The sequence below is a fragment of the Sorex fumeus genome, unplaced genomic scaffold (assembly GCF_029834395.1).
Source record: "Sorex fumeus unplaced genomic scaffold, SorFum_2.1 ptg000106l, whole genome shotgun sequence".
Lineage (NCBI taxonomy): Eukaryota > Metazoa > Chordata > Mammalia > Eulipotyphla > Soricidae > Sorex > Sorex fumeus.
Window position 1 is genome coordinate 4,510,383 of NW_026606163.1, and position 528,537 is coordinate 5,038,919.

The 528,537-nt window shown below is 40.5% G+C and overlaps 1 protein-coding gene, 1 non-coding gene and 1 pseudogene across 3 annotated transcripts; 2 read left to right on the forward strand and 1 right to left on the reverse strand.

Moving 5' to 3' along the window:
- The first annotated feature begins 9,456 nt into the window (after positions 1 to 9,456).
- LOC130042634 (small nucleolar RNA SNORA9) lies at positions 9,457 to 9,583 on the forward strand. The gene has a single exon (XR_008795286.1). It is a non-coding gene; the product is annotated as a small nucleolar RNA SNORA9 (small nucleolar RNA).
- An 84,804-nt stretch (positions 9,584 to 94,387) lies between these two features.
- On the forward strand, positions 94,388 to 394,271 carry FRMD3 (FERM domain containing 3). Of its 2 annotated transcripts, XM_056134757.1 has the most exons (15): positions 94,390 to 94,679; positions 253,469 to 253,573; positions 270,320 to 270,362; positions 298,099 to 298,177; positions 303,525 to 303,622; positions 310,430 to 310,553; positions 324,809 to 324,896; positions 326,433 to 326,521; positions 330,047 to 330,110; positions 331,328 to 331,416; positions 336,573 to 336,647; positions 337,163 to 337,231; positions 346,805 to 346,929; positions 387,876 to 388,337; positions 394,051 to 394,271. In XM_056134757.1, the coding sequence occupies exons 1-15, from the start codon at positions 94,533 to 94,535 to the stop codon at positions 394,062 to 394,064; spliced, it is 1,671 nt and encodes a 556-aa protein (XP_055990732.1). In that variant the 5' UTR covers positions 94,390 to 94,532; the 3' UTR covers positions 394,065 to 394,271. The 2 variants fall into 2 exon arrangements, with proteins under 2 accessions (XP_055990731.1, XP_055990732.1); XM_056134756.1 differs by lacking the exon at positions 394,051 to 394,271 and having other exon boundaries at positions 94,388 to 94,679; positions 387,876 to 390,235.
- Positions 94,799 to 227,819, reverse strand: LOC130042598 (S-adenosylmethionine decarboxylase proenzyme-like; annotated as a pseudogene).
- Positions 394,272 to 528,537: the final 134,266 nt, after the last annotated feature.

The following is a 528,537-nucleotide window of genomic DNA, read 5'->3' on the forward strand; positions in this document are numbered from 1 at the left end:
ATAACTTATAAATTATTGTATTATATAACTAACTACAAGTTATATACTTAACTTTATAGTCATATAATTAAAATAGTAAAGATCTTTTTTAAATGACAATGTCTTCCAAATGGATCTTAATTTATAAAAAAGCAAATATCATGAAATGTTTTATTATTCCATTCTATTCATGGAATGATTATTCCTGAGCACTTCCCTTGCTTCCTATCCAAAATTTTCCTTAGAGTCTAGTTCTGGGAAGCCTTGTTCCACAAAAGTTATCACAAAACAATACCTACTTATTAATTTCAACATCATAATTGTAAAACTTTCAAGACAATTTTAAGTCAATTACTTTAACATACATACTAACAATTTAATTAAAAATGGTGATTACAATTAATTATCTTGATTTATTAAATTTGTTCTTTAATGAAACTGCAAGGAAAGACAACTTCCAGGCTGCTCCCATATTAAAGTGGCCTCTTCCAGTTAGTATCAGGGCTAACTCTTCACAAGTAAACCATAAGTTCTCCAGGGTATGGCTGGCTTGCTCTCCTTTCAACTTCACTAAGTAGCTGGGTGGAGTCCTTAGTCTAGTCATCCTAGAATCATTAAAAATATCTCAAAAACCAGATAGTTCTAAATATTGGTACATGTGACTTCACAACTGAACTCCAGCTTGTCCTAAAGGCCTTTAATTTTGATTTTAACCTGGCTTTAACGTTCCAGTATTTCAAATACATACAGATACAGTGACTAGAAAGATAGTCTGTCTCTCTCTCTCTCTCTCTCTCTCTCTCACTCTCGCTCTCTTGCTCTCTCTCACACGCACGCACACAAACAGATTTGAGAGGCACTTAAAATTTTTTTTTGCATTGAATCACCATGAGATACACAGTTACAAAGTTTTTCATGATTGGGTTTCAGTCATACAATGTTCCAACACCCATTTCTTCAGCAGTATGCCAGTATGCATGTTCTCCATGTGTCTTCCTTCCCCCCATCTGTCTGCCTCTATGGCAGACCTCTCTCTCTCTCTTTCTTCTTTCTTTCTTTCTTTCTTTCTTTCTTTCTTTCTTTCTTTCTTTTTTTCTTTCTTGAACACCCCCCCTCAGTTCCTGTGGGCAGACACTGGGACACTCCCTCTCTGCCTGTGGGAATGTGGGAGCCTCACTGGAGGCAGGTCAAGGTGAGCCTAATGAGTGTGCAGAACTGGAACTTGTACCTGGACCGACCGTCCTTATGTCTGATGTCTTCTCCATAGATTGGCTGTCCAACCCATGGTCCTCTGCATTGCTCTAGGATGGGAGGAAGGAAAAAGGAAAAAATAAAAGAAAAAGAGGAGAAAGGGAAAGGGGAGCACGGTAGGAGGAAATGAAGGAGGGAAGAAAGGAAGATAGAGAAATAAAGGAAGAAAGAAAAAGCATAAAGAAGTGCAGCACTGGATTATGGATTCCGAAGTTTCGACTTTTATGTGATGTTCTTTGTCATTTTAAAGGTCTTCAGGTACCTCTAACTGTACTGAGCACATTCTGTGCCATCAGTGTGTCTCCAAGCTCGTGGTAATTACCAGTATGTGGTTGTGAAGTGGAAAAAGTAACGTTTTGAGGAACAAAGAGTTGCACACTCGTAATTCTTGATCTCCCATATAAGGTGTAGTGGTGGACTATGGCAGCAATGAACATTTCTATGCAGAATGTTTCTGTCTCTGCTGTCTGAAATCACATGACGTTTTTACCAACAAAGCAATCACCACTGTTTTCCAGAAGATAATGAGCTTCACATGAAAGAACATCCCCATTTGCTAGATGGGCTCAGATCCTCCTTTGGTGTTTAATAAAATATCAGGAGTCTATACATGGCAAAGAACGGGGGCACGTTGATGATGACCAAATGAACGCAAGCTCTCTGCAAGCTGAATGTTCCTTCACATAGATGTTGCACGTCTCACAGATCTCAGCGGTGGTGGCCAGTCTGATCGTGACATACACACAGCCTGCAGCACAACCCTCTTGCAGCAGGGCAGCAGAATTTCTCCCATGGAGCAAAGAAGGCAGCAGAAGAAGGGAAGTGAGGACTTGTGCTTCTCTTTGCCTTTCCACATGACTTCCATGTTGAAAACAGCTCTTCAGGAAGTTGACTAGGAAGCTCGTGAATTTGTAGAGGACATAGGCCTCCTATCACTACCATAAGGTGTCCATGTATTTGGTGATACTTCAGAGACACCCAGCTGTGTGACATGTGGGTGTAACATGGGCAACATCCTGATGATGGGCCTCTGGAACTTAGGCTTCGTGTAGGGCACCAAGTGCTGCAAGTTCCCCCTAGGGACATGAGGATGGTGACCATACAAGGATCCCCAAAATGAACCACGCTTTGACTTCCAGAGTCTGCAGCTGCCACACACAGGGACATGGCCACGACTATGGGCCATGAGAGGGTCAGCACTGCAGCTTTAGGCTGCATTCAGTTGCCTCCAGTTGTTTTTTTTTTTTCATTTGTTTTGCGGCCACACCCTGCAGTGCCCTGGGTTTACCCTGGTTCTGCATTTTAGAGGTCTCTCCTGGAGGCCTCAGAGACATCTGGGGTCTCAAGGATTGAGCTCGGGTTGGTCTTGTGCAGGAATCTGGCCTTTGCCAGTAGTTCCTGCACATGCACACACGCGCTAAGCATCCTTTTGCTATTATGCACCTCTTTGGAGCGAGGGTAGAGCGCAGACAGCAATATCGGTAAGGCAAGACCATTGATTGAATATGATGTGGTCAATTTCATTGTGGAATCATCCACTGGGAGACTCCCATATCCAACGTTTAGATTTGGCCTTCTGTAGTTTTGAGTTACCATAGATGGTCTTGGTCGACATGATGAACTCGGACACTCTCTCACCCTGTTCGTTCCATTCTAGGCCATGGGTCCTGATGTGGAGTTCTTAGGCTGATCTTCTCGGTCCTATCTTGGTATTAAAATCACTGACAATGATCTTGTAGAAGGTGTGGTCTTCTTTATAGAACTTCTCCAGCCACACCTATTTAAGCGTAATTGTCCGATTCGGATTATTAGGCATTCAAATGAATCAACGTTTATGGCCAAGTTTGTGTTGACAAGGAAACCGACACCACCGACGCCTCTTTTGTCATGTGTTCCGAAGAACAGCTCTTCCCCAGTGTCAAAAATGGCATGATGTGATTGATGCCTTCTCGTCTCGGTCAGACCAATGATGTTGTACTTGATTTTTCGCGCCTGCACCATCAGGTCCTCGATGGATGCATCCTGAGCCAGCATACGTGGACTGAAAGTACAGACAGTCATTTTTGTCCTTCTTCGTTTTGGCAGCCTATTTTGGCCCTGAGATTTTATCAGCCCAGCCTCTTCTTCCTCATCCTTTGATATGTGCCAGTTTTGTAGTATAAAGTGCTATCTCATTGTTTTGATTTCCATTCCCATGATAATTACTTATGTATAGCATTTTTTCATATGCCTTTTGATCATTTGTATGTCTTTGAAGAAGTTTCGGTTTATCTCTTCTCTCCATTTTTTTATGGGGTTGGATTTTTCCCATGGTTCTATCAGTGCTTATATGCATCTTGGATATTAACAATTTATCAAATAAATGATGGTCAATTATCTTCCAATTTGGGGGGAATCTTTTTGTTTTTGTAACAGTTTTCATTGAGATAAGTTGTTTTGATATTGTCCTGTTTATCTGTGATTCCGTTTGCTTGGCCAGTGGCAGTTGGCTCCTTAAAGATGCCTCTAGCTTTAAGTGTCCGTAAGTGTTCTTCTGCCTATGTTTTTTTGGGTATTGAGATACTTTAACCATTTTGATTTGACTTTTGTACATGGTATTAGAAAAGGTTCTGATTTCTTTCTTTTTTTTTTGCATTGACCAACTAGTTTTCCCAGCACCATTTGTGGAAGAAGTTCTCATGCTCCACCTCGGATGTTTTGCTTATTTACTCAAGATTAGCTGTCCATATACCTGAAGATCTGTTCCTGGGTTTTCAGTTCTATTTCACTGATCTTAAAGTCTGTTTATTATTTTACATACCAAGGTCTGTGGTATTATTCTAATACCACACTGCTTTAATTACTACAGCTTTGCAGTATAGTTGAGATTGGGCAGAGTGATTCCTCCAGTTCTCTTTTTCCCTAGGATTGCTTTGGCTATTTTGGGTGGGGATTTGTCAGCCCATATAAATGGCAGGAAATACAAGGGGCATTTTTTATAAAGAAGTGAATCTGTATAATGATTTGTTGAATCATACAATTTCATTGAATCTGTATAATGCTTTGGAGGATTATTGCCATCTTGGTTATGTTAATCCTTCTAGTCTATGAACAGATTGTATTCTCACTGGTGTGAGGTGGTATGTGTCCTTGTTGTCTTGATTTGGATTTCTCTGATAAGTGATGCTGAGCATTTTTTCATTTGCCTACTGCTCATCCACCTATCTTCCTCTGAGAGGTGTCTGTCTATTCACTAGCCTTCTGCTTTATCATTCAATTCTCTTGTTTCTAGGAGGGTTTTTTTTTTAGGTAAAGTGTTCAGAGCTTTTAAGTACAGTATCACCAACTACAAAACCAAGATGACTGCCCTCCGACATCATGATGGATCTATCACATCTTCCAGAAGGGCAATGGAGAAGATTATTCATGACTTCTACTCAGATCTCTTTAATAGCCACATCCACTTGCCGACATACCACATACCACATGATGGATATGTCGTTCCCAATGTTCTCCCTTCCGAAATCCAACATGCCATCTCATCGGTAAAGAAACAAAAAGAACCTGGCCCAGACAAGATCAGACCTGAACACCTGAAGAACTTACCATCAGTACTCATCAATACATTGGCTCGACTCTTCACATGCTACCTGTCTGAATGCAAGGTTCCATCCCAATGGAAAACCAGCAGGACTGTACTACTATACAAGAAAGGAGACATCAACGACATTGGCACCTATCGTCCAATCTGCCTATTGTCTGTCATCTACAAACTATTCACTCGAGTCATCCTGAATAGGATTAGCAGAACACTAGATGATGGACAACCATGTGAACAAGCTGGATTCCGAAAAGGATTCAGTACCATCGACCATATCCACACAATAACCAAGCTCATTGAGGTATCTCGGGAGTTCAAGATGCCTCTCTCTCTAACGTTCATTGATTTAAAGAAGGCCTTTGATTCTGTTGAGACGGAAGCGGTCATGGAAGCCCTAGCCAATCAGGGCGTACAAACTCAATACATCAGGATCCTTCATGAGCTCTATTGCGGATTCACTACCAAGATCTCACCATTCTACAAAGAAGTAATCATCCATATCAAGAGAGGGGTTCGGCAGGGTGATACCATTTCACCAAAACTCTTCAGTGCCACCCTCCAGAACATCATGCGACGACTGGAATGGGAAAACATGGGAGTGAAGATAGATGGTCGGCAACTACACCACCTCCGCTTTGCTGATGACATCGTTCTAATAACACCAAACATCAGCCAAGTGGCACAAATGCTGAACGACTTTGACCGTGAATGTGGAAAGGTCGGACTACAGCTGAATCTTACGAAGACAATGTTTATGAGAAACAGCCTTGTTCCTGACGCTCCATTCGCTCTCAACGGAACCACCATCTCTGAATGCAACAGTTATATATACCTAGGTCGAGAAATCAACATGACGAATGACCTGGCACCTGAGTTACGCAGGAGGAAGAGAGCAGCTTGGAATGCCTTCAAGAGCATTGAAGAAATAACTAAAAGGACAAAGAACCTCCAGCTACGAGCACATCTCTTTGATTCCACTATTCTTCCTGCATTAACATATGCCTCAGAGACCTGGACCCTACGAAAACAGGATGAGAACGCTATTCAGGTCTCTCAAAGAGGAATCAAAAGAACTATGCTTGGAATATCACGATTCACTCAAATGAGAGATAGAATCCGGAGTTCTGATCTTCGTCAATGCTCAAGAATCAGGGACGCTGTCTCATTTGCCAAGACATCAAAAATCAGATGGGCTGGACACGTAATGAGATTTACAGACAACCGCTGGACTAGAGCCATTACTGATTGTATTCCACGGGACATCAAAAGATCACGTGGACGCCCAATTATAAGATGGTCAGACTTCTTCGTCAAGACCCTAAATGATCGGTTTGACGCTCTGCATGTTCCTAGAACGAACAGATACCATTGGGCTACGCTAGCACGCAACCGGGATGAATGGAGACGTTACTTGCACCCGCTCGAATAAATCGATGAATAACGGGGATTAAGTGATTAAGTGAAGTGATCATGTAATTTGCAAATCAAGAGAGCTTGACTTTTTACCTGGTTACCTTAATATCTTCTTGCGTGATTACTATGGCATGGACTTCCCGTACAATATTGAATAGAAATTGTGAGAAAGCCCATCCTTTTCTTGTGCCTCATCAGAAAGGGAAGGCTTTTAGTTTTCCTCCATGCAGTACTATGCTTTCTACGGATTTGTGTTAAATGGTTTTAGCTATATTGAGGGAAATTTCTCCAACTCCATTTTTTTATTGAGAGTTTTTAATCATTAATGGATGTTGGATTTTGTCAAATGTGTTCTCTGCATCTATTGATAGGTTCATATAATCTTTATTTTTCAGGGCTACTGGTTTGTAGTTTTCCTTTTTTGTGCTGTCTCTGACTGCTTTTGGTATTAGGGTGATTGTTGGTTGCCCTGTGGAAACAAAAGAGCAGGATTTTGCTGCTGGACAGGATGGGAGATCTAAGAGAGCTCCTCACTCCTTTGACCTTTTTTAAGCTATTACACAAATTCTGGAGCTTTTTCTACAGGGATCTAAGCAGATAACATCCTCTTCTATGCCTGGTGAAGGCTGTTCGTGGAAACATGAACCCATTTCATTGGGGAGGAAATGCCCTGGTTGCCTCATCTCCTGCTGCAGACCCGTTTTCCAGACCTCACAGTTCCGTGGATTCACTCGCTGCTCTCAAGGTTCCTGCTTCTCCAGCACCAACGCTCAGATCTCTTGGCCGCATGTGCTCATCCAAACACTCATACAGGCTTTTCTTGGTAAGTGTTTTGTCTAATATTACTGTGGTTACATTTGTGGCTCCTTTTTGGCTATTATTTCACAGCGGTAGGGTGTTCGCCTTACAAGCGGCCAACATGGCCGACCCGAGTTCGATTCCTCCGCCCCTCTCGGAGAGCCCAGAGTATTCGATATGCCAGACACAGTAACAACAAAAGTCTCCAATGGAGACGTTACTGGGCCCGCTCGAGCAAATTTGCATGGGAAATCTTTTTTTTTAAATTTGTATTAGTGAAACACCATGAGGTACAGTTGTAGACTTAACAAATTTTTGTGCTTGGATTTCTTTTTTTTTTTCCTAAGTAACCTTTTTTATTTTTTAAATTTTTTCAGAAGAACATTATTTATTTATTTATTTTAATAAGTTTTGATGACAATGTAATTTTTTTTTATAGTGAGACATCATGAGGTACAGTTGCAGACTTACACATTTTTGTGCTTGGGTTTCAGTTATACAATGATCAAGTACCCATCCGTCCACCAGTGCCCATTCTCCACCACCACTGATCCCGGTATTCCTCCCACCCCGCTTTTCCCCCGTCCCACCTTGCCTCTGTGGCAGGGCATTCCCTTTTGTTCTCTCTCTCCTTTTGGGTGCTGTGGTCTGCAAAAGAGGCATTGAGTGGCAATCATGTTTGGTCTATAGTCCACTTTCAGCATAATTCTCCCATCATGGGAAATCTTTTTCCATTTTTTTGACCTTTGTGTGTCTCTAGAGCTGGAGAATTTCTTGTAGACGATATAAAGTAGGTTACTGGCTTTTGTGTGTTTTAAAAAATGTATTTGGCCATTTATGTTTTTTTATGGGGAAGAGTAAACTTTTATTAAAAGTAATTGCCACTGGTGACAGAGTCAGTATTGCCCTTAAAAAATAATCCTCTGTCCAGAGCAAAGACTCAGATGGCTTGAGAGCATGTTTTGCCATGGATCTTCTGTGCTGGGTCCCTGGCACTGCTTGGCCCCCCAAGGTCCACAGGAAGTCCCCAGGCAAATAACTGGGAGTCACTCTCAGGTACCACTGAGAATGGCCCAGATATCAGAAAGGGAAAAATGTTATTTATGTCTTACTTTTCTTGGGTTTTGTATTTTTCTTATTGCCTTTGTTTTCTGTAGGTGTATGTTAGCACAGTGTGAATCTCTTATCTTATTCTGTAAATACATTATAGTTTTTTCTTTGTTTGTTTCACAGATAAAGTATTTTCTAGTGTTATGGTGACATGGTTAACCTGAAGTCGGCTTCAATCACAATTTGTTTCTTTAGTGCTTGACTTCCCAACGCTGTTATGGATGTAACAATATATTGAGAGCACTATTATTCAATACAGTTCTGATAGCTGCTGCCACAGAAATTAAGCAAGAAAAAAATTTAAATTTGTGTTCAAATTGGCAAAGAAATCAAATTCACTGTTTACAAATGACATATCAAGAACCCTAAGACTGCAAAACCAATCATTAATTAAACACTCCTAGAAGCAATAAATCTTTACAGTAAAGTTGCAGCTTACGAAAGCAAACAGGAAAATCTTTTGTGATTTTATATGTAAACAATGATAAAAGAGTGATTTAATTTAAAAATCCTGCTTATAGTTATGAAAAAAATTAGGTAATGTGGAATCAATTTTTAGAAAGGAGGTGAAAGATTTACTTATTAAAACCTGCAAAGCACTGTTAGGAATTTCGTATGTAGGAACCCAAAAAGGCTCCTCTGAAAAACTCCTCAAAACAATATATTTATATAGTAAAGTAGCAGGCTACAAAACCAGTGCACAGGATTCTAATTTATTCTTACATGTAAACAAACAAACAACAACAAAACACCCCCCCAAATCCAGAATAGAAATAAACCCAATTGCAATCATGTAAAAACAGAAACCCCTTAGTTTAACAAAGGAGGTAAAAGACCTATTTAGTGAAAACTGCAAAACTTCTGAAAGGAATTTAAAATGAACTAATGTAATAGAAACATATTCTTGGTTTAAGGATCATAAGAATCGACATCTTGAAAATGACTATCTTAACTCAAAGCAGTTTACAGAAACAACAAATTCCGATAAAATTTCCATGGCTTTATTCAAGGACATGGAGTAAATTTTTCTAAAATTTGCATTAAGCTACAAAACTCCTGACATAGCCAAAGCAATCTTGAGGAAAAATGGGAGGCATTGTGTCCCCAGACTTTAAAATCTGACACAAAGCTTTAGCAATCAAAATTGGTTGGTACCGGAAGAAAAAAAGTCTCTTCTCAATGGCATAGGATTGAGAGGTCAGGGAGAAACCCTCAGATGCATGAGCAATTTATTTATGAAGAAGTGCATGAATTGGAGCAAGGAAACCTCTTTAGCCAATGATTACGGGAAAACTAGATAGTCACAATTAAAAAAATGAAATTAGGTGCAAACCTTCATCATACTTGGGTCTGGAGTGACCCTGTGCTTTCCCACAGTGCTTGCAATTATGAAACGGTTTGAGATCTTGACCTGCTCCATCCAGAGTAAGGTGTTAGAAATCTCAGACAGTCGTGAAAAATAAGAAAAAGAATAAAACAGAAGCAATAAGGGAAAAATAGACCCCTCTTTCACCCTGTAAACAAAAATTAACTCAAATAAGTTAAAATTTTTATATTGCACTTGAATCTTGAAAAATCCATTGGGGAAACATAGGCAAGACTCTCCAAAATCATGACCACAGTGAAGTCTGAAATGTAAGGACTCAAGTGGCAAAGGTAATAAAAACAGAAACGGAACTATTTCAAACTAGAAAACTTCTGCATTCTATGAGCAATGTGCCCTACAATTAAAAGACATTCTACTGATTGAAAGGATTTTGAGACCATACGCAAGATAAAGGACTAGTATCCAAGATACATAAAGCGCTCTTAAAGCTCTCCAACAGAAAAACCGATTCAAAAATGTGGAAAGGAATGACATGGTCTCAAGATGTGAAATTGACCCAGAGGCAAAGGAAATTCGTCATCATTGATTATAAGGGAAATGCAAATCAAAGTGAAAATAAAACATCACTCACATGGGGACTCACAAATGTGTAACACAAAGCCAGAAATGAGTAAGTGCCAGTGGGGGTGTGCCAGATAGGAACCTCATTTTTCATTGGAGAGACTGTGGTTTGGCTCAGCCTGAAGGACATCTCCACACCTGTACTCATCACAGCATTGTTGACTGCAGCCAGGATCTAGAAACAACGCAAGTGCCCACAAGAGATGAGTGGATAAAGAGCTTCTACAAACACACGTGCAATACCGCTCAGCTGTGAGAAGAGGTGAAAGCTTCACCTGGCTGAAACTTGGATGGAATTGGAAGCTGTTATAATAAGTGAGCTGAGAAGAAAAAGACAAATGCCAGATGATCGTCCTCATGTGGAGGATGAAGAAGCAAAGTAAGTGTATTTGACAGTCACCAGTGGGAATGAACCCTGAGATGTGATTGTGACAGAACAGGGAATTGAGGGAAAACATTTGTGGGTGGGCTTTGATTAAGCCACACCTGGGTGTGCTCAGGACTTACTCCTGTCTCTGTGCTCAGGGCTCAGTCCTGATGATGATCAGGGTGCTGAAGATCAAGTCTGGCTATATGCTCAATGAGAGCATTCTGCCTGTTGCACTACCTGATATTTTGCCCATTTTGTGCCTAGTATTCATTTGTCCTAGTGAATTTTTAAGCTCAATCCATTTTTACGAAGTAGTTTATTTAAGGAAACTCTCTTAGAAAAATGGGAAACATATGAAATATGAGAAACTAGTCAATTGCTGATAATTTGCCTAGTTTGTGCCTGCTGTTAATTTTTTCTAGTGAATTTCAAGCTCAGTTCTGTTTTATGAAGTAACTAGTTTATTTAAAGATGCTTTCTTAGAGAAATATGATAAATATATGAAACATAAGAAATTTAATCTATTTTTTTCTTTTGATAGATTTCCTTTTTTAATAATCCCAAGAAATAACTGAAATGTGTATCTCAAGAAGATTTTACGTTATATATAATATTTTGGTTCAATCAAATACAGGACACCATGCATGACTAGGTAGTTAGTATTTCTATAAACCTTTTCCCTTAATTATATTGTAAAGATTAATCTCCTTGGATTTTGTAAATTTAATTTTTATGAGTTATAATTATATGTTGTAATGATAATATATACATATATATTTATTAGTGAGATACCATGTACAGTTACATGGTAACTAGTTTGTAAATAGACTTACAATCTTTCGTATTTGGGTTTCAGTTATACAATGATCAAGTACCCATCCATCCACTAGGGCCCATCCATTCTCCACCAATGAACCCAGTAGCCTGCCCACTACCCCACCCCCACCCCACCCCACCTCTATGGCAGGGCATTCGCTCTTTCTCTCTCTTTCCTTTAGGTTGTTGGGGTTTGCAATAGAGGTATTGAGTGGACATCATCTTCGGTCTATATTCTACTTTCAGCCTTTCAGCACGCATCTTGCATCCCCACAAGTCCTCCAAAAACCCTTTACTTGGTGTTCCCTTTTCTGTCTGAACTGCCTTTTCCCCCCGGCATGTGCTGCCGGCTTCCAAGATGTGGAGCATTCCTCCCAGCATCACATATGGTTCCCTGATCTCCGCCAGGAGTAACTCCTGAGTGCAGAGCCAGGAGTAACCCCTGTGCATCGCCAGGTGTGACCCAAAAAGCAAAAAAAAAATTTTTTTTTAAATTTAAGTTGGTCATATATTCATTGTGTGAATTAATGTTGAAAGCTATGTTTATTCTCGGAATTTTTTTCAAAGCGAATGGCCATAATAATATACCTATCTCTGTAATATACTTTTAATGTTATTGAGCATTATCGGAAACAATTGTTTTTACATAAGTCTGAGTTGCATAACTTAAAAATGTTGTTAGTTCAGTGTATTCTTTGTTAAAAGTCTAAGAAATTATATATATTATTAGGTATTAAAAGTTACTTGAGAGCCAAAATGTCCCATCTCAGTTTCTTAGGTTTCTGACAGCTCTTTCTGCAGTCTGAGGGTCCATGTGGTATAGAGGAGTAGGGGTTAAGGAGTCCAGGCGAGGCACCATTATTTCTGCTTTTAATGCCTGCTCATATTTTCTGGGTTTTCAGACAGCATGTACACTTTCTTGTTTTCTAAAAGTTTGTGTGAATAATGCCATAATCTATCCACATAACTAATCTGAAGATTGCAATTTGTTATTAAAGATGCAGTTTTATTTATTTTATAATGTCATGACAATACTAAGTTTCGTATTATAAACTAATGTGTTTGATTTTTAAGGTGACATTGAACTTTATTGACTTAAACATCCTTTTTAATACATATATAGGTTAACTTGATCTTATAATCCTATGGATAAACTTTTATACTCAACCATTTGAAGCTGCATTGGAAGACATTTGGCCATAGTACCTTCTTCTACTAGGTCAGTTATTAAGCACTTTCTCCTTTATGTTGATGAAATAATCCTCTCTATTTGGCAGTTTGTTCAGAATTGTGGTTAAATTTTCTGAAATTTTTTATATGTAAAATTTGTATTTGGAGGCTGGAGCGATAGCACAGTGGATAGGGCGTTTGTCTTGCACGCAGCCAACCCTGGTTGGATTCCCAGCATCCCATATGATTCCCTGAGCACCGCCAGGAGTGATTCCTGAGTGCATGAGCCAGGAGTAACCCCTGTGCATCGCTGGATATGACCTAAAAAAAGCAAAATAAATAAATAAATTTGTATTTGGTAATAATATTTGCTTAAAATTATTGTACACTTAAAATTTGAAATATTTTCAATATGCTTTGTATATTTACATTGAAAATAATTCACTTTATTTTAATGTTTAGTATAGAGCTAAACCATAATCCTATAAAAGATGAAAAACCAAGCATGTGGAATTAAAAAAAGAATAGGAAAAGCAAAACAAAAATTAGCAAATACAAGTGAGAATACAATAAAGATTAGTAATAAGAAAAATAGGAGCGATTTAAATACTTCAGTGAAATGTAATTTCACTTTGGTGACACTGACTACAAAACATGTGGTAGAATCTTAATATAGTAATTACTTTTTAAAGCTCTTTTTGTAGGGCTGCTCTATGAAATTTTTATACCATCATATTTAATAGTAAATAATAAATTAGTATTAGTATACAATCATATTTAACAGTTTGCTTTTATGCATGTATTCACCCATGCTGGTAACTATAGAAAAGATTTCTTTTAGCTTACATGAGATTTACATAGAAACGTTTATCGTAGAGGACCGAGCTCACCCTGCTGGTGAAACAGACCATGTACACATTCAGTCTCCATCACCAGACAACTGAATGGCAGCAGTCATTTGAGAAAATGCTGCTGTTTTCTCCAATATCAGAATACAGTGTGGTGTGCTTTTTCTCTTCAGCATTTCTTACCTGCATGCATTCCTTAAAGCTATACTTCTATTCAAATTATTTATCAGACTATTTGAAGTGTGCTTCCACTTATAAAAGTTATATTTGAGTATTGAGAGGAGTTCATTTGACCTTTTTTTGTACTTAAAACAATATTAATTTGAGGCTGGAGCCACAAATTAAGCCGCACAGCGGGTAGGGCATTTGCCTTGCACACGGCCAACCTGGGTTCGGTCGCCAGCATCCCATATGGTTCCCTGAGCACCATCGGGAGTAACTCCTGGGTGCATAGCCAGGACTAATACCTGTGCATCGCTAGGTATGCCCCCCCCCAAAAAAAGAAGTAATATTAATTTTAGGTAACACTGTAGCACTGTAGCAATGTCCACCAGTTGTCCATCGATTTGCCCGAGCGGGCCCAGTAATGTCTCCACTGTGACACTTGTTGTTACTGTGTTTGGCATATCAAATAGGTCACGGGTAGCTTGCCAAACTTTGCCGTGTGGGCGAGATGCTCTCTGTAGCTTGCCAGGCTCTCTGAGAACAAAGATAAATAGTATTATTTAGTATTATTTAGGAGTGAACATTTCATTTGAGCAAATCTTTGAGAACCTAGGAATTATTGAAAGTAAATAAAACAATAGTTTACACTTGATCCCCTTAGTACTGTGAATCACTTAAAATATAGCTCAGTTTAAAAAATTAATTTTTTCCTATTATTTTGTACTATATCTGATGATGACAAACTTGATTCTAATTTTTCTGCCCCTAAAATAAACCTGAAAATTGAGTTACATGGCATAGTAATTGAATTTAAAGTTTAAATATTTATTTTTTGACTTGTTTTTTAATTTTTATTAGTGAAACACCATGAGGTACAGTTGTAGAAGTACAAATTTTTGTGCTTGGATTTCAGTTATACAATGATTGAGTACCCATCCCTCCATCAGTGCCCATTCTCCACCTCCAGTGCTCCCAGTATCCCTCCCACCGCCCCATCCCCCCATCCCATACCACCCCTGTGGCATTCCCTTTTGTTTCTCTCTCCTTTTGGGTATTGTGGTTTGCAAAAGAGGCATTGAGTGGCAATCATGTTAGGTCTAGAGTCTACTATCAGCATGCTTCTCCCATCCTGGGAGGATCCTCCAAACACCCATTATTTGGTGCTCCCTTCTCTATCTGAGCTGCCTTTTCCATTTTCCCCCGGCACGTGCGGCTGGCCTCCAAGTCATGGAGTGAACCTCCTGGTACTTATCTCGGCTATTCTTGGTTGTTAGTCTCTTATTTTGTTACTTTATATTCCCAGATAAACGCAATCTTTCTATGTCTGTCCCTCTCTTTTTGACTCATTTCGCTTAGCCTTGGAGTGTTTTTATTCAGGTCTCTTTTAGCTGGTACTCTTCTGGTTCCTTGGATCTGGATGTCTGCATTCTTTAACTTTGGGAACTGTTCAGCAAGATTTCTAAGAGTTTCATTGTATTGGTGGTGCTGTTTCTGTGCTGGTGATAGAGCCCAGGCCCATGTACATGAGGAGCAGATTCTTCATCGTTCAGCTGCTTCACCCCACCCCCACAACTCAGTTTAAATGTATTTTAAGAAATTCATCTATATAGTAATATTTAGAATTGAGCAAGTAAAAATGTGAACAATTAAAGAGCTTTTATTAAAATTTTATAGTACTTTAGTGCTATGGATCTTCTTGAATGAGTTCATATGATGAAATAAAATCTGAAAGATAGCAAATTCAAACCTGATGGATGTTTTTACAACAACACAAGAAAATCATAATTAATTAATTAAATAATTCCTTAATTTTTTTTAATTTTTAATTTTTAAGAATACAAATAAATTTCTTAGCATTTAATGATTTTTTGAATTAAAGATCTGCTATAAGTTATAATTTGATTTATAGTTGGAAATAGAGTGACTTACTTTTATTTAAAAAAATTTTAAATTGACAGTGAAAGAGAGACAGTACAGCAGAAAGGGAGCTTGCTTTGCAGGCTTCTGACATGGGTCCATCTATGGTCCCTTGAACCCTCAGAAGTGATCCCTGAGCACAGAGCCAGGAAGAAGCCCTGAGCACAGCTAGCTGTGGCGCCAAAACAAAACAAGACAAAACCAAAAAAATTGACTTGTGGTAAGTTAATTCTAATTTACAATTAGTCTTACTGAAGTATCATTTACTTATATCTTTTTGAATTGCTCAATTCTATATCACATTTTGTTATATAGCATTATCAATATAAGATAATATCAGACACATTAAAACTGCATTATCAAACTTGTTTTTGAAAACCAAAAAATGTCAAGGAAGTCTATATGTTGCAATCCCTTTAGAAAATCCAAGCCTATAGTTACTCCTCTAAATTTTTTCCTTATTTCTAGAGCTGACAGTTGACTTATTAAAACTACTATATAGGATTTAAATTACTAATTGGATTTAAATTACTATTTGGTCATTTAAATTGTCATTGTCATTGTCCTCCCATTGTTCATCAATTTGCTCAAGCGGGCCCAGTAATGTGTCCATTGTGAGACTTTGTTTTTACGGTGTTTGACATATCGAATACGTCACAGGTAGCTTGCCAGGCTTTGCTGTGTGGGCGAGATACTCTCGGTAGCTTGCAAGGCTCTCTGAGAGTGGCAGAGGAATTGAACTCGGGTCAGCCATGTTGGCTGCGTGCAAGGCAAACGCCCCACCCGCTGTGCTATCACTTGAGACCTGGGTAATTTAAATATTGCCCAAAATGTTGCCAAAAATATTTCAATGATTTGATAGAGCTATGTTATGTTTATTCTAATAAAACTCATTCCTTTGCTTATTTTCCAAAGAGAATAATAAAATTATTGTATTAATTCAAAAAGTTTTGAATATAAGTAAATGCATAGGTAATGTTCAGTTTGCATCGTATATTTAGAGAAAAACTAATATAAAAATATTTAATGCTATTGGTTTGAGCATATTAAATGTCTGGGTTTTTTTTATTTGAATATGGGAATTCTGCTGGTAGAACAATTCTTGAAGTAAATTTTGCTCTCCAATTTACAGATGTAATCATGGAAGCATATTGGAAGACATAGGCTAAAAATGAAGCAATAAAAACAACTATGTTAAAAAAAATAATAAACTAACAGTAAAGAAGCCATCTTCTCTGCCCAATTGTAGTCCCTGAAAACTAAAAAGAAGGCCAGGAAGGCATCCAGGACTCTGGTTTGAATTCAGGGACGCCATTTTGTTCCCCAGGTCAGGATTGAACCCCAACTATGAAGAGCAACGTCGTGGAATGAAGAGGAATAGCCATATATTTCTTCACCTCTCCATAATTAATCATAGACATACACAGACATTCTAACTACAACAATGCATAATAAACAACTCCAAATTACAACAGTCAGAATAGAAAAGCAACGCAGAAACCCACTAAACTTAGTGCAGATTCTAGCCCAGATGAACCAATCAGTAACAGTGAGCTATATAACCTCTCTGATAAAAAATTTAGAATGAGATTGATGAAGATCCATAGGAAACTCAAAGAAACAATAGAGTGGCCATCTTCACAGCATACAGCCGAAGAGAAGGGCCACATGGAGGGTGGGATCCACAGCTCCCTATGAAAAAGAAAAAAACAGGTTCCAAAAAGAGCCGAGATCATCAGGAAGTCCCAGATGGGGTAGGTACCGCATCCCGCCTCTCCCAGATGGAACCCCGGTGACCAGAAGCCTCTACAAGCACAGCTCGAGTATGCAGGAAGTAGGACTTTTTCTTAAATCTGCCGGGACTACAGCTCCCAGGTAAACTCTGATTCCGGAAGTCACGCACACAGCCCGCCCCCCAGCGCCATCTTTACAGCATACAGCCGAAGAGAAGGGCCACATGCAGGGCGGGATCCACAGCACCCGGAGAAAAAAAAATACAGGTTCTCCAAAGAGCCGAGATCATCGGGAAGACCCATGGGGTAGGTGCCGCATCCCGCCTCCCCCAGATGGAACCCCGGTGACCAGAAGCCTCTACAAGCACAGCTCGAGTATGCAGGAGCTAGGACTTTTTCTCAAATCTGCGGGGACTACAGCTCCCAGGAAACCTCTGATTCCGGAAGTCACGCCCACAGCCCGCCCCAAAGCGCCATCGTTACAGCATACAGCCGAAGAGAAGGGCCACGTGGAGGATGGGATCCACAGTGCCCAGAGGAAAAAAAAAGGTTCCAAAAAGAGCCGAGAACATCGGGAAGTTCCAGATGGGGTAGGTACCGTATGCCGCCTCCCCCAGATGGAACTCCGGTGACCAGAAGACTCTACAAGCACAGCTCGAATATGCGGGAACTAGGACTTTTTCTCAAATCTGCCGTGACTACAGCTCCCAGGTAACCTCTGATTCCGGAAGTCATGCCCAGAGCCCGCCCCCCAGCACCATCTTTACAGCATACAGCCTAAGAGAAGAGCCACATGGAGGGCGGGATCCACAGCACCCGGAGAAAAAAAAATACAGGTTCCCCAAAAAGCCGAGATCATCGGGAAGACCCATGGAGTAGGTACCGCATCCCACCTCCCCCAGATGGAACCCCGGTGACCAGAAGCCTCTACAAGCACAGCTCGAGTATGTGGGAAGTAGGACTTTTTCTCAAATCTGCCGGGACTACAGCGCCCAGGTAAACTCTGATTCCGGATTTCACGCCCAAAGCCCGCCCCCAGCGCCATCTTTAAAGCACAGAGCCGAAGAGAAGGGCCACATGGAGGGCGGGATCCACAGCTGCCTGAGGAAAAAAAAACAGATTCCAAAAAGAGCCGAGATTATCGGTAAGTCCCACAGGGGGTAGGTACCGCATCCCACCTCCCCAAGATGGAACCCCGGTGACCAGAAGACTCTACAAGCACAGCTCGAGTATGTGGGAACTAGGACTTTTTCTCAAATCTGCCGTGACTACAGCTCCCAGGTAACCTCTGTTTCTGGAAGTCACGCCCAGAGCCTACCCCCCAGCACCATTTTTACAGCAAACAGCCTAAGAGAAGGGCCACATGGAGTGCAGGATCCACAGCACCCGGAGGGAAAAAAACAGGTTCCAAAAAGAGCTGAGATCATCGGGAAGTCCCAGATGGGGTAGGTACCACATCCCGCCTCCCCCAGATGGAACCCCAGTGACCAGAAGCCTCTACAAGCACAGCTCGAGTATGCAGGAAGTAGGACTTTTTCTCAAATCTGCCGGGACTACAGCTCTCAGGTAACCTCTGATTCCGGAAGTCACGCCCACAGCCCGCCCCCCAGCGCCAACTTTACAGCATACAACCGAAGAGAAGGGCCACATGGAGGGCGGGATCCACAGCTCCCGGAGGAAAAAAAAAAACAGGCTCCAAAAAGAGCCGAGATCATCAGGAAGTCCCAGATGGGGTAGGTACCGCATCCCGCCTCCCCCAGATGGAACTCCGGTGACCAGAACCCTCTACAAGCACAGCTTGAGTATGCGGGAAGTAGGACTTTTTCTCAAATGTGCCGTGACTACAGCTCCCAGGTAACCTCTGATTCCGGAAGTCACGCCCATAGCCCACCCCCCAGCGCCATCTTTAAAGCATACAGCTGAAGAGAAGGGCCACATGGAGGGTGGGATCCACAGCTCCCGGATGAAAAAAAAAAACAGGTTCCAAAAAGAGCCGAGATTATCGGGAAGTTCCACATTGGGTAGGTACCGTAACCCTCCTCCCCCAGATGGAACCCCGGTGACCAGAAGCCTCTACAAGCACAGCTTGAGTATGCGGGAAGTAGGACTTTTTCTCAAATCTGCCGGGATTACAGATCCCAGGTAAACGCTGATGCCAGAACTCACGCCCACAGCCTGCCCCCCAGCGCCATCTTTACAGCATACAGCCGTAGAGAAGGGCCACATGGAGGGCGGGATCCACAGCTTCTGGAGGAAAAAAAAAACAGGTTCCAAAAAGAGCCGAGATTATCGGGAAGTCCCAGATGGGGTAGGTACCGCATCCCGCCTCCCCCAGATGGAACCCCAGTGACCAGAAGCCTCTACAAGCACAGCTCGAGTATGCGGGAAGTAGGACTTTTTCTCAAATCAGCCGTGACTACAGCTCCCAGGTAACCTCTGATTCCGGAAGTCACTCCCACAGCCCGCCCCCCAGCACCATCTTTACAGCATACAGCCGAAGAGAAGGGCCACATGGAGGGCGGGATCCACAGCTTCCGGAGGAAAAAAAAAGCAGGTTCCAAAAAGAGCCGAGATCATCGGGAAGTCCTAGATGGGGTAGGTACCGCATCCCCCCAGATGGAACACAGGTGACCAGAAGCCTCTACAAGCACAGCTCGAGTATGCGGGAATTAGGACTTTTTCTCAAATCTGCCGTGACTACAGCTCCCAGGTAACCTCTGATTCCGGAAGTCACTCCCACAGCCTGCCCCCCAACACCATCTTTACAGCGTACAGCCTAAGAGAAGGGCCACATCGAGGGCGGGATCCACAGCTCCCGGAGGAAAAAAAACAGGTTCCAAAAAGAGCCGAGATCATCGGGAAGTCCCAGATGGGGTAGGTACCGCATCCTGCCTCGCCCAGTTGGAACCCCAGTGACCAGAAGCCTCTACAAGCACAGCTCGAGTATGCGAAAGTAGGACTTTTTCTCAAAATGCCGTGACTACAGCTCCCAGGTAACCTCTGATTCCGGAAGTCACGCCCACAGCCCGCCCCCCAGCGCCATCTTTACAGCATACAGCCGAAGAGAGGGGCCACATGGAGGGCGGGATCCACAGCTCCCGGAGAAAAAGAAAAAAACAGGTTCCAAAAAGAGCCGAGATCATCGGGAAGTCCCAGATGGGGTAGGTACCGCATCCCGCCTCTCCCAGATGGAACCCCGGTGACCAGAAGCCTCTACAAGCACAGCTCGAGTGTGTGGGATCTAGGACTTTTCCTCAAAACCACGCAGCTGCTTATGCGGCCGCGCCATATCTCTCTATATACAAAGTGGTCAATGGGAAGTAAACCACCCAACGTTTCTCCCTGAAAATCAGAGTTAAGTTTGGAGCATGGCCACAGCCCCAGAAACACAAGGACTTGATGCAGAACCCAGCAGCTTGGAGGAGAAAAGTGAACGGATTATGCGTTAATCCAGGCCATCATGTCTGCCCGGAGGGGAAAAGGTGTTGCCCCATTCGCCCTCTCTTCTCTGGAAAGAAGGATGGCGGCTGAATGGGAGCCTTGTGGACAGCAAGTATGAGCCGGTGGTGTGGGGGCGACTAAAACCTCATGGGAAGGGGGCGTTCCGGTCCGTCCTTCACGCCATACCAAGGTCACCAGTTGCCCCCCACAAGCGGCTCTCCAGCACGGCCACAGCCCCAGAAGCGCAAGGACTTAATGCAGAACCCAGCAGCTTGGAGCAGAAAAGTAAAAGGACTATGCGTTAATCCAAGCCATCATGTCTGCCCAAAGGGGAAAGGGTGTTGCTCCCTTCCACCCTCCTCCCGCTGGAAAGAAAGACGGCGGCCACATGGGAGCCTTGTGGACAGCAGTTATGAGCCGGTGGTGTGGGGGCGACTAAAACCTCATGGGAAGGGGGGGCGTTCCGGTCCGTCCTTCATGCCCTAACGAGGTCACCAGTTGCCCCCCGCGAGCGGCTCTCCAGCACGGCCACGGCCCCAGAAGCACAAGAACTTAATGCAGAACCCAGCAGCTTGGAGCAGAAAAGTGAACGGACTATGCGTTAATCCAGGCCATCATGTCTGTCCGGAGGGGAAAGAGTGTTGCCCCATTCGCCCTCTCTCTCTGAAAAGAAAGATGGCGGCCACATGGGAGCCTTGTGGACAGCAGTTATGAGCCGGTGGTGTGGGGGCGACTAAAACCTCATGGGAAGGGGGCGTTCCGGTCCGTCCTTCACGCCCTACCAACGTCACCAGTTGCCCCCCACAAGCGGCTCTCCAGCACGGCCACAGCCCAGGAAGCACAAGGACTTAATGCAGAACCCAGCAGCTTGGAGCAGAAAAGTGAAAGGACTATGCATTAATCCAGGCCATCATGTCTGCCCGGAGGGGAAAGGGTGTTGCTCCCTTCCGCTTTCCTCCCTCTGGAAAGAAAGATGGCGGCCACATGGGAGCCTTGTGGACAGCAGGTATGAACCTGGGGTGTGGGGGCGACTAGAACCTCATGGAAGGGGGGCGTTCCGGTCCGTCCTTCAGGCCCTACCGAGGTCACCATTTGCCCCCTGCGAACGGCTCTCCAGCACAGCCACGGCCCCAGAAGCACAAGGACTTAATGCAGAACCCGGCAGCTTGGAGCAGAAAAGTGAAAGGACTATGCGTTAATCCAGGACATCATGTCTGTCCGGAGGGGAAAGGGTGTTGCCCCATTCGCCCTCTCTCTCTGGAAAGAAAGATGGCGGCAGCATGGGAGCCTTGTGGACAGCAGGTATGAGCCAGGGGTGTGGGGGCGACTAAAACCTCATGGGAAGGGGGGCGTTTCGGTCCACCCTTCACGCCCTACCGAGGCCACCAATTGCCCCCCACGAGCAGCTCTCCAGCACGGCCACGACTCCAGAACATAGAAACCAATTTCTTAACTATCTGACTTTCAGTAGAAATACTTCCAGGGTCAATAAGTAAAATAGCAGAAATCCAAAACCAACATTTAATTCTTGAACCCAGCTGTAGAAAGCAAATCACTTCACAATGCTTTTTCAGCATGTCCGATTTGGGGGGAGGGGTAAACTCTAAATAATAGTGGTGAATATTTTAATGAAACAATGAATGTAATCAAAGCAGATAGAGTGTTAACTAAAATTCATCTGCCTCACAGGGACTGGGAGGGGGGGTGGGGTTTTATTGGGGTTCTTCATGGTAAAAAATAAGTATTGGTAAAGGGAAATGTGTTTGATATTTGCATGACTGAGACCTAAACCTGAAAGCTTTGTAACCTTTCCCACAGTGATGCAATAAATAAATAAATAAAAATGAAACAATGGAGTGCACCGCCAGTGAAAAACAAGAGGATATGAGAGCAGAAATAAGGAAAATACAAATGAAAATACAAGCATAAATGCCAGATCTAAAACCTGGAAGATGAAATGAAAACCTCACTGGGAGACCTCATTAACAGAGTAACAGCTTCTGAACACAGAATCAGTGAACTCCAAGATGAGGTGCAGGAAATCTCCAGAAGACACCAGAAGATAGAAAATAGCCTCAAAATAAACCAATAGATGACAAGAGAACTTTGGGATGTATTCAACAACAATGTAAGAATCCTTGAGTTCCCAGAGGGACAGGGGAAAAAAAACCCTATGAAGAAGCAACTGTCAAGGCCATCATTTATGAGTTCCCATAGCTGAAAAGTACATGCACCCAGATCCAGGGGGCCCAACGGGTGCCAGCTAAAAGAAATAAAAATGAAAATACCATGAGATGCATCTTAATCAGAATGCTGAAAATGATAGAGATAGAATACTGAAAGAAAACATCACAAAAGGACATCACTTACAAAGGAGCATCCTTAATATGTACAACCAACTTATCAGATTAAATCTTCCATGCTTGAAGATAGTGGTGAAATACAGTGAATAAAATTCAATGAAACAAATGCCTCACCAAGAATACTTTACCCGCCAGATTCTCATTCAGATTTTGAAGGAACAAAACACAACTTCACAGCTAAACTTCATAGACTTAAAGCCATTTAGATGGGTCACTTTAAGATAAGACAACCCCCACAGACATAGCAAATTCTTACAAAAAGATGGCAACCCCCCCCCCCAACAAAAATCTCTCTCAAAGTCAGTGGGCTAAATATACCAATTAAGAGAAACAGAATGGTAGGATGGATTAAAAAATTGAAACCAACACTCTGTTGTCTGCAAGAAACATATTTAAACATCAAACATAGACTCAAAGTCAAAGGCTAGAAAACAATTGTTAAGGATATCACTTGATCACTTGACTTCCTGTTACTTATCGATTTGCTTGAGTGGACGCCAGTAACGTCTCCATTTGTCCCTGTCATGTGCTAGTGTAGCCCAATAGCATCTGTTCGTTCTAGGAATATGAAAGGCCTCATACAGATCGTTCAGGGTCTTGATGAAGAAGTCTGACCATCTTGTAGGTGGGCAGCCACGCAATCTTTTGACATCCCATGGAATCCAGTCGGTAATGGCTCTAGTCCTGTGGCAGTCTCCAAATCTCATTACATGTCCACCCATCTGATTTTCGATGCCTTGGCAAACAAAACAGCATCCCTGATTCTTGACCATTAAAGGAGGTCGGAACTCCAGATTCTTTCTCTCATTTGAGTGAAAAGTGACACTCCAAGCATAGCTCTTTCGATTCATCTTTGGAAGACCCGAATAGCATTCTCATCCTGTTTTCGTAGGGCCCAGGTCTCTGAGGCATATGTTAATGCAGAAAGAACAGTGGAATTGAAGAGATGTGCCCAGAGCCAGAGGTTCTTTGTCCTCTAGCTATTTCTTTGATGTTCTTGAAGGCGTTCTATAAGCCGCTCTCTTCCTCCTGCGCAACTCAGGTGCCAGGTCATTCGTCATGTTGACTTCTCGACATAGGTACACATAACTGTTGCATTTGGAGATGGTCGTTCCATTGAGAGCGAATGGAATATCAGGAACAAGACTGTTTTTCACAACATTGTCTTCGTGAGATTCAGCTGTAGACCGACCTTTCCACACTCACGGTCAAAGTCGGCCAGCATTTGTGCCACTTGGCTAATGTTTGGTGTTATTAGAATGATATCATCAGCAAAGCGGAGGTGATGTAGTTGCCGACTGTCTATCTTCACTCCCATTCCTTCCCATTGCAGTCATCGCATGACGTTCCCGGGGGTGGCACTGAAGAGTTTCGGTGAAATGGTATCACCCTGCTGAACTCCTCTCTTGACATTGATGATCACTTCTTTGTAGAATGGTGATATCCTGGTAGTGAATCCGTAATACAGCTCACAGAGGACCCTGATTGATGTATTGAGTTTGAATGCCCTGATTGGCTAGGGCTTCAATGACTGCTTCGGTCTCAACAGAATCAAAGGCCTTCTTTAAATCAATAAACGTTAGGCAGAGCAGCATCTTGAACTCCCAAGAAACCTCAGTGAGCTTGGTTATCGTGTGGATATGGTCAATTGTGCTGAATCCTTTGCGGAACCCAGCTTGCTCACATGGTTGTCCTTCATCTAGCGTTCTGCCAATCCTATTCAGGATGACTCAAGTGAACAGCTTGTAGATGACAGACAATAGGGCAGAACATGCGACAAAAGAGGCGGCAGAGGTGTCAGTGTCCTTGTCAACATGAACTTGGCCACAGCATTGATTCTTTCGAATGCCTTACAACCTGAATAGGACAATTACACTTGAATAGATGTGACTTACTGCCGGCAGTTTCTATCTTCGTTGTAAATGCACCAACATCCAATTATGATGGAATAATTGAGAAGTCCTACATGCAGTTGGAGAAATTCTATAAAGTTGACCACACCTTCTACAAGATCATTGTTGGTGATTTTAATGCCAAGATAGGACCGAGAAGTTCAGCTGAAGAACTCCACATTGGGACCCATGGCCTAGAATGGAACAAACAGGGTGAGAGAGTGTCTGACTTCATTGTGTCGACCAAGACACGATTATCCAGGGTAACTCACAGTTCCAGAAGGCCGAATCTAAACATTGAACATGAGAATAAAGACCAAGTTACCAGAAATTGTGGGATGCAGCTAAAACAGTTATAAGAGGAATGTTTAGTAAGAATTCTGTAAGAATTCATCAGGAAGGAAGACGCACATATTCAGCTTAACTTCTCACTTTAAGATCTTGATAAATGACCATCAAAAGGAGCTTAAACCAGGTGGCAAGAAGGAAATAAAAAAAATCAGTAAAAATGAACGATCTGGAATCACAAAAGATAATCCAAAAGATCAATGAAACCAAGAAATTGTTCTTGAAAAAAAAAGAAAGACAATAAACTGCTATCAAGACTTACAAAGAAAGAGAGAGAACCCCAATAAACTGAGAAATGAAGGGGTGACATCATAACAGAAACTAGAGAAATTCAAAGAATCACCAGAGATTGTTTTCAGAATCTTCATGCAACAAAACAAGAGAAACTTGAAGAACCAGATAAATTCCTGTATTTCTATAAACTCCCAAGCCTGTACCAAATTTGGAATGCCTGAAGAAACCTATTACTATTGAAGAAATTGAAATGGTAATCAAATTCTTCCAAGAAACAAAAGCCCAGGCCAAGATGCATTCACTGGTGAATTCTTTCAAACCTTGAAAGAGGACCTACTGTCAATCCTTTCAAAGTTCTTCCAGAAAATTGAAGAAATAGAAACACTCCCAAACAATTTCTATGAGAAAAATATCACCCTCATAACAAAAGCACAGATAGTAAAAGAAAGTCAGAAGAGAGAGAGAGAGAGAGAGAGTGAAAATTATAATCTGATATCCCTGATGAGCATAACTCAAAGATCCTTAACAAAATACTAACAAATCAAATCTAGCAGGTTATCAAAAAGATCATACACCATGACCAAGTAGGACTCATCCCAAGGATGCAAAACTGATATAACATTTGCGATTCAATCAACATAATACACCGTATCAATAAAAGAAAAGATGACAATCATATAATCACATCAATCGACTCAGAGAAACCATTTGACAAGATCCGGTACCCATTCATGATAAAAACCCTCAACGAAATGGAAGTTGAAAGAAATTTTCTCAATATAATCAGTCATCTCACATAAGCCCACAGCAAGTATTATAGATGGCAAAAAACTAAAAACCTCTAAGATTAGTTACAAAACAAGATTGCCCAATCTCACAACTCCTATTTAATATACTACTGGAAGTACTGCTCATAGCAGTTAGGCAAAAAAAAAAAAAAATCAAGGGCATCCAGATATGAAAGAAAGAATTCAAGATTGAACTATTTGCAGAAAATAAGATACCACATTTAGAAAATCCTAAAGATTCTACAAAAAAAAAAAAAACTCCTAGAAGAAGCCATCTGCTGAAATCCTCAACTCTTTGGGAGGTAAGCAGTTAAAAAGAGCTTTGAATGTTTTTAAATTAAATCATTAAATTGTTAGTGATTAATACCCTCTGAATTACTCATTATAATTTTGACATTCTTTTTATTTTTTTTGCATTCCTAAATAAAATATGTAAACAGTAACACTACCAATGTGTCTGAGTCCTTTTGCCCATGTTACCTCCTATCTGCCTCTTCTTCCTTTCCTTCCCTGTCCTTCTCAGGTTCTTTTCCTTCCCTTCCTTCTCAGGTCTATAATCCAGAGTAATCTAGGTGTTCCTCCTTTGATACCTTGCATTATCTCTCTTCTGGAGCTTCCCTTCAGACACTGGGGAAGTTCTGAGCTCTCTTCTACAAGCTACTTTTCTCCTTCCTCTTCATCCTCTTATCTAATATTTTCTTGGCATCTATTGATATGATTTTTAATTTTTTTGTGTTGATGTAGTGCATTGCATTGATTGACTTGAGAATGTTAAATAATTTTTGGAGTTACATTTTGTGATTTTACGTGTGGTCTATCATGGAGAATGCCCTATGTGCATTGGAGAAGAATGTGTATACGCACATACATATATATTGTGTGTATATATTTATATAATATATGTATATATACTAAGTTCCTCTCTTCTGTTTCTCTCTTCAATTCCAGTCAATTCCAGTATTTCCTCTTTTAGTTTTAGCCTAGCTGATTTATCAAGTGGTGACAGAGTGGTGTTGAAATCTCTAACTATTATTGTGCTGTCATCAATGTCCTTCAAGTCTATTGGTCATTTTATGAATTTTAAATGTGTTTAGGAGTATGTGAGTTCTTTCTGATGTTCATATCCCTTCATCACTGAGAAATGGCCTTCTTGGTCTCTTAAAACCTTTTAGTACTATAGTCAATGTTGTCTGGTATCAGTATGGCCACCCAGCCTTTTTTTGGGTTTGTGTGCTTGAAATATTGTCTTCCAATCTTTGACTTTGAATCTGTTTGCCCTTACTGCTTAAATTTAATTCTTGCAACCAGTAGAAGGTTGGACTCAATTTTTTAATCCATACTGACATTTGATGTTTCTTAATTGGTACATTTAGGCCTCTGACATTGAGTGTGATTATTGCCTTGGAGTTTGTACCGTCTTTTTGTAGAAATTTGGTCTATTTGTGAGATTTCTCTCATCTACGGTAGCCCTTTTCATTCTCTTTTTACAGCAGTTTTGAGTCATAAAGTTCCTGAACTGTTTCTTATCCGTGAAGTTGTGTATAGTTCCTTCAAATCTGAATGAGAGTCTGACTGGGTAAAGTTGTTCATTGAGTTTAATTATCTCCCACCATTGTCTTGGGGCCTCATGTAAGAAATCTTCTGTCATTTGTACCAACACTCCTTTCATGTCATTTTTTTCTTTAATCTTTAAGTGCTCTATACCTATCTAAGACATTCATCATTCTGAGTAGTTTGTATTTTGAGTATTTTTAGTTGGATTTCTTTTATCTGGTACCCTTCAAGTCTCTTGGATCTGGGTGCTTGCCCCCTCCAGCTCTGGGAACTTCTCAGCAGTGATGTTTCTGACTGTTGCATCTTCACAAGAGTTGCCTTCCTGTCCCTCTGGGACAATGATTATTTTTATGTTGTTCCTCTTGAATTAATTTCAAGAGTTATCAACTGATGATTTATTGGGGTCTTCTTTTCATCTTCTACTGTATTGGGAGGTTTTCTGCATTTCGTCTTTGAGTTCACTAATTTTGTCCTTAGCTACGGTTACTTTGCTGTTGAGACCTTGCAGTGAGTTTTTCATATCACATAACAAAATTATTTTGTTCTGTCATTTATGCTTGTTTTCTCATTTCTGCCCTCATGTCCTTTTGTGTGTTTTTAAAATTTTATTGATTCACCATAATATATGGTTGCAAGCTTTCATGTCTGAGTTGCAATTATACAATGATCAAACACTCATCCCTCCACCAGTGCACATTCCCCATCACCAATTTCCATTGTTTCTTTAAGTTCTTTAACCATTTTCAACATTTCTTGTCTAGAGTCCTTATCAGAGAGATTATATAACTGGTAATTAGGTTGGGTTTTCAGAGCTATCATGTTTGCTGCCTAAATCTGGTGAGATTCTGCATTGCTTTCCCATTGTGCATTTTGCACCCTGGAGATGACTTTTGTGTGTTGTTGCATGGATGGGCATCTAGATTTAGAATGTAAGTGTATCCTCTTTGGGAGACAGAAATGAAGTAACGCAACCACCGGATTCAGGGGCTCCTATAGAAATGGAAAAATGGCACTGTTCAGAGTGCCACTTCTAGCTGTGAATTCATGAAACTGGGGACTTGGCCTTCCAGACTCTAATGGGGACCTTGCGGATCTTAGCTAGTCTTGGCGCACTTTAGGGCTCTTGACTTTCCTCTAATTGAAAAACTTGAATAATCCTACTAAAATTGTCGGTGCCATCTTAACTAACATTCAGCAACTATAATTTCTTAAAATCTTCAGTAAAATTAAATTCATATATTTATTGAGAGCAGACAAATTATGGATTTAGCTTTGTCTTGTTATCAGTTAAGAAAACCAAACATATTTATGATATGTATTAGAAATTATTCCAAACTTCATTTTCTAAGTTGAAGCAGTACTTGAAGAACTCTTAGCCTTGGATGAAAAACTACTCTGAGAAGCAATTGTCTACAGAGAAACAGCAACTTTCCCAAACTTTTCCAGAATAGTAAGATGTTTTCTTGCTTTATACTTTGGAGTTTGTTAATTATGTTCTGTTTTGTGTTCTGTTCTGTATCTGTAAATAATGCCTTTGTTGAACTTTTAAATAAGTCATAATCTTGTTCTCTACTTCTTTTTTTTTATTATTAGTGAAATACCATGAGGTACAGTTGTAGATTTACAATTTTTTTGTGTTCTCTACTTCTTAATTTTACATTTTAGTATCAAAAATTATCTTGGGGGAAGATAATAACAGTATGATTAAGATTATTTTCATTTTTATATGTGTATTTTTTTTATATTTTTCACTATATTGTAGTTCGAAGCCATTGAAGTTTTTTTTTTTCACCTGAAGAGTGTCTATTGTTTGAAGAGAAAAACTAGAAAGCTGTTAATTATTGTAATAGAAAAATTTGGCACTGTGCAAGGACCAGGAACAGAAACGATTAAGTATTAATTCATTACATATATCTATAGGAAATATGATTATAATCTTCCAGTATTTTCTCTTATACTTACCCTCCTGCACACTGCTTCTTCTGTTTATGTTACTGATATTTCCTTACTGGGTGAAGACTTGTAACATTCTCTTACCTTTATGGAATTGGGTAGTTACAGTTGAGCCAATAGGGAAGTTAGAAAAAATAATATATAGAGAGTTTGTAACTGAGTCTGATGCTCAGCATATGATATTTGAATGTTTATCTTACTTTTTCCTGGTAAGTCTGTCTTAGGATTTCTCAGTTCAATAATCACGGAAAGAAGGAATTTCTGTGTCAGTTGTTTATATTTTTTCTAATTTTATTTCCTTCTATGTTTGGTTTACTAGTTCATGTTTTCATGGTATGTTAATTTGAGTGCTGTGCACTCCAAAAATATTCGTGGGCCACTTCAGTACTCAGGGCCACTGGGGTAGTGCTGGGCAGCATATGGTGTCAGGGATTGAGCCTGGGAAGCCCATACAAGGCATGCCTCCACACTGTGGAGCTCGTGTCCAGACCGTTTTCTAGGTTTTTAAAGGTAAAACTTTGGTAATTGGATTGGTAACCTTTACTTTATTTATTTATTTATTTGTTTGTTTGTTTGTTTATTGGCAAGGGGTGTGGGAGGAGAAGTCCACAGGTCCCTTGCGGTGCTTAGGGTCTCCTCCTGGCTCTGGATGTGGTGATACTCCTGGCATTTCAGAGAGGATATATGTGGTCCTGGGGCATAAATCTAGGTTGGACACATTGGAGGCAAACCTCTCAACCCCTGTGCTATCTCTGTGCCCCTGTTTTCTAACAGAAACATTTGATTTCTGAGTTTTTCCTGTTGACACTGCTTTAATCACAATGATTTTTTTGTGTGTGTGTGCGCAAATGATTTAAAACATTTTCTAATTTTACTTGTGACTTCCTCTGACCATACTTATCTAGAAGTTTACTCATTTTGGTGATCAATGCATTATGATTATATAGTGATTTTCTCTATCTATGATGTTGTTCTTATTCTGAAATTCATTCTGTAGCAATCTAGCCAGTTCAGATTTCACTGATTAGTGTTTGCATGGTATGCCTTTTTCAGTGATATTTTTATTCCTTACTTTTTCTTTCTTTTCCTTCCTTCCTTCCTTCCTTCCTTCCTTCCTTCCTTCCTTTGCATTTATAGTGGGTTTCTGGTTGGCATCATTTATTTTGCTACTGATATTTTAAAATCAACTGCCTAATAAACTCTGACTGTGAATATTTGTAGACAATTTTAAAATATAGTTACTCATATGGCAAAAGTAAAATTTGCTGATTATTTTTTATTTTATAATTTTTTCTTTGATCTCTCCCACCTCTTAATGACAGAGGAATAGTGTTATTCTCCATCCTTCTTAGGTTGAATAGGGGGTACTGCATTAGAATATTGAGGGGGTACTGCATTACTCCAAATTTTTCTATATTTGAAAAAAAATTAAGATTTCTTTGGTTCATATAGATATTTTTGTCTTTTTGTTAAGAGTTGGAGTGACTCTCTGTCTCCATGTTTTTCACCACAGGCATAAGCAGAGCTTCTATAGACTTTTTTGAATCTATCTCATACCTCAAACTACAATGTCTTTGTTTCCTGAATTTTCTGAGTTCTGTAATTGGAATTAACCTTCTTACTTGATGATTCATTAGCCCTCTGTCTTGCATTCTACATCTTTAAAGTTCAAGAAAAATGTAATTTAAGTTTGTGCATGGCATATTCTGTTTATCTGAAATATCTTTAAGGTTTCATCTTTGCTACTGTTTCTGCCTTTTAAGATAGAAGTTTATTTTTGGCTTGGGAGCTACTCTTGAGAGCTACTCAGGGATTAATCCTGGTGCTGACACTGTACTCAGGAATCATGCCTGGTAATGCTGGGGGCTTGTAGTGGGTATGGGAGATGGAAGCTGGTTTGCCACGTGCAAGGTGAGCGCCTGAACCGTTATGCTTTCTTTCTGTCTCTTCTACCAAATTTAACTTGTATTGCATATATTTGTCTAATATGCAGATGATGTGGAACAAACATGCACCCCAATAGGAGACTCCTTTGAAGGATCTGTAAATAACTAAATGAAATAAGTTGGTTTTATGATTTATGTGGAACATAGTTTAAAAGCCTTATAGGTTTTAGTAAAGGTGTTAAAATTGGTGCGTAACTTTTGAAGGACTTAATACTGGGAAGATTATTTGAATTTGGATATTTAGCTGGGAGTGGTTTCTTTATTTCACTCAAGATTTCATGATGGTATACATGAATTTTGACAAGTGAATTTTCATTTCCCAGGCTCTTTTTTATCACCAAAAATGAGTTTTCAGCTTCAAAACGTGTTATTATGTGGACGTAACAATTGCTGCTGCATATAAAGACAAGAATGTGATCAACCTTTGACTTAATTTAACTGCTGACTGCATTAAATTCATTTTTGTCACAAAATTTATATTATATATTGGTAAGCAAACTTTTGTTTTTCGATGCTGGTTGGAAAATTGCTATGTGTCTAGCATAGTTAGAAAATACTAATACCACAATTTTATTTTTTCTAATTTTTAAAAATAACTTTTTGCTATTTATCATGACTGAAATGGTTAGTACTATATGGAACATCGTATTCACATGTAAGTATTTTAGTTATTTGGAATATATATTTTATATATTAATATATAGTAGACTTAATATATGCACATTATTTAATCATTATTTTATGTATTGTGGGTCAACTGACACCTGACTTCCATTTATATACTAAAAATCTAAATATGTTATTGAAGTTTGATTTGGTCTCATACCCCCATGCACATAATTATACTTTTATTGTATTAAATTTTAGAAATGTTATGGGTTTAGTTGTCACTTTACATACTATCATCTTAAATTATCTGTTCTATTTTCGTTGCTTTTTCTGTTTTTAAAAATTTTGATGTGAAGCTATATTTTTCCTGTGTCATACCTCCTCTGGGATGTCAGTATTCTCTTTTAATGCTGCTAATATGTTTTGTTGCAAAAGCCAGAGTTGGTTCTAAGTAGAAGTTGCTGTTTCTGTGGTTATTTAAGCCTGTTTCTTAGGAAAAGGAGACATTACTGGCCCCAGCTCAAGCAAATCGAAGATCAAGGGGATGACAAGTGATACACTTGATAAAAAAGCACAGAAGGTTCTTGATCTCAAGATGAAGGGGGACAGGGGAAGTGGTCTTCTCTTGGTGGCGGCCACGTGGTGGAAAAGAAGATTTTTTTTTAAAGTAATGTGTGTGCCTGGCCCATTCCAAATCCAGGTCAGAAAAGAAGTGGGCATGGTTTTGGAGAGAAAGGCCTCTAACGCCAGTTAAAGGCCTTTTATTTTTTAGCAGAACTTGTAAGGACTGCTTATATGGCACTAAGGATTTTTTTTCTTTCATATAAAACAATACACAGAAAAGCATAGTTTCTATCATACATTTGATCTGTCTTATCAACAATTAGATTTTCACCTTCCATATCCCATAAGACCAACCCCTTCATCTAGGATTTTTATAATGAACTTTCATCAGAGCAGCCTGGCTTCCCCTAACATTAAGTCAGTAACCCTTTAGCCGCTACTCCAATCAATGCTAATCCCAAATTTACAAAAATAATGGTAAGCATGAGAAAAAATATAACCCCAATCAAAATATAACAGGTCAGGCCAGAGAAACCATTCACTGAATAGGCACAAGAGGACAAGAGGCCAAACATAATATACACAGGATCAGCAAAAAGAACAGTCTTTGCAACTGTGTTCGTTGGGAATGTGGTTTCTTTTCCTTTTTTTACAATTGCTTTCTGCTTTTGAATCAGGGTATTATTGGCCTCATTATGAACAGTATTTTGATGAACGTGCTACAAATTTTGGGAATGTTTGAGAGGTTTAGGAAATTGGTCATCTTTGAACGTTTGGAAGAACTCACTGTTAATTCCATGTGGGCTTGGGATCTTTTTTTGTGTGAAGGGAGACTTGATTATTATTTAACTTTTCTTGTATGTAATTGGTTTGTTCTTATTTTCCTTTCTATTCATTGGTCTTTGTATGTCCGTGTGATACAGGGAATTCATTAGTTTCTTTTAGTCTAGCTTAGTGGAATAAAGTTTTACAGAGTAATCTTTTGTGGCATGTGTTGTAATTTTTCTCTGGTATGCAGCTTTTTTTTTTTTGGTTTTGACTTTTGTTTTGGTTCAAATTAAATTACTCCAACATAAAGAATAAGCAAAGTATATGCTCAATCGCTGAGTTATATCCCCAGATCAAGTGATATTAAGCATTTTAATCTGTAAGAATTTGTGGGATACATTCCTTGCTTTTCTCATGAGCATTATGTAGTTCCTTCTTCCAGTATCTATTAAAACTAGTCTCTAGCTGTCACTGTCACTGTCCTGTTGTTCACCGATTTGCTGGAGCTGCCCGAGTAACATTGTGAGACTTGTTACTGTGTTTGGCATATCAAATACATCACGGGTAGCTTGCCAGGCTTTGCTGTGCGGGTGAGATACTCACAGTAGCTTGCCGTGCTCTCTGAGAGGGGAGAAGGAATCGAACTCGGGCCAGCTGTGTCGGTGGCATGCAAGGCAAACGCCCTGCTCGCTGTGCTTTCGCTCCAGCCCCTAACAAATTTGGTGTATTTGAAAAAAACTACTGTGAAATACACTTCTAAAACTGTTTTCCATTTTATTTTTTAGCAGAACTTGTAAGGACTGCTTATATGGCACTAAGATTTTTTCTTTCATATAAAGCAATACACAGAAAAGCATAGTTTCTATCATACATTTGATCTGTCTTCTCAACAATTAGATTTTCAGGGAGCGTAAAACTTTCCTTCTAAGATATTTTAGTGACACAGAACGCAAAGACTTCCTTTATGTATCCTTCTGTTATTTGTGTTTATTTTAGCATTGTCTTCTTAGAACTGTAATGAAGAATGACGTTTATACAGTTTTAAAGGAGGAGTTGCCTGATTTTGGATATGATCGAGTATGAGACTTATACCTAATACAAGAGACACTTGCTTCTCCCCACTCTTACAAACATTAATATAGCCTTTATTGGAGATTTACTTTCAAATAAGAGAATAATTTTTAAAATTCTTTTTAGACAAAAAAATCTGAGAAATCAGCTTATTTGATTTCATCATTGGACAATGCCGTGGAAGATCTGTTAACTAAGGAATATGTGAAGGCAAGTGTTTTTTTTTTATTTCTGCTAGTTTATGGTAGTTGTACTGCTGAAATATTAGTCACGTTTTATGAGATAAGCTATATACTGTCCAGTTTTAATTATAATGTGTTATCTATAATCCTGAAACTCTTGTTTTGGCCATACTAATAAGTAGTTGTGATTTATAGACACTTTATGTAGCAAAATAGGAAATGACCAAGCTTTAGCAGAAGTGACCTGAAGTTTGACATTTTTTTTCTAATCAAGATTAAAAAAAACCCACCTATTTTTGGGGTTTTTTTTTTTGCTTTTTTGGGTCACACCTGGCGATGCACAGGGGTTACTCCTGGCTCTGCACTCAGGAGTTACTTCTGGCGGTGCTGGGAATTGAACCCGGGTCGCCGTGTGCAAGGCAAATGCCCTACCTGCTGTACTATCTCTTCAGCCCCCCCACTTATGTTTTAATCTTGTTGGAATTTATTGTGGTGTGTGATGCAAGATGAGGTTTTCTCTTGGTCCTCCACTGTTGACCAAAGTCACTTGGTTTCCCTGGTGTTAGTTGTTTCATTTCTTTCCTGTTGACTTAGATATCAATTTTACATTCATTATTTTTTATACATACTATGAATTCATTCCATGTTTTCATTAACTAATTTTATGCTAATGTCATGACATTAAAAAGTTAAGAAAGCATTTTATCAAAGACTATTTTTACTGTTATTGATATAGTAATTTTAAATATTTTTAAATTTTTAAATTTATTTATTACTTATTTGTGGTGTTGAATCATTATCTGGACCCCAGCCATGTAAGACATGGGCTTGAGCACCGAGCCAACTGCTTGTTCTGATATTTTAGTTTTATATTGTCTATGCATAAAATAAATTTAAGGTTATAATTTTTTCTAGACCTAAAGATAATACAGAATGCATTTGGGTATTTGATGCATGTAATAAATGTGTGAACATTTTGTTTTCATAGGCAGCAAGTATTCAGCGTATCTTTCTGAATCTCTAGATGTTGATTGAATATTATCCACACTCGATAACAGCTAAATTTTTATAAGAGCAACAGTATGTATCATTTATTGAAAACTTCAATGGAAAAATAGTTCTATACTTTCTTTTTGTGAAATATTTGTGTAGGTCATTGTGTCTATATGAATAGCTTGAGAAACTATACATGTATAGCAAGTAGAATAAAGCTCTGTATACACGTTTCTTCATAAATAGTCTAATTGATTTTTTCCTTTTCAGATAGACTGTACAAATTATACCCTAGCTGAAAAGTACCTCTAAAAATGTCATTCAACTGATTAAGGTATGAATAAATATCTTTAAAATGAAGTGTAAATATAAATTCTAATTATAAATGTAATATCCTTCAAAATAAAATAATATAAATTATAGATTTATACCACAATGTACAGTCATTTATAGGGAGCAGAAAAACACATACTTGTTGACCCATTACTAAAATTAGGTGAATTTTTATTCCTTGGAATTCATTTGCATGCCAAAGCATTCACGAGCACAAGAATTAGCTTTAATAATTTTTTTTATACAGTTGGAGGAAAGAACAGCTTCACTGTATTTTGTGGATACTAAGACAAAGACATCATTAAAAATTTTGTATGTTTTCTTAAATCACAGCATCAGGATTAATTAATTAATACATTTTGTCTCTGGTCTTGTATACAATTGAATTCAGAATTTTGTAACCTAGATTAATATTTAGAAATGCATCATATTACCAGGTTAAACTTGAAACTAATAGTAAAAGATGGTCAATACTCATAAAGAAAATATAGCTTTTATCATATAATTTATTTCTTTAATTATTCAACTTAATTTGACTTTGGGACCCATCCCTGGCATTGCCTAAGGCCTGCATCTGGCTCATGACTCAGGCACGTTCCCAGGCACTTGGGGATTGTGGAGCTGGGAATGGATTGAACCTGGGCTAATTGCATGCAAGACTTGTGTTCTAGACCTTTGAGTCATCTCCGCCTGGCATATTAGTTCTTCCAGTTGAAGACTGTAACATACAAGTACTTGCTTTGTGTTAAAAGCCATGAATTTAATAATATTTTAGATTACAAAAATAAGTCATAATCTTGCATATTTTAGCAGAATTATCAAGTTTACAGATCATTACTGAGGATAAGAAACAACATTTCTGAAATTAAGACTGAAGGAAATAAAGTCTCAGACAAGCAAGCTGAGCACTGTTCAGGGAGAGACAAGGCATTCAATCACCCTTTCATTCTCCTAGGACTGCACTCTGAGTAGTCATGAGGCTGTTAGTAATGGAAATTACTGCAAAGCTGTAAATATTCTTGTTTTGGATTCTGATAGAAGAGCCATGTACATAAAGGTATGAACCTTTTTTCATGAATGGCACATTTGAGGAATAGCTTCTCTGTTGACCGGTGATCCTGGCCATAACCCTTGCTTCAAGTTTCCTGGAAACTCATTCTAGGTCACCCTGCCAGTCAGGTGCAGTGGCCCTGGGTACCTGGTCTGTAGACACAGAGAGCTGCAGGCCTTGGGAGTGTGGTGCGTCTCTGGTTCTCTCCTCCTGTAACACATCACACACACACACACACACACGCTCACACACACACACATACACACACATATAAATTTGAATGAATTTGATAATGGACAGTTGTTGGGAATAAGTATTTAGCTTAGATTGTCCTTAGATTTGAGTTAAACCTAATTATCTCATGGTGCTGGGAGTGGGCATGGGTCTTGGGCCACACCTGCTGATGCTTTTGGCTTACTCCTGGCTCTGTGCTCAGGAATTACTACTGCAGGGGATAAGGATCGGGAGAGGATGTGGAATTGTGGATCAAACTGGATTTAGCTTTACAACCTTACCCTTATCTTAGCTCTCTGACCATAGATAACTGGGTTTAAGGTAAACTGCTCTGTTGGTTATCATTAGCAAATGAACTTGTCTTGGGTTTTGTTTTAAAAATTAGGATGACATATCTGGGGAACATAAAGTAACAAAATAGGAGACTAACACCCAAGAATGGCCGAGATTAGTACCAGGAAGTTTACTCCATGGCTTGGAGGCCAACCACACATGCTAGGGGAAAAGGGAGCTCAGATAGAGAAGGGAATACCAAATAAAGGTATTGGGAGGATCCTCCCAGGATGAGAGAAGCATGCTGAAAGTAGACTATAGACTAAACATGATTGTTACCCATTGCCTCTTTTGCAAACTACAACACCCAATAAGAGAGAGAGAACAAAAGGGAATGCCCTGCCACAGAGGCAGGGTGGGATGGGGGGGATGGGGGGTGGGAGGGATACTGGGATCCGTGGTGGTGGGAAATGGGCACTGGTGGAGGGATGGGTATTTGATCATTGTATAATTGAAACGCAAGCACAAAAATATGTAAGTCTGCAACTGTACCTCATGATATCTCACTATAAAAAATAAATAAATAAAATTAACACACACAAAAAAGATAATGCAAAAAAATTAGGATGAAGGGTAGTTTAGGTGTCATGCTTACAATAGTGTTACTATTATTTATAGTTTTGCTGTACAGTTTGAACAGCTCCACTGATACCAGGTGCCCAGTACTCTCCTCCAGGGTCCTTGGGATACTTTAGTCCATCCTTACATCCCTCTTCACTTTGCTTGATATTTTCTTGGTAATTATATATAATATTTGTGTGCACTATAGCACTGTAGCACTGTCCTCCCATTGTTCATCGATTTGCTCAAGGGGGTCCAGTAACGTCTCCGTTGTGAGACTTGGGCTGGAGCGATAGCACATCAGATAGGGCGTTTGCCTTGCAAGCGGCTGACCAGGCCGACCCGAGTTTGATTCCTCCGCGCCTCTGGGAGAGCCCGGCAAGCTATCGAGAGTATCTCACCCATACAGCAAAGCCTGGCAAGCTCCTCGTGATGTATTTGATATGCCAAACACAGTAACAAGTCTCACATATGAACTATAATTGTTATACAATTGCTTATATAAATATATTTTATTATATTATGATTATATATAATAATTACCTTGTTTGGTAATTATATATGTTTTTGACTTGATATTTTGAGATACTGTGAACCTTGCACTGCATATTTTCATTTTGGCTGGCAAGATCTGAAATCAGATTGCATAGATGAGATATTTTAAGGAATGTGTTCATGTGGCATACTTGTATAACTATTATAAGTTTTTAATTAAGTGACTAGTGACAGAAGAATCCTTTGTTCCTGGATATTTTGTTACTCAGTGTATGCTTGCAACATTCACTGACTTCCATAGAACTGGACTGTTACAGCTAATTTGACCTAGTATTTGGATAAGATTTCACTTTGTAGCCGAGTCTGATGCTCTGCATAGGATATGTAAATGTTTCACTTACTTTTTCTTGGGAAGCTTTGCTTGAGATTTCTCCAGTTAATTAATCTTTCAGAAAATAAATTTCTGTCAGTTGAATTTTATTTTCATGTGTTCTCATATTTATTTTCTTCTTTCATCTCACTTTGGATTTAGTAGTTCTTACTGACTTACTTTCTTACTTTTGGTGAGTTTCTCCCCAGCAATGCTCAAGGACAATTCCTGGCAGAGCTTAGGGCTATTGGGCTTGTGCTGGGTTTTAGGGCTTGAACTGGGACCCTGCCCATATGGGGAGTGCCCCCCACCGCATGGAACTTGCTCCTAGCTCTTTTCCTAGTATTAGAAGTTAAAAATTTGGGTAATTTATTAGAAAACTTGTTCTTTGGGTGAAGACAGTCCTCCAGTCCCTCATGGTACATAGGGACTACTCCAGGCTTTGTATAGGGGTGCTGTTTCTTGCATTTCTAGGGGGCATATGTGGTGCTGGGGATGGAACTAGGGTGGTGCTCATGGAGTCCAACTTCTTAACCTCTGTGCTATCTCTGTGCCCCTATGTTTTCAAATTGAAGCATTTGCTTTTCTGGCACGTGTGTTATAGTCAAATCTCATTTTGTTGATTGTTTTTTGTTCCTATTTTCTTGGGTATGATAATTATTGCTTGAATGTCAGATATTTGTACAAGAAAGAGACATTGATGTGACTGACTTTATATCTAAAATGGTTCTTTTTTTCTGACAGGTTATTAATATGAGAATTTTGAGTCATTTCAAGTTATCTGCTGAATATTTTCTTCTTAACGATGCACTTCAGAGAGAGGACATATACAAAACTGATGATGTACCAGAATCTAAATTGATATTAGCTAACCATGCTGAGAAGCAATTAAGAAATAGCTAATGAAGATTTTGGTGCCTTTGTTTCATTTATAAAAGATGACTGATTTTTATAAATAAATTGCATTTATTTATTGATGTATGGGACTCAGCTACTCTTTCAGTCATGGGTAAAATTATTCACAAAGAGCTTTGAACATTGTGGATGATTACCAAGTGTGTCCAAGAATTGGACAAGCTGAAAAGTTCCTTCATGATAGACATGGAGCACCGCTCACAGATGCGCTGATGGTGGCAGTCGTGGGTCCTACCTCTCTGTCCTGCAGCATGGCCACCTTGCACCAGAGCAGCGGGATCTCTGGAGCGGTCAGAGATAGAGGCACTGCCCACTCTCATCTTCTGGGATGTGCTCACACACCGCGTTGGGTTATGGTGAGCCGCAGGGCAGTGGGGGCCTGTGCTTCTCTGTCCTTCCAGGATGGCTTCCTGGTCAGGGTATTGGCTTTTCAGGATGTTGGCCAGGAAGTTCATAAAGTTGTAGGTGACTAAGGCTTCATAACAGTCTAGGAAGTTGTCAACTGTACGGTTATAGTAGGATATTCCAGTTATCTAATTTGTAAACAGCACTTCCCAGAGGTCCCTGTTGATGGGCTTCTGGAGCTCAGTCACCACGCAATGCATCCAGAGGAACCCAGGATAGTGAATAGTACATCCCTCTTTGGTGTGTATTTCCAGCTTCAGTAGCTGCTACACAAAACTGGCCTTGATGTCAGCTGGGAGATTATACCTGAAGGGTGTGTCAGTGTGCAGAGTTTAGGAACTGTGAAGCTGGGCCCCTTGAAAATGAGAAGGTCAGATGTTGCAAATATCCTTAGCTATTCTTGCAAGCAAGAGTTGAGGTCCCCTCTACCTACTTTCCCATGGAAATCCAGACCCAAACTGCAGTAAAAAATCTTGGGTCATTGGGTTCTATCAACAACAACAACAACAACAAAAGAAATAATAAAAGGCAGGGTCTGGTGTATGTTGCCTCTTGTTTTATTTTTATCTCACTTATTCTTAGTCAAAATTCTGAGAAGCAGTTAAGAAGCAACTCGGAGCTTCGGGTAGTGTCTTTTATAAAAAAGAATTTGATTCATTATTTGTAAATCATAACTGTCATCAATGTCATCCCATTGATCGTCGAATTACTCGAGGAGGCACCAGTAACGTCTCTATTCCTCCCAGGACTGAGATTTTAGCAGCCTCTTCTTACACATCTTTTCCCAACGATTGGAGGCTCTTTCAGGGTCAGAGGAATGAAACCTGTTGTCGTTACTGTATTTGGCACATTGAATATGCCACAGGGAGCTTGCCAGGCTCTGCCCATGTGGGCAGGATACTCTTGGTAAATTGCTGGGCTCTACAAGAAGCATATATTTATATATTTCTTTCTATGATTATATTTATCTTTCTGTGATTAAGACATTTCTTTCATAGAAAGAAATATTTGTAAATAAATTATATTTATTACTTGAAGGATGAGACTTAGCTCACCCTTAAATAATTCACAAAAAAACTTTGACGAGTGTGTCCACTAATTGGACAAGCCAAATGTCCCTTCGTGGTAAACATGGAGCAAGGTTCACAGAAGCAAAGGTGATGGCAGTGACGTGCCTGACCATTGTGTCACAGGAAATCTGACAGGTTTGGTCACAGGGATGGTAAGCAGTACAAGCTTTCCCTAGATGAGCCATGCCTTGCCGTGCGTGTGGAGTCCCAGCTTCTCCAGCTGCCACACACAGAGGAATACGGCCAACAATAAGGCTACGATGATGGTCAGTGCTAGAGTCATAATTAACACCCTCCACTTACTGCACAAAGAAAAGGTTTCTTGGCATCACTGGTTTTGCCTCAGCACACCCATACCCTCTCTCAGGGCTGAAACACTTGCCAACTCCTGCCAACTCTACTTTCTTTTCTAAGTCATGCCTCAGGCAGCAACCAAGCAGCCTCTTCCCCACCCCACCCCACCCCAGCTCTGCAGCAGGTGCTCCTGCCCCCTGGGCCTGCATCACTGTGCAATGTGTCTGCACCTCCCTCCCCACTCAGTTCCTATGGACAGACATGGGCACAGGATACAGCTCATGAACCTCTGGGTACTTAGGCAAGTGCAGTACTGGAACACGTACTGGATGCTGAAGGGGACACGTTCTTCCATGTATTCAGTGGTGTCACTTTACACGTCCTTCGGTATCTCAGTAACTGTACTTGGTATAGATTGCAGTGTCAGAGTGTGTCCAAGCCTTTGTAGTTACCACGGGGACAGTGATGAGAAATCATGGAAAGTGTGACTGGTGATGAAGACGAGTATATGTGATCATGATCATCCTCACCCGTTGGGATGCTTTTATTCTTTGATTGTCCTCTCGAGTTTTTCTAGTGGATTTTGACTGTGTGTGTGGACAAGCAGCTTGTCACAAACAAGGGCATGACAAGGACTGGACAACAGGGGGCATGCTAGGAACAGGATACACTATCTCCAGCTCTTGTAGGGGCCCGAACATGTACCAAGCAGCTTTCCACAAAAAATGATTGCAGCTCTGTGGAGCACCAGATCACGAAGGGAATCTGAGGGTTGCACAGCTGTGCTGGGGTCTGCTGGGATGGACACACATCCCACCTGAAAGAGGAAATTGAGGATATCCTTGTACCAGGATGTACCTAATCCCTCCATGTGTTTTGAATGTACATAATACCTCCATGTGCTTTGAATTGTACCTAATCCCTCCATGTGCTTTGAAGCTGTGAATTAAGCCCTGTATGCATGAGGCTTTAGACCTGGCTCTACAATATAAGCCATGTTGAGTCCACACATGTAAATGGAAACATGCTTCTCTCTCATCTTTTAAATGTAGACTGTATTTTTGGTCAGATTTCTATAACCGTTTTCCTCACATTCCCTAGTCTGCTCTTGAGCACATAACACATTTACCTCGTGTTGCTTTCTTCATAAAAATGAAGGAATGGCAAATGGGATTATCAAAATATAAAGCAAGAAAAGTCAGTTTGTGGTGACTACTAAATTAACTTATGTAAGGAAATTAAAGTCATTTAATATGGTGCCTATTCTCATTTACATAGACATGTTTTCAATTCTGTCCCCCAAATGCATTGCGTTAAATGTTATTTTGTACTTGGGTCACTGTGGTGATAATTATGTCTTCCCAGGCTTTAGTAAAACTTAAAAGAAATTCCTTGCTAATGTATTTTAGGTTTTACATGTACTTGTTAAAGTCTAACATGTAAAATTTAATGAGTGAAGAGAACTAAGAAATATAAAGGTGAAATATGAACAGATCTTTAAATATTTAATATTTAAATTTAAGAAATATTGATTTTCCATTTAAAAATTACATTACAAATACTGGTTGTCTACATTAGCAATTGTAATAAAAATCTCTGGATGTGAAAACAAAACCCAGTAAGACAAAGAACATTCAATATAAATGAGTTTATTCTGGAAGCTGCATAAAATCCCTTCGCAAGCTTAGAGTAAACAGACGTTTCTGAATCTAATAGAGGGTAAATCTAAACACCATGAGATCATATCCAATGTCATGTGCTGGGAAGTTTGTCCTGTCCTTAAAAGAAGCTTCTTTCATGCTTCTTATAAAACTGATTTCAAGGCTATGAATTCTTCAAGTTGTTTACTGTCCCTGAAGCTTTGCATTATTCCTTCAAATATGACTGATAATCTAGAATATGAAGTATTCTTGGTGAGTTGTACATTTTTTCCAGATATTAATCAGCTCTTTAAGTGAATTTTAACTTGAATGCTGATGTGGGTGTGTTAGGGTGTGTTCAACAAAGTACTAGCAAAGTCTCTCTAGAGAGGCGTACTTTAAGCGGAATCTGATTTTTTTTTTTGGTTCAAAATTTTTCCTGATTAAAAAAAAGTTTGTTTTGTTTATTGAATCACACAATTACAAAGTTGTTCATGATTTGGTTTCAAAATATATTCATCCATACAATGTTTCAGTCATGCAATGTCCCTACACTAGTGTACATTTCCCACCACCAATGTCCCCAGTTTCCCTCCCGCCAGCCCCTTGCCCCTCCACACCCCAGCCTCCTCTAAAGCAAGTCCCCCACTCTCTCTCTCCTTTTGCCATATGTATTTCCTATAATCAGTTTAACTGCTTTGTTGCATTTCATTACATGCTCTTATTCTATGTGGATCTTTGTATATAATTTTATTTCAAAACTTGTTTTGACTACAAGCAACATAAATCCAAACAAAAAGTTATTAATGTTGAGTACGATAAACTGTCAAATGCTGTTAGTCTGGAAAATAAGGGTTCTCCAAAACATAAAAACATCAATTCAAAACAATATGCACTACACCAATGTTCATCAGTTTACTTAATACAATAGTCAAGATATGATATCAACCAAACTCCCCAATTATACACAAAGGGATCAAGAATTTGTAGGGATATATACACAATGGAATTCTATGCAACTCTTAGAAAAATCAAAATCATGTAATTTGCTGCAACATGGATGGGAACTAGTGGATATCATGCTGAAAGAAGTCAAATGAAAGGGAGAGATACAGAATGATCACTCTTATGTGTGGAACTTAAAGATACATGTGAGGTAGCAATAAGTTGGAAGGGCAACATAACTTGAGAACTCATCCACATAATTGAGTGGCAGGGGATAAGAGAGAAAGCTTTGAGTATCCTTAGGAGAGGGATGAGTTATGGCCTTGGTCTTGGAATTATGTATATGATAAACCACTATTATTAGCTTTGCACACCATATCATCTCAATTTAAAAATCCCCCCCAAAAAAAGCCCTGCTACAAAGGCAGGGTGGGATGAGGGGCGGGGGTGGGTGGGAGGGATACTGGGATCAGTGGTGGTGGAGAATGGGCACTGGTGGAGGGATGAGTATTCGATCATTGTATATCTGAAACCCAAGCACAAAAACTTGTAAATCTACAACTGTACCTTATGGTGTTTCACTAATAAAAATCTAAAAAAAATCCCCCCAAAAGAAAATTAAGAGAAATAAGCACGACAAATTACTGAATTTGGCATTACAATGATCATTTATAACTAAAACAGCTGTGCTTTGACAACTTTGAAGGTGTACATTGTAAACTTGTCTCCTATACCGAACCTGAACAATTAGAGACTCATGTTGGAGCTTAGCATATGCTTTATTTATTTTTAGTTATATTTTTAAATTTAATCACCATAAGATACACAGTTATAAAGTTATTTATGACTGGATTTTAGTCACACAATGTTCCAACACTGTCACTTTACGAGTTGTGCATTTTCCATCACCAGTTTCCCCAGTTTCCCTTCCCATCACCACACCTGCCTGCCTCTATGGCAGGAACTTTTCTGTTTTTTATATTATTTTTTCACTGAATCACCGTGGATACACAGTTAAGGAAGTCTATGAAGTTACTTCGCTGCTGTTTATCTGTGAAATGATGTATCATTCCTTTGAGTTTGAGGTTAGCTGGATAGAGTATTCGGGTGAGGCATTCATATCATTGACTAAAAAACCAATCTTAAAAGAAGGGACTACTGTAAGACAAGACAAACCCCACAACACAACAAACCTCTACAGGAAGATAGCACAAAACCCCATGACAATAATCTCTCTCAGTGTCAGTAGTCTAAAATGCACCAATTAAAAGACACAGAGTGGCAAAATAGATTAAAAACAGAACCCAACATCCTGCTGCCTACAAAAAACAGTCAGAGCAAACAGAGACTCAAAGTTAGAGGATGAAAAACAATCCTTCAAGGAAACAACTCCCTCAAAAAGGCTGGGATGGCTATACTAATATCCGACAACATAGATTTCAGGCTGAAAAATATTAGAAGCAAAGGCCATTTTTTAATAATCAAGAGATATGTACAGCAGGAAGAAGTCACACTCCTAAACATATATATGAACCAAATGAGGTACCAGCAAAATATCTTTAAAAAACTGCTAGTAGACTTCAATGATGACATTGGCTGCAACACAATAGTAGTTGATGACTTCAACACCACCCTATCACCTCTTGACAGATCAACGAAACTAAAACTCAGAAAGGAAGTACTGACTTTGAAGGAAGAAATGGGAGAGGTCTAATAGATGTATACAGGACTTTTTATCCTCCCCCCAAAGAAACTGAATGCACATTATTTTCCAGTGCAACATTTTCCAAGATAGACCATATACTGAGTCACAAAACATACCTCAATAGAATTGGGAAGATAGAAATTCTATTAACTATCTTTTCAGACCACAATGCACAGGAGATAGAAGTTAATTACACACAGAAAGGGAGAATCAAATCAAACATCTTGAAATCAAACAGCTCAATGTTGATTGGGTGGGTTTGAGAGGAACTCAAGGAATAAATCAAAAGATTTCTGGAAACAAATGAAAATGAAGACATGAACTACCAGAACTTGTGGGACACAGCTAAAGCAGAGTTAAGGGGAAAATTTATAGCTCTGCAAGAATTTCTCAGGAAAGAAGAAAGGGCCCACATAAAAAGTTGACTTCACAGCTCCAGATCTTACAAAAAGACCAACAAAAGGATCCCAAACAGGTAGGAGGAAAGAAATAATAAACCGTAGAGCGGAAATTAAGACTTTGAAGTCCAAAAAGCAATCTGAAAGATCAATGAAACAAAGACCTTGTTCTTTAAGAAAATAAATAAGATTTATAAACTACTAGCAAGACTCACAACGAAAGAGAGAGAGAGAACCCTAATAAACCGAATCAGAAATGAAAAGAAGGACATCACAACAGAAATCAAAGAAATTCAGAAGATCCTCAGAGATTACTTTGTTAGTCTGTATGCCACAAAACAAGAGAAACTAGAAGAAATGTATAAATTCCTGAATTCCTATATCCTCCCAAGGCTGAGTCAAGAAGATTTGGAATAACTTAATAGACCTATTACTATCAAGGAAATTGAAACTGTAATCATAAGTTTTCCCTCAAACAAAAGCCCAGGTCTAGATGGATTCAGTAGCAAATTCATCCAAACATTTAAAGAGAACCTATTGCCAGATAATTTCAAACTTTTACAGTAAATTGAAGAAACAGAAACACTCCCAGTTTCTATGAAGCACATATCACCCTAATACCGAAAGCAAACAGAGACACCACAAAAAAAGAAAATTACAGGCCAATATTCTTGATGAACATGGATGTGAATATCCTCAACAAAATATTAGCAAATATAATCCAACAACTGATCAAAAAGATCAAAAAGACCATAACCAAGTGGGATTCATTCTGTGGATGCAAGGAGGGTTTAACATTTGCAAGTAAATCAACATAATCCATAATATCAATAAAAAATAAAACCATATGATCATTCAATAGATGCAGAGAAAGCATTTGACAAAATCCAGCACTCATTTATGATGAAAACTCTCAGCAAAATGGGCACTGAAGGAAAGTTCCTCAATATAGTCAAAGCCATCTTTCACAGGCCCACGGCCCATGAGGATAAACTAAAAGCATTCCCCCTACGATATTCCAGCTCAATGTAGAACTTCTCAATTTCTTCTTCATCGTAGTTGGATGTTGGTGCATAGATGATGAAGATAGAAACTGCCGGCAGTAAGCCACATCTATTCAAGTGTAATCGTCCGATTTGGGTTGTTAGGCATTCGAATGAATCAATGCTCATAGCCAAGTTCCTGTTGACAAGGGCACCAACACCTCTGACGCCTCTTTTGTCACATGTTCTGAGGAACAGTTCTTCTCCAGTGTCAAAAATGGCATGATGTGATTGATGCCTTCTCGTCTTGGTCAGACCAATGATGTTGTACTTGATCTTTCACGCTTTTACCATCAGGTCCTCAATGGGTGCATCTGATGCCAGCGTATGTGCATTGAAAGTACAGACAATCCATTTTCTCTTTCTTCGTTTGGGCAGCCTAGTTCGGCCTTAAGATTTTATCAGCCTCTCCTTCCACATACTTCTTATGGCTACCATAATGCTGAGTCCTTCAGGGTCAGGGGAATGAGACCCATTGTATTTACTGTTTTTTGCATATCGAATACACCACAGACAGCTTTCCAGGCTCTGCTGTGTGGGTGGGATACTCTTGGTAGCTTGCCAGGCTCTCCGAGAGGGATAGAAGCTTTTACAGCGGCCTCTAATCACCCTTGTAGGTGTTCCCAAGGTTCAAACCATATTTGAATCCTATCAATTATGGTGCGGTAATTATATATATATATATATATATATGATAACCTTTCAATAGGTGTATTGCAAACAACAATGCCCAGAAGGAGAGGAAGAGAGGAAGAGGGAGAGGGAGAGAGAGAGAGAGAGAGAGAGAGAGAGAGAGAGAGAGAGAGAGAGGTGCCTGCCATAGAGACGGAGGAGGTGGGAATGGGTGGTGGTAGAGAAAAACTGGGGACATTGGTGGTGGGAAATATACACTAGAGAAGGGATGGGTATGAAGCATCTTGTGCCTGATACCCAATCAACTATTATACCTCTCTCTTCCATTTCTTCCTTCAAAGCCAGTACTTCCTTGCTGAGTTTTAGTTTTGTTGATCTGTCAAGAGGTGATAGGGTGGTGTTTGAGTCTCCAACTACTATTGTGTTGCAGCCAATGTCGTCATTGAAGTCTACTAGCAGCTTTTTAAAGATATTTTGCTGGTCCCTCATTTGGTTCATATATATGTTTAGGAGTGTGACTTCTTCCTGCTGTACATATCTCTTGATTATTAAAAAATGGCCTTTGCTTCTAATCTTTTTCAGCCTGAAATCTATGTTGTTGGATATTAATATAGCCACCCCAGCCTTTTTGAGAGAATTGTTTGCTTGAAGGATTGTTTTCCATCCTCTAACTTTGAGTCTCTGTTTGCTCTGACTGTTTTTTGTAGGCAGCAGAATGTTGGGTTCAGTTTTTAATCTATTTTGCACACTCCGTGTCTCTTAATTGGTGCATTTTAGACTATTGACATTGAGAGAGATTATTGTAATGGGGTTTTATGCTATCTTCCTGTAGAGGTTTGTTGTGCTTGTGGGGTTTGTCTTGTCTTACAGTAGCCCCTTTAGTCCTTCTTTTAAGGTTGGTTTTTTAGTCTATGAAGTTCCTTTGCTGCTGTTTATCTGTGACATGATGTATCATTCCTTTGAGTTTGAGGTTAGCTGGATAGAGTATTCTTGTTGAGGCATTCATTTTATTGAGTTTTTTCACTATATATGACCATTATCTTCTGGCTCAGATGGTTTCCTCTTATAATTCTGCTATAAATCTAAGGGGTGCTCCTTTGTATGTGATTTCCTTCTTTGACCTTGCTGCTTGCAGTATTGTATCTCTATCTGTGGTATTCATTATTCTTATTATAATATGTCTTGGAGTCTTTTTATTAGGGTCTCTTTTAGCTGGTGCCCTTTGGGCTCCTTGTATCTTGAGGCATGCATTCTCCAGCTTTGAGTACTTCTCAGCAATGATATCTTTAACTGTTTCTACTTCACTGGGCTTGCCTCCCTGTCCTTCTGGTACTCCGATGATTCTTATGTTGTTCCTCTTGAGTTCATCCCCCAGATCTGATTCCCTCTAGTGCTGTTTTGAGGTCTTTCCCATTGTATGTTGTTACCTGTATGCTTTCTGCAGCTCATCTTCAAGCTCACTGATTCCGTATTTGGTTCTTACTGTTCTACTGTTGAGGGCACCCACTGAGTTTTTAATTTCATCTACTGAGTCCTTTATTAGTGACACTTCTGTTTGTAGCTTTCTTATTTCTGCTCTCATTTCTTCCTGTATTTTATTGGCTGTCCGTCCCACTGTTTCTTTCATGTTCTCCTTTAATTTACTGGGAGCCTGTTCCACTGTTTCTTTGAGTTAATTAAAAATCCTCAACATTTAATTCATCTCTGAATTCTTTATCGGAGAGATTGTATTTGTTGTTATTCCCTATTAAGGCTTCTGGGCTCCATTCTTCATCCATTTCTCATGGTGTGGATTTGCGCCATTTCTTCATGTTGCTGTAGTAGTCTGGAGGTGGGAACTTCCAGTTCATTATCAGTGAATGAAATGAAATGAAATCCTTTCTCACAGCGAGAAAGGATTCTGGATGAGTTCAGCCAATAGTGGTCATCTTTATCCCCTTCTAGAATACTAACTTCCTTGGTAATCTCCTGGAAATTTCATCCTTCCCCGGAACCACTCCATCACCCCCTGTCCTGGTCCTGGGAGCATTTTCACAGTGCAAGCAGTCCAGTATGTTTTGGAGCTTTGCCAGTGGGAGCTCCAACAGGAAAGTAATAAATACATGGTCTGGTGAGATAATACAGTAGCTAAGGTATTGGCTTTGCATGTTCCCAATCTGAGTTTGATGCCAGGTACCCTATATGGTCCTTCTAGCTTGCCAGGGGCTATCCCTGAGTGCAGAGGCAGTAACTCTACCAGTCACTGAAAAGTTGAAATAGCTGAGCATTGGCAAATAGCTTCTACCTGGACTCTGGCCCATGGGCCCTGTTGTCTAGGGATCACAAGAGTAAGCGGGGGTTTTTGGTGAACTCAAGTCGAAGGGAATCTGAAAGGGTGACTGGGAGCTAACAGCATGTCTTAATGGATTTGGAAACGAAATTTTTCTTCAAAAAATAATGATAAAGGGCTGGAGTGATAGCACAGCAGGTAGGGCGTTTGCCTTGCACACAGCTGACCTGGGTTCAATCTCTGGCATCCCATATGGTCCCCCAAGCACCGCCAGGGATAATTCCTGAACGCAGAACCAGGAGTAACCCTGAGCATTGCTGGGTGTGACCTAAAAAGCAAAAATAAATAAATAAATAAATAAATAAATAGAAATACACATTCATTTGCATAAATTGTAATAGAAATATAAGAAGTACTTTAGAAAAATTGGAATAAAGAAGAAGCACTGCTGGCACTTGAAAATTGATAATAGTGTAGGGGAGAGAGTGTGTTAGAGTGAAAAGTCCTGTGTTCTGTCACTGGCAACACTTGGTCCACTGAGCAGCCCTAATGTAGTTTTCCTAACCCTAGGGATAAGACATCAGACCGGCATATAAACATATATATGAACCCCAGCACTGGCCCTAGGGATAAGACATCAGACCGTCAGGCTCAATCACCGGGCAAGTCAGGCTCAATCACCGGGCAAGTATCGCCAGAAATGGACTTGGGTTCCCTGAACTACACTGGTGTCGGATCCTATGCAAATAAAATAAAATCGCTGATACAATAATGCGTGAAAGTATGCTTCCCTCTGGTGGCAGAAATAGGACATAACTACTGTGTTTAGCGGAAGGAAACAGGTGAGAGCAGGGATAAGGTTATTATTAACACAGTTCTCCAAAATAGAGTTTAACCAGGATGTTCTTTTGTAGAGAAGAATCTGAGAAAACTAAAACATTACAAGGACAGGTTTATTTACAGAAAGGGAAGTAAAAATAGTAAGGACTTCTTTCTTTAAAATGAAATCTCACACAGAGATAGAGGAGATGTTTTGGTACTTGGGGATAAATCCCAGGGCCTCATACATGTCAAGTATGTACCATACGATGAGCAATAAAGAATATTTGAAATTCATTGGATTTGGGGAGATGGAAAGTAATTACCCTTGACTCTAAATTGGTCCAGTGAAAAGAATTTAGTGTTTAGTAGTTTAACTTCAGTTTTTACAGCAGATTCCTTTATTACTAGAAAGATGCTTCATGTTAAAAACTTTTGGTAGCAAAGAAATCACATCTTATCTTCCTGTACTGTAATCTTTTATTTTTTTATTTTTTATTTTATTTTTTGTGAAACACCATGAGGTACAGTTATAGACTTACAAATTTTTGTGCTTGGGTTTCAGTTATACAATGATCAAGTACCCATCCCTCCACCAGCGCCCATCCTCCACCACCACGGGTCCCAGCATCCCTCCCACCCTCTATTCCCCCCCATTCCACTCTGCCTCTGTGGCAGGGCATTCCCTTTTGTTCTCTCTCTTTCCTTTTGGGTTCTGTGGTTTGCAAGAGAGGCATTGAGTGGCAATCATGTTTGGTCTATAGTCTACTTTCAGCATGCTTCTCCCATCCTGGGAGGATCCTCCCAACACCCTTTATTTGGTGCTCCCTTCTCTATCTGAGCTTCCTTTTCCCCTAGCACTTGTGGCTGCCCTCCAAGTCATCGAGCAAAATTCCTGGTACTAATCTCTTAAATGTGAGGATGGTTCCTGGATCTGAGACATTTCCTCAGCAGTTTCACTAATCATACCTAATCTCAATTATAGGGCACAAAAAACTAACTGAGAACTGATTCATTGACTCTGAAGTCTTTGTTCTCAGCCTATTGCTACTACCACGTGGGGGGGGGGGGGGGACTGAAGCCCCAGGCACCTTGCTAAAGAGAGAGGAGAATGACAGAACAAGGCTGTCATCAGTCAGGAACATGCTATTAGAAGCTGGTGAACTCAAGAAAAGCGTGTGTCTGGATGGATGCTATAGGAATGCTTTCTAATTGCATTACTTACCCCATCTCAGAGTAAGACTAAAGTTCTGGCTAGGAAGGTGAAGAAATTGTTGATTAGTAGAGAACTTTAAAGACCTAGGTCCCCCCTCAGTATCCTTTAGGTCTTCTGTCTTGGAAGTTCCATCTTTCGGAGCTTACAATACCAAGATAGACCCTGAGATACAAGTAAAATAACACAATGGGTTTTTTTATTTGCTTGTTTACTGGTGTTTGTGCTCAGGCGTCCCAACTCATTGTGCTGGTGGTTGCAAGGATGGGATAGGGAACCATGTGTGCTGGGGCTACCACACACAAAACTCCAGCCTTTTGGGCCATCTCCCTGGCTTTCTTTAATTTTTTAAAATTAATTAATTAATTTTCCTTTTAGGTCACCTCTGGCAATGCACAGGGATTTCTCCTGGCTCTTTAATTTTTAGAGGAAGGACACCTTTCCTTTAAAGGGCCTTGGTTATCTCTCATTCCAATTCTTCATGTATGGCTCAATATTAAATACTAAAATGGACTCACAATAAATGGGTACATTCTTCAACATTTCAGTGAACCAGCATGAGAATATTCTCATAAAACCAACTAGCAGACAGAGGACTTTAAAGGCACTTAGAAGAGTTGTGCCATGGGATACAAAAAATAGAATATTGGGGCTGGAGTAATGGTAAAGTGCATAGGACTTTTGCCTTGCACATGGCTGACTTGGGTTCAATCCTCAGCACCCCATATGGTGCCCTGCCCCTGCCAGCAGTGACCCCTGAGCAGAGCCAGGAGTGTGCCCTGAGCACTGCCAGGTGTGCCCTAAACACCCCCAAAGTAAATAAATCCTACCCACACCAAAGTAATTTATTAATGCTCTGTGAAGTAACCTGGAGATTTTAGAGACCTTATTGTGTCTAATAAAACTAGAGGACAAATATTTTGGTTCTATGAACAACCACAAATTTGGGGGCAGTTATATTGATTTTTCTCTACTATTATATATAAGGCAGAGTTTGTTACATTTATCACTTTTCTGTGAGTCAAAAATTTAGAAAGAGCTCTCTCGATGATTCTAAAATATAAAGTAAAATGTCCCTACAGTCTCTGCAGGCCCATATCTGCACCCCAGAAACTGCTTGCTCCTTAATTTTCCCGGTGAGGCTGACCTCCTGGTCTTTTTCAGAGCTGGAAGTGGTTTCCCTTCCCTTCCACCTCACATCCTAGTAGCCCCTATGCCTGCCCTCTGCGACCCCACATCCACGTTCCATACACGTAACTCAACTCTCTGCTTCTGAGCCTCATGACTGTGCATAGCAGATTCACTCATCACACCATACATTGTGCACACTTATCCTCCTATTGCCAGGAGAGGATGAGCAGGAAAGGAAAAGACGACACCCAGCCTAACCCTCACAGATTACCATGAGGGTGGACTACAGAGATTCACTCTCATAGCACGGCAGACACAGTGAAAAAGCTGTGTAGAAACCCACCAGGCCCACTAAGTGAAGGGAATAGCAGAGGAATCTCTGCCAGTACCAACCAGCTCTATAGCCTTTCAGAGCCAACACGATGAGGATGTTTATGGTTTTTGGTTTGTTTGGGGGACAGATCTGGCTGTGCTCAGGGCTTACTTCTGAATCTGCTTGGGGATCCATCCTGGAAGAGTTTACAGGATCATAGATGGTGCTGAAAATCAAATCAGAGTAAGACACATGCAAGCAAGTGTCTCAATTCCTGGACTATCTCTCTGGCCCCAATCAGGATGTTCAATGAGCTCAAAGAAATTATGGTACAGGGAAGTAGCACTGTCCTCCTGTTGTTCATCGATTTGCTCGAGTGGGCACCAGTAACATCTCCATTGTGAGACTTGTTACTGTTCTTGGCATATTGAATATGTCACGGTTAGCTTGCCAGGCTTTGCCGAGTGGGCGCGAACTCGGTAGCTTGCCGGGCTCTCCAAGAGGGGTGGAAAAATCGAACCAAGGTCAGCCTGGGTCAGCTGTGTGCAAGCTCCAGCCCACAGGAAAGTATGAGAGCAAAAATTGAGATAACTGCAATTAGATGAGAGAAATGGAGTATAGTAGGTAAAATTTAAGACTTAAGGGCATCAGCAACAAACAGTAGCTAAGGAAAAGTTCAGTGAGCTACAACATTAGATTCAGGAAACCACTACAAAACAAAAAATATGGAAGAATGTTTGAAAAGAAGTGAACTATGGAATTAGTTCAGATGACCAATATAAGATTCATTGGAGTCCCTGAATAGTTAAATTAATCTCAGATGAGAATATCCTCGAGTGGTTAAGGAGTGCAAGCACTTCTATTCAAGGGACTCAAAGGGCACCAGAGAAAATAAGTCCAAATAGAAAAATTCTAAGATATATTGTAATCAGAATGACCAAAACCAGACAGAAACAGAACCCTGATAGCAGCAAGATCACACTGTCATACACTGTCCCACTGTCCTCCCATTGTTCAGCGATTTGCTTGAGCGGGTCCAGTAACGTCTCCATTTTGAGACTTGTTACTGTGCTTGGCATATTGAATAAGTCACGGGTACCTTGCCAGGCTTTGCCGTGTGGGCGCGATACTCTCAGTCACTTGCTGGGCTCTCAGAGGGGTGGAGGAATCGAACCCGGCTTGGCCAGGCTGGCTGCGTGCAAGGCAAACACCCTATCACTGTGCTATCGCTCCAGTCCCAGCAGCAAGATCAAACAAGGAAATATATACAAAGGAACTCCCATAGGATTTATAGCAAATCTATCAAATGAGACTCAAGGGGCCAGAAAAGAATGATGGGATAACTCCTCGGAATATATTCTGAAGAAGCAAAAAAGTACAGTTGAAATGACATCTGCACTTCTGTGTTTATTGCTGCACTATTCACAATAGCCAAAATCTGTAAAAAACCCGAGTGCCCAAGAACAGATGACTGGTTAAAGAAACTTTGGTACATCTACACAATAGAGTACTATGTAGCTGTTAGAAAAGATGAAGTCATGAAATTTACATATAAGTGGTACTACAAGGAAAGTATCATGCTAAGCAAAATGAGTCAGAAAGAGAGGCACAGACATAGAAAGATTGCATTCATCTGGGGAACATAAAGTAACAAAATAGGAGACTAACACCCAAGAATAGCCGAGATAAGTACCAGGAGGTTCACTCCATGGCTTGCAGGCAGCCGCACATGCTAGGCAGAAAGGCAGCTCAGACAGAGAAAGGAGCACCAAATAAAGGGTGTTGGGAGGATCCTCCCAGGATGGGAGAAGCATGCTGAAAGTAGACTATAGACCAAACATGATTGCCATTCAATGCCTCTTTTGAAAACCACAACACCCAAATGGAGAGAGAGAACAGAGAGAAATGCCCTGCCACAGAGGCAGGGTGGGATGGGGGGATGGGGGGTGGGAGAGATACTGGGATCCGTGGTGGTGGGAAATGGGCACTGGTGGAGGGATGGGTATTTGATCGTTGTATAATTGAAACCCAAGCACAAAAATTTATAAGTCTACAACTGTACCTCATGACGTTTCACTAATAAAAATTAAAATAAAAAATAATGATGGGCTAAAACTCAATGAAATGAACATTCCACTGAGAACACCCTATCCAGTTAGATCATTCATATTTTAAGAAATAATTAAAATATTTATGGACAAGCAATAGCTTAGGGTATTCATAACATTGAAGGCAGGTTTGCAAGAGCATTAGAGTTTCTTTAAAAGATGAGACAAACTTCAAAAAACACTCATAACTTATTAACAAATGGTGGCAAATACATTTGCTCATCTCAATTATTTCACTCAATGCAAATGCCCTAAACTCACCAACAAAAAGTCACAGAGTGGCAGGATGGATCAGAAAACTCAACCTAACTTTCTGCTGCCTACAATAGATACCTCTAAATAGTCAAGGTAAACACAGATTCAAAGTAAAAGGCTGAAAAATAGTCCTACAGGCCAATATTGACTTTGAAAATCTGGTTGAAGAGTATAATGATAATAACAGTGGGTAGGGTATTTGCTTTGCATGTACCCAACCTGGTCCAATCACCATTACACCATATGTTCTCCTGAAAATCGCTAGGAGTGATCCCTGAACACAGAGTCATGAGAGTAACCACTGAGCATTGCTAAGGGTGACCCTCAATCAAACAAACTAACAGATAAACAAAGATTGGGGTGGCCATATCTATGCCAGACAACAAAAATTTCAAATAAAAAAGGCTATAAGGGACAGGGTTCATTGTGTTCATCAATACATCAAAAACTCACAAACCTAAAGCAGCCTCCTCATCAAATGGTGCTGGCAAAATTGGACAACTACATGTAAGAAAATAAAGCTGGATCCATATCTACATCTCACATAAAAGTCAATTCAAAGTGGATCAAAGACCTTGAGATCCACCTAGAAACTATTAAGTACATTGAGGAAAATATAGGCAGAATATTTCAATATTTGGGCTTCAAAGGTGCCTTCAATAATCTGATAACTGAGCAAATGCAAAAAAATTTAAAAAATAAATGGAACTAAATGAATTTCAAAATAAATGGAACTACATGAAGTTTTGTTTTGTGTTTCATGGCAAAACAAAACAAAACAAAACAAAGAAAATCATGAACTAAAACTTAAAGACAGCTAACTCAATGGGAAAATATTTGCATTCACCTCAAACAGATAAAGATTTCATATCTGTAATCACTTGTCACTTGTCACTTGTCAGCCCGTTGATCCATCGATTTGCTCGAGTGGGTACCAGTAATGACTCCATTCATCCCTGTTGCGTGCTAGCAAAGCCCAATGGCATATTGGGGGCTCTTTCAGGGTCAGGGGAATGAGACCCATTATTGCTACTGTTTTTGGCATATCTAATACACCATGGGTAGCCTGCCAGACTCTGCCGTGTGGGCAAGATACTCTCAGTAGATTGCCAGACTCTCTGAGAGGGATGGAAGATTTTGGGGCGGCCTCTAATCGCTTGTACAGGTGTTGTTCTCTTCTGGGAGCTCCTCCATATTTGTAATATATTAAATATTCACAAAGACCAACAGCAACAAAAAATGCGAAAATTCTATCAGCAAATGGGGAGAAGAAATGAATAGGCCATTCTCAGAGGAAGACAGTAGGATGGCTACTAGGCACATGAAAAAAAATGCTCAGCATCATTTATCATTGGAAATTTCCAAATAAAGACCACAATGATATACCATTTGACACCAGAGAGAATGGCATGTATCAAAAACAGTAGTTATACTTAATTAAATTTATGGCAATTAAACTGTAACTCTCACTTCACAGGGTGTATTTAAATGTCTCCTATATTTTGTGAGTTGTGAAAATAGCACTCAATGAGGTATTTTGTGTTAATTTGGTCAACATTACATTCTCATTTTGTGAGAATGGTTTGCTTACCTGCTTACATATATTTAGATTATTTCCATTCTAGTAATGACCTATCATAGTTGGGTCTTTTAACTTCGATTTTATAACTGTCACCAAGAGTTTTACTTATTATCTCTCTAGTATTTTATCAAGATACACTCTATAACAAAGCATAATGATCCAAGACAACTATCTCCAGGATTTAAGGTTAAAATCTGTTGATCTTAGAAGACCTCTCCTAACTAATAGAGCTGGTGTTTTCACTATTTATTATTCTACTAAATGATAAATTGATTCTCGTGAAAATAAATGTGTTTATATAGTGTTTTTGTGTGTCTCCATATGCCATAGTCTGCTTTGTAAATTGGCAATCTTTTCATTTCAGAGGTAGCTAGTCAGCTCATAAAAGATTCACATGGTGCCCAGAGGTACAGTTAAAGAGGACAAACTGATGTCATGAATACATGTCTGCATAAAACTCTATTAATAATAAATTAGTTCTCTCTTGTAGTGTTACAATACAGTGCCTGTGTCTAATAAATACAGAGCATAAAATTAAGCAATTCTTTACAAAAATGCGTCTTATAGAAAGACAATGTGTGTCTTTTTGCTCTTTGTAATAGTTACCTAGAAAATTAATAGTAAAAGTACAATGTAACATTTTAAATAAATTTTACTCTATATAGTTGAAAAAAATAGTAGTTATGTGTTGATACTTTCTATTTCCAGGGCTTAAGAATAGTCTCTCGATCTTTGAAGCGTTCAGCATAAGAGAAAAAACACATGGAGGGTGCAGGATCCCGGAGGAAAAAAAAAAAGAAAAAACAGGTTCCAAAAAGATCACCCGCAAGTTCCAGATGGAGTAGGTGCCGCATCCCACCTCCCCCAGATGGAACCCCGGTGACCAGAAGCCTCTACAAACACAGCTCGAGTATGCGGGAACGAGGACTTTTTCTCAAAACCGCGCGGCCGCGTAATACAAAGTGATCAATAAGAACTAAACCACCCAATCTTTCTCCCTGAAAGTCAGAGTTAAGTTTGGAGCACGGCCACAGCCCCAGAAACACAAGGACTTAATGCAGAACCCAGCAGCTTAGAGCACAAAAGTGAAAGGACTATGCGTTAATCCAGCCCATCAAGTCTGCCGGAGGGGAAAGGGTGTTGCCCCATTCGCCCTCTCTTCTCTGGAAAGAAGGATGGCGGCCACATGGGAGCCTTGTGGACAGCAGGTATGAGCCGGGGGTGTGGGGGCGACTAAAACCTCATGGGAAGGGGGGCGTTCCAGTCCGTCCTTCACGCCCTACCGAGGTCACCAGCTGCCCCCCACGAGCGGCTCTCCAGCACGGCCACAGCCCCAGAAGCACAAGGGCTTAATGCAGAACCCAGCAGCTTGGAGCAGAAAAGTGAAAGGACTATGCGTTAATCCAGGCCATCAAGTCTGCCCAGAGGGGAAAGGGTGTTGCTCCCTTCCGCCCTCCTCCCTCTGGAAAGAAAGATGGCGGCCACATGGGAGCCTTGCGGACAGCAGGTATGAGCCGGGGATGTGGGGGCGACTAAAACCTCATGGGAAGGGGGGCGTTCCAGTCCGTCCTTCACGCCCTACCGAGGTCACCAGTCACCCCCCACGAGCGGCTCTCCAGCACAGCCACGGCCCCAGAAGCACAAGGACTTAATGCAGAACCCAGCAGCTTGGAGCAGAAAAGTGAACGGACTATGCGTTGACCCAGGCCATCAAGTCTGCCGGAGGGGAAAGGGTGTTGCCCCATTCGCCCTCTCCTCTCTGGAAAGAAAGATGGCGGCCACATGGGAGCCTTGTGGACAGCAGGTATGAGCCGGGAGTGTGGGGGCGACTAAAACCTCATGGGAAGGGGGGCGTTCCGGTCCGTCCTTCACGCCCTACCGAGGTCACCAGTTGCCCCCCACGAGCGGCTCTCCAGCACGGCCACAGCCCCAGAAGCACAAGGGCTTAATGCAGAACCCAGCAGCTTGGAGCAGAAAAGTGAACGGACTATGCGTTAATCCAGGCAATCATTTCTGCCCAGAGGGGAAAGGGTGTTGCTCCCTTCCGCCCTCCTCCCTCTGGAAAGAAAGATGGCGGCCACATGGGAGCCTTGTGGACAGCAGGTATGAGCCGGGGGTGTGGGGGCGACTAAAACCTCATGGGAAGGGGGGCGTTCCGGTCCGTCCTTCACGCCCTACCGAGGTCACCAGTCACCCCCCACGAGCGGCTCTCCAGCACAGCCACGGCCCCAGAAGCACAAGGACTTAATGCAGAACCCAGCAGCTTGGAGCAGAAAAGTGAATGGACTATGCGTTGACCCAGGCCATCAAGTCTGCCGGAGGGGAAAGGGTGTTGCCCCATTCGCCCTCTCGTCTCTGGAAAGAAAGATGGCGGCCACATGGGAGCCTTGTGGACAGCAGGAATGAGCCGGGAGTGTGGGGGCGACTAAAACCTCATGGGAAGGGGGGCGTTCCGGTCCGTCCTTCACGCCCTACCGAGGTCACCAGTTGCCCCCCACGAGCGGCTCTCCAGCACAGCCACGGCCCCAGAAGCACAAGGACTTAATGCAGAACCCAGCAGCTTGGAGCAGAAAAGTTAACGGACTATGCGTTGACCCAGGCCATCAAGTCTGCCGGAGGGGAAAGGGTGTTGCCCCAATCGCCCTCTCCTCTCTGGAAAGAAAGATGGCGGCCACATGGGAGCCTTGTGGACAGCAGGTATGAGCCGGGGGAGTGGGGGTGACTAAAACCTCATGGGTCGGGGGGCGTTTCGCTCCGTCCTTCACGCCCTACCGAGGCCACAAGTCGCTCCCTGCGAGCGGCTCTCCAGCACGGCCATGGCCCCAGAAGCACAAGGACTTAATGCAGAACCCAGCAGCTTGGAGCAGAAAAGTGAACGGACTATGCGTTGATCCAGCCCATCAAGTCTGCCGGAGGGGAAAGGGTGTTGCCCCATTCGCCCTCTCCTCTCTGGAAAGAAAGATGGCGGCCACATGGGTGCCTTGTGGACAGCAGGTATGAGCCGGGAGTGTGGAGGCGACTAAAACCTCATGGGAAGGGGGGCGTTTCGCTCCGCCCTTCACGCCCTACCGAGGCCACCGGTTGCCCCCCGCGAGCGGCTCTCCAGCACGGCCACGACTCCAGAACACAGAAACCAGTTTCTTAACTATCTGACTTTCAGTAGAAATACTTCCAGTGTCAATAGGTAAAATAGCAGAAATCCAAAACCAACATTTAATTCTTGAACCCAGCTGTAGAAAGCAAATCACTTCACAATGCTTTTTCAGCATGTCTGATTTGGGGGGGGGGTAAACTCTAAATAATAGTGGTGAGTCTTTTATTGAAACAATGAATCTAATCAAAGCAGATAGAGTGTTAACTAGAATTCATCTGCCTCACAGGGACGGGGAGGGGTGGGGGGTGGGGCTTTATTGGGGTTCTTCATGGTAAAAAATAAGTATTGGTAAAGGGAAATGTGTTGGATATTTGCATTACTGAGACATAAACCTGAAAGCTTTGTAACCTTTCCCACAGTGATTCAATAAATAAATAAATTAAAAAAAAAAAAAAAAAGAATAGTCTCTCAAAAGGACATATGTACATGCATAAGAAAAAAGGACATATTCATTCTTGCACTTAGTACTATAGCTAAAATATGGAATCAGCCTAGATGTTCAAAGACAGATGAATGGATTATTAAGATGTGACTAATACACAATGGAATACTATGCAGTTTCAAGGAATTATGAATTCATGCAATTTCTTGCAACTTAGTTGGAACTGGAAGCTATCAGGCTGAGTGAAGTAAGCCAAAAGAAGAAAGAAAAACACAGGATGATCTTACTTCTGTATGCAATTATAGAATATTGGATGAGGAAATGTACTTTATTAAAGGGAAGATGCTTATATCACCCTTGAGCCCAGAATTTAGAGAGGAGACACACAGAGAAGGAAAGAAATCAAGGAGGAAGAAGAGGACAAGAAGTAAGGAGTTAACAGGCACTGGGCTTCATTTATACCAGTGATATGAGTGAGAGGTATATCCATATACCCAAAACACAGATTCAACAGAACTGAAAGTATGAGATCTAAGCAGCAAATTTGTAATGGCCTGTCAGGTTGACAGGTGGGGGTATTATGGGGGGTAGGTGAAGGGATTCTAGGAGCACTGGCGGAGGGAAATTGACACTGATAGAGATATTGGTGTTTAGTTATTGTATGCCTAAAACGCAACTATCAGTAACTTTGTAAATCATGGCTTTTTAATAAACAGGCTGGAATGATAGCACAGAGGGTAGGGCGTTTGCCTTGCACGTGGCCCACAAGGTTGACCAAAGTTCGATTCCTCTGCCCCTCTCGGAGAGCCCAGCAAGTTACTGGGAGTATCTTGCCCACACGGCAAAGTTTGGCAAGCTACCCATGACGTATTCGATATGCCAACACAATAACAAGTCTCCAATGTTACTGGGCCCACTCGAGCAAATCGATGAACAGCGGAAGGACAGTGACAGTGACAGTGATTTAAAAAAAAACCCTGACACTCCTAATTACATATGCACCTAAAGATAAACTATCAAAATGTTTAAAACAATTGCTAATGGAACTGAAGGAAGATATTGACACTAACATAATGGTAGTAGGAGATTAAAACACCCCCAATCATCACTCAATTAATACTTAATGACATGAATTGAGCATCAATACAAAGAAAAGAAATTCTACCATTAAAGTCACTGTCACTGTCACTGTCCTCCTGTTGTTCATTGATTTGCTCGAGCGGGCCCAGTAACGTCTCCATTGTGAGACTTTGATGTTACTGTGTTTGGCATATAAAATACATTACGGGTAGCTTGCCAGGCTTTGCCGTGTGGGCGAGATACTCTTGGTAGCTTGCCAGACTCTCCGAGTAATCAAACCATTTTCACTTCTCTTGGGATACAGACTTGTCCACATATTTTCAAAAACTTTTATTTTAGTGTAATCTGAAGACATGACACCTTCTTGTCCAGTTTTTCTAATAATAAATCATAAATACACATACATAATATGCACCGCTTTTAAAATCATTATTAGTACTATTTCAGTACGTGGAATGATAAAATTATGAGATACTTATACTGACTATTTCTTTATCCTCCACGCAAATGAAATCTACGTTCATCACAATCAACAGGCAAACATGCTCCACCCTTGCTGCACTGTCTTTCCCCATGACACCACGTCCTGCTCAGATCCAGTCCTTCTCCTAGAGCGCACCTGCCCTCACACTCTGAATGCAGCTGGAGTAAAAGCCCACAACCGTCCTGACCTGCCTCACTTTGAATCCCCAGGAGCGCTCTAGAGGCTGCAACATTCACTTTATATTTCCTAAATCTGGCCATGCTCCCATTCTTCTAAGGGGTTGTTATCCCATTCTTTTACCTCAAATCTCTAACATGAACTCCATCAGGTCCATCTCAGCAGAGGACCTCGCACTTTCTTTCCTTGAGAAAGCAAACAACCAAAAGAGAATTCCAAGCGCCTCCATTACTTCTTATTTTCCTTTATTTGTCTCTATACATTCTTCTTTTTCTCCTATGACTGAACTAATTGAGCTCGCTCTTCCTTGAGGCTTGCTCTTTGCTAACAGTGATTCTACCATTTTACGAACTTAGTGACTTCTCTCCTGCAACTTCCTATTACCCCCACAACCCCCATTTTATTTTTGTCTGTTTTACTGACTCTTTGTATGGCATAGCCTGGCATAGCAAGCTCCCCAGGAGAATTCCAAAAACAAATGTATGCCAAAAACAGTAACAAGTCTCACAGTGGAGACCTTACTGGTGCCCGCTCGAGCAAATCGATGAACAATGGGAGGACAATGCAGTGCTATTGACTCTTTTAATTATAATACAATGTGGCATTACTTTTCCCCATTACAATTTTACAAAATTATATTAAGCTTCTTCATTACCATTGACTTTTTACCAAAAGCTCCACTTTTTTAAAAAAAATTTTATTAGCGAAACACCATGAGGTACAGTTGTAGATTTACAAATTTTTGTGCTTGGGTTTCGATTATACAGTGATCAAATACCCATCCTTCCACCAGTGCCCATTTTCCACCACCATGGATAATATCCCTCCCACCCGCATCATCCCATCCCACCCTGCCTCTGTGGCAGGGCATTCCCTTTTGTTCTCTCTCTCCTTTTGGGTGTTGTGGTCTGCAAAAGAAGCATTGAGTGGCAAACATGTTCAGTCCATAGTCTACTTTCAACATGCATCTCCCCTCCTGGGAGGACCCTCCCAACACCCTTTATTTGGTGCTCCCTTCTCTATCTGTGCTGCCCTTTCCCCTAGAATGCCCGGCTGGCCTCTAAGCTATGGAGTAATCCTCCTGATGCTAATCTCAGCTATTCTTGGGTATTAATCTCATATTTTGTTACTTTATATCCCCCAGATGGATGCAATCTTTCTATGTCTATCCCTCTCTTACTGACTCATTTCACTTAACATGATACTTTCCATGTAGTACCACTTGTATGTAAATTTCATGACTTCATCTTTTCTAACAGCTGCATATTACTCCATTGTGTAGATGTACCAAAGTTTCTTTAACCAGTCATCTATTCTCGGGAACTCAGCTTTTTTCCAGATTCTAGCTATTGTAAACAGTGTTGCAATGAACAAACAAGTGCAGATGTCACTTCAACTATACTTTTTTACCTCTCTGAGATATATTCCCAGGAGTGGTATTGCTGGATCAAATGGGAGCTCAATTTCTAATTTTTGGAGAATCGTCCACATTGTTTTCCAAAAGGGCTGAACCAGTCGACATTCCTACCAGCAGTGAAAGAGAGTCCCTTTCTCGCCACATCCGCGCCAACACCTGTTGCTTTTGTTCTTTTGGATGAGGGCCTCTCTCTGTGGTGTGAAATGATATCTCATTGTGGTTTTGATCTGCATCTCCCTGATGATTAGTGATGTAGAGCATTTTCTCAAGTGCCTTTTAGCCATTTAGATTTCTTCTTTGGGAAAGTTTCTGTTCATTTCATCACCCCATTTTTTTTAGTAAAAGTAAAGGCCCTCCCGTTGATCATCGATTTGCTTGAGCGGGACCAGTAACATCTCCATTGGAGACTTTGTTGTTACTGTGTTTGGCATATCGAATACGTCACGGGGAGCTTGCCAGGCTCTGTCGTGCGGGCGAGATACTCTCGGTAGCTTGCCGGGCTCTCCGAGAGGGGTGGAGGAATTGAACTCGGGTCAGCCATGTTGGCTGCGTGCAAGGCAAACGCCCTACCCGCCCTACCCCTGTGCTATCGCTCCAGCACCATTTTTTTAAAAAAAAATTTTAATAGTGAGACATCATGAGGTACAGTTACGGACTTACACATTTTTGTGCTTGGGTTTCAATTATACAATGATCAAATACCCATCCCTCCACCAATGCCCATTTCCCAGCACCACAGATCCCAGTATCCCTCCAACTCCCCCATCCCCCCCATCCCACCCTGTCTCTGTGGCAGGGCGTTCCCTTTTGTTCTCTCTTTCTTATGGGTGCTGTGGTTTGCAAAAGAGGCAATGGGCATCACCCCATTTTTTGATGGGGTTAGATGTATTCTTCTTGTGGAATTCAACCAGGGCTTTGTATATACTTGATATCAACCCTTTATCAGATGGGTATTCAGTAAATATCCTTTCCCATTCTGTAGATTGTCTTTGTATTCTGGTTATTGTAGCTTTTGAGGTGCAGAAGCTTCTTAATTTAAGATAATCCCATTTGTTTATCTCTGTTTCCACTTGGTTGGTCAGTGCAGTGTCATCTTTGAAGATACAATTCGCCCTCAATATCATGGAGAATTTTGCTGACCTTGTCTTCAATGTACCCTATGGATTTTGGCCTGATGTTGAGATCTTTAATCCATTTTGATCTGACTTTTGTGCATGGTGTTAGGTCGAGGTCTGAGCCCATTTTTTTGCATGTGGTTGTCCAGTTATTCCAGCACCATTTGTTGAAGAGGCTTTCCTTGTTCCACTTCACATTTCTTGCTCCCTTATCAAAGATTAGATGTTCATACTTTTGGGATTGTGTGTACGGGTAATACACCCTGTTTCATTGGTCTGCGGCCCTGGCTTTGTTTTGGTACCATGCTGTTTTAATTATTAATGCTTTGTAGTTGAGTTTGAGGTTGGGAAGGGTAATGCCTCCCCAGGTATTTTTCCCAAGAATTGCTTTAGCTATTCGTCTGCATTTGTTGTTCCATATGAATTTCAGGAGTGCATGATCTATTTCTTTGAAGAATTTCATGGGTATCCTTATAGGGATCGCATTGAATCTGTATAATGCTTTTGAGAGTATTGCCATTTTGACGATGTTGATTTAAGGAAGCTATTTTAATTATGCTAGGAACATCCTTTAACAAATCTGCAGGCTGAGAATCATTTGCAGAATAAAAGTCATTTTAATTCAACCATTTTTTACTTTGAATGCCAACACACTTTGATATAAAAATAGTGTGGTACTTGTTCTTATGCTTCCTGGAAGGCTGGAACCATTCAGTGGTTTAGTAGTGTGATTGTATTATTATGTACTGAGGGGTTTGTATCTTGCTAGATTCTTTATGTATTCCTTATTCACAATTCAATTCAGAGCTGTAAACATTTACAAATGAGATGAGAATTTCTCTCTGCATGAAACCAAGATTTCAGATAAAATTTGTGCTGTGTAGAGCCTCATGAGTGCACGAATACTTGCAATGTTTTTGTCATGTTTCATCACAAAATCTTAATTTATTACCTCAATGATTCATCACCAGTCATCTTGATATAGCAGGAGCAGAAGGGTGGAATGCCAGATGAATTTATCCCTTACTTTAAATCTCACCCTTGGAACAGGTAACCAATCAGAATAGATAATGGGATGACTGGAAATGGCAGCAATAAAAGGAAGACCTCAGTTCTATCTCTGTCTCCTTGCTCCCTCTCAGACTCTCCCTCTCTTCAGTGTGCAATATCAGGTAGACTGAGTGCCCAGACAGATGCCCCAAAATGCTCAGATTCAGGCAGGGCTCAGACACCCAAGTAGTGACAAGGTGCTGAGCACAGAAGTCTTATCCAAGTGAACCTGACTGTGGCTGGAGACTAGGAAAGTTGGGACAAGATGACAAAAGACAGCTGGGGTACTGTTGGGAAGCCCGGCCTGAGGACACGTACAGAGCATAAGAATCTCACCAATGTATACATGGCCATGGCTGGAAACTCGGGGAAGCATACCTGGGTTAGAGAGTGATGCAGGGATGAGACCCGGCCTTCATTCATGGGAGGTGAGTAGACTGCATGGGACCAGACAGGTATGGGAGAGTGTCAGGGACAAGATAGGTGAGATCATTCATGCATTCATAGGGTGGGAGAGTGTTAGAAATAGGATAGGTGAGATCATTCATGGGAAAGGAGGGATAAAGGATATGTATGAACATCTGGGGAGGGACCTGGACCTGTATGCTTTAATGTACAATTTTAACTTTCTGAGTTTGTGTAAAAATCATTCATACAGTTCCCAAGAGCCCAACAGCATAGGAAAAGCCACCTTTTTTGCTTTTTGAGTCACACCTGGTGATGCACAGGGGTTACTCCTGACTCTACACTCAGGAGTTACTCCTGGTGGTGCTCAGGGGATCATATGGGATGCTGGGAATCGAACCAGGGTCAGCCACGTGCAAGGCAAATGCCCTACCCGCTGTGCTATCTCTCCATCCCCAGGAAAAGCCACTTTGATGCTAGCAGTCTGATATGGTACTTTGCAGAACAAATAGATTTCCCCAAGTATTTTATTCAAGCCTTCTAATACAGCTAAGTGGAACAGTTAGTGATAGCTGCAGTAATATCAGTCAATTGATAAATTGAATTAGTATTTTTTTCATGATATGGAATGGCATCTGTATTTATAATTATAGAATTATGATGATATTCTAAAGAGTAGCATATAATAACATACCGTTTTTCCTTTCAGTGGTCCACTTAGGCTGTTTCTATGCAAGAAGATAAAAGAACAGTTCTGAATTTATGTGATGTGAGGCATTTAAATTTTTCTAACTTTGTAACCAATATTCTGCTCTTGTTACCAATCTTATGCAGGAGCCCTTTTTAAATTCTTTTTGCAATAATCTTAGAAAGAATTGAAACATGTGACATATTCTATTTTACTAGTAGATGTTGGGCTGAGTGGTATTGCAAACAAGCAAGCCAGCGAGCAATAGAGACTCTGTCTCATTCTCAATATGCTTATTTCTTAGATACTCTCATTCTCACTGGTCTTTGCTCTGCGTCTAAGACCTCAAGGGTGCTTTCATTTCACTTGTGTGTTTAATGTTTAACCTTGTCTAGCTATGGATGGAAGGAAAAGAGCAAACACCAAACCCTCCTGAGAGACTCCTGAACTTTGTCATACAGTCCCCTAGAGGTGGATGTTTGATGATATTATCTTGAAGTTTTACAGGAATGGACTGCCATTTCTTAGGGATGTGTTAAACCACAGAGTAAAAGATAATGAAACCAAAGCCTCTGGAAACTGAACGCACTTTCACCTCATCCATACCAGATTTTTATTTTCAACTTATTTTTTCCTACCATCCCTATAAACCTCTAATTACAAACTGGGAGTAAACTGGTTTGGGTGAAGAAGAATTCCTCCATGTTCTAATATTGCTAATACATAAGCAAATCAAGGATATTTTTGGCACAAACTTTTGTCTTTCAAGTTTTGACTTTCAAGCTAATAGCAGCCACATTTGGGTTTATAGTAATAATGATATTGTTATTTGCATGGAGATATTGGTTCAGTCGCTGATTCTAAACATGAGATTTAAGTTAAACAGAAGAAGAAAAAGCAAGGCAGACAAAACCAGTTTGAGGAATTCATAATGAATTTCTAATTAGTGACCCTGATTTTTTACTGCTGTATTTTATGAATTTTTTAAAAAATTTATTAGTGAAACACCATGAGGTGCAGTTGTAGACTTACAAATTTTTTTGCTTGGATTTCAATTATACAATGATCAAATACCCATCCCTCCACCAGTACCCATTTTCCACCACCACAGGTCAGTATCCCTCCCACCCCCATCCCCCCATCCCACCCTGCCTCTGTGGCAGGGCATTCCCTTTAGTTCTCTCTCTCCTTTTGGGTGCTGTGGTTTGCAAAAGAGGCATTGAGTGGCAATCATGTTTGGCTATAGTCTACTTTCAGCATGCTTCTCCCATCCTGGGAGGATCCTCCCAGCAGCCTTTATTTGGTGCTCCCTTCTCTATCTGAGCTGCCTTTTCCCCTAGCATGTGTGGCTGGCCTCCAAGGAGCTTTTTAAAATTTAACTCAAGGCAAAAGTATGTTCTAGAAATAAACATGTCTAAAATTTTTACATACAAAAATGGAATTAGATACAAGTATGATTTAATTATATCTTTTGATCAATATTGTTATAGGTTACATTTCCTCTTTAGAATGTTTTAAAACAAATTGTGGGGAAGAATCCAGGGACATGGCAGAGGAGAAAGTACCAGAAATCTCTCTGCATAGATAGTAATTGCATTGACAGATTCTGTTTGGTGTAGCTATTTTGGAACTCTAAATTCTGTAGAGGTTTTTTTCAACTTCCAGAGGAAGTTTCTCACAATTTTCTTTCCCAGGATTATCTTTGTGATTTTAAACTTATTACTTCTATATTTTTATATTGGTACAAAAATGAGTTAAAAATATAAAAAATAAAATTAAAAATAGTTACTGTTTTGTATTGAGCTACACCTAACTCATTAAAATGTACTTTGTGAACCAAATATTTGAAAGAGATAGGGCTAGAGCTAAAAAGAAACAGACTTTTTGTATATTATCAGAGTTAAGTTTTACTTTATGACGTTTTCCACAGTTCTCATTGATAAAAACAAAACACTGTCCTCCCGTTGTTCATCGATTTGCTTGAACGGGCCCAGTAACGTCTCCATTGTGAGACTTCTAGTTACTGTGTTTGGCATATTGAATACTCTCAGTAGCTTGCCAGGTCTCTGAGAGGGATGGAGGAATCGAACCCGGCTCAGCCGGGCTGGCTGTGCGCAAGGCAAACTCCCTACTGCTGTGCTATCAATCCAGCTCCCTCATTGATAAAAAGAAAGAAAATGACTATAGAATATACAAAAAAAGGAAATTAGAAAGGAATTCAAGATATTCACAAAATTGTGGGAATGAATCACACATTTTTAAACAACTAGTGAATCAAGGAAGAAATTACTAGAGAAATTAGAAAACACAGAGGAATGGAAATGCGAGCATGCCTACAATCTAGGACACAGTAAAAAGCAGTTTCAGCAGATATTCATGGCAATATAGGCTCAAAATGAAAATAAAGTTCTTGGGAGGCATGGGAGATAGCTCAAAGTTCTGAAGTCCAGATTTTGATGGAGTCCCAGATTCAATCTCTGGTACTGCAGGATTTTTTGAATATTGGCCATAGCTTCCCAATCTTCCAAAAGAAAGATCTTCAATTTACAAACATATTTTACAAAATAAAGATCTTAAGCTAAAATGAAATCTAGGGAAAGGAAGGAAGTAAAGTTTAGAGTAGATGCACATGAAATAGCAAATAGGAGAACATAGGGAAAATTCAGTGAAACTAAAAACTGATTATTTGCAAAGTTCAACATGACAGAGTTTAGTTAGATGCATGAAGAATAAATATGAGAATTCTCAATAAAATAAAAAATTGTAACATTCTTGCTTATTCTACGTAAATAAAGAGGATCATAAAAGATGACTATGAAGGGTTGAAAGATTCTTTGAAATGCAAAACTTTGTAAAACAAAACCAAGAAAAATTAGAAAGTTTGGGTCGATTATAATTAGTAAGAAGAGTGAATTTGTATTTAAAATATCTTGTGGCAAAGAAAAGCTCTTGACCAGAAGGCTTTACGAGTGAACTAATTTTGAGAACTAACTCCAATTCTTCTAAAAATTTCCAAAAAATTTAAGAGGAGGAAATACTTCATAATTTTCATCCGAAGATCATTATAACAAAGTCAGACAAAGATATTACAAGAAAGTAAAACGGAAAAATCTTCTTTATAAATACTTAATAGTCTTCAAAAATCAGATGGGCTGGACACGTAATGAGATTTGGAGATGACCGCTGGACGAGTGCTGTTACTGACTGGATTCCACAGGATATCAAAAGACTGCGTGGCGGCCCACCTACCAGATGGTCAGACTTCATCAAGATCCTGAATGATCACTTTGAGGCTCTTCGTTTTCCTAGAACAAATAGACGTCATTGAGCTACACTAGCACGTGACAGGGACAAATGGAGACGTTACTGGCACCCGCTCGAGCAAATCAACGATTAACGGGAAGTCAAGTGATCAATATTCAATAAGATATTAGCAAAATAAACTTAGCATAAAAAAGATTATAAATAAGAACACGTGGAATTTTTTACTGGAAAGCAAGCATGGCTTAACATATAAAAACCAGTGATACTTTTTTCTTTCATTAATAAAAATGGAAGAAAAAAAGCATGATCATGTTAAATATATAAAAAAGCATTTGATGAAGTTTAACACTTTTTCAACATAAATATACTAAATAAAACTACACACAAGAGAAAACTACTCAACAGAATAAAAATTTTATATGATTAACATACAGTGAGATTATACATGATTATGAAACACTGAGCTAAGGTCAGGAGCAGGGCAAGCAACGTCCACTCCTGCCACTTCTCTTTAAAAGGGTACTAGAAGTTAGAGGCAGAGCAAGTGGGTAAGAAAAATGTATATTTCTTCAAAAATCTAAATTTTGAAGAAGTGAAATCACCTCTATTTTCAGATATCAAGTGGTATGCTCTTATAGGTAGAAAACTCTGAAGATTTTACAAATACCTGTTTCAACAAATAAATAATTTCAAAGGGATACAAGCCAAAATATCATTATTTTCACATACATGAAAATGTACATAAGAAACCCCTAAAGATTCCACTATTTTTTTTAAAAAACAATAGACTAGTATAGCAAAAAAGTGGGTTAAAAAATCAATACACCTAAATCCCCCATATTATTTATGCAAATAATTATCTACAAGAAAAGAGATAAAAGTGACCAATGCATTTAAAATAGTGTCTGAAAACATCAAATACCTAAGGATCAACTTAAAATATGTGAGACACCTGTACCTTGAAAACTATGCCATTTATGAAAGGAATAGATGAGAACATAAGAAAATGGAAATATATTCCATGTTCATGGATTGGAAGAATTAACATTCTCAAAATGACAATTCTACCCAGACATACTTAATACAATACAATTTGTATAATTTGACACAATTATACATATTTAATGCAATTCTCATCAAAATTCCAAAGACATTCTTTAAGACCTCAGAACAAACAATACTAAAATTTGCATGGAATATAAATTTCTCTGAATGACAGAAGTCATTATGAGAAAGAAGGTGGAAGCTATTGCATTTTCTGACAAAATTACACTGTAAATTTATGGCAATTAAAGAAAACATGGTACTAAAATAAGGCCTGACCTTTCTTGATTCTGGACTAGAATTGAAAGCACAGAAATACATCTTAAAGCCTATGGATATCAATCTACAATAAGAAGCTTGGTGAATGAAGTAGAGCAAGAAAACCCTCTTCAACAAATGGTAGTGGGAAAACTGGACAACCACATGCAGAAAAAAATGGATTCATATCTCACATCATACACATAGGTTAATTCAAAGTGTATTAAAGACCTAGAATTAGATCATAATCCATAAAATACATAGAAGAAAAAGAGAAAACATTTCAGGATCTGGTTATCAAAAGTGTCCTCAACAATTTGATTCCAGAGAAAAATACAAAAAGAAAAAAAGCAAAAATAAGCAAAAAGGACCAAATCAGAGTTTAAAGTTTTGCATGACAATAGGAGTACAGGCTAATATATTAAGGAGCCCTACTGGATGTGAGAAAACACTTGAGAACAATACATTCGATAAATGACTTAAATATCCAAGGTATCCAACTGCTAATAAAGCACCTAGAAGCTCAACACAGAACAAATCCACCAACTTCATCAATAAATGTGCTAAGGAGATGAATAGACCCTTTCCAAAGAAGACATACAGATGGTTTATGGGTGTATAAAAAGTGTCTGTTAATTATTATCAGGGAAATCCAAATTAAAATGATAACTAGCTGTCATCTCATGCCATTGAGAATACCAAGAACATGGGGAAAAAACAGTGTTGGTGCTTGTTGGAAGGCTTTAGGCTTTGTCAGTGAATTGCCCCTTCCTCTCACCCCACCAGAGGAACATACAGCGCCCTTATGAGCACCTCTAATCCATTGAGTTGATCCTTAACTTTTCCTTTGTGCTTTACCTCTCATTGTTACATATCCTAAGTTCAGCCTTGGTTATTTATAAGTCAAAACTTTCTGGTAACTCTGGACTTTGTAGTGAATTATTTGCCTTACTATTTCTCCTATAGCCTTTTCATATTTTACTATAGAGTAATGTTCTTTGCTTGGCACAGAAAGGCCATTAATGCCATGCTTCTACTATTTGGGAGTCAATTGATTTTGAAATATTTCTACTCCTGGGCATCCATCATAATTACACGTCTCAAGCTATGGTTGCCGTAGGGAGTACGTGGTTCCTTAATATATGAGGCTGTACTCTTATTAACACCCCAAAAGGGAGGTCCTGCCACCGGACTGGGATGGACCTGGGGGGGCGGCAAAGCATTGAAATGAGACAATCTAGAAGCATAAAAGCATGTCTTGATGTAAGCCTTTATGACTTTAAAGATAGGACCCCCATGTGTAAGGAAGAACTAAACTGGCCTGAGGACCTAGTCTGGGACTAAGGTTTTTTTAAATTTTATTAGTGAAACGCCATGAGGTACAGTTGTAGACTTACAAACTTTCGTGCTTGGGTTTCAGTTTTACAATGATTCAGTACCCATCCCTCCACCAGTGCCCATTCTCCACCATCAATAATCCTAGTAGCCCTCCCACCTCCACACCCCATCCCCCCCCAACCCTGCCTCTGTGGCAGGGCATTCCCTTTTGCTCACTCTTTCCTTCAGGGTATTGTAGTTTGCAACAGAGGTATTGAGTGGCCATCGTGTTCGGTCTATAATCTACTTTCAGCATGCATCTTGCATCCCGAGCGAGTCCTCAAGTTTTGGAATCTATATCTCTTACTGTGTTTATCCAAATAACCACAAGTATTAATAAGAATTAAACTTAATTGTTTAATATTTACTTGTAGCTAGGGAAAGAGAAAAGCAATATAATGCTTGCCACCCCTGGATGAATTGCTGCATATAGTGCCTGGGAGAGAGAGTGTCTCCTAGGTTAATGCCCCCAAGAGAATTGTTTCTGTAAAGGATCAATCACACCTACATGCAGTCCTATACATAGAACCCTCTCAGATGTGCTCTAAGTGTGCTAACAGCTCACATTAAAAGGACATTTTGACCATCAATGTGTGGTCCCTGGACTCTTTGTTCCTCTGCTGAGGAGGCTGGTGTGTGTGTCGGGGAGGTGCAGTTCTTGGCTACCAAATGCAAGTGTCATGCACCCACATTTTTTTCAATAGGTATCTTTTATTTTTTTATTTTTATTTTATTTTTTTAAAATATTTATTAGTGAAACACCATGAGGTACAGTTGTAGATTTACAATTTTTTGTGCTTGGGTTTCGATTATACAATGATCAAATACCTATCCCTCCACCAGTGCCCATTTTCCACCACCATGGATAATATCCCTCCCACCCGCATCATCCCATCCCACCCTGCCTCTGTGGCAGGGCATTCCCTTTTGTTCTCTCTCTCCTTTTGGGTGTTGTGGTCTGCAAAAGAGGCATTGAGTGGCAAACATGTTCAGTCCATAGTCTGCTTTCAACATGCATCTCCCCTCCTGGGAGGATCCTCCAAACACCCTTTATTTGGTGCTCCCTTCTTTATCTGAGGCACCCACATTTTAAACTCACAGTTGGTGATATGATAGGAAAGGAAAGGAAAGGAAAGAAAAGAAAAGAAGTGCCTTTCACTGGTGGCATTTTGTATGGTCCAGCTCCTGTGGAAAACAATGCAGATTTCTCCAAAAAGAATAAGGCTCCCGTATGATGCAGCAGTTTCACTTCTTGGCATCGACTACCAAAATATAACATATATGTAAATATATATATATATATTTAAAAAGATACATGAACACCTATATTTATTGCAGTGCTTAGTAAAATCACAAGGATATGGAAATAACTTTAATGTTCAGCAGCAGAGAGATGGGCTGGAGCGATAGCACAGCAATAGAGCATTTGCCTTGTATGCGGCTGGCCCCGGGGCGAGCCGGGTTCAATTCCTCTGCCCCTCTCAGAGAGCCCAGCAAGCTACTGAGAGTATCTTGCCCACACGGCAAAGCCTGGTAAGCTACCTGTGACGTATTCAAATGCCAAACAGTAACAACAAGTCTCAAAATGGAGATGTTACTAGGCTCGCTCGAGCAAATCAATGAACAACAGAACAGTGCTACAGTGCAACAGAGATAGATATAGAGGTTGTGCATAACACTACGAATCCACAAGAAAAGATGAATCATGCAGTTTGCTGCAACATGGGTGGAATTGAAGGGTACTATGTTGAGTGACGTAAACCAGAGGGAGAGAACAGAGACCAGTTGTATTCACTAATCTTTGGTAGAGTAACAAGACAACAGAATTGGTCCTTGATTGTAGAAATTAGAATGCTAAGAGGAAGGATAGATTCTTATGGATGATGCATATTGTACATACATAAAGATACTAGTTGAGGATCTTGGGTACTTTTTTTTCAATGGAGAATTATTTTTTTATTAGATCTATTAGAAATAACCTTTCAATTTTTACAAAGGAAAAGTCTGGAACTTACATAAAGGTTACATTATGATCTCAAAACATTAGCTTTTTTTAAAATTTTATTGAATCACCATGAGATAGTTACAAGCTTTCATGTTTGGGTTACAATCACACAATGATCAAACACCCATCCCTCCACCAGTTCACATTTTCCACCACTAATGTCCCCAGTATCCCTTCCCACCCCGAGCTGCCCTCCCCCCTCCTCTATGGTAGACAATTTCCTACTTTCTATCTACTTATGTGTTGTGAAATCACTAAGCCACTAGGATCCCACAGCTGTCTGTCTCTCGCTGCCTGCGTTCAGTGTTCTAATGCAGCTTGCCCACCAGGGACTGCCGATACCAGGGGTGGACGAAGGAGGGAACGAGGGCCAGGCTGGTTGGTGATCAGTAGCCATTTATTCTATTCTCCCCACATGCCTGCTCCAATCTCACTAAGCTCGCTATTCCGGTCTCACACTGCCCCTCATTCATGTCTCCTCCTGTCTGCGTTGCTAGCTCTCTGCTTTTTGACGCCCCACCTTGTTCTCTCTCTAGTCTCCCAACCTCCCAGCATTGAGGGTAGCAACCACACCTAGGTCTGGTGCACAATCAACATATGAAAGCCCTTCTTGATCTCCTGTAGCCAGGAAATATGGCTCAAGGGCAAAATACCATCTAGGGGTTTTTCTCCTTTCCTTAACCATTTAAACATTCATCTTAATTCTACTTCTTCATTTTTGGCGGGGTGGGGGGGGTCACACCTGGCGATGCACAGGGGTTACTCCTGACTCTGCAGTCAGGAGTTACTCCTGGCGGTGCTCAGGGGACCATATGGGATGCTGGGAATCAAACCCGGGTTGGCCGTGTGCAAGGCAAACGACCTACCCGCTGTGCTATGTCTCCAGTCCCGTTAATTCTACTTCTTAATATTAATTAGTTGGGGCTGGAGTGATAGCACAGTGGTAGGGCGTTTGCCTTGTACGCAGCCAGCCTGGCCGACCCAGGTTCGATTGCTCCGCCCCTCTCGGAGAGCCTGGCAAGCTACCGAGAGTATTCAGTATGCCAAACACAGTAACAAGAAGTTTCACAATGGAGATGTTACTGGACCCGCTTGAGCAAATCAATGAACAATGGGAGGACAGTGTAGTTCAATATTAGTTATTTTGTATGGATACAGTAAAAGATACATTAAGCTTGTAGGGTGGCTCTCCTGGTGACATCTCACTATAGATCCCAGATTACAGTGCTCAGGCCAGATTAATCTTTCCTAACCCTAGCAGGGTCCTAATCCACAGTCACAGTCACGGTTCTCCCGTTGTTCATCGATTTGCTCGAGTGGGCCCAGTAGCGTCTCCATTGGAGACTTTGTTGTTACTGTGCTTGGCATATCGAATGCGTCACGGGTAGCTTGCCAGGCTCTGCCGTGCGGGCGAGATACTCTCGGTAGCTTGCCGGACTCTCCGAGAGGGGCGTAGGAATCGAACTTGGTTCGGCACTGTTGGCTGTGTGCAAGGCAAACTCCCTACCACTGTGCTATTGCTCCAGTCCTGGTCCTACTCCAGTTGTTACTTTTTGGACCATCACAGAATTTGTCCATGATCATACTCTTAACTTACAGTTAAGTATTATGGCTTTTTTTGCCTGGCCCATTTTGATGCCAGGGTAGCTCACAGCTTGCCCTGGGTCCATCCAGTCCCTTGTCAGGACCCTGCTTTTGGGATGCTAGGAACTAAGGGCAACTGAGGCTTAAGTTGAGAAAATAGATGCCCAGGAGTGAATATTATTTGGAGTCAATTAACTCCCAAGTTACAAAAGCATAGCATTAAGTGTCTTCTGTGTCTATACAAAAAGGACATTGATTTGAATTAATTATGCAAAGGATATAAGGAGAGAGAAAGCAATATTTACAAGTTAATAGAGTCTGATTAGGAGATAAAGGTGATTGACCTATTGGGGAAGCATAGCACAAACAAAGAGTTTACAGATAAACACAGGGAATGGGAGTGCCTCAGGAGCACTGTGAATGGGTGCAACCCAATAAAGTTAAGCTCCCTGTGGTAAGGCAGAAAGGACAAACCAATGCTATCCTACAATGGGTATTATGGTTTGCAATACAGATAATGAAAGGCCATCATGTTTGGTCCTTTATCTACATTCAGCACACATATCCCATCCTAAGCGGTACCTCCAACTATCGCTGACTTAGAGATCCCTTCTTTATCCCAGCTGCCTTCTCCCCAAGCTCATAAGGAAGGTTTCCAACTATAGAAAATCTTTCTGGCCCTTGTCTCTACTGTCCTTGGGTGTTAGGATATTATGATATTTTATATTCATATTCCATAAATAAATTCCACTACCCAGCCGCCATCACGCTCCAGGCCACTTTCCCGGTGCTTAGGGAGAGCTTCACACATGAGTGAAGCCCCACAGAATCAGGTAAAGTGGACCTTTGTGACCTTGGACTCCAGGCTAAATGGGACCCGGAAACAGAGATCCTCTGCCTGCTTCCAACAATCTCCGGTGACCCAGGGACCACAACCAGAAGACCCACCCTGCTGGTGCCAGATAAATACCTCATTGGTCAACCTCCACAACCTCCACTACCCAGCCACCACCACACTCCAGGCCGCTTTCCAGACACGTAATAAGATACTTAATACCCATTCTCCGCACCATATTTGATGAAGCTCAAACACGGTGTGAACCATGGGAACACCTGTAAGGGCGATTAGAGGCCGCCCTAAAAGCCTCCATCTTTCTCGGAGAGTATGGCAAGCTACCGAGAGTATCCTGCCCACACAGTAGAGCCTGGCAAGCTACCCGTGGCATATTTGATATGCCAAAAACAGTAAAAGCAATGGGTCTCATCCCCCTTGACCCTGAAAGAGCCCACAATATGGCAGCGTTAAGGATGAGCAAGGAGAAGCTGTTGAACTCTCAGGGACGAACTAGGCTGCCAAAACGAAGAAGGACTAAAATGACTGTCTGTACCTTCAAGGCACATACACTGGCATTGGAAGAGTCCATTGAGGACCTGATGGTGCAAGCATAGAAGATCAAGTATGACATCATTGGTCTGACCGAGACGAGAAGGCATCAATCACATCATGCCATTTTTGACACTGGAGAAGAACTGTTCCTCAGAATATGCGACAATAGAGGCATCAGTGGTGTTGGTGTCCTTATCAACACAAACTTGACCATGAGCACTGATTCATTCAAATGCCTAACAACCCGAATCGGATGATTACACTTGAATAAATGTGGCTCACTGCCAGCAGTTTCTAGCTTCGTTGTCTACACACCAAGATCCAACTACGATGAAGAAGAAATTAAGAAGTTCTACATTGAGCTGGAGAAGTTCTATGACGAAGACCACACCTTCTACAAGATCATTGTCGGTGATTTTAATGCCAAGATAGGACCAAGATCAGCCGAAGAACTCCAGATCAGGACCCATGGCCTAGAATGGAATGAACAGGGTGAAAGACTGTCTGAGTTCATCATGTCGACCAAGATCATCCATGGTAACTCACAGTTCAAGAAGGCCGAATCTAAATGTTGGACATAGGAGTCTCCTGGTGGAAAATTCCACAGCGAAATTGACCACATCATATTCAATCATCGGTTTTGCATGACCGATGTCACTATTGTTATAAAATTCCAAACGGGATCAGACCAGCATCTCCTTTGTGCAAAATTCTACTTCACAGAGTGGGGAGAAAGGACTACAAAGTTTAAGAAGAGAACTCTCAGAATGACTACCAACTGGGAGCTCTTTTGCACTATTGTGGTAACGTGGGAAGATGCCATCATTGACAACATTGACGAGGAATACCATCAACTGGTTCAGCACCTCCGTGACTGCATGAGGAATGCTGAGAGTGTGAAAGCCACAAAAAGATGCCTGGATTCGGAAACTCTTGAGCTCAATCGCCAAAGTGGTTTGGCATGAGCCTCAGGCAACCACAAGCTAATGTCTGAGCTCACAAAACTGTTCAGAGAAGCGATAAAGGAAGACCTCAAAGAGAGAGGAGTAGCAGTGTTGGCCAACATGGCAGAAGCCAGGAAAAATATTCGTAATGCTCGCCTGTCCTTTGCCAACTATAATAAGATCAAGATGACTGCCCTCCAACATCCTGATGGATCTATCACATCTTCCAGAAGGGCAATGGAGAAGATTATCCATGAGTTCTACACAGAAGTCTTAGACAGCCACCTCCACAAGCCCACATACCAAATTCCGCAGTATGTATATGTTGTCCCCAACGCTCTCCCACTGAAATATGACATGCCATTTGGTTGGTAAAGAAGTGTACAGCACCCATTCCGGACCTGGAAAGATCTGAACACCTGAAGAATATGCTACCAGTTCTCGTCAATACACTGGCTTGGCTCTTCACACGCTACCTATCTGAATGCAAGGTTCTGTCCCAATGGAAAATCAGCAGGATCATTCTACTGTACAAGAAGGGAAACATCTATCATCTACAAGCTGTTCAGTTGAGTCATCCTGAATAGAATAGGCAGAACACTAGATGGAGGACAACCATGCAAGCAAGCCGGGTTCCGAAAAGGACTCAGCATGATTGACCATATCCACACGGTGACCAAGCTCATTGAGGTTTTATGAGAGTGCCACTCTGTCTAACATTCATTAATTTAAAGAAGGCCTTTGATTCTGTTGAGACTGAAGCGGTCATCAAAGCCCTAGACAAATAGGGCGTTCAAACTTAGTACATCAGAATCCTTCAAGAACTATATTACGGATTCACCACCAGGATCTCACCATTCTACAAGGAAGTGATCATAGACATAATGAGAGGGGGTTTGGCAGGGTGATACCATTTCACCGAAACTCTTTAATGCCACCCTCGAGAACATCATGCGACGACTGGAATGGGAAGAAATGGGAGTGAAGATAGACGGTCGGCAACTAAACCACCTCCGTTTTGCTGATGACATCATTCTCATAACACCAAACATTAGCCAGGTGGTACAAATACTGGCCGACTTCAACCATGAGTGTGGAAAGGTCGGACTGAATATCACCAAGACAATGTCCATAAAAAAACAAACTAGTCCCTGACATTCCATTTGTTCTCAACAGAACAAACATCTTTGAATGCAGCAGCTATGTGTACTTGGGTGGAGAACTCAACATGAGGAACAACTTGGCACCAGAACTGCACAGGGGATGAGAGTGGCATGGAGCTCCTTCAAGAGCGTTGAAGAAGTTGTAGAGAGGACAAAGAACCTCCAGCTCTGGGCACATCTTCTCAACTCCAACTCCACCATTCTTCCTGCACTAACATATGCCTCAGAGATCTGGGCCCTATGAAAACAGAATGAGAATTCTATTTGGATCACCCAAAGAGGAATCGAAATAGCTATGCTTGGAGTACCACGGTTCACTCAAGTGAGAGAAGGAATCCAGAGTTCCAACCTCCATTGATGATAGAGAATCAGGGACGCTGTCTTGTTGCCAAGGTGTCGAAAATCAGATGGGCTGGACATGTAATGCGATTTAGAGATGACCACTGGACTAGAGATATTACCGACTGGATTCCTCAGGATGTCAACAGGATGCATGGCCACCCACCTACAAGATGGTCAGACTTCTTTGTCAAAACCCTGAACAAACAGTTTGAGGCTCTTCATGTTCCTGGAGCGAGCAGATGTCATTGAGCTACACTAGCACGCGACAGGGATAAATGGAGACGTTACTGTTGCCTGCTTGAGCAAATCAATTAATAATGGGATGACAAGTGATACAAGTGATTCAGTAAATGAGTGCAGTCATTCTATGTCTGTCCCTCTTTCTGACTCATTTCACTTCACATTCTCTATGACCATCTACTTCTAAGCCAATTTCATGACTTCTTCTTTCCTAACAGCTGCATAGTATTTCATTGCGTAGATGTACCAATGTTTCTTTAACCAATCATTTGTTCTCAGTCACTCAGGTTGTTTCCAGATTCTGGCTATTGTAAACAGTGCTGCAGTGAACGTACAGATATAGATGTCATTTCTACTGTGCTTTTTTGCACTCTAGGAATATATTCCCAGAAGTGGCATTGCTGGGTCATATTTTAAAAAATGCTCATACTGTTTTCCAAAAAGGCTATACCAGTTGGCATTCCCACCAACAATGAAAGAGAGTACCATTGGTTGTTCTTGTTCTGTTTGATGTGTGCCAGTCTCTGTGATGTGACATGATATCTCATTGTTGTATTGATTTGAGACTTTATGCTGATTAGTGATGTAGAGCATTTTTTTAAGTACCAAAGGCCATTTGTATTTCTTTTTTGAGGAAGCTTCTGTTTATTTCTTCTCCCCAATTTTTGATGGGATTGGAGGATTTTTTCTTGTACAATTCTATAAATGTCTTGTATATCCTGGAATTTAGAAGGGAACTAATGAGGATGCTTAGGGAGCTAAGTGAAACAACGGAATGAACCACAAGTAAAACACAAGAGGATTTGAGAGCAGAAATGAGGAAAATGCAAACAAAATTACAAACAGAAATGAAAGATCTAAAAAACCTGGTAGTGAATTTAAAAACTCAGTGGAAGGTCTCAGCAGCAAAGTAACAGCTGCTAAGGACAGAATCAGTGAGCTCTAAGGTGAGTTTCAGAGAATCTCCAGACAACAGCAGAAAATGGAAAAGAGCCTCAAAATAAACCAGCAGATGTTAAGAGAAATTTGGGGTGTAGCCAAGAGGAATAACATAAGAACCATTGGAGTCCCAAAGGGACAGAAAGAAAACCCTTATGAAGAAACTGTCAAAGGCATCATTGCTGATACATTCCCAGAGCTGAAGATCACATGTGAGCAGATTCAGAAGACTGGGTACTAGTAAAAAAAATTCAGATAAAAATACTCCAAGACACATCCCTATCAGCATGATGAAAACCATAGATAGAGGTAAAATTCTGAAAGCTGCAAGATCAAAGAAAGAAACTGCTTATAAAGGAGCATCCTTAAGATTCACAGATGAGGGGAGTATGGTGCCACCAGCAGGTCAACCTATACCTGTGAGGCGAGTGCATCAGCAGACTGATGGCACCTTCAGACTTCCAGATACCCCAAAATTGCTGCTGTGCCTTTGGCCAGACCCTAAAAACCTGGGGCAAAGTTTACCAAGAAAGTAAACGGCCAGAATTTAGGTATGTGGGGAAACACACCCACAAACCACTTCCAGCTCAGCTATATAATTGGAGGCATGGCCTCTCTGGTTCCTGATTGAACTGCTTACTGGCCATGATCCCAGAGATTCAGAAACAAATCTCGAAACCCAGCGGCTTTTGGCAGAAATGTGTCTGGTCTCTGCAGTAGGTTACCGGTGCTGGGCCAACCCAGGTGGGAATAGGTTTTGTGCCTTGGCCTATTCCCCCTGGCGGCCCGGTGGCAGCCATTCTCCAGAGGCCACTGGACAGTCAGGTTTGGGCCCGCAGTGACAAGACACGGAGGGCCTCAAGGGATGGGGGTGGAGCCAGTCCTGTCCTCCCCACCCCAACGAGACCCCAAGTCATGGCCCACAAATGGCCTTTCTTATTCCTGATCAAGCTGCTTAATGGCTATGATCCCAGAGAATCAGAAACAAATGTCGAAACCCAGTGGCTTTGGCAGAAATGCTCCCGAACCCCACAGTAGGTTACTGTTGCTGGGCCACCCCAGGGGGAAAAGGGTGTTGTCACTCCGCCTGCTCCTCCTTGGCGGCTCAGTGGCCATCATGCTCCAGAGGCCATTGGACAGTCAGATTTGGGCCCACAGTGATGAGACATTTTGGGCCTCATGGGAGGGGGGTGGAGCCGGTCCTTTCCTCCCCACTCCAACAAGACCCCAACTGCCCACGAACGGCCTTTCTGGCTCCTGATCAAGCTGCTTAATGGCCATGATCCCAGAGACTCAGGAGCAAATCTCAGAACCCAGCAGGTTTTGGCAGAAATCCCCCCAGATTTAGGTGTTAAAACTTCGGAATTTTAAGATCGCACAGCCACTACTGCAGCCACGCGACATCATATGTAACCAGCAATAGAAAACAAATTGTCTACTGTTGCCTTTTTGGCAGATCTGAGTGTTGGGTAAAATCTCAAATAATAATGGCTGGTCTGGTGTCAAAATATTGAATGTGATCAAAGTAGAGAGAGAGAGTAATGTGGAAATTATATGCCCCACAGGTAGGGGGAGGGTGTGGGACAGGGTATACTGGGGTTGTTGGGGGTGGAGAATGGGCACTGGTGAAGGTACAGGTGCTTCATTGTACGACCGAGACTTAGACCCGAAAGCTTTGTAACTGCTCTCATGGTGATTCAATAAATAAAATTATAAAAAAATGAAAAAAAAGTAAGGTGGAGTTCATGCACAATTAAATCAGCTAATCAGTGGCTGAATAAGTAGCAGTACTCCTACGTAAAAAAAAGATTCACAGATGACTTACATGATGAAACCTCAGGGTCCAAAGACAATGGTGAGATATAGTGAAAAAACTCAATAAAATAAATACATCACAAAGAATACTTTACCCAGTTTGGCTCAGACTCACATTCATATCATATCAGAAGAAACAGCACACATTTTTGCAGACAAACAACAACCCCGGAACTTCATAGACTCAAAACCATGGTTACAAGAACAAGTAAACAAGCTATTATAAGGTAAGACAAGCCCTTCAAATACATCAAACTTCAGCAGAAAGATGGGCCAAAACCCCATAACAATGATCTTGCTCAACATCAGGGGCTAAATGCACCAATTTAAAGATACAGAGTGGCAGATGAATCAGAAAATTGAACCCAACATTCTGCTACCTACAAGAAACACATCTCAACAGTCAGAGCAAACACAAACTGAAAGTTAAAGGCTGGAAAACAATTCTACAGGCAAACTGCTCCCTCAAAAAAGCTTGGGTAGCCATAGTGGTATCAGATCACATTGATTTTAGGCTGAAGACAGTCACAAGAGACAGTGAAGGTCATTTCTTATTGATCAAGGGATCTGAACATCGGGAGGAACTCACACTCCTAAATGCATATGCACCTAAAGAGGGACTGACGAAATACCTAAAACAACTACTCATTGACTTGAAGAAAGGCATCGATAGCAACACAATACTAGTTGGAGATTTCAACACCACTTTATCACCTTCCAATAGATCAACCAGACTCAAGCTCAACAAGGACTTTATCTGAGGGAAGAAATGGAAAAGAGGGCTTAGTATATATATACGGGACACTTCATCCTCAAAAACTGAATACACATTCTTCTCAAGTGTTCATGGAACATTCTCCAAGATAGACCACATGCTTGGCCACAAAACATAACTTTTACAAAAAATTAAGAAGCTAGAAACTGTTTCAACGATCTTCTCAGATCATGATGCCCTGAAAATAGAAGTGAATCACACACACAAACAGAAAACACCTGAAAATTAAACAGCTCACTACTAACAATGACTGGCTTAGAAAGGAAATAGGCAACTTTAATGAAAATTTAAAAGTTTGTGCATTTAATGCCACTGTCAATAGAGTAAAAAAGGAATGCACTCTAAATTATGTGTATTAGAAATACTGATAGAATTAAGTATTTTATAAAAGAAGAGCAAACTAAATGCAATCATTTCAAAATTTCTGTGGAACAGAATTTGCCAAGAACTCTTAATATCAATGGCAAGAACCAAAAAAATTATTGAAAGTTTGAAATGTGACTTGAATACGCACTTTTTCTGAAGAAGAGATACTAGGGTTCATAGAGTTAATACAGTGGGTAGGACACTTGCCTTGCACACAGATGACCTCAGCTTGACCTTTGACAATATATATGGTTCCTAAAGCACTGCCAGGAGTGGTCCCTGAGCTCAGAGTAAGTCTTGAACACCACAAGGTGTGATTCCAAAACAAAATAAAACAAGGCAAAAGAGGAGCTAGAGCCATAATACAGTGGGTAGGGTGCTTGCATTGCATATGTCTGACCCAGGCTCGCTCCCTTGCAGCTCAGATGCTCCCCGGAGTGCTCCATGAGTGATCCCTGAACACAAAGCCAGGAGCAAGTTTGCTTGGTGTGGTCTTCCAACCAAACAAAACATCTAAAAAGCAAAAACCAAAAATGAAAATATATTAATGGCCAATAAGCTCACGAGTCCCTGTTTCTGCATGTTCTTGCTAATATTTGGCATTGTCAGTGTTTTAGATTTTAACCATCCTAGTAAATATATAGCAGTACCTCAATCTGTTAAGTTTGCAGTTTGGTAATGGTATATGGTGGCATTATTAATCTTTGCACATGCTTATTTGGCATTTTCATCTCTTTGGTGAAGTGTCTCTTAGCTCCTTTGACTGTATTTAAGGAGCTAAGAAGATCTCATTTTAATTTTCAAAGATCTTTATTTCATTTTATTATTTTATTTTCATTTTTATTTATTTTATTTTCATTCTAAAGATCTAATTTTAATTTTCACCTCTTTGGTGAAGTGTCTCTTAGTTCCTTTGACTGTATTTGATTGCAACATGGATGGAACTAGAGGATAACATGCTGAGTGAAATCACTTTCTCTCTAATATGTGGAAGTTAAAGTCACACAAAGAGGTAGTAAAAAAGGACCAAAGGCATCCCATCAGATGTGATCCACACAATTGAGTTGATGGCAGGGGCCAGGGATTGAAAGGGAGGGATGCTGTGGTCTTTGAGGGAGGAAGATAGGTACACGGGTAATGGATATGGTGTTGGAGTTATGACCACAAGAAGCCATCATTAACCATTTCATTGCAAGCCTCAATAAATGTAATAGGTTCATAAATTGATTTGAAGAAAGAAAAATAATCAATTTGGTTGATCCCAATTCCTGTGTCCTTCAGAAAAATTTTATGATTGCATTTGGTCTTGCACAGCTCTTTTCTCTTACCAGGTTTATTTCTGTGTTTTATAGTTTTTATTGATGTTGCAAAATATATTTTAATTTTTTATAGTATTTTCCAGGGCTGGCGCGATAGCACAGCAGGTAGGGCATTTGCCTTGCACACGGCAGACCTGGGTTCAATTTCTCCTTCCCTCTCGGAGAGCCCGGCAAGCTATTGAGAGTATCCTGCCCCCACAGCAGAGCCTGGCAAGCTCTCCGTGGTGTATTCGATATGCCAAAAACAGTAACAAGTCTCACAATGTAGATGTAGGTGCCTGCTCGAGCAGATCAATGAACAACGGGAAGACAGTGCAGTGCTATTGCAAGCCTCAATCAATGCAAAAAGGTAAAAAAACAATCACACTGAAACTATTTTTTTAAATTGGACTCTGTTTTTATTATTGATTTTTAAAAGATTTCTTTGAATATTTTTGATAAAAATCTTTAGTGTGATATGTACTTTGCATTTTTGGGTTGACCACACCTGGAAGTTCTCAGAATTAACTCATATCTCTGTACTTAGTATCATTCCAGATCATGCTTAGGAGACTATAGGTGATCCTATAAATTGAACCCGGGTCTGCTACATCTAAGGCAATCACCTTAACTCTTCTACTTTATTTCCCATCTCTATTTTGAATTTTTCTCCAATTGTGGCTTGTTTACTTATTCTTTTAACAATTAGCAGAAAAGCTTAACATTAACAAAGTCCCACTTACTGTGCTTTTGGTATTTTATTTGGAAAAAAATCACCAGAGTGAAGGTTAGTACGTTTTCTTCTCTATTATATTCTGAAAGTTTTATAATTTTTCATTTTATGTCCGGCTACCCGTGATGTATTTGATATGCCAAAAACAGTAACAACAAGGTCTCACAATGGAGACGTTACTGGGCCCGCTCAAGAAAATCAATGAACAATGGGAGGACAGTGACAGTGACAGTGACATTTTATGTTCAGGTCATCAGTGATTCTCTGAGAGCCTAAAGCTTTCTCAGGAGACCTGGGTACAAGGAGTGACCTTATTAAATGTGAACATTCACTTTAACACTGCCTTCTTGATTCTTCGGATTCTTTCCTTGAATTACAAGGAATCATACAACACCTCTCATTCAATCCCATCCCTATTCTTTCTACCCATTCCTTCATGATGACCTTTACATATGTGAAGTCTGGTAAAGGTTATACTTCACTTAAGTTTTTAGTTTGCCTGTAGTTTTTTGTTTCAGTAGTTTTAACCTTTTATATTACTAAATTCTATTTGTATCATCATGGGAAGAATATAAATGTTTAAAGACTTGAACTGAAAATTAAGGACACTGTTTCATTCATTGTTTTATTTAGGACAAGTTTCAAACTCATTTCTTGCATCTGTTCTTTGAAATCCTCTGCTTTTCATGTTAGTTTTTTTTGAGAAATGGACACTTGATTTTCAAAAGCCTTGTTTTCAGTGGGTACATTAGTCTAGGTCAGAGTTTATTCAATCTATTCCTTCAACACCTGCAAAATTGCATCAATCCAGGGACCTGCGTAAGCCACGACCATAGAGTATTGGTTTTCACTTTTTCTAAACCTGGGGACCAGCACTAGTCATGGTCTGGTGGTTGAAGATCATTGATCTATATTACCACACGTGGCTCTTTGCTGTTTTATCAGGGTTACAGAGTCCTTATATATTGGCTGAATTTCAGCTTTCATTCCAAACCAAGCCAGACAGCCATTCCCCGATTTTTCTTATATCCTCAAAATTCTATTGCTTGCAATTCTAGACTGGGAGTCATTTGACTTGTACTTTTCTTTCCCAACTTCTTGATCTTATTCTGCTTTCTTGAAATGTGATATACAACTTTATAATATGAACATGAGAAACTGGGAAATTGGTTTTTTTGGAGCCAAATGTCAGTACAATAATAATAGTTCTGTAACTTTATTTTTATTATTATCCCTTTTTGCTTTTTGGGTCACATCCTGCGATGCACAGGGGTTACTCCTGGCTTTGCACTCAGGAATTACTCCTTGCAGTGCTCAGGTGACCATATGGGATGCTGGGAATCAAACCTGAATCAGCTGCGTGCAAGACAAATGCCCTACCCGCCGTGCTATTGCTCCATCCCCAGTCCTGTAACTTTAAAAGGATGGGTTGTCAGACACCTTCCCAAAGAAGACATATGTATGGCCATCTGGGATATCAAAAATTGCTCATTGTAACTTATGACCAGGAAAATGCAAATCAAAACAATAATGAGATATCATTTCACAACTGTGAAAATGACTTAATCACTTAATCACTTAACTTCCCGTTAGTCGTCGATTTGCTCGAGCGGGCGCCAGTAACGTCTCCATTTGTCCCTGTCGCGTGCTAGTGTAGCCCAATGGCATCTCTTCGCTCCGGGAACATGGAGGGCCTCAAACCGATCGTTCATGACCTTGACAAAGAAGTCTGACCATCTGGTAGGTGGGCGGCCACGCGGTCTCTTGACATCCCGTGGAATCCAATCAGTAACAGCTCTAGTCCAACGGTCGTCTTTAAATCTCATTACGTGACCAGCCCATCTGATTTTCGACACCTTGGCAAATGAGACAGCGTCCCTGATCCTTGATCGTCGACGGATGTCAGAACTCCGGATTCGTTCTCTCATTTGAGTGAAACGTGATATTCCAAGCATAGCTCTTTCTATTCTTCTTTGGGAGACCTGAATGGCGTTCTCATCTTGTTTGCGTAGGGCCCAGGTCTCTGAGGCATATGTTAATGCAGGAAGAACAGTGGAATCAAAGAGATGTGCCCGGAGCCGGAGGTTCTTCGTCCTCTTAGCTATTTCTTCGACGTTCTTGAAGGCGTTCCAAGCCGCTCTCTTCCTCCTGCGCAGCTCGGGTGCCAGGTCATTTGTCATGTTGACCTCTCGACCTAGGTACACATAGCTGTTGCATTCGGAGATGGTCGTTCCATTGAGAGCGAATGGGGCGTCAGGAACAAGGCTATTTCTCATAAACATTGTCTTCGTAAGATTCAGCTGTAGTCCTACCTTTCCACACTCACGGTCAAAGTCGGCCAGCATTTGTGCCGCTTGGCTGATGTTTGGTGTTATTAAAACAATGTCATCAGCAAAGCGGAGGTGGTGTAATGACACATATCCACAAGTCTAGAAACAGACAGTGTTGACCAGGTTGTAGTGAGAAAGGAGCCCTTATCTAGTGTTGGTGTGAATGTAATTTGGTTCAGCCTCTCTGGAAAGTAATATGGAGATCTATAAAAAATTTAGGAATAGAAGTCCTATATGACCCATTAATACCATTTTTCTTAACTCTCCTCTAAACACATTAATTTGAAAGTATATCTGCACACTTAAGCTCATCACCACACTTTGTACAATAGCTAAGATATGGAAACAACCCAACACCCAACTACAAATGAATGGATCAAGAAATTGTTGGTAGGGTAGGAGTGATAGTACAGTGGGTAGGGCATTTGTCTCGCGTGGAAATAATCTGGATTTGATCCCTGCTATCCCATATGATCCCCAAGCACCTCCGGGAATGATTCGTGCAAACAGAGCTGGAAATAAGCCCTGAACACAGCTAAGTGTAGTTCCAAAACAAAAACAACTCTCTCTATATATGTATATATACATGAATATATCATAATGACAAAAGAAAAGAGAGAGAGAGAGAGAGAGAGAGAGAGAGAGAGAGAGAGAGAGAAGAAAAGTGTATAAGAGAGCCAACTGGGAATGGAGGTGGGATGGAAGGAGGGAAATTGAGTACACTGGTCATTGGTGGTGAGAAATGTGTCTTTCTCTTTCTATTTTTTTTTTAATTGAATCACCATGAGATAGAGTTTTCATGTTTGAGTTACAATCACACAATGTTCAAACATCCATCCATCCACCAGTGCACCACCAATCTCCCCAGTATACCCCCCTTCCCCACCCTCCCTCTGCCTCACTGGAAATTTCCCCCATACTCTCTACTTTTGGGCATTATGGTTTGCAATACAGATACTGTTATCATGTTTGGTCCTTTACCTACTTTCAGCACACCTCTCCCTTCCTGAGCGATCCCTCCAACCATCATTTTCTTAGTGATCCCTTCTCTATTCCAGCTGCCTTCTCTCCCCGCCCCCCCCCCCCCCATCCAAGAGGCAGGCTTCCATCTGTGGAACAATCTTATGGCCCTTGTGTCTACTGTCCTTGGTTGTTAGTCTCATGTTATGTTATTTTATACTCCACAAATTAGTGCAGTCCTTCTTTTCTGTCCCTCTCTTTCTGACTCATTTCACTTAGCATGATACTCTCCATGTCTATCCATTTATAAGCAAATTTCATGAGTTCATCTCTCCTAGCATACTATTCCATTGTGTAGATGTAACAAAGTTTCTTGAACCAGCCCTCTGTTCTCAGGCATTCGGGTTGTTTCCAGATTCTGGCTCTTGTGAACAGTGCTGCAATGAGCATAAAGGTACAAATTTCAGGAAATGTATATCTCACAGGTAATTTAATTATATATATACGTACACACAATGTAATATTATGCAACTATAAGAAATAACAGAATCATGAATTTTAAAAACTTTTTTATTGAATCACCATGAGATAGACCCTTTCAAAGCTGTTCATGATTGTATTTCAATCAAACATTATTCCAACACCCATTCCTCCACCAGTGTATATTTCCCATCACCAGTGTCCCCAGGTGCCCTCCTGACACCCACCACCACCACCTGCCTACCTCTATAGCAGGAGTTTTTCTTCTCTCTCTCTGTCTCTCTCCTTTTTGGCATTGTGGTTTGCAATAATGACTGAAAGGTTATCAAGAATATCCTTTTACCCACTTTTAACCTTCAGGTCTTGTCCAGTGTGATCATTTCCAGCTATTATTGTCAGATTGGTCTCTTCTCTATCCTATGTACCCACAGTCCCCTCCCCCCACACACTTGTAATTAGTTCCAACCATTGACCGGTCCTCCTAATCCATTTCCCCTGGCCACGAACTCATTATTATTTTTGACATGGATGGAACTAGAGGATATCATGCTGAGTGAAATCAGTCAGACTTAATGGGACAGATGGAGTGTGATCCCTTTTATATGTCGGACTTAAAGATAGAGTGGAGGAATCTGGAAACAACCCAAATGCCTGAGAACAGATGACCGGATAAAGAAACTATGGTATATCTACACAATGGCATACTATGCAGTTGTTAGTAAAAAATGAAGTCATGAAATTTGCTTTTAAACGGATGGACATAGAAAGTATCAAGCCAAGTGAAATGAGTCAGAAGGAGAGGGACAGACACAGAAAAACTGCACTCATTTTGGAGACATAAAAACACATATGAGACTATTACCCATAGACAACTGAAATGAATGCCAGGAGGACTGGCCCATGGCTGGAAGCTTGTCACACATGGGGAGAAAGGGGAAGAAGACAATTAGGATACAGAAGAGACCAGTATGACAATGGTAGTTGGAAATGGTTGCTCTGGACAAGAGTCGAGTGCTAAAGTAAGCAAAGAGGTATATATGATAACCTTGCAGTACTTGTACTGCAAATCATAATGACCAAAAGGAGAGAGAGAGAGAGAGAGAGAGAGAGAGAGAGAGAGAGAGAGAGAGAGAGAGAGAGAGAAGAAAAGTGTTTGCTATAGGGGCTGACTGAGGGTGGGGTTGGGTGGAAGGAGGGAAATTGGGTACACTGGTCATTGGGGGTGGGAATTGCATATATCACAGGTAATTTAATTATACACACACATATATACATATATGTATAAATATACATATATATATATGGTAGCAACAAAGGCCTACAGCAACATAATGGGAGAACTGATCCACACGATTGATTGGGAGTCAGGGGGCTTGTAGGGGACGGTCTTGGGGTCTTTTGGAGAGGGAGAAGGTACACTGGTGATGGGTGCGGCGCTGGAATTTTGTGCACGAGAATCCATTATTATCAGTATTGTAAACCACAGAATCTCAATAAACATTTAAAAAATTCAGAAAAGGAAGGTTTTATTGCTGGGTGGTGATTTATTTTTATCTCCAGATCAATGCTTCTCAACCCCGTTCTGAAAGCGTGTTCCCCCAACCTTGTTTCCTCCGACTCGGCCACCTGTCATATTGGCTTCTCACCTGTTCTTGTGCGATGTCCCCCATTCATGCAGTTTTCACTTGTGACCCATGGGAGGCGCCCTGAGGAGGCATACAGTCCCTGCTCTAGATTATTTAAGGTTTGCTCGTGGGTTGGGAGAGATGACACTATTCCTGGGGCAGTTTCCACACTGTAGGGGTCAGGCCAGCAGTGCCTCCTGGGTCTGACTCTCCACTGGCCCCTCTCATTCCAGCGTCTCAGCTACAGAACAGAGAGGGGCTCGCCACGGAAGCCGGGAAGAGAGTGAGATTCCATGACCATAGATGTGTCAATAGCTGTACAGATGATCAATAGCTGTGCCGTTGATCAGATCTGCATCTCCTCCCCAGACCTCTGTCCAGGACGAGTGGACCATAGAGAGCCCAATCCTATAATCAAAATACTGAAAAATAACTCTCAGGCTCTCTTACATAAACTCTATTCTGCCTGGAAAAATCGCCGCAACGCGGGATTACAGAAGCAGATGCTGAGCGGGGGAGGAATCGGGAGCAGAGAAAAGGTCCTGCCACCTGAGTCCTGGGACCCAGAACATCTAAGCATGAGGGTCGGGCCTATCCGCTGGACTTCAGGGCAGGGCGAGCCTCACAGGTGGGCTCTGAGCAGCTGCCGCAGGGCCGGCAGCGGGCAAGGAGTCCTAGCGATGCTTCTCACGAACCACCTGTTCGGCGCGGGGACCCCCCCCCCCCCTCAGCTCTCCACTCCTGGGCCTGGCACCCTACCTCTTCCCAGAGCCCTCCACGTTCGGCCGCGGCCGCTGGGTGCTGCACCCCAGGGCGTCTTCAGGGCTGGACAATCCGTGTCCCTCACACCTGGCGCCGGTCAGCAGACAGCAGGTTCCGCAGCCCCCGCCCCCAGGCTGACCCAAGCCTGTCGCATCCTGGACAGTCCGGGCTGGGGCCGGCGGGGGCGAGGGCTGGGGGCCGGCGGGCGCCTTCTCCGGGTCCCTCTAGCGCGCACCCAAAGCACTGCGGGCAGAAACCGAGCCGGGAGGCTCCGGAGAAAGGCCCGGCCTTCCCGGGCGGCGGAGACCCCTCCTCTCTGCCCATGAAATGAAAGAAAGCTTCAGGGGGGAGTCGGGGGCACGCCCGTCACCCTCCGAGGCAGTTCCTGGAGCGCTGTGCCCGGGGTGGGCTCCCCGGCGCTCGGGGCCTCCGGAGGCTTCGCCAGAGGTCCAGCATCTCCGCGCAGGGCCGACCCGCGCTGCTCGCACGGCCCCGAGGCCACCGGGTGCTCCCGCGCGACCCCGAGGGCCCAGCAGCAGCGGGTGCAGGAGCGGCCGGCCCGGCGGCGCGCGCAGGCCCGTGCGGAGCGCCAGGCATCCCCGCCCGCGGCCTCGGTCCCCTGCTCTGCGCGCCCCCGGGGGTGGGGTGGGGGGTCTCCCGGCCGCGCCCAGTGCCGAGGAGGTGCGGCTGGCCGGGGAGGCGGCGGCCAGGCGGGGAGGAGAGCGAGCAGAGGAGCCGCCCGGGAGGCGCGCAGGGGAGGGGCGCGGGGAGGCGCACCGGGGGGAGGAGCTCCGGGAGGAGCCGCGCCCGCCGCCCCGGCCCGCCGCGCCCTGCCCCCGGCATGTGTGGCCGCTGGCGCCGGTGGCCGCCGCCGCGCCGGGTCTGAGCTGCGCGGGCTCGGGACGGTGCGCGCCGGCCGACGTGCGTGTGGCGCCGCCCGAGCCGCCCGCTCGTCCCCGGGCCGCGGTGCATGTTCGCCTCCTGCCGCTGTGTGTCGAGAGGCGGGCGGACCATGAAGATGATCCACTTTCGGAGCTCCAGCATCAAATCGCTCCACCAGGAGATGAAATGCACCATCCGGCTGCTGGACGATTCCGAGATCTCCTGCTACATCCAGGTGCGGGCGGCTCGGAGCCGTGGACGCTGGCGTGTGTGTGTGCGCAGCGGGGGGGACCTTCTGCGGGTGGGCGTGGGTGGCCAGGACCAGGAACCCACCCAGGGGCCTGCTGGAAAGCCCTACTCCGCTTCCTTCGTGGTCGGAGGCTGAGAGCCCTTCTCGGGCACGGGGCACGGTCCCCGGCAGGCGTCAGGCTCGGCTTCTTGGCCCCGCGGCCCCCTCTCCAGGCGTGCGACCCTGGACTCTTGTCTCGCCGCACTCCGGCTAGGGGCGTCGGGCGGGCAGCTGCCTCCAGTTACCCCACCAGGAAAGGGGATGCCCGAGAGCCGAGGGCACCTCCCGCTCTTCCTTGCCCCCTTCCTCCACGTGGGTGAGGCACGCATGGGTCCCGTGCAACCCTTTCTCCCTGTGGCCACGGCCTGGGAACCCGCCACGGCCCCTGCCACCCCCTGTGTTGATGGCCTTTGCCTCTCCGCGGCGGGGGCCGCTGAAGTTTCCCGCGAGGGAAAGCCACAACCCCGGGAACCCCCGGCTGCGCTGCACCCTCCTAGGCGGGGAGCGCGCTGTGCCAGCTGGGCTCCCTCGGAGTCCAGCTGAGCCTGAGCGGTGGAGAAAAAGGAAGAGCGCGAGGCCATAGGCAAGGGATGCTCAAGGGATGCTGCGTGTGTCCGGGCTTTGGGGAGAAACGCCTGGAAGATTGAAATAGGAGCAGAGGACGTTTACTCGCGCCCAGACTGGAACAGGCGAGAGGGCTTTGGTCCTAAGTGCTTCGGGGCTTGCAGGAGATCAAGTGAACTCTCTCTCCCTCTCTCTCTCTCTCTCTCTCTCTCTCTCTCTCTCTCTCTCTCCTTCCCCCCCTTGTATACACTTCAATAACTGTTTATATAGGCAGGTGCCCTGTACAATCTGAGAAAGTGTTGGAGAGGTGGTATCAAGGCTCAGATCTGTTAGATTCTGACGTTTGCATTTATTTATTGTTTTTTTTTAATCTCTGGGATTTCCACTTCTCAACTGTCAGAAACTTGTAGCTGAGTTTTAAAAAAACACCCTTCCTAGATCTGTGAGTTGGAGGGGGCAGCCTTTGCCAGAGGCAGAAATATCTGTGGACTGTGTTATCTCAAAGGAATTAATTATTGTTAACAGTATTGTAAATAACGTTGCAAATGTATTTGATTTGTATTGTAAGTGTAAACGCATCAGTATCGTAAATTACTAAGAACAAACAACAAGAACAACCAAACTAACTTCTTCCGGATTCGTTTGATTGTTATTGCTATGGGAGTTTGTTGCACTGGGGATAGTGGCACCGAGATTGTAAGCAGACCGCTGGACAAGTTTCAGGCTGGAATGTCCTGCTCTAGGAGCTCTCACTGAATATTCTGGAGAGTGTCTGTAGTGTCACTCTAAGCTAGACATTGCTTCTAAAGTCAATAACAAATGGATCAGTGATAGAAGAGATAGTATTTCGGCTGTCACATGAGTTGAACGGAACAGTTTGGCAATGTGCTGTCTTGAGATCCAGAGAAACTCATTTTTGTACTTTGCTTTAAGTCCTAAAATAGATATATAAGTCATTTCACCCATTTTTTTATTGAATCAGCAGGAGATACAGTTACAAAGCTTTCAGTCATACAGTGAATGAACACCCATCCCTCAACCAGTGCACATTTTCCACCACCAATGTCCCCGGTATGCCCCTCCCCCCTTTCTAACCCTCCCCCTGCCTCTCTGCCGGACAATTTTCCCTCTGCTCTCTCTCTACTTCGGGGCATTATGATTTGCAATACTGAGAGGCTATCACGTTTGGTCCTTTATCTACTTTCAGCTTTTATCTCCCATCCCGAATGATCCCTCCAACCATCATTGGCTTAGTGGTCCCTTCTCTATCCCAGCTGCCTTCGCCCGAGCTCATGGGGCAGGCTTCCAACTATGAAACAATATTCCTGGCCCTTGTATCTACTGTCCTCAGGTGTCAGTCTCATGTTATATTATTTTATATTCCACAAATGAGTGCAGTCCTTCTTTGTCTGTTTCTCTCTTTCTGACTCATTTTTAATATAGATAGTAGGAACCTCACATGCAGGAGGTGTTTGACTTGAACTTTGTCTTTTAGGCTCAGTTTCACTTTTACTTAAGAATTTTGATTATATTCAGAATATGTGTAAGATGTGTAAGTAGACTTCTGTACACTTACTGAAGTAGTTATAGGCTTTTGCTAAATATATTTACTAGTAGTATAGGGAGTAGCATTAGTGTTGGTTTATCTCTTGATGAGAAGTGTTCAAATGAAATACTACTTCATCATAGTAAAGAATACTGTATTTTCCCCCCACAATATATCTTTGTTTTGCGGGGTTTTTTTGGCTGTTGTTGCTTCAGTCCCATTGGTGATTTTCTTGTTTTTAGCTTAATAACTATCAAGTTTCTGGAAAGTGGTAGTTGTTATTTCTGTAGAATATTCTCTTTTGTTATTGTAGGGGGCTGGAGAGATAGCACAGTGGTAGGGCATTTGCCTTGCACACAGCCAGCATGGCCGAGCCGGGTTTGATTCTTCCGCCCCTCTTGGAGAGCCCAGCAAGCTACCGAGAGTATCTCGCCTGCACCGCAAAGCCTGGCAAGCTACCCGTGATGTATGCAATATGCCAAACACAGTAACAACAAGTATCAAAATGGAGACGTTACTGGACCCACTTGAGCAAATCGATGGACAATAGGAGGACCATGATACCGTGATAGTAGAAACCTATGGATTTCTCTGCGGTCTCAGCCTCTGTCTTCCTTGTTTTGTCCCACTCAATTGACATAACTGGTTTCTACTTATTCCTTAAAGACTAAGTCTTGCCTCATGAGCAAAGGGGAGAAGGCAGCTAGTATAGAGATGGGATCACTAAGAAAATGATGGCTTGAGGAATCGGTCTGGATGGGAGATGTGTGCTGAAAGCAGATAAAGGACCAAACAGGATAACCTCTAAGTATCTGCATTGCAAACCATAATGCCCCCCAATTAGAAAGAGTATGGGGAATATTGTCTGCCAGGGAGGCAGGGGGAGGGTAGGAAAGGGGGGGTATACCAGGGATATTGGTGGTGGGGAATGTGCACTGGTGAGGGATGGGTGTTTGATCATTGTGTGATTGATTGTAATCCAAACACGAAAGCTTGTAACTATCTCACGGTGATTCAATAAAATTTAAAAAATTTAAAAACTATTAAAAAGTCAAACAATAAAAAGAAAGACTAAGTTTTCCTTTGAACAGTTAAGTGGCTCTTCTCAGGACATGTGCTTATTGTCTTATATTCTGGGAAACAATATATTATGCTTACTTTAAGTTACAGTTTGTATTGCCCACCTGATGCCAAGGACTTTAATAATACTATGCTGCAAATGTTTATTTTAATTTTGTCTAGAAAAACAAATTTTTAATTATGTTTTTTCAAATGACATGTTATTTTCTTCAGATTATCCTGCCCCCACAGCAGAGCCTGGCAAGCTACCTGTGGCATATTCGATATACCAAAAATAGTAACAATGATGATCCTCATTCCCCTGATAGATCCCCCAATATGTCATCGGCCTACACTAGCACGTGACAGGGACTAATGAAGATGTTACTGGCGCCCGCTTGAGCAAATCGATGAACAACCGGGTGATAGTGATAGTGATAGTGATGTTATTTTCTGCCCCTTCTGATCCCAAATGGTAATTATTATATACATAGTTAAAGTGAGCTAGAGGGGGCTGCAGCGATAGCACAGCGGGTATGGTATTTGCCTTGCATGCGGCCGACCCAGGTTCGATTCCCATCATCCCATATGGTCCCCTGAGCACTGCCAGGAGTAATTACTGAGTGCAGACCTAGGAGTAACCCCTGTGCATCGCCAGATGTGACCCAAAAAGCAAAACAAAAAAGAATAGTAAAATGAGCTAGAGAATTTCACCTTGTTTAAATTAAACAATTAAAGGATTTCAATTTTGATAAATTTGGACCTTGTACATTTCTAAAGGTTAAAGGTAAAGGTAAAGGCCCTCCCGTTGATTGTCGATTTGCTCGAGCAGGCCCAGTAATGTCTCCATTGGAGACTTTGTTGTTACTGTGTCTGGCATATCGAATACTCTCGGTAGCTTGCCGGGCTCTCCAAGAGGGGCGGAGGAATCGAACTCAGGTCGGCCATGTTGGCCGCTTGTAAGGCGAACGCCCTGCCGCATTGAAATTGTACTCTGGTTGTAAGGTAATGTAAGTTTTATTTTTTAGAGTTTAAAAGTGTTTTTTAAAATTTAATTTTTATAAAGTAGTTCACAATATTTGATTACATTTAATATTTGAACACCAATCTCACCACCATTAAACCTTCACGCCACCATATTTCGAATGTTTCTGTTCCAAACCCCAACCTTGCATGAAAGCAGAACCGAAATCATTTATTTTGCATTGTTTGTTATGAATAAACTGCTGAAAATTCTCCAAAAATTTTCCTTAGAGGAAAGTGGGTGAAGATTGTTGTATTTCACCATTTAGCTCTTCTGTAAGAGATCACTAACATGTTGTTAAAGATTGAGGCTTGTGTCCTTATAGAATATATGTATATGCATATGCATATATATGTAAAAACTTATTTTCCTCAAAGAATGGCTGCCTTTTACTTTAAACTCCATCAAATGTGGTGCACTACTCTTGAATATGAGTGGTTTGAGGTATGAGATATAGCTGTGCAGTCCAGGAATAAATTCCTGGTCCAGGAATAAGCTCACTCATGCGTGAGGCTTGGCCTAAGCATGTGGAGAGGGCTGAGGGCATGGTGGTAGTTGAGTTCTGGAGTTTTTTGGCTGCTGGGTCTGAGTCTCTTGGGGTGGGGAAGGATCTCACCCGCCCCCTCTGGATTCCCCTGGATGAAACAGCCTGGTGTGGGGTCTGGCGGCATGGGTATGGAGAGCCATTTTTTGCTCTCTTTCGAGATAGTTATCTTAAAAATGTTTTTTTGTTTTTTGTTTTTTGTTTTAAAAGAAACGCTTGTATGGGGCTGGAGCAATAGCACAGTGGGTAGGGTGTTTCCCTTGCACGCGGCCAACCCGGGTTCAATTCCCAGCATCCCATATGGTCCCCTGAGCACCGCCAGGGGTAATTCCTGAGCACAGAGCCAGGAGTAACCCCTGTGCATTGCCGGGTATGACCCAAAAAGCAAAAAATAAAATAAAATAAAATAAAAATAAAATAAAAGAAACGCTTGTAGTCAACAGTGCATGTTTTGAGAAATTCCTTCCTTCCTTCCTTCCTTCCTTCCTTCCTTCCTTCCTTCCTTCCTTCCTTTCCTCCTTCCCTCCCTCCCTTCCTCCCTCCCCTCCTCCCTTCTTCCCTCTTTTCCTTCCTTGGAAATAAAAATGATTGAATGTACTGTCCCAAGTTGTTACACATAGCCTCCTTTCATAAAGTAAAGTAAAGTAAAGTAAAGTAAGGCCCTCCCGTTGATCGTCGATTTGCTCGAGCGGGCCCAGTAACGTCGCCATTGGAGACTTTGTTGTTACTGTGTCTGGCATATCGAATACTCTCGGTAGCTTGCCGGGCTCTCCGAGAGGGGCGGAGGAATCGAACTCGGGTCGGCCATGTTGGCCGCGTGTAAGGCGAATGCCCTACCTGCTGTGCTATCGCTCCAGCCCCAGCCTCCTTTCATAACCTGTACAAAATGTGGGTTATGAATTTTTGAAATAAATCAATACCTTTTAGTATTCCTTAAAAAATTATCTAATTTTTACATCATTTTCATAAAAGTTTCAAGCTAACAGCCTAATGGCTCAGCAGTGTGGTAGCCAGTTCCGGAAATTCATTTGCTTTCTCTTCACAGGCTGTCGTGTACATGCATTTATAGTCCTCCCATGCATGATTTGTGTGTGGGTATTTTAGGAGGGATTAAGGGAATCCCGAATGGACAGTGCACAAGAGGAAAGTCTAGGAAGGGAAGGAGTTTCCCAGTGTTCCCTACTGGAGTCCTTTGGGGCTCTTTCAACTGACTTTTCCAACTTGCTATCTGGAAACCGTAAAACGACATGGGTCAACTCTTGTCCTCTTTCATTCAGTTTATTTTCTTTTGATGTGTATTGGGCACCTGGGTGATGCTAGAGCCCAGATGCTTGTGATGCTTGGTGCTTGCATTGCTTGGGGACCATCAGAACCATGCTCAGGGATTCAACAAAAGTCTTGCACGTCCAAGGCATGTATTTCACCTCTGGAGCCATATCTCTGAGTCCCTGTTGCCTCTCTCTCTTGGCTCCAGGTAGAGTGCAGTCCTATCTATCACCTTCCTGCTCTGTTCACCTCTCCGATTCCTGCGTGGCTATGACAGCTCTTTCCAGTGAACTTGACATTTTAAATTCTGACTCTATTAAGTAAAGGATAGACTTTTCACATTAGTTACTGAAACATGGTTGGTATTTTTAGATTTGACTATTTGGACTTGAATAAAAGTGATGACATATGCAAAGTAGATAGTAAGATTTTATAGATGAATTAATTTTCTTTCTAGACTGACCAATCAATGAGGGAACATTTACCATCATCACTAATAAGACATTAAACTGATAAGGACTGGAGCGATAGCACAGCGGGTAAGGCATTTGCCTTGCATGTGGCCCACCAGAGTTCGGTTCCTTTGTCTTTCTCAGAGAGCCTGGAAAGCTATCGAGAGTATCCTGCCTGCACAGCAGAGCCTAGCAAACTCCCCATGGCATATTTGATATTCCAAAAACAGTAACAACAAGTCTCACAATGGAGATATTACTGGTTCCCGCTTGAGCAAATCAATGAACAATGGGAGGACAGTGCTATTGGACAGTGCTACAGTCACAGCTCAGCCCCATCATTGTGGTGATTGTGATTCGATGGTAACTGCAGTGGTTTTGGATACCAGCCTGGCACGCTTGACGTTTGAGGTGGTTTTTGCACATGCATTATTTTATATTCTGGAAGCAACCTTTTCTAGAGACCCAAATTAGAGCCCATTGGCCAGGATTGAGTCATGTTTGCCTTTACTGCAAGAGTATAGAAAGTATGTACAGGATGTCTTCACTTTTCATGCTTGAAATGGGTTTTGCCATTATGAAAACAATGAAGGTGAGTGTGAGTGAGTGTGTGTGGGGGGGTGGGGAGTGTTGGCTGTTGGTTGAGCAGGCAGTAATGTTTGTCAGAATAGGTCATATAGGGTTGCAATTATTGTTAGAGTGTAACTATTAGGAGAGTTTAATAGTAGGTTTCTTAAGCCCCGATTTATTTCAGGCAATGTTTTTTTCTGTGTGTATTTATTTCAGTTTTTCTTAAAATATTTTATAGGGGTGGTTGGAGAGTGGTGCGCAGAGGTCACCCCAGTGAGGAGCAGGATGACCAGGACTATACCTGCTGGTTCTCTGGGGAACATGCAATGCTGGATTGAACTCAGTTTTATAAATGTGAGGTTTTGTGTTCGAACACTTTGAGCAATATTTCTGGCTCCTTATTTTGTTAATCTTAATATTTAATTTTTTATTATTGGAATACAGTATTATGGATTTTAGGAACTTATTCATACCTCTATATGTATATAATTCTCATCTCTCCCACTACCAAAGTTCCTATCGTAGGCAATCTTTGTATATCAGATTGAGGAATAGGAAAAATCCCCAGTCATGTGTATGGAACTCAGTGGTAAATCACATACTTGACATGACTGAAATTCCAAGTTTGACTCTTGGTATACCTTGGCCTTCTCTACTCCCTTAAAAATAAAAAGAAATATCATTGAATAAGTCTATGTGGTTTATGTTGTTAAGTATCCTTACCAATTGAGCAAACTTTGGGAAACCACACACACTCTCTTTTCTAGAGGAGATGCAGGTGTATAACTCTACTCTTGTTTAAGTGATAGTATGGCCAAGGGATTGAGAGATTGTGCGATTGTGCTTCTTTTTCACTTACTTGAGTTTGAGTCCTGAATCAACTTCTGACTAGTCAGATGATATTGGATGAGTCACTTTATTTCCTTAGGCCTTGATTTTCTCACCTAAAAAGTGGGGTAAGAGTGGAGCAGATCTCATGAGGTCTTATAGGGACTAAATGAAGAGAAAATACACACACACACACACACACACACACACACACACACACACATACCTATGTAGCTGGTCCATAGTAATAGTTGGGGGAAAAAAGTATTGTCATTTCTATATGATGTGAACCTGTATATTAGAGGTAATCCTAAGTAGTAGAAAGGTTTTGTCTTAGAATTCAATGTTTTTAAGATCAAACTATCATTTTCTGATTGTACAAGACTTTGATTAGCTCTAAACTGAGCATCATAACTCCTCATTTGCCAGCCACCACTGGATCATGAAAATGATTTATGTAAGGATTGTTGTAATGTTAAAACATCACCCCCATGTGGAGTATTCTATTTTGATTTTTGTGGAGCTGAGGATCAAACTCAGACTTTACACAGAAGGTCCATGTTCTCTAATTCCAAGCCATATCTCTAGTCTAGAGTATTGTTATAGCCAACTCAGTTGAAATATACAAAGAGTGTTTTTCTATTTTCTTTGATTAATATCACTTGGAATAGGAATAGATGCAGGTGAGATCCAAGCTAGGTGCAAGTGACAGCCACACCCTTTCAGTTAGTAAGGACAATTCAGCTTTATCAATCAATCTGTGTGTCATTTAGAGTTCAGTGAAGATTAGACACAAAAGGAGTAGACAGGGAGACAGTTTGTGAAAAAGCATGTCCCAGTGCTGACATTTTCCAATCTAGATAATATGGGCCAGTTCTTTATATTAAGCATGTTCTGGAAAAAATAAGTTGATGCTGTTTCAGTGGGTCTGCTAAGATCTTATCTTTTGATGCCTTACAAACAAAGGCAAAGCATACTGACTGTGTGGAGAAAGCAATACTGTTAACTTCATCCACTTTGCTGTGACAGTGTATCAGCTTGATGCTCTTGACATCACCTAACAAGTTCTAGCATTCAAACAGACTCTGGCGTTAAGGGCATTTACTGGCTTATATGGTCAAACTGGAGAGTTTGATTCAAGGACAGTTTTGCTTTTATGCCGAGTTATGGTAAATTCAAATTCTCACATTGTCTAAGGAAGCGAGAAACTACTTTCAATCCCAGCATTTCAAGCAAGCCAAACCTTCTCAGTCTACTATGCTCACCCCTGAGCAAGCGAGATTAGAAAGGACAGAACTGATTACTTTAGGGTGACCAAAGTCTGACCCTGGCACTCAGAGCGAAAATAACATCCTTAAAGTTGAAGTCAAGGTTCTCTGGAAAGATGAAGGGGTAAGGGCAAATGACCTACTCTCTTCTTTGGTTGATTCATTCTGGGTGCTTGATTGGTCTGGGGAATCTCAGAGAGTCCCTAAGATCTTTTTAGGGGCTGTATGAGGTTCAATCTCTTTACACAATAGCTGTTGTTTACCTTTTCCAGTAACGGTTGAGAGGGGGATGACTCATATACCATTATATTCTAGAATTAAATATATGATTTTAAGACATTCGGGGAATTGTAAAACCATAGCTTCGTTAAGTTTTAGATATTTTGTCACCTTCCCTAAAAGAGCCCACATCCCTTTAGATAGTTCAACTATTTTACCTCTAAATCTCCCTTCTCTGTCTAACAACAAATCTGTTTTTGTCTTTATAGATTTATCTGTTGTGGACATAGGGTAAAAATAGAGTTCTACAATATGTTTATATTTTGGTATATTTTTATGGCAGTAGAAGTATTTCTTTTAATCATGGTATATATAATATTTCATTGTATAGATAATAGTCCATTTTGTTTATTGGCTAACAAAAATTCTGATTGTTTCCTTTTTTTTCTATTTTGAGTAATTGGTTAACATTCCTGTAAAATTTTCTTGAAATACACATTTTCTTTTTCTTAAGTATATATCTGGTGATGAAATGACTGAATTACATGGTTCCATCTTCCAAAGGTGAATGAGACCAGTTGTAGTTACTGGTTTTGGCATATCGAATACACAACGGATAACTTGCCAGGCTCTTCCGTGCGGGCGGAATACTCTCGGTAACTTGCCAGTCTTTCCGAGAGGGATAGAGGCTTTTGGGGCGACCTCTAATCACCCTTGTAGGTGTTACCATATTTGAACCCTATCAAATATGGTACTACAATTTCGGAAGATGGGTATTTAGTGTCTTATGATGGGTCTTATCCCTGGGTCTGGAAAGCGTCCTGGAGTGTGGCGACGGCTGGGTAGTGGAGGTAGTGTCGATAGTGGAAGTCTGCCAGTGGGATATTTATCTGGGTAGGGTGGGTCTTCTGTGCGCAATCCGATCCTTGGGTGGTTGATAGAAGCAGACAGGGAAGGGTAGGGTGGGGCTCCTGATTAGAATCCCTTTGTCACCTGTGGTTGGTGGGAGCAAGCAGAGAAACTCTGTCCCTGGGTCCGCCAAGCCTGGAGCCTGGAGTCCAAGGTCTCAGAGAGTTCCGCTTATCTTGTTCTGTGGGTCTTCAGTCGTGTGTGAGTCTCAGCCGGAGCTGCCACGCAGGTCCGGAAAGCGTCCTGGAGTGTGGCGATGGCTGGGTAGTGGAGGTGGTGTCCAAAGTACCATATTTCTCTCCCGTGACTGCACTGTTTCACATTCTCACAGTCAGTGCATAAGAGTTTCCATTTCTCCATATTTTTGCTCACCTTTATTATTTTTTGTCTTTTATTAAAATAATCTAGATGAATGTGAAGTAATATTGATTTGAATTTACTTGATGTCTGATGTGTAGAGCATTTTTTCCATGTGCTTAATGATCCTTTTTAACATAGGTATTTAATATGTGCTTAATATATGTATTTAGTATGTGCTTCTCTAGAGAACTGTCCATTTGGATTCTTTATCCATTTAATGTTTTTTTATTCTGTAATGTGCTATGTTTACTCTTATAATTGAGGTAGCATGGTTTATAATAGTGTTAATGTTTGCGTCTTTAATGTTCAGAGTTACTGAACCCTGTCAGAGTGCCCAAACCCTCCAACACTGTCTCTCCACCACCAATTCTTATGTCAGAAAACAGGGTTTGGTTCTTTTTTTCTCTTTTTTTGGGTCACACCGGGTGATGCTCAGGAATTACTTCTGGCTTTGCACTCAGGAATCACTCCTGGCAGTGTTCAGGGAACCATATGGGATGCCAGAAATTGAACCCAGGTCAATTATATGCAAGGCAAATGCCCTATCCACTATACTATTGTTCTGGCCCCCAAGTAGGCTTTGTTTTAATTGACACTTTGTCAATTATAAAGTGAGATTTTTTCATATATGTATGTAAAATTTCTTTCTATATTCTCGTTTGTTGTTGTTGTTTTGGGCTACATCTGACAGTGCTTAGGGCTTACCCCTAGTTCTGTGTCAGAGATCACTCCTGGTGGGCTCCAGGGACAATGTGGGATGCCAGGGATAGAACTTGGGTCTGCCACCCTACTCGCTGTACTATCTCTCCAGACCCCTCTTTATATATTCTTGATACAGTTTGTTATATACACTAAACTATTTGCATATATACACTCTTGTTTGTTTGCTTCTTGGAGCTATACCCTGCAGTGTCCAGGGACCATCCGGGGAAGGGCTTGAGGCAGGTCCTCTATTTCTTTGAGCCCTTCCACTGGCCCCTTTTTTACTTATTCTGTGCAGATATTTCCCTGCTTTGCACATTCTCTTTATGCTTTCTTGGTATAAAAAATGTAATTTTAAAAATGAATTCCATCTTATGTAGTTTTATTTTTGTTCTTTATTGCTGGTGCTTTTGGTTCCTAACAAGAGCATAAGACTTATGCGTATATTTTCATCTAATGGTCTAACTACAGGCTAACACGATTATACAGATTTATACATATATTTCATATAATGATTTTGCTTTTAGTCCTTTTATTGAGGTCTTTGGGCAGTTGTTTATTCATATGTAATCCATGGATCTTGAAATTAACCATTTTAGCATGTATAATTCTCACATGATTTTAAAATATTCATAAACTGTTCAACCACCAACAGCTCAGGATAATTTCAGAACATTTTCTCCAAATAAACCATACCTGTTAGAGTCAGCCCTTATCATTGATTCAGTTTGAATTAAACTTTGAATATGGTATGAGATAGGGGTCAACTTTTATTCCTATATTTTTGCTTCTTAAAAATGTACTTTAGGCACTATGATTTTAGTATGATTATGGTAAGATTTAGTGCAGAAAACGGTCCATCACCACATTCTCTGTTCTGCTTCCTGCCACCATTGTTCATTTGCTTGTAATTAACCAGTTTTCCTGTATTTGTTTAGTTAAATGTACCTAATGGTTCAGTGTTTGTTCCAGGCAATAAATTCTCTTAAGACTTTATTAGCAATGTATTAGAAATGTAAAGACCAGTGGTATAGCAGGTAGGGCACGGCCAACTTGAATTTGATCCCTGGCATCCCACATGGTCCCCAAGCACTGCCAGGAATATTTCTTGAGTGGAGAGCAGGGAGTAACCCCTGAGAATCACTGGGTGTGATCCTAAAACAAAAATATTAAAAAAGAAAGAGAAATGTCAAGGTCGGTGAGCTGAACAACTGATGATTTAGCTGTATGTCACTTTGCAAAATTTCTGAAAAATAAACAATACAGCCTTCTCAGTAAAGCAAATAAAAATTCTATGTATCTGGATCTTTGAGACAGCTAACAGTCTTCGAAATAATGTCAATGAAATAAATATCACTTTGTGTGAGAAGTGTGGACACATGCGTATGTTTGGAACTATTAGTGGTAATCGTATGTGTTGTATTTGCTTTGGGGTCAAATCTGGCTGTGCTCAGGGGGCTGCTTACAGTATAAGTGTTGTCACTGGGGGAAATACCAAGGTTCCCTCTTAGTTCCACTCTGCTTGATAAAGGAGTCAAATTGTTTTTCCTGTGACATAGGAGAAAAGTCAGAAGCAGAGTCCAGAGATAAGGAAAAAATGGTATTATGATTATGAGCCATTAGGGTAAGTTTTACAACTTTATTCTGGCTAAAAAGAATTACTGTTCAGCTCTGAGAGTGCAAGTGCTTCTTAGCATCTGAGATTTGGAGTTTTTGGTTGATTATTTCACCCCCTTTTGGGTCACATGCAGTGGTGCTCAGGGTGTGCACTCTGCTATGCACTCAGGAATAACTCCGGGTGGTACTCGGGGGACCTTATAGGATACGGGGGATTGAAACTGGGTTGTTGGTTGCATGGAAGGTAGCCCTGTACCTGCTGTACTATTTCTCTAGCCCTCTGGTGGATCTTTGGAGTTCTTCTTACAAGTTTTCATTTAGGAAGTCTTCAGGAGATAGCCCTAAAAGTCAGGGTTTCTAATAAACTCCCAGTTCATGCTGCTGCTGGTGGTCTGTACACTGTGCTTGAGATCCTGAAGTGGTAGGTTTTATTATCTGACTCATGATGATATTCCTAGTTTTCTTGCATATGGGATCTCCCCCCCCCATTTTTTATAATTTTATTTATTGAATCACCATGAGAGCAGTTACAAAGCTTTTGGGTTTAAGTCTCGGTCATACAATGAAACACCTGTGCCTTCACCAGTGCCCATTCTCCACCACCCAAAACCCCAGTATACCCCCATCCCACACCCTCCCCCTACCTGTGGGGCAGATGATTACCAAATCACTCTCTCTATACTTTGATCACATTCAACATTTCGACACCACACCCACCATTATTATTTGGGATTTTATCCCAACACTCAGATCTGCTGAAAGGGTAACATTAGACAATTTGTTTTCCATTGTTGGTCATGAATAATATATGATGTCGCACGGTTGCAGCAGTAGCTGTGCAATTTTGAAATTCCGAAATTTTAACAGTTAAATCTGGAGAGATTTCCTGCCAAAACCTGCTAGGTTCCGAGATCTGTTCCTGAGTCTCTGGGATCATGGCCATTAAGCAGCTTGATCAGGAGCCAGAGAGGCTGTTCATGGGTGGCAACTTGCGGTATCATTGGGGTGGGGAGGAAAGGGCCGGCTCCACCCCCATCCCATGAGGCCCACATGTGTCTCGTCACTGCGGGCCCAAACCTGACTGTCCAATGGTCTCTGGCAGATGCCCGCCACCAAGCTGCTAAGGGGGAGCAGGCGGAGGGACAGCACCCTTTCCCCCTTGGGGTGGCCCAGCTACAGTAACCTACTGTGCGGTCCAGACGCACTTCTGCCAAAAGCTGTTGGGTTTCAAGATTTGTTTCTGAGACTCTGGGATCATGGCCGTTAAGCAGTTCAATCAGAAACCAGAATGGCCACGCCTCCAATTATATAGCTGAGCCAGAGGTGGTTTGTGGGTGTGTCTCCCACATACCTAACTTTTGGCCGTTTACCTTCTTGGTAAATTTTGCCCCAAGGTTTTGGGGTCTGGATAAACGCACAGCAGCAATTTTGGGGTATTTAGAAGTCTGAAGGTGTCATGAGGCTGCTGATGCACTCACCTCACAGGTACAGATTGACCTGCTGGCGGCACCATCCCCCCAGCATATGGGATCTTTTATTTGGCGTTTACCTGCTGTGGTGAAGCCTTGTCTGGCACATTTACTCAGTACATAATCAACAATACTTGAAGAGTGAATAAATTAAAAAAAAATTCATTCAGAGTGCCTAGAACCAATGGACTACAGTACTAGTTGATTTCTGATCAGATTACAGTACTAGTTGGTTTCTGATGCTGGGAATGAAACAATTCTTTTAACTTTCTACCCCAGTCAGATGGCGAGATTGTTTCCAAACAGCATCTTGTATGAGGCCAAGACCATAATGGCTAAAATCCATGAAAGCACGTGGCTGCCTGGGTATAATGAGGTGCTTCTTATGCCTCTAAGCCACACTAGGTGTTCATGAATTGCTCTATCCTGAACCATTGGTGATATGGCAGAGGAACTCGACTACTTCTCAGCACAAACAAATCATGTACTTTAACAAAAAATTCCTAGAAGCTCCCAGAGGCATTCGGGGGACCAGCTGTTCTTACTGGCAGAAGTGACTCTGAGGGACAGTGACCCTAGAGAATTGCAAAATATACATTTGAGTTATATATAAGCTCTGGAGCTATTTGCTTTGTGACTTTTGCTGAAGGTTCAAGAGAGAAATAAGAGTTGGAGTTGGGGATGTGTGTGGAAATTAAGCTTATTTTGAAAGGGAGAACATTTGTAGAGATCAAGCTTCTATATTTTTCAGAAGTTAATGAGTTTAGGAAATAGCAATCATACTTGATAAACAGAAAGTAGAGTCTGTGGGCTGGAGAAATCGCACTTGCATGTGACTGCCCCAGCTTGATCCTTGGCACCATGTCCACACAGGGGCCTGAGTGCAGTCCTGGAGACCGCGAGCATAGCAATTAGTCCCATTTCCACAGTCCTGAGCAGCCTTTGATTGAACCCTTAGCCTGGTTGATCAAGAATCACCAGCAGAGTCTAGCAGACTTCCTGAGCATTGCTTGAGAGTTGCAAGAAAACAAAACAAAACAGAAAAAAACAAAAACAAAAACCCAAAACCATTTTAAATGCCACACACAGAGTGGGATCTAGCAATAAAAAAAAGAAAAATTAAACCATTTGTCAGTAAGTTGTCAGGCTTACAATTGTTTGCAGGTAGGATAAAAAAATACTTAAGCAAGGAGAAGAGATGGACCTAGGGATAAATTTATGTGTGTGGAAGCCTCCATATCAGACTAGGGCATCAATAAGTATCTCTTCCATAGATGGATCCTGATTAATAATTAAAGGACAAGTGAAAACTAATTCTTTGGGGAAGTGGAAAAAGGCATTCTAAGTAAGATGAACCCTTCTTGGTATAAAGCCCTGAGCATGAAACAGCGTGCTTGACTGTGGATGTGAAGGAAGGGATGTAGTTGGTTTTGGTGCTAGGTGTAAGAGCAATGCCATTCCAAGAGTTTTGGTGACCCAGTGCAAAATGCTATCATGGGGTTCCCTTTCCAAAATCACCAAGAATATCATTTATGGACTGAGGGGATAGCTCACACACTTTACATACAGGAGCCCTAGGTTTGATTTCTTCCCTCCCAAGTGTTGCTAGGTATGGCACACAACCCAAAAGAGCATTTTAAGATCCTGACAACAGATCATGTGATATAAACTGAATAACTGGATGTCTGCCCTTTGTCTCTCCACTTTTTTGCCATGCTGAAGACATTGCTTAAAAATTACAAATGGAATTCAAAGGAATTGCAAACTTTTTTTTTTTAAAGAGTAAAGATGATATCAATTGATAACCCATTCTCTCAGGTAATTTTCCTTGTCATCATGAGGTGAACTCTTAGCAATCCAAGACCATGTATTTAGAGAACTTCTAGAAAACAAATTTTGGGGGGATTAGGTAATAGATCATTCCTCTCTCCTTTAATGCTTTCAGCAGAAGAGTAATAAAGTCTCTGGAGTCATGGGTGGAAAAAAACGCCTCATTCACACCTGGATCCTTGTCAAGGATAACTTCACCTCTTGTATTCCAAAACCTCAAGGGAGATGTGTTTTTGCTGAGGGACATCGGCACAGCAGGGCACCTTGAATAACACCTTGAATAATACCTGCAGATATGAAGACAGTTTTCTCTACTGGTATAGAAGGCGAGCTCCTTTTGTTTCAGTGCTGAGTTAAAGAAAAAAAAAGGGACAAAAAGTTGTACAGTAATTCAAGGGCAGCCCAGAAGTCTGAGTTTTCACCTATCAGCAGTGTGGTAATTTGAGAACAGCAAATTAAAAGAACAAAGCAGATTTTAATCATATGCCTGAAGGTGGTTTAGGTTTATCTTCAAATTGCCCTTCCATTAGCGGAAGAGAGGCTTTTAATGCTATATCCAATATTTATTGTTTAAGAACAGCTTCCTTTCCCCTTGTCTTTCTTTAGTGCACTCAGTGTGTGGGAAATGCCAGCTTTGTGTGCAGCCATTGTTATATATATCAAGTATTTTCTTGTATTACTGGAATGAAGTGAGAAGACAGAGGAGATAGGAAGGGAGAACAGGAATGGAGAGAGAGATGAAGAGAGGGAGATATGTCAGGAGAGTAAAGGTCTTTTCCCCTTCAGAAGATTTCATCTGAAGGCAGAATTGAAAAAGGAATCCTCCTATTCTACCACTAATCCATCCACCATCGATCCATCGATCCATCGATCCGTCGATCCATCTATCCATCCACCGATCCATCCATCCATCCATCCATTTATCCTTGCATTCATGCATGCATGTATTGATCTGTCCATCCAACAAATAATTTGTTGAGCAAGTCTATTAAGAACTCTGGATACCAATGACAATAAAAATAATTATTTACTTTTGTAGCAGGATCAAATCAGACTATATCCTTTGTAAGTCTAAATTCCTCATCTACCAGTGACACATAACAGATTCAGGTGGTACCAAACTAATATAATTGAAATTTCCCAACATGTTATTAGATTATGGAAGAGTTCATATTAGAGCTAAAGTGTGTCAATGTGGGATGGGGAAGGATGTGGCCCCCCTCATCCCCTTGATGTAGGTGGGCCCCACGGGTGACTTATATGAAGCAGGGAGGAGAAAGACAGTCACTTTCTCCCCATCCACCTCTGCCACTCGGGACCCAGGGTTGCTGGGTTCTTGTCTCGCCTCGCAGAAAGGAATTTCAGGAGTAGACAAGCAGTGAAGTAAATAGATTTTATTTGGAGGATTTTTAGGTATGGAGGGAGGGAGAGAGAGTGAGAGAGTAAAGTTAGACACGAAAGCGTGAAAGTACACATCTCAAGAGGGGAGATGCGGGCGACACATGTGCTCGGGAACCACATGTGCTCGGCCACGTGGGCGCAAGCAGCACATGGGCTTGGGCAGCAATTGCGCGCGCTTCCTTTGTTCAAGGTGGCCTTTATAGGGTTCCTCCAACCTGCCCTCACGTGGGGCTTCTTCCCAGGTAAATGTCCCGTTGCTAAGGAGGTTGCCAGGGAGGATGGGTGTGGCTATGGTCTTCTTTGAAATTCCTTTCCTGGCCTTTTGTTCCTAGAGGAGCTTCTTTGGGTCTGTTGCTGGAGCCAGGTGAGGGTCTTATCAAGCCTTAGTTCCTGTTTTCCTATTTTCTGCAGGGCTGGCTTTTGTCGTTGCCCGGGAGGGGGCCCTCCCTGTCTACCTGCCTACATCACCCTTAGCCTCATGTCTCTTCTGTAAAGTTACTATTCCTTAAAGGAATATTTGTATAAATAAAGCATATTTAAGAAGAATTTGATCTTCTTTTTTATAACTATCTCAGCAACAATTGGTATTTCGATATAAGATTTAGTTTCATGAAACACCCCATTCCCTGCTTCCTTCCAAATTTTCACCCTTAAAATGTCACCTGTATAGAAATTCTAGAACAGACACTAAATCTCCTAATCCAACTTGGAAAGCACAGGACAGATTTTATGAAGGAAGTGATAAGTTACCTTGGAATCCCATTTCTCAGGTGAGTTTTGAATAAAAAGTAAATATTATCTTGCCAGTGTAATTGCCAGAGTTGAGGAAAGGGGCAGTTAGGGAAAGAAGGGTGAGCATAAGAGTCTGGGGAGGAAAAGAAACACATTATAACTCTATCATCATCAGAGAGGTCTTAAATATCTGAGAGTGAGTTGGGGATTAACTGCTCAGACTTTTCCAATAATGGACTGGGCAGAGATAATTTAGAAAACATTACTGGCAACTGTTTCTTAAAGAATAATTAAGATGGCCATTTTGAGGCATGTCTTGTGGGGGCCAAAAGTACCTGAAGAATTATTGTACAGGACCAGCTTGACTACTTCTGCAAGCTGGATGGAGGTAAGACATACTAGTTAGGTTGCTTGTTTTGACTTTGATGTCAAACTTTGTGTTGTACTTTTTATTTGTTTTGTTGTGGGAACATTGGTCTCCCTCACTGAATTATTTTAGAAGTACCTTTTCACACCTCTTCAAAAGTAAGTTGTCATATCACACATGCCATGTTAGTGCCCAAATTCTTTCAGTGACATTGGGTTCATTTTAAAGACACCACCCTGAGGAGCACTGAAGTTTTAGTTGAGGTTTTAAACTATCTTTGGGGCTAGACCTAGCAGTTATAACTGGGGACTCCTGGCTCAGTGCTTGGGAATTGTGGCCCTGGTAGTGTAGGAGAATGGTGTGTTGTTGAGGATCAAAGCAGGCAAAGCATGTACTCTATTAAAAATGATTCTTTTTGCACCATGCTTTACAGTATTTGCAGTGGCAGGGTTTTATGCACAAGCACCACTCCTCTACCAGAGTGTCATTTTGCTCCACCATTGGGCTTTGGCGTTAGTGTTTTCAGTCTTTTCCCTGTTCAAGATTTTTTAACTTTTGTGTGATATTGGGGTGGTGATGATTTCATGACTGTGATGTTCAGAGAGGCCGGCAATGAAGCAAGAACTATTAAATTAAATTGTCAGAAAATTACCAAACTCCAAAGTAACTCATCCTGTTGACTTATTAGGATAGTCTTGAACCCAGAGAGAGAGAGAGAGAGAGAGAGAGAGAGAAAGAGAGAGAGAGAGAGATTGTGTGACATAGGTAGCTGGGGACTCCAGGAAATAAATATTGAGCAGAAGTGAGAGGGATTGGAAAGTGCCTCCTTGTGCACATATGCCACTGCAGTCCATTAGCGAATGAAACTGCTCCATATCTGTGTCATCCAGTGTGGTGCCACCAGACCCAAGTGGCTAATGAGCTTTTAAAGCATGATGCGAATTCCAGTGTGATGTTGAAATGAAATGTTTACATATATATGTGTGTGTGTGTGTATATATATATATATACATATATATATATATATATCTCATGGTCCTCCCGTTGTTCATAGATTTACTCTAGTGGGCCCAGTAACGTCTCCATCACGAGACTTGTTGTTACTGTGTTTGGCATATCGAATATATCACGGGTAGCTTGCCAGGCTCTGCCGTGCGGGCAAAATACTCTCAGTAGCTTGCCGGGCTCTCCGAGAGGGGCGGAGGAATCAATCTTGGGTCAGTCATGTTGGCCGCTTGTAAGGCAAACGCCCTACCACTGTGCTATCGCTCTAGCCCCAAAATATATATATTATTTTGTATTAACCAAATGGCCCGGGACTCTTTGGTTGTTCTCCTAGAGCTAGATTGGTAGGATGCACTGGGTTTTTATTTATTTATTTTGGATATTGAATGGCTTGAGAAATGTTGCAGCCCATAGTATATTAATATTTCTCTAAGCTCCTTCTCCTTGGTGGGTTTGTGTTTGTGTAGATGAGTGCGAGTCACATCCTGGTGTTTAGGCCTACTCCTTCTTCCATCAAGTGATTTCATTTTCCTCCTTTGCAGAGTGACTGGAATAAAGACACCTTCAGTGCCCTCCTCACTTCTCTCTTCACCTCTGTGTCCTGCAGACTTAGGATGTCTGCAGGGAGAACCTTTCCTCCCAAGGGCCCTGTTTAAAATTCCATTCCCTCAGTGATGTGTGAAGAACCCTCATAGATACCGAAAGACATCTGACATGTGAGATTCATTCCAAGGAATAGTGACTTGTGCATGTCCCTGGGGGACCTCAGAGAGTAAAGGGCAAGGATTGAGGAGCGGGGGGAGGGGGGAAGAAAGAGAGAGAGGAGAGAGAGGAGAGAGAGGAGAGATAGGAGAGGGGAGAAAGAGAGAGAGAGAGACTAATCTGTGGTAGAGGGGAGGTTAGAAAGGAAAAGGAAAAGCAGAGACTTGTCCAGGAACAGTAGATTATGACATGCATCAGATGATTGAGGGTGCATATACACCCACACACGTTCTGTGCTTATTTTGCAGGAGACCCTTATGTTTTTTGTTGGATCAGTTGACCAGCCAGTAAGCTTTTAGTAAACCAATAAAATGCTAATGGCTTATCTCACATATCTTCTGAGTCTTCTTACTAAAGTGATAGTCCCATCACTTTGTTCTTTGTCCCATTTTTTGTTTTCCAGTGCCTATTGATTAGCATATTGGTTTCTCTGGCTTCCTGTTCACTGTCTTCTCCCTCTAGACAGGCAGCCACGAGCCTCAAGGCCAGAAATGCTGCTTGACTTGGTGTCTAGAATGTGTTTAGTGCTTGGGACATGTAGGTCACCCATGCAAATAGTCATTATTTGAAAGATGGCCTGGGATATAGTGCAGTGGGTAGGGTGCTTGCCTTGTACATGGTAGATTCAGGTTTGGCCCCCCAAGCCTTGCTAGGGGTGATCTCTGAGCACAGAGTCATGAGTAAGTGAGTAAGTCCTGAGCACTGCCGGATGTGACCCAAACACCAAAAAAAGAAGAAAAGAAAGAAAAAGAAAGGAAGAATATGTACTAAATAGCAGTGATCATAGCAACTGTATTGAACAGTTAAATGGACCAATCCCAGAGCTAAGAACCTTTTCTTTCATTTAACCCTCCCAATGAATATTTAATAAATTTAGCTCATTAATTCCCTGAGGCAGAAATCAGCACCCTACCTATAAAACAAAATACCGCCCCCCCACACCGCTTATTTTACATTGGGATAATGGGCACAGAGACATATCCAATCCAAGCCACACAGTCTGTAAGTCTGTGTGTGTGTGTGGGGGGGGGGGGGGGATGGCTGGCGGGGGTGCTGGGATTTGAACCCCGCACTGTTCAAGACATGAAAATTCAAAATACTAAGATACAATCCCACAAATCTAAAACACTCAACAGAACCTTTCGAAGGGGATCCTGATGAAGAGTCAAGTTTTACCCTTCCAGGTGAGTTTTGGATGGTTGGTGGAGACAGTAACTTGCTCTTCAGGAACTTAGATGAAGACACTGAATTGCAAGCAGCTCTGTGTAGTGGGTTTATCCCTGATGCAGGTAACAGTAGATTAGATATTTTGAGTAGTTGTGAATTATTTACGTACTGAGGAAGATATGCTTCTTAGCATTGTATCCTGACTGAAAATAGTACACAAAATGTTCGGAGGGTCAGCAGTTACTTATTTTTCCTATTAATGAAAAAAAAAAACACAGCCTGTGTCACACCTTCTCTTACTGTTTTCTGTTTCCCTTTATTTTCTCTTACTGTTCCTTACTGTTTCCCTCCAAATACCCCTTGGTGCGTGCAAGTCTTTTCATTTTCAGTGTAACATATTTTATAAAATACCCAAGAACCATATTTACTTTCCATGATACTCAGAAAGTGCTCAATCTGATCCATTTCCTACCAGGAGAACTTACGATGGGATGCTGCTTGGGCTTTGCAGTGCCGGGGATCCCAGCTCACCCTGGTGGTGCTGGGGACCGCTAAGGCTGCACCCAACATTGCTCAGGGAATCGCATGGTGCTGACAATGGAATCTGTTAGGCTCATGCCAGGTCTGTGCCGTCATTACTTTAGGATCTACTGCCCTTCCAGTGGGAATATTCACAGGGAAAGAGAGTGTGTTTGTGAGTATTCTTCATAAAATGCTCAGTAGTACCAGGGTATTACTGTCTAGTGATATTGAAGCTGACCTTTTGAATATGTGGTTCTTTGCTGAATCTGCACACCAGGTGCACTGTGCAGCTGTCATGCCATGAGCTGGAGACAGACACTGCATTAGGAAGACCTTGTGGCGCTCTCATTTTCCCTGACTCTCTTGGGCCCTTTGTCCTGTTGTACCTCTATCCAGCCAGCTCACACATACTCCCATCTGAAGTCATCCTTTTAGTAAACAAAGTGGTTTCAGCGTTTGGCTAATCTTAGAATACTCTTGGCTTGCTCAGCTAGCAGCCTGTGTCCTTGGATATGTTCTGAATTGACCAGAGCTAGGGAGGTGGTTTGTGTATGTGTGTGTGTGGACTTATCCTCAGTTATGGAGCCCCAAAGACAAATCTGTAGGTAAGCTGAGGAAATTAGTAGTCTGCAAGAAGGGATAGATAACTTTCCAAGTTAGCAATTCTAAGTCTATGCTGTATTTTACAGGATATTCTTGATTGTGTGGTTATTTCTAACCAATTCATTGTTTATCTGAAAATCACTGTATTATGTTCCTTTTATGGTGCATGGTTATATGATGGGTGATCTTCTTTAGTGCAGAGGAATTTCTTTTTTTTTTTCCCTTTATTTTATTTTATTTTTTTTTCAGTTGTAGATTTACAATTTTTTGTGCTTTGGTTTCAATTATACAATGATCAGATACCCATCCATCCACCAGTGCCCATTTTCCACCACCATGGATAATATCCCCCCCACCCCCATCCCCCCATCCCCCCCCTGCCTCTGTGGCAGGGCAATCCCCTGTGATCTCTCTCCTTTTGGGTGTTGTGGTAGTGCAGAGGAATTTCTTATGGCGAATTTGGACATTCGGCACAGAATAAAAGTGTGTGAGAATTGTTTGCTGATAGAATGAATGAGGAAAGTTTGCCTTTGAGTTTTCTTTGATAACTCTGACATCTGACTATATTGGGGTCTCCTGATAACGGTGTTGCTTGTATTTTGACTCTGGCTGACCCAGTCTGATCCTCCAACATCTTCTAGAAAACTTCTTAACATACATTCTTTTATCTATCCAATGATTCATTTTTTCAACCATTCAGTCATTCATTTTATATATATGTATATATATATACACACACATATATATCATATATTATATATAGTGCACAAGGTATTAAGAGATGATTTTGGTTTACAGGGGTAACAAATACAATAAATATAAGCTGTTGGAGCTTATATGCTTATGTGAAAGAGACTGAAAATAAGCAGACACTCACAGATGAAAATTATAGCGGGTGATAATATAGAAAAAGAAAGTTGGGTTAGGGGATCTGAAAGTGAAATAGAGTGGATGAGGTAATTTTCCTTTTCAAAATTTTATTTTATTATAGCACCATGAATTACAATGTCATTCATATTTGTGTTTTGGACATACAATGTTCCATCACCAATCCCACCACCAATATCAACTTCCCCCACTGTTGTTCCCAGATTCCCTCCCCTGCCCACCCCAGAGCCACAACCTGCCATCTTGACAGGCACCTTTTAAATTTGGTTGTTAAAATTTGAATAATGAGGTACTTTTTGTCCCATAGGAGCCTGGGATGGTGTCTTTGATAAGGTAATATTTAAGAGGAAGTCTGAAGGAAATGAAGGAGAGGGCCAAGTGGGGTTAAAAATGCTGGGTAGTGTAACACATGCATGAATGGTTTCTTCTCCCAGAGGGAGATTTGGAGACCAAGGTAGTATAGTATCTGGGACCATTTTAGAAGTTCTGCCTCTCCTGACAGACTTTTACTTGCAGACAGGCCTTTGCCCTTTATACTGGTGTACTTTGACAGCCACTATTTTTATGTCTAAGATCTGAGTTTCTTCATTTTCAGAGGCAGTTAGCATTATGGAATTACTTGGTGACCCCAACCTGGCATCATGATCAGACATCAGCTTTTAGTCTTTCTGTCTAGCTCTGAAAGGCAGGGAGCAATGGAAATTATGGCCCATTATATCATTATATGATTATTAAAGCTTCCTGCTAAGGCTAAAATTATGAGAACTGAGATGTTCAAGTCACTTTTTGAATTTGATTCAAAGTCTCCTGAATCATAAAATCATCAGAAATAGCTTTTGGTGTTCATGTATATCTGTTTTTACCAATCACAGCCAACTTTTGGATAAACACAAGATGAATTTTTTTACCTTGATTGGAACCAGCTGTGGTGAAGTGCTCATCTCATTGTAATGCAGTGATGCAGTTTTTTTGTATTGGACAAGCCTACATGTTACCACATTCTTTATTTGTTTGACCCATAATTCTTTTGAATTTTACTCAATATACTCTTCCAGTGTACAATCATCTCTCAAAAAACCTCTTTTCTCTTGTAAAAGTAATTATTGAGATGCTTCTAGGCAGTGTCTGTAATTTACTCCAGCTTTGCTAGGGTTTTGCATGTTACCTTCCATTCTGGTACTGGATGAACCATCTGCTGTACTCACAACTGAACTTTGGTTCTAGCACAATGCCGTAGACATAGTAAGTATTACTGCATTGCAATATGCTTTGGAACTTAGGAAACCCTTTCCCTCTTCAAATGACATTATGCAATCAAGTGAGCCATTTGAGGTATTCCTACTTAGAAATAGTTGCTGTTCTCTATCTAAATCTTTTCCAGAACATGGAATACAACAAGATAATGATTCAGTACTTGAGAGAAGTTGCTCCATAAGTACAAAATTTGGTCTTGATTTAAGTTGTACCTCATTTAGAGTTGCAGTAGAAAGGAGGAGGTAAATTATTACTGAGAAAAAAGGATAATACTATTGGAATATTGGAATTGGTTTCCTTTCTCTGCCTAAGAGCATGGGTCATCAGACTCAACTCTTGATGTGGACTTTGGCTGCAGGGATGGAAATAAAGCCCTGATAACACAAGAAATTGCCTTGCGCCCTCCCTCCCAGAGCATACTGGAGATGTGGCTGTCTTGCTGCTTGTTGCATAGTAATTTATTATCTACTGAGAAAAGCTATGTGTTTTCATGTCATTCGCTCCAATTGTCTAATAGTATCACTACGTTTAAAATAGTGTAATTTTGCATAGTGTAATTAATGACACATTGTTTTTTTTTTAAAAAGCTATTTCCAGATTTATTTATGTCTCTGAAGTAAGCCAGTAGCTGGTCAGCTTACATGGTCCACCATCTGGTTCATTGATGTGACTGCCGAGGCTTCCAGAAGTGCACAGAAATGGGGGGAGGTAGTCCATTCTGACTCTGAGAAAGCCTGGAGATGTCAGTCACAAAAACCCCACGTACTTGAGTTTTCAGCAGGTTAATTTTTGGTTGTGGCTTAGTTCCGAGACAATGAAGTCTGGCCAGAGGCATGGCAATTTTTTAGTGTGGGAGTCAGTGGTTGCTGGTTTCTCTGTGGGCACTGGGCTGGCCCACCTCCGTCCAGGTGCTCTAGATGTCTCAAGTCATTTTCAGGTATCCAAAGGATTTTTGGCAGCTTTTTGATAACTTTTGAGATTTATTTATGAGTCTCGAGCAAGGCCTATAGATGAACTTATGTGGTGCCAGAGAACATCGTATTTTTTTTTAACAGAAAAAATGCAGGCAATTATAGCTACAAGAAATTGTAAATGAAAGCCACAAAGTTGAAAACTGAACTGTATTAGTCCACTGCATTTTAGTCCTCTCATTTATGAACATTATGCATTTATAAAAGTTGGGAATGTAGTTCTGTCCTCTGAAATATTAATGTGGTAACTTAAATTAAAAATAAATGGTTGTTTCATTGCCTTCACAAAGTTTATCTTTCTTTTTTTTCAACAGATTTTCACTGATTCCTGCAGCTTGTAAAAATTATAGTTTTACAAATTTATAATTTGTAAAAAGTATAGTTTTACCATAGAACTATCATGGAAATTTTCTATTTCTTTCATATGGTCAATAGAAAAGTATTTTTTTCATTATCTCTTCATATGTTTGATAAATACCAGAATTATATAGTTTGATAAATACTAGAATAATATAGTTTGTTTTTGGAAACTTTGATTTGGACATATTTCTACAGATTATGTATATTAGTTTAAAAATAGACCTAATAGTTCTATGTAGGGGATTTCAGTTATCTAATTCTTTCTTTGTCTCTTTTAGTATTGTACATAATTAACTGACAGATAATTATGAAGCTTTAAATAGTAAACAGCAACAAAGAAAATTTAATCACTTTTCTTCAACCCTTCAAACATATTTTGTAGTCACTAGAGATTTGCTTCCTGTGGGAGTCCAAAGAATGCATTAATTCTATCACCATTTTTCCTACTCCATTCACTAAATTTATTGATTCTGTCAGTTCAGCGAACATACGTTGTTCCTAGTTCATAGCACTAGAAGTGGAGAGAAGAAAAATAGAGAGTGTTTTTACTTTTGGATATTTTTGTATATGGTGGGAGGGCACTCGTGGTGGTTTCTGGGGTCTACTCCTGTCACTTAGGTCATTCTTGGTGGTGCCTAGGGGAAACATGTGGTACCAGTGGCTGACTCTGGGATTCCTGCACTCAAAACTTGTGCTCTCACCCTCCATTTTTTTCATTAAAAACATTTTACTTCTAATTACTTTTTTAAATCAACACATCTGGCCCCTCACACATGTATGTGTGTGTATTGAAACTCATGTGTGTGTATGTGTTTTATTCCTAGCAACTTTTTTTTTTTTTTGCTTTTTGGGTCACACCCGGCAATGCTCAGGGGTTACTCCTGGCTTTGTACTCAGGAATTACTACTGGCGGTGCTCAGGGGACCATATGGGATGCTGGGATTTTAACCCAGGTCGGCCGCATGCAAGGCTGATGCCCCACCCGCTGTGCTATCGCTACAGCCCCACTCCTAGCAACTTTAAAGAATGTGATATGTAATATAGTAGTGTTAATGATTGTTACTGCACTGTACATAAGATCCCCATCACTTCCTGATATTGCAACTGAAAATTTATTCTTTTTGACCAGCCCATACCTTCCCATTTCCCTCTTCTCTAGCCCCTTATAACCACCAACCTTCTCTTTAAGACTGTGTATTCAACTGTATTTGTTTTGGGGTCATACCTAGTGGAACTTTAGGGCTATTCTTGGCTCTGTGCTCAGGAATGATCCCTGATGGTGCTCAGTGTTGGGGATTCAAACTGAGTTAGCTACATGCAAGCAAGCATTTTATCTCCTCCATCTCTCTGGTCTTGTGTTCCAGTTTTAAAGGTTATACCCTTGTGTTATTTTCTTTCTTTCTTTCTTTCTTTCTTTCTTTCTTTCTTTCTTTCTTCCTTCCTTCCTTCCTTCCTTCCTTTCTTTCTTTCTTTCTTTCTCTCTCTCTCTTTCTCTTTCTTTCTTTCTTTCTTTCTTTCTTTCTTTCTTTCTTTCTTTCTCTCTTTCTCTCTTTCTTTCTTTCTAAATTAAATTTTATTTTCATAAAGTTGTTCACAATAATTGATTGCATTCAATATTTCAACACCAATCCCACCACCATTACACCTCCCCACCACCATTTTGTATTGCTAGTTATGAATAGTATGAGATGTCTGTAAGGGTCTATCTCACAGTGATTCAATTAAAAAGTAAAAAAAAAATTTATGCGATGTTGAGTGCCCACAAAAGCAACCAAGCATTCTGGAAATTCTAAAATTTTAAATAATTGGGGTCCAGAGACATCTCTGCAGTGAGCTGTTGTGTTCTGATATTTGTTTGTGAGTCTCTGGACCAAGGTTGTTAATGCACTTAAATGGCACCCAAGGCAGTTGTGGGCATGGCAACCAGGACCCTGGAAGGATGAGGAGATGGGAAGGGGCAGCTGGTCTTCCGCTGCTTGAGGCCTGGAGTTTTCAATCATTGGTCCCGCATACCTGGGTTCTCCAGTGGATTCATTCTCTTGTATGGGATGAGATTATGAAGATCGCCTGTGAGGGTGGAGGCGATTAATTTCTGGAGGTTTGTGGCCATCGGGGTTCATTTAGAACGCAAAATCAGCCTGGCACAAAGTCTGGAGACATCTCTGCAGTGAGCTACTATCTGTTGCTGCTATCTGTGAGCTGCTCTGTTCCGAGATTCATTTGTGACTCTGGATCATGGCTGTTAATGTGCTCTTGTAAGTGATTTTCTTTTCTTAAAAAATATTTTGGTTTTCCCTGCATCACCCCAGTGATGCTCAGAGGACCTTATGGGTTGCCAGGAATCAAACCTTGGTTGGCCTCATTCAAGGTAAGCACTGTACCTGGTGTATCACTCTATCACTCTAGCCCCTACGTCTATAAATGATTTTATACAGTATTATGTCTTTCTCTTATTTATAATAGTGATAACAGAACTTCCTTCTTTAAATATATATAAATATTTAAGTATATATTTAACATTTATATTTTTATATATGCATATATGTTTCTCTCTCCATTCATGTATCTCTTGGCTAGTATAGGTATTTTCCCTTTCTTGAGCTATACCAAGAAGTGCCAGGGCTTACTCCTGGCTCTGCATCCAGGGGTTACTTCTGGAAGGCTTGGGTAACCATATGGGATGCTAAGGATTGAACTCAGCTTGACTGCATGCAATAATATTGTCCTGGCCCTATTGGATTTTCAGATTTTAGCCATTTAAACAGCCATGTGGAGGTCTTATTGCTAGGTAAATTTTCTTCACAAAGCACCACAGGTTCTGGGTCACAAAATGCACTCCACAGACAGGTATGACTGCATGCATAGCAGTGAGAGACTAACCCTTCAGTCCCTCTGGTTCCAAAAATGTTTCTTTCCTCATAATTTTGACTGTACTACAGCTATTTTTGGTCAGGTGTCAGAAATGGTGAGTTTTCTCTGAGGCCTCCTCATTGACTCCCCTGTTCAGACTGAATGTTTTCCCCTACAACATTCCTTTGCAGTTCCTCACATTCAAAGAACTTGCCCTCTTGGGATTTTCTTCTATTGTTGGTTCCTATAATTGGCAACTAATTTATCCTCCTGGGAAAAGCATCTTGTTAGATGTTTTCTGTGTCACTTTGGACAGCACCTTATACAGAGCTTTGGTTTATGTAGACACAATTCCATGGTGTTTTCTGAGTTCATTTTAGTTTGGGGCCCTGACAGAGACTGCAAAGTAAAACATCAAAAACAGTCATGATCATTAATTTCATTAACTCTGCCTATTTTAGGAATATTTTAATATCATGACAATAATAACAAAAATGTGACAATCTCTGAGGTTATAAAGTATTAGAGGTGATATATGTCCCTTACACATCATGTCCTAACCCAGAAATTTGATTGAAAAGCTAGGGGAAAATCTTGTGGGAAATCTTTACTTTATCTCACAGATATTCTCCCAAATTTTTAATTTCTCAGTTTTATTTCATTGCTAGCAGTGATAATAGTTGTGATAGGGGATTATGGATCTTGTTTGGAGTAGTTTTGAATAATAAGAATATAATTCTGGCTGAGATATATGTATAAGATATATATGTGTAAGTGTGAATATGTATATTTTTGTCAGGACACATATATATGTATTTATATACTCTGGTCAGGATATCTCAACGAACATTGTCATAAAATTTCCTGATTTTGGAAATGTTTTGAATAGTCCAACAGGACAATTACTAGCCATATATGCCTATTGAGTCACTGAGCATTTTAATGCAGCTAGTATCACTGAGGAACTATATTTTCATTTAACTTCATTTAAATAAATTTAAACATCAATTTAACTAGGTATATTTTAATGAGCGCTTTATAATCCATTTTAAAAGTTTGATATTATGTGTGACAATTTTAGCTGAAGTGATACCTGCATGCTGTTTTAAAATATTTAATATCAATCTAATAACTGATCCTAACCCTACTTCCCTCTCGGCTAACAAAAGAGTTCTTTAAAGGGAAGCTTTTCTTTTGTGTTTTCTCACCTCCTCTAGTAAGTGACTGAGTGTAGTGGTTGCTTCCACTCTGTCAGTTCAGTGCTTAGTTCTTAGACCTGTATGCAGTTGTTGACACATGTAGCTGCTGTATCTTTCTAAAACTTGTTAAAAAATACTCATGTGGCTTCCAGGCCTCTTCTTCCACCTTGATTTCCTCCTTCCTTTGAAACTTTGCTCATCTTCTTTCTCTTTACATCACACTCAGATCTACATTGAAGCAACAACAAAGAAGGGTGGATGGAATATTTTGCAGCACTATCTTTTGTGTGGTTTTTAGTTTAGTTTTATTTTGGGGGCCACACCTATCTGCACCTAGGGCTCAGTACTGACTGTGTACTCAAGGGTTCAGTCCTGGTAAGCTAGGAGACCATATAGGGTGCTGGGGATTTAGTACAGGTCAACCACACACCAGGAAAGCTCTGGTTGAACTATCTCTCTGGTACCAACTCTGTTAAGGTAAGTGAACACTGGAAACTGGAGAGAATGGATAAATATGTCAGAAAATGTCAATGGAATGAAATATTGTGCAGCTGGTCAAAAATCTCTTCAAAGATAATAATATTGGAAGTGTTAATGATATTCTCAATAGAAATATTATATATGTGTGTTATAGAATTTTGAAAATTTACAAAAGATCACACGTGTTTACATACATATCATACATGCATAGATATGGGTATAGGTATAAATAGGTCATAAATGTAACAGAATTAACAATTAAAAAATTTCAAAAAGAAATTGTACTTTTGTTAAAAGGAAAATAATTTTTGAAAGATTTGTAAAGATCTGAAAGAGACCTGCTTCTATGGCTTCATTTGCTGGGAAGAGAAAAGGAAAGGGCTTAATGAAGATCTTCCTGAACCACATCTTTTGTTGTTTTTTATTTTACATTGACATAAATTCCAAGGGTAGCACACACATTATCATTGTAATGTTACAAGAAAGACACGTGGAGAAGTTTGATGTGCTTTTCTGAATATCTGTTACTTGAAATAATTTAATTTCATTAGTCCAAGTAATTGAAAGTACTGAATCACCTTCACACACCACTTAGACAATTGAGGAAAAAAAATTAAATTTATATTTTCCATACTCCACATTTAATTTCAAAAAATGTGACCATAGATTAGCATATGCAGGTCAGTTTGGAAGAGGAATGAATTTAGTTCTCCTTACCTTCTAATATTTTAGTTTCAGTGGAAATGACTTTTGCTGTTGCCATGTCCAGCTGGCCTTCTGGCTGTAATGAGCTAGACATTGCACACTATTTGGGGCCCCAGAGGTCTCAGCAGCAGTGCTGCGTGGCTCACGGTTGTTTTCAATGATGTGGGGCCATGCTGGAGATAAAACCCATATCCTGGAGCAAACATCCACAGGAATCTGGAAACTCTACTCAGCTAAGGTGCCCACATGAGCACCTAAGCCACAGGGCACTCCAGCACTTTTAGAAGTACACAAGAAGTAGAACTCTAATCCAGTACTGACACCAATGTGGTCCCTCCCCCAGGGGTACAGTGGCGGCAGGGGTGTGGCCTCCTGGACAGCCTCCATTATTTTCCCCTTTCATAGGGATTTGGACTCACCTTAACCTCCATTAGCTAATTCTTATGAGGACAGCCTGGCTATACCAAACACATTAGGCCAATAGTCCACTAGACTATTCCAATCAAAATACTCCCCAAACTCACCAAAATAATGGTGATCAGAAGAATCTGAACAAGCCTAAGGTAAAAGGACACATGCTCTGAAGTTGCACTAGACACCCTACATAAGTCATTCAGGAGCACCAAAGAGGAAGTTAGTATTCTTGAAGGGGAAAAAAGAAGACCACCATCGACTAAGCTCATCTGGAATTCTTCCACACAGTGAGAGGGCATCACTGATAGTGAACTGGAGGGATCCACTTCCTTAATACTACAGCAACATAAAGAAACAGATCCCCACCATGAGGAGTGAATGAAGAAAAGAGCCCAGTATCCTCAACAGGGAATACCCACAAATGCAATCTCTACAATAAAGAGTTCAGAGATGAAATGGTGAGGATGAGCTCAAAGAAATGATAAAATAGACATCCATTAAATAAAAGGTGGATTAGAAAGAAACAGTGGACCAGACAGCCAATAAAATAAAGAAATGAGAGCAGACATAAGAAAGCTACAAACAGAATTGTTACTAATAAAGAATTCTGGAGATGAAATTAAAATCTCAAAAGTAGAATGACAAGAGCCAAAGATAGAATCAATGAGCTTGAAGATTAGCTGCAGAAAACATACAGGCAACAATATACAATGGGAAAAGACCTCAGAATAGCTCAAGGGAGAATAAGAGACATAGGAGATGAATTCAAGAGGAACAACATAAGAATCATCGAAGTACCAGGACAGGGAGAATCCCAGTGAAGTATTAACAGTTAAAGTTAACATTGCTGAGAATTTCCCAGAGCTAGCGAATGCAGGTAACCAGATCCAAGAAGCTCAAATGGTACCAGTTAAAAGAGATCCTAATAAAAAGATTCCAAGACATACCATAATCAGATTGATGAATACCATAGATATAGACACAATACTGCAAGCAGCAAGGTCAAAGAAGGAAATCATATACATAGGAGCATCCCTTAGATTTACAGCAGACTTCTCAGAGGAAACCATCTGAAGAAAGTGGTGGAATATAGTGAAAAAATGAAATGAATGAAATGAATGCCTCACCAAGAATACTTTATCTGACTAGATGCTCATTCAGACTTGAAGGAATGATACACTACTTCATGGATAAACAACAGCTGAGGAACTTCATAGACTCAAAACCAACCTTAAAAGAAGGACTGAAGGTGCTACTCTAAGATAATACAAACACTACAAGCACAACAAGCCTCTACAGAAAGAAAGCACAAACCCCCATGACATTAATCTCTCAGTGTCAGTGGTCTAAATGAAACACATGGAGTGGAAAAATAGATTAAAAACTAAATCCAAAATTCTGCTGCTTACAAGAAACATATCTGAACAGTCAGAGCAAACACAGACTCAAAGTCAAAGGATGAAAAAGAATCCTTCAAGCAAACAACCCCCTCAAATAAAGCTGGGGTGGACACACTAATATCTGTCAACATAGATTTCGGGCTAAAAAAGATGAGAAGGGACAGCAAAGGCCATTTTAAAATATTGACGAATATGTACATCAGGATGAAATCACACTCTTAAACATATAGGCACCCAATGAGGGGCCAACAAAATACTTAAAACAACTGCTAATAGACTTCAAGGAGGACATTGATAGAACACAGTAGTAGGAGACTTCAAAACTGCCTTATCACCTCTTGAATAGACTAACGAGACTAAAACTCAGCATGAGTTTTAAACTAAAACTGGCTGTGAAAGAAGAAATGGAAGAGAGAGAAGGCTAACAGACGCATACAGGGTTTTTCATCCTCCCAAAACTGTATACACATTCTTTTCCAGTGGACCTGAAACATTTCCAAGATAGACCATATTCTGGGCCACAAAACATACCTCAATAAAATCAGAAAGATAGAAATAGTATCAACTATCTTTTCAGACGACAATGCACTGGAGAAAGAAGTTAATCACAGAAATGGAGAATCAAATCAAACAACTGGAAATTAAACAGCTCAGTGTTGAACAACAAATGAATCAGAGAGCAAATCAAGGAAGAAATCAAAAGATTTCTGGAAACAAATGAGAATGAAGACATGAGCAACCAGAACTCGTGGAACACAGCTAAAGCAGTGTTCCACTACTTTAAAGGGGGAAATTATAACTCTGCAAATGTTTCTCAGGGAGGAAGAAAAGACCCTCATAAATAACTTGACTTCACAGCTCAATATCTTAGAAAATTATCCAAAAAAAGGAGCCCAAACCAGGCAGGAGGAAAAAAATAATAAAACTTAATGTAGAAATCAATGAGCTGGATTCCCCAAAATATCAATGAAACAAAGAGCTGGTTCTTTAAAAAAAATAAACAAGATTGATAAACTACTATCAAGACTCTCACAAAAAAGAGAGAACCCTAATAAACCAAATCAGAAATGAAAAGGGGGACATCACAAGAGAAACCAAGCAAATTCAAAAGATCATTAGAGATTACTTTGAAAGTCTCTGCCACAAAACAAGAGAATCTAGAAGAAATAGATAAATTCCTGGATTCCTATAACCTCCCAAGGGTAAATCAAGATTTGAAATACCTGAATAGACATATCACTATCAAGAAAATTAAACAGTAATCAAATGTCTTCCCCAAAACAAAAGCCCAGCTCCAGATGGATTCACTAGTGAATTCTTCCAAACATTTGAAGAGGACCCATTTCCAGTCCTTTTCAAACTTTTCCAGGAAACTGAAGAAACAGAAACACACCCAGTTTCTATGAGGCAAATATTACTCTAAATACCAAAAGCACACAGAGACATCACAAAAAGAAAATTATAGATTGATTGTGTCCCTGATTGAACACAGATGCAAAGATTCTCAACAAAATATTAATAAATGGAATCCAACAACTCATCAAAAAGATCATATACCATGACCAAGGGGATTCATCCTGGGATGTAAGGATAGTTAACATTCGTAAGTCAATAAACATAATTTGTCATATCAATAAAAGAGATAAAAATCATATGATCATATAAATAGATGCAGAGAAAGCATTAGACAAGATCCAGCACTCGTTTGTGATGAAAACTCTCACCAATATGGGAATTGAAGGAACTTTCCTTGATATAGTCAAAGCCATCTACCACAGGCCCACAGCAAGCATTATTCTCAATGGGGAAAAACTAAAAGCCTTCTCTCTAAGATCAGGGACAAGACAAGAATGCCCACTCTTGCTACTTCTACTCAGTATAGTACTGGAAGCACTTGCCATAACAACTAGGCAAGAAAAAGATATTAAGGGCATCCACATAGGAAAGGAAGAAATCAAGCTCTCACTATTTACAGATGACATAATATTATACTTAGAGAACCCCAACACCTCTACCAAGAAGCTCCTAGAAACAATAGACTTGTATAGTAAAGTCACAGGCTACAAAATCAATACCCAAAAGTCCATGACTTTCGTATATGCAAATAATGAGAGAGAAGAAAGTGATATGAAAATAACAATCCTGTTCACTATCATGCCTCAGAAAATCAAATACCTTGGAATCAGATTAAATAAGGAGGTACAAAGAAAACTACAAAATGCTATATCAAGAAATAACAAACAAATGGGACTATCTTAAACTAAGAAGCTTCTGCACCTCAAAAGAAACAGTGATCAGGATACAAAAACGGCCTATGAAATGGGAAAGGATATTCATCCAATTCCCTTCTGATAAGGGGTTAACAACAAAGATATACAAGGCACTGGTTGAACTCTACAAGAAAAAAAATTATCCAATCCCATAAGAAAATGGGGTGATGAAATGAACTGAGACTATCTCAAAGAAAAAGTTCAAGTGGCCAAAAGGCACATGAAAAATGCTCCTCATCATTAATCATCAGGGAGATAAAGATCAAAACAACAATGAGATATCATCTCACACCACAGAGACTGGTACACATCCAAAAGAACAAAAGCAACTGGTGTTGGCATGAATGTGAGGAGAAAGGGACTCTCCTTCACTGTTGGTGTGAATGCTTACTTGCCTAGCCTTTTGGGAAAACAATATGGACATTTATCAAAAAACTAGAAATTGAGTTCCCATTTGACCCAGCAATACCACTTCTGCGAATATACCCTGGGGGCCCAAAAATACATACCAGAAACACCATCTGCACTCTTATGTTCATTACAGCACCATTCACCATAGCCAGAATCTTGAAACAACCTGAGTGCCCAAGAGCGGATGAATGGATAAAGGAACTTTGGCACATCTATCACTATCACTATCCTCCCGTTGTTCATCAATTTGCTCAAGCAGGCCCAGTAACATTGTGAGACTTGTTATTGTGTTTGGAATATCAAATACGTCACGGGTAGTTTGCCAGGCTTTGCTGTGTGGACGAGACTCTCGGTAGCTTGCCGGGCTTTCCAAGAGGGGCGGACAGAGGAATAGAACTTGGGTTGGCCATGTTGGCTGCATGCAAGGCAAACGCCCTACCTGCTGTGCTATTGACACAATGGAATACTATGCAGTTGTCAGGAAAAATAAAGTCATGAAATTTGCCTATAAATGGACAGACATGGAGAGTATCATGAGTTAAATGAGTAAAATGAGTCAGAAGGAGAAGGACAGATATAGAACAACTGCATTCATTTGTGGTATATAAAGAATATATTGTAAAAGAATAATATCCACAGCTGGGGAAAATGGGTTAGGTGGACTGCTCAATGGTTGGAACTAACCACAAATGTGTATGTGGCTGAGGGTAGGTAAGACAGAGAAGAAACTAGTATGACAATAATAGCAGGGAATGATCACTCTGGACAAGATCTGATGTCAAAAGTAGGTATGGAATATTCTTGATAATCTTTCAGTATCAATATTGTCAAACCACAATGCCCAAAAGCAGAAAGAGAGAGAGACAGAAAGAGACAGAGACAGAGACAGAGAGAGACAGAGACAGAGATAGACAGAGACAGAGAGAGACAGAGACAGAAAGACAGAGAGATAGATGGTGGATGATAAAGCACCTGCCATAGAGGCAGGGGTTGGGGACTGGGGAGTGATGGGAGGGAACCTGGTGACACTGGTGCTGGGAAATGTACACTGGTGGAGGGATGGGTGTTGGAATACTGTATGACTGAAATCCAATCATAAACAGCTTTGTAATGGTCTATCTCACAGTGATTCAATTTTAAAAAAGTATGATTTAGGAACCACAGAAAACATTATTATATTATGATATTTATTATTAACTTAGTAATAATTAAAATGAGATTAATCTAAAAAAATAACCTGTGGCCTGGCCCTTGAAAGGAAAGCACTCTACCACTAAGTCATAGCCCCAGGCCCATCCAATTAGCTTATAAAAAATAGGATATAACCTTCCCAAGTAGATCAAAATAACAGACACACTGTGCCATTTGCCATGATGCATACAGAGAACTAATGCATGGTTATTTCTTGCCACATTGTACTGTAATTTTAGTTGGTGAATTTAGCTGGAGGGAAATCCGCTGACAAATTCGTAGTGACCTAGGTAGACATGAAAGTAGTTTTCTAATTAACTACTCATATAGAGGCTGTTGGCAAGGCCAGGATCTCAGTTTTCTTGGCGTCTTTTTCTGATCACATCTTGGCTGTCTGAGGGGAAAGTGTCATATGGACAGGGAATGCAGAAAGATATGAAGGTGGCAGAGTCTTCTCAAAGCTCCTGTCATGCCTGCCCTGTCACCCTATGGACAGCAGGAACCTGGAAAATCTGGACTGGTTTTCCCATCCTCCGTAGTCAAAGGACCAGGGGGTTGGGGATGACTTTTGAGTAACACGAAGATGAGATTAGCACAAAGATTCACACTCAAAAAATATTCACACAAAAGATTAGCAAAAGATATTCGAGCTAAATGACAAGATGTATCACAGAAACAGCTTTGCAGAGAACACTGTGAGAGTTCCTAAAGATTCAGGGATTTTAAGCACTATCCTCCCGTTGTTCATCGATTTGCTCGAGCGGGCCCAGTAACGTCTCCATTGTGAGACCTGTTGTTACTGTGTTTGGCATATCGAATATGTCATGGGTAGCTTGCCAGGCTTTGCCATGCGGGCGAGATACTCTCAGTAGCTTGCTGGTCTCTCCGAGAGGGGTGGAGGAATTGAACTCAGGTCGGCCAAGTTGGCTGCACGCAAGGCAAACAGCCTACCGCTGTGCTATCGCTCCAGCCTAGGGATTTTAAAAGGGGGCATAATTCAAGGGCTTGAACTGTCCATAAAAATATTTCGTACTAGGTGAAATTGACATTTTAAAATGTCTTTTATTTGTTATGTCCATCGGCATTTTGTGAATAATACATTTCATCTGCTTTGTGTTCTATCCCTGTCTTATAAATTCATAAGTATATTAGCATATTTTAAGTGTATTGATAAACCCTAAAATTTAAAAAATTCTCATTTTTACTCACAAGTAGGTGACTATACTTAACTCAGAATTTCCTAAAAGTGTTTGGTCATGAATCTTGCTTAATATGCAAAAATTATTAGTGTACTGTTGAAAGGATGTTTCATGGAACAGCCTTTTTGAAGTTCTGATTAGCTGGAGGATAGAGGATGGCTGGGGTGCGGTCAGCCTCCTCCTTCTGTGTGTTCTAGGTCATAGGAGTTTCCCCAGGCTTGTGCTAGGGCACAAAACTGACAATAGAGTGTGTTCCTTCCTCACTTCCCAGGATTGGGTAGGTGTTAGCTCTTGGAACCACTGCCCTCTTTTGAAGACTGCTTTGAAAAGTCACATTTCAGAAAAGTGACTTATACCAACACCCAACACTTTTACCCTCCTTAAACTCCTAGGTCTATAAGATTGAAAGTTTGTGTGTGCCATGTTGTATGTGTGTGTGTGTGTGTGTGTGTGCGTGTGTGTGTGTGTTTGCAGAGCTATTTGTAGTAGGCTTCATAACATTTTGGAGAAGGAAGAACTCATGGAGAAGGGAAGAGAAGCAGAGGTGACTTCTTCCTAGAGCCTGGAAAGGACACCCAGGGAATCAGATGGAAGGTGGGGACATTCTGCTAGAAGAGTGCCTGGTTTGCTGGCCACTGCAGATGATCCTGTGCTGAGTAGGGAAGAACATTAGAGGAGAGAAGGGGGTCTGCTGTGAGGGTGAGCTTGGAGAATCTTCCAGTAATCCTTAAGGTCCTGGGACTGGAGTATGTTAGAGCTGGTTCCTGTCAAGCCAGCGGGACTCCCTGAGGTGGTGAAGACTGTGCCAGTGGGTGGCGAAGACTGAGGAGGTGGTGAGGAAGGGGGGACTCGGATCTCTTGTGGTTTGGAGCAGAGATGAGGGGAAACCCCAGCCTTCAAGGAATGCATTAACAATGGGGACACCTGTCAGTAAGAAAAGGTGAAGTCACACAATTTGCTTCTACTTGAATAGATTTAGAGAGTATCTGTCACTGTCACTGTCACTGTCACTGTACTCCCGTTGTTCATTGATTTGCTCCAGTGGGCCCAGTAACGTCTCCATTGTGAGACTTCTTGTTACTGTGTTTGGCATATTGAATACTCTTGGTAGCTCTCCCGGCTCTTCGAGAGGGGTGGAGGAATCGAACCCGGCTCAGCCAGGCTGGCTGCGCGCAAGGCAAATGCCCTACAGATGTGCTATTTCAGAAGAGTATCCTGTTAAATTACATGAGTCAGAGGGAGAGGAATAGCCATGGCATGATATCACTCTTATATGGGATATAAAGAAACATAGTAGGGGAATAACTAATGCCAAAAGGCAATAGAAATGAAGGGCAGCAGAATTGGTTCCTTGTGGGAAGCTTGCCACTGAAGAGGGCGAGGGGAGATGAAACAAGGAAGAGACCACTACAATGACAGAGGGAAATGGTCACTCTGAACAGGGACTGGGTGCTGAAAAGAGGTAAAGTGAAATGCACGCTACCCTATCAATTGTAAACCACAATTCCAGAACGGGAGAAAAGAAGACAAAGAGAAAATGGGACTGGAGCAATGGTACAGTAGTGGGCAGGACACTTGCCTTGCACACAGCCCACCCAGAATTGCTCCTCAGCATCTCATATTGCCCCTGAACCCAACCATGAGTAATTCTGCGTGCAGTGCCAGGAGTAGCTCCTCAACATTACTAGATGTAGTCCAAAAAACTAAAAAAAAAAAAAAAAAGGGAGGGATGGGAGGGAAATTGGGAACAAGGTGGAGCGAAGTGGATGCTGGGGGTGGGATTGGTGTTTGAACATTGTGTACCTGCAACTAAATTTTGAATGTCTTTGTAATTTTGTAATTCATGTTGATTTGATAATAAAAAACAAACAGTGGGGGCACCTGCTCCCCTTGGGACTGTGTCTTATCAAGTTTTAGGGGGACATGCTCTAGTATACAAAGAAACGAGGTTGCGAGTCTGCACCCGCTGCAGCTGGAGGAGCCCATGGCACAGGGAGGGACTGTGTGGGAGGAACTTCTACTCTGAGCTGTTGCATCTGATATGGGCATGAAATATCTCATGGATAATGTTAGCATTAAAAGCATCAACCTGTCCTAGTCGCTGAGAGTGACCAGGAAGCTACACAGTCCTGAGTTCATGAAGAACTCAGTAGTAAACCAGTTTGTTGCCATAAGTTTGCTGCCAGCTTTTTTTTGTTTGTTTCTTTTTGGGTCGCATATGATGATGCTTAGGGGTTACTCCAGGCTCTGTACTCATTACAGAGTAATTTGTACTCATTAGAAATTACTCCTGACGGTGCTCACGTGACCATATTGGGATGCCGGGAATTGAACCAGGGTTGGCTGTGTGCAAGGCAAACAACCTACTATCGCTCTGGTCCCTGCAGCCAGTGTTTGGTGAAAAACAAAACAAAACAAAACAAAACAACAAACCTAAAACCCAAGACAATTTAATGCTGCATTCATAACCCAGTCAGATAAGATTTCTTTAAAAAAATAATTGGGGCCATGTGTAAACTCACACAACTTGGGGGGCTCGGCACCCACACGGCGGCGGCTCTATCTCTCCCGCCACCCGCGTTCGGTAGTCTCACCCTTCTACCACCCCGGAGAGGTCGATGGCGATGGTCAGGCGGAGGAAGAAACGAGGGCCAGGCTGGCAGGTATTAGTCGTAGTTTATTCTGATTCTTTCCTCTTCTCCTCTGTCTCTCTATCTCTCTGCTCCCATCTCTCTCTGTTTCTCCTCGTCTCTCCTGTCTCTGCTCCCATGCTACTTCATTCTCCTTCCCCATCCCCCTTCATCCTCCTCTTCCTTCTGATCCTCTCTGAACTTCTGCTTCTTCCTTCTGCCCCTCTCTGAACTCTCTTCTTCCTTCTCCTGCCCCTCTTCTGAACTCTCTTCCTCCTTCTGCCCCCCTGCCCCACTCCTACAGTACAGTTAAATCCTCTCTCCATGAGGAATTGGGGGAACCAATTAGGTGCGGTCGCAATCAATAGGGGTGGAGATGAACAGGGGTAGAAATCTTAGCCTCAGGGAAGACCGCTCCTAGGACAGATCCTTCCTTAGCAGGAGGACCCACCCTAGAGCAGAACTCCATGGGCGTGCTTCTCCTCTCCTTGTCCGACAAGCGTACAATATAATATAAATAAATCATGTTGTATGGATACAGTAAGAAATATCTTAAACTTATAGAATTGCTCTCCTAGGGCCATCTTGATCTCAGACTGCGGTGTTCAGGCCAGATAGTCTTTCCCACCCCTAGCAGGATCCTAGTCTCATCGTTACCTTTGGATCATGACAGCATTTGTCTATGATCAAACTCTTAACTTATAGTTAAGAATCGTGGCACTTTGGCCTGGCCCATTTCGCTGCCAGGGTAGCTCACTGCTTGCCCTGGGTCCATTCAGTCCCTCGTCGGGACCCTGCTTTTGGGGTGTTAGGAACTAAGGGCAACTGAGGCTTAAGTCGAGAAAGATGCCCGGGAGTGAATAATATTCAAGGCCAATCAAATCCTAAATTACAAAGCATAATGTTAACGGTCTTCCTGTATCTATACAAAAAGGATATTACTTTAAAGTAAACTGTTCATAAGGCATAAGGAGAGGAGAAAGGCAGTATTTCACTCATACATATAAAATCATAGATTTCTGGGAAACTGATCTTACAAACTAACAAAGTCTGATTAAGGGGAAAGCTGATTAACTGGGTAGGAAGGAGAGCATAGGAAAGACTGTTTACATGTTTACATGTAAACACAATGGAAGTGGAAGTGCCTCTGGAGCACTGTGGTGGGTGTAACCAGATAAAACCTAAGCTTCTTGAAGGACAAAGCAATGTTACCCAACAGGGCCACACGCAGAAGTATTTGGATCTTTGTTCAAGGATCACTCTTGGCTATCTTGAAGGACTTTATGGGGTTCCAGAGTTGGAATTCAGGTTGGACATGTGCAAGGCAAATGCCCTATCTACTGTACTACTTCTTCAGTCCCCAGTTGATGAAAGTGTTGTCTGTGCTTTAATTAATTTATTTTAGGGGGTTTGGATCATTCCTGGCTATGCTCAGGCTTATTCCTGGCTCTGTGCTCAGGGACTTGAGGGACTTGTAGGGGCTTGGGAGGACTATGTGGTGCCAAGGATGAACCTTCATTAGCCATGTGCAAGGCTTTATCTCTCTCTGGATCCTTGAGTAATGTACTCAATGAACTCCCTGAAATAACATGAAACAGGAGGGCAGGGACAATGCCTTCTGTGGTGAGCACATGCCTCAGAGTACGAGGGATCTTGGTGACACAGCACTGTCCCTCCACCCACCCCAGGAAGCACAGACCCCTACCTCAGTGAAAGCAGGAGAACTCTACAGAGGCTGCTCTATGGTGCATTTACTGTGATTCTCCAGAAATATTTCACAAACTCAAATGACATTGATTTTTAAAATGTATGTTTCATTACAATTTTTTTAATTAAGTTGATTTGCTGACAATGATGCAGGTTTTAGTTGCATAGAATTGTAGTTTGAGGTCTATACTATATTATGATCTGCACCAAAAGTCTAATTTTTATTCACCAATATGATACTAAACTGCTTTTCTCAATTTGCTCACTCCCTGTCTCCTCCTCTGGTAACCAGCATTTATTTTCACAATATAAGTGTTTGTTTTTATTTTGTTTTGTTTGTTTTATTTTGAGGTCACACCTTGCTGTATTCAAATCTTACTCCTGGTTCTGTGCTCAGTGTCGTTTTGATTATAGATGCTTCTTTACTGTAGGTCTATACATTAATGTTAACACAATTTATCATTCAGATTATATACACTATATACTATGTAGACTGATATTAGACTGATATTAAAACTTTGATAAAACAGCTTTTTAAATTTTCTTAAAAATTTTAGAGGTATTTAAGAATATTTGGCCTGTAGAGAATTTAGAACTTTCTTGATAAAATTAACCTAGTTTTCTTAGACAAACTATGTGTATGTGAGAGTGATGATATGTTAGTGCTTGAATGAGAGTTGGGAGTCAGGTTTCTAACGCCTTTTCTTTGTACACTCCATATTATCTTTGCTCTATGGTATCCCTGACTCATTCTGGGTGGTGGGAAGCCCAAATGCAACTCTGAGTAATTCGGGATGGTATTTTCATTTATACCTAAAATTCGGGATTAGTACTGCAGAGTGAACTCTACCCCAGGGGGGTTAGCAGGCTTTTGTGTGAAGCATATTATCTCTTGTTCAGAATTTAATGACTTAAGAAGAATTTAGATGCTTTAAATTTTTTTTTATCAGTTTTGACAAAATTGCTTAATGTAATTGTTACATAGCAATGAAGAATGATGCACTGTTTAAAGAGACTCCATCTCCTTCATATAGAAAAGGAACTGGAAAATGAGTCAAGTACTTGTTAAATTAGTTATGAAGTGCTTGGCAGTCAAATGAGATGGATGTTAGCTCTGAAAGCAAATCCATGGGTTTCCACATCGAATGACTGGAAGGCATTTTAGCTTCAGGTACATAAACTAGAAGGATGTAATTTTACACATCAGGAAGCAAACAGTATCACTCTGTTTTGCTGTCTCCATACAGTCTTTCTCCTGTGCTCTGTAGAATTCCAGTTTAGGTTCATCTGTGTGGTGTCTGTTTCCATGAGGATTTGTTTCTAGGGCTTAAACTATTCAAGAATCAAACAGGCTCCTGGTTCACACAGACGTGCTGTCACTGGTATGCGTTTATTCAGCATCCACAGCAATGGGCTAATGGTTTTTAGGGTATAAATTATCTGTCTCTTTAGACTGATAAATCTTTACAATAGCACACAACTCTATATTGTATTTTTTCATATAAAATTTGATTTCATGAGGGTAAAATATATTTCCACACTTGATCAGTTTTCTTCGAGTTTAATTTTCTAGTCACTGAAATTTTATGCCCCTTGAAAATTGGCAATGTATTTGTAAAATTTCCATGTCTAAATGGAATTACAGTATAGTTCCTTTGACCTTTTATTTATTTATGTATATTTGATTTATGGACAACTCCTGGAGGTGTTTGGGGGACTATACCTGGTGACAGAGATGAACCCGAGTTGGCTGTGGGCATGGCAAGCACATTACCCCTGTACTGTTTTTCAAGCTCAAGTATCTTTCGCCTTTTTCCACATTTTCCCATGATTTACTGGAAATTATATGACTTAAAAAATTCTAGTACATGTGTTGTAGTTGCTGTTGTCGAAGAATATTATTTAGAAGCATGCTTACATGTGTGGTTAGATATTTGGGAAATTCCTTTCCATGGTAATGTAGAAACGTTAGGAGCACCTGATATCTTTGAAGAGTCTGGTAAAGAATTGTGGGGGAGAGTTTTGTACTGACTATAGACATATTCAAACATACTCTCAAGGACTGTGCACATTTTTTGAGCTCTAAAACTTTTTTGGTTCTAGCAAATGAACCCAAGTCTTCACACATGCAAGGCATCGACTGTCTTGCTGAGCTGGATCCCAGTCTGAGCACTGAGATTTTCATCAGAAGTGTATTCTTCCAATGAGAAGGATGAAATAATTTCTCTCAAATGAATCTGAAATTCCGCTGTTTACACTAACAAAAACTTTATCTGAGATGCATTTTTTTCTTTTTTTTTTTTTTTGGGGCCACATCTGATCATGTTTAGGGATTACTCTTGACTTTGCCTTCAGGGATCACTCTGGTGGTGCATTAGGGACTATATGAGATGCAAGGTGAAATGCATGCAAGACAAGCACTCTGCCCTCCAGTCTCTGAGATATTCTGAAGCTAGTAGAGATTTGTGCTCAGATTCTTTAGACCTAATCAATTTAAAAAATTCACAGATTCTCGCTTTATACTGTGTCAAGATGTGCATGACATCAGGCAAGTTTTTATTGCAAACATTACAATCCATAAGAACTCACTTAAACACAAAAGGATTTGTTAATTGACGTCGATAGCTTACTGATTCACTCCTGCGAAGAAGAGATTCTGGGATAAGGTCTCAGAAATGACTTCAAAAATATATTGCAGGACTGGAGAAATAGTACAGTGGGTAGGCTTCGGCTTCTTGTCTTGCATGTGGCCAGTCTGAGTTTAATCCCTCACATCCCGAAAGGTCCCCTGAGCCCCTCCATGAGTAATTCCTTAGTGCACAGTCAGGAATAACCTTTGAGCATCACCTTGCATGATCCAAAAAATCAAACAAAACCCAAAAGTACATTGCCAGGCCAGAGAGATGTTCCAGGGGTAAAGAGTCTTTCCTTGCATGATACTTGCTGGATTTAGCACCACATATCATCCTTTGAGCCATGCCAGGAGTGATCCTTGAGCAGAACTAGGAGTAAGCCCTAAGCCTCGCTGGATGTAGTCCCAAGACCAAACCAGACTCAAACAAAACAAAACAAAACAAAGTACATTGCAGGTCCAGGGAGGAGCTTGAAAGACTAGAACACATACTTGCCATGAGTCAAGCACCAGGTTTGTTCCCTCCCCTACCCCTACCTCCACTCCAACATCTCTTGGTGTAGTTCTGGTAACTCCCAGCACACATATTGGCTGAGTGTTGCATGGAGTGGCCCCTGGCCCCTGTATGCTGTGTGGGAGTTGTCTCTCTCCAAGAAAGGAATACTTTGCACACCCAGATGGTCTAAGGTCCCAGGGTCCTTTCCATGAGCAGGGAGTGTCCTACTATGCTTGGAGCTTCTGCAGAAGCTCTGATTTGAAGCTGCACCTTCTTTGCCATATTCTCTCCTTTTTTATTGGGGGAAGGGACACATTCTGGTGCTCAGGGCTAGACTTGGGTCCATACTTAGGGATAACTCCTGACAGTGGTTGAGGAACCATAAGCAATGCTGGGCATCTAATCTGGATTGGACACATGCAAGACAAATGCCTTACCCTCTAGGCTATCTTTTTAGTCCCCTTTCTTCAAAACTTTAACAAGAACAACTCACAGGACACTTAGGAGTGCCTCTGGGTGAGGTGCACAGTCTTCATCCTTTGATTCACATTGGGCCTTCCTTCCTGTGCCTTTCCTTCCAACCGCTGCACTGCTGTTTCCTTCCTTGTTGAATTTCTGTCATCCTTCCTTTGGTGCCTAACCCCAAATCTCTCTCTCTCTCTCTCTCTCTTTCTCTCTCTCTCTCTCCCTCTCTGTCTCTCTCTGTCTGTCTCTGTTGTCCACACCCACTGATGCTCAGGGATTACTCCTGGCAGTGCTCAGGGGACTATGTGAAATACTGGGGATGGAACCTGGGTTGTCTGCCCTCACTCAGAAATTCTTAAATAGTAAGTACTTGATACCTTTGACCACTCATTCTACAGCAGATAATAAATAGTATACCAGTGAATGTCTTAAAAAAGAAAGAAAGAAAGAAAGAAAGAAAGAAAGAAAGAAAGAAATGAACTCTCTGTGCATTACTATTTTGTGTTACACAAAATTATAAACCATTGTACAGGTTTTTTTGAAATTATCCATATTTTTTAACAGATGAAGTAAACAGCTTCCTAAAATATACCTAACAGGAAATTCCAGTAATGAATGATTTCCTTGTACTTAAGTCTCATCAGCTATCCCTGAGAGAGCAAAGAGCCACGGAGAAAGGTGGCTAAGGTCCTTCATTCATTGTGCTCATGAATTTACTGAAAACAAAGAGTATTTCCCAAGTATGTTCTGTAGGAAGGAGGTCAGCTCTGGAAGATCTGGAAAGGGTCTGTGACCGACCCCTTTGGGAAAGCTGCGAGCCTTTGCTGGGATTCACAGCACTACAAGCAGGAAAGAAGCACAGAGATCTGCAGCAAGAAACTGAATTAATTAGCTAATTAATTTTGGAAAGTAGAATAGTTTTATTTAGAAAGGGGGAGAAGGAGCCCCATAAATAATCACACATACAAACTTGGTGTGGTTAAGGACAGAATGAAATTTGTGGAAACTGGCTTAATTGTAGCTGCCAAGCTATCAATTTCCCTTAGTAGACTGGGGGCCTGGGAGCTGATCTTTTCTAGATTATTTTAGAATCTTCTATGGAATACTTACATTTAATACTCTGGAAAGTTTGGGAAAAATAATATCTTGTGCAGGGAATTTGGGTTTAGATAAATGATAGCGTCCACCTTGCTAGCATTAGGTATCTTTCTTATGTGGCTAGTTTCATGCTTTCATGCTTACCCTTTCCCTTCCCTTATTGATCTTGTTTCAGTTAGGGTTGCAGTGGAGGCCCGCTCACCTAGCTGCAGGGTGAAGGAGGTGGCACCTTGTCTTCTGGTGATTTCTTTTAAGGAAATGCCAAAAAAGTTCCAATGCTTGCAATGTCTAATTTGAGTCAGGCAAGTGGAAGCGCAGATACTCAGCATCAAGGAAGCAGAGATGTGAATGTCAGGGACTGAACATTTAGACCAAGAAGCTGATAACTGAGTCATGGATAGTACCTGAAACTACTTGGGCAAGGCACAATACTTTTGCTCTACAGTCTCAATCAAATGGGGCTGCCTATGAGACAAAGCCGTGTCTTCATCAGTAACAGAATGTTGGCATGAGAAGTCTTGGTAATTGGCTGGAATGAAGCATAATCATTGAGGCAGTTGGCAGCAAAGCCTTTGCATTCTAGAAATGGGATCAGAATAAGACCAGGCTCTGAGGGAGACCAGTGGCCAGTTCCTTCACTGTCTGACTCAGCATAAGCTCTGACTAGTGAGTCCAGTCAAGAGCACACCTTGTTAAGAGGCTTCAGGTTGTAAGAGTTGGACTTAGCTAAGGCAGAGGTCCTCAAAGTCCTTATTTGAATCCTCTGGAGAACTTTAAACATTCTTACTGTTGGGCCAAAGAGATAGCAAAGTCGGTAAGGCCCTTGCCTTGCACGCAGATGACATCAATTCAGGATTCAATCCTAGGCACTACCAAAGGTGCTTTGAGCACTGACAGATGTGATCTCAGAGCACAGAGCCAGGAGGAGTCCTGAGCACTTCGGGATGTGGCCCCAAAGCCAAAATAAAATAAAATTCCTCCTGTCTTCTTAATATTCCTAATCATGTGGCTGAATGGGTGGGGGGACCTCCTCCATGTCTGTGACTTCAGAATCACCTCTACAGGTGGGACTCTGGCTTCAGTATTTTTAAATGAGTTCAGTTTATTCTGATATTCAGTCAGCTTTGAGAACCAGTGATCTAAGACATTGCCTATGAGCTGAGCCTTGACAGCAGATCAAACACATCTCGGAAACTTGATAAATCCCTATCGTCTGGCCACACTCCAGACTCCTTAAATCGGAATCTCTGGGTGGGAAAAGTGGGGCTTAAATTTCATCCTTTTCCTTTTGTTTCTCTTTGGTGTCAGGGCCAGTCCTTGTTATGCTCATGTCTTACTCTGTCCAGGGATCACTCCTGGCAGGGTTGGGTATTGTGTAGAATCAAACCTGGGTCACCTGCATGCAAGATAAGGAAAATGATTGATCTTCTGTACTGTCTTTCCAGCTTCATGGTTTCAGTATTTTTTTTAAAGCACCCCAGTCATTCTACTAGAATCTTAAGAACCTCTGATTGGGAGTAAGAAATAAGATAATTATAATGCATCCTAGAAAATAAGATCATCATAATATATCTCAGTTGTCTTTGGAACTATTAGTCTCAAATCATTTTGGCTGAGTCAAAATCACTTCCCTTGTTTCTCTCTCTTTCACTGAGAAAGCTTAGACCTGTGTCAGAGCCCTTTTTTTAAACATTTTTTGCATACAGATAACCTGGGGTGGAACCTGAGATTGTGTATTTCTAACATGCACTGAGTGGGGCTGTGATGCTGGGGAACATTGAGAGGCAGAATTCTCAGCTCACAGAGATTGGGCAAATTTTACTCATTCATTCATTCCGTTTATTCAAAGAAGCTGCATACCTGCAAGACACTTGATAGTTAGGTATGGGGAAGTAGTGGTAAGTAAGAGACAACCCTCCAGGTGGAAGGGTAATGATCACCTATCATTCACCAAAAATTAAATACAATTATAATTAGAGCCACAAAGGAAAACTACAGGCTGTGTATTGTGAAATTGTACTATAGGGAGTCCTCATCAGTAGCTCTTGGGTGTGATTCATGAGGAACAGAATCTCCTCAGAGACCCATGTCATGTACTGAGACATGCTGCCCGTGGGAACCCGGGGCTTCTATGGCTTCCACACACAGTAGCTATAGTTAGTACATTGACCCTGTTTTCCTGCTACAAGTTTTCCCATGTGGTCTCAGCCAATCTCTGGGCTCCCCTTATCCACCTAATCTCCATTTCTCTCTCCCTACAGAGCTGAAGTCTCAAGTTTCTAACCTGATGAACAACTAGGAGATACACCCCGAAACCCTGTGTATTCTAGAACAATCTCCTCTTTCTTTTTATCAGATTGACTCTTCTATAAAGTTAAAAGCATCGGCAGGTTTTTGTTGTTGTTATTGTTGTCTGTTTTGGGACGACATGTGACAGTGCTCAGGAATAATTTCTGGTTCTGCACTCAGAGATCACTCCTGTTGGGCTCAGGGGACCATATGGTTGCTGTGATCAAATCTGGGACCTCCATGTGCAAGGAAAGTGCCCTACTTGCTGTATTGCTTTTGCAGTATTTTTTGAGCCCATTAGGCAGGTAAACACCAACATTTTGCCTGATTGGATCTTTCAGGCAAAACCCAAAAATCATTTGGAACATATCCAGTTGTGTTTGGGGCTAACTTCTGCCTCTTTACACACACAGGGAGTACTCATTTTGGTGTTTAGGAAACCATATGTGAAGCCAGGGAATTGAATCTGGGTGGGCTTCATGCAAGGCAAGTGCCCTATCTGCTGTACTAATGCTGATCTCATTTTCTTTTAATTGATAGGGAATTCACTTATGGGACTAAGGATGCAGCATATAAGAGGATCTGAAATACATGAGTATCATGTTCACTTGATTCATAGGTGGTGTGAATCAATGATTTAGTGAATGTTATTTCAAGGAGTGAGGATTAGAGGAGGAGAGAAAGGAATTGGTAGTGTCTGTGCTTATTTATGCTTTTTTTTTTCCTTTTTGGGTCACACCCAGCAGTGCTCAGGGGGACCAAAATGGAATGCCGGAGATTCAACCCTAGTTGGCCATGTGCAAGGCAAATGCCCTATTGGCTGTATTATTACTCTGGCCTTTATATGTTTTTGCATTTTGTATTTTATGTATCTTAACTTCTTGAATTCTCTTGGTGGTTTTTTTTTTAGGAAGGAGAATATCTATGTCTGTCAGAGAATATCTATGTCTGTCAGAGATGAGAAAATTGAGACTTGTAAGCATCTCCAGGCTGTAGATGTCTAGTGACTTAGTGCTTTTTGGGGAGTAGTGCTTCGGGGTCTTGTGACCACCTGTGCTGATACTCGGTCCATAGGTTCATGCCTAATGGTTCCATTTGGGTTATCAGTACTCTGGGCAATCATGTGGTGCCAGGGATCAAACTTGGGGTCTTGAGCATGAAAGGTCAAGTTTTTTTCCCAGCTTCATAGACCATATAAATACCAGTAGCCCAGCCATCACGATCACGATCATGACCACCCTGTTGTTCGTCGATTGCCTCGAGCAGGTGCCAGTAACGTCTTCTTCGTCCTAGCCCTGAGATTTTTTTTTTTAAAGTGCCATATTCAAGGCTTTTTCAGGGTTAGGAGAATGAGACCCATCATTGTTACTGGTATTTGGCATATTGGGTATACCACGGGGAGTTTGCCAGACTCTGCCGTGTGGGCATGTTACATTTGGTAGCCTGCCAGTTTGACCGAATTAGGAATGAGATGATAAGATGTCGCGAGGCTGCGAATGCGGCTGCGCACTTCCGGGAGCTGAGTGTGATAATCTCTGGATCCTGGCCGTTGTTGGAGTTACACGGCAGTTGGTGGGTGTAACTGTCTAGTTACTGGCAGGTCCAGTCCCAAACTGTACAGGCTTGGAGATCTCAGCCCCGGGTCCCACACACCTGGGTTCCTCTGTCAGTTCTTTTATGCGTGAGGCTCATCCAAGTGTGTGGAGAGTGCTCCCAGCATGGCCTTGGCTGGGCCTCGGTGGTCTTCAGCTGTTGGGCTCTGGTGGAGACAGTCAGGCATAGGGTAGGAGACTCTGTCTTGTTCTCTCCCAGGAGCTGAGTGTGATGATCTCTGGATCCTGGCCGTTGTTGGAGTTACACGGCAGTTGGTGGGTGTAACTGTCTAGTTACTGGCAGGTCCAGTCCCAAACTGTATAGGCTTGGAGATCTCAGCCCCGGGTCCCACACACCTGGGTTCCTCTGTCAGTTCTTTTATGCGTGAGGCTCATCCAAGTGTGTGGAGAGTGTTTCCAGCATGGCCTTGGCTGGGCCTCGGTGGTCTTCAGCTGTTGGGCCCTGGTGGAGACAGTCAGGCATAGGGTAGGAGACTCTGTCTTGTTCTCTCCCAGCCATACTCCAGACTAATTTCTATTAAATTTCGATCTTTTTGATCATGGATTTTTTCTTCAACTTACATGCTATATTATAAATCTATTTGTAGCATTTTCTTTGCGGGGGAGGGGTGGGTGGGTGGGTGGGGGCGGTACATTCCTGGCAGTGTTCAGGACTTATTCCTGGCCCTATACACAGGTATCACTCCTACTGGGGCTTGGGGAACCATATGTGGTACCAGGGATGGAACCTGGGTCAGCCACATGCAAGACAAATGCACTACCCACTGTATTATCGCTCTACTCCCTCCATTTGTAACATTCTTTACTTTCTTTTCCCCTTTAAGTTGAGTTATCATCTCACACCATAGATGCACACATCAAAAAGATCAAGAATAACCAGTGCTGGCACAGGTGTGGGGAGTAAGGGTCTCTTATTCACTATTAACGGGAATGTTGACTGGTCCAGCCTTTCTGGAAAGCAATATGGGTCCTCAAAGAAAACAAGAAGTTGAGTTTCCATCTGACCCAGCAATACCACTTCTGGGAATATACCGTGGGGGCCCCAAAACACACTTCAGAGAAGCCATTCTTAACTTTTTTTTAATTGTATTTTTCAGTTTTACAATTCATTGATTTTTTTTAACCTTTAGATTTTGTTTTTTTGTTGAAATTCTTGTTGTATCACGTACTTAAAATTGCTCATTAGTTTTTTTAAATCCTTCTTAATGTCCTGGATTACCTGTGACTATGTATTTTCAATTTTTCTTTTCTTGGTACTAGCTTTTGGTTTGCCTCAAACTGATAGATTAGCCTTCTGGTGATATATCCTCTATAGAGGTTTTTTAATTTATTTTCTGGAAGGCAGGCAGAATTTTAAAGTAGGAGAAAATTATCTTAATTTAATCTTCCTCACTTGAAGAGACTGCCTATGAGAAATCCCAACTAAAACTTGGAACCTTGTCACTCATGGCTATTTTTATTGAACCTCTGACTTGTAAATAGGTAGGACTGAATTAAAGTAAGCTGAATTCATGCAGTTGACTCAGAAACTGGTGACTTTCAGAGGTGAAGTGAGAGAATTCTGGCTGAACTCTGCACCTTTGTCTACTGCCTGATTATTGCTCAAGAACCATTGGTTTTTAACTTTCCCGGCTCAATAAGAAACTGGAAAAGGGGTGAATTGAGTATTAAGAACTTTTTGAGATGTAAAGTGATAGTTTACACTATGGTTATGAGGTGTTAGAGAACAGATGAATAGAGACAAGGATGAATCAGAAGTCCCAGATCCTTAGTTTGATCCCCAGTGGGGGTAAGAAAGGGCAGTGATTCTTTCACAGAAAATCACCATGGTGATTTCTCTGTCATTTTAATTATATTTTAATTGGCGGGAGCTCCCACGTAGTACTCAGAAGACTCTGGGGGTCTGGGTCAGTGGTTTTGCGTGAGGATTTGTGGTTGTGGTACAATGTGAGGGTTTTTGGTTGTGGGTCAGCACAAAGTTTTGTGGTTGTGGTTCAGTGTGAGGGTTTGTGATTGTGGTTTAGCATAAGGGTTTGTTGTTGTGGTTCAGCATGAGAGTTTGTAGTTGTGGTACTGCTCAGGTCCTGCTTTATCAGCGAGTACCTGGGCCACGTAGCATGCGGTAAGGTCTCCAGGGTGGCATCTGGTGATGCTCAGAGCTGTGTGGAATTGGAATTTGAATCACATGCAAGATATGTGTCTTCACCCTTATATTATAGTTCTGGCCCTGTACTTTATATTTTGGAAGATGTGAAATGGCTGGTAATGAGTTTTGATTAGGCTATAAGATTTTATTTATTTTATTGCCTTGCTCTCTTACCTTTATTTAATTCTCTTCTTTTTATTTAGCTAGCAATGAGCCTGGAACCTGAAGGAGATCCGTCTCCATGTTTTGACTGATAATTTTGAGGGAAGAATCCCATGGCTTGGCTTTTCTTTTCTTTTCTTTTCTTTTCTTTTCTTTTCTTTTCTTTTCTTGTGGTGGTGTGGGCGGTAGGGAGTTGCTCCACACCCAGCTGTACTTAGGGCTCACTCCTGGCCCTGTACTCAAGGCTTACTCCTGGCAGTGCTTGGGGGACCATGTGGGGTGTTGGGGATCGAACCCAGGTCAGCTGCTTGCAAGACATGTGCCCCACCTGCTGTACTAACTCACTGTCCCAGAATCCAGCTTTTTGAGAACTGGCATGACTGCTTCCTAGAGGAAAAATTTTTCTATTTGAACTCACTCATTAGTCTGCTCTGTCCCTTTCTATACTATTAGTAGTCGTAGGAGGAGGATTATCAAGAAAGTCAATCATGTGGTTTCTATTTTCTTTTTTCAGTTCAGCTCTGTGAATAGTCAGGACATATGCTATAGCCATGGTCACTCTTCTGCTTCTCTGTCCTTAAGCTCTTTCCTGGAGAGTGAATGGCTGTCTCCCAAGCATCATAGTTTAAGGCTGAACATTGATAAAATTATATGGAAAGGCCTTTTTTGGCTAATTGGTTGATAGATTGTATGTTTTTTAAAAAATTTTATAACTTTATTAAATCATCAGTTTAGTTGCAGACGTTTAATATTCTAACACCAATCCCACCAGTATTTCACCTATCACATTATTTCCAATTTTCCCAACTACTCCTTTAGCTGGCTCCCATAGCAGGCCCTCAATACTTTATTTTATGTTGTTTGTTATAAATAACTTGCTAAAAGGATGATCAAAAATGTTTCCTTAGAAGAAAGTTAGTGAAGATTGTTGTATCTCACCATGAAACGATTAAACCCTTGTATAACAGATTACTAAGATATTATTTTAGGTTAAGCCTTCTGTGTTTATATTTTGTTAGTCAAGATTGGTTTCCTTTTACATTATATCCCATCCAATCTGGTGTGCTACTCCTGGTTTATCAGTGTTGTAGAGTTTGTATGTCATTTGCATTCACGACCATGTGCTCCAGAAAGTCCAAAAGTTTTAACGGGTGATAGAGCTGGAGTTAAAATTACACTGGGTGGTGGCTTTGGATGTGTACTTCAGGGCTTCCAGAAGTACAGGGAGATGGGGGAAGATAACCCATTATAACCCATTCTTAATTCTGTGAAAGCCTGTAGATTTCAGTTACAAAACTCTCATATCTAAGTTTTTCAAACAGATTCATTTCAGGATGAGGCTTATCCAAGCAGTGGAATCCCACTGGGAGCATGGTGGTGATTGTGGTTCATGGAGGTTTTCAGCTGCCGGACCTTTGTTTGGGTGGGTGCTGGATTCACCTGCCCCCCTCTGTGGTGCCCTGGACAACTCAGCCATCAACAGTGGCAATTCTGCCACTTGTTGATCTCTTTCAAGATTTATTTATTAGTCTCTAGATCTTGGCCAGTAATTCAGCTTACTTCAAGATTGTATGATTTTGTTATTGGGTATAGGAATTTCTAAGTTGCACTAAATATTTTATTTCTTGTTGCACTCTCCCTTGTTTGGCCAGCAGAATGGAGCAAGAGCAGTTCCTTGCAGTGTTGAAGGTTATTCTGAGTGTCTTAACTGGGTTGTTCATCTTTTCTTCCCAGTTTTCTCTTACGTCACACAAGACTGAAGGATAGCACCTTAGCTTTATAAGATAAAGTTAGATGTGAGTCATTTTCCTCTAGCATTTTAGTTAGGACCATTCCATTCCTTTCTGTTGCTATTTGCATCTAGATTCTGTTAGCAACAATTAGTTTTGAAGCTTAGAAACTAAGCAGATGAGGGGAAATATTCTGGCTTAAAGCTGACTTCCTGTCACTTGTACTGAAAGTGATCAATAGGAAAATATCTCTGAAAGGAAACTAACAGGCTATCTCCGAGCCTTCTTCAAATCATCCTGTCTGCAGAACTACTGGACATTGTATCCTTGCATCAACTCCTACCAGATGAATCTATTTATTCTGTTCACAAATAGAGATTCTTCTGGGATGTTGAAGGTTGGTAGCTCCCTCTGGGGAAGGCAACACAAACTTTGTTGAGTTGAGTTGTCTTAGGTAAGGAGATTTTGAAACTGTATGACCACTCTGAAGGCAGTACTGTTCCTCAGATGGGTGAACACAAAATCCACGATTAAGTTCCAGTTGTAGAAGTCACTAACCAAGGCCAATTTCTGTGCATTCTCTCATTCAATCATAGAACAACCCTCCATAGTTGACCTAAGGAAATGTAGGCTCTGAAGATTTAGTAAAATTGTTTTAAGTTATGGAGATCATGGTGGGGCCAGAACAGGAGCCAAGATCAACCTTAAATAGAGCATGAAACCATTCTTTCCCTCACTGTGAATCTTGGATCTATTTGTTCAGTAGATACCATCAAAATATCTTCCTCTGCTTGTCTAGATGTACTCTTGGAAGAAAACTGTATGGAGCTTTGATGCAGTTAGAATCTGGAAACATGAGAGTTAACACCTATCATATAGCTTAATAATTCAGGGACCAGAAAGATTGTACAGTTGGTAGGGCTCTTGTATTACATGCAGCTGACCTGGATTCAATCTCCAAAATCTCTTACGGTCCCCTAGGCCTGCCAGAAGTGATCCCTGAGTGCAGAGCCAGGAGTTTAGACCCCAAACAAAATCAAACCAAAAGAATTGAAAAAAATTCTTATGCATTTACTGAATTAATTCTTCCTGGAAAATTAGAAGTGGGTTACAAGGTCAGAGTTCCTTTCAGCTCTATTTAATATTTTTATCTTTGGACCAATTGCATGCTTAAAAAGTAGAGATACCTGGTCTGATCACTAGAGATGCCTGTCATGGGGATTTCTGCTCTCGTAAAGCTCCTGAGGATTCCATTATTACTCTGCATGCGGGTACGAGAGCAGACACATCTGCAATAACTAGTTCTTTTCTGTCTACTTATTACTGCTTCTGTAAGTGCCCCTCCCCATGGACCTCCTTTGTATGGGTATCCTGAGAGGGGGGCACTGACCTTTGAATTTTAATTATTTCTCATTAGAAAGGCTTTACTTGATTACTGATAGCTTCTAATTTTCATGTCAGTTTTGAATTCAGCCATCTCTGTCTTCACAGGTTTAATGTGTTTTCTAGCATTAAAAAGGTTGTACTTGTTCTAAGTTAATTCTGTGATTTTGGTGAAATGGTCTCTGCATTTTTGTCTTTAGCAGTGACTTTGAGAAGGCACACTTGTTTGGTTTTCAGTTCCTCTCCACACATGATGTAGTTTCATGAATAAGGCACAACTCTATTTTCTCTGAGATCTGCAGCTAGCTCTCTAATTTGCCTCTGCAGTTGAAACCTGTGGAAAGGCAGTTCTGAGGCAGGTGCAAAATCCTTTGGTCTCTTGACATGTTGACATACCAATTGGATTTTATCACAGGAGTGTGGCAATTTTCTTAGAACTGGTATTGTGAGGGGGCAGTTTTGATAGCATTTTGGATATATTCAGCTTGCCCATACATTTGATTATTTTTCAACTCAACTCCCATTCAGCTGGTGCCTTTAGGAGTTTAGGGTGGGTTTACAAGCCAAAGTTATGGCCATTATTTGACTGCTGACCCCAAGGAAGACCTTTTCTATCTCCTTCTTTTCCTGTTGCTATAAAATCTCGGCTGTCCCCTCCATCTAGTTGGGGAAAAGATCGTAGAGCTCCACCATGAGCAAGTATGTTGTGTTGATTCTCTTTTACAATTTGCTGCTGTTTCCATGGATATGTTTACTAATTTTTGAATGTTACTGTTAAAAGGTAAAGGTAAAGGCCCTCCCGTTGATCGTCGATTTGCTCGAGCGGGCCCAGTAACGTCTCCATTGGAGACCTTGTTGTTACTGTGTCTGGCATATCGAATACTCTCGGTAGCTTGCCGGGCTCTCCGAGAGGGGCGGAGGAATCGAACTCGGGTCGGCCATGTTGGCCGCGTGTAAGGCAAACGCCCCAGGGGGGAGCGATAGCACAGCGGGTAGGGCGTTCGCCTTACACGCGGCCAACATGGCCGACCCGAGTTCGATTCCTCCGCCCCTCTCGGAGAGCCCGGCAAGCTACCGAGAGTATTCGATATGCCAGACACAGTAACAACAAGGTCTCCAATGGAGACGTTACTGGGCCCGCTCGAGCAAATCGACAATCAACGGGAGGGCCTTTACCTTACCTTACCTTACTGTTAAAAGAGTAAGAAAAGTTTGCTAAGCCTTCAGTTTTTGGAGCCACTGAAGACCGTACTGCTAGTGATTTGTGGAGGAGTTATGGAGCTAGGATTAAATCTTGGAGGGCTTGACTTGTCAAGGTACTGCATCTAAAAAGTAAATCTGGTTGGAGATGTGAGGCCCTGAGCACCATTTCCTGGCACCACACACACACACATACACACACACACACACACACACACACACACAACATAGCTAAGAAAGAAAAGGAACAAAGCATTTTAGAACTGGAAATTTGGATCAATTCTTTACCTTACTGCATTTTGATGGGTATGTGCTTCTAGAATCATTTTCATCTGAATCTGTCCAAAGGTTATATCTCTACAATATATAGTCAGGACTCAGTCCACGGAACGTGAGAATACAGCTTTAGGCGACTGTTATGGTTTTGGTGGGTGATATTACTGGAAAAGATACATAAGTAGACATGACTTAAGTAAAACCTTTTCTCTTATGAAAATAAACATTCTAAAAGGTTTTTATTGGGTTTACTTTATTCTAGAAATTATCATTTTAGATTTTATTTTTGCTCGAGCGGGCCCAGGGCCTTTACCTTACCTTTACCTTACCTTATTTTATTTTAGTTTTGGGGCCACACCTCATAGTGCTCAGGTCTTGTTCTAGACCCTGTGCTCTGGAATAGCTCTTGATTGTGCTAAGAACTATATGGAATGCCAGAGATGGAACTGGACTTGGCTGCATACAAGGAAAGCATCTTTGCTCTTGTATTAGCTCTCCACTAGGAATTACTTTGCCTTTTTTTAAAAAGGGAACTGGGCCTCAGCCAGTAGTACCAGGGCTTACTCCTGACCCTGCATTCAGGAATCACTTTTGGTAAACTCAGGGGACAATATGGAATGCCAGGGATTCAATCTGGGTGAGCCATGTATAAGTCAAGTGCCCTACCCATTGTACTATCTCTCTGACTCAATTGTAGCACTGTAGCACTGTCCTCCCAGTGTTCATCCATTTGCTCGAGTGGGTCCAGTAACGTCTCCATTGTGAGACTTGTTGTTACTATGTTTGGAATCTCGAATACATCACGGGTAGTTTGCCAGGCTTTGCCGTGCAGGCAAGATACTTTTGGTAGCTTGTCGGGCTCTCTGAGAGGAGTGGAGGAATCAAACCTGGGTCACCTGGGTCGCCCAGGTCGGCCATGTGCAAGGCAAACGCACTACCTACTGTGCTATCACTCCAGCCCTCTGAGTCAACACTAGAAATTATTTAAAAAGATATTAAAACCTACATTTTAATTTCTTAGGAAAGTGATTATGAAATAGCATTTAATTAAATCAAGTGCAGACCTAACAATATTATTGTTGCTTGTGTTTCTAATAAGATACACTGTCACTGTCACTGTCACTGTCCTCCTGTTGTTCATCGATTTGCTCGAGCAGGCCCAGTAACGTCTTCATTGTGAGACTTGTTGTTACTGTGTTTGGCATATTGAATTCACCACGGATAGCTTGCCAGGCTTTGCTGTGCGGGCGAGATACTCTCGGTAGCTTGCCGGGTTCTTTGAGAGGGGCACAGGAATTGAACCCAGCTCGGATGGGACAGGCTGGGTGCGCACAAGGTAAATGCCCTACTGTTGTGCTATTGCTCCAGTCCCCAATAAGACACACTACTGGCAACAAATTCAGAGGTAGGCCTTTGGTTGTTTGTTTCTTATTTTGACATCTTTCTTAATAACACTGAACTTTTAAGATTAAAAATTGTTTTTCACATTGGAGATAGGTTTCATGAATGCAAGATATGCACTTTACTACTGAGATACATGGCCCTTAGATTTTTCCCCCCAGTGGTGGCTATGACTAAAGTCTGAGCATGGACCACTACCATCTTATATTCTGATATTATTTGATAAAACGTTAAGACTTTACATTTATTTTTTATTTTCTTATGTCATATGAGGTATGTAAGAAATAAAAATAGGGGCTGGAGCAATAGCACAGTGGGTAGGGCATTTACCTTGCATGTGGCCGACCTGGGTTTGATTCCCAGCATCCCATATGGTCCCCCGAGCACGCCAGGAGTAATTCCTGAGTACAACGCCAGGAGTAACCCCTGAGCATCACCGGGTGTGACCCAAAAAGCAAAAAAAAAAAAAAAAGTAAAAATAAATTGGTGATTTATCATTGGTTTACTGCACTAAGCTTCAGGAATATAGTGTCATACCTCAATACATGAATATACCACACCACAACCACCAACAAAAAATTTAAACCATTTACTAGGGCCTGCTCGAGCAAATCGATGAACAATGGGAGGAAAGTGCTACAGTGCTCCCTCTCTCTCTATATATATACATATATATTTATTTATTTATTTTTGGTGGGTGAGATGTGGGAATTTTCAAATTTATTCAGAACTCAGTGGAAAACTAGTTTTATTTTTTGGCGGTAAGATGCACACAGATCACTGGAGTAAATGTCCAGGCTGTTGACTCTGTAGCTGGGGCTGAGTTCACAATGACGGTGCTTCTGCTTTGGGTTCATATCCCTCCTGGCTTTGTATATGTACAGTGATTTGGATCTCACAGTTATGTAGAGGACTATGAGTTGAGTCCAGACACACAAATATACCACTTTCTGCTCAGGGCAGAAAATTTGCAGAGTGGCAAGAATCAGTGTGAGGAGTGCTCTGAGAAAAAGGACCAAGGATAGCAAAATATACCAGCAACTGGATCATAACTAACATAGTATGCTAATAATGACTCTAATGAAACTATCTGTGACAGAAATCAGGATCCAGGATTTTGGAGGCAGGCAGCGAAATGCTGAAGTGTCTAAAAGTAAAGACTCTTTTATCGTGAAGAAGCTGGAAATCAACTCCTAGGACAACAAAGATGGAAGAGAACTGGGCTGGCCTCTGGCATATGTGTCTTAGCCTTTCCCACCCATCGCCTCCATTGACCTTGTTTCTTCTCAGTCCCCCCTTCCCCATCCTGCCAGTCAGCCCTGAATCTCCTGTGTGTTCCTCCATTTATAGATGTTTATATGTGACCCTCTTGGAATATTCTGGGGCCTCCAGAAAGGCAGATGGTATAGAAATGCTGCTAAGAGTCCTGGCCAGTCATGGTGGAACAAATCTGTCATCTAGTGCAGGCCAGAGGAGGTTTGCTGGGATAGTTTTCCAAAGCATATTTTCACTTGATAACTTGATCACCTGACATCCCATTACTCATGGATTAGCTCAAGCTGGCGCTAGTAACATCTCCATTCTTCCCTGTCACGTGCAAGTGTAGGCTAATGGTGTCTGCTCGCTCCAGGAACACGAAGATCCTCAAACCATTCGTTCAGGGTCTTGAAGAAGAAGTCTGACCATCTCATAGGTGGGCGGCCGCTCGTTCTTTTGACATCCCGTGGAATCCAGTCGGTAACAGTTCTAGTCCAGTGGATCTCTTCAAATTGTTTTACATGTCTGGCCCATCTGATTTTTGACGCCTTGACAAACAAGACAGCGTCCTGGATTCTCGATCGTTGATGGAGGTCAGAACTCTGGATTCCTTTTTCTCATTTGAGTGAAGTGTGATACTCCAAGCATAGCTGTTTCGATTCCTCTTTGGGAGAACTGAATAGCATTCTCATTCTGTTTTCGTAGGGCCTAGGTCTCTGAGGTGTATGTTAATGCAGGAAGAATGGTGGAGTAGAAGAGATGTGCCTGGAGTTGGAGGTTCTTTGTCCTCTTAGCTATTTCTTTGACGCTCTTGAAGGTGTTCCATGCCGCTCTCTTCCTCCTGTGCAACTCAGGTGCCAGGTCATTTGTCATGTTGAGTTCTCAACCTAGGTACACGTAACTCTGCATTTGGAGATGTTCATTCCGTTGAGAGCGAATAGAACATCAGAAACGAGTCAGTTTCTCATAAACATTGTCTTCGTGAGATTCAGCTGCAATCCGACCTTTCCAAACTCACAGTCGAAGTTGGCCAGCATTTGTGCTGCTTGACTAAATGTTTGGTGTTATTAGAATGATGTCATCAGTGAAGCGGAGGTGGTGTAGTTGCCAACCATCTATCTTCACTCCCATTCCTTCCCATTCCAGTCATCGCATGACGTTCTCGAGAGTGACACTGAAGATTTTTGGTGAAATGGTATTGCCCTGCTGAACCCCTCTCTTTATGTTGATGACCACTTCCTTGTAGAGTGGTGAGATCCTGCAGGCAAATCCGTAATACAGCTCACGGAGCATCTTGATGTACAGTAACAATAATGGGCTTCATTCCTCATTCAAAAAGCATGTTTTAGAGAATTAAAATGTGATAAACTTAAACATATTTTCTTTAACATGACTGTGCAAACTTTTTAGTATTTTCTCGTGAAATATATTCATTTCATTTCATTTCATTTCATCATCCTGTTAATCTTCGATTGCCTCGAGCAGGCCCCAGTAACGTCTCTTTCATCCTAGCCCTGAGATTATATTCACGGCTCTTTAGGAGAATGAGACCCATCATTGTTACTGGTATTTGGCATATTTGGTAGGCCATGGGGAGTTTGCCAGACTCTGCCCTGTGGGCAGGCTACATTCGATAGCCTGCAAGTTTGTCCAAAGTAGGAATGAGATAATAAGATGTCATAAAAAAAAGTTCTGTAATCCCATCAGCGGCCAAGACTCAGAGACTATAAAAATCCAGATCCCGGACGAGATCAGTGAAATATATTAGAGATGTGAAATTCAAGAACTTCTCTTTTGGAGAGCTTCTGTGAGGTATCTTGGAAGAACCTTTTAGTTCTTTTGATGATCTTTTAAGAAACCAAACCAGCACTCTCCTGTTTTATCATCGTTAACACTCAAAGTAAAATTTTTCCAAACTACATTGAAATATGGGCTGTTTCCTAACCCTGCACAAACAGCAGGAACTCAACAAGTGCGCTTCCTGCTGAGATCAAAGTTGAGATAGAAATTTTTGAAATTGGCCAGGCCAATTTTGGTTTAGGTGACATCTTTCATTTTCTTCTCAAGCTGGGAAAGAATCTATCACAGATGCTTTAACATCTTGATAGCTTCTTGGAAAATAATTTGATGACAGCAACGGATTAATACATTTGGAATTTTCTTGATTGTTTAAGAACCAGCTGAATATTAAGAAGCAAATATGGTTTCCAATATTTGATGGTTTCCCTTTCACACCTAGGTCAGTGTACCAGTTACTGATTAGCGGGAAGGGAAAATGTGGAAACTGTTGTCAGTCATTGGGATGTCATTTTCAGTCACTCTTGTTTACTTCAGCAGTACCAGCATTCTTTTGGGTGGTTCAGTGTCTTCTATTTAAATATTGTCACGCTCACCGTCTATGCCTTATGTATTGAATAATTGAGCATTTTATAGTTGGTCTCTCATAAGTGCCTTGTACAGTCGTGTATGGGGGCATTATAATTACTCTAGTTGTTGATAGAGAATCATAGTTGAAGTCGACAAAGGTCTTTTTTGAAATGACATGCCTTTAGAAACTCTTTCCAGTTCTCATTATTGTTCCACACCATCTGGAACCTTTCTTTGCAATCTTTCCATGAACTCATTTCCCTAGAAAGGTTGGAACTCAGAGTGGCCTGGTGGGTTGGAGCATATGTTTAGGTAAATGCTCAGCATATGGTGTGTAAACCTGCTCTTCCCTGGATGAACACACTGAGGTTCCTTTCTCAGAAGTGAAAGCAACAAATGTGCAGCAGTGTCCTGGGACACAGGCATAGCACTGTTGTGGAATTCAGCTTCACAGCTTCTTTTTTTTTTTTATTTTTTTTTTTTATTAGTGAAACACCATGAGGTACAGTTGTAGATTTACAATTTTTTGTGCTTGGGTTTGATTATACAATGATCAGATACCCATCCCTCCACCAGTGCCCATTTTCCACCACCATGGATAATATCCCCCCCACCCCCATCCCCCCATCCCCCCCTGCCTCTGTGGCAGGGCAATCCCCTGTGTTCTCTCTCTCCTTTTGGGTGTTGTGGTCTGCAAAAGAGGCATTGAGTGGCAAACATATTCAGTCCATAGTCCACTTTCGACATGCATCTCCCCTCCTGGGAGGGTCCTCCAAACACCCTTTATTTGGTGTTCCCTTCTCTGTCTGAGCTGCCCTTTCCTCTAGAATGCCCGACTGGCCACTAAGCTATGGAGTAATCCTCCTGGTGCTGATCTCAGCTATTCTTGGGTATTAATCTCATATTTTGTTACTTTATATCCCCCAGATGAATGCAATTTTTCTATGTCTATCCCTCTCTTTCTGACTCATTTCGCTTAGCATGATACTTTCCATGTTGTACCACTTGTATGTAAATTTCATGACTTCATCTTTTCTAAGAGCTACATAGTACTCCATTGTGTAGATGTACCAAAGTTTCTTTAACCAGTCATCTGTTCTTGGGCATTCAGGTTTCTTCCAGTTTCTGGCTATTATAAAGAGTGCTGCAATGAACAAACAATGCAGATGTCACTTCGACTATACATTTTTGCCTCTCTGGGATATATTCCCAGGAGTGGTATTGCTGGGTCAAATGGGAGCTCAATTTCTAATTTTTTGAGAATCGTCCATACTGTTTTCCAGAAGGGCTGAACCAGTGGACATTCCCACCAACAGTGAAGGAGTGTCCCTTTCTCGCCACATCCGCACTAGCATCGGTTGCTTTTGTTCTTTTGAATGTGGGCCAGTCTCTGAGGTATGAGATGGTATCTCATTGTGGTTTTGATCTGCATCTCCCTGATGATTAATGATGTAGAGCATTTTCTCATGTGCTTTTTTGCCATTCGGATTTCTTCTTTGAGAAAGTTTCTGTTCATTTCATTGCCCCATTTTTGGATGGGGTTGGATGTTTTCTTCTTGTGGAGTTTAACCAGTATTTTGTATATCCTGGATATCAACCTCTTGTCAGATGTGTATTTGGCGAATATCCTTTCCCATTCTGTAGACTGTCTTTGTATTTTGGTCACTGTTTCTTTGGAGGTGCAGAAGCTTCTTAGTTTAAGATAGTCCCATTTATCTATCTCTGTTTTCACTTGCTCGGCCAGTGGCGTGGCATCTTTGAAGATACCATTAGCTTCAATGTCATGGAGGGTTTTGCCAACTTTGTCTTCAATGTACTTTATGGTTTCTGGTCTGATGTTGAGATCTTTAATCCATTTTGATCTTACTTTTGTACACGGTGTTAGGCAGAGTTCTCAGCCCATTTTTTTTTGCATGTAGCCGTCCAGTGATGCCAGCACAATTTGTTAAAGAGGCTTTCCTTACTCCACTTCACATTACTTGCACCTTTATCAAAGATTAGATGATCATATGATTGAGGGGAGATGTCAGTATATTCAACCCTGTTCCATTGGTCTGCAGTTCTGCCTTTGTTCCAGTACCATGCTGTTTTAATTATTACTGCTTTGTAGTACAGTTTGAAGTTCGGGAGGTTGATTCCTCCCATTTTCTTTTTCCCAAGAATTGCTTTAGCTATTCGTGGGGGCTTATTGTTCCATATAAATTTCAGGAGTGTTTGCTCCTTTTCTTTGAAGAATGTCGTGGGTATCCTTATAGGGATTGCATTGAATTTATACAATGCTTTCGGTAGTATTGCCATTTTGACAATGTTAAGTCTCCCGACCCATGAGCAGGGGATATCTTTCCATTTCCTCATGTCCTCTTTTATTTCCTGAAGTAGCGTTTTGTAGTTTTCTTTGTACAGGTCCTTTACTTCCTTAGTTAAGCTGATTCCTAAGTACTTGATTTTCTGGGGCACAATTGTGAATGGGATTGTTTTTTTTCATGTTGCTTTCTTCTCTCTCACTGTTTGCATATAGGAATGCCATGGACTTTTGGGTATTGATTTTATAGCCTGCAACTTTACTATACGAGTCTATTGTTTCTAGGAGTTTTTTGGTGGAGGTTATTGGGTTCTCTAAGTATAGTATCATATCATCTGCGAATAGCGAGAGCTTGATTTCTTCCTTTCCTACTTGAATGCCCTTAATATCTTTTTCTTGCCTAATCGCTATTGCAAGTACTTCCAGTACTATATTGAACAGCAGTGGAGAGAGTGGGCATCCTTGTCTCGTCCCTGACCTTAGGGGGAAGGCTCTCAGTTTTTCTCCATTGAGGATGATGCTTGCTGTAGGCTTGTGGTAGATGGCTTTAATTATGTTGAGGAAGGTCCCCTCTATACCCATTTTGGCTAGGGTTTTCATCATAAAGGGGTGCTGAATCTTGTCAAATGCTTTCTCTGCATCAATTGATATAATCATATGCTTTTTATCTTTTCTTTTGTTGATATGATGGATTATGTTGATTGATTTCCGAATGTTGAACCATCCTTGCATCCCTGGGATGAATCCTACTTGGTCATGGTGTATGATCTTTTTGATGAGCAGTTGGATTCTATTTGCTAGTAGTTTGTTGAGGATCTTTGCATCTGTGTTCATCAGGGATATCGGTCTGTAATTCTCTTTCTTTATGGTATCTCTGTCTGCTTTTGGTATCAGTGTGATATTTGCTTCGTTGAAACTGTTTGGAAGTGTTTTTGATATTTCAATTTCGTGGAAAAGCTTAAAGAGGATTGGGAGTAAGTCCTCTTCAAAGATTTGGAAGAATTCACTAGTGAATCCATCCGGACCAGGACTTTTGTGCTTGGGGAGACTTTTTATTACCATTTCAATTTCCTTGATGGTGATAGGTCTGTTCAGGTATTCCAGGTCTTCTTGGTTCAGCCTTGGGAGTCTGTAGGAGTCTAGGAATTTATCCATTTCCTTGAGGTTTTGATGTTCCGTGGCATACAGTTTCTCAAAGTACTCCCTGAGGATCCTTTGAATTTCTGTAATTTCTGTTGTAATGACCCCCTTTTCATTTCTGATTCGGTTTATTAGGGTTTTCTCTCTCCCTTTCTTTGTGAGTTTTGCTAGAGGCTTATCAATCTTGTTAATTTTCTCAAAGAACCAGCTCTTGGTTTCATTGATCTTTCGGATTGTTTTTTGGGTTTCCATCTCGTTAATCTATGCTCTGAGTTTTATTATTTCCTTTATCCTGTTCGGGTTGTGCTCCTTTTTTTGGTCCTTCTCCAAGCTCTTAAGCTGTGAGGTTAGGTTACTTATGTGTGCTCGCTCCTCCTTCCTGAGGAATGCTTGTAGAGCTATAAACTTTCCTCTTAACACAGCTTTTGCTTCCACAGCTTCTTAATGTGCAGATAATTTCAACAACGATGTGAAAGCCAAACTTTCCCACCCAGTTATGGGCTGAAATGTGTTTGCTGCAGTCCTAGTCCCACGCACTTCAGAACATGACTGTTGGAAGATAGGACCACTTGAATGTAGACTAAGGTGAATGAGGTCAGTGAGCCCTAGTTCAGTGTGGCTGGTGTCCTAGTGAGAAAGAGAAATAGATCTAAAGGAAGGTCAGGTGAAGTCAGAGGGAGAAGATGGCCTTTCTCAGGCCAAGAAGGTTGACTGTGTGAAAAACCAGCACTGTTCACACTTTGATGTGAAACTTCTAGGCAATGAAAAAAAGCATTTCTGTTGTTTTAAACCATCTAATTTATGTTAGTTTGTTATGTCAGCCCTGATTGGCTGGCAATCTTTGTTGTCCAATGTGTATTATGTTTTGTCCTAAACCAAAATACAGATTCTTAAAGAAACATAGTGTAGAAAAAGCAAAGCTTCTTCTGCTGGTAATGATTTTTTTTATTACTCCCCCAATTTTATTTTATTAAAGCACTGTGAGTTACAAAGTTATTCATAGTTGGATTTTTGACGTACAATGTTCTATCACCAATTCCTCCACCAGTGTCAACTTTCCTTCACCGGCGTTCTCATATTCCCTCTTCACCCCCCCCCACCCCCCTGCCAAGCTTATATCTTGACAGGCACCTTTTAAGTTTGGTTATTAACGTTTGGGTATTGTGATTTCAGTGTTGTTGACTCTGGTTTGGATACATAGCTCTATCATTCCTTAATACCACTGATGTATCTGAATCCCCTTGACACTTGCCCTAGTTGATTCTCATTTATTACTTCAACCCTTCCCCTTTACTTTGCTTCTTCCCTTCTCCTCCCTATATTATGGCATCAAGGGTGATCTAGGCATTCCACCTTTAAACCATTGCATTTCCTAACCCAGTTAAGTGAGTGATATTTAAGGGATAACATGGTAACCTTTCAGTATCTCTACTGAAAACCATCATGCCCAAAAGGAAAGGGAGAGAGACAGTGTTTGCTCTTATTCTGGCTTTCATCATTTAACATGGTATCTTCTATGTCCATCCATGTTGTAGTAAATTTCATGATTTCATCATTTCTTACAGTTGTGTGGTATTGCATCATATATATATATATATATATATATATATATATATATATAAAAAACAGCGTCCCTGATTCTTGAGCATTGATGGAGATCAGAGCTCTGGATTCTATCTCTCATTTGAGTTAAGCATGATACTCCAAGCATAGCTCTTTCGATTCCTCTTTGAGAGACCTGAGTAGCGTTCTCATCCTGTTTTTGTAAGGCCCAGTTCTCTGAGGCATATGTTAATGCAGGAAGAAGAGTGGAATTGAAGACATGTGCTCGGAGCTGGAGGTTCTTTGTCCAAGGCATCAAAAATCAGATAGGCTGGACACGTAATGAGGTTTAGAGACGACCGCTGGACTAGAGCCATTACTGACTGGATTCCACAGGACGTCAAAAGATCGCATGGATGCCCACCTACAAGATGGTCAGACTTCATCATCAAGAACCTGAATTATCGGTTTGAGGCTCTGCATATTCCTAGAACGAGCAGTTGCCATTGGGCTACGCTAGCACACACCAGGGATGAATGGAGACGTTACTGGCACCTGCTCGAGTAAATCGATGAGTAACGGGGTATCAAGTGATCAAGTGATATATATCACATCTTCATTATCTGCTGGTCTGTTGTTGAACATCTAGGTTGATTCCAAATCTTAACTATTGAACCGAATGCTACAATGAATAGTGATAGAAAAGAACATCAAAAAATGCTGAGAGGAAATGAACAGGAACTTCTCTGAGGAAGACTAACAGGCGGCCAATAGGAACACCAAATAGTGCTCATCATCACTTCTCAGGCAAAATCAAATTGACGACAATGAGATAACATATCAGAACGGTGATAATGGCATATATCAAAAAATAATGGGAACAATCTGTGTTGGTGGGAATGTGGTGAAAATGGAATCTTTATCTAATGCTGGTGGGAATGTTGTCTGGTTCGGTCTCTATGGATAATAGTACGGGGACGTTTCAGTAAAGTTAAAGTTGAGCTGCCCTACAACCCAGCAATTCCACTTTTGGTCATGATAATTTGTTCCTCTGAGATCCCATAATAGTTACAGAGAAGCTCACTAGTGGGAGGGCTGATATGGTCTTGCTAGTTCTGCTTGTTCTCTATTTTACCTACCTCCATTTGCATGCTCCAGGACTGCAGTTTTGCAGTACCCACTGTTAGAGGATTTTGAGGAAGCTACTTGCTACCCAAGTCAGAGCAGTTGGCTACCTGAGATTAAGACTGAGACTTCATGCCTTATCTCAGTATTTCAATTGAGAGTTTTTTGTTGATTGGTTTATAGCTTGCGATTAAGATTTTTTTCAAATTAAAAAAATAAAAAGTGTGTTGAACATACTTCTCATTGACTAGAAGGAAAAAGAAGAAATATCATTTAGTACTTTAAAACATATTTTTTTAAATTGAATCACCATGAGATACACAGTTACAAACTTGTTCATGATTGGGTTTCATTCATTTAATGTTTCAACACCCATTCCTTCACCAGTGTATATTTCCCACCACCAATTCTTCCACCCATTCTTCCCACCCATTCTTCCCCCCACCTTCCTGCCTTTATGGCAGGTACTTTTCCTCTCTCTCTCTCTCTCTCTCTCTCTCTCTCTCTCTCTCTCTGTTTCTTTCTCTCTCTCTCTCCCTTTCCTTTTGGGCATTATGGTTTGCAATATAGATACTGAAAGGTTATCATGCATATCCTTTAGTAGTTAATGCTTTCTTCCCTACGATCAGATTTTTTAAGTTGTAGCACTGTATCACTGTCCTCCCATTGTTTATCAATTTGCTTGAGTGGGCACCAGTAACGTCTCAATTGTGAGACTTGTTACTGTTTTTTGGCATATCAGATACATCATGGGGAACTTGCCAGGCTCTGCCATGTGGGCGGGATACTCTTGCTAGCTTGCTGGGCTCTCTGATATAGGACAGAGGAATCAAACCTGGGTCGGCCATGTGCAAGGCAAATGCTTTATCTACTGTGCTATTGTTCTAAGAGATATAATTGCAACTGATCCAGGGTATAGCTTGCAGAATAAGATCCATGGTTAGGTCCTTTATTATGCTTTTATTTTTATTTTTGGGTACACCTGGTGGTGCTCAGGGCTTATTCCTTGCTCTGAACTCAGAGATCACTCTTGACTGTGCTCATGCAAGGTCACATCTGGCCACATTCGAGATCACAGTTATCCACATTTGAGACAAGCACCCTGGGCACACTGTACTACTACTCCACCACCTAGGTCCTCTGTTATCTTTGTGACATCTTTATTTCTGAGATCTGTATTGTGTATTTCCTTTTCCCAAGGAGGTGAGGCATATAGAGTGTCATAAAATAACAGACTACTGAAAAAAATAAAGACATAAGCCAATAAAGCACAAAATAATTTTTAAAAATAGTTCCGAGGTATATTTGTGTAGGAGGTAGGTAGAAAGACAGAATTTGAGCTGGGGTTTGGGAGAAGCATACAGTGGGAGTTAGTCAGGACTTACTATGCTGTTCTGGGAATAACCATCAATTCTCTCAACTGACAAATCTTTATCTTATCCTACCAATCTCAAAATTGCTGGTGAGATTTAAAGGAAAGAGTATAAAAATAGAGACTGGATTGTTAGTCGTGCTTAGTAGACTCTTTACTGGGCCAGAGTGATAGTACAGTGGGTAGATGCTTGCCTTGCACATCACAACTCGGTTTATTCCATATGGTCCCCCAAACCCTTCAGGAGTAATTCCTGAGTACAGATCCAGGAGTAACCCTAAGCATCACAGGAGTGACCCAGAAACAAACAAAACAAAAATAGACTGTTCAATGATCTAAGCTCATAATCATTAATCTTTGGTCAATTTTATTGACCAAGTTGGAGAGGGCTTCAAAGAGGAAGCAGACGTACCCACAGTAGCAGAGCGGACCTTTGGTGAAAGTAAGGACTAGGGAAGTAGCTCAGTGGTAGAACATGTGTCGTACATGTAGGAACTATGCCTTTGGATCCCCGTTATTTAAAAAAAATAAAGAGCTATTGGTCATTAAATTGCATCTTTGATACAAATAAATTCCATGTGAATTTTGGGAGATAAGATGGCCTGAGTCAATTTTCTGAGAATACTTCCTCTCTAGGAAATGGTGAGCTTTAGGATCCCCAACTTGTGAAAGATTTCAAAATGATTTCAAAATGAAGAGATTGCACAGTAACCTGTGAGGTCCACCTTCCTATGCTGGCAGTGCAAGGCAGAACCCAGCTGGCACTGCTTAGGACCACTCACTTAGCCCTCAGATGTGGCAAAGGGTTTGGCATTAGATCTGGAGGCAGCTGCCTGGCCCTTTGAGAATGCAGATGCAGAAAGTAATGGCTCGACAGTATTACAGCTTCTGATCAGAATAGCTATCCTTGCCAGCCCAGAGAAAGAGACTGTCAATTAAGTAATAAACAGCACTGTAAACAACAGCAATGGAAAAAATTCAATCTGCAGTTCAAAGGCAGGTGTCATGCTGAGAGAAAGTTGGATGGTCTTTGGTTACCAGTAACTAAAGATCATTTGTTCATCAGGCGTGTGTGGTTAGAGTTGGACCCGTGGACAGATGTGCCATGGAGCAGAAGAGATCCTTAGTAAACCTAGCATGAGGCAGGATCAGTGGGACTGATGATGACTAAGAGAAAATTGAATAAAGTATTCAAAGAGAATGTGACTTTGAGTTCTCATAGGGAGTGAGAGGAGGGAGTTTCCCAACACCTGGAAAAGTATCAGCATTGGAGACAAAGTCAGGGAGGTGGAGTGCCATGGGGGAGATGGCACTTGCAATCCTGTAGAGGGCTCATTCTGGGGACATGGCCAAAGACCACTGTACCCTAGATATAATGGAAACACCAGACCAGGGGTGTTCTGAATGTGTCAGTGGACAGCTTAGCTGTGACTGTTGACTGATCATACTTAAGAGGCCTTCTCAGTGCTAAAATGTTTCAGAGACCCCAGGACCTTGGCACAAACCTAGCCAGAACAGAGGAATGCATATGTCTCAATAATAACTAAAACTGTCATTGTCACTGTCCTCCCATTGTTCATTGATTTGCTCGAGTGGACCCAGTAACGTCTCCATTTTGAGACTTGTTGTAACTGTGTTTGGCATATTGAATACATCTCTGGTAACTTGCCAGGCTTTGCCGTGCGGGCAAGATACTCTTGGTAGCTTGCTTGTCTCTCCAAGAGGGGCAGAGGAATCGAACCCAGATCAGCCGGGCTGGCTGCACGCAAGGCAAACACCCTACCACTGTGCTATCGCTCCAGCCCAACTAAAACTAAATTTTTTATATCTTAATGATATTAGAGACTAGAGCCAGATATGTCAAAAATAGAGAAGTAACTCACCTGTAATAGTGAAGGATAAGCTTTTGGTTTATTTAGTCTAACTTCCTTATTTTCAAAGTGAAGACAATGAATGTATGTTAATTTTTGAGTCCCCTAAATCTCTCTTTCTTTTTTCTTTGATCAGTAAAATATAGAAAGATTTACAATAAAATTAGAATTATAATTGAGAGATTGATGGGAAAAACTGAGAATTTGACTAACAAAGCCATGCTATTTTAAATACCTTGAAATTTCCTGAATAGACTCCACAGGTCCTTAACATATATCATTTTCACTTCTTAAAACTCCCACCCCCATGGTCCAGAAGTATAGTTCATCAGGTAGGGTGCTTTCCTTACATGTAACTGACCTTTGTTTCAATCCCTGGCACCCTATATAGTCCACCAACCATGCCAGGAGTGATCCCTGCCCATCCCAAAACTTTGTTTATCCTTTAGAAATAAAAAAAATGTCATCTATGGGCCACATTTCCCAGTACCTGTTTCCTTTTATAAGTAGGTTTGGTATCTTTCCTGGCATCCTGAGTTTATCCCATGTTTTATTTTCCTGTTGTAATAAATGACAATAAATTGATATTTGAAACAAATTTACTATTTTATAGTTCTAAAGCTCATAAATTTGAGATGGATCTTATGGAGCTAAAAATCAAGGTGCCATTGGTGCTGTATTCCTTCTGGAGGCTGCCAGGAGAATCTGTTCCCATGCCTGTTGTAGCTTCTCAGATACTGATTTATTTATGACTTCTTCCTCATCTTCAAATCCAGCCTCTTGCTTTGACTCTCAATATGTCTGTCTTTTTCCATATCCAAGGACCTGTAATTATATCTAAGAAGGTCTGATTACCTGTAAACTAATTCCCTGTTGCCATCTCGCCTAACACTCACATGACCATTGGCTGTGAGGATGCAGTTGTCTTCATTCTACCAAACACTGCCTATCAGCTCTCTTATCACACTCTGTGGCAATTACCTCTCACTTTGACTATCTACTTCTCTAGACTCCCAGAGCTCAGTTTGTGTTTTCTTCCTCCTGCCTTTGAGCAAGTTGTGCACATATTTCAAACTGGAAGCTTTAAGATGAGGCTGTCACTTGCATCAAGTCTATTCAGTGTAGTACTGGAAGTACTTGTCATAGCAGTTAGGCAAGTAAAAAGATATCAATGACATCCAGATAGGAAAGGAAGAAGTCAAGCTATCACTATTTGCAGATGGAATGATACTAAACTTAGAAAATCTTCAATATTCTACAAAAAAGTTCCTAAAAACAATTGGATTTTATAGTGAAATAGCAGGTTACAAAATCAATACCGAAAAGTATATGGCTTTCCTATAGGCAAATAATGAAAGAGAAATTTAAAAAAATCCTGCTCATAATTGTGTCTCAGAAAGTTAAGTACCTCAGAATCAGCTTAAATAAAGAGTTATGTTCTGTACAAAGAAAATTGCAGTACACTATCTCAGGGAATAAATGAGAACATGAGGAAATAGAAACACATCTCCTGCTCATGGATCAGAAGGAGTAACATTGTCAAAATGGCAATACTCCCCAAAGCACTGTGCAAATTCAATGTGGTTCTTATAAGGATACCCACGACATTTTTCAAATAAATAAACAAAACATTACCGAAATTCAGATGGAACAATAAACCCTTACAAATAGCTAAAGCAATCCTTGGGAAATAGAAGATGGGAGAAATCACCTTCCCCAACCTCAAACTGTATTACAAAGCAGTAGTAATTAAAACATCATGATTTTGGAATAAAGACATACAGACCAATGGAATAGAGTTGAATACCCTGACACAAACCCTCAAATATATAATCACCTAATCTTTTGACAAAGGAGCAAGAAATATGAAGTGGAGCAAGGAAAGCCTCTTCAACAAGTGTCAGACCTAAATCCATAAAGTACATGGAGGGAAACATAGGAAGAACCCTACAGGACTTCGTAAATAAAGGTTTTTAAGAGAGAGTTTTAAAAAGGCTTAAAGCCATGGTGCTCTCACATTTGGTTGTGTTGCTTACTGGGGATTAGGTTGGAGGAGGTAGAGTTCCACATCCATTTAGTTGTGCTTTTTGCACACACTCTGCTTGTAGTACTTGCAAGAGATGATATAATTTAGTTGTGTTCACACACATACTTGCCAGGGGTTTTACCCCTTTATACTGTGCTCCCATATATCTGAATGTGGTGTGAATAGAAATTGATTGGATGCTGGGGATCATAGAAAGCAAACTGCTGGTTGGTGGCAAACCACAGCATTGTCAGGAATGCACTAGGTGTAAGTGACAGCATTTGGGATTGAATTCTCAGCTTTAGACTTGTAAGGCATGTCCTCTAAGCTAGTGAGTGATCTCTCCTCTAGCTCCAGTTTTTTTCATTTTCAGGGACTCAGATCTAGAGGCCACAGGGCTAAGTACCTTGTCTGGGCTTACTCTACATGCTAAACTCTGGTTCAGAATCCCGGTGACCTAACTCCAAGACTGTTGTAGATCTGAAGTCAAGGATGAGTCTTCTTGGAAAGTCAAGAATAGTGTGTGCAATTTTGGGATGAATCTGGGCCAGAATGATAGTATAGCAGGTAGATTGCTTGCCTTGCCTGTGGCTGACCTGGGTTTGATTCTTGGTATCCCATTTAGTTCCCGAGCCCATTAGGAGTAATTCCTGAGTGCAGAGCAAGGAATAAACCTGGAGCATCGCCAGGTGTGGCCCCAACCAACCTTCATTATTTTTTTTAAGTATCATTTTACTTTATTCTCACATTGTGAGATTCCCTGTATGTACTGTGCTGAGAGCACCACAGTTTTTCTTAAAAGAATCAGAACTAACTCCCGGTCTTCAGGAAGTAATTCTGGTGCACCTGGACAGTGGATATGATCAGCACAGAGAAATAGGCAGCTTTACTCGCTCCACTGTGAACAGAACTGCAAGATAGATTGTTGCATGAAAGCAGCAAGGTCTTACCACTTGTGTTGAAAAGAGAAGAACATGGACTTGAATTCCTGCTTATGTTTGCAGTCCTCTGGGCATATACATAAGAAGCAATACTGTTACCTATAGGCAGTGTGGCTTGGTGGCTGGTTACACAGGTAGGAGGAGACTTATTTTTCACTGAAAACCTTGCGTATATTTTATACTGTTTAAAAGTTCTAATTAAAATTTTATTAAGATTAAAATATATATTACTCTAACTCTACTGCTCTGTTACTCTATTTTTTGTGTGTATTTTGGGCCACTGCTGATGGTGCTCAGGGCTTACTCCTGCCTCTGGATCACTCCTGATGGGCTTGTGGACCAAATGGGGTTCTGGAGGTTGAACCTGGGTCAGCTGCATACTATGCCAGTGCCTCACCCACTCTACTGTTTCTCTAGCCCCTAAAATTTGTTTTCAGAATGGGTATGTTTCTCAGTGATAGAGCACTCATCTTGCATACATGAGCTCTGGATTCAATCTCTGACATTGTCAACTAAAATTTTTAATAATACAGGACACACTGAATTCTTATCATTTGTGCTATGAATTCTTTCTGTTGTATATGTTTTAATGGCATGTCATATTTAAATTTATCATCAAGTATATGTGCCTTGTGTGGTGAGTGAAAATAAAAATTATTTTTCCCCTGAATATTTGTTAAGTTGCTTATGTTGACTTTATATGTTTTAAAAAGTATCTACTTTCAGGCCATGAAAGATAGTACAGGAGGTCAAACCACTCATGATGCTGACTCTCTCATATGTTCCCTAAGTATTGCCAGGGCTCACTCCTGAACATAGAACCCAAGCCAGACATAGTCCCTGTGCACCACAAGGTAACCCCCAAACACTCACCCCAAACAAATAGATCAGCCTACTTAAAACGTGTATATGCAATTAAAAAAACATCTCAAACTTAAGGAAACATAAATAGCAAGTGCATAAAATCATGCACGAACCTAATTCAGTGATGAGGTGACTAGGGGGCGAAGTCAGGAGTTGCGTGATCATTCTGTGTTTCTTTAATCTCCTTGTATCTATCTGTCTCTCTGTCTGTTCTTTAAAAAGTTGAGAAATTTTAAATAATTTTAACTTAAAAGTTATATATCATATATAAGTAATAAGTTTTAAGTTACCAAGGCAATTCTAGAAAAGAAAATTACATCTGGTTGCTTTTGAATTCACATGTCACATTGCTCTGACCCTTTGTCTTCTTTTATATAGGGATGTGTGTGTCATATGTAGAGGTTCATTTATGTTGAGATTCACTTTGTATTCATTTATACAGAGATATGTACGACTTGTATCTTCATATATTTTTAAACATTCCTTAATAATTAAATAAGTTAATGTATTTTAACAGTATATGGAAATTATAGTGAGAGTTTTGTGAAATCACAGAAAGATGCAGAAACTTTGTGGGTCTCATTGACCTTTACTTCTCCCTATTGTATCACAGAACCAGCAGAACAGACCCTGAGGTAGATGAGCTTAGACAAGGCCTTTAAAATGACTAGATAGGCGTAGAAGCCCTGGGAGCCGCAGGAGTGGGAGCTGGTGGGTTGTATAATATCTGTGTAATGGAAATCCAGGGAAAGAAGTATGCATAATTGGAGTCTACAATTCTTCAAAAGGCAATGGGTACAGAAGTGGTAGAATACTTATCTTGCATTTGTAAGTCCCTTGTTTTGATCCCTAACACCACCCAAACAAATGAAAAATAACCAATGTGCTTAACAGAATCTTTCAAATGGGAAGAATCTTCTTAATAACTGCAAGAGAGGATGAATTATAGAGAGGGTGGATTCATAGCAAAGTTCATTCCCACCAGTGCCAGTATACCTGAGCACGTAACTTTTGTAGTAAGACTAGATGTTTTCTTTCTTTTTTTTCTTTTTGCCTGGGGATGCCCTTGATTCTGGCACCCACCCACTAGTGATGTTGCTGGCAGAGCTGCAGGCTGCAGTGGCCGCACATGCCCATCTTGGTCTCCTTGTCAAGGTTGATGGACACTCTGGGGTGGCCCAGGGCACCCCCAGTGCCATCTCAGGTCACCACACAGCTTCTTACCTTGCACAGGGACTGCCCAGCAATGAGGTCATGGCGAAGTTTTCATTGGTCTACTCCTGCTGGCCATGAAGTGGCTCCTCCTGTGTCCAGGCCCCACTGTGTGCATGACTTTGTCCCCTCCCGGCTCCCACACCCAGCACCCAGCAGTGTGGAAAAGGTCGCAACTGCCACTGTCTTTGCCGACACAATCACGTGCTGGGCCACAAAACATGCATCAATGAAATCAGGAAGATAGAAATTGTATCAACTATCTTTCCAGACCATGATGCACTGAAGAAAGAAGGTAATCATGCACAGATGCAGAGAAACAAATAAAACCCCTGAAAATTAAACAACTCAGTGTTTAATAATGAGTGGGTTATTGTGAAGAAATCAAGGAATAAATCAAAAGATACCTGGAAACAATTGAGAATGAAGACAAGAGCTACTAGAACCTGTGGGACACAGCTAAAGCCATGTTAAGGGGAAAATTTATAGCTCTGCAAGCATTTCTAAGGAAGGAAGAAAGGGCCCACATATATAACTTGACTTCACAGCTCAGATCTTAGAAAGGACCAACAAAAGGACCACAAACCAGGCAGAAGGAAATAAATAATAAAACTTAGAGCAGAAATTAACGATATGGAAACCGAAAAAACAATCCGGAACAATCAGTGAAATCAAGAGCTGTTTCTTTGAGAAAATAAACATGATTGATAAACCACCAGCAAGACTCACAAAGATATATAGAGAGAAACAACCTTAATAAACCTAATCAGAAATAAAAAGGGGGACATCACAACAGAAACCAAACAAATTCAAAAGATCATCAGAGACTACTTTGAAAGTCTGTATTATACAAAACAAGAGAACCTAGAAGAAATGAATAAGTTCCTGGATTCCTATAACCTCGCAAGGCTGAGCCAAGAAGATTTGGAATACCTTAATAGAACTATTACTATCAAGGAAATTGAAACTGTAATTAAAAGTCTTCTCCCAAACAAAAGTCCAGGTCCACATGGATTCACTAGCGAATTATTTCAAACATTTAGAGTTGCCAGTTATTTTCAAGCTTTTCCAGGAAATTGAGGAAATAAAAACATTACCAAACAGTTTCTATGAGGCACATATCACCCTAATACCAAAAGCAAACAGAGACACCACAAAAAAAAAGAAAATTACGGGCCAATATCCTCTGATTAACATTGATGTGAAGATCCTCAACAAAATATTGGCAAATAGAATACAACAACTCATCAAAAAGATCCCACACCACGACCAAGTGGGAATCATCCCAGGGATGCAAGGATGGTTTAATATTCACAAGTCAATCAACATAACCCATCATATCAATAAAAAAGATAAAAACCATATGATCATATCAATAGATGCAGAGAAAGCATTTGACAAGACCCAGCACCCGTTTATAATGAAAACTCTCACCAAAATGGATATTGAAGGAGCTTTCCTCTATGTAGTCAAAGCCATCTACCACAAGCCTATGGCAAGCATTATCCTCAATGGGGAAAAACTAAGAGACTTCCATCTAAGATCAGGGACAAGACAAGGATGCCCACTCTCATCACTTTTGTTCAATATAGTACTGGAAGTACTTGCCATAACTGTTAGGCAAGAAAAAGATACTAAGGGCATCCAGATAGGAAAGAAAGAAATGAAGCTTTCACTATTCACAGATGATATGATACTATATTTAGAGAACCTCAAAGGCTCTACCAAAGAAACTCCTAGAAACAATAGGCTTGTGTAGTAGAGTCGCAGACTATAAAATCAATACCCAAATGTCCATGGCTTTCCTATATGCAAACAATGAGAGAGAAGAATGTGACATGGAAAAAAAAACAATTCTGTTAAGTCATGCCTCAGAAAATCAAGAACCTCAGAATCAGCTTAACTAAGGAGGTAAAGGAAACCTGTACAAAGAAAACTGAAAAACGCTATTTCACTAAATAAAAGAAAACATGAGGAAATGGAAACATATCCCCTATTGATAGATTGGGAGAACTAACGTTGTCAAAATGGCAATACTCCCCAAAGCATTATACAGATTTAATGTGATCTCTATAAGGATACTGGTGACATTCTTCAAAGAAATGTATTAAACACTCCTGAAATTCATATGGCACAACAAACCCCCACGAATAGCTAAAGCAATTCTGGGGGGAAAAAAGATGGGAGGCATCACCTTCCCCAACTTCAAACTCTACAATAAAGTGGTAATAATTAAAACAGCATGGTACTGGAACAGAGACAGAGCAATGGAACAGGGTGGAATATCCTCACACACACCCTCAAATATATGATCATCTAATCTTTGAAAAGGGAGCAAGAAATATGAAATGTAGCAAGAAAAGCCTCTTTAACAAATGGTGCTGGCAAAACTGAACAGCTATATGCAAAAAAAAGACTCAAACTTCTACCTGACACCATGCACAAAAGTCAGATCAAAATGAATTAAAGACCTCGACATCAGACCAGAATCCATAAGGTACATTGACGAAAACGTTGGCAAAACCATCCATGACATTGAAACTAAAGTTATCTCCAAATATGACATGCCACTGGCAAAGCAAGTAGAAACAGAGATAAACAAATGGGACTATCTTAAACTAAGAAGCTTCTGTACCTCCAAAGAAACAGAATACAAAGACAGTCTACAGAATGGGAAATGATATTTACCCAATACCCATCTGATAAGAGGTTGATATCAAGGTTATACAAGGCACTGGTTCAACTCTACAAGAAGAAAACATCCACCCCAATCAGAAAATGCGGCAATGAATTGTACAGAAACTTTCTTGAAGAAGAAATTCGAATTACCAAAAGGCACATGAAAAAAATGCTCTTCATAACTAATCATCAGGGAAATGCAGATCAAAACAATAATGAGATATCACCTCACCCCTCAGAGACAGGCCAACATCCAAAACAACAAAAGCAACCGGTGTTGGCGTGGATGTGGCTGAAAAACGGAGCACTCCTTCACTGCTGGTAGGAATGCCAACTGGTTCAGCATTCGGGAATGTTGTCTGGTTCACCTTTTGAAAAACAGTATGGGCATTTCTCAAAAAATTAGATATGAGCTCCCATTAGACCCAGCAATACCACTTCTGGGAATATATCCCAGAGATGCAAAAAAGTATAGTTGAAATGACATCTGCATTTGTATGTTCATTGCGGCACTGTTTACAATAGCCAGAATCTGGATAAAACATGAGTGCCCAAGAACAGATGACTGGCTGAAGAAACTTTGGTATATCTACACAATGGAATACTATGCAGCTGTTAGGAAAGATGAAGTCATGAAATTTGCATATAAGTGGATCAACATGGAGAGTATCATGCTAAGTGAAATGAGTCAGAAAGAAAGGGACAGACATAGAAGGACTGCGCTCATTTGTGGAATATAAAGTAACAGAATGGGAGACTAACTTCCAAGGATAGTAAAGATAAGGACCAGGAGGTTTGCTCCACAGCTTGGAAGCTGGCCTCACATGCTGGGGGAAAATGCAGCTCAGATAGAGAAGGAACCACCAAGTAAATGATGCTGGAGGACCTGCTCAGGATGGGAGATGTGTGTGAAAGTAGACTATAGATTGAACACGATGGCCTCTTAATACTTGCATTGCAGACCACAGCACCTAAAGGAGAGAGAGAGAGAGAGAGTAAAAGGGAATGCACTCACCACAGAAGTGGGGTGTTGCGTGGGGATGATGGGAGGGATATTGGGAACATTGGTGTTGGTGAATGGGTGGAAGGATGGGTACTCGATCATTGTATGACTGAAACGTATGCACAAAAGTTTGTATGTTTTAACTGTCCATCATGGTGATTCATTAGCACTGTATAGCACTGTCCTCCCATTGTTCATCAATTTGCTCAAGCAGGCACCAGTAACGTCTTCATTGTGAGACTTGTTACTGTTTTTGGCATATCAAATACATCACGGTTAGCTTGCCAAGGCTTTGCCATGCGGGTGTGATTGTCTCAGTAGCTTGCTGGGATCTCTGAGAGGGGCGGAGGAATTGAACCAGGGTCGGCCTGGGTCGGCTGCTTGCAAGGTAAGTGCCCTACCTGCTGTGCTATTGCTCCAGTCCACAGTGATTCATTAAAAAATAAAAAAGTAAAGAAAATTGAATATTTAATTCAAAAAAATTGAATATGTAGTTCATCAGTCTCGTAAGCCATTTCAAGTACTCAGTATGGAGTAGAGCTATAGTTTTTTTTTATGTAGGAGTACTACTATTTATTCAGTAAATAATAATGATTAGGCTGATTGAATTTTTCATGAACTCCACCTTACTTTTCCCCCCATTTTTTATAATTTTATTTATTGAATCACCGTGAGAGCAGTTACAAAGCTTTTGGGTTTAAGTCTTGGTCATACAATGAAACGCCCATACCTTCACCAGTGCCCATTCTCCACCACCAAAAACCCCAGTATATCCCCATCCCACACTCTTTCCCTACCTGTGGAGATGATGATTTCCAAATCACTCTCTCTATACTTTGATCACATTCAACATTTCGACACCACACCCACCATTATTATTTGGGATTTTACCCCAACACTCAGATCTGCTGAAAAGGCAACAGTAGACAATTTGTTTTCTATTGCTGGTCATGAATAATCTATGATGTTGTGTGGTAGCAGTAGTGGCTGCGCAATTTTGAAATTCTGAAATTTTAACAATTAAAAATCTGGAGAGATTTCCTGCCAAATGTTTTTTTTTAAATAAAATTCTATATTTGTTTTTTTCTATCCAAGTATCTGCCAATACATTTTTAAGGACATATACTGAAGATTAAACCTGTTCTTAATTTTGGGTCCATTATAAGCTAATATGACAGATGTATAGCTTGCTTTCAGTTACATCTCTTTTAGAAGAGTTACCATTATTGTGATGGGCTTAGTTCTAAAAATTTAGACTTAACGCCTTATACTTAAGTTAAATAAAATTCTGGATAATATTTCTTTAATAAATATCCTTTAACTTCTGGTCCAAAAAAACCCATATTGCTTTTACCCTAAATCTTGATATCAAACTTTCTATTTTTCTGGAAAAAGAAGATAAAACATTTTTAAAAAGAGTACAATAATTGTTAAAATGAACCACAAAATATATAGGTAATCAACATTCATGATCTAAATGAACCTTAATGATTAGGTAAAAGAAGAGATGGGTATTTATTTGCAAAATCTTATTTTACTAAAACACCATGAATTACAAAGTTATTCAGAGTTGAATTTCTTACATGCAATGTTCCATCACCAATTCTGTCACCAGAGTCAACTTCCCTCCACCAGTGTTCCCCACGGCCCCAGTCTGCCATCTTGACAGACCTCTTGTAAATTTGGTCATTAATGTTTGGGTTTGTGATTTCACCATTGTTGACTCTGTGTTTTTAGGTATTTAATTCTATCATTCCCTACTTCCACCAGTGTACCTGCTCCCCTTGACCCTCACCCACACATTGCTACTCTCCTATCTCTTCTGCCCTTCCCCTTCACGATTTCTTTTTTCCCCCCCCACAGGATGAATTTATTTATTTTTAATTTTCCTCTTCACTATTTCTTTTCTTCAGCTTCCTATACTCTGGGGCAAAGGGTGAGCTATGACCGCCCCTCCCCCCACCACTACCATTGCTTTTCCTCATCTACGTACTTAGAATACCACGTATAAGCGATATCATTCTGTATTTGTCCTTTTTCAGGCTTACTTCATTTAAAATGATATCTTCCAGTTCCATCCATGGTACAGCAAATTGCATGTTTTCATCATTCCTTACAGCTATATAGTATTCAATTGTTTATATATGCTGCATCTTCAGATCCATTGATCCGTTGTTTGACATCTAGGATGATTCCAAATCTTAGCTGTTGTACTGAGTGCTACTATAAATAGTGGTGTGTACATGTCCTTTTGAATGAATGTTTTTCTGTCCTCAGGGTAGATACTCAGAAGTGAAATTGCTGGTTCATAGGGTACCTCACTTTAAAGGTCACTAAGAACTCTCCGTGCTGTTTTCCACAGGGCTTGAACCAGATTATATTCCCACTAGCACTGAATGAGAGTTCCTTTATCACCTACATCCCTGCCAACACATATTGTTCCTATTATTTTTGTTATGTGTCATTCTCACTGGTGTAAGATGGTATCTCATTGCCATTTTGATTTGGATTTCCCTAATAATAAATGATAACATTTTTTTAATGTGTCTGTTAGCCAGGGCATGGATATTATAAATATTGAGCATATCTGTAGAGTTTTCCATGGGAGAAAGAGTTTTGAGTGATTTTATCCCAGAGTTTTGACACCTTCACATCATATATGAAGACCGCTATAGAATGGACAGTATTATGTCAAAGGTGTCCAGTTGTCTGGGAACACACGGTATGCAGAACAGCAGTATGGCTGGTAGAAAGTTCTAAGAACCAGAGCTAGAGAGCAGGGGAATTCAGTGCTCTGTCTTCCTGCTATTATTTCATAAAGGGAACCAAGTCCTGGCACTTGAGGTTTTCATGGAAAATAGAATTAATGAAAGTCATAAACCATCAAGCTGACTTAAATAGTTATTACAGATTTTCAGACACTTAATCTGTCAAAGAAGGGGCAGGAAAGAGATTGAATCTTATAGACATTTTGTGGGCTCCATCTGGGGACAACTCATTTTCACTGGGGGATCAGCAGTCCCTTCATCCCTCATTCCTGCCTCATGTCACTGTCTCCTTCAGCCCTCAGCCCGAATCCATAGCACACAGTGTAGAAGATGCCATAACTGGTTTCTAAAAAATCCCTGGCAGCAGCCTTGGGAGGCTCTTGCCTGGCAACTGGCAGAGCTGCAGCACACTGTTGTTGTCACTACTTGTGTGATTGTCGTTATCCCTGATATAGCAGAGAGGCACAAAGACCCGGAGATGACTCCATGGACCAGAATGCATACCCTGCATATGGGACCCTGGTGCTTAATGAACAATACCTCCTGACCCCTGGGCACCACAAGGTGTGGTCCTGTGCACTGTGTCTTGGTCATTGTGTCTCTCTCCGGGGAAAAATAAAGACACAATGGCAGCAGCAGAACTGCATAGGTATAAATACTCAAGGCATATGCGTACTTATGCATATATTATAATGTGATATTTCCTTCTTGAAAGAAATGAAGAAACTTTTCTGATAAATACATACATATTACGGAAAAATCAAAACCCCACAAAGAGCAATCTAACCCCTATTAATCCCCACCTCAAGATAATTTTGTAGTCTGTGTCCCTATGGTATTTGAAAGCAACCTTTTACAAATGTTTCATCGATTATGGTTTAAAGATTAATTTAATTTTTTGTTGCATAAAAATAGCAAAAAGATTATCTTTGGCTCTAAAAACCCATGTGCTCAGGCTGAGGATATTTTGCAATTCGTTGTGTATTTCTCAGAGCCTCTGCATGTACCATGTTTTATGTTCTGATAGTTATTCCAAGGGCGTCTATGAAGCGTTATACATTTGGAAAGATCATGCTTCTCCTCTAACTTGAAATAATGTTCTTTAATATACTGCAGCTTTGAATCAGCTGACAATGCATGTATTCATATGTCACTATTGCTGACTCTGGCTTTTGATTAGTAGTGAGACAGTTTCTTACCCATTTCCTTTCTCTCATCCCTGATGACAATGTGCTACAGTCTCATTGAGATAAATACCTGCTAGGGTGGCCCCTGAGACTTCCCTCCCATCTTGGGGAACCGAGACTCTTTGTCTCAGTCTATCACATGGGAATCCCATGACTGTATAGATGAGGAAGAATACTGATGAGTTGCATTTTGCCTATTATTGCCTTTTGGACAATGTTAAAACATGAAGAAAAATTGGTGGTGACAGTTGGAATATCATTAGCTTAGTAGCTGTCACCATACATCCAGGAGAGAAGTTCTGGGCATGTGGCTGGTTATTTTTGAGGAGTTGAAGCTGTGTGTGTGTGTGTGTGTGTGTGTGTGTGTGTGTGTGTGCTCTTGTGTGGTGACTGGAGGTGGGGCCAGCATTTCAGTGTTGCCATGTAATTTACTTGCCTCAGCTTTTAAAAATTTGTCAGTTGGATTGCATCAGGGCTGGTTCTTTTTCTTTATGTGTGCTTCCCTAAATGTCTTTAAATTTCGGCTGAGACTTGATCTAGTGAAATTCAGTGCGAAGAATAAACACAGCATGGCTTTGCCTTCTTAAATTAAATTCTAAAATGTTTTTATTGCAACAAGCAACGCATAGTAAGTTCCTGCACCAAGTGAACAGCCAGATCAAGATGTGAGTATTTCCTCTTCTCTGGCTATGGGGCCCTCATCTGATCTTTTCAGGAATAGATTGAGTTACCATTATTTGTTGTTCCCAAATCTTGATTATTCTTGTGAATTGGTTGAGCTTGTTATTTGGTGCTACCTTCCAACCAACAGAATTGAACTGAGGGCTGAGATCTGGCTACTGTTTTATGTTTTTGCCGCTGATGCAGCTGAGGTTGAACAAGAGTTTATAATGTCACAAAGATGAGATGAGTGAGAGAGTGGGGGCCTTGATGTGCACAAACTCCTGTGGTGTGACCTGGGGCCTGTCCTCTCGACCCAGATCTGTCACTAGCCAGGAGCTGTCAGTTTGTTTGAATTTGATTTCTGAGCTCCTATTCTATAATTTCATTTCAGTGGAAATATGGTTCTTTATCTGTAAACAATAAACCATAACCCTACAGTTCAACCAGGAAGTTTCCATGATCCGGATGCCAGACCAGATGTCCCTCTTCTAAATGACATTTTACAGCTGTTCACTGGCCTCATTCTGTCTTTCCAGAGGCCATGGCCTGGCCTCTCTGCAGGCTGGATGGAAGTTTATAGGTCCATTCATTAGTTCTGTGATAGAATTTAATGGTTGTTGTTTGTTTGTTTTATTATTTTTAAAATATTTGTACTAGCTGGGATGAATTTTCTGATCTGACAGTGATGCTTTGCCATTATTACTGTTAAATAGTTTGAATGTGACCTTTGGCCTTTAGAATATTTGATGATGAGCATCTGAGCATCCTTTTACTAAGTATTAATTTCTTTCCTGGTTCTTTATGCACCTTGGCTTAACAAGCTTTGTGCTGACCTCATAGTCATGTTCCATGTGGGGGAGGCCCTAACACTCATCACAGGGACTGAACTGTGGGTCCATCAATGACAGAGGAGTCAGGAATCTCCAGGAAAGGCTAGAGTTACTGTCGGTACACACTCTCTTTATTTCTCCCAGTTAGAGTTATGGAACAGCAAGAAATACAAAGAAGACATAGTTGGTCACTGTTCGCTTTATGGCTGCCGAGATTGCCAAGGGAGCTGGTAGAAATTAAGTGCTTCTGAGGTCTGGATAATTCATCTCAGCTGAAGTCAAGTGGAAGCCTGGAAATAAGATCTGACTGCAGGGCTTGCAGCCATAGTACAAGGGCCAGGGCACTTGCCTTGCACGATGGCCTACCAGAAGTGACTCCTGAGCACAGAGACAGGAGTAAGCTCTGAGCATTGCTGGGTGTGGTCCCCCAAAACAAAAAACCACCACTAACAAAAAGATCTGATTACAAACATCCCCCTTACCCCCGGGAATAGGGGGAAGAATGAGAAAGTGGCATGCAGACCTTTATTACTTGGGTATTTATTTTGATTCTGAGGCTCAGTGTTGGAGCTGATGCTAATCATATTGGTCACCACAAAAAGGCTTCTAAGGACCCTTCCTCCCTCCTGTATGGCTGCTCCCAAGTGTGTGCTCTGACAACTAAGGAGCTGTTCCATTGGATTTGGCATGGCTGCTAGAGACTGTGGGGTCCTTGGTGGTAGAGCGATTATTGTGGAGCCCTTGATACTTGTAGTAGGCTTTGGATGGGCTCTATGAATCCTTGTTCCTTGCCTCTGGAAGGCTTGCCCTGTGTTATAGGATTTTTGTCTTTAAGATAGGGCTCATAAAGCCAGAGAAGTGGCATTAATCTGCAAATTTCCCTGAGGCAAGACATGAGGGAGAGATAGAATGACCCATTAGAGATGTTCATTTTTTTAAAAAAAATTATTTATTGAATCACTGTGAGAACAGTTACAAAGCTTTCATGTTTGAGTCTCGGTCTTACAATGATCAACCACCCATCCCTTCACCAGTGCACAGTGCACATTTTCCACCACCACCAACCCCAGTATACCCCCCCCCCCGGCTGTGTGGCAGATAATTTCCACATTATTCTCTCTCTACTTTTATTACATTCAGTACTTTGACACCAGTCCCACGATTATTATTTGGAATTTTTCCGCAACACTCAGACCTGCCGAAAAGGCAACATTAGAGAGTTTGTTTTGTATTGCTGGTTATGAATAGCATGTGATATCGTGCGGCTGCAAATGCAGCCGCACACTTCTGAAATTCTAAAATTTTAATAAATTAGGATCTTGAGAGATTTCTACCAAGAACTCCTCAGTTCTGAGATTCATTTGTGTGTCTCTGGAATCATGGCCATTAAGGAGCTTAATAAGTAGCCAGGGGCCATTCGTGGGCATCATCTCAGGGTCCCATTGGGGAAGGGGAGGATAAGTATTGGCTCCTCTCCTATCCCGTGAGACCTGGTGTGTGTCATCACTGCTGGCCTGTACCTGGGTTTTTCATTGAGTTCTGGAAGTTGGCTGCTACTGGGCTTCCTGGGGAACAGGTGGTGGGATGGCACCTGCTCCTGTCTGGGGTGGCCCGGAGAAGGTGGCCTAATGCAAAGTCTGGAGGCATTTCTATCAAGAGCTGCTCAGTTCCGAGATTCGTTTATGTGTCTCTAGGATCATGACCATCCGCTAAGGAGCTTAATAAGTAGCCAGGGGCCTGAGGTGTTCATTTTTACATACCTCCTATGTAGTGTCTCCCAAAGAAATGTATTTAGAATATGCTGAGAAAGAATAAAATCATGTGAATGCTAGAGGACAAGAAGCCAAAAATGAATGCTGGTTTGTTTTAGTGTTCTGTTGAGCACTAGACATCCAATTTTAGGTATTCAAAATTGAGCCCACACATTCAATTTTTCGTATTCAGATTAAAGAGGAAAAAAAACACATACACAACCTTTACCCAGTCCCACAGTTTATACTTAACTTGGGCACTGAGAATGCAGCTTCTGGTTGAGTTTTAAGAGCAAGATAATTATTTATTGAGTGCTTATGATACATCAGATATCATTTGGGCATTTCAGTAAATAATTCAAGGACCATAAACATGCAATTGAAAAGGTCTTTTATCTCCCCTTTTTTAGACTAAGAGACATAGGTGCTAGTGAGGAGTCATCATTTGTCACATGCCCTGGCATCAGCCGCTGACACCTGGGCTTTATCTTACAGCCTGGGAGCTCCCCTTTCTGCACCCTGATGCTGAGTTTGTGGCATCTGCCGCCATCCATGCTCCTTTGCTTCTGGGCCCCTTTAGTCCTGTCCCGGGCGATCTGCTCCTATTGGGTCTGAATCTCTGGCTTTCTGGGTCTATTCTTACTATTTTCCTGGTGAATCTCCTTTGGTGTAACTTTATGCAGGCATCCTGGGACCAGGGAATGGTGCTGCACCAGCCTGACTTGGTGTGGGAGATCTGACTGCCGGTGGGTTAGGCCCTGCTCTGCTGGATTTGGTGCTTGCTCAGTATGGGCAGAATCTTTGCCCATAGGCAGCAGGCCTGACCTCAGGCCTCCAGTTTGGGGGATCTTTCGGGGTGAAGAGCAGCAGTCTCTCATTCCCTGCTTGTCAGTGATGATCTGCCCACCGAGAAAGAAGGGTTTGGAAGTTGGTAGGGTGTTTGGGTAGTGAGGAAGGTGATTTTATAAGGAGCATATAGCTGTTTGTAAATGATTGAGAACAGTTGGGAATCCAGTAATTTTAACAGCTCCTTCTCAAGCACCCTAAAATGCATTCTAGACACGGGTGTGGTACAATGGAAGGACTTTCTAATTGACAACTGGTGCAATGGAAGGACTTCCTAATTGACAGGTGTTTTAAGGGATATGGATATTGGCTTTGGCAGACTGGCATTTTTATCCTCCCTTCGTTTCCTCTTTTCTTTTACTTTCTGTTCTAGAGAGCCCTCCACAGTAATACTGGGGGTACCTAGACTATACCCCTTAGGACTAGGGAGGCACATTGGGGTTGAACATGGCATGCAGGACTTTGTGCATACCAAATATATTTTCCAACCCTTTCAGCTACCTTTACTGTAGAGTTTTCTTTGAAATGTGGGTTATCATTTTACTCAGGGATCTGTGTTTAAGGTCACCTAAAGACAGACTGCAGCAGCAAAACTAAGGGCTGGTGAGATTCTGCTTATGGTGTGGAGCATCCCGTTCTGCTCAGTCCTGCCCATCCGACCAGGAGCACAGCCTGGGTCTGCCCTGCAAGCCTGTTGACTGTTGGACATGGGATTCTTAGTTTTCTCCTGCCACTAAATTAGTTGTGTACCCTTGGACACAATAATTAGTCTCTCTGAGCCACAGATTCTATATATAATGGATAATGAAATCTCACAGGTGGTTGAGATATTAAATGAGACAATATTTATTGGCTTTTCGGGTCACACCAGATGATGCTCCGGGGTTGCTTCTGGCTCTGTGATTACTCAGGAATTACTCCTGGCAGTGTGCGGAGGACAATATGGCGTGGCAGGATTGAACACAGTTGCCACGTGCAAGGCAAGCACTCTACCCTCTGTACTGTCTCTCTGGCCCCAAATGAGACAGTGTTTAAAAAATTCTTACTTAACTCTAAAATACTCTCTTAAGGGCTAGCATCAAGCCCATCAGCCTTTTAGACTTCAAATTGGGTATTTGTTTGAAGTTATGAAGAAAGTAAATGAGTCTTAACACCTCCTAACTTATTCTCTTATATCTAGCTCTGTAGTCTCTTAGTTTCCTTGTCAAACAAAAGCAGTTCTCCATTGTGCAAATATTTCCAAGTCCCAAAAATTCCTTAAATCTTCCATCAGACTAATTTATTTTTCTTCTTAGATTTAGTTTTACCTTTATACCTGTGCTGAGATATGTATGATTAGAAAGGATTCTGCAAGTTAAATTCTGCAGGAACAGTGAGGCATTCATCCTAAATGTTGTTTTATCTCTAAGGAGTAGAAGAAAATAGTGATGCTAAAGGAATAAATTACATACGGTGGAAACTCCTACACTAGAGAAGGGGTTGGGTGGAGATAGAGAAGGGCACTGTTCTGGTGCCCTTGAGGATATCGAATCCACATGAATTTCTTTGATAGGACTTCTGCTCACTAATGGTGGCTAATAAGTGTTCCTGGAATAAACTCTATAAAAACCAAAATAAAAATAGGGGAAAATGTGAACCAAATGGAATGGGAGGAAGCTGAATGAAAGTTGACAGCTGTGACTTTGCATGTTATTGTTGATCAACGCATTTGACTTTGCATTCTTGGAAGGAGCTAGAAAAAGAAAATACCATCTAACCCTTAAGAAAGGACTCCATCATTTGTATGGGAGGAGATTTATCAGTTTATTCTTTTAAACCCAAGATCACATACTATAGAGCATGTCATGTATTCTACCTTAAAGTATCTCATACAAAATCAGAAGGGGTTTCTAGGCTGCTGAATTTTTTGCGTACAACTTCCTGAACTTGGCGTTGACTTTAGTATGTGTGTTGGAAAAATGTCCAAATCTATAAATTCTGCAGCAAAGTTAACTAAGAATTTGGGGACTTTAAGGACCAGTTTCACATCTTCAATGCCAAAGGACACAAGGGCTTTGTAGAAAAGTCCTCAAGGATAGCACCTGACACTCTTTGTGGTGTATGGGGCAGATTTCAAGAAGACAGCCTTAGGCCTGTCTAGAAAAAAATCATCACTAACTTTGTTAGTTATGTGGAAGCTTGGCCAGGTCTAAGCATGATTTGGTATGTTAAAATTATCACTCTTGGAAAGGTGAGAGGGAGGGCTGGAAAAATCACTGGCTTGTCATGAAGCGTTTTTAAGTTTAAGTAAATAGGCTCTTCCTGCAAGCAGATCTTTTTGTTGTAAATTAATTGCATCACTTTAACCTTTTTTTGAGAAAACAAAGTTAAATGTATTTTTACTAACCTAAATATTCTTGCATATTTTGGAAACAAAAAATTTAGAAGATCCCAGTAATCTCTGACCACGACCTTGGAAGTGAATGTGTTTTGTTGTTGTTTATGTTGTTGTTTGTTTTTCTGACTCTTTTTCAAACAAATGCATTCTTATTAAACACAAAGTAAAATCAGGGAAGTTACTCATAGGGTTAAAGTATGTGCATTGCACGGAGGATCCCTGGGTTTGGTTGCTGGAGTTGCCATGTGACACCCCAGCACTGCCAGGTGTGAGCCTCAAAACAAACTTGAAGATACTGAAAGACATCTATCACCACCCAAGATAATTACTTAATATTTCCCATTTTTATATATTTTTTAGGTATAGGTAGATACATCTAAAATGATACATACCTGGCTGAAGCCCTAGTACAGCAGATAGGGCGCATTTCTTGCATATGGCCAATATATTGTGGCATCACTTATTGGTATATCCTGAGCTCTGCCAGGAGTGTTACTTGAATGCAGGGCCAGGAGTATGCCCTAAACTTTCCCAGGTATGGCTCAAAAGCCAAGGTGTTGTAATTATTGTATTATGAGCTAGAGAAGGTGCTCAGCACTTGCCGGGGACTAGCTGTGACACCAGGAATTCCAAATATCATGCCTCTGCCACCTCACTCTACATGCAGACCGGTGCTGGTACTCACACTTGTTACTTATTAGCAAGTGCTCTTCTATTGAATTGTCCTACACCCTGGCCTTCACATTTTAATTTAATATTATTTTTACAATGTTCATAATAATTTATTAGATTCAGTATTAGCCTTCACAATTTTATATCTTATTAGGTCGGTGGCTAAGATAATAAGGTATGTTTATTTGGTAGCACCATATCATTCATTATACAGCAAGGATCTATAATGGGTAGATATCTGCGGTGGCAGGCCCATGCTTGAATGAACTGTTCTGTTCCCTGTTTGATTGTAAACTTTCCCTTGCCAGTGAAAGCTGAAACATCTGCAGGTAACAGTGAAAGAAGGGGCAAAATGAGTGCTTTTGTGTCTGGGAAATGGCACTGGATTTCATACTTAGGGAGCTCACAACTATTTAGCAATGAAGCTTTCCCCTACTAGATTAGGAAACAGATGTTTTCCGGTCCATTGAGCCATTGAGGCTCTTTAAAGGCTGGAAAAATTTGAGTTCCTTTCCAGAGCTGTTGACCTCAATATTTGGATTATTGCCCCTTTGGCCTCGTTCCAATGCTCTAGAGCTGTTAATCTGCAGAAACTCTTTAGTGCCTTTGTCCTAGTCTGCTCAATGTGACCTTTTCAATCTTTATTCCATCGATTCAGAAGAGATTATTATTAATTCTTTTTGTTTGTTTTTAAGTCTAAAAATTACTCTTTCAGGGCCTCTTCCCAGCAAACTGCCTCGATATATATATATTTTTTTACTCTAAATCTCAGACATTACCACCTTCCTTTCAAAGGTGGCATTTTAATAATAATCAAAAGAGAATCAGATTCTAAGTATGCATTTTCCAGGCTTACCTGTCCCTATACTTGGGATGGTATAGGGAGTACTGCAGTGACAAAACACAATTCTCTGTTGCTCAACACACCATTGTACCATTTCTTCTTGTTCATGTTACAGTGGCCTCCATGGAACTACTGGGGCTTTAGACTGATCAAAATCAGTGGAAGCAGGCATTTATTTCATTTTCCAGTCTTCACTGACCACAACAGAAGTAGGAAGGCATTGGAGAGGGGGAGCAAATAGCTCATGAACCCAGAGGCTCCTACAACTTCATTGATCACAGCAAATCACATGGCTAACTCCTACATCAAATCGAGCTGGGGAGCTTAATTCTCCTCTTACCAGTGGGGTGCGTAAAAGCTTCTGGTGGGGTGAGGGGGAGCAACAGAGAAGCAGGAGGATCCACAGTAGAGAGTATGGTATCCCCACCCTGCCCGGCCTGTTAAGTACCTGAGAGATGGGGACTAGGAGGAATAGTTGGCCCCACTCTTTACCCAGAGCCTAAGTGAAGTGTCTGTTCTCACAGAAACACATTTCCGGGGAAGACTGGGAAATAACCCAAGCACAAAAATTTGCAAGTCTACAACTGTACCTCATGGTGTTTCACTAATAAAAATTTTTAAAAAATAAAAAAAACAATAGCACAGAAAATTCAACCTGTAAAAAAAAAAAGAAAATAGGAGAGGGCATAGGGAGAGTGATTACCCCACAAAGAAAAAGAAAGGAATCATATGCCCCAAATCATCCCCCTGAAGGGAGGGCTTCTTCCATTTGCTTCTTCCAAATGTGATTATGTCAGCCTTGTCCAAGCTGTCACAACTTGGCTTTAGATTAGAGTTCTTTGTCTGGGATTGTCAAGGAAGAAGGATTTTGAGTGTAGGTGCTTTCCTTTAAGTCATCCTGAGGTCTGTCATTCCTACTGAAGCATCTTTTCTCCTAAAGGGGTGCAGTTTTGTCCTTTTGGATTCAAAGTCTGATGAGGCCTTTGTTTCTGGAGAATCTCCTTCACAGTGAGTCCAACCTTGGGGTTTAGGCTGGTACACTCAGTTTAGAGCTGGATGTGGTGGCAAGATACCTTTTCAGATCATATCTTGGTTTTGTGACTTCCCCACACTTGTTCCAACCGGCCTACTTCAGGACTATGGTATGACACATGATTAAGTTTTAATTTACAAGGGATACGTTATGCATTATATGGTCACGTTCCTCCCGTTGTTTATTGATTTGCTCGAGCAGGCCCAGTAATGTCTCCATTGTGAGACTTGTTACTGTGTCTGGCATATTGAATACGTCACGGGGAGCTTGCCAGGCTCTGCCGTGCGGGCGAGATACTCTCGGTAGCTTGCCAGGCTCTCTGAGAGGGGCAGAGGAATCGAACTTGAGTCAGCCATGTTGGCTGCTTGTAAGGCAAACGCCCTCCTGCTCTGCTATCGCTCCAGTCCATACGTTATGCATTAAATTTTTAAAAATTAATTCAAGAGATGCTTTTTCAAAACCTGTTGTTTGGGCAAGAATTGGATAACAGAATTCTAGAACAGGTGAGCGAGCTAGTTTCTTAGAAATCACCCAGACCTGTGATCAGTGGTAAGAAAGACTCTGAGGTCTGCTTTCTCCCGGGGATAGGGATAAAAACATAAGTCCTTTGTGGCAGCTCGTCTGTGCCCACAAACGGGGACAGCCGCCACATCTTTGGGGAAGACCCTGCTTCTTGAAGCATCTAGTGTCAGGAAAATAATGCCATCAAGGGGAAAGGAGTGAGCTTTGGGATCTTGAGATAGGTCTTAAAAAGCAATTCCCTCATTGGTAGATGAACTTGACTTGTAATGAACTGAATTGAATATTGTAGATTATTATCTTCTTCCTGGATTTCCTACTAGCTTCTTATTTTATCTATTGCTAGCTTCACCTTTGTTAACTTTTGAATAATTTACTTAATTGCTCTGTGAAAATTTCTGATGGCTCTCCTTGCCCATAGTATAAAGGCAAACCCTGGACAGAGTGCACATAACTCTCCATGATCCCGTCTCTGCTTTCCAGTGAGATATGCAGAGCTGAGTGCAGTGTTACTCTTTTGAGTGTCTATAGATGAGGACCTATTTTCAACTGCCTGCCAAATGGAAAAGAATTCCTGCAGAGAGGCTGTAGAGAGAGACCCAGTTCTCCTGTGTTTTTTTCTTTACTCACATGCCAGTCAGCTCACAACAGTTCTGACACCAAATGTGTATGGTTTTTTTTTTTTTTTCAGCAAAAAATTTCAGATACCATGGGGCAGAGCAGGTTGGAGGGATGATACAATAGCCAGGGAATTTGTCTTGTATGCAGATGACCTGGATTTGATCCCTGACATCCCATATGGTTCGCAGAGCACTGCCTGGAGTGATTCCTGCTGCAGATAGCATCAGACCCTAGGGGTTAGGGCTCCGTTCCCCAGGAGACAGTCTCCCCTTCAGATGCTGATAGTGAAGTTCCCAGGTGACTATATCTCACTTGCTACCAATCCCATGGTCCTAGGACTTCTGCCCCTGAGGATATGATTATTTGCTAGAACAACTCCCAGAACTCAGAGGAACACTTATCTCTGCCAGTTCATTATTCATCAAAGTGTAGTGAAGTAAGTCGGTGAGCCCCTACAGGTTGCTATTATAAGGCAGAGAGGAGAGAGATGGTCAGTTTCTCATAATCCTCCTCTGGGACTTTCCCAGGACCAGCTGGGAAGGGTCGGACTGATAAAGTCTGTGATGAACCCCTGCACAGCACAGACCTTAAGTCCCACCAACCCCACAAGGAGGATGTCAAGCCACAACTGACATCCATTTGGTCTTCTTGGCATGGAGTTAATCCTCACCACCTTATTTCTGGGAAGTCACGAATTCAGGTTAGAGCAAAGGATTGCTTTCTTGCAGGAAAATAACACCACTCCTAGACCTTAGCCAGGGCTCACAGGCCTTTGCCTCATCTCACGGAACAGGATTTCAGGAGTAGACGAACAGTGAAGAAAAAACAGATTGTTATTTGGAGGATTTTGAGGAAGGGAAGAAGGGAGAGAAAGTGAGAGTCATATATTCAAAAGAAAACATGGGTTTCTTCAAAGACAAAGAGCGCTCAGTGCACATCTCAAGGGGAGAGGTGGAGGCAACACATGTGTTTGGGCATGTGAGTCACACAGCACATCATGGGCTTGGGCAGCACATGTGAGCACTCACTTTGTTCTAAATGGCTAGGGTGGTTGCCAAGGGGGAAGAGTTGGGAGTGGTCATGTTCCTCCTTGAAATTCCTTTCCTGGCATTTGTTCCTGCTGGAGCTTCTCTCAGAAGGGAAGACCCAGCCTTCTCTGGGTCTGTTGGCTCCAGGTGAAGTCTTATATGGCTCCTGAGCTCATTAAGTGATCTCTTTGAAGCCTTGGGTATTGGTTTTATTACTTTCTAGGAATTCCATTGCCATGGAGCCCTTTCTGTCTACCTGCCTACACCAGTGTAATAAAGGGCATAGATAATCATCCAACGAAGACATTCATTAGAGTAACTTGATTCCCTAAGGAGTTGTGATATATCTATGCTGGGAAGTACTTGGAAACTCTTTAAACCACTTATTTTTGGTATTTTTGGTATTTTTATAAGAATTTCATTGCATGGGCATGATAGGTCTGTTTTGGGAGGTCCTTGGGAGATTCAAGGGTCCCCCAGTGATTCTCAGCCAACTGGGCCATTGGTATAGCTCTGGGGCCCAAGGATACTAGGCCTCGTATGGTAAGGACACTGAGGCCCACTGGCAGTGCTCATTGGAATTCTGGGATATACTCAAGATGCTCAAAGGTGCTGGGAATTAAATCTGGGTGGGTGCATGCTGGGCATGTGTCCTAACTGATCTATGTCTTCCAGACCCCATTAACTCCATTTTTAGCCCTCTTAAATGGACTTTTCTCTGGCAGAGGAGTGAGTGAGGCTGAAAATTTCAAACCTTTGGACATGGTATCCTGCTGATGATTAGTCCTCATCCATGAGTTTGCCCAGTTATTAACTCACTACAATTAAACACACACAGGCACACAGACACACACATATGTTCATACACACATAAACACACACATGTACCACCACCACCACCACCAAAGGAAAAATAAACTACTCTTGTTTTTAAGGAATTCTGTGCTAGGAGCCAGTATCAAACCCTAGAGGCCAAATACTAGAACAAGGCAAATAATAGCACAGCGGTAGGGCGTTTGCCTTGCACGCAGCCAACATGACCGACCCGAGTTCGATTCCTCCGCCCCTCTCGGAGAGCCCGGCAAGCTCCTGAGAGTATCTCGCCCGCATGGCAGAGCCTGACAAGCTCCCCGTGATGTATTCAATGTGCCAAACACAGTAACAACAATGTCTCCAATGGAGACGTTACTGGGCCCGCTCGAGCAAATAGATGATCAACGGGAGGGCCTTTTAAATACTAAAGACCAAAACAAATAAACAAAAAATTAAAGACCAAATACTAGAACAAGGGATGAACAAAATGTCTTGTTACTTGGGGAATTATTAGGGTTTTAGGAGCTCTGTGCTTGGATTAATGGTCAGAGATCAATACAGTAACAAATCCAGAGACCCAGAAGCCAAAATTGGTGTCAATTAAGTGAGGTTTAATATTTCCTTCCCACCTGTTACTGCTGATCCTTATGAGAAAAACTAACTATAGAAAAGCTGGCGGACTTAGAATGATTATATTTGAGAGTCAGGAGCTTTGGACTGAATTTACTTTTTTTTATCAAAAGCACATGCACACACACACACATATATACACACACACACAAACACACATTGCAGTGATTAGTACAGTAGCTTGCATATGGAAGCAACTAAAACATTGACTATAGCTGAATGGAGAAAGAAGTTGTGGTATATCGAGAGAATGGAATACCATAGAATACTGTGCAGCTGTAAGAAAAGATGAAATTATGCAATTTACTGCAATGTATATGTAACTGGAAGGGGTCACATTAATAGAAATAAATCAGAGAGAGAAGAACAAATAACAGAGTATCTCACTTATCTGTGGCATATAGAGACAAAATGAGGAAGAAGGCAGCGTGAAACAGTGACAACCCATTGTGCTGGATACAATGTACTGAAAGAACAGGGCTGTGGGATGAAGATGAGACAGGTGACCTAGGAGTAGTGTCGAAGGGCCATGGGCATTTTACTGGTGGAGGGGTACAGTAACTTTATACATCTGTACCATAAGATTTCACTTGTTTTTTTTTTTTTTTGGTTTTGTTTGGAGGCCACAGCCAGCAGTGCTCAGGATTTACTCCTGGCTGAGCTCAGAGAGTACTCCTGATGGGCTTGGGGGACCATCTGGGGATTAAACCAGGTTGGCAATATGCAGAGCAAATACCCTTCCCTGTGTCCTGTTGCTCCAGACCATAAGCTTCAACTTTCAAGCATGTTGTAGGAATTAAATATCTATCAAAAAAATGGCCCAAGTAGCTTCCTTAAAGTAAACCCAAGGAAGAAACGTTCTGTGTGAATACTGAGAGAAGAGAAAGTTGTAGGCATTGCAAGAGCTTTCCCTTTCCTGTTTTTGTGTGTATAAATAAGAATTGGAAACTGGGGCCACTCCTGGCAGCTGTGTGGATCTGGCACTTGGGTGTCTCTGTGTAGGCTCACTGGTGCTGGCTCTCCTAGGGTTTCATCCTAAAGTTCTGGGGCTTGAGTGTGGCCTCTGCTTGCCAGGCCAGTGCCCAGTTTTTTGAGCTATCACCCTGGCCCTCACATTGCCTGTTCATTTTCTTGTTTTTTAGGCCATACCCGGCGGTGCTCAGGTCTTACTCCTGGGTCTGTGCTCAGGGATCATCACTGCTCGCAGTTTTGGGGGACCATATTGGGGTGCCAAGGATTGAACTGGAATTGGCTGAATGCAATGTCCATCCTGATATACATGCCCTTTAAAAGAAGTTTCTCTGTCTGGTGGTACACAGAAGCTTTGGGGGAAGGGCTGAAGGTGACTTCTTCCTTCCAGGAGAAGTTTCTTCCTAAATATCTGGACCATGTGCAGCTGTTTCTGGTGTGGGGAGAAGGCTGTGCTGAGGCAGAGCTCAGAGACAGGAGCATCTTCTGATGACCCCTAAACTATGTGGCACATAGAAAACACAGAACAGAGAAGACTTGTTGTCCTGATGAGGTGGTTTGACCTACTTCAGGCTCTGTGCCCTGTGTCAGGCCTCATCATACAGTCTCCATTTGTAGGGAAAGTGTTTGCGCTCACCTAGGTCATGTGGTCTGCACAGAAGAAAACTACCTGTGTCTCCTGTTAAGTTACCATGCGCAGGACCCATTCAGGGCATCTGTTTTAAGATGATTTCCCTCAAATAACTGGTGTGTTTTATAGCAGTATAAGAAGGGGAATTAATAGATTTTGATCATTTAATGTAATGTTCTGTATTCTTTACCACTCCACATTATGAAATCCATCCTTCCTTCCTTCCTTCCTTCCTTCCTTCCTTCCTTCCTTCCTTTCTTCCTTCCTCCCTCCCTACCTCCCTCCCTCCCTCTCTCCCTTCCTACCTCCCTCCTCTTTTTTCTTGGTATGCTTAGTAGTAATTTAAAAGAAATTTTTAGCCTTGCATTGGCACTTGCAGCCTCACAGAGTCTGCTTATAGCACCAAACAGCCAGTGTGTGGGAGGTGAGGCTGCAAATGGAATCCAATTCTGCAAAATCAAGCGTGTTCCCCACATGTCCCCTCACATGCCCTCATTCTCTCTCTTCCTTGACTTTCATTTTGGGGAGGAGATTTGGGCCACACTTGGCTGTTCTCAGGACTTACTCTTAATCTGTGGTCAGGAATCATTCCTGACAGTGCTGGGGGAACCATATGCATTGCTAGTGATTGAACCTGGGCTAGCCTCACGCACAGAAAATGCCTTAACCACTGTATTAAATTATCTCCTGCCTCTTATCTGAATTTCTTTTATTTTGCTTTCCTTTGCTCTAGAGGATACGTCCTGCTTTAGCCTTTCAGACAACCCTGTAACTCCTAGTATATATGCTTCTAAAATAATAAATCTGACACAAACTTGGTGACCTAGAGCAGAAAAGAAGCAGGATACTGGACTTTAAAACATGAAAGTAAACCTGATTCTCTTTTCTTTCTTTTCATTTGGGCCCTACCCAATTGGCTGGGAACTGATCCAGCCAGTCTGGCTGGTGGTTCAGTGATAGGGTGTGAAGATGTAGTGCCTCTCAAGCCCTGCATAGCCAGGACTTATAGCATCACATTGAGTGATTATCGGGTTCAGGTGGTAACAGGGTTGAATCCTGCTCTGAGTGCATAGTGTTCTACTCTCTGTCCCCTATCCCCATTCTCTTGTCTCTCTGCTCTTTGCATTTTGTTTGACTTCATGGAAAACTAGATCTGTGCACCATGGTTAAATACTGAGTCTCAGCCTCATCAGAGGATAGAGGGTTCAAAGGAAGAGCTGCTGGTTATAGACTTCAGAAGGAGGCACTGTGACCTCAGTCAGTGGTAAGGGGGCAGTGCCAATTTTATGAGCCAGACCCCAAATATTATTCTTGGGATTTGGGGGAAGTAACTTTCAAGTTTGATTTCAGTAGAAAGATCAGAAAGATGTGTTAGTTTCCAGAACAGGAATATGGACAGACACAATAGTTACGTATGATTTTCAATAAATTTAACTCATATATAAACATACATTAAACAGATGTCAAAGATCGAAGTCATTAAGGTGGGAACTAGCAGAATGGAAAAGTTGATTTCACAGAGAACATGGAGACTCAAGAATACCTAGTTAATGAAAAGGAAGAATGCCTGCATGGGATTTGCTGAGCCATGACTAAGACATAGAAGGTGACATAGAAAATGGTAAAATCATGCCTTTCTCGAATAGTGCAGAAATCACTTGCACCATAGCAATATTCTACAAGTTACTGGCTATATTATATCTCCAAGTCCTGATTTCCTGTTTGAGTTTTATTCTAGATGGTCAGTGAATTAAGTGATACTGATGTCTTGAAATTTGTCACAGCATGTTCTGGTGTTGCTCTCAGGGTGGCATATTGTGACTATTTTCAGGGGTAATGGCTCTAAGGAAAGCCATCAGGATGGATATTCTTTTCTTGTCCAGAAATTGTATTTCCTTCTTCGTCATGCTGGAAAAAATTTGTCATAGAATAAAAATGTATATCTTTAAATGGCATGATTATTTTTGGAAAGTGGACTTTAAAAACAAAATTTCATTTTTATCTAGGTCCAGGACAGAATTTTAAATGAATCTTATGAAGTAACTGTTTTCAATATAGAAAATGATGGTCTTTATAAGCAATAACATTTCTTTTAATTAAAGACTTTCAAATGATCTTTTTATATACTCATGAAGCAAGGTTTCCTTGCTTTCTAGGCATGTAATACAGGCATATATACAATAAATCTCATTAAATTAGACCTTTAGAAAGAAAAATGTGTGATTAATTCAGATACTCTAGATTCTTATTTGGCTAAAAGCTAAATATAGTGAAGCCCTTTGAGTTCTTCGTAAAGCCTGCTGTGAAGACTGTTTTATGTGTCAGTTACTTGATTTAATTATGTTTCAAGAGCCACAAATTGAACCTCAGTGTGACAGAACAGCAAGTGGTTTTAATGGATTTCTGTGGACATTCATTACTTTTTGGGAACTGCTTGTTCTCAAAGATTTTGAGAAGTCAGACTCTAGGATTGGAAACTTAGGAGAGGTCTGGAGAAAAGTGCAGTGTTAAGGGATTTGCCTTGCATATGGCCAACACCCATTTTGTATTCTGGCACTAACTATGATCCCCTGGGCCCCACTAGGAGTGATTCCTAAACACTCCCGAGCATAGCCAAACACCCTACCGCCCTCAAGGAACCTGGGAGAGGGATATTATGACTTCAATATTCTATCTATCTATCTCATCAATTTTGGGGCCACATCTGGCTACATTTAAGGCTCTGGATCTGTACTTAGGAGGCCATATATAGTGCCGCATATGTAGAGGATTGAACCCAGTTTGGTCAATGTGCAGTCAAGTGTCCTGCCAGCTGTAATATCTATCTCTCTGGCATCAGAACCTTAAATTTTTTTTTTGGATTTGAAGTTTTTCCAAGAAGATATGATAACACATACCTTGTATGCATCTCACAATAGGGCATTAAATTATGTAAGCCCCAAACTGACAAAACTGTAGGAAGAAACAGGTGGATCTACTATTATAGCCTAAGACTCAACACTCCTCTCTTAGGAATGAAACTGGGAGTTGGGGTGGTACAGTCTCCCAGGGTTCTTTGGTCATGAATACCTGGACACGTGCATATTCAAGGCACACTCTTTGCCTAATGATTACTTTGTGGGATTAACTTTTGTCTCAAGCCTGATTCGAAGGTTCTAAGGATTCTATGTCCTGGCCTGGTTTCTCCTTATTGGGATTAGAGAACCACATTCAAGTTGCTAGAGCAAGTCGTTATTAAAAATGCAAACATATATGGGGTTGGGGGATAGCGCACACCTGAGCACTGCCAGGTCAAGCGTCTCTGGACTGGGAGTGGTCCTTATAAAAAATACATTGATTTCTGGTTTCCAACAGAGAGTTAATTATTAGAATCTGGGGGTGGATCCAGACATTTTCCTTTTAGATAAGACCTCAGGTAATTCTTAAAATTGTGAATTTTGAAAGTTTGAGGATGATCAGAGTATAATTCCTGTTAATTTCACTCCTACACCTTACTGCCCCCCCCCCCCCCCAGAAAACAAAATGAATTATTCTTTCATTGCTGACATTTTGGCTCCTGGTCAAGGCAAAGACTATCAGGTGTCAATAACTCATAGCAAGGAGTAAATGATTAGAAATCAGCCTTCAGAGGTTAAATAAAGCTTTTGTTACCCTGAATGATGCCCCATAGGAAATTTAGGTCTGGAGTTCTGAGTCGTCACCACTGGCTTCCTGATTTGCATTGATTGGCCTTACTTTTGAGAAGTACTGACTTTTTTTTCTAATTTTTTTGGCAGGGTGGGGGGGTGAGTTCTAAGGGTTTATTCCTGACTCTGTGCTCAGGGATCACTCCTAGCAGTGCTCAGGGACTTCATGCGGTGCCAGGAATTGAACTTGGCTTGGTTATAAGCAAGGTAAATGACTCACCCACTATACTATTTCTCTGGCCCTAGTACCAGCTTTCTGAAGCACATGAAACTTGAATTTAATCAGAGTCTCCCCTTTCCAGTCTTGCTGAATATGTGCATTTCTTGATGGGTCTGAAAATTAGATTCAGGAGACCTTGGAATACAATGCATGTTGTTTAAGCAGGATGAAATTGGAATCTGTGTATGATATTTGTGTCATGTCCCAAATACATTGCAATCTAGGATGTGTTCCAGACATTTCTGTGATCCAGGCAATGTGAGTGTATGTATATAACATGCTCTTCTCCATATGGATCCACATGTATGTATCATGTGCATATATTTTCTGTGGTAATATGGTCACATTCTATAAATATATAGAGGACTAGATAAATATTGTTAGTGTTGTTTATATAGGTGCTTATAGAACTAGAGAAGCCTTCATCTATAAATGCTAAAGCAGATTTTCAGATTTTATGCTTATTATAGTTTTCTTTTTATAGGAAATGTTAATTATTGGCCATGTTGCAACAGTTTTTGTTCCTTGCTTCACAGTAGAAAGCACCCACAAAAAAAACTCTGTGTTAAGTCTAAAATAATGATAGGGAATTGGGAGTCCACATGGTCCGTGCTGTCATTGGTATGTCCTGACTGACTCTCTTGTTAAAATGACTTGCTGCTCCAAAAATCACACTGTTCCTCTCTGAGTGACCAGGAATGAATGGTGGCGTGGAAGTTTATTAGACTCATGCCCTACCCCAGGCAGGTGAGTGTGTCGCCAATTTCCCATGTCACTTAATAATCGACTTTTGCCCTAATTCACAGGTGAGGAAAGTCAGGTCCAGAAAGGCACTTTCATGTGACATTGTGAGCCCAGAATACGCATGTAGCCCATTCATGTCTCACATCACTCCTGGGACAACAGGCCAAATTCCCTTTATTTTCTGATCCATGGAGACCAGTCATGTGACTTCCTAAAAATTCTCTTCAGCTACACCAGAGACCAAAAGTCCAGTAATTAACTCTCAAAATGGCCTAGTTAGTAGCTTTCAGTTTTTAGTTTGGAGAGAATCTGGAAACTGTGACAGCAAATTGCAAGTCCGTACCTTATAGAATGGACAGTGTGAAGGAGTGCTCTGCTGCTGCTGCTGGTCACATGAGGGACAACCCTTTGCTGCTCCTCAGCAGAAGTGATATGAGGTGGTCATTTTAGACATTCCTTCATTTCCTTTAGTTCTAAATGTATTTCAGGTAGGTTAGGGGTCTCCTGAGCAGTGTTTGGGAGCCTGAGGCCACTCTTTTTTTTTTTGGTCATAAAATACCTATTTTAACTTTCTTTCTTTATTAGTGAAACACCATGAGGTACAGTTTTTGACCTTACAAGTTTTTGTGCTTGGGTTTCAGCTATACAATGATCAAGTACCCATCCCTTTACCAGTGCCCATTCTCCATCCCCAATGATCCCAGTATCCCTCCCACCCCTCCCAACCACCCTCTTCCTATCCTGCCTCTGTGGCAGGGTATTCCCTTTTGTTTTCTCTCTTCTTTTGGTTGTTGAGGTTTGCGAAAGAGGCATTGAGTGGCGATCATATTTGGTCTATAGTCTACTTTCAGCATGCATCTCCCATCCTGAGAAGGTCCTCCCAACACCCTTTACTTGGTGTTCCCTTCTCTGTCTGAGCTGCCCTTTCCCCTAGCATGTGCTGCTGGCCTTCAAGCCATGGAGTGAACCTCCTGGTTCTTGGATATTAGACTGTTCTTGGATGTTAGTCTCCTATTTTGTTACTTTATATTCCCCAGATGAATGCAGTCTTTCTATGTCTGTCCCTCTCTTTCATACTCATTTCACTTAGTATGATACTTTCCATGTAGTACCACTTGTATGTAAATTTCATAGTATTCCATTGTAAGACATACCAAAGTTTCTTTAACCGGTCATCTGTTCTTGGGCACTCGGGTTTTTTCCAGATTTTGGTTATTGTGAACAGTGCAGCTATGAACACAGAAGTGTAGATGTCATTTCTACTATTCTTTTTGCCTCTCCAGGATATATTCCCAGGATTGGTATTGCTGGATCAAATGGGAGCTCAATTTGCGCACTGAGGTCTCTGAGGCCACTCTTAATGGTGTTCAAAGGGCCACATTTTCCCAGGGTCTAACTCAGGGCCTTGAACATGCCAGGCATGCACTCCAACCCTTCACACTGATACACCTTTATGTATCCCATTTAAGGCATGTTGTGTGTAAGGAAGAAAGGACCAAGACATAGTTATTGAAGAAAGTCTAACCAAACCACCTTGTGTTACAGTCTATTCTAAGTCAGTCTTTTGCTGAACAGGCAGAATTTATAATGTGGTTTAAGGTCGTTTCTACCCATGTCCTTTGTTAGTAAATGCATTGAGCAAATCCTACTCAGTCTTTTTTATTGTCCCAAGATTTTAATTTTCATAAAGAAACATTTTTTAGAATGAAAATTATTCTTTTCATATTATACTTGAACCTTATATCCACTTTTAATTTTATATTTCCTGACAAATATATCTATAGGCTTGGTGACCTATGGATCCTTATTTTTTAAAAAAAAAAGTCAATCTGATGGACCTGGCAACCATGAAAGGGAAATTAGGGGCAGTGAGCATCATTTTCTGCTGAGTGGTGATGGGTTAACTGTAAACCATGCACAAGGCTCCATTAGAATGTGAGTGGGTTGTTGAAGAATGTAGCCAGCCACGCTGTGGGAAGCAGCCACACAAAGGGCACAGAGTCACATTCCTCTTGGGCCACTGGGCAAGCCCCTTGGCTGCATGCCATTTGGCTCACGGGTATTCTCCATGGAGTGTATTCCTGGAGTTCCTGGTGCAAACAAAGAACAGTGACCTGAGTGAGCAACTGGAAAGGACAGCGAGAAGTGATTTTGGGAGAAGGTTGTTGGGCATCTAAAGAACTAATCACCTGGGGGGGGGGCGGTGAAGCATGGCACCGCGTGGCAAGCAGTATAGGGGAGCCTTCAAACACAGTGTTTCAACCGTGCTCTTGCAGGCACATGACATGGAACCCAATAAGATTTGGGAGAAGACAATAGGAGTAATTGGGTGAAAGGTTCAGGTAGCAGATCATTTGGTGCCTGGTGAGAATTCTCTGTGCCTAAAGCTACCATGAGCTTTGTCTGAAGATTCCAGAGTTTCTCGGAATTAGACAAAGTCCCACATGCAACTAAGCACTATCTCTCTTGAGAATGCCGTGCTAACAGCTAGTAAGCAAAGGTGTTGGTGCTCTGGTGATCTTTGCATAAAAGTTTATTCCTGGGGGCCAGAGTGATAGCACATGGGTAGTACGTTTACCTTGCACACGGCTGACCCAGGTTCAACCCCCAGCATTCCGTATAGTCCCCTAAGCACAGCCAGAAGTAATTTCTGAATGCAGAGTCAGGAGTAACCTCTGAGCATTTCTGGATGTGACCCAAAGAGCAAATATATATACATATATATATATATATATATATATATGTATATATATATCATTCCTAAAAGACAAGTGGAAATTTTTTATTAGAACTCAAGTCATATCATGGTGTGAAATTATGAAAAATAACCCCAAAGGCAGCACAGAGTTTGGAAATACAAAATAAGGGAACTTCAAAATATCAAAAATTAAAGAGGCATTTGAATTAATAAATGAGAGAAAAAGGAAGCCATTATTCTTTAAGATCTTTATAGGTTAAAAGCTGATAGTCCTAGGAACTAAACTATCAAATATTTCAAATGTTTAAAATTATGTTAAAAAACAAGTCACGATAAAGTTTATTAAAATCATGACCTGTGATACACAGTCAAAAATTAAACCGAATGGAAAAAATAAGAAAAGAATAAGCAAAAATAATGATAGCAATAAGACAAATCCAAGAATTTAATCTTTCAATAGAGATTTTAAAAAAAACTAAAAGATTATTTTGGAGAGTAAAATAAGTCTTCTTAACTCATTCTGGAAATGTACTAGAATAAATTCTTTTCACGGAAATAGTAAACATTTGGAAGCACATGTGGTGCTAGTTCTCTTACAGAACAAGAATATATTTCACCAACATGTTCATGTATGGCTACAAGTCTTGTCGAAGGAGGGAAGTGGTGCATTGAAAGTGGCTCTTCTGAAACATTGATGCTATGGAACAATATGACAAATGAGAAATTCACTGTTTGAAATACTTATGCACCTCAAGTGATTATAAAGTACTAATGGATCCCAGTGACAAGGAAGCACTGCTTAGTGTGAACAAGGAAGCATTGTTTAGTGTGAACTTGAGGTACATCTTTTGTGTATCAGAGACTACAGTGTCATTTTATTTTTTTATTATTACTGACTTTGGAGGCACCCTCTGTAGTGAAAGGGTTCACCTTTCCTGGCTCTGTGATCAGGGATCACTTCTGGTGGGCCTGGGGTATCATATAAGGTGTCAGGGATTGAACCCAGGTAGGCCATGCACAAGATGAGCTCCTACCTACTATTGTATTATCTCTCTAGCTCTCCAGCGTCATTTTCTGTGGCACAGTAATACCCTACTGTTTTGATCATGAGCAAAGCACCACATTCTTAGTGGGCAGATGACCTAAATGAACTTAGTTACTCCTTCTGGTTTGTTGCTATGAACATACTGAGCCTATTAAACTTGATTAGGTGACTCTGAGAGAGGTTGACTTTTCAGATTTTAGGACAAATCTCCTAAATTTTGAACATTAGCTTTTAAATGTTGAAGATGTGGTGGTTGATCACTAGGGTGTTAACTTGGACTTTAAACTTTAGAATAAAGATGATTTTTTTTTTTAAAAGAAAGAGATGTGTAAACACCAGTAGACATGTGAATGTTTACTGGTATTTTCTGACTCCTTCAGGGCTGGAGCAATATCAAAATGGGTAGGACATTTGCCCTGCATGCAGCTGACCTGGATTCGATTCCTCCATCCCTCTCGGAGAGCCTGGCAAGCTACTGAGAGTATCCTGCCAGCATAGCAGAGCCTGACAAGCTCCCTGTGGCACATTCAGTATGCCAAAAACAGTAACAAGTCTCACAATGGAGATGTTACTAGTGCCTGCTCGAGCAAATCAATGAACAATGGGAGGACTGTACTCTAGTGCTACTGACTCCTTGGTGTGAAATTCAGTAATTTACTTTAATTTTTCCCAAACTTGTGTAAGTAAAAAGAATTTTGCTTTTATCATAATTTTAACAAGTGGAGGGTCAGATATATGAAGGGACTTAAGGATTATTAGTTTACTAATTACTCCTTTTATCCATACACGAGACATATACAGGTATATATGTGCCTCTTGGACATTTGTATTTCTCTTTTGAGGAAGCTTCTGTTCATTTCTTCTCCCCATTTTTTGATGGGGTTGTTATTTTTTTGTACAATTTTACTAGTGTCTTGTATAACCTGGATATTAACCCCCTACCAAATGGGTATTGGGTAAAGATACTTTCCCTTTCTGTGGTCTCTCTCTCTCTCTGTGTTTTGGTAAGTTTCTTTTGAGGTGCAGAAGCTCCTTAATTTAATGTAGTCCCATTTGTTCATCTCTGTTTCCACTTGCTTATCATGGAAGATTCTGCCTACCTTTTCTTCCATGTACCTTATGGTTTCAGGTATGATATTGAGATCTTCAATCAACTTTGGTCTGATTTGTGTGCCTGACATTAGACAGAGGTCAGAGTTCATTTTTTTTTTTGCAGGTAGCTCTCCAATTTTCCCAGCACCACTTGTTGAAGAGGCTTTCTGCTTTACACTTCATATTTCTTGTTCCTTTATCAAAGATTAAATGATCATATATTTGAGAGTCTTGACAGAATATTTAACTCTGTACCATTGGTCTGTGGGTCTGTTTCTAGTCCAATACCATGCTCTTTTAATTACTGCTGCTTTGTAATACAGGTTGAAGTTGGAGAAGGTGATGCCACCATCTTCTTTTTCTCAAGGATTGCTTTAGCTATTCATGGGGATTTATTGTTCATATGAACTTCAGGAATGTTTTGTCTATTTCTTTGAAGAATGCCATGGGGATCCTGATAGGGACCACGTTAAATCTGTATAGTGCTTTGGGGAGTATTGCCATTTTAATAATGTTAATCCTCCCTATCTGTGAGCAGGGGATGTGTCTCCATTTCCTAGTGTCCTCATAGTGTTTTGTAATTTTCTTTGTATAGGTCCTTCACCTCTTTGGTTAAGCTGATTCCAAGGAACTTGATTTTCTCAGGTACTATTTTGAATGGGATTGCTTTTTAAATGTCCCTTTCTTTTCTTTCATTATTTGTATATAGGAAAGCCATGGACTTTTGGGTGTTGATTTTGTAGACTGCCACTTTACTATACAAACCTATTGTTTCCAGGAGCTTTTATGTAGAGTCTTTAGGATTTTCTAAGTATAGTATCGTATCATCTACAAATAGTGATAGCTTAACGTCTTCCTTTCCTATCTGTGTGCCCTTAATATCTTTATCTTGCCTAACTACTATGGCAAGAACTTCCAGTACTATATTGAATAGGAGTGGCGAGAGTGGGCATCCTTGTCTTGTTCCCGATATTAGAGGGAAGGATTTTAATTTCTCCCGAATAAGAATGATGCTTGCCATGGGCTTGTGGTAGAGTGCTTTGACTAAATTACCACAACTTCTTCACCTAGTCATCTATATTTGGGCACTGTATCACTGTCCTCCTGTTGTTCATCAGTTTGCTCAAGTGGGCACCAGTAACGTCTCCATTGTGAAACTTGTTGTTACTGTTTTTGGCATATGGAATATGCCACGGGGAGCTTGCCAGGCTCTGCCATGTGGGCGGGATATTCTTGATAGCTTGCTGGGCTCTCCGAGAGGGATGGAGGAATCAAACCTGGGTCAGCGGCCTGCAAGGCAAATGCCCTACCTGCTGTGCTATCTCTCCAGCTCTGTATTTGGGCATTTGAGTTTTTTCCATGTCTTTGCTATAGTACTAAGAAACAATGAATATCGGTGTGCAGATTTGCATTTCCCTATTCATGACTGATGCTAAGCACCTTCTCAAGTGCCTGTTTTATTTGGCAGATGTAGAAGACTGCTGAAGAAGTAGATAGTCTTTGAAAGAAGACTGAATATACTGAAATATTTATGCACCTCAAGTGGGTTATTAAAGCACTAATGAATCCCAGCTACATGGAAGCACTGCTTATTGTGAACAAGGAAAGCACTGCTTAATGTGAACAAGGAAACACTGCTTATTGTGAACTTGAAGAGCATATTTGTGTATGTTATATCTGAATATATCTCCCCACTGGTTTGTATGACAGAGAGCTGGAGTGAGGCTAAGAAGCAGGGAGATGGTAGGGCTGGAGTTTTTTGAAGTTGTGTCACTTATTGATGTTGAGGAGGCCAAGAGTGGGGATAAAGTATCTCTGATGTGGTAAGAAAGGGCTTATACAAATGTTCTGAGTTGTGTAGAAAACATGAGCTAGTAATTGATTATTGTTGGAGAAATCAGTGTTCGTGGTGTTTGTGAAATCCCATGCCCAAGAAACTGATGGATGATAGCAAGGCGAAGCAGTTGGTGATTAGTGAGGATTTTTGTGATCAAAGATAATGAGTTTGGCTTGTATCCTATTGGTTTTTAGATGAGAGAGTCAAATGTGATTATAGAACTTGGTCTCAGATGCTTCTTTGTATCCAAGTCGTATTTGAGTCTAGGCACTGAGATATCCTGAAAAAATAACAAGCAGATGAAAGACAAAGACTCCTGTCCAGTTAAAAGAATAGAGAGCTACCTGGAATCCAAGAGAGGAAAGAATTTTCAGTGAGAACATACTTCTGAAAATTCTTTCCTTTCTTGGATTCCAGGAGTATGTTCTCTCTGGACTGGAGCGATAGCACAGCAGGTAGGGTGTTTGCTTTGCATGCATCTGACCCAGGTTTGGTTCCTCTGTCCCTCTCGGAAAGCCTGTCAAGCTACCCCTGATGTATTCTATATACCAAAAACAGTAACAACAAGTCTCACAATTTGTTGTGTGATGTTATTGGTGCTTGCTTGAGCAAATTGATGAACAACAGGGAAGACAGTGCTACAGTGCTATGTTCTCACTGACACTCGTTGCCTGGAAAGGACATGATTGGTCCAGTGTTATAGATGAGGAAACAGGGATGAGTGATGGGAAGCTGGTAGGGAGGTGGACCATCCTATGAAGATGGTATCTGTCTCATAATAGAAGATGGGGGATGAAGGGAGTGAGAGACAGCTTGACGGTGATTGCATAGGGTGAAAGAGAAGAATTTCAAAGGATGTTATAGGGAACTTTGGCCTCCTGAGGGAATGAATCAAAGGCAGAGGGAGAGGCAAAAGATGAAAGCTGAAAATAGAACAAATAATTGATTGGCTTAGTTAAAATGTAGGAAGACAGCAGTGGAATCAAAAAGATCTTCAGGGCAAGTGAGACATCTCAGAGAGATAGTGCTGGAGACACAGGCTTGATCTGTCTCACTCCATGGACGCCTGAGCACTGATGGGTATGACCCCCAAATGAGAGAAAAAGTCGAAAGTGAAAATGAGTGAGGAAGCTAGAGAGAGCAAGAGAGAGTGAGAAAGAGTACTTCAGAATGACAGGCACCTGAAATAAATCTTTTCTGTAGACAGAGTAACTGATACCAAACAATGGCATAACACAATAGATTTGAGAGGATGAACTAGTTTAGAAAGTTCAGTATTGTAAAGATAAGTTCTGTTTACTGTCCTTTGATCCAAACATTTTCTTGTTACTCTTCATGCATTATAAATAGGTAAAAGGCATTGCTTTTTATTTTCCAACTCTAAGTCAATAATCATACTTTATAGTTATAGCTTATGCTCTGAGAAAACACCTAGAACATGTCTTAATACACTGCAGAAGAAAACATAATAAACTCAGTACTGAACCATTAGGACAGAGTTTAAGGCACTTGCATCACTCAAGGCTGACCTCATTTCTATCTCTGGCACCACATATGGTCTCCTGAGCACCAGGAATGACTCCTGAGCACAGCTAGGAGTAAGCCCTAAGCACTTCTGGGTGTAGTCAAAGCCCCCTCCCAATAAAATCACTAAATTAATTGAGCACTGATCATTCTTATCTATAAACACTCATAAATATTATGCTATAATTTATATATAAGGTGTGAGTGGTTTATGTATGTGTCTATAGAGATAACACATTATAAACATTTTTTTAAATTTTCTTATTGATGGATAGTTGGGTAGCTTTCAGTTTTATTCTATTTCAAAGAAAAAGATTACTTTTACTCAAAAGTTCATATTCAGTATCTCTATTGCTTATGTGTAGACTTTTCTAAGCTTCTCCTTGGGTGAAAGTACTCACAATTTCATCTTCACCTTTACTCGGTTATGCCACATTATTTTTTAACTCACTTTCCTGGAAACAGCAAAATATTTATCAGTGCCTGGACAGATCATATAGCAGGTAGGGACTTGCCTTGCACAAGGCCTGTAGCACTGTAGCACTGTCCTCCTGTTATTCATCGATTTGCTTGAGCAGACACCAGTAACATCTCCATTGTGAGACTTGTTGTTATCGTTTTTGGCATATCTAATATGCCACAGGGAGCTTGCCAGGCTCTGCTGTGTGGGCGGGATACTCTCGGTAGCTTGCCAGGCTTTCCGAAAGGGGGAGAGGAATTGAACCCAGGTTGGCCGCATGCAAGGCATACCCCCTACCCGTTGTGTTATCGCTCTAGCATAAGGCCTACCCAAGTCAATCCCATATGTTCCCCAAACACTGTCAGGAGCAATTCCAGAGTGCAAAGCTAGGAGTAACCTCTAAGCATCACTGGGTGCTCCCTCCCCCCCCCCAAATATGTTTATCAGTCTCTTTACTATTAAATAATAGTTTGGATTTTGATGAGTATTTGCATGATCACACCTTTGATGGTCTTAGTGATTTTTTTTTCTTCAATTCAATGCCTATCTATGATTCTTGTCCATTTCTCCCATCGAGTCATCATTTTAAAAGTCATAAAGGCACTAAGTAAAGCATACATGTATCATTTATCTATATATCTGTACCTATTTGTCAAAGGTCAAGAGTCAACTCATGCAAACGTGAGCTGATGCTTTTGCTTTTCTGGCAGAAAAATCAAGTTTATTGCCTGTTCTTAATCAGTTCCTTAATGATGAGGTTTCTCCATTTAGAGAAAACTAAGCATGTTATTAAAGGTTCACTGTTAACACATCGAGAGTGATACTTTTCTACACAAATAAAACAAGCACATCTATTTTCATCTTCTGCCCCCCGGACAACCCCTGAGATGGCCCATTCAGTGGAGTTAATATACTCCATCTTCCGGTAGTATTGTGATGGGGAGATGAAATATCCATGACTGTAATAGAAGCCAGCACTCTCCCTTTCTCCCAGAGGCACCAGTTTTCCTGAGCTGTGCAGTCACTTTGGTTGCCCCTTTACCCCACCCCAGGCTGTGTTCCATAGGCTCCACTTCTTGGATTGGGATTCCGTAGTGTGACTGTGGCCTGGGAATCTACATTTTGAACCAGTGTCCCAGGACATACCTCTATCTAAACAACTTCGCAAAATCTAGCTTATGTCCCAATTGCTGGCATTGGGATTTAGTGGGGAAGATGTCATTAAAGGAAATCAACTTTCTCTAGAAAGACTTTTTCTTGATATGACACAGCCAGTTCATCTTTCTGCTCAGGAAGTTTGTACCAGCAGACACTCTGGTACTTGACTTTTGTGGGGGGTAACACTGACCCATATGATTATTCCCTCTTCTGTTTAATGCTACTGCCAGGGCAATATTTCAAAGTGCCCCTCCTGTGTGCTCAGAGCACCGGGACCAAGATATGTCATGCTCATTATTTTGAATAACAATCTGCCTTGTCTCTGGTCTCCAGGATGGGAATTGTGCCTTGTTTAACTTTATTTACATTTCTGGTTTCTGGCATATGAGATATTTAAAGGAAAAAAAAATGTTGAACAACAGATGATCCTAGCAATTCAGACAGATATCTGTCTGGCTGTATTTTGCTGTTTGTGACTGTTTCCCTGTTGGCTGCTTTTCCAGAGGGTGCCCTGTGGCCTGCAGGGTTGGCTCTGCTTTTTGCAACACAATAGACCTTGCATGGAGGTGCAAAAAAAGTGTATGTTAGCTTTGGTATTGGAAGAACTCAATTTCCAATTTATGCCAAATTTAGTTTCATATTATTGGACTTCTTGTATGTGCTTGTGAGTGCAAGTGTACATGTCTTTTATGGAGAAAGTCTCTAAAGCTTAATAACCTCTTCCTCTTATAGCCCCATTATCCTCACAGGTGCCAGAATAGGCTTTCTAAAACACCAGTTTAGATTATAGCCCTTTGGATGACTATCACTGTTAACAAAGAAATGTCCACATTTGCTATGGTGGCTCAGAAGAGGATGCATGAGAAGTTCATGTCTCAATTAATTTCACTCTCAAAGGTATCCCAATTAGGAAGATAAATGACCTGAACACCTGAGTCCCTTCAGTAACAAATTCTGATTTTTCTTCACGCTCCATCCACATTTGACCTTTTCAGCCAAGTTGCTCGGTGTTGAGAATATGCTTGCTAGGTCTTAGCCTTCCAGCTCTGGTTGCCAGTTCTCATGGAGGGCACCTGGATATCAACACAGTCATATTCTGTCTAGTTATTCCCTAAAACTAGAATGTATGTCAGTTTTGTTGTGTGGTTACTATATATTCTGTAAGACCCAGCAAGATGAAATCATGAAAACAATGACTGATACTTTTCAGTGCTTTTAGCCAAAATCTCTTAATGGTTGCAGTAATCCCTTAATGGGATAAGGGGTGAGGCATTCTACTTAGTGTGGTCATAAATAGTTGTTAGATGGAAAAGGATGTTGCCAGCTTGTGGCAATTATTTTGCCAAGAGAGTAAAATCTTTTGCTCCTTGATTCGTAAGTTTGTTTTTCAGTGTCATTGGACCAACATCCCAGAACAATGGAAAGGTGTTTTTTTGCAGAGTCAAAGAGATTAGTTTCTGGATTCCTTTCAGACCTGGTATTCACAGCTGCAGTAGTGAAAAATAGCAAGGCCAAGTTTGCGTGGGTAATTGTGTCAATTAAATGAGATAATGTGCAAGTGCTGAGTTGTGTTTAAAGCTAAGATTTTCGCTTTGTTTTAAAAGACTAAACCAACTAAAAGCTGTTCTCATTCCTTTTTGGAATGATGGTTATTTGGTAATGACTTGTGGCACTGTTTTTTAGCTGAGAGAACTTTTTTCTTTTCTTTCATTACTCTAAGTATATTTTTCTAATACAACCTTGTGAGACTCCTGCATATTCCTGACTTTCCTTTTCTGAGATACCATTGTGTGCAGACTGTAAAAGAACTACTCTTATCTTTTAAAAACACAGCTGCTTCAAGGATGTCACTTAGGGCTTCTGAGAAAGAAATCTCCATAACAGATAGTGGAAGCAGAACAAAAAGAGCAAGTCAGTGTTCTGAACATTGTGGGGGGTGACTCCTGGAAAATTTTTAAATCAGGGGAAAAGGTGCAGGCATGAAGAGGTAAAGAAGAGTGAGGATGGACACATTTACAGTGTCTGATGCTCATTGCTTTTTAAAAAAATTTTTATTAGTGAGACATCATGAGGTACAGTTGTAGACTTACAAATTTTTGTGCTTGGGTTTCAGTTATACAGTGATGGAGTACCCATCCCTCCACCAGTGCCCATTTCCCACCACCACGGATCCCAGTATCCCTCCCACCCCCAATCCCCCCCCCATCCCACCCTGCCTCTGTGGCAGGGCATTCCCTTTTGTTCTCTCTCTCTTATTGGGTGCTGTGGTTTGCAAAAGAGGCAATGGGTGACAATCACGTTCGGTCTGTAGTCTACTTTCAGCATGCTTCTCCCATCCTGGGAGGATCCTCCCAACACCCTTTATTTGGTGCTCCCTTCTCTATCTGAGCTCCACTTTCCCCTAGCATGTGTAGCTGGCCTCCAAGCCATGGAGTAAAATTCCTGGTACTAATATCGGCCATTCTTAGGTGTTAGTCTCCTATTTTGTTCCTTTATGTTCCCCAGATGAATGCAATCTTTCTAGTCTATCCCTCTCTTTCTGAATCATTTTGCTTAACATGATACTTTCCCTGTAGTACCACTTGTATGTAAATTTCATTGTTTTTGCAGAACTGAATTATTTATTTGCTTTTTATTGAATCACCCCGAAAAGGTACTTATGATTGCATTTCAGGCACAAATTGTTCCCACCATTCCCTTCACCAGTGCCCACTACCCTCCACCAATGTCCCCAGTTTCCCTCCTGTCCCCTCTTGGCAGGCACCTTTCCCTTCCCCCATTGTCCTGGTGTTCCCTTCCTTACCTATCTCCTAACCCTTGCCAGAGTAGTGAGCATCTTACTGAAGATCAGCTCACTTGCTCTTATTTCTATTGCCTTTGGACATTTGATATTCCCCTATGATGTTTCTTTATAGTCCACATATGAGAGAGAGAGATCATTCTGAGTCTGTTCTCTCCTTCTTGCAGATTTCATTCAACATAATATAATATAATTTCATTCAACATAATTCATTCTCCAGATCCATCCAGGTTGCCACAAATTGCGTGACTTTATCTTTTATTATTATTTTAACAGCTGAATAGTATAATGCAGTGGTTTCCCTATCCAATCATCTTTAGATCTAAAATTTGAACACAAAAGATGTCAATTCCTCAAGTCAACTTTTGAAAAAAATGTCAAATTCTTCTCTAGGTGGACCTAGTGAAACTGAAAGTCCTTTCTACTTACTTGGAGCTCTTCCACTGAGCAACCATGCAGGGAGTGTTGTCAGCCTGATGATCGGATGGCTTTTCCTATTCTATTCTGCTTCCTTCCCAGCTCCTTCCACTTATGAGAAACTTGGATCTTTGGCTTTTGGGTTTATAAAGGGAATTTTGGTGACTCATAAACCTTAAGGCTCGGCTGTAGCAGAATTGTGTGTGTGTGGTGATCTGGCAGGGGACCCCCAGTCACTTCCTAGAGTTTCCAGGGGGTGTTACTTGTATTGTGTCCTTTTGCTCTTCTGAAGGGTCCAATTTGGTGATTAGTTGGACCTACAGTTTTTCAGGTTTAAAATAAGACAGGAAAACTGTATGCAAAGATGATATGCAAAGAAGCTTTACTGAGAGAGAACTTTGCTACAAGCTGCTTTGCAATTGGTGACCTTTGTCTTCAAGGAGGAGAGAACAAGAATATTCCACCTATTCAGAGGAAACATCACTGCAATAGAGAAAATGAATTCTTCGTCACCATATTATTGATCACAGAGCATCAGGCCTGTCTTATTTGAATTTCAGTTCTTTTTGTGTTTCATTCGTTTGTTTGATGAGTGGTCTCAGTGCTCCACCATTTTCTATTGATGTGACTTGGCCGAACGATTTATTTTTTCTATATCTCAGTTGACTTATATAAGAAAATAAAGGAACTGTAATAATTGCTTTTAAGCCTCGTGATAATGATTCAATGCAAGAATGTGAATAATGTCAAGTGAAGGCCCTCTAAAACTGACCATATCTGAGAGTGCTGAGAGCTAGTCTCTTTCTAGATTGAAAGCCACCTTTTAGATTTATGTTACCATGACAGAGATAAGGTCACAGAGGAAACATGATTTCTGGGAAAGTTTCCTGTGAATGTGATTTGGTAATGATTGTAGATTACATAGATTACTAATTTGGAGAACATAAGAGTCAGAAATACAACTATATTTGCTTATGTGCCAACACTCACATTTGCAAAGCCAGCTAGTTCACTTTCTGCTGTTTGACCTTGGAGAGAGTCCAGGATGATATTGTGATTATTCTTTATTCACCAACTTTTTCACTCTCCATTTCACTTTTCTATGACCATATGTGATGTTTTTTTCTATTCTTTGTCTGTAATTCCATTTCCTGAAGAAAAATTTACAGGATAACAGACTTCGTGGTTTTATAGGAGGTTAACTAACACCTGGTCATAACAACTTGGGAACAGAAAAATGAAAACATTGCTTTTTGGCAAATGCAGTGCATTAAAATATTTTTAATTTATTTAGCAATTTACAGTACTATTCGTGATCGTTTCCCAGGCATGGACTTTGAATACCATCCCCACCATCAGTGTACCCAAATCCCTCTTTCCAGGACCCAACACCCCTTTCTTTTAAACATCTCCCCTCACCACAACTCATCAATTATCCCATTGTGTTGCCTTTGTTCCTTTGTTGCTGCCTTGATGTATATCATTCCACATTTGAGAGGATGATTCAGCAAATCACTTGATCACTTGACTTCCCATTAATCATTGATTTGCTCGAGCAGGCGCCAGTAACATCTCCATTCGTCCCTGTCGCATGTTAGTATAGCCCAATGGCATCTGTTCATTTTAGGAATAAGAAGAGCCTCAAACCGATCGTTCAGGGTCTTGATGAAGAAGTCTGACCATCTCATAGGTGGGTGGCCACATGGTCTTTTGATGTCTAGTGGAATTCAGTCGGTAATGGCTCTAGTTTACAAATCTCATTACGTGTCAAGCCCATCTGATTTTCGATGCCTTGGCAAATGAGACAGGGTCCCTGATTCTTGACCATTGACGGAGGTCGGAACTCTGGATTATTTCTCTCATTTGAGTGAAATGTGATACTCCAAGCATAGCTCTTTCAATTCCTCTTTGGGAGACCCAAATAGAGTTCTCATCCTGTTTGCGTAGGGCCCAGGTCTCTGAGGCATATGTTAATGCAGGAAGAACAGTGGAATCAAATAGATGTGCCCGGAGCCGGAGGTTCTTCATCCTCTTAGCTATTTTTTGATGCTCTTGAAGGCATTCCAAGCCGCTCTCTTCCTCCTGCGTAACTCAGGTGCCAGGTCATTCATCATGTTGACTTCTTGACCTAGGTACACATAACTCTTTCATTTGGAGATAGTCGTTCCATTGAGAGCAACAAATACTGATGTTTTATAAGGAGGAGTAGGAGAAGGATGTTAATTTCTACTTCAGTCCATAGGAGGAACATCATGTGTAGGAAACACACAGATGCTGGTCTAAAAGGTTGTTTGGTGGCCTAGTTTAATTCTCTTCTCATCTTTGAAGCAGATATGCCTCCAAAACTGGTATAAAAGATAAATATTTTCTTTAAAATAATAGTAAATTCAGATAAGAGATTTATGTTGACTAAAGGGACTTTTTAGAATAAGGTGATCACGTTACATGAATGAAATCTCCTTAATAGGTCTTTTCTGTCCATTCCTCCCCTCCCCTCCAAACACACACACCCCACATACTCACACACATTCCTTTCACAGTTATGAAATTTATGATGATTTCCCATGCGTGTAATGTGTTTGTAGGACTAAGGAGCTATGATAAAGTTTACTATAACTATTTCTGATAGGTATTTCTTATAATAGTTTTTCTCTCTTGAATGAAAAAGAAGTTGTTAAAGTAAAACAAACTCAGCTTTAATAAGACATGTATTTTAAAAGTCAACTTTTCTAGAAATAACCAACTCACAATTAATTATAAAAATCAGCATTGACTTATGGTCTTGTTGTATCAGAAATATATTGTATCCCAACTAGGTTTAGACATAGATGCTTTAGTCAATATTCCCCTGGCAGAGTAGATCTGATAAAAGGAATGATTCTCATGGGAATTGTCCTTTTTTGTTTGAAAAATTTCCTCTTCCTCCATTCCTTCCCCCCTCCCCTCTCCTGCCTGCCCCTTCCCTCTCCATCCCTCCCCTCTCCACCCTTTCCCTCTCCATTCCTCATGTTACTCCTCCTATTTCTGTGCCACTCCATCTCTTTATATGAGCTCTGGAGATTCACTGTACTGCTACTTAAATTTGGTGTTTTTTCTTTTATTTGTGATCCTCCTTTTTATTTCTTTAAATGGGTCACTTCTGTTCTTTACCCCTTCCTATTGTTTTATCTTAACTGTTATTCTTTCCCTGTCTTTCCTGGAGTCTGTGGTCTTGAGCTTCAGTCAGTTGCTAGTTTCACACTGCAACAGTGTGTACCAGAGTGGCAAATGCAGCATTACCCAGCATGGTCACAACAACGATGGTCATATCCTTTTACCTGGAAACTCTCAATGTTTCAAATAAAAGGGAATGGGGAAAAGAGGGAACTATTAAGGTTGTGGAGCAGTTGACCTTAGACAGGAAATACCTTGGATTATCCCAGTGGGTTTGATATAATTAAAAATTTATAAATGTTGAGAAGGCAGGTAGAGACAAAGTATGAAAGATCTGACTAGGAGCTTGAGAGATAGTAGAGGTAAGGTGCTTGTCTTGCATGCAAATACACAAATACAGCCCAGGTTCGATCCCCATTATTCCATATGGTCCTCTGAACACCGCAGGCAGGCAGAAAGGAAGGGAGGAAGGAAGGAAGGAAGGAAATTTACAATAACTTGGAATATCCCAAGAAGATTCTCTCTTACAGGAATGTCTACAAACATGTGAGCTCGACAGAAGACACCACCAGAGCTAATACAGAAAATAAGTAAGGGTCAGCAGCTGTTTATTCAATCACCCATGCATACACATATACTCATAAACGTGCACACTCACCTATATATACACAACTAGACAAGCACACATATACACACCACATACATACACCCATACAAACACCCATGCATGCACATAGTCCATACACATATATACATGCACTCCCATATACACAAACCCATACAAACACCCAAATATCCATATACCCCCCAACACACATACAAATACATACATACATACACAGTAATCAAATGTAAGGAGAATAAATAAGTTATGGGGCCATAAGACATACTGGATAGTCATGTGGAAGAGCAGCCTGAGAACTACTACAAGTTTCAGAACAAAGTCAGTCCAAGGCCACTGTACAAAAGAGAAGTCTGAAAAATAACCACATGTCCCTTTCTCATTCATGCGACTTCCTGACTGGGATTCTTTGGGTCAAACCCAACTGGAAACCAAAAAAACAAGGTATCAATGTCATTATTCATTTCTTCTATCTTATGTTCAGAAAGTAGAAGGGTTTGGTACCTGGCTCATGTGGTCCTCTGGGCATCACTGGATAAACCAAGGATGTTCCTGAAAAGCAGCTGCTAGTGGTCCTGTTGTTCCCAGCTCCTCATGACCCGGCAGCACCCTGTCCTCAGGTACCTTCACTGAATCATGTCCTGTCTGGCTGAGTAGCACCAGGACGGATAACTGGGCCTCCTCATCACTGCTGGGAAACTCTCAGAATAAGTCAATTCAATTCAATTCAATTCAGTAAAGAAGCAACAAGAAAATGTGAACAAATAAATAGCACAACCAAAGATTTATGTTTCTGGAACAGAAAAAAGGAGACTCATCACAGATCCATTGCATATTAGTTTTTCATATGCAATCTGTAATGGGCTGGAGCGGTAGCACAGCGTTAGGGCGTTTGCCTTACAAGCGGCCAACATGGCCGACCCGAGTTCGATTCCTCTGCCCCTCTCGGAGAGCCTGGCAAGCTACCAAGAGTATCTCGCCTGCACGGCAGAGCCTGGCAAGCTACCCGTGATGTATTCGATATGCCAAAGACAGTAACAACAAGTCTCACGATGGAGACATTACTGGGCCCGCTCGAGCAGATCAATGAACAACAGGAGGACCGTGACCATGCAATCTGTAAAGGCAAAGGAAGAGGAAAAATAACTTGTTTCTAGTTCATTATTTTTAATATATTGCTCAATATTATATACTCAACAAAGTTAATGTCCTGCATAATTTGTTCCCTAATTATTAGACATGGAGTTGAACTCTCCAAAAGTCAGACATCCTAGGAAAAGTGATTACAACTTATCCTCTAACTTACTTTAGAACCAACATCTAGGTACATGGGAAAGAAAATTATTCTGCAGCAATAAAAACCAACTCTCCTCTTCAACAGAAAAATTTTAATTTGCAAGCCCTTAAGAGATCTTACTGACCTGCTCTGCTCTCCCCTCTTAACAGGACACATTGATTCAGCTGCCCCATCCCTTCCTATGAGCACACTGACTTCTTTTTATCACTCTAACTCAGTTTGCAACCAAAATGTCCATTAGCGCAGGATCCAAGATGTTGGCTATGTTGATTTTCTTAAAAGGTTTTAAAATTATCCATCAAGTAGCAAGCTAATGCACTCGTCTGTACCACAAACCTCAGCCTGAGAGGTGACCTAGGGCGTAGCTAAGTTGTTTTCAATTCTAAACCTCCTTTTATAGTGCAGAAACCATCACACTGCTCTATGCTGGAGACTCCCTGAACCTTTAACAGTATTGTATACTTACCACAGGGTAGTTCTGTCTTCTCCTCCACTAGAATGAAGTCTCCTTTGAGCATAGATAGTGTCTGCATGATTCAACTTGCATTCTCAGAGCTTCACATAGTGCTTCCACTATGCTAAATGTCTGATAAATAAAAGATGAGTAACTGGATGTGACATCCTTTCTTTGAAATTCTCCTTGGTAGCAATTCAACTTAAGTTTATGATCTACTCTAATTCAGCTACCTTTAAAATAAAGATATTGACTTACAGTAACTCTAAGAGACAAATGAATGTCCCTTCCATCTCTCTTGCATTTCCCTCCTATGTATCTCCATCCCTACCTCCCTCCCTACCTCCTTTCCTCAATCTCTCTTTTCCATCCACAGTCTGAAAATCTGGTTTACCAACGGCAGCAGTGAACCATCGGACAACAGCACTGTAGTCAGTGTTTTGCAACCGGATCACTCCTGTAGATCTGTCTAGCTCTCCAAGGAACCAAAAGTTGAAAACCACTAAATTCTAGCCCACACCATCTTCTGATCACATTCACCAAACAGTATTCCCATTTGTTGCTCAGACTGCAAAGCAAAAATATTGATCTTGACCACAGACCTTGACAAATCAATTTTTTCAGTGAAATAAATGTTTCTGTTTCTTGTATATATTTACAAGTTTTCTTAAGCAGAAGTTAGTGAACCTTCTGGTCAATTTTTTAAATGTTTTTAGGGGCTAGAGTGTTTTGACATACACAGGGAAGTGCTCAGGGCTCACTCTTGGCTGTGTGCTTGCTGATCACTCCTGATGGAGCTTGGGGGACCATATGTAGTGCCGGGGACTGAACCTAATACAAATACACAGCAAGCAAGTGCTCTTACCTGCGGTACTATCTCTCTAACCTTCTCTCTCAATGTTTCAACCTCAATCCACAGTTGTATATTTATTTATCCTTATAGCTAAATATAGTCACTTTCAAGAAATATATAGTAAGTTAGTAGCACATGTGGCAAGAAATGTAATAGATGCTTGAGATGAAACAGTGAACAGATAAATAACAAAAATCTTGCCTCCTATCAGGTCCTTACATTTCAAAGTAAACATATCTCTGTATGACTGCATATGTGTGTGTGTATGTGTGTGCATGTACACTTATATGTGTTTGTCTTCTGTTTGTTTGATTATTGACTTGTTTCAAAGCTGATCACAGCCTTATAAATTATTTTTCACATTCTTTAATAGGTGAAAACTGTAGCTTGAGATCTTCTAATATGAACCTGTTTTATAATTCTAAGGAAAAAAGGATTTGGAAATTGTAAAACAGAAGGTTTAACTTTGAACCTGTCCATTGAGAGATACTCTCGGTATGCCAAAGACAGTAACAACAAGTCTCATGATGGAGACGTTACTGGGCCCGCTCGAGCAAATTGATGAACAACGGGAGGACTGTGACCGTGACTTCCCTGTCCATTGAAAGTACCAGGAGATCTACTAGAAATGTCTGGCAGATCTTTAAATATATAGGTGTGAAGCTCAGAGGTATTTAGAATGGAAGTACAGATCTGGAAGTTAGTCAGTTAATGCCATGGAATGAACAAAGTGTTGCAAAAAAGTGCTAAAAGTGCTAAAGTTCTTTCTTTAAGAGTGTGCACAGGATGCCTGGAGGAATATCAACATTTGCATATGGATGTATTTTGCAAAGGAAAACCACTAAACTCTAATACAACACAGAAAACCAAGGAAAAATGACCTAAGAATAAAGTCCACATTGTGAAGAGGCTAATGTAAAGTAAGGCTAATAAAGATGCATTAGATTTAGTGATTAGGAATTAGAAATCTGGTATCTATTGCTCCCTAGAGCAATTGTATTGAGACATGGTGGAAACTAGGCTGACGTTGACTGAGAAATTAGTGGAGATATTGGTGAAGACTACACTTTAATAATATTGACAAGAAAAGGAAAAAGAATGAGCAGTGGCACAATGGCTGTAAAAGGGGACAAGGAAACTTTAGGAGAGCGATCGATTCATGAGACTGAGGGATGAGAGCCAACACAGATAAAGAAGTCAAATGTTAGAGACTGGGATGCTAATAGACAGGTGAGGTAAACAAGGGTGTTACAAGGGCTCAGGTAGAGGTCCTAGGAAAGAGAGATGTGTCTGCTGGACCTGAGGGGGAAAAGGAGCAGTTGGAAGCAAGTGCAAATCAGAAGTGCAAGGGATCCATATCTGATATATTATTTCTTGATTAAACATAAAGCCTGTTATGGGGAAAGAGAAGGGTCACATAAGCTGAGACCCTGCTTGAATCCCTGGTACTATGCATTGTCCCCTGAGCACCACCAGGACCACTCCTGAACACAAAGCCACTTTACACTGTCATGTGGTCCAACCTCTTCACTGACTACAACCACCAATAAATAAATTAAGAATTAAGTGAAAAAAGAACAGGAAAATGTTGGAGAGGTAAGTCAAAAATGACTGAAACCCAATCATGAACAATTTTCTGTGTATTTAAATGTGATTCAATTGAAAGATAATTTAAAATTAGTAAGTCTTGAGGATGAACGGAGCAGCATTAGAAGGAGTCAGACATCTTGACCATGGGAAAACACTGATCCACACGACATGTGCTGTTTGCCATAGACTAAGTTTGGGCAGGAGATGCTGACTGGGCTGAATCAGGGTTGTATGTTCTTTCTGGGAGTGACACTAGCACTGGACATACAAGGCTTAACCACCTGCCAATGACTCCAGCACTTCCAGGTGTGCGCCTGACCCCCCAAAAGGTGAGAGGCTTGCTCAAAGGACTGGAACACATGCTCTGCATGAGGAAGCTACACGCTCAATTCCCAGGACCACACAGTTCCCCAAATGCCACCACGCACGACAACTGAGCAGCAAGCCAAGAGTAGCCTCTTGGGGCCCAACACCACAGTTTCTAATACAGAAGTCTGGTGTTGAGTAGTTAAACAGAGAATTTTCATTTCTAATAATCTCCTGGGCCGGAGCGATAGCACAGCGGGTAGGATGTTCGCCTTGCACACAGCCAACATGGCCGACCCGGGTTTGATTCCTTCGCCCCTCTCAGAGCCCGGCAAGCTACTGAGAGTATCTCGCCCACAAGGCAAAGCCTGGCAAGCTACCCGTGATGTATTCGATATGCCAAACACAGTAACAACAAAAGTCTCCAATGGAGGTGTTACTGGGCCTGCTCGAGCAAATCGATGAACAACGGGAGGACAGTGACAGTGACAGTGACAACAATCTCCTGGGCATACTTGTAATCTATTACTGCTATAAAAGTTCACCATAATTAAAGTGATGTCACACAAATTACTTACCTTATAGCTCTAAAATTCAAAACCATGGACCCCAGTCTCTTCAGACTGACCTGCCTGCAGGCTGCATTCTTTTCTGGGACTCTCAGGAGATCTGACTCTTTACAGCTTCTGGCATTTCTTGGCATGTGACATTTTTCTGCTTCTCCAAGGACAGTGATACTCAGTCCTTCCTTCCTTCCTTCCTTCCTTCCTTCCTTCCTTCCTTCCTTCCTTCCTTCCTTCCTCCCTCCCTCCCTCCTTCCCTTCCTTCCTTCTCTCCTTCCTTCCTCCTTCTCTCCCTCCCCCTTCCAGTTCTCTCTGTTCTGTCTCTGTCTCTCTCTTTTGTTTTTGAGCCACACCTGGTTGTGCTCAGGGTTTACTCCTGGGTCTGCACTCAGGAATCAGTCCTGGTTTTATTGATACGCAAGGGACCATATGGGGTTCTATGAATTGAACCTTGGTCCACCACATCCAAAGCAAGTCTCCTACTAACTGGGCCATCACTCTGGCCCAAAATCTCTCTGACTTGAAGACTTCGGCAATTTTCCTGGTGATCTCATCATAGGAGGCCTTACTTAAGTTCATTTAAAAGCTAACATGAAAATATGGTTCCCAAGTGATGTGAGCAGTTCAATAAATTCTATCCAGTTTCATTTCATCTATCAAATTCCTAGAAAGATTGAACATTGTGGCATCAACAATAGAACCTGGTATCAGCTCATGGATTTCATTCTCATCGGTAATATCCACTGCATTAACACTGTCTTTTGTATGAACTGGTCCGTAACTGCTGCATAAAGCTCACTCATAAGAATTTGTAGGGTTTGGGTCTGAGTGACAGTACAGCAGGTAGGACCTTTGTCTTGCACATGGGCAACATTTGGTTTGGTTCCCAACATCCCATACAGTCCCCTGAACACCACCAGCAGTACCAGCAGTCAGGATTCATACATGTCATGCATTATGCTGCTCCATTTGAGAAAAATTGCATTAAGAAGTTATTTTTTCCTGAAAATTCTGGTGTGGGTATCGTTGGTGAGTAGGCTTCATGAAATTATTATGAGAACAAGGCTTCAAATTTAGTCAAACCTAGTGTAATCCCTGGTAAATTTTAAGAGAGGAACAAGTGCTTTGAGCAAGAGGTGATGCCAGTAATTAAACCTGGGTTGGCCATGTGCAAGGCAAGTGCATTACCCACCGTATGATTTCTCCAGCCCCTTTGGTGTGACTTTTAAGAATTTGGAGTCTGACGACCAGGTCTCAGTGCACCATGTTGCCATTTTCTAATGATGTGATCTTGGCAGAATGATAATATTTTTCTGTATCTCAGTTAAATTATATAAGAAAATAAAGGAATGGTAATAATGACTTTGAAGCATTGTGATAATGATAATGACTGCTGCATCAAGCTTACTCATAAGAATTTGTAGGGTTTGGCCTCATATGATAGTACAGCAGGTAGAGCATTTGCCTTGTGCATAGTCAACCTGGGTTTGATCTTCAACATCCCATATGGTCCCCCAAACATCACCATGAGTACCAACCGTCAGAATTCATACATGCTGTACATTTGCCATCATACATAATGCTGCTCCATTTGGGAAAATTTTATCATTTTACCACGTCTTCAAGATGAAGTGTCTCTTGGAAACAAACATACTACTTGTCTGCTTTTGTCACACTTCAGATTGAAGTTGCACATCCTTCAAAAGTATGGCCCCGTTGGATCTTAGGATGGTTCAATGATCCCTAGATCTTTGGTTTGCATTGGTTTGCTGACTGGGGAATCAAACGTCTAGCAGCTTCCCGGTTCCTTTGAAAAAATGTGCAGCTTCAATCCCTGTCAGAAAATCAACTATATTAAATCTTTTCTCCCTGCTACCACTGTTGTGGATTGTTCCAGTTGTGTTTATAAAGTTCAGGTTCTTTTTTTTCTTTTGGGGGTTATAATTTTCTGTTAACTTTTATTTTTTAAGGGACTAATAAAACTTTCTTGACCTTTTGTGAGTGTGTATGTATGTATCTCTGTGTGTGTGTGTGTGTGTGTATGTGTGTGACATATCTGAGCAAAAGTTGAATGAGTCTGTTGGGAAGAGGTAGATACAGACCAGCATCTTGTGGTTTGCTCTTTCTGCATTAAAGAGCAGAGCAAGTGCTAGTTAATGTTCCCAACCATACTGTGGATGCCATGGGTGGACCTTTAAAGGCAGATTTATTGATATATAATTTATAAACCATTAAAATTACTAATTTTAAGAGTCATAAATTGTAGAAAAAATTTATATTTGTGTTATTAGCACCATAATCTTATTTTAGAGCTTTTTCATCAATGAGAAAAGAAATCTTTTGCTCATTCTCATACATTCCCTTGTCAAACCTAGATTGAGGCAACCACAATTGTATTCTCTGTCTCTGTATATTTACCTTTAGTGTGTGTGTGTGTGTGTGTGTGTGTATGTTGTGTGTGTGTGTGTGTCTGTACATGTGCGTGCACATGCACTGGCACTTTTCCAGTTGAACATAAGCACATAGCATAAAGAGTTTCAGGAAGATGGCGTCCTGGCTAGGTCCTGTTTGGACCTATTTATGTAATTTGTAGGAAGAATATTAAATTTTATGGCAGCTGCTATTGGGTAGTATAATGGATTCTGTCTAGAGAAAGAGAGAGATTGAGAGAGAGAACACTTGAGTGGGTGACCTTTCTGTTACCATTTTTTTCAGAGTTAAAGAATATTTAGTTAATTATTAGAGATCAGTGAAACCACTGTCAGAGAAACTCCAATAATATTGCTTATGTTATATTTCTGATGATATAAATAAATCACAGGAAGAAAGTAAAAAAGCTAAAGAATGATAATGCGAGAAACACAATCAGTAATGTAGTTCAGGGGTTAAAGTGCTTCATTTGCATTCTGCCAAATATGGTTTGAATATATGTATGGTTACTTGAATATGCCAAAGGGCATTCTTGAGCAGAGAGCCAGGAATAGCCTCTGAGCACATCCAGGTGTGGTCAACTTTCTGGCCCCACCATAGGTATGTGCATTTTGGTTCTACTAACTACAAGTCTGAAACAGCCATTTGGTGAGGGCAGATCAGAAACATTTTTTGTTAGATTCTCTGTTGGGTGGATATGCAAAGGGCTGAAAAGTTATATAGTTTGCTTATTTCCCTTTTTCTAAAATTCATCCCCAGTTTTATTAGAATATGAATAACAAGTTAACATTATGCATATCTAAGACATGCAAAATAAAGCATGCAATGCAAAATTTTGATAAACTGTGAAATGATTCTTATAATAAAGCTAACTCACTCATTTCTTCATGTAGTTAATGTATATAAATTGTATATGTATTTCATATACCATAATCTTCCCACTTACCTCAGCCCTAAGACTGGCAATACCACTCTACTGTGTTTCTATGAGTTTAAAAGTATCTCTATTGCCCAGATGCTCTGTCTAGACAGTCAGCTCTGTCTAGACAGCTGACATATAGGGGAAAGAGTAACATGTTAGTATCAATTGCCTTGTGTCTCCTTGTGTTTCTGTTCCCCCATATCTGTCACACCTTTGTGCATGGATTCCTGAGCAATTGTGGTAAGTATGGCTAACATCTCCTCTGGAAGAGCCTTGCTTTCACTCTGGCTTCTGTGGCTACTGATTGGTGCCTTGAACCTGTTAGACTGGTGCCCTCAACTCCATCCCACTGTGCTTGTTGCAAAGAATGAGACAACATCAATGAATGTTCAAGCACCAAGGTCACCTGGACATCCCTAGGCAAAGCTTGCTTGACTTTTTATTTAGCTCAGTATTTGCGTCTTCCAGGCTTCTTACATGTGGGACATTGTTTACGAGTAAACATATAACACTTCACTTGATCACTTGACTTCCCATTAATTGTCGATTTGCTCAATTAGGCACCAGTAACATCTCCATTTGTCCATGTCACGTGCTAGTGTAGCCCAATGGCGTCTGTTCATTCTAGGAACACAAAGAGCCTCAAACCGATCGTTCATGTTCTTGGTGAAGAAGTCTGACTCTCTGGTAGGTGGGCAGCCATGCGGTCTTTTGACATGCCATGGAATCCAGTCAGTAATGGCTCTAGTCCAGCGGTCGTTTCTAAATCTCATTACGTGACCAGCCCATCTGATTTTTGATGCCTTGGCAAATGAGACAGCGTCCCTGATTCTTGGTCGTCGATGGATGTCAGAACTCCGGATTCTTTCTCTCATTTGAGTGAAATGTGATATTCCGAGCATAGCTCTTTCAATTCCTCTTTGGGAGACTCGAATAGCGTTCTCATCCTGTTTGCGTAGGGCCCAGGTCCCTGAGGCGTATGTTAATGCTGGAAGAACAGTGGAATCAAAGAGATGTACCCAGAGCCGGAGGTTCTTCGTCCTCTTAGCTGAACATATAACAAAGGTTGGAAAACATAGATGTGGACATAGGATGATAAAGAATCAGATTTAATGTATAACTTTGAAGTATGGTAACCCTCTGTCATGCCCTAGCAGGAATTTTTCTGTTTGCCCACACACATCATTAGTATATCTAAGCGTTGTTTACCTCAGAGATCACCCTGATCTTGGGAGACGCGGGGAGGTTACTGTGGGATGATTTCCAATATGGCACCAGGAAAAACAGATGACCAGTTTTCTGTTTGACACAAAAATAGATTTCTATGCCTTAAGGCATGAGCAAAACTATCTTTTAATCTATAAAATTAGTGCACATAATGTACTGCATGGCATCCTGAAAAGATAAAATTATATTTTGGTGTGCTCATCAAATCAGCACAAAATAAACCCTTACCTTGTTAATAACTTGACTTGTTGATTTGAGTTACTTTTAGCCCACTAACCATTGGAAAAAATCTTCCAACTACAATGAAAAGTACTTTTTGTTGTTTTTATTTTCCTGCCACACATCATGATACTCCGAATTTATCTGTGCTCAGGGATCACTACTGGCAGTACTTGGGAACCGTATGTGGTACCAGGGATTCAATTGCGGTAGAGCTATGTGCAAAGCAAGTGCCTTACCTCCAGTATTATCTCTCTTGCCTGGATCATGTTTTGATTTTGAAGTGTTTTAGAAGCCTCCTTTAGTTCAGCTGCTTCTGACTGGTCCTGGTGAAAGCTGTATCACTAGCATAGAGAAGGCTTCTTTCCTGTTTGTCTCTACAGTAACCCATTTTATCCCATAGCTATTTAGTTAAAGGTGTTTGAAGAAAAGTACTCAGTGGAAACTTCTAGTAATTCTGGGAAACTTCTGGATAAGAATAAGGAGATATCACAATTAGCTGGAAGGACCAGAGATTTGGTAATAGATTTAATCTGGACTGTTGGGAGAACTTCTCAGTATTTCCCAGGTCTCAGTATTCCCAAATGTAAAACAAGATTAGTTCATAGTATCATTACCAGGCTAGATAGGATATTGCCAGTGTAGCACTGAGCATGGCTTGCAAATAGCAGATCCTGCAAATCAGTTTTTTTCCATTTCTCTGCATTCAATTGCTCCTTGCCTGAGTAGGGCTGGCACAATCAGGTGTTCCAGTAATTTTCAAATGAGGACGAAAACTATCCACAGGGACTGCAAACTAGTCTTAAAAATCTGAACTTTTAGAACATTAACTGAAATTATTAAGGATGCCCCCATCTTACCTGTTCCAAAATGGCTCTGTTAAAAGTCTGGAAAGGGAATTGCTGGAAGCTTTTGGCACAGATGGGACTTGACTGTTATAGACTGGTCCCTGATGGAAGGCGATATTATAGCTTTACATCAAAGTGAGATGAGGCTTTTCACAACTTTGGAGACATTTCAGGGTGGAGTTGTGCCATTAAGAAACATGTTTTTCAAATACCTTGGGACCATGTACAAGGTACCATTTGCCTCTGGAATATAGGGACATATAAGCAACTGTTACTAAGCAACTCACCATTCTGGACTGGCCTGGCCTCATTATTCTGCATGTGTTGGAGGGAAAGAAAATATGTTGTTTTTCAACAGTGCGTTTAGAGATTCCCAATCCTTTCATTTGTGAAAGAAAATACGCTGTTATTATCTTCCAAGGTGAATGTGAGGACTGAACGGACAAATATATGTAACTTGCTTATCACGGTGCCTGAGCCATGCTAAATTCTTAAAAATGCTCACTCCCATGAAAGCTGTGTATGATTGTATATGAGAACGTTGTTGAAATTTTCTTAGTGTAGTCTTACAAAGTTATTTTTGCATCGTTTTGTTTATTTTCATTTATTTTTGTCTCCTCTTATTTGTTCTTATTTTTCTATTTCTTCCTCCTTCTTGTGTGTTGTTGGTAATAGAACTCAAGTATATGTTTTACAGTTGAGCTACATTCCTGACTCCATGTTCACTCTTTTCTGAAATAACACAGATAAAAACTGCTAGAGGGTTTCCTCTTCTTCTCCACCACCACCTGGGCAGATGCCTGGTGAAAAGAAAAGTATCTTCTAGAATACAACTGGGAGCTTAATAAGCAGTGTTGTGTTGGATGGAGAGATGGCTGGGAAGGAATGTGCAGACTTAGGGTAGTGAGAGTTGGGTGACTGAGCCAGGAAGTCACCAGGTTAAGACCAGGCATTTAATTTCACATGACTGGCTGAAGCGATAGCACAGCGGTAGGGCGTTTGCCTTGCATGCAGCCAACATGGCCAACCCGAGTTCGAGTCCTCCACCCCTCTCAGAGAGCCCGGCAAGCTACCAAGAGTATCTCGCCCGCACGGCAGAGCCTGGCAAGCTCCCCGTGATGTACTCGATATGCCAAACACAGTAACAACAAAGTCTCCAATGGAGACGTTACTGGGCCCGCTCGAGCAAATCGATGAACAACGGGAGGACAGTGACAGTGACAGTGACCGGTTATGATGGATATTGCATGCAGCGTTTTTTGAAGGGGGCACACCCAGTTGTGCTCAAGGGCTATTCCTGACTTAGTGCTCTGGAAACCATGGGCCACCAGCAATTGAGTCTGGGATGCCGGCATCCAACGTACATGCGTCAACCCTTAGAGTTATCTCCCTGGTTCTGGATATTGCACATGTTTAAAATACCTGATACCATGATCGCGCTGGGCAAGATCTGAGTGTTAAAAGTAGGTAAAGGGATGTTCTTGATAACCTTTCAGCATCCATATTGCAAACCACAATGCCAAAAATGAGAGAGAGAGAGAGAGAGAGAGAGAGAGAGAGAGGGAGTTAGAGAGAGAGAAAGAGAGAGAGAAGGAAAGCACCTGCCATAGAGGCAGGCAGGGGTTGGGGGGGTGGATGATGGGAGGGAACCTGGGGACACTTGTGCTGGGAAATGTACACTGATTGAGGGATGGGTGTTGGCATACTGTATGACTTAAATCCAATCGTGAACAGCTTTGTCAGGGTCTGTGTCACAGTGATTCAATAAAAAAAGTTTAAGAATAAGTAAATAAATAAGTAATAAAATACCTGTTGCCATCTTCATGGCCTTTTGGATCAGTTTTGCACTCCCATTTTTCACTCTTTTCTGGGAGCCTGAGAAATAAGCCAGGTGCTAGGCCTGCAGATGCGTAAGGGTTTTTTTTTTTTCTAATTGTGGTGTGACCTACATGGAATTGATTCTGGGGGGAACTAAAGGGAGTGAGTAATTCATCTCATATTCTTGGAGCTGTCTTGGGATAGTTTCAGGATAACAGATAGAATATTTGTGTTGATTCTGGCTGAGTCTCTTTCATCTACCTTTTCCATTTTCCACCATGGGATAAAAAAATTCATCTCCAATTGATCTCTGGGTCAATCTCTTTGTCCTTTTTGCACTTTAATGGTTGATTTTCCAATTCTGTTGCTGTAGTATAGTGTAGATAGTGCCCTAGGCTAGGGTTAGAGTTAGTAGCCAGAGTTAGGGCAAGGGAAGTTTAATTTTATACGAATCATTATGATGGAAATTCATAAACAATGAGGGCTCAGAGTCAGTCTTCACTGATGAGTCAAGGTGGAAGGAATGAAAAGTTGCATCTGACCAATATCATAACCAAGAATGTTAGTCTCCAGACACATGCTGAAAGGGGTTGAATGGAGTTTTAATTCTCAACATAATTTTGATTCCAATCCCCTATCCTAAGTGCTTGGAAATTCATCTGTTTTTCCTAAGCTTTCCTCTCCTTGGGCAGGTGTGTTCATCTTTGCTTATATGTCCATAATAGCCCATCCTTTGATTTCAGTGAATATTCTTGGGCATGGCAGCCTAGTGAGGTCAGAAAGTGTGTTTATAATTTTTTTCAACATATACAGGACTGTTTCATCTTTAACATCTTTCTCCAAAACACTGAACCATCCAAGTATTTATAGCTTGTCCCCTTATTTTTAAAACTGGAGAATTTTTCCCCCTGTGAAATATTAAAGAAACATTAATTCTTTGATACTCCTCCATTTAAAAGAAAAATCTAATTTTCTTTTTTTCATGGCGATTAAATAAAATAAATTTTTATTTATGTTTTAAAATTTTTTTTTAGTGAAACACCATGACGTACAGTTGTAGACTTATAAATTTTTGTGCTTGGATTTCAATTATACAATGATCAAATACCCATCCCTCCACCAGTGCCCATTTTCTACCACCGTAGGTCACAGTATCCCTCCCACCCCCCATCCCTCATCCCACACTGCCTCTGTGGTAGGGCATTCCCCCTTGTTCTCTCTCTCTTCTTTTGGGTCCTGTGTTTTGCAAGAGAGGCATTGAGTAGCAATCATGTTTGGTCTAGAGTCTACTTTCAGCATGCTTCGCCCATCCTGGGAGGATCCTCCCAACACCCTTTATTTGGTGCTCCCTTCTCTATTTGAGCTCCCTTTTCCCTTTTCCAAGCCATGGAGCAAACCTCCTGGTACTAATCTTGGCCACTCTTGGATTTAGTCTCCTATTTTGTTACTTTATGTTCCCCAGATAAATGCAATCTTTCTATGTCTATCCCTCTCTTTCTGACTCATTTCATGAAAAATCTAATTTTCTTGAATATGGACTGACCTTGAAGACTTGCTTGTAACCAATAGAACACAACCCATCAAAAGCAACTCCCACCTGGGCCTTCGGGGCTGCTCCTGCTGGGGACTAGTGGCTGCCAATGACATCTGACGCCACTGAGGCTGTTAATGCCATAAGGAAATTAAGCATCCATATGGAAAATTGTATGGAGTGAAAGAGGAAAAATAGAGGGAGGGAAGTGGGGAGAGTAAGAAGAATAGAGGTTGGGGAGACAGGGAGGCCCCATTTGTCTTCAGATACTCAGCCTGACCTGTTTGAGGCACTATGCATTCAAGTAAGGAATATTCAGACATTGCCCAGCCCCAGGGACTGTCACAAGAAATCGTAGCTGAAGCAAATTCTACAAAATATTAACTATTGCTATATTTTGGCACTTCAGATAAAAGGTATTTATCTAATATGGGCCAAAATATCCACACTGAAATCTTATTTCAACCATATTGTACCTAGAAAGCTAAACTCAAATAATTTTCTAACCTACGTGGGAAAATAACCTATATTTTTGGCCAAATGGTGGTGTAAATAATTGTTTAATGAGGAGAAAGGAGGTTCTTTCTTTAAAAAAAAATTGAAATGGAAAAGTAAAACCTAAATATTTATTTATTGTCACCAGATAATTAAAAAAAATTCTCCAAATTTAAGAGTTATGATTCTAACTAACACTGCAATAACCAAAGTGAAATTCAACTGTCTGGCTCTACCTTTAGAGATTTTTACCTAAAATGATGTCGAAACAAAATTTTAAAAAGGGAATTTGCAAGCCTGCTGCCTGCCAGACATTTGGACTAACCAATTTCTATGAGAGAGAATCTTTTCCTACCCAGGCCTACAATGCACGTTTATATTCTATATAAATGCTGAGAAGGGGTCCATCAACAGAATAACAGCTCTTTTTTTTTTTTTTTTTGCTTTTTGGTCACACCTGGCGATGCTCAGGGGGTTACTCCTGGCTCATGCACTCAGGAATTGCTCCTGGCGGTGCTCGGGGGACCATATGGGATGCTGGGAATCGAACCTGTGTCGGCCATGTTGGCTGCGTGCAAGGCAAACGCCCTACCAGCTGTGCTATCGCTCCAGCCCCTAGGAGCTCTTTTTTATTTCTCTATTTTAACAAGTGGAAAGAGAAGCTATACCCATTAAACATAAAACTTAATTCTTAATAAAGAATCATACTGTTTTCAGAAACATTAGGATAGAAAAGGGAATTGTGTATCTCAGGTGGTGGAAATATGTCACATCATGACTCAGATGGGAACACTAAAAATCATGTTTTAATACTGTGCAATACAGTAGTGGATGGGAACCTCCTTTCCAATAACTGAGGATATTTGTGAGATACAACCTCAAAGAAGCCGTTCTTTAGTGCAGACAGAGATAAACCATACGAATCCTCAAACTCCCTAACAGAGTTGTAAATCAGCATTCCATAATGTTTTTTATCTGAAAGAATCAAGTAAGGCAATACAGCAAAAGAGTTCATATAAATATATACACCAGCCTGATATTTGGGTGACAGAGACTCCCATATGGTATGAGTCAAATGAGAGGAAATTGTATTTACTAGCATTTCCCAGAGTAGATTTCCTTTCCTACCCACAAATGCTTATTTGTTGTTTGCAACAGATTTTAACACAATTTTCCCCCTTAAATTTCTAAATAGCCTCTATTTTACTTAACCTGTTTTTTTTCTAGATTCAGCATTGAAAAATAATTCAGTTTTTAAATTCCTCAAGATGAAAATCACACTGTGGCACTGTCCTCCTGTTGTTCATCGATTTGCTTGAGCGGGCACCAGTAACATCTCCTTTGTGAGACTTGTTACTGTTTTTGGCATATAAAATATGCCACAGGGAGGTTGCCAGGCTCTGGCGTGCGGCCAGGATACTCTTGGTAGCTTGCCGGACTCTCCGAGAGGAACGGAAGAATCAAACTCAGGTCGGCGCCTTGCAAGGCAAACGCCCTACCCACGGTGCTTTCGCTCCAGTCGTTTTAATAATTCAATTTCTAGGGATTCTCACAGATTGCCAGTGAGAATACAAATTAGTATCACGTCCCAAACAAATTTGCTAATATGTTATAAAAAGCCTCATAATTTTTCCCCCAACAACTTTAGGTTTCAATCTAAATCAATTTTTTCTTATATGTTCAGTGTGTGTACATGGGTGAGGTCCCGAGTTTGATCTCTGATACTACCTGCCCTTCCCATATCCTGGGGGTGTAGCCCTGAGAAGCAGTGTGGCACTTTCAGGGCTGGAAAGATGGCTTGAAGAACTGAGCACATGTTTTGTATGGGTTGGTATACTTTTCAGCATGGCACTGCATAGTTTCCTGAGCACTGCCACGAGTGACTCCTGAGAACTGAGCTAGGAGTATTCAAGGGTAGACCTCAAGTTGAATGCCTCGGTACTTCTCTCGAACTGTTGGGTATGATCCCCTGACTACCGTATGTTATATTATTATATTATATATAATTTATATAAATTTATAAATATATATAAAAACTTCATTAAAGAAAATAACACATATATAATTGATATAAAATACCAAAGAAATGCCAGTTTGGGTTCTTTTATTTGTTTATTTTGGGCTTTTGTGCCATACCTGGCTGTACTCAGGGCTTGTTCCTGGCTCTGCTCTCAGGCATCACTCCTGGCGGTGCTTAGGGGACCATATAGGCCGCCAAGGTCAGCTACATGCAAGGCAAGGTTTCTACCTGCTGTTTCATATCTTTGACCCTATTTTATTTTCTTATAAAATTCTTTTTTTAAAATTTTTATTAGTGAAACACCATGAGGTACAGTTGTAGACTTACAATTTTTTGTGCTTGGGTTTCAGTTATACAATGATTGAGTATCATCCCTCCACCAGTGCCCATTCCCCACTTCCAATGCTCCCAGCATCCCTCCCACCCCCCAACCCCCTGTCCCACCCCACCCCTGTGGAAGGGCATTCCCTTTGGTCTCTCTCTCCTTTTGGGTGCTGTGGTTTGCAAAAGAGGCATTGAGTGGCAATCATGTTCCGTCTATAGTCTACTTTTAGCATGCATCTCTCATCCTGGGAGGGTCCTCCCAACACCCTTTACTTGGTGCTCCCCTCTCTATCTGAGCTGCCTTCTCCCCCAGCATGTGTGGCTGGCCTCCAAGTCATGGAGTGAACCTCCTGGTACTTTTCTTGGCTATTCTTGGGTGTTAGTCTCTCATTTTGTTACTTTATATTCCCCAGATGAATGCAATCTTTCTATGATTGACCCTATTTTTTGATGTTTAAATTATGAAGAATATAAACAATTTTTATGTCTCTTATTTAAAGAAAAGTCATGTGTTTACTACAAAAACATTAATTTGAAATGAGGGGAAAGAGAATGTATTTCTACCAAATTGAGTGCATTTATAGAAATGAGACTTGATCACTTGATCACTTGACATCCCGTTACTCATCGATTTGCTCAAGCGGGCACCAGTAACATCTCCATTCGTCCCTGTCATGTGCTAGTGTAGCCCAATGGCATCTGTTCATTCTAGGAACACGAAGAGCCTCAAACCGATTGTTCAGGGTCATGACAAAGAAGTCTGACAATCTCATAGGTGGGCGGCCATGCGACCTTTTGACGTCCTGTGGAATCCAGTTGGTAATGGCTCTAGTCCAGTGGTCATTTGCAAATCTCATTACGTGTCCAGCCCATCAGATTTTTGATGCCTTGGCAACGAGAGAGTGTCCCTGATTCTTGATCAGAACTCCGGATTCTTTCTCTCACTTGAGTGAAGCGTGATACTCCAAGCATAGCTCTATCAATTCCTCTTTGGGAAACCCAAATAGTGTTCTCATCCTGTTTGCTTTCCATTGTCCTTAGAGAGAAGTTTCTAACCCTAAGCTGATGACTGAAATTTCATGGTAACCTTTTTGTTGTTGTTGTTGTTTTGGAGTAACACCTGCCTGTTCTCAGGGGATACTCCTGACTCTGCATTCAGGGATCACTTCTGGTGGGGTCCAGAGGGACATATAGGATTCCAGGGATAAAATTCAGGATAGTTGCTTGAAGGTGAACACCCAACCTGTTGTACCTACTGCTCTGGCCCCTATGATCGGTCTTTCAGAGAAAAAAACAAATCATGGAGTAATGAAATGCTCCCTGCTTCTTTGAACCTAAATAGAAGCCTAGGGCAAAAGCAGAGAAGGTAGCAAATACAAAATTGTTGCAAGATATGCTCATTGTCAAGAACCCTCCAACGCGGTACAAGTCTGGTAATATGGACTCCTGTGGTGTTGAACAATGCAAACTAATTGAGCAGTAAGTCAAGCTGTGGAAACCAAGCAAAGATCTAAAAACGCAAGAGAAGGCTGAAAGACTGAAGCCCAGAAGATGCCTGATACTTTGTCACCCTTTTTCTAAGCACCTGCAGCTGACAGGCGTGAAGGACAATACACATCTCTGGTAAAGCAGTTGTGATAGAGCTGGGGAAGGGTGACACAAAATGCCGAAAGGGGCAGTGGCCACTTGGCTAGTGTATGCCTGAAGGTCTCTTGCTGGAACAGACTCATAAAGAACAACCAGACAAGGTCTCTGTGTAGGGTGGGAAACCATTTTTTCCTGCCATGGGCTATTTGAATATTCATGACATCACTTGAGGCTCATATATTATGAGATGGAGGGACATGGGCAGTCAAGTAGGATACCGTCCTGTGTCTTTTTTCTCATATACTCAGACCAAACCACGTGATTTTGTGGGTGCCCACAGTCTGTGGGCTGCACATTCTCCACCCATGGACTATAGCTGGAACAGATCATGAATAGACTAGTATTGTACTCAGGGTTTTTGCTTTGTTTTGTTTTGCTTTTTGAGGGAAAGCACACCCAGCAATGCCCAGGGATTGCTACTAGCTCTGCTCAGGAATTATTCCTGGCAGTGATTGGGGGGACCATATGGGATGCTGGGGATTGAATACAGGTCAGTCAAGTGGAAGGCAGACACCCTACCCACTGTACTCTCTCTCCAGTCCCATAGTCCATTTAGTTTTAAGAAAGTCTATTGCAGATTTGCTAAAGAAATCACAACCGGGGAATGCCCTGCCACAGAGGCTGGGTGGATGGGGGGGGAGGGGGATGGGAGGGATACTGGGATCAGTGGTGGTGGAAAATGGGCACTGGTGGAGGGATGGGTACTCGAACATTGTATAATTGAAACCCAGGCACAAAAATTTGTAAGTCTACAACTGTACCTCATGGTGTTTCACTAATTAAAAAAAAGAAATCACAACCCACCTCCCCCAAAAATGTCCAAGTCAAGGGTTCTGAGATGAAAGTGCACCTAATTCTCTGAGAATCCTTAAAGTAGACACTGCAGGAGGCCCTTAGTCCTGTTGTGATTCAATAGTCTGGACAATACCAGTGTCTGTCACCATGCATAGTAATGCTATCAGTTCCTGAGGCCTCCCTGAGGATATTATTTTGTGGAAATCTATAATCCCTCCCTCTCAATCCCACAGTCATTGTGAGAGTGATTGGATGGGAAGAAAACTCTACAGGAGTTTTATTTTGTTTTGTTGGGTTCTCAAATCGATAGTCCTTTCCAAAGATCCTCTCAGAGGAACCATGAAAGATGAGCTAAAAGGAGACACTCTTAGTAATAAAAATCAATTGCTGCCAGGGGCTGAGCTTACTCCCTTCCTTGCAAGCTTGAAAACAGTGAGGAGGAGTCATCCCTGGCACTGCCCACTTGCGAGAAGGTGGTCTGAGCAGGTCTGCTCTTGGTGTTTCCAGTACGTTGTAACCAAGGTGGTGTGAGCACCACAACTAAAGTGGGTGATCCTGGCAAGCCCTGATGAACACAGCACCCAAGTGTGAGCTGCCTCCCTTCACCACAGAAACAACAACAAATGGAAAGGAAGGAGAGAAGAAAATCAATTGCCCTCAGATACACTGACGAAGCATTGAAAACTTGCCATGTCCAGACAGTGCAATAGTGATTGGTGTATAGTATTTTCTGTCCTCCTCCATGACATATGGGGATTTTTATAGCAACCAAGCTCTTTTTCTAGCATTACCAATAGATACACATCACATCCTTTTGTATAAGTTTGCAAAAACCATGAGAAGCCCGGTTAAGCCTGAGCAAAAGGCCTCTGTGTCTCTGTGTCCTGGCTCTTAGAACTGAATGATGCTGAAATGCCTCAGTCCTGGGAATTATGAAGGTGTTTTTAAGTGCAAATTTTAATTAGGAACATATATAATTAGGAATAGTATATATGGAAGTTTGGGAGCAGGAAAGATAGATTATAGGACATTTCATTAGATTTCTACCCTGGACTGATTATCACTCCCCTATCTAAGAAAAACACCTAGTTTATTCAAAAATTGACTTCTTTTTGGAGCCAGGGAATATGGCTTAAGAGGTAGAACAGTCACTTAGCATGAGTGTGACACAGAATTCCCTCCAGGCATCATATGCAAATCATTCTCCAAAACCCCAGCATTACTGAGCAGTTTGTTAAAAAAAAAAAAAAAAACAAAAAAAAAAAAAAACTACTCTTTCCTCCACTTTGTCCTTTAAGCTTGAAAGAAACTGACTCTTGCACCAATTCTAGAGTAGTACATGATTAATCAAAAGGAAGCCCCTTCCCTTCTCCAGGGAAAACTTAGTTCAGGAACTCAACCCAAAACCAACCAGGACGCGGCATTCTCTAGAAAAATGAAGTCAGTTCAGAAATGTAAAAGGGAAAAAAAATCAATGGAATTGCATTAAGAATGCAGTATTTGCATTGATAAATTCAAAACAATTCTGTGTTGTTTTGGGGGCCATGCCTGCCTTTGTTTAGGTTTTCTCCTTGCTCTGTGTACAAGGATCACTCCTAGGTGGTGCTTAGGAAGCCATATGGGATTCTGGGGATTGAACACAGGCTGGCCTCGTGCAAGGCAAGCACCTTGCCTGCTGTACAGTATTTCCAACCTCCCAAAGCAGTTTTTGTGGGAAAACATGTCTATCCCCTACCCACCTACCCCTAGTTTATTTTTGGGATTAGAACATACAGACTTGTACTCAAGACTAATACTGAAGCAAAAAGCTAGAAGAAAGTGTAGTTGAGAAAACCACTATCAATGCCATGGTGTTTACGTCCATTTTAAAGCTTAGGTTTCTGCAAACCTTTGGAAAGTTTAGGAATTCTAGAAATCTAAGTTTGCTTGTGTACTATATGTTTTTCTAATTTTCTTTCCTACTACCTTGAGTAAGTATCTCTGCGAACGTCTCAGTGTGTGTGTGTGTGTGTGTGTGTGTGTGTGTGTGTGTGTGTGGTAAAGGGGTGTGTACGCAGGAAGGGGGGATAAGAGTAGGGTAGGAGCTAGAATATAATAGAATTTCTGTAGAGGGTAAGACACTGACTCTATAAAATGAAACAAATTGATAATTTTCCTTGCTTGTAGTTTTTTTATGGCTATTAGAAATTAGCAACTGATAATACATGATAAACTTAATTTATGGGGGATGACATACCCAGTGATGTTCAGGATTTGCTCCTGGCTCTGTGCTCAAGGATCACAGTGGTGTTCAGGGGACCATATATGGTTTGGCGATTGCTCCTGGGTCACCTATGTGCAAGGCAAGCACCTTCCCTGTGTACTGTCACTTTGGCCCCTATTTAAATTTTTTAAAAATTTTGTTTATTTGGGTTTGGGGCAACATCCAGCATTTTTCAAGGCTTACTCATGGCTCTGTGCTCAGAGATCACTTCTGGAAGTGCTCATGGAACCAGATGAGGTGCCAGGGATTGAACTGGAGTGAATTGCATGCAGAGCAAGTGCATTAACCCTTGTCCTGTATCTCTAGCCCTGATAGACAACACATAATATCTGCACATATGACAAAATGCCTACCACAATAAAGTTAATCACACACCTACCACCTCACATAATTATTTTGCTTGTACACTGTTAAGAACTTCAAAAAAATTCTCTTCTAGGAGGTGGGGGAGATAGTGCAGTGGAAAGGGCCCAGTTTCGTTTCCCAGTGCCACAAATGGTCCACCAAATCCCACCAGCTGTGATCCCTGAGGACAAACAGGCTTGGACCAAACAATCAAATAGACAGACAAACAAAAAACTCTCAAACTACAGCAACAACTGTAGTACAGTACAACTCTCTCCTAGCAACTTTCCAGTGTACAGTACAGTACCATTAGTTATGGTCACCAGGTTGTATATTAGGTCTCCAGAATTTATTCCTCTTGTAACTGGGAGTTTGTTTCCTTTGATCACCTTCACAAATTTCCTCTATCCCCATTCCCACCCCACCACTCCTCCCCAACTCCCACTCCCCATTCCTAAGCTATTGTCCAGCTCAGTATAGCTAAGTAGAACTGTCGGGATCAGGAGAGTGTATGTACTAGTCATGCAGTCCAGCTCCTCCCCAGCATATGTGTCAACTCAAAGACTCCATCAACTCTGCTCACCCTCACTGCAGGCCCTGGCTGGTTGGAGTGGGGAAAGTGCTCTTTCTAACCAATGCTGCCCCTTCCTCCCCTATCATTCATCACGCAGGGCCCCAGCTAATTTCCTTGAATGCAGTAAGTCCTGTGAACCATCGCCAAAGCTGACACTGTCCTTCTGCTTTGATAGTGTGGACAATTCAGAATTGCCAAAGCTTAGGCCTTAGAGGGAATCTCATCATCCTCAGGCCCAGCCCACTGGTGCTCCTCTGGCATCTGGAGGCCCATAATGCTCAGTGACAATGGGCATCACTGGTTCACAGCGGGTAGGGTGTTCGCCTTACAAGCGGCCAACATAGCCGACCCGAGTTCGATTCCTCCGCCCCTCTCAGAGAGCCCGGCAAGCTACCAAGAGTATTCGATATGCCAGACACAGTAACAACAAAGTCTCCAATGGAGACGTTACTGGGTCCGCTAGAGCAAATCGACGATCAACGGGAGGGACTTTATGATATGCTCTTACCTTTTGCTTTTCTTTGTTATTGGATGAAAAGCAATGGAACTTAAAGATAATTAAAGAACAACTTGAATTCTGGTTTGTGAGACTTAGGGATGCTTCTAGCTGTTGGCCAGTAGTCTGTATACAGTAGTCTGTATAGTTCCTTCAGAGAGTAAACCATGCCCTGATGATGAAGAAGAGAAATATATTATACTGATAACAAACTAAAACCCATAGAAAAGATTTTAAAAAAACATATATGTACAAAATCTTTTTTAAAAATTTCAAATTCTGAGTGCATGGTTAGTTGGAGGAGGTCCATGTTTAGTGTACCAGGACCAAATGTTCCCACTGACCCCAAAGTCCCATTACTGATGAGTGGAGGCTAGAAGTTTCAAAACCCAAAATGAAAATGAGCAAGCAAAAATAACATCTCTTGCAGATATCTACATTTAGTATGTTAGCCTTTATGTATGTATTGAGTCCATATGCATATTTAATATATGTAAATGCTTATTTGCCAACATGCGCATATAAATAATAATTTTATCAATATTTCTCACCCAATCTTATTTTATGCTGCATCTTAATTATTTTTTTGTATTCCTCCTTTTTAAAAAATATTACTGTACTTTAGGTAATGTGGATACAATAGTGTTCCTTATTTGCTTATTTTACAGTGAATTCCTAAAGAAGTTCTCACTTTAAACTTATTTCTGAGCAAGTATGTCTGTGTATTATTATGTATTTATACAGTGTCATACCTTCTGTGCTGTATATTGCCTAACAATAGACCAAAATGTTCTTTGTAGAAAGGGTCCAGTATGTAAACAGCCGGTAGATAGCATCTGGTATTTCCCTTCCATCAGCAGGCTCCCTTCTGCTGCGAAGAGGGTCTTGGGAAGAAGGCAGAGGATATTTAAAGAAGAAAACTGGTTAGTAATAGCTGATAATAGCAATAAATGCATCAGTCATTCTCTAGAATTTTAGTTTCATTTCATAAAATTACAAAACACCCTTGCTGTGTAGTCAGAAGAGATGTAAATATAACCGAGATGTTTTTTCTTCCTTTGTGACTAATCACTTGAAGAAAGAGGGAGGTGTGATAGTTGGGAAATCCAGCCTACGTCTCTCAGTCTTTAAATATTTGTGATAAATTGTTCTTGTGTGTGTATGTGTGTATACTTGCAGGAATCCCCCCAACATACACAGAAAGTTGTTTCAGAGTTTCAGGACTGTGTTCCACAAGACTGCTAATGTCTATTGATGTAGGAATCTTCTAGAATGACACTATTGAAGCCAAGTATTGTGCCTTCACAAAGTGGAAACTGGCCATTTGCCAGAATAAGGTCAGCCTTTGCTAGAATAATGTGTAGGGTTTGAGAAAGAGAGAAAAAAAAGGCAACTTGGAAGAGTTTAGGAATGGAGGTGGGTGGAAATCAGACATTTCTGGAAGGTCATCCACCCAAATCAGTCTGATGCTAGTGTTATTGGAAGGAGTGAATGACACAATCTGTATGATTCTTAGCTGGTCTTGTGTATAGTTAGCACTGAATTATTTATATCTATTATTTATATTATGATCGGCAGAGTCTGGCAAACTCCCCGTGGCATACCCAATATGCCAAATACCAGTAACTATGAAGGGTCTCATTCTCCTAACTCCGAAAGAGCCTTGAATATGGCACTTTTTAAAAAAAAAAAATCTCAGGGCTAGGACGAAGAGACGTTACTGGGGCCTGCTTGAGGCAATCGACGAATAACAGGATGGTTGTGATTGTGTGATTTTGTGATATTATGATCATGACATTTGTCATATTATTATACTGAATTATAATTTCCTGCGAGCGACCACGTCAATACCTGAATAAGCCAAAGTTGAGCACAGTTGGAATGGGCTACCATGTTATTCAGTGGGATCTACTCTTTCTCTGCCCCGTCTTCTGTTTTCTCAGTCTTATGCCTTGGGCACAGGTTGTTGCTTCAGGCTGTTGTTGCTTGCCCTCTAAAACCAAATTATCCTTGACTACATCATATTCAAGCCATTAGCCCTTTCATTTTCTCCCCTTCTCTCTGGAAGATGAAAGATCATTTCTTGCTGCAAATGAGGCAACCAACAGCTGCACATCTTAACAGAGGAAGAGGGGTAAGAAAAGAAAATAAAAAGCTTATGGGAAAGATAATGATACTTCTGTGGTGGAGGGTGTGTGCCCCAGTCAGTTTCTCCTCATGTCTCGTTGACCTAAATTCAGTCATATTTTCTTTTCTGAACTAATAAGGCTGAAGGATTGGGAGTACCCTTTTATCTTCCTACGTCCTATAAAGGTAAAGGTAAAGGCCCTCCCGTTGTTTGTCGATTTGCTCGAGCGGCCCCAGTAATGTCTCCATTGGAGACTTCATTGTTACTGTGTCTGGCATATCGAATACATCACGGGGGGCTTGCCAGGCTCTGCCGTGCGGGCGTGATACTCTCCGTAGCTTGCCAGGCTCTCCGAGAGGGGCGGAGGAATCGAACTCGGGTCGGCCATTTGGCTGCGTGCAAGGCAAATGCCCTACCACTGTGCTATCGCTCCAGCCCTACGTCCTATAGTCAGGGATAAATTATTATAGTACCTTTGGGTTTACTTTTTTTTTTTTCCCCTTTATTTTATTTTATTTTTTTTAAAGTTGTAGATTTACAATTTTTTGTGCTTTGGTTTCAATTATACAATGATCAGATACCCATCCCTCCACCAGTGCCCATTTTCCACCACCATGGATAATATCCCTCCCACCCCCATCCCCCCATCCCCCCTGTCTCTGTGGCAGGGCAATCCCCTGTGTTCTCTCTCTCCTTTTGGGTGTTGTGGTCTGCAAAAGAGGCATTGAGTGGCAAACATGTTCAGTCCATAGTCTACTTTCGACATGCATCTCCCCTCCTGGGAGGATCCTCCAAACATCCTTTATTTGGTGCTCCCTTCTCTATCTGGACAGCCCTTTCCTCTAGGATACCCGGCTGGCCTCTAAGTTATGGAGTAATCCTCCTGGTGCTGATCTCAGCTATTCTTGGGTATTAATCTCATACTTTGTTACTTTATATCCCCCAGATGAATGCAATCTTTCTATGTCTATCCCTCTCTTTCTGACTCATTTCGCTTAGCATGATACTTTCCATATTGTACCACTTGTATGTAAATTTCATGACTTCATCTTTTCTAAGAGCTACATAGTACTCCATTGTGTAGATGTACCAAAGTTTCTTTAACCAGTCCTCTGTTCTTGGGCATTCAGGTTTCTTCCAGTTTCTGGCTATTGTAAAGAGTGCTGCAATGAACAACAAAGTGCAGATGTCACTTCGACTATACATTTTTGCCTCTCTGGGATATATTCCCAGGAGTGGTATTGCTGGCTCAAATGGGAGCTCAATTTCAAATTTTTTGAGAATCGTCCATACTGTTTTCCAGAAGGGCTGAACCAGTGGACATTCCCACCAACAGTGAAGGAGTGTCCCTTTCTCGCCACATCCACGCCAGCATCGGTTGCTTTTGTTCTTTTGAATGTGGGCCAGTCTCTGAGGTGTGAGATGGTATCTCATTGTGGTTTTGATCTGCATCTCCCTGATGATTAATGATGTAGAGCATTTTCTCATGTGCTTTTTTGCCATTCGGATTTCTTCTTTGAGAAAGTTTCTGTTCATTTCATTGCCCCATTTTTGGATGGGGTTGGATGTTTTCTTCTTGTGGAGTTTAACCAGTATTTTGTATATCCTGGATATCAACCCCTTGTCAGATGTGTATTCGGTGAATATCCTTTCCCATTCTGTAGACTGTCTTTGTATTTTGGTCACTGTTTCTTTGGAGGTGCAGAAGCTTCTTAGTTTAAGATAGTCCCATTTATCTATCTCTGTTTTCACTTGCTCGGCCAGTGGCGTGGCATCTTTGAAGATACCATTAGCTTCAATGTCATGGAGGGTTTTGCCAACTTTATCTTCAATGTACCTTATGGTTTCTGGTCTGATGTTGAGGTCTTTAATCCATTTTGATCTTACTTTTGTACATGGTGTTAGGCAGAGTTCTGAGCCTATTTTTTTGCATGTAGCCGTCCAGTGATGCCAACACAATTTATTAAAGAGGCTTTCCTTACTCCACTTCACATTACTTGCACCTTTATCAAAGATTAGATGAGCATAAGATTGAGGAGAGATGTCAGTGTATTCAACCCTGTTCCATTGGTCTGCAGTTCTGCCTTTGTTCCAGTACCATGCTGTTTTAATTATTACTGCTTTGTAGTACAGTTTGAAGTTCGGGAGGTTGATTCCTCCCATTTTCTTTTTCCCAAGAATTGCTTTAGCTATTCGTGGGGGCTTATTGTTCCATATAATTTCAAGAGTGTTTGCTCCATTTCTTTGAAGAATGTCATGGGTATCCTTATAGGGATTGCATTGAATTTATACAATGCTTTCGGTAGTATTGCCATTTTGACAATGTTAAGTCTCCCGACCCATGAGCAGGGGATATCTTTCCATTTCCTCATGTCCTCTTTTTTTCCTGAAGTAGCGTTTTGTAGTTTTCTTTGTACAGGTCCTTTACTTCCTTAGTTAAGCTGATTCCTAGGTACTTGATTTTCTGGGGCACAATTGTGAATGGGATTGTTTTTTTCATGTTGCTTTCTTCTCTCTCACTGTTTGCGTATAGGAAAGCCATGGACTTTTGGGTATTGATTTTATAACCTGCAACTTTACTATACGAGTCTATTGTTTCTAGGAGTTTTTTGGTGGAAGTTATTGGGTTCTCTAAGTAGAGTATCATATCATCTGCGAATAGTGAGAGCTTGATTTCTTCCTTTCCTACCTGAATGCCCTTAATATCTTTTTCCTGCCTAATCGCTATTGCAAGTACTTCCAGTACTATATTGAACAGCAGTGGAGAGAGTGGGCATCCCTGTCTCGTCCCTGATCTTAGAGGGAAGGCTCTCAGTTTTTCCCCATTGATGATGATGCTTGCTGTAGGCTTGTGGTAGATGGCTTTAATTATGTTGAGGAAGGTCCCCTCTATACCCATTTTGGCTAGGGTTTTCATCATAAAGGGGTGCTGGATCTTATCAAATGCTTTCTCTGCATCTATTGATATGATCATATGCTTTTTATCTTTTCTTTTGTTGATATGGTGGATTATGTTGATTGATTTCTGAATGTTAAACCATCCTTGCATCCCTGGGATGAATCCTACTTGGTCATGGTGTATGATCTTTTTAATGAGTAGTTGGATTCTATTTGCTAGTAGTTTGTTGAGGATCTTTGCATCTGTGTTCATCAGGGATATCGGCCTGTAATTCTCTTTCTTTGTGGTATCTCTGTCTGCTTTTGGTATCAGTGTGATATTTGCTTCGTAGAAACTGTTTGGAAGTGTTTTTGATATTTCAATTTCGTGGAAAAGCTTAAAGAGCATTGGGAGTAAGTCCTCTTTAAAGATTTGGAAGAATTCACTAGTGAATCCATCCGGGCCAGGACTTTTGTGCTTGGGGAGACTTTTTATTACCATTTCAATTTCCTTGATGGTGATAGGTCTGTTCAGGTATTCCAGGTCTTCTTGGTTCAGCCTTGGGAGTCTGTAGGAGTCTAGGAATTTATCCATTTCCTCGAGGTTTTGATGTTCCGTGGCATAAAGCTTCTCAAAGTACTCCCTGAGGATCCTCTGAATTTCTGTGGTTTCTGTTGTAATGACCCCCTTTTCATTTCTGATTCGGTTTATTAGGGTTTTCTCTCTCCCTTTCTTTGTGAGTTTTGCTAGAGGCTTATCGATCTTGTTAATTTTCTCGAAGAACCAGCTCTTGGTTTCATTGATCTTTCGGATTGTTTTTTGGGTTTCCATCTCGTTAATCTCTGCTCTGAGTTTTATTATTTCCTTTCTCCTGTTCGGGTTGTGCTCCTTTTTTTGGTCCTTCTCCAAGCTCTTAAGCTCTGAGGTTAGGTTACTTATGTGTGCTCGCTCCTCCTTCCTGAGGAATGCTTGTAGAGCTATAAACTTTCCTCTTAACACAGCCTTTGCTGTGTCCCATAAGTTTTGGTAACTCGTGTTCTCATTTTCATTCGTTTCTAGGAATCTTTTGATTTCCTCTTTGATTTCCTGTCTAATCCACTCGTTGTTCAATAGTGCACTGTTTAATTTCCAGGTGTTTGATTTAGTTTTCTGTTTTTGTGTGTGATTTACTTCTAATTTCAGCGCATTATGGTCTGAGAAGATTGTTGATACAATCTCTACCTTCTTAATTTTATGGAGGCATGTTTTGTGGCTCAGCATGTGGTCTATCTTGGAGAATGTTCCATGTACGCTTGAGAAGAATGTGTATTCAGCTTTTTGTGGATGAAGTGTCCTGTATATATCTACTAAGTCCCTTTCTTCCATTGTTTCCCTCAAATGAAGTATGTCCTTGCTAAGCTTGAGTCTGGTTGATCTATCAAGAGGTGACAAAGCAGTGTTGAAGTCTCCCACTAGTATTGTGTTGCTATTGATGTCTTTTTCCAAATCTATGAGTAGTTGTTTTAAGTACTTTGCTGGTCTCTCATTAGGTGCATATACATTTATTATTGTAAGTTCTTCCTGTTGTACAGATCCTCTGATCAATAAGAAATGGCCTTCACTGTCTCTTATGACCTTCCTCACTCTGAAATCGATGTGGCCTGATATAAGGATGGCTACCCCAGCTTTTTTATGGGAGCTGTTTGCCTGTAGGATTGTTTTCCAGCCTTTGACTCTGAGTCTGTGTTTGCTTTGACTATTGAGATGCGTTTCTTGCAGGCAGCAGAATGTTGGGTTCAATTTTCTAATCCATCCTGCCACTCTATGTCTTTTAATTGGTGCATTTAGCCCATTGACATTGAGAGACATTATTGTTATGGGATTTTGTCCCATTGTTCTGTTAAAATTTGGTGTATTTGAGGGGCCTTTCTTGCCTTAAAGTAGCCCATTTAGTTGTTCTTGTAACCATGGTTTTGAGTCTATGAAGTTCCTGAGCTGTTGTTTGTCTGTGAAACTGTGTGTTGTTCCTTCTATTATGAATGAGAGTCTTGCTGGGAAAAGTATTTTGGGGGAGGCATTTATTTCATTGAGTTTTTTTACTATGTCCCACCACTGTTTTCGGGCCATGAGGGTTTCATCAGAAAAATCAGCTGTGAATTTTAAGGATGCTCCTTTGTAAGAGATTTCTCTCTTCGATCTTGCTGCTTTCAGAATTTTGTCTCTGTCTAAGGTTTTGGTCATTTTGATCAGAATGTGTCTTGGGGTATTTTTATTCGGATTTCTTCTAGCTGGTACCCTTCGGGCCTCCTGAATGTGGTCACAAGTTTTCTTCAGCTCTGGAAATGTTGTAGCAATGATGTCTTTGACAGTTTCTTCTTCATCGAGGTTTTCTTCCTGTCCCTCTGGGACTCCAATAATTCTTATGTTACCCCTCTTGGCTTCATCACGATCTTCTCTTGCCATCTGTTCCCGAATTGTGAGTCTCTTTTCCATTTTCTGCTCTTTTCTGGAGAGTCTCTGAACTTCATCTTCGAGCTCACTGATTCTGTTCTCAGCCGCTCTTACTCTGCTGCTGAGGCCTTCCACTGAGCTTTTCAATTCGCCTACGAGATTTTTCAGGTCTGACATTTCTGATTGCATTTTCCTCATTTCTGCCTTCAGATCCTCTTGTCTTCTATTGGCATTGCTTTCCATTGTTTCTTTTAATTCCCTAAGCATCCTAAGTAGCTCCCTTCTGAATTCCTTGTCAGAGAGGTTGTCTAACACTACAGTACTGTTGGTGTCATCTGGGCTAGACTCTTCAATATGAATGTTTGGTGGGCTTTTGCGTTGCTTTACCATTGTGAGAGGTGTGGTTTAGTCCTTCACGTTCAGTGTTACTATTCTGCTTGATATGCAGTGTGAGTTAAGATAGGCTTATGAGTTATTGGCAACTGTGTTTCTAGTGGCTGAGCTAAAATAGAGAAGTTTCCATCTAAGAAGTTAGCTTATGGTTCCTATGGCATATGCAGTGGGAAAATATTTCGTGGCCGCGTTAGCGGCCGCGGCTCCGGAAACAGTCCCTGGCACTGGGCGAGGAGTTGGGAAGGTCTCCTGTTTGGAATTGGAGCCGTTCAGCTTTGTTGCCCAGAGCTGGGCCTCTGTGCCCGTCCCACGCGGATCAGGGGTTGAAAACCGGCTGTCTAGGGGCTGTTTCTAGCTGCGCGTGCCCAGAGAGGAACCCAGGCCCTTGGGGGCGGGCTGTACCTGTTGGAATTGGAGCCGTCCAGCTTTGTTGCGCAGAGCTGGGCCTCTGTGCCCGTCCCACGCGGATCAGGGGTTGAAAACCGGCTGTCTAGGGGCTGTTTCTAGCTGCGCGTGCCCAGAGAGGAACCCAGGCCCTTGGGGGCGGGCTGTACCTGTTGGAATTGGAGCCGTTCAGCTTTGTTGCCCAGAGCTGGGCCTCTGTGCCCGTCCCACGCGGATCAGGGGTTGAAAACCGGCTGTCTAGGGGCTGTTTCTAGCTGCGCGTGCCCAGAGAGGAACCCAGGCCCTTGGGGGCGGGCTGTACCACCTTTGGGTTTACTTATCGATCGTCCCTCTCCCTGTGTGAGTATGATCATCTGTTATTGTGAAGGCACACATGTGTATCTGAAAAAAAAAATGAGTTCTTTTAGTAAAGACTCTTGGCTGATGTGCAATTGATTTGTTTTCTTTTGGTTTTGTGTTTTGGGCCACACCCTGCAGTACTGAGGGCTTATTCTGGGCTCTGCAGTCAGGGATAACTGCTAGGGGGATTGTATGTGGTGCCAAACCTGGGATCAAACCCAGGCCAGCAGTGTGCAAGGCAGGTGCCCTACCCACTGTACTATTGCTCAGGCCTCTGAGCATCCAGTCAAACCTTTTCTTCCCAGGCTTGATGTTATTATGGATAACCAGTGTTCCTCACTGTCATGACAAATTCTAGAACAGATTCTGGGTAACTCAGTTACTTGTACTCTTCCCAAAGTCTCATATCATTTTCTTCTGTCTGTACACAGCAACTGGAATTAGACAGGAGAATTGGATTCCTGCAACAGCTTGAACTTTGGTGATGGGTCTGGGTTGGACATAGTTATAAACATTCCTGAATCCATTTTGTAGCATCAGGAGAATACCAATAGCCTCAATGTGTGCTCAAGAAATTATGCCAACTACATAACAGGACTACTGCTCTACAATGCATTCAGTTTCATTTATTTTTTTTGGGGGGGTCACACCTGGCGATGCACAGGGGTTACTCCTGGCTCTGTACTCAGGAATTACCCCTGGCAGTGCTCTTGGGACCATATGGGATACTGGGAATTAAAGCCGGGTTGGCCGCATGCAAGGCAAACACTCTACCCGCTGTGCTATTGCTCCAGCCCCCTGCATTCAGTTTTAATGGGCGTTGGGGGACACGGGGGGAAAAAGTAATTTTTACTGTGCATATGCCTGTATTCTTAAAGGTAGTGATTCACATTCTAAATATTGGCTTATAGCAATGCACGAAATCTTTGGGTTGATATTCTTTTCTTCACTTAACTAGTCTAAAAGCAAAATGTCTTGGCATAAGGATTTGGGGTTGAAATTCACCATAGTTTGTCATTGAAGACAAGATATTTATGGCTTAGCCAATTCATTTCTCTTGTTTTTATTTTTTCATTAATCGTTGTCTTAACTTTGCCACTAAACTGAAGAGCTGAAGTAATCGCATTATCAACAATGAGCTATAAGAGGTATTATTCATTTTTGCCCCATAAGGCGAGTTCTAAAAGGTGGGTACTGTTACTCTCAGTGCCTTTGCATCTAGATAATCTGAGACAAAGATTTAAAATTAACATTAATCTTAATTATAAATAGCATATTACATTGGCCTAGTGCATGGCAGTATGCAGATTGTTTTCACATTTTATAAACCATGGGGTGTTTCAGTCTATAAGATTATAAATTCTCTTTTCTCATAATTTATCTCTCGCTTCTATTTCAATACCTGTTGCATAATAGATGCTTAAAACTGCACAAATAGCCTCAAAATTAACTATTGGAGTAGATATTGAATTTGTAAGTATTATTATCTTTACACAAGAAGAAACTAAATTTCAAAGACATTTATGACTTACTTAAGGCCATACAACTGACAAGGGCAGAAATAAGACTGGTTACTTTTTTCATAAAATTGGAATAAGATAGAAAGGTAGGATTTTCCCTGAAAGTAGTATAGTTTGTGATAAGAAATTTAGATTTCTTTCCAAGTCATAGGACAGGATCTGGGAGACTATGGACTGTTGGAAAGATGGGCAGAGAAGGTGGAGGAAGCACCTCACTTTTCATACACGGAGGCTCCTGGGCTAAAAAAGTTCCAAACAGAGATCCCCAAAATACGGCAGCTTGGTCGTAGGGAATGTGCACTGGTGGAGGGATGGGTGTTTGATCATTGTGTGATTGTAACCCAAACATGAGAGCTTATAACTACTATCTCACGGTGATTCAATAAAACGAAAAAAAAAAAAGACCAGTGGCAGTTTTAATTCTCATAATTATCAAGACCAATGCTTATAAAAAAAAGTCATTGTCTTTGCGGGGGGCTCACAATTGGTTTTCAGTGGGCCAGGGCTTCTCCCAGAAATCCTCAGCCAATTTCATGACTGGACTGTTCGATGCTGGCCTGTGGCAGTAGATGTGGGTCAGGCCTAGTCATGCTGCTTGGTGTCAGGGTGCCTAGTTGGGGGTGGGGTGGGGGGTGGTAGAACATGCAATACCAAGGGTGGAACTGATGTCGGTGGGCCCCACAGGTGACATATATGAAGCGTGGAGGAGAAAGATGGTCACTTTCTCCCCTTCTGCCTCTGCCCCCCGGGATCCAGGGTTACTGGGTTCTTGTCTCGCCTCGCAGAAAGGAATTTCAGGAGTGGATAAGCAGCCTAGTAAATAGATTTTATTTGGAGGGTTTTTGAAGGTGTGGAGGGGGGGAGAGAGAGAGAGAGAGAGAGAGAGAGAGAGAGAGAGAGAGAGAGAGTAATGCTCTCAAGAGAGAACACAGGCTTCTCCAAGGGTGGAGAAAGAGCCCCTAGACACATCCCAGCATTGGACATGAAAGCATGAAAGTACACGTCTCAAGAGGGGAGATGCAGGCGACACATGTGCTCAGGTAGCATATGCGCACCCTTCCTTTGTTCAAGGTGACCTTTATAGGGTTTCTCCAACCTGCCCCCACATAGGCTTCTACCTGGGTAAAAGTTCATTGATAAGGAGGTTACCAGGCAGTTGGGAGTGGTCTTCTTTGAAATTTCTTTCCTGGCCTTTTGTTCCTGCATGAGCTTTGGGTCTATTGCTGTTGCCAGGTGAGGGTCTTATTAGGCCTTAGTTTCTGTTTTTTCTGTTTTCTGCAAGGTTGGTTTCTGCCATTGCCTTGGGAGGGGGCTTTCCCTTTCTACCTGCCTACATCAGAACTAGGATTTTGTGCAACTAAAACATGTTCCTAATTTATTCCTAATTTCTGAACTATTTTTTTAATGAAAAACCTATAACAAAATATTCTTTCTCTCCACAGTTCACAGGCAACACCTTAACCAGCATTGGTTAAGACTTTTAGTACATTAAAAATACATTGCAGTTGTATTCACAGTATCTTGCTATGCTCTTTGTAAAAAAATTCAAATCCCAGTGCACAGGACCAGCACTGGACTACAAATAAAAATATATGTGTTGAACAAGAGGTTCTTTCAACTCTGTTGCTGATGTGCAGCCTCACTTAGATGCAGTTTTTTTTTTCAGGTACAGACCATAACATCTTATTGACTGCTGTATAAGTGCTATTAACATATTTAAATCCTGGGAATTTCATATGTCTAAAGTGCCATTCTTTTTAATAAAGCACAGCGTAGTTAGCAGCTCTGAAGAACTTATATTAGTGATTTTCTGATTTAGTATCCTTGAAATTAAAAAAATGATTATTCTGAGCAGGTGATTAAGCAATTCTCATGAGAAAATGAGCTCATAAACCTTTGGAGAGCAGTTAATTTTTTCATTTTCCAATGGTGGGGAAATTCTCCTAAATCGGGGTTTCTCAAACTTGAGTAAGCATACAAATAACTATGGTATCTTCCTAAAATGCAGAATAGATTTAGTAGGTCTGGAGGGATGCCTGGGTCGGTGTTTCCAACAGGCTTCCTCCTTGGTGGTGCTGAGGCCTTGGTGCTATTGCTGGTCTGGGGTGATTCTTTGGGGACAGGAGACCAAACATCCACCAGGTGACCCATAGTCATGAGAGCTGGCTTCACTTGCTTGTGCAGAAATATTATTCCCATTTCAGCCCCGTGTTCTAGCCCCACATTGTCTCAACGGCACTTTCTTATTTCCAGCGCTATTGGCATTATGAGGAGACATAGGAGAGAGTATATTTTGGTTGCTGGGTTTATCATTAAATACCTAAAACCAAACACCAAACTCTGTTGTGTTTTAAGTACATCTTCAGGGCAAAATGTGGCAGTAGCTGCCACATACAATATAGATCTCTTCAATTCTATGTCATTACAAAGCATTGCTTTGACATATATGTCCCCCTCCCCCCGACACACACACTCCCACCTTCTGTTTTGTGGGTTGAATCTGAGCAGTCAGACATGGAAAGTTAGCGTTCTACTGTTGTATTTTGGGCCCAACACACTTATCCACTTCTCTAATTTGTCTCCTGTGGTCAGAAACCACCTTTATAAATCCTACTGTGGAGAGTTTGGCAGTCCAGTTTGAAAATTATGAAGTCACATGTTAGGTATGGTTGACTTGATTCTGCAACAGCAGTTATCTGTTAGACAAGTGAATGACATAGGACATCTGTTAAAGAAGCTCAGTCCGTTGATTTATTAGGGTTGTTGCATTTAGTTGTTATCAGATACAGTTTTTCATTTGAGTTGAAGATAATTATAGAAATTTAAAAACAGAAAATTATTTCAGAAAAATATTTAAGTTGGAGCGATAGCACAGCGGTAGGGCGTTTGCCTTGCACGCAGCCAACATGGCCGACCCGAGTTCGATTCCTCCGCCCCTCTTGGAGAGCCGGACAAGCTACCGAGAGTATCTCACCCGCACAGCAGAGCCTGGTAAGCTCCCCGTGATGTATTCGATATGCCAAACACAGTAACAATGAAGTCTCCAATGGAGACGTTACTGGGCCCGCTCGAGCAAATCGACGAACAACGGGAGGGCCTTTATCTTTACCTTTACCACATCAAAATATGTGCATATAAGCTCCAATGCTTTTCTCCATGTGGTACATTCCTGACCAGAAAGTGGCTTTTTCTGACAAGGTTGCAAATTGTTGTTAGTAGTTTCTTATGAAAAGATAATTATGTCACATAAACCAAACTGATTTTCCTAACTTATTTTTAGTGGATTGGAAGAATGGTTCACTTAATGCCTCTGATTTCTTCATTTATTTTTATATGTCATCTGCTTTCCATAAAATATTCCAATGACCTTTGATTGAAGCAGACATTTATCTAGTCAAATATTCTGATGAGGGGTTGGGAAGAACTTTGTTATTAGGAGGGCTTTGTTTGAATGGTATTTATCTTATTCATACTTGGCAGGTACAAATTATTAGAAGGAAAAGTCATCTTGAACAGGAATCATATAGTCTGACCAACTCCCTTTGCCAGTGTGGAAGGAGCTATGAAATTTGTCTCAGGTCACAGAGAGTGACATTGAGTCCCAGGGCTGACTCCCCTAGTTCCTGACAGTGTCTATGGAGTTGACCTAAGACTGTGATTAGAGACTGAGGAGCAGACGCCCCACTTTCCTGGTGGGAGCCAGAGTGTTCCCTCTGATATGGTTCATTGCATTCCTGTGCCCTTGTATTTGAGGAGAAGCAGAGTGAACTCTGGCATAGCAGGAATCCAGTTTCTGCAGCCAGACTGGGTCAGCTCTTACCTCACTCTACGTGTTACATACATGAAATTGGACAAGCTGCCATGCACCTGAAAATTCTCAGATGCAAAATGTGAAACTTTATTGTGGGATTGCTGTGAGGACTAAATGAGCAACTAATATGCAGACCAGTTACAAAAGATGGTAAGGTTTATTATATGTGTGATCTGTAAATTTGCAAAATTTGCATTTCTTGTCAGTACTGAATGGTAGAATCAGTTTCCTGAATCATGAGTAGCATAACAAAATGTCACTGTCACTGTTCTCCTGTTGTCCACAGATTTGCTTGAGTGGGTTCAGTAACATCTCCATTGTGAGATTTGTAATAACAAGCATGCTTGGCATATCGAATACGGCACGAGAAGTTTGCCATGCTTTGCCCTGCGGGCGAGATACTCTCAATAGCTTGCCGGGTTCTCTGAGAGGGGCAGAGGAATTGAACCTGGGTTGGCCAGGTTGGCCGCGTGCAAGGCAAATGCCCTACTGCTGTGCTATCGCTCCAGCCAATAACAAAATGAGTTAAAGGAAAATAAAAGAGAACATATTAGAGTGCATGGCATCTGTGCAAGATTTTGTGTGGGGTTATTTTTCTTTTTTAATATCCGTGTGTGTGTGTGAGAGAGAGAGAGAGGAAGAGAGAGAGAGAGAGAGGAAGAGAGAGAGAAAGAGAGAAAACGAGAGAGAGATGACTGCCATTGTAAAGTGCATTTCTTACTATGGATTGCAAAATAGGGAAAAAGTAAGAGTTTGGAAGCCTTTGATCTAGGGACTGAAATAAGTAAAATCATTTCTTTTATCACAAACTTCCTTGGATTTTTGGCAAGAATAGAAATGTTTGAACCTTGCACTGTGCTTTGTTGCAGAGGGAGACCAAAGGACAGTTTCTCATCGATCACATCTGCAACTACTACAGCTTGCTGGAGAAGGACTACTTTGGCATTCGCTATGTAGATCCAGAGAAGCAGCGGGTAAGAGAGAGCCTCTGTCCTGATCAGCCTGGGGACGTTGGGTGGGGTACTGGCTGGGAGGGTGCTGAAGTTCTTCTTTGAGACAACGCAGTGCACTCTTGTTCTTCTGGTTATTGGCTACAAGAAACGGATCCACTCAGTGTGTATTTGTGAGTGCCAAGACCTGGCTGTGTCCTCACTGTACTGAGTGGGGCAAAGGAAAGACCTTTCCTCAGGCTCTTCTAGAGAGATAGTACCACCAGGCTGAAGAGACAAGGGTCCTGTGTCTTCTGAACCCACATTTGTCAAAGCACCTCAGAGAGTGACTACATAAGAATCTTGTTATAGAAACCCCTTGTATCTCACTATATAGAAAAACCTACTGGTACAAAGAGGCTGAGGGGAGATAATGTTTGAGTGGGTGGGATCTCTTTTGAGGTGAGGGGTGTATTTGCAATTTGATATATGTGGCGGCTACACGGCTCTGTTGATGTACTCAGTGTCACTGACATGTACTCCTTACAAAATGGTGCACTTAAGTTAAGTGATTTTGGCTACTTAAGAAGAAAAGAAGTTTTTTGACAGATAAGATAGCAAAACATTGTGAATATTCCTTAGGCACCACTAAATTCGATACCCCGCTTCCCACTTTGATTCCTGACTTAGATCTTAATCGTTCCTGGGTTCAGTTCCTGGTGTGTGTAGAGTGAGCAGGGGAGCTCTTGCTCTGGAGTGAGTGAAGCAGCCCATCAGCCTGAGTGTGCTCAGCCATTGCATATGCCAATCCCTCAGGCAGGTGCAGTTCCCCAGCAATCCCCCAGCAAGTGCCTGTGCATTATCCCGGCTACTGTTCCCTGTGGCTCCCATTAGGGTCACCCAATTTATCAGAATAGAAATGAAAGCTCTATTCAAGCCAGTCTATAATGTTTTCTTATAAAAGTCCAAGATTTTATCTTCCATGGATATAATATATCATATATCATTACACTGAAATTTTGAGATATCTACTAGAACATACATGAAAACAGAAATGTCTGCTTCAAATTGCCATTTTCTCACTTAATATGTCTTCATTGTCCCAAGTAATAATGTAGACTTATACATTCTAGTCTTCTGCCCACTTTGACTTTAAAATTGTGTTTAAAGCAATTTATAATTTTTAAAAACCTACTGCTCAGTCCCTCTGATATTCTTTCCTCCTTCTAATGAATGCTTATTTCTCTAATGATCTTACTTAAACCTTATCTTTCTAATTCCTGTCCTCATCTGAACCAAGCCCAAGAGATTCCCACCACCAAGGAAGAGTTCAACTTTGGATAACCTCCTGTTCTTTTGTAACTAACACCAGGACAAAAAAAGCATATTCCCAGCCTCATTCATTCTTCAGACTGCCCTTTGGCATGAAGAAAACATTCATGTGATCGCTTCTTTCCTTACTGATTTTTTTAGGGTAACACCAGCGATGCACAGGGGCCACTCCTGACTCTGCTCTCAGGAATTACCCCTGGCGGTGCTTAAGGGACCATTTGGGATGCTGGGAATCAAACCCCGGTCAGCCGCGTGCAAGGCAAACGCCCTACCAGCTCCAGTTGCTCCTTACTAAATTTATGACATCCCAGTAGGCTAAGTAATTTCGAGATTCCAATCTGTCATTATCAGGTACCCTATCCCTTCCCAGGAGAGGATACCAGGTATAAAATGAGTCGATTGTGTGCATTTACTAAGTAGGTGTGCATGGGGGGTAGGAGTGGGAGTCCACACCCAGCAATGCACAGGGGCTATTTCTAGTTCTGTGCTCAGACTGAACTCTAGCGGTGCTTGAAAAACCATATGTGGTATGAGGGATTTGAACCACAGTCAGTGAAATATAAGGCAAGTATCCTAAGCCCCATATTATATCTCTGGCTCTAATCATGTGAATTTTACTTAAATACAGCTCTCTACTTTCTGGCAACAGACTAAGATAATTTATCCAAAGCTGTCAATGTCAGTGCAGATGCAACCTGAGCTCCACAGAGATGCTAACCTGATGACAATTTCAGGTACTCTGTTTTTTGGTTTTGTCTTGTTTTGTTTTGTACTAAAAACGCCCAGTGACCCCCCTCCCCCCACCTCCATATACTTCCAGAAGCGCAGGCAGCCACACCCACATCTCATTGCCAACACCATGCAGCTTATCTACTGGCCTTGTTCCAGAGTCTCATGAATCTCAAGAGAAACCAACTAGCTGCAAAAATTTCTCAGATACCCCGTCCTTGCTAATACCTCTGGGGTGATCTCAGAAGTGGGATGGGCCAAGTTCCTGCCCTACCAAAGTGCCAGCAGCCACTCAGACCCCAAGAGTTGCCGCCACGTCTCCGGTAGTAATGCCCAGTTAAATATTCTGGATTTTCTGGACATTTCCAAACTCTACAATACTAACATCCAATAGGAGCACACCAGATTAATCAGTAATGTAACGTAGAAACCAATTAATCTGGACTATCGAAAACATTGACACAAAAGGCTTAACTTGCAACAACTTCCTAATAAACCTTCAGACAAGGATTTAATGTCCACATGGTGAGAAACAACAATTTTCACAAATTTTCTTTACTGAAGTAATTTTTCATCATTCCATTAGTCACTTAGTGTTAACAAGCAATAAAAAATAAACTATTGGGGAGGCAGCTTGAGGAGTGATTTGGGAAATAGGGACAATGGTGAAGAAAAGGTGACAGTGATGGTGAGATTGGTGTTGGAATATTGAATGCCTGTAACAAATCATCACAAACAACTCTATAAGCCATGGTGTTTAAGAAAAGTGAGGAAAAAAAGCTGTTAATAACAGTATCTCAGACACATTAGAACCACTAGACAGAACAACTAGACAACAGACCCACTAGATATGTTCAGCTGTTATGACAGTGCTCTCTACCTAGTAACAAGTGTCCAAAATCCTTTCTACAAAATCAAGTCCTGTTCACACTTGCTCCCAAAGCAGATGATCTGTTTTGTTATTAAAACTTCCAAATATTTAAAGGGCAAACAAACTTATGACTAGTGACTTGAGGCAGTTACACAACCTTTCTTTCAACCTAGGGCAGCCCTAAATCCTAGGTTCAATCTCAATGCAAGTTAGAAGCATCTGTGAAGCAATTGTTCCCAGGAGCAGGAAGCATCTTTCAAAGGCAGGAGCAGCTGGTGGGACATTCTGCTCTCTGCTTCCTGGCACCATCCCCAGAGCTAACTTCAAATCACTGAGCCTGTTTTCATTCCATTCCAAGTTCTCTCCAGATATGTCTCTAGGAAAGCAAACTTGTCTTAACACAGACAAGGCCTTTTCCCATTGTCAAGAAGACTCTTTGTAAGGTCACTCATTTCTCTGGCCTCTGTGTATGAGAATCTTAGGCCTATAATTCTATTTGGATGGAGCGGGCATCTTCACAGATGTGTCTTTGACCACAGGATGTCCTAGTTCATCCCCCTATCTGAGCATATATAAATGTTCTGGCATCTCAGGGCCACATAACATATACTAAACGAAAAGATACTTAAGGAAATGCCTCAAAGATGTGGATTTCCAAAGTAAACTTGTGCTCTCTGGGTAAGACTGAGAATAGACCTTTGGTTGGAAGACAATGACTTTCAAGTCAATAAATAATAAATGCTCTAGAATTGGGAGGAAATTGCTATTGACAATGCTGGGTATAGCCCTGACCTACCATGTCCCAAATAATAGGGAGGTTCAGGGATGTGACTTAAGTGGTAGAGCTTAGCACATATAAGGCCCTGAGTTTGAGCCAAGGCACAGCCGGAATAACTTCTATTATCAAAAAATTTTAATTAAATTAAAATAATAATTTTAAAACTTTAAAACATATCCCTAAAACCCTGGAATTTTCTTTCAGGATTTGGGAATTCTAAGTTAGTACAGCCCAGGAATCTTAAGGGGTGTGTGTGTGGGGGAGGGTGGAAGGGGGAATAGAGTGGGTTAAAGTCTAAAGCACTAGGTCTATTCTCCTATTGTCCTATATAACCCCCATTCCACTCAGGTAATATTTACTTTCAGTTTTGAACACTGGGTGACGTCCTTGGCCAGGTATGAAAGGAGAAAATGGTGGGAAAATAACAAGGAAAATCAGGACAATATGCATCTCAAAGCCACAGGCAATGAAGCCAGAATTATGAAATTCACTAATTATATCAAAACAGAGAAATTACTCAAACACCTGAGCAGATGAGGTGGAGAGAATATGCTAAATTTAAGAAAAAATAATGGACAAACTAATATTTCTTCTAGAATTCTTTTTTTAAATGTTTCTTTCCAGGTCAGTCACATGCAAGCAAGCACCCAACTAAGTGTACTATCTCTCTGGCACCAATGAGAACATTTCTTCTAAGATTTCTGAGTTCATAGTTCCAATAGCTTTTCCCATCAGTAAAATGAGAAGACCAACACCCACCTTATCTTTAATGAGTTCTTCAGCTGATAAATGTGCTGGAAACTCCAGAGAATTTTTATTGACCAGTACTCAATCCGTCCATCTCTACATAAAAATTTAAACTAATGGAAATCCTGGGCCTTTGCCATTCAAACAGCAAAAGATAATCATCATTTACTGACTCAGTTCTCACCATTTTTGGAGCATACGGGGCATGAAACATCTTGTCAAACATATGGTGTTCCAAATGTAATCGTGCTAAATATTTAATATTCTACAATGGTTTCCCGTAAATCAAGTTGTAAAGAGTTGTAGGCAAACCACCAGCTCCCAATTCAGAGGTAAGTCACACTTTAGTTTTCCTAAATAACCTGATTTTTTTTGCTAGTTTCCTATCCAAATAATTAATTGATTTTATTTTCCACTGAGGAAAAGAATACATGAGTTAATTAAAAAAAACAAGAAAGGCTAGCAAACACAAACAATAATTAAACATAAAAATGTGCCCATCAAGGAGGCAAACCAGAAGGTGGGAGGGAACCTGGGGGCATTGGTGGACACTGATGGTGGGAGTGGTGTTTTAACACTGTTTGAAACTCAACTATTAACCACTTTGTAAAACATGGTGCTTAAATTAGAAAAAAAAATAAAAGAAGGAAAAGGGGCTAGAAAGAGTATAGCTAGTGGGAAGGGGATTTGCCTTGACAGAGACCAACATGAGTCTCAACCCAAGCATCCCAAATGGTCCCCCGAGACCTTCCAGGAGTGATCTCTCAACTCAGAGGCAAGAGTGAGCCCTGAGCACCACTGGGTAAGGCTGCAAAACAAAACAAACAAGGAAAACCAATGAAAATGTCATCTAGAAACTCCATTACCAGCAAATCACAGTGCTGTGAGCCCCTGGTTCTAATTATCTAATACTTATTACCCCCAGCTCTCCTAACATAATAAAGGCTGAGAACCTGTAAAAAAATGTCTCAATGAACATTCCTACTTTCCTTACTTGCTAGTCACAGGCTGGTTGTATTTTTGCAAACATTTCCTCACCTAGACCTACCCAAGGCGTAACAACAGCAATTAATGCTAAAACTAACATACACCACCATATCAATATGTGTCACATTTTAATCATCTATAGCATCAGTTACTCATTTAAATATCTTATCTCATTTCCATATCAACTCTATATGCAAGTACTTTCATAAGTTGTAATAATAAGCACAAATTCAAAATGCTTAGTAACTTGATCATATCATTCTGAGCACCACATCCATACAGTTTCGTGCAGCAACTATTTTGCAACCCATGTGAAGACTATACTCGTGCTGTATCCTCCAATTCAAAAGTCTATGATGGTTGTCTGGTGGATGTACAACATGATGATGAAAAATCTATTCAGGCAACCCTTTGAGTAATTCAGTGCATCGATCATAAGAACAGCTTTAATTTGGGGGTGACCTCCTTTCCCCACTATTAGTATGCAAAACTGGATACTAAAATAAAATATAAATAACAATGAAGAATATAAACGTTTTCTATTTTTTGGTTTGCTGAGCACATTATTACTTTATGCCTCCACAAGATTCCCTTGGCTCAAATAAATATTTCTCTTTTTACTACTTAAAAATTACAGCACTAGTGGCTAAAGCAGTGTCTTAGATCCTGTCTTACCTTCCTCCAATGCGAGTAATTATCAAACTTAAGGAATCAACATTCGCACAACAGAAGTTTCTAGTGTACAGACGTAGTAGGACTTTGCCAGTTTCCTCACCAGTTCTCCTTTTCTGTTCCAAATCCAATAGAGACATCTTGAGCTTCTTTCTACTCTGTGTTTTCTCGTCTTTCCCCGTCTTTCGGGACTTTAGCACTTGGGAAGAGCACTGCTAAGTTATTTTGAGGAATGTCTTTCACTTGAGTTCATCTGACGTCTCCTTCAAGATTTCAATAAGGTTAGGATTCCTGTGAAGAACACCCATGGTAACGTGCTCTTCTCGTAGCATAATATCAGGTAGGTGATGTTGGTTGGCCTTTTTACAGGCGATTTTGAACTTGATTGCTGGGCTAAGTTGGGGTATATTAGGTTCCTCATCCTATCAAATTATTCTTTCTCTATTTGAAATTTAAACTACTGGAAGGGGGTAGGGAAGATTCTTTGAAATGAAAACATTCATTTTCTTCCTTTTCAAATCTTTTCACTGATTTTAACATTCAAAATCGATGTTGCCCACATATTATCACTGTGATATTTTAATGGTAGTTGTGGTAGTTCTCTCATTCCTTCTATACTTATTAGTAATAATTCTAAAAGGAAAACTGAAGTGCTGTTCCTTCCCCCTCTCCTATGTATTCTATGATTTATTCTATCAGTGCAGGTTTAGGGATATTATCTTATTCTTACTCTAACACTAATTATTCTTTTTCTTTTTCTATTATTGTTCTGCTTTTTGCCATTGGGAGTATTTTCAATTTAATGTTGTGCTTTTTTTATTCTTTTCGTTTACTGAGTACATTCTTGCTTTCTGCCTCCACAACAAGATGCCTCAGGTGCAAACTGTGACTTTTCTAGCCCATTTCTAAAATCAGCCATTTTTCCAAGAAATCACTCTTTTCATTGGAGTGTGGTCACTGAAACCAAAGTCTGAGCCCTAGATATGCTTATCATCGCTGCAGCACCTTTCTTTCTGGGCCTTTCTCAGTGGACAGAGCTTCAGGGTGTAAGTTGTGAATGTGCACCTATAAATATGTTTCTATAGTTATATTCTAATGAGTCCATGTTTATAATCTATTTTAATTGTAACAATATCTTAGTATTTTATTCACTGTCTCCCCAATAAGTGGATAAAGAAGAAAGAAAAGGTTGATTTAGTTAGGTAGTTTCCAGATCTTTTTTAAGGTCAATTGTCAGTTAATTACAGTAGATCATGTTATATTGTTTAACGAAACAGTTTTACTGGAACACAAACGTGTCCACTGGATTTAGGCATTCACTGTGGCCACTCTGCACTAAAACAGTTGCACTGAGTAATTACGATGCACAGTGTATAGATCACAACCTGATAATATTTTCTATTGGAACTTTACACAAAAGTGACAGATGCCTGGTCTAGGCTACATTTCAAAGGTTCAAATCCCATCCCTCCTTCAACTTTTGTTAGTGATGCAACCTTAGACCACCCACAGACTCCTCCAGTGTTCCCTATCTTGCAGGGTTCTGGGGATGTCTAGAGACCACATGAGTAAAATTTATTGTACATGACAGATGATTCATTAATGGTAGTTATAATTACTTCTGCAGGTTGACTGGTAAGAATTTTGCTGAAAATAACTTATTTGCAGTGGTGACTTGATAACTAACAGACTCCAGAGAGGCTTTCTGGCCCAAGGGACTTGCGCCATCAACCTAAATTCAAATGCTCTGTCACTTACTAGCATTGGGAACTTGGACAAGTGACAACGTTTCTGAAACAGCTTTTCTCTCCAGTCAGCAGTGATGTCTTTAAAGGCCAAAGAAATAATGTCCATGAATGTCCATATCATGATTCCCAATACTGGTAAGAAGAGAAAAGCTAGGAGAGCAGCATCGATAATTATACTTGGAATGTGTTTAAAAAGAAAAATGTCCCTGGGTCAGAGTACAGCAGGTAGGCACTTACATGGCAAATCGAGATTCAGTCCCTGGCATCACACTTGGTCCCCCAGAGCCCCACCAAGTATAACCCTGATAACAGAGCCAGTAATAAGTCCTGAGCTTCTCTGGGTGTGTCCTCCCCTCCCCCCCGCCCACTCCTGTCCTGCACCCCCCCCCACAAAAAAATAAAGAAAGAAAAAGAAAAATGTTTCCTGCCCCAGCCCCAGGGGTTCAGGAAATTTAGAATAAGAGCCACAACAAGCATGGATGCAAGACAAAGTCTGGGAACTGCTTCAGTTCAGTGGCAAATGCCAAAGAAATCCTTTCTAGTACCTCACGTAAGTCCAGTATCCTCACTAACACCCTGCTAACCCTCCTTTCACTCAGGCTCAAAAAGGGTCCTGCAAAATGGTACAGATAGGGGCTGGAGCGATAGCACAGCGGGTAGGGCGTTTGCCTTGCACGCAGCCAACATGGCCAACACAGGTTCAATTCCCAGCATCCCATATGGTCCTCTGAGCACCGCCAGGAGCAATTCCTGAGTGCATGAATCAGGAGTAACCCTGAGCATCACCGGGTGTGACCCAAAAAGAAAAAAAAAACAAAAACAAAAACAAAAAACAAAAAACAAAATGGTACAGATAACCCAAATCTTCATCTCCTGAGCTAAGCAAGATTTTCCAGCTTTCTGAAGGACAACTGATCTATCCCTCAAGAGTTCTTTGTCTATTATACAGTGAGCCTTTCCTTGTATTACAGTAATTAAGAAAAAGCCAAGTGCAGATGGGGGCTGGGATGGGGTGGGGTTCATTCAGAGGAATGACCAGAGATACCAGAGATAAGGTGGGCAGCAAATTTAACATGGCACAGTTGCCTGTTTCCCTACCTGGAAAGAGAATGGGCTCCAGGGACCCTTAAAACAGCCTTGCTTGACAGCGTAGCAGGGCAGGAAGCAGAGATGAAGTAGGCACAGTTTGGCCATCTTTCAGCCACCTGCATCTTCCTTGTGTTGAATCACAGGAGAGGAGAGAGAGAGAGCTAAAAGCAGTGGGAGAATTATGTGCCTGAGAGAGCAGATGCTCTAGGGGCCAGAGAAATAACAAAGCAGGTGGGGAGCTAGTCTTGCATCCTGCCAGCCCAAGTTCAATCCCTGACATCCTGCATGATCCCCAGAATCAAGCAGGAGTGCTTGCCAAGCTCAGAGCCAGGATTAATCCCTGAGCACCACCTGATGTGGCCCCCCAAAAATGAAAGAGCAGAAACTCTATTCCTCTTCCTGTAAGTCAGTAATCCAAACACGGGCCTTCGCCTTCATGACTTCTAAGTTTTATTATCCCCAAAGCTGCCACCTACAAATATCAGCACATGGATCAGCACGTGAAGGGTTAGGATTTCAATAAGTGAATTTTTCTAACAAGGATAAGGAGTTCTAGTTATCTTTGGTATGTAAAATGTCTTCTTCAGACTTGGTGCCTCACAGCACTGTTACACGTCAGGAGTTTTTGCAGGTTCAGCCATTGACTGGGCAGACTCTGCTTTAAAGAGCTTCATTTAGAGGCTGGAGCGATAGCACAGTGGGTAGGGCGTTTGCCTTGCACGTGGCCGACCCGGGTTCGATTCCCAGCATCCCATATGGTCCCCTGAGCACCGCCAGGAGTAATTCCTGAGTGCAAAACCCGTGCATTGCCGGGTGTGACCCAAAAAAAGCAGGAAAAAATAAATAAAGAGCTTTATTTATCTATATTTTATCTATATTTTGGGCCACACTTGAGACTACTTAGCTTGGTGCTCAGCGTCACTCCTGGCAGGGCTTGGGAGACCCTATGTGGTGCCAGGGATTATACTGAGATTGGCTGCATATGCAATCGGCACCTTACCCTCCGGACTCTCTCACTGGCTCTGCTTTGAAGAGCTTTTGAAAGTCTGGCTCTGGCATGTAGAATATCTTCGAATGAAAACAGTTTGGTAGCAGTTGACAGCAGATGTTACACGGTGGTAAATTCCATTATAACAAGCTTGAAGGGATAGCATAATTTTCCAAACTCTGTTACATTTCGGTTGCATTCTGTTCTGTTTTACATTAAGGTTTTCTTGGATATAGTATCCAAGGAGAGTGACTTTCTCCTGTTTTTGTAAATACTTCTTTGTATGTTTTTTAGTATTTCTGGGACTCAGCTACTTATATTAATTTATGTATTGTTTGTGGCTGCTTTTATATCCTAAACATAGAGGTGTGAGGTCCTGACAGAGTCCATCATAAAACCTAAAATGTTTAGTATCTGGCTTGTAATTGAGTTTCAAAAGGTGCACATGATTTCATAGGTCTTCTGTTCTTGTGTTTCTTATAACATTTATTTTCTTGTTCTGTAAATACAATTTTCCCACATGGGGCCCTAGAATGCAAAATGATTTATAAGTGAAGAATTTAAAGGCATTCTACGGAGATAAGGAAAGTTCTTATATAATTGACTTTCAACTAGACAGTAACTTTGGAATATATCTCATCTATCATTGTTGATATTATTGCTGTTTTGTCATAGATTTTATTGACTCTAAAGTGAAAATCTTCAATTTTGATAGCTAAACAACTTGGGTCTACAAGTAATCTTGCTCAAGTAATCTTGCTCTCTGGAACACTTGAAGCTTATTCATTGAATGAATATTTTTTCCTACAGTAGAGACAAGAGGGCCTAAAAGTAGCATACAGTGGTTCAAGAATATGGGGACCAACTCACTCTGGGGCCTTGTCTTGGTGAGATTTGAGAATCAGGCCATCTTTTCAGAGCTGTGGTGGGAAATAGTCAGATTTTTGGATCTAGGTACTATAAAGTGGGCTGGAGCGATAGCACAGTGGTAGGGCGTTTGCCTTGCACGCAGCCAACATGGCCAACCCGAGTTCGATTCCTCTGCCCCTCTCGAAGAGTCCAGCAAGCTACTGAGAGTATCTCGCCTGCACGGCAGAGCCTGGCAAGTTCCCCGTGACGTATTCGATATGCCAAACACAGTAACAACAAGTCTCACAGTGGAGACGTTACTGGGCCCACTTGAGCAAATCGATGAACAATGGGAGGACCGTGAGCGTGACCGATTCATTCTTCAAATTCCCAAAGAATAGTAGCACCTTTTTCTGTTCTATATATTTGTGCAGCATAGGGAGCCACGGGTTTTGAGAAAGATAACAGTGAGATGTGCAGTATATCTTGTAATCTTAGAACGAATGAATTTCAATAGAAGCTAAACATTTTTTAAAATTTTTATTTACTTATTTATTTTTTAATTTTTATTAGTGAGACACCATGAGGTACAGTGGTAGACTTACAAATTTTTGTGCTTGGGTTTCAATTATACAATGATCAAGTATCCATACCTCCACCAGTGCCCATATTACACCAACAATGATCCCAGTATCCCTCCCACACCCTATCCCCCCTATCCCACCCCGCCTTTGTGGCAGGGTATTCCCTCTGGTTCTCTCTCTCCATTTGGGTGCTATGGTTTACAAAAGAGGCAATGGGTGGCAATCATGTTTGGTCTATAGTTTACTTTCAGCATGCTTCTCCCATCCTGGGAGGATCCTCCCAACACCCTTTATTTGGTGCTCCCTTCTCTATCTGAGCTGCCTTTCCCCCTAGCATGTGTGGCTGGCCTCTAAGCCATGGAGCAAAATTCCTAGTACTAATCTCGGCCATTTTTGGGTGTTGGTCTCCTATTTTGTTACTTTATGTTCCCCAGATGAATGCAATCTTTCTATGTCTATCCCTCTCCCTCTGACCCACCTCACTTAACATGATACTTTCCATGTAGTACCACTTGTATGTAAATTTCATAACTTCATCTTTTCTAACAGAAGCAAAATATTTGATGATATCTTTTATGTTGTTTTCTTCGGAAAAATTTTTATTTTGGTCTCAGCAGCTACCAAATTGAAAAATCAATGTCCTTAGTCACAAATTGTTACTTCACACCTACCTTCATTTCCCCAGACAAACCAAAATTAGAAAGCATGAAAGAAAGACACCATTTCTATTGAGGAATAGAGAAAAATGATCTCTTAGGGATAAATTCATTTGGTAAAACTAAAATGAAAGAAAAAATTGTTGTTAATCCCTGTTCATTCATAGAATGTGGAATATGAGAGTTGAAAAAACTATCTTGATCCTGGAATACACCAGAGCTATTTTCCAACCTCACAGATGAAATCAGGTTCTAAAGGGTTTGGGCATCTCTGTCTCTCTATCTCTGTCTCTGCTTCTCTCTCATTCTTTCTCTCTGTCTCTGTGTCTCTGTCTCTCTCTCCGTCTCTCTGTCTCTGTCTCTGTATATCTGTCTGTCTGTCTCTCTCTCTCTGTAGTAGGTTCTTCCATGTATTCCATTTTTTCTCAAGCTGCTGTTGGTCAAACTAAATCTTTGGACCGAGAGAGATAGAACAGCTGGCAGGGCATTTGCCTTCCATGCAGTCTACATGGGTTCAATCCCCAATACCTCACATTGTCCTTTGTGCACTGACAGGAATGATCTCTGAATGCTAATTCAGAAATAAGCCCTGAACACTACCAGATATGGCCCCCAGACAAAAAAAAAATCTAAATAGTGACTTTGAATGTGGTTAGATTAGATTGTTAATACTTAAAATCCTCTCAATCTGAGAAACTTTACTGGGAACTTAGTGTTTATAAAGATTCAAGTGTAAGGAAAAGTGAATTAACCTCTATGGAATGGTTTTTAAATACTATTGAGAACAGATTTATGGGGGCTTAAAAATAATGTCTTTAAAACTAATTCCTAGAAGCAGATCCCTTGATAAAATTTTCCTTTTTAGGAGTTGACTGGAATGCATGCTTTGCATGCAGGAGACATTTGTTTGGTTCTTGGCATCACACATCACATCTCTCCTAGGCATTTTCAGGAGAGATCCAGAGCACTGCCATGAGAATAATTCCTCAATACTGATGGGTATGCCACCAAGAAAAAAAAATTAACAGACCCAAATTAAGTTTTATTAGAATCATTGTTACTTGTTGGAAAGTGAGGGATTGGGGTAGCGAATATGTGATGTAGGACAAAATTCTACAGAGGTCACTTGGGCTCAGTCTTACAGAGCAACACTGGATGGTTGTGGTCAAAAGTGGGGAACGGGTGCTAGTCCTCCTGTTAGTTAACTTCACTGCTGTGGCCTGAGAAGGGGGCTCAGTTCTCGAGTCTACAGGCAACACCAGGAAGCTGAGAACAGCCTTCCTGAGAAGAGCCAAAACACTGTAGGAAAAGAACATTCAAGAGGACCAACAGAGCTTCGCCACTCTTTTGTATGTATCTTCCTGATAATGTTGGAAAATGCACAGGATGTAGCCTGTGGGTGCTCTTACTGTTCACTAGGTAGAATAATTGTTTAGCTTGGACCTTCCTTACCCTTTTTGATTTTATGCTAATGGGAGTTGTAGAAACAAAGATTTCAGCTACAGTAAGCAAGCCACAAATTCAGATATTTGCTTGGCAGGTTTCCTTTCTGTCCCTGAGGAAATATCAGTTTCCAGTAAGTAAGCAGACTTTAAAAAAATCTGATATTCCAAGTAGCAGTTGAAAAGAAAATAGCAAGCTAATACATATTCTAAGCTTTATGTCTGATGAACAAGCAAATATATTTAGCTGCTATTTATGTATTTTTAAAAATATTTATTTCTATATTTTTAAAAGAAGACACAGTAATTACATGCTCCATAGTTAAGAAATCCGCATACTTTCTTGGTCTGTGTCTCTTTAAGATATCTTTGTTGTATATTATAAAGTGTACATTTTAATACTTTACATACTGTGCAATAAGTTTGTTATGTTAAGAATAAGGTAAAAGGTAAATCTCCTCCCGTTGATCGTCGATTTGCTCGAGAAGGCCCAGTAACGTCTGCATTGGAGACTTTGTTGTTACTGTGTCTGGCATATCAAATAATCTCGGTAGCTTGCCGGGCTCTCTGAGAGGGGCGGAGGAATCGAACTCGGGTCGGCCATGTTGGCCGCTTGTAAGGCGAACGCCCTACCCGCTGTGCTATCGCTCCAGCCCGATAGCACAGCGGTAGGGCGTTTGCCTTGCATGCAGTCAACATGACCGACCCGAGTTCGATGTTAAGAATATGTTGTATTAGATATTAATTATCATTTAAATCACAGAAACCACTAGAAACCCAACTTTTTCAAAAATATGATATCAAAAAGAATATAGTATGATTTAATGATGAATTAGGAATTTCCTGAACTCACAGTTTTTGCAATATGCATTAATGTTATGTGTGGCATAACACTGGAAGGGCAATGAGGGCATAGGACAGCGGAGGTGAGTTTGGGGACACCGGAACATTTGGAGGGAAGCAGACACTGGTGGAGGTAGAGCCTTGGAATGTTTTATCCTTGAAACGCTACCATTATCAATATAGTAAATCATGGTGCCTGAAATTAATTTGTTTTTTAAACTGCAATTTTGTATGGAAAATTTTCAGTGAAATATTTGTTACATTCCTCTTTATTCACATGAGCAAACTAGAAAATAAAGGAATTGCAAAGCAATCAGCCTGCCACACTTGTAATTTCAGTAAATACTTCCTAAAGGAGTTGAACACTCTTTAAAGAAAATCATTGACTGTATAATCCCTTCAAACACCATTGTTGCTGATTAATTTTCCTTAGATTCTATATGCCATGACTAGCTCCTTGCAGAGGAATTGTCCTGGAAAAGCTGTGCCTTCTTCCTACTGTTTGTTTTCCTTTGTCTGTGGTTGGTTGACACAGTGTGAAACTGTTGTGTTGAATGAGATACTTTGGAGAGAATTTTTATTAACTTTCATTATTGCATGTTGTTGTAATTGTTCTATTTTATTGTTGCTATTTTCTTACTGTGTCTGATCATATAAATGTATACAGGAAAAAAATCAGTGCATAGGGTTTGGTACTAGCCTTGGTTTTAGGCGTTTCTAAGGGTCTTGTCCTTCTATCTCACAAGAATAAGAGCTTAAAAAGCAAGAATAAGGTGTGATTAGTCTGAGTGGAGGTGGAATAGAGGAGTTCATCTGACACTGTAAGATATATTTTGTAGGACAACAAAGAGGCCAGTTAATTTAGAGTAAATAATTTATTTAGGGCACAGATGGCAAATGCCTTGTAGGCATGCCTTGAATGTCCCCTGTCCCTCCACAGGGACATACATAGCCAATCGATGAGGTCACACCTTCTGCCTGAGCCTTTACCCAAAGCTGGAACCCTCTTTCCCAGCCCTAACAAACCAGTCCGACCTGGCATAGGCACATAAGGTGAAACTTGCTTGTCACCCTGGAGGCAGAGAGCTAACACCTAGATTGAAGTGAAGCAGGAAAGGGCTATAAAGTTCCAAAGAAGACAAGCTAATTCAGAAAACGTATTTTAGGTAGACCTGTGAAACAATAGCAATAGATACTGATCTCTGTGCTCTTTTGTGTTCTCACCATGGTTCTAAATGAGCCTCTTTATTAGTTTTTAGAAAAGCAATTTAATTTCCTGAGTTTCCTTTTATGGCTCACCCCAGGAGCCTTGAGTCAGTGCAACAAGTTCAGGGTTAAATGTGGTAAGATTTTTAAAATGTTTTTCATGATATTGAAATAGAAGAAGTTCACTTTTATTTTTGAAGGATTCAGAGATCTGGACTTCAGGCTGCTGATTTGATCACTGAATATTTTAGTTTCTAGGGAAGGAGGAAAGTTTTCACCAGGAGAATAATTATTTTATTTTATTTTATTTTATTTGGGGGGTGATACACAGTAATGCTCAGGGATTATTCCTGACTACACACTCAGAAATTGCTATTGGTGCTCGGGGGACCATCTGGGGTGCTGGCCACCCCACTTGCATATGAGTGCAAGGCAAATGCCCTACCTGCTGTACTGTGACTCCAGTGTGAATTATCATTTTATAGCATACTGAAACATTGTTTGACTTCACATCCTGGGATCCCACTGTATTCTGGTTTTATCATTTATTTGCTGAATCACCTTAAGCAAGTTGCTTAACATCCCAAGACCTAGAATCTTTAAGATGATAGCTTGCCGGGCTCTCCGAGAGGGGCAGAGGAATCGAACTCGGGTTGGCCAGGTCAGCTGCATGCAAGGCAAACGCCCTACCCTCTGTGCTATCTCTCCAGCCCTGAAACCTACGTATAAACAAATAATCTATTCCTCTCTATCATAGAGAAAACCTAGTTCTGTGTAACAGGACTGATGCTGGCGTGGCTCACCATTAACTGCATCAAAGGAAGCTGGATCATGGATTTTGAGGGCAACAAGCGCCGATGTCCATGACCTGTGAACACTTGGAGACATGAATGTCAAATGTTAGAAGTCTTGAACTGTTGTCAGATTTTCCAGAGAACTGAAAATTAAAGAATTCCCTAGGAGCATACTAGAGCTATTAGTACATGTTGCTCAATAGCTTGTATATTTTTTCCCTTGGCCTTTCATCCTGGAATGTTTTCTGACCCACCTCTTACTGAGAAAGCATCCTCTATAACTTATACTCCTACCTGTGTCATTATTATTCCTAAACATTCAATATTGCTTTTTATGGGGGAAGCCTTAAGAATATCTGTGGGAAGCAAGATTGTACTTTGGAAAAGGATTATCTTTACTAAAATTACTTTTAATTACAAATATGCATCATGTGGTACCGCCATCTGACACACCATCTCTGCTTTGTTCTCCCCAGCACTGGCTTGACCCTAACAAGTCCATCTCCAAGCAAATGAAATGTAAGTGTTCACCTGGGACCATGGGGGGAGTATTAAATATCCAAAGATATATTGTGTTTCTTTTTATTTTTTTTTTTGGAAAGTAGAAAAGTTTATTGGAAAGTAGGAGAGAAAAGAAACAGCTCCCCAAATTGTGAAGACTTAGTGTTGGACTAAGTTCATATTGTGTTTCTTGACTCTGTCTATGGCCAGGGGAGAAATGGAAGGAACTGAAGCTTTGTGGGTGAATGAAAGCTTCTGGTTCCCCATGAAAGCTATGACTTCTACCTCTTTTCCCTTCTTTCTCCCTGCAGTTCCTCTTCCTTTAGCCTTTGGTGTCGCACCTCTGCCCTCTTTAAACAGGGCACTTTGTTGGGCACTGGCTTCTCTGCTGACAGTAACCATCACATGACTGGTTCCTCCTGATTATGGGTCATCTGGTAAATGGTTTGGGGTGGGAGGAATGGCCTTAGGGTGTATGAGAGTATCAGGTATACTTGAAAGTAAGATACTGGAATTTTAATCTAAATTGTACTATTTAGTTCCACCCCTTTCACTCCCTAAAACAAATATTTTAAATAGACAATTATTTGTTCATGTTGGTATTCTAAACGCTCCCTATGCTCCATATTAAACTGCTAAACTTTTGTAGACAGTGGCTAGAATATCTGGTAATTTATTTGGGGAATTGTCTGGAGGGTATTTACTGGATAGTGTGATTTTTTTTTCCCTAGATGGTAGTCAGCCTGCCTCTGAGTATGGGTTGGAAGCGAGCTTCCAAAATGCACTTTGGAAATTTGCTACCTTCCCTGTAATTCATTTATTCTTTCATATAAGCTTTCTCAGGGATCTGAAATGCAGGTGGTACATCTATTTTTTACCAGAGCTGAGGTGCAGACGTACTATGTTGCCGGTCTTCTTTCAAGGGGCCATTTTCTTTTTCAGATGTGAAGTAATGAGTCTAGGCAGGGTTTGCTAAGTGGGAGAAGGCTAAATCTGGACATGGATGGCAAATAAGCAGCCAGCACTTCTATTCATCAGCGTTTTTTTACTTTACTTCCAGGTTCCTTCTGTCTCTTCCCCCTCCTTCCTTATTTGGACCTCACCTTGTCCCCCTTCCAGTTCCACTCTTTCTTTTTTTTTTTTAATTTTTATTAGTGAGATATCATGAGGTACAGTTGCAGACTTACACATTTTTTGTGCTTGGGTTTCAATTATACAATGATCAAATACCCATCCCTCCACCAGTGCCCATTTCCCACCACCACGGATCCCAGTATCCTTCCCAACACCCATCCCCCATCCCATCCTGCCTCAGTGGCAGGGCATTCCCTTTTGTTCTCTCTCTCTTATTTGGTGTTGTGGTTTGCAAAAGAGGCAATGGGTGACAATCATGTTTGGTCTATAGTCTACTTTCAGCATGCTTCTCCCATTCTGGGAGGATTCTCCCAACACCTTTATTTGGTGTTCCTTTCTCTATCTCTACTACAAAGCAGTCATAATTAACACAGCATGGTACTGGAACAAAAGCAGAGTTGTAGACCAATGGAACATGGTTGAATATACTGGCATCTCCCCCCAAGCATACAAGCATCTAATCTTCGATAAGGGGGCAAGAAAAGTGAAGTGGAGCAGGGAAAGCCTCTTTAACAAATATGCTGGCAAAACTGGACGGCTACATGCAAAAAAGTGGGCTCAGATCTCTGCCTAATGCCGTGTGCAAAAGTAAGATCAAAGTGAATTAAAGACCTCAACATCAGACCGGAATCCATAAGGTACATTGAGGAAAAAGTTGGCAAAACCCTCCATGACATAGATGCAGTTCCACTCTTTCAAGGCAAACTTTTGTGAAAGGAGGAAAGGTGGCTGTTCTGGGACAGGAAAGCATCCATGGCTGCTGTGGAGGATGCATAGGGCTCCTGGGGGTGTTTTTCTGAGAGAGGACGGGAGAGGTGTGTGCCTGGAAACCAAGCATACGTGCATGTGAGGATTCCAGAGGAACCACACTGTTGGCAGGGACTCCAGAAAAGACTCTGGACAACCACTCAATAAAAAAATAGAAGGCTCTGGAGAGTGTGATCTGCAGGGTAATGAGAAGGAACATTCTATTTATCCCTTTATATTAAATTTGTTCCTTTATATTAAATTTTGGGTGTTATTATGCATTTTATAATATTTTGATAACTTTTCAATAAGCTTGTTTATATGAAACGGTTCTTTGATATTTGATCTTAAATACCACAAAGATCAAAATGCCTCTTTTTCTTAGGCCATGCACATTTTTGAAATTTAGGTGTATCTCTAAAGTTAAAGGTATTACATTATTTAAAGGAAAAGATATTTAAATTTTGAATAACTTGTGACTTATAAGCCAAAAGTTAAATACAGCGTAATACTGTCTTAGGAGATCTTAATTTTCATGTAGGAATGTTATAATACAACATGAAAGTGATTCTTCTCATTCTCAAACCTGTAAATTTGGGGTGGTTGTTATGGTTGTTTGGGTCACACCTTGTAGTACTCAGGGCTTACTCCTGGCTCCGTGCTCAAGAATCACTCTTGGAGATGCTTGGGAACCATATGTGGTGCCAGGGATTAAGCCAAGGTTGGTTGTGTGCAAGGGATATACCTTTGCCCCTCTATTATCTCTCCAGCTCACAGATAAAGCTTTTAACTTTGTCATTATAATTGTAGAATATAGTCCAATGTGTATACATAGCATGGCATACATCAAGAGGACAAAAAATGCATATCTACAGGGTCCCTGTAACCACATGTATTATATTAGTCTGAAAAGGTTAAAAAATTGCACAGAACATTTTAGATGTAATCTCTCACTATTGTTTTGATTTGCATTTCCCTAATTATGAATAACAGTGAGCACTTTCTTAAATGCTCATTGATAATCTTTATGTTTTCTTTGGGGACATTTCTGTTCATCTCCTTGTCCCATTTCTGGATGGGGGTCACTGATTTTTTTTCAGAGTTTGGTGAGTGCTTTATAAATCTTGAATACCAACCCTTGATCAGAATTATTGTGTGCAAAATTTTTCTTGCATTCAGTAGGGTGTATTTTTATTAGTTTTAGTTTTTTTCACTGTGCAGAAGCACGTCTCACACCTGTGAGAATAGCACGTGTTGAAACATCTGGAAATAGCACGTGATGGTGGCTTTGTTGGATATGAACCTTCATATTCTATTGGTGGGAGTGTCATCTTTTATGAGAAGTAGTATGGATATTTCTCTAAAAAAATAGGAATACAACTCCTACATGGCCTGATGATACTGCCTCTTCACATCTATCACCCCCCAAAAAAAACATTAATTTGAAAGAATATGTGCATAGCTATGTTCATTGCTGCACTTAGTACAATAGCTGAGATATAGAAACAATTCAAATGCTCAACTAGAGATGAACATATATGTATATATAATAAATAATATGAAGTACTAGGAATAAAGTCATGCAGTTTGCAGAAACAAGAATGAAAGTAGAGGATATCATGCTGAGTGAAGTCAGAAGAAGAGAAACAGAAACAAAATGGTCTTTCTCTTACATGTAAGACTACAACAAATCATGGTCCACTGGCAACATAATGGGAGAACTTATCCATACAATTTAATTGTGGTGAGAGGGGGGTGAGATAAGAGGGAGGGGTTGAGGTGTTTCAGGGAAGGGAGATGGGTGCATTGGTGATGCATGTGGTATTAGAATTATTTTGATGAGAAACCATTACAAACCATAGAAAGCATTGCAAACCATAGAACTCAATTTAAAGATTTTTAAAAGAATTGTAGTGTTATTTACTTAAGTCTGAATTCGAATCTTTTTACTTCAGGGTAACTCAGAATCTTCCAGTTTAGACTTTGACCTTTTTCTATGAAATTATTCAATTTATTAATTAATGATAGCCACTTAAAAGTGGTATTCCACATCTTTATTCCTGTATTCCAAATCCACCTATATTTTATCTACTTCTTCCTTCCTTCTTTTTTCCCTTCACTTCCTTCCTTCTTTCATTCCTTCCTTCCCTCCTCACAGGGTACATTCTCTAAATATTTGTTAAATAGATAACTATAAAATTATAACTAAATTAAAACATAAGTAAAATGATGGGTAGTGCATTTGCTGTAATATAACATGTGATGATATGCAGATATATGAAGTGTGTTTTGACAAACTCAAGGAAACAGTTTATAGAAAAATGTATTAAGACAGAAAAGAAATAAGAACCAATGTCCAACATATTTACAAACAGATGTTCAGTACAGTTAGTAACAACAAAATGCAAATTAAAACAAAATATTTTATTTATTTTACTGAGAAAATCATAGTATTTATAATATCCAGTTGAGGTTCAGGGTAACACTTCTCATGAGAGTATATAAACAGTTGTAATATTTATAATATCCAGTTGAGGTTAAGGGTAACACTTCTCATGAGAGTATATAAACAGTTAAAGGTAGTTTAGCAGGAACTTTAATTTTGTTTAAGATTTACAATACTTCTGTAGGAGAAGGTGGGGACAAGATAGAGTTGAAAGAGCAAGTTGAGAGCACTCCCTGGTCCTTTTAACAAAAGTGCAGAGAAAAGAAGAACTGAAAACAATATTTCATGGTACCTCACTGAGAAGATCACTTGTCACTTGTCATCCTATTGATTATTGATTTGCTTGAGTGGGCGCCAGTGACAACTCCATTCATCCCTGTCATGTGCTAGCATAGCCCAGGGCAGAATCTCCTGCCCACCGCACCAGGCTTTCTTCACCGTGGCACCTCAGAGGGGGATGGGTTGAGTTTCTCTCCTCTCCCCAAGCAGAATCCCGGCAGCCTAAAACCTCCAGAACCCAGCCACATACATGTTCAAGGCCACTCTCCACACGCTCCAATGAGCCTCATGCTTCATGCATGAAAAAACCCAGGTATTCAGGACCCGTGGCTGAGATCTCCAAGACTTCTCGCAGTCACACCCACAAACTGCCCCCCTCCCCGCGTGCCATGTAATCGCATCAATCAATGGCCAAGATTCAGAGACTATAAAACAAAGCCCCTGGAAGAGAGCTGCACAGTATTTTCTGGAGCGCACGACCTCTTATACTCTAGATGGACCTCCTCACTGAGAAAATATACCAGAGAAATGAGTGACAATGTCTAGCAGATACTCTACTGTGGCATAATGATGAGCAACCAACAAATTCACAGCTCAGGGGCCTTTTCCTTGAGAGAAGAACCACCTACTGCTTAATGAAGCATGGACCTTTGCCCTGGAGTCAAGCACAAGTAAAACAACAGTGCTTCAATGTTGAGATTGATTTCACAAAATTTGATATGGAGGCAGGAACTAGATTAGATGAGATATCTAGGAATAGCATTTCTAGCAGCTGTACGCAGCCAGACTTCTGCAAACCGACAGGGAACTTTGATTTCTTTCTTCATTGGCAACAATCTGGCCAATATCTACCTCAGACTGAGGACAGAGCAGTAATGGGTAGAGCAACAATTGCTGTCCCAGTTGATATAAAACAGTTCTCTATTAATTATTTCTCACTTTTGTGCACATGCTTAGTCCCGTTTCAACAATTGAATATTTAGTTAGAGCTCTGGACTAGTCAAAATCAGATTGGACCACAGAGTATGACCCACGTCAGTGTGATCATGTAGCAAACATTATTATGTGAGTGGACACCAGGCGTGATTGAAGTTAACACTGTTATCAGGTCCTATTGAATACCATTCCTCAATTCTTGTTCAAACTTGGAAGACATTGGCACCATAGTCATAGAGGGGCATCAGAATTGCAAATGTTGGTGTACACCAATGGTCTACTGATCCTCAGAGTTACAGCTAACTAATTAGGCTTGTTAAGGTAAATCTTCAGCAGTAGTTTGGAAAAGCACAAGTGCAGCACCAGAGTCTTTGGAATTTGTGAGCAAAAACTATGTATAGTCACCTCGTCCTCCTTATAAGTCAGACCCATACACTCCACAGTGGGCACCACAAAGCAGCATTCATTTGTGGATGTATACAGAAGACCAGGAAGTACCTACAAACACATAGGAGTTCTCTAAACTCCCTGGTGAAGACTTCAAAGGGACAGGTAAGGATATTCACTGAATTTATGAAAGCAATAGAAATCCAACATGAAAAAAGAAAGCTTCAGAAAACTTCAAGTAGAAATTAGCTTATCTATGTGCCAGTGAGATAGTGCAACAGATAAAGCAGTTGCCTTGCACATGAACAACCCAGGTTTGATCCCTGGCACTCCATATGGTTCCCCAAGCACTTCCAGGAGTGATCCCTGAGTGCAGAGTCAGGAGTAAATCCTGAGAACCTCCGAGTGTGGCAAAGAAAAAAAGAAGGAAAGAAGGAAGGAAAGAAAGAAAGAAAGAAAGAAAGAAAGAAAGAAAGAAAGAAAGAAAGAAAGAAAGAAAGAAAGAAGGTAGGAAGGCAGGCAGGCAGGCAGGCAGGCAGGCAGGCAGGCAGGCAGGCAGGCAGGCAGGAAGGAAGGAAGGAAGGAAGGAAGGAAGGAAGGAAGGAAGGAAGGAAGAAGAGCAATCTGAAGAACACAGTATGAACTTCCGAGTGTGGCAGAGGAAAAGAAGGAAAGAAAGAAAGAAAGGACAAAGAAAGAAAGGAAGAAAGAAGAGCAATCTGAAGAACACAGTATGCAAAATAAAAAAATACAACAGTGAGATTCAGCAGTAGAATAACAGAATCTGAGCACTGAATCAGTTTGCATAAGAATAAGGCATATGTAGCCACCAAAAATAACAGAACAAAGAATAAAGGAAAACCAAGAAAACATAAGGTTTGTGGGATAACTTCAAGTGGAATAATATGTATATTATAGGATTCCAGAAGGAGACGAAAGATAATTAAGTAAGAATTATTGGTTGTAGAAATTATAGTTGACAAATTTTCCAGTCTGAGGATAGATTCATATACCCAGATATTAGAACTCAAAGAATTCCAGAAAAAAATAAATTCAACATAAAAGAACACCAAGACTATAAATAACTAAATATATTCAAATAAAAGAATACTAATTAAAGTGACAAAAGACAGAGAGAGAGTATCCTAAAAGCAAAACAAAGCAAACCTTACATATAAGGGACCTCGCATAAACTCAACAGCAGTTTTATCAAATGAAACCCCGAAATCAGAAAGGAATGGTATTATATAGCCAGAATGGAGAAAAAAATAGATATCTCAACACAAATATCCTGTATAGATATTTATTCTGAATGTGAAGGAATAACATAAAGCTTTATATGAACTAAAGAGATTCATGGTTTCTAAACCAGCTCTGCAAGAAGCACTAAATGGTTTTCTATAAAAGACCATGAAGCCTTATTTAGAAGTACTAATATATTTAAGACACAGTATGTGGGAGAAAGGGAGAGTAACAGTGGATTCTCATATAATGAACATAAGTTCCTCTGAGTACTGCCAGGAATGATCCCTGAATGCAGAGTCAGGAGTAAGCCCTAAGCACTGCTGCAAAAACAAATGAACAAAACAAAGTGGGAAGGAAATAAAACTTAAAGTGAAAATAATTAATACAGAAAAATTCTTAAATGCAGGTAATCAATGAAACCAAGAACTCTTCTATTTTTAAAGAGTAAACAAAGTTGATAAACTCAGGAAGGAAATTTGTGAAAAAAAAATAGTTAGATCAAAAACTGAACTTAACCTTCTGCCTCTTACAGGAAACACACTTAAACTATTATAAACACAGAGAAAAAGGAAAAGGCTAGAAAACAATCATGTAGGCAGATAGTTACCCCCACCCCTCCAAAAAAATCTGGGACATCTGTGCTGATAACAGATGAAACAGACTTCAACAAAAACAACTCCCTATCCCCCCCAAAAAAGACACAGACAAACATGATATAATGATCAAGAAACCTATATATTAAGATTAAATACTCATTAAAATATGCAGCAACTAATGAAGCACTAAAATATATAAAGTAACTACTGACACACATGAAATGAACAAAGGTAATGGCTAGAACAGAAGTCAGATATTTCAGTTGCCCCTTGAGCCATTGGGTATGGTTCAGACCAGACCAGAAAGCCAATAAGGAAACAGTCATAATTATTAACATAATAATTATGATTGTGATCATTGCAAAGAACAGAGTTGTGAGGAAGTCTTATTTTTTTTCTTTTATTTTAGGCACTGTGGTTTACAATCCTGATAATTGCAGGGTTTTATGCAGAAAACATTCTAGCATCACACTGCACCCGGGTGTTGGCTTCCCTTTACCATTGTCCCAGTGTGCCCCCCTCATCTTACCAACCCCAGGTCCCCCTACACTGATTTTAATCCTGTTAAAGGCCAGTTCTCAGTTACTAACCTCTGGATATTTGTTGTTTGCATACTGTCTTTCTTAATATAAGACATATGAGGGAGATTATTCTGTGTCTATCCCTCTCCTTCTGATTAACCTCACTCAGCCTGGTAATATCCAGATCCATTCATGTAGCATCAATTTGCATGTATTCATCTTCTCATAGACAACTAGTATTCCATTGTGATTAAGTACCATAAGTTTATTTATCCAGTCATCTGTTCCTGGACATGGGTTATTTCCATATTTTGGCTATTTGTTGATAGTGCTTCAGTGAACATACGAGTGCAATCATCTTTCCTGAATAGTTTTTGGGCCTTTCAGGTAGATACAAAGCAGTGGAATTGCTGGATTGTATGGGAGATCAATTTCTAGGATTTTTTCTTTCCAGAAATTTCTATATTCTTTTCCCAAAAGGTTGGACCAGTCGACATTCCTGCTAGCAGTGGATGAAGGCTTCTTTTTTCCACATTTGTTCCAACACTGATTATTTTTAATCTTTGTGATATGTGCCAGTCTCACTTGCTCTGAGATGATATTTCTTTGTTGTTTTGATTTGCATTTCCCTGGTGATAAGTGATGCAGAGCATTTTTTCATAAGGCTTTGGCCATCTGTATGTCTTCTTTGAAGAAGTCTCTTTTTATCCCTTCCCTCATTTTTTTGATGGGGTTGGATTTTTCCTTGTAAAGCTCTGTAAGTGCCTTATTTATTTTGGATATTAACCTTTTCTCAATGAGTGGTGGGTAAATATTTTCTCCCAGTCTATGGTATCTTTTATTCTGGTCATCACTTCTTATTGTGTTGCAGAAGATTCTTAGATTGATAGCCTCCCCTGTTGTTTATCTTTGCTTTCATTTGTTTGGCCAAGGGCACTGAGTTATTGAAAATGCCTCTAGATTAAAGGTCACGAAGGATTCTACCTATGTTTTACTCAATATACTTTATGGATTCAAGTATATTATCAAGGTCTTTAATCCATTTTAATTTGATTTTCGTGTATGGTGTTATAAAGGAGTCTGAGTTCTTTTTTTCTTCCTTTTTTTTTTTTTTTGATATCTGCATGTGACCAACCACTTTTACCCGAACCATTTGTTGAAGAAGTTTTTTTTTTTTTTGCAAGAGCCAAAGATAGATGGGGCTGGAGCAATAGCACAGCGGGTAGGACATTTGCCTTCCAGGCGGCCAACCCAGGTTCGATTCCCAGCATTCCATATGGTTCTCTGAGCACCGCCAGGAGTGATTCCTGAGTGCATGAACGAGGAGTAACTCCTGTGCATAGTCGGGTGTGACCCAAAACAAAAAAAAAGAGCCAATGATAGAGATATGATTGTAAGAGTAGCAAAACTAACACAAAATATTAACTACAAAGGAAACTCTGAAATTCACAGTATATTTCTCAAATGAAACCCTAAAGGTTAGGAGGTAACAGTGTGATATAGCCAACCTGATTGCAAAAGTCATCCACACAAGGGTTCTTTATCCAGCTTTGGCACTCAGGTTTGAAACAAATTACAAAAACTTCACTGACAAAGAGCATCTAAAGAAATTCAAGGACACTAACGCAGTGTATCAAGATACACCTAATGATCTTTAATAGAAGGTAAATAAAAAGCCAAGAAACAAGTTTATACTTACAGAATTCACACAAAAAAAGATGGTAACAAAAACTTTATTTCAATAATTTTATTTTATGACACTTGTCATTTGTCCAAACTCATCAAATGAAAGATGTAAAATGACTGGATGGATCAGAAAAATTGAACCCAATGTTCTGCTGCTTTCAAGAGACACATGAACCATTCAATAAACGTAATCACAAAATGAAAGACTGGAAGCCATAATGCAGGCAGACAGGTTTTAAAAAGCTAGGGATGCCATACTTACATAACATGAAATGGAATTCAACCTGAAAAAAAAGTAAAACAGATAGTTTTGTCATATATCATATATATGTCATATATCTATATATGCATATATCATATGTAATTAATAGTTATTATATTACAATTAAAAGAAGTATAAATTAAGAATAAAATGAACATATATATATATATCTCAAGACTTGTGGGCTGGAGGATAGCACAGTGGGTAGGGCATTTGCCTTGCACACAGCCAACTTGGCTGACCTGAGTTCGATTCCTCTGCCCCTCTCGGAGAGCCTGGCAAGCGGCGGTACCGAGAGTATCTTGCCTGCATGGCAGAGCCTGGCAAGCTACCCATGGTGTATTCGATATGCTAAACACAGTAACAACGAGTCTCACGATGGAGACGTTACTGGGCCCGCTCGAGCAAATCGATGAGCAACGGGTGGGCAGTGATAGTGACCAAGACTTGTAAAGTGAGTATTATCAGGCCAGAAGCAACAGAATAGTAGCAGAGTTCTTCAGTGTTTACTTCACCATTAGATAGCTCATGATGACCATGGATCAGTAAGAAAACAGTGACACTTAAGGGAAAAAATGAGTTAAGGACTATTTAAAGGACTCTCCATCCCCCAAAAGTGAAATGTGCATTCTTCTTCAGTGTATACAGATCATCCTCTTTGTGAGCCATGAAACAAGCTTACATGAAATATCTGTCACTGTCCTCCCATAGTTCATTGATTGGCTCGAGCAGGCACCAGTAATGTCTCCATTGAGACTTATTGTTACTGTTTTTGGCATATCTATTACACCACGGGTAGCTTGCCAGGCTCTGCCATGCCTGCAGGATACTCTCTCTAGCTTGCTGGGCTCTCTGAGAGGGGCAGAGGAATCGAAGCCATGTTGGCCGCATGAAGGGCAAATGCCCTACCTGCTGTGCTATTGCTCCAGCCTTACATGAAATAAAGAAAATAAAAATTATTTCATGTATCTACTCAAATCACAGAATGCTTTGATTTTGTAAATTAACCAGAAAGAGAAAATGGGGAAACTCAAACACTTGGAAGCTGAATAACACACTTAGAAACAACCAGTGGATCAGAGAAGAAATCAAAGAAATCAAAAGCTTCCTGAATACACAGTGGAAATAAAAACATAAGCTACTAGAATTTCTGAGACACGGCAAAAGTGTTACTTAGTGGGAAGTTCTTAATATTATAAGCTTTCATAAAAAATAAAAATAGGTACAAGTAAATGACCTAACTTCAAACTTCTCTTGTTCTAAGAAAGCACTGTAGCACTGTCCTGTTATTCATCAGTTTGCTTGAGTGGGCACCAGTAACGTCTCCATTGGGAGACTTGTTACTGTTTTTGGCATATTGAATATGTCATGGGTAGCTTGCCAGACTTTGCTGTGCGGGTGAGATACTCTCAGTAGCTTACTGGGCTCTCCAAGAGGGGCAGAGGAATCAAACCAGGTTGGCCAGGGTCAGTTGCATGCAAGGCAAACTCCCTACCTTCTGTGCTATTGCTCCAGCCCTAAGCTCTAAGAAAAAGAATAACAAAGGGAGCCCAAAGTAAGTGGAAGGAGAAAAAATAGTAAATTAATGATCTAGAAATCAAAAGCTCTATTAGAAAGATTAATGTAACAACTGCTTTTTCTAAAGAATCATTAATTATGTCCAATCCTTAGTAGACTTACAAGGAAAAAGTAAAAAGTAAAAGTAAAGGCCCTCCCATTGATCATTAATTTGCTCGAGTGGGCCCAGTAACGTCTCCATTGGAGACTTTGTTGTTACCGTGTCTGGCATATCGAATACTCTCGGTAGCTTGCCGGGCTCTCCAAGAGGGGCGGAGGAATCGAACTCGGGTCAGCCATGTTGGCTGTGAGCAAGGCAGTCGCCCTACCCGCTGTGCTATCGCTCCAGCCCAAGGAAAAAACATAAGAGAAATCACTGATAAATTGAATTAGGAGTGAAAGAGGGGTCATTATAGCAAAAACCTTAGAAGATCATATGAGATTGCTATGAACAACTATATGCCACTAAATTGGAAACTTTAAAATAAATAAAATTTCTAGAGTATCATAACCTTCTAATACTGTCAAAAATAATAGACCAATTACCATCAAGGAAGTTTAGTAATCAAAGATCCCTCCCTGAGAACCAAAGCTCTTGAGTTCTTTCAAATCTTCAAAGAGGACCTCCTGTCCATCCTCTTCAATCTCTTTTAGAAAGTGGGAGAAACAGGAATATGCCCATAATTATACATGCAAAGGTCCTCAATAAAATTTGATGCATTGAAAAATACCAATAAATTAAAGATATTATACACTAGGATCAAGTAGTATTCTTCCCAGGAATGCAAGAATAGCTCAGTATTTGCAAATCAATTTACAGAGTACACATAATAAAAAGAAAGCCAAACATATTTGATCATCTTCAGGAAAAAATATGTAAAGATTTAGTGCCCATTAATCATGAGAACCTTCAGCAAAATGAGAAATAAAGAAAATTATCTCAATATCACACGGGCCATTTGTAATAGACCCACAGCTAGCAACATCCATAATGGGGAAAAAAATTTTAAAAAATAAAGCAATCCCTCTAAAATCAGGGAGAAGAAAACAGTGTCTACTTTCACCATTATTATTCAACATAGTACTGAAAGTCCTAGTCACTGCAATTAGTAAAGAAAGAGAAGTTAAAGGAATCCAAATGGGTAAAGAAGCTGAACTACCACTATTTACAAATGACATAATATTGTACATAAATATAAGTCATAAAGACTCCATTATGAAAATGATAAATTATCTACTGTATAGTAAAGGAGTTGGTTACAAAATCAATGCATGGGAATCTGATTCTTATATGTAGACAATAATGTAGGGAAAAAAGTTATAGAACTACCCCTTTATGATCCTTAAAAAAAGCTTCAAGTTTCTAGGAAAAAATCTAATAAAGGAGGTGAAAGACCTACTTAGCAAAAATCATAATTCAGTTCTGAAAGAAATAAGATACATGGAAATGTAATTATATATCTTGTTCATGAATTGAAAGGATCAATATCATTAAAATTACACATTAATGAAAATAATATGATTCCCATTAAAATCACCATGGAATTCTTTAATGACATGAAACGGGTACTTCTAAAATTTGTATGGAACCAGAATAGTCAAAGCAAATCTAATAAGAAAGAAAATGGGAGGCATTATACTTCCAAACTTTAATCTTTACTGCAAAGCTCTAGTAATCAAACTGCATGATACTAGAATGAAGACTGGCTCTCAGAACGGTGGAATAGAATTGTGAACCTATGTATACCCTCAAATATACACACAGTTAACTTGTGACAAAGACCTAAGTATGGGGCCAGTAGGCAGGGCACTTGCCTTGCACATGGCCAAACCAGGTTTGATCCGAGGTGCCTCATATGATTCTCTAATCCTACAACTGATCACAGAGCTCAGAGTCAGGAGTAAGCCCTAGGTGTATGAACTGGAGCGAAGACAACCTATTCAACTAATGATGTGTATAAAACTAGTAACCACATGCAAAAAAATGAATTTAGACCCCTATCTCATGCCATCCACATATATATCAATTCACGTTGGAACTAAGACTTTGATATTAACCTATTTTCATAAACTACACTGAAAAAATGATAGGACTCTCCAAGATCTTGAACTCAGAGGAGTCTTCAACAATGCAACCTCACTGATAAGGAAAACAAAATCAGAAATAAATAAATGGGTTTATATCAAACAAAAAAAGCTTTTGCACTGTAAAATAAATGAAACATAAGATAAAAGATTTAAAGAAGTCCTTTGATTCTGTTGAGATGGAAGCGGTCATTGAAGCCCTAGCCAATCAGGGCATTCAAGCCCAATACATCAAGATCCTCCATGAGCTGTATTGCTGATTCACTACCAGGATCTCACCATTCTACAAAGAAGTAGTCATTGATGTCAAGAGAGGGGTTCAGCAGGGTGATACCATTTCACCGAAACTCTTCAGTGCCACCCTCGCGAACATCATGCGACGACTGGAATGGGAAGGAATGGGAAGGAATGGGAGTGAAGATAGATGGTCGGCAACTACACCACCTCCGCTTTGCTGATGACATTGTTTTAATAACACCAAACATCAGCAAAGTGGCACAAATGCTGGCCGACTTTGACCGTGAGTGTGGAAGGTAGGACTACAGCTGAATCTTACGAAGACCATGTTTATGAGAAATAGCCTCGTTCCTGACGCCCCATTCACTCTCAATGGAACAACCATCTCCGAATGCAACAGCTATGTGTACCTAGGTCGAGAAGTCAACATGACAAATGACCTGGCACCCGAGCTGCACAGGAGGAAGAGAGCAGCTTGGAACGCCTTCAAGAACGTCGAAGAAATAGCTAAGAGGACGAAGAACCTCTGGCTCTGGGCATATCTCTTTGATTCCACTGTTCTTCCTGCATTAACATATGCCTCAGAGACCTGGGCCTTACGCAAACAGGATGAGAACGCTATTCAGGTCTCCCAAAGAGGAATTGAAAGAGCTATGCTTGGAATATCACGCTTCACTCAAATGAGAGAAAGAATCCAGAGTTCCGACATCCATCGACGATCAAGAATCAGGGACGCTGTCTCATTTGCCAAGGTGTCAAAAATCAGATGGGCTGGTCACGTAATGAGATTTAAAGATGACCGCTGGACTAGAGCTGTTACCGACTGGATTCTACGGGATGTCAAAAGACTGCGTGGCTGCCCTCCTACCAGATGATCAGACTTTTTCATCAAGATCATGAACGATCGATTTGAGGCTCTTCATGTTCCCAGAGCCAACAGATGCCATTGGGCTACACTAGCACGCGACAGGGACAAATGGAGATGTTACTGGCACCCTCTCGAGCAAATCGATGACTAACGGGAAGTTAAGTGATTAAGATAAAAGACATCTACTTTTTGGGGAAAAAAATTACACACTGTATATCTGACAAAGGACTAATGTCCAATATAAATAAAACACAAACTCAGAGCAAAAACACACCTTCCCTCGTCCCCCCAAAGTCCCTTCAAAAAATGGGGAGAGAAGATGGACAGACATTTCCTCAAAGAAGACATAAAGTGAGACCACAGAGATAGTACAAGAGCTATGACAGTTTTCTTGTGTGCTGCAAGTGCAGGTTTGGTCCCCCACACAGCCAGGGGTACAGAGCCAGGAGTAAGCTCTAAGCACTTCTGGGTGTTACACTCAAAAGTAAAGAAATTAAGATGGCCAAGAGGCAGTGATGAAAAAATGTTCATTCTTTTTGATTATCAGGGAAATTCTAAGAAAAAAAATAGAATATCTTATAGCAGCAAGAATGGTCAATGAACTCTTCTTGTACATTGCTGATAGGACTGTTGCATAGTTCAATTACTGCAGAAAACAGTTTAAACGCTTCTTATAACATTATGAATAGAGAACTTCCATACGATCCAGTGATTCCACTCCTGGGCATATACCTCAAGAACATGAAAACATTAATCCAAAAAGAATCTGTACACATACATATTTATCGCAGCACTATTTACAATAGCCAAGATCTGGGTACAGTTCTAGTGCAACAACAGATAAGATAAAGAAACTGTGATGTATGTACACATGGAATACTGTTCAGCTATATGAAATAGTGAAATTTTGTAGTTTGCTGTAACTTGGATGGACCTGGAGGGTGTATTGCTAAGTAAAATGGGCCAGAAATTAAAATAAAAATACCAGGTTATCTTGCTTATATGTGGACTATAAAGCAACAAAGGGATTAAGTGATCCCCAGTGCAAGCAAACTCTGAGACTTGATCAGTAGAACTGGGAATTGAGGATTCTGGAGTGAGGGTGTCGAAGGGACAGTGGGATAATGGAGAAGGGATCCTTAGACACTGCTGAGGGAGGATTAGTGTAGTAGCTCTGCAAATATCAATTAATAGCTTTTAATAATATTATAAACTGTAATATTAAAAGGTGAAGGCCCTCCCGTTGATCGTCGATTTTGCTCAAGCGGGCCCAGTAACATCTCCATTGGAGACTTTGTTGTTACTGTGTCTGGCATATAGAATACTCTCAGTAGCTTGCCGGGCTCTCCGAGAGGGGCAGAGGAATCGAACTCGGGTCGGCCATGTTGGCCGCGTGTAAGGCAAACGCCCTACCCGCTGTGCTATCGCTCCAGCCCCCAAAAATTTTGGAAAAGTATAAATGTGCATATTTGATATACCTCTGTGTCACAAAACAATGCCCCCAAACCTTAATTAATTTATCTATCACATTTCATATTTTGGTTTTTAAATTTTAATGATATTTTCTGCTTTCTGAGCATATCTCAATTATACAACACAGTGTATGAACTATCACGATCACGACCATCCTGTTGTTTGTCGATTGCCTCGAGCAGGCCCCAGTAACGTCTCCTTCGTCCTAGCCCTGAGATTTTTTTAAATGTGTCATATTCAAGGCTTTTTCAGGGTTAGGAGAATGAGACCCATCATTGTTACTGGTATTTGGCATATTGGGTACGCCACGGGGAGTTTGCCAGACTCTGCCGTGTGGGTAGGTTACATTCAGCAGTCTGCCAGTTTGTCCAAAGTAGGAATGAGATAATAAGATGTTGCGGCCATGCGCTTCTGGGAGCTGGGTTTTAGTCTCTGAGTCTTGGCCGTTGATGGGATTACATGGTGCCAGGGGGCCAGTTGGTGAGTGTGACCCCTGCCAACTAGAATTTGGAGGATCTGGGTGGAGGATGCTCAGCCCCGATCTGAGTAGGCTTGGAGATCTCAGTCCCGGGACCCGCATGCCTTTGTTCCTCTGCCGGTACCTTCATGTGTGCGGAGATTGGTCTCCGTCTGGTGGTGGCTGGTTCTGGAGGTCTTCGGCTGCCGGATCCCTGGTCGGGGCGGGGAGGGAAACTCAACCCGCTCCCCTCCAAGGGACCCCGGCGAGGACAGTCAGGCACGAGGGTAGGAGACTCTGATGGGTCTCATTCTCCTAACTCTGAAAGAGCCTTGAATATGGCACTTTAAAAAAAAAATCTCAGGGCTAGGATGAAGGAGATGTTACTGGGACCTGCTCGAGGCAATCGATGAATAACAGGATGGCCGTGATCGTGATAGTTCATACACTGTGTTGTATAATTGAGATTTGCTCAGAAAGCAGAAAATATCATTAAAATTTAATAACCAAAATATGAAATGTGATAGATAAGTTAGTTAAGGTTTGGGGGCATTGTTTTGTGACACATAAGTATATCAAACACATAAGTATGAACTGTATTGCCTATGTTATACTTAAATACTCAGATCTCCATCTTATTAGAAAAAATTGTACCTTCTTATTCACACACTCTAGTGACTGCCAACCACTTTACTCTATCTGAGTTTGCCCTTTTAAAATATTCCATATATGAGTGCTGCCGTATAGTATTCAACTTTCTGTCTGAATTCAGTTAGTTTAATTCCCTCCTAATTCACCCAGGATTTAAATGATGGCATTTCTTTCTCTTTCATATGTCTGAACATTACATTTTATAAATACCTTATCTTCCCTGGTGGAGGGATGAGTATTCTATCACTGTGTAACTGAAACCCAAGCACAAAAATTTGTAAGTCTACAACTGTACCTCATGGTGTTTCACTAATAAAAATTTAATTTAAAAAATAAATACCTATCTTCCTTCTCCATTATCAAGTTAAAAAAATAATTTTCAAGTTGTTTCCATACTTTGGTTATTGAACCTCTGCAATGAACATTGTGGCATAGATGCTATATTTTAGATGATGATTTTTTTCATATGTTTCTTTTGGGGCATACCTAACTGTGCTCAGGGCTTATTCCTGGCTCTGCACTCAGGTGTCACTATTGGCAAGGCTCAGGTGACCATATGGGGTGTCGGGGATCCAACTTGGGTTGACTACATGCAAACCATGTGCCTTACCCACTGTACTATCTCTCTGGACCCTAGTGATTTTGTTTCCAGGGGGTGTATAGAAACCTTCTCTTATCCGTGCTTTTATCATATTCTGTGGTTTCTGTTACCCAGAGTCACTTGAGTGCTGAGAATATTGCATATTTATTTCATTGTAATATTGAAATATTCAATATTAAATATTGAAAATGTAATGTTCAATATTTCATAGCAAATATTGCAGTGTTTATGTATAAAGACCACCTTTGCATATAATTATTGTATCACAGTTATATATTATTATTAATTTTACTGTTGATAACTTGTGCCAAATTTGCAAATCAAACTTTAGCATTAGATAAAGGAAAAGAACATGGAATTGTGTAAGGTATATAAAGTTTCATCTTACCATGGTTTCAGAGGTACACTGAGGTTTACATATCCTCTTGGAATATGGGGGGACTACTATATCCTATTTTTAGATAGGTGATAAAAATAAAAAGTTCTATTATGTGTAGAGATTCTGTGAAATTCAGAATCCACTCTTTCTTAGAACACAGCATCCCCTCTGATTAACTGATGTTGAACACACCATCCCCTGTGATTACTGTAACTTGGGCTGAGTGGGTGGAGACTGAGCCTTTGAGATCTGCAAAGTTGGAGATATTTGCTCCTTGGCTCTTTACGGAGAACACTTTTTATCCATATTCCAGGTGATTGATTTTATTTATTGCGTATTTATAGATGAGAAAGTGAAAACAAAGAGTTTGGCCATAGCAACTCATCTAGATGGTGCACTTAAAAGAGCTACAAGTGCTGGACCTGAAAGTTGCTCTTAGAGCTTGTCCTCAGAGCACACACAGCCAGAGATCTGAGAACAAGTTCTGGTGAACAGTTGCTCAGCCATCTCGTGTGCCTTTAAACAGTTGAATGTGAATTCACTTAGTGTATGAGGCTGTGTGGGTGCTCCATATGTGTGATTAAAACGTAAGAGAGAACTATGGCAGGAGGAGGAGGAATAGTATACCAAATGGGGGGAAAAAAGGTCTCTGCTTTGGAAGTTGAGGCACTGTGGTGCCAGGAGCATCTTGGAGGCTGTTGGCTGTCATTTCGGCTAGGATGATGGAAGGGTGCTCACTGCTGTCCATGCTGATGAGAGTAGCAGATGCTGTGGGATGATAATCATCGTTTCCAGCTAGAAGAGAGCAGCCTTCAGAGCAGTTCTCCGTGGCTGACACATTTACCCATATCCTGAGAGTTAGAGTTTGTTGAATGACTGAGTAATGCTTGCCCCCTTTGGGTGTGGAAAAGTGTTGTTTTGCACATGTGCCAGAAGATCTGTGCCTCTGAGTTGTCCCACCATTGAACAAGCACAGGGGAGTTATGGTCGGCCGTGCATATGTCTAGCAAAGAAGACATGGGGGTGCTTCCCCATCCTCCCTCCAAGATCCCCGTGAGAGTCTTCGGAAAAACACTGTTCCTTTCCTCAGAAACAAAACGTGTCACTTATGCTGAAATCCCTGTTGCCTACTATGGGTTATTTGGAAAGCAAATTTGCTATTTGTTGATGGGTGTCATGTCAGCAACAGTGACAGTGTTTCTACAGACTCTGAAAATCTGAGAATTGAAAATATGACAAGTTGAGCCCACTTAAATCCCTGTCCCAGAGGAGGGAGGCCTGAGAGACATAGCTCAGGTGCAGGAATTGTCTTCACATCTGCTGGCATCAATGGCTCCAGTTGCAACTGCTATGGAAAGTTTCCCTAACTGGCAGTGGAAACGTGCATCGGAAAGATTCCAAGTTTATATGTATATTCCTAAGTCGTACTTTTCTGTGTTTCTATAGTTCTTGTGATGATTGGAACCAGACTTGTGTTTTTGAAGAAAATAGCTACAGGATGTTATCTCCTCTCTAAAATCAGTTATATCTGGTTCAAATCTTTACAAAGATGTGAGTCTGGTCGTTGGTTAAAAATAGAATGTCAGATTTGGGGGGGGGGGGTTGTTTTATACTTGGGAGCCTGCTCAACCGACCATTTCGTATTCCCAGCCGCACTCTTGGCAGGGTTTCAAAGTGCGGACAAGGAAGCCTGTCTGCTGTTTCTCTCCCAGGCTCTCTGTGTTAACAAGCTACACAAATGCTAACACAATCTCTGCTGGTGCAGAAGTGGCCACTGAGTTGTGCTTGGCCTCCTGGCCCTTGTGCAAGGTGATAGGAGTCAGGCTGTGAGAGAAACCTGCTGCTGTTCTGGATCCAATTCCATGCTCCTAGCATTTTTTTCCCTTTTCTTCTTGTTTTGGTTTTGAGGCCACATCTGGCAGTGCTCAGGGATAACTCCTGACTCTTTGCTTAGAAATCATTCCTGGTGGCTCAGGAGATCATATGGGATGCTGGGGGTTGAACCATGTTGGCTGTGTACAAGGCAAGTGTCCTACCCAATGTATTATCTCTCCAGCCCTCTGCTCCTGTTATCTTAAAAGAAGATTTTTCTTTCTTTCCACTACCTACTCCTTAATGGGGTTCTTATTTCTAGAACGCTCTGGCCAAGCTAAAAAATAGTTTTCCACTGTTAAGCTGAGTTCAGCTCTTCTTCATCCTGTTCCCATTTGCAACTCCCCTTTTCCCTCTGTTCTTTTGGAATCAGTCTCGACCCCAGAAAAACCAAAGCTCATACATCAGAAATGTACCATGTCCCTGTGCCCAGAAGCTTTGTTTAAGTCCCTGGGAGGTAGAGATAACTCTGTGTATGCTTTGTACCAGGGAAGGAAAGAGATGGGAAACTTTCTTAAGGCCACTGTAGTGGGAAGGATCTCTTTTTTTTGAAATGTTTGGGACTCAGTTCCTTGAAGAACGGGGTTTCCAAACCCCACAGGCTCCTATTACTGATGTTGCAGCATTAGTACCACAATAGAGATAGACCATGGCATTTTCCCCCTGGAAGCAGTCATACCTCATGGTCTTGTAAAGATGGACTATTTGTGGTGAAAGCACTGGGGTAGGGCCCAAATGCATAGTGTGGCTTTATTACCCACCTGTCACCTCATCTCAGCTTTTTAAAAAAATTTTATTAGTGAAATACCATGAGGTGCAGTTGTAGATTTACAATTTTTTGTGCTTGGGTTTCGATTATACAATGATTGAGTACCCATCCCTCCACCAGTGCCCATTTTCCACCACTATGGATCCCAATGTCCCTCCCCCTCTCATCCCCCCATCCCACCTTGCCTCTGTGTCAGGGCATTCCCTTTTGTTCTCTCTCTCCTTTTGGGTGTTGTGATCTGCAAAAGAGGCATTGATTAGCAATCATGTTCGGTCCATAGTCTACTTTCAACATGGATTTCCCATTCTGGGAGGATCCTCCAAACACCCTTTATTTGGTGCTCCTTTCTCTATCTGAGCTGCCTTTACCCCTAGAATGCCCGGCTGGCCTCTAAGCCATGGAGTAATCCTCCTGGTAGTGATTTCTGCTATTCTTGGATATTAATCTCCTATTTTGTTACTTTATGTCCCCCAACCCCATCTCAGCTTTTAACTGGCTGTTTCCAACTTCTGAGTCTGTGCACAATGTTTGACACAGATAATCACCCATCATCTAGTATTTTGTCTCTTTCTCCATAGTTTAAGAATAGAAAGACAGGAAAGCTGGCATGGCAGCGACACTTGGGAATAGAGTGATCTCCTCCAGGAAATTTCCTGGCTTAGACATGGCCCAGGGCATGATAGCTGCCAGGTTGAACCTTCAAAGTCTCAGTTTCTAACACTTACACTGCTAGTTTGGGCTTTTGTGAGTACCCAAAGCTGTAATTTTTGTTCCTCTTGTCTTGTTTAGGGGGACAGGGGGTTGGTGATCCTCAACTGGTAATGCTGAGGACTTGCTCCTGACTCTGTGCTGATAATTCTGGTTCAGTTATGGTTCAATTGCTTGGGGAACCATTAGTGACACCAGGTATAGAACTAGAGTCAACTCTGAGCCAGGTGAGCACCTGAACCCCTGTGCTATCTCTTTGGCCCCTGATGTTTTTGTTCTTGGGTCACAGGAGCAGCACTTGTGGGCTTCTCCCTGCTCCATGTTTGGGAATTGTGTCTGACAGTACCTGGTAAATTATGTGGTCCTGAGGTCAAACCTGGTCTCCTGCATGCAAAGTGTGTACTCCAGTGTGTTGAGCTATTGCTCTGTCCCAGAGCAGACCTATGAATTGAAATCAAGTGGCAGAAAATTTGGCTGTGACGTTCTCTCTATCCACTTGTTCAATGAGTAAAATTTTGTAAGTGATTTCATTTCTACCTTGTTTGGTTTTTCTGTAAGGGAGTAAAGGGAACGAAGCTTATCATCATGGGTATGTCTCTGGTGAGGAAAAGTGAGAGAACATAGTTTGGGTGCTCCTCCTTAATCCTAAATTCTGTTTCATTCTTCTTTGCAACATTGTTGGTCTTAATTTCCTACAGATTTCACTTATTTATTTTGCCTTTATATCTGTGAAACTATATCTGTGTACCTCTACAAAATGTTTCCTGCAAAAGACAGAATTTTGTCTACTCATAATTGCTATTTTACGTCAAAACTGACATGCAGAAACTAGTAGGTGCTCAATACATATCTTGATTGAGCTGATTTACAGTTTTTTTCAGAAGTAACTATTCTCATAAAGTCTAGAATTTCTTAGTTTCTGCTGTTACATGTTTTCAGGAGTTGACGAGTGGACTGTCTGAAGAGATAGTACAGTGAGTAGGGCACTTTCTCTGAGCATTGCCTAACCCTCATTTGATCCCTGGCACCCCAGGTGATCCGCCAAGACCCATCAGCAGTGATTGCTAAGCACAGAGTCAAGAGTAAGCCCTGAGCATTGCCAAGTGTGGCCAAAAAAAGAACAAAACAAAAAACAAAAAAGCTGGTCAAAATATATAAACCTAAGAATAGCCAAAGTGAGTCAGATTATAAAATTTCTGTAATTCTGTAATATAAGGTCAACTGTAATTATATTATAAAAATTCTGTAAAAAAGGTCAACTGTAATTTATTCAACAAGGGAGGTAGTTAGTCTCTTATTAGTAATTAGTGGACAGAATTAAAAAACTGAATAAGTAATGTGTGTTCATGCTTCATAAACCTTGCTATCTATACCTATATTTTTGAAAATTATTTTTTCATCCTGTTACAACCCTAAAGAAAACATCACAGTATTGGGATTCACTTGGTTAAAAACACTTTTAAGGATCCAGATACAAAATTATTGTTGTACTATCTCTATGGCTTCTCTATTCTTAGTTTTTTTGCAGAATCACCATATGTTTTTCCTAAGAGTTTACCTAGACAACATTTCTGCCAGCAGTGCATGAGAGCTCCTTTTCCGTCATGTCCTGCCAGCACAGGTTATTCCCATGCTTTCTGATATATGTCCTTCTTGTTGGTGTGAGGTGATATCTCCTAGTTGTCTTAATTTGAGTTTCCTTGATAATAAATGACAATGAACATATTTCATATGCTTATTGGCATCTATCATTTTCTGAGAAGTGCCTGTTCATTTCCTCTCCCCATTATAAAATTTTTAAGCACTATGTGATTTACAGAATTGTTAATGATAAGATTTGATGCTTAGAACATTCTAGCAGCATTCCCTACACCAGCATATCCACTTTCCTGAACCATTACCCCATGTCTTCCCCCACTCCTGCCCCTCAAGCTTTCTGCAGAAGACCAGTTCTTAGTGTCTGTTGCCTTTGGGCACTTGTTAGTCCCTACTATGTTTCTTTATTAACTATGATTTTTAAGCTATACAGTACAACCTCATGACTTATTTTATAACTGGAAATTAGTACATTTTGGTTCCCTTTACTCACCGCCTTCCTATCCTTGACAACTACTATCTGAACAAATGTCTGCATATATGGGCTTATTTGAGAAGAGCCACAAGGGAACAAGCATTAGAACATTATTTTCTCTTCGTGTCATAGTTATCTCTATCCCAATATTTGTATTCATCTGAATTATTTCATTTTCCATAAGGCCCTAATGATCCAGTATGGATTATAGTTAATAAAAGTAGTGTATATTTGAAAGCTGTTTAGAGTAGATGTTAAAAGTTCTCATAATAAGGAATGAAAGTTTGTACCTGTGTGGTAATTGATGGTAACTGTTTGACAGTCATTTCATTTGTCAAGCATATGCAAATGTTGAATCTCTATGTTGTTGAAACAAATATAATGTTATATGTCAATTATGCCTTAATTCAAAAAAGTGGAATATACCCAGGGTGAGTTTTATATGAGAAACAGTTGAAAGAACTTAGGGAATATTCAGAAATACTTAACGTCTTCAAATAACAAAAGGGCTTCCATGTGAGAAAAGTGACTTTCTGGACCTCAAGGCTTAGAATAAGAATTTCTGGATCAAAATTATTTCTTATAGTAAGAGTGTTCAAAGGTGATTGCCCAAAAAAACTGCATCTCACTTTTTCTATCTATACTCTAGGCAGAGCTTGGGTCCTGACTTAGTTCAAAGAACTCGGATCCTGTGGAATCTGAGGAAGTCAACCTAAAACCTGGCATGTAGGAGAAATATATAGTTGACCAGATAGGAGAAATATAATAGTTCCAGTTAAGACCATCTTCTGTGACTCACTTCTACGCAAATTTCCTTCAGTTGGCTTTCTTTTTTGCTTCCTTAAAATTTTTCCTTACCTATTTATGCATCAATTTGCATGTTGTGAGGGGATCTATGTTATTGAAATAAGAATATAAGTAGTGATCAGTGCAGAAGAATATAAATATATGCATATACATGTACACATTTTCTTTTGAATGAATGATGATTTGCAACTTGAATGATGATTGAAACTGGTTGAATACTTTCTAGCATATCCATAATATGAACTATTGTGCAGTTTTGTAGACAGTGAAGTTAATCCACCGTCAAATAGGGTGGGCAAGACATGGAGTTAAGCAAGAAAAGCAAGAGTAACCTACATAATTTGGTGCGAATTCGTGACAGATGTTTTATTAGATATAATTCATGTTGGTATATATTGATGTGAGAATAGCATAAAGGGTAGGAAAATATTAAATGAAGTTGTTAAAACTGGTTAGAGAAATTGATGGTAGGGTGGGTTCTTGAGGGACAGAAAGAAAAGGAACACAGACAAAAGAAAGTGAAAGGAAATGGCTTTATCTACCATTCATTGACAACCTATCCAGATCTATCTATTCATCTGTCTCTCTGTCTTCTTTCCATCCGTCCATCTAGCTTCTATCTATACATCTGTGCTTCTGCCACCTATCTCCACTTGTTGAATTTAAACATGTTAATTTTGAGGATGTTCATAAAAGAGGGCCAAGAAAGGAAAATTAATTAATTTGTTAATCAAGAAAATTTTAATTTGTGGGGCTACAACCGTCAGTGCTCAGGATTTCCTCTTGGATCTGCATGCAGGTATCACTCCAGGGGAGCAGGTGGGTGCTGAGAGCAGGTGGGGTCTACCCAAGTAGACCGCATGCAAGGCAAGGACCTTACCCATTGAATAAATTTCCCTTTTTATGTTATTTACATTGTTTTTTATTTGTCCTCTTACAAAAATTATTTCACTCCTAATATTAAGGAGAGATCTTTATAATAAAAACATTATTTCAATTCTTTAAAGGTGGTTATTTAAAAATTCTTTGGGACATGGGTAGATAAAATATTTTATTCAAAATTGAATTTCTATATGCCATGAAGATGAATAACTTGAAATTCAGTTATAATTTTCCTTGCATTTTACTTTGTGTGGAGGAATGAGCTTACTCATAGTGCTCTAAAAATGGTTTCACTCCTTTTTGGAAATAAAATATTTTAATTTTGAGAAATTTACTTAAAGGAATATTAGGGTAGAGAAATAGAAATGTGCTCAAAGGAGAACAGGGACTTCTCCTAAAAGGAAGAAGCTGAGTACACATCACAGGATGAAATGTGGGGTGATCTCCAAGATAGAGAATCACTGTTACTGTCCTCCCGTTGTTCATCGATTTTGCTCGAGCTGGCCCAGTAACGTCTCCATTGTGACACTAGTCACTGTGTTTGGCATATCGAATATGTCACAGGTAGTTTGCCAGGCTTTGCCCTGTGGGCGAGGGGCAGAGGAATGGAACCTGGGTCAGCCCGGTCGGCCGCTTGCAAGGCAAACACCATACCCACTGTGCTATCGCTCCAGCCCAAGACAGAGAATACACCATAAAATAAAGAAGGAATTATACATCTCAGGTCAAGATGTGGGTGAATCTCCAAGATGGAGAATGCACCTTCATTTTTAATCCTAGGGAACACCAAAAGGGTTAGGAGTCACTAAACATTTTCTCATTCCTATGGGGGAGATAGGGCATTAGGGACAGTTTTGACCTTCTTGATGTGTACATATATGTGTATGTATATGTGTGATCAGTTTTATATGTACATATATGTGTGATCAGTTTTGTCTGTAGAGATTGCCAGTAGGATGCCACAATGATATAATGCTGTATTTTAAATTATTTCTGAGAACTGATTTCAATACTGTTACCCTCAGGCATTTTATTTGATGCTGGTAATTCTCTCTACATAAAGAATTTCCTTCCGTAGAGAATAGTTCTAGACATTGTAGAGTTGACTAGTGATTTAACCTGTACGTACTATAAAAGGTGATTTAGTGGAGAATAGAATGCTCCTTCATATTCATACTTAATGTAACTCAGAACTGATCTCAAGTAGTCATACTGATACTAAAGTTTAAAAAAAAGGTATGCCAGATGAATAGTAATAAATGACATGTCCTTTACTTTAAGACACTCATTGTATATGCCAACTAAAATATGATTGCATCTTACTAAACTTTTGTACTTTATGAGGTTAAACCATAAGTAAAACAGTTGTATTATAATTTAATTTCTGAATTAAAAGTGTTAGAAATCCTGTGGAACCCCTTCAGGTGGTCATTAAATACTGTACATTTCATGCAATTCCACAACCACGAAATGCAACCAAAATTTCATTCTGCATAGGGCTTTCTTGGTGGATACAAACCAGGAAGTTATAAAAAGTATTTCTTTTCATACCAACACCAGCATCATACACAGAGAAGACCAAAATAATGTGTAAAAATACAAAGTAGGATCTATGCACATCTGGCTCCATTATTATTATTATTATTATTAATTCAAAGGCACTTTCAGAAAACTAGTCATGTGCATTGACATTCTTCCACCTCACAGTCTGAAAAAATATTTCCTGGAGCCCCCAAATTGAATGGTGCTTATGGGCATTTTATCTGCCAGAAGAGGGTGGGAAGGATGGGGAGAGGAAATGTGATTTGGTGAAGGAACGAATGAAGGGGAGTGTGCTGTGGAGAGCTGAGATGATGGGCTGAATTGCCTGTATCCACATTGCTTGGGGCATCCTGTCAAGTGTGTTTCTTTGATTTTTTTTCCTCATTATTGCTTTGTTTCCTTGGTCATATTATCTGCTTCTTTCTGCAGATCACCTCCTCCATACCCCATTCCCTAGGCTAGGCTGTAAGGCTTCATGCAGGCTGACTTTCCTATGAGTGTTTGAATCCTTGGTTTTTTGCTGCTTTTCTCATGCTTTTTCTTTATGATGTTTCAGCTCATCCACCATATACCATGTGCTTTAGAGTGAAATTCTACCCACACGAACCCTTGAAGATTAAAGAAGAGCTCACAAGGTATTTTTCATTTGTTTGTATGTTTACTGTGCACATTTACCCAGCCAGGGCCTCCTCATCTTGAAGACTAAATGTGCCTCCCACCTTAAGCAGAACATCTCAAAAAAAAAAAAAAGCAGGCAGTCACCTCATCAACTCAGCATTTTGGCATGGAATGCTTCTCTTGCATTTAATTGTCTCTGGATTTTTCAAACAGTTGTCATTGGGAGTGTAATTAAGTGCACAAAAAAGCAGTGGTTATGAGGAGGAGGTTCTCCCTGAAAACATCTGACAGCAGGGTACTAAAAATAAATAGACAATTAGTGTCTTTAGGATGCAGGCAAATTCATAGCCTGAGCAGCCTATAGTGACAATATTTTCAATGTAAGATTTTCTGGGAGTGAAAAGGTTACCTGATAGGAAGGACTATTTCTTAATGCGGATTTTGCTCATTTTATTAGTGTTTGTGGGGCTGGCTTTCCTCTCCTTGAATCCTCTTCTCAGTTCAGTTCTCTGAATTGTCCAGTTCTCAGGCATCCGTGTCTCATCTCCCTCCTGGGAATTTTCCTTCCATGAACAGCCTTGACCAACGCTGCTGAATGGAGTCCTGGAGCCTCCATGAGGTGCATGGAAGAAAGCCCTGTGTGCCTAGATCTTGATGAGACTCTGAGCTGGTGACCAAAAAACAAAAAACAAAACAATGTGCCCCATTTCCTCTCAGAATCATGGGCATAGGTGCAAATGCACGAGAAAGTCAAATGCTGACCAGTGTTAATAGTGGGCGTGTGGGGGAGGGGAATAGGTTCTTGGAAAAATTGGCTTCTCATCTGTGAATCCCCGGAAAGCTTGGTACCATGAACAGTTCTGGGTGACCTTGGAAGAGAGCAGATGCTTCCATTCTCTAGCATTATTTTGCACACAGTCATGCAAGGAGCTTTGTGCTGGAGCAAAGGGGACGCAAGGTGTGTCTGGAAAGTATGATGATGACACAAGTGGCGTTAGGTATTTTGTAATTAGGAGTATTTTTTTAATTGAGGTAAAATTCACACAACTAACTGATTTCACCATTTCAGTCAGTGGCATTAAATACATTCACAACGTTGAGCAGCTTTACCTCGACGTAGGTCCAGAATGCTTCCCCATCACCCTAAAATGAAACCTTGTGCCTTGTACCTTTAGCTCTCCCTACTCACGTTCCCTTTCCCTCGCCTATTTCTGTTTAGTTTAGACTTTTCATATAGACTCATATAATATGGTATTGACTTTGCTCTGACTTGGGGCTACACTCAGTGGTGCTTAGGGCTGATGCTGAGTCCCTGAGTGTTTGGGAGATCGTATGTGGTGCTCAGGCTCAAACTGCAGTTGACCACATGCAAGCCGAGTGCTTGACCAACGATACTGTTTCTCTGCCTTCCCCCTTTTTCTTTAGCTTGAAAATTTGTTCATTTCTTTTCTATGTCTTCCTTAGTTCCTACCATCTACAAAGCTCAGGAGGACAGGGGAGCTATAAAAGGAGAGAAAGAAAGCGAAAACAGACAGACAGACCAGCAGACAGACATAAATGCAGAGAGAGACATTGACATTTATCCTGCATTCTGGGTGCCAGCAGTGTACTTAGGAAAACCAAGTCAAATTCTAAGGCCAGGAAGTATTTTGTCTGATGCCAAATGGCTCGCTTTTATCTTTTATTTTCTTTATCATGTCTGGAGAATAAAAATGTAATATGTTAAGGATGGATCTTTTGTCATTGTTATGAAAAGTACCATTTAATGTGAATGAGTAAAAATTTTTTGTCAATAACTCTATTAAACCAATTAATTTGCTGGTATTTTCTGTGTAAGACAATAGTGAGGATTGAGTAGTGGAATATTATGAATATCTGCTAAGAATATTAGAATGTTATTTTAATGCCTCCTGATGAAAGTAAAGCAATATTCTGTCATTGCAGAGGTAGAAATAGGATTTTCTTAATTAACAGATTTTTAGATTTCTATATGATCCAGAAATTGTGAAATCCCTCCTGCATCTCCTGAGCCCTTTCAGATACTTATGGTTTAAAACAATATCTTGATTATTCAGTTTTTCATTTTTGGTGAGTTGTTATTTTATTATAGAATTAATCTAAATTTTAATCAGAATTTAAAATATGAGAAATTAAGGCCACATTCAGGACCTTGCTTAGGGATAAATCTACACTGAGAAGAAGACAAGCTTCAAAAAAGTAAAACATAACAATATTCACAAAAATGATTATTTAAAGGCTGGATCAATGAGCTAATGCAAATGCTTTGCATGTGGGAAGCCCAGCTTGATCCCTCAGCATCTCACCAGAGTATTACTGAATATGGCCCCCTAACAGGTGCTGGAGATAATACAGTAGTTAAAACCCATGGCTTATATGTGCCATTTGATCCCCAGTAGCACATGGTTCCTTGAGCATCACCAAGTGCATCCCAGGAGGCCCCCAGTACCATTGGAGTGGCCTGAGTAACCCCAGTATTGCCTGATTCCAGCAGCATTGCATCCTCAGGCCCTTTGCTGTAAGAATGACCTGGTTGGCCAAGAATGACTGCTGGGGTCCCTGGACCTCTTGAGTAATGCTTGAGAGCTCTCAATCACTCCTCAAAGAGCCAAAACAAAATAGAACAAAGAGATATTTGAAATCATGTGTTTAGCATTCCTTTATCTCTGTAATTAAGTAGTCATTTTTATAATCCTTAATATTGTTGGGGTAATATTGTTGGGATAACTGAATATAATCAATGTACATTGGTTTTAATTTTTCTAGTAAGAACCATCTTTAAACTCATATTGGGTAATAAAGCAATGTCACTAATTATTATTCAGTAATGTATGTCCTAGTTTTTCAGTTGCATTTTTTCAATCTATTCATATAGGAATCACACTATAGGAAGAATGTATTATCATATTTTGGGTTGCTTTTGTGTCAAATATGAGTGTTTGAGCCTGAATCCAGTTGGCAAGCTTAATCGCTGTTGAATCCATATTGATTCTTTATTATCCCTAGAATTCATGACTATGATAAAGATCTTAAGCTTAGGTGTTATGAAAGCTGCTTTTCCTTTCTCAGGAAGTTTTCATCAATTTTTTTTTTCTGAGTAATGGGATTTGGACACAAAACTTTCAGTCATCAGTAAATAGTTATTTGAAGCTATTTTTCACTACTAAATGCATAAAAATGTTAAGGATTGCTTGATAACCAAAGCATATATTTAGCATAGAGAAATGAAGCATGGTAGCCTAGTACCTATCAGTTTTTAAGAGGGTAAAGGCTTGGTACAGAGGTTAAGGCACTTGCTATGTGAGTGGGCAACCCGGGTTCAATTCCTGGCAGCAGACTTAATTCCTTGAACTTGCCAGGAACGATTGAAGAACTCATATTTAGGAGTAAACCCTGAGCATAGCCTGGTATGTCTCCCACAAAACCAAAAAAGGGGAACATTTGCTTCCTTATGTTTTGTTACCTTCACATTTTGATGTGTCTTGGACTGTGATGTCTTTAGTACAACAGTATCAGTGTCAATCAGTGTCACGCTGGAACTTGGTTCCTGCATCAGATGTGGATGGGGTCCACAATGTCTTTTAATAATCTCCTGGTAATTATAAAACACTACTCTAGAAAATTTGAAAACCACTACTCTAGAAAATGATTTTTTTTTTGTTCAGTCAATAAAGCGTACAACTTAGTAGACTTTTTATGTTCCCAAAGTTGAGCCACCACCCCTGCCAGCGTCAATTCATCATCAGTGCAATCTAATTCCAGAGTATTCTCAGCACACAAACAGGAAACTCATTACCACAACAGTGACTTCCTGTTTTCCCCTCTTATCACAGACTCTGTTAGCCACTGGTCTTCTTGCTCAGGGATCACTCCATATAGAGTCAGCCAAATACAAGACAAGCACCGTACCCACTGTACTATCACTCCAACCCAGGTCTACTTTCTTTGTAATAGACTTGCCTATCCTGCACATTTCATATGAATAGCATCATACTATATGTGGCATTTTGTGACAGGCTTATTTTCACTTTGCATAATGTTCTCATTCATGTAGTAGTAGGGTGCTTGCCTTGTATTTATCTATTTCAATTCTTTTTGTTTGTGAATATTCTACTGTGTAGACATGTCTTTCTTTTAACCATTTACAAGCTGATAAGTATTTGGGTTGTTTCCACATTATAGCTATGAGTAATGCTGCTATGAATATTTTTATGTGTTTTTCTGGAGTTATCTTCTGAGTATTAGCCTGCAAAGAGCATCTACAACATTGATGTTTTTCATAAGTTCCCCCAAAGCTTCATGTTGTTCTAATATGCAGTTCATGCTGAGAAGCACTGATTTAAACACTTAATTCTTCGTGTGTGGTCAATGAACCTAGAACACAGCATCATCAAAAAAAAAAAAAGGCGAAAACCTGCATGTATTTGCTAAGTAATTTTGGTCAAAAACTTTAGGCTCCAGGTCTGAGCCTTTTTAAGAAAAGAATAACCCTGATTAAAAAGAATGGTGCAGTTGGAGTGGGATTAATTATTTGGAGGAAAGAAAGGACAGAGAAGCTGTGAGTCTGGGCCAGGGGTCCAAATTAGGCTGTTTGTGCTGGTGAAAAAGGCTTTGCTCGTATTTTTGGTTTATTGCTGTCAGGATGTGTTGCAGCATTTGATAAAATTCACTAGATTGGGCCACTCAAGACAGTCTCCTTGATTTTCTATAAAAGCTGACTTCTTTGACCTCAGTTGCAAATGGAGGCATTGGCAAAGTCTCACTTTCACTCTGCTACCCATCCCTTCAGCAAGCCTGTTTCTCTTATGAGAAGGTTTGCCTGACTGTGGAGTATCTGAAATTGCCTTCCCCAAAGAGGAAAGGACACTAAACCAACAAGAGAGATAAGTTTGCTTCCTGCCCTCTCCCAGACTCAAGTCTCTTGGCGATCAACTGCCATGTCTGTCTGCCACCCACCATGGCCTTCATGTACTGACCCAGTACATCTCACGATTCTCCTTCACCACGGAACATGCAGTAAGAGTGGGCAGTGGTGATGGCCCTTGTTGTCTCTGTGTGGTGTTACTACCAGGAACAGAGCCTTCTGGGTTTTCCTTAGTCCTTGTCCTGTTTCTTTGAAGAAGTCAAGCCATACAACTTTGGTAGCTGAAAAGATTTGTGGAGCTATAAACACTTCAGATTTCTGAGTTCAGAGTCTCCCCAAGGTCCTTACTTTATTCTCTGAGGGATTTCCTTGTGTATTAGTCATTGGCATGAGGGTCTGGTCACTCTGTAGGACCAAGCATGAACAATCCTTCCAGGCTTTATTCCAAATTTAAGTTGATTCACTCTCCTGTTTTATTGCAGGTACCTCATGTATCTGCAGATTAAAAGAGATATTTTCCATGGACGACTGCTTTGCTCCTTTTCAGATGCTGCTTACCTAGGTGCCTGTATTGTCCAAGGTAAGTATGCATACTCACCCTACCGCTGCATCGCAGTGTCTGGCTTGGGCTATTCTGATCGTTCTTCCTCCCCCACCAGTGCCATTTTCACCCATACCCCTGGTTGTGACCAGGAGAGGCTGGGCACTTACCAACATAGTCCCTACTCACCACCTTAATCCCTCAGGCCAGTCGGATCTTGATGCAAGAATGAGCTGTGCTGGTCACAGAAGCTGTAAGAAAGGATCCTCAAGTTCTTTCTGTAAAACTAAGTCTCTTAAAGATCTTGAATGTGTGAGGGATGTGGGTTTCTTTGGAGATCATATAAGCAGGGGTGGGGGCTAGTATATATTGAGGAGTAGTTATGTCGGATTGGTTGATCTGAATTTTCAAACAATTGGAATTAAATCTCAAAGCATTTTATGTATATATGATATTATTATAGTATATATAATATTATATATGTGATACATATTACTATATTAGCATTTTTTGTGTATGAAGAGCAGTACATTATTTCTGGAAGATGCAGTTTTTCAGGATGTGAGATGCTCACTGTCTGTTGAATCTTGGTTTGAACCTTCTTTCCCCATTTTCTTGTTATTTCCAGTCATGGCAAATTGTTTAAACTCTGTCTTTCCATATGTAACAAGTGGGGAAAATGCTACCCTCTTTACTCACTATATTATATGAAGATTTTCTGAAACTGGTCTTAGGGTTGAACAAGCTTAAGAGGGCATGGCAGTGAGAAACAGGCCAAGATGACACTGCATTGGCATTTTGATGTTCAACTTTTAAGAAAAAGCTCTTGGTGGTCTCCAAGGTTCAAGAAAATGTACTGCCTCTTTCATGGGCCTGCACCCACGTGAAGAATTGTCTCCTGAGCCAGTTTGGAGAGATCTTACAGTAGAGCCTGTTTGATGATCCCTGGTGATTGTTAGTGAGACAGAGAAGGCAGGGAGAAGTGGGTGGGTGGGAGAGGAGAAGAGAGGAGTGTGAATAAAGATTGAAAACTGCTAATCTGCAGCTTTGGTCATAAATGTATGCTAATCCATGGACTAGTATGCAGTACAGATAACCAGTGTAAGGGTTTAAAAAGATTGAAGACTCAGTTCCTTGAAGAACAGGGTTTCCAAACCCCACAGGCTCCTATTACTGATGTTGCAGCATTAGTACCACAATAGAGATAGACCATGGCATTTTCCCCCTGGAAGCAGTCATACCTCATGGTCTTGTAAAGATGAACTATTTGTGGTGAAAGCACTGGGGTAGGGCCCAAATGCATAGTGTGGCTTTATTACCCACCTGTCACCTCATCTCAGTTTTTTTTTTAAATTAATTTTTATTAGTGAAATACCAAACATTTCAAAAAAAGAGATCATTCCCACTACAGCGGCCTTAAGAAAGTCTCCAATCTCTTTCCTTCCCTGGTACAAAGCATACACAGATCTGAATTTATGACAGTTTATAGCCGACCACATGTGACGGTCATCCACCTACATTACCCAGATTAGGACACAAACCATTCTCTCTCCTGAGAGTTTTGCCATTGTCCACCAGGGTCCCCAAGAGGTCTGTGCAAGTACTCTTAGATTCTGAAGAACATATCTGTGTTGCTTCCTCTCTTCCCCTAGGACCCCTCAAGTGCAGGGTAGTGAATTTTAGCACAAGTATTAAAACTCCTGGGATATTCAGCAGGAACATTGTGATGGGAAATCGTGTCTCTGTCAACCACGATGTAGAGATGCATTTCAAACCTTGTCCTCTCTTTCATCATAGTGAAGGGATGTTAACAACTTACAGTTCTCTTCCTTTGTGAAGACTGCAGATGACTAGTTCAGGTTCAACGATTTACATTAGTGAAAAGTAAATCAATAGGATGCAAGGAGCAGACTAGCATTTCAGGTTTTCAGATCGTATTAAGGCATTAGTGAATTAAAGCCAACCCTCCGAGGACACTCTCAATATGAGTCTGTAATGGGAAACTCTCTTCCTGTTTTTACTCTCGAAATAAAACCACAGACTCCACCCCGTTAGCCCTCTTTGCCATTATTGCTGATCACACATACAGATGCTGTGGAGAAAGTGACTTCATAATGGTCTAGCTGACCTTCCCAAGAACCTTTGTACTCTAATGTGCAGTAATGTCTATGAGATCTTTGTAGCATGCCAGTAAAAGCTAGATTTATATTGTCTCTGATGCTAGGGTTATAATTCAGAGACTCTAGAACTTTTTAATAAATGCAGATAAAATCTTCTTTGTTAAAACTGATTTTTACAGAGGGTATTAGGGAATGCAGTCCATGATTAAAAAGCAAGAGGATATGTGCCTTTTCACCGACTTTGTGTTTGCAAGTGTTCTTCTAAAGAGCATGCTTTAAGCTTTAAGCTAAGATGATTCTGACTTGGAAAAGCAGGCAGTTACCCAGAATTTTTCCACCTGCGTGTATTGAAACAATGAGCATATTCTTTTTAGTGCATTTCTTTCCTAATAAAAATTGCAAGACAAACACACTGAACTTTAAGATACCATTTATATCCTTGATGAGTGAGGTTATGTGACATTAAATATATGTCACATAATTTATGTCAGGGCAAACTTAGCAATAATATTTCTCTGCATTTGGAGAACACATATTCTTCCTATCCCCTCTCCAAAACAAACAAACAAACGAACAAAAAAAAATAACTTGAGACATAACAATAGTTCATGGGGGGGGGGGCGCATTTGCCTACCACTCAGTCAACCCAAGTTCAATTCCTTATGACCCTGAGCCCCACTTGGAATGATCCCTGAGCACAGAGCCAGAAGTAAGCCCTGAGTATTGCCAGGTGTGTTTGTTTGGTTTCAGGGTGTATGGACAAAGAAGTAAATGGGCAACTGTGATGTGTCAGTGGCTTCATGGAGGGACACATATGTTTCTGCTCTCACCTCAGGAGGGTAACCATCTCTGGAAGGGTCGACCCAAGAGCTAGAATATCCTATGTCTCAAGGTTTGTTTTTTTTTTGAGAGAGAGAATAGGCAGAATATGTGTTCTCCAAGCCCAGAAAAATATTGTTGCTAAGTTTGCTCTGTATATTTAATGTCACATAACCTCACTCATCTTCAAGCCTGAAATTTTGGGAGAAGTTAAATTTTCCTAGAAAAGTACTAAGACCTGTTTCAAATTGTGCTATCTCAAGAAGTGCTAGGACCTGTCTCAAATAACATCTAATGTATTGCATGTCGTTTGTCAAAGTCTTGTGTAGAACTGAGAACCCAGCTTCTCTCGGTATGGCAAACAAAATTTGAGTAGTGTAATTCTTAAATCTATGGCCAGAGCGATGGTACAGTAGGTAGAACTTGCCTTGCACATGGCTGACCTGGGTTTAATCCTTAGCATCCCATAAGGTCCCCTGAGCCCAGCCAGCTGTAATTCCTAAGCACAGAGCCAGGGGGCAGCCCTGAGTACCTTCATATGTGGCACAAAAACAAAACAAAACAAAGCAAAACAAAACAAAGGAGTTCTTACTTTTTAAAGCATCCCTTTGCTGGAGCGGTAGCACAGTGGTGGGGCGTTTGCCTTGCACGCAGCCAACCCAGCCAGCTGAGCTGGGTTCGATTCCTCCGCCCCTCTCGGAGAGCCCGGCAAGCTACCGAGAGTATCTTGCCTGCATGGCAAAGCCTGGCAAGGTACCCATGACGTATTCAATATGCCAAACACAGTAACAAGTCTCATGATGGAGATGTTACTGGGCCCGCTCGAACAAATCGATGAATAACGGGAGGACTGTGACCGTGACCCTTTCCTTAAAGTGAAGTCAAAGTTCAAGACATGCGGCAATGAGTGAGCAGGAGAGCAGAAAGAGGCACTGACACCAACCTTCTGGGGTGCCTGTGTAATTTTCATAACATTTCTTCTCATTTTCTTTATTTCTGGAACTTGCTGGACTATCTAGTTATAAGTGTTAAACAATTTTCATCCATTGTCCCTTGCAAATTATCTGGGAAAAAAATAGTATTACCCACTCCCACGCCCCCTGCAAAAAAAAAACCAAACAAACAAACAAACAAAAAACTCTTGTACCAACTACTGTGAAAGCTGACATGTATTGATTGAAAGAGGTTCCAGAATCACGGGATCATCTTTTCTATGGACCTGTAGTAAGTAACATCTGTGTTTTGTTTATCGATCCTAACAATAATGACCAATCAGTTTGCCTCCTTATTATTTTTTTTAATTCAGAGGTTCTTTTGAGTATATATGTACAGAAGTCGAATCAATGGATCAGATTTGACCAAATCCTCTCAGTCTGCCTCTTAGAAGAAAAAACAGAATTCTGCAAATAGAACCTACTTAGACACTCCCAAGGGCTTTCATTTTCTTGTATTTCTGCTTACACATGGACTCATCTGACTCCTTAATTATTCTTGTCAATCCTTAGGTGCACTGTCATATCTTACTATTTTGGCTGCATGGTGCAGATTATTGATGAGTTTGGACATATCTCCATATACTGTATCTTGTGTTTCCCCTTCCATAGATTGCCAGTTTGTATCCTTTTTTTCCCCTGTTGGTTTTCTTACTCGATAATTTATAAATATGTGTGAGTTTGTTCATTGTTTCCAGTCTTAGATCTCGCAATTATATTCTTTAAGCTTGCCGTTTATTACTTTAACGATGATGTCCTTTAATAGAAGGAACTTTGTAACTTTTGATATGATGAATGAATCAATCCTTTCCTCAGTGGTTGGTGGTACTTTGGATCTTATTTTAAAAGTACTTCCTCATGTGGCTTTTATTTTAGATTAAGACTTTTGTAATTTAAATTTTATTAAGAATCTTTCAAGAGCTTTGCATCCTTCCCCATTTTTTTCCTTTTACAGTCATTTAACTGTTCAAAAATGAAGAAAAGCAAATAGAAATGACAGAGTTAGCTATGAAATTGTAGTTATATTCAAGGCTTATTGATTCTTGTTTTTGTTTGGGGTTATACCCAGCTGTGCTTAGGACTTGCTTCTGTCTCTGCACTCAGTGATGACTCCTAGCAGAACACAGGGGCCCATGTAGGATGCCAGATATTGAACCTAAGTTGGCCCACAACAATGCAAATGTTCTACCTGCTATTTTATGTCTCTGGTCCTAGGGCAGATTGTTATCTACCTTAAATTTATGTTGGTGATCAGGTTTTTTTTTTTTTTTTTTTTGCTTTTTGGGTCACACCCAGCGATGCTCAGGGGTTATTCCTGGCTCTGCACTCAGGAATTACTCCTGGCGGTGCTTTGGGGACCATGTGGGATGCTGGGGATCTTACCCAGGTCAGCCGCAAATGCCCTACCCATTGTGCTATCTCTCAAGCCCAATCAGGTCTTTTTTTAACATAATTTTTCCACATCTTCGGTTTATTCCTTTGGGCTATACCCTGTATTTTAGATGGAGGTATTTATGCTACTTCTGGCTCATTTTCTTTCTTAAGCTTATAGAATCACTACCACCAGAATATCACTTTTTAAATTTTAGGTTGTTATCCATGCAAATTCTCTCCTAAACACCCTGGATGTTCAGAATTACGCAGGCATTTCTTTTTGATTTCAAAGACCTGTGGAAAGTACTTCAGATTGGAATAGAACAGCAGTCAGCTCTGGTCCCTTCAACCATATTTAGACACACAGTCTTTATTTTTGTTTTGTTTGGGGGGCATAACTGGTGGTGCTCGGGCCTTACTTCTGGCTCTGCAGTCAGGGATCATTCCTGGCAGGGCTTAGGCTTGACATACCGTGTCCTGGGATCAAACCCATGTTGGCTATGTGCAAGGCAAGTGTCCTACCTGCTTTACTATCTGTCTAGCTCCAACAAACAATCTTTAATCTGAAGAACAATCCATTTCATTTTTAAGCATAATCCTCTTGGGTGCCTTCGTATTGTGATTTTTTTTTATTGAATGAGCTACACCTACACAAATTTCAGCGTAGGATCTTCCAGTCAGGGAATCCCACAATTCAGAGAAAATTAGCTTGTAGAGTAATCTTGTGAACACAGAGTAGTTTCTGATTAAAAGTATTACTTTGTCCTATCCGAGGGAGCATTTTGAAATACATGGGATACATTTGATAGTCATAACGATTAGTGTGCCATTTGTACTAGTATCTAAATAAGAGGGATGCTAAATCTCCTGTCATGCTTGGGAGCTGTGCAGAAATAAGGATAGTTTAGCAACTGCCCCTCCTATGCCAATATATCCCCTCACCAAGAAAACAATTTAAATTCACTTATTATGTAACGGTAAAGGTAAAGGCAAAGGCCCTCCCGTTGATCATCGATTTTCTCAAGCGGGCCCAGTAACGTCTCTATCATGAGACTTGTTGTTACTGTGTTTGGCATATCGAATACGTCACAGGGAGCTTGCCAGGCTCTGCCGTGCGGGCGAGATACTCTCGGAATCTTGCCGGGCTCTCTGAGAGGGGCGGAGGAATTGAACTCGGGTCGGCCATGTTGGCTGCATGCAAGGCAAACGCCCTACCGCTGTGCTATCGCTCCAGCCCCTAAAATCAACCTGCAGCAAGCTATAAACTAAACACTTATTATGTAGATAAGGAAAAAGAGACCGAGATCTTATCATGTACCCATACTCATACAACTATTTCTGAATTAGAATCTGAGCTTCTACACTCAGTCTCTGACCTTTCCACAGATAGAAATAGATTTTGGTGTCTGGAGTACTTCAGGCTTTTATCTCTTCCGGTTTCAGAGGCTAATTCATGTGCAACTTTGCTCTTGTTTTTAATATTTCTCTTTCTCCATTTTTCTCTCTCTGTTCCTCTCTCCCTTCCCCTCTCCCTTTTGTAGCTGAACTTGGTGATTACGACCCTGATGAACATCCTGAGAATTACGTCAGTGAGTTTGAGATTTTCCCCAAGCAGTCACAGAAGCTGGAACGAAAAATAGCGGAAATCCATAGAAATGAACTCAGGTACTATAATAGGGGTAGACATTTGTAAGAATGATAGAGGTGAGAAATATTTTCTTGCTTCACAGAATGCGAAAGTCATGTTGAGAAGTAAGAGTATTTTTTAATGCATGAATAGACAATTCCAAATGCAGAGAAATAATCTGGGTACCATCTCTCCATCTCAACTACGCAGAGTTACCTGGATGCCTTGTTTACAAACTAACAGCAGTTATCTGTCATATGTCTTTTTTAATTTTATTTTACATAAAACTGTTAACAATAATACATTACATTCATTATTTCAACACCAATCCCACCACCATTACACCCATCACTATTATTTTGAAGTTTCCCACCACCACTTAAGCCTGACCCACAGACAGATGCTAGATAATTAATTTTGTGTTGCTTGTTATGAATAGCATGAGATGTCATATGGCTGATTTTGAAGCCATGCATTCCTGGAATTCTAAAATCTTAAGGAATTGGTGTCTGGAGACATCTCTGCAGTGAGCTGATCAGTTCCGAGATTCATTTGTGAGTTTCTGGATCATGGCCGTTAATGCGCTTAACTGGTGCCCAGAGGCAGTTCATGAGCATGACAGCCAGGACCCCAAAGGGGCGGGGAGATGGGAAGGAGAGACCCATCCCTGATTCCTTGAGGTCTGGAGTTTTCAGTCACTGGTCCTGCATATACCTGGGTTTTTCATTGGGTTCTGGACCTTTGCAGCCCCCAAGATTCATATGGGGCAAGTGGAAGGATGACGCCTGCTCCTGTCTGAGGCACCCTGGTGAAATCTGCCTGACACAAGGTCGGGAACATCTTAGAGTGAGCTGCTCGGTTCTGAGATACACCTGCGAGTCCATCTGTCATATATCCTTGTGGGTTCTGACTACCCTGAGGTCTGAAAGTGAAATCTAGGATAAGTGAGTAATTCCTTCTATTTTCATCTTTCCCTGCCCTTCCTCCTTTCCCTTGCCTTCACTGAAAACCTTCACTCCAAGTCGAGTGAAATCTGTCCACAGCTTTCTTGGTAGCGCTCTTTTCAGGATGACAGCTTTAGTGTCTGGTCCTCCTTGACTTCTTTTCACTCTTGGACAATTGTTTACAACTGGATAATTCTGGAAGATTAGCAAATTATCATATGATAATTACTGTGCACCAGACACAGTTTTAAGTACTTATACATGTTTTGATGAAGGAGATAAATTCCATGGTTATCTTGTTTTAAGAGGATCTGAGAAACAAACACTGAATGACCCAAGTCCATAGAGCTAGCAAGAGGTAAAGGCAGGGTTTGAATCCAAACAGATTGACTCCAGGGTTTGTGCTCGTAAGCATTGTGCGGTGTTTTTTTCATATAGACTCAGGAGCAAAAAATGCAATCAGGGGAATTATCCCAATTTGGAATTCAGGTAACTCAGCTGTTCTGGTATGTGATGAGATTTTAAGGTCATGCAAATCACCAAAACTTTAATTTTATTAATAATTGCAAACCTGAGCTATGCTGTGGCAAATATTAATGGAGAATTTCAAGAACTGAGCTGGTCTTATATTCTAGACTTCTGATAATTACTTAGAACAATACAGGTTTCTGGATCTTGGAACAAACCATTGTACTTTTGTGAGGGAGTGTTGTAGCTCCCTGCTTTAGGCAGGCACTCCCCCTTCTGGTGATTCAGAGATGAGTCTACATGTGGGCATTAAAGGTGGAATCATATTTTAGCTTGGGAAAAATGACCATCTTTGTTTTTAAAGATAAAAATAGACACTAAAATTATAGTGATTTCAAAAATCAGCATACTGTCTAATGGGCAATTTTAAGTTATTGTCTGCTAAGAAAAATTTTGGCTGAAAATATATGGCTTTTTTTTTATATCTCAGGAAAAACATAGTGGAAGTAAAAGTAAAGTACCAATATTACAATTGAGGATTTTTTGTACCAGAACCGCATTGTCTGGAGAGAACCAGATGAAAGTCCTTTTGGCTGATGGAGTCACATCCACTGTATGGATTGGCGGAAACAGGAATCGAAATAGTGGGGAGAATTAGGTCAGAGTGATTAGGATTTGTAGAACCTCCAAGGATTTATTAATTGACAATAAATTCTAATCGAGAAATTACTGGATATAACGCTGTGCTTTATCTCATTCAACCCTCCCAAACTCTCTGAGGCAGGTGTAGTATTGTTGCTCGTTGAGTTGAAAGCAGCACAACCCAGAATAACTAAAAGACTTGCTCTTGTGGTAGCTGGAGACTTGCTGTCTCTCACACACCTCTGCTCTCATCCGCTGTGCTGAGCAGTAATCAGACAGTCACAGAGTCATGTTGATGATCCACAGTGACCACCTTGGCAATGGCACCAAAGGGAGGAGAGAGAGAGCAGGAGGACCAGTTCATTATTTGTGCTGTCCAGCAAGAGCTAAAAAGAAAAGTAGAGAAAGTGGAAAGAAAGGAGAGCATTCAGAGACATATTGGGAAGACTCGATGACCTCTGGATCTCAAGAGTAAATGAATGAATTAAACATGATTTCACATACCCTATAAGTTTTTTAAAAACCCTGTATATTATATCCACAGATATACTACCATAAGAAAAGAGAAAAATCATACATTTTTCTGCAACTTGGGTAGAACTAGAGGGGATCATGTTAAGTGAAATAAGGAAAAATACTAAATGATCTCCCACAGCTGTAATATACAGAGAAACAAAACAAGGGACCAAATAGTATCAAATCACACTAAACCAAGCTGTGAACTATCGAGGAGGACTGAAGCTGAGCCCTGGACTAAAGGGGGTCACTGAAGCCTTCCCCTATGCAAGCAAAGGGGAGTGGGTTAGAAAGAGGAATGATGAGGGGAGCCGGAAGTAGCTGAGGGGGATTTTCTTGTGAACTTGTTTGGGTAACTGTATTCCTCAAAACCTTAAGTGTTAGCATTATTGTAGACTTATGACTTACACTATAAAAACTAATTTTTTTTTTATAAAATGGTCAACACACAAAGAAAAAACTATCCTGGACCTGATCCCAGTACCTGAATGAGCTGATAACTGGGAAAATAGAATCATGTACCCAGCGAATGCAGGCTATCAACAGTTCATCATACTCAGAAGCAAATCCTACAGCTTGGTTAAACTGCCACTCTACTTGATCACTTGATCACTTGACTTCCCGTTAATCATTGATTTGCTCAAGCGGGCACCAGTAACGTCTCCATTTGTCCCTGTTGTGTGCTAGTGTAGCCCAATGGCATCTGTTCGCTCTAGGAACACGAAGAGCCTCAAACCGATCGTTCATGATCTTGATGAAGAAGTCTGACCATCTGGTAGGTGGGCGGCCACACGGTCTTTTGACATCCTGTGGAATCCAGTCAGTAAAAGCTCTAGTTCAGCGGTCATCCTTAAATCTCGTTATGTAACCAGCCCATCTGATTTTTGACACCTTAGCCACTCTACATCACTACATATTTTTAATATTGAGAAAACCGTTGTGAACAGGCCAGAGTTTATATGTGAAACATTAAATGGGTGGAAATGACGTAACATTGCAAGGAAGGAGTGAGGGGGCATTTTCCCATGTGTGTTTACTCATCCTTCTCAAATAGCGGTGTTTCCTTCTGTACCAGAGCAGCAAAGAGACATATATGGTCAGGGTGGGGAGGTTAAGAGAAGCAAAACATACTGACATTATAGAGAGGGAGGGTATGTAAACACAAAAAGACTGCAGCAGTCTATCTCTCCCACCGCCCACGTTCGGTAGTCTCATGCCAGTTCCCCCATGCTGAGGACGTCAATAGAATTATCTATTGACAATAGATAATGGATTATCTATTGTCAATGGATTATCCTGCAAATCTGATGGTGTCCAGGAGGGAGGTGAAAGTGGAAAAATACTCTACAGTGATCACTGCAACATAAGCTTTGCCTCCATCAAGTGACAATGTGGTCACCAAATTACTATTAAAGGAAATTCCCAAGAGGATTCCATTTGGTTTTCCTTGGGACTTAGGGACCCCAATGTCACCTGCTTCCAACCTGATTTCAGAACCAGTTGAGAAAGAAAACAAAATAGATAATAAAAACAAAACAAAATAAAAACAAAAGCAAATAGATAATGTTGTTGATTTACAGTGAGATGATACATTTTTACCCATTAGTATTGCAAACCTTCTCCATCAGCATCTTTACTTGATTGAATTTGTTCTCCTGTGCACAAACCATGACTATTTTTGGGAGAGAACTAATCAGGGGATGAAAACCTCCCTCCCCGGCACATATACTACTTGAAGGAAGAACTATTGTAATTTGATAAAGTCTGGAGTAGGAGAGTTCTATAGAGAGAAAGAGTCACTGCTTAGAATTGGAGGGTGTGTGTGTGTGTGTGTGTGTGTGTGTGTGTGTGTAAGGAAAGGGGAGGGGTGCTTGAAAATAGAAAATCAAGATTTTGCTGAGTTTTCACAGGCTGTTTAGATTCCTTTAGATGTTTAAGACATTAATGAGCTGGATCCAAGAGAAATTACAGTGGGCAAGGTACTAGTAGTTCATGAAACTGACCAGGGATTGACCTCCTGGTACCATATATGGCCCCATGAGTACTGCCAGGAGTGATCCCTGAATGCAGAGCCAGGAAAAAACCCTAAGCACATGTGTTCTAAATGTGTTATAGATTACACACATACACACACATACACAAAATTGTGAATATATTGAAACTCAAGCTTGGGGTAACTTCGTTTTCTATAGTGTGCCACATCTTGACTGAACAGGACGGTAGTACAGGGAGAAGTCATAGTTTTGAAAGTATATTAGTATAGTTATAGGTTTTCCCTTTATTAGTCAAGAGAACATACATTTTGTTGATAAAATAGCCTCTAAAAATTCATGGCTTAGCATAAAGACATTTCTTCTTTGCAAATTGTGTGTGGTGCGTGTGTTATAGTTGATAAGCCTACATTCATCACTATTCACCACATACTGTATACCTCAGCATTCTTTTGATGTACATTCATTGGGTTTGGATTATTGTAACAATGACTTGTCTTGACCTTTATAATATCACACAAAACAGTTGCCACTTCTTTACGCATATTTTACACAAGTGTTTCTCAACTGGGGGGCATGTGTCCTTTTTTAGACTTCAAGGACATTTCAAGAGGGCACAGGTAAATTCACACAAGGACCTCCAGCATGAGACGAGTGAGCCAACACGTAGGGATACAGGAAGGAAAAGAGTCAGAAAGTGAAGCTATGATCTGGAAAACATTTAGAAACACTGCTCATGTTAACTTCTCCCTGTTTTGTTTTTTCAGAGTGTCTTATAGTTAGGATCATGGAGTATATAGCCTTTTCATATTAGTTTCACTAATAAAATACCATACAATTAAGTTTCCTTAATTTTTCATAAATAACTCATTGTTTTTATTGCCAAATAATATTCCATGTCTGCATGTACCACAGTTTGTCATTCATCTACTGAAGTATATTTGTTTTTCCCCAAATTTTAGCAATTACTATTAAAGCTGCTTTAAGCATTCATGTGCAGTTTTGTGTGGACATAAAATTTCAACTCCTTTAAACTTTGGGTAAATGCCAAGGTGCATGTTTGCTAGTTTGTATTATAGAGTATGCTTTATTTTATAAAGAAAGTTTCAGACTCTCTTCCGAAGTGGTCATACCACTTTGTGTGCTCACTAGTAATGAATGAGAATTCCTGTTACTCTGAATCCTGCTAGCAGTTGGTACAGTCAGTGCTCTGGATTTGGGCCTTAATAATACATGTGTAGATAATAGAATTGTAATTAAAAATATTTTTTATATGAGCATCTTCAAACTTCTCAATATCCTGTGAAGAAGACAACACGGAGATATATGAATTTCATTACTGAACTGAAGTTGATGCTCAAACCATGGAGATTAAATGATTCTCCAAGGGCATAGATAATTCATCTGTTATCTTTCTAAGTCAAACATACATTTTAGCCACTCAATTCTGCTTTTGTAAAGTAAAAGATAGACTATATGCACATATATATATGAGTGAGTTATGATTCAAAAAAATTTTATTGACAAAGTAGATGGCAGGTCAGATTTGACCCATTAGTTTGCTCAGTTCTGTTATAGACATTGATATGGCAGTTCTGAAAACAACTTCTGCTTCCCTTGCCTACCTATCTGAAGACAACAAGAGTACTATTGTTTTTTTTAAAAAAAGTAAGTTTAAGAAAGAGTCGCCTTGCAATTTATAAATTTAAGTTGAGTTTTGTAGGAAGAGGTGAAGTCTGAGCACTGGAACTGTTTTAGAAACAGGATATTACTGCTTGGGCCCTCTAGGAGCTAGGAGATGGCCATTGTCAGGATCGCAGGGAAATGGCAATTATCTTCTTTTTAACTCACTTGCTTTTTCCCATAGCTTCGTCATGACTTTCTGAGTTGGGGGGAGGGGATGCTTATTCCATTAGTCATGAGGAAATTCAGAGGAGGGTCCTGAAGATCAAGTAGAAGATTGGCTATACTGTCCAGAGTGATAGGACATGGGTAGAGCACTTACCTTGCCTGTGGCTGACCTGGGTTTGATCCCTGGCGTCCCCCAGGCCTGCCAAGAATGATCCTTGAGTGCAGACCCAGGAGTAAGTCTGAGGACCTCCAGGTATGACCCCTCTGCCTCCCCAAATTAATTCAATTTAAATATAGTGACTTTACTATCTGGAACAATTAGGAGTCTCTGGACTCCTGTCGTTTCTTCTCTAGTAATCCTCATCTGCTCATCAAGTTTCTTTTTGTTGTTGTTATTGTTGTTGTTGGATGCACATATATTTTATTTTATTTATTTATTTTAAATTTTTTTAAATTTTATTGAATCACCGTGAGATAGTTACAGGCATTCATGTTTGGGTTACAATCACACAATGATTAAACACCCATCCCTCCACCAGTGCACATTCCCCACCACTAATACCCCCAGCATACCCCCCTTTCCCAGCCTCCCCCTGCAGACAACATTCCCCATACTCTCTCTCTACTTTTGGGCATTATGGTTTGCAGTACAGACACTGAGAGGTTATCATGTTTGGTCCTTTATCTACTTTCTGCACACATCTTCCTTCCCGCCCGATTCCTTCAGCCATCTTTTTCTTAGTGATCTCTTCTCTATTCCAGCTGCCTTCTCCCCTTTGCTCATGAGGCAGGCTTCCAGCTATGGAGCAATCTATCTGTCCCATGTATTTACTGTCCTTAGGTGTCAGCCTCATGTTATGTTGTTTTATACTCCACAAATGAGTGCAGTCCTTCTATGTTTGTTCCTCTCTTTCTGACTCATTTCACTTAGCATGATACTCTCCGTGTCTATCCATTTATAAGCAAAGTTCATGACTTTATCTCTCCTGACCGCTGCATAGTATTCCATTATGTAGATGTATCATCGAGTTTCTTAATAGAACAGGTTTACTTCAGTCACTGGTCATTGGATTTTAAATATTCAAAAGGCTCATTTGGTAGTGAAGTTCTATTGATAAAATATAGTACTTTCTTTTAAATGCAGAACAATAATCAATTGTCCACTACCACAGTGATCTAAACTTTTGTTGGAATAATGACACTATGTGTGTATAAAACAAAATTATTATATCTTTTGTTTCTCAAAATCATGTTCCTGTAAATCATGTGCTATGATTTCTTGGCAAGATTTATGTTTTCAAAAAGTTCTGTGTCCTGGGTCTGGAGGGAGCATACCAAGTAGGGGGCTTACCTAGCATATTGCCAACGCAATTTTCATCTCTGGCATCCCCAATGGTCCCCTGAGCAATGCTAAGAGTGATTCCTAAGTGCATTATACCAGGAGTAGTCCCTGAACATCACGAAGTATTGCCCCAAAACCAAAGCAAATGAACAAGAATATCTGTGTGTCCTGCTTTAGTAGATATTTCTACCTGTGCTTCTGATCAATTTATTACAAGGGCCCCCATAGGAAATATTTTTTGTGTCATTTTGAAACAAGTACTTACATAAATATAAGAGGGAAAATGTCAGATTATTGTTTTTTTGTTTTGGGGACCACACCTGGAAGTGCTCAAGGCTTACTCTCTCCTGTCTATGCTTAGAAGGCCATGTTGGAGGGCAAACTGGAGTCAGCCACATGGAAGACAAGTTCTGAGCTAAAACGTAGAACATTCTTTTTTGAATCATGTACTAATTCTTCAGCTTCATGTCAGATTATGTCACATCAAACTTGAGAGGCACTTTCACTTTGTTATCTTTGCTCCCTACTCTAAACCTCCTTTCTGTTTCAAGTCTCTTTCCAAAATCCTAGAGGCTCTTTTCTCTCCAGAGTCTCAAGTTTAATTTTTATACTATGTTGTTGGTTTTGTAAAATCACAAGTAGGAAGATGTAATGAATTAATATTGAATTCCCCCCCCTACTGTAAAAACTAAATCCTTGCCTTATGTGACTTGCTGTCAGGGACATTTCTAGGCAGGATTGAACCAGAATCAAATGATATGTACACCAGAGCCACCAATATTCTGATACAGATGAAATATCACTAAAATGGTCAAATGCAGAAAAATCAATGTCATTAAAATACAAAATGTCTTTGGAGAGTAAGGATTTGTATTGAAAGCTGGAGACAATCATTAATGATTTCTTGATCATCCTTGTAATTTTAAATTATTCACAGTGCCTGAGGCCTTTCTTGCAATATTTGATGAAACTATTACAGTGTATTTAGCCATCCATCCATGCATTCATCCATTTATTCATCTACTTATTCATGATTCACCTGTATCATGTATCATGTATCATGTATTATGCATCTACCCGTTCTTGCAGCAAGTATTTGTTGAAGAGCAATTGTATGTCAGGAGCCCTAGTGGCCTTGAATGGTCTAACTCAGCAGTCTTCAGTGCTTCACCCCGCCTGGGATTTTGTTTGCCATGTACCTTACCCCTGAGCTCATATTTTAAAATGTTTTGAGGGGGCCATGTATTGCTGGATTCAAACTTGAGTCTGGCACATGCTTTGGTGACTTTTAACTATCTTCCGGATTCCCATTTCAGGAGATTTTATCTAAGAAGTATTTATTAACAAGTAATTTGCCTCCTAATAAGTTTTATTAATCACTGAAAGCTACAACTAGTATGCAGATCCTTTGACTGTCAGGATGTAACTAGTGAAATGCAAATAAACTTGACATACTCCACAACAGCGATTATATGTCCACAAAAGGGATTATAAAATAACTGTCCTTGTCTAGTCTGATGCAGAAACATGTTCTTTGGGTCAAATAACTGTTTTTAAAACTAGAATTAATAGACATAAAGACCCATATTTACTTGCAGCTGGTCATATGGTGCCTTAGGATCTGACCCTGATATGACCCCACTCAACCAGAGCTAAACAGCAGAATTATTTTCTCTTAGAGTGGTGATTCTCCCAGATCAGTCAGTTTATCTTCTCTCTCCATGGGATTGAATTTGCAGCCACATTAGCACTGTAGCAACATAGCACTGTCCTCCCGTTGTTCATCGATCTGCCCTAGCGGGCCCAGTAACGTCTCCATTGTGAGACTTGTTGTTACTGTGTTTGGCATATCAAATACATCACAGGTAGCTTGCCAGGCTTTGCCGTGCGGATGAGATACTCTTGATAGCTTGCTGGGCTCTCTGAGAGTGGCGGTGGAATTGAACATGGGTCAGCTTGGTTGGCCGCGTGCAAGGCAAATGACCTACCTGCTGTGCTATCGCTCCAGCCCCAGTATAAACAATGTAGATGGTAAATTGTTGAGTTAATTATCATAAGCCAGTTAGAAAGTCAAGTTATAAAACCGGGAGGCAAGGGACAGGCCCAATGGCTCTCCCCCAAACCACCTGCATCGGGGTGGGCCCGGGGCTGCTCCCCCAGGCGGGGCAGCCCAGGTCATGGGGCAAACAGAAAGAAACGATCACCAAACCAGTTGGTTGATTTATTATTGCCGTTTATTCCATTCCCCCCGTGCGCCTGCCCCAGTCTCCTGAGCCTCCCATTCTCGTCTCCCACTGCTTCTCATTCCCATCTCCTCCTGTCTCTCCTGCTTATCTCTTCATGCTTCATCTCACAGCATGGACTCTCTAGCTCCATGTGCCTGCTCCTCTTTCTTCTACATTCTTCTCCCTCTGCCCGCCTTGTTAGTCTCTGGGCACTCCATCTTGCCGCCTTGCTCTCTCTCTCCTCTCTCCAACTCTCTTTTCTCTCCAACTCACCACACTGAGGTGACACTGCACCCAATCAGGTAGCAAAATCAACATAAGAAAGCCCTTCCTGACTGCCAGGTTCAAGAGCAGAAATATCACGTAGGGGTCCAAAGTCCTTCCTGATTGTCCAAGGACAAAATACCTCCTAAGGTGATTTTCTCCTTTCCTCAGCCAATAACTCTATCAACATCTTAATATTAGTTATTTTTGTATGGACACAGTAAGAGATACATTGAGGCTTGTAGGGCAGCTCTCCTGGGAACATCTTGCCATAGACTTACACTACAGAGCTCAGGCCAGACTAATCTTTCCTAACCCTAGCAGGGTCCGAATCTAGTTATTGCTTTTTGGATCATGACAGCATTTGTCCATGACCAAGCTCTTAACTTATAGTTAAGCATTAGGCACTTTCGCCAGGCCTATCTCAATCCCAGGGTGGCACATAGCTTACCCTGGTTCCATCCAGTCCCTCATCAGGACCCTGCTTTTGGGGGCCCTAGGAAGTAAGGGCATCTGAGGCTTAGGTCAAGAGAACAGGAGGAAAATATCACTGAGACTTCATCTTTCCTAACAGCTGCATAGCATTCCATTGTGCAGATGTGCCAACGTTTCTTTAACCAGTCATCTGTTCTAGGGCACTTGGGTTGTTTCCAGATTTTGGCTATTGTGAACAGTGCTGCAGTGAACATATAGGTACTGATTTCATTTCTACTGTGCTTTTTTGCATCCTTGGGATATATTCCCAGAAGTGGTATTACAGGGTCATATGGAAGCTCAATTTCTAGCTTTTGAAGGATCGTCCATATTGTTTCTCCAGAAAGGCTAGACTAGTGGGCATTCCCACCAACAGTGAAAGAGCATCCCTTCTCCCCCACAACTGGTCCAGCACTGGTTGCTTTTGTTCTTTTGAATGTGTGCCAGTCTCTGCAGTGTGAGATGATATCTCATTCTTGTTTTGATGTGTATCTCCCTGATGGCTATGAAATTTGCTTATAAATGGATAAACATGGAGAGTATCATGCTAAGTGAAACGAGTCAGAAAGAGAGGGACAGACATAGAAAGACCACACTCATTTGTGGAGTATAAAACAACACAACATGACGCTTACTCCTAAGGATAGTAGATACATGGGGCAGAAAGATTGCTCCATAGCTGGAAGCCTCCCTCATGAGCAAATGGGAGAAAGCAGCTGGAATACAGAAGGGATCACTAAGAAAATAATGACTTGAGGAACTGGTTGGGATGGGAGGTGTGTGTAGAAAGTAGATAAAGGACCAAACACAATAACCTCTCAGTGTCTGTATTGCAAACCATAATGCCGCAAAGTATAGAGAGAGTATGGGGAATATTGTCTGCCATGGAGGCAGGGGGAGGGTGGGAAAAGGGGGGTAGGGGGATATACTGGGAATATTGGTGGTGAGGAATGTGCACTGGTGGAGGGACAGGTGTTTGATCATTGTGTGATTGTAACCCAAACATGAAAGCTTGTAACCATCTCAGAGTGATTCAATAAAATTAAAAAAATATATATCACTGAGAGTCAATGAACTCCCAAGTTACAAAAGCATAGCATTTACTGTCTTGTGTCCATACAAAAAGGACATTGCTCTGAATAAACTATGCAAATGACTTAAGGAGAAGAGATTAAACAATATGTACAAGTCAACAGAGCACAAAAAAGTTTACAAATAAACACATAGGAATGGGAGTACTGTGATGGGAGCAACCCAATAAACCTAAACTACCTGAGACTATGCAGGAAGGACAAAACAATGTTATCCTACATATATAAGCATATATATTATATTCCTGAGCTATTCTGTATGGTACTTTTAGACTACATAGCAATTAACTTTTTCCTTTTATTAGAAATCTAGGAGGCTTTTTTTCTCTTTCAACCATTGCAAAAATGTATACTATGTGAAAGGATACATATATGTTTATTTAAATAATAGTTGAAATAACACCTATGCAGCACAGATGCTGAGGGGTTGGAGCTGAGCTTTCAGTCTACAAAAGGGATTATGGCAGATTATAAGTGAAGGCTAATAAAATATATCAGCAAGTATAACAAATCAGTGATAACACTAAGAGTATTAGAAAGTGAAATTAGGAAGGACTAGTGTTAGGTATAGAAGTCCATGAATAATGACCCAGAGTACAGAGCCAAAAGTAAGTCCTGGGGATGACTGGGTGTTCCTTGCCCCCTTGGAATAATGAAACAAAGGCAATACAAGGAAGGTGAATACAATAAAATTTGCTAAATAGAATCCCTCAAGAAAGAGATGAGAGAGTGGTTGGAAAGGAGGGGGGAGCTGGTAAGGAAGCAACCTGTAAAAGAAAAAGGTTTTCTAAGAAAGAGGTGAGTATTAAAAGTAATTGTAAAAATGTTCCCAACATAAAGTAACAAAATAGGAGACTAACACCCAAGAGTGGCTGAGATTAGTACCAGGAATTTTGCTCCATGGCTTGGAGGCCAGCCACACATGCTAGGGGAAAAGATAGCTCAGAGAGAGAAAGGAGCACCAAATAAAGGGTGTTGGGAGTACCCTCCCAGGATGGGAGAAGCATGCTGAAAGTAGACTATAGACTGAACATGATTGCCACTCAATGCCTCTTTTGCAAACTACAGTACCCAAAAGGAGAGAGAGAACAAAAGGGAATGCCCTGCCAAAGAGGCAGGGTGGGATGGGGAAATGGGGAGTGGGAGGGATACTGGGACCTGTGGTGGTGGAAAATGGGCACTGGTGGAGGGATGGGTACTTGATCATTGTATAACTGAAACCCAGGTACAAAAATCTGTAAGTCTGCAACGGTACCTCATGGTGTCTCACTAATAAAAATTTTTTAAAAAAATGTTCCCATAGTACTTTTTACACAGTGTTGTGTAAACGGATATACCTCAGACACTTCAGAATAAATGTCCAGTATGTTTAGTTTAAAGGATAAAGTTATACTATAGTATAAAGTCTTGGAAAGTTTGGGGAGAAAGTAGATAAGATACTGTTTTTATTTATTTTGGGAAAAGGAGATGCACCCAGTATTTTCAGGGCTTACTCCTGGCTGTAGACTCAGAAATCACTCCTGGCAAGCTCAGGGATAGCAGGGATCTAACCCAGCTCATCTGCCTTCAAGGTAAATGTTATACCACTGTGCTATTACTCTGCCCCTATACTATTTTGCTTTAGAGGCATGATGGCTCTCAACTCTTGTAGGGGATACATTTTAGAGAAGTTTTTGGGTAGAAATAGAGTTAATACTGCAACATTTTTTACATTTTAAAATAAAAATTAATTCCTATTATCTTCCTTAGTAAACTGCTCTTTTTTGTTAGGATTATTTATTCCGGGAAAATGCTTCCAATTCTGAAGACATATGTGAAATATTAATATAAGTCAAAGCAGAGTCTTTGAAAATCTGCACAATCCTAGTTTTGGAACTTAGATCCAAAGGGGCTGTTAAACATCTTCTATATTTGTAGCATCTACCCCACCCTGCCCCCATCCGTATTCTGAGGCCAAGAACTTGTTTACCACCTGGAGAACAGTGCTGGCATTAATAGCTGAGATTTCTTTTCAAAATCCAAGGCTTTACAATGGAATGGTTGATGATTCTTACCAAGATGGCTTTGTTTAGGCTTGTTGATGTGGTTACAGGATTGTCCATTTTCTAGCCTGGGCAAAAGGGAATGTTATTTACTCTTGAGTATTTTTTTTTCAGTTAATTAGAAAAGAAAGATGATGATTTTATTTCATAATAAAATCAAATTTGCAAAGACCTGCTTACTGGTAACTTGATAACCCTGTTTAACTGTGTAGGCCACTGGAGTTCTTAGAGTAGGTTTGTTATGGAACAATTAGCCAGGGAACTTGAGCTCAGATTCCTCAGCAGAGGGCACCTTGCAATGAGAAATAATGTTCAGTCTTAGTTGTTACCATTTATAGGAGCTCTCATTTTCATTTAGGCTCTTACATTTTGCTGAATGAAGAAACTCTATGTTTCTATTATTTTCCATATTAATTCTCTAAACTTTTCTTGTGTGATTTTAGAGGCCAGAGCCCCCCGGTTGCTGAATTTAATTTACTCCTGAAAGCTCACACTCTGGAAACCTATGGAGTGGATCCTCACCCGTGCAAGGTTGGCATGTACTGATATTTTGCTCCAAGGACACAGAAGTAATGTGTGGGTCTGGCCTAACCCTCCTAACAGCCTTACCTATCACATCTGACTGAAAGGGACCAGATTGGCTATAGTCGCATGTTTGGACTATTGATTTTCTTTGGCGTTCTCAAATTTTGTGCTGATGACTATGTAGCAGCCACATTTTTCTAGGTACACATACATGGATACATTCATCAAGTGGGTAATTTTTTAAGCTGGACAGTATAAGATCCTAACAGATTTATTTAAAAGGTTGTTGCCAAAATGCAGTAACATTCAAAACATTCAAAAAAATGCATGCTTGTTATGCTCTATATTCAACTCCCAGCACAACATGACCCCCCAAAAACTGCTGGGTATGGCCCTGGCAGACCCTTTCTTAGGTGAAACCCGAATCGTGTATATGATAAACACATGAGCTACCACCCTAAATTGCTGAATCACAATCATTGGGGGTGAACTTGAGGAATCGACTGTTCTAATAGACCCACACCGTGATACTCTTGCACACACTTGCAAACATGAATGTTAAAAACAACAGTCTCCTTTCTTTATCTTAAACTGCCTCAAACAGACATTGCCATGAATCTCAAACTATGACATAAGCCCTTATGTCAGTCATGTTCCTAAAGATAAGTTTTTAAATCATACTAGAGTGTTTTTGCTTATGCAGACTGAACCAGCCTATTGAATGTGGTTCTGCCAACTAGCTAGTAGGAGCTCTGAGCTCAGCTGCTCATTTGAGACACCAGGGGACCTTCAAAACTTCCTACTTCCCAATTCATCAGCATGTGTGGGCTGGAACACAGGTTTCCCTGATGATTCCACTATGTAGCTCTGCTAGAGCCAACGGTCCTGATATGAATATCTTGCTCCACTCGCACAATTATTTTGTAATATTTGCCAGATGCCCCTTTCTTTATATAGATATAAATCAGATTTTTTCATTTAATTAGATTTTATCCACAAACTGAGCCTCTCTGTTTGTTTTACTTATTACTTGGAAACTGTCTTGATTTTGCTGTGTTGTTCCTTTGTTTTCACTTAACATCTTTAGCATGCTTAATTTTCCTGGTTGAAGCTAAATAAAGGTAGATATTTTTGGATATAATTTCCAGAAACCTTTGTAGGATTGCATCAAGGTGGACTATATGCTTGGGCTTTGGTTTTAGTGCTGTCTATGACCAAGATGAGTTTGTCCACATTACAGAGCAGGCCTGAGAACTCAGGTGACTTCAGAAGACACTGAAGAGTAGACAGTAGTTTGGGACTAATCTAAATTTTTCTAGGAGCTTCCTGGCACAATAGGTTTGTTCTTCAGAGGTAAAAGTTACTTGTTCCTGGACCTCACCCAGATATTTGAAGTTCTGTCTTTATAAGTTCTATCTCCAAACACTGTATAGAATTAGTCATTGGAAGTAACCTGAAATTAACCCCTTGTAAGAGGAGAACTCTTTGTCATATGATTTCTTTTTCTCAATCCTAATCAGTTGTTTTCTCTATATTTTTCAGGATTCAACAGGCACAACCACATTTTTAGGGTTTACTGCTGCAGGTTTTGTGGTTTTTCAGGGAAATAAGAGAATCCACTTGATAAAATGGTGAGTATTTCTTTGAAAACTAGCAGATTATTTTTCTTACTCTTGTTTTTCTTTCTTTGCCTTTGAATTTTTACTTTTAGAAAACATTGGTGTATCGAAAGTTATGGTGTTTCACTAATAAAAAAAAAACATGGTGTATGATGCTTAGTAGCCACTTTTTTGCCTTGTAAAGGGACTCATCATCTATAAATAAAACCCAGTTCAGGTTTTTTTGAGACTTGTAGCATGTCCTAAGCTCAGGATCCTCCAGAAAGAAAGGATCTGGGGTTTCCCTTAGGGTAACCTCTTCTCTGACTGGGGTAGGGGTGCCCACAAGTGAGCCAGAGGGGAGAAAAGTGCAAGTTACTTCAAGAAACTTAGGCTCTGCAATACTGCTTCTAGGATTATATCCCAGGGGTGCAAAAGAAAAAAAGCACAGTATAAATGACATCTGCACCTGTATGTTCATTGAAGCACTGTTCATAATAGCCAGAATTTGGAAACAACCCAAGTGCCTGAGAACAGATGACTAGTTAAAAGAAACTGGTGCATTTACACAATGGAATACTATGCAGCTGTTAGGAAAGATGGTGTTGTGAAATTTGCATAAGTGGATGGACATAGATGTTCCAGGGTGTTAGACTGGGAACAATGGGAGGGAATCTGGGGACACTGGCTGGGGGAATTTGGAACTGATAATGAGATTGGTACGAGGGCATTTTATGCCCAAATCTTGGTTATCAATAACTTCATAAGTCATGATTATTTAAATAACTCTTTAAGAATGAGAACCACATGGCAGGGTGGGACAAATGAAGACCTGGCTCCTTGTAGTGAGGCAGAGCATCATCTGTTTGAACATAGGATCTTGAGGAAGAATCAAGTCTAGGTTGTATCCATAAAGAAGTAGGAGGCATTATATGTGCGCAAAGTCATTAATTACAGTACTGTAAATCACAGAACTGCAATCAGTCAAAATATATTTAAAAGAAAATAAAAGGATGTTGGTGGGATGGACCAGGAAATCAGGCTTGTTTGTACCAGCAGTTTGATTGTTTCTCCTCTGATAGTCCTTGACACATTTTTCTATCATGTCACAGGAGGTGGTGGGCTAATTCTGTTTATCTGAGCCTTGTGTCTAAAGTTCTTGCTGATGGATCAGTGGCATCCTTAGCTCAGAGCTGGAAAAACTCTCTTGCACTTGTCTGTAACTCAGATTCATGGTTCAGTTGCATCAGGATTTTCTCCAGTACCTCTTTTATCAAGTCTTCCTATTTCTTAGGATTCTCCTCTGACACCTTCTTTCTTTCAAACTTTCCCCTACTGGATCAGCATCAGTTAACATACACCTCACTGTCACCGTTTGGTTTTTATATTTATTATTTTTTTATAAATATGTTTCTATAAGATCCCTTTGTTTCTCTAAATATTATCCTGATCTCCTTTAGCATCACCTTTTTTACTCATTTAATCAATACTGTATACTCCTATATCTGCTAACTTGTTCTCTCCTTCCAAAAGTGGTGTTCTAAGAACTCTTAGTTGCTTTAAAAAAAGTTTTGAAGTTCCCAAGTTTCAGTGAACTCAGCTGTAAATGGCCATCTGTGCTATTTGAGAGCCTCATAGGAAGGAAAGGAGATGGGAGAGAAACAAAATAAATAGAATATTTGACAGGTGTGATCTGTGAACGATGACATGGTACATATGTTTAATGTGGCATGGGGTCCAGTTTTCTTCATTGGCTGTTAAGAGTTTGAGAAGAAGTGTTGGGGTTGGAGCAATAGCACAGCGGGTAGGGTACTTGCCTTGCAGGCAACCAACTCAGGTTCGTTTCCCAGCATCCCATATGGTTCCCTGACTCCAACAGAAGTAATTCTTGAGTGCAGAGCCAGGAGTAACCCCTGTGCATCTCTTTGTGTGACCTCCTGCAAAAAAAAGTGTCAAAGCCAAACAACCTTTAGTCTATTCCAAAATAAGTTCTTTTGGGATTCCTGCTGACATTATGGGGAGAATGGATAATTTCAGTGCCCCTCCATTCTATCCTAACACTAAAAAGGCTTAAGGGTCCTAAAGGGGTTAGATCTTTGGGTTTTGAGTAGTTTGAGCTCTGGAAGAGTGCCATTAGAGCCAGTCATGTCTCAAGTGGATGTTAAGTACAAGTCTCTCCTCTTGGAGCTTTATTTTTTCTGGCTAGGTTGATGAGTTGAGATGGACATTTATAGGCCGTTTATGAGTTTACATTTTGGTGTTCCTGGTGTCGTGCTGGTGGTAGTCCTATCTTTCTCAGTCTTTACTACTCAGGTGTGTTATCGTCCTAGCCATATATAGGCTACTTCAATGCATTTTCTTCCTCATTCAAGTGTTTGTTTGTTTGTTTGTTCATTTGTTTTGAAAGACTTCCAGAGTTTTGTTACTCTGACAAATCTCCTCCTATGTTAAGACAGTGTAAATGTGGGGAGGTAAGTCAGGGCAGAGAGATAATACAGCAGGTAAGGCACCCGCTTGCCACAGGACAGACTCAGGTTGGATCGCTGGCACCTTCTGTGGTCCCCTGAGCTCTTCCAGGAATGATCCTTGAGTGCATATCCGGGGGTAAACCTTTAGTAATGCCAGGTATGTCTCCAAATCAAAACAATACAGTTGTAATTTGAGCTCACTCTTTCTCTAGCCCCAGGAAAATCTTGGGGGCATACTCATTGTCCTAGGAATTACATAAAAGAAATAAAAGTAAAACTCTCATTAAACATCTCACCAGTGAGTTTCTTTACTAGTCCTAGGTTCTACATTTCAGATTTTTCTCAGTTTAAGAATAAATATAATATCACTGTATTGACTAAATCTTAAGCATCTCAATATAATGGAAGATTTTTTTTTTTGCTTTTTGGGTCACACCCGGCTATGCTCAGGGGTTACTCCTGGCTCATGCACTCAGGAATTGCTCCTGGCGGTGCTCAGGGGACCATATGGGGTGCTGGGAATCGAACCTGTGCCGGTCACGTTGGCTGCGTGCAAGGCAAACGCCCTACCCGCTGTGCTATCGCTCCAGCCCCGGGATTTTTTAATAAAGAGAGAGAGTGGAAGTGAAAATTCTGTAGTGTGGTGTATTTGCTTCTTAGAGAAGCTATGAAATAGAAAAGGACAAAGTTTCTGAATCCATGGAATTTCAGTAACTGAACCTCAGAGAACCATCTACATTCTTCTTGCCTCACATGGTTGGCTGGCTAGTTAATATCATTTGGGTCCATAATAATTATGGGCTCCTAGAGCTTTTTGGAAGAAGGATCCTGTTTATCTGTTTAAAAAAGAAAACTGGAATAAATAATTCTGAGATTCCTGGAAAAACTCTCTCGGGAAGAAAATTGTGTATAATTCACTTGGGAGTTTTTCACTGCTCATTAGGTCTTCACCAATGATAAGATAATATCTTGTTTCATTGCAGTCTGCTTGGCATTTGTGAGTCAGCCAGATTCCTATGGGAAAGCCAGGGACCTTGGTGAGCTGCTACTTTTTTTTTTCCTCTCACCCAAAAAGATTTTCTTGTCTTAGGCTGGATGTCTGCAAATTGAAGTTTGAAGGAAAGACATTTTATGTGATTGGCACCCAGAAGGAGGTCAGATGCTACTTTTCTCAGTTCTTATTGTTGGATTTGCATGTGAATTTGTGTGTGTGATTCAAGAATAAAATGTGCCTCTACTGGTGTCATCCTTGAAGATCATGATAATGAAGTTAGTGCTAATAGAAATTTTATCTTGAAAGCATTTTAGACATTAATGTTAGATTTTCACATTCAAAAATGAAATAAGTGAAAAAAAGTTGACTGTATACTATGAGTAAAAAATGGATCAGAACGACTTGATATTCATAAAATGAAACTTCTTTCTATACATCCTTGATTTGCATACAGACTTATGAAACATGTGAAGAGTACCATCAACCAGTTCTGCTCAGAGTTTCATAATCATCCTTTAGGTACTAAGAATTTTTAAGGCATTACCTTCTATAGGTTAGCCTCACCAGAGAATACTCTGGGGATAAAGCCTTTACCGGAACTATTGTTTTTTTTCCATAATTTTATTTATTTATTTTCTTCTTATATTTATTTATTGAATCATTGTGGGAAAAGTTAAAAAGCTTTCAGGTTTAAGTCTCAGTCATACAATGATCAAACAACTTTCCCTTCATCAGTACTCACATTTCACCACCAAGAACCCCAATATACCCCTCCTCCCACCTTTCCCAATGCCTGTGAGGCAGACAGCACCATAACCCCTGGAACTATTGTTTTGTGTGGTGCTAGAGATCGTGTGATTGGGGCCAGGGCTTCACAACTGCAAGACAGGAACTCTGCTACTGATCCATGTTCCTTGCCCCCATAGAACTTTGAGACTCAGAAGGTGGTCTGGAAGTTTTTCCATTTCTTTTCTTTTTTCTTTTCTCTCTTTTTTTTTTAATGTAGGAGTACTGCTATTTATTTTTTAAATTTTTTTATGTTTTCCATTTCTTAACCCTAATTTTTATTTTAGTCACTAGTTATTCAAGAATGACAAATATGGTTTTGAACAAATTCAGATCTGATTATGAGATGGACAGGGCCTGGTAAGCTAAGAGTTGTCAGGAAGCTTTTTTATGAGAAATAGGGCCTTGGCAGATTCATGATGGCTATGAAGGGTGAGTCAGTATAGAATTGTATGTCAACCACATTTTTCACACTACAGTGATGCAGAAATTACTTCAAGTCTATTTGGTAGGAAGAAGGATACCTGAAAGAAAAACATGAATGACATAAACTGTGTTTAACATTCACTTTCTTTCTTTTTCTCTTATTAGAAAAAAGCCATATTGGCATTCCACACTTCGACACCAGCTGCCTGCAAACACCTTTGGAAATGTGGTGTAGAAAACCAAGCCTTTTATAAGTACGTGTCTTCCCTTTTTTTAGTCATGATGAATATAATTCAAGATGAATATAAATGTGGTTTTCTTTTTTTTCTTTAATTTTTTTATTGAAATCACCATGAGTTACACAGTTGCAAAGCTATTCATTACTAAGTCTAAGGCCTACGATGTTCCAACACCCATCTCTTCACATGTTCCAACACCCATCTCTTCACCAGTGCACATTTCCTGCTATTAATGTCCCCAAGTTCTCTCCTGCCCACCTCCTCCAGCTCCAAACCTATACCTTGCATCTAAGGCATATACTTTTCTTCATATGCATATACATATTATATTAATGGGCTGGAGCAATAGCACAGCGGGTGGGGCATTTGCCTTGCAAGCAACCAACATGGCCGACCTGAGTTCGATTCCTCTGCCCCTCTCGGAGTACCCAGCAAGCTACCAAGAGTATCTCACCCAGACAGCAAAGCCTGGCAAGCTACCCATGATGTGTTCGATATGCAAAGCACAGTAACAATTGTCACAGTGGAGACTTTACTGGGGCTGCTTGAGCAAATCGATGAACAGTGGGAGGACAGTGACAGTGACAGTGATTATATTAATGTATAATATGTATATAAAAGTATATTAAATGTGGCTTTCTAAGTATCCATGAAATCCTTTAAGTTTTTCAAAGAATGCATATTTAATTTAATATAGCTTTTTAATTATTTTTTAAATAATCTATATTCAAGATGAATATAGATGTGGCTTATTTGTTTAGTATGACTACTGCTACACCAAGAAAACCCTGAGCTCAGTGTTGGGTGTTTTACATGGAGTTGCTATGGGTTGTTTTTAGGTATTATTGTTCCTGGTATTTTTTAACTCTTTCTTGAGTATCATTACATTATATAAGTTTCAGGTATGCATCATTAAACGTAAAGATGTAGTCAATAGAATTAATTCACCACTAAAAATTAATTTCTGTCCTGTCCCATACCATTGATCCCCCTTTTCCCCAATTTACCTTCTCCTTCCCAAATCTTGTGTCTTCCTATAGTGACCATTAACTTAGTCTGATAGTGTAAAATCTTGGGTTAGTTTCCTTTAGTCAATTCAACTGTTTGGTTTCTCTGTCCACCACATAAAAGTTAAATATTATATGGTATTTTTCTTTCTCTGTCTGATGTCATTTCCTAAAGATGGTCTTCTCAAGTTTCATTCATGTTACCTAAATTTACCATTCAGTCGACTAAAATGACAGAATTTCTTTTTGGGTAGTATTATGTAGTGTGGATACACATAGACACTGTGTTCTTCATTCAATCATCTGTTGATAGGCTTTGCAGTTGCTGCTGCCGCTTGGCTGTTGTGAGTCATAGTGCTGCAATGATGAAAAATTGTGTTCGATCTTCTTTGGGTGTCCTAACAAAAATTTACTTTCAAGCAGTTGTTTAGTTCAAGTTATTTATTTGAGAAGTGGTCAGTGAATACACAATGAACATAGATCAGTTTGTAAGTGAGGTCAGGAAAAAATATAGGATACATGATTGAATAGGAAAATACTGTTAGTTCTTGGGTGCAGCACTGCTAAGGCTTCTGACAGACTCTAGAACATGACTCAAGATTCTCCCACTGACAGACCAAGAGGCTGAGCTATTTGTCTACTGACTTCTCCATTCATTTTGGTTGAGGGCCACTTTGGATAGTAGAGTTAATACTCTCCTGCATGTTTGGCTTGCTGTGAGCACAGGTTGACTGTACTCTCACAAACAGAAGAAACTTTTGGCAGTGAGTCACATGTGTTCATAGTAAGAAGCCTTCAGTACATAGAGATGGGTGCCAAAGGTTTGTGGGTAGAATGCTGTCACTCTAGGACTATAGATTACAGTGCTGGACAATTCTTCAGAAGCCATTTACACAGCTCGCAGATATTACAGGAAGCTCAAATTTAGAATCTTTCAACTATGTTCCAACCTCTCCTCTTTGAGATAACACTTACTGACTGGGAGAACAGTGGGGATGGATGGAGTCCAGAACTGGTTCAGAGGCAGAATGTTAATTCAGTGGGTAAAGCATTTACATTGCACATGGCTGACCCATGTTTGATCCCTGGCTTCCTAGTCCCACCAGGAATGCTCCCTGAACACAGAGCCAGAAATAAGCCCTGAGCACTACCAGATTTTTTTTTCATTTCATTTCATCATCCTGTTATTCGTCGATTGCCTCGAGCAGGTCCCAGTAACGTCTCTTTCATCCTAGCCCTGAGATTATATTCAAGGCTCTTTAGGAGAATGAGACCCATTATTGTTACTGGTATTTGGCATATTGGGTACGCCACGGGGAGTTTGCCAGACTCTGCCCTGTGGGCAGGCTACATTCGATAGCCTGCAAGTTTGTCCAAAGTAGGAATGAGATAATAAGATGTCATAAAAAGATGTCCTGATAAGACGTCGCACGGCCGCGAATGCACTACCAGATGTGGCCCCCAAAAAATGAAAAGAAAAGAACTCATTCAGTTCTGTTGCGGTATCAGTATAGCCCATTCTTGGGGCTCCGTCCTATACCTCTTCCCTTGTCAGCCCCCACAATCCCACCTACACACACAGAAATTCTCTCACTTATTCAAGTCCCCTCCCTGAACATCTCTGAACCTCCTGAACTTCAACTGACAAGGACAAATGAAGCTTTGATCCACAGCAGAATGAAGTAGTGGACACTGGTTTTCAAACACCTTTGTGTCATCACTGTCTTTTCCTGAAGTGAAAGAAAGTATAGGTTTCCTTCATGTGTTAGAGTATCTAAAACATAGAGAAGCTGTTGGCGATGACACTTGTGACTGGGAACTGGAAACCCTTCAGCCATTGCTTCTACTTCTCAGTACCTTAGGCGCTCAGTTGTCCTAGTGTTCCTATGCGTTTTCCAGGTCCTGTAAGGGGCCTAAGTCCCAGAAACCCTCTCTGTGGCAGACCACAGCTAATCCCTAGCTCTGCACTCAGGGGATAATATCCATTTCTGGGGATTGAACCCTAATAATCCTTACCTAAGCACCATCTCTCTGGTCTTATGTGGCTTTCTATTTCTCCTAAGACAAACACCATAATCTTAAACTCAGATACACTAGTTTTGGGCTTGGTGCTGGTATTATATGCATGAGAAGCTATTAACAGAATCTCAATCAATTAAAAACTTTATTAAAAATAAAACCTATACGCAGGAACTGAGGGTAGCTTAAGTCAGATCCTTTCAAAATAGGAACAATTCTTATGTGTGTGTGTATCTGTGTGTGTGTGTCTGTGTGTGTGTGGAGTAAGATGCTAGTAATAGTGATAGATACAGTGGTTTATAAGATCTTTAGTTCTTCATACTCATGTTCATACTTTATTCTCATGGCTTTTGTACTTGCTCGACCTTCTACCACTGCCTTCAATCCTTTTCCCTCCTGCATCTGAGCACAGACACCCTCTTCCTCATGGCAACTTGTGATTCACATGCATTCATTGTTAGAATGGCTTCTTGGACTCTATGTCCATTGCCCCTCTCTCTCTCTCTCTCTCTCTCTCTCTCTCTCTCTCTCTCCATAAGTGCAGAGACTGTGCTTCATCCCCGGGTCAGTGTGGTAGAGAGCAGACTGGGCATTTGGATAATACTTCTGAGCTTGTTAAAGGGAGATTCAGGAGACTCAAGGGGTGGTGATCACAGTGTCATAGCTGGGGTTATGTGGATGACTTGCTGGGAGTTCTTTAGTGTATTTTGTTCTGGGGGGCGGCGAGGGAGGGTGTCTGTTGTTTGATTGTTTTTTAGACAAAGGGCATTGGGCTACATCCTGCTGTGCCCAGGACTTACTGCTGGCTCTGTGCTCAGGGATCACTCTTGATGGGCCTCAAGGGACCAGATGCTATTCTGGGGATCAACCTCAGGTTGGCCATGTGCAAGGCAAGAACCTTCCCCACTCTACCATCTCTCTTCTCCTCTGTGTGTTTTTAAAGTTAAGATTTTGTGAATATCAACACTTTATGTGGTTCTGAATTCCTGGAGGCTCTTCTTTCTAATCTGTTGAGTTTAACTGCATAAACGTCTAGTGACAGAGTAGATGCGTCTTCACTTCTCTCAAGAGCAACACCTGTGTGAGATTCTGGCTTATATTCTCCTCTGCACTTCTTAATGCTATTTTGCTCTTATGTGTATGGCTCAGATGTGCTGAGTCAGTTCTTGGCTGGGCTTCCTGTTCTTTGTGTATCTTTGTCATCTACCTGTGAGGGTTTTTGGATGATAGTAGCTTAACTGGAGAAACCCAGACTTTAGTCACCATTTCCACAGCAGTGTGGGCCCCCGATTCACCCCAGGGGTGTGCACAGTAAGTGGATTCTTTGTGATAAGCTGAGCAGCCTACTTTGTACAGTAATGGCTTTATCCTGTGTTGTTAGTTATAGACACAGACAAGAGACTAGAAACATTAAATGACAAGGTTCAATAAACCTCCTGTGACAAGGAACTTAATGATGTCTTATGCTATAGCCTTCCTTCTTATTTTTCAGGTCAAAATTGGGAAAGAATTGTTTCTGCTATCAATATGATCTTTCCTTTTATGTAATTTGTGATCCAGTAACAGATTATGAAACCAAATATTATTAGTATTTAAAAAGAAAAGAATCAAAATGCATAGAAAGACCAGATTTTAATGCGTCACTGTCACTGTCACTGTCCTCCCATTGTTCATCGATTTGCTTGAGCGGGTTCAATAATATTGTGAGACTTTTTACTGTGTTTGGCATATCGAATATGTCACAGTTAGCTTGCCAGGCTTTGCCATGTGGGCAAGATATTCTCGGTAGCTTGCTGGACTCTCCGAGAGGGGCAGAGCAATTGAACTCAAGTTGTCCATGTAGGCTGCTTGCAAGGTAAACACCCTACCTGCTGTGCTATCGCTCCAGCCCATCATTTTAATGTCTAGAGTAAAAAATTTCATTTTGTGAAATATTTTTGGCAGGAAAATGTGTGTGTGTGTACATGCGCATGCATGCATGCATGCTCCTCTTTGTGCATACGTATGTGTGTGTATGTGTGGCAAGTCATACAATGAAATAAATTTTGTTCTGACAGCCAAATCTATCTGACTGCCATACTCTACAGCATGACCTGTTTGGACTGTAAGCCATCACAACCATCTCTGTTTCATTTTTTCTTAAAGGTATGCAAAATCCAGTCAGATCAAGACTGTGTCCAGCAGCAAGATATTTTTTAAAGGAAGTAGATTTCGATATAGGTGGGTAACATTTGGCTCCAATTAGATAAGGGTCTTGGGGATTCAGCTTAATGCTCAATTATTTATATATAAATGTTTTTAGTCAGTGTCCTATGTCCTTTGCCTCTGGTTTGGTCTTTCCTTCCTACATAGCACTTCTCTAATGTTCTTGAAGCCCTTATATTCTTTTGGGGGGGGGATAGGGGAGTTTTTTTGGGGGGAAGGTGTCCTACCTAGTAATGTTTGGTAGTTATTCCTGACTCTGCACTCAGGAATTACTCCTGCTAGTGCTTGGGGGACCATATGGGATGCCATGGATTGAATCCAGGTTGGCCACATGCCAGGCAAGTGCCCTACCTGTTGTACTCTCTCTCTCTAGTAGATAACTCTTTTTATTCAGCATTTAATTTACATCACAGAGAAATAAGCATGGATTCTTTAGGACAGGTCGGGTCATTGTGAACTTAAAAAGAGGGCATGTCCCCTGCACTTCTACCATGAGAGTGTGCACAGATGTTGTATTTCTGTCTTTTCAGTGGTAAAGTGGCCAAAGAGGTGGTAGAGGCAAGCTCCAAAATCCAGAGGGAGCCACCTGAGGTACACAGGTGAGTAGCATGCTCCTTGGGGTTCTGGGGAACTTCTGGGGTGGACAGAGGGATTTTAAGTCTCATTTTGCTAAATCTTCTCTAATATTACCACTAATGGTTCCAGCACAACACCTTCAGCTTCTTGGAACTCTCAGGTCACTTTGACATGACAATAGCATGACCACAGAGAGACTCCATTTTACGAGTTTACTCTGGAGATTCATTGGCTCAAATTGATCTTGAGCACCAGAGGCATGAACAGCATGGCTGGGAAGCATGACTGACTGGGCTCTGCTGTCTCCTGGTCACTGTGTCATTTGTCCGTTTAGAGCTGCTCTCTTTGCTTGCCTCTGTTCATCAGCTGTGACTAGTTCCTACTGACCCAACTCCCAGGCTATTTTACATGAAGAACTGGGACGCTGATCTCTCATTGGACTCTATTACCTCTCTGAGGAATGAAGCACTAGGTAGATCATTAGTGCTTCAAGGATGTCTTTTTCATTTAAGTTGAAATATATGTAAGTCTTGGGAATTAAATATTTTGTGGATCAGGTTGTATACCATAGCACTATAATTTTTATCAGCGCTGGGGAACCTTTCTTCTGCCAAAGACCATTTGGTTATTTATAACATTATTAGTGGGCTCTACAGTACAGGAAAATGGACCATGTCTGTCCCAGGATGCACCAGGGCTTAATCACATGATTTTGAGGGGCTTTATATGTCCCAGACTGAATATTCCCAAAATTTGATTTACAGGAGTCATTGTGCATCTTAAATCTCAACCATGCTTCATATCTGAAGCTAAATACTTCCTGTTTTGAGGGAAATACCATCAGAGGCCCCAGTGCTTCGGAAATTCTCACACACTGCTTAGCACTTGTAACTTGTCCTTCTTTCATATCTTTGAACTTAGAGAAGTCTCCCTTACGCCTGTATTTGCCTAGTCTCCCTGGTTTCTCGGGAAATAATGATCGGGGTGCCTCTCCACCTATCCTTTGGTATTGCCAAGCATTTAGTATGAGCTCCATCCAGAAGTTTACCGTGAACATTCCACCCCATTCTTGGTGCAAGTCTGTGAAACCAGGTTCTTCTGCTTATAGAAACCTACTGAACAAGTGAAGCTGGAACACCTCTGGCAATCCCCATGGAAGTCTTAAAGCTTCCCTGTAAATGATAAAATAATTTCTTCCCTTAATTTCTTCTCTGTACATTTAACTCTTGAGTCCATGTACTCATAACTCTCTTTCACTCAGTCCTTTAGCACCATCTCTCAGATTCCAGATAATATAAGGAGGGTTTTGTTCAGAGTAATAATACCAAGTCGACTCTGAGCGGGCCAGGTCTGTGACACTGTGGACTCTTACAGACACAGTGCTCAGCACTTAGGAGGAGATCAGTGCATATTTGTTGACTGCTTGTCTTAGAAGTAAATATGCCATCAACACTCTCTTTTCCTGAGGCCTGAGATCTGTCTGAGATGCTGCCCCGAGGCCCTGGACCTCCTAAGAGGCAGTAGTTGGTGTAGCCTGGCCACTCTCAGAAGCAACTTCTTGTTCCTATAGTGTAGCCAGCTGCACTGTGGAAAGCTATTTATCCTGAGTGTTTTATTTTTGAGTGATTTTAGCATCTTTGCTGCGGTTGTCTAAAGTGGGAGTAGAGTAATGAGGCTTTCCCTGGCCGTGTTTGGGTTGAGTACTAGTCTAAACTGGTGAAGATAAGGCTTCCATTCACTATCTTTCCTCACACTTCAGAGTTTGTTCTCAAAAGAATGTTAGCCCACCTCTACTAAGATGTGCAGATAGAAGATGTGGATAGACTAGAACAGTATCTTGAGATTATTCTTTAAAGAAAAAAGTATCAGGATATGATTCAGTGCACTGTAGTGAGCCCTTCCCCACAAGGAAGCTCACTCATATTATCTCACTGATCTTTGCCAATGATATGATCCCCAGTTAAAACTCACCAGGGTGGGCCAGAGAGAGTCACTGGCCCAGCTGAATGAACATAGGGCTGTCTCTGCGAGCCACCTGGACATTGCAGTCCCCATAGAGAGTCACTGAGAGGCAGCATTTGTACCTGAAAAGAGCAGCTATCTAGGAATCAGGAATTGACTCTTACCTTTGCTGTGGTTCTTACTAGCTCTGGTATTGCATAAGTCAGGCAGGTCCTCTGACCAGCGGTTTAGAAAATGCAATTCATAATACCACGTTCTGTGATTTGACTTATGATTTTTCACTTCACCTGGTATGAATTCACTTCACATGGCTATGCATTTGGTAGAACCAAAGACTTCGAATCTTTTGGTTTTTTACTTCATTAGCAATACAGGTTGTGATACTCCCTTATGAAGCTGGGCAGCACCATCAAGTCATAGCTCCCAGAAGCACAGTGTGATTCAATCAATTGCAAGGGATAGTCTACACTTTATTATAAGAAATCTATTAAATGATTGGGGACCAGAGCATATAGTATAGCAGATAGGGTGTTTGCCTTTGCATGAAAGCAACCCAGGTTTGATCCCCAGTACCATATGACCTCTAATCCTGCCAGAAGCAAGCCCTGGGCACTGCCAGGTGTGACCACCCTTCCTCCCTCCAACCAAAGAAAAAGAAGAACATTAGCTGATTTTACCCAACTGTAGCACATTTGAAATAAGCTAGGCTGAGCTTTGATGTTAGGTATGGTAAGTGCATTAAATCTACTTTAGACATAAATATTTTCCACTTATAATGTGTTTATCAGCACATAAGCCAATTGTAAGTTAAAGAAGATCTATATTGCTCTACACAACTATGGGGTTTTATTGTGAGGATTAAAATAAAATGCTTTACAATGCTCAAAAGGAGAGAGAGGGAAGAAAAGCACCTGCCATAAAGGCAGGCAGGGATTGGAGGGAGTTGTGGGTAGGAGTGATGGGAGAGAACCTGGGGACACTGGTGCTGGGAAATGTACTAGTGGAGGGATGGGTGTTAGAATACTGTATGACTGAAATCCAACCATGAACTGCTTTGTAAGGGTCTGTCTCACAGTGATTCAATAAAAAAGTTAAAAAATAAAATAAAGTTCTTTAAAAGTAATAAAATGGGCCTGGAGAGTACAGCGAGTAAGACCCTTGCTGTCTACATAGCTGGTTCAGATTTGATCACTCACACCACATATGAGTCTCCAAGAACAACCACGAGTGATCCCTGAGTGGATTCAGGAGTAAACTCAGTGCTGGGTGTGCCCATTATCACTCCTCCCGCCTCCTCCTCAAAATAAAAAGATAACAATGCTTTGTAAATGGGGCTCTAGCAATAGCACAGCCGGTAGGGCGTTTGCCTTGCATGCAGCGGACCTGGGTTAGATTCCCAGCATTCCATATGGTCTCCTGAGGACCTCCAGGAGTAATTCCTGAGTGAATGAGCCAGGATTAGCCCCTGTGCATTGCTGTGTGTGACTAAACACCCCTCCCCAAAAATACCCTATAAATGTAGGTGGTTCTATTGTTATAATAATCTCATTAACATATAAACATGGGAAGCTAGAATCTGTAGGCATGCTTATAGTGTCTTCCTATAGAATGTTTGGTAATAGACCAGCTGCACTTCCTTCCACTCCATAGGGTTGTACAGGAATTTACAAGTCTCATTTAGTTACTCTATTTATGCCTTTGCTTTTGCCACTGGGGTTAGAATATACTTGCAATTTCCAAAGGAAACCTTTTACCTCAATGCAGTTCTTTGGTTTGTTGTTTATTTTTGTTTTGGTTTGGGTTTTTGCTTTGGAACAACATCTGGTAGAGCTCAGTGCTCAAGGATCGCTCCTGGAGGACTCAGGGCTAATATGGGATAAAGGCAAACACCCTACTTCCAGTACAATCACTCCAGCCCCTGAGTGCAGTTCTTAAAGAAAATATCATTAGGAAATTGCTTTATGCAGGAGCACACACATGAATGGTCTGCACAGCTGGTTAAAATCTAGGTTTTACTGGCTTTCGTTATAAATGTTACACGATCAGATGACTGGTAAGCAGGCATAACCATGCACGCAAAGACAAGGGCATTTAATGCCTAAGGCAGATCCCTGGCCCTTTCCCCCAGGAACTGGGAGCTATTGGGCTCACATCCTGGTATAAACTAGGGTTCCAGATGATGTTTTTAGTTACATCTGCTTTACTACAGATGCTGTTTTCATGTTTCATTCGAACATACATTCACTCATTTCTTAGGCATGAAGCTAAGGGCTATGTTTGTGCCCTTCAGAGCTAGAGTCATATTCTCATTTTGTAGGCCTTGAGACCAAGGTATGCATTTACTCACTCTTGCAGCTAGAAGTAAAGTTGCTTTAATGTCATTTTTATCTGGGTTTTTGGGCCACACCCAGCTGTGCTCAGGACTTACTTCTGGCTTTGAACTCAGGGATCTCTCCTGGTGTGGGTTGTGAGACCGTCTGGTATCAAGGCTCAAACTAGAGGCAACCACATGCATGGCAAGTGCCATATCTGCTGTACTATTTCTCTGGCCCCTACTCACTTTAATCTTTAACTGTGAATTTTCATATCTTGTGTTCAATACCTGGTAGATTCTGGTAAATTTTTGCTCTTTTGCCAGCTGATAAGTGGATTCTGAGACTGGATAAATCTAGCAAATACCCTCAGTTGGTCACAAGAGATGTCAGTCCTGGAGGCAGTTGGTCCAGAAACTCAAATGGAGGGCCTGGGAGGGAGCTGTCTAGAAAACTGTCTGATACAGTTGTACATGGGATAGCCCCAAACAGTTGATAATTTAGGCAGTGAACTGAACCTCCTCTGGGTAGCAAAGGTGGTGTGCAGTATAAACCAGGCAAAACACTCTGTAGGGGCCAACAAAAGACTGGGCTGGAAATCAGGTGGTCCTGAATCTGCAACTTCACCGAGTCTCAGCTTTCTCCTCTGTAAATATGGCAGTTCTTGCCTATTATATGCCCATTTTGAGAGAAACAAAGGAATTACAGTGTATACAAACCATTGATAAAGTTTTTAAAATGCTATGAAAGGGTATTTGGTAAGATATTTTAAGTTTTGGTTTTTGTTTTGTTTTTACCGGACTGTTTTAGATAAATTCTTTTATCTTACTAAGGACTTACCCAAGGATAAAATCTGTAAATTTGCATACTCTAATTATTAACTTTAAATTTAGAATCAATTTATAAGTTTTTCATTCTATTTTTTTCTGGTTTCTGAAAGGTTAATGCTATTTTCCTTGGCTGAGAATTTGAAATTATAACTGACGACAGTATGGCCTTGACTTTATAAATAGAAAAAAAAATTGCAGGGACATCAGTTGTCCAAATTGCAGTGTTACAGCAAAGAATAACCTTAAATACATACCATCTTCACTAATAGAGTCCTACAAGTATTTCTAAATATTAAGACTTGAAATTCAAACTTTTACAGCCAAATGTTTAGGATCTGATAGCTGAACATCTAAATGGACAAAATAAACAAATACAGAAACTACTGTTCTTGTGCCATCACGGAAATTTGTAGTGGCTGTTCCGCATGTGAGCCTGAGTGATAGCACAGCGGGTAGGTCATTTGCCTTGCACGCCACCGACCCGGGTTCAATTCCTCCATCCCTCTTGGAGAGCCCAGCAAGCTACCGAGAGTATCCCACCCACAAGGCAGAGCTGGGCATTCTCCCCATGATGTACTCAATATGCCAAAAACAGTAACAAGTCTCACATTGGAGACATTACTGGTGCCTGCTCAAGCAAATCGATGAACAATGGGAGGACAGTGCTACAGTACTATTATTTTATTATATTTATGTTTGTGAACATAATATGTTTGTGTTAGTGGACTCTTGCTTTGAATGAAGCCTGCGTTCATTTGATTGTCTCTTTTTTAAAGTGGTAAGGAAAAGGCAGTAGAGGTTTTACCACTACATAATTCTTTACCAATTGTGGGTCTAAAAATTGGTAAAGGAAGGAGGGGCAATTACATTTCGATCCTAGTTTTGCTGTGTATTCCACTAGTGCTATCTTGGTGCCTGAGATCAGGGCCTGGGGTCCTCGAATTTTTGTGCTCCAGCAAAACCCCCAGTTGCATCCTCCTTTAGAATTCTGAATCTTGAACAAATGAGGGAAGAAATATTTATCTCTGAATCATGAAGTTGAAGAATCTAAGGGCTTCAGTCTGTCAAAGGGGTCATTTTGGGGGCAGATGGCACTAGTGTCTGAACCATTGTGTCTCTTATCTCATGAGCCAGACACAGGCCCTGGTTATAGCCTAGCAAGAGGAATTGTGAGTATAGGCAAGAGTCAGTGTCTTTCTGACCATCTGATGACAATCATGTAATCTCACTTGTCCTATCAACAGACAGTGGTCCGGTCAGTATAATGTTACAAGCGAGGGAGGTAGACGGCAGGATATTTATTCTCTCCAACTGAAGTGGTGAGATTGCTGATGGAGAACAAAAGATCATCAATGAATGCATTTTCAAGGGCCTTCCTTGTTGTAGTGATGCAGGGAACTCTGGGGCTAGAACATGTATGTAGGCAACTCAACTGGTGTCTTGGATTGAACCTGGCTCGGCTGTGTGCAAGGCAAATGCCCTCCCTCTGTAATGTCACTCTGGTTCTGATCCCATCTTTTAGGGATATGTTGGTTTTGGTTTTGACTAGAAAGAAGGAAGAGAAGGTTATCCAAACACCCAACAACAGTGCCCCACCTCTCTATTATGTCAGAGCAGATGGCTGGTGGCCCTGCAGCACACAGTACAGGTGGGTTCTCCATTAAAGAGTCAAAGTCTTGCTGAGTCACCCACATAGTTCCCTTGAGGTTTGCCATCAGTCACATCTACTGGCACATATCTGTTATCCCCCCCTTTTTGCAGGGGTGCACATCTAACTGTGCTCAGGCTCAGGCTCTGTGCTCAGGGATCACTCCTAGTGGGCTCAGGAACCGTATGTGTTGCTGGAAATTGAAGCAGTGTCAGCCACATGCAAGGCAGGCACCCTACCCACTGGACTATCTTTAGGCCTTTATCCTCCTTTTTATTTATTTAATTAATAAAATAATAATAATAATAATAATCTACTTTTTTCCCCTTCTTATATTTATTTATTGAATCACTGTGGGAAAAGTTTCAAAGCTTTCAGGTTTAAGTCTCGGTCATATAATGATCAAACACCTTTCCCTTCACCAGTACTCATTTTTCACCACCAAGAACCCCAATATTACCCCCTCCCACCTCTCCCAGTGCCTGTGAGGCAGATGATTTCGACTTAACTATTCTCTACACGGATTACATTTATTATTTTGACAAAAGACGCACCATTATTATTTAGAATTTCCCCCAACAATTAGAATTGCTGAAAAGGCATTGTGAAATACTTTGTTTTCTATAGCTGGTTATGAGAATCATATAATGTCTATTATATGGCTTTCATGGCCACGCAATTTTGGATTTCTACAAAGAGCCAGATAATTACAAGATTGTTTTTTGTGCGTCTGGTGTTATGGCCATGCCGGAGAGCTCGGCGGGGGGGCGGGAGGGGAGCAACTCATGACCTCAGTAGGGCGTGAAGGATGAGCCACTATCGCCCCCCTTCCCTTGAGATGCAGTTGCCCCATCACCGCTGGTTCATACCTGGCTTTCCAATAAGCTCTGAGGCCATAGCCACCTTGCTGCGGGGGGGGCGGGGGGGGGGGCAGAAGGGAGCAACACCCTTTCCCTCCCAGGGAGGCATGGCACTGTAGTTAAACGCATGGACCATTCACTTTTCTGCCACAAGCTGCCAGGCTCTGGACTAAGTCCTTTTGCCTCTGGAGCCATGGCCGTGCCAGAGAGCCATTCGTCGGGGGCAACTCGTGATCTCGGTAGCACATGAAGGACAAGCCGGTACTGCGCCCCTTCCCATGAGACTGCAGTTGCCCAGTCACCGCTGGCTCATACCTGTCTTTCCAGTAAGCTCTGAGGTGGCGGCCACCTTGCTGCTGGGGGCTGGGGGGTGGGGGAGGAAGGCGGAAGGGACCAACACCCTTTCCCTCCCGGGGAGGCATGGTGCCATAGTTTAACGCATAGTCCATTCACTTTTCTGCTGCAAGGTGCCGGGCTCTGGATTAAGTCCTTTTGCCTCTGGAGCCATGGTTGTGCTGGAGAGCTGCTTGTGGGGGGGCAACTTGTGACCTCGGTAGGGTGTGAAGGACAAAGCAGTACCGCCTCCCTTTCCATGAGACTGCAGTTGCCCCATCACCGCCAGCTCATACCTGGCTTTCCAATAAGCTCTGAGGCAGCGGTCACCTTGTATGTAGTCCAAATACATTTCTGCCAAAAGCCACTAGGTTTAGAGATTTTTTTTTCTGAATCTCTGGGATCATGGCCATTAATCAGCTTGATCAGGAGCCAGAGAGGCCATTTGTAGGCGGTGACTCAGGGTCTCCCTGGGGTGGGGAGGAAAGGGCTGGTTCCACCCCCATCTGGTGAGGCCCCGTGTGTCTCATCACTGCAGGCCCAAACCTGACTGTCCAGTGGTCTCTGGAGGATGGCGGTCACCAGGCCGCCAGGGGGAACAGGCCAAGGCACGAAACCCATTCCCACCTGGAGTGGCCCAGCCCCAGTAACCTACTGCAGGAACAGGATGCATTTCTGCCAAAAGCCTTTGGGTTCCGAGATTTGTTTCTGAGTCTCTGGAATCACGGCCATTAAGCAGTTCAATGAGGAACCAGAGAGGCCATGCCTCCAATTACATAGCTGAGCCTGAAGTGGTTTGTGGGTGTGTCTCTCACAAACCTAACTTTTGGACCTTTACTTTCTTGGTAAACTTTGCCCCAAGTTTTTGTGGTCTGGTCAAAGGCACAGCAGCAATTTTGGGGTATCTGAAATTCTGACAGTGCCACCAGGCTGCTGATGCACTTGCCTGACAGGTAGAGATTGACCTGCTGGCGGCACCATACCCCCTAATCTACTTTCTTTTTAAAGGAGAAAGTAGAACTAGGTCCCATGACTAATTATGAGCAGGTTGTGAATATTAATTATTAGTATTGAAGACTGGACATCCAGCAATACCAACATAGTTCTTACCAGTAGGACACCTTTTGCCTGGCAGGACTTTTTTGTTTTTATTTTCTTGGCAGTCATTAAATTATCCTGAGTCATGGCTCTTACTCACTTTTTGCCTTTCTAATTCAGTGATACCTGTCTCTAATATCTTTTTCGCTCCCCATATCTTTTTCAAATGCCTCTCTTTTCAGTTCGCATGCCCAAGTCTAATAACGTATGGGAAAATACATTTTCTTTCCCTTGGTAGCATTTGAGCACATGTCTATTTTGATAGAATCTTAAGGATCGAAAAAATTTGTGTGGCCTGAGTGATAAATATGGTTGGTAAGACATTTGCTTTGCACGTGGCCAACTTGGGTTCAATCCACATGACCCCCTGAGCACTGTCTGGTGTGGCCTCAAAACAAACACAAAAGACTGTATCTTGAGTGTTGTGTTATCTTTACTACTACCCGGATTTATTGTGTGCCTAAAGGCAATTCCTTGCTCAGGCAGCCAAGTAAGAAGAAGGGTTCTTACTTAGAATGGAAACCAACTCTTCTTGTCTTGTATCTGTTTTCAGAGCCAGCATCACTCAGAGCCGTAGTTCCCATTCCTTGAATAAACAGCTCATCATTAACATGGAGCCCCTGCAGCCGCTGCTGCCTTCTCCCAAGGAGCAGGAAGAGGACATGTCTTTGAGAGAGGGTGAGTCCATTTCTACCCAGGGGCGGCCTTTGTCCCAATGATGCTCATCTTGAGTAAAGGGTGGGCTGGGGATTTCAGATTTGTCTTGAGTAAATAAACTATTTGCAGCTGAAAGCTGGCTTTAATTTGGGAATTTTAATCAATATCTCTTGGAGAGAGTTCACTGATAGAGTATTCCTAAAATCACATGTTCCAGTAGTAAAGGTGTTAGAAGGCCAGTGTTCAATATGGGAATTTCTGGACCTATGTAGCTACTCATAGTGATGTTTATGTTTGTTAAAATTAAAAATTCAGTTCCTTAGTTACAGTAACTATTTTTCCAGAGCTAAATTGTCACATGTGGCTAATGCCAGCATGTTAAACAACGCAGCCCAGGAATATTTTCATCATCACAGGATGTTCTATTGGATGGTTGAGTTTCATTTGAAAAAAAAATAGTAATTAAATTAGTGGTTATAAAGAATTCTCCACAAACATGGTTATGCTAGTTTTCTCCTTTGGCCTCATTTTTTCTTCATCCTTATATTTCACAGATCCTTGTCTGATAATTTTGATATATAAGGTTTCCTTTCACAGAAAAATTATTTTTGTGTATGATATAATATATGTGCTACTGGGCCTGGGTATTTTGTCAGCTAAAGGAATCTTACTTTAGGGATGACCCACATTACAGATATCTGGTGATGCAAATCTCATACTCTTTAATTTCAAAGTAAGCTTTATAAAAGTCTTACAAAATAAAGTCATTAGATATAGCCTGCTTTCCCTTAACATTTTTCTTACATGTATGGTTTACTATTCCTTGGCTTTATAGGTTTTAATCTCATAATTTAAAATATAAATATGGGGCAACTTATTGTGTTCCCCCAAAACCAGCAACACCTGTAGCTTCACAACCAAGATTTTCAGGGAGAACATTTCAGCCCAAATAGGATTATGACTTAGGAAGCAAATATCCTTGGGAGTTTTAGCAAATATCCTGGCAGCTGATAATTCATACTGTTGCATTAAAATGTTTTAGGGGCTGGGAGATACTTCAGAGTTTAGAGTGCGTCCTAGGTTTAATTCTCAGCTGCAGTCATCGGAACCCCTCTCCTCCAGCATTGCAGAGGATGACTTTGGAAATCCCCAACACCCCCTTTGGTCTGTGTATCCCCATCACTCAGGGCCTAAGGAGCTTCACAGCCTTGGATTTTTGCATTGATTTGATAACCTGGTTTGCCAGAATTGCTGGTGGGGCCCCAAACCTCCTGACCTTTGCTTGGGATAGTGTGTTTTACGGATACGAAGTAGAATCAAACAACTGGCATAAAAATTGTATAGTTATATATATATATATATATATATATATATAGGAGGAAAGTATGCAACAGATGATGGATGCATCTCAGAAAACACTTTGATCCCCAACTGGGCACAAGAAGATTGGTAATGAGGATGGTCTATTATCAACCGGCTCCTTAAGTGACATGCTAAATTGATTTTCATAACTCAAATATCTCTGGGTTTATGTTGCTTTTCAGTATTACCCCTTTTTTCAATAGACTTTAAAAAATATTTTCCCCATTTTATTGACAAAGAATTATAATTTTAAATATGTATCTAATGTGTCCACTAGGGAATTCAATTAAAAAAAAGAAAGAAGGAAAATAGAACCTATGAGAATCTTAATGATTTACTCTCCACATAACTTCTTGGTTAATCCCATTGTGTTAGCTACATTCCTATTATACACCTTAGTTTTCTAATACTGATTTATCCTGTCATTGTAAGTGACACACTCCACTAGCTCTTCCTCCCCCAAAATATGATCTCTGTTTCTTTCTAAAGTTATTGTTTGTGGAAAGTTATTGTTTGTGTGTGTATCTGTGTAATCATACAACTGTTGTCTTTCTCTCTTGACTTATCTGATTTAACATAATGCCTTAAAGTTCCATTCATGTTTTCACAAAGTGGTAGGACTTCCTTGTGTTTTATTAATAGTTGAATAATATGTATACAAACATGTATGTCTTGTAACTTATAAGTCATTACCTGTATAGGTTAGATCTGTGTTTTGACTATTGTAAACAATACTTCAATAAATGCAGAAGTAGAGAAATAGCATCTAAGGAGAGTGTTTTTGTTTCCTTTGGATGTATTTCCAGATGTGGACTTGCAGGATCATGTGATAGTTCTATTTTTAATTTTTTTTATAATCCTCCATCCTGGTTTCCATAGTTACTGTACCAGTTCACAATCCCACCAACAATTCACCGGCTGACCTGTCCCCTTCTCATTCTTTTTTTTTTTTTTTTTTTTTTTGCTTTTTGGGTCACACCCGGCAATGCACAGGGGTTACTTCTGGCTCTGCACTCAGGAGTTACTCCTGGCGGTGCTCAGGAGACCATATGGGATGCTGGGAATCGAACCCGGGTCAGCTGCGTGCAAGGCAAACACCCTACCCGTTGTGCTATCGCTCCAACCCCATGTCCTTCTCATTCTTGCTCACATTTTTTAATCACTTGTTTTTGATGGTGGCTATTCTATCGGGTATTAGATGGTGTCTTATTGTGGGTATAATTTGAACTAACTTAATTATTGATAATGCTAGATATCTTTCCATGTACATGGATTTGGGACATGTGGGACATTATTTAAAATGTCTGTCCAGGTCGTTTGCTCATTTTTAAATTGGATTATTTAGCTTTCTGCTTTTGAGTTTGAATGGAAATTACTTTTTCTAGAGCTGACTTGGATAGAGGCTGTTTCAGATAAGGAATAAGAAAGAAAAAGACATCTATGGTTTGGAATTGTGAATGTGCCTACTCTAAAAAAATGGAAGGTTACATTTTTGTAATGTTTTTTAAAATGTTTTATAAAATTACATTTTGTAAATGATGATCAGTACAGTTTGGTCGAACTGTTTTTATGAAGAATATGAAAGGCATACCATGTCTGCCTTAAGAGCAGCCCCTCACAGACACCTCTGCCTGAAGGAAGTAAAGTACCTGGAAAATCTATTACCTGACTCCTTCCTCCCATTTCATTAGAATCTTCCATTTAGCTTCATTTCTCATAGTGCAGTTCCATTTCTAAATAGTGACTTTGTCTAACAACTGTGTGGACAGGAGATAATAAATTATGATTAATTGCAATAAAAATAATTTTCAGGGCCCAGGGCAAGTAAGTAAGGTGCTTGCCTTGCAGGGACAGCAAGTAAGGTGCTTGCCTTGCATATGGCCAACTTGGGTTTGAGCCCCAGAATCCCATGTGGTTCCCCAAGCCTGCAAAAGTGATCCCTGCATGCAGAGCCAAGAGTAAGCCCTTAGCACCACCACTTGTGGTCCCCCAAACTGTAGCACTGTAGCACTGTCCTCCTGTTGTTCATCAATTTGCTTGAGCAGGGCCCAGTAACATCTTCATTGTGAGACTTATTGTTACTGTGTATGGCATATCAAATACATCATGGATAGCTTGCTAGGCATTGCCATGTGGGCAAGAAACTCTCGGTCGCTTGCCGGGCTCTCCGAGAGGGGCGGAGGAATCAAACTTGGGTCGGCAGGGTTGGCCACGTGCAAGGCAAACGCCCTACCTGCTGTGCTATCACTCCAGTCCAAAAACAAAACAAAAACATTTTCCAGGAGTCACAGAGACAGATCAAAGAGCTTATTTTGAGAGTAAGCATGCTTTGAATGTGGGGGCCTGGGTTCAGTCCGACCACCTTCTGGTTTCCTGAAAACTGTGACCCCCAAGTAATGCACTAGGAGGATCAGCTGAAACAATTGGGAATAGTTCCCAATCTTTGTGATTACAATAATAATAATTTTGATTATGCATGATGGAAATCTATAAGCCATATTTCCAATTTTTCAATTGTTTTAAAAATCTTAAATTATTTCAGTAGTTGTGGGCTGGAGCAATAGCACAGCGGTAGGGCATTTGCCTTGCATGCGGAGCGGATGGCCTGGCCGAGCCAGGTTCAATTCCTCCGTCCCTCTCAGAGAGCCTGGAAAGCTACCGAGAGTATCTCGCCCACACGGCAAAACCTAGCAAGCTACCTCTAATGTATTCAATATGCCAAACACAGTAACAACAAGTCTCACAATGGAGATGTTACTGAGCCCACTCGAGCAAATCAATGAACAACGGGAGGACAGTGCTACAAAGCTTTCAGTAGTTGTAAAGTTCACATATTAGCTCTTACTCTTAAAAAGTCAGATTTATAAGGGTCAAGTAGATAGATCAATTGCTGGAATGTATCTTTAGTATGAGAGGGGTTTGGGTTCATTATATATCACAATGGTCCCCTAAAGCACAGTTTGGAGCAATCCAAAGAAGGGACCAAGAGTTGTCCCTGAGCATGGTTGGATGTAACCCCAAACCAAATGAACAAAAATGTCCAAAATAGCTTATTAAATGTTGAGTAATTTTTATTTTCTAGGAGATAACGTTTTGAAGCTCAGGCAAGTCAACAGTCTCAAAATAAAATCAACATAAAAAGAAGAGAAGCAAAACTGAAAATACTATTAAGTGTCTAGTATGTGGAGTGAACTTACTAATCTAGGAAAAGAGAGGAATTGACTCAAGTACTGCAATGTACCTAGCTCTGAAGTACTCAATACCATTATTTCTCAGTCACTATTTTCAGGTTAAATTCTGCTCCACGTGTTTTGTATTTAAGTGCCAACAATTGGAATTTAGACAGAGATGCTATGAGTTTATAATTCTCCAAGATATGAATAGAAGAGAGGCAGAGAATTTTTTTTTAACACAAATGCCTTTACGTTTTCTTTCTGGGTGCATAGAGGGTGATTAATTTTTGTTTCATTCTTGACTTTTAATATTTTTCAGACTCTATGTCTGTGCAAGAGAGAGATTGAAAAACGATGGATGGGATTCATTTCCTATAGCAGCTGTGACAAGTACAATGGGTACAATCAGTAGACCACACTTAATTGTATGTGTAGGTTTGTTATAGATCTCAATCACCCATGTAATATAGAGTCAAATAAAAAAAACAGGCAGAAAGGGATGGGTACTTGATCATTGTATAACTGAAACCCAAGCATAAAAATTTGTAAGTCTGCAACTGTACCTCATGGTGTTTCACTAATAAAAATTAAAAAATAAAATAAAATAAAAAATAAAGGGAGGCTCACCCCTCTCTATAGCCTAGGGAACCTCTGAGCAGCTGCTGGTGGTGCCCTTGAAAGGCTGCATGTTCAGGAAAATCCTTCTGCCCAGTCTCAAACTTTAAAGGTTTCCTTCTGCAGGCTAAATCAACTTTATTACACAAATAGGAACCGAAGTAATAGAACCATTGGATTGTCAGGGTACAAAATTTTTCTTCTAGAAATAAAATGAAATGGAATCCCCTTTTAAAAATAAAAAAATAGGCAGTATGAGCAATGATAAATCCTTGACATAGAAATGCAGAAATTCCTATTTTGGGTTTTTTTATAATCTCTACCCTATCTTCCATAATGGCCGCATCAATTTGCAGTCATAGTAACAGTTTTTTGTTTGTTCCACATCTTCTTTAGTACTTCTTGCCTTTTTGATACTAACCATTCTATCAGGTGCAGAGTGATGTCGTATTACACTTTCATTTTCCTAAAAGGAGATGATGAACATGTTTTCATATGACTGTTGGCCATCTTTATATCTTCTGTGAAAAATTCGGGTAAAGTAGACAAGTCTTTGTTGGATATTACAAGATGCTTAGCAGTTTCCCTTAGTCAGTAGATACCAATAGTTCCTCACCAATTTTGACACCAAAATGTCTCCTGGTATAGCCAGATGTTCCCTAAAGAACAGAACAGAGCCCTGTTGAGGATCACTGGGGTGGAGAGACAAAGGCCGATAGGAAACATTGCAATCACCTAGAAGATAGAGCAACAACAGTCGGGCTGAGGCAGTGGGTCCAGGGAGAAGACTGTGGTTTCTAACTAGAAAGCAGCAGTTATTGAAGTAAGGGCATTGATTATATGGCAGATAAGAAGCCCAGAGACTCCTATTATCCAAATTCTGCTTCCTTTTCCAGATTTTAGGCAACATTTGAGATTTTAAATTCAGTACCTTTAAATAAGAGACTGTTGACACAGTTGGAGATATAGTATAGGTGGTAAATCTTTTGCCTTGCATGGGCTGGACCTGGCTTGATCTCTGATACCACATATTTTCCCTGAGCACTCCTAGGAGTCAGTGGCGAGTACAGACTCAGGAATTGACCCTGGGTATTGAGAGTTGTGGCCAAAAAAAAAAAAAAGTGAGACTTTTGAGACACAGAAAGGTTTAAATGACTAGTGACAGTCACACGGGAATCAGTGGCAAAAGTGACTTCACTTACAAATGGAATCACTCAGTGTGCAATACTTTACTGAGCTGACACTTTGGCAGGAAGGAGACTCAGGTGTCACTGCTCACCTTTGATATTACTTTTCTCCATAATGGTTCCATTTTTTTTTTCCTGGTGGAGCTTCAAATTACACTTCTTAAAGCTAAAATTTCTAAATAGATTCAACTTGGCAGCATGAGTCTTGTTAAAAGTGTTGTCTAATTCAAGATTTCTAAACACCAAAATGCACGATTCTCTAGGAACATGAATACTTATTTGTTTGACAGGCTCTTTCTTTTTTATCCTAGAATTTCATGTTCTCTAAAGACAACAGAACAAAGCATTATTGCTCAGATTTTCCCAGAGGCTTCTGAGGAGAATGTGTGACCCTGCTAGCCCAATGACAGCTGGAGGATTATCTTTGAATGTGGCTGTGCTCAAAGAGAGGAAAAACAGAATCAGTTCCTAGGTACTGCTAGGCCACAGGGAAGTCTTCAGTCTTATATCAAAGTTGCTTAGTTGCTCTCTTCAGGATATGAGTTTTGGAAAACTTCAGATGACAATTGAAAATCATTTGAAAAGTGCCACTTTTTTAATATTTCAGAAGAGAAAATATGTGAGTGGAAAATTTTCTCTATGATAATGGCATCTTTAAAGAGTCATCAAACTGAACAATGTTATATATGCAAAATTGAATAAGGTCTCCAAAGTCTAGCTCCTAAAAGGCCTTGCTTTATTTGTGGTATGTAAATTTCATTATGAAAAATAGTGTATTATGGTGGAGAAGAGGGGATGAAATTAACTGCTTGGTAGATGGCAATATTGATGCCCATTGAAGATTATTCTTGCTTACCAGAAGGATAATGTTGGATATAGTAACTAATAGGAAGGAAAATCTTGATTTTTTTCCACTTGGTAAATGAAACAAAATGAAATTTTAAAATATTTGACAACTGTTAGTGAAACAAAAATGTAGTGGAGACATAAGAATTTCTACAAAAGACTGTCTTAAGCCTGACCTTGTGAATGGATTAAGGGTGATTTAAAGATGCATTTGCATATGACCTAGAATCAAAGAATAGACAAAAATCAAGGACAGTGCTAAACTAATTCTCCTAAATAAGCCTCCAGCAAAGTCCCTTTAAGTGTCATGGATTTGTGCAGGAAGAAATGGGGGTTTCAATTTAAGTTTTTCTGTTTCATTAAAAATTTTTCACAGTACTGGGACATATCAAAAAGAACCAGTGCTGGAGTGAATGTGGAGAGAAAGGGTCTCTCATTCACTGCTGGTGGGAATGTCTATTGGTCCAGCCTTTCTGAGAAACAATATGGTCATTCCTAAGAAAACTATAAATGGTACTTTCATGTGACCAGCAATACCACTCCTGAAAATATACCCTATTGGCCCAAAAACGCAGTGCAGAAAAGCCATGTGCAAATGTCATTTTGACTGTACTTTTTTGCCTTAGCAGCACCTTCTGAGTCTTCTGGACTCTTTTCATCGTTCTCCCCATGTGGTGGGGTTTTGTGTTGTTTCTTCATATCGGTGTGGAGATATGGAGACTGAGATGTTACTTGAGATTGCTGGGTATGAGTAGATTTCCTGTGGCCCAAAATTAGACCATGCCCACTTCTACAGAAGCCATGCCCACTTATGAATAGGCCATGCCCCCTATGGGTATCCAGTGTGTGTTTGGGGTACAACCTGAGGGAGGAAGAAGACCTGCACAGTGTTGGGGACAAACAGGAAGAGGCTCAGGGATGGTGTGCGTCCCAGGGTCCTAGAGGACACCTGGGACGCATGCATGGAGAAAGCCAAGTCCCGGGTTCTAATACCGATGGACTAACTGACCTGGGGCAGGAAGAAGATCGGCACAGCATCGGGGACAAACAGGAAGAGGTTCAGGTATGGCAAGCGTCTGGAGTTAAATTTTTAACTTGAGTGGTAGCTTTGGGGCATATCCGTGACTGTTTGATCTTCTAGAAGTATAGGAAATTTGGAGAGGTAGCCCTCCCCTGATTCCTTGAAAGCCTGGAGATTTCAGTCACAAAACCAGCATACCTGAATTTTTCAGTGGATTAATTTCTGAATGAGACTCATCCAGAGCAGTTGGGTCTGGCTGGGAGCATAATGGCAATTGTGGAGTGTGGAAGTTTTTGGCTGCCAGAGCTCTGTTTGGGTGAGCAGCTCTGGGCTCACTCACCCCTGCACCCCTTCTTGAGTGACCCAGACAACTCAGCCTTGCACAGAGCTTTAGAAGAATCTCTGTAACTTGTTAGTCTCTCAAGACATATTTATGAGACAATTTAAAAAAATTAAAGATGTTTATAGTGTCTAGGCACTCACCATATTTGGTTTAGTTGGAAAATATCAAGTACATAAGGTCTATAGGTGAGCCTGTGAAAGCGTTTTGATATATAGAGTCAAGTATTCCTTAACTCATTCCCACTTCTAAGATATAAGAGTATGATGCATGGGGTCAACTGTGTGTATCCATGGGCAACATCAGGTGGAGCCTTTCAAAACTACACAATGACCCAAATCCCATGCAGGAGAAGTCAGCTAGCCCAAGGTTACTTTAGGTTACATTGTAGTTTTGAAAGGAATCTTAAATTCCTTTTCCCATTCTCCAGACTCCAGTCTCTCTTCTTTACACTGTCTAGTATGAAAATTTTGCTCTTGCCTTTTTTTTTTAACTTTATGGATGTCATGATCATGGACCAGACAGATTTACCCTTTCCTTATTCTCTCAAATGTCTTTCTTGCCTACCATTTCCCCCATGTGCTAAGTCATTTCTTCTTTTCACTTCAGAGTATGCTAGAACATTCATTTGGAGTAGTGCATTGGTTTTTAAGTTCCTTTTATGTTGTGTTTCACCACATAGAAGGAGCTATTTATAATTCTTTGGATTTTTTTTTGTGTGTGGATATGTTACTTGATGGCAAATCAATTATACGTGTCCTAATTGCACCTGTTTCTGCTATGCTGTTCATAGTTGTTGTTTGTTTCTATTTTCTCTTCTTGTTTTGTTTTGTTCTGTTTTGTTTTGTTTTGTTTTGTTTTGTTTTGTTTTGTTTGGGGTCACATCCATCACTGTTCAAGGATTACTCCTGGCTCTCCAAGCATCACTCCTGGCAGTGTGATCGAACTCAGGTTGTCAACATGCAAGACAAGCACCCTACCCACTGTACTATCACTCTGTCCCATTTTTTTATTTTCTTATTATTTTTTATCTTTGAAAGAAAAGGGAATGCCCTGCCACAGAGGCAGGGTGAGATGGGGGGAATGGGGTGTGGGAGGGATACTGGGACTGGTGGTGGTGGGAAGTGGGCACGGGTGGAGGGATGGGCGTTTGATCATTGTGTAATTGAAACCCAAGCACAAAAATTTGTAAGTCTACAACTGTACCTCATATGTCTCACTAATAAAAAAACAAGTTTTAATCAGAAAAAAATCAGTTCCCAGTTTCCTACTTTTAAGGAACAATCAGCTTTAATGTGATAATCATTAACATGCCTGTGCATGTTAATGCCATGGATATAAAATCCGTGTGAATAATTCTAAAAAATTCTAAAAAATTCTGCTTTGTTTGATTAATTTTGAAAGCACTAAGGCTGAAAATATGTCATAAGTTGAATTATTGATTTATTGATCAATGAATTGGAAATATATTTAACCAAGTGCAGAAAAATATGGATTAATAACTTGAATTAGAAGTTACCTTAAAAAGTCTTGTTCTGGGGCTGGAACGATAGCACAGCGGGTAGGGCATTTCCCTTGCACACAGCCAACATGGCCGACACAGGTTCGATTCCCAGCATCCCATATGGTCCCCCGAGCACCGCCAGGAGTGATTCCTGAGTGCATGAGCCAGGAGTAACCCCTGAGCATCGCCGGCTGTGACCCAAAAAGCAAAAAAAAAAAAGACTTATTCTAAGTCTCATTTTAGATTGCACAGGTTGGAGCATCCTTCATCTTTCCCACTGACATGCAGAGTGCAACCCAACCTGCTACCTCAGGAGCCAAAGGCTAATTCTGCAGAATAGGAGTCCAACTCCTGGTTTTATTTATAGCTACAGCATTGGATTAGCAGAGACAAAATTCAAAATGCATTATTGCATGTATTGAGTTCTGGAAGATAGAACCACAGTTTAGGTCAACCGTTCCTCTAGGGTAGGAGATGCCCCAATCAAATAAGGTCAACTGGAGAAAGACCTGAACCAGCTCTTCAAATTCATGTTTGCAAGCTCTTCCAAAGCCGTCGTGTTACCTTTGTGAACTTTTCTTTAGCATCTGTTTCCTCTTTGAAACTTGGTGTTTGTTGTTTGGTATCAACCTAAGGACTCACAAGAGGTTTATATCTCTTGAAAGAAACCTTTGAAATTTAAGTATTTGCACTGCAGAGGGACCGCTAAAGCCTAGTCCCAAATGCAATTCAAATGTATTTTATTTTGCAATTTTTGGTGTATTTACATCACCAGAGGCTAACTGTGTGCACTGTTTCTTTTCTATGCTTGTGTAATTCTCATAAATACACTATTTTATGAATGATTTATATCCCCAGCACCCAATAGTCCTTCCAGGTTCTATATTAATGCCCTACCTTGGGGTTTTGCTTTGTTTTGATATCACTTTTGCTGGGCAGGGTATGGAGGTCTGGTGGAGGACAATAATCAGTACTAGTGACCTAAGCAGGATCAGCTGTGTGCACAGTAAGTACCCTACCTCCAGTGCTGTCTCTCTGGCCCCTGCATTCATGCCTCATATCATGGAGAAATGTAAGCTCCAGTCTCAGCAACTCTGTTGGAAGTTAACTTCCTCTCTTCTTCATCTGTCAAATAAGAAAATTGTTTTTGAGTTCCATCAAGTGCTTTCTAACTCCTAACCTATTTTTTTCTCTTGTGCCACACCTGGCAGTTCTCCGATCTTAATCCTGACTTTGTCCTTGGGAATCATCCTGGTGGTGAGGCTCAGAGTGCTATATCAGGTGCTGAGGATTGACCATGGGTTGACCATGTGCAAGCACCCTTCCTGCTCTGTTATCTCACGTTCCCCTCTGACTCTAAATTCCATCATCATCTTCATCATCATCATCATCATCATCATCATCATCATCATCATCATCATTATATTTTTGTGGTACCAGGGATTGAACCCAGTGCCTCACATGTCACATGTGAAGCTTGATCTCTCTCTCTCTCTCTCTCTCTCTCTCTCTCTCTCTCTCTCTCTCTCTCTCTCTCTCCTACCTCTCTCTTTTTTCACCCCAGCCCATATCCCTGGACTCCTTTTTGATTCTTTTGCTCAAAGAAAGTCTAGCCCTATGGCATAAAATATTTTACGGTGAGAACAGAAACTAGGGGACAGGTATTTTTTTTATAATATTTTAGACTTGGAAGGAATGGTGAGAATGTTCTAGCTGAGGGCTTGGCAAACTGTGACCCACAGTTGAACTGTTAGCGTTTCTCCTAATGTGAGAGTTAATGGTTACATTTTAGAGGACACATCACTACTAGTGGGACAACTCAGGGACAGAAAACCTTCGTGTGTCCAAAGGCACATAACTAAGTAAGCGCTGGAGCTGAGATCCAGTCCTGTTTTCCAGGTTCCTTACCTAGCAGTCATAGAAAAGGTCAGTCACATCTAAAATGCTCTTCTCATTCTCAGCCAGCCAGCAACTGAAGTCCAGTTTCATTTTCAGTTCCACCAAAAGCACAATGGGAAATGACTTGGTGAGCACATACATGTGTCCTCAGGTCATGCTGAGCCTTTGGTTTTCTGTCATAGTGTGTGAGAAGCTAGTGAGTTCCAAGAGACCAGTGTCACCTCAGCTGGGACTCTGGCGTGAAGGCTGCAGACCGAGTATGATGCTGAGTTCCCCTCAGAGCTGGGCTTGCTGAGGAAACCCCAGAAAACTGGCTTACCTCGGGGAACCATGTTCTGATTCAAAAGTGGAATTCGTTAAATAAGAACGGGCTCACACTGGGCCTCTTTCTAATTACTCATTTGCTCTAATAATTCCATGTGGAACTCCCCAAATCAGCCCTCATGCTCAGACTGGCACTTTGCTGCTTCACTGAAGTATAATTAATTGCTGTAAAAGATTTGGATAGAAAAGAACACACTCAGCCAAGTGTCCCATGAAGTAATTTGATCAAGGTCCTTGCCGGCTGGCATTTGAGCTGAGGGGGAGGGAGAGACGGAGCAGCGGGGGCCTCCAGCCTGCAGTCCATGGCGGGGAAAGCATATTCAAATCTGTCTCCATGAGACAAGGAGACACTCCTGCCACCTCCCCAAGAACTGAAGGAGCAGGGAAGGGAAAGCCACTGTCCGAAAGCAGAAGCTATCATGTTCTGAGTGTCTGGTGCCTCCCATGGTCACTGTGTATTTCTGTTTTCTAGAGTTTTCGTCAGTGGGTTGGTCCTGTTAGGAAATGTTCTGATACCCAGGCTTAAATGGAGGCAGAATTTCACAGACTGGAAACAAGAGTGTGGTCTGTGGGAGTTAGCTCAGGCTGCTGTGTGAGCTGCATTCCTTGGAGGCCCAGGCTGGCAGGCTCATAGCCAGAGAGTTTAGGGATGAGGTTTTTGCCAGTGGCCACATGGCTGGGTGTTGAGGGTAACCCCAGTGGTGCATATTCAGATCTGTCTCCAGAGGCATGTAGAGTCTCTTGCTCAGCATGGCTGATAGTGAATTGGTGGTTGTATGACCATCATTTCCAAACTGGAGGCTATGGGTGATGGGTACATATAGTCATCAACTTGGGGGCATCAACTATTCAGGTTTTATTGGTATTATATCTCTGTCCTCTCCTTATATATAAAACCATTGCAGTGTAGACTTCATGATGGCCATACTACATGAGAACATCTCTTATGTTTATCTTGTTTGTAAATATGTAATATGCCTTTGGGTTAGCTAAGTCTGGGCAAATTTTTTCCTCCTAACATGGTTTGGATACAGCTTTATGGATGAATGCACTAGGCTGAAAAGGCAAGATGTGTTTTGAAACTGTGAAATCTCTGTTCATGCCAAAACTCCAGATTCCTAAAATAGATATGAGAGCTAGCTGCTCTAGTTACAGTGGGGACATGCCATTTTACATGCTTCCAATGTCTCAAGCTGTGAAGTCAGGCTGAGTCACTCAAAAAGTTGGGATCAGCCACGATGTCTGGTGGATGCTGTGTCACCCTTGCTGAAGTGCATCCTGGTGACCCCAGGTCACAGTTTATGTGGTGCTGGACTCCACATTCTAGGTGGACACAAGACACATTAATAGGGTTTCCTGTGGTAGTAAGAGTATAGGAGAAAAACTCTGCAAGGCTGGGTTCATTCATTCATTTATTCACTTCTTATCTTTGTCAGCCTGAACACGAATATTCTCAGTATCTGACTTCTTATTTTGTAAAGCAGGAGAGGTGATTTCTAAGTTTGCTTTTTATTTGATCTGTTCTCTAATGATTCTCTCCCCAGATTGCTGTTGTTCTTAACTATGTGCGTTGGATCATTGATCGGTATCTTTGATTACCAAAGTATAGAAGCCTTATAAAATATAGTTAATGATGCAGTAAGCATGTGGCACGATGCACTATACAAACAGTGTCAAATCCTCAACCTTTCTTTTGATGCAGTGTAATTTTCTATCAGAAATTTGAAAATTAATAGCAGATAATCTGAAAGGGAATGTGAACGAATGTTTCCCCACAGTATGACCTTGTTTAAGTTCTCTTCTTTCATTCACTGGCCATTTTTTTCTCTTCGTGAGCATGCAACTAGAATCCAAACACACCTTTGATTGGTTTGTTGGGTAGAAGGATTGGGTCCTATTACTTGTAGCATCTTTATTATTTTTATTAGAAGCAACACAAATCACAGTTCCAAAAGATCCTGACTTTATCCATTGGGAAACACAGATGCCTTTTTAGTTAATACCATCTGAAAGTGTTAGAAGAACATGGAGAGGACTTCAAATTCTCTTGTCTCTCCAGCTCCCCAGCACTCTGGGCTGACACTGCACCCAGTCAGGTAGCAAAATCAACGTAAGAAAGCCCTTCCAGGGGCTGGAGCAATAGCACAATGGGTAGGACGTTTGCCTTGCTCAGGACCCACCCAGGCTCGATTCCCAGCATCCCATATGGTCCCCCAGCACCGCCAGGAGTGAATCCTAAGTGCATGAACCAGGAGTAACTCCTGTGCAATGCTGGGTGTGACCCAGAAAAGAAAAAAAAAGAAAACCCTTCCTGAGGGCCCACCAAATTCAAAGGGAACACAACCTAAAAGGTATTCCAAAGCCCTTCCTGACTGCCCAAGAGCAAAATACCTACTAAGGTGTTTTTCTCCTTTCCTCAGTACAATAACTATCAAAATATCGATACCAGTTTTTTTGTACGGACACAGAGATAACATTGAGGCTTGTAGGCAGCTCTCCTGGGAACATCTTGCCACAGACTCAGACTACAGTGCTCAGGCCAGATTAATCTTTCCTAACCCTAGCAGGGTCCAAATCTAGTTATTACTTTTTGGATCATGACAGCATTTGTCCATGACCATGCTCTTAACTTATAGTTAAGCATTATGGCTCTTTGGCCAGGCCCATCTCGATGCCAGGGTAGCCTACTGCTTGTCCCAGTTCCATCCAGTCCCTGGTTGGGACCCTGCTTTTGGGGATGCTAGGAAGAAAGGGCAGCTGAGGCTTAGGTGAGAGAACAGATTCCCAGGAGGAAAGTATCACTGAGAATCACATAACAAAATCATAGCATATACTGTCTTCTTGTGTCCATACAAAAAAGACAGTGCTCTGAATGAACTATGCAAAGGACTTAGGGAGAAGAGAAAAACAATATTTACAAGTCAACAGAGCACAAAGAAAGACGTTACAAAAAACCACAGAGAAATGGGAACACTGTGATGGGAGCAACCCAATAAACCTAAACTAACTGAGGCTGTACAGGAAGGACAAAACAGTGTTATCCTACAAGGCAGCACTGGGAGTTCTGAGTGCTGCTGAGTGTGGCCCCAAAACAAACAAACAAAACATAAAAAACTTTAAATATAATGACCTGGGACCCTAAGTCTCTGTTGCAAAATCTTATTAGCCAACCAGAATAGGCACGAAAGAACACAGAAAACTAAGAATCTCAGGTGCACTAAGAAAGATGGGCCTTTACACTTTTATGTTAATGAGGGGATTCTTTCCTAAAAACTCAGGAGTAGCCTATGATACTTATAAAAGTTTATTCTGTAGCTTCCTGGCCCTTAGTCTCATGGAATAATAAGACTTTTTGCTCCACTTCATGCGCCTTTCAACATACAACTGGGTGTTTACCTCTGGGCTCAATTCTGTTCCATTACTCTAAGAGTCTAACTTTAATTCCAGTGCCATGAAGTTTTGATTTCTGTAGACTTCTAGTATAGTTTAAAGTCAAGGAATGCACTGCCTTCCACCATTTTTTTCCTAAAGCGAAGTCTTAAAGCAAAATTGATTTGGTCTTCTGGGACTTTATGGTTACATATGAATTTTAGATGCATTATTTTTCCATGACTGTAAGAATGCCATGGGAATTTTCATGGGAACTTCACTGAATCTGTAAATTAGTTTGCATCAGAGGGTCATTTTATTTTATTTCTTCTTGAGTTTTGAGGTCATACCTGGTAGTGTTGAGGACTTACTCCTCTCTCTCTGTTCCGAGATCACTCTGGTGATGCTCAAGGGATCATATTCAGTACCCAGGATCAAACTGAAGTCATATGCTTGCAAAGCAAACACTTTTATCTTTGTACTCTCTCTCCCTCATGATTGTCAATTTGATGACATTGATTCTCCAATTCTTGAACAAGGAATTTGTTTCCACGTTCTTTGTTTTCTCTTTTCATTAAGTAATGAGTTACATTTTTCACCACATAGGTCCTTCACCTCCTTTTGTAATTAATTTATATACTGGTGTCAGTTTTTACAATATGAAAATGGGATAGCTTTTTTTGATGAGTTGGGGGAGATTCTTTTTTTCTACATGTTTGTTTCCATATAATAATGCAAGAGGTTTCTGTGCACTGACTTTCAGGTAGTTTTATCATGAAATCTTTAGGATTTTTTATGTATAATATCATGTCTTCCATGAAGATTTATAGTTTAACTTCTTTTTAATAATAATTATTAAAAAGCTATAATTTACAAAGTTAAAGATATTTGAATTTTAGGCATGCAATAATTCAACGCTAGTCCCTCCACCAGTGTTCCCAGATTCCCTCCTTAGCCTCCAAAATAGTTTTGCTTCTTTACCAATTTGAATTCCATAATTTTTCTTTCTTTGCTTCAAGACATTCAAAGAAAAATGCACAACTTCACTACTTGGCTCAACAGAATTAGCTTTCATTCTCTTGATTCTCAGCATCGCCTTCTCACTCAGCTTAATCATTTCTAGGTTTTTATTTAACATGTAAGAGATTTATGATTCTTCCTTTTACTTTAACACTCAGAAGTCATTGTAGGATTATTACTTGTTCTGATTTCAATATTTTTGTGTCTCGGGTAATTGGGAAGCCCAAGAAGGAAGAGAATAGTATGGAAAGTGGCTGTGTGACACCAAACAATAAAGCGATAATATCCAAGAGCACTCATCACACTAGATAGAATCATCATGAAAGAAAGATTTAAATATTGCAAAAGTCACAACATATGACATAGAAATACAAAATGGGGCATGTGCTGTTGAAAAAGGGATTATGAGTGTTTTCCTTTATGCAGGGCTGTCATACACCTCCAGTTTGTAAAATACTATAACATCTACAAAGCACAACAAAGAGAAGCACAATTTAAATGAGATTTGTAGCTAGTCACCCACAGCCCAAGTAGGGAGATGATTCTGCCAGTCTTTCCTTCCCAGCTTTGGTATGGCTCCCAGGTGCTATATAGAGATATTGCACTCAACAGTGTGTTCGATGGTCAAGAAAACAGATGATAGTCAAGAAAACAGATGAATAAGCCTTTCTGTGGGAATGTTTTGCAGTCACAGATTTCTTACAGAGGGCATTTGATTTCCCCAGAATGGGTGTTAAGCTGTATTGTTTGAATTCTATTCTGTCTGCAACTGTAATTCCCAGAAGATGTATATTGGCCTCTTTCTCACATTGTGTAATATGAAGCGCTATCCCACAGAATGTTACTCTCCATTTACAGGCTGTAATCTCTCTCTGAGTGCTTTACCTGATACAGGGAATAATTAGCAGAAGGATATCCCATTCACCGAAAATCTTATGTGTTTTCCTTATTTTTCATGAAGGCTTTCATAATTTGAGACTCGTGACCTTTGCCCTGTATGCACAGGACAGGCATTCTGAGACTGGAGAGACGGCACAGGTGGTAGAACAAATGCCTAGCATAGGCCTGGCCCTGAATTTAATTCTTTGTGCTGCATAATTCCCTGCACAATGCCATGTGTTGAACTGGCATACCACTAAGTAGAGTTTCAGTAAAAATGATTTTATAAAATGGGAAGGCTAAGGGGAAATAATGTGGATGAGAGAGTTTTTTGGGACACTGGAAGAGGGAAATGGGAATTGGTGGTGGGAGTGGTATTGCAATGATGCACGCATTAAACTGTTACTCAGTATTGTAATTCACTGCACCTCAGTAAAATGAGGGGGAGGAATAGGAACCAGAGAAGTAGCTCAATGGTGTGGAGCACATGTTTTGCATGCAGTATGCCTCGGTTCAATTCTGGCATTACAAGGTCCCCTGAGAACCATTGTGTATGACAGAAGGTGTGACTGAAAAAATAAATAATAACTAAAAGAATAAATAATAACTATAATAAAATAAAATCTATTTATTTTACATCTATTGTGGCCTCACTTTATAAATGAAGGACTTAAATTATACTGATTATTGATTACTTGCCATATGACCATGCTATTTATGGTTGTGGAGACTGCTTTCATTTCTCCTTAATAGATACCCAGGAACACACATATCCTGTTACAAATATGTTATTAAAATATATTATGGCCTTATTATATTTTACTACTAAAGAATATTGTAAAAGATTTTTAGGGTATATGATAGTCCCAAGGACTCATAATGACTATTCAATGTCTAACTTTATTTCAGAGACGTATATAACAATTTTAATTATCTTTCTATTTGGAGGTAGTACATACTCTTTAGCTATTGTAATGTTCAAATCCATCATCAATCCACCTGTGAAATTTTTTGGCTTTAAAAACCACCATGTATGGAAAATGGGCATTGGTGGAGGGATGGTATTTAATCATTGTATAATTGAAACCCAAGCACAAAAATTTGTAAATCTACAATTGTACCTCATGGTGTTTCACTAATAAAAATTTTTTAAAAAGTCAGTTGCATATAAAAAATAAATAAATAAAAACCACCATGTACAATAAAAGCTATTTGTGATAATAGAATAGTGTAGTTTTCCATATCAAGTGCCAACATAAAGCAATAATTTGCTAATAGTAATTCTTACTCTGGAAATAATTTGCTAATAATAATTCTTGTTCCAGACACTGATTGAAAATACCATGTAAAGTTAGCTTTATTAATCCCCACAACAAATACAGGAGGTACAGACTATCATTGGTCCACTCATTTTACAAATGTGGTAATAGTTTCGGAGATAATAGTGCCTTCTAGAACAAACCTATAGCCCATGCTGTAGCATTTGTTTTCTACAGCCTTGTAGTAAGTTTGGTTCATTCTCTAGGAACCAACTACTCTAGACATGATCTTATTTTTTTGTCATAACAACTAGGAAGGAACTATTAGCTCTATTTTGAAGGTGTACCTGGGTCCCAATGCCATCCTACAGATCCCTGTTATCCAGAGAGTAGAGATGAGCTTATTGCCTTACCTTACGTATATAGCAGGCAGCTTGTCACAGAAGTAGACTTCAAGACCCACAGATACTACTTATCACTAAACTCTGCACTTTCCTTTCTGCTTGCTTCATCAGTGTTTCTGGCATCCCCTTATGGAAAATCAGTTATCCTCTTCACACATCCTCTACTTTCTTTAGCCTCTTGTCACTGCCCAGAAATGCATTCTTGATTTTTCAAACAGTTGGATCTAACCAGAAAGAGTATTCAAGGGCACCTGAATATTGTACTATCAATATTGTTCTTTAAGTATTGTGCCTTGAACGAGAACAATTTTCCTTGGGCAGTATCTGGGTGGATTTTTACATTGATGCTGAAAAATTGCCTCTCTCTGCTCCTTCTTGAAAGGTGGCTACACCTCCGGGCAGAGTAGGACAAAGCAGAGATATGTCTGGAATAACATAAAATGCTGAATTTACTAGATTATCTGTAAATTAAAATAGAAGATTCTCAGAAGAGAGTAAAAGAATCTCCTTAGGATTCCTGAAATAGTGACATAAAAAAATTCAAGTTAATAGAAATTATGTCACGGTCACGGTCCTCCCGGTGTTCATCGATTTGCTCGAGCAGCCCACTAACGTCTCCATCATGAGACTTGTTGTCACTGTGTTTGGCATATTGAATATGTCACGGGTAGCTTGCCCAGGCTCTGCTGTGCGGGTGAAATACTCTCGGTAGCTTGCCGGGCTTTCCGAGAGGGGCGGAGGAATCGAACTCGTGTTGGCCATGTTGGCCGCTTGTAAGGCAAACGCCCTACCGCTGTGCTATCGCTCCAGCCCAATAGAAATGATAGGTTCATGAAATATAAAAAGTATATAACTGTAGCACTGTCCTTCCTTTGTTCATCGATTTGCTCGAGTAGGTACCAGTAATGTCTCCATTGTGAGACTTGTTGTTACTATTTTTGGCATATCAAATACACCACGGGTAGCTTGCAGGCTCTGCCGTGCTGGTGGGATACTCTCAGTAGCTTACCGGGCTCTCAGAAAGGGACAGAGGAATCGAACCCAGGTCGGCTGCATGCAAGGCAAATGCCCTACCTGCTGTGCTATTGCTCCACCCGAAGAATATATAACTAGCTGTTTAAAATTAAAACAAGGATATTTTAAGCTTGAGAATTAATGAAGAGTAACTCTCTTGATGAAAATAAAATAAAATGTGATTGATTTACTTCAGGTGTTTTCCTTGCTTTCTGTGTAGTCTCTGCCAGGTCTGTTGACTTAAAGAGAGCATTGATCAATAGTAAGCTTATGTGTTTATCTAGTTCCTCCTAAAACAGCAAAGGAAATTTTCTGCATATCTACGCCTAGGTCCACTGCCATGCAAATGAGCCTACACTGATTAATCTCTAAACTTTTGCGTCTCTGTTACTAAGAAGCAGACATCCATCCAAAGAAGAATTTTTCTTCACTCTTTGTTCTTCTGCCTCCTAAGGATTGATTCCTTTTTGTGGGGCGGGGGTAATAGAGTTGGGTTACACTCAGTGCCGATCAGGGCTTGTTCCTGGCTCTGCACTCAGGGATCACTCCTGGAGGGTCTTGGGGGACCTTATAGGGACTCCAGGAATCTATCTCACAAAGCAAGCACCCTACCCATTGTACTATTGCCCTGGTCTCTGGATTGATGCTTATTCTTGCGAGTGGGAGTGACAGGAGACATGGCAATCACTGTGTCAGTATATCTGTTTTTTTTTTTTGTATTTTAATGAATCACTGTGAGATGCAGTTACAGACTTACAAACTTTTGTGTTTACATTTCAGTAAAATAATGATCGATTGAGTACCCATGCCTCCACCAGTGCCCATTCTTCACCACCAATGTTCCCAGTATCCTTCCCCCATCTCCCTCCTCCTCCCCCTCGCCCCCTTCTCTGTGGCAGGTGGATTTCCTGTTTACTCTCTCTGTCCTTTAGGGTGTTGTGGTCTGCAATACAGGCATTAAGTGGCCATCCTATTTGGTCTATAGTCTACTCTCAGTATACATCTCCCATCCCTAGCGGGTCTTCCAAGCATCCTTTGCTTGGTGGTCCCTTCCTGATCTGAACTGCCTTTTCCCCCTGCATGTGAGGCCTGTTTCCATTATATCTGTTTTATATATGGGAATTTTCCTTAGATTACACAGGGAGTTAAAAAGTGTCAAACATTGTGTCAGTTTCAGTATCTTTTTCTTTTTTCTTCTTTTTTAAATTTTATTAGTGAAACATCATGAGGTATAGTTGTAGACTTACAAATTTTTGTGCTTGGGTTTCAGTTATACAATGACTGAGTACCCATCCCTCCACCAGTGCCCATTCTCCACCACCACGGATCCCAGTATCCCTCCCACCTGCAAATACCCACCCCCATCCCACCCTGCCTCTGTGGCAGGGCATTCCCTTTTATTCTCTCTCTCCTTTTGGGTGCTGTGGTTTGCAAAAGAGGCATTGAATGGCAATCATGTTCATTCTATAGTCTACTTTCAGCATTCTTCTCTCATCCTGGGAGGATCCTCCCAACACCCTTTATTTGGTGCTCCCTTCTCTATCTGAGCTGCCTTTTCCCCTAGCACGTGTGGCTGGCCTCCAAGCCATGGAGTAAACCTCCTGGTACTTATCTCAATTATTCTTGGGTGTTAGTCTCCTATTTTGTTACTTTATGTTCCCCAGATGAATGCAATCTTTCTATGTCTATCTGTCTCTTTCTGACTCATTTCGCTTAGCATGATACTTTCCATGTAGTACCACTTGTATGTAAATTTCATGACTTCATCTTTTCTAACAGCTACATAGTACTCCACTGTGTAGATGTACCAAAGTTTCTTTAATCAGTCATTTGTTCTCAGGCACTCAGGTTTTTTCCAGATTCTGGCTATTGTAAACAGTGCTGCAGTGAACAAACAATTGCAGATGTCACTTCGACTGTACCTTTTTGCCTCTCTGGGATATATTCCCAGGAGTGCTATTCCTGGGTCAAATGGGAGCTCAATTTCTAATTTTTTTTAGAATCTTCCATACTGTTTTCCAAAAGGGGTGAACCCGTCGGCATTCCCACCAGCAGTGAAGGAGGGTCCCTTTCTTGCCACATCCGCGCCAGCACCGGTTGCTTTGAGTATCTTTTTCATGTTTGGAAATTGGCTATTCCTTGTGAGAATGTTACTGCCACTCTCACACTGATCTCCAGAAGTAACTTGTCCCCAGCCCGACCCACATATAAGGTTGGCTGCCACCTCAGCCCCTTCAAGACTTACCCATCCATCTATAGTCTACACATTGACAAAGTTTAGTCATATCGGTTCTATTTACTGCCTTTTTCCTTATTTTAAGTTCCCCCATAACTAAACTTATTTCTCTCTCTTTTTTTTAATTAAGGCACTGTGATTTAAAAAGTTATTCATGGTTGAGTTTCAGACATACAATGTTGCCTCACTAATCCCACCACCAATGTCTACTTTCCTCCACCAATTTTCCCTAATTCCCTCCCATATCCCCCACCCCTATCCCGCCCTCAGCCTGTCCTCCTGATAGGCATCTTTCTAAGTTTGATTGTTAACGTTTGGGTCTCTTGATCTCAGTGTTGTTGACTCTGAGGTTCATATATTTGACTCTATCATTCCTCACCCCTACCTTTGTATCTTAATCCTCTAACCTGGCCCCTGTTGCTTCCCATCTGACTTTCTCCATCTCTCCCTCTCTGCTCTTTCTCTCCTCCTCCTCCCTATACTCTGGAGACTTTTAAAAAGTTTATTACAGCATCATAACTTAGAAAGTTTACATAGTTGAGTTTCAAGCATACAATGTACCAGCACTAGTCCCACCACCTGCGTCAACTTCTTTCACCAGCATTCCCTCCCACCCCCCAGCCTACCTTCTTGACAGGCACATTTTAAGTTGATTTGCTGTAGGTGGGATCTCCTATTTTCAGTGTTGTTGACTCTGTGCTGTGGGTGTATACCTGTATCACACCTTTATACCCATGTACCCAATGCCCGTGACATCCCTGCCACCTCTTCTGACTTCCTCCTTGATTTCTTCCTTCCTTGTCCTTCTATCTGCTTTCTTTCTTCTTGGGTCAAGGGTGATCTATTTGTCCACCCTTTAGTACACTGAATTCCTTGTTCAATTTTTCTTTATGCCACAGACTAATGAAATCATCTTGTGTGTCCTCTACTGAATTACTGTACATCCCATATCCTCCAGTTTTATCCATGTTGCAGAGATTTGCATGATTTCATCATTCCTTGCAAAGTGCTGTGTATACATACCACTCATCTGCTATTGGGTACCAAGGTTGATTCCATATCTTAGCTCCCTCACTAAGTACCAAGTGAATAATAGTGTGTGGATGTCCTTTTGAATAAATGCTTAGTTCCCTGGAGCTAGATACCCAAAAGTGGAATTGCTGGATTGTATAACAGCACAATTATTTCTTTACTGTGAAATCTCTACAAATGTTTTTTTTTAATCACAGTTGAACCAGACAACATTCTGACTAGCAATGGATGAGATTTCCTTTTTCACCACATCCCTACCAACACAGATTGTTCCCAGTATTTTTTTATATTTCTAAGCATAGCACAGTGAGTAGGGTGTTTGCCTTGCACACAGCCAACCCAACCAATCCGATTTCGATTCCTCCTCCCCTCTCAGAGAGCCTGACAAGCTACCGAGAGTATCTCACCTGCACGGCAAAGCCTGGCAAGCTACCCGTGATGTATTCGATATGCCAAACACAGTAACAACAAGTCTCACAATGGAGACGTTACTGGGCCTGCTCGAGCAAATCGATGAACAATGGGAGGACAGTGCTACAGTGCTACATTTTAATAGGCATACAATATCCAATCAGATACATTGAACCATTTCCCATTGGAGATTTAGATCGATTTTTCTCTGACAAAAAATATTTGCTAAAATAAATCAGCATCTTTGTCTAAAATTTTTAAACTTTATTTCCTCAGGATAAGTTCCTAAAAGAATTTCTGGGACAAAGAATACCAATATTTTTGAGGGACCATATCAGATGCTTGCAATCGAACCCGGGTCGGCCGCGTGCAAGGCAAATGCCCTACCCCCCTGTGCTATGGCTCCACCCTAATTCAACTCCACTTTATTTCAGTCTTTAGTTACACAGTGAGGTAAAACAATGCAAAATACCTGCTGACATCCTTGGCTGTGCAGTTTTGTTTCATCACAGAAAAGAAAAAAATATTATATAATGGACACAATGACTTTTAATATAGAAAATTGGTACATATGTGACATTGCATAAAGATCATATTTTTCTTCTGAATTTGAAGAGAGAAAAAAGTCTAAACAAAGAAACGTAGGGCCAGAGAGATAGCTCAGTAGGTTGAGCCCATGCTGTCCATGCAGGAGGCCCAGGATTAGATCCCTGATCCCCAAAGCACCATGGGATGTGACAACACACACACAACACACACACACACACAAAGTTAAAATTTAACTCTCCCCAAAAAACAAAATATGCTTTTTGTAAGTAATTTTAATGGAAGTACGGTGAAAACATTTTTAATTCTATCATGTCCTAAAATGAAAGGTTCATTCCACAAGCACTGGGATATGAACAAATTTTTTGTCTGAGATGTACCAGAGGAATTTCATAGTCTCTTTGCTCAAAACACATTTGTTACACACTTGTTGGTGGCAGGACCACATACAGCTGTCACTGTCAAGGACTGTGTTTAGGGTCAGCTGATTAGGTTCAAATCATTGCTGAGCCACATACAATGTGAATTTGCTCTGGTAAATTACAATCCCTACAGTGTTGTTCCCTTATCTATAAAATGAAAAAATGTAATAACATTGTGAGAATTGGGGCTGGAGCCATAGCACAGCGGTTAGGGCATTTGCCTTGCACACGGCTGACCCGGATTCAATTCTCAGCATCAGATATGGTCCCTCAAGCACCACCAAGAGTAATTCCTCAGTGCAGAGCCAGGAGTAACCTCTGTGCATCGCCAGGTGTGATCCAAAAAGCCAAAAATAAAATAAAATAAAAAAATAACATTGTGAGAATTTAGATGCTGCTGTGGGCAGCTCAGTACTATTCCCAGAGTTGTGCTGTCCCATGTACATGTGCTGTACATGTTATAGCAGCACACATGGCTACTGAACACATGTAATGTGATTCATCTGAATTAGGATATGATTTTTATGTACAATGCATACCAATTTCAAGCAGTACAAGAATGTCAACTATTTTATTATTAATCTTGCATTTTATGCATTGAAATGCTACTATTTTAGATAACTTGGTTTCAAATAAAAGGCATTATCCATAGTCTTTTTTTTTATCCACATTAATGTTAATGATTCTTTTACTTTCAAAATGTTCTTATATATGTGGCTTTTATTGTGCTTCATTGGAATTTACCATTTTAGAACATAAGAAATACTCAAAACACTTCAAAGAATAGGCTGTAGGGACCAGAGCGATAGTGCAATGGGTAGGGTGCTTGCTTTGCATGTGACTGACATGGGTTCAATCCTTAGCACCCCATATGGTCCCCCGAACCCGCCATGAGTGATCTTTAAGAGCAGAGCCAGAATTCTGAGCGTCACAGGGTGTGGCTTAAAAAACAAAAACTGAAAAGAATAGGTTGTAGAAATCAAGAAAATGTCATGGAGTTAACCAGTCATTGGGGGCTTTTGGTGCTTAGACGCTGCGATGCATTTATTTGCGTGTGGTTTTCTGTTCGGAATGACTTAGAAAAGGTTGGAGTAGGGGAATGCGTAATGTTTATTAGGGTAGTGAGTGAGGAGGTTAAAAATAACAGCCTCTCCCGCCTCTGGCCCCACGCTGAGCCCTCCTGAGTTATTTCTGTTGGCTGCATTAGTAACTTGACATCTGATTCATTGAGTGGGCCTAACCTCATTCCTTTAAAACAGAATGGGCAGCTAGCAAAAGGTCAAAGCTGTTCTGGCTGCTGGTGGTGGGGCGCAGAGCTGACAGGCAGAAAAGATTCAGGGACCAAAGTTACCAGGATGGCAAAATGCCTCGTCAAGATTCAGACGCGGAGGGGCCTCCGCCTGAACATGGTAAATCACTGTAGCAGCAATGTATTTGTCCGTCTGCTGAGGCACAGCTCCAAGATCACAGCTAGAAACGCTGGTAAGTACAGGTGCCCAAGGCCGCTGTTCCGGGCATGAGGAAGTCTACAGGCTTCCAGTTTTCTTGCAGGCAGATGGGAGAAAGACCAAGAGTGAATTAGTGTAGAGGATTGGAGAAGACAGATAAGAAGAGAGACAAGTTGGAAGAGGAGAGAGCCATCTTTTGGGGAAATTGGAGGACCTGACGAAAGGGTCCTGATGCCCCCCTGTAAGGGAAAATGATGTGGAGTTCTGATTGGTAATGAATTACTTTCTGATCGGTATTCAGAGGAGGAAGGAGGTGGTTGTGATACATCCAATTCATAGTGGCTTCCGCAAAGATAGATCACGGAGAAAACAAATGGAATGATCAAAGTGGCCTCCCCCTCTCTTTCATTCTTTAAAGAATAAAGTCTTCAAATGTGCTTACATGATTGAAACAAAACTCTCTCATCTACGAAGCAGAGAATTACTGAAATATAATATAGATGAAATAATTGGGACACACAGCTCTTCTGCCAGTTTCCTTTTCATTGATAATATGTTTTGTGATCCTTGGGAAATAAAAATGAAGTCAGAATTTGAAAACTCAAGATCATACCGCAGGAAAGAGTTGCTCTTATATACGCATGTCTTTTGCAGCAAGTAAATTATATCTGAAATTGGAGTTTATCTCATACTTACTTGTTAAAATGGCTTCTAAGTAACTTGAAATGAAATTCAGTCTTTGAAATAAGACAGGTAATTTATTTCAAAGATAGATAATAGAAGCTATGTTCTTGTTGTAGAAAAAATTTAAAAACATATGTTTCCTTGACTAGCTTTCCTGGGAGCTAATTTATACACAGTGACATAAGATTGACACACAGGATAATTTTTACACAAATGGGGTGGTTCTAGGGGTATTAGCTTATAATTAATTGTTTCATTTTATCCTATTACTTAAATGGCTTTTTATATCAATACGTGTCACTATTTTCTCTTAAAAATAATTGAGTAAGGGGCCTGAGAGTTAGAATAGGGAACAAGTGCTTGCCTGGCATGCAACCCAGTTCCATACTTGGTTCCACATACGGTCTCTCAAGTACCGCAAAGAATGACCCCTGAGCTCAGAGTTGAGTGTGGCTCAAAAACAAACAAAAAGTAATAAATACTATGTAGTATAAGAATACGTTATCTCAATTCAAATTATTGAGAATTGGTATTTTGTATGTATTTGCTATGTTAGTGCTGTGGTGAATGTGCATACCTGATACGTCTCGATGACAGATTGTTACACGTATAATTGTTGGGTTGAAGGATATCCAGTTTTAAATTTTGATTGAAATGGGAAAGCCATCCTCTGAAAGACTGACTTTCACAAAATCGCTGATACTCATTCATACTAACAAGATGAGTATGTTTGCGTGTTTTTTCTAACCCTTTTGTGATCAGTTTCTTTTGCAAAATGGTTGAAAGGACAAAGATTTTCATTTCATTTCATATTCCTTTTTACTAGTGAGGGTGAGCATATTTCCAAATGATACTCATTTGCGTTTCTTTTGAGGACTGTCCTCCCATCGTTCATTGATTTGCTCGAGCGGGCCCAGTAACGTCTCCATTTTGAGACTTGTTGTTATTGTGTTTGGCTTATAGAACACGTCACGGGGAGCTTGCCAGGCTTTGCCGTGCAAGTGAAATACTCTCCGTAGCTTGCAGGGCTCTCCGAGAAGGGTGGAGGAATCGAACCCGGCTTGGCCTGGTTGGCTGCGCAAAAGGCAAACGCCCTGCTGAGTTGCTAGAGACAGGGGGATACGGGCAAAAGATCTTTTTGGGGAAAAGTTGATTATTTACACGTCTCCTTTTTTCTTTCTAAGTTATAGAAATTATTTTAGGAGTATCAATTCTTTGCCTTTTACAATAGTAACAACAGGCTTTGATGTTTTATATAAAATGCTTTAATGTTTTATTCTTTTTTTATTGAATCACTGTGAGATAGTTACAAAGTTGTTCATGATCAAGCATACAATGTTCCAACACCTTCACCAGTGCACATTTCCCACCACAATGTCCCCAGTTTCCCTCTGTCCAGTCTTTCCCTGCCTTGCCTCTGCAGCCTCCCTCTATGGCAGACATTTTAACAACATTTTAATGTAAACTTTGCAGTATAGACACTTCATACATAAATGCAGCTTCTTATATGTACTGTAGCACTGCAGCACTGTCCTCCCGTTGTTTATCGATTTGCTTGAGCGGGCTCCAGTAATGTCTCCCTTGTGAGACTTGTTACTGTTTTTGGCATATCGAATACACAACAGGGAGCTTTCCAAGCTCTGCCGTACAGGCGGGATACTCTTGGTAGTTTCCCAGGCTCTCTGAGAGGGATGGAGGAATCGAACCTGGGTCAGCTGCATGCAAGGCAAACACCCTACCTGCTATGCTATTGCTTCAGCTCCAGCCTACATGTACCTACATGTACCTGTCATTTTATTTTTGAACAAGCTGTTCTGTTCACTTTTTAAAATCATTTTATCTTAGTTTTCTTCACGCTTTGTCTATAAAACATTTGACTGTAATTAATTTATTAGTGCATATATTGTGAAGCTGCCAATATACGACTGCTCTTGGTGTACAAAAATAGCAGTTTTTCATGGCTTGAGCTACTCTTATTTGCTTATTAATTCCTTTGGGGTTTTTGTGTGTATGATGCAGTGTGGCAATATGCCCTGCCCCCATATTTTGTTCTCAAAATTAGTTATTATAAATGTCTATTTTGAGCTAAGTCAAGCTTCTAAGATACTGATTTTAGTATTTTGTTCTGTTACTAAATTTATAGTTTGGTTGTGCTGTCAGGCTGGTTTCCCCTGTCGTTGATATTTCTTTATTCAATATGAAATATTTTTCATGTGCATTCTCTCCACTTGTCATTTTAAAACATAATTCAATTTTTTTTTAAAATACAATGAATTGTAGTTTGATTATTGGGAAGTTGAATCTTCAGAATATTCAATTCTGTTCAGAAACACTGTTGTTTCATTTTCCCCCAGATTTCTTTTACTATTCAGATATTTTTAACTTTGTCCTCTGTAAGTGTTCCTTACTTCTTGTCAAGGATATTCCTGGATATTATATGCATTTACCTACTTTGAATGGGGTTTCTCATTATCATGTTTTAGCATTGTCTTTGCTTTGATATGTCACTAGTACATCTGAACACTTCACTGAACTCCGTTTAATTCCCACAGCCTCTTATTTATATCTTTTGCCTTCTCTTGGAAACAGAGGCCATTTTGTGCCTTTCTTTCCATTATTTACACAACTTAATTTTTTAGCATATTGGAATATTAAGAATAACACTGAAGTACCACTGGGGGTTTTGTCATTTTCCTGACTTTGGTGTGAGAGAGATTGTTGATGACAGGGAGATCCATGAGATAGTCTAACAGTTTATTAATTAGGATGCCATTAGCAGCAAGTAAAAGCTACTCTAACAGTGGTTAAATAATAAGGTAACATATTACCTAAGGTAGAAAATCAAGCCAGCAAGGAATCCAGGGTTAAGAATCTAAGTTCATCCCATGTCTCTGCACAGCTGTTATCCATCTACTAATACCAGAGGTTATAAGATCATTGCATTGGCAGCTAGAATTCTGAAGCAGCAATGGCAGGAGAAAGTCCTTGTCTTTCCAGGATATTCTTCTTTCCTATAAATTTCCTCAGAAGACACCCTTGCTCTCGTACGCATGTCCTCTCTCCCTATAATGTTCAATTTTCAAGTTAACTCACAAACCCATTTCCAAACCAGATACCAGTAAGAAATTGAAATTGAAATTCCAATGACTGAGTCAACTAACTTAGTGATTGACCAAGATAGAGAGATAAGGACTTTTTTCATCAAAAATGAAACAAGAACAACCATATTTACTCAGTTTCACGTTTTCCCTGGTGTAAAGAGACAGCTGTTAAAAAGAAAACATAGAACATATACATAAGCATATAGTCTCTAAACCCAAATAACCTGACAGAAAAAATCTGAACAAAGTTCAGTTGACAAAATTTCTTCACTTCTGGAAGATATTTCCACATTCATTCCACATCTACTTCCTCTTATGGCCACTTGGGCATTCGGAATAGCAGCTTTACCCTGACAAGCTCCTGCCTAAGCCTTAATTGTGTTTTTGTTGTTGTTTGTTTTGTTTTGTTTTATGCTCTTTGACTTGGGTACGCTTTTTCAGCATGTCAGGCAAAAATCAGAAAGCAATCACAAAGGCCCATCTGCTCCAGTTGTGCCACATGGCCATCTCTGTATGTGGCTGTGATGTTGGACATCCAGCGGTCATGTTGTTCTCTGCTCCAGTGATCTCAAAGTACACCTTCTTGTGTGTGTCTCATAGGTGACAATATAGCCCTCCTCTCAGGGAGGTCTTTCATCACATAATGAACATCTTGGCAGGAAAATATATAGATACATATATAGACAAATAGATAAAGAAGATAAAGAAGACATTTATCTTCTTTGTAGATAAAGATATATATCTTTATTTTTATTTATTTATTCACTAATGGACTCTTAAACTGATATTAATCATCCTGCAATTAACATAAGAGTACATATATCTCTTTTATGTTCTGTTTTCATTCGTTCTGGACATATAATAAGAATTAATATTGCTGTATAATATGATAGTTTTCTCAATTTTTTTGGAAAACTGTACTCTGTTTCCTATAGGAGTTGCATTAATCTGATTCCTACTAATAGTGAAAGTGTTCCCTTTTTTGTTTGTTGTGTGCACACTCAAGGATGCTCAGGAGTTACTCCTGGCTTTGCACTCAGGGATTATTCCTGGTGGTGCTTGGGGTAGCATATGAGATGCCAGAAATCAAACCCCAATCAGCCATGTGCAAGGCAAGAGCTCTACTCACTATACTATCTCTCCAGCCCCATAAGTGTTCCCTGTAGACCACATCCTCATCAACATTTGTTATCTCATCTTTATTATGACACCAATCCATTTTAAGTGAGAGTTTCACCCTCATCCTTGTATGCTGTGTCATTTTTTATAGGTGCAGTTTCCCAAAATAATCTGATGATATAACACTTTTCAAGGACCAGGGTCAACACATTAAAAGGCACTAGTGTCCCGTAGAGTAGCGCTAAGTTGTCCTACAGCAGCATACATTAAGCTTGCCACCACCCGGGGCAAGGAGACTATGGAGAAGTCAAAGACCATTTAGAATTACTGTATGGAAGTAAAGGGAACATGAAGTCCCAAAGGTAGAGTGGTCAGTTGGAGGGCAATAAAGAACATACATTGTTTTTAGCCATACTTGAGTCATTGGAGATCATGGAAAGAGTCATTTGAATGGGGTGTGTAGAAGAAGCTAATTTGTGAAATATAAGGAAAATCCTCAGGAATTCCAGATTTTGACGTTTTCCAAATGACAGTTAAAATTAGGGTGCCAAATATTCAGCTACTCTTTGGGGTACAATAAGAGGTTAACAGAAGTTGATCCTAAGAAATTGGAGACTGGAATGTGTAGATGGGTTGGTGGGGAGAACATAGGCTTTGCTGTGTGTGATTGAATTTCTGTTTGTCAATCTTGAGTCACTGGAATGACTCTTCATGTGCTTTTAAATAGAAAGAACAGGCAACCTCCCAAGAATATTTTGCAATGCCCATGCCTAAAAGTAAGAACTCCCTTTTGGAAAAGTAAATGACATTCTAGGATTTTTTTTTCTTCAAACTCAAAAGACATGAACTTTACTTGAATTAAACTTCAACTTTAACAAAATAACACATGCTGCTTAATATGAATACGAATATTTTACAGTCTTATAGCACATGTAGAATATAGTAAATTTTGATGTTTTTTGTTTTAACATAAACTATTAATCCTTACCATATCAAGGGATTTTTTTAAACTTCCATATTTGCTATAATATAGTCAAAGGAGATCTAACATAGAGATGACCCTAATATTTTAAAGAAAGTTCTATATTTTTTTTACTTGAGTCACCATTATACTACTGTTTATGATAGTATTTCACAAATATGGTAGTCCAACACCACACCGTCTACCAGAGTATCCACTTTCCCTCAATATTGTCTCACTGTCTCACCCTTTCATTTCTCCTCCTGGCCACCTGCCTTCGTATGCTCAGTTCTGTAGACCATTTTTCATGTTCTGCTGCCTTTGACCATTTGTTGTTTCCTTACTGTGTATCTTTGTGTCCTTCATATGAGAAAGATAATTTTTTGTCTGTCCCTCTCCAGACTAATTTCACTCAACAAAAGACTCTCCAGATCCACCCTGTAGATGGTCTTTGCTAGTATAGGCATTTTAACAATATTAGTATTTCCAATACTGTCATTGTCATCCCATTGTTTATCAATTTGCTTGAGCGGGCACCAGTAACATCTCTATTAGAGATTTTTTTTAATTTTTTATTTATTGAATCACCATGAGAACAGTCACAAGGCCTTTCAGTCTAAGTCTCGGTAGGTCATACAATGATCGAACACCCATCCCTTCACCAGTGCACATTTTCCACCACCAAGAACCCCATTAGACACCCCCTCCTAACCCTCCCCCTGCCTGTGTGGCAGATTTCCATTTTAGTCTCTCTCTCTACGTTGATCACGTTCAATATTATGACAAAAGACCCACCATCATTATTTGGAATTTTCCCCAACAGTCAGACCTGCCAAAAAGACATCATTAGATAATTTGTTTTCTATTGCTGATTATGAAAAGCATATGACGTCATGTGGCCGCAATAGGATTTCTGATATTCTAATGATAAATCTTGAAGGATTACTGCCAAAAGCCATGAGATTCTGAGATTGGTTTGTGTGCCTCTGGGATCATGGTCATTCAGGAGCCGAAGGAGGTGTTCATGGGTGGCAACTCTGGGCCTCGTCAGGGCGGGGAGCAGGGCCAGTTCCAACCCCCATCCCATGAGGCCCCTCATGCCATTGCAGTCTCATACCTGGCTGTCCATTAGGCTCTTAAAAATAGCAGCCACCATGCTGCCACCACGAGGGGGAAAAGGTGGAGGGACAAACACCGTTCCCCTCCCAGGGCGGCATGGCACTGTAGTTTAATGCACATTCCAGATGCATTTCTGTTGGGCATTATATTTTGCTCGAGTTTTCCCATCACCATTCCAGCCTGCCTTCCAGGGACAGACACTAGATCATTTACTTTCCATTGCTCACTTTGCATATGCGGCCGCGTGGTTCAGAGGAATAGTCCTAGTGCCCACATACCAGAGCCATGCTTGTAGAAGCTCATGGTCGCCAGAGAAGGCGGGGAGATGCACCTGCCCCATCTGGGACCTCCTGGCGATATTGGCTTGGTATGGGGCCCAGAGAATTCTCCAGGTATTGTGGTGCTTGCTGGCCAGGTTTCTTCACTGCTTGTACGGCAAGATCAGCCCTGAGATTTTAGCAACCTCGCCAAGTCTTCTGGACTACTGTCTTCACTCACTAAGGTTGTTGAGATTCTGTGCGACTTCCTATAGCATCTGTTGCAGTTGTCAGGTGAATCTTAATCACAACCAGTTTTTCTATTTCTAATTAGTTATTTAGAGTTTCACACGAGGGTTCCAGAGAAACTTTCAATGCTGTTGTCCTGCCTCTACTCCAGCTCTTATTTAGGGTTTTATGATTTCTTACTCTATCGCTTCCTTTGTGAGTTTTTTGAGGGACTAGATAATATGCACTGGGATTAAATTATTATTAGCATGATTTGGTTGGGGGCCGCCAAGTCACTCTAGCATTTGTGGGCTTAGTATAGAAGCCCCAGATGTGTTCCTATGAGGTACTGCAGCCATGTTAGCCCTAGCCTCCACTCTGGGGGGCCCTAAAGACGATGCTGTTGTTCCCTAAGTGGAGCAAGGAACAGCTCCGTTGGGCCGCTTTCTTCCCAGGTGGGGTGTGAGGGTGAAGCTGTCTGCACAGGATGGGAATCAGAGTAGGCAACAAAGTTTCTGACCTGCCAGATGAGCAGGCAAGGATATTACTGTCCTAAGATTTTCTTCAGGCTTATTAAAAAGGTACAAAGTAGGTGGGGATCTTATTAGATCTTGTCACCCTCTGTTGATATGACTGAGTTTCTTCATTTTTCTTATTGTCCCTGGAGCACCATTAACAAGACGGGATGTGGGCCACATACTATTCTAGGGCTTCTCTCACCACAGGGTGTGACTCCACTTGCTCCCCCAGGGCTCCTGCTGGCATTGCTTCTTGTGAGGACCTGGGCCTGGGCCTTGGCCACAGGAGCCCACTTGGCAGCTGCCGCTAAGCTGGGCAGGTGCCTGACAGCTCTCTGGACCCGGCCCTGTTGGCAGGATGCACACTCTCCTCTAGCCATGGGAACTCACCCCATGCCTGGTGCTGGGCCGGACAAGCGTCTGGCAGCTCCTGGAATCTTGTTCTTTGGCTGGCAGCATGGGCTTCCGGGCCAGCTCAGAATGTCTCCTGGGGCTGGAGCAATAGCACAGCGGGTAGTGCATTTGCCTTGCACGCGGCCAACCCAGGTTCGATTCCCAGCATCCCATATGGTCCCCTGAGCACCGCCAGGGGTGATTCCTGAGTGCAGAGCCAGGAGTAACCTCTGTGCATAGCCAGGTGTGACCCAAAAAGAAAAGAAAAAAAAAGAAAAGAAACTGTGTCCTTTGATTTCTTTCATCTATATCTTGTAATTTTTCAGTTATTTAAACTCTTTGATTGAATTATTTCCCCTTAAGAACTAATGCCCCACATAGCATTTAATTCAATGGTCATTAAAGCACAAATTTAAAACAACTCACTTGCTTATGTTGAATAAAATAACATTATTAGATGACCTACTATTGCATAATTTAGCTCACTTAAAATTGCAGTTTATAAGAACTTATTGATAATGTTAAGTGAGGACTTACTGTATTTTGGTACTGTGAGTAATGTTATAATTTTTCCCAATAATTCAATGGCAGTATTTATACACATTACTTATTTTTATGTATAAATATACTATAACTTTAAGTAAGCTGTTGACTAGATACATTTTTGTGGCATCTTTCAGAATTTCTAGACATGAAATTATGTCATCTCAAAACAGTGATAATTTTATTTTGTCCTTTCCAATTATGATTCTGTTCATTTTTCTTGCTTGATTTTTCTGGCAAGAATTCCCAGTGCAGGGGCTGGAGCAATAGTACAGCGGGCAGGGCATTTGCCTTGCATGCAGCCAACCCGGGTTTGATTCCCAGCATCCCATGTGGTCCCCTGAGCACTGCCAGGAGTAATTCCTGAGTAAAGAGCCAGGAGTAACCCCTGTGCATCGCCGGGTGTGACCCAAAAAGAAAAAAGAATTCCCAGTGCTGCATTTAACATGATTAAGAGTGGGGACCTTTGTCCTGATTCTGATCATAGAGAAAAAATTTCACTGAGTGCAGTGAATTGTGGGCTTCCATGTGGACTTTATTATATCGGGGAATATTCTTTTTATACCTCCCAAAATTTAGCCCCCTCCAGTAGTGCTCAGGGAATATTCTGTACAGTGCTTGGGGCCATCCTGACAGTATCCAGGGAGCCCGTGTGTCAGGGGTTGAACCTAGAACAGTGCATTGGCAAAACACATGCTCCAGATATTTATCTAGCTCCCAAGTACTGTACAAATTTCTTCAGCTTTTGAATGCTGATTGGATGATGCATCTTTTTTTTAAATTAAAATATTTTTTATTTTGTTTTGTTTATGCATATATTTTGTTATGCAAATAAAATCTAAGCTTAAGGTGAACCATTAACAAGTGAATTGATTTATTTGATCAGTATGTGAAGTTCAACTAGAACTTCAACCAAAATTTTTTTTAATGTACAAGTACAGCCATTGATTAAGCTGATTGAATTGGGCATGAACTCCCCATTACTTTTTATTTTAATTGTATCACTGTGAGATAGAGTTACAAAGCTTTCATGTTTGAGTTTCAGCCATTCAATGATGGAACACCCATCCCTCCACCAGTGCACATTTTCCACCACCCACATACCAGTCCTCACCCTGTCTCTAGGGCAGACAGTTTCCCCAATACTTTCTCTCTAAATTGGGACATTATATTTTGCTTGAAATTTCCCACCACCATTCAAGCTTACCTGCCAGGGGCAGACGCTAGATAATTTATTTTCCACTGTTCATTTTGAATATCATGAGAGCTCACATAGCTGCAATTATACATGCAAATTTCTAGATTGTAAAAGTTTGGGTTCCAGAAATGTCTTTATATGGCACTAATCCATTTTGGGATTCAATTGGGAGTCTCTGGGCCAACGCTCTTTGTGCACTAATATGGCACCCAGAGGCAAATTGTGGGGATGACAGCCAGTCTGCTGGGCAGGTGGGTGGGAGGGAGGGACAGCCCCTGTCCTCTACCACCATGTGGCCTGAAGATTCACTCCTGGGACCTACATACCTGGTCCTTGCTTGTGGAAGCTCTCAGTCGCCAAGATTCCATCTGGAGTAGAAGGGGAGACAGCACCTGCTCCATCTGGAGTGCCTCAGTGAAGTTTACCTGATATGGGACCCAGAGAGATCTCTGGCACTGTGATGTCTTCCAGAACTTGCTGCTGTGTCTCTGGGTCAGGGTTGTTGGTGCACTAAGATCCACATTACAAAATTTTCAGCAGATTATATCTTGGTGAGGTCCATCCTCACCAAGGTCCATCTTGGTGGAGTCAGGCTGGAGGTGTGGCGGCAATTTTGGATTGTGGAAGCAAGTGACTGCCAGGGGTTCTGCTTGGGCAGGCACATGTCAACCTCCCTCCCTCCAATTTACGCCAGTCTGTTCAGCCATCCACAGGTCCAAACTTTTCTGTGGCTTTTGATCTCTTTTGAGATTTATTTAGGGGTCTCTGAAGCAAGGTCGGTAGTAGAGCTTACAAGGTGGTGCTGGAGTTGGGTCGTAGGGGTGACTGCCAAAGCTTCCATGTGTATTGGGAAGTGGGGGGAGGTAACCCACTCCAAATCTGAGAAAGTCTGGAGATATCAGTCACAGAACCCGCATACCAGAATTTTCAGCAGATTATATCTTGTTGAGGTTTGTCCTGAGATGGTGGAAGACCATCTTAAGACCTTATCCTCAAGACTGGGGACATGGCAGTGATTTTAGATTGTGGAAGCAAGCAGCTGCTGGGGGAATCTGCTTGGGTGGGCACAGGCCAACCTGACCCCCTCCGATTTACTCCAATCTATCAGCCATGTGTGGGTCCAAGATTAACTGCAAATTTTGGTCTCTTTTGAGATTTATCTATGGGTCTCTGAAACAAGATCAATAAATGAGCTTGTATAGCTGAGCAGGAGGTGGTTTGTGGATGTGGCTCCCACAGACCTAACTTTTAGCCATTTAGTTTCTTGGTGACCTTGTCCCAAGTTGTTGGGGTCTGACCAAAGGCACAGAGGCAATTTTGGGGTATCGGGAAGCCTGCAGGCACCATCAGGCTGCTGATGCACTCACCCTGCAAGTACAGGTTGACCTGCTGGCAGCACCATACTCCCTGGATGATGCATCTTGTCAAATAATTTTTCTCTGTTTATTGAAATATTTTCTCCTTCATTCAGAAATATAATGTAGTATGTTGTTTTGCTTATTTTGAACCATCCTTCTATATCTATCCTTAATAATAAAGGTGAATTCACCTGTTAATGAGTTGCTGGACAGTGTTAGTATTTTTTTTTCGGGAAACACTTAGCAGTGCTCAGAGCTTATCATCCCTCGCAGGACTCAAGGGACCATGTGGGGTGCTGGGAATTGACCAAGTCAGCCATATACAAGGCAGGCTCCCTACCTGCTGTACTATTGCTCTATCGCCACTTTCTTAGTATTTTATTCAGAATTTTGGCATGCATATTAATATGTCCATATTTTTATTTTCTGGTAGTGCTTTCTTCCTCTGGTTTCAGGGTAATGCTGGGCTGAGATTTTAAGAGTGTTCTCTCCTCTTTGATTTCTTTGGTAATTTCAAAGGATTAGCATCACATCTTTAATATCAGACAGGAGATTATTTTATTCTTGTTAAATGATGCTCAGGAGGGATTGGGAGCCATTCCTAGGGATGATTATTCAGCTGCACTGGACAGTTCAGTCCTCAGGCCTGATGATATGTTACTGCTCAGGCCAGAGTTGCTGGTGCCCTATCAGCCTCCAAGACTCACACCTGGTTGCGGGGGAAAGGGGGGGGGGAAGAGGGTGTGGTTCTGGGGATCAAATTTGGGGCCTCATTCAAAGTATGTGTTTTAGTCTTTTTTTAAAATTTTTAATAGTGAGACATCATGAGGTACAGTTGCAGACTTACACATTTTTGTGCTTGGGTTTCAATTATACAATGATCAAATACCCATCCCTCCACCAATGCCCATTTCCCACCACCACGGATCCCAGTATCCTTCCTTGTCCTGGTGAGAGGTTGTTGTTGTCTTTTTTTTTTATCACAGTAACAAAATTGTTCATGTTTGTTGGTTTCATACAATGTTCCAACAACCCTCCCTTTCCCACCACATATGTTCCCAGTTACCCTCCTGACATCCACCCCAGCCTGCCACTCTATGCCAGACATCTTTATCTCATTCTCTCTCTCTCCCTGTCTCTGTCTCTTTTTGTCTCTGTCTATGTCTCTCTCCCACACACTCTGTCTCCTCTTCCTCTCTCTTTCTTCTGGGCATTTTTGCAATATAGATATTTAAAGTTTATCATATATATCCCTTTGCCTTCAGCACTCAGTTCTTGTCCAGTTATCATAGTTGTCTCTATCTTATCTGCCCTCCTCGACCCCCACTTGTTTAGAGGGTTTTTTTAATAATTGATAATTCAATCTCCTTATTAATTAGCCAACTCAGACTAGTTTTGTATGTTAAGGTAATTTGAATGTTTCTAAGAACTGTTATATTTCTTTAAGCTTGTTCAGTTTCTTAGCATATAGTTGTTTATAGAACCTACATTTCAATGGTAATCTTTTTTAGTTATAATTTTGTTGATTAGATTCCTCTTTTATCCTCATTAGTCTAAATTGGTGTTTTCCAGAGTGGCCAAAATAGCCCCCCTGGGGTTTGCAGGAATGGACCAGGAGGGGAGTAGTAGTTTTGGGTACAAATGGGGGTGCTTTTGTTAGTTTTAATGAAGGTAGATTTCTAAGGATGCTCTACATGATTTCTTTTCTAATAGAGGTGGAGGGCAGTAAGCCAAGTAAATTTGGAAACTTCTAGTCTAGGTAAAAATCAATTCTGTTTATCTTTTCAAAGAGCCATAATATTTTCTTTTTCTTTTTCTTTTTCTTTTTAAATTTTATTGAATCGCCATGAGAATGTTACAAGCTTTCATGTTTGGGTTATAATCACATAATGATCAAACACCCATCTCTCCGCCAGTGCACATTCCCCACTACCAATCTCCCCAGTATACCCCCCTTCCCCTGCCTCCAGGGCAGACAATATTCCCCATACTCTCTCTCTGCTTTTGGGCAACCCATAATATTTTCTATTACTTTCCTGTTCTCTATTTCCTGTTCTCTAATTCTAATCCTTACTACTTCCTTCCATCAACTTGGGGCTGCCCACACCCTTGCACACTCCCTCTACCCATAACTTTAATATGTAGAAATAGGTTACTTACTTGGTATCTCTCTCACTTAACACAAGCATGAACTTCTCTGTTAGAAACTCCTTAGACTGTATTGCAAACCATAATGCCCAAAAGTAGAGAGAGAGTATGGGGAATATTGTCTCCCATAAAAGGGGGAGGGTGGGAAAGGGGGGGGTATACTGGGGATATTGGTGGTGGAGAATGTGTACTGGTGGAGGGATAGGTGTTTGATCATTGTGTGATTGTAACCCAAACATGAAAGCTTGTAACTATCTCACAGCAATTCAATAAAATTTAAAATAAATAAAGTTTAAATTTTAAATTTAAATAAATAAAATTTTAATTTTAATAATAAAATTAATAAAATTTAAATTTAAATAAATTAAATTTTAATAATAAAATTTAAAATACATACATAAATAAATAAAAGAAACTGCTTAGAACTACATTTGCTGCATCCTTTAAAATTGAATATGCTGCTTCTAGGAGTATTGGGTCGTCATTAGGGTTTTCTAGGTGTATGTTATCTGCAAATTGTGAGAGTTTGATTTTTTTTAACTTTTAATTTTTTATTTATTGAATCACCATGAAAACAGTCACAGAGCCTTTCAGTTTAAGTCTCTGTTGGTCATACAATGATCAAACACCCATCCCTTCACCAGTGCACATTTTCCACCACCATTGAATTGTGGATTCTGCAATTTTACTAAAATCTTTGAGATGATAGTTTAAATTTCTGAATGACACCACTAATAATTATAAAACATAATAGTGATTTATTGTTATATTATTCTTAGACTCATGACCAAATTTGGAGTTTGCAGACTATTAATTGTAAATACTATCAGTCATTTTAGGTTTGCTAGTTATTTTTGGCCTAGTATGTTGACTTTAGGGTTTATCAATTGAGGTCTATTACTAACGTGACTGCTTAAAGTCAGATTCCACAGAATGATTTTTTTATCCCTTCTGTTTGTTTTCATCTAAAGACCTTTGTGAAAAAGAACTCTGAGGCTTTCAGTTATGAAAAAAATGGTCTCATTACAGGTGTCCCACTGTCCAAAGAAAACAACGTTTCTGCCCCCTTGATCTCCAGCTCTCCTGTGAAAGAGGCCCAGGAGTATGAAGATCTCCCGAGCGAAGAGGAAGATAAAATGAAAGAAGATCCCCTTACTATCTCTGAACTGGTCTACAACCCAAGTGCCAGCCTGCTCCCTACCCCCGTTGATGATGATGAGATTGACATGCTCTTTGACTGTCCGTCCAGGCTGGAGCTGGAAAGAGAAGACACAGATTCCTTTGAGGAGCTGGAAGCAGATGAGAATGCTTTTCTAATGGCTGAGGAAGAGGAGCTGAAGGAGGCGCATCGGGCTTTGTCATGGAGCTATGACATTCTCAGCAGCCACATTCGGGTGAACCCACTGGTCAAGAGTTTCTCCAGACTTCTTGTGGTGGGCCTGGGCCTGATGCTCTTTGTATTTCCCCTGCTCCTCCTCCTTTTGGAGTCAGGTATTGATCTCTCCTTCTTATGTGAAATCCGCCAGACACCAGAGTTTGAGCAGTTTCACTATGAGTACTACTGTCCTCTCAAGGAATGGGTGACCGGCAAAGTAAAACTCATTCTCTACATGCTGGGTTGCTCGTAAAGTTCGTTTCTCAGATTACTAAGGGCTATATTCGATACTAGTGATTTTTTTCCAGCAGATGTCTGATTCTGAGTGGCCATGGGGCCGTCAACAGGCATTTCTTTATCCATCATTGATGATTCCAACACTTAAGTTTGCTCTCCATAATCCACTACATTTAAGTTTAAATTAAATAGTTACTTTAGTTATGTGTCAAGAAAATGGCCTTTAAGTAACCAAAAATAAGTTATATTTTATTACAGTATAGACATACTCTTTATTATATAATGTACTTCCTTAAGCTGCATTAGCTTTCCCGTTTTTTTAATAACACCATTACAAGCTATAAGGTTCAGAATCAGAGCTTTGGTAAAAACCCAAGAGAAAGCTTTTGAATATAATCCTTAGTAAAAACAATGTTCTCTAACCAATGCCTATACAACTAAATTTATGCTGTTCTTCTTTTTGTTTTTTTAAAAATATTTTTATGTGTTTAAAATATTTTGGTAAATTTTTAGCAAAAAAAAAAAAGAAGAAAAGTAGCATCCTGGAGTTATTTAAGTGTATAAATTGTAAGATTAATGCACAAAGGGTATCTTGGGAATTTTTTAACATTTTGGCACTGGTTGGTTTTTGAAATATTTCTTGACTAAATAATTCCCCAAATTTGTTTTCAGCAGCACATGAGATAGGGAGTCAGTAGAAAGATACCTTAGTAAGTAAGCTCCCCAAATGGATGATGGAACTGGAAGATGTAGAAACAGAGCATCAAGTGGACATCAGGTGGCCCTTTTGTCAAAGTGCTCGGACAAGATGACTTGCTACTTTCATTTGCATCTGTCCATATAGGTTGAGTGGGGTAGCAGAATGCTTTTAGGGAAATGAAACTTTAAAGAAGACAGTTAAAATATATGACAGTTAATTGCATATTATTGTATATATTTATTAACCAAATAAAGGACATAATAGGAATTGGACAAATGGCAAGTAGCAAGAAAAGATTTTGGGTGAGGCCAGCAGGCAAGGGTTGGTTGGAAACCCCTCTTTTTAAAATGAAATTGAGGCAAGATATTGGATGATGTTAGTGACAGTGAAGTCACTGTTGGGATGGCATGAATATAGTCTATATGGATCAAGATAATCAGAAATACAGTTAAGGCACATTTTTGGTACCTCATTTTATTCATTGTGTTTCTATTGAAGAAAATCCAAGATATGTGCATGTGTGAAAAGGGAGAGAGAATGGAGGAGACAGGGAACCCCTTTATTATGAGAATGGAGGCCTCTTCCTTAGGCCTATGATCTTCTCTGTAGTGGGCACTATATACTCATTGTCTAAGTTTCTTAAGATCTTAACTCATAAGTTCATAATTGGGGTCCAGGGAATTTACTGGGTGATGCAGCATTTCAGCTCAAGAAAAGTACTAAAATGACTCCCTAAACAGGCATTATGGAGAAATGCTCTCATACTTTCCTTCATACCATTATAGTCATAACAGAAACCTTTGATGGCTTCTATGTGGACAACTAATCAATACTGTGGTATAAGGCATCCCAAGATCCATACACTTTTCTTTCTCAATTATACCACAGTATTGATCGACCCCAGTGTTTAGAGAGGAGAAGGATGGAGAAGGAAAAATATCAAAGGGAAAAGAAGAGAATAGGAAGTAATGTGTTAACAGACATCAGGGCGTCAGTTATCCTGGTGCTATGTGAGAGAGGTTTAGCCAAATATCCAAGACACGACTCAGCAACACTAAAAATGTGAGATCTAAGCTGCAACCATTGAACTTTGTATGTGCCTGTCAAGTAGACAGGCGGAGATGGGGTGAGGGTTGGAGGAGGGGGTATGGGAACACTTGGGGAAAGTTGACACTGGTTGGTGGGATTGGTGTTGAATTATTATATGCCTAAAACTCAATTATCAATAGCTTTTTAAATCAGTTTTTAATATAAAAAATAGACAGAAAAAGAGTATGGCACGCTGAGAGTCCTACATGGATTGAAATGTTCCATTGCCTGTGTTTACAAAAAGATTGGGCTACCTGACGTCTTTCCTTTCCTCTGTCATTAGCACAATTTGAAAATTGGTCATTCCAATCCTATCCAAAGGAGCTGAGTGCTTGTGAAGTATTTTGCTTTTGAAAATAAGTTTTAATGGTCAACTCCTGAAGCCTTAAGTTGAGTGAACGCTAATGTACACATGCTATGAAGTTTGTGGTATGTCTGGGGACAAGAGATAGTACAGGAGGCAGAGCTAGTGTATGCAGCTGTCTGGAGTTCTATCCCCAGCATTTTATAGGCCCTGAGCCCACTGGGACTGATCCCTGAGCACAGAACCAGGAGTAAGTCCTGACCACCACTTTGTGTGCCCCTAAAACCAAAAAGAAAAAAAAGAAGTTTGTAGTGTTTTCATTAATTTTGCTTTTTAATAAACTCAATTTTGACAGTTTATTTAGGAAGTTTCAAATGGTCCCCTTTGAACTTAAAGGTCTTTTTAATCCCCCTTTTTCATGATTTCTAAGTCAGGCTTCTGATATAAAGGTGCTCCATTATAGCTGTATGCAATTAATACCTCTCCCAATAATATTTATTTATCATTTTTTAAAAGTTGTATCCATCGCAAAACATTTAACCCTCACCTTTTAAATTATTAATTATATTTTTTAGATTTTAGACATCATTATAAATTATTTGAAAAATACTGATATATCGCATACAGTCCAACCATGTGTATGTATATTAAGGACTAATAATATATGATTTTAACAGTTCCAGCTACTGTCTGTTTTCTCTTAGGCACAAATTTAATGGAATAGAAATGTCCTCAAAGTGAAGGAGTTGAAAGAACAAACAGGCTCTGCTATCCTGTTTTAAAATCTTAATTTACAGTCACCAAAAGTAAAACTGGGATTCTACTGTGCCATTTTTTTGAGATAGAATCAGAGTCTTTAAAAATATGTACTTAATGGGTCAGAGATAATATGGGGGAATAGTATACTTGCCTTGCATGCAGCCGATCTGGGTTCAATCCCAGGTATCCCCTATAGCCCCAAGTACTGCCAGGAGTGATTCCTAAGTACAGAGCCATGAGTAACTCCTGAGCATTGCCAGGTGTGGCCCAAAAAACAACCACAAGAAAGCAACAACGAAAGTTTTGTTAGAATACAGTTACTCAAATGCCTGCATCAAAGGAGAACGAGATTGCTTGCAAAGAGGGAGAGATTATAATATAGTGAAATACAGAGATCTGAGCAATTGTGTGAGTATATGTATATTCCATATTGTTGGCTTATGTGTGCTTGCATATGAATCTGTATATATGTGGATATCTGCATACACACAACTGATATGCCGTAATACATGGTTATGTTATTTTTTTTCCAATTGAGAAATTTGTGACATGTTACTGGTCCTTTTCCATCTCAGTGATCATGGTGGATCTACAGTTTCAAAGGCTTAAGTTTTCCGTAAAAACTAGTGTGTACACTTGTGATTATTTATACACATACTTATGGTAAATACATATACACACACAATCTTGCCTTTTAGTGCTAATGGGAGTTAAATTATGAAGAAAAGTAGATAGAGTATTGTGTATTTCTGTCTGTGCTTGAAACATATTGTAAAATGCTATGTATTTGGACTATATCTTGTGGCCTGTCTGATATTTGCAAAGACAACTCTGGGAAGAATTTAAAATGAGTTCATTTTATTGAAATAATAGAGATTTGGGGGCCATGTTACCTGTGATTGGAGCCTTATCTTTGTATAGTGAAATTTGCATTTCTCTGTCAACATCCAGATTGTTCTCTATGTTAATTGGGTGGCAGGAATCCCTAAATAAAAATACTCTGGGGAAAAAAATGTTTCTGCAATCATTTAGTTTTATTTAAAGTTTCATAAATATACTACTGTAAACTACAGAAAGATTCCTTTTAAGAACCATGAAATGAAGTCACCCTTGAATGGTGATAATGTGAAGAAATCACATGTCATGGTGGAATGAATCTTTGCAGACATTACCCAGGATGCGAGGAAGAAGACCAAGTGCTTAGGAAATGTACCCAGACATAGAAGAAAGTTATTGTCTAAATAATAGCATTAGGATCTATGAAGAAAACGAAAAGCATAGAAAAAAAATAGAAGAGATGTGTTTGGCATTAGGAATTTGGACTGCAGGGAATTTGTGTGCCATTATTTCTTTCCAGAAATGAGTATACCACAGAGAGCTACATCAGATTTAATGGTTATACTCACCCTAAAGTTTCTTTTATTTATTTATAGATCCTTAAAAAGTCTAATTATTCCACTATTCTCCCTATACACAGGGCAGCCTAAAAGGATCTCTGCTTTAGTTTGGTACAACTCTTCAGCGTTTGTTGAGTGAAGCAAAATGGGCCCTCTACTAAATTGTACTCTAGCTGTGGTGGCCTGTTAAAACTTCAAAGTTCTTTTATTAAGACACAGTGAACAGGGCTAGAGAGATAGTACAGCCATTAGGGTGCTTGCCTTGCACTCAGCAAGCCTGGGTTTATTCTCTGGTACCCATAGAAGTGATTCTTAAATCTTAATCACTTAAAAGTGATTCCTTAAAGACAGCTAAGAGTAAGCTGTGAGCACCACTGGGTGCACCCGCCCCCAAAACAGAGGTACGATTTACAGATAACATTGTTTTTGCTTTAACTGATTTGGTATCTGCATAAATTTCAAGATGATCAGTCAACTTTCACCATCTTAATTACATATATATATATATTTTTTTTTCCTTGCGGCAAGAACTTATTTTGTTTTGGAGGCTTCCACCTGTGCTGAAGGATTAAATGTGCTATCCTGGGTTCAGGTGCAAACAGGCATTACAACTCATTTAGCTATCTCTCTGTGAACTTTTAGGATCTGCTTATAGACTTAACTTTCAAAAACATAAGATAGTATTTTTAGGTAGAATAACCATGCTGTTTATCAAATCCCTAAGACTTCCTCACCTTATAATAGTAAAGTTTGTCAGCCTTGACCACCTTTACCCATTTTGCCCATTTCACAAAAGGGGAGGTTATGGGAAAGTGATTAATTGAATTAATTCAATCCTTAGTTAAATATATCAAGTATTTATTCAGCAGATCTCAGAGGTCTGGGCTGTAGATTACAAGAAAAGGAGTTCAGAGGTTAGTGTTCAAGAATGAGGTGACTATGGATCTACAGTCTGATAGATAGGGTTCTAGCAAGTTCTTTTGTAATGGCCAGTGTCTATAGACTGGAAGACACATAAAATGGCCCTTGGTTACTTATGTATGAATTGGTTCAGACTTTTGACCCAATAGGAAGAAACTGCTCTCCTATTTCTAGATTTTTTGCTCAGTCAGTGAGAGGAAATACTTGTTCTTTGAAGAGAGGCACATTCTTAGCCATACTCTCTCCTAAATGGACTGTGAGAGGCCTGCTGCTGGGGGGTTTGGGGATGGCTGTGGTTGGTAGACTTGAGTCTCTGGGCCCTCTTTCTCTACTGGGTGGAGACAATGTGCTGAAGGTCCCTGCTTACGTGTCCTCCTGCTTCTCTCTCTCTCTTTCTCTTGGACCTGCTTATGGGCTTCCAGTCTACATGCAATAACAGACCCAGCAAGACCGGCCTGTGGTGGGCCCAGCCAGGACTCGGTTCTCCATATTCCAGCCTCAGTCTGTGATGGGGTGGGTAAGTCTGGTGAGCTTTGTCCAATGGGCTCAGTTGTCATCCCTTCAGAGAACAAAAGAAACCTCACTTGAATTTCACACTCTCAACTGTGTCCTTTCATCATTAATAAAGGCGATTTTAATCCTCTTTGGACTGTTGTATCTATTACTTCCTGGGAAATAGGGTGCTGGCTGGGGAAGAGTTGTGGTGAATATTTGGACCTCTGCAAGCTGCAATACTGCCAGTGATGGGGGAAGTGAAGAATAGTGCCCGACCGCAGCATGGATGCTATGAGTGATTGACTCTGGCATTGGCCCTAGTGGGCCTCACCAAAAGTGAGGGGTCCCAGGACTCGCATAGAAAAGAGGGATTACTAGAACTGCACATTCCTAACTCATCACTTGTAAGTGGCATTGCACCAAATAATGATTTGGAAAGGCAATCAAGACCATTTGATTGTAAAGGAAAACTCTATAGGAAAAGGATAAGATTTAAAGCAGATTCAAAATTGTAAGAAATAAACCTTTTCAAGAAAATGTTCTACAAAAGTCATGAGCTCTATATCAAATCGACGATCGAGTAAAATTTACATTTCAGATTTATCAAAAATGAATCTACATGTTGTTATAAGCTATAGATACACATAACAATCTCTATAAAGTTTTATCAGCAGAAATATTATTTCTAAAAATAAAAATTATCAAGAATCATCTTGCCAAGTGCAACTTTATTTTTTTATTTCTATTGGGTCACATCCAGTTATACATAGGGATTATTCTTGGCTCTGCTGTCAGGAATTATTTCTGGCAGTGCTTGGGGTACCAGATGGGATGCTAGATGTGGGACCCTGGGGGCCTCGTGTGAGACAAGTGCCCTATCTTGCTCAGGTCCTAAACCAAGAGTAAATGTTATTTTAATTGTATCAATTCGAAAATTTGTAAAGTAAGCTTTGATGGCCTATTAAATTAATTTGAAGAGAAGCCCTCTAAATGTAAGATCAACCATATATTTTTATGTTAATAAAGAACTGTAGTATACAAAACCATGACAAAATATTGTTTTATTTTCACAACTGACATTACATATTATAGCATAATTGTTATTCACGAAGCACTGTTAAACCCCCCCCCCCCTTTTTTAAAGTGTTTGAGCTATACCTAGCTGTACTCAGAGCTTATTCCTAGCTCTGCTTAGGGATCACTCCTGGTGGGGCTCAGAAGATCAGATGCAATCAAACCCAGATCATTGCCCACTGTTCTCTCTCTCTCTCCAGCCCTCTCTTGTTACTCTTTTTATAGATAGTAATATATATATATATATATATATAAATGTATATATATTTGGGACTGGAATGATAGCACAGTGGGTAGGGTGTTTGCCTTGCACACGGCGACCTGGGTTCGATTCCTTCGTCTCACTAAGAGAGTCTGGCAAGATACCAGGAGTAACCCACCCTCACGACAAAACCTGGCAAGTTCCCCATGGCCTATTCAATATGCCAAAAGCAGTAACAACAAGTCTCACAATGGAGACATTACTGGTGCCCGCTTGAGCAAATCTATGAACAACGGGAGGACAGTGCTATATATATACATATATATACATATATATATATTTACTATAATTATACTCTCCCTACCCCTATGTTTGAACAAGGGACTCTACATTTTCATTTTGCACCGGGTTGTGCAAATTATGAAATTGACAATGACTTGGTAAACAGTGGAGTGTAGTAGGCCTGAAAGATAATTCAAGGGTGTAGGTACTTTCCTTGAATATGGCCTACCCCAGTTTGATCCCTGACATTGTCTATGGTCCCTGAGCACTGTCAGGAGTACGGAGTATGGAGTATGGAGTCAAGACTAAGTCCTGAGTACCACTGATTTTGGCCCAGATCTACCCTCTGAAAAGAAAATGGAAAGTGAAAGGCATGTTAGTAATCATTTGAGGATTAAGAACTGAAGATTCTTGACTGAAGTCTACGGAACCCAAATGCATATGGCTCATTTTTCTTTCTTTGAAGAGTTTAAGCTATCTAACTATTGATGACAAATCTATCTCCTGAAAATATTTCTTCTTTATAAAGATAAGAAATGAGGGAAATATATATTTTGCTAATGTTATTTTCCTAAACTCTGTTGATAGATTTGATTATTCAAGGACTACTAATAGGAGAGAGAATGAATTAAAAACTAAAATTTGATCTTTTAAATGATATTCTTTAAATTCTGATCTTTTAAATGATATAAAGTCCAATGTAACTGAGAGTAAATGATCTAAATGATTCTGTGATAAACCTTCAGGTCAGGTTACTGCCACTTTTTTTTTTTGCTTTTGATAAAACTGAAAACTTAAATAGTTAAAACATTAGGTGCTAAAAGGTTAGCAGTATATTTGGTAGACACGCATAAGACTGGAAAAAATTGTGAAAACGGTTTTTAGCTCTGTAAATTAGCCAGAAGTTTCCAAATAATTAAGAAAACTGTATTTAAAAATTGATGAATAATGGTAAAAGGAATGAGTTTCGTGACATTTAAGTGCCACTATACCTTTTAGCAGCACTGCATATCCTGGAAAACCAAGGATAACACAATTGTGATAACTATGAAAAATAGCAACATTGGAACCACGTGAGGAGACACATGCAATTGATATCTGTTCCATCTCCAATAATACCCAAAAGAGGTCCATTTTCAAACTTTAAGATTTTGTTGCTCACAAAATCAGGAAGATAGACACTGTATCAACTATCTTCTCAGACCATGATGCGCTGAAGATAGAAGTTAATCATGTACAGATGCAGAACACCAAATCAAATACCTGGAAATTAAACAACTAAATGTTGAACAATGAGTGGGTCAGGAAAGAAATCAAGGAAGAAATTAAAATATACCTGGAAACAAATGAGAATGAAGACATGAGGGACCAGAACCTATGGGATGCAGCTAGAGCCTTGTTAAGGGGAAAATTAATAGCTCTGCAAGCATTTCTCAGGAAGGAAGAAAGGACCCACATAAACAACTTGACTTCACAGCTAAAGATCTTAGAAAAGGACCAACAAAAGGAACCCAAACCAGAAAGAAGGAAAGAGATCATAAAACTTAGAGCAGAAATCAATGACATGGAAATCAAAAAAACAATCTGAAAGATCAATGAAACCAAGAACTGTTTCTTCAAGAAAATAAACAAGATAGATAAACCACTAGCAAGACTCACAAAGAAAGAGAGAAAGGAAACCCCAAAAAACTGAATCAGAAATGAGAAGGGGTATATCACAACAGAAACCAAAGAAATTCAAAAGAACATCACGGACTACTTTGATATTCTGTATGCCACAAAACAAGAGAACCTAGAAGAAATAGATAAAGTCCTGGATTCCTATAATCTCCAAAGGTTGAATCAAGAAGATCTAGAGTACCTGAATAGTCCTATTAACATCAAGGAAATTAAAACTGTAATCAAAAGTCTTCCCAAAAACAAAAGCCCAGATCGAGAGAGATTCACTAGCGAACTTTTCCAAACACTTAAAGAGGACATATTGCCAGTTCTTCTCAAGCTTTTACAGGAAATAGAAGAAATAGAAACTCTCCCAGTTTCTATGAAGTTCATATCTCTCTAATCCCAAAAGGAAACAAAGACATCACAAGAAAAGAAAACTACAGGCCGATATCCCTTATGAACATGAATGCAAAGATTCTCAACAAAATACTAGCAAATAGAATTAAACAACTCATCAAAAAGATCATACATATGACCAAGTGGGATTCATCCTGGGGATGCAAGGATGCTTTAACATTTGGAAATCAATCAACATAACCCATCATATCAACAAAAGAAAAGATAAAAACCATATGATCATATCAATAGATGCAGAGAAAGCATTTGACAAAATCCAGCACCCGTTTATGATGAAAACCCTTGCAAAAATGGGTATACAGGGGACTTTCCTCAATATAGTTAAAGCCATCTACCACAAGCCTATGTCAAGCATCTTCCTCAATGGGGAAAAACTAAGAGCCCTTCCTCTAAGATCAGGGATGAGACAAGGATGCCCACTCTCTCCACTGCTGTTCAATATAGCATTGGAAGTGCTTGCAATAGTGGTTAGGCAAGAAAAAGATATTAAGGGCATTCAGTAGGAAAGGAAGAAATGAAGCTCTCACTATTCACAGATGACTAATACTATACTTAGAGAACCCTAAAACCTCTACCATAAAACTCCGAGAAACAATAGACTTGCATAGTAAAGTTGCAGGCTATAAAATCAATACCCAAAAGTCTATGGATTTCCTATATGCAAATAATGAGAGAGAAGAAAGTAACATTAAAAAACCAATCCCATTCACTATCGTGCCCCAGAAAATCAAGTACCTAGGAATCAGCTTAACTGCTCGATTTGCTCGAGCGGGCCCAGTAACGTCTCCATTGGAGACTTTGTTGTTACTGTGTTTGGCATATCGAATACGTCATGGGGAGCTTGCCAGGCTCTGCCGTGCAGGCAAGATACTCTTGGTAGCTTGCCGGGCTCTCCAAGAGGGGCGGAGGAATCGAACTCGGGTCGGCCATATTGGCTGTGTGCAAGGCAAATGCCCTACCGCTGATAGCAGCTTAACTAAGGATCTAAAAGACCTGTACAAAGAAAACTACAAAACACTACTTCAGGAAATAAAAGAGGACATGAGGAAATGAAAAGCTATCCTCTGTTCATGGATCAGAGAATTAACATTGTCAAAATGGCAATACTCCCCAAAGCATTGTACAAATTCAATGTGATTCCTTATAATGATACCCATGACATTCTTCAAAGAAATGGAGCAACACTCCTGAAATTCATATGGAACAATAATCCCCCACGAATAGCTAAAGCAATTCTTGGAAAAAAGAAAATGGGAGGAATCAACCTCCCCAACCTCAAACTCTACTATAAAGCAGTAATAATTAAAACAGCATGGTACTGGAACAAAGGCTGCACCAAAGACCAGTGGAACAGGGTTAAATATACTGACATCTCCTCCCAAATATATGATCATCTAATCTTTGATAAGGGAGCAAGAAATATGAAGTGGACCAAGGAAAGCCCCTCTAACAAATTGTGCTGGCAAAACTGGACAGCTATATGCAAAAAAAAAAAAATGGGCTCATATCTCTACCTAACACCATTTACAAAAGTAAGGTCAAAACGGATTAAAGACCTCAACATCAGACCGGAATCCATTAGGTACATTGAAGACAAGGTTGGCAAAACCCTCCACAACATTGAAGCTAACAGTATTTTCAAAGATGACATGCCACTGGCCAAGCAAATAAAAACAGAGATAAACAAATGGGGCTATCTTAAACTAAGAAGCTTCTGCACCTCAAAAGAAACAGTGAACCAAATACAAAGAAAGTCTACAGAATGGGAAAGGATATTTGCCCAATACACATCCGACAAGGGGTTGATATCAAGGATAAACAAAGCACTGGTTTAACTCCACAAGAAGAAAACATGCAACCCCATCAAAAAATGGGACGATGAAATGAACAGAAACTTTCTCAAAGAAGAAATCCGAATGGCTAAAAGACACATGAGAAAATGCTCTAGATCACTAATCATCAGGGAGATGCAGAGCAAAAAAAACAATGAGATATCATCTCACACCACAGAGACTGGCCCACATTCAGAAGAACAAAAGCAAACAGTGTTGGCGTGAATGTGGCGAGAAAGGGACCCTCCTTCACTGCTGGTGGGAATGCTGCCTGGTTCGGCCCTTTTGGAAAACAGTATGGACATTTCTCCAAAAATTAGAAATTGAGCTCCCATTTGACCCAGCAATACCACTCCTGGGAATATATCCTGGAGAGGCAAAAAAAAGTATAGTTGAAGTGACATCTGCACTTGTTTTGTTCATTGCAGCACTCTTTACAATTGCCAGAATCTGGAAAAGACCTGAGTGCCCGAGAACAGATGACTGGTTAAAGAAACTTTGGTACATCTACACAACGGAGTACTATGCAGCTGTTAGAAAAGATAAAGTCATGAAATTTACATACAAGTGGTTCTACATGGAAAGTATAATGCTAAGTGAAATGAGCCAGAAAGAGAGGGACAGACATAGAAAGACTGCACTCATCTGAGGAATATAAAGTAACAGAATGGGAGACGAACACCCAAGAATAGTTGAGATAAGTACCAGGAGGTCTGCTCCAGTGCTTGGAAGCTGGCAGTACATGCTGGGGGAAAAGACAGCTCAGATAGAGAAGGGAACACCAAGTAAAGGATGTTTGGAGGACTTGCTCATGATGCAAGATCCATGCTAAAAGTAAACTATAGACCAAACATGATGGCCACTCAATTGCAAACTACAAGATCCTGAAGGAGTGAGCAAAAGGGAATGCCCTGCCACTGAGGCAGGATGGCGGGGGAGGGGGAGGCTATTAGAATCATTTGTGGTAGAGAACGGGCTCTGGTGCAGGGATGGGTACTAGATTATTGTATAACTGAAACCCAAGCACTAAAGTTTGTAAGTCTACAACTGTACCTGATGGTGTTTCACTAATAAAAAAAAAGGAAAAAAAGCAAAACCAAAACAACCAAAAAGATTTTGTTGTTCACTGTGCTCCAAAACGAAGTAATTATCAAAATCAATTAGTAGTAATAGTTCAATATCAGCTGAATCAATGAAGAAGTAGTCACTCAGTGGCAGAATAAGATGATTGGATGGAAAGCTCCATCTCTTCTTTTCCCACAGATACCAAATTGACAACACACGAACCAAATGTTCTTTTGGGAACAACAGAAACTATTTAGAAGTTGGCATATGCCATACCAACGAATCGGTTTTGAATCTTGGCAAGGGAATTTGCTAGGCTCTCTAGCCAGTACAGCCTTCTTCATAACTGAAAGAAAATCCCCAAATCCCAAATTCTTGCTGAGAAAGTAAAGATAAAAGAAGTTATGTCTAATGTTCTGAGTTGTTCTAGAACTTCAAAAAACTTGTTTCTATCTATCCTGAAGTCCTGGAAGAAGCAACAACAACAACAACAACAACAACAACAACAACAACAACAACAACCAGAATGCCAGGTTGGAGGCGGCTAAGTACAAAGGCAAAGTGTATCCAAGCTAGCTAAGATGTGAACATAGTTAAGATGTGAAGATCCAATACTACAGAGAGGTTGTAATAACAAAGTCAGTCGCCAGAGGGAGCTCCTCAGTAGAAAATGGCAAATTAGGTCACAAGCACATCCAGAGGGCAAAATGCTAGAAACTTCAAGAAGTTCGCAGCCTTGCGGGTTTCAGCAGCTGCAAGGGTGATGGTGACTAATTTTAAAATACTGAAGGTCATAATAAGGCAGACAAAGAAATAGGAAATATGGCTAAATGAAAAGAATAGATAAAATCCTTAGACTTTAGAAAAAAGACATATAACTTACGTGAAAGACTTCAAAGTAAATATTAGAAGGATGTACAATGCTGGAAAGAGCATAGATTTAGACAGATAAAATAATAAAAATAAATTTTGAATAAAATGAGAATAACAAGGAGATAGAAGTTACTTGGGGGGTGAGTGCTAACAAGTAAAGATTCAGGAACTGAAAGTTTTGCTTGAACAAGCTGCAGAAATGCCTCCACAGGCTGCTCCAGGCTGAGTCCATCAGGGGCACTCCGCAGGGAGGGCAGGTGAGCCCATCAGAGCCCTGACCGCAGAAAACCTCTAGAACCCAATCATTGCCATACTCCCAGCCGAACTCCATAGGCCCTCCAGACATGAGAATGAATCTGCTGAAAAACTAAGGTATTCGGGTTTTGTGACCACAATCTCCAGGTGTTGAAAATGGGCAAATTCCCCATCATCTTCCTGTTCTTCCAGGAGCCTGGCAGTCTTGCAGTCCTGTCCACAAACTGCCTCTGGCACCATTAATGGCCATGACCCAGAGAGACTCAGAAATAAATCTCGGAAGAGAGCAACAAGCTGCAGAGATATCTCCAGAACCCAAAGTCACCATCCAGCTAAAAATTTAACTCCAGCTGTATCACCCTATTTAAAATTTTAGAATTCCTGGAATGACATTTTATACTCTATGCCATTGATGTACCAAGAGTAGCACACAACATTTGATGGGGTGTAAAGTAGAATCTCGATCACAAAAAATACATCAGCACACAAAGCTCAACTTATAACAGCATGTTAGTAATCTCTTAGATAGGGCCTAATGGGTCCAGGGTGAGATACAACAATCTTCACACACTTTTTTCTAAGGAAACATTTTTTGATCATTTTAGTGGATTATTTATAACGAGCAACACAAAATAAATTATTTCGGATCTATCTTGGGGCAAGCTTGGGTGGTAATGAGAAATTTTGAAATAATGGTGATGGGAAAGTGTAATGGCTGTGGGATTGGTATTGAAATATTGAATGTAATACATTATTCTGAATAACTTTATAAAAATAAAATTAAAAAAATAAAATTAAAGTTTTTCTTGAGTACTCAACAGAACATTTGACTAGACAGAAAGGATATTAAGTGAACTCAAAGATGGGACATTAAAAATTACCAGATATAAGCTCAAAATAAAAACGTTTAAAATGGGATGAGGGACTAGAATTGGGACACAATGAAACAGAAGAACAAATATGCAATAGCGAACTCCAAGAAAAAAAGAATTACCAAAAAGAGAAGTTAATGTGTTAAGTAAAACATCCCTACCAGTATGACAAAGATGTTGGAAATGATCACTCTGGAGAAGAACTGTGTGTTGAGAATAGATAAAGGAACATACATGATAAAATCTCAGAATCTGTATTGCAAACCCCTAAAGGAGAGAGAAAGAGAGACAGAGACAGAAAGAGATAGAGAAAAGGAAAGTGCATGCCATATAGAAAGGCTGAAGAGGGCAGGGGGAGGGGTGTGGATCTTTGGTCAGAAAGGAAACTGGAGACATTGGTGGTGGGAAATGTGCCCTGGTGGATGGATAGGTGTTGGAACATTGTATGACTGAAACATGACCGTGAACAGCTTTGTATCTGTGTATATATCATGGTGACTCAATAAAAAGAAAAAGAAGTATCAGGCAAGGAGAAAGAAAGAAAGAAAGAAAGAAAGAAAGAAAGAAAGAAAGAAAGAAAGAAAGAGAGAAAGAAAGAAAGAGAGAAAGAGAGAAAGAAAAAAGGAAAGAAAGAAGAATATGGAAGGAAGAAAGAGAGAAAGGGAGAAAGAAAAAAGGAAGGAAGGAAGGAAGGAAGGAAGGAAGAAAGAAAGAAAGAAAGAAAGAAAGAAAGAAAGAAAGAAAGAAAAACATCCCTTTACAATAGCATCACATTAAGAAAAAACTTAGGCTTAAGTTTAACTGAAATGGGAAGTGAAAGATCACTGAGAACTAAAAGAAGTGGATGAAACTGAAAAAGACATGAATCAATGGAAACTCTATTGAGTCACAAATTGGGAAAGCTTTTTAAAATGACCACCATAACCAAAGTGTTCTTCGGATTCATATAATCCTTATGGTCTAATGGAATTTTTTAATAGAAAGAGGAAAAAAAAATCCCCCAAATTGTATAGAATCACAAAAGACCCCAAATAGCCATTGTTCTTCAAAAAGAACAACGTTGAATGAAAAGATCACACTTTTCTGTTTCAAACAATATTACAATTGTTTGTGGCTGTTATGTGGCAGTTAAAATATCTCGACATGGTCGAAGTAAACAAACACATAGAGCAATAATTCAGAGATAAAGAGCCCAGAAATAAATCCATACACATGTGGTCAAGTAATATCACTAGAACTCAAAGGAGAAAGGATGACCCTTTTAGTCAAAAGCACTGGGAAGACAGTGCTGCTACATGCAGGTACATGAAACAGAATAGTCACAAATCTTAATTCACACCGTGATGGCTTTTCAGACACAACACAAAAAAGATCATCCAAGTCATGAAATTTGCATACAAGTGGTTCTTCATGGAAAGTATCATGCTAAGTGAAATGAGTCAGAAAGAGAGGGACAGACATAGAAAGATTGCACTCATTTGTGGAATATAAAGTAACAGAATGGGAGACGAACACCCAAGAATAGTTGAGATAAGTACCAGGAGGTTTGCTCCATGGCTTGGAAGGCGGCAGCACATGCTGGGGGAAAAGGCAGCTTAGATAGAGAAGGGAACACTGAGTAAAGGGAACAGTACACGCGGGATGGGAGATGCCTGCTGAAAGTAGACTATAGACCGAACACGATGGCCACTCAATACCTCTATTGCAAACCACAACACCCTAAAGGAAAGAGAGAGCAAAAGGGAATGCCCTGACACAGATGTGGGAAGCGGGGTGGGGGGGTTGGGGGGGGGTGAGAGGGTTACTGGGATCATTGGTGGTGGAGAATGGGCACTGGTGGAGGGATGGTACTCGATCATTATATAACTGAAACCCAAACATGAAAGTTTGTAAGTCTACAACTGTACTCCATGGTTTTTCACTAATAAAAATTAAATTTTAGAAAAAGGATCATCCATAAAAAATATAGCTGATAAATTGGATTTCATTCAATTAAAAATGTCGAGCTTGACGATAACAATAAAAATGTAATTCACAAACTAAAAATAAATTTCAAAACGTGCATATTTTAAGCTGTTGTTTTATCTAAAATTTACAGAGATCTCCTAAATATTGACAAGAAAACATGTTCAAACAATTGGTCAAACTGTAATACCTCCCCAAACAAGTTATACAGATAAAAAATTATCATATACCCCCCAAACACCTATATAATTGCCATATAGAGCATGATATTGCAATAGCAGTACATTGTAACCGTCGAACATGGGATCATCAAAACATCCTTAGGTGAAAGAATAAATACTGGTACACTCTGACAAGATTATTATTAATCAATGCTCAGGGAAAATGGCATGTAAAGTTATAAAAAGACAGAAAAAACTTATTTGCACACTTTTAAATAAAAGAGGGCAACCTGAAAATGTTATACACTATAAATTCTCAAAATATCTGCAAAAAAGTAAAAACAGTGAATTAGTAATAAATTATTTCCCCCTATGAAAAGTTTGGAGACTAGAATCTTAGACTGCTAGTTCTACCAAACGTTTAAAGAAGAAAAAACACCCAGCACTAATTAGACAAATTCTTCCAAAACACAGAAGGAAAACCACTATCCAGTTGATTCTCAAATTAACGTTATCCTGATTTCAAAACCAGACAAAGCTATTATAAGAAACAGATGATTAGAGATAAAGATGCTTAAAACAAAAACAACTGAATCTAGCAACGCAGTATTAAATAGCACAATCAAGTATGATTTATCATGGAGGTTAAAGAGATAGTACAATGAGTTGGACACTTGTCTTGAAAGCAGCCTGCCCACGTTTAATCCCTGAGTCCATATGATCTTCCTAGCACCATCAGGAGTAATTTCTGAGCACAGAGCAAGAGTAACCCCTGAGCATCAACTAGTTTAGCCCCAAAACAATAACCAAAAATAGTATGATTTATCCTAGTAATAAATTTTGTTTAAAATAAAATTAATTACTGTAACAGTTCATGCTATACAACAAAAAATATAAAATTATTGCCTATCTCATAAATACACTTAAGGTAATTTTTTAAAACCTAAAACACTTTAAAAATAAAATAATTAAAAATCTCGATAAACTAGAAACAAAAAAAGAAACTGATTCTTTAAACACTATATTTAAAAAATCACGTATAACCTCATACTATTAGAATCTTTGGAATGCCTCAAAGCCTGTTTTACTACAGGGGTAATACTTAGCAATACAGGCCTACATCAGAAAAGGAGAAAAAGCTCAAATCAATGACCCAAACACACAACTTAAGCACCTGGAGAAGGAACAACAAATACCGAGTACAGGAAGGAAATACTGAAAACTGGAGCAGAAACCAATGATACAGAATTTTTAAAAAGCAATACAGAGAGCCAATGAAACCAGGAATTGGTTCTTAAAAAGAATAAACAAGACAGACCAACCATTTTGTTAGACTCTCAAAAAAAAGGAGAGAGAAAATGCCCAGATAAATTGGATCAGAAACAGAAGAAGAGAAATTACAACAGACTCCTCAGATATTCAAGATATCATGAGGGGTTAATAAGAATACCTCCATATTTGTCTGAAAATTTATCAGCTGGAGAACCTAGAAATGAACACGTTCTTCGAATCATGAAATCTCTCAAAACTAAAAGGTAAAGGCCCTCCCGTTGATCGTCGATTTGCTCGAGCAGGCCCAGTAACGTCTCCATTGGAGACTTTATTGTTACTGTGTCTGGCATATCAAATACTCTCGGTAGCTTGCTGGGCTCTCCGAGAGGGGCGGAGGAATCGAACTCGGGTTGGCCATGTTGGCGGCTTGTAAGGCAAACGCCCTACCCACTGTGCTATCGCTCCAGTCCCTCAAAACTAAATGAGGAGGAAATAGAAAACCTGAGCAGGACAATCACAAGCAAAGAAAACGAAAGTGTAATTTAAGAATCACTCCAAGAACAAGAGCCTTGGTCCAGATAGATTGACTGATGTGTTCTATGAAAACTCAGAGGAAGACTTACTGCCTTTACTCCTCATGGTTTCCCAAAGTATTGAAAAAACAGGAATTCTTCTAACAGCTTTAATGAAGAAAAAAATAATACCCAAAGTAGATAGAGATACTAAGGAAGAAATTTTCAGATAAATCCCTTTGAACACTGGTGCAAAAAATCCTCAACAAAATCTTAGCGAACTGAACCCAACAGCAGATTGAAAACACCATACACCACAATCAAGTGGGATTCTTCCCCAGAATTCAATAATGGTTCAACATATGTAAATCAATTAATGTAAAATACCTTATCAATAAAAGGAAAAATAAAAATCAAATTATCACATCAACTGATGCAGAGAAAGCTTCAATACCCAATAATCACTCACAATGTTTTAAAAAATTCAAAATAAAGGTGGAAAAAACCTTCCTCAAGATAATAAATGTCATTTGTAACAAAGCCACAAACAACTAATATCATTCTCAATGGTGAAAAACTAGAAGTCCTTGTAGGATCAGGCACAAGAAAGGGATGTCCACGTCTCTACTATTGTTTAATATAGTATTATAAGTCCTGAAAACAACAAGCATGAGGGAAAGAAAAATCAAAGGAACTCAAATTGGAAAAGAAGAAGACAAATTATCACTATGTGTGGATTACGTGATGATATTCATAGAAGAGATTAAGGAGTCCACTAACAAATTTCTAGGAAAAATAAAGCGATACAGAAGAGTAGTGAGCTTCAAAGACAACACTCACACAAATATGTCACAGTTCTTTATGCAAATAATGAGCTAGAAGAGAAAGATATCAGTATACTCCACTCAAAATGGTATTCAAAATTATCAAGTACCTAGGAATAAAATTAACATTAGATGTGAAATATCTTTACCATGAAAACTCTAAGTTTCTTGGAAAGACAGCAAAGACAAGATTGAGAAATGGGAAAATATCCCATGTTCTGGACTGGGATATTTTGTGGGAAGAATTCATAATGTCAAAATAACCATCCTATCTACATTACAGATTCAGTGAAATCCAAATCCAAATACTGATAACATTCTCCAAAGACTTAGAATGGTCTTTTTTATGGAATCATAAAACCCCTGAACACAAAAATCCATACTGAGAAATAAGAATTTGTAAGGTATCTCATTACATAACTTGAAACTATATCAGGGGACCATATGGGATGCTGGGAATCAAACCTGGGTTGGCCATGTGCAAGGCAAATGCCCTACCCGCTGTGCTATTGCTCCAGCCCCCGAGTACAGAACTTTTGCTGGGAAAAATGAAATTCTGAATTGTAACCAAATCCAGGTTCGGGTGCTTGCACTTGAAGGCCAATATTCAAGAAAGGAATTATTGTGAGCAAACAGATTTATTCATGGGTTTATACTCTGAGCAGATTATAGACTGGTGTTCAAAAAATTTATGCAGCTAGAGATAGTGCACCCAGCATTACATATGGTTCCCCAAATCTTACCAGGAGTCATTCCTGAGCACAGGGTCAAGAACAGCCCCAAATACCGCAAATCTTATCTTTATGGTCACAGGAAGCAGTGTTTTAGAAACACAGAACAGGGCAACACATTTTTAGGAAGAGAAGAGATTGATGGGTACCAAGGTGATCAATAAATTTTCTCTTGAACTGATTCCCAAGGCATTCTTCCAAAGTAATTGCAAATAAAGATTTCTGATAAAGGCTTTTGCCTTTTTATTTTTAATGATAAGATAAGGCAGACAATCTCAACATTTTCTATCACCTGTGCCCAGACAAGTTGTTTGGGTTTCTCATACTGACTTCAATGCCTGAATCAATTCTAACATTCAATGTAATGCTGCGATTTCTTTGGGCCCATTTTAGAATGGCATAGAACCAATGGTGGTACAAGTCTGAATAGAGGAACCTCTAAATTGAGCACTTTGAATGGGATATTTTAAATGGTATATGAATTATACCTCAATAATTAAATGTAGGGCTGGAGCGATAGCACAGCGGTAGGGCGTTTGCCTTGCACGCAGTCAACATGGCTGACCTGAGTTCGATTCCTCCGCCCCTCTCTGGGAGCCTGGCAAACTACCGAGAGTATCTCGCCTGCACGGCAGAGCCTGGCTAGCTACCCGTGATGTGTTCCATATGCCAAACACAGTAACAAGTCTCCAACGGAGACGTTACTGGGCCCGCTCGAGCAATTAAATGTAATCCCACCATTCTTAAAACCTTCAACAGGCTCTATTTCAAAGAAAAAGTCATATGAATGCAAGAGCCCAGAGCCAGTCTCCCCGGCAGGTGCTTCTGTGAGCTTACCTCCTCTCATTCTCCTACCTGTAGCCTTCACAGTCCTCCGACACGTTATTATAGGGCCATATGCAAAGCCTTGCATGTTTCCCTTTAGTAATTGCTAACTCTTCACGTGCTAGAGTGTACCCAAGTACCTCTTGGGTCCCTACTAGAACATTTCAACACCTATTCCCCTTTATCTACTTTTATGTTTGTCATTCTGTCATGTACAAAGTTTTTATTACCTCCTTTCACCAGAATTTAAGCTTCACAAGAGCTAGGGTTTATGTCTGCTTATTAGCTGCTATTTTCCCCACTCTAGGTTCTTATTAAGTGTCTGTTAATGACTACAGAAGACACAGATGCTGACTGGGTAAAGGTATCTATCGAGAGGTCCTGTCAGGAGAATAAAAGCAGGTCCAGGTCAAACAACTAAGACAGATCTGACTTCTGGAAGACACTACCTTTTCCGAAGACTAAATATTGCCTATTAGTAATCAAAGAGTTATTCAAGTCTAAGAGGTGGGGGGTACTTTCTGAAAACTGCTAATAAGTGTAACTATACCTAAAATAGCAAAACCCAAGTCCCTTCCTTTCAGGACCTGAGTGCCTGACCCTTCCCACCCACCTTTCCCATTCATTTTCCATCCCCTCAAAAATCTTCTTCCTTACTTGGTTTCCCACAGTGACACAGCCAGTGACTTGATTTCTCTCTGAATATTTGTGCTCTGAGCCTGTCTAATTCTGGGTCAACACTACACACTAAGACATTCTAATGTGATGGTCCATACATAGAGGGGTCCTCCTGCAGAAACACCACCACGCCAGGACACCTCCAAGTGCCTTGTGATCTGAAAGCATCTCTGCTCTGCTTAACTGAGCCTTGCCTCTGACCGCTGCAGGGATATGAGAGCAAGCCCTGGAGAGCAGGTCCAACACACAGACTTTTATGCCATAATTTTTTTTTTTTGATCCACTCACTTGTGGGAGTTAGCCTTTGTTTTGGGCTGTGAACTAACAAATCATTAAAAGGGGTAAAGTTCCCTGTTATTCTAAAACGTTTTCCTGAAAAAGTATTAGCATGAGCATTAGTATGCTCTGTGCTTTCACCACCTTCTTTATTTTGCAAACAAGAGTTATCATTTGTGTCTGTTAGAGAATGGCAAAAACAGGAAACTCGGTGTGGGCAGTGTGGTGGGGGGCTCCAGAGAGAACCAACTCTGTCTCCTTTAAAATCTTTCTCCGCTGGAGAAATAGCTTCAAATATCTATCCTCTACCTCACAAAACAAAAAAGAAAACCAATAAGAAAAATAACAATAAATAATAAAAGTTCTCTTCCTGTTGCCAACACATTGTTCCCAACATATCACCTTCTCCCACCCATTACAACTTGGGAGTTCCTGAGTTTAACCTGATTCCAGGCTCTGACTCTGAGTAGTTAAGTTAACCAGTCCTGTTTGTATTAGGGAAGATTCCCACTTCTTCCTGAGCACAGTTATTTTGTATGTGCATCTTCCCCATAGCCTCTCCCCTCCCCCCCCCACGCCCCCGTTTTTTTGAAAAATTGAATCACGGTGAGGTAAGAGTTACAAAGCTTTTCACGGTAGTTTAAAAAAAAATTTTTTTAAATAGTTTTTAAAAGGGGGGGTGGGGCTGGAGCCATAACACAGAGGGTAGGGCGTTTGCCTTGCACACGCCTGACCCGGGTTCGAATCCCAGCATCCCATATGGTCCCCTGAGCACCGCCAGGAGTTAATTCCTGAGTGCATGGGCCAGGAGTAACCCCTAAGCATCGACGGGTGTAACCCAAAAAGCTAAAAAAAAAAAGGTGCACGGCCAGAGATCCGCTTTCTGCATTAACTCTTAAGTCTCCCGCATCTGGCCGGTAAATGCAAAAGGCTGGGATTCTCCCCAAGCGCACCACGGCCTCACGGGGCGGGGTCTTCGCGCTCCCGCACCCGAGCCCGTCCCGCCCGGGCAGCGTGCGCCCCGGCGCTTGGACCGCGCTCCCCCGGGACACGCGCAGGGCACAACAGCCGGCCAGGGGCGGCGGCACCGAGCTGCCGAACCCCAACGGGCCCAGCAGAGACGTGGGGAGACAGAGAGCCCGCGCGGGAGACTGCGCCGGCCCGCGCCAGCATCGCGAGGAAGGTCAACTCTCGCGGGACTAGCCCTCCCGAGGGGCGGGCTCCAGCCCCTCCCGCGCGACTCCCGGCAGCCACCGCGCGACGTCTCCATGGCGACACCGCCGCCGCCGCCGCGCGCTGCTGCTTTCCCGCCGGGTCGCTGCTGGCCGCCGCCTGCAGCGCCCGGCAGCGCCCACCCAGAGGCGGGACCGACTGGTCCAGCGTAGACAGGCCAAGGTAAGTTTTGAAATCATCATCATATCATCATCATCATCATCATCATCATCATCATCATCATCATCATCATCATCATCTCAGTAGTTTACCACTTTAGCAGCAACAGCAGTTTTCATAATGAGTCTTGTTTCCTTTTTTTTTTTTTTTAATTTTTTTATTTTTATTAGTGAGACACCATGAGGCACAGTTGTAGACTTACAAATTTTTGTGCTTGGGTTTCAATTATACAATCATCAAATACCCATCCCTCCACCAGTGCCCGTTTCCCACCACCACGGATCCCAGTATCCCTCCCACCCCCCATCCCCTCCTCTCACCCTGCCTCTGTGTTGTGGTTTGCAAAAGAGGCAATGTTTCTTATTTTTTATTAGAAATTAAACTTAATTTTCAGTTTTGGTTACTTTGGGTTGTGTTTTTGTTTATTTGTTTGTTTACAAACAAACCTCTGAGCTCTGTTCTCTGGGGTCATTCCTGGCTCTAGACTCCTCCTGGCTCTGTGCTCCAGATTCATCCTGGCTCTGTTCTCTGGGGTCAGTCCTGGCTCTCTTCCCTGGGGTCACTCACTCCTGACTCTCTGCTCCAGGGTCACTTCTGGTTCTGTTCTCAGGGATCACTCCTGGCTCTGTGCTCCTGATCACTCTTGGCAATGCTCAGGCATCGCTCCTGACAAGCAAGACTAGGAATGGGTACCATCAGAGGTGCTGGGCATTTAATCCAGATCAGCTAGTTTTTATTTTTTATTTTAAAGAGCGAGACTATAGCACAGCGGGTAAGGCTTTTTTGCCTTGCAAGCGGTATATGGTCAACCCAAGTTCGATTCCTCCGCCCCTCTCGGATAGCCTGGCAAGCTACGGAGAGTATCTTGCCCAAATGGCAAAGTCTGGCAAGCTACCTGTGATGTATTTGATATGCCAAACACAGTAACAACAGGTCTCACGATGGAGATGTTACTGGGCCCGCTCGAGCAAAACGGGAGGACCGTGATTTAAAGAGGGAAAAGAATACACATGGCTTATCTTTCTAGTACTTAAGTGTAACATTTTGTCTTCAGATTTAAATGCTTTTATAACCTGGCCGAAAGAATCAGTTTTCCGGGGGCTGGAGAGATAGCACAGCGGGTAGGGCGTTTGCCTTGCACGTGGCAGACCCAGGTTCGATTCCCAGCATCCCATATGGTCCCCTGAGCACCATGAGGAGTAACTCCTAAGTGCAGAGCCAGGAGTAACCCCTGTGCATTGTCAGGTGTGACCCAAAAAGAAAAAAAAAAAAAAAAAAAAAAAAAAGAATCAGTTTTCCTGACTCAGTAATATCTCCAGGCACAATTAGCATAGTTTATCTGTGCCAGTACCCAACCACACGGATGTTGTCCCTTATGTGACTGTTCTGTCCAGCCGCTTTCTCATCTGCATAATCCAATGAGAAGGTCAGGTTGTCAGTGAGATGCAAGGATTGGGCTTGCAGAAGTGTCAGGATTGAATTTGGCATTCCTCAGTCCTTATCCTAGCAGGTCAGTGAACCAGCTCTATCCATTTTCCCTGAAGAGAGGGACCAGGCCCTTTTGAAAGTGTCAGGCGTTCTGGGCTTCAGTCCTCACAACCTGGATATTCAAGTATTATCTTAGAGAAAAATTTGTCAAGTCTTACATCTAGGCAACACTCAGTTTTTCTTTGGGGATGACTGATGGGCTTACAAGGCTGTTGGATGCCTTTTGATTCATGATTCTTCCTAACTCCTGCAGTTTGGTCATTAAAGATGGGCAGCTGTCCAGAATGAGAGCCTCAACGGAGAAGTTGGGGACCTGGGGGAGGGTGTTGCTTATACCTCCCTAACAGCCCAAGAGGGAACTGTTATTTTCTTCAGTGCACAGAGGAAAGGACAGGGAGGCACTCAGAGGTTGCTCAGGGGTGGAGACTAATCATCTACACCGAGTCTGCTTCCAAACTCATACTCAGTACTCTGAATTTAGCTTCATTTTCTTTTTCCTTATTTGACTTTTTATTCCAGATCCAGGCCCACCTCTTCAACCCACTAAAGTACATTTATTATTATTAATTTAACAGCAGACAATTTAATTTCTACCCACACCCACCGGCCATAGTACCAAGTAGATAGTATCAACTATATATATTTAATTAAGTTCTATAACTGGCGCATAATGAGAAAAGCTTGATGAATGAATAAAAGTGAATAAGCAATAAGCTCTTCAGAGTTTTTGCTTTTTTGGGGGGAAATTAGGTAGAGAAAGAAACAAAAATTTAGAATGCCCTTTGGGGTTAGGCATATGAGATTTTTTTTCCCATGGTTTACAAAGTTGTTCATGATGCATTTAGTACAGGCATTCAATATTCTAACTACGATCCAACCATCACTGTGACCTTCCCTCCACCTTTGTCCTCATTTTTCCAACCACCCCTGAAGCCTGCCCCCATAGCCCCCATATTTTATAATAAATATAATTTATTTTGGGTAGGAGTGATAGCACAGTGGTAGGGCGTTTGCCTTGCACATAGCCAACATGGCCGACCCGAGTTCGATTCCTCCGCCCCTCTCGGAGAGTCCAGCAAGCTACCAAGAGTATCTCGCCCACATGGCAGAGCCTGGCAAACTACCCGTGATGTATTCAATATGCCAAACACAGTAACAACAAAGTCTCCAATGGAGACGTTACTGGGCCCGCTCGAGCAAATTGATGAACAACGGGAGGACAGTGACAGTGACAGTGATAATTTATTTTATATCGCTTGTTACCACTAAATGGCTAATGGAATGATCAAAAACTCTTTCGGTGAAAGAAAATTTGTGAAAATTGTATCTTGCCATGGGGATATTAAGTCCTTATGTGAGGATTTACTAAACTGCTATTGCTAGTTGAAAATTAAGGGGAAACCAAGAGTTCTATGTTAATGTTTTTGTTAAGTGGCTTACACTGCATTTTCATTCATTCGGGTGTGCTCCTACTGGGATTTTAGTGTTGAAGAGTTTGGAAATATCATGCTGGAAAGTCAGGAGTATTTAACTGGGCAGTGAGCTTCCATGACTGAGGCAGTGGTACATGGGTGTAGCTTCTGGGGCTTCAGTAAGTATGGGGGTAAGAGGGAAGGATGGGGGAGATTGCTCCCCCCAACACAGAGAGATAATTTTTTTCCTCCTAAGAAAGTATCAGTTCAACATTTTTCCTCTTCTTTTGAATGAGGAAACGGGTTAAGCCATGTAGGTTTTAGGTGGTGGGAATTTAGGAGTGTTTACCTGATTCCAAAACCTATACTTTTCCCTACATACTGCACTGCCTTCTCAAGCATCCAGAATGATATAGATGTGGCCCAAGAGGAAAATAGAACTATTCTGTTCAGTGAAACATGGAACAAAAATTTTATTGTAGGTATATTACACTTGTAACCTTGAATAGGAGGATGGGTGAGAAAAGAAAGCATACAAAGGCACCTGAATAGTTACCGAATCCCAGGGTTGGGAGAGAATGGGACATTTAGGAGAGAATGTTTCCCAGTTGAGTACTGGTTTAGGGAGTCCTAGAACTTCTACATTAAAATAGAAGTGGAACTATCTCTCAGTCTCATCTGTCATAGATTTGCCGACATGAAATTGCAACTTGCAGTTTCAAACTAAGGAGGTATTGTCTAAGCAGAAGGTGTAGAGCAAACGAGTCTGATACTCTTAGTCCCCCTTTCCCTTAATTTACTGTGACACTGTTCTTCTGTCCCACTGTCATTTTTCTTCATTCCCCCTGCTGTCTGTCCCTCTAATGTCACTAGTTGGTATACAAGCTCCAGCCTTGCCTTTGCCAGAACTTCTGCCTGCTTGGGTTTTCAGCATTGACTGACTTAAGTCAACCAGTTCACTGCCCTGGGGAAAACTCATATTTTGTTAAGCCTGTAGGTGGCATGTACATACTGCAGTCTAGGGAAGGGCTTGGAGGTAGGGCTTAATCCTGGGCTATTTAAGTGATTGCAAGAAACAGTATTGAAACAAAAAAGTTTTGAGGTCTAAAGGGAAAATGTGCCATCCAAAAAAAGAACTAGACTTATTAAGCAGATACTTGTTTGTTTGACCTGGGTCGATTCTATGCAGTACCCTGAAGCAATTGCAAATTGCCATTCTAACACTGCTTCCTCTTTTTTTTTTTCTATTTAACTTCAAATATTTTCTTTTCCATGGGCTGGCCAGTTATTTGTGTTGAATTCAGCACCTGTCAATTTGATTTGTTTTGATTTTGGGACCACACCCAGCAATGCTCAGGGGTTACTCTCACTTTGCACTCAGGTTTACTCCTGACAGTGCTCAGGGACCATATGTGATGGTGGTTCCAAACCCGGGTTACATGAAAGGCAAACACTCTACTGACTGTATTATTGCTCAACACCTATAAACACTATCATTTTGAGCTCTAAAAATCAAATTGAAATATCTATGTTTTATCAATAGAAAACCAACTATTTAAAGTGAGAAGTAGTATATATCCAGTAGAGAAATGCAAGAACTGTGGAACCAGCAGGCTTGGATTTGCTGCCACACCTGTGTGCTGTGTGATATTGGGTAAATTAATTAGCCTTTCTGTGCCTGTTTTCAAGGCATTGTTACCAATTTTTGTTAATATGTGGCTCACAGTAAACTTCTGTATAGACATTTTGGGAGGTGAGGGTTGTTTTGTAGTAGCTGATTTTCAGAATCTTTAGGTCATTAGCACGCAGTTTTCTAATAGTGGGTCTTTCTGCTGTCATTTATAGTTAGAAAGTTGTATAAAAAGCACTGGGATTTCAAAAGTGAAAAGTTCTTTTAAAACTTCACTAATAAGTACTCACAGATAGAACTGTTGTCATCCTCTCTCTGGACCTATGTGTCCATCTCTAGTAAATGATAGGCATCACTGACCTAGACCTAGATGGGATACAAGCCGTCTTTATCTCACTATAATCCTAACTTGCATACAAAATAATGCAAGACAATTTACATTTTAATTAGATATGATTTTTTTTTGTTTTAGGGTCACATCCCATGGTGCTCAGGGTTTACTACTACTTTTGTGCTCAGGGATCACTCTTGGCCAGGCTCAAGGAACCATGTGGGGTCCCAAGGATCCAACCTAGGCTAGTGACAAGCCAGGCAAGCATTCTGCCTGCTCTGCTATCTCTCCAGCCCAGATATGATTTTTTAAAGTATAAGTATCCTTGTAGTTTTCAGTCCCAGTCTCCCCTTGATGATTTAATCTGGAACTGCCCTGGCTGTTGGGCCAGTATAGAATGAAATGTTCTTGATTTCATCAGAATAGAGATAAGCTAGAAATTTAAGATCAAGTCTTTCTCCATTCTCTTGCTTTGCTAGAGTGTAAACACTGGGTTCTTTGGGAGTTTAACGTATTGTTGAAAACACCAGTTTAATATCCCAGTGGAATCATGTCTGCCTTTGCTTCTAGTTGAGTCCCATGTTGGCTGGTCAACTAGTTATGAAGCATTTTCTATGATGAATAAAAATGTTCCTGGTCCTGTACAGCACTATCATAATATATGCAATATGACCTAGACAAATGGACCCTAGTCCTGGATCATAAGGCCAATTTTGAAACAGTGCTGAAGTATAGGAATTCCTGGGGAATTCTTGCATATTGAAAGAAACCAAAAAAATAAGACTCAGTATGTGAAACAGCAAAATAAACAAAAGCCTATTCTGCACAATGCTTGATGGCTGACAAAACTTTTTTTTTTTTTTGGCATCAAGACCTTTTTAAAACCCTTATTCTCCAAGAAGTATAATTGAAAGTATAAGGGCTTCAGTTATCCTGATGATATGGGTGAGTGGTTTAGCCAGATATCCAATACACAGATTCAATAACACTGAAAACTTAAGATCTAAGCTGCAATCACTGCAACTTTGTAATGTGTCTGTCAAGTTGACAGGCAGGGAAGGGGGAATGGAATATTAGAACACTGGTGGAGGGGAATGGAATATTAGAACACTGGTAGAGGGTAGTTAACACTGGTGGTGGGATTGGTGTTGAAATATTATATGCTTAAAATTCAACTATCAACAACTTTGTAAATCACAATTTTTTAATAAAAGAATATTATAAATAGAAACCAACAACCTAAATCTCATGAAGACCCTGTAGTGAGAGGCCTTCTTGCCCCCAGAGGAGGAAGTTATTAACCACTGAGTATCTTGTTTGGAACCAGAAATGACATTTCAGCACTTGTGATTAAGTGGGAAAAAGAGCCATGGATTTGGAACCAGATCTGAACTCTGGACTTGGCACAGCTGTTATAATTCTACATCTGAACAAACTTCAGACACTCTTATAATCTCACTTGAAACATCAGAAACTCTCATGATTACTTTTAAAATTGGAGAACATATAGAAAGTGGGTATACATACAAGTTGTAAGGTTATAAATTATTAGTGTCAGTCACAATTGTATTAATTTTTGTTCATTCATTCATCAGTTTGCACATATGACAAAGTTACACTGAAGATACACATAAAAGATTTTTAAAGGTATTTTTATATTCACAATTTTCTCGTTACCAGATGATCCTCAAAAACATGAGTGGATTTGTGAAGGGAGAAAGAAGTTATTCTGTTTTACAAAACTTGGGTCATTCAGTCAGAAATAAGGGACACAAATGCTTTATTTTTTTTAAGATTTCTCAGCAGCCCAATTTTGTGTGTGTGTGGGGGGTACATATATATAAAATTAATAGAAGATATGTAGAATAGATGGAATCATTAAAGGGTTATTTTTACACGTGATCTTTGTCATTTACAGATGGACCCCTTACCTGACACGTTGACTGGATATTCTCATTGGAATGAGCCACATACTCCTAGAACCCATGACCTCAATCACCTACGAGCTAAGCGTGTGGCTTACTATGAAAGCATTGGAATTATTAAAAATTCCAGAAATGGATGTCAACCACTGTCAACAGTATCCCAAGCCAGTAAAGTGAATCCTCCAGATTATCAAACATTCGGGCAAAGATACCCTTTTTATTTAGCAACTGGAAAGAAATTGCTGCTCCAGGAAGTGTCCAAACAGACACCTCAAGAAATGGAGAAGCCCCAGAATCCAAGACCACAGGAGGATCCCAGGCCAGAGATGTGCCCAGAAGGACTGGACCTCCATTTATTGGCTGATCCTTTTGTCTCTAAGATAGAGAAGTTGCGCCATGTTATAAATTGGGCTCAGAAGTTTTTGTCAAACTCTCTAGAGGAACATGATTTGGAGAGACTCCAAAAGTCTCTAGAACTTTCTCAGTCTAGTCTTTCCCAAAGTTCAAAAGCTTTTAGAAATCAGAAAACCACTTATTTGAGGTCCTCTGATTATCCGCTTGGGCTCAGAGATGACCAGCCATTCAATGCACAAACAGATATTCCCAGCTTCTTTTTACACCCTCCAAATAACTTCTCAGAAATGGTCTTGTCTTCAGAGTTTCCAAATTCTTTCCTGAAGGAGGGTTTTCCTGTCAGTCACTCTTGTGAATGGCAAGAAGTTAGAAATGAAGGAGATGGAAGACCTGATAGTCCTGATAGTCTTCAGCAGGAAGATTTCCCCCAAGAAAAGTCTGACAGAACAGGAAATAATTACATACAGAATATTATTGAGGATGGGCCATTTCCTGAGAGATTGGGGGTTCTCTTACAATCTACCCATATTTCTGAAGGATATAAGGTTTTAGAGGAAACTAGAGACAGGCAATATGTAAATGATTATTTCTGGACTCCACTGACGGACAGCTCAGAGGAAGATCTAGATGAACCTGGAGAAAGTAAGGAGGCACTTAGAAGAGGTGTTGTGGGCAGGAATTATAGGACATTTTCAGGAATTGCCTTTCCTTTTGCAAGTAATAATAGCACACTCGTGTCAAACTGCGCAACACTAAGTGGCGGTGTTTCCTCCTCTGGGGAAACTTCTCTGGAGACCGAAGTCAAGGAAGAGTGCAGAGGAGCAACAGAGTGTCCTGTGGGGCCCTGCAAGAATATCTCAGTAGAATTCAAGATTAGTAGCTCCAGCTGCGAACACCTCATCCAGAGACAGCCTGGGGATCAATTTACTTGCCTTCGTCACCATTTCAATGGAAAGAGAAAAGACTCAGACAAAGTGGAAATTGCTTTGGGACCTGCCCTCACGGAGAGTAAGCATAACAGTGACTGGAAACAAGGCTTTGTGGAAGGTCCAGGGGAGGCAGTCATGGAGAGAGTGACAAGAGGGGAGTCAAATACAACTGCATGGAATTCTGCACAAGGCAGCCCTTCTGGAGTCATTCAGAAGCACTTCATTCAGACACATCCTGAAAGTAGTTTGTTACCTGAGTCTGCCAGCCTCTTGCTGAATACAGTGTCAGAGGGGCCATGGGACAAGGTTGCACCTGACACACACCTAGGCAGTGGTGTCTGCTCTGGACTCAGGACACATGCAGGTAGTATAGGTAGAAATACTTGGTTTGACCAATTGCCATCCCCTGTTGTAGATGGCAGATCAATACAAGCTCCCCAGGGGATGAACAGGGAAATAACTCATGAGCAAAAGGAAACAACAGTTTGCTCAAATCATTCCATTTCAAAAGACATTTCCAAAATGAGTCTAAAGGGATCCTTCCCAGTCCAGAATGTTGGTGCTAACCCATCCTGGAGTGATGAGATACCACCTACACCAGAACAAGGGGCCAGTGTGCTAGAGACCTATTTCTATTATTTGCGTATGTTGAACAAGATTAGAGGTGTCTCTTCAGAAGAGAAAACTTCCTCTTTGCCTTTCCAGGGGCATAGCATCACTAAATCAGAGTCATCCATCACATCTCCAAAAGAAAGAGACCGATCTAATGGGGTGAGAGTGGACAGGGATACCGAGGAATGGAGAAAAGAGAATGAAAAGGATGTCTCTGTGGAAGACATAGAGGACTCTTGTCACCAAGGACAGGAAGTCGTGCAAGAGGCAGCACTGGAAAAGACCAAGCCTTGGGCACTGCAAGGCAGCTATGGTATGGAACTAGAGCTGGAGGGAAATGACTCAGGAGCAGCAAGTGTAATGACACTTTCATAATGTGTGGCTCTAAGGGGTGAGATACAGTTCCTTTATCATGCATTGTATCTCATCTTCATTTTTTATAGGTGTGAAAAGAGATATATGTTAGATGCTTTGAGATGCTGTGACAAAAGTTCTGTAGATTGGGTTGGGTTACTAACACAGTAAATATCATAGTTCTTCAGCCTGGGAAGACCAAGTTCAAAGGGAATCCAGTGTCCAGTGAAGGCCAATTTACAGGCTCATTAGTGCCTGTGATTTCATGGAGCACAAACAGGATGAATACTCTCTTATGAGTCTTAGTCTGAGGTTTCTATTCTTCCTATTCTTGACAGATCCAACCTTATTACCTTTTATTATTATTATTATTATTATTATTATTATTATTATTATTGCTTTCTGGATCACACCTGGTGATACACAGTACTCTTGGCTCTGCACTCAGGAATCACTCCTGGCGGTGCTCAGGGGACCATATGGGATGCTGGGAATCAAACCTGGGTCAGCTGCGTGCAAGGCAAATGTCCTACCCGCTGTGCTATCTCTTCAGCCCTCTTTATTACCTTTTAAATATTATTTTAGGCCACACTGGGCAGTGCGTAGGGTTTATACCTGGCTCTGCTCAGGGGATCATATGGGATGCCAGGGATTGAACCTGGGTCAGCTGTGTGCAAGGCAGACTCACTACCTGCTGTACTATCTTTCCAACACTTCTTATGACCTCTTTTAATTCTATTCCAATCCTCCCCAAATACCTCACATATGGGGTAGGGTTTCAGTGTCTGATTTTGGGGTGGGGAGCACTAATATTCAGGCCATAAAAGAAAGTTATTAAAATATAAACTGTAAGACACTATGCAAATATTTGTTTTATTTTGTCAAACCAAAGGCATTAGTTAAATAAAAGCAATATTAGAAAATAAATATTTTGAAAGATAAACACTATAGCATTCTTCTGGTTGAATAGCTCACTGTCTCAAATACTTAAATTTTCTGTTTAGTAGCTTATAGAGACATAAGCATTTTAGGCATTTTAATAATCAGGAATTAGAAAATAGAATCTTCCTCTGAAATTTGAGTGTTATGTAGATAAAAATGATTTGATGCATTTTCATTTTATAGTATAAGGTATGATTAGGAATTTATTTTTTTAATAATGTAGGAGTACTGCTATTTGTTCAGCCATTAAGCTGATTGAATTGGACTTGAACTCCACATTTTTAAAAGTATCACTGTGAGATAGAGTTACAAAGCTTTCATATTTGAGATTCAGCCATACAATGATGGGACACCCATCCCTCCACCAGTGCACATTTTCCACCACCCACATTCCACCATCCACATCTCACCCTGCCTCTAGGGCAGAAAATTTCCCCAATACTCTCTAATTCGGGGCATTTATGTTTTGCTCGAAATTTCCCACCACCATTCAAGCCTACCTGCCAGGGGCAGATGCTAGATAATTTATTTTCCATTGCTCATTTTGAATATCATGAGAGCTCACACGGCTGTGATTATAAATGTAAATTTCTAGATTGTAAATGGCTGGATTCCAGAGACGTCTCTGAATGGCACTAATCCATTTTGGGATTCAATTGGGAGTCTCTGGGCTAGAGGTGTTGGTGAGCCATGGCACCCGGAGGCAAATTATGGGTGTGACAGCCAGTCTTCTGGGCGGGCGAGAACCCAGGCAGGGACAGCCCAGGTCCTCTACTGCCATGCGGCTTGGAGATTCAGTCCTGGTACCCGCACACCTGGGCCTTTCTCGTGGAAGCTTTTGGTCACCGGGATTCCATCAGGAGTAGGCGTGGAGACTGCACCTGCTCCATCTGGGGTGCCAGGTGAAATTGGCTTGGTATAGGGCCGGGAGAGATCTCCGGCGCTGTGGTGTCTTCTAGGACTTGCTGCTGTGTCTCTGGGCAAGGGCTGTTGATACGCTAAGATCCACATTACAAAATTTTAAGCAGATTACATTTTGGTGAGGTCTATTCTGAGACGTAGAGTCTGGCCAGGGATATGGTGGCGATTTTGGATTGTGGAAGCAAGCGCCTGCTGGGGCCTCTGCTTGGGTGGGCTATCAGACCAGCCTGCCCCCTTCCAATTACCCCAGTCTGTTCAGCCATGTGCAGATTCGAGATTAACTGTGGCTTTTGATATCTTTCCAGATTTATCTGTGGATCTCTGAAATAAGGCCAATAAATGAGCTTGTAAAGCTGAGCCAGAGGTGGTTTATGGGTGTGGCTCCCACATACCTAACTTTTGGCTATTTAATTTCTTGGTAAACTTGGTAAACAAGTTGTTGGGGTCTGGCCATAGGCACAGCCACAATTTTGGGGTGTCAGGAAGCCTGAAGGCACCAGCAGGCTGCTGATGCACTTGCCCTGCTGGTACAGGTTCACCTGCTGGTCACACCATATCCCCTGATTAGGGATTTAAAGCACCTTTCTAGATCTTTATGCAAAAAGTTTTTCTCATTTGAATTTTCCTAATTTTTTATAACTAGGTTATATGATTTGTTATAAATAGTGAAGTGTAGCATTCTAAAGCTATTTTGAGATAGAATTGAAATGGTAGAAAAAGCATTTTATCAAAGAGTGTTTATAACAACCATTAGATTTAGGGAAGTTGTTTTTGTTTGGGGTGAAGCTCCAGCTTCTTCAGGCTCTATACTCAAGGGTCCCTCCTAGCACTTGAAGGGTGAGATGGCACTGGGCATTGAACCCAGGCCTCTGAATGCAAAAATTTACTACAGCCACTGAGCTATCTCTTTGGTGCTCATTTAAGTTTACAGAAGTGGAGTTACATGCTTTCAGTCATTTTGGTAATAGTACATCTGCAAAGTAAAATCTATGTACAAAACAAAAAATATAAATCTATAGGAAACATGAAGGATTTGTAAATCTTTTTTTTTTTTTTTTTTTTTTTTGCTTTTTGGGTCACACCAGGGATGCTCAGGGGTTACTCCTGGCTCTGCACTCAAGAATTACTCCTGGCAGTGCTCGGGGGATCATATGGGATTCTGGGAATCGAACCTGGGTTGGCCACGTGCAAGGCAAACGCCCTACCTGCTGTGCTGTTGCTCCAGCCCCAGGATTTGTAAATCTCGGGTGGGTGGAAGGCTTGGGCCATACCCAGTGTGGCTCAGTTCTTACTCAGGACTGTGCTCAGGGTGCACTGCTGGTGGTGCCCAGGAAACCATATGTGGTGCTGGGTATTGAACCAGAGTCTGTACCATGCTAGGTAAGTCCCTTAAATGTGTGTGTATATATATATATATATATATTCAGCTATATATATATATATATATATATATATATATATATAGCTGAAGCGATAGCACAACGGGTAGGGCATTTGCCTTGCAAGCGGCCAACATGGCCAACCCGAGTTCGATTCCTCCGCCCCTCTCAGAGAGCTCAGCAAGCTACCGAGCGTGTCTTGCCCGCACGGCAAAGCCTGGCAAGCTACCTGTGATATATTCGATATGCCAAACACAGTAACAATTGTCACAATGGAGACGTTACTGGGCCTGCTCAAGCAAATCGATGAACAATGGGAGGACAGTGACAGTGACAGTGATATATATATATATATATATATATATATATATATATATAGCAAATGTGTATATATATGACTCAAGATTTTTAACTTTTTATTTTTTTTTAATTTTTAGGAAGATTACATTCTGCTACACACAGAATAGCATACCGAATGAAAAATTGTGGGGGAAACTTGGAGATGACTGATTTGGAAAATACTTCCCATATAGATGGAGCTCTGAAGCCAAGGTTTGACTATTCCATTGTTTTGTCACATAATAAATATTTTAGATAGGTGTTGATGCAGTGCTTTTTTTAAAAATTAATATTCTTTTCATTTGGTGCCATAAAAGTCAAATGGGTGTTGAAGGTCTACCTTGTATAGGATACTGCCATGGATGTAATAAAGAAGAGAGAGTTATTTTTCAGAAAGGAGGTCTATCAGAGAATTGAAAAGTTTGAGCGAGGGCAAAAGGTAAAACTGGGATTGAATGAGGAATTATATAGCAGATGATAAGAGACTCAAAGGATGAGTAGGACTTCAACCTGTAAGAAAAAGGGGACTTGGCTAGCAGCAGTATGAACACAGTCTTAGAGGGAAGATTTTATTCAAGGAGTAATGAATTTTTTAATGCAAATATATTCGGATTATTAGGACTACTCATGTAATAGAAACACTACTCAAATTAGTGCTGCAGCAGGAAAAAATAAATTGATTTGCTTACTTGAAAATTTGTTCAAATTTCATTTAGCAATTGAAAAATCACATTAGCTTCCATACTCAGCATTTCTTTACTTTCCTTCCAAGAAGATTCGTAGCATCATCTATTTTTCATGATATATGTGGTTCTAGGGCATCTTTCACAGGTTGTCTCTTAAAGCAAACTTCCTTCCAAGACATTTCTCACCATTGTTTTCTGTTTTTTTCCTGCGGCCTTAAGCAGTTCTGCAATATAAAATTTGAAGTCAAAAGACTGGGGCTGGAGATATAGTACAGTGGGTGCTTGCCCTGCTTGCTGCCAACCCGGGGTCAATCCGTGGCATCCCCTATGGTCCCCTGAGCCCTCCAGGAGTGAACCCTGAGCAGACCAAGGAGTGACCCCTGAGCACTGTTGGTGTGGTCCCCAAACGCAAGTAAATAAGCAAAATGAAGTCAAAAGCTTTATGTATGAATCATGAACCCTGATGCATGTTACTTCAGTGTCTTTAGTTATTTTAACTGTCTGGAATTCAGTTTCATTATCTGTGTACAAGATGCAATATTTATTTCATTTTTTCTGAGGAATTTATATGAAAATGAACAGAATATACTAAAGTGCTGAAAATTGTTGAGGTATATTTATAAGAATAGTAAAGGTCATACTAATAGTTTTTCTGTTTCTTACATCTCATGTATCCTAGAACTGACATTTTAATTTAATTCTTGCTTTAAATCCTTCTACTCTCCTGACTCTCTAAATTTACTTGCTTCAGTCCTTTCAGACACTAGCATAACTTTTTAAAATCGAATCACTGTGAATTACAGTTTCAAATTTATTTAATATTACGTTTCAGCGTACAGTGTTTCAACTCCATTTGCATCACCTTTGTCCATGTCCTCCACTAGTGTCCCCAGTTTTCCTCCCCACACTGGGCCTGGGTCTGTGGCAGGTACTTTTCCCTTCCCTAGTCCTAGCATTGCAAACTTCCTACTGAAGACCAGTTCTCCTGACCTCTTTCCTCTTTCCTTTGGGCATTTGTTATTCCCCTGATATGTTTCTTTATATCCCACATATGAGAGAGATAATTCTATATTTCTCACCCTCTGACTTACTTCACTCAGCATGAAATTCTCCAAATTCACCCATGTAGCAGTAGATTGCAATATTTCATCTTTTCTTATGACCAAGTAGTAATCTTTCATGTATATGGACGTAAGCTTCTTGATTCAGTCATCTATTCTTGGGCTCTAAGATTAGCATAACAGTTCTTAACACTTTCATCTATGTCTTTGCCACAGCTTTAAAATATCTCATGTATTACAAATATCTCTTCAAATTTTTGCTTGTCTTAGTAATTTCTCTACAATGTGACTGTGAACTTTTGTTTGAATGTATTTCACCATAAAGGGATGATATGTGTGTTGTGTAATGTTGATGTATCCCCATTTTACAACCAGTGCGTACTCTAATATTAGGCATTCACATTGTTTTTTTGAAAAGTGTTAATGGCTTGATTCCATGAAACGAAGCTTTTAAAAGCAATTTCTCCCTGAAAACATTTTTCATGAACTTGTAAAACCTATTGAATCCTTAACTTCATAGAACCCATAAGCAATGGAAGTGTAGAACTTGAACCTTATAATTCATACCCAGAATTGGCCTCTGGACTCTGGACCCATTAAAACATCTTGACTGACATGTCCATTTGAATATTGCACTGCTTCTGAGCACTCAGCAGATTTGAAATTTTATTTGCATGATCCTGCTCTGCATTCCATCATACCCTGATCCCCTCTAGTGTTTTCTCTGCATGTATGACCCCCCCAGTCTGCACCTACCTGCTCAGTCCTAAACCTTAGGATCTTCTCTTTCTCCCTACTCATCACATTCCATTTTTAGTCCATTATGTTGGTCAGTTTTTACCTCCTAATAATCCTTTGGAACTAAACCAGTCTTCACCATTACACCCCCCCCCCTTATCATCAGTTCTCCTTAGAGGGTACCATGGCTTCTACTTTATCTGCTTAACCATTCTCTGACCAGGTCATCTTGTCATCAGTGGTTTTCTCCCAGCAGTCTTAGGAAGTCACTCTACAGTGGATTGCCACTTATCTTAGGAAAAAAGTGAGCTGTGTTATTATATATTTTACAGAGTCTGAGTGATCCCCCCTTTCTTTCCCTCTTCACTCTAGCCATAGAACTGTCTTCAGTACCTTTCTCACAGTTATTCTGTCATCCCCTCAAGTTTCAGCATCTGCTACTCATTGTCTAGAGCGTCCTTCTCACTCCCAACCCCTTTCCCACTGCAGTGATAGTTCTGGCTAAAAGTATAGCCACTCTGTAGAGCTCAGTGTCAAAGTCCCAAGAATGTAATGAAATACAAGGGACGATCATATCGATCCAAATCACTAGGAGCTAGCACTATGCTTATTATGTAATAAGCACTCAGTATTTGTGTTACTGAATAAATAAATGTGGTAATAAATGTAAAAGGAAGTTATTGTTTGCTTTGGTTTTTGGATAAAATTTGGCAGTGCTCAAGGCTTACTCCGGACTTTAGTCTCAGAGATCCCACTTGATGGGCTCAGAGGACCATATAGGGTGCAGTGGATCAAACCTGGGTGGCCATGTGCAAGGCAAGTAAGTGCCTTATCTGCTGTACTCTGGCCCTACTATCTTCATTTTTAATGGATTATCAGATGCCTCTTCTAATCTATGCAAATATATATATATATAGAGAGAGAGAGAGAGAGAGAAACACACATCATTATATGATTGACCATCAACAATATTTCTTTTTTAAATTTCACTGGCTTTTGTTAAAGTTTGGTCTTTTCAAGGAATAATTCAAATAAGAACTCTCTCTTTTGAAACAATTTCTTTAAAAGCCATTTCTGGTTAAACTTGCTTTTTTAAAACTTAGCTTTCTGCCATACATTATAGTATATGCCTGTAAGAGTTAAATTTTGTTTTTTATTATCTTAATTATGAAAATTCATTGTAAGTATTCAGCGCAGGTCTGTTATTATTGTCCATCACATGTCTGAATAGTTGTAGCTGCCTTATTGTTTGGTCACTTCCTAGTCTTATTTCTTTTCCAACCCTCTATTTATTTTTTACTCTCTTTGGGGAGAGGGGAGGAGTTCTGCCTGAACCAGAGGTGCTCAGGGCTCACTCTTAGCTTTCTGGTTAGAGATAATTCCAATTATGCTTAAGAGTATGCCTTGGATAAAGCTGGGGTTGGCTGTATCCAAGGCGAGCACCTTAACCCCTTTAGCTGCTCAGCCATTTTATGTTTATAAATTAGTTACAGTTGCGTGTTAACCTCAAATGCAAAATAAAACTTAATAAATCTTCAGTTGAATGAAAGCTTAAGGAGCAAAGTACATGCTCTATAATACAATTCTTTTAGCACTTTTCACATTTGCCCTCAACTTGCATCTGATGCACATAATAATCATAGATCTGATCATCTGGAAAGAGAGATTTTCATGTATTTTAGAGCTAACACATTTAAAATAGATCGCAAGCCACTTGACAAATAGAACTGAAGAGAACACAAACAAAAGCATGAAATTGCACCAACTAATTTTCCCTGTCTACATACTAAGTAGAGCTACATCTTCAAGAAGTAACTAGTTTATGCTTAAGAATTGAATCAGTATGGGGCTGGAGCTATGGTACAGTGGGTAGGGTGTTTGCCTTGCATGCGGCCAACCCGGGTTCAATTCTCAGCATCCATCCCATACAGTTTCCTGAGCACCATCAGGAGTAATTCAGAGCCAGGAGAAACCCCTGTGCATTGCCAGATGTGACCCAAAAAGCAAAAAAAAAAAAAAGCCACTTTTATTTATTGTTAGCCTTACTTTTTATGTTGATTCATATGCCAAAAAATGTTTTATCCCAGAAATGTTTCTTGCAGACATATAAGATATATATACATATATGTATATATGTATATGCATATATGTGTGTATATATACACATATATATGTAGAGAGAGAAGAGTGAGAGAGTTTATTAAGCAGAGCTATACTGCTTAAGGATTTACCTCTAGAGTCTGATTAATATTGAAAGGTTCTCCATTGATAAGGTCTCTGCTAAGAGAACACCCAGGCTCTAAAATTCTCTACTTCTGAGTTAGAATAATATTTCGGGAAAATATGAGGACTCCTTTATTCTCAGTAAGAATCCTGGGTAGAACTGCTTGTCATTTTAGAATATCTTTTGGTTTACATTTTGAGGCTGGAATGGGGTGAGCTGTGTGGAAGAGAACTTCAATCCAGACAGGAACATGAGGACAGATGTTCTCCCTGAACTGAAAGAGGCAGTAGGAAGAGTCTAGATTGCTATTCCAGGTAGATTTTCTTGCCCACTTTCTTCAGGATTTCAAATCTGTATCATTGGTTGAAGTGAATGATTTTACAGGAAGAAAAGTCTATCAAAATCAACGCATAGCTATAATCCTATTAAAACTTTACGTAGGATCAGAGTGATAGTACAACAGGTAGGGCCTTGCATGTAGCTGACACGTGGATGGTGGCAATTCAACATGCAGTCTCTTCCTGCAGATTGGATAGCATGTTCTTCTCTTAAAAATATCCATAACATGTACATCAAAACCATTAGTTAGCACTTTCCTAATTTACCTAAATTGAAATAAATTTTTTAAATGTAACTTTCCACAGCGGATAATCTATCATAATATCAAAATGGTCTGTCTTAATATCTTTACAAAGACAAGTAAATATCTTTCTTTTGTTTTAGAGGCAACCATATCCAGAAATGCTCAAGGCTTACTACTGGTTTTGTGCTCAGGAATTAGTCCTGGCTGTGCTGGGGTCCATGTGTGGTGCTGGGCATAGAACCAGTATTATCTGTGTGCAAGACAATTAACCAAACCTCTGTACTATCTCTCCAACCTCCATTTCCCTTTTGTTTTTTATTGAATCACCATGAGATACAGTTATAAACTTTCATGAATGAGTTTTAGTCATACAATGATTGTACACCTATCCCTCCACCAGTGCGCATTTTCTACTACCAGTGTTCCCAGAATCCCTCCCACCACCCACACCCCATCTCACCTCCTGCCTCTGTGGCAGACACCTTCCTTCTCACTTTCTCTTTACCTTGGGGTATTATGCTTTGCAATACAGATACTGAGAGGCCATCATGTTTGGTGTTTAGTCTGTTTTCAGCACACGTCTCCCATCCTGAGAGATTCCCTCCAAGCATCATTTGCTTAGTAGTTCCTTCTCCATCCCAACTGCCTTTTCCCCCAACACATGAGATCATCTTCCAAACTGTGGAATGATCCTTCTGGCCCTTGTCTCTACTGTCCTTAGGTGTTAATCTCATACTATGATATTTCATATTCCACAAATGAGTACAGTCTTTCTATGTCTGTCCTTTCTGACTCATTTCACTTAGCACAATATGCTCCATGTTCATGTACATATAAGAAAATCTCATAACTTCATCTTTTCTAACAGCTGCATAGTATTCCATTGTGTAGATGTACCAAAGTTTCTTTAACCAGTCATCTCTTCTTGGGCACTCAATTTGTTTCTAGGTTCTGGATATTGTGAACAGTGATGCAATAAACATAAAGGTGCAAATGTAATTTCTATTGTGTTTTTTGCATCCCTGGGATATATTCCCCAAAGTGGTATTGCTGGGTCATATGGGAGCTCAATTTTAAGGTTTTGGATGAATGTCCATATTTTTTTCCACAAAGGCTGGACTAGTTGGCATTCCTATCAACAATGAATGAGAATCCCTTTCTCTCCACATCTGTGCCAGCACTGGTTGTTCTTATTATTTTTGATGTGTGCCAGTTTCTGTTGTATAAGATGATACCTCATTGTTGTTTTGATTTGCATCTCCCTGGAGATTAGTGATGTAGAACATTTTTTCATGTGCCTTTTGGCCATTTAAATTTTTTTTTTGAGGAAGCTTCTGTTTATTTCTTCTCCCCATTTTTTGATAAGGTTGAAGGTTGTTTTTTTTCTTGTCAAGTTCTACCAGTGTCTTATATATCCTGGATATCAAGCCCCTATCTGATGAGTATACATACACACACGCGCACACACACACATATGTATGTTCATACACACACACATATATATGACATAATAGGATTTCCTATATAATGTTTTGAATGGTGAACTGTGGTCACTTAATATAGTAAATAAAATGATCTTTAAAATATTTTTTTTCTGGAGGAATCTCTCAGACAAGAAATAATGTGTTATGTGTGGTTATATTGACATCAAGGAGATTTATCTGCACAAACTTGTCCAAGACTGTTATCTGTGATAACAGTGCAGGCAGTGCCTCTATCAAGCAACTTGCTCATTCTCTGTGCTTTTATTACCATAGGTCTCAGAGCATTCCATTGGCAGAAGCAGAGAAGAACACCTTTCAGGGGACTGATTCCAGTACTGATGCTTTTGGTAGGTGCCAAGTCGTCACTGCACCAAGTGGTTAAATCTGTTAAATAGACAGAAATGAGGAGACAATGGCTGCATATGCCAGATCCAGTTAAAACTTTAAAACCAAGCAGTGCTAAAAAGCAGCTGTTAAAGACAGGGAACCCAGATACAAACTAGCATGTTGGCATACTTTACCAAGAAGCAGTCATAAAATGTATGGTCTCAAAAATGTTTTTTACAGCTATCTTCCTAAAGTTCCTCGTTAGGGAATCACTGTTGAATTGAATACCACCAGTATTACCTACTGCACTCTGGGATTTTTTTTGTCGGTGGTGGTAGTGGTGGTTGGTTTGGGGGCCACACCTGGCAATGCCCTGGGCATACTGCTGGCCTTTAGTTCAGGGATCACTCTTGGAAGGAGTTCGGGGATTATATGGGATACAAGAGATGCACATTTTCCGTGTGCAAATCAAGTGCTCTTCCCACTGTACTCCAGTCCTCTCTATTGCCTCCAATATTAGTTCTTTTTTCCCCTGCCACTTGGAGGGGAAAGGACATGTCAGGTTCAATCCCATTATCTCTGTGAATTTATGAACTGGTGTACTCAGCAGAGCTCTCTCTCCACGTTAGTCTCCCTGTGACTGCCCCGGGCTGTGTTTATACAGTGATAAGAGTTGTTCTGTGAAGAGTAAAGCACCTACTGGGACTAGTAACTGGCAGCTACAGGTGGTTCCAGCCTTCAAGACAGATTCGAACCATGCTATTGAGTTTGAGGTGCTGCCAACACAGAAAACCAGTTTGCCCTTCCTGTTTAGGGAATCCCCATGTTCATTAAAGAGGCAACACTACAGAGCTATAGACGTTCCATCATGCGAAGAGTTAGAAGAGGATTTAATTCATTCCAGGGTATTGGCTATTTACCCTTGTTCAGATATACAGTTAGCTCCTGACACCCTGAGTTATTTTAGACTGATCGATCACCTACGGAAATTCCCAAGAGATGTCAAAAATTCAGGGAGGCAGTAATGGACACACTGTCTTCCCTTTTCCATGATGGGTAGCAGGAATGGGACAAAAATTAACTTTATTCTGTGGCAGCAGCTACAGTTCAGGCTCATATAGGACTCATGAGGTACAACTATGTTTTAGTCTCCTATATTTAGGGACTCTTACTGGAAGTTAGAAAGCAGGGCATGCCACACGTCTTTGCCAGATCACTGCACCAGCAGCAAGTGGAGGAGCAGCTGTTTTTGCCCTGCTTTCCCTGGCCATTGTGTAAGGTTGCTGTGGACAATAAAGCCAAGGTGTGAGAAATCATGATAATGTAGGATGTTAATAGGCAAAAGAGTAAGGTGTATACAGAAATCTTAAGTCTATTTTTAAAATGATGAAAGGAGTCCAGAGAGATTGCACAGGGAACTCGCCTTGCACACAGCTGACTTTGGTTCAATCTTTGGCACTGTATATTGTCCCCTGAGATCTGCCAGGAGTGGTCCTTGAGTACAGAGCTAGGTTGCACTTCCAGGTGTGACCCCAAAACAAACAAAAACATACAGCCCACCTAAGCTCAGGATGTCTAAAACTTTATAAGCTTAATTCTCCTTGGTTCTTGTTAGGATTTCATGGGATGTGATTTAACAAGCCACATCTAAAGTGCTTGTCATCAGCTTTCAGTATAATTGTCTCACTTGTTTACAAGCAAATGCTATATCCCTTAAGTCCATCTGGTTGGTATTGAGCTATTTATTGTCTAATTAACATCCTCTGTACATAAACGAATACCTATGTATCATATGTGCACATATATGTGATAGTTCTCCTTATCTCAGCATAAGAAACATTTATTTAAATTTAAAGATATAATCCCAGAAACATAAGGCCTCTTAGATGGAGGAAATCTACTGGAGACTTCCTGTTACAAGCAGTGCATTAGGAACTATTTCATGCAATCCAAATTATGCAGGGGGCTTGAACTCTGCCTACCCATGCAATGGATTTTTTTCACCTACAACTCATTGAACTGTTTAGAATTACCTGTTATTTGTCAATTGCCTCGAGCAGGCCCCAGTAACGTCTCCTTCATCCTAGCCCTGAGATTATATTCAAGGCTCTATAGGAGAATGAGACCCATCATTGTTACTGGTATTTGGCATATTGGGTACGCCACGGGGAGTTTGCCAGACTCTGCCGTGTGGGCAGGCTACATTCGGTAGCCTGCCAATTTGTCCAAATTCTACTTTGGACAAACTGGTGGAATTACCAGCATGCTAATTTTGTGTCTAGAATTCTGCTCATCATAGTGAAGCTGGAGAAAAGATATTCTACAGGGTGGGTGTGAATGTTCAAAGTATTTGAATTTTAAGACACCGACCTTACATAACTTTATGTAGTCATAGACACATACATATTTTGTTTAGGGGCTACTGCAGATAGTCCTTGGGCTCTGTTCCCTGCTCAGTGCTCTGGTGCAGCTCTTGGAGGTATTCAGAGAGTCAGATAATCTGGGACTGAGTCCCGGCCATGCCAAGCCCAGTAGTTATGTATTTTAAGCATGGGTATAAATCCTCTCTGTTCTCTCCCTTATTTCACCACAGGGACAGGTTTCTCTATTGAACTCCTCGGGTGTCTATAGGAGTGTGATCTGGTTAAAGTATTTTAGTCTGCCAGAGACTGAGGACAGAGCTGCATGCCAGAGTATGGGAGCACAGTCTTGATGGGCAAGTGTGTGATTCTGGCAGTTTCTCTGTACCTGCTGCCTGGTCTTCCCTCTACTCCAGCTGAGCTCGGGTTGCCAGCAGCATTGCACAGTGGCCACGTGGCTTAGTCCACAGGGAATTCTGGCACAGGGGCACATGCATTCATGACCTGCTGGAGATTATAACCTGTTTCTCACTCAAAGTGATACATTGTTTATTATTACAGATTCATATTTTTAAACCCCCCCCCTTTTTTTTTTTTGCTTTTTGGGTCACACCTGGCAATGCTCAGGGATTACGCCTGGTTCATGCACTCAGGAACTACTCCTGGCTGTGCTCAGGGGACCATATGGGATGCTGGGGATCGAACCAGGGTCAGGCTGCGTGCAAGACAAACGCCCTACCCGCTGTGCTATCACTCCAGCCCCTGGATTCATATTTTTAAAACTGAACAGTTATTGTTTTTGTTCATGATTTGCAGGAGTGTTAATGTTTTTGGGATGTCTTGTCACTGCACCACACTCATTACCAGAACACCCACCTTCCTCAAACCTGTCTCCTGTTCCCTTCATTCCTGCCCTCCCTTTAGTAGATACAGTTCTGTAGGAAGGCTCTCGGGACAAAGGATCGTCAGCTATTGATTTCATTACTATGTTTCTTGTTACTTTATATATGAGTGAACTAATCCAGTGTTTGTTCTTCTCCCTCTGACACCCTTTGCTCAGGACAATAACTTCCACCTTCACTCAGGTGGCAGCAGACTGCAAGGTTCATCTTTCCTTATCCCAGAGCAGTGTCCCACCTTGTCTCTAACCTACAGTTTCTTTATCAACTCCTTTTTATCCATGCCTCTGCTGGTAGACACTTAGACTATACCCAAATCTTGGCTGTGGTAACTAGAACTGCAATAAACATAGGAGTAAAAAATATCTTTTTGAATTAATATTTCTATATTCTTGGGAGCATGGATATTAAAAAGCAGAGTCACTGAAAGCTCTATTTTTTTCTCCAACTTTAATTTAGACATGATGACTTACAATACTGTTAATAATAAAGTTTTAGACATGCACATCACACCTCCCGCCAGAGTGTCAGCACCTTCCACTAGTATGGAAGTGCCCTTCCACACTAAGTGCCCTTCTTCACCACCTTACCCCTTTAGTAAACAGTTCTGCAGGACTCTCAGGGTCTGTTGTCATAGGCCATTTGTTTTTCCCTCATATGTTTCTCCCCTTATGAGACAAACCATTAATTTGCCTTATGCCCTCTTTACTTAAAATTATATTCTCCAGTTACACATTGCAACAAACTGCATATTTTAACCCTTTTTTATATGGCTGCATAGTATTCTGTCATGGGTACATACACATACCACAACTTCTTTATCCATAGGTTTGTCATTGGAATTGTTGCCTTATCTTGGCTGTTTAAACAGTACCAAGTGCTGTGTTGAATGTAGGTGCTCATAAATCTTTTCAAATGAATTTTTTTTGTGTGTTTGGGGAGTAGCTGCCAAGAATTGGAATCACTGGTTCAGATTGAATATGAAATTTTCATATTGTTTTCCATAAAGGCTAAACCAGGCAGCATTCCAAGAAAAAGTAAATTCAGGTTCCTTTCATCACCACATTCCTGTGGACACCAGTTGTTCCCATTCTTGGACATATACCATCCTCACTCTCGTGATGTGATGTCTCATTGTCATTTGGATTTGCACTTCCCTAATACTTTGTGATGCTGATTATGAGATGGGCCATATCCTGTTGTGTTCAGTGTTTATAACTTGTTTTGTGACCAGGAATCATTACTGGTGGTACTCAGGAGAGGTGGTGCTAGAAATCAGTAAACCCTATGGAAAGCAAGCTTCTTACCTCCTGTCCTCTCCTTTCAATCCCGAATACTTTTTCATATACCTAGTAGTTACTTGTGTGCTTTCTTGGGGAAAAGGTCTGTTCATCTCCCAACATTTTTTAGTGGAGTTGTTGGCCTTTGTGTTGCTTTTTGGCTTTATAAGTACTTCATATATCCTAGATATTAGCCCTTTGTCAGATGCATGGTGACTACATATTTTCTCCTGTTTAATGGTATAATGTTTATTTTAGTGATTGGGTTTTTATCTTTTCTTTTCTTTTTTTTTTTTGCAGTGTGAAATGTTTGATTTGAAGTGGTTTCATTTATTTTTGTTTCTTTTTTCTTAACCAAAGGTGTTTAATCATTAAAAATACCTCTGGACGCAATATCATTGAGTTATGCCTATTTGCCTTTGTGTATTTTATGTAGTTGGAACTAATATCATGGTCTTTAATCCATTTTGAATTAACTTTTGTTATAATGTGAGCTAGGGGTGATCTAGATACATTTTTTGCACGAGGCTATTCAATTTTCAATTTTCCCAGCACTATTTATTGGAAAGGTTTTTGTTGCGCTGCTTCATTCACTTAGCTTTTATCAGCGATTAACGATCCAAAAAAATATATATATATATATATGTGTGTGTGTATGTATGTGATATATATATGTATATAGAGAGATCTCTGGCCTCTTATATAATATTTCTCTGTCTTTACTTATCATATAGTTTTGAATACTATCAGTTTATAGTTTGAAGGTAGGAAATGTGATATCTTCTATTTTCCTTTTTAAAATTTTATTTTCCCCTTACACTTTATATAAATACTGTGGGCTGGAGCGATAGCACAGCAGTAGGGCATTTGCCTTGCACGCAGCCAACATGGCCGACCCGAGTTCGATTCCTCCGCCCCTCTCGGAGAGCCTGGCAAGCTACCGAGAGTATCTCGCCTGCACGGCAGAGCCTGGCAAGCTCCCCGTGACGTATTCGATATGCCAAACACAGTAACAACAAAGTCTCCAATGGAGACGTTACTGGGCCCGCTCGAGCAAATAAATACTGTAGTTTACAGATTTGTTCACGATGATTTATTACAGACATTCAGCATTCCAACACCAATACCACCACCATTACACCTTTCCTCCTCCATTCTCTCCAATTTTCCCAAACACCTCTTAAGCCTTCTCTCATAGTGGACCCTCAATAATTTATTTTGTATTGCTTGTCATCAACAATTTACTAACAGAATAATAAAAAATGTTCTCTTAGAAGAAAATTAATGAAGATTATTGTATCTCACCATGGAACAATTAAGTCCTTGTATAAGAGATTACTAATATGTTGTTGCCTTCTGTGTTTATATTTTGTTAATTGAGATTGGTTGCCTTCTAAATTACATCTCATACAATTTAGTGTGCTACTCCTGGTTTATCGGTATTGTAGAGTTTGAGATGTTGCTCCAGGAAGTCCAAAATTTTTAACAGAGTGATATATCTGGAGTTAAATTTTTAACTGGGTGGCAGCTTTGGGATGTGTGTGTGAGTGCCAGGTCTTCTGGAAGTACAGGGAGTTGGGAGGAGGCAACTCCTCCCCTACTCTATAAAAGCCTGAAGATTTCAGTACAAAACCCATGTAACAGCTGTATAGTATTCCACTGTGTAAAGGTACCACAATTTCTTTGTCTAGTCATCTGTTCTCTGGAGCTCATTTTGTTTCCAAGTGCTGGCTATTGTGAATAGTGCTGCAATGAATATAGAAGTGCAGATGGTATTTCTGCTGTGTATTTTTGGGACCCCAGAGTATATTCCCAGAAGTAGTATTGCTGGATCAAATGGGAGCTCAGTTTCTAGTTTTTTGAAGAATGTCCACATTTTTTTCTATAAATGCTGGGCCATTTGTATTCCCACCAACAATGGATGAAAGTCCCTTTTTCCTGTATCCATGCCAACAAAGGTTGTTCTTATTATTTTGGTTGTGTGCCAGTTTCTGTGGTGTGAGATGATATGTCATTGTTGTTTTGATTGAATCAAGGTCATTTTTATTGAAACTTTTTAGAAAGATGTGAGGGGAGATACAGAAAGAAATGCCTGTTCAAAAGAGAACGTAGATTTCTTCATAGTGGAAATAAGCAAACAAAGAAACATGGGGACAAGCAAGTAAGATACATTTTCAAAAGAGAATATGGGCTGAGGAGCAATCCTGAAGAATTTTTTTTTCAATTTGAGGCCACACCTGGCAATGCCCAATGCTTACTCCTGATTCCGTACCCAGGGATAACTCCTGGCAGGGCTTGGAGAATTACCTGTGGTCCTAGAATTGGACTTAGTCAGTCACTTTGTAAGGCAAGTGTCCTACTTGATGTACTCTCCCTCCAGTCCCCAAAGAATTCCATTTATATGAGAAACTTTATGGGGGCTGCATTGAATACCCAGAATTCCATAAAGGAGCTTTGGGTAGATTAATCATTTAAAAATTTTAATGATGTTTCTTCTAGTTCTTAAACAGGGAATATGTTTTCATTTACTGAGTCTTAGAATATTTTTTTAGCAGTGACATGTAATTGTCTTTGTGTAAGTTTTTAATATCCTTTACTAATCCTTGGAACTTGATTTTTTGGGATACATTTTATTTTTGTTTCTTTCCCTTCTACTTCATTGTTTTCATACTTAAACATACAACAGATGCCCCATGTTTATTTTTTTATGCATCTTTATTGTATAGATTTATTGTTTCTAGAAATTTTATAAAGGAGTTTTAAGATTGTCTATGTATAATATGTTAAGTGATAGTTTAATTTCTTTTTCTATTTAATACTCTTTTATTAATCCCAATTGCTGTGGCAAGAACATTCAATTTTATGTCAAATAATAGTGAAAGTCGGCTTTTTTGTTTTTTTTCTGCTTAGAGGAAAGGCTTTCAGTTTTTTCAGTATTATGTATGATGTAAGCTGTGGGTTATAAGATATATGGATTTTTTTATATTGAGGCAAGTCCTTCGATTTCTATTTTTGTTGAGATTTTTTAAATCATAGCTGGGTATTGGGTCTCTTTGGCTCCCTTTTTTGTATGTATTGATGTGATCATATACTTCAACTTGCATTTATTGAACTATCTTTGCATTCCTGGGGTAAATCACACTTATTAATCCTTTTCATGTATATTTTAATTCCATTGGTTAAGTTTTTATTGAGAGTCTTTGCGTCTATGATCATCAGGAACATTGATGATAATCTTGTTTGTTTTTTGAAATTAAAAATTAAAGTATTTATTTTTGTAGTGGTAGGGTCTACTCTTTTTTTTTTTTTTAATTTAATTTTCTATTAGTGAAATACCATGAGGTACAGGTGTAGACTTTGAGGGTCAGGCCTTACTCCTGACTATGCTTAGAGATCACTCCTGGTGGTGCTCAGTGGACCAAATGGAGTTCCAGAGATCAAACAGGGATTGGCCATGTGCACGGCAAATGCCTACTCTCTGTACTATTGCTCTGGTCCATGTTGGTAATCTTCTTAGTGATATCTCTGCTCTTTGTACCAGGGGTACATCGGTTCAGAAGAATTCCTGTTTCTTCAACTTTCTGAAAGAGCCTGAAAAGATAAGAAGTTACTCTTTTTGAAGATTTAGAAGAACTCACTAGTGAATCTGCAAAAACGTGGGCTTTTAATATCTGGGGAAACTTTTGATTACTCTTTCAATCTCCATCCTAGTAATTGGGCTGTTCAGGTCTTCTGCTTCTTCCTAGTATAGTGTTGGAAGCTTATAGGAGTCAAAAAACTGTCTCTTTTTTCCAGATTTCCCCAGTGTACTGACATAAAATTATTCATAGTATTCTGAATGATCTTTTGTATTTTTGTGGTTTGTATTATAACTTCTTTTTTATTTCTGATTTGATTTGTTGAAGTTTTCTCTTTGTGAGTCTAGCTAAGTCTTTGTTCATCTTGTTTGTTCTTTTAGAAAATCAGCTTTTAGTATCATTGATTTCTTTTTGTTTTTCAAATTTCTACATAACAGATTTTCATTTTATATTATTATAATAGTAATTTTTATTATTTCCTTTCCTACTTCTACTTATTTCCTTTTATGCTTTTTAAGTTTTGAACTTACCTCTGAAGACATCTCTTGTTGTGCCTGATCTCTTCTGATCCCACATTTCTCATTCTAATTTGTTTTCAGAATCTTTTTATTATTGACCCTTTAATTTACACTTTGATCCACTGGTGGTTCAGTAGTATGTTGTTTCATTTAGAAATGTTTGAGCTTTTTCCCAACTTTCTGTCTATGATTTGTTTCAACCTTTAAAGCATTGTGGTCTGAAAAGCTATAGATATGATTTCTATCTTCTTGATCTTGTAGGAATTTGTTTTCTCTCCAAGAATCTTTGCTATTCTGAACAATGTCCTATGTGCACAGAACAATGTTTTCTCAGCTGTTCGGAGTGGAATGCAATACATGTGTTCTAATTCCAACTCTTCTATTATTTTTCTTTAAGGTCAATAGTTGCTTATTGATTATTTTTTCCAGGTGATCTATACAGTGGAGAAAGAAGGAATAATAAAAATTTCTACCAATATCATGTTACTGTTCATATCTTTCATTAGGTCTATCAGCAGTTACACTAAATACTTTGATGGCCTTTTGTTTGGTACATATACATTAATGCACACTGTCTTGATTATATAATGATCATGTCTGTCTCTTATGACCTTCTGAAATTTGAAGTGTGTTTAGTCTAAGTAATTCTCTCCCTCCATGTTTTTGCTACTGTTTGCCAGTGTGATTGTTTTCTAGTCTTTTACTTTAAGCCTGTTTTTATGACAACAGTTCAGGTGTATTTCCTGTAAACAGGATATTAGGATTGGTTTTCTGATCCAGCTAGACACTCTGTGTCTTTTGATTGGTGAAGTCAGGCTACTGACATTAATTGAAATTATTTAAATAAAAGAATGTATGACCATATTTTTGTGTGTGTGAATTCTGGGTCTTTGTAAGTTTTGTCTTTGTTTCTCTGGCCTTCTTTTATTTCCCTTGGCAAGTGCCTTTTATACAGTGCTTGATTCCATTGGCCTCTTTTGGTTGAGTTCACCAAGTATGTTTGCTTTCAGATTACTCTGTGTTTACACCTGAAGTTCTGAGAGTGTATCCATCTTAAAGTTCAAAGCCAGTAAGCCTGGAGTATATTGTAAAATTCCTGACCTCCTTTACCCCATTTTATATTTTAATTTTGTACTCTCTACAAGTAGTATGTCTTTGCCTTTTTTAGGCCATTTATTAATTATTGAAAAGATGAAATAATGACCAGGTACATCTTTGACTATCATTTGTCTGTACATCTTTTATAAATTCCTTTTAATTTAATGATAATGTAATTAGGTAGAAAATTCTTGTAGGATATTGCTTTCGTATAATATTATTTGCTATGTCATACCATTCCCTTTGTTACTGGAGATAAGGTTTGGAGAGACAAGAGAATTAGAGGAGGTCTGGGTGAGTTCAGATATATCACTAAGAGCAGAGGTATCACTAAGAAGATTACCAACATGAACCAGAGCAATAATACAGAGAGTAGGCATTTGCCTTGCACATGTCCAACCCCTCTTTGATCTCTGGAACTCCATTTGGTCCACTGAGCACCACCAGAGTGATCCCTAAGCACAGTTAGGAGTAAGGCCTGACCCAAAAACAAACAAACAAATAAAAAAACAAACAAGATTATCATCAATATTCCTAATGAACGTAGATGCAAAGATGCTGGAGTTCTGAAGCTCCTTGAACTTTCATGGGCAAAAACATAGACGTGAAAGTGGTCTTTGCCAAAATAAACCAGATTCTTTGTCTTCTGGATGGAAAGAAGACAACCAAAAGAAATAAAATTAGAATTCAAGTCCTTGGAACAATATGCCAGTACCCTGCTGTACCTCAGTTCTTTGTCTTTATCAAGAGAAATAATTCAAGGACAGGACAATGTAGATAATAGTAAAGATATTTACACAAAAGACATAGTAGATATCCAAATTGGGTATTGGCCTTCTCAAGGGAGAGAGTCATGCTGAATTTCGGGGTGAAGGGTTTTTGGAGTCAGAGGTGATACTGTTGTCCCAAAACGTCCTAATGGGGTGAGGGCTTTTTTTTTTTTTTTACTTAAATTTTTATTAGTGAAACACTATGAGGTACTGTTGTAGACTTACAAATTTTTGTGCTTGGGTTTCAGTTATACAGTGATCAAATACCCATTCCTCCACCAGTACCCATTCTCCACCAACACTGACCCCAGTATCCCTCCCACCGCCCCCCCCATCCCACCCTACCTCTGTGGCAGGGCACTCCCTTTTGTTATCTCTCTCCTTTTGAGTGCTGTGGTTTGCAAAAGAGACATTGAGTTGCAATCATGTTTGGTCTGTAGTCTACTCTCATCACAAGAGTGAGATAACCAAGGGTGAAATGTACATAAAGGTTAGGACATAAAAGCACATTTGAGGTGATGCCAAAGTCACATACGTGTCTACATATCTGCTTATATGTTGCATATATGATTAATGTCTAATTGTGCAGCTAGGGGACATGTAATTTAATATATATTTGGTACTTAATGAGAAAAAAAGTGAAATAAAATAAGGCAAGAGTTCTTTCTGTTTCCTGAGGATATCTACCAACTGGGTGGAGTTTTTTCCTCTAAATTCTCTCATTATCAGGAAGTTGGTAGCCACAAGTAGGTAGGTCTACCTGGGTTAGAGCTTCACGGCTCCTTTGTTGCAATGCCCTTCTGTTTTTCATTAGACATGAGCTAGTCTAATTTCCTTCATATAATAGTTTTCCCATAGTCTGTCTCCTTTTCTTTTCCTCTCACCTCCATGGCTACTTACACCAACTTAAATCTCTTTCTGTATAATTTCACTTGATAGAAAAGCTGTAACTGTTATATTTAAGTTTCTCTTTTGATTTTGCTCCTCTGAAGATTTTTTATCTTTGATTCTTGCCATTTTAATTGCTTTGTGTTCTTTGTTCTTCTAGTTTGACATATTTTGTTTGGAACTCTTTGAACTTCTTGGATAGAGTTAAATGACTTGATCCTCATATGGGGAGAGTTTTGGACTGTAATCTGTTTGACCAAAAATTATGCCCTGTTCTCTCTTTTTATCCCTCTGTGACTCCTATAATATCTTTGTTTCTCTTGAATTTGTGCTACAGGTCTCTGGTGTTTTATTAATTTTATTTGCAAAATTTATTTTCTTTCTGTTCTTTATTGATGGTTTCACATAGTTTATCCTCAAGTATATAATTTATTTCCTAGTTTATGTCACTCTGTCTTTGAACTCCTCTGATGAGTATTTTAGGTCACCTACCATGTTCTTCAGTTCATGATCAAAAAGACTTCTGATAGTAATTTTCTCATATTCTCTCTTTTTCTTTTCTTTCTGCATTCAATGTCTCATCTATGGACTTCTTCAATTCAGTGAACATTCTTACCAACATCACTTCAGTGTCTTCATCTAAGATATTGGAGACTTCTTGGGTGCTTGGATTTTTTTTCTAGTATTTTTCCTTCATCCAATAATTTGGACAAACTCTTAATGCCTCATGTGTCCGTGAGGGCTAATGGTGAAGGTCTAGTTGTTTGCAGACTTGGTTGGAAATCTAGGATTAGTATCCACCAATTCCACACAGAGTATGGTGGGCTGATTTTGCATTGTTTCCAGCCTCTCCTGACCTGTACCTGTTTTATTTATCTGAATTGAATGTGGTCTCCTTGAAGTGGTGGGATTAGTTTGTTCATTAGACTAGAGGGGTGTGCCACTATTTTATTTCCTCTGATGGGTCTCATGTGTTAAATTTGTTTTCTTCTAGGATCTTTTAGAAAATTCTTTGGCAAGAATGTGCCTCAATATGTGAAGATGGAAAATCAGGCCCCTAGGCCATGCAATACGGTAATATTAGTCTCCCTGTTATTTCATTTTTAATAATCCCAGAGTTTTCAAATAGAGAAAACACTGGTTAAGCAGGAAGGCCATTTGGTAATTAAATGAGAATGTGCTTTGGTCAATGAAAGAATTAGGAATCTTTTAGAGATGGATAAGCCCCTGAATTTTTTTTTCTGAAAAATCAGGCAAGTTATTCAGAGATTTCCCTAGCAATCATCTTTGTAGCAGAATTGTGACAATTAGAATGAGAGTACAGGTCACTGGTAATTATGAATGCTTAATGATTTATTGCAGGTGGGAATCTTCGCAAATCTTGCCTTTGGGTTCCTATCTCTTAATGGATAATTTTCCCTTTAATATGCCAAGTTGTCATTAAGATGAAAATTGAAGGATAATAAAATAAAATTAATGAGTGCTATGAGATCCATAATTAGAAGTAAAATCAAAGTGTGAGAGCATATACCTAAATCTTCAGACTTGATATAATTCATAAGTGGAAAGCAAGCTCATCAAAGAACAGATATTTCTCGTGTGTGTGTGTGTGAATAAAAATCGATTGATCCGTTAGAATGAAATGATAATTTATAGTTTATTTTTATAATTTATAAATATATTTTAACATAGCCTAGTCTTTCATTACATCATATAGGGCTAGAGAGATAGTATACGGTTACAATGGTTGCCTTGCATATGGCCAACCCTAGTTTGACCCTTTGGACTACGTTGTCTCCTGAGCACTGCCCAACCTCCAGCACCACCAAGTGTGACCTAAATATCACACACCCTCCCACGTCCCATCTAATTAATAGTATCATGTACTTTTTACACTTTTTTAAAATTGTGTTTTTCGTAGTTCTTATAATAAGGACAAATACATTATAAACACAGGACTGTTTGTAGCCTTTCTGGATTCTCAAACCCTAGAAACTCATGTGATTTGAATATTGCAGAAAATTTCTGCATAATTGGAGGGAACCAATAAAGAAACGAATAATACTCGCATGATGAGGAAATAATTCTTAAAGGCCAGGGTTAAGAATATGCTGTATAAGACAGGTCATTTGTGGGAGCTTAGAGAGAGCAAGAAATTTAGTTTAGGGCAACATTCCCAACCTGTGGGTCTCTGGGATGTTCCAAGGTGAAGACAGATAAAATTTTATCAGTAGGGACCACGGAGGGAGATTAAGGGCCATGCTGTAGAGAGGGAGACTATGGAAGGGGACCATGGTTGGAACACTGTTCAGAAAAACTGGTTTAGGGTTTACTCTACAGTGTGAGGAAGTTGAAGACAAATTTATATGTAAGGAGAAAGTTTTATTGGAATTGGGTCTTATTTGATCATTTTAGAAAAACAATAAATATTTAAATGCTACTAAATTTTGGTAGTTAAATTAATGTTTATGTGAACAAGATACAAAGGCACAGAGTGTGGGGCATAACTGTGGATTTTCAGTGACTCAGAGAGCCCCAGTTTATGGCATGGCTCTTCTCGGAAAGCCACCACTGATATTTATGGTTTGCTACAACACAGAGACCTGAGTACAAGTCTCTGTGCTTAGCCCATGACAACAATACACACCACAGTAGTGAATGCAAAGCTGTTAAAACTATATCGGTTAAAACTATATGTATTTCTCTAATGATGTTTCTCATTTCCAGATTTGATTATGTAGACTGTATGCTGTGGAGGAGCAAAACTAAGATTAGTAGAAGTAGAAAAGAGATACCTGGTCTCTGGACAGTATATATATTCTCTTAAATGTAATGCTTTTACTGTTTTTTATTTTAAAGCTGTATAACCTTTCCTCTCCATACTAATCTTTTGGTGATTATATACTAATCATTGATTCCATTCCAGGAGCACGAAAGAGATGCTGACTTCTTACAGTGGTTACTACTCCCTGATGAAATATGGATTTGCATATTTTCTTTTCTGTCGTATGAGGAGCTTGCTCGGGTCGCACAAGTGTGCCATCGCTTCCACCAGCTTGCAAGTGATGAAAGCTGCCGTAAGCAGACAAAATCACATTTGAAATGAATGTCCTATAATTGGAAGGAAAATTTCCATATTGTTTAATCCAGTTTGCTCCCCCCATTTTCCTTTTGTTTAATGGAAATCTTTGGAAAGTATATTACTCTTTCATGGGTAAATTTGGTTTGTACAATCCTGTCATTTATTCCTTTGTCCATCCATCCAGCCTACTAATTAGAGTTTATGGAGAAAAATAAGGAGATGAAAGGTTGCTTTCACCAGAGTATTTTTTTTCTGCACTCAGGGAGAAAACTAATTGAAACACAAATTGATATGGCAACTATGACAAAAAATACTTCTATTGAATATTTTATGTGCTAGGCATGATATTGTTTTATATACTTTTTCTCATATATTTCTCACAGTTGTAAATATGAATCAGAACTTTCTTCTTTCCCACTGTGCAGAGGAAGAAAACTGGTCTTAGGGAAGTTAATTGAGATGCTTAGTCTCATAGCCAGGTGCATGAGAGACGGTACTATTGATCCAGCTTGGCTATTACAAATGGGAAAAACAGTGTGCTGGGTATCTGCCAAAGGAGAGAGTAATCCAGAAGGATGTTGGAATTGTTTGAACTTTTGAAAAATTAGTAGAATTCTGAAATGTGGAGAGGTGGAAGGTAGAGGGAAGAGCAGGGCATTCTAAAGAGTCTGGATACCTAGAGCAAAGCAAAGGGGCATTACATCATTGAGGACTACATTTTACTGCTCTTGTAGAAATCTGAAATAATGGTGAGCGAAACTTGCAGAAAGGTGCCCCCCCTGACCCACTCCATGACATGAAACAGGGCATGACACTCATGTAGATTGCTCAGAACTCACATGATTTCTTTGTGATGTTCCTTAGGGGCCTTTTTTTGTTATTCTTGTTTTGCCCGTGGCATCTATCTTGAAGATCACTTCATGTGTACAAGATTAATGGAGGACAAACCATCATATCATAGTTTTAGAAAGAAACTATAGAGAAGAGCAAAAGGGCAGATACTGCTTCAAGCCCATTTAAATTTTTTCTTTTTTAAAAACCCATCCAGTGACTTTTTAAAAAGTATTGGCTACCTTATACTTTTTAACGTTACAGTAAGAATACCAGGGTTTTCTTTTTTTGTTGGTACATTGTCTTCCCCAACACTTACAGGGATTCTGTTAAGAAGTCTATGAACATTGACTAAGTAATTAGCAGTATACAGTCATAGACATAAAGAGTGAGCACACACCTTGTGGAAAGTAGAGTAGAAAATATAATGGAGGAGGAGGAAGGATAGAATGCCATGGAAGGAGTCCTTTCCTTAAATGCTTTGTTCAACTTAGAGTCTAAGGGGATTTTGGTTTTTGTTTTGTTTTGTAGCCACGCCTGGGCACTGTAGATTGCACCCTGGCCTCCCACATCAAAGCATGTGCTCAGCCTGTTGTGCTCCCGCTCTGGTCCACCTGAAAGGCTTTTGGATGACAGTTTCAGAAAGATCCACTGGAAGTAACATGAAACATACATTAGAGAAAACTGAGATGGGGGAGAAACCCCAGTAAGCTGGAGCATGATCTGCCCCTCAGGCAGAAGAGTTTATCGAGATAGGTGAATTTCTATGTGGCCCAGGGGCCAAAATCCATAAACACCTGGTTTGGGGAATCCTCTGATTTTTTTTTTTTTTTGCTTCCTAGGGGAAGGGCATATAACAAACATCCAAGAGTAAGTTATCCAAAAGAGCTTCGCCAACCAATTAGAGAGCTCTTCCAAGAGTCCCTTGATCCCTTCTTAGAAACTCCTCTGTGCCTTTGAATTGACTGAGCTGGGAGTTCTCAATATATTTTTAAGTCTTGTTTTTCTAAAAATGGAATGAAGTAGCAATAAGATAGTTTCTGCCTTCTCTCTCAGGCTGAAACCTATGTCACTGTGGACATCTAGTCCCACAACTCCAAAGAAAGATCCAGTCCTGTTTGTGATTCTAGCCATCAGTGTCCTCAGTTTCCCTCTTGTCCCCCAACCTGTCTCTGAGACAGGTAAATTATTTTGGTTAAAATTGGCTAGCGGCAAACTCCTAAAACCTTACTTGAATCCTTTCTTCCAGTTATTTTCTGTGGTGAGAGAATGCCACAGATTCTTTTTCTTTGGGAGTGTGAGATTTAGATACTCAATTAGTACTTTATATGGTGTTTGTGATATCTTCTGTTTATTTGTTTGTTTGTAGCTCACACCAGACAGTGCTCTAGGCTTACTAATGGCTCATTGCTCAGGATTACTCCTTGCAGAACTAGTGGGTGCCTGGAATCAAACCCAGGTTGATTGCATTCAAGGCAAGCACGATGCCTGCTGTACTCTGGTCCCTGTCTGTGATACCTTGAAAGCCAGTTAATGCAGGCACATACCACCAGTGACTCACATGTAAATGGGACTTAACTGACACAAAGTACAGCACCAGGGCCAGTGTGTTAAAAATTCACTGTCACTGTCCTCCCGTTATTTATTAATTTGCTTGAGCGGGCCCAGTAACACTGTGAGACTTGTTGTTACTGTTTTTGGCATATTGAATATGTCACGGGGAGCTTGCCAGGCTTTGCCGTGCGGGTGAGATACTCTCAGTGGCTTGCCGGGCTCTCCAAGAGGGGCGGAGGAATTGAAGGCAGGACGGCCGTGTTCAAGGCAAACGCCCTACCTGCTGTGCTATCACTCCAGCCTGTATTAAAAAATAAACATCAAAATGAATACAAATAAAATAAGATAATCTTTCATTTGCCTACACTCTTGGGTGATTCTGTAGCCATAGCAATATATAAGAAATCAATTTCAAGCCCTAGACAAGGCTTTTTTATGTTTAACCTTTAACATATATTTGCTCTTGTAACCTTAGGTATAAAGAAAAATCTTTCCAATTTAAATAACACCCCAAAGGAGCCAATAATAAATTTAAACTTTTAAGTTATTTGTGGCTGACATTAAAGGTCATTTAAAGATTATGACTTTAAGGGTGAATTTCAAACTTGGGATAATATTCAGTAGGATAAGAGAAATAAAAAGAAGACTTCTTTCAGGAAACCTTTATTCTGCCAGAGGTTACTAAATCGATACTTTAATTCCTGTGTAACTTTATATTTATTAAATGGAGAGTAGAAACATTAGGAACACATGACAGCCGTTGAACAGGCCTGTGTTTGGGCAAGGATGCAGTCATACTCTGCAGTGGCAGGTAGCGGCCCCAGGCTAAACTGGGGTTCAGTTGAAAAGAAGTTGGTGATGGAGGAGCGTCAGCAGTTGGTCCCATTTTAAGTTTGTCTTCCTGCCTAGCTTTGTTCTCTCAGCAGGGTTTCATCTGGTCCATGGCCATCATCAGCTTCTAAAGAGAAACAGTCCTAGGAGATGCTTTGTGTTTTCAGGAGCTTGTTGTTGAGGACTGACATTCTACATTACAGCAGCCCTCTTCCTGGGGTACCCCCGGGAAATCACTACTCAGGAGAGCTGGACTTCTCCCCAGTGGCTCTTCCATCTCCTGGTGTTGAATGGCAGGAGAGGCTGGTGCTGCTTGGAAGGTGCAGGCTTTCCTCTGACACGCATGAAGGTGGTTTGTTTGTTCTGGCTCCAGTAAGCTTTTATGTCCTTGATTCCTTTTCACATCATTTTTTCAATAATGATTTTCACAGTCTCAGAATTTCTTTTTGACTCATTCAGTTTACTCTCTACAGGTGCATAAAAGCTGCCTAACTTGCTTTGGGATCCAGGTATTGTAGAAAGCAGTGGTTCTGTTGGACTTCAGCATGTTGCCAAGTCCCTAAAAGCTTTTATTAAAATTCATGACTGTTCTTTCTTCTGTAGTTTTTGATTCTCTGAGTCTGGGTGAGGCCTAAGTCTGTACACTTCCGTGTGTGTGTGTGTGTGTGTGGTTTTGTGTCCACACCAAGAAGTGCTCAGTGGCTAGTCCTGGCTCTGCACTCAGGAATTCCTCCTGGCAGTGCTTGGGGGACCATGCGGGATGCCGTGGCTCAAACCCAGGTCAGCTGCATGCAAGGCAAATGCCCTACCCACTGTACTCAGCCTCTGAATCTACACACTTCCACGGTAATCCAGGGAGATGCTGAGTTGGTGTTGTGCCTATGCTTTGAGGACCACTGTCACAGAGAAACTGCTGTTGTTGGTTACATAAGCATAAGCAGTGAACTTTCTTATTGTAATTATTGTACTGTGGCATTTAGGTAAGCATTATGGAAGAATATGGAGGGATTTCCTGATTGACTTCTGAAGTAAGAAATGTATATGGCAGAGAAAAGGACAGTGTCTAGCCCCTGCAGGGTGGGCCATCCATGGTGAAATTGAGTACCAAGGAAGGAGCACAGTGCAGCTGGCACTGGTGGTAGTCTTTGAAACGAAGATAAAGCTTTGCTCTTTCAGCCCTGTTTTCTTCCTGGGCTCCCCCATCCACCTAGATGACACTTAGTCTTGTGTTATGGCCACCATTTACTCAGTTTTTACCTGTGGATCCCTGGGAATCTTCTGGGAACCCACAGAAGGCCATATGTCCTCCAGTTGAGAAATGTTGGAGAAAAGATGGTGAGAAGGGTCCCAGAAACTCATGGACCTCTGTGGGACAGGCGCCCGAAAAGCTCCAGGGACTCCTCCTGAGTCCCCTGCTCCAGACTAGACAGACATCCTAACTCCTACAGAGAAGTGAGCTCTTGGTGCCCCCTTTACCCCCACTTTCCACATTCATCCTTATTGTTCCTGGGAATCTTCCTCTAATTTCTAAAGAGACTCCTAATCCTTTGCCCTGATCTGATATCTTTCTCACCTGACATCTACTTTTCTCCTGTTTCTCTGAGCTTCGGGTACAAGAACTCAAATGCCAACAGTCAGGAGCTGAAATCCTGCTCTGCGGTACCCCCTTGGTTGGTTAGCAGACAACTTGCATTTAGAGGACATAGTCCTCCCACCATTTACGTTTTACTCATCCCTCATTAATTCACTTCTCTGTTCTTCCTTTGCGTCAAGCCATTTTGAACTGAGTCCACAGATGAGAAACAACAGCCACACTCCTGGGAACTCATGGGAAATGAACCTACTCCAACCAAATGGCAAACCCAGGGCATTGGGTCCAGAAATCTGAGGTTCACAGCCCCTTGGGTTATTTTCATCTGTGCAGTTCTCTGAAAAAAGCTCATTATTGTCATGAGATTTCCCAGAGGCCTCCTTCCTCCTGCTGAGACCCTTGTCCTCTAATTACTATTTTAAGACTTGTGTTTCTAATTTTTATGAAATGAAAAATTTCAATTTTCTGAGCATTTTGCTTTAAAATGCTTGTGAGGGTGTTTTCCTACATGATTTCACTGACTGTCAGAAAGTACAAATGCACTGACCACTTTTAAAATGATTACAATCTGACCATAGAAAACAAATGGCTTAAGTAGAATAACAAATCGAATAATAAGAATGATTTAATAGAAGTCAAGATATTTAATGGTATGAAGAAAAATCCTACTGATTAAATCCAGTTGTTTAAAAATTGTGCCCATTTAAATGATAGTCATATCTAAAATCTATTTTCTTACCTTAATTATGTCTGGTATATATGGGTTCTAAAATGGGAAAAAAGAGAAAAGTAATAAATGATGAACTCTGTAGAAATCGTGGAATGTCCAGAGTTTTGCAATATGTTTTTTTTATTGTCCTATGAAATTTTGATTATGTACATAGAGTATGAAAGAGTGCTTTTCTCCTTGCAAAATGTTGAGCTATTGTTAGGTTCTGTTTTCCCAGGATTTTAGGCAGGCAACCTGCTACTATTTAGTACATTCAAGATGACAAAACAATCCTGTTAATCGTCGATTGCCTCGAGCAGGCCCCAGTAACGTCTCCTTCATCCTAGCCCCGAGATTATATTCAAGGCTCTTTAGGAGAATGAGACCCATCATTGTTACTGGTATTTGGCATATTGGGTATGCCACAGGGAGTTTGCCAGACTCTGCCGTGTGGGCAGGCTACATTCGGTAGCCTGCCAGTTTGTCCAAAGTAGGAATGAGATAATAAGATGTCATAATAAGATGTCGTGATAAGATGTCACGATGACATTTTAAAATAATGCTTTGGTTTTTTTTTTCCAGGGGGAGGGGCAGGTTACATCTAGCAGTGTACAGGGCTCTGTGCACAGGGATGATTCTGACCATGTGAGGGCTGGATATCTAAGCAAGGTCTGCCATGTGCAAGGCAAACACCTGACATATTGTAATATTTGGTGTAAATTGATAATAATTGGGGAAGAAAGTGAATAAATTAAAGCATTTAAATGTCATTGTGTGCTTTTGTTTTTCAAACTGTGAGGGAGTAACACCACTTAGAACTTAGACTTCAGACATAGTTTTATACCTCAATTCTTTTTGTTTGTTTGTCTTTTGGGCCACACCCAGCAGTGCTCAGGACTTTTACTCCTGGCTTTGCAACCAGAGATCAATTCTGGCAGGGCTCAGGGGACCGTATGGGATGCTAGGGACCAAACCCTGGTTGGCCGCATGCAAGGCAAGTGCCCTAATGGCTGTACTATAGCTTCAGTCTGTACCTCAATTCTTGTATTAATAAACAAATTTGAATATAAAAGAATAAAAACATCTTGCTTAGCTTCTTAAATTGTCTTCAGTGGGAAGTTTTGTTTGAAATATCTAAAGTATAAGCTTTGATATTTCCTCTTTGATACCTTTATATATAATTCTCAATTGATAAATTATAAACCAGTTGATGTCAGCCAATGTGTACTCTGTTGGCTTCATATCTGTGCCCAGATCTTGTGCTTTGAGCCTGGGGGAGAGGAGTTATTTCACAAACACAAATATCTAGCTTGTTTGATGTCTGTTGCAGACTGTGTCACTTATGGGCATATTAAAAAAAAATCAGGTTTGAATCACATTATCGGTCCAGCTATTTCTGCATGCTCTAGGGGTGGCAAACCAAGATTCTTGAGTTGTTAATGTTCTTGCTACAGGTTGGGAGGTCTAAGTACTAACCTCTTTCTGGTGTTATCTATATTACTCTTTCTAAAGAATTTCTCCTAACTACTATTTCTCATCTCTTAACTTTAACCCTGTTGTCTCAAAAGAGACATTAGAAATAGACTGGCTAAAGGTTGCAAAACCAGCTTTCAGAAACTTCCTTTATAAACATTTAGTATCCGGGTAGTTGTCACATGTTGTCTTGAATGCTCAAACTGAAGTATTTCAACATCCTAATAAGTATTCTGCAAATATTTTCTCAGTTTGTCTTTTGCCTTTTAATTTTTACCCAGTGTTATTTTGACATATTGTTGTTAAATTTTACTATTTGAAATATTTTTTGTGATTCCTGACTCATGGTTTTAAACATGATTCTGAGGTTATTTAAATATTTGCGTATATATTTTTCTACTTTCTTGAATTCCCTCTGTAAATGGAAATATTAAACTCATATGGCATTTGTCAAATGAAGAAATATAAATCTTGGGGTTCTCTTTTCCAAGTCCTATTGTATTTGGGCTTATTTCTGGCTCCATGCTCACTTCTAGTAAAGCCCAAAGGATGCCAGGAAATGAACCCGGATTAGCCACATGGAAGACAAGCATCCTACCTACTGTACTATCTCTCCAGACCCAAGAAATTTAAATTTTCCCCAAATAGTACAAATACTTATGTAATTTTCTCCCTGGACTTTTCTCTTCTGTTTTATTTCTTTACCTGACCATTTGCTAAATGTAATGTAACTGCTAAGTTGAAACCAAAATATGGATAGAGTTATCAAAGTTTCTACACTAATCCTAGTAATTAATTATTAGAAAATTGCTTTAGAGTTAAATAACCTTCACGGTCACGGCCCTCCCATTGTTCATCGATTTGGTCAAGTGGGCCCAGTAACGTCTCCATCATAAGACTTGTTGTTACTGTGTTTGGCATATCGAATACGTCACGGGTAGCTTGCCAGGCTCTGCCATGTGGGCGAGATACTCTGGGTAGCTTGCTGGGCTCTCCAAGAGGGGCAGAGGAATTGAACTTGGTGCTTAAATTTGGAGTTTTTACAAAAGAAATCTGAATCCCTGTAGATTTACAGTACAATTTTTGATCATCCCAATGTTCATGATTCATTCTCAGGGAGGTTTGTGATATAAAACAAAACATGATCTCTTCCTCGAAATAGCCGTTCATCTTTTCCCATTTTTTTAACTGGGACCACTGGTTTCTTTATTGTTGAGCTTTTTATTTTATAAATTTGAATATTAGTCTTTTATTTGATGTGTTGTGTGTAAATATCTCTCCCACTCTGGAGTCTCTTTTTATATTAGCCTAAGTTTTGGGGGGCACTGCACTAGTGGTAGGGCATTTGCCTTACACGCATCCAACATGGCCGAATCGAGTTCGATTCCTCCGTCCCTCTCGGAGAGCCCGGCAAGCTACTGAGAGTATCTCGCCCGCAGGGCAGAGCCTGGCAAGCTACCCGTGATGTATTCGATATGCCAAACACAGTAACAACAAGTCTCATGATGGAGACGTTACTGGGTCTGCTCGAGCAAATCGATGAACAACGGGAGGACCTTGACCTTGACCGCACTCCTTTGTTTGTTTGTTTATTTATTTATTTATTTATTTATTGCGTTTTGGGTCACACCCAGCGATGCTCAGGGGTTACTCTTGGCTCTGCACTCAGGAATCACTCTTGGTGGTGCTCAGGGGACCACATGGGATGCTGGGAATCGAACCTGGATGGCTGCATGCAAGGCAAATACCCTACCCACTGTACTATCACTCCAGCCCCTGCACTCCTTTTTTAAACTTCACGATCACGATCACGACCACCCTGTTGTTCGTCGATTGCTTCGAGCAGGTGCCAATAACGTCTTCTTCGTCCTAGCCCTGAGATTTTTTTTTTTTTAAAGTGCCATATTCAAGGCTTTTTCAGGGTTAGGAGAATTTAAAATTTAAAAAATTTAAATTTGGGGCTGGAGCAATAGCACAGCAGGTAGGGCGTTTGCCTTGCAAACGGCCAACCCGAGTTCGATTCCCAGCATCCCATATGGTCCCCCGAGCACCACCAGGGGTGATTCCTGAGTGCAGAGCCAGGAGTAACCCCTGTGCATCGCCGGGTGTGACCCCAAAAGCAAAAAAAAAATTAAATTTAAGACACACAAATGAATCACGGACCTGAGCAACTTGCTGCAGAAATGACTCAGGACTTTGCAATAGGCCTTTTCTGCTGGGCTGCTCCAGACAGGGGCAGGTGTTGTCCCTCTACCTGCCCTCTAGGAGCCCTGGCAGCTGCCATTTTCTAGAAGTCATCGAGAAGCTCCAGGTACAAGTGGCGATCACGGCAAATCCCAAGTCTCGAGCAACGGGGGAAGAGTGGACCCTTCTCCATGTCCCCCTCCCCCCCACCCCCCGCACCTTGATAGGACTCCGAAATGATGCCATATTTGCCCATAGTCACTTAAGCTTTCAAACTGCCATATTTTAGAGACACACAAATGAATCTCAGTCCTGAGCAACTTGCTGCAGCGATTTCTTCCGACCCTAATTATTAAAATCTTAGAATTCCTGCAGTTTATTATATCAATAACAAGCAGTACAAAACACATTGTCTAACATTGCATTTTCGGCAGGTATGAGGGGCAAGTAGGACTGGTCTCGAAATATCAAAGGTAACTAAAGTAGAGAGAGAGTATTTTGCAAATTGTCTGCCACACAGGCAGGGGGAGATATGGAATGGGGGATGGGCGGGATATTCTGGATTTTGGTGATGGAAAACGTGAAGGGATGAGTGTTTGATGACCGTATGATCAAAGCTCAAACATGAAAGTTTTTTTACTGTAACTCAGTGAATTAATAAAAAAAAAATATTTTTTGTTGTTGGTGGTCACTTTGTTTACTTATTTATTTTCTTTTTAAAATTTTTTTATTGGTAAAATATTTTTAAAAATTTAAATTTAATTAAAGTACTGTGATTTAAAAATCTATCAATAGTTGAATTTTAGGCATATACTATTCTAATACCAATCCTACCACCAGTGTCAACTTCCCTCCATCAGAATTCCCATGTTCTCTCCTGTCCTTACTCCTTCGTTCCCCCAACCCCTCACCTGTCCCTTTGACAAGCACATTTCAAAGTTCTGTGTTTGTAGTTTAGATCTAATGTTTTCAGTGTTGTTGAGTCTGTGCTTTGGGTACGTAGATATAGCACTCTCCCACATCACTAGTATACCTGAGGCCCCTAACACATGTTCCACATTACTTTGCTTTGTCATACTCTTCCTTCCCTCTCTGTTTTTTTTTTCTTCTCTGCACATCTTTTTAACTGAGGTGCTTCCTTTGGGGTGAGGGCTCACACCCCTTTATGGTTCACACACATCTACTTAGGTGTAAGGTGGGCAGATGTTTCCTGTGGTGCTGGGAATCAGGGAGAACAGCACTGACAGTCACCACCAACAGTGATGTAAGGATCATATTCGGTGCAAGTGGTAACACCAAGGATTTGGACTCATGACCATATATTTACCAAGCAGGCATTCTTTGCTGCTGTACTACTCATCTGTACTCATCTGGCTCTCTGTGAATTTTTTTTTAAGGTAAAGGGTTTGGTCATTCACAGCGATGCTTCAAGCTTGTTTCCAGCACTGTGCGCAGGGCTTACCCTTGGTGGTGTTTGAGAGACCATATGTGGTACTGGGGGTTAAACCAGGTCAACTGTGTGCAAGACAAGAGCCTTGCCCTTTTATTACCTCTCTGCCCTACTTTTCTTTCTTTTTTTTTCATAGTTTTTTTTTTCTTTTTGGGTCACACCCGGCAATGCACAGGGGTCACTCCTGGCTCTGCACTCAGGAATTGTCTCTGGCTGTGCTCAGAGGACCATATGGGATGCTGGGAATCGAACCTGGGTCAGCCGCATGCAAGGCAAACACCCTACCCGCTGTGCTATCACTCCAGCCCCTCAGAGATTTTTTTTTTTTTTTGCCTTACTGGCTGGGTCTTGGGGCTTTCTTCTGGCTGCGTGCTCAGGGATCACTCCTGGAAAACTCAAGAGACTATATGAGGTGTCCACAATCAAACCTGTGTTGACTGTGTGCAAGATAAGTACCCTACGCATTGTACTATCTTTCTGGCTTCTCTGTTGCCCTTTTAAATCAGTCCAGGAAAGTGTTCCTTACCTAATTGCAGAACTTATTATTTGTTCTATTTGTTCACAAGTATTATGTGTTACTTTTTCCAGAGATACTGAATTGAAGACCTTCTGGAGTTGTGCAATAAAAGATTGGAGTGCCATCTATATGTATTTAGTTCATTTTAGGAGAGCCCCACTCTCGGGTCACTGTATTTACAGCTTCATTCCCTCCTCAAGCACAGTTTTTCTGTTCTCCTAATTTTCACTGTTCTTCCTTGTCCCTGACCTTCTCTCCAAAGGCAAAACCTTTACCTCCAATAGTTTTGTTCATAACTGGTTCTGCCTGACATAGTGTCCACAATGTCGGGTTACTTGTGACAATGACAGTAACATTGACTGCCATTCTCTTTCATGTTGTCAATTTACATATATTTGAAGAACAGTGCAAATGCAAAAGTAAATTAGAACCATTCAAAAGAATTTTTGGAGATCAACTATTCAAGTGCTTAAAAAATTCTTATGTACACAGAAATGTATTTTATACTTTCATCCACATCCTTGTATGACAGAATAAAGTTCTGGGATACAACCAAAGCAGTACTAAGGAGGAACTTTGTAATAACACAGGCTTATATCAGGAGAGAAGGAAAAATAGCTTAACTCAATGACCTAACCTCAGCTTGAGAAACTAGAAAAGGAATAACAAATTAATCCTAAAGTTTGTAGAAGAAAGATATAATAAAAATTAGATCTGTAGCTAGTAAAGTCCATGGGATCTCCAGCTGCATGCTAGAACAGCCTAAAGAAACTTCGACAGCACAGTTCAACAATACCTGAAGCTCTTCTCACCTTTCTTGTAAAACTTTAAAAAATGGAGCAGAAATCAGTGACATAGAAATCTAGTAATTATTTCAAAGTTTCAGTGAAACTAAGACTTTTTTTTGTTTGTTTAGGACTAAATAAACCCATAGGCTCTTGAAGAAGTTACAAAAAAAAAACCCCACAAATAAATTGAATCAGATGAAAGGGAAGAAATTACAACAGATACCTCAGAAATACAAAAGATCATAGAAGTTTACAGTCAACTTCTCTATTCCACTAAGGAAAGATAAGATAAAAGATGTAGATGATATCCAAAAACTGTACAAACCCCAAGGATTGAATCAGGAGGAAGCACAAAACCTGATCTGCCCAACCACAAGTATGGAAATTGAAACAGTAATTTAAAACCCACTCAAAGAGAGAGGGAGGGAGGAAGAGAGAGAGAGAGAGAAAGAAAGAGAGAGGAAGAGAGAGAGAGGGCCCACTATAGAAGAAGATGGGGGTAGGAGTGGGTGGGAGGGAAATTGGTGGTCAGAAATGTACACTGGTGAAGGGATGGGTGTTGGAACATTATGTAACTCTCTTAGTCATGAACAACTTTGTAACTGTGAAGAAAATAATAAAAGTGGTTGTGCCAAAAAACCCACTCAAGGAAAGAGCTCTCTTTCAGATAGCTTCACTAATTCGTTCACTGAATGGTCATAGAAGACTTACTGTTCACTCCTCAAGCTTTTCTGAGCTCTCAGAGAACCAGGAATCCTTCATGACAACATATATGAAGTTAACATTATCCTAATAGCTAATACAAAGATATCACAAAGATATCTGGCTCTGTGGCAGACACATTCCCTTTTACTCTCTCTCTCTTTTTCCTTTTGGGCATTGTGGTTTGAAATACAAGTAGTAAGTGGCCATCATGTTTTGTCGTTAGTCTACTTTCAGCATGCATCTCCCTTCCTGCGCGATTTCGCCAGCCATCATTTACTTGGTGGTCCTTTCTCCATCCCAACTGCCTTTTCCCTCAGTACACGAGGCTGGATTCCAAACTGTTGTGCAATCCTCCTGGCTTTTATCTCTACTGTCCTTAGGTGTTAGTTTGATATTATGTAATTTTATATTCCGCAAATGAGTGCATTATTTCTATTTCTGTCCCTCTCTTTCTGACTATTTCACTGAGCATGATACTCTCCATGTTGATACACTTATATTCAAATTTCATGAATTCATCTTTTCTAACAGTGCAAGCACTTGAATTTCATGCACCAACTGTTTCGATCTCTTGCATCTTATCTGGTCCCCCGAGCACCACGAGGAGTGATCCCTGAGAACAGCCAGGAGTAATGCCTGAGCACCACCAAGTGCAGCCCAACCCACTCTCCCCCAGATCCAACCTTTCTCAATAAAGAGAGCTTTTGACAAGATCCAATATACATTAATGATTTAAAAAAAAAAGAACAGCAAAACAAAAAAGGAATGTTATCTCATGACAGTAATGATTCTTTTACAACAAACCCATAGCCAGTAACATACACAACAGTGACAAACTATCTTCCTCCTGAGATCAGGTACAAGAACCAATGTTTACTTTTCACACTTCGATTAAACATTGTTTTTGATGTCTTATATCAATCAGGCAAAAAAAAAAAATCAAAGTATTCAAATTGGAAAAGTAAACAATTCACTATTTGCAGATGACACAGTAATACACATAGGAAACACTACATATTGCAATAACAAAAATTATGAGAGCCAAAAATGTATAAATTAAGTTACAGAATCATCCCACAAAAATAGGTTGTGTTCATATATGCTGGGCTGGTGCACTAGCATAGAGGGTAGGGTGTTTGCCTTGTACGCAGCCAACATGGCCGACCCGAGTTCAATTCCTCTGCCCCTCTTGGAGAGCCCAGCAAGCTACCGAGAGTATCACGCCCGCACGCAAAGCCTGGCAAGCTACCTGTGACATATTCAATATGCCAAACACAGTAACAATTATCACAATGGAGATGTTACTGGACCCGCTCGAGCAAATCAATGAGCAACGGGAGGACAGAGCAGTGCTACAGTTCATATATGCCAAAAATTTAAAAAGAAGGCAATCATTGGCCGGAGGGGAAAGGGCGTTGACCGGCCCGCCCGCTCCTCTCTGGAAAGAAAGATGGCGGCCGCACGGGAGCCTTGTGGAAAGCAGGTTTGAGCCGGGGCTGGCGGGAGCGGCAGGGACCTCATGGGAAGGGGGGCTTTGTGGGCCGTCCCCCACGCCCCACCGAGGTCGCCAGCTGCCCCCCACGAGCGGCTCTCCGGCACGGCCACGACTCCAGGGCACACAAACCAATCTCTTAACTAGATAACTTTTAATAGAAATTCTTCCAGGGTCAATAAGTAAAATAGCAGAAATTCAAAACCGCGCGGCCGCTATCGCGGCCGCACGACATCATTTTATTCTTAAACCAAGTTGTAGAAAGCAAATCATTTCACAACGCTGTTTTAGCATGTCTGATTGTGGGGGGTGGGTCGTAAACTCTAAACAATAATTGTGCATCTTCTATCGAAATAATCTATCTAGTCAAAGTAGATAGAGTATTAACTAGAACTCATCTGCCTCACAAGAATTGGGAGGGGTGGGAGGTGGGGGTCTATTGGGGTTCGGGGTTAAAAATGAGTATTGGTAAAGGGAAATGTGTTTGGTATCTACATGACTGAGACCTAAACCCGAAAGCTCTGTAACTTTTCCCACATTTTTCATTTTTTCATTTCATCATCCTGTTAATCGTCGATTGCCTCGAGCAGGCCCCAGTAACGTCTCTTTCATCCTAGCCCTGAGATTATATTCAGGGCTCTTTAGGAGAATGAGACCCATCATTGTTACTGGTATTTGGCATATTTGGTAGGCCACGGGGAGTTTGCCAGACTCTGCCCTGTGGGCAGGCTACATTCGACAGCCTGCAAGTTTGTCCAAAGTAGGAACGAGATAATAAGATGTCATAATAAGATGTCATATAAAAACCGGGAGCTGGTTTTTATAGTCTCTGAGTCTTGGCCGCTGATGGGATTACACGGCGCCAGGGGGCCAGGTGGTGGGTGTGACCCCCGCCTACTGGAATTTGGAGGATCTGGGTGGAAGATGCTCGACTCCAATTCGAGTAGGCTTGGACGTCTCGGCCCCGGAACCCGCGTGGCTTTGTCCCTCTGCCAGTACCTTCAGGTGTGCGGAGAGTGGTCTCAGCATGGTGGTGGCTGGTCCTGGAGGTCTCCGGCTGCCGTAGCCCTGGCCCGGGCGGGGAGGAAAGTTCAACCCGCTCCCCTCCAAGGGACTCCGGGAAGGAACACCGAGGCGCGGGGGCAGTGATTCAATAAATAAATAAATTATAAAAAAAATAAATAAAAAAAAATAAAAAGAAGGCAATCAGAAAGACAATTCAATTTAACATTATGTGCAAAACCATAAAATGCCGAGGAATCAACAAGGATATAAAAGATTTTTATATTATAAAATATAAACAATTGAAACAAATATAAGAGAACAACAGAAAGTGGAAAATATTTCATGTTCATGGATTTGAAAATTTACAAATTTTTAAATTAAATTTTAAAAATTATTAAATGACCTTCTTAACTCAAAGCATTATATAGATTTAGTGGTATCTTCATTAAAATCTGATGCTAATGTTCAAGGACTTAGCACAACTTCCACTAAAATTTGAATATAATCATAAAAAACTTTGAATAGTGAATAGAGAAAATATGAAGTTATAAGATAATGTATTTTATTATTTTAGCTTTTGTTTTAAAGCTATTGTAATTAAAACTGTGCAATACTGGGAAAAATAGACTGTCAGACCAATTGGGAACAGAATTGAGAGCCTAGAGATAATTTCTCAGATTTATGGACAATTATCCAAGATAAAAGGAGCTTGATACATGAAATAGAGCAAGGAAAGTGTCTTCAACAAATGGATAGTCATATGCTATTAAAATAAATGAGACTGGAATCCATATTTTACACCGTTAACATAAGTCCATTCCAAGTAAATTAAAAACTTTGAGATTAGACTAGAATTCATCAGATCCATAGAGATAATATAAGAAAAGCTCTCCATGATACAGAACTCAACATTTCTTCAATAATATGACTCCAGAGGGGAAGATAACAAAACCAAAAATAAATGGGACAACATCAAATTTAAAGGGTTTTGCATAGCCAGGATAAAATTAAAAGATGCCCTAATGAATGGGAGGAATTAACTGCACACGGATAAACTGCTAATGCCCAAGCACTCAGAAAAGCTTAGCAACAAAAGCAAAAAAATCTAATAACCCTATCAAAAAATGGGGAGAAGAGATAAATAGGCCTTTCTAAAAATTTTACATACTTATGGTGGCCAGTTGGCATATTAAAAAGTGCTTATTAGGATACCAGCAGGCCAACTTGGGGTGAATGCATCAGCAGCCTGATGGTGCATTCAGGCTTATTGATACCCCAAAACTGTCACTGTGTCTCTGGCTGGGCCCCAAAATTTCAGGACCAAGTTTCCCAAGAAATTAGCTGAAAGTTAGGTGTGTGGGAGCAACACCCACAAACCATCTCAGGCTCAGCTAGACAAGCTCATTTATTGACCTCGCTAAAATATAATCTGCTGAAAATTTAGGGCATAACTTGAAATCTCCAGGCTTTCTTGGAGTTGGGACTGGCTACCTCCCCCTACTTCCCTATACTCCTGAATGCACTGGCAGTCACCCCTACGAACCAACTCCAGCACCACCATGTAAGTTCTTCTACCAACCTTGCTTCAGAGACCCATATATAAATCTCAAAAGAGATCCAAAACTGCAGTTAATCTCAGACCTATGCAAGGCTGAACAGATGTGTAAATTGGAGTGTGTGTGGGGGGGGGGTGGGGGGGCAAGGTGGGGAGTCAGTTTGGTACCAGCCCAAGCAGAGGTCCCAGCAGCTGCTTGCTTCCACAATCCAAAATCGCCACTATACCCCCACTAGACTCCATCATCTGGGGATGGACCTCACCGAGATACAACCTGCTGAAAATTCAGGTATGTAGGTTTTGTGACTGAAGTCTCCAGGCTTTCAGTCACAAAAGGTAAAGATGGGCTACTCCTCCCCACCTCCCTTGTACTTCTGGAAACATTGGCAGTCACATCCTTACCCCATGCTGCCACCCAGTTAAAAAAGCTTCTCCATCCTTACCTTCCTGATAAAAATACTTAATGCCCTTAACAAACACGTTGAGCTCTTAGTACCTGTATTGCAAACCACAATGCACCAAAGTAGAGAAAGAGAAAGAAGAAAAGTTCCTGCCATAGAGAAAGGCTGGGGGTGGGGGTGAGGGGACAGGGTGTGGTGTTGGGGGATGGTGGGAGGGAAACAGGGGACATTGGTGGTGGGAAATGTACACTCGTGGAGGGATGGGTGTTGGGTCATTGTACGACTGAAACCCAACCATGAACAGTATTATAAAGTGGTCTATCTCAGAGATATTCAATTTTAAAAAATTTTAAAAGGAATTGGTACCAAGAAAAAAAAATGTTTTAAGTGTTCATTGTCGCTCTTTGTCAGAGTAACAAATCAAGCAACAATGAGATTTTATGTCTGAACAGTAAGAATGGCTTATACCAAAAAGCCTGGAAATAGTTACTGCTGGCAAAGATGTATGTGTAAATTCTGGAGAAATAGTACAGAATAAGGCATTTGTTTTGCATGAAACTGACCCTGGTTCAATTCCCACAACTTCATATGTCCCTCGCCCCCACCCCAAACATCATCAGGAGAAAAGAGTAACCCTGTTTCGGGTAGCAAAACTATGATTACCCAGCAGTACTGGTTGGGGAGGAGTGAGATGTAGGCTAGACTATAGGATGACACAGGGACAATGGTTGCAGTCGCTTTGTGCATCAGTACCATAAACTTAAACATCATGTGACCACCAAACCAGATGATTTAAAAAAAGGCCCTTTTTCCATGATGGATTCCAGTATATATAAAATGAAACTTTTCTCCTGTTTATCCGTTCTGTGTACTCAAGTACTAATCCCTGGATTAGGGAAACGACTCAAAGTACTAGAGCACATTTTTTGTATGCAGGAAGTCTGAACTTGGTCCCTGGCACCACAAGGTCTCCTAGTACTGCCAAGAGTAACCCCAAGCCCCAAGTTGGGTGTAAAATATGAGCAATAACAAGTGTAATCTGAAAGGCAAAAAGAGCAAAAAAATACTAATGTCTGGGGAAAAAAATGTTAAGCCAAGTTATTATACTTTTGCTAAGGCGCTATTGAATTTGATATTTAAGCTTTAAATTACCTATTCTACGTTGAATGAATTTAGTAGCTCTCCATGGAACTTAACTCAGAGATCTCTCAGTTAACAGAAAACCCTTGGTACACAATTTTACCAGTGCATGTTGCTTTGGAAGTTTATGATGATTCAGGATCAGAGCAACTCAATTTCGTTGGAGATTAGCTATGATTAAATGGCTAAACATGAAGGTAATCGGTTAAAGTAACTGTTGAATAAGAATGGGCATGTTCTCACACCTAGAATAGTTCTTGCCACAGAGATAGCAATCTGGAGTTTAAAAGATTTATTTTCTGGGGCCAGAGAGATAGGGTGTTAGGAATTACTGTATGTCTCACTACATTGATACTTTAATGCATTATTTTCTTTATTGAGAACAGCCCACCTATTTCAACTGCATGCAAATTGAAACCTTCCCTAAGGAGAGTGGAGGCAGTTCATCATAACATTTTCTCCTCTTACTTCTTTTGAACAGCCCTCAACCCTGACAGATAAAGTTGTTTTACTTTTCTCCATGTAGTGGGGATATTTTATTTTCGTTTACTTAGCAGGACATTTAGGGGACTTATGGTCACTTCCAGGCAGAACTGGAATGCACACTTAGAGTATCAGTTACACAATATCAGTTACAGGCCAGGAGTGGGGAAATACAAGACCAAGAAATAAAATCTATTGTAAAGAATGTCCTTTTTATTTCCAGCAGAGGTGGACCTGCTCCTTCAATAGGTTCAGGTCTCTATGCTGCTGTCACCTGAGCGCTGAGAACTGGGTGTGCAAGAATGTCACAGAAGAAAAATATCCTGAGACTGACTTAGACTTTGCAGTTGAGTTCTCTGTGCTCAAGTTTTGCAAATATTTTTCCTAAATACTATAACTACATATTTGGGCTTTTAAACAGTAGATCCAAATTAAACAGTGCTGATACAGTGATGGCCAAACTTAAATTATTTCAATTATTTTATTCTATGTAATCATGTATAAACGTCATGAATAATGTCTAAAACAGCTGAACTTTTGTAGGTGTATTATTTGTGCTCATACATAAAGTGGTTTAGTAACTTTAAATAGTATCTTTTAAGTAGAAAAATATTTTTTAAAAGCTATTTCTCTAACGTCAGGAACGAATCCATTTTTCATGAACATTGTCTTCATGAAATTTAGCTGCAGTCTGACCTTTTCACACTCACGGTGGAAGTCGGCCAGCATTTGTGCCGCTTGGCTAATGTTTGGTGTTATTAGAATGATGTCATCAGTGAAGCAGAGGTGGTTTAGTTGCTGACCATCTACTTCACTCCCATTCCTTCCCATTCCAGTCGTTGCATGACGTTGTCAAGGGTGGCACTGAAAAGTTTTGGTAAATGGTATAACCCTGCCGAACTCCTCTCTTGACATGGATGATCACCTCCTTATAGAATGGTGAGATCCTGGTAGTGAATCTGTAATACATCTCACAGATGATCCTGATGTACTGAGTATGAATGCCCTGTTTGGCTAGGACTTTGATGACTGCTTCAGTCTCAACAGTATCAAAGGCCTTCTTTAAATTGATGAACATTAAACAGAGTGGCATCTTGAACTCCCGAGAAACCTCAGTGAGCTTGGTTATTGTGTGGATATGGTCAATGGTGCATTTCGAATCCTTTACGGAACCCGGCTTGCTCTCATGGTTGTCCTTCATCTAGTGTTCTGCCAATCCTATTCAGGATGACTCGAGTGAAAAGCTTGTAGATGACAGACAAGAGGCAGATTGGGTGATAATTGCCAAAGTCGTGGATGTCTCCCTCCTTGTGCAGTAGAACAGTTCTACTGGTTCTCCACTGGGATGGAACCTTGCATTCAGACAGGTAGTGTGTGTAGAGCCGAGCCAGTGTATTGATGAGTACTGATGGCAGATTCTTCAGGTGTTCAGATCTGACCTTGTCTGGGCCGGGTGCTGTTCTCTTCTTTACCAATGAAATGGCATGTTGGATTTCAGAAGGGAGACCATTGGGAACAACATATCCATCCTGTGGAATTTGATATGTGGCCAGGCGGTCATAACTATCGAAGAGATCTGAGTAGAAGTCATGGATAATCTTCTATGTTGCTCTTCTGGAAGATGTGATAGGTCCATTAGGACGTCAGAGGGAAGTCATCTTGGTCTTGTAGTTGACGAAGGACAGGTGGGTATTGTGAATGCTTTTTCCCACTTCTACCGCATCAGCCAGCACTGCTGCTCTTCTCTCTTTGAGGTTTTCCTTTATTGCTTCTCCGTGCTGCTTTGTGAGCTTGGACATCAGCTTGTGGTTGCCTGAGGCTTGCACAAAGCCACGTTGGAAAATGAGCTCGAGAGTTTCCTAAGATAGATGTCTTTTTGTGGCTTTCTCTCTCTCAGCATTCCTTGAACAATCATGGAGATGCTGAACCTGTCGATTGTATTCTTCATCGATATTGTCTTCCCATGTTGCTGCAATAGTGCCGAAGAGCTCCCAGTTGGTGGTAGTTCTGGGAGTTCTCTTTTTAAACATTGTAGCCCATTCTCCCTGCTCTGTGAAGTAGAATTTTTCACGAAGGAGATGGTGGTCCGATCCCATTTGGAATTTTGGGACAACAGTGACACCGGTCATGCAAAACCAACAATTGAATATGATGTGGTCAATTTCACTGTAGAACTGTCCACCAGGAGACCCCCATGTCCAACGTTTAGATTCAGCCTCTATGTGAGTTACCATGGATGGTCTTGGTCTCTCAACTGAACTAACATTTCCAAATGCAGCAATTATGTGTACCTAGGTCGATAACTCAACATGACGAATGACCTGGCACCTGAGCTGTGCAAGAGGAAGAGAGTGGCGTGGAATGCCTTCAAGAGCGTTGAAGAAATAGCTAAGAGGACAAAGAACCTCTGACTCTGGGCACAGTTCTTCAACTCCACCGTTCTCCCTGCACTAACATACGCCTCAGAGACCTAAGCCCACGAAAACAGGATGAGAACGCTTTTCTTGTCTTCCAAGGAGGAATCAAAAGAGCTGAGCTTGGAGTATCACACTTCACTCAAATGAGAGAAAGAATCCGGAGTCCCGACCTTCATCAATGATCAAGAATCAGGGATGCTGTCTCATTTGCCAAGGCATCAAAAATCAGATGGGCTGGACACATAATGAGATTTGAAGATGACCTCTGGAGTAGAGCCATTATCGACTGGATTCCACAGGACATCAAAAGAACGTGTGGCCGCCCACCTATGAGATTGTCAGACTTCTTCGTCAAGACCCTGAATGAATGGTTTGAGGCTCTTCATGTTCCTGTAGCAAGCAGACGCCACCAGGCTAGAGAAGGGAGAGAGTAGCATGGAACGCTTGCAAGAACACGACAGGGACAAATGGAGACATTACTGGCACCTGCTTGAGCAAACGGGATGTAAAGTGATCAAGTGATTTCTCTAACACAAAATGAGTTCACAATAAAATGAAATTTGAGAGGTTTTAGTTCACACCCCTGTATGTGAATAATTCTCACTACTTCTGCTACCGAATTTCCAGGTTTTTTTTTCCTACTGCCCTGACTCCCACCACGAATAGCAGAAGACACTATTCATTCCTTCCTTCCCCCTCTAATAACTGCTGTGGTTTTCACTGAGTTTAGGAATTAGTTTTGTTGTTTCTTGCTGGTTTTATTTTAGTAATTCATATTTCATATTTATGTGAAACCATCCAATAATTGTTTTTCTCTCCCTAATCTATTCCTCTTAGCATAATTGCCTCAACTACCATTCATATTATCTCAAAAAACACAATTTCATATTTTAATAGTACGATAGTATTTCACTGAATATAGGAGCCATAAGGGCATTTGCCTTGCACGCGGCCAGCCAAGCCAAGCTGGGTTCAATTCCTCTGCCCCTCTTGGAGAGCCCAGCAAGCTACCTAAAGTATCTCGCCCACACAGCAAAGCCTGACAAGCGACCCATGATGTATTCAATATGCCAAACACAGTAACAACAAATCCCACAATGGAGTCGTTACTGGGCCCACTTGAGCAAATCGATGAACATCAGGAGGACAGTGCAGTATGGTGCAGATAGTAAAGCTACTTTACCCAGTTAACTAGGCATTTAGGTTGATGCTTTGGTTATTGTGAATAATGACATTCTTGTAATGAATGCCTATTCTTTATCAAAGAATATCTATATATCCTACAGATATTATGCCAATTTACATATCCACCAAAGGTCTACATGAATTCTCTTTAATAGCTAAGTGTTGGAAACAACATAATTGTCCATAGATAATTGAATAACAAATGCATGGTTTGCACAAACAATTAAATATTGATGAACTGTACCAGAAATTATGTATCTCCCATTTGTAATGACATAAAAGCATGGGCCAAGAAAGTGTAAGCAGAAGGGAAGAAAGAAGCTCAAAATAAAAAAAAGGCTAAACTTTTAGTGAAGTACAGACTTAAACACTTTAGTAGGTTCTACTGGGGCAGAGGATTCAAAGGAGTTAAGAGAACCATCCACAGAAATATTTGGTCTGGATGTATGAACCTACCCTTTGGGTCTTCAGTCCCATCCATACTAGTGGTGCTCTGAACTACCAATGCTACACCCAGCAATAAGGTGCCCAAAAGTCATTCTGTGTGAGAATAAAACTTGATGATCTCAAACATCCAAGTCATTGCCTCCATACCTTTGATATATTTTTCTAGACTCAGAGTTAGTCTTTGGTGTTGAACATAATGGATGTCAAAGATCTTGATTTATAATTTTGTGTGCTAAAACATATCTAACAAAATTTATCTTGCTCCATTTAAAAAAATAATAAATGAATAAATAAATTGGGGTGGGAGAAGGGTTAAGGCACTTACATTGCATCCCATTAATCTTAGTTCCTATTCTGGAGTTTGAAATGAGTATTTGATCTCCCAAGCAATGCCCGGGCTTAATTCTGAGCACAGAACTGACAGGTAAAGCTCAAAAATTTTTTAAAGGAAAAAGTAGAGAAATAGAAAGGAAAAGAGGATATGCATGGCCATTTCTCAATATAATGTAGATCAATGGATACATGGAAAACTACTCAACATCATAAATCAATTAAAAAATATCAAAACCACATGCCATGAGATATCACCTCATGCCATTAGGATGTCTATTATCAAAAATGCAAGAAATATCAAGTGTTATATCCTCTCCTGGGATGGAGCAATAGCACAGTGGGTAGTGCATTTGCCTTGCACGTGGCCTACCAGGCCGACCCGAGTTTGATTCCTCCTCCCCCTTCGAGAGCCCAGCAAGCTACCGAGAGTATCTCGCCCGCATGGCAAAGCCAGGCAAGCTACCCATGACATATTCAATATGACAAACACAGTAACAACAAGTCTCACAATGTTACTGGGCCCACTCGAGCAAATCAATGAACAACGGGAAGACAGTGACAGTGACAGTGATATCCTCTCCTAACTCAATTTATAAGGAACCAGACCAATGAAAATGTTAATAAGGGCCATGCCTCCACCAATTCTCTTTCTAAATTAGTGGAAGATGAATTGATGCACAGTTTTTTTATGGCATAAACTTTTCTGTTCTAATGAATATGTTATATACAACAAATATTTTTTGACAAATGAATATATGCAGGGTCCCAAATTTCAGTGAATTTGGTACTCCAAACATGATACCATTTACAACTTTAAAAATATTGCTTGATTCCCAGTAGTAACAGAGGTGGTATAATCTTTAATTAGCAGACAAATGAACAAGCACTATTCAGGGTCAGAAAGAGATGCAGTGAAAAGAAAGGACTGAGTTTTTTTCAACCAGGGTACTCCAGATGGGGTGGGTGAGTCCACCACCCATCCCAACAGACCTCCAGAACCCAACTGCTGCCATGTTCACAGATGATCTCCACAGGGTTTGGGCAAACCTTAAGCATAAGAATGAATCTGCTGACAAACTCAGGTATGCAGGTTTTCTGACCAAGATCTCCAGGCTTGCACAGAGTTGGAAATGGGAGCCCTCCCACTATCTCCCTGTTCTTCCAAGAGCCTGGAAGCCATGCCCACAAACTGCCTCTGGCACTACATAAACTCATTAACAGCCATAATCCAGAGACTCACTAATAAATCTCGGAAGAGAGCAACAAGCTACAGAGATGTCCTCAGCACCTAAAGTCACCATCCAGTTAAAAATTTTTAACTCCAGCTGTCACTGTCCTGCCGTTGTTCATTGATTTTCTCGAGTGGGCCTAGTAATGTCTCCACTGTGAGACTTTGTTGTTACTGTGTTTGGCATATCTAATACATCACAGGTAGCTTGCCAGGCTTTGCCGTGCAGACCAGATAGTCTCAGTAGCTTGCCAGGCTCTCTGAGAGGGGTGGAGGAATCGAACTCGGGTCAGCCATGTTGGCTGCATGCAAGGCAAATGCCCTATCCGCTGTGCTATTGTTTCAGCCTCTCCAGCTGTATCACCCTATTCAAAATTTTAGAATTCCTGCAACGACATATCATACTCTATGCCACCAAGAGTAGCACACCACATTTGATGGGGTGTAAAATAGAAGGCAGCCGATCTCAATCAAAAATATATATAATTAGCACACAAGACTCAACTCAACCTGTAACAACAGGTAAGTAATCTCTTACACAGGGCCTTAATGGCTTCAGGGTAAGATACAACAATCTTCGCACACTTTCCCCTAAGGAGACTTTTAAAAATCATTTTTAGTGGCTTATTCATAACAAGCAATACAAAATAAATTATTTAGGACCTTCTTTGGGGACATGCTTGATTGGTGGTAGGAATATTTAAAATAATGGTGGTGGGAAGGTGTAATGGTGGTAGAATTGACGTTGGAACATTGAATGTAATAAATTACTGTGAAAGACTTTATAAAATTAATAAATAAATTATTGTTTTAAAGAATTTGTATGTGGAGCCTCAGATGGAACCTGAAAAATAAATCTAAAAATTTTTAAAAGGATTGAGGCTTTCATATTTGGTGCCTCAGGTGAAACCTGCAAGTGGACAACTCAGGTTCCATTTGTGGCCCCACATATGGTCCATCAGGCCTTGCCAGGAATGATCCAAGTATGGAGTCAGGAATAAACCCTGAGCACTGCCAGATGTGGCCCCCAAACAAATAAAAAAATGCTGAACTCAAAGTAGGGAGGGGGAGGGAAGAGGTTCAGGTGAAATAATCAATCCGGAATCCTTTCAAAACTCAAGCTGGGGACTTCAGGAAGATTTTATTTTTCTGAATCTTAATTTCTTGAAAGAAAGGAAGGGAGGAAGTGAGGAAGGAAGGAAGGAAGGAAGGAAGGAAGGAAGGAAGGAAGGAAGGAAGTTAGTTTTCCTCTTACTACTGCTTTTGCTGAATCACGTAGGCTCTATCTCATCTCTGTTTTCAGTGTTCTATAAGTAATTTTATTTTGCCTCTGATGTATTCATGGACTAAGTTATTTTATATATGTATATATAAATGTCTTCTCTAGGAGATAGATTTATTATCTCCTTGTAAATTTTGCCTGGATGCTCTGACAATTGCTGTAAGTGGTCTTGTGATCTCCTGTAGTTAGTTGTTGTGTTGCTATCAATGTTTCTGTTGAAATCTGTTAATATTTTCTGTGTATTTGGGGACCTCTGTATTGAGTACATATGTGTGTATGTTTTGTTTGGGGGGGGCCACACCTGGTCAGTCTCAGGGATAACTTCTACATATACACTCAGGAATTACTCCTGGAGGTGCTCAGGGTCCATATGGGATGTCAGGTATTGAACCCAGTTCTACCTACAATACTATCGCTACAACCCCGTGAGTAAATATATATATTGACCCCTATGATATCTTCCTGCTATTTTGGCTCCTTGATCAGATAACAATGGATATCTTATATCTATTGTTGTCTCACCAACTTAGTTAAAAATTTATTTTTTCAGATATGAAAGTAGCAGTTCTTGCCCTTTTCTTGCAATTATTGGTTTACAATTCTAGTAATCTCTCTGACTTTATGTTTGTCTTATATCTTTTGTCAGACTCTTTTATGCATAGTATGAATAAATGGATCCTTTAAAAAAATAAACAAAAAACCCCTCTAGCCATTCTGTCTGTTGTCTATGTGTTTTTTCATGCTGTTTCAGACACCTGCTGTCATAATTCTGTTTGGAAAAACTGATCCTGTCCTTAAAAACACCTTAGAATTACCCACTGACAGAGTCACCACGTCTACTCATGTCTGCCCTCTGCTACAATCAGAACTTCTAAGATGTTTTGTGTTTCCAAACCTCATTAATATATGTGTTGTGGGCCATGCAGAGACACATTAGCGTGGCTTAGGCATCATGACTGGTATGTAATAATCACTTAATATGTATTCAATTGAGCTAACTTAAGAAGTTAAATTGTTTTGTTACATATCTGACCAGTTAGACAACAAAGTATTCATTACTTAGCCAAATATTTTTATGATCCTATAAAATCATCTGGATATCTCGGCCCCGGAACCCACGTGGCTTTGTCCCTCTGCTGGTACCGTCATGTGTGCGGAGAGTGGTCTCAGCATGGTGGTGGCTAATTCTGGAGGTCTTCGGCTGCCTGAGCCCTGGTCGGGGCGGGGAGGAAAACTCAACCCGCTCCCCTCCAAGGGGCCCCAGCGAGGGAGCTGTCCGCCCCAACCAGGGCTCCCGCCCCGACCAGGGCTCCAGCAGCCGAAGTCCTCCAGAACCAGCCACTACCATGCTGAGACCACTCTCCGCACACATGAAGGTACCGGCAGAGGGACAAAGCCATGTGGGTTCTGGGGCCGAGATCTCCAGGCCTACACGGATTGGGGCTGGGCATCCTCTACCCAGATCCTTCAAATTCCAGAAGGCGGGGGTCACACCCACCAACTGGCCCCCTGGCGCCATGTAATCCCATCAACGGCCAATATTCAGAGACTATAAAACCCAGCTCCCGGAAGCGCGTGGCCGCATTTGTGGCCATGCGACATCTTATCATCTCATTCCTACTTTAGACAAATTGGCAGGCTACCGAATGTAACCTGCCCACACGGCAGAGTCTGGCAAACTCCCCGTGGCGTACCCAATATGCCAAATACCAGTAACAATGAAGGGTCTCATTCTCTTAACTCTGAAAGAGCCTTGAATATGGTACTTTTTAAAAAAAAAATCTCAGGGCTAGGACGAAGAGACGTTACTGGGGCCTGCTCGAGGCAATCGATGAATAACAGGATGGTTGTGATTGTGATTGTGATTGATAAAATCATAGATTTGAAAGAATCTAGTTATAGCTGTTTTCCATTTTTGTATTCTGTGGTAAATTTAATTTGAAGAAAGATTTCTTGGCATAAAACATGAAATCCATTGATTCTACATAAGCTGAGTTTAGACGAGTAAATGGAATACTTAATTTTTTTTCATTTTCCTTTTAAAAATTTCCTTTGAGGCACTGTGATTTACAATACTGTCAGTGGTAAAATTTCATGCATACATTTCAACACCACACCCCCCACCGGCATCCACTTGCTTCCCCCGTTACATCTATGTCTCCCCTTCACCCTACTCTTCTCCTTCTTCCCCATCATGGGAAGCTCAGTTCTGTAGACAAATTCTTGTGAACTGAAATTTTTAAATAGAAAAATCTGATTTGTTTTGAAAAAATTTAAAGACCAGGAGCATGAGTGTCCCTGGCTGAAAGTGTCAGTCTGTTGGAACTTTCTCCAGCTTGCCACAGTACTCACCATCCCCTATAGTGTCCCCCATGCAGATGCTAATTCAGGAGGATGACTCTGGCAGGGTACTTTACTTAGCTTTGTCCATTCAAGTACTTGCTTTATCCCAGCTTTATATTTTCAGATACTTGCTTCTGCCTGAAAGCTGTTGAAACTGGAGCTCCAGCTTTGAAACCTATGTTTTTGTAAGGCATAAGGGGGAAAGTATTGTTTACAAATTAAACTCCACCTGATATGCATGTACCCTGCTGTTCAGAGGAAACACCTATAACTGTAATCTCTCTCATATATAAAATAAACACTTACTATTATATTTATTGCTTTAATAAGAGTTGATTTAGCTTGTCATATAATTCTGAGAACTCAACTTGTCCTATTAAAATTCTGCAAGAAGAAATTCCTACTTTTAGTATGACATTTACTTTGGCACAGGGAAAACATAGGTCGAGTGTGTTGCTTATTTCACAGATAATCTGTCTGGATTTTATTTCCTTTATAGAGAAAATTGTAGCTCTAATACAATTTTTACAATGAAAATAAAACTCTGGCCAAAGACAAGTTGAAGACTGAACAAGATTAAATTAATTTTTGCCAGGAACACAGTAAACTCATTAAGGCTGTAGGCTCAACAATGTTTTAAACCCTATATGATTTGTTTATTGTAAGTCATTTTATTGTCCTGTACATTTTATACAAAATGTATACACAGTAAATTCAGTGTACAGTTTAGTGGGAGTCTTTTTGTTTGCTTGCTTCAGAACATTTGCACCATCTCATAAAGTTCCTGTCTGCTCATATGCAGTTAATCTTGCTCTGACACCTTCCCCCAAACTCCACTATCTTTCATCCCTAGCCAAGCCTGAGTCAGAAATATGCTTGCCCCAGTCAAGACCTCAACCTCAGGCAATCAGAGCTCTTGTCTTTCCCCATTCATTCATCCATTTATCATCCTCTTCCCACGACTGCAAATGGTATGAACCTCCCTCCACTTAAACATGGCCTGTTGTGGTAGAATACTCAACTTCTACTAAGCCAGAGGGTTGGTGGAGCAGGTTAGGAAGTGAGCAAAGCTGCCCTGGGAGAGGATGCTGCAGACTTTCTGCTCCTACTTTTAGTTTAGCTGATTTCCTCTGGAAAAAATGTTTCAAATATTATTGTTTACAGTTGTTCACAGGAAGATTGACTGACCTCCTTTCACCTTGTCCAGAAGTCTTGATAATCTTTTATTTATTGGAAACAAGTTAGTTTTGCAGTGCCAGAACTAAACTATTGCTTCAAACGTGCAACTCAGACACTATCACCGAGTCACATCCCTGTGTGTGTGTTTGTGTGTATGTGTGTATATACACACACACATATATATGTATATATATAGTATAATTTAGGGGTCTTTTTAGCACAGCGGTAGGGCGTTCGCCTTACAAGCGGCCAAGATGGCCGACCCGAGTTCGATTCCTCCGCCCCTCTCGGAGAGCCCGGCAAGCTACCGAGAGTATTCGATATGCCAGACACAGTAACAACAAAGTCTCCAATGGAGACGTTACTGGGCCCGCTCGAGCAAATCGACGATCAACGGGAGGGCTTTACCTTTACCTTTTTAAGTGCCAAGGATCAAACCCAGGGTCTAGACATGCAAGACATGTGCTTTGCCACTGAATCGGATCTCCAATCCCATTTTTCTTTTTTTCTTTTTTTTTTTGCTGAACCCATCTGTTACTCTCTTGATTCCTCCATTAAGCTATTTAATGAAAAAATGCTCTTCATCACTAATCATCAGGGAGATGCAGATCAAAAGAAAAATGAACTATCATCTCACCAGAGAGACTGGACAACATCCTAAAGAACAAAAGCAACTGGTGTTGGTGTGGATATGGGGAAAAGGGAACTCTCCTTCACTGCTGGTGGGAATACTGACTAGTTCAGCCTTTTTGGAAAACAATAGGGACATTTCTCAAAAAACTAGAAATTGAACTCACATTTGACCCAGCAATAACACTTCCATCATGGTCCTCCAGTTCATCGATTTGCTCGAGCGGGCCCAGTCACGTCTCCTTCATGAGACTTATTGTTACTGTGTTTGGCATATCGAATACGTCACGGGTAGCTTGCCAGTCTCTGCCGTGCGGGGGATATACTCTCGGTAGCTTGCTGGGTTCTCCGAGAGGGGCGGAGGAATCGAACTCGGGTCGGCCATGTTGGCTGCATGTAAGGCAAACGCCCTACCCGCAGTGCTATCGCTCCAGCCCAGGAATAACACATCTGGGAATATATCCCAGAGATTCAAAAACATAACAGTAGAAATGACATCTGTACCCACATGTTTATTGCAGCATTATTTTCAATAGCCAGAATCTGAAAAAAAAAAAAACCCTGAGTGCCCGAGAACAGATGACTGGTTAAAGAAACCCTGGTACATCTATACAGTGGACTACTCATGCAGCTGTTAGAAAAAATGAAATCATAAAATTTGAATATAAGTGGATCAACATGGAGAGTATTATACTAAAGTAAAATGAGTCAGAAAGGGAGGGGCAGACATAGAATGACTGCATTCATTTGTGGAATATAAAGTAATAGCATGGGAGACTAACACTCAAGGATAATAGAGATAAGGGCCAGGAAGATCTCTTTATGGCTTGGAATTCAGTCTCACGTGCTGGGGGAGAAGACAGCTGGGATAATGAAGGAACCACTACGTTAATGATGCTTAGAGGGCTTGCTCTGGATGGGAGATGCATGCTGAAAGTAGACTATAGACTAAATATGATGGCTACTTACTGCCTGTACTGCAAGCTATAACACCCAAAAGGAGAGAGAAAGAGAGTAAAAGGGAATGTGCCAGCCACAGAGGTGGGGGTGGGGTGGAGATTTGGTGGTGGTGGTGGGTGAGATACGGGGAACATTGGTGGTGGAGAATTGACACTGGTGGAGGGATGAGTACTCGATCATTGTACGACAAACGTAATCATTAAAGTTTCTAAGTCTAACTATCTCACGATTCATTAAAAATATATATATAAACTTATGTAAATGAAGTGAAGATGAAGTAGCATGTGAATTTAATATAAATATTTAATATTCACATATTAACTACATACTAAACATATATTTGTTCAGAAAGCTATTCACTCTTACTTTGTTTAAGATTGGAGACATAGTAATGGGCATTTTTGCTTTTCACAACTTTATTTTATGAAACCATACAAAGACTAATTCTAATGATATAATATACTGTTACTCTATGATTGTCTCATTTTTAAAATTTTTGTGACATTCCTAGCTGTGCTAAGGGCTTACTACTGACCCTGCACTCAGCAATCACTTCTGGAGGACTTATAGGGCCATAATGTAGTGCCAGGGATTAAACCCAGGTCAGTCGTGCGCAGGTCAAGCTCTACATACTATATTATCTCTTCATCCCCAGACATGATACTGTTTATGAGGTAAAAAACAGAATGAACATTATTATATTCTGGTTGTCAGTATAGAAAAAATTTAATCATGTAGCAGCTGATCACATTAATGCAAAAATAAAAGAAACTTTATGAGGATAGTGAACTTCTGGTCTTACTATTATTGTTTTAATACATTTTAATATTATAGTACTAATTAAAATATATTGCTTCTACTATATACTATGGTAGAAACTATAGTAGTATATATACTACATACTATTAATTTATATACATTTATGCATTTATAATTTATATTCTCATGAGCCTAGTAAAACTCTCGCATTCCCAGGGAAACTATAATAATTACATATTAACCAGGAGACTCTCCACTAACATTGATATATTCACTAGTGAATATTTTCAAGAGAGGAGAAATAAAGTTTCAACTAAAGTTTGAAGGGAGGCTTAGGCAAATTGTTACTGAATCATTGTTTACCTTCGGATGACTGTGAGTTAATTAGTAGGGAATAGTTCCTCGTATAAAGATGAGGTTTAGAAGCATGCTGATTGAATTTCCATTAACAACAGGCCCCTTGTGAGTGGACTGACTGTGGATACCCATTATAATATAATTTGCAACATTAAAAATATTAAATTATATATTTAATTTGTATGTGACTTTCAAATTATGTTACTTATATGCAAAAAATCACCTTTTAAAAGTACAATTTAGTGGACTTTAATATGGTCACAAACTGTGCAATTGTTGTCTAATTCTGAATACTTTCATCAACCCCAAATGAAATCTATAACCACTGGCTATTATTACCCATTTGACTCCCTTCCTCTACTACCCTTATTCCCTAGAACCTCCAGCAATTATTAATCTAATTTCTGTCTCTGAATTTCCACATGTTTTTTATAAATGGCATCCGATAATGTTTGGATTCTTTGGCTTAGTATGTTTTCAAGATTCCTTACTATTGCAGCATACATGTATCCATGTTTTGATCTGTTTGTGACTCAATAATGATTTTTTTGTGTTGATATCTAACATGTTGTTATTTCATTCATCCGTCAATGCCATTTGGATTGCTCTCATTTTTGAATGCTATGACTAATGCTGCTATGAGCATTCTTGTGTACTTTTTGGTGTGAAAATTATGTTTTGAATTGTTTTATCTGTCTACCTTATTGAATTACGGAAACTTTTTCCAAAGAGTTGGTTGTAGGCCACCTCACTCTTAGCTCTGTTGCCAAATAAAGTAGGAGACTTGTGTGAAGTGGAGAGTAGAGAGAAAGAGCCTCAGGAGAGATGCTGCTGTCTTCCTGCTTGACCCACCTCAGGCTCCCTGTGGAAGTGCCTTGGGGTGAGGGGCATCAGGCTGGTAAAATCTGCCATTATTCCTGCATAGCGCAGATAGTTGCATCTCAGGAGACCCACTAGGCAGTCATTGGATGCCCAGGAGGTCCACTTGAGTTTTCACCACACAGGAACTAATTCCTCTTTACCAACTGAGAAGATATGGAGCCAGGAAGAAATGAGAGATTGCTCTTAGCAGAAAAAAGGAGTCAATCCTGGCCTCACCCGGGTTTCCAGTTCTGTCATCCCTTCCTGCTGAAAGAATTTCAGGGGAAGACAAGCAGTGCAGTAAAATATCTTTGTTCAGAGAATATGTAAGGAGAGTATTAGAGAGTAATACCTTTAAAGAGAACATGAGCTTCCCGCCCCGCCAAGACCACAAGTTGCCTCCCACAACTGGCTCTCCAGCACAGCCATGGTCCCAGAGGCACATGAACCTAATTCGGAACCCAGCAGCTTTGGGCAGAAATGTGAATGGACTATGCATTAAGCTATGGTGCCATGCCCCCCACCCAAGCCCCTGGAGGGAAAGGGTGCCTGTCTCTTCCGCCTCCCCCCCACCCCACCCCAAAGGCATGGTGGCCACAATCTCAGAGCCTACTGGACAGCCAGGTATGAGCCAGCAGTGACAGGGCAACTGCGGCCTCATGGGATGGAGGCGGAACTGGCACATCCTTCCCGCCCCGCTGAGACCACTAGTTGCCCCCCACAAGCAACTCTCTGGCATGGCCATGAACCCAGAGGCACATAAACCAATCTCAGAACTATGCGGCTTTTAGCAGAAACCCCTCCAGACTTAATCAGTAAAATACCAGAAATCAAAAATCACGTGGCCACGATATTGGTCGAGTGACATCATATGCTCTTCATAACCAGCAATAGAAAGCAAATTATTTCACAATGCCTTTTCAGCAGGTCTGACTGTTGGGGGAAAATCCCAAATAATAATGGTGCATGTTTTTTCAAAATAATCAAAGAAATCAAAGTAGAGAGAGAGTTAAGTGGAAATCATCTGACTCACAGGCAGGGAAGGGGTGGGATGGGGTATATACTGGAGTTCTTAGTGGTGGAAAATATGCACTGGTGAAGGGATGGGTGTTAGATCATTGTATGACCGAGACTTAAACCTGAAAGTTTTGTAACTCTTCTCACGGTCATTCAATAAATAAATTTAAAATAAATGAAAGAGAACATGAGCTTCTCCAGAAGTGAGAGAGTCAAGAGCACACATTCAAGTTGAGATGTAGGAGAACTCAGAGAGGGGAATGTACCCTGTTTGCCTTTGAAAAGTTGGTTTAATATGTTTTTACCCAAACTTCTCCCACTTGCAGTGTACACTTAGACTCTGTTGCCAGGCTGTTGTCAAGAGTAAGATCCCTGAATTTTGGTGTCCTTCTTTCATATTTTTATCAAGACCTTTTGTTTCTGCTAAAGATTCTCTTGGGGCCAGTCAGTGGCTTCTGCATCTCAATAGATTTTCTGCTTTACTGCCTTTGGGCTAGAACCAGAGTGAACTTATTTAATTCACATTTTGATTTTGTTATTTCCCAACAAATTCAGACCTATCAGGGTGCTTCAGTAGAAACGAAACAGGGTCACCAAAACAATCAGTCAATGTCTATATAGAACTAAAGCAGAATGTATTAATCATTGATTGTTCGAAGTGTTATGTACGTTAGCAACCATTGTGTGTATTAGATGAGAAAGTTGTTTCCATAGACTTTGTGTATCCTGTAGCTAACCTATAAACTCTGTGTCAATAGTTTTATGGCTCCACCCATTTTGGTCTTAGCCAGATAAGGTTTGTATGCAGAATAAAATTTGGTTCTCTCTCTAATCTATCAGGTGCCCATGTCTGATTCTTGATCAAATTTCTGTAACAGGATCATCATTGGATTACCCTGAGCAGAGAGCTAGGATTAAGCCCTGATCACTACTAGTTGTGTTCCCCAAGCACACCCCTCCCCCACCTCCACCCCCCACAAAGTAACAAAGAACTGTAGGAAAATGGAGAAACCTCAGTAGAGGGTTGTGTTTCAGTATTGTAATGAAGATTGAGGGGAGTAGAGGTTCTACTGAACCTTCACCGCTAGCAACTGTATGGTCACTTGGGGCTTAGGGTCCTTATCAATGCTAAAGTGTTTTTAAGTTTTTGTTTTTGTTCATATCAGGTCACTAAGAGTCAACTGAAGTCAAGGTTCAGCTTCTCCTAGGAGAAGAGCCTGAGGCATGTTTATTTTAGCTTTGCCTATCTCTGAGGACCACCAGAGGTGATTCCTATGTGCAGAATCAGGATTATATCTCTGAGCATAGTGGGTGTGGAAATAAAAGAGAATTCACCCAGCTCACCCACATGAAAAAAAAAATCCAATAGAAAATAAAACACAACAGTCTCCAAAGCAGACCTTCAGATAGCCTGCTGGCATGTGAGAAAACACTACACTTCAATTTTTAAGGAAAATGCTAAGTAAAACCACAATGAGTTATCACTTTACTTTACCTGTGAGAGTGATCTATGTTGAAAAGTCCTGAAAAAACAAATGTTGGAAAAGGTATGGAGAAAACAGGACTCTTGTAGGAATACTCTTTGTAGGAATATAAATTGATACAGCTTATATAGGAAATACTATGGAGAGTCCTTTAAAAAACAGAAATGTGGGAGGTATGGTGTCACCAGCAGGTCAATCTGTACCTGTGAGGGGAGTGCATCAGCAGTGATGGTGCCTTCAGACTTTCAGATACCCCAAAATTGCTGCTGTGCCTTTGGCCAGACCCCAAAAACTTGGGGCAAAGTTTACCAAGAAAGTAAACAGCCAAAAGTTAGTTATGTGGAAAACACCCACAAACCACCTCTGGCTCAGCTATATAATTGGAGGCATGGCCTCTCTGGTTCCTGACTGAACTGCTTAATAGCCATGATCCCAGAGACTCAGAAACAAATCTTGAAACTCAGCGACTTTTGGCAGAAATGCGTCTGGTCCCTGCAGTAGGTTAACAGTTCTGGGCCACTCCAGGTGGGAATAGGTTTTGTGCCTTGGCCTGTTCCCCCTGGTGGCCCAGTGGTCGCCATCCTTCAGAGGCCACTGGACAGTCAGGTTTGGGCTCTCAGTGATGAGACATGCAGGGTCTCATGGGATGGGGGGGAGAGTCGGTCCTGTCCTCCCCACCGCAATGAGACCCCAAGTCATTGCCCACGAACGGCCTCTCTGGCTCCTGATCGAGCTGCTTAACGGCCATGATCCCAGAGACTCAGAAACAAACCTCAAAACCAAGTGGCTTTTGGCAGAACTGCGTCTGGACCCCGCAGTACGTTACTGTCACCAGGCCACCCCAGGGAGGAAAGGGTGTTGTCACTCTGCCTGCTCCCTCTTGGCAGCTTGGTGGCAGTCATCCTCCAGAAGCCACTGGACAGTCAGGCTTGGGCCCACAGTGACAAAACTTGTTGGACCTTGTGGGATGGGGGGGAGCCGGGCCTGTCCTCCCCACCCCAACGAGACCCCATGTCATCGCCCACGAACGGCCTCTCTGGCTCTGGATCAAGCTGCTTAATGGCTATGATCCCAGAGACTCAGAAACAAATCTCAAAACCCAGTGGCGTTTGGCAGAAATGCATCTGAACCACTCAGTAGGTTACTGTTGCCGGGCCACCCCAGGGGTGAAAGGGTGTTGTCCCTTCGCCTGCTCCCCCTTGGTGGCTTGGTGGCCATCATACTCCAGAGGTCATTGGACAGTCAGGTCTGGGTCCACAGTAACAAAACTTGTTGGGCCTCAGAGGATGGGAGTGGAGCCGGGCCTGTCCTCCCCACCCCAATGAGAGCCCAAGTTATCGTCCACGAATGGCCTCTCTGGCTCCTGTTCAAGCTGCTCAATGGCCATTATCCCAGAGACTCAGGAGCAAATCTTGAAACCCAGTGGCTTTTGGCAGAAATCCCTCCAGATTTAAGTGTTAAAATGTCAGAATTTCAAAATCACATGGCCCAACTGCAGCCACGTGACATCATATGTTATTCATAACCAGCAATAGAACACAAATTGTCTACTGTTGCCTTTTCAGCAGATCTGAGTGTTGGGGTAAAATCTCAAATGATAATGGTGGGTCTGATGTCGAAATGTTGAATGTGATCAAAGTAGAGAGAGAGTAATGTGGAAATCATCTGCCCCACAGGTAGGGTGTGGAATGGGGGGTATACTGGGGTTTTTGGTGGAGAATGGGCACTGGTGAAAGTATGGGTGTTTCATTGTATGACTGAGACTTAGACCTGAAAGCTTTGTAACTGCTCTCACAGTGATTCAATAAATAAAATTATAAAAAATGAAAAAAAAAGGTGGAGTTCATGCACAATTCAATCAGCTAATCAGTGGCTGAATAAATAGCAGTACTCCTACATTAAAAAAAAAAACAGAAATGTGATGGTCAGAGAGATATTAAAGAGTTTAAGGTGCCTGCCTTACATATGGCCAATTAAAGGTTCTATCCCAGACCCCACTGAAAATAATCTCTGAGTGCTGAGTTAGGGTTGAACCTGAACATTTTCTGGTGTGGTCCAAAAACAAAAGAAAATAGCAAACAAATAAAAGAGAACAAAAAATGTAAATGTAAATACCATAAAGATGCAGCCACTTTATTTCTAGATATTTTTCCAAAGGATATGAAAACTAGCACTAGCAATAGCACTAGCACTATCCTCCCTTTGTTCATCAATTTGCTTGAGTGGACACCCGTAATGTCTCCATTGTGAGACTTGTTATTGTTTTTGGCATATCAAATATGCCACGGGTAGCTTGTCAGGCTCTGCCATGTGGGCAGGATACCCTTTGTAGCTTGCCAGGCTCTCTGAGAGGGGCAGAGGAATCAAACACAGGTTGGCTGCGTGCAAAGCAAACGCCCTACCAACTGTGCTATGAAAACACAAAAATAAAAAGGCTATTGGCACCTCCTATATTATAGATATATTAGTCACAGTAGTCAGAGCATGGAATTTACCTAAATACTCATTGACAGATGGCTGGATAAGGAAACTGGTGTATGGAATACTACTTAGGGGTTAAGAAAGATGAAACTGTCTTTTGCAGCAATGTTGTTGGAACTTAAGCTGATTGTGCTAAGTGAAGTAAGGAAGGAAGAGAATTACAACTACCATATAGATTCACTCATGAGGACTATAAATAGCTAAAGAAAATTAGCTGGAAAAATTTAACAAAAATAACAGACTTAAAAATGAAGGCGGTTTCCAGAGGGCTAGGGAAGACTGTAGCAAGGAGAGAGTAGAGGTGGGCATTTTGACATTGTGATTGTTTTAGAAATTTTGTGATGGGGTGAGTCTGATATGCATATTGAGTTATAAAACTGTGCTCTCATAACTTATAATACAGCAAGTACTAATGTAAACTAATAATGTATAGATAAAATTTTTATTAAACTATAAGTTAGAATTTACTTATGGAGAAACTGAGTGATAAATTAGATTGATGCCAGTGACACAATAACTAGTCATATAGTGACTGACTCAGAAACAGAATGCTTCACACCTAGTCACCATTCTTTTATCAAATTAGCAAGTGAATACTCCCTTGTTATATATTTACTAAACTTTGACACATTTGATTAGAAATATGAACTATTTCTGACTTTCAAACATTGTCTATAGGATTTGCAATGTGGCTAAGAATTTCCTCATAATCATTAGCCTTTTATTCTCATCCTAGTCTTTAATTTTTTGTTTTTATGTAGAAGTCAGGTGGGAAACTAACATTACAACAGAATAAAAATTTCTGCAGAATTTCTTTGCTCATCTCAAAGATATTAGGATGAAATCTGTTTTTCTCTTTTTTGTCTCACTCACCAACTTCAAGTTTTTTTTTCTTTTAAAAAAGATATTCAGAGGAGCCAGAGGACCATGGAAATTCCAGTGCACTGAAATATTTGCTAAGCCCTATTTGAAGTAACAGCACATCCTGGAGTGATTGCCGACTGAGTAAACAGTGGGTGACATTCAGAGTTATGCTGTTTGCCTTCTGATATTGCTGAAGTGCGTTTGCGTCACACACAGGAGTTTCCAAGAGCTTCCTCTCTCTAGGCTTGGCAGTAACTACTATTTGTTTGTACTTCAATTTCTTATCACCATAAAGTCTTCATTATCTGTAGTTCAGATCACCAGGGAAGAGGAAAACACACATGTGGGAAGAGAATACATTTTGAAGCCAGTATTTCCCCAAGTTTCCCTGGAAGGTAGCATAAATATTGTTTCTTGGGCTCCAGGGATAACTCAACAGGCTGCAGCTCATACTGTGCATGCAGGACACCCATGTGAGATCCCCACACTTGGAAGCACTGAAGGGAGTCGCAGCTAAGCACCACAGGATGCGCACCCCCCCTCAAAAAAAAAAACCCCTACGCACAACAAAAAGATTTCTTGGAGGAAATAAATTGGAAAATATTGCAAACTAAATATCAGTGTGAAAGATTCAGATTTTCATTATCATAGAAATTCTCTGAAAAATCCAGAAGGGAAACAAAAATTAATCGAATTTGGTTTGCTCAATTTGTCCAATATTTTTAATACTTTTTATATAGCTTGGAAATAAATTATCCCAAACTTAAAGACATATCGATAATTTTACTTCATCTCATACTTAATGTCATCAAGTACTGCAAAGGATTCCCTAGCGAGGTGACTTATGTGCAGTGGAGTTCAGTGGTGATTGGTGGTAAAGAAACAACGTGGCAGGAGCATCTGGGACTGATTGGGCTTCACGATTTATGTCACCCTCAAGCTTCTCTTGTGGTCTTTCCATCTAATCTAGACTGATCTATCTCAAAACAGAGCTTTCTTGGGGCATTAGGACTCGTTTATAGTAGCTCAGTTTCGATGATAGTATTTCAACTCATAAGATGAAAACTGCAGAGACTTTTAAATATATATCTTCAAAATCTTTTGAGGGGTGTCTTTTTGGCCATAGCAAGCTGTGTTCAGGGCTGATTCCTAGCTATGTGCTCCAAAGTTAATATGGGTGGTGCTCAGGAGACAATATCCCAAGCAATCTCAAACAGAGGTTGGAGGGATGCAAGACAAGCACCTTCTCTCCCCCACCACAAAACCTGCAGTGATTTTCATTATATATCATTGGGATTATTTCTATTATTCTCACTGCAATTTGTTACAATACAAGAGTGGGGATATTAAATTTCACAACTTGATGAAGTGGCAAAGTTCTGTAAGAGTATGTAGAAAGGAGATACTGTTATAGCTATCTTTGGAAAATTATTTATACCAGAATTGTCTTTTCTCCATGGAAACTGTTCAATGTTGTTTTCATTACACAATTTTGTATATGTTGAGTTATGAAGTTATCAGCAGAGCTGCTTCTAAGTATTAAAAAGAATGGTCAAAAAAACTGTCATCAAGAATTCTAGAGATATCTAGACATGCAATTCACAGTGAAATTATTTGTCATGACTATACTAAATGTTTAAAATCCTATCAGTCAGAATGCTCCCATTTGGATTTCCAGTTTTATGGTTCAAGGTTAGAAGCTAATGTTCTAACCTTCCACATCAGTGCCAATTCAGATAGAACCAGTTTGTATGGACTCTCTTGGCATTTATATCTAGACTGAAGCAGTTTCAAAATTGCAATCAGAATCTTGGTGAAAAATCTTCACCAAGAAAGATGGGTCTTTATCACACTGAATGCCTTTCTGAAAGTATAACCAATTGGTAAATAAATACATGAATATGCTTCTGGCACTTCCTCAATATCCCAGCAATTGACAGTCAGTCTACGTGGATAGTTTTTCTTTAGATACACTATTATGTCCAGAGTAATTCTAAACTAATGAGGATTTATACCAAGGATATATTTTGGAGGAAATTCAAACTGAAAAATAACATTAAAATACTTACATATATAAAATGTACAAGCATTATATACATGGATCCCTAGCATCCAGGAGAAAATTATATTTTTTTCCGACAGTGTGGGTAAAGATTTTGTGGCCTGTTAGAGAAAATGAAGGGATTGCTGGATTAATGGGCAAAATAGTTTTTTTCCAAAGTCCTAAACTGAGGACAGTATTACTTAGCAGAGATCTTTCTAGTAATGCTGTGCATTTGCTTGCAGCATTTGTAAACTGGATATTTAAATAAGAACTAGTCAGAGCAAACACGGACTCATAGTCAAAGTTTCCAAGACCACAAGTAATGTTTGAGTTTTCTTCCTGTGCTAAAGTCATAATGTAATGTAAGCATTTGTATGGCTTGTAATTTTATCAAAGGTCTTCTAATAATGTCTTTAAAACAGCCCTTATGGTATGTTATATGATAAAGACTTGATATGAATCATTTCCAAGATTTAGGAAAGTTGTAGCTTTTACACATAGTCTTTTTTCACAAAGAATCCATACTTTAGATATAAATTGGAATATGCCAAGTAAAGGCTAGTTCAGCTTTTCTAATATTTATTATGCATTTCGTAGGAATAACTGTTATAAAAATATTGGTGTTTACGACAATGTGAAAATGAATCTAAAATAGATAATTTGTAAGATTTACTGTGTTCCAGGGCTGGAGAGTAGTACAGCAGGTAGGATGCAGCCAATCTAGGTTCAGTTCCTGGCATCCCCTGAGTCCCACCAGAAGTCATTCCTGGGTGGAGAACCAGTTGTAATTCCAGAGCACACTGGATATAAACCATATAAGCCAACAAAACAAAACAGAAAAACAAAAAACAGAGACTTACTTCTTTATCAATTTCCAGCTAGAGATGGACTTTGTAGTGAGCAAAGAGAATCCTTATCATGATATTATTGTATTTTTTCCTTAATTCATCTTCATTGTAACCTAATGGTCTAATAACTTACAGTGATGACAGAAACTATACTTTAAATCAGACTTTCTTACACTTTTCCACTTGCAACACTTTTTCACCAGGAAAATTTTTATATGACTGTGAGTTTATAGGTATGTAAAATAGGTATAAAAAAGCAATTTAATGATAAGAAATCAGAAAGACAATGGATAAATTCCTAGATTCCTATATCCTCCCAAGACTTAACCAAGAAGACCTGGAATACCTGAACCAAGAAGACCTGGAATACCACCATCAAAGAAATTGAAATGGTAATAAAAAGTCTCCCCAAGCACAAAAGTCCTGGCCCAGATGGATACACTAGTGAATTCATTCAGTGTGCTAAAGAGGACTTACTGCCAATCTTCGTTAAGCTTTTCCACGAAATTGAAATATCAAAAACACTTCGAACAGTTTCTATGAAGGAAATATCACCCTGATACCAAAAGCAGACAGAGATACCATAAGGAAAGAGAATTATGGGCCAATTTCCCTGATGAACACAGATGCAAAGATCCTCAAAAACTATTAGTAAATTGAATCCAAACACTTATCAAAAATATCATACACCATGACCAAGTGGGATTCATCCGAGGGATGCAAGGATGGTTTAACATTCATAAATCAAACAACATAATCCGTCATATAAACAATCCATCAAAAGAAAAGATAAAAATCATATGATCATATCAATAGATGCAGAGAAATCATTTAACAAGATCCAGCACCCATTTATGATGAAAACCCTCGCCAAAATTGGGATAGAGGAGACTTTCCTCAATATAGTTAAAGCCATCTACCACAAGCATATGGCAAGGATCATCCTCAGTGGGGAAAAACTGAGAGCCTTCCGCCTACGATCAGGGAAGAGACAAGGATTCCCACTCTCTCCACTACTGTTCAGTATAGTACTCGCAATAATGTTTAGGCAAGAAAAAGATATTAAGTGTATCCAGGTAGCAAAGGAAGAAATCGAGCTCTCACTATTTGCAGATGATATGATACTATACTTAGAGAACCCTAAAACCTCTACCAAGAAACTTCTAGAAACAATAGACTTGTATAGTAAAGCTGCAGACTATAAAATCAATACCCAAAAGTCCATGGCTTTCCTATACGCAAATAGTGAAAGAGAAGAAAGTGACATGAAGAAAACAATCCCGTTTACAATTGTGCCCCAGAAAATCAAGTACCTAGGAATCAGCTTAACTAAGGAAGTACAAAGACTTGTACAAAGAAAACTACAAAACGCTACTTCAGGAAATAAAAGAAGACACGATAAAATGGAAAGATATCCCCTGCTCATGTACCAGAAGAATTAACATTGTCAAAATGGCAATACTCCCCAAAGCAGTGTACAAATTCAATGTGATTCCCTATAACTATACCCATGACATTCTTCAAAGAAATGGGGAAAACACTCTTGAAATTCATATGGGACAATAAGCCCTGACGAATAGCTAAAGCAATTCTTGGGAAAATGAAAATGGGAGAAATCAACCTCCCTAAATTCAAGCTCTACTACAAAGCAGTAATAATTAAAACAGCATGGTACTGGAACAAAGGCGGAGCTGCAGACCAATGAATATACTGACATCTCCCCCAAACATATGATCATCTAATCTTTGACAAGGGAGCAAGAAATGTGAAGTGGAGCAAGGAAAGCCTCTGTAACAAATTGTGCTGAATTGTGCTGACAAAACTGCACGGCTACCTGCAACAAAATGGGCTCAGATCTCTGCCTAACACCATGTACAAAAGTAAAATCAAAATGGATTAAACCGGATTCAACATCAGACCGGAATCCATAAAGTACACTGAAGACAAAGTTGGCAAAACTCTCCATGACATTGAAGCTAATGGTATCTTCAAAGATGTCGCGCCACTGGCCAGCAAGTGAAAACAGAGATAGACCAATGGGACTATCTTAAACTAAGAAACTTCTGCACCTCCAAATAAACAGTGACCAAAATACAAAAAGAGTCTACAGAATGGGAAAGAATACTCGCTGAATCCTCATCCGACAAGGAATTGTTATCAAGGATATACAAAGTACTAGTAGAACTCTACAAGAAGAATACATCCAAACCCATCAAAAAATGGGGCAACCAAATGAACAGAATTTTCTTAAGGAATAATTCAGAATGGCAAAAAGGCACATGAGAAAATGCTCTACATCATTAATCATCAGGGAGATGCAGATCAAAACCACAATGAGATATCATCTCACACCGCAGAAACTGGCCCACATCAAAAGAACAAAAGCAAACGGTGTTGGCGCAGATGTGGCAAGAAAGGAACCCTCATTCACTGCTGATGGGAATGCCGACTGGTGAGCCATTTTGGAAAACAGTATGGATGATTCTCAAAAAATTACAAATTGAGCTCCCATTTGACCCAGCATTACCACTCCTGGGAATATATCCCAGAGAGGCAAACAAGTATAGTGTAGTGACATCTGCACTTGTTTGTTCATTGCAGCATTCTTTACAATAGCCAGAATCTGGAAAAAACCTGAGTGCCCGAGAACATATGACTGGTTAAAGAAACTTTGGTACATCTACACCATGGAGTAATATTTAGCTGTTAGAAAAGATGAAGTTATGAAATTTACATACACGTGGGACAGCCTGGAAAGTATCATGCTAAGCAAAATGAGTCAGAACAAGAGGGACAGACATAGAAAGATTGCATTCATCTGGGGAATATAAAGTAACAAAATAGGAGACTAACACTCAAGAATATCAGAGATAAGTACCAGGAGGTTCACTCCATGGCTTGGAGGCCAGCCGTACATGCTAAGGGAAAGGGCAGCTCAGATAGAGAAGGGAGCACCAAATAAATGGTGTTGGGAGGATCCTCCCAGGATGAGAGATGCATGCTGAAAGTAGACTATAGACCGAACATGATTTCACTCAATGCCTCTTTTGAAAACCACAGCACCCAAAAGGAGAGAGAGAACAAAAGGGAATGCCCTGCCACAGAAGCAGTTTGGGATGAGGGTTGGGGGGTGGGAAGGATGGGAAATGGGCATTGGTGGAGGGACGGGTATTTGATCAGTGTATAATTGAAACCCAAGCACAAAAATTTGTAAGACTATAACTGTACCTCACGGTGTTTCACTAATAAAATTTTAAAAAAAGAAATCAGAAAGACTTTATTATTTTCTTTACTTATTTTTGGGTTTTGTTTACATTTGGCGATGCTCAGGGCTTATTCCTGGCTCTGTGATCAGAAATTACTCCTGACAGGTTTGAGAGACCATACAGAACCCAGGTTGGCCACATGAAAAGCAAGTGCCCTACTAGCTATATTATTGCTTTGGTCCTAAGACATTATATTTTAAAGAAGAAAATTTAAGAAGTTGGGTTCTAAATTATCATACTCAGGAGTATTCCATTTCCCTAACAGAATCATATTTTTCAGGGAAAAACCAAAACCTGAATAAAGTAATATCAAGAACAAATGTTTTCTAGAAATATAAAATCAAGGCAGCAAGAAATAAGTATATGTATTATGTATGGAGTGATTTATTGAGCCCCCAAAAGTTGATCCATAAGCCAAAATTCAAATACATTTTTCACCAAGACAAAATTTCCCTTTATTTTTGTAGCTATTTGAATAATGAAGAAACTATAAGTTTTAGTTCATAAAAAATCTTACTTTTAAATGAAGACATTAATGAGATGTATTATTTTTGAATTTTCAGCCTCAATGAACTTTCTGTTAATGGGTTCCATATTACTGACAAAGTCATTTAGTTTTAGTTTAAAAATGTGGAAAGAGTTAATAGTGATACATTTCTCATTTACATACATTACATTTAGTATCACTTATCAGCTTATAGAGTGCATGGTGATATCTCATTTGCATTACATGGTTTTGAGTTTTCATCAAGCACTAATTAGGGTAGGTATTATCACATTTATCAGTTGAGTAAACTGAAGCCCACAGATACTAGCTGGCCAAATTTACATCAGGTAGATTACAGATGTACAATGGTAATAGCATAGTGTCCTTTCTGTTTTATCAGAACTCAAGGAAGTATCTTGAAAACATTTCTCCTCTCTCTTCTTTTGTTCAGAACCTCAAAGTTAATCATAAGTTATTGAAGACTTTAGCTGTTGTGTTTTAATTTCTAATATCTGGGCATTTATTTAACCATTTTGGAAAGATATTCAATAGTAGACCTAATTAAGAAGAAATCATCCTGGCTATCCCAACCACATTAGGCCAATAGTCCACTAACCTATTCCAATCAAAATACTCCCCCCAAACACCAAAATAACAGTGAACACAAAGAATTGAACAATCCCAATGAAAAAGAACACATCCCAGAAGTTAAACTAGTGCTCCCACATAAGGCACAGAAGGGCACCAAAGAAGTAATATTCTTAAAGGGGAAAAAATAAACCATGATCAACCTAGCCCATCTAGAATCCTCCCTTGCGGTGTGAGGTGGTCACTGATAGTGAACTGAAGGGACCCACTTCATACTACCACAACAACATGAAGAAACCGCAGATCCCCCCACCCGCCATGAGGAGTGAACAAAGAAAAGAGCCCTGAAGACTCAACAGGAAATTCCCACAAATATAATCTCTCAGACAAAAAATTCAGAGATTAAATGTTGAGGAAGTTCAATGAGCTCAAAGAAACGGTGGAACAGGCATCCAGTAAATTAAAGGAAGAAGTGAAAGAAACAGTGGAATGGACAGCCAACAAGGTACAGGAGGAAATGAGAGTAGAAATAAGAAAGCTACAAGCAAAAGTGTCACTAATAAAAGATTCGGTAAATGAAATAAAAACTCAGTGGGCACCTTCAACAGTAGAGTGACAACAGTTGAAGACAGAACCAGTGAGCTTGAAGATGAGCTTCAGAAAGCATATAGGAAACACTAGTGTGTTGGAAAAAGGCCTTAAAAGAGCACTTGGGCGAATAAGAGACCCAGGAGATAAATTCAAGAGGAACCACATCAGAGCACCAGAAGGAGAGGGAGGCAACCTCTGAAGTAGCAAGAGTTAAAGATAACATTCCGGAGAAGTTCCCAGAGCTGGAGAATGCTGGCATCCAAATCAAAAGAGCTCGAAGGGTACCAGCTAAAAGAGACCCTAATTAAAAATTCCAAGATATATCATAATCGGAATGACAGATCCTGCAGATAAATACAATACTGCAAGCAGTAAGGTCAAAGAAGGAAATCACATACAAAGGAGCACCCCTTAGATTTACAGCAGACTTATCAGAGGAAAACGTCCGAGCCAGAAGACAATGGTAGGATATCGTGAAAAAAAAAAAAAAACTTAACAAAATGAATGTCTCACCAAGAATACTTTATCGGGTTAAACTCTCACTCAAACTCGAAGGAAAGAAACACTACTTCATGGATAAACAAAAGCTCAGGAATTTCATAGACTCAAAACCAACCTTAAAAGAAGGAATAATGGGACTACTGTAAGACAAATCTCTATAGAAAGACAACAAACCTCTATAGAAAGACAGAATAAAACCCCATGACAGTAATCTCTCTCAAAGTCAATAGGTCTAAATGCACCAAATAAAAGACAAGGAGTGGCGAAATGTGTTAAAAAATTGAACCCAACATTCTGCTGCCTACAAGAAACATCTGAACAGTCAGAGCAAACACAGACTCAAAGTCAAAGGATGGAAAACAATCCTTCAATCTAACAACTCCCTCAAAAAATCTGGGGTGGCCATACTAGTATCTGATAACATATATTTCAGGCTTCAAAAGATTAGAAGGGACTGTGAAGGCCATTTTTTAATAATCAAGGGATACATACACCAGGAAGAAATCACACTCCGAAATATATAATCACCCAATGAAGGGTAAGCAAAATGCTTAAAATAAGTGCTAAGAGACTTTCAGGAGAACATTGGTAGCAACACAATAGTAGTCAGAGACTTCAACACTCCCCTATCACCAATTGATAGATCAACCAGACTAAAACTTAGCAAGGAAGTACAGGCTTTGAAGGAAGAAATGGAAGAGAGAGGGCTAATATATATATATAGAGAGAGAGAGCTTTAAATCCCCCCCAAACTGAATACACATTTTTTCCAGTGCACACAGAACATTTTCCAAGATAGACCATGCACTGGGTCACAAAACATACCTCAATAGAATCGGAAGGATAGGAATTGTATCGACTCTTTTTTTAGACCATGATGCACTGAAGATAGACGTTAATCACACAGAAACAGAGAATAAAATCAAATACTTATAAATTAAACAACTCAGTATTCAACTATGAGTGGGTCAGAGAGGAAATCAAGGAAAAAAATCAAAAGATGATACCTGGAAACAAATGAGAATGAAGACACTAGCTACCAGAAATTGTGGGACACAGTTAGCAGTGTTAAACCAAAAATTTATAGCTCCGTAAGCATTTCTTAGGAAGGAAGAAAGGGCACACAAAAATAGCCTGACTTCACAGTTTAAGATCTTAGAAAAGGTCCAACCAAAGGAGCAGGAGGAAGGAAATAATAAAACGAAGAGCAGAACTTAATCACATGGAAACCCAAAAAAACTATCCAAAAGATCAATGAAACTAAAAGAGCTGGTTCTTTGAGCAAATAAACAAGATTGATAACCCACTTAGCAAGACGCACAAAGAAAGAGGTGAGAACTCTAATAAATTGAATCTGAAATGAAAAGGGGAACATCAGAACAGAAACCAAAGAAATTCAAATGATCATCAGAGATTACTTTGAAAGCTTGTACTCTCCGAAACAAGAGAACCTAGAAGAAATGGATAAATTTATGGATTCCTATAACCTCCCAAGGCTGAGACAAGAAGATCTGGAATACCTGAATAGACAAGGAAATTGAAACTGTAATCAAAAGTCTTCCCAACCCAAAAGGAGAGAGAGAGAACAAGGGGGAATGCCCTGCCACAGAGGCAGGGTGGGATGGGGGGGTGGGGGGTGGGAGGGATGCTGGGACCTGTGGTGGTGGAGGATGGGCACTGGTGGAGGGATGGGTACTTGATCATTGTATAACTGAAACCCAAGCACAAAAATTTATAAGTCTATAACTGTACCTCATGGTGTTTCACTAATAAAAAAGAAGTCTTCCCAAAAACAAAAACCCAGGTCCAGATGGATTCACTAGCAAATTATTGCAGACATTTAAAGAGGACCTACTGCCAGTCCTTTTCAAACATTTTCAGGAAATTAAAGAAACAGAAACTCTCCCAAACACCAAAAAAAGAAAATTACAGGATGATATCCCTGATGAACATAGATGCAAATATCCTCAGCAAAATATTAGCAAGTAGAATTCAGCAATTCATCAAAAAGATCATACACCATAACCAAGAGGGATTCATTCCAGAGATGCAAGGATGGTTTAGCATTCGCAAATCAATCAACATAATCCATCATATCAATAAAAGAAAAGATAAAAAACATATGATTATATCTATAGATGCAGAGAAAGCATTTGACAAGATCCAGTACCTGTTTATGATGAAAGCTCTCAACAAAATGCAAATTGAAGGAACTTTTCTCAATATAGTCAAGCCATCTACCACAAGCCATGGCAAGCATTATCCTCAATGAGGAAAAACTAAAAGCCTTCCCCCTAAAATCAGGAACAAGACAAGGATTTCCACTATCGCCACTACTATTCAATATAGTACTGGAAGTATTTGCCATAGCAGTTAGGCAAGAAAATGACATTAAGAGCATCCAAATAGGAAAGGAAGGAATCAAACTCTCACTATCACCTAAGGACAGTTGAAAAAAGGGTTAGGAGGACTGCCCCACAGCTTGATAGCCGATCTCATGCACTGGGGGAAAATAGCTGGGTTAGAGAGAGAAGCACTAAATAAATGATGGTTGGAGGGATCGCCAGGGATAGTAGATACATGTTGAAAATAGACTATGGACCAAACATGACAGCTGCTTTTTACCTGTATTAAAATCTATAATACCCAAAAGGACAGAGAGAGTAAGAGGGATTGCGCCTGCCACAGAGGCAGGAAGTGGGAAGGGGTGAGGGTGGTGGGAGGGATACTGGGAACACTGGGGGTTTAGAATGGGCACTGGTGGAGGGATGGGTACTTGAACATTTTTTGCTGAAATGCAATCATGAAAGTCTGTAAGTCTGTAAATGTATCTCACGATGATTCATTAAAAATTTTTTTTAAGTTATATGCAAAAGTGACAGTTTGACTTCTTTTTCTGTTTGAATTCAATTTCTTTTCTGTTCTTAATTATGGTGGTCAGGACTTGTAAAATTTTTTTGAACAGTAATGGTGTGAGAATAGACATCCTGTCTCTTTCTGATTTTAGAGAGGCTTTCAGGCTTTTCACTGATAAGCATGTTAGCAGTGGGTTGTGATATTTGGCCTTTAGTGTATTGAGGTAAACACCTATTTTCATTTCATTGTGAGTCTTTATCATTAAATAAGTGTTGTATCATGTCAAATGCTTTCTCTGCAGTTATTGGTTTGATCATATACTATTTAATATTTTTTTATCTATGTGGTACATCACATTCATTAACTATTCTGTATTGAAGTGTCCTTGAACCCTAGGATAAATCCATCTTGATTCTGGTGTATGATCCTCTTAATGTATTGTTGAATTCAGGTTGCTACGATTTTGTCAAGAATCTATGCATCTATGTTCACCAGAGAACTGTTTATAGTTTTCTTTTATAAGTGATGTCCCTGACTTTTATTGTCAGAGTAATACTGACACCACTGAAACTGTTTGGAAGAATTCTTGTTTTTTCAATTGTTGGAAGAGCCTGAGGATATAAAATAGATTTTCTTGAGGTTTAGAAAAGCTCACTAGTGAACTCATACTGTCTTTTGTTTTAGGGATATTTTTTTATCTCTATGCTATTAATTCATTTTTTTCAATTCTTCTATTTCCTGTGGTTGAGGATTAGGATGTTGTATGATTCTAAAAAATTGTCTCTGTTTCTTCTAGATTCTCAAATTTTATGAAATAAAATTATATGTGTTTTTTCCCTGTGGTACTTTGTACTTCTGTAGTTGTTGTAACTTCTCCCCTTCCATTTCTAATACAATTTCTTTTCTTTCTATATTTTCCTTCATGGGTCTAGCTAAGGGTTTGTCCCGTGTGAGTGAAATATTACTTTTCTCCTTTTCTTTTTATAGTTTATTGAAGTAATGTCCTTTTTGCATAGACACAAGAAGACAGTTAATGCTATGCTTTTGTAACTTGGGAGTTAATTGACTACAAATAATATTCACTCCTGAGTATCTGTTTTCTCGACTTAAACCTCAGTTGCCCTTACTTCCTAACACCCCCAAAACAGGGTCCCGATGAGGGACTGGATGGGCCCAGGGCAAGCTGTGAGCTGCCCTGGCATCAAAATGGGCCAGTCCAAGTGCCATAATACTTAACTATAAGTTAAGATCATGGTCATGGACAAATTCTGTCATGATCCAAAGAGTAACAACTGGATTAGCACTCTGCTAGGGCTGGGAAAGACTAATCTGGCCTGAGAACTGTGGTCTGGGATCACATCTCCTGGGAGATGTCCCAAGGAGAGCCACCCTACCAGCTTAATGTATTCTTTACTGTGTCCATACAAAGTTACTAGAAAGATTATTTAGAAGTACGTAAACCTAAGATGGTTATTGGACTAAGGAAAGGAGAGATACACCCCTAGGTGGTATTTTGCCCTTGAGCAGATCTCCAGGCTGCAGGAAATCTGGTTGCCTGGGAAGGAAGGACTTTCATACGTTGATTGTGCTATCTCACCTGGGTATAGTTGCTTCCCCAATGCTTGGAGGTTGGGGGGAGACCAAGACTGTGAAAGGCAGCACAGAGAGACTGGCATGAGGGACAGGAGGAGACGGGAATGAAGGGCAGTGTGAAACTGGAATGAGGGGCTTAGTGAAACTGGAACGGGTGCGAGTGGAGAATGGAATAAATGACAATTGATCACTAACCGGCCTGGCAGCCCTGTTTCCTCCTTCCTGCGTTTGTTGGCGGTGGTTGCAGAGAGAGACCACCACCATCATAGATTCACTTAGTTATTTTGTGATTACACAGTCCAGTCAATTTATTCTTTCAAAATGGCAACTCTTGGTTTTTACTGAGCTTTTTTGTTATTTTCTGTTGTTTCTATATTGTTGATTTCCACTCTAGTTTTTTATTATTTTCCTCCAAATGATGTCGGTGGGCCTTATGGATAGCTTAAGTGAAGTGGGCAGGAGAAAGATGGTCACTTTCTCCTGATCTGCCTCTGCCACTCAGGACCCAGGGTTACTGGGTTTTTGTCTCACCTCACAGAAAAGAATTTTAGGAGTAGACAAGCGGTGAAGTAAAACAGATTTTATTTAGAGGTTTTGGGGAGGAGGAGGAAGAGAGAAAAATGGGAGAAAGACAGTAATGCGCTCAACAGAGAGCGTGGGCCTCCCGAAAGATGGAGAAGCCTCCACACACATCCCTGCATTAGATAGGAAAGTACACATCTCAAGAGGGAGGATGCGGGTTACATGTATGCTTGGGCAACACATATACTCAGCCACGTGGTGCAAGCAACACATGGGCTTGGGCAGCATATGTGCCCTTTCTTCGTTCAAGTCTGTTACTAAGGGGGTTGCCAAAAGGTGTAGGATTGGGAGTGGCAATAGTCTTCTTTGAAATTCCTTTCCTGGCCTTTTGTTTCTGCTGGAGCTCCTCTCTATTGCTGGGGCCCGGGGAAGGGTCTCATCAGGCCTTAGTTCCTGCTCTTAGCAAGGTTGACTTTCATAACTTCAGGGCTATTACTTCCCAGGAAATTTACTGCCAGTGCCTTGGGAGGGAACTTTCCCTACTGCCTGCCTGCCTACATTGCTTATATTTTGAGTTCCCTTTGTTATCTTTTGCTAATTAAAAAATTGTTTTGGGGGGTCATCAAAGTTGTACTCAGGGGCCTTGAAGGTCGCTCGCAGCAATACTTGGCAAGTGGAACAAAAGTTAAATATCAGGGCACAAATGTGTAGTGATGCTTGAACCTTGCTTTGCTGAATTCAGGATTCCTTGCTTTGCCAACACCACCACTGTGCTGTTCAGAGGCCTACAGAGACTTACTGGTTATTTGGAGGCCTGTAGGGCTATACCTAGATATTCTCAGGAGGCCACATGATGTTGAGGATTGAACCCAGGTTGGGTACAAGCTAGACATGTACACAAAGTACTATACTTTCCCCTAATCCATTTTGCTAGTTTCTTAAAACGTGAAGGTAGAGTCTTGATGAAAGCTTGCATTTGTTCGAACAGGTATCACGTGTGTTCTGGTAGAGCTTTTGTTCATTTTCTATTCCAGGAATTATTTTATTTATTCTTTGAATTTCTCTTTGACAAGTTGTTTGTTTAGTAGTGTGTTTTGCAGGAGGACATTTAGTGCTTCTTACAGAGCTGGATTAAGGCTACAAAATTCTTTAGCTGTTTGTACAGTTTGTGTTTTTAAAACTTTGTGTCACTTCTATGAATTAGAATCATAGCTTAGTTGTGTAGAATATTCTTTGTTGGAATATTAATTTTATCCAAAGTGTTGACTATACCTTACCATTCCTTTCTGGGCTCTAAAGTTTGATTTGATAGATCTTCTGTTAGTTTTCTTGGGGAGTGGGATATTCCCATATACCATATATGCAGGCTGTTTATTTCTTTTAATCTTGCTACTCTCAGGTTCTATCTCTATCTTTGAGTTTTGCTATTTTAATTGTCATGTGTCTTGTGTTTTTATACTTGGCCTCATTTTATCCTTTGGGCTTCTTATATTTGAGTTAAAAATCTCTTCTGGGACTCTTGTTCTTCAGATTTTATTTTACTTGAAGTTGTCTCATTATCTCAGATGTTTTCATAATTTGAACATTCTCTTCTCCTGTTATTTTTATTATATTTTATTTTATTGACTTGCTATGACTTATAATAATGTTAACGACATTTTTATGTATACATAATTAGAATACTCCACTCATCAATAGAATGCCTGCTTCCCTTCATGAATGTTCCATTGGTCCCTCCTGTGTACTCTTTCCTGCAACCTGGACTCAATTCTGTGGACAGACTCTCCAGTTCTGTTGCCCTTAGCCTTTTGTCACTCCCTTATTCTGTATCTTGGTAGCCCACATGAGATCAATCATTCATTGTCTGTCCCTCTCCTACTGACTGACTTTGCTCACCATTATACCTCTAGTTCAATCCCTATAATAGAAAATTTCATCATTTTTTTATTTCTTGTGGCTCCATACTTTATACACACACACACACACACATACACACACACACACACACATATATCAAAATTTCTTTGTACGTTCATCTGTAGTTGGGCATTTGGATTGTTTCTATAGCTGGCCTAAGCACTGCAATGAACATAGGTGTGCATACAAACTTACAAATTAATATTTTTCTGCTTTGTGGGTAGATGTCTAAAAGTGGTATTGCTGGGTTTTATGGATATTAAATTTTTACTTTTTTGGAGAAATAGCCATAAGGCTTTCTTTCCATGGGGATTAACCAAATTACATTTGCACCAACAATGAATGAATATTCCTTTTCACCATATTCAACATTGATTATTTCCAAGTTTTTTAAATATATATCTTTCTCGCTGGTGTGTGATATTTGATTGTTGCTTTGATTTTAATTTCCCTAGTAATGTTTATGATGAACACTTTTCCAATACTCACCAGCCTTCCAAATATAATCTTATCAACCGCCAAGACCCAGAGGCTATAAAACAAAACTCTGAGAAGAGAGTGCTGCAGAATTTCCTGGAGAGCGTGACCGCATTTGCGGCCATGCAACCTCTTACTCTCTAACTCACTTTCTTATCAAAAGTATTAAACCTTTTTTGATTTCTATCATATTTGCTTGCTTGCTTTTAAATTTGGGCTTAAATAGATCCAGAATGAAATACAACAACCTTCACACACTTACCTCTTATTGTGGTGGGAAGATGCTCAGTGGTGGGGTTGGTGTTTGAATATTATCTGTAACGAACTATTGTGAACTATTTTATGAAAATAAAATATGTATAAATAAAAAATAAAAGATCTTAAATAAGCATAAAACCCCACCAGCCTTAGTGGGAAAAATCTTAGCAACACAAAGCATCCCTGTATTAACAAATGGGGATCCTCAGCTAGTTTTAAGAGTCCTGTTATTTAATTGAAACACAAAGACTCCTGTCACTCACTGTCACTGTCCTCCCGTTGTTCATCGATTTGCTCGAGCGGGCCCAGTAACGTCTCCAATGGAGACTTTGTTGTTAGTGTGTTTGGCATATCCAATACATCACGGGGAGCTTGCCAGGCCCTGCCGTGCGGGCAATATTCTCTCGGTAGCTTGCCCAGCTCTCCGAGAGGGGCGGAGGAATCGAACTCGGGTTGGCCATGTTGGCTGCGTGCAAGACAAACGCCCTACCGCTGTGCCATCACTCCAGCCCACAGCGGTAGGGCGTTTGCCTTGCACGCAGCCGACAAAGACTCCATTTTTAAAAATTTGTTTTGTTTTTTTGTTTTTTTTGCTTTTTGGGTCACACTTAGCAATGCACAGGGGCTACTCCTGGCTCTGCGCTCAGGAATTACCTCTGGCGGTGCTCAGGGGACCATATGGGATGCTGGGAATCGAACCAGGGTTGGCCATGTGCAAGGCAAACGCCCTACCCGCTGTGCTATTGCTCCAGCCCCAAGAATCCATTTTTTAAAAGAACACTATGCAAAGAGCTTGAATTTTAATTTAGCTCTCTTTGAAATCTTTATTCAGAACAGATTCTCCTGTATCAGTAGTGGAAGTTGAAGTGAGAAGTCAAAGTTGAAGAGTTCAAGTAAGATATTTGGGGGAGCAGTTTTAATAACTCTTATGGTGGAAGGAAGTTCCCCTGAATTTCAAGACAAGTGGGAAAAGGTTGTAAGAACCATGAGAGTTAGATGCATGTATCCTTCATACAGGAGTCATAGGGATTAGCATCTACTTGTCTACTTTGTAATCTTCAAAGGACATAGTGGCTCCTAAATACAGCTGTTTGAATAGTGAGGGTCACTTTGAAAAGGCTGATGTATGTCCATTGCAATCTCTTTCTCTCTCTCTACCTCTCTCTGAGGTTTTCATACTAAGCACTAGAAAGAAATACAAACTTTTTAATGTAAAAATAAAAGTGAATAAAAGTCTTTTCTGCATAAGTGTGTAAGAATTTTAATGTCAGTGTAGCTCTGTGGATTTTCACATTGTTACCAAAAATGGGTACATTTCCTCATAGTTTGAAAGTTGACTCATTGAAATTAGAGTTTTACACCCTTGATGGACCCATAAGGCTTATTTATCTAGGAAAAAGGAGAAAATGATTCATTTTCGGGGCAGGGATAAGACATAGAAGTCAGGATTAACGCTTTGCATGTGCAGAATCCAGCTTGATTTCTAGCACCTCCTGGATCCTGAGCACTGCCAGGATGTGGCTCTAGCAGCCTCAAACAATGGAGATGTGGTCCTGGTCACCCTCAGCACTGCAGGGCACAGGCAGATGTGCATCCCTTGAGCCCTAGCATTTAACTAACTCACGCGGGTAATCCAATATTGCAGAAATGGCTCCTGGACCTTCTGAGCACTATTTGGAGGCTTCCTCCACAAAATTTTTTTAAAAAGTCAGTCTCAATAATGGGGGAATTTATATTGTTGTATCTGGGTAGAAAAAAAGAGGGGTGAAAGCTTGCACAGTAGTAGAAATGACAATTTTTTTCATTAACAAATTGTCAGCATGGGGCAGATTCCTTCAGTTTTCAACACTGAGTTCCAGGCTTAATCAGCTTTTGTAGAATGCCACCCACTGTTTGTACAGCAGCTTGAAGACAGTAATGAAAAATTGTAGAGCTAGTATTATAATAGAAATCATGCTGACTGAAATGTTTTAATTGTGTGTGAAAACTTTTCTTTTGTTATTAGAAATTGATCAAAATATGCTAAGTCCTTATCAAATGACTTCTGTGTGTGCTTTCTTTCAGGAAAATAAATGGTGTTAATAAGTTGTCAGCCTCCCACCAAGTAGACCTTTGATGTATGTTCTGTGAACACATTTATATGAAATTAGAAACACAGGGAGTGCACCCCAATCTTAATTGTCTTTTTCTGTGATGGAAAACAAATCAAACTATCACATTGATCCCAGGAAGCATAAACCATTTCTAACATAATGGATTTTATATTTATAAATAGGTTTAATTTATCCACTTCTTTATTGCTTATTAGGATCCTACCATGTGCAAAGTTCCACTGGGACTAAACAGATACATAAGCTTGGCCCTGTAGTAAAGAGCTCACAGTATCCACAGATTTCCGTTGTTTGGTCCTCATAATTTTACCTTATCCATATTATTTGTCTACATGGAATTGAATAAATATGCTAGTAGTATTCATACATAAAGGTGACAGTGTTTACTTCTCTGAATAGAACTACATATAGAGTGCTTTGTGCTTTTTTCTAGTACTGAGACTCCTCAGGATTATAAGATCTTCCTTGTGTTATTGGTATATTTGATACCAAATATATGCATTTGCTATTATGTTCATGTGAAGAAATAAAATGAGTAATTATTCTGAAGACCATGAATATCTACTTCCTAAAACTAACCTTAACTTATTTAGAACACCAAAGATTGAAATGTGTATAACTTGTTGCTCACTTCCTAAGCGTAATTTTTCAAGTCTTAGTTTCCCCATCTTTTCATGTGCTTTTTGTTTACACCCAATAAATGAACTAATTCATTAGAAATTATTAATCACAGTAAAATTATCTTTTTTGGTTCAAGTTTTCTATAATTGGAAGTAAACCATGACTGCCTTGTGTTTAAAAAAGGAAAACAGTACTGTTCCAGATATTTACTACAAATAACTAAATTAGAGAATTCGGTGTCCTCTCGCCAGTCTTGTGACTTTCCAAAATTATGGAGAAGTGGCAGATTCTGGGAACATTTCACTGATAAAGAAAGAACATTTTGGCATTGGAAGTGGGTAGAAGGAGGTAGAGCATACATGTTGAAATTTAACTTCTTACAGATAGTTAATTTTAATAAGTTATGTAACAGCTTCTAAGCACCATTTTCCTTCCTATTAACAAAATTGGAGGCCAGAGCAATAGTAGAGCAGATAGGGTGCTTACCTTGCATGTGACCAACCAAGGTTGGATCCCCATCTCCAGCACCACCAGAAATGATCCCTTAATGCAGATCCAGGAATAACTCCTGGGCACCACCAATTGTGACCCTTAAAACAAAAAACAAAACAGGACAAAGCCAAAAATTTCAACAGACTCAACAAAAGCTATGAAGCCCATTTACTTAGACTAGGATGGACATTCAAAAATGATGATGCTTTCATTCCTTCCCCTTAGTTTAATCATTTGCTTACACTTTATACTACAGTGAAGTTTGAAAGGATATAAAGAGATCTATGGTCCAAGACAAATTAGCCTTAAGAGTGGGCAATTGTTAAATCATGTGATCTGTTTTATTTTATACCTTCTCTATATTTTAATATTAACTTGAGTGGTTCAGCAAAAGCAGATAACATTTTAGTTTCATGGAGATTATGTTGAAATAAAATTAAATAAGAGTCTTGAAATTTGATACTATCTACTAAGAATCTAATCATTTGGAATTACAGAATTGTTTAGTCATATGAAGAATAAAGAAAGAAAAGAAATCTCACCCCCACCCCTGCCATACTTCCATAAGCCCGGGAAGCTATGCCCACCTCCCAAAGCCTCTGCCCTGTTGATGCTCAGCTCTACCAGCCTTCTACTAAATTTCTGAGGAGATGCATGCCAAGTAGTGAGAATTCATGAAAACACCTGTCTTTGTGTCTAAAGACTCCTGAGAGTCCTTGGAAGTCAGGCAAACTGAGTAACTGCAAAATTTCCAGCAGTCACATACACCTCCAACAGCTGCCACCATGTCATTGGCTCAGACTATGGATCTTGAAGTCTCTGGACTGGCATGGCCATATCTGTGACCACATGACACCTCATAATTCCCCAATACTGACATTCCAGTAGGAGCACACCAAATTAAGTGGGAAAGTAAAATAGGAGCCAACTAAACTCAGCAAACAAAAACAATAACATTGAAGGTTCAACTAACAACAAATAGTGTAATACATTTTTAGACAAGGACTTAAGAACCCATGATCAGATACAACAATTCTAACATAAAAATTGATTTTTAATAACTTATTGATGTTAATATTGGAGCTTTGTTATCTAATCAATTCCAACTCTTGAATTATATCAACAGTTGTGGTTTATATCTATCATTGTATCACTGTCATCCTGTTGTTTATCGATTTCTTCCAGCAGGCACCAGTACCATCTCCTTCGTCCTAGCCCTGAAATTTCAAAAAGTGCCACATTTGAGGCTCTTTCAGGGTCAGGAGAATGACACCCATCATTGTTGCTGGCTTTTGGCATGTTGAATACGCCACGGGGAGTTTGCCAGACTCTGCTGTGTGGGCAGGATGCTTTCAGTAGCCTGCCAGCTTCTCCAAAGTTAAGAACTAGATCAGCCGAAGTCTCTGGGTCTTGGCTGTTGATGGGATTACACAGTGCTGGGGGAAGCTGGTGGGTGTAATGCCTACACACTGGAAGATGGGGGATCTGGATGGAAGAAGCCCAGTCCCGATTTGAGCTGGCTTGGAGATCTCCACCCTGGGTTCCGCATGCCTGGGTTTCTCTGCTGGTTCCTTCATGCGTAGGCTCATCCAAATGTGTAGAGAGTGGTCTCAGCATGGCTGTGGCTGGTTCCGGAGGTCTTTGGCTGCTGGGGCTCTATATTGAAATAAATTTAAAAGTTTTGAAAAGAAGGATATCTCAAAATTTTTATTGAAAAGCTCTTTTTACTAGAAGGAGTGTCATTTAATGCTTTGAGGGTTTTTTTTTTATTATCCATGTTTCATCCATGTTTTATTACACAATGGATTTAATGTTTCTTGCATTACCTTTTCAGTGACTTTGCATATACTATGAAAACAAGCTTTTGAGAAAATTGCTTCTCTTTTAAATTTCTGTGTTGATTGGCTTTTAGTGATGTTCATTAATTTTTTTCCTTAAATAATTCTGATTTCTTCAAATAAGAATAATTTGGGAAACGGTTATTCTCAAGCAGATGATAATTTTTTAAAAGTTAAAGAAAATGCGATAAAATTCAATATCTACAATGTGTCTAAAGAAAAATTCATTGGTACCAATATGTTCAATATATTTCCACTTCTGTTGTTATTGATAATTATTGCAAGTTATTGCAATTATTCAGTTGTTGTTGATGATTGTTGCAAGAATTTTCCCACCAAGATTTCTGACTACTATGTTTGAAGGATCTTCCACCAACTTGGCAGAGATAGAAATGTCATCTTGACCTAATTCTGAAGGATGTTTTAACATCACTAATTAAATAAGCTCTATATAATTCATTAGAGCTCTCCTGAGAGCCTGAAGGGTCTTTGATTAGGGGTATGCCCTAATTGGATAGGACCTCTCATCATAAAACAGTCATAACATGTTGTTAATAGTTTTACCATTAGGAATTCTAGTGCTTTAAACAAATTAATTGTAATAAGAATTTGATTAACCTAAGTCAATTTTAGCCTGTGATATATAGACTCACTGAAAAAATCAAATTGCCTTTACAATCCAAGAGTCTAAGGAAAGAACATGGGCTTGTGACACTTTATTACAAAATATGCCCCATGCAATTTTTGTTTTTCCATATTTGAGGCACCATGATTTATAATGTTCATGATAGGGTTTCATGTATACAACATCCCAACACCACACTTTCCACTACAGTGTCCACTTCCCAGAAGGCCATCCTGTTTACCCTCCCACCTCCTGCCTTTGGTAAACTTAGTTCTGTCAAGCAATTAGTTCTCGGTTCTGTTGCCTTTAGCCATTCCCATTCCCTTTATTTTGTTTGTTTATATCCTACATGTGAGAGAAATTATTCAGTATCTGTCCTTTTTCTGACTCACTTCAATCAGCATGATAGCCTCCAGATATATCTATATATTGATAAATTACATTATTGTATCTTTCCTCATAGCTGAATAGTATTCTGTTGTGTATATACCATGCTTTACTTATATAGCCATCTCTTCTTGGACACTTAGGTTGTTTCCAGATTTTGGCTATTGTGAAGAGCCAAATGAACATAAGAGCACAATTGTCTTTTCTTAATAGTATTTTTCTGTTATTGGAATAGATGACTATCACTAACTCCCCGTTGTTCATTGATTCGCTCGAGTGGGCCCAGTAACGTTTCCATTCATCCCTGTCACATGCTAGTGTAGCCCGATGACATATTGGGGGCTCCTTAGGATCAGGGGATTGAGGGCCATTCATTGTTACTGTTTTTGACATATCGAGTATGCTACGGTTAGCTTGTCAGGCTCTGCCATGTAGCTCTACTCTCGGTAGCTTGCCGGGCTCTCCCAGAGGGATGGGGCAGCAGCAGAGCTTTTGGGGCAGCCTCTAATCACCTTTACAGGTGTTCCTAGTCAGGCTTTTAGGTGGGTATGATACTCTCAGTAGCCTGCTGGGTTCTCTGAGAGTGAGAACTAGAGAATAAGAGGTCGCACGACCGTGAATGCCACGGATGGATGACATTATTGGAATGATTATTGGATGATAAGAAGAGGAATTGCTGGTTCATATAGAAGTTCAATTTTTAGGGGTGTTTGTGAAAAAAGTTTATATTGTTCTTCAAAAATATTGCAGCAATCCTACAATGACTGTTAATTTCTAATAAATTTTCTATCTGTTTTTCAACTTACATTTAAAATTTTGGAAAGGGCCACACTGGGCTCTGGACTCAGAGACTATAATTGGTGGTGTTCAAGGAACCATTACATTATTTTTTATAAAAATGCCTCTAAATACACAAGAGAACTGATTAATTAATTCTCTTGTAGCCATCATGTGGTCTCTAGTGGTCTCTACCAATATTTTATCAATCTTGTGCCATTAATAAACTCCCTTCGGTTCTCTTTTGTTTGGTTTTGGGCTACTCTGGTCTATACTCAGTACTTACTCCTCTCATAGATCATGCCTAGTGATTGAACTCGAATCAGCTGCATGCAAGGCAAGCACCATACACACACAGCTCCATTTTATTTGCTTAGATCATTTAAAGTGAATCCAAGATTTATTATTTCATGATAGAAACTTAAGTTTTCAATTCTTTTTGTGTAATTATAACTGTTAAAATAACTTAAATACTGAACTTTATATAGTGCTATATTTTTTTTTTCTGATTGGTGTGGAATCTTCCCATCTTGACTGTATGACTAGCTTCCTTACTTCACTTCTCTAGACCCTATTCAAAAGATACTCATTTTGTGCTTTATAGTTTTAAAGTCTCTTTATATAAATTTTTTAATGGTTAAATGATATCATGGGGGGCTATCAAATAAAGACAATATGCTTTAATCAGAGGTTCCTGCAAATATCTAATTTGGTTGTGCTCCTGCAGCATATACGACCATGTCAAGTAAATGATTATTTTCTGGGTATTTGACTTCAATTATCCTGAACACAGACTTATTTTTTCAGTCTTGTGATATCTGGAAACCAACTAAAGAAAGTTGAGGGAAGCCGGCAAAAGTGGCCACTAAAGATGTTTTACCATGTCTTTTTTTTCTGACATTTTGGTATCTGTGACCCTTGCTAATTCTGGAGTGACTCCAACCCAGGGCTCTAATTCCTAGGGACAGTAAAGGACTCCTTGCAAATATATCTTTAATGTGCAAGTCAACCAGTCCAAAGCCCAATTCTCCCATACTCTTTTACCCTGCTTCCGCCTACTGCTCAGACTACTCTCTATCTTCCTTAGCAATCCTCAGGAAAACCCCTATACCCTAGAGCGACCAGAACTGTGCACTTTGTTCCACTTGTTAGTTCTCATGGACATCATAATAAAGATTCTTCCCATGTTTCCTCATATTCTCTTGTTCCTGTTGTCTCTTGCTGATGCTTCCCTGTGTATTCCTTGGAGAGTGACACATCCGTGTTCCTTTTGGGAACCTGAGTATAATAAACCCTCTTCAACTGCAGTCATCTCCTGATATGTTGATATTACCACGTTTAGAAAATAAGACCTACATTTTAAATACGAGTTGGAAATGCCTGAGTAAATCTCTAGGGTATAACTTGCTACTGGAATATCTGACAAACTTGGTAGGAAGCAAGCTGATGTAGGTTTGGGTTATTGGGTTGACAGTAAAACTGAAAAAGCAGTAATAAGATACAGTAAATGGGGTGAACACTGGGTGAAAGGCAATTATGATGGCGATTCAGTCCTGCTGCTGACTGGCAGAGGTTGACTAAATTCTGATGTTAGTCTACTTTTTTTTTCTTAGATATGAACATATCTCAAACACATGTTCCTAGGACAATAAATATGCAGGACTGCTTCAGGCTCTGAGGGATTTGGTGCCTTACTAACTTTGGTTCCCATCAGGTTCCAATTTAGGCCACCATTTCTACTGCTACTGCGTATTCCAGCTAATTTTGTAACATTTAAATTTAAAAATTAACAAAATGGCTTATTACAACTAGGTTTGTTTTATATTTTTGATTCTCTGAGATTATAATTTTGAATCTAGTCTTTTTATTTTCTACTTGATGTGTATCACAAGGTAGAATTTTAGATCTCTCAGAGACCTTAGTCCAATATATTTATTTTATGTTGGAAACAGGTTCACAGGGGTAAAGGAACTGATCCTAGGAACACAGGCTATAAGAGCTGAAGGCTAAACACAGGACTTCTGATACAAAAGTCTCATCTCCTTACTTTGCTGATAACTTATTTTTATATAGTATAGATAATTTATCAATACAAATTTTTATTGTTTGTTTTTGTTTGGTATGGAGACCACATCAAGCATTGCTCAGGAATTACTCCTGACTCTACTCAGGGATCACTCTAGTGGTACTTGGGGATGCATATGGGATGCATTATTTAACCCAGATTGGCCACATGCAATGCAAGTTCCTTACCTATTGTCCTATCTCTTCAGCCCCTCATTATAAATTTTTAGTCAGCTTGAGGTTCTTTGATGAATACTAACGGCATATTCTTCAGGTGTTCGGGTCTGACCTTGTCTGGGCCGGGTGCTGTTTGCAACTTTACCTATGAAATGGCATGTCGGATTTCAGAAGGGAGAAATTTGGGAACGACATATCCATCATGTGGAATTTGGTATGTGGGCAGGTGGATGTGGCTATCAAAGAGATCCGAGTAGAAGTCATAGATAATCTTCTCCATTGCCCTTCTGGAAGATGTGATAGATCCATCAGGACATAGGAGGGCAGTCATCTTACTCTTGTAGTTGGTGAAGGTCAGGCGAGCATTGCGAATAATTTTCCCGGCTTCTGCCACATCGGCAAACACTGCTGCTCTTCTCTCTTTGAGGTCTTCCTTTATCACTTCTCTGCACAGCTTTTCGAACTCAGGCGCTAGCTTGTGGTTGCCTGAGGCTCTCGCCAAACCACATTGATGACTGAGCTCGAGAGTTTCCGAAGAAAGGCATCTTTTGCTGGCTTTCTCTCTCTCAGCATTCCTCGCACAATCATGGAGGTGCTGAACCAGTTGATTGTATTCCTTGTCAATGTTGTCAACTATGTCATCTTCCCATGTTGCTGCAATAGTGCCAAAGAGCTCCCAGTTGGTGGTCATTCTGGGAGTTCTCTTCATAAACTTTGCAGGCTTTTCTCCTGGCTCCATGAAGTAGAATTTTGCACGAAGAAGATGGTGGTCCAATCCTGTATGGAATTTTGGGACAACAGCAACATCGGTCATGCAAAACCGTTGATTGAATATAATGCAGTCAATTTCATTGTGGAACTTCCATGTCCAACATTTAGATTCAGCCTTCTGGAACTGTGAGTTACCATGGATGGTCTCTGTTGACATGATAAATTCAGACAGTCTCTCACCCCGTTCTTTCCATTCTAGGCCATGGGTCTGAGCTGCCAGGAGGACCAGAGTGGCGTGGAATGCCTTCAAGAGTATCAAAGAAATAGCTAAGGGGATGAAGAACCTCAGGCGCCATTCTTCCTGCATTAACATACGCCTCAGAGACCTGAGCCCTAGGAAAACAGGATTAGAACGCTATTTGGGTCACCCAAAGAGGAATCGAAAGAGCTCTTCTTGGAGTATCACACTTCACTCAAGTGAGAGAAGGAATCTGGAGTTCTGACCTCCATCAACAATCGAGAATCAGGGACATTACCTCGTTTGCCAAGGAGTGGAAAATCAGATGGGCTAGACACTTAATGCGATTTGAAAACAACTGCTATACTAGAGCTGTTACCAACTGGATTCCATAAGACATCAAAAGAACATGTGGCCGCCCACCCACGAGATGGTCAGACTTCTTTGTCAAGACCCTGAATGAACGGCTTGAGGCTCTTTGTGTTCCTGGAGCAAGCAGAAGCCATAGGGCTACACTAGCATGTGACAGGGACGAATGGAGATGTTACTGGCGCCTGCTCGAGCAAATTGAACAACGGATGTCAAGTGATCAAGTGAGTTACTTTATCCATAGCATAATACATATAATATTACTTTATATAACTGGGAAATTACTTTTTCATGATAAAATTTCTTTTACAGGTTCGTCATATTTTATTATAGTACTTACACTTGTTCCATGCTAGATTTTTTTCTCTGATTTTTGTACAGTATACACAAATTCACTCAAACAGCCACAAATATACAACACAGACAAAACTTACCGTTGTTATTGCGCTTTAGAAAACTAATTCAAAATCAATCTTCGTTTGATGGAGTGACAAATTAGTAGTCATGTGTCAAAACACTTCATAATATGCATTAATTTAATGTCAACTGATTTGAAGGAATGTCTTAAAATTATGCTATTGATATCAGTTTAAAACTGCTCTCGGGGGACAGGAAGTTGATTCAAAGAGCTTGAGGACACGCTTTGTATGTCGAAGCCCTATTTTTAATCAGCACTGCATGTCTCCTGAACACTTTGGGAAGCAGCCCCCTAGTAACACTGGATGTGGTTCCTAAAGTAAGATAGATCCCAGAGATAATGATGAGGTATTTTACAGTGTTTTACACACATCTCTTTAGCCATCCCATTATCTGACTGAGATTTAAATGAACAATTAAATTAACTCCTTTTCTTGGCACCCCTCCCATCCACTCCTATATAACATAAATGTCCTCATGTGATCTCATGCTTGACTATGTCATTACTCAGTATAGTTTTGTTTCAGGGATATAAGAAGAGTGTCATATAATGAAACCTGCCCACATTTCATCACATCTATGGGGCTAGAGAAGAAATTATTTTGGTTTGAATATAAAAGGCATTTGATTAAATTAAAATTTAAAACACAGAATGGAAAGTTTTTTCTCATGATCTCTTTTTCTGTTCATGTTATAGCAAAGGTCAAGTCTCATCTTTTCTAATGACTGAATAGATTTCTAATATCTATGAATACCATATCCTCTTTATACACTTCTCTGTAAATTGTGTTGGAGTGAACATAGGTGTGCATATTTCTGTTTGGTTTGTGTTTTGTGTTCTTTCGATAAGTACCTAGGAGTAGATTTACTAGATCTAGATCATATGGCAGTTCTATTTATTATTTGAGAAGTTTCGATATTCTATGCATATGTGGAATAACAATTGCTTAACTTCTATTTCAGTTTGACAGTCCTTAATTCCTTTTTCTTGCCTAATTTTTGGGTTTAGGACTTCCGGTAGGTTTTGAATAACAGTATTGAAAGTGGACAGAGGGAAGGCTCCATTTTTCGTCACTGAATGTAATGTTGTGAATTTGTTTTACTGAGGTAAGTTCCTATTAGACTCATTTCATGGGTGTGTTTTTAATCTTTTTTCCATGAACGGGAGTCAAATCTTGTCAAAAACTTTCTAAATATATACTGAGGTGATCCTATAATTTTTTTCTTTCCCTTTGTTGGATGTGTTGTACCACTTTGATTTGCATACTTTGAAGACTAGTGCATTGCACTATTTTTTGTTTGTTTGGGGGTCACACCCAGAAGATATCAGGACTTACTCCTGGATCTATGCTCAGGGATCACTCCTGGAAGGGACCCAGGGACCATTGTGGTGATCGGGTCAGTTGCATGCTTGTCAAGCATCCTGTGTACTGTACTATCTCTGCCCCCAAGGGATTAACATTAGTGTATGATCCTTTTGATGTGTTTATGAACTCCTTTTGTTGATATATTGCTGAGGATGTATTTATTTTTATGGTTTATTTCTAGTTTGGGGCTGGAGCAATAGCGCAGCAGGTAGGGGGTTTGCCTTGCAAGCAGCCAACATGGCCGACCGGAGTTTGATTACTCTGCCCTCTCAGAGAGCCTGGCAAGCTACCGAGACTATCTCGCCCACATGGCAAAGCCTGGCAAGCTACCCATGATGTATTCAATATGCCAAAACACAGTAACAATTGTCACAATGGAGACGTTACTGGACCCGCTTGAACAACGGGGGGACAGTGACAGTGACACTTCTAGTTTTAGAGCCGTATGGTTTGAATAGAGGTGATACGATTTCCATATTCATGATTTTAATAGACACTTGCTTTGTGTCCCAGCATGTGATATATCCTGGACACTGTGTGCATGGCATGAGATAGGTATTTAGACTTTTGGTGTGGAGAGTTGATAAATGTCAATTAACCCAAGAACTTCTAATTTCTAACTTCGTTGTTTGCTTACTGATTTTCTGTCTGATAATTCTGTAATGATAATTGGGGGTTCAAATATCTTACTACTATCTCAATGTCTTTCAATGGTCTATTAATTGTTGCTGTTTCTTCATTGATGCACATAAATTGATGAGATTATTTTCTTTTGGTGCATTTTAACCGTAATTTATTATATAGTGTTCATCCCTATATTTTGGTACCTTCTTTAGTTTATATTCTATTTTATCCAAAGCAAGTATAAATGCCCCTCCCTTTCTTAAACTACCATCCCCTGTTATGACCTTTATTCTTAGATTGTGTTTATCATTAGTTCAAGTAGGTAAACAGTAGATCCATCCAACCACTCTAAGTACTCTGCACATCCTATCTACTACCTTCACTTCAAACTTCGGGTCAAGTTTGTAGCTTGGGTTCTCTTATGACACTGTTCTCTCCCATGAGAACTCTGCCAATTAGCCCAGTTCAGGATATTATATGTAATTTTTGGTTTTGTGTAGTTTCTGTTGGGGAGTGCTGACAGCACTTCCTTTTCTACCACCTTGAAACCTCTAAAGCTGGGTAAAGATTTTGATTATAATCCATTTGAACAGCTTGTAGCACTGTCCTCCCATTGTTCATCAATTTGCTCGAGCGGGCACCAGTAACATCTCACAACAAATTGTGAGACTTGTTGTTACTGTTTTTGGCATATTGAAAACATCACAGGTAGCTTGCCAGGCTTTGCCATGAGGGCGAGATACTCTCGGTAGCTTGCTGGGCTCTCCAAAAGGGGTGGAGGAATCGAACTCGGATTGGCCGTGTTGGCTGCATGCAAGGCAAACATCCTACCTGCTGTGCCATCACTCCAGCCTGTCCCTTTACAAGAGAATTTAATTTGTAGCAGCACTGGGAAGGGGTTATAGTAAACATATCAGGGCAAGAAATATCCAGGACTATGCTTCCTGCTGTTACTGGCTGCAGGGATTATACTGATTGAAGCTCTGAAACTCCACACTGGGGAAAGGGGCTACAGCTGGGAACATCCCCTGCTATTGTGGGACCTGGGGCTGGCGCCCTTGCAGGTTACTATACATTTACGTTTTACTGAACTATAACAAAGGAAAGAATAAATATGCTGGGGCTAATTATCATGTTTGGTCTACAGTCTACTTTCAGCATTCTTCTCCAAATGGGACTATCTTAAACTAAGAAGCTTCTGCACCTCCGAAGAAACAGTGACCAAAATACAAAGACAGTCTACAGAATGGAAAAGATATTCTCCAAATACACATCTGACAAGGGGTTGATATCAAGGATATACAAAGTACTGGTTGAACTCCACAAGAAGAAAACATCCAACCCCATCAAAAAGTGGGGCAACGAAATGAACAGAGACTTTCTCAAAGAAGAAATCCGAATGGCTAAAAGGCACATGAGAAAATGCTCTACATCACTAATCATCAGGGAGATGCAGATCAAAACAACAATGAGATATCATTTCACACCACAGAGACTGGCCCACATTCAAAAGAACAAAAGCAACCTGTGTTGGTGCGGATGTGGCGAGAAAGGGACCCTCCTTCACTGCTGGTGGGAATGCCGACTGGTTCAACCCTTTTGGAAAACAGTATGGACGACTCTCAAAAAATTAGAAATTGAGCTCCCATTTGACCCAGCAATACCACTCCTGGGAATACACTCTGGAGAGGCCAAAAAGTATAGTCGAAGTGACATCTGCACTTGTTTGTTCATTGCAGCACTGTTTACAATAGCTAGAATCTGGAAAAAACCTGAGTGCCCGAGAACAGATGACTGGTTAAAGAAACTTTGGTACATCTACACAATGGAGTACTATGTAGCAGTTAGAAAAAATGAAGTCATGAAATTTACATACAAGTGGTACTACATGGAAAATATTATGCTAAGTGAAATGAGTCAGAAAGAGAGGGACAGACAGAAAGATTGCATTCATCTGGGTAACATAAAGTAACAAAATAAGAGACTAACACCCGAGAACAGCTGTGATAAATACCAGGTTGTTCACTCCAGGGCTTAGAGGTCAGCCGCACACTCCTCTAGGGGTAAAGGCAGCTCAGATAGAGAAGGGGGCACCAAATAAAGGGTACTGGGAAGATCTGCCCAGGATGGGAGATGCATGCTGATAGTAGTCTATAGACTGAACATGATTGCCACCCAATGTCTCTTCTGCAGACCACAGCACCCAAACGAAGAGATAGAACAAAAGGGAGTGCCCTGACACAGAGGCAGGGTGGGATGGGGAATGGGGGGTGGGAGGGATACTGGGATTGGTGGGGGTGGAGAATGGACACTGGTGGTGGGATGGGTACTCGATCATTGCATAACTGAAACCCAAGCACAACAACTTGTAAATCTTTTTTTTTTTTTTGCTTTTTTTTGGGTCACACCCGGTGATGCTCAAGGGTTACTCCTGGCTCATGCACTCAGGAATTGCTCCTGGCGGTGATCAGGGGACCATATTGGGTGCTGGGAATCGAACCTGTGTTGGCCATGTTGGCTGTGTGCAAGGCAAACGCCCTACCCGCTGTGCTATTGCTCCAGCCCATCACCTATTAACATCTTATACATCAATTTAATCACTGAAAATTTTCGTTCAGCATGGCCTAGGCACTGAAGCTTTGCTTTGGCCTCATCACAGAACCACAACCTCCACTGCATGTACTGAGAAGGGTTTAAGCACATCTTAGAAACCACATGAAAAGTTTGAGGTACCCAATGAGCCTTTTTACTCCAGCCTGTAAAATATTCCCTATAGTATGGAGATGTAGGTCTGTACGAGGCCCAGGCCTTTGTGAAATGACTGAGTGAGTCCATTCTTAACCCATGATAAGATGGAGGCTGCTTCTTCTCCGCCTGAACTGGGTGATTGAAAGCATATCCTGAGCGGTCTGGAAGCGGGTTGGTTGAGTCACTCTTGGACTGAGAATGTGAGGGTGTAGCAGCAGACTCATAATCCGCATCACTTTCATCTGATGCACTGGAAGTGGAGCTATATTCACCAGCCTCAGAAATATTTTTACTATGAAAACCCTCTTGAGACTTAGGTATGGGAGGATCTAAGGCCGTTTTATCCCTTGCGGGGGGGGGGGCCCAGTCAGACCACTCTCCGGCCCGCGGAGGTGGCCCTAGGATCCGTAGGTGCAGGGAGGGACCAACTGAATGAACACAAGACACAAGAGACAAAACAGGACAGAGCAGACAGGACAGCAGACAGGATAGGACAGGACAGAACAGAACTTTATTCAGAGCAGCAGGGGCTAAAATACCTATCAGTACAGGAAAAGCACAATGCAGTTACACAAAAAGGGTCGTACCCATATGTGGTTAGGAAAGTTACACAGTCTATAAGTTTGACATACCATGCATTAGAAAGTTTATACCAAGTTAATCATTGTCAGTTACAGTTATGACAGATGTTTTCTCAGGATAACCATACATAGCACAGGCTTTACCTGCCGAGGGTCACGTAGGTCAAGATAGCCATACCTAGCACAGGAACGTAGGCCCTTGGTCAGTTAAAGGGCCAGCTTCCCACAATCCCTAATATTCTCCTCCTCCTCAACTGTGCTTTTCCAAAACAGAAGAATAGAATTAATAATCTCCCATGTAACCCAGAATTACATGGGGATCTTGATCCCTTCCTTATATTCCTGGTAGACAGTTTTCTTAACTTCTTTTCAAATCTTTATAACTAGAGTTCCATTTGGGAAGCAAGGGTTTACTTCATAAACTACTTTAAAGCAGGAGGGAGTTGATTCCTGGAAATGCAGTGTTCCTGGTCCCCTGTTCTGTAGGAGAGATACTGAATCAAATCCATAAACAGCTTGGCCTGTTCAGTCTGGCTCAAGAAACTATGAAAGATCTTGAGAAGGCCCAGAATCTGCCCCATCTTGGTGGGGGATTGCTGCTAGGATTCTAACTCCCAGGACCCTAAAAAATCCTGTTCTCCAACTCACTTTCTAGAGTGGGGGTGCACTGAACGCTATTCTTACCTTTAGTTGGTAGTTTGTGCCCACCCAGGTATGCCAGCTATAAAATTTCCCTTAAATTCTGCATCTGCATCAATCTTCTCCCATGTACACAAGGCTGCCTCATGGACATGAGCAAAAATAGCAGGAGGCAAGGTGATTTGCCTTTTTGAGTCAAGTCATTTCCCTTCACTCCAGGGTGGATAGGGGAGCCCCGATGGCTCTCCCCCTCGCTACCCAGGTTGAGTGGACTTGGGCTGCTTGCCCAGCTGGGGTGGCCCAGGTGATAGGGCAGATGGAGGAGAAAACGAGGGCCAAGCTGGTTGATTGATCAATTGCCATTTATTGCATTCTTCCCACGTGCCTGTTCCAGTCTCTCTGAGCCCCCCCATTCTAGTCTCACATTGCCCCTCATTCTCATCTCCTCCTGTCTCTCCCGCTCATCTCCCGGAGCTCCATCTTGCAGGCTTGTCTCTTGTCTCTTTTCTCTCTGCACGCCTCCTCCTGTATTCTTCTTCTACATCCTTCTCCCTCTGTCAGCCTTGCTAGTCTCTCTGTGCTCCATCTTGCTACCCGGCTCTCTCTCTCTCATCTCTCCCCCATTTTCTCATCTCTCCAACTCCAGAACTCTGGGCTGATATTCCACCCAGTCCGGTAGCAAAATCAACATAAGAAAGCCCTTCCTCATCACCCATCAGGCTCAAGGGTGGAAAAAACACCTAGGGGTATTCCTGTTCTCCTTAGTCCAATAAATTAATTAACATCTTAATTCACTTCTTACTATTAGTTATTTTTTTGTATGGACACAATAAGAGATACATTGAGCTTGTAGGATGACTCCCTGGAGCATCTTGCCACAGACTCAGACTACAGTGCTCAGGCCAGATTAATCTTTCTTAACCCTAGCAGGGTCTGAATCTAGTTACTACTTTTTGGATCATGACGGAATTTGTCCATGACCTTGCTCTTAACTTATAGTTAAGCATTATGGCACTTTGGCAAGACCCATTTCAATGCCAGGGTAGCACATAGTTCACTGCTTGCCCTGTGTCCCTCCAGTCCCTCATCAGGAGCCTGCTTATGGGGTGCTAGAAAGCAAGGAAAACTTAGGCTTAAGTCGAGAGAAAAGATATCCAGGAGGTAAATATCATTCAGAGTCAATGAAGTCCCAAGTTACAAAAGCATAGCATTAACTGTCTTCTTGTGTCCATACAAAAAGGACATTACTCTGAATTAACTATGCAAAGACTTAAGGAAAAAAGAAAAACAATATTTACAAGTTAACAGGGCACAAAGAAAGAAATTACAAATAAACACAGAGGAATGGGAGCACTTTGATGGGAGTAACCCAATAAATCTAAGCTCCCTGCGGTAAGGCAGAAAGGACAAATCAATGTTATCCTACACATCAGTGCACATTTTCCACCACACACAACACAGGCCTCACCCTGCCTCTAATGGCAGACAATTTCCCCAATACTCTCTCTCTCTAATTTTGGGCATTAATTTTGCTCCAATTTTCCCACCACCATTCAAGCCTATCAGCCTATCTGCCAGGGGCAGATGCTAGATAATTTATTTTCCATTGCTCATTTTGAGTATCATGAGAGTTCACATGGCCACATTTGTAAATGTAAATTTCTTGATTGTAAATGGTTGGGTTCCAGAGACATCTCTGTATGACACTAATACATTTTGGAATTCAATTGGGAGCCTGTGCCAGGTCTGTTGGTGCGCTAAGATGGAGCACAAAGGCAAATTGTGGGCATACCAATGCTGGCATAGATGCTGGGAGAAAGGGACTCTTCATTGTTGGTAGGAATGCTGACTGGTCCAGACTTCTTGGAAAATAATGTGGGCATTCCTCAACAATACTAGAATTGAGCTTCCATCATGACGACGACCATCCTGTTATTCGTCGATTGCCTCGAGCAGGCCCCAGTAACGTCTCCTTCATCCTAGCCCTGAGATTATATTCAAGGCTCTTTAGGAGAATGAGACCCATCATTGTTACTGGTATTTGGCATATTGGGTACACCAGGGGGAGTTTGCCAGACTCTGCCGTGTGGGCAGGCTACATTCAGTAGCCTGCCAGTTTGTCCATATGGCAGCTTCCATATGACCCAGCAATACGGCTTCTGGGAATATACCGTAGGGGCCCAAAAACACACAGCAGAAATGCTGTCTGCACTTCTAGGTTTATTGCAGCACTATTTACAATAGTCAGACTCTAGAAACAACCTGATGCCTGAGTACAGATGACTGCTTAAGGAAACTATGGCACATCTACACAATGGAATATTACAGGTGTTAAGAAAAATTTATGAAATTTTCTCATATATGGATGGACATTGAGAATATCATGCTGAGTGAAATGAGTCAGAGGAGAGAATTATTTGACTCATTTGAGGGATATAAAAAATACATTATATGAGTGGAGTTCATGCCCAATTCAATCAGCCTAATCAGTGGCTGAATAAATAGCAGTACTCCTACATTAATAAAAAAAAATACATTATATGAGATCAATACCCAAAGACAGTAGAAACAAGGGCCAGGAGGATTGGTCCATGGTTAAAAGCCTACCTCAAATGCTGGAGGAGAACAGTGTTGGAAGAGAGAAGGGACCACCATGACAAAGATAGTTGGAAATGACCACTCTGGATAAGAACTGTGTGCTAAAAATAGGTGAAGGAAAAAACATGATAACCTCTCAGCATCTGTATTGCAAGCCATAATGCCCCAAATGGGATGGGGAGGGAGAGAGAGAGAGACAGAGACAGAGACAGAAAGACGGAAAGAGAAAGAAGGAAAGTGACTGCCATAGAGACAGGCTGGGGGAAGGGTGGCGGGAGTAAAACTGGGAACATTAGCGGTGGGAAACATACACTGGACGAGGGATGGGTATTGGAACACTCTTGAAACCCTTGGTTGAAACCCAACCTTTGTAATTCTGTATCTCACGGTGACTCAGTAAAAAAATTTAAAAAGAATTTTTATGGAACACTACAAGTCTCTCTTATGGCCAAAACAATTCTGAGAAAAAGGAGATGGGTTAAATTCTATTTCCTGACCTTAAACTATTCTATACAGCTATAATAATCAAAAATGGTGCTGGAATGATGGGAGACTATCAATTTAATAGTAGGCAATTGGAGACCAGAGACAAATCTTCAGATATTTGAACAGATGTTTTAATTTATTTTACTTTTTTTTTGGGGGGGGGCGGTTATACCTGGCAATGTTCTTTTTACTTCTGTCTCTGCACTCAGAAATTACTCTTGGTGGTGCTCAGAGGACCACATGGGAGGACGGGTATCAAACCAGGGTCTGCTGCATGCAAAACCAAAGCCTTGCCTACTGTACTATAGATCTGGTCACTGAACATATGTTTATGAAAAAGGTAGCACTGTAGCACTGTCCTCACATTGTTCATTGATTTGCTCGAGCAGGCACCAGTAATGTCTCATCAGACTTGTTATTACTGCTTTTGGCATATCGAATATGCCACAGAGAATTTGCCAGGCTCTGTCTTGCTGGCAGGATACTCTCGGGTGGAGTAACTTGCTGGGTGCTCTGAGAGGGACGGAGGAATCAAACCCGGGTTGAGTGTGTGCATGGCAAATGCCCTCCTCGCTGTGCTACTGCTCCAGCCCAAATAATTATGGCTTAAAATAGTGGCAGATTTAAAAATGGCTTAAAAACTAAAGGTTTAGTTATGACATACAGGTTTATAGATTCATAACTTTGTATACAAAGCTCTTATACTACAAGTGCTTAATTATTGGCTAATTTATTCTAAACAAGGAAACTCACCTGGTCCTTCAAAAGTTTTGGACTAATATAATAATAAAATACTTATTCATAGTACTAGTTTCCAACTAGTTATACTGCAAGATTTGAACTAAATTGAAATAAAGTTGTTTGTAGTAATTATTATGCTAGTGGGCACCTGGATAACTTATATGACAAGTGACAAGTGACAAATGCTTTCTAAAGCTTCTTTGTCTCTCAATTAGATTAACTAGACTCAGAAATAACTGAGGCAGGCATATAGATAGGGAAAGGTCCCAATGCAATGGAATTTCTGGAAAGTAATAACCAACTAACCATAAAGCTGTCAGGACCCACATTGTGGACACAGGAACTAGGGCCTGATTAAACCTTTACCTGGCTCCAGCACAGACCAGAGAAGGCCTGATCACCTCCAAAAGAAGCTCCAGCAAGAACAAAGGTCAAGAAAAGGAATTTCAAAGAAGACCCTCAGTTAATCCAAACTCTACCTTCTTGAAATCACCCAGCAACATACTCTTAAGTAGACAGAAAGACCCATGTGGGGCAGTTTTGGGAGAAACACTATAAAAGCCAACTTGATCAAAGGAAACCCAGCTCCTTTGTCCTTTGCTACCTGTGCCCCTGTGGTGTGGCCAACATCAGGTGGTGCCCGAGCACATGTATCTCCCTCATGCCCCACACTTCTCGCTTTCTCGCTCTCCCTCCCTCTTTCCCTTTCCTCAAAAACTTCCAAATAAAATGTTTATACTTCACTGCTCGTCTTCTACTGAAACTCTTTTCAGTGAAAAGACAAGGATCAAAAGCTCTGGGTAAATCTTCAGACTGACTTTCTTTTCCTGCAAAGAGTAATTCGTTGTTCCAGTCTGAGTCCACAGGTCCCTGAGTAATTGGGTGGTGAGGATTAACTCCCATGCACAGAACAAGTGAACATCAGGTGAGGCTTGACCTAGTGGGGCTGGCAGGACTCAGATCTGTGCTGTGCAGGGACTCATTGCAGACTGTATTTGTCCTAACTGGTCCCAGCTAGTCCAAGGGTGGCAGAGGTGGTTCAGGAGAAAGTGACCATCTCTAAAATGGCCGTCTCTCTTTTTACTTCATGAAAAAGGTATGAGGACATAAAATGGAACAGCATGAAATGGAGCAAAGAAAGACTGACAAATAGTTGTGATAGCCACATGGAAAACAAATGAAGTTGTATCGATATCTCACACATAAACTAACATTAATTCAAGTAGATTTGAAACTTTGATATTAGACTAGAATTCATAAATAAATTGGAAAACATAGGTGAAACTCTCTAGGATATAGACCTGCATCAGGGCTGGAGCGATAGCATAGCGGTAGGGTGTTTGCCTTGCACGCAGCCAACATGGTTCGATTCCTCCACCCCTCTTGGAGAGCCCGGCAAGCTCCCGAGAGTATCTCGCCCGCACGGCAGAGCCTGGCAAGCTCCCCGTGACGTCGATATGCCAAACACAGTAACAACAAAGTCTCCAATGGAGACGTTACTGGGCCCGCTCGAGCAAATCGACGACAACAACGGGAGGGTCTTTACTTTACTTTTACTTTAATTTGACATCAATGACAAAAATTTATAAACAAAAGGGGATACATCAAACAGAAGCTTTTGCATGACAAATCAAATGTGGGCTAAAGTTAAGACTTATGTAACTTAATTGAAAAATATTTCCATGATAACCAGTTAAAGAGCTAATAACCAAGATATATAAAGCACTCAAAGCTCAACAACCCCAAATCCAACAACCTCATAAAAAATTAGGAACAGACACTTCTCCAAAAAAGAAAGACAGATGAACAGAGGCATGTGATAAAGTCCTCTCTCTACTTATTATCAAGTAAATGCCACCAGAACAACAATGATATATCTCACACAAGTGAGAATGACATATATTATAGAGAATCCATCAGCATTGCAATGATGCAGTGAAAAGGAGCCCTCACTCACTATTGGTGGAACTATTGTCCGGTTAAGACCCTGTGGAAAATACCATGAAGACTTCCCAAAAATGTATGAATAGAGCTTCCATATGACCCAATGTTTCAACTCCTTGACATCTACCCCCCAGACACAAACAAGTCAATTTGTAAAGATATAATCTGCACAGCTATGTTCACTGCAACATTTAGTATAATAAGACATTTAGGAAACAACACAAATGTCAAATGACAGATGAGTGGAAAAGGAAATACTTGCATTTAAACACAATGGAGGTATGAGAAGAGGTAAAATCTCGTAATTCACTGCAAATGGATGGAATTGGAGGGAATCATGTTAAGTGAAATAAGCCCAACAAAGAAGGACAAATACCAGATATTCTGACTCAACTGTTCTTACAGAGAACAAAATTAGGGAACAGTATTGAACATTGACAAATTCTTAGCCTTGTATTACAAAATTGGGATTACCAAGCACTGGGATAGGGAGCTGGAAGAAAAGAAGAGGCAATCTAGAAGTAAAAAGTGGATGTTTGGGAGGAGGAGGAGGAGGTGCAGAGACTTTGTTCATCAAAACCATAGATATCAACACTCTTGCAGCCATGTTACCTAAACCACAGTATAAATTTAAATGTTAAATGACAATGGAACATTTCTTTTTCAGTTCAGTTCTAGTATCCGATTCCCTTTGTTCTCTTTTTTTGTGATTTGGTGATACAATATGGGGCATTACAGAGAAGTTGTTTTTTCAAGACCAATTTGTGAAATTAGGCACGTGGCTCACATCTAATGATGCTATTTTTCAAATTACAGAAACAATATTCAACTTAGAGGAAGTTCAACAAAGTGCTTTAACTAAAAAAATGATCCAAAGAAAATGCTAAGATGTTCACACATCTGTGTAGAGTTATATGGGCTTTATATTACTCCTCTCTTTTCATATTTATGCATCAAGGAAATAACTGGGAAAGATAGTTCCTAAAACGTGTTTTTGATAGTTTCTAAAAATATTTTTGAAAAACATTCAAAAATATTTCCTATAACTTGTATAAGGTTAGTAGACTATGAGTATATAGTCATGGGAGGACTAAAACTCAGGTTCTTATAGGTTTGAAACTGTTCTGAATCTAAGGCTTCACTAAGTGGAGTTGAATTCAGATATTCATTACCTGAATATCTGAATATTCCATCATGAAAGACTTATGGATCTCTTAGGGGCAGATTACTTCAATGTTAAGCCAGGTTTTGAGGAAAGCATCTTTACCTAAAGGAGATTTTATATGGTAAACCTCAAAAGGCCTCTTTAAAATACCTTCATTTCCTGGTTGAAGAGAGGTCAAGGGGTGGAGCTCATTCCTCCACTGTAGAGAAGGAAAGTAAATTTTGTCCCAAGCAAGGGACAGCACCCTGCTTGGTCATCATAACATTTTTTCAAAGTACATTCAAATGATCAATAACAGTGCAAAGCTCAGAGAAATTGAAACAGAAACAAAATAAAAACAAAACTTAAAGGTTCCCACAGACAAATATAGGAACGATTAGATTATACAAGTATAAACAGTTAATACGAATCTTGTCCCCAAAAAAGTGTATACTAGAATTCTTTCCAAATTAATTTGTTTTCAAAATATATTTGATCACAAAACTTTTTTGCAATTATTTTTTAATTTCAGAAAATAATCGCCAACAAAATTATCTCTGATTTTTAAATCTGTAAGCAGCCAGAAAGAAGTTGCCTTTTGTAAAAATTCATCTGATAACTGTAGACAAGCTCTCTTTACCTACTAATTCATTAGCTCTAAAAGGCCTCTCTGTGATCTCAAATTCCTGGTTAGCTATTTTTGGATGCTAAAATAGGAAGGAAATGCCTCCACTATCTTTTTTCTCTATTTTCTTTATTTTCCAAAAACACAAAAAAAATAGAGACCTATTATGTACCCATGGTCTTTCCTTGAATAGATTGTTCGAGGTATTAAGAAGCTTTCTCAGTATCTTTGTGGTTTGTTTGAAATATCTTACATTTCAAATAAATGAAGGACTCCTTATTTCTCAATAAATGATTTCCAACCCTTTTCAGTGGACAGTATTTGAAAACTACCACTTTAAATAAAATGAATGAGCTATCAACCTGTACTTTTTTTTTTTTACTAATTTACATGACTATTTCAGATAAACTGTTCTTATGGACATGTTACTTACAAATTAATCTGAAATATCACTGTTTCCTCCACTCCCTCATCTTATATGAACAAAAATATGAAAAACAGCACAAAGTTTATAAGCATCCTTTAGGAATCTTTTTGTAAGTTAGAGGCATTTCAAAATGTGAGTTATTCCTCAACAGGGCAGACCAAAAAGTATAAAATGAATACAAGCATAGTTTTAATATATGCTACTGGTGGTATTTCAATGAATGGGGGAGAGAATGTAGTTGAATAAATGGCTATTGGGAAAACTAATTAGAAATTCTGAAATGAAGTGTAGGAAAATAAAATCCTAAGGGAAGTAAAAGTGTAGAAAATGGCATTCCTGGGTCAGACACCTCCTAGGGCTGAAACACACCTCACACAGGGAGGATCCAGGTTTCCTTACTGGCATTGACTACAGCAACTGCTGTAGGGCTGGGGCTGATGGGGCTAATGGTCCCCAGCACAGCTGGGCTCAAGCAACACTGGGTTGAGTGTCATTGGGAGTGGCCCTGAGTCCGATATATCACATGCTAAGCAACAGTCTTGTGGAACTTCGGTAAAAACAGATTCCAGGAGGAATAGATTCAAGGAGGATTCAAGGAGGCTAGAAAACGGCTTGGGGTTAGGCAGAGTGAGAAAAGACAATGCATATTTGACACTTACACTTTTTCATAAACATAACGTTCTAGGGCTGTACCTGAGGATACTATCATTCTCCTATGGCAGGCATTTGGCTTGCAGGTAGTAGGCCCAGTTTAATCTAGCATTCCACATGGTCCCCCAAGTCCCACCAGAAGTGATCGCTGAGGGTAGAGTCATGAACAAACACTGAGCACCACAGGGTTTGGGGCCAAACAAAATGAAAATAATAATCATAATGTACTATTAAGTTGATCATGCAATAAAGTATAGCATATTTGGGAAAACGACAGAAACTCTCATGAAAACTAAAATAAGAGAAACTGATATATAAGGTGAGAAGAGACTTGAGGCTTTGAATGCACAGATGAAGATTCTGATCTTGGTTTTCTTTTAATCAGGAATTCTGTGGCTTTCTGAGTTAACATGCAGATTTTCTTAAGTTTCACTCTCTTGACATTTTTAGTCACTACTTCCCTATTGTGCCTGCACAGCAGAGCCTGGTAAGCTACCTGTGGCATACTTGATATGCCAAAAATAGTAACAATGATGGTCCTCATTCCTCTGACCCTGAAAGAGCCCCCAATATGCCATCGGGCCACACTAACACGTGACAGGGACGAATAAAGACGTTACTGGTGCCCGCTCGAGCAAATTGATGAACTACCGGATGACAGTGACAGCGACAGTGACTTCCCTATTGAGGGGTGGGGGCATTGCAACACGTTACAGAATATTTATTGGCATACTGGTCTTTATCTACTGGATGTGAATGGCTTTTCCATTTCTTAAGTTGTCACATACAGAAATGTCTCCTGACACTTTCAGCAGTGATTACTGTGTGACTTTCACATTGGCAGGGTTTAGCCAACTGACTCAGTTTGATAAATGGTTTATCAGCAAACATGACACAAGGTGAAGTTTGAATAGCATGTGTGCACTGGGGCTTATCCTCTTGTAGAGATACCATCAGGTGACAGAGCCTCTGGGAGACACAGCACGGTTGACAGCCCGTATCAGGCAGCTGCAACTGGAAGCTCGAAGTCCTCAACTGTCTGAGTGATCCCAAGCAGGGCAGCTGAAAAACCACACCCTAGAGGCTGCTCAGGCTCTCGCAATGGAATAGGAACAAAAACCATTACTGCTATTTTAAGCATGTGTTGTGTTGTTGTGCAGAGGTAGATAATTGATATAGGACATCTGAGTACATCGACAATACTACTTGATAATTTCTCAAAGAGGGGGGTTTAGCGAAGAAGTAGAATAGGTCAAAAAATATATATGGAAATAATGGATGCAAAAATCAAGACGATTTCAAGTATGAAGCACAATTAACCTTCAAGAAATAATTATACCTCCTCCTCCTCCTCCTCCTCTTCTTTCTTCTTTTCTTCCTCCTCCTCCTCCTTCCCTCTCCTCCTCTTTTCATTTTTTTGGGGGGGTGGGCACACCTGGTAATATTCAGGGGTTACTCCTGATTCTGCACTCAGGAATTACTCCTGGAAGTGCTTGGGGGACCCTGTGGGATGCCAGAGATTGAACCTGGGTGGGTCACATGCAAGGCAAATGCCCTTCCTGCTGTATGATCACTCCAGCTAAGTAGCCAGTTATAAACTCATCTAGAGAAATAGGTATTGATTAAACACAATATGGTGATAATATTTGAAGGACTCAGTTTAATAATTATACATAAAGCTTTATTAAAAGAATTACCAAAGTAGCACTCTTTGGATTCATATAGAAAAATCAATTTTCAGGATAAGCAGGAAAGAGCATAAGTTCAAAATCAATAGTACTTTATATTGTACTAACGAAACATTTCAATATATTAGCTATCTACTTGTGTAGAATTAAATTTGTTTAGCAATTAGGTTGCTAAAGCAGTTTCTCTTAATTTGACAGTTCAATTTAGAGATGGAAATGGTCAGTTTGAAATGACACAGTTTTTTACATGCTGTAAGTGCTGTTCATGTTTATTGCGCTGTTCAAGTAACAGTAATATGTTTAGCACTTAGCTTTTGTGTTTAAGAACACTGGCCAGAGGGAACGTGTCAGCTAAATTCCCTGAATTGTTTATATTAAAGAGGTCAAGTTAATCAAAAGTAAAGGGAATCATGAATGAGATAAAATGGAAATAGTGAAAATTAGAAGAAATAGCACTAAATAAAAGAGTATCTAAAAAGTGGAGGGAAGGTTGTGATGTGAGTAGTTAAAATGACGAGAACTCATTTTACAGGCTCTGAGGACACTTGAATGCTGTAGTAAGGGTCTCTTAGAAATAGAAGGATGATTTATTCTAAAGGATGAATTTTTAAGTATTTTGTAACCATCGCTGAAATAAGTGTCTAAGGTAACATACAATTGAATATACAATCTCCTTTAAAATTGGTTAACACAGAAAAATCGACCCTAAGTTGTGGTTTAAGGATAGTTGCCTGGCCAAGGCTGTGAGTAATTTTTCCCTCAAACTGGGGAGACAGGATTGAGAAAAATCACTGGTTTGGGGGATCTTCCTGATTTTTAATTCGCAACCAAATAGTTGAATCTGAGAATCTGAGTGTTTGTACGCATTACCGAAGGGAAAGTTAGAGAGTGCGGTCTCCAGGCACTGTGGCTTATAAGGAAACATGTAGACCAAACATGATTATCACCCATTGCCTCTTTTGCAAACCACAACACCCAATAAGAGTGAGAGAACAAAAGGGAATGCCCTGCCACAGAGGCAGGGTGGGATGGGGGGATGGGGGGTGGGAGGGATACTGGGATCGGAGGTGGTGGGAAATGGGCACTGGTGGAGGGATGGGTATTTGATCATTGTATAACTGAAACCCAAGCACAAAAATGTGTAAGTCTGCAACTGTACCTCATGATGTCTCACTAATAAAAATTAAAAAAAAAACATACAAGTTCCGCCCATTTTTTTTTTTTTTAATCATCGTAAGGGGAAAAAGTGCACAGAATCTGGACCCCCTGCCCCTAACGTCCCTTTCCTTTTCCTGTCCAGTTAGTTTTCCACGCTCACTCCCGCCAATCACAAACTTGGGAGCGCCAAACCTTTTGACTTTGTGGAAGCCAATCAAGCTCTCAACTCCCGGGGGCCGGAGCGGGAGGTGCGGGCGGCGCAAGCGGACGATCCCCGCCCCGATCCGGACTGGGCGGAGCCGGGGGCGGCCCGGGAGCAC

Excerpts from the sequence above, each read along its gene's own strand:
- FRMD3 (XM_056134756.1), top strand. The coding sequence starts at position 94,533 with ATGTTCGCCTCCTGCCGCTGTGTGTCGAGAGGCGGGCGGACCATGAAG. Across the intron at positions 94,680-253,468 it reads AGATCTCCTGCTACATCCAG|AGGGAGACCAAAGGACAGTT; the intron begins GTGCGGGCGGCT and ends GCTTTGTTGCAG. Across the intron at positions 336,648-337,162 it reads GGAAGTAGATTTCGATATAG|TGGTAAAGTGGCCAAAGAGG; the intron begins GTGGGTAACATT and ends CTGTCTTTTCAG.